This window comes from Lissotriton helveticus, chromosome 5_1 (genome assembly GCF_964261635.1).
Source record: "Lissotriton helveticus chromosome 5_1, aLisHel1.1, whole genome shotgun sequence".
Classification (NCBI taxonomy): Eukaryota; Metazoa; Chordata; class Amphibia; order Caudata; family Salamandridae; genus Lissotriton; species Lissotriton helveticus.
In genome coordinates this window covers 60,131,517-60,708,232 of record NC_136065.1, presented here as the reverse complement: position 1 = coordinate 60,708,232, position 576,716 = coordinate 60,131,517, and the positions used below count along the sequence as shown (strand labels likewise).

Genomic DNA, 576,716 nt, shown 5'->3' with positions numbered 1-576,716 from the left:
TGGGGCCATCACCAATGGTCAATCAAGCATTGTGTCTTGCAGGGTTTCTCATTGTTTGATGGCATGGGGCCACCGCCAATGGTCAGTCAAGCATTGGGTCTTGCAGGGTTTCTCATTGTTTGATGGCATGGGGCCACTGCCAATGGTCAGTCAAGCATTGGTTCTTGCAGGGTTTCTCATTGTTTGATGGCATGGGGCCACCGCCAATGGTCAGTCTAGCATTGTGTCTTGCAGGGTTTCTCATTGTTTGATGGCATGGGGCCACCGCCAATGGTCAATCAAGCATTGTGTCTTACAGGGTTTCTCATTGGTGATGGCATGGGGCCACCACCAATGGTCAGTCAATCATTGTGTCTTGCAGGGTTTCTCATTGGTGATGGCATGGGGCCTCCGCCAATGGTCAATCAATCATTGTGTCTTGCTGGGTTTCTCATTGTTTGATGGCATGGGGCCACCACCAATGGTCAATCAAGCATTGTGTCTTACAGGGTTTCTCATCGTTTGATGGCATGGGGCCACCACCAATGGTCAATCAAGCATTGTGTCTTGCAGGGTTTCTCATTGGTGATGGCATGGGGCCACCGCCAATGGTCAATCAAGCGTTGGGTCTTGCAGGGTTTCTCATTGTTTGATGGCATGGGGCCACCGCCAATGGTCAATCAAGCATTGTGTCTTACAGGGTTTCTCATTGTTTGATGGCATGGAGCCACCATCAATGGTCAATCAAGCATTGTGTTTTACAGGGTTTCTCATTGGTGATGGCATGGGGTCACTGCCAATGGTCAGTCAAGCATTGTGTCTTGCAGGGTTTCTCATTGTTTGATGGCATGGGGCCACCGCCAATGGTCAATCAAGCATTGTGTCTTACAGGGATTCTCATTGTTTGATGGCATGGGGCCACCACCAATGGTCAATCAAGCATTGGTTCTTGCCGGGTTTCTCATTGTTTGATGGTATGGGGCCACCACCAATGGTCAGTCAAGCATTGCGTCTTGCAGGGTTTCTCATTGTTTGATGGCATGGGGCCACCGCCACTGGTCAGTCAAGCATTGTGTCTTACAGGGGTTCTCATTGTTTGATGGCATGGGGCCACCGCCAATGGTCGGTCAAGCATTGTGTCTTGCAGGGTTTCTCATTGTTTGATGGCATGGGTCCACCGCCAATGGTCAATCAAGCATTGTGTCTTGCAGGGTTTCTCATTGTTTGATGGAATGGAGCCACCGCCAATGGTCAGTCAAGCATTGTGTCTTACAGGGTTTCTCATTGTTTGATGGCATGGGGTCACTGCCAATGGTCAATCAAGCATTGTGTCTTACAGGGTTTCTCATTGTTTGATGGCATGGGGTCACTGCCAATGGTCAATCAAGCATTGTGTCTTGCAGGGTTTCTCATTGTTTGATGGCATGGGGCCACCACCAATGGTCAGTCAAGCATTGTGTCTTGCAGGGTTTCTCATTGTTTGATGGCATGGGGCCACCATCAATGGTCAATCAAGCATTGTGTCTTACAGGGTTTCTCATTGGTGATGGCATGGGGCCACCGCCAATGGTCAATCAAGCATTGTGTCTTACAGGGTTTCTCATTGTTTGATGGCATGGGGTCACTGCCAATGGTCAATCAAGCATTGTGTCTTGCAGGGTTTCTCATTGTTTGATGGCATGGGGCCACCACCAATGGTCAGTCAAGCATTGTGTCTTGCAGGGTTTCTCATTGTTTGATGGCATGGGGCCACCATCAATGGTCAATCAAGCATTGTGTCTTACAGGGTTTCTCATTGGTGATGGCATGGGGCCACCGCCAATGGTCAATCAAGCATTGTGTCTTACAGGGTTTCTCATTGTTTGATGGCATGGGGTCACTGCCAATGGTCAATCAAGAATTAGGTCTTGCAGGGTTTCTCATTGTTTGATGGCATGGGGCCACCACCAATGGTCAATCAAGCATTGTGTCTTACAGGGTTTCTCATTTTTTGATGGCATGGGGCCACCGCCAATGGTCAATCAAGCGTTGTGTCTTGCTGGGTTTCTCATTGTTTGATGACATGGAGCCACCATAAATGGTCAGTCAAGCATTGGGTCTTGCAGGGTTTCTCATTGTTTGATGGCATGGAGCCACCATCAATGGTCAATCAAGCATTGTGTCTTACAGGGTTTCTCATTGGTGATGGCATGGGGCTACCGCCAATGGTCAATTAAGCATTGTGTCTTACAGGGTTTCTCATTGTTTGATGGCATGGGGCTACCGCCAATGGTCAATTAAGCATTGTGTCTTGCAGGGTTTCTCATTGTTTGATGGCATGGGGCCACCACCAATGGTCAGTCAAGCATTCGGTCTTGCAGGGTTTCTCATTGTTTGATGGCATGGAGCCACCATCAATGGTCAATCAAGCATTGTGTCCTACAGGGTTTCTCACTGGTGATGGCATGGGGCCACCACCAATGGTCAATCAAGCATTGTGTCTTGCAGGGTTTCTCATTGTTTGATGGCATGGAGCCACCATCAATGGTCAATCAAGCATTGTGTCTTACAGGGTTTCTCATTGGTGATGGCATGGGGCCACCACCAATGGTCAATCAAGCATTGGTTCTTGCAGGGTTTCTCATTGTTTGATGGCATGAGGCCACCGCCAATGGTCAATCAAGCATTGTGTCTTGCAGGGTTTCTCATTGTTTGATGGCATGAGGCCATCGCCAATGGTCAATCAAGCATTGTGTCTTGCAGGGTTTCTCATTGTTTGATGGCATGAGGCCATTGCCAATGGTCAATCACGCATTGTGTCTTGCAGGGTTTCTCATTGTTTGATGGCATGAGGCCATCGCCAATGGTCAATCAAGCATTGTGTCTTGCAGGGTTTCTCATTGTTTGATGGCATGAGGCCATCGCCAATGGTCAATCACGCATTGTGTCTTACAGGGTTTCTCATTGTTTGATGGCATGGGGCCACCGCCAATGGTCAGTCAAGCATTGTGTCTTACAGGGTTTCTCATCGTTTGATGGCTTGGGGCCACCGCCAATGCTCAATCAATCATTGTGTCTTGCAGGGTTTCTCATTGTTTGATGGCATGGGGCCACCGCCAATGGTCAATCAAGCATTGTGTCTTACAGGGTTTCTCATTGTTTGATGGCATGGGGCCACCGCAAATGGTCAATCAAGCATTGTGTCTTAAATGGTTTCTCATTCTTTGATGGCATGGGGTCACTGCCAATGGTCAATCAATCATTGTGTCTTGCAGGATTTCTAATTGGTGATGGCATGGGGCCTCCGCCAATGGTCAATCAATCATTGTGTCTTGCAGGGTTTCTCATTGGTGATGGCATGGGGCCACCACCAATTTTCAATCAAGCATTGTGTCTTGCAGGGTTTCTCATTGGTGATGGCATGGGGCCACCGCCAATGGTCAATCAAGCATTGTGTCTTACAGGGTTTCTCATTGGTGACGGCATGGGGCCACCGCCAATGGTCCATCAAGCATTGTGTCTTGCAGGGTTTCTCATTGTTTGATGGCATGGGGCCACCGCCAATGGTCAATCAATCATTGTGTCTTGCAGGGTTTCTCATCGTTTGATGGCTTGGGGCCACCGCCAATGCTCAATCAATCATTGTGTCTTGCAGGGTTTCTCATTGTTTGATGGCATGGGGCCACCGCCAATGGTCAATCAAGCATTGTGTCTTACAGGGTTTCTCATCGTTTGATGGCTTGGGGCCACCGCCAATGCTCAATCAATCATTGTGTCTTGCAGGGTTTCTCATTGTTTGATGGCATGGGGCCACCGCCAATGGTCAATCAAGCATTGTGTCTTACAGGGTTTCTCATTGTTTGATGGCATGGGGCCACCGCAAATGGTCAATCAAGCATTGTGTCTTAAATGGTTTCTCATTCTTTGATGGCATGGGGTCACTGCCAATGGTCAATCAATCATTGTGTCTTGCAGGATTTCTAATTGGTGATGGCATGGGGCCTCCGCCAATGGTCAATCAATCATTGTGTCTTGCAGGGTTTCTCATTGGTGATGGCATGGGGCCACCACCAATTTTCAATCAAGCATTGTGTCTTGCAGGGTTTCTCATTGGTGATGGCATGGGGCCACCGCCAATGGTCAATCAAGCATTGTGTCTTACAGGGTTTCTCATTGGTGATGGCATGGGGCCACCGCCAATGGTCCATCAAGCATTGTGTCTTGCAGGGTTTCTCATTGTTTGATGGCATGGGGCCACCGCCAATGGTCAATCAATCATTGTGTCTTGCAGGGTTTCTCATTGGTGATGGCATGGGGCCACCACCAGTGGTCAATCAATCATTGTGTCTTGCAGGGTTTCTCATTGGTGATGGCATGGGGCCTCCGCCAATGGCCAATCAAGCATTGTGTCTTGCAGGGTTTCTCATTGTTTGATGGCATGGTCCACCGCCAATGGTCAGTCAAGCATTGTGTCTTGCAGGGTTTCTCATTGTTTGATGGCATGGGGCCACCGCCAATGGTCAATCAAGCATTGTGTCTTGCAGGGTTTCTCATTGTTTGATGGCATGGGGCCACCGCCAATGGTCAATCAAGCATTGTGTCTTACAGGGTTTCTCATTGTTTGATGGCATGGGGCCACCGCCAATGGTCAATCAAGCATTGTGTCTTACAGGGTTTCTCATTGTTTGATGGCATGGGGCCACAGCCAATGGTCACTCAAGCATTGTGTCTTACAGGGTTTCTCATTGTTTGATGGCATGGGGCCTCCGCCAATGGTCAATCAAGCATTGTGTCTTACAGGGTTTCTCATTGTTTGATGGCATGGGGCCACCGCCAATGGTCAGTCAAGCATTGTGTCTTACAGGGTTTCTCATTGTTTGATGGCACGGGGCCACCGCCAATGCTCAATCAAGCATTGTGTCTTACAGGGTTTCTCATTGTTTGATGGCATGGGGTCACTGCCAATGGTCAATCAATCATTGTGTCTTACAGGGTTTTTCATTGGTGATGGCATGGGGCCTCCGCCAATGGTCAATCAAGCATTGGGTCTTGCAGGGTTTCTCATTGTTTGATGGCATGGGCCACCGCCAATGGTCAATCAATCATTGTGTCTTGCAGGGTTTCTCATTGTTTGATGGCATGGGGCCACTGCCAATGGTCAATCAAGCATTGTGTCTTACAGGGTTTCTCATTGTTTGATGGCATGGGGCCACCGCCAATGGTCAGTCAAGAATTGGGTCTTGCAGGGTTTCTCATTGTTTGATGGCATGGGGCCACTGCCAATGGTCAATCAAGCATTGTGTCTTACAGGGTTTCTCATTGTTTGATGGCATGGGGCCACCGCCAATGGTCGGTCAAGCATTGTGTCTTGCAGGGTTTCTCATTGTTTGATGGCATGGGCCACCGCCAGTGGTCAATCAAGCATTGTGTCTTGCAGGGTTTCTCATTGTTTGATGGCATGGGGCCACCGCCAATGGTCAGTCTAGCATTGTGTCTTGCAGGGTTTCTCATTGTTTGATGGCATGGGGCCACCGCCAATGGTCAGTCTAGCATTGTGTCTTGCAGGGTTTCTCATTGTTTGATGGCATGGGGCCATCACCAATGGTCAATCAAGCATTGTGTCTTGCAGGGTTTCTCATTGTTTGATGGCATGGGGCCACCGCCAATGGTCAGTCAAGCATTGGGTCTTGCAGGGTTTCTCATTGTTTGATGGCATGGGGCCACTGCCAATGGTCAGTCAAGCATTGGTTCTTGCAGGGTTTCTCATTGTTTGATGGCATGGGGCCACCGCCAATGGTCAGTCTAGCATTGTGTCTTGCAGGGTTTCTCATTGTTTGATGGCATGGGGCCACCGCCAATGGTCAATCAAGCATTGTGTCTTACAGGGTTTCTCATTGGTGATGGCATGGGGCCACCACCAATGGTCAGTCAATCATTGTGTCTTGCAGGGTTTCTCATTGGTGATGGCATGGGGCCTCCGCCAATGGTCAATCAATCATTGTGTCTTGCTGGGTTTCTCATTGTTTGATGGCATGGGGCCACCACCAATGGTCAATCAAGCATTGTGTCTTACAGGGTTTCTCATCGTTTGATGGCATGGGGCCACCACCAATGGTCAATCAAGCATTGTGTCTTGCAGGGTTTCTCATTGGTGATGGCATGGGGCCACCGCCAATGGTCAATCAAGCGTTGGGTCTTGCAGGGTTTCTCATTGTTTGATGGCATGGGGCCACCGCCAATGGTCAATCAAGCATTGTGTCTTACAGGGTTTCTCATTGTTTGATGGCATGGAGCCACCATCAATGGTCAATCAAGCATTGTGTTTTACAGGGTTTCTCATTGGTGATGGCATGGGGTCACTGCCAATGGTCAGTCAAGCATTGTGTCTTGCAGGGTTTCTCATTGTTTGATGGCATGGGGCCACCGCCAATGGTCAATCAAGCATTGTGTCTTACAGGGATTCTCATTGTTTGATGGCATGGGGCCACCACCAATGGTCAATCAAGCATTGGTTCTTGCCGGGTTTCTCATTGTTTGATGGTATGGGGCCACCACCAATGGTCAGTCAAGCATTGCGTCTTGCAGGGTTTCTCATTGTTTGATGGCATGGGGTCACCGCCAATGGTCAATCAAGCATTGTGTCTTACAGGGTTTCTCATTGTTTGATGGCATGGGGCCACCGCCAATGGTCAATCAAGCATTGTGTCTTGCAGGGTTTCTCATTGTTTGATGGCATGGGGCCACCGCCAATGGTCAATCAAGCATTGTGTCTTGCAGGGTTTCTCATTGTTTGATGGCATGGGGTCACCGCCAATGGTCAATCAAGCATTGTGTCTTACAGGGTTTCTCATTGTTTGATGGCATGGGGCCACCGCCAATGGTCAATCAAGCATTGGGTCCTGCAGGGTTTCTCATTGTTTGATGGCATGGGGTCACCGCAAATGGTCAATCAAGCATTGTGTCTTACAGGGTTTCTCATTGTTTGATGGCATGAGGCCACCGCCAATGGTCAATCAAGCATTGTGTCTTAAATGGTTTCTCATTGTTTGATGGCATGGGGCCACCGCCAATGGTCAATCAAGCATTGTGTCTTGCAGGGTTTCTCATCGTTTGATGGCATGAGGCCACCGCCAATGGTCCATCAAGCATTGGGTCTTGCAGGGTTTCTCATTGTTTGATGGCATGGGGTCACTGCCAATGGTCAATCAAGCATTGTGTCTTACAGGGTTTCTCATTGTTTGATGGCATGGGGCCACCGCCAATGGTCAATCTAGCATTGTGTCTTGCAGGGTTTCTCATTGTTTGATGGCATGGGGTCACTGCCAATGGTCAATCAAGCATTGTGTCTTACAGGGTTTCTCATTGTTTGATGGCATGGGGCCACCGCCAATGGTCAATCAAGCATTGTGTCTTAAATGGTTTCTCATTGTTTGATGGCATGGGGCAACCTCCAATGGTCCATCAAGCATTGTGTCTTACAGGGTTTCTCATTGTTTGATGGCATGGGGCCACCACCGATGGTCAATCAAGCATTGTGTCTTACAGGGTTTCTCATTGTTTGATGGCATGGGGCCACCGCCAATGGTCAATCAAGCATTGTGTCTTACAGGGTTTCTCATTGTTTGATGGTATGGGGCCACCGCCAATTGTCAGTCTAGCATTGTGTCTTAAAGGGTTTCTCATTGTTTGATGGCATGGGGCCACCGCCAATGGTCAATCAAGTGTTGGGTCTTGCAAGGTTTCTCATTGTTTGATGGCATGGGGTCACTGACAATGGTCAGTCTAGCATTGTGTCTTGCAGGGTTTCTCATTGTTTGATGGCATGGGGTCACTGACAATGGTCAATCAAGCATTGTGTCTTACAGGGTTTCTCATTGGTGATGGCATGGGGCCACCGCCAATGGTCAATCAATCATTGTGTCTTGCAGGGTTTCTCATTGGTGATGGCATGGGGCCTCCGCCAATGGTCAATCAAGCATTGTGTCTTAAATGGTTTCTCATTGTTTGATGGCATGGGGTCACTGCCAATGGTCAATCAAGCATTGTGTCTTGCAGGGTTTCTCATTGTTTGATGGCATGGGGCCACCGCCAATGGTCAATCAAGCATTGTGTCTTACAGGGTTTCTCATCGTTTGATGGCATGGGGCCACCGCCAATGGTCAATCAAGCATTGTGTCTTAAATGGTTTCTCATTGTTTGATGGCATGTGGTCACTGCCAATGGTCAATCAAGCATTGTGTCTTGCAGGGTTTCTCATTGTTTGATGGCATGGGGCCACCGCCAATGGTCAATCAAGCATTGTGTCTTACAGGGTTTCTCATCGTTTGATGGCATGGGGCCACCTCCAATGGTCAATCAAGCATTGTGTCTTACAGGTTTTCTCATTGTTTGATGGCATGGGGCCACCGCCAATGGTCAATCAAGCATTGTGTCTTGCAGGGTTTCTCATTGTTTGATGGCATGGGGCCACCGCCAATGGTCAATCAAGCATTGTGTCAGTGGAGAAGCGTGGCTCAGTGGTTAGAGGCGGCATACCCGGAAACTGAGATCGACCGTGGACCAGGGTTCGATTCCCCGCCTCGGCGGGTCTCGGGCTCAAAAAAAAATTCCACGGACTCGACAATTCTCGCTCTGGTGCCTACTCAACTCACGGGGTCACACTCTGTGACTCTGGGCAATAGCTTGCTTAATCTCCACTACGGCCCCTCGCGGCGGGATGCCTGGCTTTCACCTTGTGGACACCCGGCCGGGGTTTCTCACAGGGGAATACCAGGACGGGTTCCCTAAGCAAGCGCCGGGACGCTTACGGGCAGCCGTGCGCTTTACAAATCCAGCACATTTACATTTACATTTACAAATGGTTTCTCATTGTTTGATGGCATGGGGCCACCGCCAATGGTCAATCAAGCATTGTGTCTTGCAGGGTTTCTCATTGTTTGATGGCATGGGGCCACCGCCAATGGTCAATCACGCATTGTGTCTTGCAGGGTTTCTCATTGTTTGATGGCATGGGGCCACCGCCAATGGTCAGTCAAGCATTGTGTCTTGCAGGGCTTCTCATTGTTTGATGGCATGGGGCCACCGCCACTGGTCAATCAAGCATTGTGTCTTACAGGGTTTCTCATTGTTTGATGGCATGGGGCCACCGCCAATGGTCAATCAAGCATTGTGTCTTGCAGGGTTTCTCATTGTTTGATGGCATGGGGCCACCGCCAATGGTCAATCAAGCATTGTGTCTTGCAGGGTTTCTCATTGTTTGATGGCATGGGGTCACCGCCAATGGTCAATCAAGCATTGTGTCTTACAGGGTTTCTCATTGTTTGATGGCATGGGGCCACCGCCAATGGTCAATCAAGCATTGTGTCTTGCAGGGTTTCTCATTGTTTGATGGCATGGGGTCACCGCAAATGGTCAATCAAGCATTGTGTCTTACAGGGTTTCTCATTGTTTGATGGCATGGGGCACCGCCAATGGTCAATCAAGCATTGTGTCTTAAATGGTTTCTCATTGTTTGATGGCATGGGGCCACCGCCAATGGTCAATCAAGCATGGTGTCTTGCAGGGTTTCTCATCGTTTGATGGCATGAGGCCACCGCCAATGGTCAATCTAGCATTGTGTCTTGCAGGGTTTCTCATTGTTTGATGGCATGGGGTCACTGCCAATGGTCAATCAACCATTGTGTCTTACAGGGTTTCTCATTGTTTGATGGCATGGGGCCACCGCCAATGGTCAATCAAGCATTGTGTCTTACAGGGTTTCTCATTGTTTGATGGCATGGGGCCACCGCCAATGGTCAGTCTAGCATTGTGTCTTACAGGGTTTCTCATTGTTTGATGGCATGGGGCCACCGCCAATGGTCAATCAAGAGTTGGGTCTTGCAGGGTTTCTCATTGTTTGATGGCATGGGGTCACTGACAATGGACAGTCTAGCATTGTGTCTTGCAGGGTTTCTCATTGTTTGATGGCATGGGGTCACTGACAATGGTCAGTCTAGCATTGTGTCTTGCAGGGTTTCTCATTGGTGATGGCATGGGGCCACCGCCAATGGTCAATCAATCATTGTGTCTTGCAGGGTTTCTCATTGTTTGATGGCATGGGGCCACCGCCAATGGTCAATCTAGCATTGTGTCTTGCAGGGTTTCTCATTGTTTGATGGCATGGGGTCACTGCCAATGGTCAATCAAGCATTGTGTCTTACAGGGTTTCTCATTGTTTGATGGCATGGGGCCACCGCCAATGGTCAATCAAGCATTGTGTCTTCCAGGGTTTCTCATCGTTTGATGGCATGGGGCCACCGCCAATGGTCAATCAAGCATTGTGTCTTAAATGGTTTCTCATTGTTTGATGGCATGGGGTCACTGCAAATGGTCAATCAAGCATTGTGTCTTGCAGGGTTTCTCATTGTTTGATGGCATGGGGCCACCGCCAATGGTCAATCAAGCATTGTGTCTTCCAGGGTTTCTCATCGTTTGATGGCATGGGGCCACCGCCAATGGTCAATCAAGCATTGTGTCTTAAATGGTTTCTCATTGTTTGATGGCATGGGGTCACTGCCAATGGTCAATCAAGCATTGTTTCTTGCAGGGTTTCTCATTGTTTGATGGCATGGGGCCACCGCCAATGGTCAATCAAGCATTGTGTCTTACAGGTTTTCTCATTGTTTGATGGCATGGGGCCACCGCCAATGGTCAATCAAGCATTGTGTCTTACAGGGTTTCTCATTGTTTGATGGCATGGGGCCACAGCCAATGGTCACTCAAGCATTGTGTCTTACAGGGTTTCTCATTGTTTGATGGCATGGGGCCTCCGCCAATGGTCAATCAAGCATTGTGTCTTACAGGGTTTCTCATCGTTTGATGGCATGAGGCCACCGCCAATGGTCCATCAAGCATTGGGTCTTGCAGGGTTTCTCATTGTTTGATGGCATGGGGTCACTGCCAATGGTCAATCAAGCATTGTGTCTTACAGGGTTTCTCATTGTTTGATGGCATGGGGCCACCGCCAATGGTCAATCTAGCATTGTGTCTTGCAGGGTTTCTCATTGTTTGATGGCATGGGGTCACTGCCAATGGTCAATCAAGCATTGTGTCTTACAGGGTTTCTCATTGTTTGATGGCATGGGGCCACCGCCAATGGTCAATCAAGCATTGTGTCTTAAATGGTTTCTCATTGTTTGATGGCATGGGGCAACCTCCAATGGTCCATCAAGCATTGTGTCTTACAGGGTTTCTCATTGTTTGATGGCATGGGGCCACCACCGATGGTCAATCAAGCATTGTGTCTTACAGGGTTTCTCATTGTTTGATGGCATGGGGCCACCGCCAATGGTCAATCAAGCATTGTGTCTTACAGGGTTTCTCATTGTTTGATGGTATGGGGCCACCGCCAATTGTCAGTCTAGCATTGTGTCTTAAAGGGTTTCTCATTGTTTGATGGCATGGGGCCACCGCCAATGGTCAATCAAGTGTTGGGTCTTGCAAGGTTTCTCATTGTTTGATGGCATGGGGTCACTGACAATGGTCAGTCTAGCATTGTGTCTTGCAGGGTTTCTCATTGTTTGATGGCATGGGGTCACTGACAATGGTCAATCAAGCATTGTGTCTTACAGGGTTTCTCATTGGTGATGGCATGGGGCCACCGCCAATGGTCAATCAATCATTGTGTCTTGCAGGGTTTCTCATTGGTGATGGCATGGGGCCTCCGCCAATGGTCAATCAAGCATTGTGTCTTAAATGGTTTCTCATTGTTTGATGGCATGGGGTCACTGCCAATGGTCAATCAAGCATTGTGTCTTGCAGGGTTTCTCATTGTTTGATGGCATGGGGCCACCGCCAATGGTAAATCAAGCATTGTGTCTTACAGGGTTTCTCATCGTTTGATGGCATGGGGCCACCGCCAATCGTCAATCAAGCATTGTGTCTTAAATGGTTTCTCATTGTTTGATGGCATGTGGTCACTGCCAATGGTCAATCAAGCATTGTGTCTTGCAGGGTTTCTCATTGTTTGATGGCATGGGGCCACCGCCAATGGTCAATCAAGCATTGTGTCTTACAGGGTTTCTCATCGTTTGATGGCATGGGGCCACCTCCAATGGTCAATCAAGCATTGTGTCTTACAGGTTTTCTCATTGTTTGATGGCATGGGGCCACCGCCAATGGTCAATCAAGCATTGTGTCTTGCAGGGTTTCTCATTGTTTGATGGCATGGGGCCACCGCCAATGGTCAATCAAGCATTGTGTCAGTGGAGAAGCGTGGCTCAGTGGTTAGAGGCGGCATACCCGGAAACTGAGATCGACCGTGGACCAGGGTTCGATTCCCCGCCTCGGCGGGTCTCGGGCTAAAAAAAAAATTCCACGGACTCGACAATTCTCGCTCTGGTGCCTACTCAACTCACGGGGTCACACTCTGTGACTCTGGGCAATAGCTTGCTTAATCTCCACTACGGCCCCTCGCGGCGGGATGCCTGGCTTTCACCTTGTGGACACCCGGCCGGGGTTTCTCACAGGGGAATACCAGGACGGGTTCCCTAAGCAAGCGCCGGGACGCTTACGGGCAGCCGTGCGCTTTACAAATCCAGCACATTTACATTTACATTTACAAATGGTTTCTCATTGTTTGATGGCATGGGGCCACCGCCAATGGTCAATCAAGCATTGTGTCTTGCAGGGTTTCTCATTGTTTGATGGCATGGGGCCACCGCCAATGGTCAATCACGCATTGTGTCTTGCAGGGTTTCTCATTGTTTGATGGCATGGGGCCACCGCCAATGGTCAGTCAAGCATTGTGTCTTGCAGGGCTTCTCATTGTTTGATGGCATGGGGCCACCGCCACTGGTCAATCAAGCATTGTGTCTTACAGGGTTTCTCATTGTTTGATGGCATGGGGCCACCGCCAATGGTCAATCAAGCATTGTGTCTTGCAGGGTTTCTCATTGTTTGATGGCATGGGGCCACCGCCAATGGTCAATCAAGCATTGTGTCTTGCAGGGTTTCTCATTGTTTGATGGCATGGGGTCACCGCCAATGGTCAATCAAGCATTGTGTCTTACAGGGTTTCTCATTGTTTGATGGCATGGGGCCACCGCCAATGGTCAATCAAGCATTGTGTCTTGCAGGGTTTCTCATTGTTTGATGGCATGGGGTCACCGCAAATGGTCAATCAAGCATTGTGTCTTACAGGGTTTCTCATTGTTTGATGGCATGGGGCCACCGCCAATGGTCAATCAAGCATTGTGTCTTAAATGGTTTCTCATTGTTTGATGGCATGGGGCCACCGCCAATGGTCAATCAAGCATGGTGTCTTGCAGGGTTTCTCATCGTTTGATGGCATGAGGCCACCGCCAATGGTCAATCTAGCATTGTGTCTTGCAGGGTTTCTCATTGTTTGATGGCATGGGGTCACTGCCAATGGTCAATCAACCATTGTGTCTTACAGGGTTTCTCATTGTTTGATGGCATGGGGCCACCGCCAATGGTCAATCAAGCATTGTGTCTTACAGGGTTTCTCATTGTTTGATGGCATGGGGCCACCGCCAATGGTCAGTCTAGCATTGTGTCTTACAGGGTTTCTCATTGTTTGATGGCATGGGGCCACCGCCAATGGTCAATCAAGAGTTGGGTCTTGCAGGGTTTCTCATTGTTTGATGGCATGGGGTCACTGACAATGGACAGTCTAGCATTGTGTCTTGCAGGGTTTCTCATTGTTTGATGGCATGGGGTCACTGACAATGGTCAGTCTAGCATTGTGTCTTGCAGGGTTTCTCATTGGTGATGGCATGGGGCCACCGCCAATGGTCAATCAATCATTGTGTCTTGCAGGGTTTCTCATTGGTGATGGCATGGGGCCTCCGCCAATGGTCAATCAAGCATTGTGTCTTAAATGGTTTCTCATTGTTTGATGGCATGGGGTCACTGCAAATGGTCAATCAAGCATTGTGTCTTGCAGGGTTTCTCATTGTTTGATGGCATGGGGCCACCGCCAATGGTCAATCAAGCATTGTGTCTTCCAGGGTTTCTCATCGTTTGATGGCATGGGGTCACCGCCAATGGTCAATCAAGCATTGTGTCTTAAATGGTTTCTCATTGTTTGATGGCATGGGGTCACTGCCAATGGTCAATCAAGCATTGTTTCTTGCAGGGTTTCTCATTGTTTGATGGCATGGGGCCACCGCCAATGGTCAATCAAGCATTGTGTCTTACAGGTTTTCTCATTGTTTGATGGCATGGGGCCACCGCCAATGGTCAATCAAGCATTGTGTCTTACAGGGTTTCTCATTGTTTGATGGCATGGGGCCACAGCCAATGGTCACTCAAGCATTGTGTCTTACAGGGTTTCTCATTGTTTGATGGCATGGGGCCTCCGCCAATGGTCAATCAAGCATTGTGTCTTACAGGGTTTCTCATTGTTTGATGGCATGGGGCCACCGCCAATGGTCAGTCAAGCATTGTGTCTTACAGGGTTTCTCATTGTTTGATGGCACGGGGCCACCGCCAATGCTCAATCAAGCATTGTGTCTTACAGGGTTTCTCATTGTTTGATGGCATGGGGTCACTGCCAATGGTCAATCAATCATTGTGTCTTACAGGGTTTCTCATTGGTGATGGCATGGGGCCTCCGCCAATGGTCAATCAAGCATTGTGTCTTACAGGGTTTCTCATTGGTGATGGCATGGGGCCACCGCCAATGGTCCATCAAGCATTGTGTCTTGCAGGGTTTCTCATTGTTTGATGGCATGGGGCCACCGCCAATGGTCAATCAATCATTGTGTCTTGCAGGGTTTCTCATTGGTGATGGCATGGGGCCACCACCAGTGGTCAATCAATCATTGTGTCTTGCAGGGTTTCTCATTGGTGATGGCATGGGGCCTCCGCCAATGGCCAATCAAGCATTGTGTCTTGCAGGGTTTCTCATTGTTTGATGGCATGGTCCACCGCCAATGGTCAGTCAAGCATTGTGTCTTGCAGGGTTTCTCATTGTTTGATGGCATGGGGCCACCGCCAATGGTCAATCAAGCATTGTGTCTTGCAGGGTTTCTCATTGTTTGATGGCATGGGGCCTCCGCCAATGGTCAATCACGCATTGTGTCTTACAGGGTTTCTCATTGTTTGATGGCATGGGGCCACCACCAATGGTCGGTCAAGCATTGTGTCTTGCAGGGTTTCTCATTGTTTGATGGCATGGGGCCACCGCCACTGGTCAATGAAGCATTGTGTCTTACAGGGTTTCTCATCGTTTGATGGCATGGAGCCACCGCCAATGGTCAGTCAAGCATTGTGTCTTACAGGGTTTCTCATTGTTTGATGGCATGGGGTCACCGCCAATGGTCAATCAAGCATTGTGTCTTACAGGGTTTCTCATTGTTTGATGGCATGGGGTCACTGCCAATGGTCAATCAAGCATTGTGTCTTACAGGGTTTCTCATTGTTTGAAGGCATGGAGCCACCATCAATGGTCAGTCAAGCATTGGGTCTTGCTGGGTTTCTCATCGTTTGATGGCATGGGGCCACCATCAATGGTCAATCAAGCATTGGGTCCTGCAGGGTTTCTCATTGTTTGATGGCATGGGGCCACCGCCAATGGTCAATCAAGCATTGTGTCTTGCAGGGTTTCTCATTGTTTGATGGCATGGAGCCACCATCAATGGTCAATCAAGCATTGTGTCTTACAGGGCTTCTCATTGTTTGATGGCATGGAGCCACCATCAATGGTCAGTCAAGCATTGTGTCTTGTAGGGTTTCTCATTGTTTGATGGCATGGGGCCCCCGCCAATGGTCAACAAGCATTGTGTCTTACAGGGTTTCTCATTGTTTGACGGCATGGGGCCACCACCAATGGTCAATCAAGCATTGTGTCTTACAGGGTTTCTCATTGTTTGATGGCATGGGGTCACTGCCAATGGTCAATCAAGCATTGTGTCTTACAGGGTTTCTCATTGTTTGTTGGCATGGGGTCACTGCCAATGGTCAATCAAGCATTGGGTCTTGCAAGGTTTCTCATTGTTTGATGGCATGGGGCCACCACCAATGGTCAATCAAGCATTGTGTCTTACAGGGTTTCTCATTGTTTGATGGCATGGGGCCACCGCCAATGGTCAATCAAGCATTGTGTCTTGCAGGGTTTCTCATTGTTTGATGGTATGGGGCCACCGCCAATGGTCAATCAATCATTGTGTCTTACAGGGTTTCTCATTGTTTGATGGCATAGGGCCACCGCCAATGGTCAATCAAGCATTGTGTCTTGCAGGGTTTCTCATTGTTTGATGGCATGGGGCCACCGCCACTGGTCAATCAAGCATTGTGTCTTACAGGGTTTCTCATTGTTTGATGGCATGGGGCCTCCGCCAATGGTCAATCAAGCATTGTGTCTTACAGGGTTTCTCATTGGTGATGGCATAGGGCCACTGCCAATGGTCAGTCAAGCATTGTGTCTTACAGGGTTTCTCATTGTTTGATGGCATGGGGCCACCATCAATGGTCAATCAAGCATTGTGTCTTACAGGGTTTCTCATTGTTTGATGGCATGGGGCACCGCCAATGGTCAATCAAGCATTGTGTCTTGCAGGGTTTCTCATTGGTGATGGCATGGGGCCACCGCCAATGGTCAGTCAAGCATTGTGTCTTAAGGGTTTTCATTGTTTGATGGCATGGGGCCACCGCCAATGGTCAATCAAGCATTGTGTCTTACAGGGTTTCTCATTGGTGAAGGCATGGGGCCACCGCCAATGGTCAATCAAGCATTGTGTCTTGCAGGGTTTCTCATTGTTTGATGGCATGGGGCCACCGCCAATGGTCAATCAAGCATTGCGTCTTGCAGGGTTTCTCATTGTTTGATGGCATGGGGCCACCGCCAATGGTCAATCAAGCATTGTGTCTTACAGGGTTTCTCATTGTTTGATGGCATGGGGCCACCGCCAATGGTCAATCAAGCATTGTGTCTTACAGGGTTTCTCATCGTTTGATGGCATGGGGCCACCGCCAATGGTCAATCAAGCATTGTGTCTTGCAGGGTTTCTCATTGTTTGATGGCATGGGGCCACCGCCAATGGTCAATCAAGCATTGTGTCTTACAGGGTTTCTCATTGTTTGATGGCATGGGGCCACCGCCAATGGTCAATCAAGCATTGTGTCTTACAGGGTTTTTCATTGTTTGATGGCATGGGGCCACCGCCAATGGTCAATCAAGCATTGTGTCTTACAGGGTTTCTCATTGTTTGATGGCATGGAGCCACCATCAATGGTCAGTCAAGCGTTGGGTCTTGCAGGGTTTCTCGTTGTTTGATGGCATGGGGCCACCGCCAATGGTCAATCAAGCATTGTGTCTTGCAGGGTTTCTCATTGGTGATGGCATGGGGCCACCGCCAATGGTCAATCAAGCATTGTGTCTTACAGGGTTTTTCATTGTTTGATGGCATGGGGCCACCGCCAATGGTCAATCAAGCATTGTGTCTTACAGGGTTTCTCATTGTTTGATGGCATGGGGCCACCGCCAATGGTCAATCAAGCATTGTGTCTTACAGGGTTTCTCATTGTTTGATGGCATGGGGCCACCGCCAATGGTCAATCAAGCATTGTGTCTTACAGGGTTTCTCATTGTTTGATGGCATGGGGCCACCGCCAATGGTCAATCAAGCATTGTGTCTTACAGGGTTTCTCATCGTTTGATGGCATGGGGCCACCACCAATGGTCAGTCAAGCATTGGGTCTTGCAGGGTTTCTCATTGTTTGATGGCATGGGGCCACCGCCAATGGTCAGTCAAGCATTGTGTCTTACAGGGTTTCTCATTGTTTGATGGCATGGGGCCACCGCCAATGGTCAATCAAGCATTGGGTCCTGCAGGGTTTCTCATTGTTTGATGGCATGGGGCCACCGCCAATGGTCAGTCAAGCATTGTGTCTTGCAGGGTTTCTCTATGTTTGATGGCATGGGGCCACCGCCAATGGTCAATCAATCATTGTGTCTTACAGGGTTTCTCATTGTTTGATGGCATAGGGCCACCGCCAATGGTCAATCAAGCATTGTGTCTTGCAGGGTTTCTCATTGTTTGATGGCATGGGGCCACCGCCACTGGTCAATCAAGCATTGTGTCTTACAGGGTTTCTCATTGTTTGATGGCATGGGGCCTCCGCCAATGGTCAATCAAGCATTGTGTCTTACAGGGTTTCTCATTGGTGATGGCATAGGGCCACTGCCAATGGTCAGTCAAGCATTGCGTCTTACAGGGTTTCTCATTGTTTGATGGCATGGGGCCACCATCAATGGTCAATCAAGCATTGTGTCTTACAGGGTTTCTCATTGTTTGATGGCATGGGGCCACCGCCAATGGTCAGTCAAGCATTGTGTCTTACAGGGTTTCTCATTGTTTGATGGCATGGGGCCACCGCCAATGGTCAGTCAAGCATTGTGTCTTACAGGGTTTCTCATTGTTTGATTGCATGGGGCCACCGCCAATGGTCAATCAAGCATTGTGTCTTACAGGGTTTCTCATTGTGTTGATGGCATGGGGCCACCGCCAATGGTCAATCAAGCATTGTGTCTTGCAGGGTTTCTCATTGGTGATGGCATGGGGCCACCGCCAATGGTCACTCAAGCATTGTGTCTTACAGGGTTTCTCATTGGGGATGGCATGGGGACACCGCCAATGGTCAATCAAGCATTGTGTCTTGCAGGGTTTCTCATTGTTTGATGGCATGGGGCCACCGCCAATGGTCAAACAAGCATTGCGTCTTGCAGGGTTTCTCATTGTTTGATGGCATGGGGCCACCGCCAATGGTCAATCAAGCATTGTGTCTTACAGGGTTTCTCATTGTTTGATGGCATGGGGCCACCGCCAATGGTCAATCAAGCATTGTGTCTTACAGGGTTTCTCATTGTTTGATGGCATGGGGCCACCGCCAATGGTCAATCAAGCATTGTGTCTTACAGGGTTTCTCATCGTTTGATGGCATGGGGCCACCGCCAATGGTCAATCAAGCATTGTGTCTTGCAGGGTTTCTCACTGTTTGATGGCATGGGGCCACCGCCAATGGTCAATCAAGCATTGTGTCTTACAGGGTTTCTCATTGTTTGATGGCATGGGGCCACTGCTAATGGTCAATCAAGCATTGTGTCTTGAATGGTTTCTCATTGTTTGATGGCATGGGGCCACCATCAATGGTCCATCAAGCATTGTGTCTTACAGGGTTTCTCATTGTTTGATGGCATGGGGCCACCGCCAATGGTCAATCAAGCATTGTGTCTTACAGGGTTTCTCATTGTTTGATGGCATGGGGCCACTGCCAATGGTCAATCAAGCATTGTGTCTTAAATGGTTTCTCATTGTTTGATGGCATGGGGCCACCGTCAATGGTCAATCAAGCATTGTGTCTTAAATGGTTTCTCATTGTTTGATGGCATGGGGCCACCGCCAATGGTCAATCAAGCATTGGGTCCTGCAGGGTTTCTCATTGTTTGATGGCATGGGGCCACCATCAATGGTCCATCAAGCATTGTGTCTTACAGGGTTTCTCATTGTTTGATGGCATGGGGCCACCATCAATGGTCCATCAAGCATTGTGTCTTACAGGGTTTCTCATTGTTTGATGGCATGGGGCCACCGCCAATGGTCAATCAAGCATTGTGTCTTACAGGGTTTCTCATTGTTTGATGGCATGGGGCCACCGCCAATGGTCAATCAAGCATTGTGTCTTACATGGTTTCTCATTGTTTGATGGCATGGGGCCACCGCCAATGGTCAATCAAGCATTGTGTCTTACAGGGTTTCTCATCGTTTAATGGCATGGGGCCACCACCAATGGTCAGTCAAGCATTGGGTCTTGCAGGGTTTCTCATTGTTTGATGGCATGGGGCCACCGCCAATGGTCAGTCAAGCATTGTGTCTTGCAGGGTTTCTCATTGTTTGATGGCATGGGGCCACCTCCAATGGTCAATCAAGCATTGTGTCTTACAGGGTTTCTCATTGTTTGATGGCATGGGGCCACCGCCAATGGTCAATCAAGCATTGTGTCTTGCTGGGTTTCTCATTGTTTGATGACATGGAGCCACCATCAATGGTCAGTCAAGCATTGGGTCTTGCAGGGTTTCTCCTTGTTTGATGGTATGGAGCCACCATCAATGGTCAATCAAGCATTGTGTCTTGCTGGGTTTCTCATTGTTTGATGACATGGAGCCACCATCAATGGTCAATCAAGCATTGTGTCTTACAGGGTTTCTCATTGTTTGATGGCATGGGGCCACCGCCAATGGTCAATCAAGCATTGTGTCTTACAGGGTTTCTCATCGTTTAATGGCATGGGGCCACCACCAATGGTCAGTCAAGCATTGGGTCTTGCAGGGTTTCTCATTGTTTGATGGCATGGGGCCACCGCCAATGGTCAATCAAGCATTGTGTCTTACAGGGTTTCTCATCGTTTAATGGCATGGGGCCACCACCAATGGTCAGTCAAGCATTGGGTCTTGCAGGGTTTCTCATTGTTTGATGGCATGGGGCCACCGCCAATGGTCAGTCAAGCATTGTGTCTTACAGGGTTTCTCATTGTTTGATGGCATGGGGCCACCACCAATGGTCAATCAAGCATTGTGTCTCACATGGTTTCTCATTGTTTGATGGCATGGGGCCACCGCCAATGGTCAATCAAGCATTGGGTCCTGCAGGGTTTCTCATTGTTTGATGGCATGGGGCCACCGCCAATGGTCAGTCAAGCATTGTGTCTTGCAGGGTTTCTCATTGTTTGATGGCATGGGGCCACCTCCAATGGTCAATCAAGCATTGTGTCTTACAGGGTTTCTCATTGTTTGATGGCATGGGGCCACCGCCAATGGTCAATCAAGCATTGTGTCTTGCTGGGTTTCTCATTGTTTGATGATATGGAGCCACCATCAATGGTCAGTCAAGCATTGGGTCTTGCAGGGTTTCTCCTTGTTTGATGGTATGGAGCCACCATCAATGGTCAATCAAGCATTGTGTCTTGCTGGGTTTCTCATTGTTTGATGACATGGAGCCACCATCAATGGTCAATCAAGCATTGTGTCTTACAGGGTTTCTCATTGTTTGATGGCATGGGGCCACCGCCAATGGTCAGTCAAGCATTGCATCTTGCAGGGTTTCTCATTGTTTGATGGCATGGGGCCACCGCCAATGGTCAATCACGCATTGTGTCTTGCAGGGTTTCTCATTGTTTGATGGCATGGGGCCACCGCCAATGGTCAATCAAGCATTGTGTCTTGCTGGGTTTCTCATTGTTTGATGACATGGAGCCACCATCAATGGTCAATCAAGCATTGTGTCTTACAGGGTTTCTCATTGGTGATGGCATCGGGCCACCTCCAATGGTCAATCAAGCATTGTGTCTTACAGGGTTTCTCATTGTTTGATGGCATGGGGCCACCGCCAATGGTCAATCAAGCATTGTGTCTTGCTGGGTTTCTCATTGTTTGATGACATGGGGCCACCATCAATGGTCAATCAAGCATTGTGTCTTACAGGGTTTCTCATTGGTGATGGCATGGGGCCACCGCCAATGGTCAATTAAGCATTGTGTCTTACAGGGTTTCTCATTGTTTGATGGCATGGGGCCACCGCCAATGGTCAATCAATCATTGTGTCTTACAGGGTTTCTCATTGTTTGATGGCATGGAGCCACCGCCAATGGTCAATCAAGCATTGTGTCTTGCTGGGGTTCTCATTGTTTGATGGCATGGGGCCACCGCCACTGGTCAGTCAAGCATTGTGTCTTACAGGGTTTCTCATTATTTGATGGCATGGGGCCACCATCAATGGTCAGTCAAGCGTTGGGTCTTGCAGGGTTTCTCATTGTTTGATGGCATGGGGCCACCATCAATGGTCAGTCAAGCATTGGGTCTTGCAGGATTTCTCATTGTTTGATGGCATGGGGCCACCGCCAATGCTCAATCAATCATTGTGTTTTACAGGGTTTCTCATTGGTGATGGCATGGGGCCTCCGCCAATGGTCAATCAAGCATTGGGTCTTGCAGGGTTTCTCATTGTTTGATGGCATGGGGCCACTGCCAATGGTCAATCAAGCATTGGGTCTTGCAGGGTTTCTCATTGTTTGATGGCATGGGGCCACTGCCAATGGTCAATCAATCATTGTGTCTTACAGGGTTTCTCATTATTTGATGGCATGGAGCCACCATCAATGGTCAGTCAAGCGTTGGGTCTTGCAGGGTTTCTCATTGTTTGATGGCATGGGGCCACCGCCAATGGTCAATCAAGCATTGTGTCTTGCAGGGTTTCTCATTGGTGATGGCATGGGGCCACCGCCAATGGTCAATCAAGCATTGTGTCTTACAGGGTTTTTCATTGTTTGATGGCATGGGGCCACCGCCAATGGTCAATCAAGCATTGTGTCTTACAGGGTTTCTCATTGTTTGATGGCATGGGGCCTCCGCCAATGGTCAATCAAGCATTGTGTCTTACAGGGTTTCTCATTGTTTGATGGCATGGGGCCTCCGCCAATGGTCAATCAAGCATTGTGTCTTACAGGGTTTCTCATTGTTTGATGGCATGGGGCCTCCGCCAATGGTCAATCAAGCATTGTGTCTTGTAGGGTTTCTCATTGGTGATGGCATGGGGCCACCGCCAATGGTCAGTCAAGCATTGTGTATGGCAGGGTTTCTCATTGTTTGATGGCATGGGGCCACCGCCAATGGTCAATCAAGCATTGTGTCTTACAGGGTTTCTCATTGTTTGATGGCATGGGGCCACCGCCAATGGTCAATCAAGCCATGTGTCTTAAATGGTTTCTCATTGTTTTATGGCATGGGGCCACCGCCAATGGTCAGTCAAGCATTGTGTCTTGCAGGGTTTCTCATTGTTTGATGGCATGGGGCCACCGCCAATGGTCAATCAAGCATTGTGTCTTAAATGGTTTCTCATGGTTTGATGGCATGGGGTCACTGCCAATGGTCAATCAAGCATTGTGTCTTACAGGGTTTCTCATTGTTTGATGGCATCGGGCCTCCACCAATGGTCAATCAAGCATTGTGTCTTACAGGGTTTCTCATTGGTGATGGCATAGGGCCACTGCCAATGGTCAGTCAAGCATTGTGTCTTACAGGGTTTCTCATTGTTTGATGGCATGGGGCCACCATCAATGGTCAATCAAGCATTGTGTCTTACAGGGTTTCTCATTGTTTGATGGCATGGGGCCACCGCCAATGGTCAATCAAGCATTGTGTCTTGCAGGGTTTCTCATTGGTGATGGCATGGGGCCACCGCCAATGGTCAGTCAAGCATTGTGTCTTACAGGGTTTCTCATTGTTTGATGGCATGGGGCCACCGCCAACGGTCAATCAAGCATTGTGTCTTACAGGGTTTCTCATTGTTTGATTGCATGGGGCCACCGCCAATGGTCAATCAAGCATTGTGTCTTACAGGGTTTCTCATTGTGTTGATGGCCTGGGGCCACCGCCAATGGTCAATCAAGCATTGTGTCTTGCAGGGTTTCTCATTGGTGATGGCATGGGGCCACCGCCAATGGTCACTCAAGCATTGTGTCTTACAGGGTTTCTCATTGGTGATGGCATGGGGCCACCGCCAATGGTCAATCAAGCATTGTGTCTTGCAGGGTTTCTCATTGTTTGATGGCATGGGGCCACCGCCAATGGTCTATCAAGCATTGCGTCTTGCAGGATTTCCCATTGTTTGATGGCATGGGGCCACCGCCAATGGTCAATCAAGCATTGTGTCTTACAGGGTTTCTCATTGTTTGATGGCATGGGGCCACCGCCAATGGTCAATCAAGCATTGTGTCTTACAGGGTTTCTCATTGTTTGATGGCATGGGGCCACCGCCAATGGTCAATCAAGCATTGTGTCTTACAGGGTTTCTCATCGTTTGATGGCATGGGGCCACCGCCAATGGTCAATCAAGCATTGTGTCTTGCAGGGTTTCTCACTGTTTGATGGCATGGGGCCACCGCCAATGGTCAATCAAGCATTGTGTCTTACAGGGTTTCTCATTGTTTGATGGCATGGGGCCACTGCCAATGGTCAATCAAGCATTGTGTCTTGAATGGTTTCTCATTGTTTGATGGCATGGGGCCACCATCAATGGTCCATCAAGCATTGTGTCTTACAGGGTTTCTCATTGTTTGATGGCATGGGGCCACCGCCAATGGTCAATCAAGCATTGTGTCTTACAGGGTTTCTCATTGTTTGATGGCATGGGGACACTGCCAATGGTCAATCAAGCATTGTGTTTTAAATGGTTTCTCATTGTTTGATGGCATGGGGCCACCGTCAATTGTCAATCAAACATTGTGTCTTAAATGGTTTCTCATTGTTTGATGGCATGGGGCCACCGCCAATGGTCAATCAAGCATTGGGTCCTGCAGGGTTTCTCATTGTTTGATGGCATGGGGCCACCATCAATGGTCCATCAAGCATTGTGTCTTACAGGGTTTCTCATTGTTTGATGGCATGGGGCCACCGCCAATGGTCAATCAAGCATTGTGTCTTACAGGGTTTCTCATTGTTTGATGGCATGGGGCCACCGCCAATGGTCAATCAAGCATTGTGTCTTACAGGGTTTCTCATTGTTTGATGGCATGGGGCCACCGCCAATGGTCAATCAAGCATTGTGTCTTACAGGGTTTCTCATTGTTTGATGGCATGGGGCCACCGCCAATGGTCAATCAAGCATTGTGTCTTACAGGGTTTCTCATCGTTTGATGGCATGGGGCCACCACAATGGTCAGTCAAGCATTGGGTCTTGCAGGGTTTCTCATTGTTTGATGGCATGGGGCCACCGCCAATGGTCAGTCAAGCATTGTGTCTTACAGGGTTTCTCATTGTTTGATGGCATGGGGCCACCACCAATGGTCAATCAAGCATTGTGTCTCACAGGGTTTCTCATTGTTTGATGGCATGGGGCCACCGCCAATGGTCAATCAAGCATTGGGTCCTGCAGGGTTTCTCATTGTTTGATGGCATGGGGCCACCGCCAATGGTCAGTCAAGCATTGTGTCTTGCAGGGTTTCTCATTGTTTGATGGCATGGGGCCACCTCCAATGGTCAATAAAGCATTGTGTCTTACAGGGTTTCTCATTGTTTGATGGCATGGGGCCACCGCCAATGGTCAATCAAGCATTGTGTCTTGCTGGGTTTCTCATTGTTTGATGACATGGAGCCACCATCAATGGTCAGTCAAGCATTGGGTCTTGCAGGGTTTCTCCTTGTTTGATGGCATGGAGCCACCATCAATGCTCAATCAAGCATTGTGTCTTGCTGGGTTTCTCATTGTTTGATGACATGGAGCCCCCATCAATGGTCAATCAAGCATTGTGTCTTACAGGGTTTCTCATTGTTTGATGGCATGGGGCCACCGCCAATGGTCAGTCAAGCATTGCATCTTGCAGGGTTTCTCATTGTTTGATGGCATGGGGCCACCGCCAATGGTCAATCACGCATTGTGTCTTGCAGGGTTTCTTATTGTTTGATGGCATGGGGCCACCGCCAATGGTCAATCAAGTATTGTGTCTTGCTGGGTTTCTCATTGTTTGATGACATGGAGCCACCATCAATGGTCAATCAAGCATTGTGTCTTACAGGGTTTCTCATTGGTGATGGCATGGGGCCACCTCCAATGGTCAATCAAGCATTGTGTCTTACAGGGTTTCTCATTGTTTGATGGCATGGGGCCACCGCCAATGGTCAATCAAGCATTGTGTCTTACAGGGTTTCTCATCGTTTGATGGCATGGGGCCACCACCAATGGTCAATCAAGCATTGTGTCTAGCAGGGTTTCTCACTGTTTGATGGCATGGGGCCACCGCCAATGGTCAATCAAGCATTGTGTCTTACAGGGTTTCTCATTGTTTGATGGCATGGGGCCACTGCCAACGGTCAATCAAGCATTGTGTCTTGAATGGTTTCTCATTGTTTGATGGCATGGGGCCACCATAAATGGTCCATCAAGCATTGTGTCTTACAGGGTTTCTCATTGTTTGATGGCATGGGGCCACCACCAATGGTCAATCAAGCATTGTGTCTTACAGGGTTTCTCATTGTTTGATGGCATGGGGACACTGCCAATGGTCAATCAAGCATTGTGTTTTAAATGGTTTCTCATTGTTTGATGGCATGGGGCCACCGTCAATTGTCAATCAAGCATTGTGTCTTAAATGGTTTCTCATTGTTTGATGGCATGGGGCCACCGCCAATGGTCAATCAAGCATTGGGTCCTGCAGGGTTTCTCATTGTTTGATGGCATGGGGCCTCCATCAATGGTCCATCAAGCATTGTGTCTTACAGGGTTTCTCATTGTTTGATGGCATGGGGCCACCGCCAATGGTCAATCAAGCATTGTGTCTTACAGGGTTTCTCATTGTTTGATGGCATGGGGCCACCGCCAATGGTCAATCAAGCATTGTGTCTTACAGGGTTTCTCATTGTTTGATGGCATGGGGCCACCGCCAATGGTCAATCAAGCATTGTGTCTTACAGGGTTTCTCATTGTTTGATGGCATGGGGCCACCGCCAATGGTCAATCAATCATTGTGTCGTGCAGGGTTTCTCATTGGTGATGGCATGGGGCCACCGCCAATGGTCAATCAAGCGTTGGGTCTTGCAGGGTTTCTCATTGTTTGATGGCATGGGGCCACCGCCAATGGTCAATCAAGCATTGTGTCTTACAGGGTTTCTCATTGTTTGATGGCATGGAGCCACCATCAATGGTCAATCAAGCATTGTGTCATGCAGGGTTTCTCATTGGTGATGGCATGGGGCCACTGCCAATGGTCAGTCAAGCATTGTGTCTTGCAGGGTTTCTCATTGTTTGATGGCATGGGGTCAGTGACAATGGTCAATCAAGCATTGTGTCTTACAGGGTTTCTCATTGTTTGATGGCATGGGGCCACCGCCAATGGTCAATCAAGCATTGTGTCTTACAGGGTTTCTCATCGTTTGATGGCATGGGGCCACCACCAATGGTCAGTCAAGCATTGGGTCTTGCAGGGTTTCTCATTGTTTGATGGCATGGGGCCACCGCCAATGGTCAGTCAAGCATTGTGTCTTACAGGGTTTCTCATTGTTTGATGGCATGGGGCCACCGCCAATGGTCAATCAAGCATTGGGTCCTGCAGGGTTTCTCATTGTTTGATAGCATGGGGCCACCGCCAATGGTCAGTCAAGCATTGTGTCTTTCAGGGTTTCTCATTGTTTGATGGCATGGGGCCACCGCCAATGGTCAATCAATCATTGTGTCTTACAGGGTTTCTCATTGTTTGATGGCATAGGGCCACCGCCAATGGTCAATCAAGCATTGTGTCTTGCAGGGTTTCTCATTGTTTGATGGCATGGGGCCACCGCCACTGGTCAATCAAGCATTGTGTCTTACAGGGTTTCTCATTGTTTGATGGCATGGGGCCTCCGCCAATGGTCAATCAAGCATTGTGTCTTACCGGGTTTCTCATTGGTGATGGCATAGGGCCACTGCCAATGGTCAGTCAAGCATTGTGTCTTGCAGGGTTTCTCATTGTTTGATGGCATGGGGCCACCATCAATGGTCAATCAAGCATTGTGTTTTACAGGGTTTCTCATTGTTTGATGGCATGGGGCCACCGCCAATGGTCAATCAAGCATTGTGTCTTGCAGGGTTTCTCATTGGTGATGGCATGGGGCCACCGCCAATGGTCAGTCAAGCATTGTGTCTTACAGGGTTTCTCATTGTTTGATGGCATGGGGCCACCGCCAATGGTCAATCAAGCATTGTGTCTTACAGGGTTTCTCATTGTTTGATTGCATGGGGCCACCGCCAATGGTCAATCAAGCATTGTGTCTTACAGGGTTTCTCATTGTGTTGATGGCATGGGGCCACCGCCAATGGTCAATCAAGCATTGTGTCTTGCAGGGTTTCTCATTGGTGATGGCATGGGGCCACCGCCAATGGTCACTCAAGCATTGTGTCTTACAGGGTTTCTCATTGGTGATGGCATGGGGACACCGCCAATGGTCAATCAAGCATTGTGTCTTGCAGGGTTTCTCATTGTTTGATGGCATGGGGCCACCGCCAATGGTCAATCAAGCATTGCGTCTTGCAGGGTTTCTCATTGTTTGATGGCATGGGGCCACCGCCAATGGTCAATCAAGCATTGTGTCTTACAGAGTTTCTCATAGTTTGATGGCATGGGGCCACCGCCAATGGTCAATCAAGCATTGTGTCTTACAGGGTTTCTCATTGTTTGATGGCATGGGGCCACCGCCAATGGTCAATCAAGCATTGTGTCTTACAGGGTTTCTCATCGTTTGATGGCATGGGGCCACCGCCAATGGTCAATCAAGCATTGTGTCTTGCAGGGTTTCTCACTGTTTGATGGCATGGGGCCACCGCCAATGGTCAATCAAGCATTGTGTCTTACAGGGTTTCTCATTGTTTGATGGCATGGGGCCACTGCCAATGGTCAATCAAGCATTGTGTCTTGAATGGTTTCTCATTGTTTGATGGCATGGGGCCACCATCAATGGTCCATCAAGCATTGTGTCTTACAGGGTTTCTCATTGTTTGATGGCATGGGGCCACCGCCAATGGTCAATCAAGCATTGGGTCCTGCAGGGTTTCTCATTGTTTGATGGCATGGGGCCACCATCAATGGTCCATCAAGCATTGTGTCTTACAGGGTTTCTCATTGTTTGATGGCATGGGGCCACCGCCAATGGTCAATCAAGCATTGTGTCTTACAGGGTTTCTCATTGTTTGATGGCATGGGGCCACCGCCAATGGTCAATCAAGCATTGTGTCTTACAGGGTTTCTCATTGTTTGATGGCATGGGGCCACCGCCAATGGTCAATCAAGCATTGTGTCTTACAGGGTTTCTCATTGTTTGATGGCATGGGGCCACCGCCAATGGTCAATCAAGCATTGTGTCTTACAGGGTTTCTCATCGTTTAATGGCATGGGGCCACCACCAATGGTCAGTCAAGCATTGGGTCTTGCAGGGTTTCTCATTGTTTGATGGCATGGGGCCACCGCCAATGGTCAGTCAAGCATTGTGTCTTACAGGGTTTCTCATTGTTTGATGGCATGGGGCCACCACCAATGGTCAATCAAGCATTGTGTCTCACATGGTTTCTCATTGTTTGATGGCATGGGGCCACCACCAATGGTCAATCAAGCATTGTGTCTTACAGGGTTTCTCATTGTTTGATGGCATGGGGCCACCGCCAATGGTCAATCAAGCATTGTGTCTTACAGGGTTTCTCATTGTTTGATGGTATGGGGCCACCGCCAATTGTCAGTCTAGCATTGTGTCTTAAAGGGTTTCTCATTGTTTGATGGCATGGGGCCACCGCCAATGGTCAATCAAGTGTTGGGTCTTGCAAGGTTTCTCATTGTTTGATGGCATGGGGTCACTGACAATGGTCAGTCTAGCATTGTGTCTTGCAGGGTTTCTCATTGTTTGATGGCATGGGGTCACTGACAATGGTCAATCAAGCATTGTGTCTTACAGGGTTTCTCATTGGTGATGGCATGGGGCCACCGCCAATGGTCAATCAATCATTGTGTCTTGCAGGGTTTCTCATTGGTGATGGCATGGGGCCTCCGCCAATGGTCAATCAAGCATTGTGTCTTAAATGGTTTCTCATTGTTTGATGGCATGGGGTCACTGCCAATGGTCAATCAAGCATTGTGTCTTGCAGGGTTTCTCATTGTTTGATGGCATGGGGCCACCGCCAATGGTCAATCAAGCATTGTGTCTTTCAGGGTTTCTCATCGTTTGATGGCATGGGGCCACCGCCAATGGTCAATCAAGCATTGTGTCTTAAATGGTTTCTCATTGTTTGATGGCATGTGGTCACTGCCAATGGTCAATCAAGCATTGTGTCTTGCAGGGTTTCTCATTGTTTGATGGCATGGGGCCACCGCCAATGGTCAATCAAGCATTGTGTCTTACAGGGTTTCTCATCGTTTGATGGCATGGGGCCACCTCCAATGGTCAATCAAGCATTGTGTCTTACAGGTTTTCTCATTGTTTGATGGCATGGGGCCACCGCCAATGGTCAATCAAGCATTGTGTCTTGCAGGGTTTCTCATTATTTGATGGCATGGGGCCACCGCCAATGGTCAATCAAGCATTGTGTCAGTGGAGAAGCGTGGCTCAGTGGTTAGAGGCGGCATACCCGGAAACTGAGATCGACCGTGGACCAGGGTTCGATTCCCCGCCTCGGCGGGTCTCGGGCTCAAAAAAAAATTCCACGGACTCGACAATTCTCGCTCTGGTGCCTACTCAACTCACGGGGTCACACTCTGCGACTCTGGGCAATAGCTTGCTTAATCTCCACTACGGCCCCTCGCGGCGGGATGCCTGGCTTTCACCTTATGGACACCCGGCCGGGGTTTCTCACAGGGGAATACCAGGATGGGTTCCCTAAGCAAGCGCCGGGACGCTTACGGGCAGCCGTGCGCTTTACAAATCCAGCACATTTACATTTACATTTACAAATGGTTTCTCATTGTTTGATGGCATGGGGCCACCGCCAATGGTCAATCAAGCATTGTGTCTTGCAGGGTTTCTCATTGTTTGATGGCATGGGGCCACCGCCAATGGTCAATCACGCATTGTGTCTTGCAGGGTTTCTCATTGTTTGATGGCATGGGGCCACCGCCAATGGTCAGTCAAGCATTGTGTCTTGCAGGGCTTCTCATTGTTTGATGGCATGGGGCCACCGCCACTGGTCAATCAAGCATTGTGTCTTACAGGGTTTCTCATTGTTTGATGGCATGGGGCCACCGCCAATGGTCAATCAAGCATTGTGTCTTGCAGGGTTTCTCATTGTTTGATGGCATGGGGCCACCGCCAATGGTCAATCAAGCATTGTGTCTTGCAGGGTTTCTCATTGTTTGATGGCATGGGGTCACCGCCAATGGTCAATCAAGCATTGTGTCTTACAGGGTTTCTCATTGTTTGATGGCATGGGGCCACCGCCAATGGTCAATCAAGCATTGTGTCTTGCAGGGTTTCTCATTGTTTGATGGCATGGGGTCACCGCAAATGGTCAATCAAGCATTGTGTCTTACAGGGTTTCTCATTGTTTGATGGCATGGGGCCACCGCCAATGGTCAATCAAGCATTGTGTCTTAAATGGTTTCTCATTGTTTGATGGCATGGGGCCACCGCCAATGGTCAATCAAGCATGGTGTCTTGCAGGGTTTCTCATCGTTTGATGGCATGAGGCCACCGCCAATGGTCAATCTAGCATTGTGTCTTGCAGGGTTTCTCATTGTTTGATGGCATGGGGTCACTGCCAATGGTCAATCAACCATTGTGTCTTACAGGGTTTCTCATTGTTTGATGGCATGGGGCCACCGCCAATGGTCAATCAAGCATTGTGTCTTACAGGGTTTCTCATTGTTTGATGGCATGGGGCCACCGCCAATGGTCAGTCTAGCATTGTGTCTTACAGGGTTTCTCATTGTTTGATGGCATGGGGCCACCGCCAATGGTCAATCAAGAGTTGGGTCTTGCAGGGTTTCTCATTGTTTGATGGCATGGGGTCACTGACAATGGACAGTCTAGCATTGTGTCTTGCAGGGTTTCTCATTGTTTGATGGCATGGGGTCACTGACAATGGTCAGTCTAGCATTGTGTCTTGCAGGGTTTCTCATTGGTGATGGCATGGGGCCACCGCCAATGGTCAATCAATCATTGTGTCTTGCAGGGTTTCTCATTGGTGATGGCATGGGGCCTCCGCCAATGGTCAATCAAGCATTGTGTCTTAAATGGTTTCTCATTGTTTGATGGCATGGGGTCACTGCAAATGGTCAATCAAGCATTGTGTCTTGCAGGGTTTCTCATTGTTTGATGGCATGGGGCCACCGCCAATGGTCAATCAAGCATTGTGTCTTCCAGGGTTTCTCATCGTTTGATGGCATGGGGCCACCGCCAATGGTCAATCAAGCATTGTGTCTTAAATGGTTTCTCATTGTTTGATGGCATGGGGTCACTGCCAATGGTCAATCAAGCATTGTTTCTTGCAGGGTTTCTCATTGTTTGATGGCATGGGGCCACCGCCAATGGTCAATCAAGCATTGTGTCTTACAGGTTTTCTCATTGTTTGATGGCATGGGGCCACCGCCAATGGTCAATCAAGCATTGTGTCTTACAGGGTTTCTCATTGTTTGATGGCATGGGGCCACAGCCAATGGTCACTCAAGCATTGTGTCTTACAGGGTTTCTCATTGTTTGATGGCATGGGGCCTCCGCCAATGGTCAATCAAGCATTGTGTCTTACAGGGTTTCTCATTGTTTGATGGCATGGGGCCACCGCCAATGGTCAGTCAAGCATTGTGTCTTACAGGGTTTCTCATTGTTTGATGGCACGGGGCCAATGCTCAATCAAGCATTGTGTCTTACAGGGTTTCTCATTGTTTGATGGCATGGGGTCACTGCCAATGGTCAATCAATCATTGTGTCTTACAGGGTTTCTCATTGGTGATGGCATGGGGCCTCCGCCAATGGTCAATCAAGCATTGTGTCTTACAGGGTTTCTCATTGGTGATGGCATGGGGCCACCGCCAATGGTCCATCAAGCATTGTGTCTTGCAGGGTTTCTCATTGTTTGATGGCATGGGGCCACCGCCAATGGTCAATCAATCATTGTGTCTTGCAGGGTTTCTCATTGGTGATGGCATGGGGCCACCACCAGTGGTCAATCAATCATTGTGTCTTGCAGGGTTTCTCATTGGTGATGGCATGGGGCCTCCGCCAATGGCCAATCAAGCATTGTGTCTTGCAGGGTTTCTCATTGTTTGATGGCATGGTCCACCGCCAATGGTCAGTCAAGCATTGTGTCTTGCAGGGTTTCTCATTGTTTGATGGCATGGGGCCACCGCCAATGGTCAATCAAGCATTGTGTCTTGCAGGGTTTCTCATTGTTTGATGGCATGGGGCCTCCGCCAATGGTCAATCACGCATTGTGTCTTACAGGGTTTCTCATTGTTTGATGGCATGGGGCCACCACCAATGGTCGGTCAAGCATTGTGTCTTGCAGGGTTTCTCATTGTTTGATGGCATGGGGCCACCGCCACTGGTCAATGAAGCATTGTGTCTTACAGGGTTTCTCATCGTTTGATGGCATGGAGCCACTGCCAATGGTCAGTCAAGCATTGTGTCTTACAGGGTTTCTCATTGTTTGATGGCATGGGGTCACCGCCAATGGTCAATCAAGCATTGTGTCTTACAGGGTTTCTCATTGTTTGATGTCATGGGGTCACTGCCAATGGTCAATCAAGCATTGTGTCTTACAGGGTTTCTCATTGTTTGATGGCATGGAGCCACCATCAATGGTCAGTCAAGCATTGGGTCTTGCTGGGTTTCTCATCGTTTGATGGCATGGGGCCACCATCAATGGTCAATCAAGCATTGGGTCCTGCAGGGTTTCTCATTGTTTGATGGCATGGGGCCACCGCCAATGGTCAATCAAGCATTGTGTCTTGCAGGGTTTCTCATTGTTTGATGGCATGGAGCCACCATCAATGGTCAATCAAGCATTGTGTCTTACAGGGTTTCTCATTGTTTGATGGCATGGAGCCACCATCAATGGTCAGTCAAGCATTGTGTCTTGTAGGGTTTCTCATTGTTTGATGGCATGGGGCCACCGCCAATGGTCAATCAAGCATTGTGTCTTACAGGGTTTCTCATTGTTTGACGGCATGGGGCCACCACCAATGGTCAATCAAGCATTGTGTCTTACAGGGTTTCTCATTGTTTGATGGCATGGGGTCACTGCCAATGGTCAATCAAGCATTGTGTCTTACAGGGTTTCTCATTGTTTGTTGGCATGGGGTCACTGCCAATGGTCAACCAAGCATTGGGTCTTGCAAGGTTTCTCATTGTTTGATGGCATGGGGCCACCACCAATGGTCAATCAAGCATTGTGTCTTACAGGGTTTCTCATTGTTTGATGGCATGGGGCCACCGCCAATGGTCAATCAAGCATTGTGTCTTGCAGGGTTTCTCATTGTTTGATGGTATGGGGCCACCGCCAATGGTCAATCAATCATTGTGTCTTACAGGGTTTCTCATTGTTTGATGGCATAAGGCCACCGCCAATGGTCAATCAAGCATTGTGTCTTGCAGGGTTTCTCATTGTTTGATGGCATGGGGCCACCGCCACTGGTCAATCAAGCATTGTGTCTTACAGGGTTTCTCATTGTTTGATGGCATGGGGCCTCCGCCAATGGTCAATCAAGCATTGTGTCTTACAGGGTTTCTCATTGGTGATGGCATAGGGCCACTGCCAATGGTCAGTCAAGCATTGTGTCTTACAGGGTTTCTCATTGTTTGATGGCATGGGGCCACCATCAATGGTCAATCAAGCATTGTGTCTTACAGGGTTTCTCATTGTTTGATGGCATGGGGCCACCGCCAATGGTCAATCAAGCATTGTGTCTTGCAGGGTTTCTCATTGGTGATGGCATGGGGCCACCGCCAATGGTCAGTCAAGCATTGTGTCTTAAGGGTTTCTCATTGTTTGATGGCATGGGGCCACCGCCAATGGTCAATCAAGCATTGTGTCTTACAGGGTTTCTCATTGGTGAAGGCATGGGGCCACCGCCAATGGTCAATCAAGCATTGTGTCTTGCAGGGTTTCTCATTGTTTGATGGCATGGGGCCACCGCCAATGGTCAATCAAGCATTGCGTCTTGCAGGGTTTCTCATTGTTTGATGGCATGGGGCCACCGCCAATGGTCAATCAAGCATTGTGTCTTACAGGGTTTCTCATTGTTTGATGGCATGGGGCCACCGCCAATGGTCAATCAAGCATTGTGTCTTACAGGGTTTCTCATCGTTTGATGGCATGGGGCCACCGCCAATGGTCAATCAAGCATTGTGTCTTGCAGGGTTTCTCATTGTTTGATGGCATGGGGCCACCGCCAATGGTCAATCAAGCATTGTGTCTTACAGGGTTTCTCATTGTTTGATGGCATGGGGCCACCGCCAATGGTCAATCAAGCATTGTGTCTTACAGGGTTTTTCATTGTTTGATGGCATGGGGCCACCGCCAATGGTCAATCAAGCATTGTGTCTTACAGGGTTTCTCATTGTTTGATGGCATGGAGCCACCATCAATGGTCAGTCAAGCGTTGGGTCTTGCAGGGTTTCTCGTTGTTTGATGGCATGGGGCCACCGCCAATGGTCAATCAAGCATTGTGTCTTGCAGGGTTTCTCATTGGTGATGGCATGGGGCCACCGCCAATGGTCAATCAAGCATTGTGTCTTACAGGGTTTTTCATTGTTTGATGGCATGGGGCCACCGCCAATGGTCAATCAAGCATTGTGTCTTACAGGGTTTCTCATTGTTTGATGGCATGGGGCCACCGCCAATGGTCAATCAAGCATTGTGTCTTACAGGGTTTCTCATTGTTTGATGGCATGGGGCCACCGCCAATGGTCAATCAAGCATTGTGTCTTACAGGGTTTCTCATTGTTTGATGGCATGGGGCCACCGCCAATGGTCAATCAAGCATTGTGTCTTACAGGGTTTCTCATCGTTTGATGGCATGGGGCCACCACCAATGGTCAGTCAAGCATTGGGTCTTGCAGGGTTTCTCATTGTTTGATGGCATGGGGCCACCGCCAATGGTCAGTCAAGCATTGTGTCTTACAGGGTTTCTCATTGTTTGATGGCATGGGGCCACCGCCAATGGTCAATCAAGCATTGGGTCCTGCAGGGTTTCTCATTGTTTGATGGCATGGGGCCACCGCCAATGGTCAGTCAAGCATTGTGTCTTGCAGGGTTTCTCATTGTTTGATGGCATGGGGCCACCGCCAATGGTCAATCAATCATTGTGTCTTACAGGGTTTCTCATTGTTTGATGGCATAGGGCCACCGCCAATGGTCAATCAAGCATTGTGTCTTGCAGGGTTTCTCATTGTTTGATGGCATGGGGCCACCGCCACTGGTCAATCAAGCATTGTGTCTTACAGGGTTTCTCATTGTTTGATGGCATGGGGCCTCCGCCAATGGTCAATCAAGCATTGTGTCTTACAGGGTTTCTCATTGGTGATGGCATAGGGCCACTGCCAATGGTCAGTCAAGCATTGCGTCTTACAGGGTTTCTCATTGTTTGATGGCATGGGGCCACCATCAATGGTCAATCAAGCATTGTGTCTTACAGGGTTTCTCATTGTTTGATGGCATGGGGCCACCGCCAATGGTCAGTCAAGCATTGTGTCTTACAGGGTTTCTCATTGTTTGATGGCATGGGGCCACCGCCAATGGTCAGTCAAGCATTGTGTCTTACAGGGTTTCTCATTGTTTGATTGCATGGGGCCACCGCCAATGGTCAATCAAGCATTGTGTCTTACAGGGTTTCTCATTGTGTTGATGGCATGGGGCCACCGCCAATGGTCAATCAAGCATTGTGTCTTGCAGGGTTTCTCATTGGTGATGGCATGGGGCCACCGCCAATGGTCACTCAAGCATTGTGTCTTACAGGGTTTCTCATTGGGGATGGCATGGGGACACCGCCAATGGTCAATCAAGCATTGTGTCTTGCAGGGTTTCTCATTGTTTGATGGCATGGGGCCACCGCCAATGGTCAAACAAGCATTGCGTCTTGCAGGGTTTCTCATTGTTTGATGGCATGGGGCCACCGCCAATGGTCAATCAAGCATTGTGTCTTACAGGGTTTCTCATTGTTTGATGGCATGGGGCCACCGCCAATGGTCAATCAAGCATTGTGTCTTACAGGGTTTCTCATTGTTTGATGGCATGGGGCCACCGCCAATGGTCAATCAAGCATTGTGTCTTACAGGGTTTCTCATCGTTTGATGGCATGGGGCCACCGCCAATGGTCAATCAAGCATTGTGTCTTGCAGGGTTTCTCACTGTTTGATGGCATGGGGCCACCGCCAATGGTCAATCAAGCATTGTGTCTTACAGGGTTTCTCATTGTTTGATGGCATGGGGCCACTGCCAATGGTCAATCAAGCATTGTGTCTTGAATGGTTTCTCATTGTTTGATGGCATGGGGCCACCATCAATGGTCCATCAAGCATTGTGTCTTACAGGGTTTCTCATTGTTTGATGGCATGGGGCCACCGCCAATGGTCAATCAAGCATTGTGTCTTACAGGGTTTCTCATTGTTTGATGGCATGGGGCCACTGCCAATGGTCAATCAAGCATTGTGTCTTAAATGGTTTCTCATTGTTTGATGGCATGGGGCCACCGTCAATGGTCAATCAAGCATTGTGTCTTAAATGGTTTCTCATTGTTTGATGGCATGGGGCCACCGCCAATGGTCAATCAAGCATTGGGTCCTGCAGGGTTTCTCATTGTTTGATGGCATGGGGCCACCATCAATGGTCCATCAAGCATTGTGTCTTACAGGGTTTCTCATTGTTTGATGGCATGGGGCCACCATCAATGGTCCATCAAGCATTGTGTCTTACAGGGTTTCTCATTGTTTGATGGCATGGGGCCACCGCCAATGGTCAATCAAGCATTGTGTCTTACAGGGTTTCTCATTGTTTGATGGCATGGGGCCACCGCCAATGGTCAATCAAGCATTGTGTCTTACATGGTTTCTCATTGTTTGATGGCATGGGGCCACCGCCAATGGTCAATCAAGCATTGTGTCTTACAGGGTTTCTCATCGTTTAATGGCATGGGGCCACCACCAATGGTCAGTCAAGCATTGGGTCTTGCAGGGTTTCTCATTGTTTGATGGCATGGGGCCACCGCCAATGGTCAGTCAAGCATTGTGTCTTACAGGGTTTCTCATTGTTTGATGGCATGGGGCCACCACCAATGGTCAATCAAGCATTATGTCTCACATGGTTTCTCATTGATTGATGGCATGGGGCCACCGCCAATGGTCAATCAAGCATTGGGTCCTGCAGGGTTTCTCATTGTTTGATGGCATGGGGCCACCGCCAATGGTCAGTCAAGCATTGTGTCTTGCAGGGTTTCTCATTGTTTGATGGCATGGGGCCACCTCCAATGGTCAATCAAGCATTGTGTCTTACAGGGTTTCTCATTGTTTGATGGCATGGGGCCACCGCCAATGGTCAATCAAGCATTGTGTCTTGCTGGGTTTCTCATTGTTTGATGACATGGAGCCACCATCAATGGTCAGTCAAGCATTGGGTCTTGCAGGGTTTCTCCTTGTTTGATGGTATGGAGCCACCATCAATGGTCAATCAAGCATTGTGTCTTGCTGGGTTTCTCATTGTTTGATGACATGGAGCCACCATCAATGGTCAATCAAGCATTGTGTCTTACAGGGTTTCTCATTGTTTGATGGCATGGGGCCACCGCCAATGGTCAATCAAGCATTGTGTCTTACAGGGTTTCTCATCGTTTAATGGCATGGGGCCACCACCAATGGTCAGTCAAGCATTGGGTCTTGCAGGGTTTCTCATTGTTTGATGGCATGGGGCCACCGCCAATGGTCAATCAAGCATTGTGTCTTACAGGGTTTCTCATCGTTTAATGGCATGCGGCCACCACCAATGGTCAGTCAAGCATTGGGTCTTGCAGGGTTTCTCATTGTTTGATGGCATGGGGCCACCGCCAATGGTCAGTCAAGCATTGTGTCTTACAGGGTTTCTCATTGTTTGATGGCATGGGGCCACCACCAATGGTCAATCAAGCATTGTGTCTCACATGGTTTCTCATTGTTTGATGGCATGGGGCCACCGCCAATGGTCAATCAAGCATTGGGTCCTGCAGGGTTTCTCATTGTTTGATGGCATGGGGCCACCGCCAATGGTCAGTCAAGCATTGTGTCTTGCAGGGTTTCTCATTGTTTGATGGCATGGGGCCACCTCCAATGGTCAATCAAGCATTGTGTCTTACAGGGTTTCTCATTGTTTGATGGCATGGGGCCACCGCCAATGGTCAATCAAGCATTGTGTCTTGCTGGGTTTCTCATTGTTTGATGATATGGAGCCACCATCAATGGTCAGTCAAGCATTGGGTCTTGCAGGGTTTCTCCTTGTTTGATGGTATGGAGCCACCATCAATGGTCAATCAAGCATTGTGTCTTGCTGGGTTTCTCATTGTTTGATGACATGGAGCCACCATCAATGGTCAATCAAGCATTGTGTCTTACAGGGTTTCTCATTGTTTGATGGCATGGGGCCACCGCCAATGGTCAGTCAAGCATTGCATCTTGCAGGGTTTCTCATTGTTTGATGGCATGGGGCCACCGCCAATGGTCAATCACGCATTGTGTCTTGCAGGGTTTCTCATTGTTTGATGGCATGGGGCCACCGCCAATGGTCAATCAAGCATTGTGTCTTGCTGGGTTTCTCATTGTTTGATGACATGGAGCCACCATCAATGGTCAATCAAGCATTGTGTCTTACAGGGTTTCTCATTGGTGATGGCATCGGGCCACCTCCAATGGTCAATCAAGCATTGTGTCTTACAGGGTTTCTCATTGTTTGATGGCATGGGGCCACCGCCAATGGTCAATCAAGCATTGTGTCTTGCTGGGTTTCTCATTGTTTGATGACATGGGGCCACCATCAATGGTCAATCAAGCATTGTGTCTTACAGGGTTTCTCATTGGTGATGGCATGGGGCCACCGCCAATGGTCAATTAAGCATTGTGTCTTACAGGGTTTCTCATTGTTTGATGGCATGGGGCCACCGCCAATGGTCAATCAATCATTGTGTCTTACAGGGTTTCTCATTGTTTGATGGCATGGAGCCACCGCCAATGGTCAATCAAGCATTGTGTCTTGCTGGGGTTCTCATTGTTTGATGGCATGGGGCCACCACCACTGGTCAGTCAAGCATTGTGTCTTACAGGGTTTCTCATTATTTGATGGCATGGGGCCACCATCAATGGTCAGTCAAGCGTTGGGTCTTGCAGGGTTTCTCATTGTTTGATGGCATGGGGCCACCATCAATGGTCAGTCAAGCATTGGGTCTTGCAGGATTTCTCATTGTTTGATGGCATGGGGCCACCGCCAATGCTCAATCAATCATTGTGTTTTACAGGGTTTCTCATTGGTGATGGCATGGGGCCTCCGCCAATGGTCAATCAAGCATTGGGTCTTGCAGGGTTTCTCATTGTTTGATGGCATGGGGCCACTGCCAATGGTCAATCAAGCATTGGGTCTTGCAGGGTTTCTCATTGTTTGATGGCATGGGGCCACTGCCAATGGTCAATCAATCATTGTGTCTTACAGGGTTTCTCATTATTTGATGGCATGGAGCCACCATCAATGGTCAGTCAAGCGTTGGGTCTTGCAGGGTTTCTCATTGTTTGATGGCATGGGGCCACCGCCAATGGTCAATCAAGCATTGTGTCTTGCAGGGTTTCTCATTGGTGATGGCATGGGGCCACCGCCAATGGTCAATCAAGCATTGTGTCTTACAGGGTTTTTCATTGTTTGATGGCATGGGGCCACCGCCAATGGTCAATCAAGCATTGTGTCTTACAGGGTTTCTCATTGTTTGATGGCATGGGGCCTCCGCCAATGGTCAATCAAGCATTGTGTCTTACAGGGTTTCTCATTGTTTGATGGCATGGGGCCTCCGCCAATGGTCAATCAAGCATTGTGTCTTACAGGGTTTCTCATTGTTTGATGGCATGGGGCCTCCGCCAATGGTCAATCAAGCATTGTGTCTTGTAGGGTTTCTCATTGGTGATGGCATGGGGCCACCGCCAATGGTCAGTCAAGCATTGTGTATGGCAGGGTTTCTCATTGTTTGATGGCATGGGGCCACCGCCAATGGTCAATCAAGCATTGTGTCTTACAGGGTTTCTCATCGTTTAATGGCATGGGGCCACCACCAATGGTCAGTCAAGCATTGGGTCTTGCAGGGTTTCTCATTGTTTGATGGCATGGGGCCACCGCCAATGGTCAATCAAGCATTGTGTCTTACAGGGTTTCTCATCGTTTAATGGCATGCGGCCACCACCAATGGTCAGTCAAGCATTGGGTCTTGCAGGGTTTCTCATTGTTTGATGGCATGGGGCCACCGCCAATGGTCAGTCAAGCATTGTGTCTTACAGGGTTTCTCATTGTTTGATGGCATGGGGCCACCACCAATGGTCAATCAAGCATTGTGTCTCACATGGTTTCTCATTGTTTGATGGCATGGGGCCACCGCCAATGGTCAATCAAGCATTGGGTCCTGCAGGGTTTCTCATTGTTTGATGGCATGGGGCCACCGCCAATGGTCAGTCAAGCATTGTGTCTTGCAGGGTCTCTCATTGTTTGATGGCATGGGGCCACCTCCAATGGTCAATCAAGCATTGTGTCTTACAGGGTTTCTCATTGTTTGATGGCATGGGGCCACCGCCAATGGTCAATCAAGCATTGTGTCTTGCTGGGTTTCTCATTGTTTGATGATATGGAGCCACCATCAATGGTCAGTCAAGCATTGGGTCTTGCAGGGTTTCTCCTTGTTTGATGGTATGGAGCCACCATCAATGGTCAATCAAGCATTGTGTCTTGCTGGGTTTCTCATTGTTTGATGACATGGAGCCACCATCAATGGTCAATCAAGCATTGTGTCTTACAGGGTTTCTCATTGTTTGATGGCATGGGGCCACCGCCAATGGTCAGTCAAGCATTGCATCTTGCAGGGTTTCTCATTGTTTGATGGCATGGGGCCACCGCCAATGGTCAATCACGCATTGTGTCTTGCAGGGTTTCTCATTGTTTGATGGCATGGGGCCACCGCCAATGGTCAATCAAGCATTGTGTCTTGCTGGGTTTCTCATTGTTTGATGACATGGAGCCACCATCAATGGTCAATCAAGCATTGTGTCTTACAGGGTTTCTCATTGGTGATGGCATCGGGCCACCTCCAATGGTCAATCAAGCATTGTGTCTTACAGGGTTTCTCATTGTTTGATGGCATGGGGCCACCGCCAATGGTCAATCAAGCATTGTGTCTTGCTGGGTTTCTCATTGTTTGATGACATGGGGCCACCATCAATGGTCAATCAAGCATTGTGTCTTACAGGGTTTCTCATTGGTGATGGCATGGGGCCACCGCCAATGGTCAATTAAGCATTGTGTCTTACAGGGTTTCTCATTGTTTGATGGCATGGGGCCACCGCCAATGGTCAATCAATCATTGTGTCTTACAGGGTTTCTCATTGTTTGATGGCATGGAGCCACCGCCAATGGTCAATCAAGCATTGTGTCTTGCTGGGGTTCTCATTGTTTGATGGCATGGGGCCACCGCCACTGGTCAGTCAAGCATTGTGTCTTACAGGGTTTCTCATTATTTGATGGCATGGGGCCACCATCAATGGTCAGTCAAGCGTTGGGTCTTGCAGGGTTTCTCATTGTTTGATGGCATGGGGCCACCATCAATGGTCAGTCAAGCATGGGGTCTTGCAGGATTTCTCATTGTTTGATGGCATGGGGCCACCGCCAATGCTCAATCAATCATTGTGTTTTACAGGGTTTCTCATTGGTGATGGCATGGGGCCTCCGCCAATGGTCAATCAAGCATTGGGTCTTGCAGGGTTTCTCATTGTTTGATGGCATGGGGCCACTGCCAATGGTCAATCAAGCATTGGGTCTTGCAGGGTTTCTCATTGTTTGATGGCATGGGGCCACTGCCAATGGTCAATCAATCATTGTGTCTTACAGGGTTTCTCATTATTTGATGGCATGGAGCCACCATCAATGGTCAGTCAAGCGTTGGGTCTTGCAGGGTTTCTCATTGTTTGATGGCATGGGGCCACCGCCAATGGTCAATCAAGCATTGTGTCTTGCAGGGTTTCTCATTGGTGATGGCATGGGGCCACCGCCAATGGTCAATCAAGCATTGTGTCTTACAGGGTTTTTCATTGTTTGATGGCATGGGGCCACCGCCAATGGTCAATCAAGCATTGTGTCTTACAGGGTTTCTCATTGTTTGATGGCATGGGGCCTCCGCCAATGGTCAATCAAGCATTGTGTCTTACAGGGTTTCTCATTGTTTGATGGCATGGGGCCTCCGCCAAAGGTCAATCAAGCATTGTGTCTTACAGGGTTTCTCATTGTTTGATGGCATGGGGCCTCCGCCAATGGTCAATCAAGCATTGTGTCTTGTAGGGTTTCTCATTGGTGATGGCATGGGGCCACCGCCAATGGTCAGTCAAGCATTGTGTATGGCAGGGTTTCTCATTGTTTGATGGCATGGGGCCACCGCCAATGGTCAATCAAGCATTGTGTCTTACAGGGTTTCTCATTGTTTGATGGCATGGGGCCACCGCCAATGGTCAATCAAGCCATGTGTCTTAAATGGTTTCTCATTGTTTTATGGCATGGGGCCACCGCCAATGGTCAGTCAAGCATTGTGTCTTGCAGGGTTTCTCATTGTTTGATGGCATGGGGCCACCGCCAATGGTCAATCAAGCATTGTGTCTTAAATGGTTTCTCATGGTTTGATGGCATGGGGTCACTGCCAATGGTCAATCAAGCATTGTGTCTTACAGGGTTTCTCATTGTTTGATGGCATGGGGCCTCCGCCAATGGTCAATCAAGCATTGTGTCTTACAGGGTTTCTCATTGGTGATGGCATAGGACCACTGCCAATGGTCAGTCAAGCATTGTGTCTTACAGGGTTTCTCATTGTTTGATGGCATGGGGCCACCATCAATGGTCAATCAAGCATTGTGTCTTACAGGGTTTCTCATTGTTTGATGGCATGGGGCCACCGCCAATGGTCAATCAAGCATTGTGTCTTGCAGGGTTTCTCATTGGTGATGGCATGGGGCCACCGCCAATGGTCAGTCAAGCATTGTGTCTTACAGGGTTTCTCATTGTTTGATGGCATGGGGCCACCGCCAACGGTCAATCAAGCATTGTGTCTTACAGGGTTTCTCATTGTTTGATTGCATGGGGCCACCGCCAATGGTCAATCAAGCATTGTGTCTTACAGGGTTTCTCATTGTGTTGATGGCCTGGGGCCACCGCCAATGGTCAATCAAGCATTGTGTCTTGCAGGGTTTCTCATTGGTGATGGCATGGGGCCACCGCCAATGGTCACTCAAGCATTGTGTCTTACAGGGTTTCTCATTGGTGATGGCATGGGGCCACCGCCAATGGTCAATCAAGCATTGTGTCTTGCAGGGTTTCTCATTGTTTGATGGCATGGGGCCACCGCCAATGGTCTATCAAGCATTGCGTCTTGCAGGATTTCCCATTGTTTGATGGCATGGGGCCACCGCCAATGGTCAATCAAGCATTGTGTCTTACAGGGTTTCTCATTGTTTGATGGCATGGGGCCACCGCCAATGGTCAATCAAGCATTGTGTCTTACAGGGTTTCTCATTGTTTGATGGCATGGGGCCACCGCCAATGGTCAATCAAGCATTGTGTCTTACAGGGTTTCTCATCGTTTGATGGCATGGGGCCACCGCCAATGGTCAATCAAGCATTGTGTCTTGCAGGGTTTCTCACTGTTTGATGGCATGGGGCCACCGCCAATGGTCAATCAAGCATTGTGTCTTACAGGGTTTCTCATTGTTTGATGGCATGGGGCCACTGCCAATGGTCAATCAAGCATTGTGTCTTGAATGGTTTCTCATTGTTTGATGGCATGGGGCCACCATCAATGGTCCATCAAGCATTGTGTCTTACAGGGTTTCTCATTGTTTGATGGCATGGGGCCACCGCCAATGGTCAATCAAGCATTGTGTCTTACAGGGTTTCTCATTGTTTGATGGCATGGGGACACTGCCAATGGTCAATCAAGCATTGTGTTTTAAATGGTTTCTCATTGTTTGATGGCATGGGGCCACCGTCAATTGTCAATCAAACATTGTGTCTTAAATGGTTTCTCATTGTTTGATGGCATGGGGCCACCGCCAATGGTCAATCAAGCATTGGGTCCTGCAGGGTTTCTCATTGTTTGATGGCATGGGGCCACCATCAATGGTCCATCAAGCATTGTGTCTTACAGGGTTTCTCATTGTTTGATGGCATGGGGCCACCGCCAATGGTCAATCAAGCATTGTGTCTTACAGGGTTTCTCATTGTTTGATGGCATGGGGCCACCGCCAATGGTCAATCAAGCATTGTGTCTTACAGGGTTTCTCATTGTTTGATGGCATGGGGCCACCGCCAATGGTCAATCAAGCATTGTGTCTTACAGGGTTTCTCATTGTTTGATGGCATGGGGCCACCGCCAATGGTCAATCAAGCATTGTGTCTTACAGGGTTTCTCATCGTTTGATGGCATGGGGCCACCACAATGGTCAGTCAAGCATTGGGTCTTGCAGGGTTTCTCATTGTTTGATGGCATGGGGCCACCGCCAATGGTCAGTCAAGCATTGTGTCTTACAGGGTTTCTCATTGTTTGATGGCATGGGGCCACCACCAATGGTCAATCAAGCATTGTGTCTCACAGGGTTTCTCATTGTTTGATGGCATGGGGCCACCGCCAATGGTCAATCAAGCATTGGGTCCTGCAGGGTTTCTCATTGTTTGATGGCATGGGGCCACCGCCAATGGTCAGTCAAGCATTGTGTCTTGCAGGGTTTCTCATTGTTTGATGGCATGGGGCCACCTCCAATGGTCAATAAAGCATTGTGTCTTACAGGGTTTCTCATTGTTTGATGGCATGGGGCCACCGCCAATGGTCAATCAAGCATTGTGTCTTGCTGGGTTTCTCATTGTTTGATGACATGGAGCCACCATCAATGGTCAGTCAAGCATTGGGTCTTGCAGGGTTTCTCCTTGTTTGATGGCATGGAGCCACCATCAATGCTCAATCAAGCATTGTGTCTTGCTGGGTTTCTCATTGTTTGATGACATGGAGCCCCCATCAATGGTCAATCAAGCATTGTGTCTTACAGGGTTTCTCATTGTTTGATGGCATGGGGCCACCGCCAATGGTCAGTCAAGCATTGCATCTTGCAGGGTTTCTCATTGTTTGATGGCATGGGGCCACCGCCAATGGTCAATCACGCATTGTGTCTTGCAGGGTTTCTTATTGTTTGATGGCATGGGGCCACCGCCAATGGTCAATCAAGTATTGTGTCTTGCTGGGTTTCTCATTGTTTGATGACATGGAGCCACCATCAATGGTCAATCAAGCATTGTGTCTTACAGGGTTTCTCATTGGTGATGGCATGGGGCCACCTCCAATGGTCAATCAAGCATTGTGTCTTACAGGGTTTCTCATTGTTTGATGGCATGGGGCCACCGCCAATGGTCAATCAAGCATTGTGTCTTACAGGGTTTCTCATTGTTTGATGGCATGGGGCCACCGCCAATGGTCAATCAAGCATTGTGTCTTACAGGGTTTCTCATTGTTTGATGGCATGGGGCCTCCGCCAATGGTCAATCAAGCATTGTGTCTTACAGGGTTTCTCATTGTTTGATGGCATGGGGCCTCCGCCAATGGTCAATCAAGCATTGTGTCTTACAGGGTTTCTCATTGTTTGATGGCATGGGGCCTCCGCCAATGGTCAATCAAGCATTGTGTCTTGTAGGGTTTCTCATTGGTGATGGCATGGGGCCACCGCCAATGGTCAGTCAAGCATTGTGTATGGCAGGGTTTCTCATTGTTTGATGGCATGGGGCCACCGCCAATGGTCAATCAAGCATTGTGTCTTACAGGGTTTCTCATTGTTTGATGGCATGGGGCCACCGCCAATGGTCAATCAAGCCATGTGTCTTAAATGGTTTCTCATTGTTTTATGGCATGGGGCCACCGCCAATGGTCAGTCAAGCATTGTGTCTTGCAGGGTTTCTCATTGTTTGATGGCATGGGGCCACCGCCAATGGTCAATCAAGCATTGTGTCTTAAATGGTTTCTCATGGTTTGATGGCATGGGGTCACTGCCAATGGTCAATCAAGCATTGTGTCTTACAGGGTTTCTCATTGTTTGATGGCATGGGGCCTCCGCCAATGGTCAATCAAGCATTGTGTCTTACAGGGTTTCTCATTGGTGATGGCATAGGACCACTGCCAATGGTCAGTCAAGCATTGTGTCTTACAGGGTTTCTCATTGTTTGATGGCATGGGGCCACCATCAATGGTCAATCAAGCATTGTGTCTTACAGGGTTTCTCATTGTTTGATGGCATGGGGCCACCGCCAATGGTCAATCAAGCATTGTGTCTTGCAGGGTTTCTCATTGGTGATGGCATGGGGCCACCGCCAATGGTCAGTCAAGCATTGTGTCTTACAGGGTTTCTCATTGTTTGATGGCATGGGGCCACCGCCAACGGTCAATCAAGCATTGTGTCTTACAGGGTTTCTCATTGTTTGATTGCATGGGGCCACCGCCAATGGTCAATCAAGCATTGTGTCTTACAGGGTTTCTCATTGTGTTGATGGCCTGGGGCCACCGCCAATGGTCAATCAAGCATTGTGTCTTGCAGGGTTTCTAATTGGTGATGGCATGGGGCCACCGCCAATGGTCACTCAAGCATTGTGTCTTACAGGGTTTCTCATTGGTGATGGCATGGGGCCACCGCCAATGGTCAATCAAGCATTGTGTCTTGCAGGGTTTCTCATTGTTTGATGGCATGGGGCCACCGCCAATGGTCTATCAAGCATTGCGTCTTGCAGGATTTCCCATTGTTTGATGGCATGGGGCCACCGCCAATGGTCAATCAAGCATTGTGTCTTACAGGGTTTCTCATTGTTTGATGGCATGGGGCCACCGCCAATGGTCAATCAAGCATTGTGTCTTACAGGGTTTCTCATTGTTTGATGGCATGGGGCCACCGCCAATGGTCAATCAAGCATTGTGTCTTACAGGGTTTCTCATCGTTTGATGGCATGGGGCCACCGCCAATGGTCAATCAAGCATTGTGTCTTGCAGGGTTTCTCACTGTTTGATGGCATGGGGCCACCGCCAATGGTCAATCAAGCATTGTGTCTTACAGGGTTTCTCATTGTTTGATGGCATGGGGCCACTGCCAATGGTCAATCAAGCATTGTGTCTTGAATGGTTTCTCATTGTTTGATGGCATGGGGCCACCATCAATGGTCCATCAAGCATTGTGTCTTACAGGGTTTCTCATTGTTTGATGGCATGGGGCCACCGCCAATGGTCAATCAAGCATTGTGTCTTACAGGGTTTCTCATTGTTTGATGGCATGGGGACACTGCCAATGGTCAATCAAGCATTGTGTTTTAAATGGTTTCTCATTGTTTGATGGCATGGGGCCACCGTCAATTGTCAATCAAACATTGTGTCTTAAATGGTTTCTCATTGTTTGATGGCATGGGGCCACCGCCAATGGTCAATCAAGCATTGGGTCCTGCAGGGTTTCTCATTGTTTGATGGCATGGGGCCACCATCAATGGTCCATCAAGCATTGTGTCTTACAGGGTTTCTCATTGTTTGATGGCATGGGGCCACCGCCAATGGTCAATCAAGCATTGTGTCTTACAGGGTTTCTCATTGTTTGATGGCATGGGGCCACCGCCAATGGTCAATCAAGCATTGTGTCTTACAGGGTTTCTCATTGTTTGATGGCATGGGGCCACCGCCAATGGTCAATCAAGCATTGTGTCTTACAGGGTTTCTCATTGTTTGATGGCATGGGGCCACCGCCAATGGTCAATCAAGCATTGTGTCTTACAGGGTTTCTCATCGTTTGATGGCATGGGGCCACCACAATGGTCAGTCAAGCATTGGGTCTTGCAGGGTTTCTCATTGTTTGATGGCATGGGGCCACCGCCAATGGTCAGTCAAGCATTGTGTCTTACAGGGTTTCTCATTGTTTGATGGCATGGGGCCACCACCAATGGTCAATCAAGCATTGTGTCTCACAGGGTTTCTCATTGTTTGATGGCATGGGGCCACCGCCAATGGTCAATCAAGCATTGGGTCCTGCAGGGTTTCTCATTGTTTGATGGCATGGGGCCACCGCCAATGGTCAGTCAAGCATTGTGTCTTGCAGGGTTTCTCATTGTTTGATGGCATGGGGCCACCTCCAATGGTCAATAAAGCATTGTGTCTTACAGGGTTTCTCATTGTTTGATGGCATGGGGCCACCGCCAATGGTCAATCAAGCATTGTGTCTTGCTGGGTTTCTCATTGTTTGATGACATGGAGCCACCATCAATGGTCAGTCAAGCATTGGGTCTTGCAGGGTTTCTCCTTGTTTGATGGCATGGAGCCACCATCAATGCTCAATCAAGCATTGTGTCTTGCTGGGTTTCTCATTGTTTGATGACATGGAGCCCCCATCAATGGTCAATCAAGCATTGTGTCTTACAGGGTTTCTCATTGTTTGATGGCATGGGGCCACCGCCAATGGTCAGTCAAGCATTGCATCTTGCAGGGTTTCTCATTGTTTGATGGCATGGGGCCACCGCCAATGGTCAATCACGCATTGTGTCTTGCAGGGTTTCTTATTGTTTGATGGCATGGGGCCACCGCCAATGGTCAATCAAGTATTGTGTCTTGCTGGGTTTCTCATTGTTTGATGACATGGAGCCACCATCAATGGTCAATCAAGCATTGTGTCTTACAGGGTTTCTCATTGGTGATGGCATGGGGCCACCTCCAATGGTCAATCAAGCATTGTGTCTTACAGGGTTTCTCATTGTTTGATGGCATGGGGCCACCGCCAATGGTCAATCAAGCATTGTGTCTTACAGGGTTTCTCATTGTTTGATGGCATGGGGCCACCGCCAATGGTCAATCAAGCATTGTGTCTTACAGGGTTTCTCATCGTTTGATGGCATGGGGCCACCGCCAATGGTCAATCAAGCATTGTGTCTAGCAGGGTTTCTCACTGTTTGATGGCATGGGGCCACCGCCAATGGTCAATCAAGCATTGTGTCTTACAGGGTTTCTCATTGTTTGATGGCATGGGGCCACTGCCAATGGTCAATCAAGCATTGTGTCTTGAATGGTTTCTCATTGTTTGATGGCATGGGGCCACCATCAATGGTCCATCAAGCATTGTGTCTTACAGGGTTTCTCATTGTTTGATGGCATGGGGCCACCACCAATGGTCAATCAAGCATTGTGTCTTACAGGGTTTCTCATTGTTTGATGGCATGGGGACACTGCCAATGGTCAATCAAGCATTGTGTTTTAAATGGTTTCTCATTGTTTGATGGCATGGGGCCACCGTCAATTGTCAATCAAGCATTGTGTCTTAAATGGTTTCTCATTGTTTGATGGCATGGGGCCACCGCCAATGGTCAATCAAGCATTGGGTCCTGCAGGGTTTCTCATTGTTTGATGGCATGGGGCCACCATCAATGGTCCATCAAGCATTGTGTCTTACAGGGTTTCTCATTGTTTGATGGCATGGGGCCACCGCCAATGGTCAATCAAGCATTGTGTCTTACAGGGTTTCTCATTGTTTGATGGCATGGGGCCACCGCCAATGGTCAATCAAGCATTGTGTCTTACAGGGTTTCTCATTGTTTGATGGCATGGGGCCACCGCCAATGGTCAATCAAGCATTGTGTCTTACAGGGTTTCTCATTGTTTGATGGCATGGGGCCACCGCCAATGGTCAATCAATCATTGTGTCGTGCAGGGTTTCTCATTGGTGATGGCATGGGGCCACCGCCAATGGTCAATCAAGCGTTGGGTCTTGCAGGGTTTCTCATTGTTTGATGGCATGGGGCCACCGCCAATGGTCAATCAAGCATTGTGTCTTACAGGGTTTCTCATTGTTTGATGGCATGGAGCCACCATCAATGGTCAATCAAGCATTGTGTCATGCAGGGTTTCTCATTGGTGATGGCATGGGGCCACTGCCAATGGTCAGTCAAGCATTGTGTCTTGCAGGGTTTCTCATTGTTTGATGGCATGGGGTCAGTGACAATGGTCAATCAAGCATTGTGTCTTACAGGGTTTCTCATTGTTTGATGGCATGGGGCCACCGCCAATGGTCAATCAAGCATTGTGTCTTACAGGGTTTCTCATCAATTGATGGCATGGGGCCACCACCAATGGTCAGTCAAGCATTGGGTCTTGCAGGGTTTCTCATTGTTTGATGGCATGGGGCCACCGCCAATGGTCAGTCAAGCATTGTGTCTTACAGGGTTTCTCATTGTTTGATGGCATGGGGCCACCGCCAATGGTCAATCAAGCATTGGGTCCTGCAGGGTTTCTCATTGTTTGATAGCATGGGGCCACCGCCAATGGTCAGTCAAGCATTGTGTCTTGCAGGGTTTCTCATTGTTTGATGGCATGGGGCCACCGCCAATGGTCAATCAATCATTGTGTCTTACAGGGTTTCTCATTGTTTGATGGCATAGGGCCACCGCCAATGGTCAATCAAGCATTGTGTCTTGCAGGGTTTCTCATTGTTTGATGGCATGGGGCCACCGCCACTGGTCAATCAAGCATTGTGTCTTACAGGGTTTCTCATTGTTTGATGGCATGGGGCCTCCGCCAATGGTCAATCAAGCATTGTGTCTTACCGGGTTTCTCATTGGTGATGGCATAGGGCCACTGCCAATGGTCAGTCAAGCATTGTGTCTTGCAGGGTTTCTCATTGTTTGATGGCATGGGGCCACCATCAATGGTCAATCAAGCATTGTGTTTTACAGGGTTTCTCATTGTTTGATGGCATGGGGCCACCGCCAATGGTCAATCAAGCATTGTGTCTTGCAGGGTTTCTCATTGGTGATGGCATGGGGCCACCGCCAATGGTCAGTCAAGCATTGTGTCTTACAGGGTTTCTCATTGTTTGATGGCATGGGGCCACCGCCAATGGTCAATCAAGCATTGTGTCTTACAGGGTTTCTCATTGTTTGATTGCATGGGGCCACCGCCAATGGTCAATCAAGCATTGTGTCTTACAGGGTTTCTCATTGTGTTGATGGCATGGGGCCACCGCCAATGGTCAATCAAGCATTGTGTCTTGCAGGGTTTCTCATTGGTGATGGCATGGGGCCACCGCCAATGGTCACTCAAGCATTGTGTCTTACAGGGTTTCTCATTGGTGATGGCATGGGGACACCGCCAATGGTCAATCAAGCATTGTGTCTTGAAGGGTTTCTCATTGTTTGATGGCATGGGGCCACCGCCAATGGTCAATCAAGCATTGCGTCTTGCAGGGTTTCTCATTGTTTGATGGCATGGGGCCACCGCCAATGGTCAATCAAGCATTGTGTCTTACAGAGTTTCTCATTGTTTGATGGCATGGGGCCACCGCCAATGGTCAATCAAGCATTGTGTCTTACAGGGTTTCTCATTGTTTGATGGCATGGGGCCACCGCCAATGGTCAATCAAGCATTGTGTCTTACAGTGTTTCTCATTGTTTGATGGCATGGGGCCACCGCCAATGGTCAATCAAGCATTGTGTCTTGCAGGGTTTCTCACTGTTTGATGGCATGGGGCCACCGCCAATGGTCAATCAAGCATTGTGTCCTACAGGGTTTCTCATTGTTTGATGGCATGGGGCCACTGCCAATGGTCAATCAAGCATTGTGTCTTGAATGGTTTCTCATTGTTTGATGGCATGGGGCCACCATCAATGGTCCATCAAGCATTGTGTCTTACAGGGTTTCTCATTGTTTGATGGCATGGGGCCACCGCCAATGGTCAATCAAGCATTGGGTCCTGCAGGGTTTCTCATTGTTTGATGGCATGGGGCCACCATCAATGGTCCATCAAGCATTGTGTCTTACAGGGTTTCTCATTGTTTGATGGCATGGGGCCACCGCCAATGGTCAATCAAGCATTGTGTCTTACAGGGTTTCTCATTGTTTGATGGCATGGGGCCACCGCCAATGGTCAATCAAGCATTGTGTCTTACAGGGTTTCTCATTGTTTGATGGCATGGGGCCACCGCCAATGGTCAATCAAGCATTGTGTCTTACAGGGTTTCTCATTGTTTGATGGCATGGGGCCACCGCCAATGGTCAATCAAGCATTGTGTCTTACAGGGTTTCTCATCGTTTAATGGCATGGGGCCACCACCAATGGTCAGTCAAGCATTGGGTCTTGCAGGGTTTCTCATTGTTTGATGGCATGGGGCCACCGCCAATGGTCAGTCAAGCATTGTGTCTTACAGGGTTTCTCATTGTTTGATGGCATGGGGCCACCACCAATGGTCAATCAAGCATTGTGTCTCACATGGTTTCTCATTGTTTGATGGCATGGGGCCACCGCCAATGGGCAATCAAGCATTGGGTCCTGCAGGGTTTCTCATTGTTTGATGGCATGGGGCCACCGCCAATGGTCAGTCAAGCATTGTGTCTTGCAGGGTTTCTCATTGTTTGATGGCATGGGGCCACCTCCAATGGTCAATCAAGCATTGTGTCTTACAGGGTTTCTCATTGTTTGATGGCATGGGGCCACCGCCAATGGTCAATCAAGCATTGTGTCTTGCTGGGTTTCTCATTGTTTGATGACATGGAGCCACCATCAATGGTCAGTCAAGCATTGGGTCTTGCAGGGTTTCTCCTTGTTTGATGGCATGGAGCCACCATCAATGGTCAATCAAGCATTGTGTCTTGCTGGGTTTCTCATTGTTTGATGACATGGAGCCACCATCAATGGTCAATCAAGCATTGTGTCTTACAGGGTTTCTCATTGTTTGATGGCATGGGGCCACCGCCAATGGTCAATCAATCATTGTGTCGTGCAGGGTTTCTCATTGGTGATGGCATGGGGCCACCGCCAATGGTCAATCAAGCGTTGGGTCTTGCAGGGTTTCTCATTGTTTGATGGCATGGGGCCACCGCCAATGGTCAATCAAGCATTGTGTCTTACAGGGTTTCTCATTGTTTGATGGCATGGAGCCACCATCAATGGTCAATCAAGCATTGTGTCATGCAGGGTTTCTCATTGGTGATGGCATGGGGCCACTGCCAATGGTCAGTCAAGCATTGTGTCTTGCAGGGTTTCTCATTGTTTGATGGCATGGGGTCAGTGACAATGGTCAATCAAGCATTGTGTCTTACAGGGTTTCTCATTGTTTGATGGCATGGGGCCACCGCCAATGGTCAATCAAGCATTGTGTCTTACAGGGTTTCTCATCGTTTGATGGCATGGGGCCACCACCAATGGTCAGTCAAGCATTGGGTCTTGCAGGGTTTCTCATTGTTTGATGGCATGGGGCCACCGCCAATGGTCAGTCAAGCATTGTGTCTTACAGGGTTTCTCATTGTTTGATGGCATGGGGCCACCGCCAATGGTCAATCAAGCATTGGGTCCTGCAGGGTTTCTCATTGTTTGATAGCATGGGGCCACCGCCAATGGTCAGTCAAGCATTGTGTCTTGCAGGGTTTCTCATTGTTTGATGGCATGGGGCCACCGCCAATGGTCAATCAATCATTGTGTCTTACAGGGTTTCTCATTGTTTGATGGCATAGGGCCACCGCCAATGGTCAATCAAGCATTGTGTCTTGCAGGGTTTCTCATTGTTTGATGGCATGGGGCCACCGCCACTGGTCAATCAAGCATTGTGTCTTACAGGGTTTCTCATTGTTTGATGGCATGGGGCCTCCGCCAATGGTCAATCAAGCATTGTGTCTTACCGGGTTTCTCATTGGTGATGGCATAGGGCCACTGCCAATGGTCAGTCAAGCATTGTGTCTTGCAGGGTTTCTCATTGTTTGATGGCATGGGGCCACCATCAATGGTCAATCAAGCATTGTGTTTTACAGGGTTTCTCATTGTTTGATGGCATGGGGCCACCGCCAATGGTCAATCAAGCATTGTGTCTTGCAGGGTTTCTCATTGGTGATGGCATGGGGCCACCGCCAATGGTCAGTCAAGCATTGTGTCTTACAGGGTTTCTCATTGTTTGATGGCATGGGGCCACCGCCAATGGTCAATCAAGCATTGTGTCTTACAGGGTTTCTCATTGTTTGATTGCATGGGGCCACCGCCAATGGTCAATCAAGCATTGTGTCTTACAGGGTTTCTCATTGTGTTGATGGCATGGGGCCACCGCCAATGGTCAATCAAGCATTGTGTCTTGCAGGGTTTCTCATTGGTGATGGCATGGGGCCACCGCCAATGGTCACTCAAGCATTGTGTCTTACAGGGTTTCTCATTGGTGATGGCATGGGGACACCGCCAATGGTCAATCAAGCATTGTGTCTTGAAGGGTTTCTCATTGTTTGATGGCATGGGGCCACCGCCAATGGTCAATCAAGCATTGCGTCTTGCAGGGTTTCTCATTGTTTGATGGCATGGGGCCACCGCCAATGGTCAATCAAGCATTGTGTCTTACAGAGTTTCTCATTGTTTGATGGCATGGGGCCACCGCCAATGGTCAATCAAGCATTGTGTCTTACAGGGTTTCTCATTGTTTGATGGCATGGGGCCACCGCCAATGGTCAATCAAGCATTGTGTCTTACAGGGTTTCTCATCGTTTGATGGCATGGGGCCACCGCCAATGGTCAATCAAGCATTGTGTCTTGCAGGGTTTCTCACTGTTTGATGGCATGGGGCCACCGCCAATGGTCAATCAAGCATTGTGTCTTACAGGGTTTCTCATTGTTTGATGGCATGGGGCCACTGCCAATGGTCAATCAAGCATTGTGTCTTGAATGGTTTCTCATTGTTTGATGGCATGGGGCCACCATCAATGGTCCATCAAGCATTGTGTCTTACAGGGTTTCTCATTGTTTGATGGCATGGGGCCACCGCCAATGGTCAATCAAGCATTGGGTCCTGCAGGGTTTCTCATTGTTTGATGGCATGGGGCCACCATCAATGGTCCATCAAGCATTGTGTCTTACAGGGTTTCTCATTGTTTGATGGCATGGGGCCACCGCCAATGGTCAATCAAGCATTGTGTCTTACAGGGTTTCTCATTGTTTGATGGCATGGGGCCACCGCCAATGGTCAATCAAGCATTGTGTCTTACAGGGTTTCTCATTGTTTGATGGCATGGGGCCACCGCCAATGGTCAATCAAGCATTGTGTCTTACAGGGTTTCTCATTGTTTGATGGCATGGGGCCACCGCCAATGGTCAATCAAGCATTGTGTCTTACAGGGTTTCTCATCGTTTAATGGCATGGGGCCACCACCAATGGTCAGTCAAGCATTGGGTCTTGCAGGGTTTCTCATTGTTTGATGGCATGGGGCCACCGCCAATGGTCAGTCAAGCATTGTGTCTTACAGGGTTTCTCATTGTTTGATGGCATGGGGCCACCACCAATGGTCAATAAAGCATTGTGTCTCACATGGTTTCTCATTGTTTGATGGCATGGGGCCACCGCCAATGGGCAATCAAGCATTGGGTCCTGCAGGGTTTCTCATTGTTTGATGGCATGGGGCCACCGCCAATGGTCAGTCAAGCATTGTGTCTTGCAGGGTTTCTCATTGTTTGATGGCATGGGGCCACCTCCAATGGTCAATCAAGCATTGTGTCTTACAGGGTTTCTCATTGTTTGATGGCATGGGGCCACCGCCAATGGTCAATCAAGCATTGTGTCTTGCTGGGTTTCTCATTGTTTGATGACATGGAGCCACCATCAATGGTCAGTCAAGCATTGGGTCTTGCAGGGTTTCTCCTTGTTTGATGGCATGGAGCCACCATCAATGGTCAATCAAGCATTGTGTCTTGCTGGGTTTCTCATTGTTTGATGACATAGAGCCACCATCAATGGTCAATCAAGCATTGTGTCTTACAGGGTTTCTCATTGTTTGATGGCATGGGGCCACCGCCAATGGTCAGTCAAGCATTGCATCTTGCAGGGTTTCTCATTGTTTGATGGCATGGGGCCACCGCCAATGGTCAATCACGCATTGTGTCTTGCAGGGTTTCTCATTGTTTGATGGCATGGGGCCACCGCCAATGGTCAATCAAGCATTGTGTCTTGCTGGGTTTCTCATTGTTTGATGACATGGAGCCACCATCAATGGTCAATCAAGCATTGTGTCTTACAGGGTTTCTCATTGGTGATGGCATGGGGCCACCTCCAATGGTCAATCAAGCATTGTGTCTTACAGGGTTTCTCATTGTTTGATGGCATGGGGCCACCGCCAATGGTCAATGAAGCATTGTGTCTTGCTGGGTTTCTCATTGTTTGATGACATGGGGCCACCATCAATGGTCAATCAAGCATTGTGTCTTACAGGGCTTCTCATTGGTGATGGCATGGGGCCACCGCCAATGGTCAATTAAGCATTGTGTCTTACAGGGTTTCTCATTGTTTGATGGCATGGGGCCACCGCCAATGGTCAATCAATCATTGTGTCTTACAGGGTTTCTCTTTGTTTGATGGCATGGGGCCACCATCAATGGTCAGTCAAGCGTTGGGTCTTGCAGGGTTTCTCATTGTTTGATGGCATGGGGCCACCATCAATGGTCAGTCAAGCATTGGGTCTTGCAGGATTTCTCATTGTTTGATGGCATGGGGCCACCGCCAATGCTCAATCAATCATTGTGTCTTACAGGGTTTCTCATTGGTGATGGCATGGGGCCTCCGCCAATGGTCAATCAAGCATTGGGTCTTGCAGGGTTTCTCATTGTTTGATGGCATGGGGCCACTGCCAATGGTCAATCAAGCATTGGGTCTTGCAGGGTTTCTCATTGTTTGATGGCATGGGGCCACTGCCAATGGTCAATCAATCATTGTGTCTTACAGGGTTTCTCATTATTTGATGGCATGGAGCCACCATCAATGGTCAGTCAAGCGTTGGGTCTTGCAGGGTTTCTCATTGTTTGATGGCATGGGGCCACCGCCAATGGTCAATCAAGCATTGTGTCTTGCAGGGTTTCTCATTGGTGATGGCATGGGGCCACCGCCAATGGTCAATCAAGCATTGTGTCTTACAGGGTTTTTCATTGTTTGATGGCATGGGGCCACCGCCAATGGTCAATCAAGCATTGTGTCTTACAGGGTTTCTCATTGTTTGATGGCATGGGGCCTCCGCCAATGGTCAATCAAGCATTGTGTCTTACAGGGTTTCTCATTGTTTGATGGCATGGGGCCTCCGCCAATGGTCAATCAAGCATTGTGTCTTACAGGGTTTCTCATTGTTTGATGGCATGGGGCCTCCGCCAATGGTCAATCAAGCATTGTGTCTTGTAGGGTTTCTCATTGGTGATGGCATGGGGCCACCGCCAATGGTCAGCCAAGCATTGTGTCTTGCAGGGTTTCTCATTGTTTGATGGCATGGGGCCACCGCCAATGGTCAATCAAGCATTGTGTCTTACAGGGTTTCTCATTGTTTGATGGCATGGGGCCACCGCCAATGGTCAATCAAGCCATGTGTCTTAAATGGTTTCTCATTGTTTGATGGCATGGGGCCACCGCCAATGGTCAGTCAAGCATTGTGTCTTGCAGGGTTTCTCATTGTTTGATGGCATGGGGCCACCGCCAATGGTCAATCAAGCATTGTGTCTTAAATGGTTTCTCATTGTTTGATGGCATGGGGTCACTGCCAATGGTCAATCAAGCATTGTGTCTTACAGGGTTTCTCATTGTTTGATGGCATGGGGCCTCCGCCAATGGTCAATCAAGCATTGTGTCTTACAGGGTTTTTCATTGTTTGATGGCATGGGGCCACCGCCAATGGTCAATCAAGCATTGTGTCTTACAGGGTTTCTCATTGTTTGATGGCATGGGGCCACCGCCAATGGTCAATCAAGCATTGTGTCTTACAGGGTTTCTCATTGTTTGATGGCATGGGGCCACCGCCAATGGTCAATCAAGCATTGTGTCTTACAGGGTTTCTCATTGTTTGATGGCATGGGGCCACCGCCAATGGTCAATCAAGCATTGTGTCTTACAGGGTTTCTCATCGTTTGATGGCATGGGGCCACCACCAATGGTCAGTCAAGCATTGGGTCTTGCAGGGTTTCTCATTGTTTGATGGCATGGGGCCACCGCCAATGGTCAGTCAAGCATTGTGTCTTACAGGGTTTCTCATTGTTTGATGGCATGGGGCCACCGCCAATGGTCAATCAAGCATTGGGTCCTGCAGGGTTTCTCATTGTTTGATGGCATGGGGCCACCGCCAATGGTCAGTCAAGCATTGTGTCTTGCAGGGTTTCTCATTGTTTGATGGCATGGGGCCACCGCCAATGGTCAATCAATCATTTTGTCTTACAGGGTTTCTCATTGTTTGATGGCATAGGGCCACCGCCAATGGTCAATCAAGCATTGTGTCTTGCAGGGTTTCTCATTGTTTGATGGCATGGGGCCACCGCCACTGGTCAATCAAGCATTGTGTCTTACAGGGTTTCTCATTGTTTGATGGCATGGGGCCTCCGCCAATGGTCAATCAAGCATTGTGTCTTACAGGGTTTCTCATTGGTGATGGCATAGGGCCACTGCCAATGGTCAGTCAAGCATTGCGTCTTACAGGGTTTCTCATTGTTTGATGGCATGGGGCCACCATCAATGGTCAATCAAGCATTGTGTCTTACAGGGTTTCTCATTGTTTGATGGCATGGGGCCACCGCCAATGGTCAGTCAAGCATTGTGTCTTACAGGGTTTCTCATTGTTTGATGGCATGGGGCCACCGCCAATGGTCAGTCAAGCATTGTGTCTTACAGGGTTTCTCATTGTTTGATTGCATGGGGCCACCGCCAATGGTCAATCAAGCATTGTGTCTTACAGGGTTTCTCATTGTGTTGATGGCATGGGGCCACCGCCAATGGTCAATCAAGCATTGTGTCTTGCAGGGTTTCTCATTGGTGATGGCATGGGGCCACCGCCAATGGTCACTCAAGCATTGTGTCTTACAGGGTTTCTCATTGGGGATGGCATGGGGACACCGCCAATGGTCAATCAAGCATTGTGTCTTGCAGGGTTTCTCATTGTTTGATGGCATGGGGCCACCGCCAATGGTCAAACAAGCATTGCGTCTTGCAGGGTTTCCCATTGTTTGATGGCATGGGGCCACCGCCAATGGTCAATCAAGCATTGTGTCTTACAGGGTTTCTCATTGTTTGATGGCATGGGGCCACCGCCAATGGTCAATCAAGCATTGTGTCTTACAGGGTTTCTCATTGTTTGATGGCATGGGGCCACCGCCAATGGTCAATCAAGCATTGTGTCTTACAGGGTTTCTCATCGTTTGATGGCATGGGGCCACCGCCAATGGTCAATCAAGCATTGTGTCTTGCAGGGTTTCTCACTGTTTGATGGCATGGGGCCACCGCCAATGGTCAATCAAGCATTGTGTCTTACAGGGTTTCTCATTGTTTGATGGCATGGGGCCACTGCCAATGGTCAATCAAGCATTGTGTCTTGAATGGTTTCTCATTGTTTGATGGCATGGGGCCACCATCAATGGTCCATCAAGCATTGTGTCTTACAGGGTTTCTCATTGTTTGATGGCATGGGGCCACCGCCAATGGTCAATCAAGCATTGTGTCTTACAGGGTTTCTCATTGTTTGATGGCATGGGGCCACTGCCAATGGTCAATCAAGCATTGTGTCTTAAATGGTTTCTCATTGTTTGATGGCATGGGGCCACCGTCAATGGTCAATCAAGCATTGTGTCTTAAATGGTTTCTCATTGTTTGATGGCATGGGGCCACCGCCAATGGTCAATCAAGCATTGGGTCCTGCAGGGTTTCTCATTGTTTGATGGCATGGGGCCACCATCAATGGTCCATCAAGCATTGTGTCTTACAGGGTTTCTCATTGTTTGATGGCATGGGGCCACCATCAATGGTCCATCAAGCATTGTGTCTTACAGGGTTTCTCATTGTTTGATGGCATGGGGCCACCGCCAATGGTCAATCAAGCATTGTGTCTTACAGGGTTTCTCATTGTTTGATGGCATGGGGCCACCGCCAATGGTCAATCAAGCATTGTGTCTTACATGGTTTCTCATTGTTTGATGGCATGGGGCCACCGCCAATGGTCAATCAAGCATTGTGTCTTACAGGGTTTCTCATCGTTTAATGGCATGGGGCCACCACCAATGGTCAGTCAAGCATTGGGTCTTGCAGGGTTTCTCATTGTTTGATGGCATGGGGCCACCGCCAATGGTCAGTCAAGCATTGTGTCTTACAGGGTTTCTCATTGTTTGATGGCATGGGGCCACCACCAATGGTCAATCAAGCATTGTGTCTCACATGGTTTCTCATTGATTGATGGCATGGGGCCACCGCCAATGGTCAATCAAGCATTGGGTCCTGCAGGGTTTCTCATTGTTTGATGGCATGGGGCCACCGCCAATGGTCAGTCAAGCATTGTGTCTTGCAGGGTTTCTCATTGTTTGATGGCATGGGGCCACCTCCAATGGTCAATCAAGCATTGTGTCTTACAGGGTTTCTCATTGTTTGATGGCATGGGGCCACCGCCAATGGTCAATCAAGCATTGTGTCTTGCTGGGTTTCTCATTGTTTGATGACATGGAGCCACCATCAATGGTCAGTCAAGCATTGGGTCTTGCAGGGTTTCTCCTTGTTTGATGGTATGGAGCCACCATCAATGGTCAATCAAGCATTGTGTCTTGCTGGGTTTCTCATTGTTTGATGACATGGAGCCACCATCAATGGTCAATCAAGCATTGTGTCTTACAGGGTTTCTCATTGTTTGATGGCATGGGGCCACCGCCAATGGTCAATCAAGCATTGTGTCTTACAGGGTTTCTCATCGTTTAATGGCATGGGGCCACCACCAATGGTCAGTCAAGCATTGGGTCTTGCAGGGTTTCTCATTGTTTGATGGCATGGGGCCACCGCCAATGGTCAATCAAGCATTGTGTCTTACAGGGTTTCTCATCGTTTAATGGCATGGGGCCACCACCAATGGTCAGTCAAGCATTGGGTCTTGCAGGGTTTCTCATTGTTTGATGGCATGGGGCCACCGCCAATGGTCAGTCAAGCATTGTGTCTTACAGGGTTTCTCATTGTTTGATGGCATGGGGCCACCACCAATGGTCAATCAAGCATTGTGTCTCACATGGTTTCTCATTGTTTGATGGCATGGGGCCACCGCCAATGGTCAATCAAGCATTGGGTCCTGCAGGGTTTCTCATTGTTTGATGGCATGGGGCCACCGCCAATGGTCAGTCAAGCATTGTGTCTTGCAGGGTTTCTCATTGTTTGATGGCATGGGGCCACCTCCAATGGTCAATCAAGCATTGTGTCTTACAGGGTTTCTCATTGTTTGATGGCATGGGGCCACCGCCAATGGTCAATCAAGCATTGTGTCTTGCTGGGTTTCTCATTGTTTGATGATATGGAGCCACCATCAATGGTCAGTCAAGCATTGGGTCTTGCAGGGTTTCTCCTTGTTTGATGGTATGGAGCCACCATCAATGGTCAATCAAGCATTGTGTCTTGCTGGGTTTCTCATTGTTTGATGACATGGAGCCACCATCAATGGTCAATCAAGCATTGTGTCTTACAGGGTTTCTCATTGTTTGATGGCATGGGGCCACCGCCAATGGTCAGTCAAGCATTGCATCTTGCAGGGTTTCTCATTGTTTGATGGCATGGGGCCACCGCCAATGGTCAATCACGCATTGTGTCTTGCAGGGTTTCTCATTGTTTGATGGCATGGGGCCACCGCCAATGGTCAATCAAGCATTGTGTCTTGCTGGGTTTCTCATTGTTTGATGACATGGAGCCACCATCAATGGTCAATCAAGCATTGTGTCTTACAGGGTTTCTCATTGGTGATGGCATCGGGCCACCTCCAATGGTCAATCAAGCATTGTGTCTTACAGGGTTTCTCATTGTTTGATGGCATGGGGCCACCGCCAATGGTCAATCAAGCATTGTGTCTTGCTGGGTTTCTCATTGTTTGATGACATGGGGCCACCATCAATGGTCAATCAAGCATTGTGTCTTACAGGGTTTCTCATTGGTGATGGCATGGGGCCACCGCCAATGGTCAATTAAGCATTGTGTCTTACAGGGTTTCTCATTGTTTGATGGCATGGGGCCACCGCCAATGGTCAATCAATCATTGTGTCTTACAGGGTTTCTCATTATTTGATGGCATGGGGCCACCATCAATGGTCAGTCAAGCGTTGGGTCTTGCAGGGTTTCTCATTGTTTGATGGCATGGGGCCACCATCAATGGTCAGTCAAGCATTGGGTCTTGCAGGATTTCTCATTGTTTGATGGCATGGGGCCACCGCCAATGCTCAATCAATCATTGTGTTTTACAGGGTTTCTCATTGGTGATGGCATGGGGCCTCCGCCAATGGTCAATCAAGCATTGGGTCTTGCAGGGTTTCTCATTGTTTGATGGCATGGGGCCACTGCCAATGGTCAATCAAGCATTGGGTCTTGCAGGGTTTCTCATTGTTTGATGGCATGGGGCCACTGCCAATGGTCAATCAATCATTGTGTCTTACAGGGTTTCTCATTATTTGATGGCATGGAGCCACCATCAATGGTCAGTCAAGCATTGTGTCTTACAGGGTTTCTCATTGTTTGATGGCATGGGGCCACCGCCAATGGTCAATCAAGCATTGTGTCTTGCTGGGTTTCTCATTGTTTGATGACATGGAGCCACCATCAATGGTCAGTCAAGCATTGGGTCTTGCAGGGTTTCTCCTTGTTTGATGGTATGGAGCCACCATCAATGGTCAATCAAGCATTGTGTCTTGCTGGGTTTCTCATTGTTTGATGACATGGAGCCACCATCAATGGTCAATCAAGCATTGTGTCTTACAGGGTTTCTCATTGTTTGATGGCATGGGGCCACCACCAATGGTCAATCAAGCATTGTGTCTCACATGGTTTCTCATTGATTGATGGCATGGGGCCACCGCCAATGGTCAATCAAGCATTGGGTCCTGCAGGGTTTCTCATTGTTTGATGGCATGGGGCCACCGCCAATGGTCAGTCAAGCATTGTGTCTTGCAGGGTTTCTCATTGTTTGATGGCATGGGGCCACCTCCAATGGTCAATCAAGCATTGTGTCTTACAGGGTTTCTCATTGTTTGATGGCATGGGGCCACCGCCAATGGTCAATCAAGCATTGTGTCTTGCTGGGTTTCTCATTGTTTGATGACATGGAGCCACCATCAATGGTCAGTCAAGCATTGGGTCTTGCAGGGTTTCTCCTTGTTTGATGGTATGGAGCCACCATCAATGGTCAATCAAGCATTGTGTCTTGCTGGGTTTCTCATTGTTTGATGACATGGAGCCACCATCAATGGTCAATCAAGCATTGTGTCTTACAGGGTTTCTCATTGTTTGATGGCATGGGGCCACCGCCAATGGTCAATCAAGCATTGTGTCTTACAGGGTTTCTCATCGTTTAATGGCATGGGGCCACCACCAATGGTCAGTCAAGCATTGGGTCTTGCAGGGTTTCTCATTGTTTGATGGCATGGGGCCACCGCCAATGGTCAATCAAGCATTGTGTCTTACAGGGTTTCTCATCGTTTAATGGCATGGGGCCACCACCAATGGTCAGTCAAGCATTGGGTCTTGCAGGGTTTCTCATTGTTTGATGGCATGGGGCCACCGCCAATGGTCAGTCAAGCATTGTGTCTTACAGGGTTTCTCATTGTTTGATGGCATGGGGCCACCACCAATGGTCAATCAAGCATTGTGTCTCACATGGTTTCTCATTGTTTGATGGCATGGGGCCACCGCCAATGGTCAATCAAGCATTGGGTCCTGCAGGGTTTCTCATTGTTTGATGGCATGGGGCCACCGCCAATGGTCAGTCAAGCATTGTGTCTTGCAGGGTTTCTCATTGTTTGATGGCATGGGGCCACCTCCAATGGTCAATCAAGCATTGTGTCTTACAGGGTTTCTCATTGTTTGATGGCATGGGGCCACCGCCAATGGTCAATCAAGCATTGTGTCTTGCTGGGTTTCTCATTGTTTGATGATATGGAGCCACCATCAATGGTCAGTCAAGCATTGGGTCTTGCAGGGTTTCTCCTTGTTTGATGGTATGGAGCCACCATCAATGGTCAATCAAGCATTGTGTCTTGCTGGGTTTCTCATTGTTTGATGACATGGAGCCACCATCAATGGTCAATCAAGCATTGTGTCTTACAGGGTTTCTCATTGTTTGATGGCATGGGGCCACCGCCAATGGTCAGTCAAGCATTGCATCTTGCAGGGTTTCTCATTGTTTGATGGCATGGGGCCACCGCCAATGGTCAATCACGCATTGTGTCTTGCAGGGTTTCTCATTGTTTGATGGCATGGGGCCACCGCCAATGGTCAATCAAGCATTGTGTCTTGCTGGGTTTCTCATTGTTTGATGACATGGAGCCACCATCAATGGTCAATCAAGCATTGTGTCTTACAGGGTTTCTCATTGGTGATGGCATCGGGCCACCTCCAATGGTCAATCAAGCATTGTGTCTTACAGGGTTTCTCATTGTTTGATGGCATGGGGCCACCGCCAATGGTCAATCAAGCATTGTGTCTTGCTGGGTTTCTCATTGTTTGATGACATGGGGCCACCATCAATGGTCAATCAAGCATTGTGTCTTACAGGGTTTCTCATTGGTGATGGCATGGGGCCACCGCCAATGGTCAATTAAGCATTGTGTCTTACAGGGTTTCTCATTGTTTGATGGCATGGGGCCACCGCCAATGGTCAATCAATCATTGTGTCTTACAGGGTTTCTCATTATTTGATGGCATGGGGCCACCATCAATGGTCAGTCAAGCGTTGGGTCTTGCAGGGTTTCTCATTGTTTGATGGCATGGGGCCACCATCAATGGTCAGTCAAGCATTGGGTCTTGCAGGATTTCTCATTGTTTGATGGCATGGGGCCACCGCCAATGCTCAATCAATCATTGTGTTTTACAGGGTTTCTCATTGGTGATGGCATGGGGCCTCCGCCAATGGTCAATCAAGCATTGGGTCTTGCAGGGTTTCTCATTGTTTGATGGCATGGGGCCACTGCCAATGGTCAATCAAGCATTGGGTCTTGCAGGGTTTCTCATTGTTTGATGGCATGGGGCCACTGCCAATGGTCAATCAATCATTGTGTCTTACAGGGTTTCTCATTATTTGATGGCATGGAGCCACCATCAATGGTCAGTCAAGCGTTGGGTCTTGCAGGGTTTCTCATTGTTTGATGGCATGGGGCCACCGCCAATGGTCAATCAAGCATTGTGTCTTGCAGGGTTTCTCATTGGTGATGGCATGGGGCCACCGCCAATGGTCAATCAAGCATTGTGTCTTACAGGGTTTTTCATTGTTTGATGGCATGGGGCCACCGCCAATGGTCAATCAAGCATTGTGTCTTACAGGGTTTCTCATTGTTTGATGGCATGGGGCCTCCGCCAATGGTCAATCAAGCATTGTGTCTTACAGGGTTTCTCATTGTTTGATGGCATGGGGCCTCCGCCAATGGTCAATCAAGCATTGTGTCTTACAGGGTTTCTCATTGTTTGATGGCATGGGGCCTCCGCCAATGGTCAATCAAGCATTGTGTCTTGTAGGGTTTCTCATTGGTGATGGCATGGGGCCACCGCCAATGGTCAGTCAAGCATTGTGTATGGCAGGGTTTCTCATTGTTTGATGGCATGGGGCCACCGCCAATGGTCAATCAAGCATTGTGTCTTACAGGGTTTCTCATTGTTTGATGGCATGGGGCCACCGCCAATGGTCAATCAAGCCATGTGTCTTAAATGTTTTCTCATTGTTTTATGGCATGGGGCCACCGCCAATGGTCAGTCAAGCATTGTGTCTTGCAGGGTTTCTCATTGTTTGATGGCATGGGGCCACCGCCAATGGTCAATCAAGCATTGTGTCTTAAATGGTTTCTCATGGTTTGATGGCATGGGGTCACTGCCAATGGTCAATCAAGCATTGTGTCTTACAGGGTTTCTCATTGTTTGATGGCATGGGGCCTCCGCCAATGGTCAATCAAGCATTGTGTCTTACAGGGTTTCTCATTGGTGATGGCATAGGACCACTGCCAATGGTCAGTCAAGCATTGTGTCTTACAGGGTTTCTCATTGTTTGATGGCATGGGGCCACCATCAATGGTCAATCAAGCATTGTGTCTTACAGGGTTTCTCATTGTTTGATGGCATGGGGCCACCGCCAATGGTCAATCAAGCATTGTGTCTTGCAGGGTTTCTCATTGGTGATGGCATGGGGCCACCGCCAATGGTCAGTCAAGCATTGTGTCTTACAGGGTTTCTCATTGTTTGATGGCATGGGGCCACCGCCAACGGTCAATCAAGCATTGTGTCTTACAGGGTTTCTCATTGTTTGATTGCATGGGGCCACCGCCAATGGTCAATCAAGCATTGTGTCTAACAGGGTTTCTCATTGTGTTGATGGCCTGGGGCCACCGCCAATGGTCAATCAAGCATTGTGTCTTGCAGGGTTTCTCATTGGTGATGGCATGGGGCCACCGCCAATGGTCACTCAAGCATTGTGTCTTACAGGGTTTCTCATTGGTGATGGCATGGGGCCACCGCCAATGGTCAATCAAGCATTGTGTCTTGCAGGGTTTCTCATTGTTTGATGGCATGGGGCCACCGCCAATGGTCTATCAAGCATTGCGTCTTGCAGGATTTCCCATTGTTTGATGGCATGGGGCCACCGCCAATGGTCAATCAAGCATTGTGTCTTACAGGGTTTCTCATTGTTTGATGGCATGGGGCCACCGCCAATGGTCAATCAAGCATTGTGTCTTACAGGGTTTCTCATTGTTTGATGGCATGGGGCCACCGCCAATGGTCAATCAAGCATTGTGTCTTACAGGGTTTCTCATCGTTTGATGGCATGGGGCCACCGCCAATGGTCAATCAAGCATTGTGTCTTGCAGGGTTTCTCACTGTTTGATGGCATGGGGCCACCGCCAATGGTCAATCAAGCATTGTGTCTTACAGGGTTTCTCATTGTTTGATGGCATGGGGCCACTGCCAATGGTCAATCAAGCATTGTGTCTTGAATGGTTTCTCATTGTTTGATGGCATGGGGCCACCATCAATGGTCCATCAAGCATTGTGTCTTACAGGGTTTCTCATTGTTTGATGGCATGGGGCCACCGCCAATGGTCAATCAAGCATTGTGTCTTACAGGGTTTCTCATTGTTTGATGGCATGGGGACACTGCCAATGGTCAATCAAGCATTGTGTTTTAAATGGTTTCTCATTGTTTGATGGCATGGGGCCACCGTCAATTGTCAATCAAACATTGTGTCTTAAATGGTTTCTCATTGTTTGATGGCATGGGGCCACCGCCAATGGTCAATCAAGCATTGGGTCCTGCAGGGTTTCTCATTGTTTGATGGCATGGGGCCACCATCAATGGTCCATCAAGCATTGTGTCTTACAGGGTTTCTCATTGTTTGATGGCATGGGGCCACCGCCAATGGTCAATCAAGCATTGTGTCTTACAGGGTTTCTCATTGTTTGATGGCATGGGGCCACCGCCAATGGTCAATCAAGCATTGTGTCTTACAGGGTTTCTCATTGTTTGATGGCATGGGGCCACCGCCAATGGTCAATCAAGCATTGTGTCTTACAGGGTTTCTCATTGTTTGATGGCATGGGGCCACCGCCAATGGTCAATCAAGCATTGTGTCTTACAGGGTTTCTCATCGTTTGATGGCATGGGGCCACCACAATGGTCAGTCAAGCATTGGGTCTTGCAGGGTTTCTCATTGTTTGATGGCATGGGGCCACCGCCAATGGTCAGTCAAGCATTGTGTCTTACAGGGTTTCTCATTGTTTGATGGCATGGGGCCACCACCAATGGTCAATCAAGCATTGTGTCTCACAGGGTTTCTCATTGTTTGATGGCATGGGGCCACCGCCAATGGTCAATCAAGCATTGGGTCCTGCAGGGTTTCTCATTGTTTGATGGCATGGGGCCACCGCCAATGGTCAGTCAAGCATTGTGTCTTGCAGGGTTTCTCATTGTTTGATGGCATGGGGCCACCTCCAATGGTCAATAAAGCATTGTGTCTTACAGGGTTTCTCATTGTTTGATGGCATGGGGCCACCGCCAATGGTCAATCAAGCATTGTGTCTTGCTGGGTTTCTCATTGTTTGATGACATGGAGCCACCATCAATGGTCAGTCAAGCATTGGGTCTTGCAGGGTTTCTCCTTGTTTGATGGCATGGAGCCACCATCAATGCACAATCAAGCATTGTGTCTTGCTGGGTTTCTCATTGTTTGATGACATGGAGCCCCCATCAATGGTCAATCAAGCATTGTGTCTTACAGGGTTTCTCATTGTTTGATGGCATGGGGCCACCGCCAATGGTCAGTCAAGCATTGCATCTTGCAGGGTTTCTCATTGTTTGATGGCATGGGGCCACCGCCAATGGTCAATCACGCATTGTGTCTTGCAGGGTTTCTTATTGTTTGATGGCATGGGGCCACCGCCAATGGTCAATCAAGTATTGTGTCTTGCTGGGTTTCTCATTGTTTGATGACATGGAGCCACCATCAATGGTCAATCAAGCATTGTGTCTTACAGGGTTTCTCATTGGTGATGGCATGGGGCCACCTCCAATGGTCAATCAAGCATTGTGTCTTACAGGGTTTCTCATTGTTTGATGGCATGGGGCCACCGCCAATGGTCAATCAAGCATTGTGTCTTACAGGGTTTCTCATTGTTTGATGGCATGGGGCCACCGCCAATGGTCAATCAAGCATTGTGTCTTACAGGGTTTCTCATCGTTTGATGGCATGGGGCCACCGCCAATGGTCAATCAAGCATTGTGTCTAGCAGGGTTTCTCACTGTTTGATGGCATGGGGCCACCGCCAATGGTCAATCAAGCATTGTGTCTTACAGGGTTTCTCATTGTTTGATGGCATGGGGCCACTGCCAATGGTCAATCAAGCATTGTGTCTTGAATGGTTTCTCATTGTTTGATGGCATGGGGCCACCATCAATGGTCCATCAAGCATTGTGTCTTACAGGGTTTCTCATTGTTTGATGGCATGGGGCCACCACCAATGGTCAATCAAGCATTGTGTCTTACAGGGTTTCTCATTGTTTGATGGCATGGGGACACTGCCAATGGTCAATCAAGCATTGTGTTTTAAATGGTTTCTCATTGTTTGATGGCATGGGGCCACCGTCAATTGTCAATCAAGCATTGTGTCTTAAATGGTTTCTCATTGTTTGATGGCATGGGGCCACCGCCAATGGTCAATCAAGCATTGGGTCCTGCAGGGTTTCTCATTGTTTGATGGCATGGGGCCACCATCAATGGTCCATCAAGCATTGTGTCTTACAGGGTTTCTCATTGTTTGATGGCATGGGGCCACCGCCAATGGTCAATCAAGCATTGTGTCTTACAGGGTTTCTCATTGTTTGATGGCATGGGGCCACCGCCAATGGTCAATCAAGCATTGTGTCTTACAGGGTTTCTCATTGTTTGATGGCATGGGGCCACCGCCAATGGTCAATCAAGCATTGTGTCTTACAGGGTTTCTCATTGTTTGATGGCATGGGGCCACCGCCAATGGTCAATCAATCATTGTGTCGTGCAGGGTTTCTCATTGGTGATGGCATGGGGCCACCGCCAATGGTCAATCAAGCGTTGGGTCTTGCAGGGTTTCTCATTGTTTGATGGCATGGGGCCACCGCCAATGGTCAATCAAGCATTGTGTCTTACAGGGTTTCTCATTGTTTGATGGCATGGAGCCACCATCAATGGTCAATCAAGCATTGTGTCATGCAGGGTTTCTCATTGGTGATGGCATGGGGCCACTGCCAATGGTCAGTCAAGCATTGTGTCTTGCAGGGTTTCTCATTGTTTGATGGCATGGGGTCAGTGACAATGGTCAATCAAGCATTGTGTCTTACAGGGTTTCTCATTGTTTGATGGCATGGGGCCACCGCCAATGGTCAATCAAGCATTGTGTCTTACAGGGTTTCTCATCGTTTGATGGCATGGGGCCACCACCAATGGTCAGTCAAGCATTGGGTCTTGCAGGGTTTCTCATTGTTTGATGGCATGGGGCCACCGCCAATGGTCAGTCAAGCATTGTGTCTTACAGGGTTTCTCATTGTTTGATGGCATGGGGCCACCGCCAATGGTCAATCAAGCATTGGGTCCTGCAGGGTTTCTCATTGTTTGATAGCATGGGGCCACCGCCAATGGTCAGTCAAGCATTGTGTCTTGCAGGGTTTCTCATTGTTTGATGGCATGGGGCCACCGCCAATGGTCAATCAATCATTGTGTCTTACAGGGTTTCTCATTGTTTGATGGCATAGGGCCACCGCCAATGGTCAATCAAGCATTGTGTCTTGCAGGGTTTCTCATTGTTTGATGGCATGGGGCCACCGCCACTGGTCAATCAAGCATTGTGTCTTACAGGGTTTCTCATTGTTTGATGGCATGGGGCCTCCGCCAATGGTCAATCAAGCATTGTGTCTTACCGGGTTTCTCATTGGTGATGGCATAGGGCCACTGCCAATGGTCAGTCAAGCATTGTGTCTTGCAGGGTTTCTCATTGTTTGATGGCATGGGGCCACCATCAATGGTCAATCAAGCATTGTGTTTTACAGGGTTTCTCATTGTTTGATGGCATGGGGCCACCGCCAATGGTCAATCAAGCATTGTGTCTTGCAGGGTTTCTCATTGGTGATGGCATGGGGCCACCGCCAATGGTCAGTCAAGCATTGTGTCTTACAGGGTTTCTCATTGTTTGATGGCATGGGGCCACCGCCAATGGTCAATCAAGCATTGTGTCTTACAGGGTTTCTCATTGTTTGATTGCATGGGGCCACCGCCAATGGTCAATCAAGCATTGTGTCTTACAGGGTTTCTCATTGTGTTGATGGCATGGGGCCACCGCCAATGGTCAATCAAGCATTGTGTCTCGCTGGGGTTCTCATTGTTTGATGGCATGGGGCCACCGCCACTGGTCAGTCAAGCATTGTGTCTTACAGGGTTTCTCATTATTTGATGGCATGGGGCCACCATCAATGGTCAGTCAAGCGTTGGGTCTTGCAGGGTTTCTCATTGTTTGATGGCATGGGGCCACCATCAATGGTCAGTCAAGCATTGGGTCTTGCAGGATTTCTCATTGTTTGATGGCATGGGGCCACCGCCAATGCTCAATCAATCATTGTGTCTTACAGGGTTTCTCATTGGTGATGGCATGGGGCCTCCGCCAATGGTCAATCAAGCATTGGGTCTTGCAGGGTTTCTCATTGTTTGATGGCATGGGGCCACTGCCAATGGTCAATCAAGCATTGGGTCTTGCAGGGTTTCTCATTGTTTGATGGCATGGGGCCACTGCCAATGGTCAATCAAGCATTGTGTCTTGCAGGGATTCTCATTGGTGATGGCATGGGGCCACCGCCAACGGTCACTCAAGCATTGTGTCTTACAGGGTTTCTCATTGGTGATGGCATGGGGACACCGCCAATGGTCAATCAAGCATTGTGTCTTGCAGGGTTTCTCATTGTTTGATGGCATGGGGCCACCGCCAATGGTCAATCAAGCATTGCGTCTTGCAGGGTTTCTCATTGTTTGATGGCATGGGGCCACCGCCAATGGTCAATCAAGCATTGTGTCTTACAGAGTTTCTCATTGTTTGATGGCATGGGGCCACCGCCAATGGTCAATCAAGCATTGTGTCTTACAGGGTTTCTCATTGTTTGATGGCATGGGGCCACCGCCAATGGTCAATCAAGCATTGTGTCTTACAGGGTTTCTCATCGTTTGATGGCATGGGGCCACCGCCAATGGTCAATCAAGCATTGTGTCTTGCAGGGTTTCTCACTGTTTGATGGCATGGGGCCACCGCCAATGGTCAATCAAGCATTGTGTCTTACAGGGTTTCTCATTGTTTGATGGCATGGGGCCACTGCCAATGGTCAATCAAGCATTGTGTCTTGAATGGTTTCTCATTGTTTGATGGCATGGGGCCACCATCAATGGTCCATCAAGCATTGTGTCTTACAGGGTTTCTCATTGTTTGATGGCATGGGGCCACCGCCAATGGTCAATCAAGCATTGGGTCCTGCAGGGTTTCTCATTGTTTGATGGCATGGGGCCACCATCAATGGTCCATCAAGCATTGTGTCTTACAGGGTTTCTCATTGTTTGATGGCATGGGGCCACCGCCAATGGTCAATCAAGCATTGTGTCTTACAGGGTTTCTCATTGTTTGATGGCATGGGGCCACCGCCAATGGTCAATCAAGCATTGTGTCTTACAGGGTTTCTCATTGTTTGATGGCATGGGGCCACCGCCAATGGTCAATCAAGCATTGTGTCTTACAGGGTTTCTCATTGTTTGATGGCATGGGGCCACCGCCAATGGTCAATCAAGCATTGTGTCTTACAGGGTTTCTCATCGTTTAATGGCATGGGGCCACCACCAATGGTCAGTCAAGCATTGGGTCTTGCAGGGTTTCTCATTGTTTGATGGCATGGGGCCACCGCCAATGGTCAGTCAAGCATTGTGTCTTACAGGGTTTCTCATTGTTTGATGGCATGGGGCCACCACCAATGGTCAATCAAGCATTGTGTCTCACATGGTTTCTCATTGTTTGATGGCATGGGGCCACCGCCAATGGGCAATCAAGCATTGGGTCCTGCAGGGTTTCTCATTGTTTGATGGCATGGGGCCACCGCCAATGGTCAGTCAAGCATTGTGTCTTGCAGGGTTTCTCATTGTTTGATGGCATGGGGCCACCTCCAATGGTCAATCAAGCATTGTGTCTTACAGGGTTTCTCATTGTTTGATGGCATGGGGCCACCGCCAATGGTCAATCAAGCATTGTGTCTTGCTGGGTTTCTCATTGTTTGATGACATGGAGCCACCATCAATGGTCAGTCAAGCATTGGGTCTGGCAGGGTTTCTCCTTGTTTGATGGCATGGAGCCACCATCAATGGTCAATCAAGCATTGTGTCTTGCTGGGTTTCTCATTGTTTGATGACATGGAGCCACCATCAATGGTCAATCAAGCATTGTGTCTTACAGGGTTTCTCATTGTTTGATGGCATGGGGCCACCGCCAATGGTCAGTCAAGCATTGCATCTTGCAGGGTTTCTCATTGTTTGATGGCATGGGGCCACCGCCAATGGTCAATCACGCATTGTGTCTTGCAGGGTTTCTCATTGTTTGATGGCATGGGGCCACCGCCAATGGTCAATCAAGCATTGTGTCTTGCTGGGTTTCTCATTGTTTGATGACATGGAGCCACCATCAATGGTCAATCAAGCATTGTGTCTTACAGGGTTTCTCATTGGTGATGGCATGGGGCCACCTCCAATGGTCAATCAAGCATTGTGTCTTACAGGGTTTCTCATTGTTTGATGGCATGGGGCCACCGCCAATGGTCAATGAAGCATTGTGTCTTGCTGGGTTTCTCATTGTTTGATGACATGGGGCCACCATCAATGGTCAATCAAGCATTGTGTCTTACAGGGCTTCTCATTGGTGATGGCATGGGGCCACCGCCAATGGTCAATTAAGCATTGTGTCTTACAGGGTTTCTCATTGTTTGATGGCATGGGGCCACCGCCAATGGTCAATCAATCATTGTGTCTTACAGGGTTTCTCATTGTTTGATGGCATGGGGCCACCGCCAATGGTCAATCAAGCATTGTGTCTCGCTGGGGTTCTCATTGTTTGATGGCATGGGGCCACCGCCACTGGTCAGTCAAGCATTGTGTCTTACAGGGTTTCTCATTATTTGATGGCATGGGGCCACCATCAATGGTCAGTCAAGCGTTGGGTCTTGCAGGGTTTCTCATTGTTTGATGGCATGGGGCCACCATCAATGGTCAGTCAAGCATTGGGTCTTGCAGGATTTCTCATTGTTTGATGGCATGGGGCCACCGCCAATGCTCAATCAATCATTGTGTCTTACAGGGTTTCTCATTGGTGATGGCATGGGGCCTCCGCCAATGGTCAATCAAGCATTGGGTCTTGCAGGGTTTCTCATTGTTTGATGGCATGGGGCCACTGCCAATGGTCAATCAAGCATTGGGTCTTGCAGGGTTTCTCATTGTTTGATGGCATGGGGCCACTGCCAATGGTCAATCAATCATTGTGTCTTACAGGGTTTCTCATTATTTGATGGCATGGAGCCACCATCAATGGTCAGTCAAGCGTTGGGTCTTGCAGGGTTTCTCATTGTTTGATGGCATGGGGCCACCGCCAATGGTCAATCAAGCATTGTGTCTTGCAGGGTTTCTCATTGGTGATGGCATGGGGCCACCGCCAATGGTCAATCAAGCATTGTGTCTTACAGGGTTTTTCATTGTTTGATGGCATGGGGCCACCGCCAATGGTCAATCAAGCATTGTGTCTTACAGGGTTTCTCATTGTTTGATGGCATGGGGCCTCCGCCAATGGTCAATCAAGCATTGTGTCTTACAGGGTTTCTCATTGTTTGATGGCATGGGGCCTCCGCCAATGGTCAATCAAGCATTGTGTCTTACAGGGTTTCTCATTTTTTGATGGCATGGGGCCTCCGCCAATGGTCAATCAAGCATTGTGTCTTGTAGGGTTTCTCATTGGTGATGGCATGGGGCCACCGCCAATGGTCAGCCAAGCATTGTGTCTTGCAGGGTTTCTCATTGTTTGATGGCATGGGGCCACCGCCAATGGTCAATCAAGCATTGTGTCTTACAGGGTTTCTCATTGTTTGATGGCATGGGGCCACCGCCAATGGTCAATCAAGCCATGTGTCTTAAATGGTTTCTCATTGTTTGATGGCATGGGGCCACCGCCAATGGTCAGTCAAGCATTGTGTCTTGCAGGGTTTCTCATTGTTTGATGGCATGGGGCCACCGCCAATGGTCAATCAAGCATTGTGTCTTAAATGGTTTCTCATTGTTTGATGGCATGGGGTCACTGCCAATGGTCAATCAAGCATTGTGTCTTACAGGGTTTCTCATTGTTTGATGGCATGGGGCCTCCGCCAATGGTCAATCAAGCATTGTGTCTTACAGGGTTTCTCATTGGTGATGGCATAGGGCCACTGCCAATGGTCAGTCAAGCATTGTGTCTTACAGGGTTTCTCATTGTTTGATGGCATGGGGCCACCATCAATGGTCAATCAAGCATTGTGTCTTACAGGGTTTCTCATTGTTTGATGGCATGGGGCCACCGCCAATGGTCAATCAAGCATTGTGTCTTGCAGGGTTTCTCATTGGTGATGGCATGGGGCCACCGCCAATGGTCAGTCAAGCATTGTGTCTTACAGGGTTTCTCATTGTTTGATGGCATGGGGCCACCGCCAATGGTCAATCAAGCATTGTGTCTTACAGGGTTTCTCATTGTTTGATTGCATGGGGCCACCGCCAATGGTCAATCAAGCATTGTGTCTTACAGGGTTTCTCATTGTGTTGATGGCATGGGGCCACCGCCAATGGTCAATCAAGCATTGTGTCTTGCAGGGTTTCTCATTGGTGATGGCATGGGGCCACCGCCAATGGTCACTCAAGCATTGTGTCTTACAGGGTTTCTCATTGGTGATGGCATGGGGCCACCGCCAATGGTCAATCAAGCATTGTGTCTTGCAGGGTTTCTCATTGTTTGATGGCATGGGGCCACCGCCAATGGTCAATCAAGCATTGCGTCTTGCAGGGTTTCTCATTGTTTGATGGCATGGGGCCACCGCCAATGGTCAATCAAGCATTGTGTCTTACAGGGTTTCTCATTGTTTGATGGCATGGGGCCACCGCCAATGGTCAATCAAGCATTGTGTCTTACAGGGTTTCTCATTGTTTGATGGCATGGGGCCAACGCCAATGGTCAATCAAGCATTGTGTCTTACAGGGTTTCTCATCGTTTGATGGCATGGGGCCACCGCCAATGGTCAATCAAGCATTGTGTCTTGCAGGGTTTCTCACTGTTTGATGGCATGGGGCCACCGCCAATGGTCAATCAAGCATTGTGTCTTACAGGGTTTCTCATTGTTTGATGGCATGGGGCCACTGCCAATGGTCAATCAAGCATTGTGTCTTGAATGGTTTCTCATTGTTTGATGGCATGGGGCCACCATCAATGGTCCATCAAGCATTGTGTCTTACAGGGTTTCTCATTGTTTGATGGCATGGGGCCACCACCAATGGTCAATCAAGCATTGTGTCTTACAGGGTTTCTCATTGTTTGATGGCATGGGGCCACTGCCAATGGTCAATCAAGCATTGTGTTTTAAATGGTTTCTCATTGTTTGATGGCATGGGGCCACCGTCAATGGTCAATCAAGCATTGTGTCTTAAATGGTTTCTCATTGTTTGATTGCATGGGGCCACCGCCAATGATCAATCAAGCATTGTGTCTTACAGGGTTTCTCATTGTGTTGATGGCATGGGGCCACCGCCAAAGGTCAATCAAGCATTGTGTCTTGCAGGGTTTCTCATTGGTGATGGCATGGGGCCACCGCCAATGGTCAATCAAGCATTGTGTCTTACAGGGTTTTTCATTGTTTGATGGCATGGGGCCACCGCCAATGGTCAATCAAGCATTGTGTCTTACAGGGTTTCTCATTGTTTGATGGCATGGGGCCTCCGCCAATGGTCAATCAAGCATTGTGTCTTACAGGGTTTCTCATTGTTTGATGGCATGGGGCCTCCGCCAATGGTCAATCAAGCATTGTGTCTTACAGGGTGTCTCATTGTTTGATGGCATGGGGCCTCCGCCAATGGTCAATCAAGCATTGTGTCTTGTAGGGTTTCTCATTGGTGATGGCATGGGGCCACCGCCAATGGTCAGCCAAGCATTGTGTCTTGCAGGGTTTCTCATTGTTTGATGGCATGGGGCCACCGCCAATGGTCAATCAAGCATTGTGTCTTACAGGGTTTCTCATTGTTTGATGGCATGGGGCCACCGCCAATGGTCAATCAAGCCATGTGTCTTAAATGGTTTCTCATTGTTTGATGGCATGGGGCCACCGCCAATGGTCAGTCAAGCATTGTGTCTTGCAGGGTTTCTCATTGTTTGATGGCATGGGGCCACCGCCAATGGTCAATCAAGCATTGTGTCTTAAATGGTTTCTCATTGTTTGATGGCATGGGGTCACTGCCAATGGTCAATCAAGCATTGTGTCTTACAGGGTTTCTCATTGTTTGATGGCATGGGGCCTCCGCCAATGGTCAATCAAGCATTGTGTCTTACAGGGTTTCTCATTGGTGATGGCATAGGGCCACTGCCAATGGTCAGTCAAGCATTGTGTCTTACAGGGTTTCTCATTGTTTGATGGCATGGGGCCACCATCAATGGTCAATTAAGCATTGTGTCTTACAGGGTTTCTCATTGTTTGATGGCATGGGGCCACTGCCAATGGTCAATCAAGCATTGTGTCTTGAATGGTTTCTCATTGTTTGATGGCATGGGGCCACCATCAATGGTCCATCAAGCATTGTGTCTTACAGGGTTTCTCATTGTTTGATGGCATGGGGCCACCGCCAATGGTCAATCAAGCATTGTGTCTTACAGGGTTTCTCATTGTTTGATGGCATGGGGCCACTGCCAATGGTCAATCAAGCATTGTGTTTTAAATGGTTTCTCATTGTTTGATGGCATGGGGCCACCGTCAATGGTCAATCAAGCATTGTGTCTTAAATGGTTTCTCATTGTTTGATTGCATGGGGCCACCGCCAATGATCAATCAAGCATTGTGTCTTACAGGGTTTCTCATTGTGTTGATGGCATGGGGCCACCGCCAATGGTCAATCAAGCATTGTGTCTTGCAGGGTTTCTCATTGGTGATGGCATGGGGCCACCGCCAATGGTCACTCAAGCATTGTGTCTTACAGGGTTTCTCATTGGTGATGGCATGGGGACACCGCCAATGGTCAATCAAGCATCGTGTCTTGCAGGGTTTCTCATTGTTTGATGGCATGGGGCCACCGCCAATGGTCAATCAAGCATTGCGTCTTGCAGGGTTTCTCATTGTTTGATGGCATGGGGCCACCGCCAATGGTCAATCAAGCATTGTGTCTTACAGGGTTTCTCATTGTTTGATGGCATGGGGCCACCGCCAATGGTCAATCAAGCATTGTGTCTTACAGGGTTTCTCATTGGTGATGGCATGGGGCCACCTCCAATGGTCAATCAAGCATTGTGTCTTACAGGGTTTCTCATTGTTTGATGGCATGGGGCCACCGCCAATGGTCAATCAAGCATTGTGTCTTGCTGGGTTTCTCATTGTTTGATGACATGGGGCCACCATCAATGGTCATTCAAGCATTGTGTCTTACAGGGTTTCTCATTGGTGATGGCATGGGGCCACCGCCAATGGTCAATTAAGCATTGTGTCTTACAGGGTTTCTCATTGTTTGATGGCATGGGGCCACCGCCAATGGTCAATCAATCATTGTGTCTTACAGGGTTTCTCATTGTTTGATGGCATGGGGCCACCGCCAATGGTCAATCAAGCATTGTGTCTTGCTGGGGTTCTCATTGTTTGATGGCATGGGGCCACCGCCACTGGTCAGTCAAGCATTGTGTCTTACAGGGTTTCTCATTATTTGATGGCATGGGGCCACCATCAATGGTCAGTCAAGCGGTGGGTCTTGCAGGGTTTCTCATTGTTTGATGGCATGGGGCCACCATCAATGGTCAGTCAAGCATTGGGTCTTGCAGGATTTCTCATTGATTGATGGCATGGGGCCACCGCCAATGCTCAATTAATCATTGTGTCTTACAGGGTTTCTCATTGGTGATGGCATGGGGCCTCCGCCAATGGTCAATCAAGCATTGGGTCTTGCAGGGTTTCTCATTGTTTGATGGCATGGGGCCACTGCCAATGGTCAATCAAGCATTGGGTCTTGCAGGGTTTCTCATTGTTTGATGGCATGGGGCCACTGCCAATGGTCAATCAATCATTGTGTCTTACAGGGTTTCTCATTATTTGATGGCATGGAGCCACCATCAATGGTCAGTCAAGCGTTGGGTCTTGCAGGGTTTCTCATTGTTTGATGGCATGGGGCCACCGCCAATGGTCAATCAAGCATTGTGTCTTGCAGTGTTTCTCATTGGTGATGGCATGGGGCCACCGCCAATGGTCAATCAAGCATTGTGTCTTACAGGGTTTCTCATTGTTTGATGGCATGGGGCCACCGCCAATGGTCAATCAAGCATTGTGTCTTACAGGGTTTCTCATTGTTTGATGGCATGGGGCCTCCGCCAATGGTCAATCAAGCATTGTGTCTTACGGGGTTTCTCATTGTTTGATGGCATGGGACCTCCGCCAATGGTCAATCAAGCATTGTGTCTTGTAGGGTTTCTCATTGGTGATGGCATGGGGCCACCGCCAATGGTCAGTCAAGCATTGTGTCTTGCAAGGTTTCTCATTGTTTGATGGCATGGGGCCACCGCCAATGGTCAATCAAGCATTGTGTCTTACAGGGTTTCTCATTGGTGATGGCATAGGGCCACTGCCAATGGTCAGTCAAGCATTGTGTCTTACAGGGTTTCTCATTGTTTGATGGCATGGGGCCACCATCAATGGTCAATCAAGCATTGTCTCTTACAGGGTTTCTCATTGTTTGATGGCATGGGGCCACCGCCAATGGTCAATCAAGCATTGTGTCTTGCAGGGTTTCTCATTGGTGATGGCATGGGGCCACCGCCAATGGTCAGTCAAGCATTGTGTCTTACAGGGTTTCTCATTGTTTGATGGCATGGGGCCACCGCCAATGGTCAATCAAGCATTGTGTCTTACAGGGTTTCTCATTGTTTGATTGCATGGGGCCACCGCCAATGGTCAATCAAGCATTGTGTCTTACAGGGTTTCTCATTGTGTTGATGGCATGGGGCCACCGCCAATGGTCAATCAAGCATTGTGTCTTGCAGGGTTTCTCATTGGTGATGGCATGGGGCCACCGCCAATGGTCACTCAAGCATTGTGTCTTACAGGGTTTCTCATTGGTGATGGCATGGGGACACCGCCAATGGTCAATCAAGCATTGTGTCTTGCAGGGTTTCTCATTGTTTGATGGCATGGGGCCACCGCCAATGGTCAATCAAGCATTGTGTCTTACAGAGTTTCTCATTGTTTGATGGCATGGGGCCACCGCCAATGGTCAATCAAGCATTGTGTCTTGCAGGGTTTCTCATTGGTGATGGCATGGGGCCACCGCCAATGGTCACTCAAGCATTGTGTCTTACAGGGTTTCTCATTGGTGATGGCATGGGGACACCGCCAATGGTCAATCAAGCATTGTGTCTTGCAGGGTTTCTCATTGTTTGATGGCATGGGGCCACCGCCAATGGTCAATCAAGCATTGTGTCTTACAGAGTTTCTCATTGTTTGATGGCATGGGGCCACCGCCAATGGTCAATCAAGCATTGTGTCTTACAGGGTTTCTCATCGTTTGATGGCATGGGGCCACCGCCAATGGTCAATCAAGCATTGTGTCTTACAGGGTTTCTCATCGTTTGATGGCATGGGGCCACCGCCAATGGTCAATCAAGCATTGTGTCTTGCAGGGTTTCTCACTGTTTGATGGCATGGGGCCACCGCCAATGGTCAATCAAGCATTGTGTTTTACAGGGTTTCTCATTGTTTGATGGCATGGGGCCACTGCCAATGGTCAATCAAGAATTGTGTCTTGAATGGTTTCTCATTGTTTGATGGCATGGGGCCACCATCAATGGTCCATCAAGCATTGTGTCTTACAGGGTTTCTCATTGTTTGATGGCATGGGGCCACCACCAATGGTCAATCAAGCATTGTGTCTTACAGGGTTTCTCATTGTTTGATGGCATGGGGCCACTGCCAATGGTCAATAAAGCATTGTGTCTTAAATGGTTTCTCATTGTTTGATGGCATGGGGCCACCGTCAATGGTCAATCAAGCATTGTTCTTAAATGGTTTTCTCATTGTTTGATGGCATGGGGCCACCGCCAATGGTCAATCAAGCATTGGGTCCTGCAGGGTTTCTCATTGTTTGATGGCATGGGGCCACCATCAATGGTCCATCAAGCATTGTGTCTTACAGGGTTTCTCATTGTTTGATGGCATGGGGCCACCGCCAATGGTCAATCAAGCATTGTGTCTTACAGGGTTTCTCATTGTTTGATGGCATGGGGCCACCGCCAATGGTCAATCAAGCATTGTGTCTTACAGGGTTTCTCATTGTTTGATGGCATGGGGCCACCGCCAATGGTCAATCAAGCATTGTGTCTTACAGGGTTTCTCATTGTTTGATGGCATGGGGCCACCGCCAATGGTCAATCAAGCATTGTGTCTTACAGGGTTTCTCATCGTTTAATGGCATGGGGCCACCACCAATGGTCAGTCAAGCATTGGGTCTTGCAGGGTTTCTCATTGTTTGATGGCATGGGGCCACCGCCAATGGTCAGTCAAGCATTGTGTCTTACAGGGTTTCTCATTGTTTGATGGCATGGGGCCACCACCAATGGTCAATCAAGCATTGTGTCTCACATGGTTTCTCATTGTTTGATGGCATGGGGCCACCACCAATGGTCAATCAAGCATTGGGTCCTGCAGGGTTTCTCATTGTTTGATGGTATGGGGCCACCGCCAATGGTCAGTCAAGCATTGTGTCTTGCAGGGTTTCTCATTGTTTGATGGCATGGGGCCACCTCCAATGGTCAATCAAGCATTGTGTCTTACAGGGTTTCTCATTGTTTGATGGCATGGGGCCACCGCCAATGGTCAATCAAGCATTTTGTCTTGCTGGGTTTCTCATTGTTTGATGACATGGAGCCACCATCAATGGTCAGTCAAGCATTGGGTCTTGCAGGGTTTCTCCTTGTTTGATGGCATGGAGCCACCATCAATGGTCAATCAAGCATTGTGTCTTGCTGGGTTTCTCATTGTTTGATGACATGGAGCCACCATCAATGGTCAATCAAGCATTGTGTCTTACAGGGTTTCTCATTGTTTGATGGTATGGGGCCACCGCCAATGGTCAGTCAAGCATTGCATCTTGCAGGGTTTCTCATTGTTTGATGGCATGGGGCCACCGCCAATGGTCAATCACGCATTGTGTCTTGCAGGGTTTCTCATTGTTTGATGGCATGGGGCCACCGCCAATGGTCAATCAAGCATTGTGTCTTGCTGGGTTTCTCATTGTTTGATGACATGGAGCCACCATCAATGGTCAATCAAGCATTGTGTCTTACAGGGTTTCTCATTGGTGATGGCATGGGGCCACCTCCAATGGTCAATCAAGCATTGTGTCTTACAGGGTTTCTCATTGTTTGATGGCATGGGGCCACCGCCAATGGTCAATCAAGCATTGTGTCTTGCTGGGTTTCTCATTGTTTGATGACATGGGGCCACCATCAATGGTCAATCAAGCATTGTGTCTTACAGGGTTTCTCATTGGTGATGGCATGGGGCCACCGCCAATGGTCAATTAAGCATTGTGTCTTACAGGGTTTCTCATTGTTTGATGGCATGGGGCCACCGCCAATGGTCAATCAATCATTGTGTCTTACAGGGTTTCTCATTGTTTGATGGCATGGGGCCACCGCCAATGGTCAATCAAGCATTGTGTCTTGCTGGGGTTCTCATTGTTTGATGGCATGGGGCCACCGCCACTGGTCAGTCAAGCATTGTGTCTTACAGGGTTTCTCATTATTTGATGGCATGGGGCCACCATCAATGGTCAGTCAAGCGTTCGGTCTTGCAGGGTTTCTCATTGTTTGATGGCATGGGGCCACCATCAATGGTCAGTCAAGCATTGGGTCTTGCAGGATTTCTCATTGTTTGATGGCATGGGGCCACCGCCAATGCTCAATCAATCATTGTGTCTTACAGGGTTTCTCATTGGTGATGGCATGGGGCCTCCGCCAATGGTCAATCAAGCATTGGGTCTTGCAGGGTTTCTCATTGTTTGATGGCATGGGGCCACTGCCAATGGTCAATCAAGCATTGGGTCTTGCAGGGTTTCTCATTGTTTGATGGCATGGGGCCACTGCCAATGGTCAATCAATAATTGTGTCTTACAGGGTTTCTAATTATTTGATGGCATGGCGCCACCATCAATGGTCAGTCAAGCGTTGGGTCTTGCAGGGTTTCTCATTGTTTGATGGCATGGGGCCACCGCCAATGGTCAATCAAGCATTGTGTCTTGCAGGGTTTCTCATTGGTGATGGCATGGGGCCACCGCCAATGGTCAATCAAGCATTGTGTCTTACAGGGTTTTTCATTGTTTGATGGCATGGGGCCACCGCCAATGGTCAATCAAGCATTGTGTCTTACAGGGTTTCTCATTGTTTGATGGCATGGGGCCTCCGCCAATGGTCAATCAAGCATTGTGTCTTACAGGGTTTCTCATTGTTTGATTGCATGGGGCCACCGCCAATGGTCAATCAAGCATTGTGTCTTACAGGGTTTCTCATTGTGTTGATGGCATGGGTCCTCCGCCAATGGTCAATCAAGCATTGTGTCTTGTAGGGTTTCTCATTGGTGATGGCATGGGGCCACCGCCAATGGTCAGTCAAGCATTGTGTCTTGCAGGGTTTCTCATTGTTTGATGGCATGGGGCCACCGCCAATGGTCAATCAAGCATTGTGTCTTACAGGGTTTCTCATTGTTTGATGGCATGGGGCCACCGCCAATGGTCAATCAAGCATTGCGTCTTGCAGGGTTTCTCATTGTTTGATGGCATGGGTCCACCGCCAATGGTCAATCAAGCATTGTGTCTTACAGGGTTTCTCATTGTTTGATGGCATGGGGCCACCGCCAATGGTCAATCAAGCATTGTGTCTTACAGGGTTTCTCATTGTTTGATGGCATGGGGCCACCATCAATGGTCCATGAAGCATTGTGTCTTACAGGGTTTCTCATTGTTTGATGGCATGGGGCCACCGCCAATGGTCAATCAAGCATTGTGTCTTACAGGGTTTCTCATTGTTTGATGGCTTGGGGCCACTGCCAATGGTCAATCAAGCATTGTGTTTTAAATGGTTTCTCATTGTTTGATGGCATGGGGCCACCGTCAATGGTCAATCAAGCATTGTGTCTTAAATGGTTTCTCATTGTTTGATTGCATGGGGCCACCGCCAATGGTCAATCAAGCATTGTGTCTTACAGGGTTTCTCATTGTGTTGATGGCATGGGGCCACCGCCAATGGTCAATCAAGCATTGTGTCTTGCAGGGTTTCTCATTGGTGATGGCATGGGGCCACCGCCAATGGTCACTCAAGCATTGTGTCTTACAGGGTTTCTCATTGGTGATGGCATGGGGACACCGCCAATGGTCAATCAAGCATTGTGTCTTGCAGGGTTTCTCATTGTTTGATGGCATGGGGCCACCGCCAATGGTCAATCAAGCATTGCGTCTTGCAGGGTTTCTCATTGTTTGATGGCATGGGGCCACCGCCAATGGTCAATCAAGCATTGTGTCTTACAGGGTTTCTCATTGTTTGATGGCATGGGGCCACCGCCAATGGTCAATCAAGCATTGTGTCTTACAGGGTTTCTCATTGGTGATGGCATGGGACCACCTCCAATGGTCAATCAAGCATTGTGTCTTACAGGGTTTCTCATTGTTTGATGGCATGGGGCCACCGCCAATGGTCAATCAAGCATTGTGTCTTGCTGGGTTTCTCATTGTTTGATGACATGGGGCCACCATCAATGGTCATTCAAGCATTGTGTCTTACAGGGTTTCTCATTGGTGATGGCATGGGGCCACCGCCAATGTTCAATTAAGCATTGTGTCTTACAGGGTTTCTCATTGTTTGATGGCATGGGGCCACTGCCAATGGTCAATCAATCATTGTGTCTTACAGGGTTTCTCATTGTTTGATGGCGTGGGGCCACCGCCAATGGTCAATCAAGCATTGTGTCTTGCTGGGGTTCTCATTGTTTGATGGCATGGGGCCACCGCCACTGGTCAGTCAAGCATTGTGTCTTACAGGGTTTCTCATTATTTGATGGCATGGGGCCACCATCAATGGTCAGTCAAGCGTTGGGTCTTGCAGGGTTTCTCATTGTTTGATGGCATGGGGCCACCATCAATGATCAGTCAAGCATTGGGTCTTGCAGGATTTCTCATTGATTGATGGCATGGGGCCACCGCCAATGCTCAATCAATCATTGTGTCTTACAGGGTTTCTCATTGGTGATGGCATGGGGCCTCCGCCAATGGTCAATCAAGCATTGGGTCTTGCAGGGTTTCTCATTGTTTGATGGCATGGGGCCACTGCCAATGGTCAATCAAGCATTGGGTCTTGCAGGGTTTCTCATTGTTTGATGGCATGGGGCCACTGCCAATGGTCAATCAATCATTGTGTCTTACAGGGTTTCTCATTATTTGATGGCATGGAGCCACCATCAATGGTCAGTCAAGCGTTGGGTCTTGCAGGGTTTCTCATTGTTTGATGGCATGGGGCCACCGCCAATGGTCAATCAAGCATTGTGTCTTGCAGGGTTTCTCATTGTTTGATGGCATGGGGCCACCGCCAATGGTCAATCAAGCTTTGTGTCTTACAGGGTTTCTCATTGTTTGATGGCATGGGGCCTCCGCCAATGGTCAATCAAGCATTGTGTCTTACGGGGTTTCTCATTGTTTGATGGCATGGGGCCTCCGCCAATGGTCAATCAAGCATTGTGTCTTGTAGGGTTTCTCATTGGTGATGGCATGGGGCCACCGCCAATGGTCAGTCAAGCATTGTGTCTTGCAAGGTTTCTCATTGTTTGATGGCATGGGGCCACCGCCAATGGTCAATCAAGCATTGTGTCTTACAGGGTTTCTCATTGTTTGATGGCATGGGGCCACCGCCAATGGTCAATCAAGCCATGTGTCTTAAATGGTTTCTCATTGTTTGATGGCATGGGGCCACCGCCAATGGTCAGTCAAGCATTGTGTCTTGCAGGGTTTCTCATTGTTTGATGGCATGGGGCCACCGCCAATGGTCAATCAAGCATTGTGTCTTAAATGGTTTCTCATTGTTTGATGGCATGGGGTCACTGCCAATGGTCAATCAAGCATTGTGTCTTACAGGGTTTCTCATTGTTTGATGGCATGGGGCCTCCGCCAATGGTCAATCAAGCATTGTGTCTTGCAGGGTTTCTCATTGGTGACGGCATGGGGCCTCCGCCAATGGTCAATCAAGCATTGGGTCTTGCAGGGTTTCTCATTGTTTGATGGCATTGGGCCACCGCCAATGGTCAGTCAAGCATTGTGTCTTACAGGGTTTCTCATTGGTGATGGCATGGGGCCTCCGCCAATGGTCAATCAAGCATTGTGTCTTACAGGGTTTCTCATTGGTGATGGCATGGGGCCACCACCAATGGTCAGTCAATCATTGTGTCTTGCAGGGTTTCTCATTGGTGATGGCATGGGGCCTCCGCCAATGGTCAATCAATCATTGTGTCGTGCAGGGTTTCTCATTGGTGATGGCATGGGGCCACCGCCAATGGTCAATCAAGCGTTGGGTCTTGCAGGGTTTCTCATTGTTTGATGGCATGGGGCCACCGCCAATGGTCAATCAAGCATTGTGTCTTACAGGGTTTCTCATTGTTTGATGGCATGGAGCCACCACCAATGGTCAATCAAGCATTGTGTCATGCAGGGTTTCTCATTGGTGATGGCATGGGGCCACTGCCAATGGTCAGTCAAGCATTGTGTCTTGCAGGGTTTCTCATTGTTTGATGGCATGGGGTCAGTGACAATGGTCAATCAAGCATTGTGTCTTACAGGGTTTCTCATTGTTTGATGGCATGGGGCCACCGCCAATGGTCAATCAAGCATTGTGTCATACAGGGTTTCTCATCGTTTGATGGCATGGGGCCACCGCCAATGGTCAATCAAGCATTGTGTCTTGCAGGGTTTCTCATTGTTTGATGGCATGGGGCCACCGCCAATGGTCAGTCAAGCATTGTGTCTTACAGGGTTTCTCATTGTTTGATGGCATGGGTCCACCGCCAATGGTCAATCAAGCATTGGGTCCTGCAAGGTTTCTCATTGTTTGATGGCATGGGGCCACCGCCAATGGTCAGTCAAGCATTGTGTCTTGCAGGGTTTCTCATTGTTTGATGGCATGGGGCCACCGCCAATGGTCAATCAATCATTGTGTCTTACAGGGTTTCTCATTGTTTGATGGCATAGGGCCACCGCCAATGGTCAATCAAGCATTGTGTCTTACAGGGTTTCTCATTGGTGATGGCATAGGGCCACTGCCAATGGTCAGTCAAGCATTGTGTCTTACAGGGTTTCTCATTGTTTGATGGCATGGGGCCACCATCAATGGTCAATCAAGCATTGTGTCTTACAGGGTTTCTCATTGTTTGATGGCATGGGGCCACCGCCAATGGTCAATCAAGCATTGTGTCTTGCAGGGTTTCTCATTGGTGATGGCATGGGGCCACCGCCAATGGTCAGTCAAGCATTGTGTCTTACAGGGTTTCTCATTGTTTGATGGCATGGGGCCACCGCCAATGGTCAATCGAGCATTGTGTCTTACAGGGTTTCTCATTGTTTGATTGCATGGGGCCACCGCCAATGGTCAATCAAGCATTGTGTCTTACAGGGTTTCTCATTGTGTTGATGGCATGGGGCCACCGCCAATGGTCAATCAAGCATTGTGTCTTGCAGGGTTTCTCATTGGTGATGGCATGGGGCCACCGCCAATGGTCACTCAAGCATTGTGTCTTACAGGGTTTCTCATTGTTTGATGGCATGGGGCCACCGCCACTGGTCAATCAAGCATTGTGTCTTACAGGGTTTCTCATTGTTTGATGGCATGGGGCCTCCGCCAATGGTCAATCAAGCATTGTGTCTTACAGGGTTTCTCATTGGTGATGGCATAGGGCCACTGCCAATGGTCAGTCAAGCATTGTGTCTTACAGGGTTTCTCATTGTTTGATGGCATGGGGCCACCATCAATGGTCAATCAAGCATTGTGTCTTACAGGGTTTCTCATTGTTTGATGGCATGGGGCCACCGCCAATGGTCAATCAAGCATTGTGTCTTGCAGGGTTTCTCATTGGTGATGGCATGGGGCCACCGCCAATGGTCAGTCAAGCATTGTGTCTTACAGGGTTTCTCATTGTTTGATGGCATGGGGCCACCGCCAATGGTCAATCGAGCATTGTGTCTTACAGGGTTTCTCATTGTTTGATTGCATGGGGCCACCGCCAATGGTCAATCAAGCATTGTGTCTTACAGGGTTTCTCATTGTGTTGATGGCATGGGGCCACCGCCAATGGTCAATCAAGCATTGTGTCTTGCAGGGTTTCTCATTGGTGATGGCATGGGGCCACCGCCAATGGTCACTCAAGCATTGTGTCTTACAGGGTTTCTCATTGTTTGATGGCATGGGGCCACCGCCAATGGTCAATCAAGCATTGCGTCTTGCAGGGTTTCTCATTGTTTGATGGCATGGGGCCACCGCCAATGGTCAATCAAGCATTGTGTCTTACAGGGTTTCTCATTGTTTGATGGCATGGGGCCACCGCCAATGGTCAATCAAGCATTGTGTCTTACAGGGTTTCTCATTGATTGATGGCATGGGGCCACCGCCAATGGTCAATCAAGCATTGTGTCTTACAGGGTTTCTCATCGTTTGATGGCATGGGGCCACCGCCAATGGTCAATCAAGCATTGTGTCTTGCAGGGTTTCTCACTGTTTGATGGCATGGGGCCACCGCCAATGGTCAATCAAGCATTGTGTCTTACAGGGTTTCTCATTGTTTGATGGCATGGGGCCACTGCCAATGGTCAATCAAGCATTGTGTCTTGAATGGTTTCTCATTGTTTGATGGCATGGGGCCACCATCAATGGTCCATCAAGCATTGTGTCTTACAGGGTTTCTCATTGTTTGATGGCATGGGGCCACCGCCAATGGTCAATCAAGCATTGTGTCTTACAGGGTTTCTCATTGTTTGATGGCATGGGGCCACTGCCAATGGTCAATCAAGCATTGTGTCTTAAATGGTTTCTCATTGTTTGATGGCATGGGGCCACCGTCAATGGTCAATCAAGCATTGTGTCTTAAATGGTTTCTCATTGTTTGATGGCATGGGGCCACCGCCAATGGTCAATCAAGCATTGGGTCCTGCAGGGTTTCTCATTGTTTGATGGCATGGGGCCACCATCAATGGTCCATCAAGCATTGTGTCTTACAGGGTTTCTCATTGATTGATGGCATGGGGCCACCGCCAATGGTCAATCAAGCATTGTGTCTTACAGGGTTTCTCATTGTTTGATGGCATGGGGCCACCGCCAATGGTCAATCAAGCATTGTGTCTTACAGGGTTTCTCATTGTTTGATGGCATGGGGCCACCGCCAATGGTCAATCAAGCATTGTGTCTTACAGGGTTTCTCATTGTTTGATGGCATGGGGCCACCGCCAATGGTCAATCAAGCATTGTGTCTTACAGGGTTTCTCATCGTTTAATGGCATGGGGCCACCACCAATGGTCAGTCAAGCATTGGGTCTTGCAGGGTTTCTCATTGTTTGATGGCATGGGGCCACCGCCAATGGTCAGTCAAGCATTGTGTCTTACAGGGTTTCTCATTGTTTGATGGCATGGGGCCACCACCAATGGTCAATCAAGCATTGTGTCTCACATGGTTTCTCATTGTTTGATGGCATGGGGCCACCGACAATGGTCAATCAAGCATTGGGTCCTGCAGGGTTTCTCATTGTTTGATGGCATGGGGCCAACGCCAATGGTCAGTCAAGCATTGTGTCTTGCAGGGTTTCTCATTGTTTGATGGCATGGGGCCACCTCCAATGGTCAATCAAGCATTGTGTCTTACAGGGTTTCTCATTGTTTGATGGCATGGGGCCACCGCCAATGGTCAATCAAGCATTGTGTCTTGCTGGGTTTCTCATTGTTTGATGACATGGAGCCACCGTCAATGGTCAGTCAAGCATTGGGTCTTGCAGGGTTTCTCCTTGTTTGATGGCATGGAGCCACCATCAATGGTCAATCAAGCATTGTGTCTTGCTGGGTTTCTCATTGTTTGATGACATGGAGCCACCATCAATGGTCAATCAAGCATTGTGTCTTACAGGGTTTCTCATTGTTTGATGGCATGGGGCCACCGCCAATGGTCAGTCAAGCATTGCATCTTGCAGGGTTTCTCATTGTTTGATGGCATGGGGCCACCGCCAATGGTCAATCACGCATTGTGTCTTGCAGGGTTTCTCATTGTTTGATGGCATGGGGCCACCGCCAATGGTCAATCAAGCATTGTGTCTTGCTGGGTTTCTCATTGTTTGATGACATGGAGCCACCATCAATGGTCAATCAAGCATTGTGTCTTACAGGGTTTCTCATTGGTGATGGCATGGGGCCACCTCCAATGGTCAATCAAGCATTGTGTCTTACAGGGTTTCTCATTGTTTGATGGCATGGGGCCACCGCCAATGGTCAATCAAGCATTGTGTCTTGCTGGGTTTCTCATTGTTTGATGACATGGGGCCACCATCAATGGTCAATCAAGCATTGTGTCTTACAGGGTTTCTCATTGGTGATGGCATGGGGCCACCGCCAATGGTCAATTAAGCATTGTGTCTAACAGGGTTTCTCATTGTTTGATGGCATGGGGCCACCGCCAATGGTCAATCAATCATTGTGTCTTACAGGGTTTCTCATTGTTTGATGGCATGGGGCCACCGCCAATGGTCAATCAAGCATTGTGTCTTGCCGGGGTTCTCATTGTTTGATGGCATGGGGCCACCGCCACTGGTCAGTCAAGCATTGTGTCTTACAGGGTTTCTCATTATTTGATGGCATGGGGCCACCATCAATGGTCAGTCAAGCGTTGGGTCTTGCAGGGTTTCTCATTGTTTGATGGCATGGGGCCACCATCAATGGTCAGTCAAGCATTGGGTCTTGCAGGATTTCTCATTGTTTGATGGCATGGGGCCACCGCCAATGCTCAATCAATCATTGTGTCTTACAGGGTTTCTCATTGGTGATGGCATGGGGCCTCCGCCAATGGTCAATCAAGCATTGGGTCTTGCAGGGTTTCTCATTGTTTGATGGCATGGGGCCACTGCCAATGGTCAATCAAGCATTGGGTCTTGCAGGGTTTCTCATTGTTTGATGGCATGGGGCCACTGCCAATGGTCAATCAATCATTGTGTCTTACAGGGTTTCTCATTATTTGATGGCATGGAGCCACCATCAATGGTCAGTCAAGCGTTGGGTCTTGCAGGGTTTCTCATTGTTTGATGGCATGGGGCCACCGCCAATGGTCAATCAAGCATTGTGTCTTGCAGGGTTGCTCATTGGTGATGGCATGGGGCCACCGCCAATGGTCAATCAAGCATTGTGTCTTACAGGGTTTTTCATTGTTTGATGGCATGGGGCCACCGCCAATGGTCAATCAAGCATTGTGTCTTACAGGGTTTAACATTGTTTGATGGCATGGGGCCTCCGCCAATGGTCAATCAAGCATTGTGTCTTACAGGGTTTCTCATTGTTTGATGGCATGGGGCCTCCGCCAATGGTCAATCAAGCATTGTGTCTTGTAGGGTTTCTCATTGGTGATGGCATGGGGCCACCGCCAATGGTCAGTCAAGCATTGTGTCTTGCAGGGTTTCTCATTGTTTGATGGCATGGGGCCACCGCCAATGGTCAATCATGCATTGTGTCTTACAGGGTTTCTCATTGTTTGATGGCATGGTGCCACCGCCAATGGTCAATCAAGCCATGTGTCTTAAATGGTTTCTCATTGTTTGATGGCATGGGGCCACCGCCAATGGTCAGTCAAGCATTGTGTCTTGCAGGGTTTCTCATTGTTTGATGGCATGGGGCCACCGCCAATGGTCAATCAAGCATTGTGTCTTAAATGGTTTCTCATTGTTTGATGGCATGGGGTCACTGCCAATGGTCAATCAAGCATTGTGTCTTACAGGGTTTCTCATTGTTTGATGGCATGGGGCCACCGCCAATGGTCAATCAAGCATTGTGTCTTGCAGGGTTTCTCATTGTTTGATGGCATGGGGCCACCGCCAATGGTCAATCAAGCATTGTGTCTTACAGGGTTTCTCATTGTTTGATGGCATGGGGCCACCGCCAATGGTCAATCAAGCATTGTGTCTTACAGGGTTTCTCATTGTTTGATGGCACGGGGCCACCGCCAATGGTCAATCAAGCATTGTGTCTTACAGGGTTTCTCATCGTTTAATGGCATGGGGCCACCACCAATGGTCAGTCAAGCATTGGGTCTTGCAGGGTTTCTCATTGTTTGATGGCATGGGGCCACCGCCAATGGTCAGTCAAGCATTGTGTCTTACAGGGTTTCTCATTGTTTGATGGCATGGGGCCACCACCAATGGTCAATCAAGCATTGTGTCTCACATGGTTTCTCATTGTTTGATGGCATGGGGCCACCGCCAATGGTCAATCAAGCATTGGGTCCTGCAGGGTTTCTCATTGTTTGATGGTATGGGGCCACCGCCAATGGTCAGTCAAGCATTGTGTCTTGCAGGGTTTCTCATTGTTTGATGGCATGGGGCCGCCTCCAATGGTCAATCAAGCATTGTGTCTTACAGGGTTTCTCGTTGTTTGATGGCATGGGGCCACCGCCAATGGTCAATCAAGCATTGTGTCTTGCTGGGTTTCTCATTGTTTGATGACATGGAGCCACCATCAATGGTCAGTCAAGCATTGGGTCTTGCAGGGTTTCTCCTTGTTTGATGGCATGGAGCCACCATCAATGGTCAATCAAGCATTGTGTCTTGCTGGGTTTCTCATTGTTTGATGACATGGAGCCACCATCAATGGTCAATCAAGCATTGTGTCTTACAGGGTTTCTCATTGTTTGATGGCATGGGGCCACCGCCAATGGTCAGTCAAGCATTGCATCTTGCAGGGTTTCTCATTGTTTGATGGCATGGGGCCACCGCCAATGGTCAATCACGCATTGTGTCTTGCAGGGTTTCTCATTGTTTGATGGCATGGGGCCACCGCCAATGGTCAATCAAGCATTGTGTCTTGCTGGGTTTCTCATTGTTTGATGACATGGAGCCACCATCAATGGTCAATCAAGCATTGTGTCTTACAGGGTTTCTCATTGGTGATGGCATGGGGCCACCTCCAATGGTCAATCAAGCATTGTGTCTTACAGGGTTTCTCATTGTTTGATGGCATGGGGCCACCGCCAATGGTCAATCAAGCATTGTGTCTTGCTGGGTTTCTCATTGTTTGATGACATGGGGCCACCATCAATGGTCAATCAAGCATTGTGTCTTACAGGGTTTCTCATTGGTGATGGCATGGGGCCACCGCCAATGGTCAATTAAGCATTGTGTCTTACAGGGTTTCTCATTGTTTGATGGCATGGGGCCACCGCCAATGGTCAATCAATCATTGTGTCTTACAGGGTTTCTCATTGTTTGATGGCATGGGGCCACCGCCAATGGTCAATCAAGCATTGTGTCTTGCTGGGGTTCTCATTGTTTGATGGCATGGGGCCACCGCCACTGGTCAGTCAAGCATTGTGTCTTACAGGGTTTCTCATTATTTGATGGCATGGGGCCACCATCAATGGTCAGTCAAGCGTTGGGTCTTGCAGGGTTTCTCATTGTTTGATGGCATGGGGCCACCATCAATGGTCAGTCAAGCATTGGGTCTTGCAGGATTTCTCATTGTTTGATGGCATGGGGCCACCGCCAATGCTCAATCAATCATTGTGTCTTACAGGGTTTCTCATTGGTGATGGCATGGGGCCTCCGCCAATGGTCAATCAAGCATTGGGTCTTGCAGGGTTTCTCATTGTTTGATGGCATGGGGCCACTGCCAATGGTCAATCGAGCATTGGGTCTTGCAGGGTTTCTCATTGTTTGATGGCATGGGGCCACTGCCAATGGTCAATCAATCATTGTGTCTTACAGGGTTTCTCATTATTTGATGGCATGGAGCCACCATCAATGGTCAGTCAAGCGTTGGGTCTTGCAGGGTTTCTCATTGTTTGATGGCATGGGGCCACCGCCAATGGTCAATCAAGTATTGTGTCTTGCAGGGTTTCTCATTGGTGATGGCATGGGGCCACCGCCAATGGTCAATCAAGCATTGTGTCTTACAGGGTTTTTCATTGTTTGATGGCATGGGGCCACCGCCAATGGTCAATCAAGCATTGTGTCTTACAGGGTTTCTCATTGTTTGATGGCATGGGGCCTCCGCCAATGGTCAATCAAGCATTGTGTCTTACAGGGTTTCTCATTGTTTGATGGCATGGGGCCTCCGCCAATGGTCAATCAAGCATTGTGTCTTACAGGGTTTCTCATTGTTTGATGGCATGGGGCCTCCGCCAATGGTCAATCAAGCATTGTGTCTTGTAGGGTTTCTCATTGGTGATGGCATGGGGCCACCGCCAATGGTCAGTCAAGCATTGTGTCTTGCAGGGTTTCTCATTGTTTGATGGCATGGGGCCACCGCCAATGGTCAATCAAGCATTGTGTCTTACAGGGTTTCTCATTGTTTGATGGCATGGGGCCACCGCCAATGGTCAATCAAGCCATGTGTCTTAAATGGTTTCTCATTGTTTGATGGCATGGGGCCACCGCCAATGGTCAGTCAAGCATTGTGTCTTGCAGGGTTTCTCATTGTTTGATGGCATGGGGCCACCGCCAATGGTCAATCAAGCATTGTGTCTTAAATGGTTTCTCATTGTTTGATGGCATGGGGTCACTGCCAATGGTCAATCAAGCATTGTGTCTTACAGGGTTTCTCATTGTTTGATGGCATGGGGCCTCCGCCAATGGTCAATCAAGCATTGTGTCTTACAGGGTTTCTCATTGGTGATGGCATAGGGCCACTGCCAATGGTCAGTCAAGCATTGTGTCTTACAGGGTTTCTCATTGTTTGATTTCATGGGGCCACCATCAATGGTCAATCAAGCATTGTGTCTTACAGGGTTTCTCATTGTTTGATGGCATGGGGCCACCGCCAATGGTCAATCAAGCATTGTGTCTTGCAGGGTTTCTCATTGGTGATGGCATGGGGCCACCGCCAATGGTCAGTCAAGCATTGTGTCTTACAGGGTTTCTCATTGTTTGATGGCATGGGGCCACCGCCAATGGTCAATCAAGCATTGTGTCTTACAGGGTTTCTCATTGTTTGATTGCATGGGGCCACCGCCAATGGTCAATCAAGCATTGTGTCTTACAGGGTTTCTCATTGTGTTGATGGCATGGGGCCACCGCCAATGGTCAATCAAGCATTGTGTCTTGCAGGGTTTCTCATTGGTGATGGCATGGGGCCACCGCCAATGGTCACTCAAGCATTGTGTCTTACAGGGTTTCTCATTGGTGATGGCATGGGGCCACCGCCAATGGTCAATCAAGCATTGTGTCTTGCAGGGTTTCTCATTGTTTGATGGCATGGGGCCACCGCCAATGGTCAATCAAGCATTGCGTCTTGCAGGGTTTCTCATTGTTTGATGGCATGGGGCCACCGCCAATGGTCAATCAAGCATTGTGTCTTACAGGGTTTCTCATTGTTTGATGGCATGGGGCCACCGCCAATGGTCAATCAAGCATTGTGTCTTACAGGGTTTCTCATTGTTTGATGGCATGGGGCCAACGCCAATGGTCAATCAAGCATTGTGTCTTACAGGGTTTCTCATCGTTTGATGGCATGGGGCCACCGCCAATGGTCAATCAAGCATTGTGTCTTGCAGGGTTTCTCACTGTTTGATGGCATGGGGCCACCGCCAATGGTCAATCAAGCATTGTGTCTTACAGGGTTTCTCATTGTTTGATGGCATGGGGCAACTGCCAATGGTCAATCAAGCATTGTGTCTTGAATGGTTTCTCATTGTTTGATGGCATGGGGCCACCATCAATGGTCCATCAAGCATTGTGTCTTACAGGGTTTCTCATTGTTTGATGGCATGGGGCCACCGCCAATGGTCAATCAAGCATTGTGTCTTACAGGGTTTCTCATTGTTTGATGGCATGGGGCCACTGCCAATGGTCAATCAAGCATTGTGTTTTAAATGGTTTCTCATTGTTTGATGGCATGGGGCCACCGTCAATGGTCAATCAAGCATTGTGTCTTAAATGGTTTCTCATTGTTTGATTGCATGGGGCCACCGCCAATGGTCAATCAAGCATTGTGTCTTACAGGGTTTCTCATTGTGTTGATGGCATGGGGCCACCGCCAATGGTCAATCAAGCATTGTGTCTTGCAGGGTTTCTCATTGGTGATGGCATGGGGCCACCGCCAATGGTCACTCAAGCATTGTGTCTTACAGGGTTTCTCATTGGTGATGGCATGGGACCACCTCCAATGGTCAATCAAGCATTGTGTCTTACAGGGTTTCTCATTGTTTGATGGCATGGGGCCACCGCCAATGGTCAATCAAGCATTGTGTCTTGCTGGGTTTCACATTGTTTGATGACATGGGGCCACCATCAATGGTCATTCAAGCATTGTGTCTTACAGGGTTTCTCATTGGTGATGGCATGGGGCCACCGCCAATGGTCAATTAAGCATTGTGTCTTACAGGGTTTCTCATTGTTTGATGGCATGGGGCCACCGCCAATGGTCAATCAATCATTGTGTCTTACAGGGTTTCTCATTGTTTGATGGCGTGGGGCCACCGCCAATGGTCAATCAAGCATTGTGTCTTGCTGGGGTTCTCATTGTTTGATGGCATGGGGCCACCGCCACTGGTCAGTCAAGCATTGTGTCTTACAGGGTTTCTCATTATTTGATGGCATGGGGCCACCATCAATGGTCAGTCAAGCGTTGGGTCTTGCAGGGTTTCTCATTGTTTGATGGCATGGGGCCACCATCAATGGTCAGTCAAGCATTGGGTCTTGCAGGATTTCTCATTGATTGATGGCATGGGGCCACCGCCAATGCTCAATCAATCATTGTGTCTTACAGGGTTTCTCATTGGTGATGGCATGGGGCCTCCGCCAATGGTCAATCAAGCATTGGGTCTTGCAGGGTTTCTCATTGTTTGATGGCATGGGGCCACTGCCAATGGTCAATCAAGCATTGGGTCTTGCAGGGTTTCTCATTGTTTGATGGCATGGGGCCACTGCCAATGGTCAATCAATCATTGTGTCTTACAGGGTTTCTCATTATTTGATGGCATGGAGCCACCATCAATGGTCAGTCAAGCGTTGGGTCTTGCAGGGTTTCTCATTGTTTGATGGCATGGGGCCACCGCCAATGGTCAATCAAGCATTGTGTCTTGCAGGGTTTCTCATTGGTGATGGCATGGGGCCACCGCCAATGGTCAATCAAGCATTGTGTCTTACAGGGTTTCTCATTGTTTGATGGCATGGGGCCACCGCCAATGGTCAATCAAGCATTGTGTCTTACAGGGTTTCTCATTGTTTGATGGCATGGGGCCTCCGCCAATGGTCAATCAAGCATTGTGTCTTACTGGGTTTCTCATTGTTTGATGGCATGGGGCCTCCGCCAATGGTCAATCAAGCATTGTGTCTTGTAGGGTTTCTCATTGGTGATGGCATGGGGCCACCGCCAATGGTCAGTCAAGCATTGTGTCTTGCAAGGTTTCTCATTGTTTGATGGCATGGGGCCACCGCCAATGGTCAATCAAGCATTGTGTCTTACAGGGTTTCTCATTGTTTGATGGCATGGGGCCACCGCCAATGGTCAATCAAGCCACGTGTCTTAAATGGTTTCTCATTGTTTGATGGCATGGGGCCACCGCCAATGGTCAGTCAAGCATTGTGTCTTGCAGGGTTTCTCATTGTTTGATGGCATGGGGCCACCGCCAATGGTCAATCAAGCATTGTGTCTTAAATGGTTTCTCATTGTTTGATGGCATGGGGTCACTGCCAATGGTCAATCAAGCATTGTGTCTTACAGGGTTTCTCATTGTTTGATGGCATGGGGCCTCCGCCAATGGTCAATCAAGCATTGTGTCTTGCAGGGTTTCTCATTGGTGATGGCATGGGGCCTCCGCCAATGGTCAATCAAGCATTGGGTCTTGCAGGGTTTCTCATTGGTGATGGCATGGGGCCTCCGCCAATGGTCAATCAAGCATTGTGTCTTACAGGGTTTCTCTTTGGTGATGGCATGGGGCCACCACCAATGGTCAGTCAATCATTGTGTCTTGCAGGGTTTCTCATTGGTGATGGCATGGGGCCTCCGCCAATGGTCAATCAATCATTGTGTCGTGCAGGGTTTCTCATTGGTGATGGCATGGGGCCACCGCCAATGGTCAATCAAGCGTTGGGTCTTGCAGGGTTTCTCATTGTTTGATGGCATGGGGCCACCGCCAATGGTCAATCAAGCATTGTGTCTTACAGGGTTTCTCATTGTTTGATGGCATGGAGCCACCACCAATGGTCAATCAAGCATTGTGTCATGCAGGGTTTCTCATTGGTGATGGCATGGGGCCACTGCCAATGGTCAGTCAAGCATTGTGTCTTGCAGGGTTTCTCATTGTTTGATGGCATGGGGTCAGTGACAATGGTCAATCAAGCATTGTGTCTTACAGGGTTTCTCATTGTTTGATGGCATGGGGCCACCGCCAATGGTCAATCAAGCATTGTATCTTACAGGGTTTCTCATTGTTTGATTGCATGGGGCCACCGCCAATGGTCAATCAAGCATTGTGTCTTACAGGGTTTCTCATTGTGTTGATGGCATGGGGCCACCGCCAATGGTCAATCAAGCATTGTGTCTTGCAGGGTTTCTCATTGGTGATGGCATGGGGCCACCGCCAATGGTCACTCAAGCATTGTGTCTTACAGGGTTTCTCATTGGTGATGGCATGGGGCCACCGCCAATGGTCAATCAAGCATTGCGTCTTGCAGGGTTTCTCATTGTTTGATGGCATGGGGCCACCGCCAATGGTCAATCAAGCATTGCGTCTTGCAGGGTTTCTCATTGTTTGATGGCATGGGGCCACCGCCAATGGTCAATCAAGCATTGTGTCTTACAGGGTTTCTCATTGTTTGATGGCATGGGGCCACCGCCAATGGTCAATCAAGCATTGTGCCTTACAGGGTTTCTCATTGTTTGATGGCATGGGGCCACCGCCAATGGTCAATCAAGCATTGTGTCTTACAGGGTTTCTCATCGTTTGATGGCATGGGGCCACCGCCAATGGTCAATCAAGCATTGTGTCTTGCAGGGTTTCTCACTGTTTGATGGCATGGGGCCACCGCCAATGGTCAATCAAGCATTGTGTCTTACAGGGTTTCTCATTGTTTGATGGCATGGGGCCACTGCCAATGGTCAATCAAGCATTGTGTCTTGAATGGTTTCTCATTGTTTGATGGCATGGGGCCACCATCAATGGTCCATCAAGCATTGTGTCTTACAGGGTTTCTCATTGTTTGATGGCATGGGGCCACCGCCAATGGTCAATCAAGCATTGTGTCTTACAGGGTTTCTCATTGTTTGATGGCATGGGGCCACTGCCAATGGTCAATCAAGCATTGTGTTTTAAATGGTTTCTCATTGTTTGATGGCATGGGGCCACCGTCAATGGTCAATCAAGCATTGTGTCTTAAATGGTTTCTCATTGTTTGATGGCATGGGGCCACCGCCAATGGTCAATCAAGCATTGGGTCCTGCAGGGTTTCTCATTGTTTGATGGCATGGGGCCACCATCAATGGTCCATCAAGCATTGTGTCTTACAGGGTTTCTCATTGTTTGATGGCATGGGGCCACCGCCAATGGTCATTCAAGCATTGTGTCTTACAGGGTTTCTCATTGTTTGATGGCATGGGGCCACCGCCAATGGTCAATCAAGCATTGTGTCTTACAGGGTTTCTCATTGTTTGATGGCATGGGGCCACTGCCAATGGTCAATCAAGCATTGTGTCTTACAGGGTTTCTCATTGTTTGATGGCATGGGGGCACCGCCAATGGTCAATCAAGCATTGTGTCTTACAGGGTTTCTCATCGTTTGATGGCATGGGGCCACCACCAATGGTCAGTCAAGCATTGGGTCTTGCAGGGTTTCTCATTGTTTGATGGCATGGGGCCACCGCCAATGGTCAGTCAAGCATTGTGTCTTACAGGGTTTCTCATTGTTTGATGGCATGGGGCCACCACCAATGGTCAATCAAGCATTGTGTCTCACAGGGTTTCTCATTGTTTGATGGCATGGGGCCACCGCCAATGGTCAATCAAGCATTGGGTCCTGCAGGGTTTCTCATTGTTTGATGGCATGGGGCCACCGCCAATGGTCAGTCAAGCATTGTGTCTTGCAGGGTTTCTCATTGTTTGATGGCATGGGGCCACCTCCAATGGTCAATCAAGCATTGTGTCTTACAGGGTTTCTCATTGTTTGATGGCATGGGGCCACCGCCAATGGCCAATCAAGCATTGTGTCTTACAGGGTTTCTCATTGTTTGATGGCATGGGGCCACCGCCAATGGTCAGTCAAGCATTGCATCTTGCAGGGTTTCTCATTGTTTGATGGCATGGGGCCACCGCCAATGGTCAATCACGCATTGTGTCTTGCAGGGTTTCTTATTGTTTGATGGCATGGGGCCACCGCCAATGGTCAATCAAGCATTGTGTCTTGCTGGGTTTCTCATTGTTTGATGACATGGAGCCACCATCAATGGTCAATCAAGCATTGTGTCTTACAGGGTTTCTCATTGGTGATGGCATGGGGCCACCTCCAATGGTCAATCAAGCATTGTGTCTTACAGGGTTTCTCATTGTTTGATGGCATGGGGCCACCGCCAATGGTCAATCAAGCATTGTGTCTTGCTGGGTTTCTCATTGTTTGATGACATGGGGCCACCATCAATGGTCATTCAAGCATTGTGTCTTACAGGGTTTCTCATTGGTGATGGCATGGGGCCACCGCCAATGGTCAATTAAGCATTGTGTCTTACAGGGTTTCTCATTGTTTGATGGCATGGGGCCACCGCCAATGGTCAATCAATCATTGTGTCTTACAGGGTTTCTCATTGTTTGATGGCATGGGGCCACCGCCAATGGTCATTCAATCATTGTGTCTTACAGGGTTTCTCATTGGTGATGGCATGGGGCCTCCGCCAATGGTCAATCAAGCATTGGGTCTTGCAGGGTTTCTCATTGTTTGATGGCATGGGGCCACTGCCAATGGTCAATCGAGCATTGGGTCTTGCAGGGTTTCTCATTGTTTGATGGCATGGGGCCACTGCCAATGGTCAATCAATCATTGTGTCTTACAGGGTTTCTCATTATTTGATGGCATGGAGCCACCATCAATGGTCAGTCAAGCGTTGGGTCTTGCAGGGTTTCTCATTGTTTGATGGCATGGGGCCACCGCCAATGGTCAATCAAGCATTGTGTCTTGCAGGGTTTCTCATTGGTGATGGCATGGGGCCACCGCCAATGGTCAATCAAGCATTGTGTCTTACAGGGTTTTTCATTGTTTGATGGCATGGGGCCACCGCCAATGGTCAATCAAGCATTGTGTCTTACAGGGTTTCTCATTGTTTGATGGCATGGGGCCTCCGCCAATGGTCAATCAAGCATTGTGTCTTACAGGGTTTCTCATTGTTTGATGGCATGGGGCCTCCGCCAATGGTCAATCAAGCATTGTGTCTTACAGGGTTTCTCATTGTTTGATGGCATGGGGCCTCCGCCAATGGTCAATCAAGCATTGTGTCTTGTAGGGTTTCTCATTGGTGATGGCATGGGGCCACCGCCAATGGTCAGTCAAGCATTGTGTCTTGCAGGGTTTCTCATTGTTTGATGGCATGGGGCCACCGCCAATGGTCAATCAAGCATTGTGTCTTACAGGGTTTCTCATTGTTTGATGGCATGGGGCCACCGCCAATGGTCAATCAAGCCATGTGTCTTAAATGGTTTCTCATTGTTTGATGGCATGGGGCCACCGCCAATGGTCAGTCAAGCATTGTGTCTTGCAGGGTTTCTCATTGTTTGATGGCATGGGGCCACCGCCAATGGTCAATCAAGCATTGTGTCTTAAATGGTTTCTCATTGTTTGATGGCATGGGGTCACTGCCAATGGTCAATCAAGCATTGTGTCTTACAGGGTTTCTCATTGTTTGATGGCATGGGGCCTCCGCCAATGGTCAATCAAGCATTGTGTCTTACAGGGTTTCTCATTGGTGATGGCATAGGGCCACTGCCAATGGTCAGTCAAGCATTGTGTCTTACAGGGTTTCTCATTGTTTGATTTCATGGGGCCACCATCAATGGTCAATCAAGCATTGTGTCTTACAGGGTTTCTCATTGTTTGATGGCATGGGGCCACCGCCAATGGTCAATCAAGCATTGTGTCTTGCAGGGTTTCTCATTGGTGATGGCATGGGGCCACCGCCAATGGTCAGTCAAGCATTGTGTCTTACAGGGTTTCTCATTGTTTGATGGCATGGGGCCACCGCCAATGGTCAATCAAGCATTGTGTCTTACAGGGTTTCTCATTGTTTGATTGCATGGGGCCACCGCCAATGGTCAATCAAGCATTGTGTCTTACAGGGTTTCTCATTGTGTTGATGGCATGGGGCCACCGCCAATGGTCAATCAAGCATTGTGTCTTGCAGGGTTTCTCATTGGTGATGGCATGGGGCCACCGCCAATGGTCACTCAAGCATTGTGTCTTACAGGGTTTCTCATTGGTGATGGCATGGGGCCACCGCCAATGGTCAATCAAGCATTGTGTCTTGCAGGGTTTCTCATTGTTTGATGGCATGGGGCCACCGCCAATGGTCAATCAAGCATTGCGTCTTGCAGGGTTTCTCATTGTTTGATGGCATGGGGCCACCGCCAATGGTCAATCAAGCATTGTGTCTTACAGGGTTTCTCATTGTTTGATGGCATGGGGCCACCGCCAATGGTCAATCAAGCATTGTGTCTTACAGGGTTTCTCATTGTTTGATGGCATGGGGCCAACGCCAATGGTCAATCAAGCATTGTGTCTTACAGGGTTTCTCATCGTTTGATGGCATGGGGCCACCGCCAATGGTCAATCAAGCATTGTGTCTTGCAGGGTTTCTCACTGTTTGATGGCATGGGGCCACCGCCAATGGTCAATCAAGCATTGTGTCTTACAGGGTTTCTCATTGTTTGATGGCATGGGGCAACTGCCAATGGTCAATCAAGCATTGTGTCTTGAATGGTTTCTCATTGTTTGATGGCATGGGGCCACCATCAATGGTCCATCAAGCATTGTGTCTTACAGGGTTTCTCATTGTTTGATGGCATGGGGCCACCGCCAATGGTCAATCAAGCATTGTGTCTTACAGGGTTTCTCATTGTTTGATGGCATGGGGCCACTGCCAATGGTCAATCAAGCATTGTGTTTTAAATGGTTTCTCATTGTTTGATGGCATGGGGCCACCGTCAATGGTCAATCAAGCATTGTGTCTTAAATGGTTTCTCATTGTTTGATTGCATGGGGCCACCGCCAATGGTCAATCAAGCATTGTGTCTTACAGGGTTTCTCATTGTGTTGATGGCATGGGGCCACCGCCAATGGTCAATCAAGCATTGTGTCTTGCAGGGTTTCTCATTGGTGATGGCATGGGGCCACCGCCAATGGTCACTCAAGCATTGTGTCTTACAGGGTTTCTCATTGGTGATGGCATGGGACCACCTCCAATGGTCAATCAAGCATTGTGTCTTACAGGGTTTCTCATTGTTTGATGGCATGGGGCCACCGCCAATGGTCAATCAAGCATTGTGTCTTGCTGGGTTTCACATTGTTTGATGACATGGGGCCACCATCAATGGTCATTCAAGCATTGTGTCTTACAGGGTTTCTCATTGGTGATGGCATGGGGCCACCGCCAATGGTCAATTAAGCATTGTGTCTTACAGGGTTTCTCATTGTTTGATGGCATGGGGCCACCGCCAATGGTCAATCAATCATTGTGTCTTACAGGGTTTCTCATTGTTTGATGGCGTGGGGCCACCGCCAATGGTCAATCAAGCATTGTGTCTTGCTGGGGTTCTCATTGTTTGATGGCATGGGGCCACCGCCACTGGTCAGTCAAGCATTGTGTCTTACAGGGTTTCTCATTATTTGATGGCATGGGGCCACCATCAATGGTCAGTCAAGCGTTGGGTCTTGCAGGGTTTCTCATTGTTTGATGGCATGGGGCCACCATCAATGGTCAGTCAAGCATTGGGTCTTGCAGGATTTCTCATTGATTGATGGCATGGGGCCACCGCCAATGCTCAATCAATCATTGTGTCTTACAGGGTTTCTCATTGGTGATGGCATGGGGCCTCCGCCAATGGTCAATCAAGCATTGGGTCTTGCAGGGTTTCTCATTGTTTGATGGCATGGGGCCACTGCCAATGGTCAATCAAGCATTGGGTCTTGCAGGGTTTCTCATTGTTTGATGGCATGGGGCCACTGCCAATGGTCAATCAATCATTGTGTCTTACAGGGTTTCTCATTATTTGATGGCATGGAGCCACCATCAATGGTCAGTCAAGCGTTGGGTCTTGCAGGGTTTCTCATTGTTTGATGGCATGGGGCCACCGCCAATGGTCAATCAAGCATTGTGTCTTGCAGGGTTTCTCATTGGTGATGGCATGGGGCCACCGCCAATGGTCAATCAAGCATTGTGTCTTACAGGGTTTCTCATTGTTTGATGGCATGGGGCCACCGCCAATGGTCAATCAAGCATTGTGTCTTACAGGGTTTCTCATTGTTTGATGGCATGGGGCCTCCGCCAATGGTCAATCAAGCATTGTGTCTTACTGGGTTTCTCATTGTTTGATGGCATGGGGCCTCCGCCAATGGTCAATCAAGCATTGTGTCTTGTAGGGTTTCTCATTGGTGATGGCATGGGGCCACCGCCAATGGTCAGTCAAGCATTGTGTCTTGCAAGGTTTCTCATTGTTTGATGGCATGGGGCCACCGCCAATGGTCAATCAAGCATTGTGTCTTACAGGGTTTCTCATTGTTTGATGGCATGGGGCCACCGCCAATGGTCAATCAAGCCACGTGTCTTAAATGGTTTCTCATTGTTTGATGGCATGGGGCCACCGCCAATGGTCAGTCAAGCATTGTGTCTTGCAGGGTTTCTCATTGTTTGATGGCATGGGGCCACCGCCAATGGTCAATCAAGCATTGTGTCTTAAATGGTTTCTCATTGTTTGATGGCATGGGGTCACTGCCAATGGTCAATCAAGCATTGTGTCTTACAGGGTTTCTCATTGTTTGATGGCATGGGGCCTCCGCCAATGGTCAATCAAGCATTGTGTCTTGCAGGGTTTCTCATTGGTGATGGCATGGGGCCTCCGCCAATGGTCAATCAAGCATTGGGTCTTGCAGGGTTTCTCATTGGTGATGGCATGGGGCCTCCGCCAATGGTCAATCAAGCATTGTGTCTTACAGGGTTTCTCTTTGGTGATGGCATGGGGCCACCACCAATGGTCAGTCAATCATTGTGTCTTGCAGGGTTTCTCATTGGTGATGGCATGGGGCCTCCGCCAATGGTCAATCAATCATTGTGTCGTGCAGGGTTTCTCATTGGTGATGGCATGGGGCCACCGCCAATGGTCAATCAAGCGTTGGGTCTTGCAGGGTTTCTCATTGTTTGATGGCATGGGGCCACCGCCAATGGTCAATCAAGCATTGTGTCTTACAGGGTTTCTCATTGTTTGATGGCATGGAGCCACCACCAATGGTCAATCAAGCATTGTGTCATGCAGGGTTTCTCATTGGTGATGGCATGGGGCCACTGCCAATGGTCAGTCAAGCATTGTGTCTTGCAGGGTTTCTCATTGTTTGATGGCATGGGGTCAGTGACAATGGTCAATCAAGCATTGTGTCTTACAGGGTTTCTCATTGTTTGATGGCATGGGGCCACCGCCAATGGTCAATCAAGCATTGTATCTTACAGGGTTTCTCATTGTTTGATTGCATGGGGCCACCGCCAATGGTCAATCAAGCATTGTGTCTTACAGGGTTTCTCATTGTGTTGATGGCATGGGGCCACCGCCAATGGTCAATCAAGCATTGTGTCTTGCAGGGTTTCTCATTGGTGATGGCATGGGGCCACCGCCAATGGTCACTCAAGCATTGTGTCTTACAGGGTTTCTCATTGGTGATGGCATGGGGCCACCGCCAATGGTCAATCAAGCATTGCGTCTTGCAGGGTTTCTCATTGTTTGATGGCATGGGGCCACCGCCAATGGTCAATCAAGCATTGCGTCTTGCAGGGTTTCTCATTGTTTGATGGCATGGGGCCACCGCCAATGGTCAATCAAGCATTGTGTCTTACAGGGTTTCTCATTGTTTGATGGCATGGGGCCACCGCCAATGGTCAATCAAGCATTGTGCCTTACAGGGTTTCTCATTGTTTGATGGCATGGGGCCACCGCCAATGGTCAATCAAGCATTGTGTCTTACAGGGTTTCTCATCGTTTGATGGCATGGGGCCACCGCCAATGGTCAATCAAGCATTGTGTCTTGCAGGGTTTCTCACTGTTTGATGGCATGGGGCCACCGCCAATGGTCAATCAAGCATTGTGTCTTACAGGGTTTCTCATTGTTTGATGGCATGGGGCCACTGCCAATGGTCAATCAAGCATTGTGTCTTGAATGGTTTCTCATTGTTTGATGGCATGGGGCCACCATCAATGGTCCATCAAGCATTGTGTCTTACAGGGTTTCTCATTGTTTGATGGCATGGGGCCACCGCCAATGGTCAATCAAGCATTGTGTCTTACAGGGTTTCTCATTGTTTGATGGCATGGGGCCACTGCCAATGGTCAATCAAGCATTGTGTTTTAAATGGTTTCTCATTGTTTGATGGCATGGGGCCACCGTCAATGGTCAATCAAGCATTGTGTCTTAAATGGTTTCTCATTGTTTGATGGCATGGGGCCACCGCCAATGGTCAATCAAGCATTGGGTCCTGCAGGGTTTCTCATTGTTTGATGGCATGGGGCCACCATCAATGGTCCATCAAGCATTGTGTCTTACAGGGTTTCTCATTGTTTGATGGCATGGGGCCACCGCCAATGGTCATTCAAGCATTGTGTCTTACAGGGTTTCTCATTGTTTGATGGCATGGGGCCACCGCCAATGGTCAATCAAGCATTGTGTCTTACAGGGTTTCTCATTGTTTGATGGCATGGGGCCACTGCCAATGGTCAATCAAGCATTGTGTCTTACAGGGTTTCTCATTGTTTGATGGCATGGGGGCACCGCCAATGGTCAATCAAGCATTGTGTCTTACAGGGTTTCTCATCGTTTGATGGCATGGGGCCACCACCAATGGTCAGTCAAGCATTGGGTCTTGCAGGGTTTCTCATTGTTTGATGGCATGGGGCCACCGCCAATGGTCAGTCAAGCATTGTGTCTTACAGGGTTTCTCATTGTTTGATGGCATGGGGCCACCACCAATGGTCAATCAAGCATTGTGTCTCACAGGGTTTCTCATTGTTTGATGGCATGGGGCCACCGCCAATGGTCAATCAAGCATTGGGTCCTGCAGGGTTTCTCATTGTTTGATGGCATGGGGCCACCGCCAATGGTCAGTCAAGCATTGTGTCTTGCAGGGTTTCTCATTGTTTGATGGCATGGGGCCACCTCCAATGGTCAATCAAGCATTGTGTCTTACAGGGTTTCTCATTGTTTGATGGCATGGGGCCACCGCCAATGGCCAATCAAGCATTGTGTCTTACAGGGTTTCTCATTGTTTGATGGCATGGGGCCACCGCCAATGGTCAGTCAAGCATTGCATCTTGCAGGGTTTCTCATTGTTTGATGGCATGGGGCCACCGCCAATGGTCAATCACGCATTGTGTCTTGCAGGGTTTCTTATTGTTTGATGGCATGGGGCCACCGCCAATGGTCAATCAAGCATTGTGTCTTGCTGGGTTTCTCATTGTTTGATGACATGGAGCCACCATCAATGGTCAATCAAGCATTGTGTCTTACAGGGTTTCTCATTGGTGATGGCATGGGGCCACCTCCAATGGTCAATCAAGCATTGTGTCTTACAGGGTTTCTCATTGTTTGATGGCATGGGGCCACCGCCAATGGTCAATCAAGCATTGTGTCTTGCTGGGTTTCTCATTGTTTGATGACATGGGGCCACCATCAATGGTCATTCAAGCATTGTGTCTTACAGGGTTTCTCATTGGTGATGGCATGGGGCCACCGCCAATGGTCAATTAAGCATTGTGTCTTACAGGGTTTCTCATTGTTTGATGGCATGGGGCCACCGCCAATGGTCAATCAATCATTGTGTCTTACAGGGTTTCTCATTGTTTGATGGCATGGGGCCACCGCCAATGGTCAATCAAGCATTGTGTCTTGCTGGGGTTCTCATTGTTTGATGGCATGGGGCCACCGCCACTGGTCAGTCAAGCATTGTGTCTTACAGGGTTTCTCATTATTTGATGGCATGGGGCCACCATCAATGGTCAGTCAAGCGTTGGGTTTTGCAGGGTTTCTCATTGTTTGATGGCATGGGGCCACCATCAATGGTCAGTCAAGCATTGGGTCTTGCAGGATTTCTCATTGTTTGATGGCATTGGGCCACCGCCAATGCTCAATCAATCATTGTGTCTTACAGGGTTTCTCATTGGTGATGGCATGGGGCCTCCGCCAATGGTCAATCAAGCATTGGGTCTTGCAGGGTTTCTCATTGTTTGATGGCATGGGGCCACTGCCAATGGTCAATCAAGCATTGGGTCTTGCAGGGTTTCTCATTGTTTGATGGCATGGGGCCACTGCCAATGGTCAATCAATCATTGTGTCTTACAGGGTTTCTCATTATTTGATGGCATGGAGCCACCATCAATGGTCAGTCAAGCGTTGGGTCTTGCAGGGTTTCTCATTGTTTGATGGCATGGGGCCACCGCCAATGGTCAATCAAGCATTGTGTCTTGCAGGGTTTCACATTGGTGATGGCATGGGGCCACCGCCAATGGTCAATCAAGCATTGTGTCTTACAGGGTTTCTCATTGTTTGATGGCATGGGGCCACCGCCAATGGTCAATCAAGCATTGTGTCTTACAGGGTTTCTCTTTGTTTGATGGCATGGGGCCTCCGCCAATGGTCAATCAAGCATTGTGTCTTACGGGGTTTCTCATTGTTTGATGGCATGGGGCCTCCGCCAATGGTCAATCAAGCATTGTGTCTTACAGGGTTTCTCATTGTTTGATGGCATGGGGCCTCCGCCAATGGTCAATCAAGCATTGTGTCTTGTAGGGTTTCTCATTGGTGATGGCATGGGGCCACCGCCAATGGTCAGTCAAGCATTGTGTCTTGCAGGGTTTCTCATTGTTTGATGGCATGGGGCCACCGCCAATGGTCAATCAAGCATTGTGTCTTACAGGGTTTCTCATTGTTTGATGGCATGGGGCCACCGCCAATGGTCAATCAAGCCATGTGTCTTAAATGGTTTCTCATTGTTTGATGGCATGGGGCCACCGCCAATGGTCAGTCAAGCATTGTGTCTTGCAGGGTTTCTCATTGTTTGATGGCATGGGGCCACCGCCAATGGTCAATCAAGCATTGTGTCTTAAATGGTTTCTCATTGTTTGATTGCATGGGGTCACTGCCAATGGTCAATCAAGCATTGTGTCTTACAGGGTTTCTCATTGTTTGATGGCATGGGGCCTCCGCCAATGGTCATTAAAGCATTGTGTCTTGCAGGGTTTCTCATTGGTGATGGCATGGGGCCTCCGCCAATGGTCAATCAAGCATTGGGTCTTGCAGGGTTTCTCATTGTTTGATGGCATAGGGCAACCTCCAATGGTCAATCAAGCATTGTGTCTTGCAGGGTTTCTCATTGTTTGATGGCATGGGGCCACCGCCAATGGTCAGTCAAGCATTGTGTCTTACAGGGTTTCTCATTGGTGATGGCATGGGGCCTCCGCCAATGGTCAATCAAGCATTGTGTCTTACAGGGTTTCTCATTGGTGATGGCATGGGGCCACCACCAATGGTCAGTCAATCATTGTGTCTTGCAGGGTTTCTCCTTGGTGATGGCATGGGGCCTCCGCTAATGGTCAATCAATCATTGTGTCGTGCAGGGTTTCTCATTGGTGATGGCATGGGGCCACCGCCAATGGTCAATCAAGCGTTGGGTCTTGCAGGGTTTCTAATTGTTTGATGGCATGGGGCCACCGCCAATGGTCAATCAAGCATTGTGTCTTACAGGGTTTCTCATTGTTTGATGGCATGGAGCCACCATCAATGGTCAATCAAGCATTGTGTCATGCAGGGTTTCTCATTGGTGATGGCATGGGGCCACTGCCAATGGTCAGTCAAGCATTGTGTCTTGCAGGGTTTCTCATTGTTTGATGGCATGGGGTCAGTGACAATGGTCAATCAAGCATTGTGTCTTACAGGGTTTCTCATTGTTTGATGGCATGGGGCCACCGTCAATGGTCGGTCAAGCATTGTGTCTTGCAGGGTTTCTCATCGTTTGATGGCATGAGGCCACCGCCAATGGTCAATCAAGCATTGTGTCTTACAGGGTTTCTCATTGTTTGATGGCATGGGGCCACCACCAATGGTCAGTCAAGCATTGTGTCTTGCAGGGTTTCTCATTGTTTGATGGCATGGGGTCACCGCCAATGGTCAATCAAGCATTGTGTCTTGCAGGGTTTCTCATTGTTTGATGGCATGGGGTCACCGCCAATGGTCAATCAAGCATTGTGTCTTACAGGGTTTCTCATTGTTTGATGGCATGGGGCCACCGCCAATGGTCAATCAAGCATTGTGTCTTGCAGGGTTTCTCATTGTTTGATGGCATGGGGCCACCGCCAATGGTCAATCAAGCATTGTGTCTTACAGGGTTTCTCATTGTTTGATGGAATGGGGCCACCGCCAATGGTCAATCAAGCATTGTGTCTTGCAGGGTTTCTCATTGTTTGATGGCATGGGGCCACCACCATCAATGGTCAATCAAGCATTGTGTCTTAAATGGTTTCTCATTGTTTGATGGCATGGGGCAACCTCCAATGGTCCATCAAGCATTGTGTCTTACAGGGTTTCTCATTATTTGATGGCATGGGGCCACCATCAATGGTCAATCAAGCATTGGGTCTTGCTGGGTTTCTCATTGTTTGATGGCATGGGGCCACCATCAATGGTCAATCAAGCATTGGGTCTTGCAGGGTTTCTCATTGTTTGATGGCATGGGGCCACCGCCAATGGTCAATCAAGCATTGTGTCTTGCAGGGTTTCTCATTGTTTGATGGCATGGGGCCACCGCCAATGGTCCATCAAGCATTGTGTCTTACAGGGTTTCTCATTGTTTGATGGCATGGGGCCACCGCCAATGGTCAGTCAAGCATTGCGTCTTGCAGGGTTTCTCATTGTTTGATGGCATGGGGCCTCCGCCTATGGTCAATCAAGCATTGTGTCTTACAGAGTTTCTCATTGTTTGATGGCATGGGGCCACCGCCAATGGTCAATCAAGCATTGTGTCTTACAGGGTTTCTCATTGTTTGATGGCATGGGGCCACCACCAATGGTCCATCAAGCATTGTGTCTTACAGGGTTTCTCATTGTTTGATGGCATGGGGCCACCACCAATGGTCAATCAAGCATTGCGTCTTACAGGGTTTCTCATTGTTTGATGGCATGGGGCCACCGCCAATGGTCAATCAAGCATTGGGTCTTGCAGGGTTTCTCATTGTTTGATGGCATGGGGCTACCGCCAATGGTCAATCAAGCATTGTGTCTTACAGGGTTTCTCATTGTTTGATGGCATGGGGCCACCATCAATGGTCAATCAAGCATTGGGTCTTGCAGGGTTTCTCATTGTTTGATGGCATGGGGCCACCATCAATGGTCAATCAAGCATTGGGTCTTGCAGGGTTTCTCATTGTTTGATGGCATGGGGCCACCATCAATGGTCAATCAAGCATTGGGTCTTGCAGGGTTTCTCATTGTTTGATGGCATGGGGCCACCATCAATGGTCAATCAAGCGTTGGGTATTGCAGGGTTTCTCATTGTTTGATGGCTTGGGGCCACCGCCAATTGTCAATCAAGCATTGTGTCTTACAGGGTTTCTCATTGTTTGATGGCATGGGGCCACCATCAATGGTCAATCAAGCGTTGGGTCTTGCAGGGTTTCTCATTGTTTGATGGCATGGGGCCATCGCCAATTGTCAATCAAGCATTGTGTCTTACAGGGTTTCTCATTGTTTGATGGCATGGGGCCACCGCCAATGGTCAATCAAGCATTGTGTCTTACAGGGTTTCTCATTGTTTGATGGCATGGGGCCACCACCAATGGTCAATCAAGCATTGGGTCTTGCAGGGTTTCTCATTGTTTGATGGCATGGGGCCACCATCAATGGTCAATCAAGCATTGGGTCTTGCAGGGTTTCTCATTGTTTGATGGCATGGGGCCACCATCAATGGTCAATCAAGCGTTGGGTCTTGCAGGGTTTCTCATTGTTTGATGGCATGGGGCCACCATCAATGGTCAATCAAGAATTGGGTCTTGCAGGGTTTCTCATTGTTTGATGGCATGGGGCCACCATCAATGGTCAATCAAGCATTGGGTCTTGCAGGGTTTCTCATTGTTTGATGGCATGGGGCCACCATCAATGGTCAATCAAGCGTTGGGTCTTGCAGTGTTTCTCATTGTTTGATGACATGGGGCCACCGCCAATTGTCAATCAAGCATTGTGTCTTACAGGGTTTCTCATTGTTTGATGGCATGGGGCCACCGCCAATGGTCAATCAAGCATTGTGTCTTACAGGGTTTCTCATTGTTTGATGGCATGGGGCCACCGCCAATGGTCAATCAAGCATTGTGTCTTACAGGGTTTCTCATTGTTTGATGGCATGGGGCCACCGCCAATGGTCAATCAAGCATTGTGTCTTACAGGGTTTCTCATTGTGTTGATGGCATGGGGCCACCGCCAATGGTCAATCAAGCATTGTGTCTTGCAGGGTTTCTCATTGGTGATGGCATGGGGCCACCGCCAACGGTCACTCAAGCATTGTGTCTTACAGGGTTTCTCATTGGTGATGGCATGGGGACACCGCCAATGGTCAATCAAGCATTGTGTCTTGCAGGGTTTCTCATTGTTTGATGGCATGGGGCCACCGCCAATGGTCAATCAAGCATTGCGTCTTGCAGGGTTTCTCATTGTTTGATGGCATGGGGCCACCGCCAATGGTCAATCAAGCATTGTGTCTTACAGAGTTTCTCATTGTTTGATGGCATGGGGCCACCGCCAATGGTCAATCAAGCATTGTGTCTTACAGGGTTTCTCATTGTTTGATGGCATGGGGCCACCGCCAATGGTCAATCAAGCATTGTGTCTTACAGGGTTTCTCATCGTTTGATGGCATGGGGCCACCGCCAATGGTCAATCAAGCATTGTGTCTTGCAGGGTTTCTCACTGTTTGATGGCATGGGGCCACCGCCAATGGTCAATCAAGCATTGTGTCTTACAGGGTTTCTCATTGTTTGATGGCATGGGGCCACTGCCAATGGTCAATCAAGCATTGTGTCTTGAATGGTTTCTCATTGTTTGATGGCATGGGGCCACCATCAATGGTCCATCAAGCATTGTGTCTTACAGGGTTTCTCATTGTTTGATGGCATGGGGCCACCGCCAATGGTCAATCAAGCATTGGGTCCTGCAGGGTTTCTCATTGTTTGATGGCATGGGGCCACCATCAATGGTCCATCAAGCATTGTGTCTTACAGGGTTTCTCATTGTTTGATGGCATGGGGCCACCGCCAATGGTCAATCAAGCATTGTGTCTTACAGGGTTTCTCATTGTTTGATGGCATGGGGCCACCGCCAATGGTCAATCAAGCATTGTGTCTTACAGGGTTTCTCATTGTTTGATGGCATGGGGCCACCGCCAATGGTCAATCAAGCATTGTGTCTTACAGGGTTTCTCATCGTTTAATGGCATGGGGCCACCACCAATGGTCAGTCAAGCATTGGGTCTTGCAGGGTTTCTCATTGTTTGATGGCATGGGGCCACCGCCAATGGTCAGTCAAGCATTGTGTCTTACAGGGTTTCTCATTGTTTGATGGCATGGGGCCACCACCAATGGTCAATCAAGCATTGTGTCTCACATGGTTTCTCATTGTTTGATGGCATGGGGCCACCGCCAATGGGCAATCAAGCATTGGGTCCTGCAGGGTTTCTCATTGTTTGATGGCATGGGGCCACCGCCAATGGTCAGTCAAGCATTGTGTCTTGCAGGGTTTCTCATTGTTTGATGGCATGGGGCCACCTCCAATGGTCAATCAAGCATTGTGTCTTACAGGGTTTCTCATTGTTTGATGGCATGGGGCCACCGCCAATGGTCAATCAAGCATTGTGTCTTGCTGGGTTTCTCATTGTTTGATGACATGGAGCCACCATCAATGGTCAGTCAAGCATTGGGTCTTGCAGGGTTTCTCCTTGTTTGATGGCATGGAGCCACCGCCAATGGTCAATCAAGCATTGTGTCTTGCTGGGTTTCTCATTGTTTGATGACATGGAGCCACCATCAATGGTCAATCAAGCATTGTGTCTTACAGGGTTTCTCATTGTTTGATGGCATGGGGCCACCGCCAATGGTCAGTCAAGCATTGCATCTTGCAGGGTTTCTCATTGTTTGATGGCATGGGGCCACCGCCAATGGTCAATCACGCATTGTGTCTTGCAGGGTTTCTCATTGTTTGATGGCATGGGGCCACCGCCAATGGTCAATCAAGCATTGTGTCTTGCTGGGTTTCTCATTGTTTGATGACATGGAGCCACCATCAATGGTCAATCAAGCATTGTGTCTTACAGGGTTTCTCATTGGTGATGGCATGGGGCCACCTCCAATGGTCAATCAAGCATTGTGTCTTACAGGGTTTCTCATTGTTTGATGGCATGGGGCCACCGCCAATGGTCAATGAAGCATTGTGTCTTGCTGGGTTTCTCATTGTTTGATGACATGGGGCCACCATCAATGGTCAATCAAGCATTGTGTCTTACAGGGCTTCTCATTGGTGATGGCATGGGGCCACCGCCAATGGTCAATTAAGCATTGTGTCTTACAGGGTTTCTCATTGTTTGATGGCATGGGGCCACCGCCAATGGTCAATCAATCATTGTGTCTTACAGGGTTTCTCATTGTTTGATGGCATGGGGCCACCGCCAATGGTCAATCAAGCATTGTGTCTCGCTGGGGTTCTCATTGTTTGATGGCATGGGGCCACCGCCACTGGTCAGTCAAGCATTGTGTCTTACAGGGTTTCTCATTATTTGATGGCATGGGGCCACCATCAATGGTCAGTCAAGCGTTGGGTCTTGCAGGGTTTCTCATTGTTTGATGGCATGGGGCCACCATCAATGGTCAGTCAAGCATTGGGTCTTGCAGGATTTCTCATTGTTTGATGGCATGGGGCTACCGCCAATGCTCAATCAATCATTGTGTCTTACAGGGTTTCTCATTGGTGATGGCATGGGGCCTCCGCCAATGGTCAATCAAGCATTGGGTCTTGCAGGGTTTCTCATTGTTTGATGGCATGGGGCCACTGCCAATGGTCAATCAAGCATTGGGTCTTGCAGGGTTTCTCATTGTTTGATGGCATGGGGCCACCGCCACTGGTCAGTCAAGCATTGTGTCTTACAGGGTTTCTCATTATTTGATGGCATGGGGCCACCATCAATGGTCAGTCAAGCGGTGGGTCTTGCAGGGTTTCTCATTGTTTGATGGCATGGGGCCACCATCAATGGTCAGTCAAGCATTGGGTCTTGCAGGATTTCTCATTGATTGATGGCATGGGGCCACCGCCAATGCTCAATTAATCATTGTGTCTTACAGGGTTTCTCATTGGTGATGGCATGGGGCCTCCGCCAATGGTCAATCAAGCATTGGGTCTTGCAGGGTTTCTCATTGTTTGATGGCATGGGGCCACTGCCAATGGTCAATCAAGCATTGGGTCTTGCAGGGTTTCTCATTGTTTGATGGCATGGGGCCACTGCCAATGGTCAATCAATCATTGTGTCTTACAGGGTTTCTCATTATTTGATGGCATGGAGCCACCATCAATGGTCAGTCAAGCGTTGGGTCTTGCAGGGTTTCTCATTGTTTGATGGCATGGGGCCACCGCCAATGGTCAATCAAGCATTGTGTCTTGCAGTGTTTCTCATTGGTGATGGCATGGGGCCACCGCCAATGGTCAATCAAGCATTGTGTCTTACAGGGTTTCTCATTGTTTGATGGCATGGGGCCACCGCCAATGGTCAATCAAGCATTGTGTCTTACAGGGTTTCTCATTGTTTGATGGCATGGGGCCTCCGCCAATGGTCAATCAAGCATTGTGTCTTACGGGGTTTCTCATTGTTTGATGGCATGGGACCTCCGCCAATGGTCAATCAAGCATTGTGTCTTGTAGGGTTTCTCATTGGTGATGGCATGGGGCCACCGCCAATGGTCAGTCAAGCATTGTGTCTTGCAAGGTTTCTCATTGTTTGATGGCATGGGGCCACCGCCAATGGTCAATCAAGCATTGTGTCTTACAGGGTTTCTCATTGGTGATGGCATAGGGCCACTGCCAATGGTCAGTCAAGCATTGTGTCTTACAGGGTTTCTCATTGTTTGATGGCATGGGGCCACCATCAATGGTCAATCAAGCATTGTCTCTTACAGGGTTTCTCATTGTTTGATGGCATGGGGCCACCGCCAATGGTCAATCAAGCATTGTGTCTTGCAGGGTTTCTCATTGGTGATGGCATGGGGCCACCGCCAATGGTCAGTCAAGCATTGTGTCTTACAGGGTTTCTCATTGTTTGATGGCATGGGGCCACCGCCAATGGTCAATCAAGCATTGTGTCTTACAGGGTTTCTCATTGTTTGATTGCATGGGGCCACCGCCAATGGTCAATCAAGCATTGTGTCTTACAGGGTTTCTCATTGTGTTGATGGCATGGGGCCACCGCCAATGGTCAATCAAGCATTGTGTCTTGCAGGGTTTCTCATTGGTGATGGCATGGGGCCACCGCCAATGGTCACTCAAGCATTGTGTCTTACAGGGTTTCTCATTGGTGATGGCATGGGGACACCGCCAATGGTCAATCAAGCATTGTGTCTTGCAGGGTTTCTCATTGTTTGATGGCATGGGGCCACCGCCAATGGTCAATCAAGCATTGTGTCTTACAGAGTTTCTCATTGTTTGATGGCATGGGGCCACCGCCAATGGTCAATCAAGCATTGTGTCTTGCAGGGTTTCTCATTGGTGATGGCATGGGGCCACCGCCAATGGTCACTCAAGCATTGTGTCTTACAGGGTTTCTCATTGGTGATGGCATGGGGACACCGCCAATGGTCAATCAAGCATTGTGTCTTGCAGGGTTTCTCATTGTTTGATGGCATGGGGCCACCGCCAATGGTCAATCAAGCATTGTGTCTTACAGAGTTTCTCATTGTTTGATGGCATGGGGCCACCGCCAATGGTCAATCAAGCATTGTGTCTTACAGGGTTTCTCATTGTTTGATGGCATGGGGCCACCGCCAATGGTCAATCAAGCATTGTGTCTTACAGGGTTTCTCATCGTTTGATGGCATGGGGCCACCGCCAATGGTCAATCAAGCATTGTGTCTTGCAGGGTTTCTCACTGTTTGATGGCATGGGGCCACCGCCAATGGTCAATCAAGCATTGTGTTTTACAGGGTTTCTCATTGTTTGATGGCATGGGGCCACTGCCAATGGTCAATCAAGAATTGTGTCTTGAATGGTTTCTCATTGTTTGATGGCATGGGGCCACCATCAATGGTCCATCAAGCATTGTGTCTTACAGGGTTTCTCATTGTTTGATGGCATGGGGCCACCACCAATGGTCAATCAAGCATTGTGTCTTACAGGGTTTCTCATTGTTTGATGGCATGGGGCCACTGCCAATGGTCAATAAAGCATTGTGTCTTAAATGGTTTCTCATTGTTTGATGGCATGGGGCCACCGTCAATGGTCAATCAAGCATTGTTCTTAAATGGTTTTCTCATTGTTTGATGGCATGGGGCCACCGCCAATGGTCAATCAAGCATTGGGTCCTGCAGGGTTTCTCATTGTTTGATGGCATGGGGCCACCATCAATGGTCCATCAAGCATTGTGTCTTACAGGGTTTCTCATTGTTTGATGGCATGGGGCCACCGCCAATGGTCAATCAAGCATTGTGTCTTACAGGGTTTCTCATTGTTTGATGGCATGGGGCCACCGCCAATGGTCAATCAAGCATTGTGTCTTACAGGGTTTCTCATTGTTTGATGGCATGGGGCCACCGCCAATGGTCAATCAAGCATTGTGTCTTACAGGGTTTCTCATTGTTTGATGGCATGGGGCCACCGCCAATGGTCAATCAAGCATTGTGTCTTACAGGGTTTCTCATCGTTTAATGGCATGGGGCCACCACCAATGGTCAGTCAAGCATTGGGTCTTGCAGGGTTTCTCATTGTTTGATGGCATGGGGCCACCGCCAATGGTCAGTCAAGCATTGTGTCTTACAGGGTTTCTCATTGTTTGATGGCATGGGGCCACCACCAATGGTCAATCAAGCATTGTGTCTCACATGGTTTCTCATTGTTTGATGGCATGGGGCCACCACCAATGGTCAATCAAGCATTGGGTCCTGCAGGGTTTCTCATTGTTTGATGGTATGGGGCCACCGCCAATGGTCAGTCAAGCATTGTGTCTTGCAGGGTTTCTCATTGTTTGATGGCATGGGGCCACCTCCAATGGTCAATCAAGCATTGTGTCTTACAGGGTTTCTCATTGTTTGATGGCATGGGGCCACCGCCAATGGTCAATCAAGCATTTTGTCTTGCTGGGTTTCTCATTGTTTGATGACATGGAGCCACCATCAATGGTCAGTCAAGCATTGGGTCTTGCAGGGTTTCTCCTTGTTTGATGGCATGGAGCCACCATCAATGGTCAATCAAGCATTGTGTCTTGCTGGGTTTCTCATTGTTTGATGACATGGAGCCACCATCAATGGTCAATCAAGCATTGTGTCTTACAGGGTTTCTCATTGTTTGATGGTATGGGGCCACCGCCAATGGTCAGTCAAGCATTGCATCTTGCAGGGTTTCTCATTGTTTGATGGCATGGGGCCACCGCCAATGGTCAATCACGCATTGTGTCTTGCAGGGTTTCTCATTGTTTGATGGCATGGGGCCACCGCCAATGGTCAATCAAGCATTGTGTCTTGCTGGGTTTCTCATTGTTTGATGACATGGAGCCACCATCAATGGTCAATCAAGCATTGTGTCTTACAGGGTTTCTCATTGGTGATGGCATGGGGCCACCTCCAATGGTCAATCAAGCATTGTGTCTTACAGGGTTTCTCATTGTTTGATGGCATGGGGCCACCGCCAATGGTCAATCAAGCATTGTGTCTTGCTGGGTTTCTCATTGTTTGATGACATGGGGCCACCATCAATGGTCAATTAAGCATTGTGTCTTACAGGGTTTCTCATTGGTGATGGCATGGGGCCACCGCCAATGGTCAATTAAGCATTGTGTCTTACAGGGTTTCTCATTGTTTGATGGCATGGGGCCACCGCCAATGGTCAATCAATCATTGTGTCTTACAGGGTTTCTCATTGTTTGATGGCATGGGGCCACCGCCAATGGTCAATCAAGCATTGTGTCTTGCTGGGGTTCTCATTGTTTGATGGCATGGGGCCACCGCCACTGGTCAGTCAAGCATTGTGTCTTACAGGGTTTCTCATTATTTGATGGCATGGGGCCACCATCAATGGTCAGTCAAGCGTTGGGTCTTGCAGGGTTTCTCATTGTTTGATGGCATGGGGCCACCATCAATGGTCAGTCAAGCATTGGGTCTTGCAGGATTTCTCATTGTTTGATGGCATGGGGCCACCGCCAATGCTCAATCAATCATTGTGTCTTACAGGGTTTCTCATTGGTGATGGCATGGGGCCTCCGCCAATGGTCAATCAAGCATTGGGTCTTGCAGGGTTTCTCATTGTTTGATGGCATGGGGCCACTGCCAATGGTCAATCAAGCATTGGGTCTTGCAGGGTTTCTCATTGTTTGATGGCATGGGGCCACTGCCAATGGTCAATCAATAATTGTGTCTTACAGGGTTTCTAATTATTTGATGGCATGGCGCCACCATCAATGGTCAGTCAAGCGTTGGGTCTTGCAGGGTTTCTCATTGTTTGATGGCATGGGGCCACCGCCAATGGTCAATCAAGCATTGTGTCTTGCAGGGTTTCTCATTGGTGATGGCATGGGGCCACCGCCAATGGTCAATCAAGCATTGTGTCTTACAGGGTTTTTCATTGTTTGATGGCATGGGGCCACCGCCAATGGTCAATCAAGCATTGTGTCTTACAGGGTTTCTCATTGTTTGATGGCATGGGGCCTCCGCCAATGGTCAATCAAGCATTGTGTCTTACAGGGTTTCTCATTGTTTGATTGCATGGGGCCACCGCCAATGGTCAATCAAGCATTGTGTCTTACAGGGTTTCTCATTGTGTTGATGGCATGGGTCCTCCGCCAATGGTCAATCAAGCATTGTGTCTTGTAGGGTTTCTCATTGGTGATGGCATGGGGCCACCGCCAATGGTCAGTCAAGCATTGTGTCTTGCAGGGTTTCTCATTGTTTGATGGCATGGGGCCACCGCCAATGGTCAATCAAGCATTGTGTCTTACAGGGTTTCTCATTGTTTGATGGCATGGGGCCACCGCCAATGGTCAATCAAGCATTGCGTCTTGCAGGGTTTCTCATTGTTTGATGGCATGGGTCCACCGCCAATGGTCAATCAAGCATTGTGTCTTACAGGGTTTCTCATTGTTTGATGGCATGGGGCCACCGCCAATGGTCAATCAAGCATTGTGTCTTACAGGGTTTCTCATTGTTTGATGGCATGGGGCCAACGCCAATGGTCAATCAAGCATTGTGTCTTACAGGGTTTCTCATCGTTTGATGGCATGGGGCCACCGCCAATGGTCAATCAAGCATTGTGTCTTGCAGGGTTTCTCACTGTTTGATGGCATGGGGCCACCGCCAATGGTCAATCAAGCATTGTGTCTTACAGGGTTTCTCATTGTTTGATGGCATGGGGCCACTGCCAATGGTCAATCAAGCATTGTGTCTTGAATGGTTTCTCATTGTTTGATGGCATGGGGCCACCATCAATGGTCCATGAAGCATTGTGTCTTACAGGGTTTCTCATTGTTTGATGGCATGGGGCCACCGCCAATGGTCAATCAAGCATTGTGTCTTACAGGGTTTCTCATTGTTTGATGGCATGGGGCCACTGCCAATGGTCAATCAAGCATTGTGTTTTAAATGGTTTCTCATTGTTTGATGGCATGGGGCCACCGTCAATGGTCAATCAAGCATTGTGTCTTAAATGGTTTCTCATTGTTTGATTGCATGGGGCCACCGCCAATGGTCAATCAAGCATTGTGTCTTACAGGGTTTCTCATTGTGTTGATGGCATGGGGCCACCGCCAATGGTCAATCAAGCATTGTGTCTTGCAGGGTTTCTCATTGGTGATGGCATGGGGCCACCGCCAATGGTCACTCAAGCATTGTGTCTTACAGGGTTTCTCATTGGTGATGGCATGGGGACACCGCCAATGGTCAATCAAGCATTGTGTCTTGCAGGGTTTCTCATTGTTTGATGGCATGGGGCCACCGCCAATGGTCAATCAAGCATTGCGTCTTGCAGGGTTTCTCATTGTTTGATGGCATGGGGCCACCGCCAATGGTCAATCAAGCATTGTGTCTTACAGGGTTTCTCATTGTTTGATGGCATGGGGCCACCGCCAATGGTCAATCAAGCATTGTGTCTTACAGGGTTTCTCATTGGTGATGGCATGGGACCACATCCAATGGTCAATCAAGCATTGTGTCTTACAGGGTTTCTCATTGTTTGATGGCATGGGGCCACCGCCAATGGTCAATCAAGCATTGTGTCTTGCTGGGTTTCTCATTGTTTGATGACATGGGGCCACCATCAATGGTCATTCAAGCATTGTGTCTTACAGGGTTTCTCATTGGTGATGGCATGGGGCCACCGCCAATGTTCAATTAAGCATTGTGTCTTACAGGGTTTCTCATTGTTTGATGGCATGGGGCCACTGCCAATGGTCAATCAATCATTGTGTCTTACAGGGTTTCTCATTGTTTGATGGCGTGGGGCCACCGCCAATGGTCAATCAAGCATTGTGTCTTGCTGGGGTTCTCATTGTTTGATGGCATGGGGCCACCGCCACTGGTCAGTCAAGCATTGTGTCTTACAGGGTTTCTCATTATTTGATGGCATGGGGCCACCATCAATGGTCAGTCAAGCGTTGGGTCTTGCAGGGTTTCTCATTGTTTGATGGCATGGGGCCACCATCAATGATCAGTCAAGCATTGGGTCTTGCAGGATTTCTCATTGATTGATGGCATGGGGCCACCGCCAATGCTCAATCAATCATTGTGTCTTACAGGGTTTCTCATTGGTGATGGCATGGGGCCTCCGCCAATGGTCAATCAAGCATTGGGTCTTGCAGGGTTTCTCATTGTTTGATGGCATGGGGCCACTGCCAATGGTCAATCAAGCATTGGGTCTTGCAGGGTTTCTCATTGTTTGATGGCATGGGGCCACTGCCAATGGTCAATCAATCATTGTGTCTTACAGGGTTTCTCATTATTTGATGGCATGGAGCCACCATCAATGGTCAGTCAAGCGTTGGGTCTTGCAGGGTTTCTCATTGTTTGATGGCATGGGGCCACCGCCAATGGTCAATCAAGCATTGTGTCTTGCAGGGTTTCTCATTGTTTGATGGCATGGGGCCACCGCCAATGGTCAATCAAGCTTTGTGTCTTACAGGGTTTCTCATTGTTTGATGGCATGGGGCCTCCGCCAATGGTCAATCAAGCATTGTGTCTTACGGGGTTTCTCATTGTTTGATGGCATGGGGCCTCCGCCAATGGTCAATCAAGCATTGTGTCTTGTAGGGTTTCTCATTGGTGATGGCATGGGGCCACCGCCAATGGTCAGTCAAGCATTGTGTCTTGCAAGGTTTCTCATTGTTTGATGGCATGGGGCCACCGCCAATGGTCAATCAAGCATTGTGTCTTACAGGGTTTCTCATTGTTTGATGGCATGGGGCCACCGCCAATGGTCAATCAAGCCATGTGTCTTAAATGGTTTCTCATTGTTTGATGGCATGGGGCCACCGCCAATGGTCAGTCAAGCATTGTGTCTTGCAGGGTTTCTCATTGTTTGATGGCATGGGGCCACCGCCAATGGTCAATCAAGCATTGTGTCTTAAATGGTTTCTCATTGTTTGATGGCATGGGGTCACTGCCAATGGTCAATCAAGCATTGTGTCTTACAGGGTTTCTCATTGTTTGATGGCATGGGGCCTCCGCCAATGGTCAATCAAGCATTGTGTCTTGCAGGGTTTCTCATTGGTGACGGCATGGGGCCTCCGCCAATGGTCAATCAAGCATTGGGTCTTGCAGGGTTTCTCATTGTTTGATGGCATTGGGCCACCGCCAATGGTCAGTCAAGCATTGTGTCTTACAGGGTTTCTCATTGGTGATGGCATGGGGCCTCCGCCAATGGTCAATCAAGCATTGTGTCTTACAGGGTTTCTCATTGGTGATGGCATGGGGCCACCACCAATGGTCAGTCAATCATTGTGTCTTGCAGGGTTTCTCATTGGTGATGGCATGGGGCCTCCGCCAATGGTCAATCAATCATTGTGTCGTGCAGGGTTTCTCATTGGTGATGGCATGGGGCCACCGCCAATGGTCAATCAAGCGTTGGGTCTTGCAGGGTTTCTCATTGTTTGATGGCATGGGGCCACCGCCAATGGTCAATCAAGCATTGTGTCTTACAGGGTTTCTCATTGTTTGATGGCATGGAGCCACCACCAATGGTCAATCAAGCATTGTGTCATGCAGGGTTTCTCATTGGTGATGGCATGGGGCCACTGCCAATGGTCAGTCAAGCATTGTGTCTTGCAGGGTTTCTCATTGTTTGATGGCATGGGGTCAGTGACAATGGTCAATCAAGCATTGTGTCTTACAGGGTTTCTCATTGTTTGATGGCATGGGGCCACCGCCAATGGTCAATCAAGCATTGTGTCTTACAGGGTTTCTCATCGTTTGATGGCATGGGGCCACCGCCAATGGTCAATCAAGCATTGTGTCTTGCAGGGTTTCTCATTGTTTGATGGCATGGGGCCACCTCCAATGGTCAGTCAAGCATTGTGTCTTACAGGGTTTCTCATTGTTTGATGGCATGGGTCCACCGCCAATGGTCAATCAAGCATTGGGTCCTGCAAGGTTTCTCATTGTTTGATGGCATGGGGCCACCGCCAATGGTCAGTCAAGCATTGTGTCTTGCAGGGTTTCTCATTGTTTGATGGCATGGGGCCACCGCCAATGGTCAATCAATCATTGTGTCTTACAGGGTTTCTCATTGTTTGATGGCATAGGGCCACCGCCAATGGTCAATCAAGCATTGTGTCTTGCAGGGTTTCTCATTGTTTGATGGCATGGGGCCACCGCCACTGGTCAATCAAGCATTGTGTCTTACAGGGTTTCTCATTGTTTGATGGCATGGGGCCTCCGCCAATGGTCAATCAAGCATTGTGTCTTACAGGGTTTCTCATTGGTGATGGCATAGGGCCACTGCCAATGGTCAGTCAAGCATTGTGTCTTACAGGGTTTCTCATTGTTTGATGGCATGGGGCCACCATCAATGGTCAATCAAGCATTGTGTCTTACAGGGTTTCTCATTGTTTGATGGCATGGGGCCACCGCCAATGGTCAATCAAGCATTGTGTCTTGCAGGGTTTCTCATTGGTGATGGCATGGGGCCACCGCCAATGGTCAGTCAAGCATTGTGTCTTACAGGGTTTCTCATTGTTTGATGGCATGGGGCCACCGCCAATGGTCAATCGAGCATTGTGTCTTACAGGGTTTCTCATTGTTTGATTGCATGGGGCCACCGCCAATGGTCAATCAAGCATTGTGTCTTACAGGGTTTCTCATTGTGTTGATGGCATGGGGCCACCGCCAATGGTCAATCAAGCATTGTGTCTTGCAGGGTTTCTCATTGGTGATGGCATGGGGCCACCGCCAATGGTCACTCAAGCATTGTGTCTTACAGGGTTTCTCATTGTTTGATGGCATGGGGCCACCGCCACTGGTCAATCAAGCATTGTGTCTTACAGGGTTTCTCATTGTTTGATGGCATGGGGCCTCCGCCAATGGTCAATCAAGCATTGTGTCTTACAGGGTTTCTCATTGGTGATGGCATAGGGCCACTGCCAATGGTCAGTCAAGCATTGTGTCTTACAGGGTTTCTCATTGTTTGATGGCATGGGGCCACCATCAATGGTCAATCAAGCATTGTGTCTTACAGGGTTTCTCATTGTTTGATGGCATGGGGCCACCGCCAATGGTCAATCAAGCATTGTGTCTTGCAGGGTTTCTCATTGGTGATGGCATGGGGCCACCGCCAATGGTCAGTCAAGCATTGTGTCTTACAGGGTTTCTCATTGTTTGATGGCATGGGGCCACCGCCAATGGTCAATCGAGCATTGTGTCTTACAGGGTTTCTCATTGTTTGATTGCATGGGGCCACCGCCAATGGTCAATCAAGCATTGTGTCTTACAGGGTTTCTCATTGTGTTGATGGCATGGGGCCACCGCCAATGGTCAATCAAGCATTGTGTCTTGCAGGGTTTCTCATTGGTGATGGCATGGGGCCACCGCCAATGGTCACTCAAGCATTGTGTCTTACAGGGTTTCTCATTGTTTGATGGCATGGGGCCACCGCCAATGGTCAATCAAGCATTGCGTCTTGCAGGGTTTCTCATTGTTTGATGGCATGGGGCCACCGCCAATGGTCAATCAAGCATTGTGTCTTACAGGGTTTCTCATTGTTTGATGGCATGGGGCCACCGCCAATGGTCAATCAAGCATTGTGTCTTACAGGGTTTCTCATTGATTGATGGCATGGGGCCACCGCCAATGGTCAATCAAGCATTGTGTCTTACAGGGTTTCTCATCGTTTGATGGCATGGGGCCACCGCCAATGGTCAATCAAGCATTGTGTCTTGCAGGGTTTCTCACTGTTTGATGGCATGGGGCCACCGCCAATGGTCAATCAAGCATTGTGTCTTACAGGGTTTCTCATTGTTTGATGGCATGGGGCCACTGCCAATGGTCAATCAAGCATTGTGTCTTGAATGGTTTCTCATTGTTTGATGGCATGGGGCCACCATCAATGGTCCATCAAGCATTGTGTCTTACAGGGTTCCTCATTGTTTGATGGCATGGGGCCACCGCCAATGGTCAATCAAGCATTGTGTCTTACAGGGTTTCTCATTGTTTGATGGCATGGGGCCACTGCCAATGGTCAATCAAGCATTGTGTCTTAAATGGTTTCTCATTGTTTGATGGCATGGGGCCACCGTCAATGGTCAATCAAGCATTGTGTCTTAAATGGTTTCTCATTGTTTGATGGCATGGGGCCACCGCCAATGGTCAATCAAGCATTGGGTCCTGCAGGGTTTCTCATTGTTTGATGGCATGGGGCCACCATCAATGGTCCATCAAGCATTGTGTCTTACAGGGTTTCTCATTGATTGATGGCATGGGGCCACCGCCAATGGTCAATCAAGCATTGTGTCTTACAGGGTTTCTCATTGTTTGATGGCATGGGGCCACCGCCAATGGTCAATCAAGCATTGTGTCTTACAGGGTTTCTCATTGTTTGATGGCATGGGGCCACCGCCAATGGTCAATCAAGCATTGTGTCTTACAGGGTTTCTCATTGTTTGATGGCATGGGGCCACCGCCAATGGTCAATCAAGCATTGTGTCTTACAGGGTTTCTCATCGTTTAATGGCATGGGGCCACCACCAATGGTCAGTCAAGCATTGGGTCTTGCAGGGTTTCTCATTGTTTGATGGCATGGGGCCACCGCCAATGGTCAGTCAAGCATTGTGTCTTACAGGGTTTCTCATTGTTTGATGGCATGGGGCCACCACCAATGGTCAATCAAGCATTGTGTCTCACATGGTTTCTCATTGTTTGATGGCATGGGGCCACCGACAATGGTCAATCAAGCATTGGGTCCTGCAGGGTTTCTCATTGTTTGATGGCATGGGGCCAACGCCAATGGTCAGTCAAGCATTGTGTCTTGCAGGGTTTCTCATTGTTTGATGGCATGGGGCCACCTCCAATGGTCAATCAAGCATTGTGTCTTACAGGGTTTCTCATTGTTTGATGGCATGGGGCCACCGCCAATGGTCAATCAAGCATTGTGTCTTGCTGGGTTTCTCATTGTTTGATGACATGGAGCCACCATCAATGGTCAGTCAAGCATTGGGTCTTGCAGGGTTTCTCCTTGTTTGATGGCATGGAGCCACCATCAATGGTCAATCAAGCATTGTGTCTTGCTGGGTTTCTCATTGTTTGATGACATGGAGCCAGCATCAATGGTCAATCAAGCATTGTGTCTTACAGGGTTTCTCATTGTTTGATGGCATGGGGCCACCGCCAATGGTCAGTCAAGCATTGCATCTTGCAGGGTTTCTCATTGTTTGATGGCATGGGGCCACCGCCAATGGTCAATCACGCATTGTGTCTTGCAGGGTTTCTCATTGTTTGATGGCATGGGGCCACCGCCAATGGTCAATCAAGCATTGTGTCTTGCTGGGTTTCTCATTGTTTGATGACATGGAGCCACCATCAATGGTCAATCAAGCATTGTGTCTTACAGGGTTTCTCATTGGTGATGGCATGGGGCCACCTCCAATGGTCAATCAAGCATTGTGTCTTACAGGGTTTCTCATTGTTTGATGGCATGGGGCCACCGCCAATGGTCAATCAAGCATTGTGTCTTGCTGGGTTTCTCATTGTTTGATGACATGGGGCCACCATCAATGGTCAATCAAGCATTGTGTCTTACAGGGTTTCTCATTGGTGATGGCATGGGGCCACCGCCAATGGTCAATTAAGCATTGTGTCTAACAGGGTTTCTCATTGTTTGATGGCATGGGGCCACCGCCAATGGTCAATCAATCATTGTGTCTTACAGGGTTTCTCATTGTTTGATGGCATGGGGCCACCGCCAATGGTCAATCAAGCATTGTGTCTTGCCGGGGTTCTCATTGTTTGATGGCATGGGGCCACCGCCACTGGTCAGTCAAGCATTGTGTCTTACAGGGTTTCTCATTATTTGATGGCATGGGGCCACCATCAATGGTCAGTCAAGCGTTGGGTCTTGCAGGGTTTCTCATTGTTTGATGGCATGGGGCCACCATCAATGGTCAGTCAAGCATTGGGTCTTGCAGGATTTCTCATTGTTTGATGGCATGGGGCCACCGCCAATGCTCAATCAATCATTGTGTCTTACAGGGTTTCTCATTGGTGATGGCATGGGGCCTCCGCCAATGGTCAATCAAGCATTGGGTCTTGCAGGGTTTCTCATTGTTTGATGGCATGGGGCCACTGCCAATGGTCAATCAAGCATTGGGTCTTGCAGGGTTTCTCATTGTTTGATGGCATGGGGCCACTGCCAATGGTCAATCAATCATTGTGTCTTACAGGGTTTCTCATTATTTGATGGCATGGAGCCACCATCAATGGTCAGTCAAGCGTTGGGTCTTGCAGGGTTTCTCATTGTTTGATGGCATGGGGCCACCGCCAATGGTCAATCAAGCATTGTGTCTTGCAGGGTTGCTCATTGGTGATGGCATGGGGCCACCGCCAATGGTCAATCAAGCATTGTGTCTTACAAGGTTTTTCATTGTTTGATGGCATGGGGCCACCGCCAATGGTCAATCAAGCATTGTGTCTTACAGGGTTTAACATTGTTTGATGGCATGGGGCCTCCGCCAATGGTCAATCAAGCATTGTGTCTTACAGGGTTTCTCATTGTTTGATGGCATGGGGCCTCCGCCAATGGTCAATCAAGCATTGTGTCTTGTAGGGTTTCTCATTGGTGATGGCATGGGGCCACCGCCAATGGTCAGTCAAGCATTGTGTCTTGCAGGGTTTCTCATTGTTTGATGGCATGGGGCCACCGCCAATGGTCAATCATGCATTGTGTCTTACAGGTTTCTCATTGTTTGATGGCATGGTGCCACCGCCAATGGTCAATCAAGCCATGTGTCTTAAATGGTTTCTCATTGTTTGATGGCATGGGGCCACCGCCAATGGTCAGTCAAGCATTGTGTCTTGCAGGGTTTCTCATTGTTTGATGGCATGGGGCCACCGCCAATGGTCAATCAAGCATTGTGTCTTAAATGGTTTCTCATTGTTTGATGGCATGGGGTCACTGCCAATGGTCAATCAAGCATTGTGTCTTACAGGGTTTCTCATTGTTTGATGGCATGGGGCCTCCGCCAATGGTCAATCAAGCATTGTGTCTTACAGGGTTTCTCATTGGTGATGGCATAGGGCCACTGCCAATGGTCAGTCAAGCATTGTGTCTTACAGGGTTTCTCATTGTTTGATGGCATGGGGCCACCATCAATGGTCAATCAAGCATTGTGTCTTACAGGGTTTCTCATTGTTTGATGGCATGGGGCCACCGCCAATGGTCAATCAAGCATTGTGTCTTGCAGGGTTTCTCATTGTTTGATGGCATGGGGCCACCGCCAATGGTCAATCAAGCATTGTGTCTTACATGGTTTCTCATTGTTTGATGGCATGGGGCCACCGCCAATGGTCAATCAAGCATTGTGTCTTACAGGGTTTCTCATTGTTTGATGGCACGGGGCCACCGCCAATGGTCAATCAAGCATTGTGTCTTACAGGGTTTCTCATCGTTTAATGGCATGGGGCCACCACCAATGGTCAGTCAAGCATTGGGTCTTGCAGGGTTTCTCATTGTTTGATGGCATGGGGCCACCGCCAATGGTCAGTCAAGCATTGTGTCTTACAGGGTTTCTCATTGTTTGATGGCATGGGGCCACCACCAATGGTCAATCAAGCATTGTGTCTCACATGGTTTCTCATTGTTTGATGGCATGGGGCCACCGCCAATGGTCAATCAAGCATTGGGTCCTGCAGGGTTTCTCATTGTTTGATGGTATGGGGCCACCGCCAATGGTCAGTCAAGCATTGTGTCTTGCAGGGTTTCTCATTGTTTGATGGCATGGGGCCGCCTCCAATGGTCAATCAAGCATTGTGTCTTACAGGGTTTCTCGTTGTTTGATGGCATGGGGCCACCGCCAATGGTCAATCAAGCATTGTGTCTTGCTGGGTTTCTCATTGTTTGATGACATGGAGCCACCATCAATGGTCAGTCAAGCATTGGGTCTTGCAGGGTTTCTCCTTGTTTGATGGCATGGAGCCACCATCAATGGTCAATCAAGCATTGTGTCTTGCTGGGTTTCTCATTGTTTGATGACATGGAGCCACCATCAATGGTCAATCAAGCATTGTGTCTTACAGGGTTTCTCATTGTTTGATGGCATGGGGCCACCGCCAATGGTCAGTCAAGCATTGCATCTTGCAGGGTTTCTCATTGTTTGATGGCATGGGGCCACCGCCAATGGTCAATCACGCATTGTGTCTTGCAGGGTTTCTCATTGTTTGATGGCATGGGGCCACCGCCAATGGTCAATCAAGCATTGTGTCTTGCTGGGTTTCTCATTGTTTGATGACATGGAGCCACCATCAATGGTCAATCAAGCATTGTGTCTTACAGGGTTTCTCATTGGTGATGGCATGGGGCCACCTCCAATGGTCAATCAAGCATTGTGTCTTACAGGGTTTCTCATTGTTTGATGGCATGGGGCCACCGCCAATGGTCAATCAAGCATTGTGTCTTGCTGGGTTTCTCATTGTTTGATGACATGGGGCCACCATCAATGGTCAATCAAGCATTGTGTCTTACAGGGTTTCTCATTGGTGATGGCATGGGGCCACCGCCAATGGTCAATTAAGCATTGTGTCTTACAGGGTTTCTCATTGTTTGATGGCATGGGGCCACCGCCAATGGTCAATCAATCATTGTGTCTTACAGGGTTTCTCATTGTTTGATGGCATGGGGCCACCGCCAATGGTCAATCAAGCATTGTGTCTTGCTGGGGTTCTCATTGTTTGATGGCATGGGGCCACCGCCACTGGTCAGTCAAGCATTGTGTCTTACAGGGTTTCTCATTATTTGATGGCATGGGGCCACCATCAATGGTCAGTCAAGCGTTGGGTCTTGCAGGGTTTCTCATTGTTTGATGGCATGGGGCCACCATCAATGGTCAGTCAAGCATTGGGTCTTGCAGGATTTCTCATTGTTTGATGGCATGGGGCCACCGCCAATGCTCAATCAATCATTGTGTCTTACAGGGTTTCTCATTGGTGATGGCATGGGGCCTCCGCCAATGGTCAATCAAGCATTGGGTCTTGCAGGGTTTCTCATTGTTTGATGGCATGGGGCCACTGCCAATGGTCAATCGAGCATTGGGTCTTGCAGGGTTTCTCATTGTTTGATGGCATGGGGCCACTGCCAATGGTCAATCAATCATTGTGTCTTACAGGGTTTCTCATTATTTGATGGCATGGAGCCACCATCAATGGTCAGTCAAGCGTTGGGTCTTGCAGGGTTTCTCATTGTTTGATGGCATGGGGCCACCGCCAATGGTCAACCAAGCATTGTGTCTTGCAGGGTTTCTCATTGGTGATGGCATGGGGCCACCGCCAATGGTCAATCAAGCATTGTGTCTTACAGGGTTTTTCATTGTTTGATGGCATGGGGCCACCGCCAATGGTCAATCAAGCATTGTGTCTTACAGGGTTTCTCATTGTTTGATGGCATGGGGCCTCCGCCAATGGTCAATCAAGCATTGTGTCTTACAGGGTTTCTCATTGTTTGATGGCATGGGGCCTCCGCCAATGGTCAATCAAGCATTGTGTCTTACAGGGTTTCTCATTGTTTGATGGCATGGGGCCTCCGCCAATGGTCAATCAAGCATTGTGTCTTGTAGGGTTTCTCATTGGTGATGGCATGGGGCCACCGCCAATGGTCAGTCAAGCATTGTGTCTTGCAGGGTTTCTCATTGTTTGATGGCATGGGGCCACCGCCAATGGTCAATCAAGCATTGTGTCTTACAGGGTTTCTCATTGTTTGATGGCATGGGGCCACCGCCAATGGTCAATCAAGCCATGTGTCTTAAATGGTTTCTCATTGTTTGATGGCATGGGGCCACCGCCAATGGTCAGTCAAGCATTGTGTCTTGCAGGGTTTCTCATTGTTTGATGGCATGGGGCCACCGCCAATGGTCAATCAAGCATTGTGTCTTAAATGGTTTCTCATTGTTTGATGGCATGGGGTCACTGCCAATGGTCAATCAAGCATTGTGTCTTACAGGGTTTCTCATTGTTTGATGGCATGGGGCCTCCGCCAATGGTCAATCAAGCATTGTGTCTTACAGGGTTTCTCATTGGTGATGGCATAGGGCCACTGCCAATGGTCAGTCAAGCATTGTGTCTTACAGGGTTTCTCATTGTTTGATTTCATGGGGCCACCATCAATGGTCAATCAAGCATTGTGTCTTACAGGGTTTCTCATTGTTTGATGGCATGGGGCCACCGCCAATGGTCAATCAAGCATTGTGTCTTGCAGGGTTTCTCATTGGTGATGGCATGGGGCCACCGCCAATGGTCAGTCAAGCATTGTGTCTTACAGGGTTTCTCATTGTTTGATGGCATGGGGCCACCGCCAATGGTCAATCAAGCATTGTGTCTTACAGGGTTTCTCATTGTTTGATTGCATGGGGCCACCGCCAATGGTCAATCAAGCATTGTGTCTTACAGGGTTTCTCATTGTGTTGATGGCATGGGGCCACCGCCAAAGGTCAATCAAGCATTGTGTCTTGCAGGGTTTCTCATTGGTGATGGCATGGGGCCACCGCCAATGGTCACTCAAGCATTGTGTCTTACAGGGTTTCTCATTGGTGATGGCATGGGGCCACCGCCAATGGTCAATCAAGCATTGTGTCTTGCAGGGTTTCTCATTGTTTGATGGCATGGGGCCACCGCCAATGGTCAATCAAGCATTGCGTCTTGCAGGGTTTCTCATTGTTTGATGGCATGGGGCCACCGCCAATGGTCAATCAAGCATTGTGTCTTACAGGGTTTCTCATTGTTTGATGGCATGGGGCCACCGCCAATGGTCAATCAAGCATTGTGTCTTACAGGGTTTCTCATTGTTTGATGGCATGGGGCCAACGCCAATGGTCAATCAAGCATTGTGTCTTACAGGGTTTCTCATCGTTTGATGGCATGGGGCCACCGCCAATGGTCAATCAAGCATTGTGTCTTGCAGGGTTTCTCACTGTTTGATGGCATGGGGCCACCGCCAATGGTCAATCAAGCATTGTGTCTTACAGGGTTTCTCATTGTTTGATGGCATGGGGCAACTGCCAATGGTCAATCAAGCATTGTGTCTTGAATGGTTTCTCATTGTTTGATGGCATGGGGCCACCATCAATGGTCCATCAAGCATTGTGTCTTACAGGGTTTCTCATTGTTTGATGGCATGGGGCCACCGCCAATGGTCAATCAAGCATTGTGTCTTACAGGGTTTCTCATTGTTTGATGGCATGGGGCCACTGCCAATGGTCAATCAAGCATTGTGTTTTAAATGGTTTCTCATTGTTTGATGGCATGGGGCCACCGTCAATGGTCAATCAAGCATTGTGTCTTAAATGGTTTCTCATTGTTTGATGGCATGGGGCCACCGCCAATGGTCAATCAAGCATTGTGTCTTGCTGGGTTTCACATTGTTTGATGACATGGGGCCACCATCAATGGTCATTCAAGCATTGTGTCTTACAGGGTTTCTCATTGGTGATGGCATGGGGCCACCGCCAATGGTCAATTAAGCATTGTGTCTTACAGGGTTTCTCATTGTTTGATGGCATGGGGCCACCGCCAATGGTCAATCAATCATTGTGTCTTACAGGGTTTCTCATTGTTTGATGGCGTGGGGCCACCGCCAATGGTCAATCAAGCATTGTGTCTTGCTGGGGTTCTCATTGTTTGATGGCATGGGGCCACCGCCACTGGTCAGTCAAGCATTGTGTCTTACAGGGTTTCTCATTATTTGATGGCATGGGGCCACCATCAATGGTCAGTCAAGCGTTGGGTCTTGCAGGGTTTCTCATTGTTTGATGGCATGGGGCCACCATCAATGGTCAGTCAAGCATTGGGTCTTGCAGGATTTCTCATTGATTGATGGCATGGGGCCACCGCCAATGCTCAATCAATCATTGTGTCTTACAGGGTTTCTCATTGGTGATGGCATGGGGCCTCCGCCAATGGTCAATCAAGCATTGGGTCTTGCAGGGTTTCTCATTGTTTGATGGCATGGGGCCACTGCCAATGGTCAATCAAGCATTGGGTCTTGCAGGGTTTCTCATTGTTTGATGGCATGGGGCCACTGCCAATGGTCAATCAATCATTGTGTCTTACAGGGTTTCTCATTATTTGATGGCATGGAGCCACCATCAATGGTCAGTCAAGCGTTGGGTCTTGCAGGGTTTCTCATTGTTTGATGGCATGGGGCCACCGCCAATGGTCAATCAAGCATTGTGTCTTGCAGGGTTTCTCATTGGTGATGGCATGGGGCCACCGCCAATGGTCAATCAAGCATTGTGTCTTACAGGGTTTCTCATTGTTTGATGGCATGGGGCCACCGCCAATGGTCAATCAAGCATTGTGTCTTACAGGGTTTCTCATTGTTTGATGGCATGGGGCCTCCGCCAATGGTCAATCAAGCATTGTGTCTTACGGGGTTTCTCATTGTTTGATGGCATGGGGCCTCCGCCAATGGTCAATCAAGCATTGTGTCTTGTAGGGTTTCTCATTGGTGATGGCATGGGGCCACCGCCAATGGTCAGTCAAGCATTGTGTCTTGCAAGGTTTCTCATTGTTTGATGGCATGGGGCCACCGCCAATGGTCAATCAAGCATTGTGTCTTACAGGGTTTCTCATTGTTTGATGGCATGGGGCCACCGCCAATGGTCAATCAAGCCACGTGTCTTAAATGGTTTCTCATTGTTTGATGGCATGGGGCCACCGCCAATGGTCAGTCAAGCATTGTGTCTTGCAGGGTTTCTCATTGTTTGATGGCATGGGGCCACCGCCAATGGTCAATCAAGCATTGTGTCTTAAATGGTTTCTCATTGTTTGATGGCATGGGGTCACTGCCAATGGTCAATCAAGCATTGTGTCTTACAGGGTTTCTCATTGTTTGATGGCATGGGGCCTCCGCCAATGGTCAATCAAGCATTGTGTCTTGCAGGGTTTCTCATTGGTGATGGCATGGGGCCTCCGCCAATGGTCAATCAAGCATTGGGTCTTGCAGGGTTTCTCATTGGTGATGGCATGGGGCCTCCGCCAATGGTCAATCAAGCATTGTGTCTTACAGGGTTTCTCTTTGGTGATGGCATGGGGCCACCACCAATGGTCAGTCAATCATTGTGTCTTGCAGGGTTTCTCATTGGTGATGGCATGGGGCCTCCGCCAATGGTCAATCAATCATTGTGTCGTGCAGGGTTTCTCATTGGTGATGGCATGGGGCCACCGCCAATGGTCAATCAAGCGTTGGGTCTTGCAGGGTTTCTCATTGTTTGATGGCATGGGGCCACCGCCAATGGTCAATCAAGCATTGTGTCTTACAGGGTTTCTCATTGTTTGATGGCATGGAGCCACCACCAATGGTCAATCAAGCATTGTGTCATGCAGGGTTTCTCATTGGTGATGGCATGGGGCCACTGCCAATGGTCAGTCAAGCATTGTGTCTTGCAGGGTTTCTCATTGTTTGATGGCATGGGGTCAGTGACAATGGTCAATCAAGCATTGTGTCTTACAGGGTTTCTCATTGTTTGATGGCATGGGGCCACCGCCAATGGTCAATCAAGCATTGTATCTTACAGGGTTTCTCATTGTTTGATTGCATGGGGCCACCGCCAATGGTCAATCAAGCATTGTGTCTTACAGGGTTTCTCATTGTGTTGATGGCATGGGGCCACCGCCAATGGTCAATCAAGCATTGTGTCTTGCAGGGTTTCTCATTGGTGATGGCATGGGGCCACCGCCAATGGTCACTCAAGCATTGTGTCTTACAGGGTTTCTCATTGGTGATGGCATGGGGCCACCGCCAATGGTCAATCAAGCATTGCGTCTTGCAGGGTTTCTCATTGTTTGATGGCATGGGGCCACCGCCAATGGTCAATCAAGCATTGCGTCTTGCAGGGTTTCTCATTGTTTGATGGCATGGGGCCACCGCCAATGGTCAATCAAGCATTGTGTCTTACAGGGTTTCTCATTGTTTGATGGCATGGGGCCACCGCCAATGGTCAATCAAGCATTGTGCCTTACAGGGTTTCTCATTGTTTGATGGCATGGGGCCACCGCCAATGGTCAATCAAGCATTGTGTCTTACAGGGTTTCTCATCGTTTGATGGCATGGGGCCACCGCCAATGGTCAATCAAGCATTGTGTCTTGCAGGGTTTCTCACTGTTTGATGGCATGGGGCCACCGCCAATGGTCAATCAAGCATTGTGTCTTACAGGGTTTCTCATTGTTTGATGGCATGGGGCCACTGCCAATGGTCAATCAAGCATTGTGTCTTGAATGGTTTCTCATTGTTTGATGGCATGGGGCCACCATCAATGGTCCATCAAGCATTGTGTCTTACAGGGTTTCTCATTGTTTGATGGCATGGGGCCACCGCCAATGGTCAATCAAGCATTGTGTCTTACAGGGTTTCTCATTGTTTGATGGCATGGGGCCACTGCCAATGGTCAATCAAGCATTGTGTTTTAAATGGTTTCTCATTGTTTGATGGCATGGGGCCACCGTCAATGGTCAATCAAGCATTGTGTCTTAAATGGTTTCTCATTGTTTGATGGCATGGGGCCACCGCCAATGGTCAATCAAGCATTGTGTCTTACAGGGTTTCTCATTGTTTGATGGCATGGGGCCACTGCCAATGGTCAATCAAGCATTGTGTCTTACAGGGTTTCTCATTGTTTGATGGCATGGGGGCACCGCCAATGGTCAATCAAGCATTGTGTCTTACAGGGTTTCTCATCGTTTGATGGCATGGGGCCACCACCAATGGTCAGTCAAGCATTGGGTCTTGCAGGGTTTCTCATTGTTTGATGGCATGGGGCCACCGCCAATGGTCAGTCAAGCATTGTGTCTTACAGGGTTTCTCATTGTTTGATGGCATGGGGCCACCACCAATGGTCAATCAAGCATTGTGTCTCACAGGGTTTCTCATTGTTTGATGGCATGGGGCCACCGCCAATGGTCAATCAAGCATTGGGTCCTGCAGGGTTTCTCATTGTTTGATGGCATGGGGCCACCGCCAATGGTCAGTCAAGCATTGTGTCTTGCAGGGTTTCTCATTGTTTGATGGCATGGGGCCACCTCCAATGGTCAATCAAGCATTGTGTCTTACAGGGTTTCTCATTGTTTGATGGCATGGGGCCACCGCCAATGGCCAATCAAGCATTGTGTCTTACAGGGTTTCTCATTGTTTGATGGCATGGGGCCACCGCCAATGGTCAGTCAAGCATTGCATCTTGCAGGGTTTCTCATTGTTTGATGGCATGGGGCCACCGCCAATGGTCAATCACGCATTGTGTCTTGCAGGGTTTCTTATTGTTTGATGGCATGGGGCCACCGCCAATGGTCAATCAAGCATTGTGTCTTGCTGGGTTTCTCATTGTTTGATGACATGGAGCCACCATCAATGGTCAATCAAGCATTGTGTCTTACAGGGTTTCTCATTGGTGATGGCATGGGGCCACCTCCAATGGTCAATCAAGCATTGTGTCTTACAGGGTTTCTCATTGTTTGATGGCATGGGGCCACCGCCAATGGTCAATCAAGCATTGTGTCTTGCTGGGTTTCTCATTGTTTGATGACATGGGGCCACCATCAATGGTCATTCAAGCATTGTGTCTTACAGGGTTTCTCATTGGTGATGGCATGGGGCCACCGCCAATGGTCAATTAAGCATTGTGTCTTACAGGGTTTCTCATTGTTTGATGGCATGGGGCCACCGCCAATGGTCAATCAATCATTGTGTCTTACAGGGTTTCTCATTGTTTGATGGCATGGGGCCACCGCCAATGGTCAATCAAGCATTGTGTCTTGCTGGGGTTCTCATTGTTTGATGGCATGGGGCCACCGCCACTGGTCAGTCAAGCATTGTGTCTTACAGGGTTTCTCATTATTTGATGGCATGGGGCCACCATCAATGGTCAGTCAAGCGTTGGGTTTTGCAGGGTTTCTCATTGTTTGATGGCATGGGGCCACCATCAATGGTCAGTCAAGCATTGGGTCTTGCAGGATTTCTCATTGTTTGATGGCATTGGGCCACCGCCAATGCTCAATCAATCATTGTGTCTTACAGGGTTTCTCATTGGTGATGGCATGGGGCCTCCGCCAATGGTCAATCAAGCATTGGGTCTTGCAGGGTTTCTCATTGTTTGATGGCATGGGGCCACTGCCAATGGTCAATCAAGCATTGGGTCTTGCAGGGTTTCTCATTGTTTGATGGCATGGGGCCACTGCCAATGGTCAATCAATCATTGTGTCTTACAGGGTTTCTCATTATTTGATGGCATGGAGCCACCATCAATGGTCAGTCAAGCGTTGGGTCTTGCAGGGTTTCTCATTGTTTGATGGCATGGGGCCACCGCCAATGGTCAATCAAGCATTGTGTCTTGCAGGGTTTCACATTGGTGATGGCATGGGGCCACCGCCAATGGTCAATCAAGCATTGTGTCTTACAGGGTTTCTCATTGTTTGATGGCATGGGGCCACCGCCAATGGTCAATCAAGCATTGTGTCTTACAGGGTTTCTCTTTGTTTGATGGCATGGGGCCTCCGCCAATGGTCAATCAAGCATTGTGTCTTACGGGGTTTCTCATTGTTTGATGGCATGGGGCCTCCGCCAATGGTCAATCAAGCATTGTGTCTTACAGGGTTTCTCATTGTTTGATGGCATGGGGCCTCCGTCAATGGTCAATCAAGCATTGTGTCTTGTAGGGTTTCTCATTGGTGATGGCATGGGGCCACCGCCAATGGTCAGTCAAGCATTGTGTCTTGCAGGGTTTCTCATTGTTTGATGGCATGGGGCCACCGCCAATGGTCAATCAAGCATTGTGTCTTACAGGGTTTCTCATTGTTTGATGGCATGGGGCCACCGCCAATGGTCAATCAAGCCATGTGTCTTAAATGGTTTCTCATTGTTTGATGGCATGGGGCCACCGCCAATGGTCAGTCAAGCATTGTGTCTTGCAGGGTTTCTCATTGTTTGATGGCATGGGGCCACCGCCAATGGTCAATCAAGCATTGTGTCTTAAATGGTTTCTCATTGTTTGATTGCATGGGGTCACTGCCAATGGTCAATCAAGCATTGTGTCTTACAGGGTTTCTCATTGTTTGATGGCATGGGGCCTCCGCCAATGGTCATTAAAGCATTGTGTCTTGCAGGGTTTCTCATTGGTGATGGCATGGGGCCTCCGCCAATGGTCAATCAAGCATTGGGTCTTGCAGGGTTTCTCATTGTTTGATGGCATAGGGCAACCTCCAATGGTCAATCAAGCATTGTGTCTTGCAGGGTTTCTCATTGTTTGATGGCATGGGGCCACCGCCAATGGTCAGTCAAGCATTGTGTCTTACAGGGTTTCTCATTGGTGATGGCATGGGGCCTCCGCCAATGGTCAATCAAGCATTGTGTCTTACAGGGTTTCTCATTGGTGATGGCATGGGGCCACCACCAATGGTCAGTCAATCATTGTGTCTTGCAGGGTTTCTCCTTGGTGATGGCATGGGGCCTCCGCTAATGGTCAATCAATCATTGTGTCGTGCAGGGTTTCTCATTGGTGATGGCATGGGGCCACCGCCAATGGTCAATCAAGCGTTGGGTCTTGCAGGGTTTCTAATTGTTTGATGGCATGGGGCCACCGCCAATGGTCAATCAAGCATTGTGTCTTACAGGGTTTCTCATTGTTTGATGGCATGGAGCCACCATCAATGGTCAATCAAGCATTGTGTCATGCAGGGTTTCTCATTGGTGATGGCATGGGGCCACTGCCAATGGTCAGTCAAGCATTGTGTCTTGCAGGGTTTCTCATTGTTTGATGGCATGGGGTCAGTGACAATGGTCAATCAAGCATTGTGTCTTACAGGGTTTCTCATTGTTTGATGGCATGGGGCCACCGTCAATGGTCGGTCAAGCATTGTGTCTTGCAGGGTTTCTCATCGTTTGATGGCATGAGGCCACCGCCAATGGTCAATCAAGCATTGTGTCTTACAGGGTTTCTCATTGTTTGATGGCATGGGGCCACCACCAATGGTCAGTCAAGCATTGTGTCTTGCAGGGTTTCTCATTGTTTGATGGCATGGGGTCACCGCCAATGGTCAATCAAGCATTGTGTCTTGCAGGGTTTCTCATTGTTTGATGGCATGGGGTCACCGCCAATGGTCAATCAAGCATTGTGTCTTACAGGGTTTCTCATTGTTTGATGGCATGGGGCCACCGCCAATGGTCAATCAAGCATTGTGTCTTGCAGGGTTTCTCATTGTTTGATGGCATGGGGCCACCGCCAATGGTCAATCAAGCATTGTGTCTTACAGGGTTTCTCATTGTTTGATGGAATGGGGCCACCGCCAATGGTCAATCAAGCATTGTGTCTTGCAGGGTTTCTCATTGTTTGATGGCATGGGGCCACCACCATCAATGGTCAATCAAGCATTGTGTCTTAAATGGTTTCTCATTGTTTGATGGCATGGGGCAACCTCCAATGGTCCATCAAGCATTGTGTCTTACAGGGTTTCTCATTATTTGATGGCATGGGGCCACCATCAATGGTCAATCAAGCATTGGGTCTTGCTGGGTTTCTCATTGTTTGATGGCATGGGGCCACCATCAATGGTCAATCAAGCATTGGGTCTTGCAGGGTTTCTCATTGTTTGATGGCATGGGGCCACCGCCAATGGTCAATCAAGCATTGTGTCTTGCAGGGTTTCTCATTGTTTGATGGCATGGGGCCACCGCCAATGGTCCATCAAGCATTGTGTCTTACAGGGTTTCTCATTGTTTGATGGCATGGGGCCACCGCCAATGGTCAGTCAAGCATTGCGTCTTGCAGGGTTTCTCATTGTTTGATGGCATGGGGCCTCCGCCTATGGTCAATCAAGCATTGTGTCTTACAGAGTTTCTCATTGTTTGATGGCATGGGGCCACCGCCAATGGTCAATCAAGCATTGTGTCTTACAGGGTTTCTCATTGTTTGATGGCATGGGGCCACCACCAATGGTCCATCAAGCATTGTGTCTTACAGGGTTTCTCATTGTTTGATGGCATGGGGCCACCACCAATGGTCAATCAAGCATTGCGTCTTACAGGGTTTCTCATTGTTTGATGGCATGGGGCCACCGCCAATGGTCAATCAAGCATTGGGTCTTGCAGGGTTTCTCATTGTTTGATGGCATGGGGCTACCGCCAATGGTCAATCAAGCATTGTGTCTTACAGGGTTTCTCATTGTTTGATGGCATGGGGCCACCATCAATGGTCAATCAAGCATTGGGTCTTGCAGGGTTTCTCATTGTTTGATGGCATGGGGCCACCATCAATGGTCAATCAAGCATTGGGTCTTGCAGGGTTTCTCATTGTTTGATGGCATGGGGCCACCATCAATGGTCAATCAAGCATTGGGTCTTGCAGGGTTTCTCATTGTTTGATGGCATGGGGCCACCATCAATGGTCAATCAAGCGTTGGGTATTGCAGGGTTTCTCATTGTTTGATGGCTTGGGGCCACCGCCAATTGTCAATCAAGCATTGTGTCTTACAGGGTTTCTCATTGTTTGATGGCATGGGGCCACCATCAATGGTCAATCAAGCGTTGGGTCTTGCAGGGTTTCTCATTGTTTGATGGCATGGGGCCATCGCCAATTGTCAATCAAGCATTGTGTCTTACAGGGTTTCTCATTGTTTGATGGCATGGGGCCACCGCCAATGGTCAATCAAGCATTGTGTCTTACAGGGTTTCTCATTGTTTGATGGCATGGGGCCACCACCAATGGTCAATCAAGCATTGGGTCTTGCAGGGTTTCTCATTGTTTGATGGCATGGGGCCACCATCAATGGTCAATCAAGCATTGGGTCTTGCAGGGTTTCTCATTGTTTGATGGCATGGGGCCACCATCAATGGTCAATCAAGCGTTGGGTCTTGCAGGGTTTCTCATTGTTTGATGGCATGGGGCCACCATCAATGGTCAATCAAGAATTGGGTCTTGCAGGGTTTCTCATTGTTTGATGGCATGGGGCCACCATCAATGGTCAATCAAGCATTGGGTCTTGCAGGGTTTCTCATTGTTTGATGGCATGGGGCCACCATCAATGGTCAATCAAGCGTTGGGTCTTGCAGTGTTTCTCATTGTTTGATGACATGGGGCCACCGCCAATTGTCAATCAAGCATTGTGTCTTACAGGGTTTCTCATTGTTTGATGGCATGGGGCCACCGCCAATGGTCAATCAAGCATTGTGTCTTACAGGGTTTCTCATTGTTTGATGGCATGGGGCCACCGCCAATGGTCAATCAAGCATTGTGTCTTACAGGGTTTCTCATTGTTTGATGGCATGGGGCCACCACCAATGGTCAATCAAGCATTGTGTCTTACAGGGTTTCTCATTGTTTGATGGCATGGGGCCACCGCCAATGGTCAATCAAGCATTGGGTCTTGCAGGGTTTCTCATTGTTTGATGGCATGGGGCCACCATCAATGGTCAATCAAGCATTGGGTCTTGCAGGGTTTCTCATTGTTTGATGGCATGGGGCCACCATCAATGGTCAATCAAGCATTGGGTCTTGCAGGGTTTCTCATTGTTTGATGGCATGGGGCCACCATCAATGGTCAATCAAGCGTTGGGTCTTGCAGGGTTTCTCATTGTTTGATGGCATGGGGCCACCGCCAATGGTCAATCAAGCATTGTGTCTTACAGGGTTTCTCATTGTTTGATGGCATGGGGCCACCGCCAATGGTCAATCAAGCATTGCGTCTTGCAGGGTTTCTCATTGTTTGATGGCATGGGGCCACCGCCAATGGTCAATCAAGCATTGTGTCTTACAGGGTTTCTCATTGTTTGATGGCATGGGGCCACCACCAATGGTCAATCAAGCATTGTGTCTCACAGGGTTTCTCATTGTTTGGTGGCATGGGGCCACCGCCAATGGTCAATCAAGCATTGTGTCTTACAGGGTTTCTCATTGTTTGATGGCATGGGGCCACCACCAATGGTCAATCAAGCATTGTGTCTCACAGGGTTTCTCATTGTTTGATGGCATGGGGCCACCGCCAATGGTCAATCAAGCATTGTGTCTTACAGGGTTTCTCATTGTTTGATGGCATGGGGCCACCGCCAATGGTCAATCAAGCATTGTGTCTTACAGGGTTTCTCATTGTTTGATGGCATGGGGCCACCACCAATGGTCAATCAAGCATTGTGTCTCACAGGGTTTCTCATTGTTTGATGGCATGGGGCCACCGCCAATGGTCAATCAAGCATTGTGTCTTACAGGGTTTCTCATTGTTTGATGGCATGGGGCCACCGCCAATGGTCAATCAAGCATTGTGTCTTACAGGGTTTCTCATTGTTTGATGGCATGGGGCCACCACCAATGGTCAATCAAGCATTGTGTCTCACAGGGTTTCTCATTGGTGATGGCATGGGGCCACCGCCAATGGTCAATCAAGCATTGGGTCCTGCAGGGTTTCTCATTGTTTGATGGCATGGAGCCACAGCCAATGGTCAGTCAAGCATAGTGTCTTACAGGGTTTCTCATTGTTTGATGGCATGGGGCCACTGCCAATGGTCAATCAATCATTGTGTCTTGTAGGGTTTCTCATTGTTTGATGGCATGGGGCCACCGCCAATGGTCGGTCAAGCATTGCATCTTGCAGGGTTTCTCATTGGTGATGGCATGGGGCCACCGCCAATGGTCAATCAAGCATTGGGTCTTGCAGGGTTTCTCATTGTTTGATGGCATGGGGCCACCGCCAATGGTCAATCAAGCATTGTGTCTTACAGGGTTTCTCATTGTTTGATGGCATGGGGCCACCGCCAATGGTCAATCAAGCATTGTGTCTTACAGGGTTTCTCATTGTTTGATGGCATGGGGCCACCGCCAATGGTCAATCTAGCATTGGGTCCTGCAGGGTTTCTCATTGTTTGATGGCATGGGGCCACCGCCAATGGTCAATCAAGCATTGGGTCCTGCAGGGTTTCTCATTGTTTGATGGCATGGGGCCACCGCCAATGGTCAATCTAGCATTGGGTCTTGCAGGGTTTCCCATTGTTTGATGGCATGGGGCCACCGCCAATGGTCAATCAAGCATTGTGTCTTACAGGGTTTCTCATTGTTTGATGGCATGGGGCCACCGCCAATGGTCAGTCAAGCATTGTGTCTTACAGGGTTTCTCATTGTTTGATGGCATGGGGCCACCGCCAATGGTCGGTCAAGCATTGTGTCTTACAGGGTTTCTCATTGTTTGATGGCATGGGCCACGGCCAATGGTCAGTCAAGCATTGTGTCTTACAGGGTTTCTCATTGTTTGATGGCATGGGGCCACCGCCAATGGTCAATCAAGCATTGTGTCTTGCAGGGTTTCTCATGGTTTGATGGCATGGGGCCACCGCCAATGGTCAGTCTAGCATTGTGTCTTACAGGGTTTCTCATTGTTTGATGGCATGGGGCCACCGCCAATGGTCAGTCAAGCATTGTGTCTTGCAGGTTTTCTCATTGTTTGATGACATGGGGCCACCGCCAATGGTCAATCACGCATTGTGTCTTACAGGGTTTCTGATTGTTTGATGGCATGGGGCCACCGCCAATGGTCAATCAAGCATTGTGTCTTACAGGGTTTCTCATTGTTTGATGGCATGGGGCCACCGCCAATGGTCAATCAAGCATTGTGTCTTACAGGGTTTCTCATCGTTTGATGGCATGGGGCCACCGCCAATGGTCAATCAAGCATTGTGTCTCACAGGGTTTCTCATTGTTTGATGGCATGGGGCCACCGCCAATGGTCAGTCAAGCATTGTGTCTTGCAGGGTTTCTCATTGTTTGATGGCATGGGGCCACCGCCAATGGTCAATCAAGCATTGTGTCTTACAGGGTTTCTCATTGTTTAATGGCATGGGGCGACCGCCAATGGTCAATCAAGCATTGTGTCTTACAGGGTTTCTCATTGTTTGATGGCATGGGGCCACCGCCAATGGTCAGTCAAGCATGGTGTCTTGCAGGGTTTCTCATTGTTTGATGGCATGGGGCCACCGCCAATGGTCAGTCATGCATTGTGTCTTGCAGGGTTTCTCATTGTTTGATGGCATGAGGCCACCGCCAATGGTCAGTCAAGCATTGTGTCTTACAGGGTTTCTCATCGTTTGATGGCATGGGGCCACCGCCAATGGTCAATCAAGCATTGTGTCTTGCAGGGTTTCTCATTGGTGATGGCATGGGGCCACCACCAATGGTCAATCAAGCATTGTGTCTTACAGGGTTTCTCATTGTTTGATGGCATGGGGCCACCGCCAATGGTCAATCAAGCATTGTGTCTTACAGGGTTTCTCATCGTTTGATGGCATGGGGCCACCACCAATGGTCAATCAAGCATTGTGTCTTACAGGGTTTCTCATTGTTTGATGGCATGGGGCAACCTCCAATGGTCAATCAAGCATTGTGTCTTACAGGGTTTCTGATTGTGTGATGGCATGGGGCCACCACCAATGGTCAGTCAAGCATTGTGTCTTGCAGGGTTTCTCATTGTTTCATGGCATGGGGCCACCGCCAATGGTCAGTCAAGCATTGTGTCTTACAGGGTTTCGCATTGTTTGATGGCATGGGGCCACCACCAATGGTCAGTCAAGCATTGTGTCTTGCAGGGTTTCTCATTGTTTGATGGCATGGGGCCACCGCCAATGGTCAGTCAAGCATTGTGTCTTACAGGGTTTCTCATTGTTTGATGGCATGGGGCCACCGCCAATGGTCAATCAAGCATTGTGTCTTGCAGGGTTTCTCATTGTTTGATGGCATGGAGCCACCGCCAATGGTCAATCAAGCATTGTGTCTTACAGGGTTTCTCATCGTTTGATGGCATGGGGCCACCACCAATGGTCAGTCAACCATTGTGTCTTGCAGGGTTTCTCATTGTTTGATGGCATGGGGCCACCGCCAATGGTCAATCAAGCATTGTGTCTTGCAGGGTTTCGCATTGTTTGATGGCATGGGGCCACCGCCAATGGTCAGTCAAGCATTGTGTCTTGCAGGGTTTCGCATTGTTTGATGGCATGGGGCCACAGCCAATGGTCAATCAAGCATTGTGTCTTACAGGGTTTCTGATTGTTTGATGGCATGGGGCCACCGCCAATGGTCAGTCAATCATTGTGTCTTGCCGGCAATTTATAGACCAGAAGAGGGTCTCACTTGAGGAGCGTTCATTTTGCGAAAGGATAGAGAACGGTACTCAATCAATCCCGATGGCCTTCCAAAGGTTGATAGAATGCCAGGGTTTCATGGTTTTCTTTTCTGTTCCATTGGATAACCCAACTCCATGCTCTTGGTTGGATTACTTTATAATAGCATGGCCAATAATGAGAAGGATTGCAGGGAATTCACCAAATAAACAGGAGAACAGAGAATAGAAAAAATAAGGAATCAGAATGAAAATAGTCCTAAAACTGGTCAATATTGCAGATGCAAACGTTTTGTAGAAGTTCCACTATGCTAGTGGCATGTGATGAGTTGAAGATAGTGAGCACAAAGTCATCAAAATGGGTATAAAACTGAGTCTCGAAGAGTTTTTGAATCTCTGATGCAGAACATACTGTTTGTCAAACGCTTCTGCCGCTGAGGTCAGAGGAACCAATTTTTGGTTCTGAACTGCAAAGAGCCTCTTCAGGTTTTCAGAATGCATAGTCTCAGTATCTATTCGTGGAGATGTTTTCAAGTACCGGTCGAGGAGAGGGACGCAAGGTTATTCAAGAACATCGTACTATCTCTGATCCTGTGAATAAATATTGCTGGCCTTAACTTTCATTAGTTAATATTAAATAGTCACCATTGTTCATGAGTATGTGACGGTTGGAATGGATAAAATAGGTGAAACCGACCTGAAGATGTGCAGCTCAGACCTAGCTTCCAAAAGCTGCAGAGTCCTTGTAAAGTGATGGAGTGAGTGACTCAGAGGGTTTGTTCATCCAGATGTGCCGATGAATGCAGCCTGTCTTTTGTGAGGCACAAGAAGGCAAAAGGTAATGTCGGCAGATGCTGGAGGAAAGAATGAGCATTTTTCCATACAAATCCAAGGACTTGTATTTCTTGCACTCTTGAAAGTGAAAAGCTTTAGTAGGAAGGGAGATTACTCCACGCAGGAGCCATGGAGTATGTAGACATTTGGCAGCAGAATAACAGGGCTTCTTCCATTTCTTCTATGCTTAACAGGGTATCAGCACCTTCTTTATTTCACCTTTGTTATGTAAATTAAGGTTAGATGTGGGGTTGAAACACCGCACTTTTGTTGATAGGCTGCCAATGTACGTCTCCAGACTGTAGCTTCTGCAGTGCCCCATTTCATCTGTGTGATTGCTCGCGACTGAGCCTGACCATGTCGTACAAGACTTAACCCCTTCGATGCTGGCCCGTTTCCGCCGTTGTGCGGTAAACAAATGAACAGGGCGGGGCCGTGACGAACCACAGCCGTCATCCACACACGAGCGCCGCGGAGCGTGACGGCTGGGGTACGTCACCAGCATGGAAGGGGTTAAATCCTCTTCTAGAAGATCAACAGTGGAGTCAATATGTAACTCAGGGAATGCACTCTTTTGGAGAGTGCTTGTATAACATTATCACATAATTTTTGTTTGTATGCCTTATTTAAATGTAATTTGTAAAACTTTCCTATAAGCTTGTCTGATTCTTTCTGCAACCTCTTTCTCTGAATATGTTTACCATTCATTGTAAATTGCATAACCTGCTTCAAATATGAAACATTTAACTTTTGCTGGATGTGGAGCTGGAATTAAATCATTAAAATCCATATTTTTACAAAGTTTGTACAAGTGCTCCTTCACAACTGTTACGGTTAGAGTGTGCTAGCCATCAGCAAAGCTTACCCACACTATGGGGCATATTATCAAGCACCGGTGTTATAATTATCGCCGTTTTATCGGCAGGAAACTGTCGATAAAACAGCGATAATGGGCTTGATAATACGCCCTTGTGAATTCCCATAGAAGCCCAGTTTCTGGTGTTAACCTGGGCTTCTATGGGAAGTAACAAGGGTGTATTATCAAGCCCATTATCGCCGTTTTATCGGCAGTTTCCTGCCGATAAAACGGTGATGATTTTAATACTGGTCCTTGATAATATGCCCCCTGATGTACTAACAGTCACATGTATATATGTCATAGCTGGGGTCTGGGCAATTAGCTGAAGGACTAGGAGTTTTGGGAAGAAATTGTTGCATGCATATATCAGTATCAACAGGCCAAATGGCTATACTTTAAGGATGTAACTTGGCAAATTGTATGTACTATTTTGCATTGTATCATTCAATGTAGCATCCGTGGTATTTTTTCTCTACCAATTTGGAAATTGTTTTGAATTAGATTGTGGAGTTTCATTGCGCAAGTGTGGACTTTGGCTCATCTGACAGAACAAATACTTCACCTCTGATTGAAGCAACTGAATAGGAGCCCTGTTTAAAAGGAAATTGTTTCTACCATCACATCATATCTAACAGAAGGAACTTAACAATTTGAAAGGGGGCTCTGTGTGAAAGAAAAGTGTTTCTAGATTGCCGAACACGACGATCAACACGTCTTTCTGTATTAATTTAATTTAGTATTTTTATTTGATCAACCCTGAGAGTGATATTTACATCAAAGCTTTAGGTTATTTATGAAAAAAATATATATAACACTATAATCCTTAAAAGGTGTTACATATTAGAAATTCTAGACGCATCGTGAGTGGTGTTTGCTGGCAGGAGCCAGCGGGGGCAAAAGCGAACAGCGGACTTACCGCCCAGGGGCCTCATTTATGAAGGCCTTGCGCCACTGGTGCGTCACTTTTTCCCATGTTAAAAGTGACGCACCGGCGGCGCAAGCCCTTCATAAATAAGCCCCCAGGAGCCTGCAGGGCGAAGAGCGGCCATCTAGCCCCGCCCCCTTGACACTCGGCGGTACTTAACCAATAATCCTCTCCCCTCCCTCGGGACGCGCGCAGGCGTGCGCCGGGCTAGGCCCGGGCAAAGGGGGGGCCATCTTAGGCCGTCAGTGGCTGGAGGAGGCAGGGCTGGGCCCCCCCTCTAAAAACCGACTTGAGGACTTTGAGGACATTACCACTTTCTCCTACTTCGAACTTTGTATGTAACTTTTTATATTTACTTTATTTTATTTTTATTTCTTCTGGTTCAATAGAAGCTTTGTATTGTGGAGTGTATAGTAATAGATGTCAACAATGGCAAGGAGACGTGCAAAGCCACTGTTAGAAACCTGATGGCAACTAAAAGTTACGAAAATCCAAGCTTTAACTATAATAGTAATCCCAACAAAATGCTATCACTTCCAAAACCATGGTTCTGTTTTCAGGCTCTGGATTCATTAGAAGATAATGATTGACTTATGTGGGGTTACGATAAGGATCAGAATTATGACCCTACAGAGTCTCATCAGGAGGAAGTATATGATACAGTTACTGAGGTTTTATCACCATCCACCCTGACGTTATATGGCAGCGAAAGACTGTATTCAGCAACAAGAGTTAATGAGTTAGGAGGCAGAAATAGCTTGTCCCCGGGGGCAGTAATAACAATTCCACCAATGACACCTGTGATGATGTCTGTTATACCTGAAAGAGCGAGTTTAGCTATCCCTGCGTGCAGGTCTGTAACTGCCATTCCAGAGGAAGGATACAACATTGTAACATGGAATATTGCAGGCCTTAGCGGGACGTTAGACACACCGTTTTGGAAGCAAATCATTACCTTAGGCTATGATTTTATTTGTTTACAAGAAACCTGGTGTACAGAGTCTATTTTCGTTGAAGGATATACATCCCATTGGTTAAATGCTGTTAAATCTGCAGCTGGTAGAGCAAAGGGCGGTCTCTTGATTCTAGTATCCAAGAGACTAACCATGTGTAAAATTAAGAGTTGCATAACAGTTGATACCCATAGTCGGGTAATGTGGCTTGAGTTCCACAAGGGAAATGATTTGGTTTTAATCCACTATTACAACAACATCTTCAATAACAGTAGGGGGCTTATTGTGCCGGCATTGTGGAAGGAAATCGAGAGAATGCTGGCACTGTCAAGCAAACAAGTCACTATACTCTGGGTTGGTGATTTTAACATCCAAGCTTGTTCTCTGACCCAAAGTAAGGCATGTGGATTTATGAGAGAGTCCGATGAGGATGACTATATTGAACATATGCATTTTCCCCATTGTGATTATGGCACAGCCTTAAATACTTTAATAGAGGAATTAGACCTAGACCTCTTGAATTGCACCAAGAAGAGGGGCAATGACAAGTGTCCGACCTTTAATTAGTTAATTAATTAGCAGGAATGCTAATACTAATATTGACCGCATCCTGATCTCCCATAATACTGATTTCACCAATTTATGGATTACAGAACAGGCCGTAAGCAACCATAACAGTATTTCAATATTGTTGTTATGTTGGAGTTATAAACACCCCTCTATAAGTACTTGTATTACTGATCTTGCCGCCATAAGACCTAATGGTATGAGGATCAAATGGGCTGGCATTGATCCCCAGAGGATGCAAAGGGATGTGGTGGGGAAATGTAACAATACATAGATTATTGTTTAATTATTGAGGTTCATCCACACAAATTGCTTTACTGTTTCTTTAAGATAAATGAAACTGTAGAAGGTCTATTAACTAAAAGTAATAGGGTAACTAAACAGGCTAATTGTGGATGGTTTGATAAAAGTTGCTCTCAAGCCTTGCATAACCTGAAGCAGGCACTTAGTATAAAACCATGAAACACCATACATATCCAAGCACAACGTCATAACTATAGAGTAACGTTGGCAGTACGGAAAAGAGAACTCCAAACAGAGGCTTGGAATAAACTTAGCCTAGCAGCAGACACAAATAATAGTAAATTGTTTTGGTAGACTGTAAATATCCCCTTTTAAAAAAATTATTGTGTACCTGAATTAACTTCACATGTAAATTGCAATGCTTGAATCGAACATTTTACAGCTATTTTTAATCCAGATAGGTTGGTTTTAGACATTTCACTGTGTAATGACTCCACTTGGCCAATACTACCCTTACTAATTAATTTGGAGGAGGTGTATGAAGGGTTAGTAAGTAGTAAAGGAGGTAAAGCCCCGGGTCCTGATGGAGTGCTGGTGGACCTATACAAAAGTGAAATGAATTTGTGGGCTCCGATTTTATGAAGGTTTTTTAATGTTGTCGCAGAAGGTAATCTCCCGCTGTCCTGGGCCCAATCAATTCCCCTTTTTAAAAAAGGTTCAAAATCTGAAACATGTAACTACCTCCCAATTTCATTGTTGGGCTCCTCTATTAAAATTATGAGCCGGATTTTATTGATAAGGCTGGAAACATGGGCTTCAGAAAATGATATTTTATCACAAGCCCAATATGGGTTCAGAAAGGGTTTAGGAACACTGGAGCAGTGTGTTGATCTCGACCTTCTCATTAATAAATATACATCTGTGAAAAAGGGGAACCTGTTTTTATGTTTTGCAGATTTGAGTAGTGCTTTTGATCTCGTAGACCACTCTATCTTGTGGTCCACGCTACTTGCTTCTGGTGCCCATAAGGAAATTATATATTTTCTGGCTAGATTATATGAGAAGTTATCCTGTAAAGTGCGATACGGGCCTGCTGTTGAATGCGCTCCCTTTTTTAACGTGAAAAGAGCAATCTGTCAGGGTTGCGTTTTGGCTCCACTTTTATTTTCCTTATTTATTAATCAAGTCGATGCAACATGAAAAGAAATTCCTGCGGATGCCCCATTAATAGACGGGAAAGGTGTTCCAATTTAGTTATATGCAGACGATGTTGTTTAAATATCCCGTACTCAAATTAGCCACCAGCGACTTATTGATAATTTTGCTATATTTATAACCGGAAGAGAACTTTTAATTAATAAGACGAAGACTTTTAATTATGACATGCGGGAAGAAAGTTAAGTCAACTAGGACCTTTTACATAGATAATACCAAAGTGCAATTGGTTAAAATGTTCTGTTATCTTGGTATAACATTTGCAGGGAATGGGAAATGGTCCCATGAACATGAAAACGTGCATTTTAAAATGAGTAGGAATGTTAATAGTATATTCAGATTTTCTACCAAGTTACGGGATCGAAGAATAAAAGATATGATGACCATTTATAACGCTAGGTGCATATCCTTTGCATTATATGGGGCAGGAGTGTGGGGTTATTGTAGTGGGAAGTCGCTTCAGCAAGATGAAAATACATTCCTTAAACGCTTGCTATGTGTGCCAAAATCAGCCTCTACAGAACTAACACATCAGGAAGTGGGAATTAACTACATCATAGATCTAGCCGGCCTACGCCCATTGCTATTATGGCGTTCAATATGGTCAAAAAATGAAACCCTATTTACACAATCTATTATAAGAGACTGTATGAAGCTGGATTACTGCTCCCGTATCCCCTGGTTTAGCTATATTCATCACTGGTATAATCTCTTGTTCAACTGTAATATCTTTGTGGAGCCAGAATTTGCAGCCTCAATATCAAAAAAGTGCTTAAAGTAATTTTTTTAGCCCATGTCATCGAGGCTAGGGAGAGCGTGACTGTGAAGCAACCTACTTTTGTATTTTACCAAGAATTAAATCTTAGAACTGGCTTCCAGTCATATTTGACTGAAGTAACAAGAAACTCCCACCGCTTTGTTCTGACGCGCCTTAGGTTAGGGATTGTCCATCACCTAGTGGCCTTTCCACATATGAAAAGGAGTACTAATTCCGCATGTCCATGTGATGGTATAGCAATACAAAGTTGTTTCCACTTTTTAATGTTTTGCAAATTTTATTGCTTTTTAAGAAGTTTTATTTGAAACCTATCTTTTTAAAATATAATGTTCGAACCACTAAAAATGCTATGAAGTTGTCATCCACTTTGGAAGGCACAGATGTTTGTTTTTATGTTGCATCATATATTTTAAAAGGTATAGCTGCTAGGAAATCTATTATTCCCTGAGTATGTATATGGTATTTTCACAATATAGTAAACGTTAGTTTTATTGATATTTTTATGGTATTTAGTATCAGCTGCACATGGCACTTTTTGAAAATTTTGCACAAAATATATACTGCTGATACGTGATATTTTATTGCAGAGTTTTGCACATGATGTATTAACTGTTTGCACATGCCATTTGGAAAATGTATTCTTCCTTTGTATAAGGTACTGTATTGCATTATTTGCACATTATGTATATGGGAAGTTCATGACAATTTCACCCCGTTGTATATTTGTTATGCAGGGTGATTTGGTGATGATTGAGTCATATTATGAAAATTGCACAAAGTGCGTATCTGTGGAACATTGCACCTTATTGTTAGATGTGCACATGATGCGATATTTGCACATTTTGTAATACAGAGAAGATTAGGTACCTATTTATAATTCCTGTATGCACTTTAGTTAGGCAATTATGATATTCTGTGAACTTAATAATGATAAATGTAAATAGAATCGTTGTAATGTCTGCTTGTATGGTTGTGTTACGCAAACCGAATAAAGCATTGAAACCAAACGAAACTAAACGAGATTGTGGAATGGAAGATGTTTTGAATTCGCTCCTGGGCCTAAATCCTAGACAAATGCTCTGCTGGATTGTTTTAGTCAGAACATTTATTTCTCTAGTTATTACGCATTCTCTAAAAGGGGTGCCTTTATGATGAATCCGCCAAAATGTTGTTCCCCAATGACATTTTTCCATCAATCCCTTCTTTCCAATGCTAATAATCTAGTATAGCATTATTTTAAATAAATAATCTAGCGTAGATTCGTTTGTTATTGGTAATACGGTTCTTTAGTAATCCTACTGAGTTTTTGAAAAATAAAAATCTGAAGGATCCATTTTGGCAGCACTGTTAAAACATATGATTTTCTTTAAGCAATTCTTGTGACTATATAACGGTGAAGCCCTGCAGTGTTCCCACTGTGTGGAGCTATACATCTCTATTAACTGGTGCCATGTAAATAAGGATGGACAAAACGGTGGAATATTTATCAGCATTTAGAGATGAATCCTCATTGTAGAGGGGTGTTTGTGCCTATAAATCTAACGTCATACTTTTATAATGTCTCAGCCATCTGTTAAGGAACAAGGTATTTACATATCGTCCATTGAAAGCTTTAAAACATAAGGGATCCGCAACAGTTCAGTGGGTCCATTATTTGATAAGGAACTATTTCCCAAACTATGCCGTCCACAAAAGTATAAGCAGTGATATTCATAGCAGGATGATCGTCTTGTGCTCTGTGAGAAGAAGAATGTGGCTGCTGTGCTGGAACCCCAGGTAAGGCACACATTCAGCAGAAATGCAATGTTTGTTTAACAAAAGCAAGAGCGCAGTCAGCTGCTGAGTCACATTAGAAGGTCAAAGTATGACCATTGTGGCAGTAGATACCTGTCACTAAACTAATAATAATAATCAGTAGGTGACGTTGAGTGACTGTGGAGTATATGTCACATCATTTATTTCAAAATTAGAGCCATTTTCAGAAAGTGATATTTCTTCCGTAGACATCACTTCAGTTGATGTTGGCTCAGTCTGAGGTTCATAGTAAACCACAGCAGTAGTGGAATCTGTTGGAATTGTCAAGATCCCTCCAACAGGCTCCTCTGTGAAATCTGGCACTTTGTGTGTAGCTGGAGACAGACACAGCAGGCTGAAGGGTCCCCAGATTGGGAGTTAATTTATCAGCATAGCTGATCTCTTCTAGGGTAGCTCCTTCGGAGTAGGGAGAGGTTGTGAGGCTCTACTCTGAAGGAGTCTTGGTGTCAGAGGTGGGCTGCTGAACAGAATCAGCCTCATTAAGCTTTTTAACATGTACAATGGAGACTTCTCTTATAGTTTGTGTGTCTTATACCCAGAAACTGGGATGGGTAGTATGTAGGATGGACAAGATACTTGTTTATCTGAGATGTGTTCTTGAATTCGATCACATACTTTGGGAATCCACCCATCAGCACCTTTCTTTTCACCAATGCAGTCAGAAGACCTCAAATTAGACAATCAAATGTTGGTCCAGGTCGAAATGTTATTCTTCCGCCACTGTTCCAGGATTACGTAGGTTAGGTATATATACTGATACTCTGAACAGCATCTTGTATGGAATGCGACCACTTAATACGACTGTAGGCAAAATATTTAATGCTCTTTGGACCTCACTCAGATTACTTAGCCAACTTACTCTTACACCGACACCCTACTGGTCAAGGCTTGTTTAATGGTAATGTTGGAACGCTTTAGTAACCCGTTGCTCTTTGAGTGTAAGGAATTCGAGTAATACAGACATACTCCCAGAGACAACCGCATCCCTGAATGCCTTTGTTGCAAACTCAGGATCATTATCTGAATGAAAAGTATGATCTGCGCATGTTCTTCCGCCATGAAAGGGATGGTGGAAAGTGGGAAACATCCTTTACAACGCATGTCAATACAACACAACCATTACATTGCATGTCACTACAACGCATGAAACTGCAATGCATGTCACTACAACGCAGGCATTACATCACATGTCATTACAACACACACCATTATAACGCCTAATGCCCCTGCACTATCCAACACCTACCCTACTGTTGCTCCCACTGGAGTTAGAATAGTCATTTTTACCCCTACACTATCTAACACTTACCTTAAATGCAATGTAATGGTATGCGCTGTAACGTTATGTATTGTAAATGTACAATGCGATGTAATGCAATGCATTGTAAATGTAGTTTTAAAAGATTCATTGTAATGGCATGCGATGTAAATGTATGCATTGTAAAGGATGTTGCTTTGTAAAAACTGTGTTGTAAAGGCATGCGCTGTAAATGTATGTGTTGTAATGTCATACCTTTGTGGAAAGTTGTTTTGGGGTACCTAGCCGGGCCCCTGTCCCCCGTGGCCCTCCGCTATGGGTCCTGGAGTACACCTGTGGCGGCCCCTTAAACATCCATGCATCATGTTGCAGCCACCGTATAGTGCCTGCCACACAGTGCATGGATGTTTCAAAAGTGTATTTTTCCTATTGCAGCTTGTGCTGTGGACCGCCTACCCAGATCATAGTAGCTGGTCTGCGACTCCTTGTCGGGGGGGTCTCATTTCTGCTATGATGCCGATCAGGCACTAATCTGACTGGCATCGTACTGAGGCCCCTAGTATTTAGCTTTTGTAGGTAGATAGTGCCACCAGTATCTCGGTTGGTGCATTGCTATGGTGGCACTCATGCCAACAGGGGCAGCCGGTAACCCATTGTGAGCTGTTTTATTTAGACCTAGTCTAACATGCTCCTTTGGCATTATTATTTCTCCAAGTCCAGGTAGTGATACCTTAGGAGTGTTATGTGAACAGAGAGTGGAGTTGTACCTACAAGGACAGTAATCTGGAGGCTTTTCATCTTTAGCAGTTGCTTGTAAATGTCTGTGTTGAGCTTTATTTGAGATCTGGTTACCTCTGCTATTTTAAAAGTACGAGCCACTGCCCTTGTGGCTAAATCTCTTTAGCAAGACTTCCCTCACATTTAATAGCCAATAGTATGTTGATCAGTGGCGGCTGTTGGAATTTGAAAGTGGTGGAGTGTATGCAGAGCGAATCAACGTATGTGAGCGAGCGCTGCGAGCGATCCCGACGGCAATGAAGTGGGTTCGGGGGGGTTCTCCCTTGTAAAGAAATTATTAAAAAATTGGCATCTTTTTGGTGCAATGTTCAGCACTATTTCTGTGATAAATGGACTAAAAATTCTGTTCTTCTAGGCATTCATAAAAGAAAACATATACATTATTTCAAAGAATTTCTGTGTTGCCAAGCAAGTCTGACTTCTGAAGGGGGCTAGGGTACTAAGCAAGACTGCTCTACTCTTTCCAATAGAAAACACTATAAGCGATTTGAACAAGGCATTCATTCAAGTTTATCAGGACTAACTCTAACAGTCACACCAACAACATATTCCTAGGTGACTTCAATTTACACTGGGACGACAACAATGACAAACAGGTTAACGCACTTAAAGATGCTTTAACAGGGCTAAACCTTACTCAAGCTTGCACACAGCCAACAGGTTCAAAAGGGGCAACCTTAGATTGGGTAATTTCGAGAAGTGAAGATACTACTATCCTCTCAATTGTTCCATGCGACTGGTCAGATCACCATGCCATAACCTTCCTGATTCCCACCATAAAGAATAGTAAGACCACGCAGTCAGTCACACCTAAAAAGTGGAGTACTGTTTAAAAGTAGTTCTACCACTCAGGGCAGTTTTCAAACTGATCTTAGGCTTCAGTAAATGCACACATGTAAGTATAGAATGCACAGCTGACCTCTATACTGCTAGAAAAGCACACCGCACACTACTTACAAATGTAAATAAGTATAAAAACCAGCAGAAGTTATTATCCTACCTTTAAATTACTAGCAAACAGGAACGGATTAGGACTGCTTTTCAGCTGGAGGTCTCCAAAATTGGCTTTTCCAATTCAAAGCCATATGGAAAGCCTTGCACAAAAATAGGACAGCTGGTAAGGATTAAAGGTCAAGTTCTGCATTTAGCAGCCTAGCAGGGCTAAAGACAAGGTTTGCTTTGACCTCTGAAAGTTTTTTGAAAGACGAGATGACAGCGCAGAGAGAGTAAGAGAAGTTTTGCTTACTATTTTTAGCAAAAGCAAGTTTTTGCACACTCATATGAACAGAAGGAAATATAGTGGTATATGTGGACCCTGATTAGAGCATAGCTCTGCCATGTATATAAAATAATGGTTTTAGCTTCAAGATTACTGTTCAAGGGCGATGATAAGGAGGCAATGGGATTTAGTTTGCATTTATGCGCCCTCATGTTACAACTGGTTGGTTATTAATGTTTTCTAAGCTAGCTCAATGTGCTATTTACCTCCTACAAGTTTATTTGTGCCCAGTTGCCACAAATAGGGGTTGATAGTGTCAACAGAAGTGAAACCTGTTTCAGGTTTCCGACTGTCGAAATGGGGGAACGAAGTTAGCTCCTCTGCAAATTAAGGGTTGGCACATTTTGTTTTCCCTCTCTTTTTCTCGCTCTCTTTTGAGTCTGTCTAAGCTGTCTGAGAAACAGCCATGAGACATTTAATTGGCTATTCAGTAATACTGTTTTAAAATTGTTAGCATTAATAAAATGAACCAATAAATATGCTATGTTACTGCCCATCCTGTCTGTTGAAATTTTGAAAGGACGAGTAGTCTAGATTGCTGCTCCCTTATTTCACCTTTAAGGGGAACTAGATGTGGGTAGTTGTTTGTTCCAAAATTCTCAGGTGAAAACATCCTTATTGTTTATGTTATTCTCATGCTACACACAGTTTTGCAAGGGCATTGCTTGTCGTTTATTAGCCAGTCTGTGTAAATAAGCTGACAGTCCTCATTAGAGCTGATGTTGCATAGTTTGGATCGTGAAAAGTAGAATGCAGGGAAGACGCCCATGGGATCCTCAGCAAACATTTTTGAAGAAAATATTGTTTTATAGGAGTTTGTTTGTCTCTAGATGTTCTGCTGGAGAAATTTATGTACCCACTATGTTGAAGTTTTTTTAGTTCATTATGTAATAAGAATACCTTTTAAATTAGCGTTTTTTGATTTTTTTCTGCTGCGTCTATAACATGAGAGCATGGTCCTAAGCGTACAATGTAGGTGCTTTTATTAAGAAAAATGATTTTAGAAGTGTCTGCAGTCCTGTACATGTAATGTAAAGTCTATGAGTAAAAGTGTAGAACATTTCCTTTTTTCTTGAGGGTTCTTCAGATGAATAATATAGGAATACACAAATTTAAGGATTTAGATTATGTCTGTATTGTTTTTCTCTTTTCCTTAGAATTTAGTAAATGAACACAGGCTTCCTTAGCTGCTTCAAATAGTGTAGTCGGTCCAGGGTTTTTTACTCTCAGATAGATGAAGTGGGTCTTGGGTGCCTTGCTAATATATGGGGCGTCCCAAGACTAGAAAGTATTCTGAGACTATCCTCTCCGTTGATAGACTATTTGTATGCCTTGTCTAAAGACCTTTTGTTCTGTCCACCAATAGATATTTGCTGCCTTACAACCTTTGCCAGAGGGGCCCGGATATCAGATCCAGCCTGGGGAGTTGGCACCAGTCCAGCTTGAAGCCAATGTGAAGGTAACCAGCACTGGCGTTGTTGGCAACTAGGACCCGCAGTGAAGCGGAAGCACTAGGATGTGAAGTGTGTACCTCTGCCACTGTCTTGGGTGAAAGACGGGGTCACAAATCAGAAAGGAGAAGTTGTGGGTCAAGTTGTTGATGCCCAGCTGAGAGAGTCCCAGGCCGACCAGAACGGGCAAGGAGGCTTTTGCTTGAGGTGACCCCTTTTGAAACGAGGATTGCTTCAGAGATCCTAGCATCAGGCCTCTGAATCCTGGTCCCAAAGTGAATGCAAGTTTGCACCTTTATTTTTTGATCAAGAGTGCCTGGGCATACTGGATACAATCTTTGGCCCCAACAAAAGAGCAGTGCGCCTGCAGAGCAATACAGGAGTTAGGGAAGGACTTGAGTTTAGGGTACAGGTGCTGTGTTCTTCGTGGCTGCTAGATCAAAGTGAAGAAAACTAGTGCACTGCCTGAAACACTGGACAGGATAGTTGAGGGCATTTGCTCTGGGGAGGTGATTGCCCTATCCTGAAAGAAAGACTTTTTCTTCTCAAACTGGGCTGTGATTTCTGAGTTGCGAGTTGTGCAGCTCCACCGTGGGAACAACAAGAGCCTGCCTGTAAGGCTCAAATGGACACAGGGAGAAGACTCCCCTCTGGCTGGTTGTACAGCGGCTTCAATTTCCCAAGGAATTCTTTTTGTTATTAATGTACTGTAGCAGGGATTCTGTTCCTACACAAAGTCAAAGTCAAAATTTTTATTTGTGATGGTACTCGACAGAGGACCACAAAAGAAATCAACATATTACAAAAAATGCAACAATATTAATACAAAGATAAAAATTGTTTTAAAAATTTGTACAGATTATAACAAATAAATTCATTCAAGGGTAGACTACACATATCTAAAAGTTCACTCCCCTTAGTTATTCTACAGCAGCGAAATATAGGATTAAGGTATCTTGTACGAGCTAAAATTACTTTTTGATTGGGACACACAAGTAATAAATGTTCGATAGTTTGGTCACCCCCTGTGCACAAAGTACATATAGGAGATCCTCCTGGAAGCCATCTGGAGGTAAATGCTAATAGTGGTAAAATACCCAACCGGTACATAGTGATCGCTCTTCTTACGCCATGTGTCAGGGTAAACCCAATGTACGGTCGAGTTTGCTTGAATTCAAGTTTTTCTACAAATGGCTTATAGATAGTTAATTTATTGCAGTGCAGATAGTCCAATTCATAGCTCAATTTAGGGGTAAAAGTTTTTAAGAACAATTTTAAATGTGCCGGAGACCAGGTACTCAACATTTCCATTTTAATGTTTGCCAACCGAAATGCAACAGCCAAGTTTTCCAAAAAGACTTGCTTATTAGGCACTGCCCCAAAAGACTCTTTTTTCAGCACTGACCTTAAAGTATTCTTCTTCGCATGGATCAGGTTGTAGGCCCACCTTATTACATTAGCGATAGCTATAGCATATGAGCTTACGATTGACAGTTCTAATCTCAATGCCTGTACAGGTACAGCATCTGAAACTTTCATGATCCTTCTTAATATTTTCCCTTCTTTTTGGTCCATGAAAACCCATTGTTTTATGGGGATGTATTCCATCGCATATGATAATACAGGTGGAATTTTTACTCTGTATGTGCCTAACAGTGCAGAGAAATGTCTATTCCCGGTTGCGCTGTAAAGTTTCAGGAGAGCAGAGACATGTATATCGGCTTTCCTTTGTAGGTTTGATACCTGTGCTGAGTTTGTTAGATTTTTGGAGAGAATCCTTCCGAGATAAGGATAGTTGTCTACCTCTTCTATTTTTTCTTCGCCGATCTTCCAGGAGTACTTGGCGCTTTGTTTTCTTCCTGAAAAAGCTATCACTTTAGTTTTCTTTATATTTGGTATTAGATAGTTTTCCTTCGAATATTGATACAAAATATCCAGTGATGCTTGCAGTCCGAAAAGGGTTAGATCTAATAATACAATATCATCAGCGTAGAGTAAGGAGATTATATTTTGCTGAGCAATCTTCGGCGGTAGATTAGAACCAGATTGCAATTGGTAAGGCAGGTCACTTAGATAGAGGGAAAAGAGGAGCGGGGCTAAAAGGCACCCTTGTTTCAGCCCATTCTCTGTTTCGATTCTTTTTGTAAGACCTTTTTCTCCCCCCATCTGGACTTGGCACCAGGTGTTGGTGTGGAGGCTTATGATTGCTTGCAGCAATTGTTCTTGGATTCCAAGGCTCCTAAGTTTTTTCCATAGGGTAGATCGATCAACCCGATCAAACGCCGTTGAATAATCGATGAATGCGGCATAAACTACCTGGGCTTTTAAAGTAATGTACTTATCAAAGATAACCTGGATTACTGCTATGTTATCTGTGACCGAGTGCCTAGGCCTAAAGCCTGCTTGACACATGGGAATCAGACCTAACGAAAAGGCCCATTCTTTCAGGCGATCTAATACCTCTGCCGCAAACACTTTACCTGCTGCATCCATGAGTGCAATCTGACGATAATTTCCAGCTTGGGTTTTACTTCCCTTTTTATGGATAGGGATAATTATGCTTCCCTGCCAAGATTTTGGAACATGACCACTCTCAAAGATGTAATTGAAGAGAGGGCATAATAGCTTGCTCCATTCTTTTGGTGCTACTTGTAATGCCTTAATCGGGATTTCATCTGGTCCAGAGGCACCTGTGGTTCTTGCTTTGCGTATACTATGTTCCACCGAGATGGCTGTAGTTTGTATTAGAGAACTCTCATCTTTATCATAATTCAAATCTGTACTACTTACTTTGGTTTTTATAGGATTTGCTAGATTTACTTTGTAAAGATCTGAGAGGTATAGTTTCCAGTCATTCGGGGGAACCGGGATGGTTTGTAGATTTTTCTTTGTGCCAGTTAATTTCGCTATTAAGGACCAATATTTACGTTGATTGCAATTACTTGCAGCAATCTGAATGTCCACCCAATTTCGATCTTCTTTGGCTCTTTTTTCCTTTTGGTTCTCCCGCCTCAGTTGGTTCTTCAATCTATTTATTTCCTTCTTTACACTTGATGAAAAGTTCATGTATTGAGCACGTAAAAGTTTATTTAATTGTTTCTTAACTTCTGAATGCTTGTGGGAACATACATTTTTACCTTCCTTCTTTTTAATCTTACCTCTTGCACCCGATGATGTCTTACTTAGGATGAGTTTTTTGAAATCCTTAATTATATATTCAAAGTTTTCTGTAGGATTTTTGGAGAATCTCTGCTCCAGGAACTTTGAATGATCAATCTTCGTCATGATTTTCTCAAGGGTCAAGGAATTCCAGTAGATACGTCTCCGTTCACTTTCTATTAGAACAGTACTATCAATGTAAATAATATGTCTAGGTTGGGATGTTTTGGGTAACAGATCTGCTGTTAGTTGCATAATCGCATGATCGCTCTCCAGACAAAATTGATTAGATAATAGCAGAGCAGTATCAAACAAATCCATACTACTTATGATATAATCTATGATGGATGGAGACCCATTGCCTCGCCTGGTATACTTTGCTGGAATGTCACCTTCAACGGCTCCATTCAACGTTAGTCCATTAAGATTTGTTATTGCTGATAATAGCAATCCGCCTCTTTTATTGGTTAAAATACCCTCGGGGAATTGTGGAATTATAATTTCCTGACCTTCTTCTGCATATAAATTTGCCCACCTGTTAATTTCAGAATTGGAGATTTTGCTATTGAAATCCCCCGCAATTAAGAAAGACGAATGTGTATGGGTCTCCGTAATATGCGTAATCATTTCAATTATGTCCAAAAATGTATTGTCATTTTCTTTCCCAGGAGGAGCATAGACATTGAAAAGTAAGACTGCCTGTGGAGAAGCAGTGCTATGTTTTTTTACAAATATTCCTACACAGTACTGTTCATAGAGACCTAGAACCTCAGTGAATTAGGGTGTACCAAAACTCACCTTATTAACCAAAATCCCCTACCAGACTGGCATCAGTGACTCATTGGCTCTTCGTCCTATAGCAAAACCCCAATGATTACTCAACCCAAAACATGAAATTTAGGATACCTCCTGATGTGGAAAACAAGAACACTCTTTCGTTACACTCTCATATCAGTCCAAAATAAGGGAGTAAATGAGACACGAGCAAGTTTGAAATGTTTATTTCTAACGCCGTGATCTCAAGCACAGCATCTTAGCAAATACAAGCAGACATATTATTAGAATCAATACTGTCAGCATAGTTACTATTCCATAAAATACAAAGGGAGAAAGCATGTTATAATGCTAAATGGAAACAGGTTGAATATACACCTATATTTCACCCTCCCTTGCTAGTAAATTAGTTTATAACTAATAGAAGGTCTCATAGGCTTAGATAGGCGGCCCCATACCTCTGGTACTTAGCAGAACTGGATCAAATTGTTTTCTGCACAAGCTCTCAGCATAAGAATGTTCTCCAAGTGTGTGTGATCATGCCTACGCAGTGCATTATTAAACACGCCAATATCCGAGGTGGCCACAGCTGCATATATGTTATGGCTAGAACGTGCGCTGATCATTCAGAACAACAGACACAGTGTCCAAGATAACCTTGACTGTCTAGACGCGCACTGTACAGACAAAACTAACTAGGCAGTTTAGAAATGCAGAAAAACAGCTTTCTTTCTCATGTGAAGCAAAATACTTGGCCTTCTCTACACAATAGCGCAAATGCGTTCCATGTGCAAAGCAGAGCAGGAAAGTAAAATGGCGTTTAAACTTCTTAATAAACCCATGCTAACTTAACACTGTGTGAATGTATGGGTCATCTCCATAACAGTATCCTTTCGGTCGTCCCATTTTTGAGGAGGAGCAGCCCTTTGCGGCTCCCCATCCTAATTCCTATGGCCCTGTGTGGTCCTCCTGGTCCCCTGGAGCCAGGATTGTTTTTGTAATAATAAGTCTGACTGCTTTAATATTTGTATTAGGAATAATGGTTTTCTGCAAGAAAGACATTCTTCTGAGCAGTTGACAAATGTGACTTTGCCCTTTCCTTAACTATAATGAATGATACTCTAGCCCTCATAAAAGGAACACTGGAAAAGTCTATTGAAAATATTTTTTTTACATAGAATTAGACTATATGGTTCTAGGATTCGCTTTTTGTTAAGGGTTGGAAAAATGTTGATAGTTTTGTTTGTAATAATAGTCATTACTCTCTCCTGCTACCTGTATGTTAATTATGACCCAAAGCTCTGTTCCCTTTGTACTCCTGCTTATACCTTATATATAGCTGCTTAATGAAACGTTTAGAATGAAAAATGCCCACCTAGGAATGGATTAGGATATTGATGAATTTATGAGAATAAATGTGCAAAATATTTTCTATGTTCCTACTAGATCATAGGAATGTCTTTAGCTCATGCTAAAAGGACTGTCTGTTAAAGATTGCAGGAGTCGCTGTTAGCATGAGCAGAAAGCCATTGTATTCTTGGCAGCCATTTTAGTTAGCCATGTGCTCGCCATGTGCTTTCTCCCTCTTCCAGAGCCTTGCACATGCTCAGAAAGGCCTAGCTGGAAGAATGCACCTGCTTCTAGTATGTAACTGGAAGCACGCCGAACTCAGCGCTCTACTCAAGAAACCATCAGCCGACCCCACCGACCTCAAGAACTACCGCCCCATCTCGCTGCTCCCGTTTCCGGCAAAAGTCATCGAGAAGACCGTCAACAAGCAACTGGCCGCCTTCCTCGAGACGAACGGTTCCCTCGACCTCTCGCAGTCTGGCTTCCGGGCCAACCACAGCACCGAGACCGCCCTGATCGCAGCTACCGATGACATCCGAACCCTGCTCGACAACGGAGAAACAGCGGCCCTCATCCTCCTGGACCTCTCCGCGGCCTTCGACACGGTCTGCCACCGTACCCTAGTACAGCGCCTCAGCAACGTCGGAATCCAGGAGAAGGCACTGGAGTGGATCATCTCCTTCCTCGCCGGAAGGACACAGAGAGTCCGCCTCCCCCGTTCAGATCGGAGGCCACCAAAGTCATCTGCGGCGTTCCTCAGGGCTCCTCGCTCAGCCCAACACTCTTCAACGTCTACATGAGCCCCCTCGCAGCCATCGCACGCCAGCACAACCTCAACATCATCACCTACGCCGACGACACCCAGCTGATCCTCTCCCTCACCAACGACCCCGCCACCGCCAGAGCCAACCTGCACGAAGGGATGACAGACGTAGCCAAATGGATGTCGAACAGCGGCCTGAAACTGAACTCGGACAAGACGGAAGTCCTCATCCTGGGATCATCACCCTCCGCCTGGGACGACTCCTGGTGGCCCCCCGCCCTAGGCAGCGCACCCAAACCCACAGACCACGCACGCAACCTGGGCTTCATCCTGGACTCCTCCCTCTCCATGACCAGACAAGTCAACGCTGTCTCCTCATCGTGCTTCAACATCCTGCGCATGCTACGTAAGATCTTCCGATGGATCCCCACCGAGACCAGGAAGACGGTCACTCAGGCCCTCGTCACCAGCCGTCTGGACTACGGCAACTCCCTCTACGCCGGAACCACCGCCAAGCTCCAGAAGAAACTACAGCGGATCCAGAACACCTCAGCACGACTCATCCTGGACATCCCTCGCCGCAGCCACATCTCCGGACACCTGAGAGACCTGCACTGGCTCTCGGTCAACAAAAGAATCACCTTCCGGCTCCTCACCCACGCACACAAAGCCCAACACAACCAAGGCCCAGGATACCTCAACAGCCGCCTCAACTTCTACGCTCCCAAACGCCAGCTTCGATCGACCGGCCACGCCCTCGCCACCGTCCCCCGCATCCGAAGAGCCACCACAGGAGGAAGGTCCTTCTCCTACCTGGCCGCCAAGACTTGGAACTCCCTTCCGACCCACCTCCGCCTGACCCAGGACCACCTCGCCTTCAGGAAGCAGCTCAAGACCTGGCTGTTCGAGCAGTAGCGGACCCCCCACCCCCCAGCGCCTTGAGACCCTCCGGGTGAGTAGTGCGCTATATAAATGCTTTGATTGATTGATTGATTGAGATAACTGTCAGGCTATTCCTGCTGATGTAAGTAGAAATGTCTCTCCTCCACTGTGATGAACAAGCACATTTTGTATACCCATATTAGTCCATTAGCATGCTTGTATGTGCCAGGACCTCCCCTTGGTTGTATGCTGACTATGTAATCTATGCCTATATCAATCAATCAATCAATCAATCAACAAATTTGTACAGCGCGCTACTCACCCGCTAGGGTCTCAAGGCGCTGGGAGGAGGGGGGAGTCACTACTGCTCGAACAGCCAGATCTTGAGTTGTTTCCTGAAGGAGAGATGGTCCTGGGTCAGCCGTAGGTGGGTGGGGAGGGAGTTCCATGTCTTGGCCGCCAGGTAGGAGAAGGATCTTCCTCCGGCGGTGGGACGGTGGCAAGGGCGAGGCTGGCGGATCGGAGCTGGCGGGTGGGTGTGTAGAATATGAGGCGGCTGTTGAGGTATTTGGGGCCCATGTCGTGGAGAGCCTTGTGTGCGTGGGTGAGGAGTCTGAACGCGATCCTCTTGCTGACGGGGAGCCAGTGCAGGTCTTTCAGATGGGCAGAGCTGTGGCTGTGACGGTGGATGTCCAGGATGAGTCGTGCAGAAGCGTTCTGTATGCGTTGGAGTCTTTTCTGGAGTTTGGCTGTGATTCCAGCGTAGAGGGTGTTCCCGTGGTCCAGTCGGCTGGTTACAAGGGCCTGGGTTCGATGGGGATCCACCAGAAGATCTTTCGGAGCATGCGCAGGGTGTTGAAACAGGATGACATACCGGCGTTGACTTGCTTGGTCATCGTGAGGGAGGAGTCCAGGATGAAGCCCAGGTTGCCTGCATGGTCCGTTGGCTTGGGGGCGGTGCCCAGGGCAGGGGGTCACCAGGAGTCGTTCCAGGCAGAGGGGGATGGTCCCAGGATGAGGACTTCCGTCTTGTCTGAGTTCAGTATCAGACGGCCGAACATCATCCATCCAGCGACGTCTTTCATTCCTTCCTTTAGGCTGGCTCTGGCGTTGCCGGGGTCGTTGGAGAGAGAGAGGAACAGCTGGTTGTCGTCAGCGTAGGAGATGATGTTTAGGTTGTGTTGGCATGCAATGGCTGCAAGGGGGCTCATGGAGATGTTGAAGAGGGTGGGGATGAGCGAGGAGCCTTGCCGAACGCCGCAGATGACTTGGGTGGCCGTGGATCAGAACGGGGGGAGGCGGACTATCTGGGTTCGTCCGGCGAGGAACGAGATGATCCACTGCAAGGCCGTTCCTTGGATTCCGGTGTTGCTGAGGCGGTGTATCAGGGCGCGGTGGCATATGGTGTTGAAGGCTGCTGAGAGGTCCAGGAGGATGAGGGCTGCTGTTTCCCCGTTGTCGAGCAGGGACCTGATGTTGTCGGTAGCTGCGATGAGGGCAGACTCGGTGCTGTGGTTTGCTCGGAAACCAGACTGCGAGGGGTTGAGGGATCTGTTTGTCTCGAGGAAGGCGGAGAGTTGTTTGTTGACGGTCTACTCTATGACTTTGGCAGGAAAAGAGAGGAGCGAGATGGGGCGTAAGTTCTTGAGGTCCGTGGGGTCCGCAGTGGGTTTCTTCAGGAGGGCGCTGAGCTCGGCATGTTTCCAGCTCTCCGGGAAGGTGGCGGATGTGAAGGAGCTGTTAATGATGTCCCAGAGTTGGGGTGCGATGCTAGATTCGGCTTTGTTGAAGATGTGGTGTGAACAGGGGTTGGTTTGAGAGCCGGAGTGGATGGTGTTCATCGTGCAGGAGGTGTCTTCGGTGCTGACCAGGGTCCAGGTGCAGAGGGTGGTGGTGGGGGGCGCTGGTTCGGTGGTTGGGTGCGTGGTCTGTGTGCCCAAGCTGTGGTGTATGTCGGCGATCTTGCGGTGAAAGAAGGAGGCGAGTGAGTCGCAGAGGTCTTGCAAGGGTGTGATGTCGTTGTTGCAGGCGCTGGGGTTGGAGAGCTCTTTAATGATGCTGAAGAGTTCCTTGCTGTTGTTGGTGTTGTCCAGTCATTCTTTGAATGTTGTCCTTTTGGTGGTGCGTATCAGCTGGTGGTGTTTGCGGGAGGCGTTCTTGAGGGCTGTCAAGTTTTCTGTTGCCTGGTCGTGGTGCCAGGCTTTCTCGAGGGTGCGGCAGGTTTTCTTGGAGTTTTTGAGGTCATTGGTGAACCACGAGGCTTTCTTGCTGCCGGACCTGCTGGGAGGGTTCTTCAGTGGTGCGAGGTCATCGGAGCAGTTGGCGAGCCACTGTGTGAGGTTGCGGGCTGCTTCGTTGGGGTCCGTCGTGTTGGTGGGAGGGTTCTGGCTGAGGGAGGTGGTGAGTTGGTCGGCGGTGATCTTGCTCCAGCTTCTGCGGGGAACCTGTTGCGGGTGGTGGTGGGTCGTGGTTCTCCTGATTCTCCTGAAGTTGAAGTGGATGCAGCTGTGATCTGTCCAGTGTAGTCCGGTAGAGTGGCTGAAGGAGATGTGCTTGCTGGAGGAGAAGATGGGGTCTAGCGTGTGGCTGGTGTAATGGGTGGGGGTGTTCACCAGTTGCTTGAGTCCGAGGTTGCCGAGGTTGTCCAGCAGGGCGGCGGTGTTGCTGTCATTGTTGTTCTCCAGGTGGAAGTTGAGGTCCCCTAGGAGGATGTAGTCTGAGGAGGTTAGGGCGTGCCGGCTGACGAAGTCTGCGATGGATTCGCTGAATTGTGTGCGTGGTCCCGGGGGTCTGTAGATGAGGGTGCCTCTGAGGGTGGTCTTGGGGTCGGTGTGTATCTGGAAGTGAAGGTGCTCAGCGGCGGTGAGGGTGTCGTCGGAGTTGGTCGTGATTCGGATGGTGTTTCTGTGGACGATGGCGATGCCTCCTCCGGTTTTGGTTGACGTGGTCCCTCCGGGTGATCTTGTAGCCATTCGGATGACTATGGCGATGTCGGGGGCAGAGGAGGCGTTCATCCAGGTTTCTGTGAGGAAGGCGACGTCTGGTGATGTTGTGTCGAGGAGGTTCCAGAGTTCGACGGCGTGTCTGTGGACGGAGCGGGTGTTGAGCAGGATGCACTTGAGGTGATTGTTGCTGGTGCCTGGCTTGGTGGGTGCGGTGCAGGTTCGGAGGCAGGTGAATTTGCAGGCTTGGCAGGTGAAGGGTCCGTGGGTGCGTTTCAGGATGGCTCGGTAGCAGGGGGGGTTTCGGCCGGCGTTGAGTTCGTGGAGGGTGGCGACGTCGTAAGTCCGTCGTGTGGGCTGGCATCGCCGGGAGCCAGGGGTCCTGACGCTGGGCGCGGTCCAAGCATGGACAGGCGCAGATGGGCTTGCCTTAGGCGCCGCCTCCATTTAAGGGTTAGTGGGAGGGAGGAGCAGCTGGGAGGTGGGAGCGGGGTGGGGAATGGGGCAGCAGGGTGCGGAGCCGCAGGGACGTAGCGGCAGGAAGGAGGACCGAGGGGCAGCGGGAAAAGGGGGTCACAGGAGGACGGGCACAATCACGGGGGCAAACGGGGCACAGAGCAAAAAACCAGACACAATCACGGGGGCATACGGGGCACAGAAGCAAAAACGGCCACAATCACGGGGTCACACGGGACACAGAGGCAAACGGCAACAATCACGGGGGCACACTGGGCACAGAAGCAAAAAGGGCCACAATCACGGGGGCACATGGGGCACAGAGGAGAAGAGGGCAACAACAGGGCATGGGACAGAGGCACAGAAGCGGCAGGCACAGGAGAGCTTACCGGGTGGGAGCAGCAGCGAGGGCACAGGCGGACAGCTGCGCAGGAGGACTGTGCGGCAGCTGGGGGGGCGACCTACCTGCTGGCAGGGTCAAAGGGTCAAAGGGTATATAAGGCCCCGTTCTCTGTATCCTTAGACTGGCTCCTACAGTGGCCTGAGGGTACCGTATGATGCAGTCTCCCTCTTCTGAGGTTAAAAAATGCCTTATTTTTAAATTACAGCTTCCGTGCCAATTTCTTCTTTGTTGGTTTAAGGACCAGGTGTATCAGTGAACCCCTTAGAAGGTGCCTATTTCTTCACTGCAGACACCTCTAAAATTATTTTCCTTGCATAAAAACAACCATGTTTTGCTGGTATGACCACGCTCTCATATTTTAGGTGTAGTGGAAAACTCTGAAACTGTGAATGTAACATGTATAACTAATAAATTAAACATAACCTAATAGGTACATGAATGTTGCAGTAGAACTTGTTTGTGGCAGACAAGAAAACAAGCAAAGAACATTTTGTTCTTAAAAATGTGTGCTCAGGGCATATGGGCATCTTTCGTAGCATTGTGAACCATATGCATCATACTTTTCACGATTCGGGCCATGTAACATCATATTCAGGGGAGAAACCAATTCACCAGCTCTAGCAAGGGCTGTCACTAGATTACATAGACTAACTAATAAGGGACTTGTGATGCCCCTGTGACTTATGTAGTGCTGTAATAACATAAACAATAATGGTGTGAAATGAATGACTGAAGCTAGCCCAACCGATTGTCTCATGGCCGTTCCTAGACAGCTTAGACAGGTGAGAGAGAGAGATAGAGAGAGAAAAAGCACAGTGTGTTACTTAATTTTGCTTACCCTTAATTTGCCAAGGAGATAGTCTCCTACCCCCCATTTGACTTTAGGTAACCTAAGCAGGTGACCTCCTGCCAACAACATGTACCCATTTTGGCAACTGGGCACGGACAGACTTGTCAGAGGTAAATAACTAGGGGAACCATATCAAGGAGGCCATGTCCAATACTATTGGACTGTACCACTTTGTAAATGTTGCTTTACAAGCACATTGAGCTAACTAGAAAGCATCAATCCAATGACCAACTACCAATTCCTTTAGCTATTGTGCTGTTTAACATGATGACGCATTAGTGCAAACTTTATTTGATTGCTTCCTCATATAGCCCTGGCACAGCAACCTTAATTTGAAAACCATTATTCTGTATTCATGGTAGAGCTACTCTCTGTGTCAGTAGCTGCACATGGCCCACAGACGCTGCTGCCCCTGCTTCGGAATGTCTACTAAGGTCGAAGTGCCAGAGCAAGCCTTGCTTTCAGCCGTGCTAGTTTGCTAAATACAGAACTTGACCTCTGACCCTTAAACCTGTTGTCCCTTGTCTGATCAAAGTTATCCCCATGTGGCCATCACAATTTAAAGTAACTCTTCGAGAAGCATGACTGAGGGGCATCCAAGCTCCGTGCCTGTGTGCTGCTATTTTAAAGGTAGGATGTGACGTTTTCTCTTTTTTTTTTTCTTCCTGTGCACTGTGCTGTCTAGCACCTAAAAAACTGTCTCAAAATTTTTGTTTTCAGAATGCCATAATGCACTCAGAACTATTGTGCATTAAGAAGTGCAATGTAATTCACATGTCTCTAGAGCTACTCTTTTTCTATAACGTTTAATTGTATTTGAGACTGCAGCCATTAGGCCATATTAGAAATCAGATTTTAAGTTTGTCATTAAGACACAGTAATATTGTCATTGTTAGAGAAACTAATATTCACCTTTTTAATGTTGATGCACAATATATTTATCCATTTAGACACTGAAATCGTAATGCACACTTTGCACAGAATAATTTTCTACATTGCTAAATATTATTGAATTTTCACAGTAGTGTTATTAGACATTATAAAGATTATAATAATACAAAAATGATTTTGTACAATGACTTTTAATATTTGTTTTCATGTTGTCATTTTTGAATAATGATCACTAACCCTACTGGTTGTTTCTACATATGAAAAGCAAGCCTCATTCCTTTCCTTTTGTCTTTAAATGCATTTATTTATAACACTTAAAAAACGTATTTTGAAACTAAGCACAAAAGCTTTACTGAAACATGGAATGTTTGTTTCACTCTGTAGAAAGTAGTAATTATTTACCATCAGATTCACAGATGTGCTTCTTAGGAAAGCAACAGGAAAGAAAGTCCTTACTTTTATCATTTCTCTATTATCCAAAATAATGAAGCTGTATTTCTAACTTTCAAAATTAGTAGTCTTTAATGCACATGCTTTTATGCCATTTTGCACTAACTTGAAACCTAGTTGCCACAGTGTTTATTTGTAGCTTGTGCCTAAGTAAGGCCTGTCTTATTTATTTAGCTATGTTTTATGACCGGCAGGTATTATCTTCTTAATTTTTTTCAGGAGAGAAGGTATCCTCTTCTAAGACTGATAAATCCTGTCTGACAATTAGTAGCCCAGGGCCCCTTATCATGCTATCCATTTGCAATATGACAGCAATGTGCTGTATTCTAATGTCCTCACAGAAACCCAAAAAGGTTAATAAACCACTCATTACCTCCCTCTGCTCTGACAGACAGCTTCCTTCAGACAGACAGCTTGAGCTGCTGTTAAAAGCTCTCTTTCTGGTGCCGGGAATGAGGCTCAGTTCATTCTATTAAAAACCAGGCATTCCAAGCCAGTCACAATCTATTGTTGGCAGCAGCCGCGGCCGGTAGTGGGAGTACCTGCCGGGCGGTGATGTGGGGAGGGTCAAGGTGGGGGGTAGTAATGTATGTATTACGGACCTTAACAGGTAAGTAAAGATATAAATAAATAAAATGAATTTCATTGCGTGCACTGCATCACTAAATTAGTTTTATTTATTTATATGTTTACTTACCTGTTAAGGTCCATAATCCATACATTACTACCCCCCACCTTGCCCCTCCCCCTCCACACGTCACCACCCGGCAGGTACACACACTACCCGCCGCGGCTGGTTGGCAGTGTGGTAAAATGAGAGCGCTTTTATTTTAGCAGCAACCAATTACTCATATATTGTAAATGCCTTTCAATATTTAATATGATGTATCTAAGGATAGTGCTGCAAAGCACAGCAGTACTAACAAAATGTTGGGCATCTATTTATAATTTTGTTAAGTCTTAGTCATGTAACACGCAATAATTTGTTTTACTCTGTGAGGCCTATTTTTTCCTATTGAGTTTTTAATTCAATTTTTTTTTCCATAGTCGCAATATAATCATTGAATGTTCACATATCTAACGTTGTTACTGCTTTACTTTTTATAGCAGAGTGCAGCTACTTAACATATTTCATATAATTAATTCTTTGATATTTAAAGTGTAATTCTTCCAATGGCAATGGCACAATGACGACAACAAACCAAATTGAGCTCATTCCAGATATTTTCAGGTTTGGGGGCGACACACTCATAACACACAACACAGCTTGCTGAGGCAAGCCATTCTTACACAAAGAGCACAGTTGCTACTCACTCAAACAAGTACTTCCCAAGCATCACCACCGGTGCCAGTCAACAATCGTCATAGACACTCGAACACACAATCAAACCACAAATCAACACCAGGACAAAAACAAGAGGCAACCCACAGACTGTTCTCAAACCAAACAATTATAAATCATATTTACAAACAAAAGAGCTCTCAAAAGGTGTCCCGAGCCTGCACCAAGACAAGCAAACAGCCCAAAGACTGTTTCATATTCAAGAAGACAGGCTCTAGCCCCAGACCTTTTCCAAAATACGCCAATTTACCAGTTGGTCTGGCAGAATGTTCGCAAACACTCTGTGACTTTACCAAATCATACTTATTCCAGAAGGCATGCCTATTACAGGGGTCCGCAGACCCACCCAAAACAAGACAGGGTAAAACCCCCAGACCTTTGCAAGAAGAGACTGAATTACCAATTGGCCTGGCAGAACACTCAACAGCGCCCTGTATCACCACTTATGAATTTCACTAAGTGCGTTTGATCAGGATACTTTTTCGTACATTAGTTTCACACTGTACTATACATTATGGAAAAAATACCATATTTAATATACATAAACCTATTAGGTGTCCCTTCTAGGGGAGCCGGCTGACTACTTTCTAGATCCATATTGGTACCTCCAAGGCAGCAACACATTCTATGAAGTGTGCTAGGAGCAGGCATGCCAAAAATATTATAATCAAGTATCATATTATAATTAAATAGTATTTATCCTAAGTATATAAAAAGTAGAGACAAAACATCTCCTCATTACCTGTCTTTGTTTATTGCAATAGACAAATCAAACAAAACCAGAATCTTGGCCAAGCAAATCCAAAACAAGAGTGTTGCTTCAGCGACCTTACCAAACTAAAGTCTCCAACCTCCATCTGCCAAGCTCTGGGTTGACCTAATGGTCTCTAGAAACTTACACCAAAGGAGATCTCAGTCGGAACCGGCCAACACCTGGAGGGTCAGATTGGGAAAACAGGAAAAACACTTCGGTCTGCAAAGACAAAGGGTCTCCTCGTGCATGGTACCTCCTCAGTAGATTCCTGTCCTCCATCAAGACTACTCATTCGGATGGCCGCATCTGATGAGCCCGAGTTGGGCGCCATTTTTGTGGAAATTATCCTTTTTAGGGGCCCACCGGTGCAGGTGTTAGCCCTTATCTGTCCACTGGTTCTTAAAAATAACAAGTTTATTAATCACTCATGAGTGGGACTACATCAATACAATACCTTCAGGCACTGTATGAGATAGTCCCCAGAATACAGAGGCCTTGGGCCTTTTATACAGATGTGTTGCAGAGTAAGCATGGAGACTCAAATGGGAGGTACAGGCATACCCAGAAATAGCTATTGACTAACATTGGCAGGGAAATATTACTTAGTCAACAAAGTAGGAGAAGAGACTGAACTGCTTACATCAGTCGAAATAGCCTGACAGTTAGACTCTAAGACAGGTGCATTCTAGCAGCTACAGGCCTTTCTGAGCATATGCATAGCTCTGGCTCAGTACTGAAGGAGTTAACTACAGTTGATGACTCAAGCAGAATATAAAGGCAAGCAACAGTGAAGACGGAAAGAATCACATGGCTAGCAAAAATGGATGCCACAACTAAGATGGATTCAGCTCATGCTGTCGATTTCCAAAGTACAGGGCTCATGCCTCTGTGCCCTCACCTTAGGGTTAGTGCACTCTGCTAGAGGGGGACTTACCTAGGCCTCTGGCAGTTGATTGCAGGCATGGCACAATGGGATGTGTGCCATGCCGACTCTTCACTTTTCTCTGCACCAAAATATGCAGCCTGCAGTGGCAGAATGTGTTGGTTAAGGTTCCAAGCCTCTAAGGGTGGCACAATAGGTGCTGTAGCCCGCAGAGGCCTTCCTTGGTCACAGCGCCCTAGGTACCCATAGTACCTTTAAAAAAGGGCTTCCCTGTGGCAAAGGCCATGGCAATTGTGGGTTCAAAGGTACAGTTTTGGAAAAGAACACCGGCCCTGGAAACCTGATTGTCAGGAACCCAGGGAACATCAAGTCAAGTCAAGTTGCATCAGATGATGGGCAAAAAGTGGGGATAACCATACAAAAAGGGACACTTTCCTACCCAACCCCTCCAAACGATGTCAGGCAAAAAGTGGTGGGTAACTAACCATGCAAAAGGTGGCACTTTCCTACATGGTGAAAAACTGATGTTTGCATTGAAGAGAAGTTGTAATCTTCAAGACCTTCTTGTTAAAGCATACATTGAACCATCCTCCAAGTCTATTCAGCAGACCTTTAATCCACCACTAATCATTGGCCACTATAGGTGCAATATTTGGATTGCTAGTAGTACCACTGATACAATTAAAAACTTTAACGTCAATGGGCTGAATTTCACAGTCAAACATTTCTCTAATTGTAATACAACCAACCAAAAGTCCCTGCGGTCTACCCTGTATAGGGAAAACCACACAATGCCTCAGAAAGCGCATTGTCCATCATCAGTCTAGACTCTGATACTCTTTCTTGTCCACAATCTTTTCTCTGACCAGTTCCTCTATCTTTGGGATCCAGCCAGTTCTTGCCAGAAAAACCTTCACTTTTACAGTAGCGGTGCGGTTTAATCATTGAATTCCTGTAAAACAATGTGTCTGCCACCACTGTGCTGGCATTATCGAGGTCTGGGACCCAACTCTTATTGCCACACAGGATCTCATAAGGAGTCCAACCACCCAGGGATTTTCTTGGCATGTTATTCAATGCCCTTCGGACCCCATGTAGGTGATGGACTCAACTGTGACCAGAGCCTAGTATCCTTGTTGTTAAAGACTGCTTTAAGTCCCATTTCTTTCTCTCCACAACTGCGTTTTGCTCTGGATGGTATGTGAACCACCGGGTCACCAGAGAGTAAGGGTTCCCTTGGGACAGAGTTAAGAACAGATTGTTATACCAAACCTTATAATATCACAAATACATACAACAGAAACATACTAGAAGTTAAAAATTCATTTATTTTGACTTAAGTAAAATTAAAAGACACACAATTGTAGGGTTGACTAATCTAAATCCCTGATCTAAAACATAGATAAAATAATACAATAAAATAATACAACCAATTGCGACCTGCACAATTGAGTACGGACAGAAGCGGGACAACATAGAATTGTTGAATGCATGTTGTATATTCAGGCTCTGTTGTGGTTACACCGGTATTGTATTACTACGACATCAGCATATCAACTTCGGTGTTGGAGATTTGAATTATACCAGTCAGTGCATCGACGCGTTTCGGTGGGTTCTCCTTATAATTTCCACCTTTATCAAGACAAATAATTATCTGTCACAACCAGGCGGGTATATAGGATCGCCCTGCAAATGAATTGTATACAAACGATCAACTTCAATCTAGTTGGGTGCACTTTTCTACTTATCAATATATCATAGCATATGTAAAGTTCATAGGTGCCTTAGGACATTTTATGATATCACGTTACATCTAGAATCCTGTAGTGTAAGAAACATGACTAGCTATTCTTAAAAATTGTCCTTACTATCATGCTGTCAGAGACTTGGATGGAAAAAATGTCAGACTGGGGATTATTGCTAACATATTATTCATCTTAACTTGTTATTATAATTACCACCTACGGATATACATCTATTACATATGTATCTTTCCAATTACACATGGTATAGTGAAATGAATACAACCATTTTGAACCACCTTATAATTAAAAAGAAGGCGGAGGGGGGTTGGCGAGTCCTAAATGTACTGTCAATGTAGATGTCGGCAGACAGACTGTTGTTATGAAAGAATAAAGGACTAACAAGCCTGACTCGATTGCTGATTACCGTGGAGCACCCAAACTTCACAGTGGTTGGCTTATGTGAGGGGGTATGTATGATAACTGCTTACCCTGAATTCCTGAAGGTGATCACTTCTTATGCATGAAATTCTATTTCTGATCCGATAGTAGACTTCGACTGGGAGCGTGAGAATTTGCTGTTATCAGTAGTCTATCCTGCAGTGCCAGGATTATTAGGTTAATACACACATAAATCTTGCATTGTAGTCTCTAATTAATAAAGTTAAGAGACAACGCCTACCTTTTTTTAAAAACTTTAAACAACTTATTTATTGTCCCACTTGATATCGGTTTTCCAAGTTTAATTGGTAAATATAAAACCTCCTTAAGTATATTTATTTCTAACTCTCGATTATCTAAAGAGAAAAGAGGATCATAGAAAAATAAATAAATTATGCATATTCCAATTTGTTATATTAATGCCCTATAGGCGAGAGTGTATAAGTTTGAGAAAGTGGTATACCTTCAGCGGTATCTAGGTAATCCCTACTTCTTGCATTGGTCAAGGGAGAGGATTGTTTGAAATACGTGCCGTTTACTTGACTTTATAGGGCCTACCTAAAAGTAAATGGGACAAATTGTTGGGAAAAATTATATATATATATATATATCACTATATTGGCGAATAAGGTCTTATACTTTCATTTAACTGCTCTACAGTATTAAATGCAGGACCTATTTGGTTGCTCACCTGATGAGTAGCAATAGGTTCCTCTGTTCGAAATTGCCTCTTTCTTGATTTAGTTAGGGAATTACCTGAGGGCAGATAAAGATAACCAAATATTTTTTTAATAAAAGGAGTCTTGAAGGAATTATTGGATTCTCTAAAGCAAAAGAACAGGGCCATATCGTACACTCACCAGATAAAAAGTGTGTGGTTCCGCTGTCTATGGGGGTCGTTTGCGAGACACTCCATAAACCTCACGGTTAAAAGTAGTTAAGTCACTCGTGATTGGTCAATGTAAGGATACTTGGCACCAATCACGTAGGGGCTATTACAAGTCCTAATATGTTAATGGGGTCTTCGAATATCATTGGGCCAAGTTAGCCAATCAGGTTGCCTCCGTATCTAAGCGCGCCCTCGTTCACTCTCTGGTCCGCCACAGAAGTACCATCAGCAAAGGGCAACACCCTTAGTCCGAAACGGTATATGGGACCGAAGGACCACGGTAGCTGCACATATAACTGTGATTTAAACAGTCCAAAGTGTATATAAATGATTGTATTATTAAAACGACACAATATGGACGCGCCCGGCTAGTTACGTCCCGTGGGCCCAGATTATACCGCGGAAGTGCATACCCACTTGTCTATGGGAGGCTGCTGATTAGCTGCGAATTTTAATGCCGGCAAATCTCTACAATTGGGGAGGGCTCGTCACACGAATCGAACCCTGTGCAGTCGTGGTGGCTGTCCGGTAATTTAAACTTATAATATCTTTATCGCACACGAATCTAAAGCTGGTACACTGATCTATATCTAGAAAAATTTGAATAATGCAAGTTATAACGGGGGTCTGAGAAAGATACTATAGTAAGGGCTTACAAGAGGATAAATCTAGATACTTGTTGGGACATATGCGGTTGATGGCAGCATCACTGTGAGCATGTGATACATCGTAAGGGGGGAGAAGGGAGGAATAATTGATGTAAGTCTAGGGTGAAACTATAAGCTTTAGAGCATTTGATACATTATAAGGGAGGGGAGAGAATTAATTGGTATAAGTCTAGGGTGATACTATAAACATTTAGTCCAGTCTTCCCTCGTGTTTAGTCCATGGTGGATGGTATTTAGGTGGCAGAAATACCACTGCTCCCTTATTTTTCTGGTTCTGTCAATATCCCCTCCTCTTCTGCTGATTCTAATTTTTTCTAAAATAAACCATCTTAGGTCCTCGCATGTATGGTTGAATGCCTGAAAGTGTTCAGTTAATGGGGCATTTGGTTTATTAGTCCGTATTGCTGATTTATGTTCCAGCACACGGATGCGTAACTCCCTACTCATTTCTCAAACGTATCCCAAGTTGCATGGGCATAGGAGTAGATAAACCACATTTTGGCTTCTGCAGTTGTTAAAGGTGGTGGGAGTTAATTTTTTACCGTTGTGCTCTAGGTTTTTTCCGGTAATGCAATGGAGACATATGGAACAAGTCCCACATTTGTAATTGCCGTATGCTACAGCCCCGGTTAGGGTTAGTTGGATGTCTTTGACGGGCTTGTAAGTGTGAACAAAGTTATTCCTAATTGTCTTGTTTCTACGGAAGGAAAAAAGGGGTTTGTTTAACTGCTTGTCCGCGTTGAAGTTAAGAATTTTCCAGTTTCTATTGACGATGTTTTTGATTTGATTACTAACTTGCGAGTATTGTGTCACAAAGACTATTCTGTTTAAAGTCACATCCTGTCTCTTGTTAGTTTTGTTCTGTTCTAGCAGGCTGTCTCTATCATAAAACCGTGCACATTTAAGTGCATGTTTAATGAGTTTATTAGGGTATCCTCTTGCCTTTAACCTAATTTTAGTGTTTTCTGCATGTTTGTAGAAGTCCTCTAGGTTGGAGCAATTACGCCTCAACCTGAGGAACTCGCCGAAAGGTACGTTATCTTTCTGGGCTCTCGGATGATTGCTGGAATAATGGAGTATAGAGTTTTTGTCCATGGGTTTGGTGTATAGTTCTACCTTAAGCGTACCATCCTCTTCTTTTATATTGATATCCAAGAATGCAACTCTGTCATTGCTGTAATGTCCAGTAAATTTCAAATCTGGGTCTCCCAAATTGAGCCATGTTAGGAAGAAGTCTAGATCACTGCTAGCACCGCTCCTGATGAAGATGATTGATGTCATCTATGTAGCGGTGCCAGCAGGATCACACAGGGTCACCCCCAAAGTTTCCATGGTCGCTTTGTAAGCCCAAGAGCTGATCGCCGGACCCTGGTTGGAAAGCGATGTGCCATTTGCATATGCCCTGATAAAGAATCGCAGATCCTTTATAACAGTTCAGGTGTCAGTCGACCGCTCTCGCCTTACCCACAGGAATTGAGAGCAGAAATCTAATGCCACCAAGATGTACTTGTAAGCCCCATCAGAGGATAAGGGGCCACAGTGGTCCAGATAAACACAATCAAGGACTTGTTTGAAATCAAGAGAGGGGTCTGTGGTGGACACGCTACGGTGGAACCTTTCATCAGCTTGCAGGTTTCGCATCTCAGCACAAAGTCCTTGGTCTGTTTGTAAAGACTCGGCCACCAATAGTGTTGCTGCAATAGTGAAATTGTAGCAGCTGCCCCTGAGTGGCAGAAGCCAGACCCTCATGTGCAGCAAGAATCAATCCTAGTGTGTGATCACTGTTCAGTATTACTCTGTCCGACACTCTTGGAATATGAGTATAAAGTGTGTTTTGTGCATCTAGTTTGTAGGAGCACTTGAGTGGGAATCCTTACTGCAGGTGTGTGTCATTGCACACACCATTGATGGCCACCATGATGTCTTTGTCAATCCTCGTACTTGAACAAGTTATTGCAGCAACAGCAGCAGTGTGAACCATCACCTTTGTGGCTTCATCAGCCAGTGAATTCCCTGCAACATGCACTCCTGTATGAATGACATGAGCCTATGGCAAGCACTGTTTCAGCTTTGCCACCTGTTCCTGAAGCAACTTGTGCTTCACTGTGCAGCCTTTCAAATCCATTAATCCGTTCGTTCGTTAATCTTTATTTCGGCAATTTTGCCATAAAAGATACAGCATAACATCAGTACAAATAAAAAGAAAACAGACATCACTGCTCCATCAATGACGGGGTAGCGGATAAGTACAGGCTAGTAGTTCTCAAGACAGGGCCCCAGTACACCAGAATCATACTGTTAAAACAATCAAATGATTCAGAACTAGTTAAATATTTAGAAACAATCTATAATATTACGGAATGTGAAAAATAAAAACAATTTAACACTAACAACTAAGAATCTAACCTAAAATGATATAGTACATAAAAATGTATTACACTAACTAGTGCATAGTCTGAATCAAGATTGGAGTGCCCTAGAAATTGAAGACAATCTCTTGTGCCACACTGCTTCGAGAAATTTAGCCACTGCAAAGACAGTTACACTTGAGAGATCAGTCTTAAGTATTCTAAAGGCCTCGGAGCAATTAGCAAACCCTAAATTTTTACAAAGTGGAATTATCCAAAACCTTCTAGCAGCAATGTAGGCAGGGCAAAAGAAAACTAGATGCAATTCATCTTCTAGCCTACAATTGCAGCTGGGAAAGTTTTCCAAGGAATGCTGTTTCCATTTGCTGGTGAAGGCGCTTAGCAGCAGGGTGCCATAGCGCCATTGCAGGTATAATTTCCTGGCAAGATTCGGGGAAATGTCATCTAGAACAGTCTCAAACTTGTAGTATTCTTTGACTCCAAGGAAAATGTTAGTTATGGAATCTGGACATATACCCTGTATGTGGGATGCAAGATTGCATGCATGGAAAGTTGCCACCAGATATTTACGGGATAGTCCCTGGCACGCCGCTTCAGGATCGCTCCAGAGGGTCGGAAGACCCAGCCGGGCAAACTCAGATTTTAGATATTTAAACCACGGGATGTTCTCTATAGTAGGAAGAGCAAGAATTTCCTGCAGTTCCTGCCTATAGTTAGCTAACTCAGGAGTGGACTATAATCTTCGCCAAAAGGTTAAAGGTTTTACACCCAGTACTTCGTCCAGAGGTTTCAAGCCCAGATCCAATCTGAGGGGCAAAAGGGGAGTGCTAGCTGGTAACTTCAGGAGTTGTCTGAGAAACTTATTTTCAGCAATAACTAGATATTTTTTGCAGACATGGCCCCAGAGTTCACTACCGTAGAGAATCGCACCTCTGGCCTGGAGTCTATAGATCTCCAGCGGGGGACCTATCGGTCTAGCAGATGATTTATTAGAATTAACTAGCCTGATTATTCCCCCTGCAATTTGGGCTAGTTTGAGCTGGGACTTAGCTTGATGATCACCCCATTCCAATTTATCATTCATGGTAACACCCAGATACTCAAACGTATACATTCTTTGCAACTTGTTCAGGCCTATAGAGGGATTAAGGCGTGGTTTTTTTGGGGGGGGTTAAAAATCATGTACTTGGTTTTGAGAGCATTAATTTCGAGACCATGCTCTCCACAAAATGCCTCAAAACCCTCCAAGATACGCTGGATCCCCATTGGGGATTTCAACAGCAGCAGGGTGTCATCCGCAAACATAATTGCGGGCACCCTGCTGCCGCCGAGACTTGGTGCGTCTTGTAGTGTAGTTCCTATATTGCCAATAGGCTCTGCGCATTGGAATAATATCTTCAGTAGTGTAGACGTAGGACAGAGGTTAACTAGGTCTTCTACTGACTATATTAGACTTAAGTTTTGTGTGCCAGCTAGCTCAGAGTTCACTAGAAACTTTCTCGAATAGGCAAGGAGGAGTTTAACCTCCCTGGATAGACAAGAAGGGATTTAGTTTCTGACAACCATAGAACATGACAACTTTGCTCTCCCTGATTAAGAGTGTATCTCTAGAGTCGTGTGAAAACAAAAGACAGCTATTTCACTCAGTCAATACGTGCGTACTTAGTTTCACCAGATTGTAGAGAAAAGAAGAGACGGGCGTTTTCAATAAAAGGTGTTATTTATTGAGCAGTCTCTTTTCTCATTCAAGAGAAATGAATCGCTACAATTGCAATACTTAGGGTTAAGTAGAATGCATATAGTAAAAGCAGGATTATGAAATAATACTGTAAAAGCATGGATATGGTTTCTTAGCCATATGACATTTTAAAATGGATAAAATAGATACATACATATATACATTGACTAATCGTACTCAACTGGTGCTTCTAACTACGCCTACCCCGGTGTACCTGACCTAAGCCTAATACGTGGGAGGGAGTAAGTAAGTAGCAGTTTAAGTTAAGTTTGTTGTGCCAAGAATCTGACTCAAGAATTATCTGTAAGGGTTTAGTCAGTTCAGTACCTGGGATTTAGAAGGCAGGAGGGCTGGTATCTCTTTCTCAGGACTCAGTATCCCAGTCACCCGCAAAGGTGGGCTGGAAACGCCGGAGGCTGGATTTCTCGGCAAGAGAAAAGACAGCGTCTCTCTCAGCGCTTCAAAAAGGGAGGGGCAGCGTCCGTGGGCTCCCGCATCAGCTGGGCTCTCCAGCAAGTAGTCGCTGCTCCAGGTTCATCACCACCGTGTGTTTGCTTAGGGCAACGTTGGTATATTTATACCTGAAAGGTGCTGGGTTTGACATAAGGATGGACATAAGACGTCAATAAAGATGTCACTAAGAACTGGTCGTTCTTACAGTGCTTCACAGGAGTTCTCTTGAGGAAAATTATATTTTGCCCAGTCATGTGTCCCTACGTGTTCCCCATTGTATGTTATATGTGCATGATTAATATGCATATGCTCCCCTATGACCGAATAAAGACGCAATTATAGTTGTGTCCAACGTTAGTATGCCAGTTATCCAGTCCTCCTGAAAGCAACAAGTATTAGGCCTATGTTGCCAACGTTTTACATTATGCACGTCTAGTTATCAAGTTGCACCCGTTTTCTAGGCCTCATAAGGGCCCGGACACCAGATTCGAGCCTCAAAGTCTCCTGAAGCACTGCTCCGAGAGAAGCAGCCCCCACCTGCATCCCTGACCCTTCGCTTACTTTCTGTCAAGCAGCGCGGTGCCCGGCCTGGTCTGCCTGCCTGTCTGCCAAGAATATGTTATGCCTCTAGTTATCAGTTCAGCTCCCCGGCTTCACATTCCTAGCTAACGAACTGCATAAACATCTTCAGCTAAAGTCTAGTCTTCCTGTTTCCATGCAAGTGAATTACTGTATTAATATCCATAGAAGATTCATAGCACACGCAATACATGAAGAATATATGCATGCACCAGCCTTAGTGTCAAGTAGCCTTTGCCCTGATGACTTTTAGATTCAAGCAACATGTTCTCCAAACACAAGATATCAGATATGCTCTAGGCACATGTCGTCCTGACATCCCAGACTTTAGTCTCCTCTTCTAGTGCAGAAGTCAGAGCCCCCAGCTCTCCCCAGTTACACGTCATGGCCCGTTTGCGCGCACCAGTAGGTTAAAGGTTCCAGCTGCCCAGGTAGCCCCCTCCATGTATCCACCCATTCATGACACTTCTGTGACGTTTACATCACATGTCCCTGTGCACGCCTTCATTTCACGCCCATATGTTCTTATCTTTCGTTTGTCACTTGTTACGCCTACTGTATTCAATGCAATTGTATTATTTTACTATATATACTGTATAATGTTGATGAGACGGAGCAGCTGCCATTCCAGGCCAGTCCCTTTTATTGTGTGTCTGTCCCTTCCTGAACCTTCGCAGGTGATGGAACCCGATGGTCCATTGGCTCGAGCCATCTAAATTAAAGCCTGTTCGACTCAGATTCCCCGGATCCTGCCTCTTATTTATTGAGCTATCTGTTTTATTTAATGCATAGAAAAATAGTACCGGTAATTAATTATTTATTTACCACATAAATGGTGCCCGAACAGGGACGAGCCCCTTCCCCACGCGCCGGCGATGTAACGCAGGCCCCCTGACCCTTCTACAGCCGTGACGGAACTCTACTGCGCATCTGCAGATATTTCTGCTTCAAGTCTCCCTCAGGCCCACGGAGGAGACGGAGACTGCGGTCCGGCATCCAGACGAGGCGGTGAGGAAGGCGGGTCGTCCCGACCAGAGCCCAAGCCGAGAGAGCAAGGTCCGAGGTATCCGGAGGCCCACCTGTTTTCCGAAGTCCGAAGCCCGAGGCGCATGCGTAGTGTGTAGCAGTAACCAGACGTCGTAGCAGTCCAGTCCACTCCGAGGCCTTCAGTTTGCTTCCCGGTGAGTACCGTTGCTGGGGGTATCTAGACGGGTTCATTAATTTGTGCCCGGTCCGACGGGTTTGAGGTACACAGATCCGGTCCGACGTGTTCACCTAGGTGGATACGATATGACGTGTCTCTTTAGGAGACCAGTATGTTCTGTACTGTTTTAGCAGTGCATCCAGAAATTCTAGTAAGTCCGTTCTCGAGAAATTCAAGTATTGTGTTTTCAATGTATCAGGTAGTATTCTGTTCGAACTGTTATTAACTGTCATTAATGTGTTCTTGATGTCGTGGTATGAATGATTGTTTTGCTATTCATTACTGTGTTCATTGTGTATTGTGTCCAAGTTCAAGTACGGTTTAAATATGCCGCTGTTTTCGAAGTTACGTCAGATAAAAACGAGAAAAGGGTTACTCGAAGAATCAGTCCCTGTCCCTCCCAGGGACAGTCCTGGACATTTCATGTATTATAAGCATGGCTTAGATGCCATACTGTATCTAGATTTATGGGTGGATTACACCAAACATCTTGAAGAGAAATATAGATGGCCTGTATCAGGAACATGGGATGCCGAGTGCATCATGAGAGTAGAAGAAGCATTATGGAAAAAGAAAGCCAGACAGTCTCAGAAAGATGCCATAGAATTTTGGCGTAAAGAATCGCATAGGAGATCAGAGAAAGAATTCAGAAAAGCAGAATTAAGTAGGGAATCTTCTGAAAAAGCCCAAGAAAGGGAAATTCTAGAAGAAGGTGAACGAGTTAGAGCAGAACAGTCAGACAGACAGAGAAATGCCCTTATTAAAGGTATGTATCCCCTTCTCGCCGAGGGTTTGCCGAAAGCGGCCCCGGAAATATCCCGTAATTTACCGCCACCCTTGGTCCCGACTAAGCTACGTCATAAACCGACTGCAGCTGAAATTTTCCTTTCTTCCTATTTAGACGATACTGTCCCGGAATATGCTAATACAGATCCTACTCCGCCAGTTCAAGCCCAGCCCCCGGTTAATAATGTAATTACCGCGCCTTCAGTTGTGGGTCCCGGGAATCCTGTTCATGTACCCGTTCCCCAGGACCAACCCACATTACGTATGCCTACTTTACCAGTCACGTTACCAGCACCCGCACATCCAGTATTAACCGACGATTCTAGTGCAGGAGGAGCAGGGGGAGGTGCTCCTATCACCCCGCCTCAAACCAGGCGACGGACGCTGAGAGATGTAGCGTTACAGCGTACGCCAAAACTGGCTACGTATGACTCCCTCAGAAAGTATCTTACAGAGTGCGGACCTGATTGTAGATATGATCCAGTACCAGGCGAAGATAGCATGTTAATATATTCCATACGTTTACGACGAGTTGCAAGCTTCCTGGTTACCATATCCAATATGGAACAACATTTAGACAGAATATATCACTTTATCCAAACAGGGGAGAATCCAGAAAGTATTCACGAAGCTATGGCACACAGAAAAGTCGAGATTCAAGGCATGATTTTGCAATTTCTGATAAATTGTTTAATAAGAGAACAAGATTATCCTGATAAAAACAAGGACGATATGAAAGTCCTGACAAGATGGAGTGATAATATAACAGAAGGAAAACACAGAACACAAAATTGTATAGAATCAATGTACAAAAAGATCCGTAAAGAAATTATAAGTATACACCAAAAGGAGGAAGAAAAGAGAGTAGCCGAAAAAGAGAATGACTCTTCAGACGAAGATATAAACAACGAGAATCCAACCAGAATAGCGTATGTAGGTAGAGCGAGACTTTCCGATAGACATTCACGCCCAGACTACAAGAAAGCTCTTCCTCCTCCCGTACCAGAACAGTGTTCTCTTGAACAAGTATTCCAGGCTACCGATAAAGTTCTGAAATTACGAATAGGTTATAGTAAGCTTAATACCATGCATGAACAAGAACTAGCCCGATCAGCGGTCCGATGGGTTAGTGATTCTGCCACGTTTCCAGACGAAGTAGTGGCCCAAATGTTTCTGAAACTGCCCCCAGCCGAGCAGCGACTGGTGGGTACGTACATGATCCAGCACCTCATGACCCTGTACGAGAATCAGCATTCTGATCCAGGTCCCTTATATAATGTATTGAATGAGTTACTCCTAAACAGATGGAAAGGTCTAGGTACCGATCTAATTAGTGTCATTTTAGAACAGCGCCACAAATACAGTACATTCCTGACTCCACATTTTGTTCCTGTTCCACCACCAGTAAGAAAGACATTCTACATAGACAGACAGAATCCGCTGCGAGAAGTGCACCCAGTTAGAGGAACGGGAGGTACACTCGAACGAGTATTTGTTTACACCCCTATCACGAAAATAGAATTACTAGAAATGAAAAAGTTAATACCCTGTCACGATAAAGATCCAGCAGGGTTCCACCGTGAATTAAAAGACATGCTCCGTATGGGAGAATACACGTATCCTGATATCATTAAAATGTTAAAGGTCCTGTTGCCCGCGGGCATATATGAAAAACTCAAAGAAAAAGAATGGGAGGTGGGAGAGAAAAAGATTGATTGGACCGCGTTAGAGAACGAAGATAACACACGAGTTCCAGGTACTGGTCTTGGGGAAAAAGCTAAAGAATTGCCCGAACTGTTAATACAAGTCTTGCCAAGATTACTAGCCACGAAAAAGGAAGACTGGGATGCCATCTCAGCCTGTAAACAGAAACAAGACGAAGACACTAGTGATTTTTATTCCAGATTTGAGAAATGTTTCATTATTAATAGCGGTTTGAAAACAAGTAGTGAATCGTACCCACATCTGTTTGTTACCAAACTAGTTGAGAATTCTTTACCACAAGTTAAAAGTAGAGTATTGAAAGTCGAGAGTACCTGGCAAGCTAATACCCCGTCTCAAATGCTCCAGATGTTGCAATACCATCAGAACAAAATCAGGGAAGAGCAAGAACACGAAAGGAGACGTATGAAAGACACGAAAATGAAAGTACTAGTTGCACAGTCTGTTCCACAAGACAGTCAGAAGAGGGGTACGAATCAAACCAGTCATTCTGCAGCTCCCGTTAAAGGGACATGCAATTACTGTAAACAGCCAGGTCACTATATAAACGAATGTGCAGTTCTGAAACACAACATAGCTACTGGTAAGACGAAAGAGAGACCACGTCCGCCTAGACAAGAACATGTTCCGCAGAATGCCCAGCCACCGCAGAATGCACAACAGACAGTTACAGTACCGCAGCCTATAGCTGCCACACAACACGTTACACAACAGATGTATCAGTATGCACAGTCTGATTATCCAGAATATCAGCAGTATTCATGAAACAGCCTAGAGAGGGAGGTTGGCTTGCCTCTCATCGAGGTTCCTGTAGATCAAGAGGGTCCCTATGTGCACAGTCAAGTATTAGGGAAAGACAGAAAGTTTCTTATTGATACAGGGGCAAGTAGGACTACCATCAGTTATGACGAGGTTCCAGGGGCTCCACTCTCAGGCTCAAGAAACGTTTCCCTGGGTTTTTCAGGAAAGCCTATTGTTAATGAAATATCGAAACCAGTTTCCCTAGAAGTTGGTCCATTGTCCCGAACTACAGACTTGTTACTTACGAAATCATGTCCAGAAAATGTACTTGGTATTAAAACATTGAAAGAGTTAGGTGCTATAATTTGCTGTTCTCCGGAAGGAGTGAGATTGTTTTTACGTGATTTTAAAGGTCATTATGTGTTACGTGATTTTGATCCTAGATTATTGAATGTACCACAGCATTTATGGGCGCAAGGTCCAACTGATGTAGGTTGTATGCACATTACACCCTATCGTGTCACCCTGAAGCAAGGTGTTGTATTACCCAGAATTCGACAATACAAGTTGCCACCTGAGGCTGTAGCCGCCTTATCCAAAATTATTGACGAGCTCATTGCTCAAGGAGTAGTTGTAGAAACTGACTCCAATATATGTAATTCTCCTGTCATTCCGATTCTTAAACGTACTGACCCAAATGCACCTCCAGTATATCGATTAGTGATTGACCTTCGAGAACTTAATAAATGTATCATACCGCAGTACCCTGTGGTGCCAGATATCTCTTCCCCATTGACTGCCATTGATTCTGAAGCTACGTTCTTCACTGTTATTGATCTCAAGAATGCATTCTTTAGTGTTCCCATTCATCCAGACAGCCAGTTCCTTTTCGGATTCTGTTTAAATGGAAAAAGCTATAAATTCACACGAGCTCCTCAAGGTTTCACAGAAAGTCCTAGTATTTACAGTCAAGCACTTAAGAGACAACTAGACAGTATTCACATGCCAACTGATACTGCCCTGCTCCAGTATGTCGATGATCTGTTAATCACAGCCCGTACAGAACGTGACTGCGAACGTGCGTCACTGACAGTCTTGTATTTTCTGGCCGAGATGGGGCATAAGGTGTCCCCTTCGAAACTACAGTTCTGTGTCCAGCAAGTGGTATACCTTGGACACTTACTGTCCAAGAGGGGTAGGCAGTTGACACCAGACCGTATCCAGTTAATAGCGCATCTTCCGCAGCCCAAGACGCAGAAGGAGGTACGAGCTTTTATCGGCCTCACTGCTTACTGTAGACAATGGATTCCTCAGTACGCATATCTAGCCAAACCACTGATACAGTTAACGACACAGGAGGCAGCGACATCGACTGTCCTCCCTTGGACCCAGGAACATACACTTGTTTTTAATGAGTTAAAGAAAGCTTTATGTAATGCACCTGTATTAGCGACACCAAACTACAGTAAGCCTTTTACACTTTTTGATACTGAACGTGATGGTACAGCATTATCAGTCCTCACACAAGATCAAGCAGGACAACACAAGCCTTGTGCTTATTTTTCTAGCACATTAGATCCGGTGGCCCAGGCTTTGCCTGCGTGCCTCAAGTCAGTTGCAGCCACAGCTCTAGCTATCAGACAAAGTGATTCCATAGTGTTAGGGCACTCCCTGACAGTACAAGTTCCACACTCCGTGGAAGTTCTTTTAAACCGAACACAGACTCAGCACTTGACAATTGCACGTTTAACAGGATATGAACTGACATTGTTTCAGCCACACATAGAAATCAGACGCTGCAACATTTTAAATCCTGCTACACTGTTACCTTCGATTACATCAAATCCTGCCACACATGACTGTGTGGAAGTTATTAACATCATGACAAAGCCAAGACAAGACTTGACTGACATTGCACTACCTGATCCAGACCTGACACTTTACGTGGATGGTTCATGTATGAGAACAAGTACAGGAGAGTTAGTAGCTGCGTATGCAGTGACTACTGAAACCGAAGTCATAGAAACACATCGTATTGACACCCTGTCTGCTCAAGCAGCAGAGCTCATCGCTCTGACCCAAGCCTGCATACGAGCCAAGAACCTGAAAGTAAACATATACACAGATTCACGTTATGCATTCGGAGTCGTACACGACTTTGGAGTCCTCTGGCAAGAAAGAGGTTTTATGACCTCTCATGGAGCCAAGATTCAGCATGGCACCCTCATTCAAGCTCTGTTAGATGCAATACATTTACCGACAGCCATTGCCATTATGAAGTGCAAAGCACATACGAAAGCCACTGACACTATTTCCCCAAGGTAACGATCTAGCAGATCGAACAGCCAAGCTTACAGCTCAGACTCCAGACATTCCAGTTAACACGACAAAGACAGATGTTCCAGTCCAGACTACTTGTATGACAGTTAAAGACCCTACACAAGATGTACTAGACATACAGACACATGCTACTCCCGACGAAATCAAGAAATGGTCTGAACAAGGAGGGGTCCAGACTGATCAGGGATGGTTGACGAAGGGAAAAGCCACATGGTTTCTCCCCGACTCTATGGTTCAAGTCATTATTAATACAGTACACAGTCCAGCACATTTAGGTGAAAAAGCCATGTTAGATAGCATCCAGAATATTTGGTTTAACAAGCATTTACGAGCAGCAGCCAAGCAGAAAGTGCGTACCTGCATGATCTGTTGTCAATTCAATCCAGGTAAAGGTGTCCCGGTGGAACAAGGTGGATTCCATCCTCCTGACCACCCTTTTGAAGTCCTCCAGATGGATTATATTCAGATGGATCGATGTCGAGGTTTCAAGTATGTCCTCGTAGTTGTATGCGCTTTGTCCAGATGGACAGAAGCATATCCAGTCCCAGATTACACTGCCGCGACCACTGCCAGGCAGTTGGTTCGTGAGTATTTCCCTCGCTATGGTTTGCCCAGGGTCGTGTATTCAGACAACGGCCAGCCATTCTCATCCGAACTCATGAAACAAGTATCTCTTTTGTTAGGGTACCAGTGGAAGTTCCATTGCGTACGACACCCCGAGGCAGCTGGCCTCGTCGAGAGACACAATCAGACTCTGAAAATCCGCATTGCTAAGGTCTGTGCCGAGAAAGGCGTAGATTGGTTGGTAGCTCTGCCAGTCGCCCTTTTTTACATGAGAATGGTTGCTCACTCCCGTTCAGGTCTGTCATCTTTCGAGGTTGTTTTCGGTCGTCCCCCGAACATGTGGGGTACACCTATGCCACGTAGAATTACAGATGTTGACAGTAATATGCTGACAGATTACCTAGCTTCCTTGATGTCTGCACTACTCTCTTGTCGTTCACAGGTTGCGGCTGCCTTTCCAGACAACACTCAGGTGAAACCGCACGAGGTCGTTCCAGGCGACCTCGTTCTTATAAGGAACTTTGATCGTTCAAGTCCGCTGGAGCCCCGCTGGAAGGAGCCTAAACTCGTTCTGATGACCACAAGGACCGCCGTCAAAGTGGAGGGCCGCAAGGGAAGGCTCCACTCCAGTCACGTTAAACGATTCCATGGACTCCGTCCAAAGACTTTTTTCAAGGACTGCCCCGTTCTCATGGACTGCCCAGATACTGACTCTAAACTTCCCCTGTTAGAGAAAACTCCGCAGCAGGAGTATAAACTGAAGCTCAGGTCTAGCAAGTCAGACAGTTTAATTGTTTAAGTCCCTCTCGGGTGAAGCGGTTAGACAGGTTCCTGACATGTATGAGATAGACCCCCATAGTGAGAGAGTTAGACGAAACTCCAAGAAAATACGTTACTGCAAAAATTGGCGCAGCCGATGTGTTGTTACATTATTGATTATGTTATTTCTGAGTCTTACGATTACATGCATAAGTTATGTTTTATATGTATTTTTTCCTCCTCTTGATACGCATGTACATCTTTCTTCTAATAATACAGTAGAACACACATTTAGTGAACTACCTCCTCACGAGTTATCCTACCGTCTTGCCATGCGCAACAATACTTTTATCCGAATGTTACACTATTCACACCAGACTAGCAATGCCACAAATTGTTGGGTGTGTGGTCGACTCCCCCCTTTCCAGACCGTGAAGGGAGTTCTACCACTCTTTCCCTATCCGTTTTCACACAATGGTTCGTGTGGAGCATGGTTCACGTTAACATCATCCTCAGACGATAAGTCCCTTCTGAATAGAACATGTTTCCCAGACAAGGAAGGTCTTTCCCATAGGACAGGGTTAGATCTAGAAAATGAAGTATATGGTCTAGGTAATTTCTCCTCGAATTTCATGATTTTGAATGTTCAGTCTGAAACTACTCCAGACTTGCCTGCTATTACAGTTTTACCAGTGAAAGGCGAATTATGTGTCAGAAAGAATGGTTCTGTACATCTAGGACACAGTGATTGTACTACTGTGGTCGAGTATAGTGACAGTGGGAAATCTATTTTCAAAGCCTCACGTCATTCGTATTTTGTGTGTGGTCAGACCGCATATGTACGTTTGCCCCTAGATTGGGATGGAACATGTTACATTGCCTTCCTACTGCCACCAGTTTTTCTAGCCCCATCCGATTATCACAGAAATACACATCTAGTACACGTCAGACATAGAAGGGAGATCGAGTCCCCAATTGTCGATCAAACTGAAACTGCATTAGAACAGTATACAGATTTCAATAAAGGTTTCTTCTTCTTTATAGGTCCCGTCCAGAATAGTAAATTAATACGTAGGCTAACTAGAACCCTTGAAGCAGTAGTGAATGAGACTACTTCCGCTTTAGGTAATTTAACTGAGGAACAATCTGCTATGAGATTTGTTGTCCTTCAGAACCGCCTTGTTCTTGACGTCATACTGGCCGATAGGGGCGGAGCTTGTAGCGTCATCGGATCTAGTTGTTGCATTTTCATTCCTAATAACGCACCGTCTGTGTATTCAGCAATAACTAGACTTCATAAAATAGCCCTTCAGCTACACCAAAATCCAGGCACCTGGACATGGTCCGGTTGGCTCTGGAGTATGATATCTGCCTGGGGATGGAAAGTACTGTCATTCCTAGGTATAGCAGTAATGATCATATTCAGTTGCTGTCTCTGTTTACAATGTGGCCCTGCGATTTGCGGCTTGTGCGCTACATCTTGTATTCCAAGTCCTAAGCCCCGTTCCAAGAAGATTCGAGACGAGCAAATGATGCTATATGAACAGATAGATGGTATCATGAATATTGATGTTTCCTGAAGGAAACATAGGGCACAAGGAGGGAATGAGGAAAATTATATTTTGCCCAGTCATGTGTCCCTACGTGTTCCCCATTGTATGTTGTATGTGCATGATTAATATGCATATGCTCCCCTATGACCGAATAAAGACGCAATTATAGTTGTGTCCAACGTTAGTATGCCAGTTATCCAGTCCTCCTGAAAGCAACAAGTATTAGGCCTATGTTGCCAACGTTTTACATTATGCACGTCTAGTTATCAAGTTGCACCCGTTTGCTAGGCCTCATAAGGGCCCGGACACCAGATTCGAGCCTCAAAGTCTCCTGAAGCACTGCTCCGAGAGAAGCAGCCCCCACCTGCATCCCTGACCCTTCGCTTACTTTCTGTCAAGCAGCGCGGTGCCCGGCCTGGTCTGCCTGCCTGTCTGCCAAGAATATGTTATGCCTCTAGTTATCAGTTCAGCTCCCCGGCTTCACATTCCTAGCTAACAAACTGCATAAACATCTTCAGCTAAAGTCTAGTCTTCCTGTCTCCATGCAAGTGAATTACTGTATTAATATCCATAGAAGATTCATAGCACACGCAATACATGAAGAATATATGCATGCACCAGCCTTAGTGTCAAGTAGCCTTTGCCCTGATGACTTTTAGATTCAAGCAACATGTTCTCCAAACACAAGATATCAGATATGCTATAGGCACATGTCGTCCTGACATCCCAGACTTTAGTCTCCTCTTCTAGTCCAGAAGTCAGAGCCCCCAGCTCTCCCCAGTTACACGTCATGGCCCGTTTGCGCGCACCAGTAGGTTAAAGGTTCCAGCTGCCCAGGTAGCCCCCTCCATGTATCCACCCATTCATGACACTTCTGTGACGTTTACATCACATGTCCCTGTGCACGCCTTCATTTCACGCCCATATGTTCTTATCTTTCGTTTGTCACTTGTTACGCCTACTGTATTCAATGCAATTGTATTATTTTACTATATATACTGTATAATGTTGATGAGAAGGAGCAGCTGCCATTCCAGGCCAGTCCCTTTTATTGTGTGTCTGTCCCTTCCTGAACCTTCGCAGGTGATGGAACCCGATGGTCCATTGGCTCGAGCCATCTAAATTAAAGCCTGTTCGACTCAGATTCCCCGGATCCTGCCTCTTATTTATTGAGCTATCTGTTTTATTTAATGCATAGAAAAATAGTACCGGTAATTAATTATTTATTTACCACACTCTGACGAAATCAAAACATAGCAGGCAGGGATTTCCCAGGTTGCTGGAGGCTTGGATTTGTTTAAGAACTCGGTGTGCTTTCTAGGGGGCTGGAGGAATAGTGCTTGCTTAATGTGACAGCATGTGCTATGACTAATTTATGAAACGGTTTCTGTGCCGTTGTAGGGATATTATTGATTTATAACCGGACAAGGGCCAGGAATAGGAATATCGATACAGGTACCTAGATAAACATACTACACCCACTCCACGCATTCATGTCCATAATTACTAACCTAAGCAATAGTAAACATATCCAATAGTGCATGTGTATACCGAACCACCCAAAAATACATTTTTGTTGCATTTGAAAATGGCATATGCGAAATACACGAAAAAATGAGTATAGTTACAGTATTTCAAGCAGAGTAATCATTCATAAAATAGGATGCATATATCAGTGGAATGATTTTGCGAAATTACACATTAAATGGCTCTTATTACAGAAAAAAAAGTTCGAGACCACTTCATCACATATAAATACAGTTATCTGTAAATATGCTAGAGGCTGAGGTAATATTTTTGTCTCTAGAGTTCCTAAAAATAGAAGCTCTGTTCTCTAAGAATAGTTCTACTTTAAGCAGAAGAATCGTGCCAAAAACAAAGTAAATATTTTGGAATCGGGAAAAATTTTCGTTTTCAAGGGAAGAAGAAAAAAGTTCCAAATAGTCCCAGTAGCTTTTGTTTTTCAAAGCTGAAGGCCAAATACAGTGTTCAAGGAACGCTGTGTGCTCGTTTTGCTTAAAGTTATTCATTCTGTTCGGGGGGGAAAACATCATTTCAGACAGACTTTCAAAAAAACAGTTTACTGCCTCAGGTGAAAGTTCGACCAAGTTGGAGAATGTCGCTACCATGCAGTCGCGCGCATGATCGCTTTCAATGATGTTTCGATCAGCATTGCTTACAGAAGGTCGCACCTGGTTGATGCTGCTCTCATCTTGTACTTCCCTACCCTTCAATCGCAGTGGTGAAGTCTCCACGAATGCCGTCATCAGGATGGTAACTTCTGGGGACAACACGATGCATTAGCCTTTACTGGACCCAACAAAGTATCTGTATCCAATGGTACTTCTGTTTGTAGTGTAAGACAGGTGTCCAACACGCATTCTTCGCCGCACAGCATACATCTTAACACAGGTAAGATACAATTCTGCCATATGGGTCTGAATGAAAGAAACCAGGTCATATTCAGATCTCTTAGCCGGGCTAATCCAAGGACTTTAGTTATGCGGTCCTGATAGCGCATAGCTAGGATCGTTTCTTCCATTGTTGCTGGAGTCTTGTCTGTGACATGGCTTGCCATAACGAAGCAGGAGTATCAAAAATAAAATGCCTGCTACGAGTCCCAACAGGAGTGAAAGGCCACCAAAGACCGAATGGACAAAGTTAGGAAAAATGCCCAGGACTTCTTTAAAGGGGGTCAATACACTCGCGATACTATTCGTATCAGAAATGTTTAAGATTTCGTTCAGCATTTCTGCGAAGTGTAGGGGGCAATTTGTTGATAATAATACAGTATCTCTGTCGTTGTCCTTGCAACTTGGAGATCATACGTTTCTTTCGATGACGTCAAGGGCACAGGCGTCTGTAGAAGCACAGACTTCATTCTGCTCAAAGTATCAATTTCAATAGAAGAGATTTTCAAACTGGGCCAAATTTTTTCCTCCCTTTTTGGAGTGTCGTTTGGATATAATACTTGCATACAACAAGTGACTATGGAACTCACGCTTACCAGATAAGCTTTTCCTGGCACTAAGCCACAACATCTGTGATCCACAATTAGAATGTAGCTCCCGTTAGAAAGCCGTCTAAAGAATGGCTCTATTCTAGCTGCAGGTGTGCCAAGCTGGTGACATGAAAGGTTATTGGAAGTCCCCTCACAGGCCCCATGTAAATTTATACCCTGACACAGAAGTATACCACTTAGTGATTTTTCACAATTATTACCACTAAGAAATACACTCTGTCCTTTTTCACTAAAACACGTGTGTGTTTAAGGTAATTTCCATGTTGACTTAATGTATCCTTTACTAAGCATGGGCGGATCTAGCGGATCTAGCGTACGCAAATTAGCGAATTTACGGATTCGCAATACGCAAAATCCGCGAACTCTCGCGGATTTGTGGATTTTTACGTTTTTTGTGTTGGCGAGCGTTCGCGAGGATTTGTGGACCATTTCGCAATTGCGAACGTACTTTTCGGCTCGCAACGGCCGCGACTATGTTGTTTCTACGTCTGGTTTATCACCACAGGTTCACAGCACCCTCTGTTTCACCACTGTAAAAACAGTTTCAATCGGGTCGGGGACAATCGATATTTGCCCGGCGGTATTGCCTCTGTGACCCTCTAGTCATTTAAATCAATGAAGAGGCAGGCGCTGGAGACTGGAAAGCAGGAAACAAGGTTTTTTATTCTCTCCGGAGGAGAACACAACGAAACGGACAGAAGGTATCGTTCTGAGGTGCTCTAACTTACGTTTGAGGCCTGGCCCCTTATATACAGTGTTTATGGTTTTTATTGCAGTTTACATACATGTGACAAAGCTTTGATATACGGAAAGACATACCCGGAATCCCCCTTTTGGGGCCCGCTCCCACACACATTTACAGTTGAAGTCCCCACCCTAATCACAACAGGTGATGAGCATCGCGCAGCTGGATAATCCGCCGATTCACGGAATGTGGGGAGTTTGATTGGATCTCATGGGGTGGGGGCTTTGATCAACCCGGGGATTTCTTTGATGGGGGAAGCTTTCTATTGTACGGGGAGGGGCGAGGGTGGTATCGGCAGAGCTGGGTGTCGGCTTGGGAACGGGGAGGACAAAACGGGCACACGGGGAAAAAGGGGGTTTGCATCTAAGGGCCGGAGATCATGAAAGGAAAGCAGGGAGGTGTCGCGCTGGGAACAGGATGAGGGCCGGGGGCAGAGCAGCGCCGAAGAGGGGTTTATGACTCAAGGCAGGTGCAAGCAGGGGGTGGTCAGCGGGCAGGCTTAGCGAAGGCAAAGGGCTATGTCAGGGGCCAGCGGCATGCAAAAGGGTTGGTTCTGATCGGGGCATCTTAAAATGGCGGGCGCGCACGACAAAAGTGTGGCATCAGGGGAAGAGGCAAGATGGCGCAGATAATGTTCACCAAAACGCACTAATTTTCCACAGTCCCTCCTTTAACATATTCAAGACATCTTGTTGGTTCATTTTCTACTCGGGTCTATTGTGGTGAGCATGAGAGAGAAAACGGTAGGAAACCCAAGATAAAGAGTTGTAAACAATACATTTTGAGGTTTCTAGTTTTTAGGAGGTGCACCTATTTGATGAACTTTGATAAATTTGTTCAGCAGGAAAGTCATAGGAATGAAATACAAAAACGGCGAGCAGCAAGTACATATCATAACGTAAACTGGCAGGTTAATACATATTTCGGATTCGGATTGGAGCAGGATCAATACAATGGTGGCTGGGAGAGAAATGAGGCGTAGAAAAAAAACGGTGGTTGAGGATGTCAAATGTTCGAAGTTTACGAGTTCTCATTGTTCTTCGTGGTCTTTCGTTGGCGCTGTTGAGCACCGGCGGTGGAGCTACAAGTCCGGCTCTGGTCTAAGTTCTGCGTTGCAGGGCACGACCCTTTCCTCGCGTTTCTGGTCGGAAAGGTCCTTTTCGCCCTGTGTCCTTTGAGGTGATTGTCAGAAAGTTCCGATGGAAGAAGAGCGTTCAAAACAGTCTATAGGGTAGGTCAGAGGAAAAAGGGGGATGGAGCAAGGCCAAATTAGGAACAAACTAGGGGAACGAGAGACTTCAAATAGGCGGGCGTGTGACGGAATTCAGAGAGCGGGGACTTGTCGACAGGCATTGGACGTCGTGCAGGGGCATCAGGTCGACCCTTTCTTTTCATGCTGTCGAAAACAGTGCCTCGTCCTGCAGCTCTTTTCAGTCGTGGTCTCGCCTTGGCCAATGTCGCAGGTGTCCCTTAGTCTGCAGTCGGGCCTCGTGCTCCCACATCCGGTCCTTCTCTCCTCCAACAGCAGTACCCTTAAACAAGTTTGAAAAGACAGTCTTTTAGAAAATTTTCGGATGAAGATAATCAAAAAGTCTATTTCTCTCCCAGCTCCAGGCAAAGAATGAAAATGTCCGTCATTTTTAACGTTCACAACTGGCATATGAATGACCGGTGGCGGACCTGCTGGATTTACTATGACTTTCCTTCATAATCATTTATTACAGGCTTGACAGTTCATCTGATGGTAACCCACCTTCGGGAGATAAATCTGGCAAAGATATGCCGTTCTCTAGAGTTTCACATTTACAAAAGGGTACAGTGAGTCGTCAACATGGTACTACACAGGTATTTTGCTGAGAGACGAACATGGCTAAACATTTCCTTTCTATCGGTGCATCCTGTTTTTCAACTACTGCGGGGTTCATTTTGATGATTTCTTTACCTTGGTCTAGTCTGTTAACCTTGTAAAACATCATTCTGGGTCCTACGTAACCTTTTACAGCCCGGTTACTTAACTAGGAAGGACAGGGGTTTTATGGGAGACAACCAGGGACATAGACAGGGGAGGTAGCGGGGGTGATCGTTTTTCTGGTTTGAGTATTGCGACGATTCGTGGAGGGTAGGGTCGCGTATTCTGAGGTCCTTGTTTTATACTATAGGAGCCGTTGACATGTAGTTCCCTTATTTCGGGCCAGATTAGGGAACCTCTGTCGTCTTACCTGTCCTTTCCCTTACGGCCCAACCTGGGTTCATTGACTTCTAGCGGAAAAGGAGAGGTAATGACGCGGCCTCAGGGTGATTGTATTAAAGACAAATGTTTGTGCAAATACTGACGGTATTTGAAGCCAATTAGGTGGTGTGCTAGGGGTGGCAATCTGCCAATTTCGGGGCTAACCACTCGGAAGAGTGGTAGTGCAAAAATAGAGAGAGAGAGTGAGAGAGAGAGGGAGAGAGAGAGAGAGAGAGAGTGCAACGGCAGGCTAAATAGTACACGTGCAACAGAGAGGGCGGCAGTGCATTCAAGAAAGGCTATTTAGTGCATTACACAGTAAAGGGTATTCACGAGTCCGCGTTAGAATCTTGTAATCATGCAGTTTGAGCATTAGACAGGGTAGAGGGGACGTGCTTTGAGAAAAGGAAAGAAGAAAAAGGAGGTACCATTTTGTCGCACTTTCTCGCATTCTCGGTCCTTTGACCAGCTGGGTCAACGCCTCAGTCACACACACACACATTCCCTCACAATTTCGCATCATACGTAACGTGGGTTCATTCGTCCGATCTGGTTTAAGGGTGATCACTTTTTATCAGGTTGTGCTAATTTTTCGGGTTTGTTCGATACGTGAGTAGTTTGCAGGCGTGTTTAGACACCACCCTGCGGCGCTAGTCCGTTTCGTGCACTTAGACATGGCAAGGTCTCAGATCTTCGCCACACCTTGGCTGTAATCTCTGATGTAACCTGCAGAGGGAGGAAAAAAGGGGGGGTGGGGGAGACAGCATTCGCGCGCATTCAAATACATGGATTCATAAGTCCTTTACTTACCTTTTACTCGTCTTTCCTCCTTGGGGCAGGGTCCCCGGGGATATGGTTTTCGGAGTCGAGGGGGGGGTAGTGTGTTCATGTAGGGCGTGTGCGGGGAAACATAAAAAGGAAACCAGAGGTGCCTAGTGCGAGGTATCTAGTCAAAGGATATATCTCACTATCGGGATCCTTAAACCTCTTTCGACGCCGTGGCGTTCTAAAGTTCTTCGGTTCTTGGGTCCCTGCTACTTCGGAACGTTGTACTTTACAATATTTACATTATTTCATTTCACCCTCCTTTTACATTCCCTCATTTACACCATTCGTTTTACCCATCCTTGGAAGTCACGGTCTTCCTCTACGCGAGAGTTCATGAGTCAGTCGCGTACTTTTAAGGCGGAGTGTCGTGTTGTCGATCCGATCCGTCCTCCAGGGCTGGGCAACCATCTTCCTTTAACCTTAAAGAGAGAGCAGAGTAGGGTGCACAGAAAAAGAACTTTCCTACCCATCCCATATTGTTTTAAAATAAAGCATGCAATACCCGTCCATAGTTTCAAAGACTTTATTTTGCAAATTCATTTCAGCATATGGATTAGGAGGGGGTGGTCGTATTTGGTCGGTCGTGGCAATGGCTAAAGTGCGTACAGTGGGGGGGGTGTCGTTTGCAACAGTAAAAAAACATCGGAAAGTTTTACTCATTCATTTGTAAGAGACTAAAACGTCTATTAATTGGCCGGGGGTTCGGGGGCATATATTTTCATAATTTAGAAACATAATCATAACAGTTGTAATCAGATTTCCTATATGCATACCGTACGTATGCATCGTAAATGAGGTTTACATCAGTTATAAAAATATAATACATTGTATATTCGTAATCAACATTTGTAACGGGGATCTTTTCATACTGTTCGTCGAGTGAGCTCTCCTTGTCTTTTCTAGCCAAGTGTACAAAGGATCACAAAAATCTCAGAACATCAAGTTTATATTAGTGCGAAGGAACACCACGAGGTGTTCGTAAGTTCCGATTGATACCAGCGCCATTTTGGGCGGGGCCGGCACAGTCCGGAAGCAGCATCAGGGGGAAATGTTTCCATTACTGGCAGTTTGGACCAGAGTCCTTTTCGGCAGTTCTAGAATTCACGCTAACAGAAGGTGTGGCAATGTCATGTTTGTTTCGTTGGCGATCGAAGCAGCCGTCCCTTACCGGAAACCTGCAAAGGCCGAAGGCTCCGCCGGGGACCTTTGTATGATCTTCAAGGCTGCGGAGATGCTGCCGGAGATGGGGGCTCGTGCTCCATGGGACAAATGTTCGAGTTGTATGGCTGGCCAAAGTTACTCTAGTGGCCGGGGCCCGCCTTCCAGCGGATCCAGACGCCATTTTGAGGCCCTACAGGGGCCACTCTCGTCGAGTTTGCAAGAATGGAGGAGACCCTTCGGAGTGAAAGGAAGAGGTCCCTGTTTTGTGAGAGCGGGACGTTCAGCTGGGGTGCAGCTGTGATGCCCCCACCTGGGGGGCGAGGGAGACTCGTTCACATCGTCTCCTTCTCCCGGTGCACTCCATGCCGCTCCTTTTCATCGCCCTGCATGAAGGCCTCTCCACATCCGGTGTTCCCCAAGTGGCACCATTGTACGTTCGGTGCTGCGCAAGTACTGGGGTGCCACCATTGTACGTTCGATGCTGCGCAAGTACTGGGGTGCCACCATGGTGTGTCCGGTGCTGTGGAAGTATGGGCACCATCGCCTGACTGGGGGTGTTCGGCGCCGGGCTGGGGGCTGGGAAACCTCCTACCGGTGGAGGTGGGAGAGGCTCGTCCGCGTCGCCTCTCCCTCCCAGCCCAACTTGGACAAATTGTTGTGGAGGTACGTGCAGGGCATCCCGCCGTCCAGGACTGCTGCGGCTGTGACGGAAGAGAAAAGGAAGAGGTGCCTCGTTCTCCTCTTGACATGTGGCGGGACTACCTTAGTCTTTCCAGGCCCGTTGCGGCCGGCCAAGGAGACATGTGGCGGGACTACCTGCAAATGCCCAGACTGCGGGCTCCTGTCTCTCCTCCGGCTCCCCCATACGTTAAGATTTCCTGACCAAGAGTTGGCGGCGGGGCTCGCCTTATATGGGTTGCCGTTGGTTGGGCGTAGCCGTAACCCTGCCCTACTTTGGAAGGTTCCAGAATGGGGGGGGGGCGAATGTTCTGTTTGACTTTCATTTTCTACAGTTTATCGTTATTATTCCTTGTTTGTTGTGTTAAATTAAAAGTTCAAGTTTATTAGTGGTCTACGGATTTTGTTTTATCATTTCTTTCTTTCCAGGTTGCTTTTATGCTAAGTTTCTGCTAACAGGGGTCGAGTAACACGGAAACACGTATAGAGGGATGACGCAGATTTGTACATTACATACACACAAACTCAGACGGGGGACAGTACAAGTACGACATACAAAGACCCAAGACAAATATAAGAAACAGTTATTGGTCATAATTATCTCTTTCCGTCTGTGAATTTTAAACGAGGCTGGGTTCCCGTCTTGACATTGCCCGACCTAGGAGAACTTGATCATGCCGCTGAGATTTTCCTGGCGAAATCTGTGCCATCGGGCATAATCAAACGTGGTGGTTCTGTCTGGCCCGTCTATGTAAGTCGGGTTCTTCTCTGTCTCGCGCCTTTTCTCGTACTGTCGGTCTGTCGTTCCTGTCGGCCCTTTGCTTCTACTCACGCTCAGTAGAGTCGGGCATTGGGCTTTCCAGTGTCCGACATACCTACAAAAAGCGCATTGGTTTGACCCTAAGTCTGGTCGTCCTTTGTATAGTGTCGGGGGATAAGTTGTGGGTAGCGGTGTCCTGGGGTTGTCCTGTCGGTATATTTCCCTACTTGGTTTATCCTCGTCTTTTCTCTGTCGTTTCGTAGCCTCTCTGCGCCACATACCGAGACTGTCGAGCATAATTGGCGTCGTCTTATTATTTCGAAGGGCTATTTCTAACGTTTCTATTTTATCAAGGTCGAAGGATCCTGCCAGTGGCCACTGTTTGTCTTGGCTATCTTCGGTATACCTGTGCCATAATTTATTATAAGCTATGGTGACTAACCCATAGTTTATGAACATGTCCTTATTAGGGGTGCCTTCTAGTGGAGCCATATGGTCCACCTCTAACACCCGGTCCGGGCTAAACAGGCTATTTATCAATGGGGAGAAGACAGACATGACGGCTCGTAACGAGGGACTAAAAAGTCAGCACTGCCTATCTTATCACTAGGTGCAAAGACTAGACAGAATATTTCTATTCTACGTTGTTTGCAGGCAGTGAATACCTCATGGATCCAAAAAAAACCAATAGACCAACAAAATAACAATGGGGAGAATGAGTAGGACCGCAAAGATCTGCGTTACCTACCCTTTTCACTATCTGCAAAAAGGATGGTCTCTTCCCTGCTTGCAGACAGAGAATCTCCAGGAAACAATAGTTTGTGAACAACAGTTCAGTTTCAAGCAATTATTGAGTGGGGGAGAAAAAGAACAAGCACGGCTGCTACCCTACTTATCCTCCACTGCTTGCAAAGGGAGAGAGAGCCTGTTGCTTCTCCGTTTGCAGACAGTGAATCTCTAAATAAAAATAAACAAGGCAATACTAGTATTTTGAACAATCAAGCAATCAAAACAAATTTCGCAACTAGTCGTGGCAACACGACCTTACCCGGACCATGTGGACAGTTTCTTGTCTTCCGAATCCAGCGCCCGATCGTCCTCTTTTTCTCGTATTTCTCACGGCACTCCTGATGGTTCCCAGTCAGGACCGTAGATCACTCGAGAGAGGTCTGTTCGGAACTAGTGAAGTTCGGATGATCGGCTGCCAGACGAGGGTCTATTGGGCAAGAGCTCTCCCGATCGTTGCAGTCGTTCACTCTGTCGTCGGGACCTCTCCCACTGGATCCACGAGTCGCTGATGGGCCCCACGCTTGGGACGCCAATTGTAAAAACAGTTTCAATCGGGTCGGGGACAATCGATATTTGCCCGGCGGTATTGCCTCTGTGACCCTCTAGTCATTTAAATCAATGAAGAGGCAGGTGCTGGAGACTGGAAAGCAGGAAACAAGGTTTTTTATTCTCTCCGGAGGAGAACACAACGAAACGGACAGAAGGTATCGTTCTGAGGTGCTCTAACTTACGTTTGAGGCCTGGCCCCTTATATACAGTGTTTATGGTTTTTATTGCAGTTTACATACATGTGACAAAGCTTTGATATACGGAAAGACATACCCGGAATCCCCCTTTTGGGGCCCGCTCCCACACACATTTACAGTTGAAGTCCCCACCCTAATCACAACAGGTGATGAGCATCGCGCAGCTGGATAATCCGCCGATTCACGGAATGTGGGGAGTTTGATTGGATCTCATGGGGTGGGGGCTTTGATCAACCCGGGGATTTCTTTGATGGGGGAAGCTTTCTATTGTACGGGGAGGGGCGAGGGTGGTATCGGCAGAGCTGGGTGTCGGCTTGGGAACGGGGAGGACAAAACGGGCACACGGGGAAAAAGGGGGTTTGCATCTAAGGGCCGGAGATCATGAAAGGAAAGCAGGGAGGTGTCGCGCTGGGAACAGGATGAGGGCCGGGGGCAGAGCAGCGCCGAAGAGGGGTTTATGACTCAAGGCAGGTGCAAGCAGGGGGTGGTCAGCGGGCAGGCTTAGCGAAGGCAAAGGGCTATGTCAGGGGCCAGCGGCATGCAAAAGGGTTGGTTCTGATCGGGGCATCTTAAAATGGCGGGCGCGCACGACAAAAGTGTGGCATCAGGGGAAGAGGCAAGATGGCGCAGATAATGTTCACCAAAACGCACTAATTTTCCACACCACTGCCACCCTCTGGTACACCCATGCCACCCTCTGGTACATCCTCACTGCCACCCATTAGGTTTGTTTATCACTGTAGATTATGGGGGTGAAAAAAAGCAAGCACACCTGCCCTGCTTCAACTGCCATTAATTAATTTGGGGTTGATTAATTGTGTCAGTGATTTTGAAACTTCCAGTCTGGCTGGCACCTGCTTCCTTCCTTATCTGTAATTTGCTTTCTGTTGCAGTGAAAGCAAGCACACCTGCCCTTTTTCAACTGCCATGAATTAATTTGGGGGTGATTAATGTGTCAGTAATTTTGAAACTTCCAGTCTGGCTGGCACCTGCTTCCTTCCTTATCTGTAATTTGCTTTCTGTTGCAGTGCAATTTTTTTTCACAGGACCTTTATGGTCTACTTGTAGCTATTCTATGAGCCTGCTGTTTGGGTCATAGCAGGGTCATGGAATAGTTGCAAATAGGCAACTGAACTCTGGAGGGGACCCTCAGGAAGCACTAGAGTGAATGGTTACTAATGTTAAGTTTGAACTTTTGCACCTGCTGATTGCTTTCAGTTTAGCAAAAATCGTTTTTCTGCAATTTCGCGCGATTTGCGGGGCGCGAATCCGTGAAAGATCGATTTCGGAAGCCACGAATGCGTGCAAATACACAATTTGTTTTTTTTGCGGCGTGTATGTTCGCGTAATTTTTTGCGTGTTCGCAAGGCGCTTGTAGCTATACGTTTGCGAAGTTACCCTAGCGGTCGTACACGGGCGCGGCCATCTTGTTTGCGTGACATAATTCCGTTTCCGGCCGCTATGTGTAATCTCGCAAAGTGTGCTGCTCGCTAGTACAATTTCGCGCGTGATCGCGAGGAAAATCTCGCCCGAACTTACCCACGCGGTCGTGAATGGGCGTGGCCATCTTGTTTCTCATTCATTGCTATGGTTCTGGGCATGCTTTCTGTATCGTCTCTGAATCTCTGCCATCCTTTGCTTGTTTGAAGTTTATTTGATCTATTTTACTTATTATCTATCCCTCTATTTTTCTAGCTCTATATTTTTGTGTTTTCTGCTACTTTTTGTTAATTTTAAACTACTTTTTTTAAACTCTTTTCTTTTCTTCTTCCCTATTCTATTTCTTCTTTATTATTTAACTAAGTTCTGCCGGAAGCACCCTGCCGGGAAGCACCCTGAGAAGGGGAAGGGTCCCGCACCCCGTGCCCGGCTCCCGTGCGGGCGTTTGAGGGGGGAGCTAGTGATGCCACGGGAGATCTTTAGCGCGGAGGAGGTGGCCGCACTCATCTTCCACGTCCAGCGCCGCCTCCCTAAGACCATCCTGGGAGGCGGCAAGATCGCAACCGGCTATGGCATCCGGGAGCGCCGGAAGCGGTGGGAGAAGGTGTGCCGGGCCATGTTTAAGCTCTCTGGGGTCCGGCGCACCTATAACCAGGCCACCCACCGCTGGACGGATGTCATGGACCGGGAACGGGACTTGCTGGACGCGCTCGGCGTAGAGGTCCCCGGGCTTGGTGAGTAGTAGTAGCTATTTCTAGCTATTTCATCACTGCTCTGTTTTATCCCGATCTGTGTGTTATTATATTACAAATTGTTGTTTTTTACCAAGAGCAATAATGCTGCCGATTACATTGTAGGTAAATTATATTTCAAAATCTTCTATGCATTTCAGGTGCACTGCTCTCCTTCTCAGTAGCCTTGCTTGCTACTATGCTTATTTGTTTTGTATTTTGTGTTCATTTCATTGGCCTGAGAAATTATGTATGAGTGTAGTGTAAAGAACTGCGTAATGCTAGACACTAAGGGTCATATTTTCAATTACCGGCGCATCCCTGCAAAGTAGCAGGGATGCGGCAGTAATTGTGCGCCATGCCACCACCACCCATTGGCCCAAAACGTCACAGAAGCCTTACGCATCTGTGCCGTAAAGGCGGAGCATTGCTGGAGTTGCGTGCCAACGATGGTGCAGCTCCAGCAATGCTCTGGGGTGCCCTATCTCCCCAATGCTGCATCAAGCCGTACGTCGGCTTCAAGCAGGCACAGGGTTTGAGTCACGCATCATTGTCCTAAAAGTGACTGATTGACATCTTGTAGATTTCCCTCAGCCACTTTTAGGATTCGTTCCTGCGCAGGAACGCCCTCCCTTGCGCCGGAACGCCCCCTCCTGGCGCAGGGCTTTACAACGTGATGCATCTCCCATATGCGTTTTTTTTTTATATATAGGCCGCACCATGGCGACTCTTTTGTTCTGCCGCTGCGTCACAAAAGTCACGCAACAATGGAGGAAAATGAGCCGCAAGGGACTTCTAAATCAGCCCCAACAGACTGAAGTCCAGTCCTTCCTTTAGACACATGGCTATAAGAAAAAAAAATTGGTGGTGGTCGGTGGATTGATAGTTTGAGTATTCACTGATCTGCAAGCAGGATGGACTTTGTCTGTCACTTCGCGTGCTGCGGACTGCTGCCTGCCAGGCCTAGGCAAACCTTTTTAGTAGTCTGTTTAGTGAGTTACATAGGAACTTTCAAAGTCAACGGTCCGCAAATCAGGCAATACGAATAACGTAGTATACCACATGAGATAGGTCAATATATCCCGTGGAATAGTTGTCTATCTATTTGCTATTTCTCCAAAATGTTTTGTTATTGTTCTTTTGAAATGTTTGATTTGGTTGACCAATCGTATCCATGTTTTCTGGTCTTTCTTTCTTTCATGTTGTACATCAGCTCCCCCAAGGGCAAGAGGACACAGGAGGAGGAGGAGGAGGGTGCTGTTCAGGAGGATGCAGGCCAGGATCGGGCAGGCGAGGGCTCCTTTGCTGGCCCCAGTAAGTTTTAATTTTAATATAGAGTACCTATTTTTTCCTAGCGTTCCTCATTCGATTGTTTCTAAATCGTCTTTGATCTTCTTGTAGACTGGATCTAAATTCTTATCCTGCCTCGACTATGACTCCCTGTGGTATTACTAGATTATTCTTATTAGTCTGTCTGTGTAGCTAACTAAGATTGCACATTTGGCAATTCCATTGGACTCCCATTCTAGTCAGCAATAGCTCTATGCACTGAGTGCAGTCCTCTGGGATTGTCCATAATGTCTTTTCAAGTCTTCTAAATGTTTATGCTTTGACAATTGCCAACAATAAAAAGGTGAATGACCACCAAGAAAGAATAAGATACTACTTTACTTTTGGTTTGGATAGGAGGACAATCCATTCTACTACTGTTGCAGGGACAAATCTGCACAAACCGAACTATGAACACTAAATAGTGCATGGTTTATCAATTATAATAGGCGCAGGTAGACTTTCTTTCCACATACCTCAGTGATATCAGACTTTGAAGAACCCCCAATCTCCTTACTGACTAGATAGTGTGGCAGAGTCATTTAGCTCCCAAAGTCACCGATGATTGATCCCCAATGATCATTAGATTATCCAACGCAGGACAAGAGTACGGAGTCAGAGTCAAGAAGTGCCAGAGGCACTCATGCTTGCAAAAATTCCAAAACCTTTAGCTCATCCACTCTAGTCTGGAGGACCAAAAACCACAGAGTCTATTTAAGTTTAAAAGCTTCATTAAAAGTAAACACATTTATTAAAATCAAATTTGTCATAAAAGTAAACATTTAACTGAAAATGGAAAAGTGCTTAGTGCTAACGATTAATTGGACACATTTCTTGTGGAAAAAGGGACATTTTTACTTTAGAGTAGACAGTTACAAATTATTACATTGTATTTCGTTTTTTTAACATTTGTTTATTCCTCCTAGACCAAATATTATATAGTAGTGAGTGGTGTATTCTAACATTCTTAAATGTACTTTGTAGGTGGAACATCTGGTGGCGGGGCCAGGGCGGAGGTGGTGGTGTTGGACGAGGACTCTGGGGAGGAGGCGGTGCAAGTGCCTGACGTTCCTGTGAGGGTTCGCACGGTGGTGGCGGGAAGAGGTAAGCTATATATTCCTTACTTATTGAGATTGAAGACTGCATAGTGTGCTTTCTGCACGGGTGTATTATAAATCAACCAGGTAGTAGCCTCCTCTAAATGTACTTCGACTTAGCTGTGAAGTTTTTGGTGAGAAGAATCCCAATAAGATCTTAGATGAACTTGATGGATGGGATGAACGAAAAGCGAAAGAAGGGTGTAAGTAAGTGTGGAAGGACGAGAAATTTTATGATGGCTAGCAAAGAAGAATGATATGTGTTTGCTTGGCCCCCGAGGTGGCTGGGAAGGAAAGAATATGGTATGGTGCATGGCTGGGTCAATGATGAAGCAAGGATGGGTGGAAGGACAACAGCCTGGGTGGGTGAAACAGAAACTGTATGTGTGCATATACTTTGAATGGATGGATGCCTGGAGCATGGTATTATCTGACTCTTAGATAGCACATGTGTATCTAGAGAGAGTAGATGGTCACTGGATGAACTAAGTGTTACCTTGAAGAGCATGTAACACCGCACCCGCACGTCCGTTCCAGTGTAGGGAAGGCAAGGAAAAGAAATTGTAAATTTGTCCAATACTACCATGAATAGTAGCAGTAGTTTGTATTGCAACTGCAAGCACAGCATATATCCGGTTATTACGGTGGACACTCCGTACCTTTCTTAATAACTTTAGTTTAGTAGTAGTACGTCATTCATGTGTGGGTGTATCACTGTTCACTCAATAATAAGCAAAGCACCTAAAGTCATCCCATATGTCATCAAATACATCCCATGTGAAGTGATAGATAATCAAATTATTTAGCTTCTTCATTTTCCTTTTCTAGTACTCATTTGCACTGTAGGGTGAAAGGTAAATTAATTAAGCAGTAGCCCTTGTAACAGAGTATTCTCAGTGCCACCCGTAATAGAAAAGTAATAGCTTCACCACCTGCATGTACTGGACCGGTACAGTAACGCAAGTCTGTCTCACTCATCATGGTGTGCGTCTGTTTTTCTCGGGTGCAAGTTCACTGCGCTGGCATTCTGCCGGCTTGCATAAGATAACGTACCAATTTCCCTAAACAAGAGAGAAGAAGAAGAATAAGACTGGTGTACTGTCATAGTCGACTGTAATTGAAGTCCATAGTGGTCGTAGAATTTGTTCATTAAACTCCCACTAATGTTAGAGCAAGGATGCAGAAGTGGGAGGTTAGATAGATACTGTCCTCATTAGTTATGTACTGTGCTTTCAATTTGCTACTTGTACTGTGACACAACTTTCTGCTCAATCACTTTGTGTTATTAATCTTAAGGAGCATTGGTTACAGACTATGTCTTTCTTTCTTCATATAGTTGCTCCTTCCAAATCGACATCACGGAGGGAGCAGGCTCGAATGGCCCGGCAACGGAGGCTGGATGCCACTGTCGCCGAATATCGGCGGCTGGTGGCCCTGGAGGAGGAGGACACGCAGTCAACCGGTGGAACCACAACATCCTCCACTGGGACAGCTGCATCCTCCTCCGTACCCCCACGGGCTGCCAGCCAGCGCAGTGCTCCAGCGGTACGGAGCCGGGCTACCAAAGCCAACCGCCACCGCCAAGCAGCAAAGACATCAGCTGCCCCCCACAGGAGTTGCAAGGCACGCCAGCGCCACTTATCCCTAAGAGTGTCGTACCTGGAGCAGGAGGTCCATAACTATAAGAACTTGGTGGAGGGCCTCCGCTTCGACCATGCCACCCTCCGCAAGGAGTATGATGCCCTGGCCGTTACAGTGAACAGCATCCTCCAGTAGTGTAGTGTCCCTTGCCCTTTTTTTAGAGACTTTTGGGGGGTGGGATTTGGGAGTTGGGTTCTTTTTGGGACTTTTGAAAGACAATCGTTGGGGTTAGGGAGGGTCTTGAGGGAGATTATTTTGTTAGGGCTACATAAATATACTTTTTTAAACTTTATCTGACCACACCTGTTTTTTACTGCTTTTGAGTCTGGTGGGTGGGTGTTTAACAGTACGTTTGTTTTCCTGAAGAGTCCTAGGACTTTAGTAGTACTACTAACGTCAATCTCTCGTCTAGTCCTAATACTCCATTATACTACCTCCCACCAAACACTTATCTTACCTGTAATTTGTGTTTGAAAGTAGGGCTAGGCCCAGGGCTGGCTCCACGGGAAATGGGGATTAAGGTTGGCAATCCTGGGCGGATGAAATGCCCTCATTGCGGTGGTACTAGTGGTGTGACACAGTGGCAGTTGCATGCCTATGGAAAAAAAGAAAACGAAACCTGGTTTGTCCTTACTGTAGCATTACAACGGTTACAGTACGATAGAGAATATAGCAGGTGACAGTACACTAGAACAGTGCCACAATGTAGCCTAACAAATGGTAAAGTATTGCAAGTATAACTAGTACTTGCGTTGAATTTATTTGACATTGGCTCCTACTACTACAAGAAATAGTACTGAAGCTGAGTAAGTCTAGAATATATCCTCGGATTCCTTCACCAGCCTGTTGCTATGACCTTATCCTCCCCAGCAAGTGTGTGTAATTATTGATGTCATTTAGTCACACATCAAAAAAAAACACACAGCCCGGGGGAAGAGGGTTAGGGTTTGGAAAATGGATGGGAATGGGGGTTTCTTTTTGGGTAGGTTTTGTTGAGAGAAGAAAAAAAAAGCACAGCATGGACAAACAATAATTAAAGATAAAGAAATCTGGGATCAATTTAGAAGCAGAGAGAGATCCAAGAAATGCAGTCACACTCATAGAAGAAAACAATGGATACTGTATCTGTATGTTGTGTTGTTGGAGTTGTCCTGTTGAATTTGGTAAGTAAGTTGCATGCAGCAAACAATTCCTCTTATTAGCGGCACTCCTCCATTCCAGCTGACGCTTCGTCCATCAATGTTGGTGACCACTGACAGAAGACACCCTGTCCACTGCCTGCCTGGCGGATGTTGAATTGCGGCTCGTTAATGTGAAGCCTGACTCCATCTTTTTTCCCCATTGCACAGACTGGAACCCGGCCTGTAATTATTAAACGGAAAACAGTAAGTGCTATTACAATACCACTGATAAATAAATATAAGGTATGTACGCTGTGTGGTGCAAAAAGTCACACTTTGATTTTCCTAATAGACAGTACAATATTTTTGAAATTGCGTACTCTGTCTGAGTCACCTTTTGAAGGGTAAATAAGTATGGCCAAATTAATTTAGCGGATCTTTCCCCTCAAGCTAGGTGTACTGTAAACTGTGTTTTAGAACAAAATTAGACCTTCCCAGCAGTGCTCCCACCCAGACGCTTACTAAAGCCAGTCGCAAAAATGTAGAAGACCCCCAATCAGATCTCAATTTTTCAATTTCAAAGGCTTTTATTCGATTTGTACATCAAATCATACAAGCAGAAAGATACATAGTTAAAAAGATTTAAAATCACCATACTAACACTTAATAAAAAGGGAGTAGAGAGATGTGCAAAGGCTGGGGCGCAACAATTGAAAAATACTCTTGCCATTTTAAATCAGCATACTGTTAGAAATGCAAGACAATCATATATGAACAGACAAGAAAACAGTAGGATTTACTCAATAGGCCTTTCCTGGCAACTGTACATAACAATTTAAATAATCATTTTATACTGTGGACATCAACCAATAAAATAATACCTTAATGACGACAATTGATAGAAAACTTAAATGCATATATATATACAGACAGGAATGTAGGGGATAATGGCAACATAATACAATTCCTGGCAGCTGTATAACATAGGTACAGACAGGTAAGTATATAAAAATATTATAGTACGATACTTTTCCTGGCAGCTGTACACTGCAGAATAAAAGTAGCCAGAAAAAAGCAAATTTCCTCATTCTCTAATGAAGATAAAAGTGTCAGTGCAGTTTCTGTAGTACGAATATTATACTTAATAAAAATTGGTTTAAGGTATTTTAGTCTAAAAAAATGAAAACATTTACAGAAGAGTAAAAAATGGCAACTACTCTGGCGGGAAATACTGTCGCACGGACAGAGTATCTCTGGACTGGCTCTTGTGTTTGGGAATGCAACCAGATGGTGAGCAATACCCAATCTGACACGCGTTAAGACATACTGATGGGAGGGACGGGTCACATACATAAGATAGGGTTGGAACCCCGAAATCAAGTTCAGATTTTTATAAAATTTCACAGTAATTAGATTGCTATAAACTTTATCTCGCTCTGCCTTTCGGAAGTTTAGAAACGTTGTCTTAATTTCCTTTTTTGAGATGGAGACAACTTCTTCCGGCTCACGGAACACATCGATGTTAAAAAGGAGGAGATACCAATGGTGGATGTATCTCAACCACTGAATGCGTAAAGAGTGGTCCAAGCCTATACAATCAAGAATAATATCCTGAGTAAATCGAGTCTCTGGCTTAGCCCAAATAGAACGCCACAATAAGAGTGGCCGGACTGCTGCTAAGTCAGATATAAACTCGACCCCAACCTCTTCATGAATCAGTTGTATGGAAGCAGAAGGGGGAACACACAACAACCTCCTTAGGAACTTATTCTGCTCCTTCTGCAGGGAAATACCCTCGCTGTGGCCCCATACACCTGCCCCATACAATGCAGAAGAGACACAGCAAACATTGTATATGTTCATCATATCTAAAATGCTTCGCGAGCCAAGTTTGGAGGCAAAGCGAAAAATACTGCTAGTGGACCGCAGCATTTTTAATCTAATAGAATCAAATTCCGAGGTCCAAGGCCCGCTATTGTTGTAAGTGATTCCTAAATAACAAAAGGACTTAACATGAGTCAACTTTTCCTTATCGAGGAAGAAGGTATGTTTGGACTGCTTAGCTGCCCGTCCGCATGACATAACATATGTCTTGGTTTTATTCACACGGAGCTGCCTAGCTTGAATAAACTGCATAAAATTATCAATTAGGCGCTGTAGGCCAATCTGTGTTCGGGATAAAAGAACAGCGTCATCCGCGTAAAGTAACAGCGGGACTGGTTTACCACCAATCAGGGGGGCGTCTGCTGGGATGTCAACCAAGAAGCGGTCGACATCGTTGATAAAAAGGGAAAATAAAAGCGGGGCCAAAACACATCCCTGGCGTATGCCCCGGGACACTTTAAAAAACGGGGTGCATTCGCCAAGGGTGCCATAGCGGACTTTACAGGAGAGTTTTTCATAAAGTCTGGCTAGGAAATGAACAATTTCCCTCGGAGCCCCTGCATCGAGCAGAACCTCCCAAAGAATAGCGTGGTTAACCAAATCAAAAGCGCTGCTCAAGTCAGCGAAACATAAAAAGAGGTTGCCATTTTTAGCCACAGTAAATTTATTGATTAAAAGATCCAGATTGACACATTGATCCAATGTGCCCATGCCTTTCCGGAAGCCATACTGGACTCTAGTTAAAATATTAAAATCAGTTGCCCAGTCTTCCAGCCTCTTGAGCAAAATCCTACTCATTACCTTTACAGAGGAATCCAATAATGAAATTGGCCGATAGTTAGAAGCCTCTGATTTGTTGCCTTTCTTATGTAAAGGGATAATAACCGATTGACCCCAAGTAAGCGGGAAATTAGTTTCTGCCGCACAATTAAATATCCTTACCAGAATGGGGGCCCACAAAGCTGGTTCGACTTTATATAGATCCAGCGGGACCCCATCAGGGCCAGGGGCCTTGCCTCCTTTGCTATTAGAAATTGCTTCATGGCTTTCTTCTAATGTTATTCCCAGCGGGAGGGGAAGCCAGGAGGTAGACTCGGGTGGCAATGACTCAAGGGTTAACCCTTCTGGATTAAAAATTTTTGAAAAATGACTAACCCAATCATTGCACGCCACATGAGATGTGAGTTCTGGAACAACTTCTTTATTGAGAAAAGGGCTGTTAATTGTTTCCCAATAAAGTTTGCAGTTTTTAGTCTCGGCTGCTTCCTTCAGCTTGTCCCACGCCTCAGTCTGTAAAACCTTTTTCCTATTATTAATTGCGATTTTATATCTAGCCCTAAAATGTTGTACCTCCGTCTTATCACGTGGTTTGGTACCTAAAGCTTTTTTTAGTTCTCGGAGGGCGACTATACAGGTCTTATCAAACCACCCCTGCTTCGGAACACTATTAGATGACGGGGCCTTCGTAAAAATACCATCAATAATACTGTTCATGGAAACAAAATGAGCTACCAAACAGCCAGGGTCGCAGTCAGTATCTAGACAAAAACCAATTTGATACTCGCAACTAGTCAGAACCTCCTTCTGTTTAACCTTAGAATTAAATCCAGTCCATTTAATCCTAAGACCCTTCGGTCTTGTAGGTACTAGGTCTGTTGTGCATTTTTCGCCTGAAACTGTCGAAGTACCATGCCCTAAGAGGGTAACACGAATGCTGTTATGGTCACTGAGACTTTCTTCATTTATATACAAATCAGTAAAGTCTCCGCTGCTAGACAAAAGAATATGATCTATAAATGAACCTGCATCTCTGCCTGTAAAAGTAGGACACATTATTGCCTGGTTGTTTATGTTACAGTTTAACAGGGTCATATCTAGTGTAGCTAGCATGTTATTTAGTATAGAACCATAACTGCAATGTTGGAAATGAGGAGAATCCTCCCTCACTCCCAAACCCCCCCATTGGCTACTCATAGCTGCTCCTGTCGTGTTTTGGCAGCTCCTGAGTTAGCGTTTAGCACAACTACACGGTCTTTTCTGTTAACTTGACCAAAACGAACGGGGGCCATTTTGAATCTCTCTGACTTCCGTTTCCTATGAAACACGCTGCCTCGTGGTCAGTGTGCCCTTTCGTCCTTTCTCGATACCCATGGTCACTAGTCTGCTCGGCAACAGGCTATTTTTAGTACTGGTCAAGCGCACATGCGCATTACGCACCAATTGGTCACTCTTTAGGAATGTTCACACTAACTGACCAGTGCTGTTGAAACTCCTCCCACATGTTGGCTGTGTTCCAAAAATGACCTTATATGTACCTAAAATGTGTAACTTGTACCCGCCTATCTTTTTATTGCTATTAAACTGTATAAAAGGGGTCGCGCATCGATGTTCGGTGTGCTACTTCTTACATTACCGAAGGGTGCTGTGGGAATGTATCACCACCCCATGGGGTCTTAATAAACTTGTCTTTTACCTTTTCCAGTGTCCGTGCCAACTTCTATACTAAAGCGTTCGAGAGTTTAACAAAGTATGTAGGCCTGATTTGAACCCAACACCACAAATTGGCGACCACGAAGGGACTCATCGGCGACTCGGATGCCCGAAGGAGAGGTCGTGACGAAGGTCAGGAAACTCGCCATGGACGCGTACGCTGCCACTGAGTGACCCGAGTCTCGGCACCCACGGTGTGTTTTCCCGTCCTTCCGATCTGACCTTCCAGGTGGCGCCGGTCTTCGACTGAGATTCTGATCTTGGATTGTCGTGATGTGCCGTTTTGGCTGATTTGACCACAGAACTTGGCAGTTGGACTTTGGACGTTTGAAAAGAAAATTGGTAAGCTTTTGATTGGTGAGGTAGTCTACTGACACTTACTGTGGCTTTTTGAAACTTTGAATTTGAATTTGAATTTGTTAGCTAACGTTTTGAATCTTTGAATTTGAATATGTGAAGTGCACCTCACATAGGCAGGCATGTAGGGATATTTCTCTGATTTATTTGATTTGAACGGTATACCGCGTTAGGTGTCATTTTTGTAGTATCGTGCTTTCATGGTACTTTTTGAAACATGCCTGTTTTTAGCACACTCCGTAGGATGTGCTGTTCTGAAAATGGTACCAATTATCGATTAAGTGAAAAACAGCCGGCTCCCCCAGAGGGGACTCCAAATCGTGAAATGTATGTCAAATTCGGTATTCCACCTATAATGTATAGTACATTATGGCATAAGTATACTAAAACTGATCATGAATTACAGTGGCCACTATATGGGTCGTTTGACCTTCGAAAGGTACAATATGTAGAGCAGTGTTTGTTTCAGCGAAGGTCTAGACAAGATATGTTTGATTGTGTGCGCATGTGGGAGAAAGAGGTGCGTGAACGAGCGAAGCGTGAGGAAGCCTTGGCGGAGAAAGTGCAGCGGAAGGCTGCACATGACAAAGCTTTACAGCTACAGGAGAAGGAATTACAGGAAAAGAAAGAGAGGGAGAGACGAGAACGCAATTTACAGGTTAATGGTCAATTCCCTATCAGACGTCCTCTCTATCCAGTCCTTACTAATGAAACGGATGATTTTTCATTACTAGATCGTTGTCCGCCCCCGTACGTCGCACCAACGGCTCCGAGCGAGGAATCAGACGAGGATAGTGATCGAACACAGCGTACCAGGTTACATGCGGAACGAGCTGCGGAATTACGTTCATTTGCACGAAAACTAAATATTAATACTGTTACTGTTTCTGACGTTACTGAACAAATGGAACAGTGGCCTGATAAGGAACGACTGTATTTTTTAGATCATTTTGGAGATGAAGTTGTTGAGCGGTATAGAAAATATTCTCTCGAGTTAGAACCAAAGGAGATATCCAAGGGTCGTGAGTATTTTCGTAAAGGTCTTTTTGTTCTTTCAGATGCGGACGACTTCTTCAAGCGTTTGATTGAACTGCGTAATGAGGCGACACGACTACGGGAGTTGGAAAAGTCGAAGAATTCGTCTACGTCCGGAGCGACGGGGATATCCAAAGAATGCCCTATTTTTGAAACAGATAAGATCGCTGCGATTAATGTTAGACCTATGCGAGAAGCTGCGCCTTTATATGTCCCTCATAAAGGGGATGGCACAGATGATGATAAAAGATCCAAAGACGCGAAAGGGTATTTTGTATATAATTGGGTTTATACGCCTTGGAATAGAGCAGATGTCATGGCGCTTAAGAACGCTTTACCTGATCCCCGTAAAAACCCTGCGGCTTTTTATGAAAATGTTGAAAGTGCAATTTCTTCATGTATCATGACGTTAGTTGATATTGATCTATTTTTCGGGTTGATATTGCCCCCTGATATGTGGAGAGTAATTCGTAGGTTTGATGACCTCACGACTCTCGGGGCCACTTGGAAAGATCTTGTTCAGGCTGATTTAGATAGAGAACCAGCATGTAAGCCGTGTCAATTAATATTAGACCTTCCAGGGGCCATACTAACAAAACTAAAGACTCTTGCTCCCGCTAAAAAGATTGATTGGACTATATTAGCCTCTTGTAAGCAGAAAGCGGATGAATCAGTTTCCGATTTTTTCTCTCGCTTCGAGGAAGCGTTCCATGATTACAGTGGTCAATTATTGACAGAAGATACTGGCAGGCATCTATTCGTTGATAAGTATGTAGCTAATCTCCTACCGGAGATTGCGAAACGATTAAAAGCGAGTGAAAGTTCATGGACCACAGCAACCCCTGCTTCTTTATTGACTATGGCTCAATATTATGAAAGACAGGAATTAGAGGCGAAAGAAAGTAGTGACAAGAAGGCGAAGGATTTGAAGACGAAGGTAATGTTAGCTCAGGTTCAGGCTACGAGAGGAAACAGTAGAGGAGGGCGAGGATCATACAGTAATGCTCCTCCCCCTCGTTCTGACATTTCTGTGAATCAATGTGCATACTGCAAACAGTTTGGGCATTGGATTGCAGACTGTCCGGTGTTTCGAGAGCAGCGTAATTTGAGGGGACGAGGAAGTGGGAGATCTAGGAATTATTATGGAGGGTCAAGAGGAGGTTATGGCACGAATGATCGTGGAGGATATGGAGCAAGGGGTCGTGGTCAGTCAGATTATAATACGTTTGATAATCGCAATCAATATCAGATAAATGAGGGTGGTCCTGCTGAACCACGGGATGAGCATTACGCATAGGATTGCGTAGGATGGGGTGTGGAATCGGTTGAGGTACCAGTTGATCAGAGGGGTCCATACATAGAAGCACATGTTCTGGGTTCTACTGATCAATTTCTGGTCGATACAGGAGCTACTCGTAGCGCTTTGTCCAAATACTTGGTTCCAAGGGCTCCCCTGTCTGGCGAGGTAATTACAGCAATAGGGTTCGATGGAACACCTACTTCTAGCCCATTGTCTCAACCAGTTGCATTTCATGTTGATAAATTTGCTGCCCCTTGTCCCTTTTTGTTGTCTCCAAATACACCAGATAATATTATTGGACTCGATATGTTAAAACACTTTCGAGCTACTATTCGCTGTGCCCCAGAAGGAGTGCGAGTTGTGTTGAATGAGAATTACCCAGACTTTGAGCGAGTGTGTTTTCTCCATGAATCTGAAGTATTGGCCTCCTTACCAAAAACGTTGTGGGCCACTTCTGACACGGATGTGGGGCAGATGTTAATCCCTCCAGTACGTATTACTGTAAAGGAGGGAGTGTCTCTACCACGTGTCCCACAGTATAAGATTTCCAGAGAAGGAGAACTTGCTTTGATGCACATTGTGAATGATTTGATTTTGGCAGGAGTAGTTGAGGAAGTCCCCTACAATGTTTGCAATAGCCCAATTTTACCGATCCTTAAAAGAGATACAGATGCTAAGGTTTACCGTTTCATTATTGATTTGAGGGAAATAAACAAGATAGTAGTGCCTCAGTACCCGGTGGTGTCTGACATCACCACGTTGCTTACGTTGGTTCCATCGACGGCAACTACTTTTACAGTCATCGATTTGAAGAACGCCTTCTTTTCGATCCCTGTACATCCTGACAGTCGATATCTATTCGGCTTTACATTAAATAATAAATCGTACAGATTCTGTCGAGTTCCTCAAGGCTATACTGAAAGTCCTAGCATTTATAGTCAGGCATTAAAAAGACAGCTTGATTCCTTTGACTTACAAGAGGGAGTGGTTCTCATTCAATATGTAGACGATATCTTACTTGCTGCAGACACGCCAGAACAATGTGAGAAGAGTACCTTTTCCTTGCTTTCCTTCCTGGCTAAACATAATCATAAAGTTTCGAAGAAAAAGCTACAATATTGTAGACCAAAGGTGACCTACCTCGGTCATCTTTTGTCTAAGGAGGGCCGTGCATTGACACCAGATCGAATTCAAGCAATCCTAGATACTCCAGTCCCTCGCACTCAGAAGGATATTCGCGCCTTTATAGGTTTGACGTCTTTTTGTAGGCAATGGATATTGGGTTTTTCGCATATTGTTAAACCATTGTTAGCATTGTTGTCTAAAGATATACCGATTCCCATTGAATGTACGGATGAATGTCAGAACGCTTTTGAACAATTGAGACAAGCTCTTTGTTCTGCACCAGTGTTAGGTACACCTGATTACACGAAGATTTTTACATTATATGTACACGAGAAGGATGGGTGTGCATTGTCAGTGTTAGTGCAGACACACGGAGACAAACAGAGGCCTTGTGCATACTTCTCGGCGGTACTCGACCCTGTGGCTCGAGGGTTGCCTGGATGTTTTCGAGCAGTTGCAGCAACAGCAGTTGCGATACGACAAAGTGAGGGAATAGTTTTGTCACACAAATTGTTGGTGCTAGTTCCCCATGCGGTAGATGCGTTACTGAATCAAACAAAAACGCAGCATCTAACCAGTGCCCGTTTGACAGGATATGAGCTAACGTTGTTGGCGCCGCACATCACACTAAAGCGATGTGCGACACTGAATCCTGCTACTTTACTGCCGGATCCTGTTGCTGAGACCCAGAAGGAAGAACAACATGATTGTGTTTTTCTGACTGAGGAACAGACAAAGGGTCGTATCGATTTACAGGATACGCCATTTCCAGATGTAGATGGGGAACTGTGGGTTGATGGATCGTGCGTGAGGTTACCAGATGGTACGACTTCCGCAGCTTATGCGATCACGACACTTAAGACCGTGGTAGAAGCAGCACGGATACCCCAAAAATCGGCTCAAGCGGCTGAGTTGATAGCCTTAACGAAGGCATGTGAGTTAAGTGCTGGACTATGTGTGAACATTTACACGGATAGTCGTTACGCTTTTGGAGTAGTGCATGATTTTGGCCTACTTTGGAAGGAACGAGGATTCCTGACTTCACACGGAGTACACATCATGCATGGAGAATTGGTACGCGATCTCCTTAATGCACTGTTATGCCCAGAGAAAGTTGCAATAGTCAAGTGCAGTGCACACAAAAAGGTGACGGACAAAATAGGGCAAGGCAATGCTTTCGCAGACCGCATTGCGAGAGAGACCGCTATGCTGCAAAATAATTTCCCCATGTATGTGGTGAAGTCACAAGCTGAGCGGTGGCATGATGCTAGAGAAGAAATACTAGATATACAGAAGTCAGCATCAGAGGCAGAACTTGTGAAATGGGCCACTGAAGGAGTATTAGATGATGAGGGTTGCTGGCGTAGTAAAGATATGGAGAGATGGAAACTACCCATGGCCTATTTACAAACAATGGTGCAAATGACACACGGGCTGGCACACATTGGAGCTCTCGCAATTACTAAATTGCTTACACGAGTTTGGGAAAATGCTGACATTGCTAGCACGGCTAAGAGAGTAGTGCAGACCTGTCTGATATGCTTGCAGCACAATCCTGGACAAGGGACTCATACTCCTAAAGGTGGGTTTGTTCCACCTACTGCACCATTCGAAGTACTACAAATGGATTACATCCAGCTGGAGCGATGTAATAATCTCAAGTATGTCCTAGTAGTGGTGTGTGCCTTCAGCAAATGGATTGAGGCTTACCCTACGAAAGACAATACAGCATTGACAACAGCTAAGGTGTTACTGAAGGAATACTTCCCGCGCTACGGAGTTTGTAAACTTATGTGGAGTGATAATGGCCCTCATTTCATTGGGAAAGTAGTGGAATATGTCCTGAAAGGATTGGGAATCAAACAACGATTCCATGCTGTCTTTCATCCGCAATCAGCAGGTTTAGTAGAACGATACAATGCAACTCTGAAGCTGAAGTTAGCAAAGATAGTGGCATCTACATCTCTGAAATGGCCGGACGCTTTGCCTCTGGCATTGCTGTCCATTCGATCAGTGCCACATTCTCGATCTGGCCTCACACCCTACGAAGTGGTGTTTGGAAGGCCTATGAATATTTGGGGAGTTCCAAAACCTCGTTTGATACATGATATGCCTTGTATAATGATGAACGATTATCTGGCACGATTGACAAATGATTTGCTTTCTATTCATCAACAGGTTCGAGAGGCGCTCCCTGATAACTCCACTGGTGAGGCTCACGATCTCCGCCCTGGAGACCACGTGATGGTCAAAGTATTTGAGCGATCCAGCAGTTTGGAACCGAGATGGCATGGCCCTGAGCAAGTGCTGCTGGCTACGCGAACTGCTGTCAGAGTCACCAACAAGAAGCGGTGGATACATTCAACGCATTGCCGACGTGTCTCTCCGGATCTGGTGAGCCCTGTGGTGCTATCCGACTACAGAAAGATTTTGGATACAGAAAAGAGCCCAGCTGTCACGCCTGATGAATTGGAGGGAGCCTTCCCGGACCACGTTGTTTCTGATAAAGTGAAGTACAATCTACGCCCCAGGAAATAAGATTCCTTTTGTGTTTTTGAAACTGGTTGGTAACCGCTCTGAGGTTTGTGAAACGGAAGCCGGGAATATCAAGGGGGGGGGATCAGTTCTGCCCAGTGTAGCGACACCCGTCTTGAATCCCGGAGAACAAATCAACGGCAGCCTCGGTTCAGAACCATCGTTTTATTTTTTCTCGCTTAGTGTTGCTTGTGAAGAGTATTGTCTTGTGAACTATGGCATCTCCTTCGACACAAAAAGGGAGAATTCTTGGTGCTGTTTTGTTTGTCTTGACCGTAGTGGTGATCGCAGTATTAGCCTGGACTATAGAACTGTTGTTTCCTGTACGAGAACATTTACTGCCCACCACTCCAAGTCCGTCTGAACATTTTCATTTCACTCTGCCTTTTCACGAAGAAAGACATAGGCAGACTTATTTGAATAACAGCTTTATTAAGATTCTGCATCATACTCATAACATGACCAACACGTCCAATTGTTGGGTATGTGGGATGTTGCCCGGACATCAGAAGAAGGGAGGAACACCACTCATTCCTCTCCCGTTTTCTCATAATGGTTCTTGTCATGCTTGGTACACTCTTCTTTTTACTCTGCGATGGCCAACGAAAGGTGGACTACTTTTTCGGTTGAATAAAATATGTTATAACGACAAAGACGGCTATCCACATGCTGAAGGAACTAAATTTGAATGGGAAGAGTACCGTCCGGACAATGTTTCTACACCTCGTGTATATACGAATCAAAGACTTATAAATGTGACGAGCTCGCATATGATAACAGTCATTGATACAAAAGCAGATTTGTGTATTAGAAATAAAGGTACAATCCCTGTAGGCCGCAGTGAATGTAATATTACACTTACCTTTGATACACCAACTGGAATTGCATTTGTAGCTTCACGTAACACATATTTCATTTGTGGAAATAAGGGATACCATCGTCTACCATTGGGTTGGTTAGGAACGTGTTATATAGCTTTTGTATTACCACCTGTATTTATTGCTCCTCCCATGTACCACAATGATTACGTTCTGTACCATGATTTCATACTGAACAGGGTCAAGCGAACAATAGATTTTGATGAAATAGACCAGACTGATACCACATTACAACAATATGTAGATTTCAATTTGGGGTTATTTTCATTCGTAGGAGCTGCACTGAATAGCAGGAAGATAAGGCGGCTTACACGTGTGGTGGAAGCCGTCGCTAATGAAACTGCCTCCGCTTTAGGGAATATTACTGAGGAATTGCAAATTACCAGAATTGTGGCGCTCCAGAATCGAATGGTTCTAGATGTGATATTAGCTGATAGAGGTGGAGCATGCCGCGTCATCGGAAGTAGTTGTTGCGTTTACGTACCAGATAACTCACCTTCTGTATATGATTCGATTACAAAATTACATAAAATAGCTGCTGAGATCCACCCAGAAAATGGAACATGGACCTTTTCTGGTTGGTTCTGGACCCTGCTTAGTACTTGGGGTTGGAAATTATTAACGATTCTCTGTGTTTTTATTGGAGTACTATTTTTTCTTTGTCTATGTATTCAATGTGGCCCTACATTATGTTCTGTATGTATCACAGCCTGTATTCCGTCCAAACGAGCTTTTGTTAAGCAAGAGCAACTGATCAATGATGAAGTATTGAAAATAATGGCTATTAACATTGAGGATGAACATTCTGACTACGTCCACTATGAGGTAGCTTTTGCTAAACGCTAAAAGGGCCGTCTGTCGTGTTTTGGCAGCTCCTGAGTTAGCGTTTAGCACAACTACACGGGCTTTTCTGTTAACTTGACCAAAACGAACGGGGGCCATTTTGAATCTCTCTGACTTCCGTTTCCTATGAAACACGCTGCCTCGTGGTCAGTGTGCCCTTTCGTCCTTTCTCGATACCCATGGTCACTAGTCTGCTCGGCAACAGGCTATTTTTAGTACTGGTCAAGCGCACATGCGCATTACGCACCAATTGGTCACTCTTTAGGAATGTTCACACTAACTGACCAGTGCTGTTGAAACTCCTCCCACATGTTGGCTGTGTTCCAAAAATGACCTTATATGTACCTAAAATGTGTAACTTGTACCCGCCTATCTTTTTATTGCTATTAAACTGTATAAAAGGGGTCGCGCATCGATGTTCGGTGTGCTACTTCTTACATTACCGAAGGGTGCTGTGGGAATGTATCACCACCCCATGGGGTCTTAATAAACTTGTCTTTTACCTTTTCCAGTGTCCGTGCCAACTTCTATACTAAAGCGTTTGAGAGTTTAACAAAGTATGTAGGCCTGATTTGAACCCAACACCACACTCCAAAACCGCAAATATTCCCATTAGACAAATGGCAAGGCTGCAAGTTAAAATCCCCTGCCCAAACAACCTCAGCCTTTCTTTTGGATTTACCCAAGGCCTTGATAATTTCCCTTTCCAGGGGCGGTAAAATATCTCCTCTACTAGCATCAAAAATATTGTTGTAGAAATTTACTACAACTAGATCAATGCCATTCCTGCACTCCACCCTTAAGACTTGACTATGGGTACCAACTGCCGTGCTGCTTTTAACTATACAATCACACAACTTAGTGGATAAAAGCATCAAGAGGCCCCCCTTAGCCCTACCCGAGCTAGATTTGGTGGCTTTAAGGCAGTAAGATGCGTACCCTTCGATATAAATGGGGTCCGGACACCATGTTTCCTGCAACAGGATCAGGTCCAGTCCCTCCCCCATAAATCTAGTCCAGAAGGGTGTACCTAATTTGCTGGCAAGGCCAGCAATATTCCAAGAAACGAGGGAAAGTCCTACTAGTTTACCTGAATCGCTAACAGTAGTCGACTCTGGCTGAATTACACATATTGGGGTAGGACCACCTTCCCGGGGATTGATATCCGGGCTTAATCTGGGAGTAACAGTAGGAGTGCATGCATCAAGGCTGTCCCTGTTTCCTGTATAAAAAAGGGGTATTAACGATGACACCATTGGCACTTCAGGAGACACGGGTAAAGGGGTGACTGGAGGAACACTCTCCATATCTAAATTGGGCATAGTAGTGTTTAAGTCCAAAACATCAGTAAAACTGAGTCAATCTACCGCGTCTAGCGCGGCATACCTGTTCGGATGGGCAAATTGTGAATACTGGGGCTCTTGAGAAAGGGGCAGATCCTGCCATATTTGTTGCCGCTGGGATTTAACTGGTTGTAAGGGCTGGAAAGGTTGCTGCCACTGATGGGCAGGCTGAAATAAAGGTGGTAAAAAATGGGGAGGTTGTTGCCATTGGGGATTAACTTGGTGCGGGAGAAAAGATAAAGCATGCGGTGGCTGCTGCTGAAAATTAGCGTAATGTGGGAAAAAAGAAGAGGGCTGTAATGGCTGCTGCCAGGGTTTGGTAGTAGGTTGCGGGGGGTACACAGATCCTCCATTGCTTTGAAAAATGGAACAAGGAGGATTCGGTCTTGTTGACATCGGAAAAAAATAAGACAAAGGGAGTGGATTGATTTGGGTCACAGGACCACTAGTAGGTGCATTACAAATATAACTAGCTGCCCCTATATCCCTAAAATTAACTGTGATTACATCCCCTACAATTGTTTTCTTGCTTCTACCCACCCAGTCCCCTCTACGCACAGTAAGAATTTCCCCGTTCATATTGCTGGGTAGAGGTTTATGTAGATGGAGCCATTGAGCACATTTATTTCTTAGCTCAACAAAACTTTCTTTTACTCCCTCCTTCAGCGGGGGAACTGCTGTCAACACGACCACAAAAGGTGAAACTTCTGGTGGCAGATTGATAGACTTAAAACGTGCCTGCTTTGACTTGGGACCATCGGTCTTATTTGTGGGAGGACATATTGAAGGGGTAGTCAATTTTTCTACAACATCTATTACTTGAGGAGTAGTGGTTTTATTACAAACAACAGAATGTTGGTGGGTCAGAGTAGGGCCCCCCGCCTTTGGAGTGGATAAAACTGTAGATTGGACAGAATTAGTCCCTGTTTGCGACAAATGAGATAAAACAGGGTTTCCGGGGGCGATAGTTACTTGAGCATTATTCAATACCTCTTTAGGGGGCTGGACACAGGATGAGCATTTAGGGACTGCTTTTGTGATCCCTTGTGGCTGATCGGGCCCTTGCCCATTCGTTTTATGTGGCCATTTCAAATGAATTAGGGACGTAAGCCTATCAAGTTTAGAAATTAAAGGCTTAATTTGTGCTGCTATTGTGGCTTCAAGGTCCAATTTTAAATCTGTTACCATGTTTTGCACCCAGCATGGAATGCCTGATGCCAATTGCGGGGTGGGTGAAATCAGATTATGGTTCCTAACTCCAACTTTTGGTTTATGTTTGCTCTTGGAAGTGACTTTTGGGAGATAGGTGACCCTTCCTCCTGAATCTATAGGTACAGGAGCTATTACCACATCATTAAGCCCGCTCGGATTCAGTACCGCTTTGCCAGGTGACTGACAGGCTTCTAGATCTGGTGTGGCCTCCAGATCGACAAAAGACGGGTCTGAGTCCGATAGGGCAACCGATAAATCAACAGCATTCGGTACAGTCGTAGCACTAATAGTAGGCATAGATAAAGGTAAAGAACAATTGTTCGGTAACTGCAAAGCGGGTGACTTAGCATTTGCAAGAAAACCCAGGGATGAGCGCTTAGCATTCGCAAGGTCCATGGAGACTCTTTTTTCCAATAATACAATGCTTTGGTCAATAGTCTCATTCACCCGTGAAATAAAAAGATCTATAGGCCCAGTCACCTGTGCTACCACCGTAGCTTTTTTGGTACGACTCCTGGTTCTGTTGCGCATGGCCGACATCTATAGCGCAGAGAAAATGGAGATATAACTGGGAGGCGGCCACAAGTATTACAATAAGCAAAATACAGGACTCAGTTCCGCCTACCTTAGGCAGTTATAGGATTTAAGAGCAAAGAGACAAAAAGGAAGGGGTTCAGGGCCAGGGCCGACCTCTGCCGTCCTTGAACGGCCTTAAACGGCCCGCTCTTTGCCCGGTCTTCGCCCCGGCCTTTGCCCCGCGCGCGTCCCGCGTGCGCGTTGCTGCTGCAGAATATATGGGAGGGACAGGTGGAGGAGCGGGAAGAGGACCAGCTGCGGCCGATCAGCGCCGCGCTGCACGCTGGTCCTCGCAGTCCCGCCTCACGCCTTCAGGTGCAAATGCCGGCTCAACAAAGCCGCGTTGGTGCTCCTATGCACTCGGGGGGGTCCAGCAACAGAAGACTGCCAAAGTACCTGGCCTGCGAGCGGCGCCCGCGGAGCGGGGGCCGCGAGGCGTGGGTTCGGCAAAACAGGAAGATGAGAGGCAAAGGGAGCTGCACTAGCTGCACGTCTGCTCAAAGGTGAATCCCAGGCGGCTCACTCGCCGCGATGATTTTGACCGGTGGAGGGGCGGGAAGAGGACCAGCTGCGGCCGATCAGCGCCGCGCTGCACGCTGGTCCTCCCAGTCCCGCCTCACGCCTTCAGGTGCAAATGCCGGCTCAACAAAGCCGCGTTGGTGCTCCTATGCACTCGGGGGGGTCCAGCAACAGAAGACTGCCAAAGTACCTGGCCTGCGAGCGGCGCCCGCGGAGCGGGGGCCGCGAGGCGTGGGTTCGGCAAAACAGGAAGATGAGAGGCAAAGGGAGCTGCACTAGCTGCACGTCTGCTCAAAGGTGAATCCCAGGCGGCTCACTCGCCGCGATGATTTTGACCGGTGGAGGGGCGGGAAGAGGACCAGCTGCGGCCGATCAGCGCCGCGCTGCACGCTGGTCCTCGCAGTCCCGCCTCACGCCTTCAGGTGCAAATGCCGGCTCAACCAAGCCGCGTTGGTGCTCCTATGCACTCGGGGGGATCCAGCAACAGAAGACTGCCAAAGTACCTGGCCTGAGATCTCAAAAAACGAGGCCTAGCAGAAAAATAGTGACAAAACGTACTTTGAAAGTAAAAGTAGGCCCAAATACCCCCTTACCCACCGTGGATTGTATTCAAACTACTTGCAAGCAAGCAAAAGTATCCATAGCCAGCATCGCTCCAAGAGTGCTCTAAGACCCCCGAACTCAGTTGCAAAAATCTAGAACACCCCGAAACACATGCAATCCTGCTGCTAGGGCTAACCCTAATGAACCCTAAGTTACAAAAAGTGCCAAAAGGCTTTTCCTTATGGATTTTGTTCAAACCACTTCTATCCGGTATTAGACATTCACAGGAATGCCCCAAGAGACCCGCCAACCCACCCGCAAAAAGGCACGCGACAACACCCCCAAACAGCCAAAAAGCAAAATCTCATACTTACAATATCTCTCGGCCTTCGGTCCAAACGCGCTGTGCAGCTAGGTCATCATCATAACTCCTGTTTTCCACCACGGATTTCCTGAAAAGCAAATGCAATCAAGATTAGACTGTCGCAGCAGTGCTTCGACAGAGACCCTGCAACCCACCCACAAACACCAGGAAGCCCCCCAAACAGGCCCCCGAAAACGCTACATTGAGCAAGATGTCAGAAGAAATAGCAAAAAAAAGGCTTTTCCTTATGGATTTTGTCCAAAACACTTCTATCCGGTATTAGACCTTCCCAGGAATGCCCCAAGACCCGCCAACCCACCCGCAAAAAAGCACGCGACAACACCCCCAAACAGCCAAAAAGCAAAATCTCATACTTACAATATCTCTCGGCCTTCGGTCCAAACGCGCTGTGCAGCTAGGTCATCATCATAACTCCTGTTTTCCACCACGGATTTCCTGAAAAGCAAATGCAATCAAGATTAGACTGTCGCAGCAGTGCTTCGACAGAGACCCCGCAACCCACCCACAAACACCAGGAAGCCCCCCAAACATGCCCCCGAAAACGCTACATTGAGCAAGATGTCAGAAGAAATAGCAAAAAAAAGGCTTTTCCTTATGGATTTTGTCCAAAACACTTCTATCCGGTATTAGACCTTCCCAGGAATGCCCCAAGACCCGCCAACCCACCCGCAAAAAAGCACGCGACAACACGCCCAAACAGCCAAAAAGCAAAATCTGATACTTACAATATCACTCGGCCTTCGGTCCAAACGCGCTGTGCAGCTAGGTCATCATCATAACTCCTGTTTTCCACCACGGATTTCCTGAAAAGCAAATGCAATCAAGATTAGACTGTCACAGCAGTGCTCCCAGACCCCAAAACTCACCCACAAACACCCGGAACCCCGCCAAAGAGCACCTCAAAGGCAAGCAAGTCAGCAAAAACGGCAAGAAATTTCCGCCTCATATTTGGTCCAAAACACTTTTATCCGTTATTAGAGCTTCACAGCAATATGCCCAGAGCCGTCAACTCACCCGCAAAGAAGTAGAACACCCCCACAAGTGCTGAGTCTTTCTTCATTCGGCGTAATCCAGCCCTCTGCTTTGAGGGAAATAGGAGGAGGAGGATAGAGGAGCATGTTCTTCTGAACTTGTGAACCTGAGGAATGTAGACTGCGGCACCTTCAAATCAATAAGCAAACAAGTGAAGACAGTTCTGCTGATGGGCTTGTTTTTGGAATTAGGTGATTAAAGTTTGAATTAAATTAACTGTGCAAAACAAAGAAAGACAGACACACAGGAATAAAAGTGAATAAGGACGAAAAAGAAAGTTATTGATTCATTGTCTCATTTTCAGGGCTCGGTGTCAGGGAATAAGAAGAAGATTTCGTCATCATACTCTGCGAATTCAGGCAGGATGAGGTCAGCGTCACCGAACAGAGAACAAATCCCCTCATCTACGTTGCCGTCCTCCTCGTCTTCATGCGGCGTGCTTTCTCGTACTTTGTAATCTGGTGGTATGAGGTGCTGATTCATCTTGATCATTGGTAGCCTCTCCACATTTTTGGGCGAGAGGCGGCTCCGTTTGGGAGTTACAATGCCACCAGCAGCACTGAAAACACGTTCAGAAGACACACTTGCGAGTGGGCAAGACAAATAGTTTATAGCCAGGTTGGAGAGCTGTGGCCACAATTGTTTTTTCCCATGCCAATACTGCAATGGCTCATCATTAAGAAAGACCTCTGTTGAGTCATTCAGATAGTCCTGCACCATCGACTCAAGGTCCTCAACGGTTCCTCCACTTTGCTTACTTTTTGCTGTGCCTGTGACCTTTTTTCGAGAACCATACCCAAGCAAAGTTAGCCAATCCTCTTCAGCAGCCAATGTTACTCTTGTGTGTGGTGCAAATGATCCGGTTGCCGGTGTCTTTAACGGCTGAGAGGTCACTTGTGCCACAGCCACAGGTGCAGAAGTGGAATATTTTGACTGGGGATGGCCTGCTGATGCTGATGCTGATGTACTGCCTTCTCCTTCAATATCCTGCCGTTCTTTTTCAAACCTCTTGGCTGACCAGGCTAGCCAACGTTTGTACTTTTTAACATCTTCATCAGCAAAAGGAAAGAATGCTTGGCCTGCCAGCGCCTTTTTGTAGCGTGGATCCAGAATAGTAGCACAAATGTAATGCTGTTCTGAGTTGATCTTTTTAAGACGTTCATCACCACGTAGGCGCTCTAATAATTTCTCCGACAAAAGAAAAGGGTCTTTGTTTTTTTCATCTTTTTCTAACTCAGAAGACACCGCCTTCAGTTGGTGCTCCAGCATGCACAACAATGGGATAGCTTTTCCCAAATTACAGTCCTCCTGGCTGACTGCACGCGTGAAGAACTCAAAAGGACGAAGCATGTCTGTCAGGCTTTTAACTATGTCCCATTGCGCCGCACCCATCCGCAGGTCCTTCTGAGCTGTACCCTCTTTTAAGAAATAGTGATCGAGTACCGTATACTGCTCATACAGACGCTCAAGCATGTAGAAGGTTGAGTTCCAACGTGTTGCCACCTCCTGGATGAGTGCTTTCACTGGCATTCGACGTTCAAGTAGCAGGCTCCTCAGATGCTTCCGGTCCTTAAAAGAATGGCTGAAATGGTTGCACATTTTGCGGCAGGTGGCCATTACCTCGCACGCTGGACTGTCTTTATCACTCAAGAATTTTCGAACTACCAGGTTGATACAGTGCGCCAAACACGGCACTCTGAAATAGTCACCCAGCGCCATGGCCTTAACTACATTGGCGCCATTATCCGTGGAAACATAACCAATCTGGCGTTTTTTTGGGGACAGCCAGTGAAAGACCTTTTTGTTAAACTCGTCCAAAATGTTTTGTGATGTGTGACTTTCCTCCAAGCCAAACATGGCTAGTGTTGCATGTTTCCGAGCAGCTTTAAAAACTTGGTCCGGGTCAACACCTGCGTTTAGCTTTGCTTTAACACTTGAAAAAGAGACCCAGTGTGCAGTGATGCACATGTAATCAGCGCCTGCGCCACTGGTCCACATGTCTGTTGTCAGATGTATAGTGTGAACAGCACTCTTCTGCAAAGCTGCCCCAATCGCCTCCAGCACATCTTCATGTAGTGCTGGAACCGCAACTCTGGCAAAATAGAACCGGCTAGGAACCTTCCATTTAGGGCAGAGCGTTGCCACTAATTCTAGAAAACCTACCGCTTCTACAAAAGAAAAAGGGAGAAGGTCCACAGCTAGCATTTTAGCCAGCTTAGTGTTATACAGACGCGTCAGTGGGTGGTTGCGTTCATATGGCGCGTCTGAAGAAAACATGGTTCTAATGTTGCCTGGACCAAGCATTTACGGGATGATAATGACTTCGTTGACCCAATTATGCTCGCTGGTGAACTTTTGCGCGTTGGTGTCTCACTCGCTCCAACACTCTTAGTGTGCCTCACATGGGGTGTGCTGCTGACAGGGGTACTGGGTGTAAGTGACGTGTTTGACACGTCTTCTTCCTCCTCGTCATCATCAGATGCAACATCAACGTTTTCTTGACTTCCAATTCGGGCTTCCTTGATCTCCTTTAGGTGCGCAAACCATTGGACAGCGTGCTGTCTCTCAAGATGACCTCTCTGGCCTCCAGTCCCATAGTTGGTACCAAGCTTACCACGACTAACTGCAAGCTTACAAATGGTACAAATGGCGAAGTTTTCCCTTTTTGGGCAAACAGTAAAGAAGTCCCAAACTGGGGACTTGAAGTGTCTGTGGGGGCCGGAGGAGGCGGCGATACTGGTGGTGGTCATGCTGCGAATGCCGGATGAAGTGGAGGATCTGGTTTGCCCAACTTTTGTACGTTGTGCACTTTCACCGCCACTAATTAAGGTCGAGGTGGATGGAGGTCCCTTCTTGCCAGAAAGAAATATGGAAGCGGTACGAGTTGGTGTACTACTTAACTCCAATTATTGTGGTGGTGTTTCCACTGCCTCCTCGTCGACAACATCATCATCATCACGCTCAGCAGCTTTTCGGGATAGGGTCAAAATGTCTGTTTGCTGCATGCCCGCTGGGGCTGCAGTGACCTTTATGATGACTGGGTCATCGTTGTCAGAGTCTTCATCAGCAGCAGTATCCGCCACTTCTTGCTGAGCCTCATCATCACACTCCATAACTCTGAGACTTTGGACGAGCTTCCTTTTACGCTTAACTACCTTTGTCAGATCATGGTGTGCCTCACTCTCAGACGGCAGTGGTGCTGGTTCCCAATTTTGATCCGTATCATCAGAAGGAGGTGTGCTTGAAGAAGATGTAGACACCACCCTTGATCTCTTCCTTGCTAGGGGTGTGGAAGACAATGAATGATCATCAGGAGGAGTGTCTTCCTCAAATGAAACCTCGCCTTGATTGTCGATTTCCTGATGTGCCCCTACTTCGGGAGGAACAACTATTGTGGGCACTTGTGACCCTCCATGCACCTCTGCTTGCGCATCTCCTTGCGCTGCCTCTCCTTCCACATGTACTTGGGCTTGTACTTGCACATGTGGTTTTTGTTGCGGCTGTGGTTGTTCAATACTCGTCAGATGAGTTACAACAACCTGTGTTGATTGAGGGACATTGCTGCTACTTTCTTGCAATGAGCCAACATCACTGGTCGATGGTGATTGAACAACTAGACTAAGTGCCTCTGCAGCAGTGAAGGGCTTGGACTTAAGTTGGCGTGGTGGTGGTGGTGGCACTGAGCCCAATGGAGCGGGGGTGCTGCTCCCAGCTTGGTCCCCAGCAGATCCCGCTGCTGCTGCAGGCATACTTTTTTTTTTTACTCCCAAAAAAAGGGGCGGCCGGCACACCAGTCTCCTTGGTAACTTGCTTCTTCTGCTCCTTACTGGCAACTTTCTTGCTAGAGGAGCTACGGGTAACTTTTTTTGGGGCCATCTTCTTCAGAACAGCAGGCAGCACTTGCACGAGTTGCAGAGTTGTCTGTGTCCAGACGTGACGTCGCGTGACGTTATGCTGCACACACACACCGCTGCAGGACTTCTTCCTGGCACTCGTGGTTCTCTAGAGTCTTGTGCACCTAAAAGCAATGGAAGACAGAGGATTATCAGTTCAGTTATACACCCCAAAAAATGGAAAAACACAGAAAAATCAGCACAATCCCATGCCATCCATGATGTTTACATTAAAGAGAGTGAGACCACACCACAGGCACACTCAGTTCAAGCCCCACTACCCCTGGGCAAAAGGCCACACCAGCAGCCCCAAAAAAACGACAAAAACACAAAAATCAGCACAATCCCAGCCCATCCATGGCCTCAATGATGTTTAAATTCAAGAAGACACCCCACAGAAAGACTAGGCCCATGCAACACTCACCACCCCTGGGCAAAGGGCCCCACCAGCAGCCCCAAAAAACGTCAAAAACCTCAAAATTCTGCACAATCCCAGCCCATCCATGGCCTCAATGGTGTTTAAATTCAAGAGGACACCCCACAGAAAGACTAGGCCCATGCAACACTCACTACCCCTGGGGATAATGGATGAAAAGTAGGCAAAATAAGTGCAGGCCTCAGACACTGCCTCTCTTCAAAATGGCCCTTTGCACCCCAAGCACATGTTGCCTGTACCAGCCAGCACTCAAGATGGCCACCACCACCACCCACATGGCCAGTCCACATCAACAGTACACCCCAAAAAACCGGAAAACACCCAAAAATCACCACAATCCAATGCCATCCAGGATGTTTACGTTAAAGAGAGTGAGACCCCACAGGCACACTCAGTCCATGCACCACTACCCCTGGGCAAAAGGCCACACCAGCAGCCCCAAAAAAACGACAAAAACACAAAAATCAGCACAATCCCAGCCCATCCATGGCCTCAATGGTGTTTAAATTCAAGAAGACACCCACAGAAAGAGTAGGCCCATGCAACACTCACCACCCCTGGGCAAAGGGCCCCACCAGCAGCCCCAAAAAAAACGACAAAAACAACAAAAATCAGCACAATCCCAGCCCATCCGTGGCCTCAATGGTGTTTAAATTCAACAAAACAGTTGTATCATGCACCCATAACCAACACTGGTCCTACTGGATACTGTGGCTACCCACAATATATTTTATTTAATGTTCTGAAAAAGTTCCAAAATTGTAGTTGCAGCAACTGTAATGCCCCAAACAAACTTACTTGTGAAAGTTGATTTCTAATCCAAAAGTGATCCAAAGAAAGTCAAAAAGGCCTCAGATCCAAATATCCAGCAGCACCCACAAAAAGTAATCCTTCCAGGTCAAGGTCCAAATGAAAGTGACCAGCACATGAAGAAAGCACTGCGAGGAGCCTGCTGGACAGGAACAGGAAGTTGGAGACTGTGGGGCACTTTCTTCCTCCCCCCCCCAAAAATGGACTCCTTGCAAAACAAAAGGCCATGCAAATGTCAACCTGAGGAGTGATTCTGATAAAAATCATCATTTTCTGAAGGTTTATCCTGTTTGCTGATGGATTTCTTGTGCAGAATTGCTAAATCTCTATTTCGCGAGTGCAAGATTGTTCCTTTCCGCCGCAACTACGTGTTCGCAATTGCGAACTCTCGCAAGGCGTGCTGTGCAAGGTGGCAAGCCGCGATTACGCTTTCGCGGGCGCCAAACTCCCGCGGGATCCCGCAGCAAGATCCAAAATGGCGCAGCACTCGCAAAATATGATCGAGAAAAACAACTCGGCAAACGCTGAATGACGGAAAGTGAACGCCCCGCGCGCCGCAATATTGTATCACCAAGCAAAAAATCCGCTGCGAGCGAATTCACGGATTTTCGACAAATTCGCGAGAGTTCACGGATTGCGAATTTGCCGAAAATCCGAAAAATCCGCGATCGGAGCGGATTTTACGCCCATGCTTATCCTTTACCCAACCTTTCATACTGGCCTGCCTGTATATACTTTTGCCAGTATCGAAATTGGAAAGTTGTTATCGGAATAGTTATGATTCCGTGTATTATCCATTCAATGACAGGTCGTTCTGACATTGTCAATGGTAATCTCTCAAGTTTTTCAATGCTCAGAATTGTATATTCTGCTCCCTTTTGTGCCAAGCTGATTTGTGTATCAGTAAGGTTAAAGATAGTGAATAATGACGTTGTGTTGATTAAACGCCAAGGCACGTAGCCTGAATGCAGATTTTGTAACGTCCAGCCAAGCTGTACAATAGAACGCAATTGAGACTGCCCATGTTGTAGCATTAGTAAGTCTTGTTCTATTATATCGATTGCAGATGATACAATACTGTCCAGTGAATATATTCTGGAAGACAGAGTCATTAACCCGTTGTCCACAACAGAAAGTGATTTTTCCAAATTAACACGGTCAATTTCCCGTATTTTCTCTGCTGTCTCAATTTGAGTTTCTTTCCAAGCTTCGTTGTAAGCTGCATATATAGAGGCCGCTATGAAACGTTTTTGACGCTGTTTGCGTGGTCCCATAATGAAATCACGCAAGTCAGCACCTTCTTTAAGTAAAGTCAAGTGTTGCTTAATTTCAGCCAGTGTGGATGTCTGTAACCATTCGAGGCAGAGTTTTCCAACACTGTATGTTGTTATAATCCCTAGATGTTGTCTCTGGGAGTATCTAGGGTCTGCCCTGGTCAATACGAACCACTGTATTTTGTTCAGGAATCTATCTTGACAGTTATTTGTGTCTGTGGGCCAGATCAACCATTTTTTTCCAATCAGGATGTGTTCTGTTTTGGTTTAAAATATGGGATACGTCTATCTCAACATCTGTAGTGCTATTACTTTCATGTGTTGGCTTTGGAATAGACGGTTTGTTTAAGTCTTTAATTTTGGCTAGGCCAAGACAGGTTGTCTGTTGAATTGTGTCATTCAAGAATATAATTTGTTCTGGGATCATGCAGGCTCTAAATAATGATTCTATACCTTGGACCTGCCAATCTTTTGTACCCCAGATGGTTTTCGTTTCAATATTATTGTTCCAGAAATCAAAACCGAATGTATTCATTTTTTCAAAAAATGTTTCTGAATAGATTAATTTTGTGTTCGTCAGCATAGTTTTCATTCCTGTCTTATTTAACAGTTTTAAATAAAACGTTTCTGCATCACTTGTGTTAAACCCTGATAAGTATGAAAATTTATCATAAAATGTTTTCGAACTGCCTTTTGGTGGAGTTGCACAATGTTCCCATTGATTATAATTAAAAACATTTCTAGGTTGAGCAGATTTATGCAAATAATGGTTAGCATAGTGGTTGTAACAGTACATCTGGTCATAATTAGATGAACACTGTAAATAATCATGTTCTGTAAATTTAGCTGACATAACTAGGTCTGACATCATATCATTAATACTTTCAAAGTCCCAATCATCAGAGAATGTGCTTGGTTTTACAAAGTCACTTAATGAAACCTTAAATTGATGAGGATACTTCAAGAGCTCGACCGGGCCATATATATCGTAATCAGTTTTGTCCCATGCTACCCCACCGGGTATAGGATTGGCTGTGAAGTTTACTGAAGAAAGTTCTCTTTTCTCGATGTGTGAAGACTTGTGTGGCTTTAGGACCAAGTTGATTTTCTGACTTTGCTGTGTCCATTGTAACATATTTTCCTTCAATGAAATGTCCCAAGCATAGTACCATGATGAGCCAAAGTATGAGGACAAATACACCTTGGGCCACCCAAAATTCAATCCATGGAGAAATCAGATAGGTGGCTTTGAGTTGATGAAAGATTTTCTTTGCTTTGTTTGTAAAAGTCTCTGATGTTGTCGGCTGTTCCTCAGGTTCACTCGGATCCTCAGAAAAGTCATCGAAATTGATGAAGTAGCCTGATGCAGTTCTGTCAATTGTTTCGATTGCTTCTGGATTTATTTTTGCTTTTGGAATTTTCTTTGTTTCATTAGCATAGTCTGTGGCTACATCATTGTAGACTGGTGTTTCTTTATGCATTATTGCGATTTGGGTTTCAAGAGGCTTAAGTTCCATGGCTTTGTTGCATAGTCCTTGTTGATTCACTGTAGGTTTATCAAATGTGATTAGTCTCTCAGTTTGAACTTCTTGATTTGTAGCAAACTTTGGTGTTCTGCTATTTCTTGGGAGTCCACTTGGCCTACTACTTATTATTGGCCACATGATTGTGGTTTAACCAGGTCGATGGATACAACTGGGTTCTCCTTTTTACCAGCAAGGGGCGGTAGTACAACTGATCTTGTCCCGTTGATAGCCAAGACAGGTACTGTTTTTCTGTAAGAAGGCCCAAATTCCTTCTTCACCGCGATTTTCTCTCTGACCAGATCCCTGATCTTTGGAATCCAGACAGGCCTTGCTGGGACAGGTGGTTTCTCTTCAGTGGCTGTTGGCTGTTGTTTCAACTTTATGTTGCTCAGGTCTTTTCTTTTTTCGTTTAAGTCCTGTAAAATAGCCAAACGATCTTTGATATCAAAGCATTTTCCTTTTACCACTGAAGTTTGACTATCGAGGTCTTGGATTAGCATTCTAGTCCCGAACAATAGTTCGTAGGGACTGAGACCTTTTAGAGAATTTCTTGGCAGATTATTAAGACTACGTTGGACACTTATTAAATGTTTGACCCACCCAGCCCCCGAACCTAATACCTTTGCCGTTATAGATTGCTCTATGCCTCGGTTTTTTCTTTACACCATCCCGTTTCCCTCAGGAAGGAAGTGATAAGAGTCCCGCAATGCAATGCCCATGCTGGCCATGGCCCCCACATAAGCTCGAGAGCTTAAAGCAGGACCCTGGTCAGAGTGTAGCATGCCAATTGCGTATATGCCGCTATAGACTCACAAATCTTTTTATAACAGTTCAGACGTCAGCTGAGAGCTGGGGTCTACATTTTAAGTGAAACTAGTCTCTATATGTTAATATGACGCATTATTCCTACTGGGTATTGCATGTCAATAGCCTAATCCTATCTTAAGCGGAATGCCATGGCAATACACCGTCTCGTTCGCCACTGCGATCTCTGTTGCAGTCTGGGCAGTTTATTGCGAATTTTGTATGTTGCAGGCTCATTCCTGGCCACCAGTATATTGATTGTAATTCTTCCAGAGATTCCTTAATCTTAAAGTGTCTAAGACCCTCACCCATATGTGCGTCTGCTATTAACAAGACTCTCCTGTTCATGTTTGGAATTACTCTATCCCCCACTCCAGGGATTTGAGCAAAAGGAACGGAGTTTGCATCGATTATGTATGTATAATGGAGTGGATAGTTGATGGGTAGCGCTGCGCAGTCGCCTTTTGATGACGTTTTCACCGCCAGCATTGTTTCCCCGTCAATGTATTTTTCCGAACGCTTTTTTGTAGCTACGGAAGCCGGCTTTGTGGCTTCCGCTGTGGCTGTCTCAGCCAATGAATTCCATGCAACGTGAACGCCATCACGCTGATGACCCAGTAAATGTATCACGTGAGTCTTTGGTAGTTCTTTCAGTAAAAGAACTACTTGTTCCCAAAGCGATTTTTGCTTGATTGTGGCACCTGTGTCATCTTTGAAACCGTTTTGAACCCAGTTCTGCAAGTATTCATTGTAAGACTGAACGCAATAATATGAATCGCACACTATGAAAGTGGGGAATTCACGATCGATATTTTCAAGCGCCATCTTAAATGCTAGTAGTTCTGCTCGCTGAGCTGTACAATCTCCTAGAGATTGTGTTTTAGTGACCAGTGGTCTAAATTTTCCTTCGTGCCAGCGACCTTTAACAATCGCGCACGCAGCACTGTATGCTTGTTTACCCCCAACCGCGGGCTGTGCTGATCCGTCTGTATATATTATACAGCCGTAGTGTTCTAGAGGCAGGATTTCGGTCGGCAGAGGACATTCAAATTCATATTGGAGAAATTCTTGTGTTTTTAAATTAGGATCAAATTCGTAGACCACGTTTGTTGCAGCAAGAGAATTAACCCATTGTATCCATCTCGGATGTTATGCTTTAGCATTCGGAATGCTTGCCTTAGTCAACCCTTCTAATGCTGGTACCGGTGTAACGATAAATATTCGTTTACCTTGTGCTAGGGCTCTTTCTTTTGCTACCGCAGTCTGAACCGCGGTTAGAATCTTTTCAGTTGAGCTAAATTTCATTTCAGCTGTTGTATACAAATTTGATTTGTATGCTATTGGTACCGTTTCTCCCTCATTAGAGGTTAGGTATGTGAATCTGCATCTTCCTGGGATGACTCGGATTACAAGGTTGCGTGTGTTATCGCGTGTTTGCAATTTTGTTTTAGCTAACATGTCTGTTTGCAATGATCTCAAAATTTCTGTGTGTTTTTGAGTCCAATTGATTGTTTTAAAATCTGGTTTTATTAGTTCATAGAGAGGTTTAACCCTCTCTGCATAATTTAGAATGTAAGTTCTTCCGAAATTCAGGAAACCTAGAATTGATTGTAAGTTTTTCAGCGTTCTTGGTGCTTGGATTACAGCACATTTCTCTAAGAAATTCTCAGCCAGGCTTTTGCCTTCACTCGATAATTCATATCCTAAAAACAGGACAGTTAGATGGGCTATTCTTGACTTTTTAAAGTTGAATTTGTAACCCTCTGCTGCGAACCCAATTATTATGGTGTTCACTCTTTTCAAGTGAGTATCCAAGTCATCATCTGTTAGATAGATGTCATCGACATAAGATAATTCCTCATCATCATACGTTTGTAGTAACTCTGTTACTCTTGCTGAGAATAATCCTGGGCTGTTCTTGAACCCCTGTGGCAAACGACAAAAATTTTCTGCGAGCCATTTATTGAGAACGCGGTCAAATATCTGCTTTCAGGTGCTATATTTTGACAAAAGAATCCATTAGAGATGTCTAATGTTGTTTTGTATTTTTTGCGCACGATGGTATTCATTAGTGCTGCACTGTGTGAGTTTTGTACTGCAAAGGTTTTGCAACATGAGTTTAGATGTCTGTAGTCCAAAACTAGACGATATGAATCGTATGGCTTGGAGACAGGAAACAAAGGATTGTTCATTTGTGAGGTGCATGTTTCAATCACCCCCTGGTATTCAAGTTGATCTAAGATCTCCCTGACCTGTTTTTTAGCTTCTTGCTTAATTGGGTACTGCCTCTGTGCAGTTGGTTGTGATTTTAACTGGATTTTGTGAGGAGGAGAGTCCTCATCCCATCCCACATTGTTTTTATATAATGCAGGGGCTTGGGCTACTGCCCACTTTCTTGCAAGTGTATATTTTTTATGAATTGGAATATGATTTGAGAAGGCAGGCATAATCATCTCTTCGCCATGAGGGCACTCCCTGACAAACTCCGATGGCCAGTCTTTTTCAGCTAAAAGGATGTCATAGCCTTTGGAAAGGTTATCCCAAAATAGACCCCTTATTTTCCTAGTCCTATCTCCCTCTATACGCAATGTTATTTCGTATATTTTATGAGGTTTGCTAACTCTGGTATCTGCAGTTTCCACCTGAATGTATTCATTCGTGTCCACTGTCTCCAGATGATTCATCAGGATCTTGCGAGCTATGCTCACTTCTGCTGCGCTGTCTAGCATTGTCTGAGCCCACTCTCCGTTTTTCAGCTGTGTCCTCAGGATCTTCGGCATGTTTGATTACTTTAATACTGGCTACCTTCTTTTTTGGGAAATTGTAACTTTTTACTTTGATGAGCGGGTTCCTTGTCTTTGGACTTGATGTGCTCTTCCCTGTGTTCTGACCGTCCTCTTCTTTCCGATTTCTGCGAGGAAGTCTGAAAAGATCGAGAGGGACGTGTATCAATATCTTGATATCTATCAGGTTTCTTCAAATTATCCCTATTTCTAAGGTTGTATCTTTTCTCAGAGGGCTCCCTCTGAGGAGACTTGTGTCCTTGGTCCGGAGATCTTTCTCTCCGTTGAGGAGACCTTCCTCTGGACTGGAATCTTTTTTCTTTGGGAGTGGATTGTTTATTTCCATCCCAGCTCTTTTTTGGAGTGTTTAGATTATTTTTAATAAATATTTTTTCAGGATTTTCAGTTAGTTGGGGTTTTACCGGTTTCCCACCCAAACTATCTCTTCCTAGTTCTTCATAGGATTTTTCTATAATTCTGGCAAGTTCAAATGGTTGTTCTGCTATATCTGTTTCTTTCAGTTTCTGAAGGAAAGTTATATCCTCTGTTGCCAATTGAACTAACTCTCTATATGCCTGCGTTAATTTATTTATTTTAACTAAAAGTTCTTCACTTGACATTTTATAAATGTCAGGATGTGATGTGTAGCTGGCTAGAACCGGCCACGTTGCTCCTGGTCTACCTAGTGGACCGAGCCTGGTGATGTGATTATTATGTTTTAGGGCGCCTTTAAACCAGAGCAGGTGCTCTTGGTATTTTAATGGGATTTCCACCTCCTCGAAAGGAGTGTACTCATCCAGAGGTTCCTCTATTTTGTAATAGTGGAAGTCGTGTGTGACAGCGTTTGCTGCTGGAAAGTTTATCCACGAATAGAATACCTCTGTCTGCCGATATTCATGTGCCTCAGTTACGAATATGACTGTACCACCTCTCGATGTTAGTCCATTTTCTATACGTTTTAAAGTTATAGTTTTTCTTATGTTTTACGGGATAATAATTGCACCCGGTTCATTTTCATTAAATCCTGTAACATCGAAACCCCGTTGATTTGCATCTACTGCAGTTTCACCGGTTTCGTTGCTGTCGCCGTTAGTTGACATTGTTTTAACGAAAGTTTGCAGAGCAGGTTTCCAAGGAAACAAAGCTTAGGTGCACAATATTTTGGAACACTGTATCCTTCAACGTTGAATAAACCAAAAACCATACATAGAAATCCCTTTCTACTAAGTTCAGGCGGATTTTAACCTTTTACCCACTCCAGACGTCTTTGGAGTATTTACGGGAAAAAAGGGTCTGTGTGAAAAAGCACGACTGAGTTACTCTAATGCCTTGCGTTGGATTTATCGCCTTACCAAACCGTTGGGCGCCATGTAGTGTAGTTCCTATATTCCCAATAGGCTCTGCGCATTGGAATAATATCTTCAGTAGTGTAGACGTAGGACAGAGGTTAACTAGGTCTTCTACTGACTATATTAGACTTAAGTTTTGTGTGCCAGCTAGCTCAGAGTTCACTAGAAACTTTCTCGAATAGGCAAGGAGGAGTTTAACCTCCCTGGATAGACAAGAAGGGATTCAGTTTCTGACAACCATAGAACATGACAACTTTGCTCTCCCTGATTAAGAGTGTATCTCTAGAGTCGTGTGAAAACAAAACACAGCTATTTCACTCAGTCAATACGTGCGTACTTAGTTTCACCAGATTGTAGAGAAAAGAAGAGACGGGCGTTTTCAATAAAAGGTGTTATTTATTGAGCAGTCTCTTTTCTCATACAAGAGAAATGAATCGCTACAATTGCAATACTTAGGGTTAAGTAGAATGCATATAGTAAAAGCAGGATTATGAAATAATACTGTAAAAGCATGGATATGGTTTCTTAGCCATATGACATTTTAAAATGGATAAAATAGATACATACATATATACATTGACTAATCGTACTCAACTGGTGCTTCTAAGTACGCCTACCCCGGTGTACCTGACCTAAGCCTAATACGTGGGAGGGAGTAAGTAAGTAGCAGTTTAAGTTAAGTTTGTTTTGCCAAGAATCTGACTCAAGAATTCTCTGTAAGGGTTTAGTCAGTTCAGTACCTGGGATTTAGAAGGCAGGAGGGCTGGTATCTCTTTCTCAGGACTCGGTATCCCAGTCACCCGCAAAGGTGGGCTGGAAACGCCGGAGGCTGGATTTCCCGGCAAGAGAAAAGACAGTGTCTCTCTCAGCGCGTCAAAAAGGGAGGGGCAGCGTCCGTGGGCTCTCGCATCAGCTGGGCTCTCCGGCAAGTAGTCGCTGCTCCAGGTTCATCACCACCGTGTGTTTGCTTAGGGCAACGTTGGTATATTTATACCTGAAAGGTGCTGGGTTTGATGTAAGGATGGACATAAGACGTCAATAAAGATGTCACTAAGAACTGGTCGTTCTTACAGTGCTTCACAGGAGTTCTCGGACGAAATCAAAACATAGCAGGCGGGGATTACCAAGGTTGCTGGAGGCTTGGATTTGTTTAAGAACTCGGTGTGCTTTCTAGGGGGCTGGAGGAATAGTGCTTGCTTAATGTGACAACATGCGCTATGACTAATTTATGAAACGGTTTCTGTGCCGTGATTTATAACCGGACAAGGGCCAGGAATAGGAATATCGATACAGGTACCTAGATAAACATACTACAGTCTGTGTTGGGGACCTTATTAAGGTGATCGATTACCCCGTTGACAAAGAGGCAAAACAGGGTGGGTGCTAAGACACATCCCTGCCTTACCCCTCTGCCAACGGGAAATCTTTTTGAGAGGCTGCCCATCCTCCCACACCTAACCTGTGCATAGTTGTGTGTGTGCAAACGAACAATGATATCTAAAAGATCGGGGGGGATACCCAAGTTAGAGAGTACCGTCCATAGTTTACTCCGCGGAACCAGATCAAAGGCTGCGCGGAGGTCAACAAAGACGGTGTAGAGCATACCGCCCTCCACCCGCACCGTCTTCCAGAAGAGGAGGGCCAAACAAAAAATTTGGTCCGTGGTTGAAACCTTACTAATAAACCCCGCCTGGAACGTGCTTAGGATTGAGTGGTCTATCATCCACTCCTGCAGGCGGTCAAGTATCAGTCTCGCGAAGACTTTTTGTGAGACGTCAATGAGGCTGATCGGCCTGTAATTGGCTGGGAGCAGAAGAGAACCCTTCTTAAATATAGGGACAATCTCTGCCCCCAGCCAAGTACTAGAGACCGCCATTCCCCCGAGGATTGCATTAAAAACTTCCAGTAGGTAGGGGGCCCAAACCGTAGGTTGATGCTTAAATAGATCTCCCGGGATTTTATTTAACCCAGGAGCTTTACCCGATGGCAACTTAGATATTACTTTAAGAACCTCCCCCAATGAAAATTGCATTGGCTCGGCACCCACCAAAGTGTTAGAGTGGACGGTTGGGCCACCTGAAAGTGGGAGATAATCAATCGAGAGCCCATTATTGAGCTTGGCCAAACCGGGGATGACCTCTTCATAGAGGCTGCGAAAGTGGTCCTCCCACACCCCAGCCGCTATATTGACCTCCAAAGCTGGAGTCGGCTCGGCAGACCCTGTTCTCACTATCTGCCAGAATTTACGAGCATCTCTGGTCTTGAGAGAGGCCAGCATGTTTTCCCAATTGGAATGGTCCCATTCCACCTTTGGATGGTGGATTACTTGCTTCAGTTCCGCCCTCCTAATCTTAATTAACCCTGTGTCCCTAGGGTGCTTCAATACAGTGAGGAGGTCAGCCTTTGCCCTCCTACAAGCTGAGTTGAACCAGGTAGCTCTTTGCCCCCTGTGGGGCCCTTTCCGAGGAATTGGATTTAGAAGTTCCACCAAGGTGTCCACCAACTCCATGTGGAGGGTGCCCAACTTGGGCAACAGTTCTGCTGGAGAGAGTTTAGAAATAAGGGCCCCGACACGTTCGAATATGGGGACGATCCGTGCTTAAAGCTCGGAAATGTGGGCGGAATTGTCCAGGAACTTGTCCCACCTCACTCTGCGCCTGTCATTAGTTAAAAATAGTTTAGAATCCAGAGGTGCCTCTGCCGGCTGTTCTCCCATGGGACCACCGGGCGAGGCCAACGAAAGAATCAGCGCATTATGGTCGCTGTCATTTCTTTGCACTACCGCAAAGTCAAGAACCTTGTTCCAATCAGATGTCTGAACAAGGATATAATCCAAGTGAGACTCCTGCCCTGGTTTATTGAAGGTGGGTTTCGAAGGAATGTCACCCTTAATTCGGCCATTACAGGCCCTCAGGGAATTACTGAGGGTAAGTGCCAAGATTGGGTTGCCAAGGGTGACCATGGCTTTACTGGGGGACCTTCTAATTGCGGAATTCCCCACTGGTCATCCTCCTCCAGAAGTGCTCCCTCCACAGTTAGGATTAGCGGCTCATACTGACAGTTGAAGTCACCCCCCAGGAGGATCCTGGCACCCTGAGGTATTGTAGGCAGAAATAGAGAAAGCTCGTCGAAGTGGGTGAGGGCTTCGTTAATCCCATCGGTCTGGAATACACATTTATCAGCGCGTGTTGAGTATTGTTTCACCATTCCAACAACAAGCACTGTACATCCAGAGAGTTAGTTTTAAGAACCCTGGCCTTACATCCCAAATAGGATGCCACCCATATGTAGAGACCCCCCGAAGGCCGTCCCTTTCCCTCTCACTTAGCTGGAATTGAAAAGGCTGCATAACCGGATCGCCATTCATCCTCCCTTGCCCATGTCTCCTGAAACAGGCATACATCCTGTGTGTCAATGAAAGACCCCCACTCAGGGAGTCTAGTTTCCCTGAAGTCCTGCCAGATTCCAGGAGAGAATGGACAGGCAAGATATATGCTCATTAGGAGTGATACCCGGGAGATCAAGCGTGGTAGCAGCAGTGGTATCCAGCAGCTCAGTTTGTGGTTCAACAGGTTGGGGTTCCACACGGGTAACACCTTTAGCGGGGGGAGAAGGGAGACAATATGAGATTCCCCGTGTAGATCTAGTTGCCATATTTGGCCCCCAGAGCAAAGGTGACATAGTTTGTATTGTAACTGCTTTGGGACTCTCATAATCTATGCCTTCAAGGCCTGTAGCATATGATTGGCCACCCGTGCCCTGTTTGGACTGTAATCTTCAATCACAATCATCCATACCTGAGAACACATCAAACCTATTTACAGTCTCCAGGGGTGTAAAGGGTCTCAGGTGATCCATTCTCCTGTTGGTATTTCTGTTAAACCTAGGGGGTACAATGTTCCACCCAAAGGGATCAACAACAGGTGAAGGGTGTAGTACATGTGACAAGTGGCTGGTGTTGTACAGTATTGAAGGGTTAGACTGATTGGGTGCCTGACCACCGGTATAGGTGAGGGGGAACACTAGAGATCTAGGGTAAAAATGGGTCAGAGGACGAGGGATGATACAGTTGCTACCACTACTTAGGGGCCAGTTTAGTATATGGTTGACTGCTCGTGGGTCTCTACAATTTACAACAACTAGGTCTCCCTCGGTGTCTTTAACCCTACTACCCAGCCAAGGGAGTCGCCGAACGTGCACGATCTCACCATAGATATTGGGTGTGAGTGGTCTAAATTGGCTGAGCCAGTGCATGATTTTTCAGCTGAAGGTACCCCTCCCTCTTATTAACTGGCAATGTAGGGACCACTGTCAGAACAACCACGAAGGGGACAGCTTCAGGGGGACGTTCCACTTGGGGCTCTTTGTGCATTGGTGCTCTGGCGTGTCTGGTGCTTCCCCACTCCTCCCGTGTGTTTCCTGCAGATACTTTTCCAAGTCCCCTCGACACTTCACTTACTGCATTTACAACTGGTTTGTTAACCTGCTTAGGGGGTGGAGGCCTCTGCTGCTTGGGGTGTGTGAATTTAATAGATTGGTATGTAACTTTTGGGACATTGGTAGGGGAAGTGCTGTGTTTAACATATTAACTGGTGCGGCCATTGGGCCCGGGGCAGTTCTGGTACTATACTTTGAAGATTTGCCAAAGTCAGAATGACTGATCTTAGGCTTTTGCAGATCCCCCGCCTTCCGTCTTCTTTTACATGGTGGTGGACCATGGACTTTGACAGGCACCGCTTCCTTCAACTTGTTTTCAGCAGGTTTACCCCAGGCGGGGGTCTGAGTAGTCAGGTCGATATCTATACTAATGGGAATAGAAAGAGGAGTGTCACTTATAGGCTGGTCAGTAACGACCAAGGGTGTGGGAGTGCAATCTCGTAACAGCAGTGGGACACTCTCTAAAGATAAGGGATCTTCATTACTACCAGTACATCCTACACTGAGGAAAAGAGCGTGGAGCGAAGAGTCTGTGGGAGCACTGTATTTCATACATTCGACAGAGCGCCGGCGCTCTGCCCGGCGTTCTGCCAGGGAATTTTCCCTGTCTAGGTCAGAAGGGACCCTTGTAAAATAATTATCAAGTGTACCATTATTCGACCCCCCCATCTTTTCTGGGAAAACTTTGTCGGGACTGTGGGCCATAACAGACACATACACCTACTGTAAGGTCCGTAAATATAAGGAGAAAGGGCGTAGGCCCAGCCGGCCTCTGAGGGCCTAAGAGGGCCCGCCCTTTGCCCGGGCTAGGTCCCGCGCACGCGTCCCGTGATCGCGCAGTGGTTCCACCCTAAATACAGGAGAGGCCGGAAGAGGAGGAGACACGGGAAGAGGCGGCAGGTGCGCGAGATGTAGAAAGCGCACTGCCTGGTGGGCCTCGCAGTCCCGGTCTCCTACAATCCAGCAAGGTTCAGGGTCAGCAGTTCCAGGGTCCCAATGAGAACAGGTCTCCTCCAACGCGGTGATAATCCACAGGACAGCAAAATCCGACTACGAGCGGCAATCCATTTTGATCCAATAATGAAGCTATTCATTATATGACTTACACAATAATACGAATCACATACATTGAACTTGGGGAATCCAGCATCCGTATTCTGTAGTGCCAGTACTAGAGCCTTGAGTTCTGCCAGCTGTGTCGTCTAATCACCTAGTAACTGCATGTAGGTCTTTTCAGGATGGAATGTTCCATCATTCATATAGCCCTTTAGTGCTGCACATGTAGCTGAATATTGCTGCTTTGTAACTTTCACCTTGCACACTCCTGCCCTGACTGGCTGGATATTAGTGTAAAAATACAAAGAACGTATAAACAGCTAAAAATATTCATCAAATAAAAGAGGAGACAGCAGGCACCCCTGCCGGGTCCCCTGCTGTCCCGGAAGGGGGCAGATACCAGCCCACCGTATGCCAGATGAGCCCAAGGATTAGTATATAGGGCCTGTACCCATTTAAGTAGAGAGCATTCAATCCATAAGCCGAGAGTGTGGACCAAACACAATCCCTAATAACTCTGTCAAATGCCTTTTTGGCGTCCAACAATATCATCCCCATATAAATGCCTAGTTTTTTTGCCACTTCAAAAGTCACAATTTCCGTGTTAACATGGGCCGCAGTATTCCTACCTAGTATAAAAAAAAACATGTTGCTGGCTTGATACTAGTCCTGGCATAAGAGGAGCCAATCAGGTGGCTAGAATCTTAGCAAAAATATTGGTATCAATGAGAGAAATAGGTCTGTATTGACCACATTCCTCTGAAGGCTTCCCCTAAAAAAAGTAGATGCTCTTCATATTCCGTGAACGAGGGAAATCCCCACTGTCCCCTATAGATCGTACGACATCTCTAAGCAGAGGCACAGTGTAGTCCTTAAACACTTTATAGAATTCCACAGGTATTGAACATCGCCGCTGCCTTAAGAGAGGGCAATGCACCCAAGGCCTCCAATATTTCCTCATTAGTAATGTCCTCTTGAAGGATCTTGGCTTGTTCAGCACTAAGCCTTGGGAAGGCACATCCCAGTAAATATTGACTGAACCCCATTTCATCAAACACATTGATTTGGCCGTATAATTTCTGCTAGAACCCAGCAAATTGTTCCACTATTGATTGCGTCTGTGTATATAGAGCTCCATCCTCACCCTTAATAGCCTTAATGGGACTTCTAGCTTTTTTGTCTGCTATTTGATGTGCTAAAACTCTCCCTACCTGCTCGCCATACTCATACTGAAGGGAACTGTGAGAAGTTGACCTGGCATTTGCTGTCTACTTTTCTAGTGGGCACCTTGCACCAGTCCAAATGACCCCTTATTTATGTATCAATCTATTAAATTTATATGGCACACAGCTACCCTGAGGTTTCCCGGGCACCCAAGGACACGCAAGACAAGAGGTAAGGGCCAGAAGCTATTGATTAAAGGGTCTACTGATTAAAAAGCCAAGTTTTCAAATCTGTGCGAAATTTGAGGTAGTGCTTTTCAAGGCGTAAATGCATTGGAAGAGAGTTCCAAAAGGAAGGAGCCACATAGGCAAAAGAACATCTTCCCATTCTGGCTCATTTGATCCTGCGCACCTGGAATTTTAATTTATTAGAGGATCGTAGTGGGCGTGATGGACAATGGTGGTGCACCAAAGCACTTAGATAGTGTAGATAGTGAGGAGATGAGCCCATGTTTATTCTGTGCATATAGTAAAGGGACTTAAATTTGGCTCAATTGTCAATTCTCAGCCAATGTAGTTCGCGAAGTGAACCTTAGGTGGAGGCCATTCTGGGTAGTTGGCAGAGCAGTCTTGCCGCGGTGTTTTGGACTACCTGCAGCTTACGGAGGACTTCCTTGCTGGCACCCAGATAAAGCACGTTACCGTAATCTAATCTGGACACTACTAAGGCCTGGATGACAGTTTTTTGCGTAGAGGACGGAAGCTTCCAGAGAATTTTTCTAAGCCACTTGAGAATAGCAAAACGATTGGAGGCGACTTTAATCACCTACTGCTTCATAGACAATTGGTTATCAATAATAACGCCAAAGTTGCAGGCCGATTGTGATGGGAGGGGAAGATCGCCCATTTGCGATGGCCAATGAGTTTTGTTACCACCGAAGATGAGGAGTTCAGTTTTCCCACCATTTAGTTTTAATTTATTTGCGTGCATCCAGTCAGCTATCTTTTTTAGCCCCGGCTGGAGAGAGGATGTCTTCGAAGTCTCCTTGGAGGAAAGCGAGAAGATGAGCTGGGTGTGATCCGCGTAGGATTATATTGTTAAACCTGCTTGCTCTGCTATCATAGCCAGAGGGCTGACATAGATGTTGAAAAGCAATGGACTGAGTATGGAGCCCTGAGGGACTCTATACGGGGAAACCTGAGTCTTGGAATGAGTAATTGAGGAGAAGACCTGCAAGGTCCTTTGAAATAGAAAGCTGGACAGCCACTTGAGTGCCGTACCGCCAATGCCCTTTGATTGAAGGATTTTTAGAAGAGAAGTGTGAGAAACAGTGTCGAACGCGGCACTTAAATTCGATAAAATAAGTGCCACCGTATCTCCATTGTTGACCTGTTGATGAATATTCTCAGTAACTCCCAGAATGGTTGATTCTGTGGAGAAACCTGTTCTAAAGTCTGATTGAGACGGATGTAGTATGTTTTGTGCCTCAACAAACTTCATCAACTGGAGGTTATTGTGTTTTTCCAGAATCTTGGACAGGAAGCAGGGAGATGGGAAGAAAGTTAGAGAGGACCTCGTAGTCAGAGTTGGCTTTTTTAAGCAAAGGAGGACCATAGCACGTTTCCAGGCTGCAGGTACCCCAGCTTCGTATAGTGATGCATTGAGGAGCTCCGTGATGATAGTAAGTATAGGGAGGTCTTGTTTTTGAAGCACAGAGGTGGGAACCGGATCCTTGGGGAGCCAGATTTGATGCTTGTAAGAATTCTACTAAAGAAGAGATGTCGCTGCTGACTTGAACGACTTCCTGTGAGAGGCATTGTTCTGCAGAATAAATAGGTAGCACATTTATTATTGTAGTTGTATGTGTATTCCATTCAGAGTAGATTTTATCAATGTTATCCACAAAAAATTCCGCCAGATCATCACACTGTTTAGAGTCAAGACCCGGAGGCTCGGGTTGTCAAGTGGCGCCAGATAGTTCCTTCACTACTTTAAACAACACTTTGGGGCAATTTTGTGAATGTAAAATAGTGTGATTGGCGTACTCAGCCCGATCAGTGTTGCACATAGAGTAATAATTGTTTAAAGCTAATTTATACGTGGATTCTTTTGCCGGCTCAATGGTAGGTTAAAGACAACCTTATAGAAAGCTCTCCTAGTGGTAGCTGTGGAGAGCAGGCTTCAGGCTGAGTCTTGAAGGAATGTAAAGCAGCTTGTTTTACCAGTCTATAATCTTGTGAATGCCAAATAAAAGGAGAACCACAATAGGTATATACATAAAATATATGTATTTATTCTAAACACATCCCTCTAGTCTCTTTATAAGGCTAGAGGCAAAAGTACATTCAGTAAACTTAATAGCTCACAGTAAATTAGCATAATATATGTTGAGTCCTAGGGGCGTACCAAACCATATAGCAAAAAAGTGGTATAAGAACCACGACTTGCATAGATACAAGGCCTATAGCTTATAGAACTGATGGGGCCACCAGGAACAACCCAATGTAGTAATACAGGAGATCCACGGGGGACGTGTGCAGTGTCCAAACACAGCCGTGAATCACCATTAACTTCTATAGGGATAGTCGTGGTTGGAAAATTAAAGATAAAGGACACTTCGAGGAGGACTTGGAGCAAAACCTTTTAGAACTAGGAGGTTCTAGAGTCAACACCCATGGGAGCACAGAAGTACTCGAATTACCTCACCCGGGGAAGCCGGGTGCACAGGTGTCTTTTCGTGTAAGGTTTCGTCGTCGTTTTCAATAGCGATCGGTTGCAAAGTGCTGCTGCTTGCGAAGAGGAAAGTGTCCGGATGGATCCAAGCCAGGATCGGAGATGTGAAGAACCTGAAAGCAGAGGGGACAGAGTCTGGGTCACTTGCCAGTGACCAGGGGCACGATAGTTGAATGCAGGGGAAGAAGGTATAGCTTGACTCTGCACCCACGAGGTCCTGGAGATGTTGACAATGACCAGGAGCTGGATTCAAGCTGTCATGCAAAGGATGTCCAGTGCTGCAGTGTCGTTGCCCGGGTTGGACCCAACAAGCCTTGGCAACAGCAACCCATGCAGTAAGCAGAGATAGGCTTCAATGCAGACTAGCAAGGTCTGGGAGACTCACCACTTGGTAGGGAGTCAGGGCACGTCTTAAGCAATCAGAGAAGCCCAAGGAAAAGTAGAGTTACCTTGAGGGGACCCACGAGTCAATGGACTCGGGATTAGAAAGGAGCCTCAAGCAGAAATGCAAGAAGCAGGCCCACAGAACACTTGTGGGGTGCAGGCCCACAATCTTCAGTGCAAATAATGCTTGGGGCTTGGGCTACAAGAAACCAAAGCACAACTTTAGGAAAGCTCGCGAAGTCAGTGCACTTAGCAAATGTGCACGGTGTCAGGAGTTCCGGTTCCACCTCACTCGGTAGGGCTGCGGGTCTCAGCTTGGCTGGGGACTAGTGTCGGCCTTAGAGAAGTCTGGAAATCCTCTTTGTGGGCTGCAGGTCCTTCGGAGTCTGGTGGGAGCTTTAAAGATGCAGACCGGCAAATGCTTCATTGGTGCCTGTTTGAACAGGGCAGTCACTCCTTGACCCCAAGGGACATTCTTCTAGTCGTGTAGAATGTCAAAGTTCCAGGATATATGTTGCAGAGTTTTGTCCAGGTATAATCTAAAGTCCTGTTGCCAGGGGTCCCTTACTTGTACCAAGAAAAGGGTGTAGGGTAGTTCCTATATTCCCAATAGGCTCTGCGCATTGGAACAATATATCCTATAGATAAGACGTAGGACTGAGGTCGACTAGGTCTCTATCGAATATACTAAACTTAATAGTGAGTGCCAGCTAGCTCAGAGGTCACTAGAAACTCTCTCGAATTCACAAGAAGGGATTAGTTTCTGACAACCGCATAAACATGGCAACTTTGTTTCCCAAGAATAAGAAATATATCTCTAGAGTCATGGAAACAATAGATAAGTATTTCACTCAATCAATTGTGCATGCTTCGTTTCTACAGAGGTGCAGAGAAATAGAGAGACGGGCGTTTTCAAAAAAAGGTTTTATTGAACAGTCTTCTTTTTCATGCAGAAGAAATGAACTGCTACAATCGTAATGCAGGCTGCAAAGTATAATGCGTACAGTGAGAACAATATTATAAAATAATACTATAAGAGCATTGTATGGTTTCTAAGCCATATAAAAATACATACATAAATAACAATGACTAAAATACTCAACTGGTGCTTCTAAAATATACCTACCCCAATGTACCTAACCTAAGTCTAGTACACTTGAAGAATCTATCCAAGATTTCTCTTAGGCTCTAATCAGCTCCATACCTTAGTTTAGAAAGAAGGAGGTCTGGTATCTCTGTCTGGGGACTCGATTTCCCAACACGCCACAAGGGGAGCTTGGAAGCACTGGAGCTGGATTCTCAGTGAGAAAAAGGCAGCCTCTCGTTCAGTGCGTCAGCTGGAGGGTCGACTTCCTTTGGCACTTGCTATAGCAATCTGCGTCGGGCAAGTAGATAGTCGAACTGCTCCAAACCACTGTGTCTTGCTAGAGCAAGTGAAGTTATATTTGTATCTTGAAGGTGTCTAGTTTGACGTAAAGTCAGGCATGATAACGTCAGGAAAGAACTCCTAGGGAATAGTAGTTCTTTGCAAAGTACATGAGTTCTTGAGCAAATCAATATTCGAGCAAGGGGAAGTTCCCTGACTTCTTAAGCCGATTTTCCAAGAAATCGTTGTGACGTTTGGTACGGATGGAAGTAGCCGTGCCTGTATTTGGTCTGCATGTGCTATATCTAAATAAGGGAATGGTTTCTATGCCTATATTAGGGCAATGTGAATTGTACCTATATAAGTGCATGAATCAGGAAAATTTAGTCGGAGCCTAAAACGCCACGCAACAAGGGTTCGGGCGTACTCTGGGGACACACCTATGGGAGGGTTTGGAAAGAGGGTGGTTACATCCATTTCCTTTGTCCAGATTCACACCAGAGCAGGGCTGAGTGCCCCTGCAACCGGGTAGAACTGGACTATGCACAGGAACACCAAATGTGCCCCCAGCACTTTCTGAAAAGCATTCTCAGAGTACCCCCACCCAGCCCCAATACACTAAAGCCTGTCTGGGAGGTGGTAACACCTCCCTGTGACAGGAAACCTATTGTCCAGGTCTCCCCTGCCGCAGTTTCGGTCAGCAGCAGGATGCCAGACCCGTGACTGTGGCTGTGGCTGCAGCATCCATTTTGTGATGATGGGGCTCGTTTAAACTATTACCGGTAATACCAGTGTGTACATGTCTCTCCCTCTAGAAGGTTGGAATTCTACCCCCGCCGCCAGGACTGGCTGGGTGAGGGGTAGGATTCCAAAGAGTTTGACACCAAACACAACATGTTTCGATGCAGCCATTCCAAAGTAAGCATTTACTGCGAGGTCATTATGCACTTAAGAGTATATGGTCTGGCTGCATCACAGAACAGCCTCAGAGAATAGATTCCGAAAGCTGCAGAGGGGTCCTGCTCATGCATGAGCACCCTCTCACACAAAGCCAAGCACTCTGAATTCAGGATTGATAAGGCCTGCTATAGGAGTGACTGAGGTTTGTATGTGTCATTGATTAAAGGTAGATATAGGTATCCTCTATCTTAGTAAGGGGTGAATGCGCCACATTACCCAGGCTGCAGTAGCAGACCTGTAGTGTCATTTTGGAAGGTTTCCCAGGGATCGCACAATACATGCTTCAGCCCCTGGTAGGCCTCTGGGGTACCTATGCCCTTGGTACCTAAGGTACCATATATTAGGGACTCACAGGGGTACCCCAGTAACCAAACTGGAGTGTACCTAAAGTACATGCAATCATTTTTAGAGAGGAAGCAGCTAGGCTGGGGTCCTGATTAGTAGGGCCCCAGCCAGACTATCGTTGAAAAACAGTGACACACCAGCAAAAAGTGGGGGTAACCATAGTAAGCAGATTATACTCTCCCACAGGAATGAAATGTGTTGTAACTAGCCGCTACCCTCTCCCTTAATAAAGTTCCCAGGCATGAGCGTTTCTCGATCAGAGAAAAATATAATTTCTGTTGGTCTTGTCAGCCCTGCCTAATTGCATCAGCGTGCAATACTTCTAACTGTGTAACTGCATGCCAGGTTGCCCTCATGCATAGTTCTTTGTTAATTAAATATACTGCTGAGTAACACCTCTTATAAAGGTTTTCATAGTATCCCACACAGTCTGTGGGGATGTGGACCCAACATTGTTCTCTAAGAACTCTGCAAGTTCTTTTTGAACCATCAATATGTACTCCTTTTCCATGAGTAAGTGGTGAGGGAAAGAAAAGTGTTCCTGTGTCTACTTACATCCTGCATATAAAAAGACAGCAAAATAGGATTATGGTCCGATGTCACTCTAGGACTGACTTCCATAGCCGCAGACTGTAATGTCGCGTTGTTATTCAAAGCCAAACCATTCCTAGAAAATTGTTTATGAGGAGCAGAATAATATGTGTATCCTGGCACCGTTGGATGTAGTGACCTCCGTGCGTCCCTGAGGCAATTTAAGCATGCTAGTTCAAGAATGGAGGCCCTAACCGTCCTCATTCTTGAAGAAGCACACTGGTTAGTCGAATCAATGGCATAATCCATAGTGCAGTTAAAATTGCCCATGACTACAAGCTCCCCTTGCCATTCCAAAGATTCTAAAGTTAACATATCAAACATCGTGGGCTCTTCCACATTGGGCTCATATATTGCCCACAGCACATATTTAGTGCCTTTCATTACTAACTGCACGATCGCCCATCTCACCGTGTCTAAAGGTCCTATGGGAATTAACATGGAGAAAATATGTCCTTTTTTCTCGGATCCCGCCTGGTGAACCACCTCGAATTGTTCCTGCCACACGAGCAGGGATGTTTGTAAACATCCATTTATCAATTGTAGCTTGTGCTGCGGCCCTATTCCACCCACCGCACAATCTGCAAATGAAATATGCACGTTTCCAAATAAAGTAGAGAGGAGTTGGCCTAATGCCTAGGGCGGTTGGCCTCGAATCTGGGGAACTGGGTTCGAGTCTCGGCATTGACGCTGAACATCCTGTGATTCTGGGCAAATCACTTACTCTCGCCGTGCCTAACAAAAATTAATGTGTCCTCATGTAATGCAACTGATGCTATGTAAAGCGCTCTGATACCCGATTTGGGTCAAGTTTGTGCTATATGAAACCTATTGTTGGGCTGTTCCATTCTGCAACGCTCTCGGTCGGACACTTGGTCGACTTACATTGTAATTAGGCCCATTGTGTTGCAATGGTCATAGAAAGAGGGCTGTACCATACATTGTATTTAGAGGGCCACATGGAAGCGAAATAAAAGGAAAAAGGAGAAGGGGTTCAACACAAATTAGAGCCAGAAATATTCTGGTGCGCAAATTCACATTGGGGGGAGTGAGAATAATAAATAATAAATAAATATATATGAAAAAAATATATATAAAAAAATATATACCCCAATAACACATTATCATGCAGGTATTATCCACAAAATAATGAAGTCTATATGAAGGCCCAGATGGGCATTATAACTAAAATCCTAAATATATGTCACATACAGACCATATCATCCATGTCCATATCAATATATATCAAACTATCAATTCAACATTATTCGATTCAGACAAAGAATCATAAAAGCTTACAATTCAATACAAATTTAAAAGTTAGTTCATCAATAACAAATGCAATCAAAACATTTACAGAATTAAGGTGCAGCAGTTGTAAACTTCCTTCTAGTGATGACAGACCTCAAAAATCATGCCGCTACCACACATGTAAACAAGTCCGGAAGCAATTGTAAAAATAAGTAGGCTGGTCTGCATTATTTAAAATGTAATGATTTCATAAAGGCTTAATAAAAACAATCCTTAAGTCTGTATACAATTCGCGGAAAAACAGTACATGGATAGTTGATTGTTTAGAGATCTGATCGCAAGGACAACATCTTAGTTGACGAGACCAGTTATCAATATTGGGGAAACTTGTCAAACGATGAGAAATGTCTAATCTAAAAGGTGTCAAGATGAATCTATGTTGAGCATTTAAAACACCAATTAAATACGGTTGCATTGTGTAAGAGGTCAGTACCATTTGATTATGTTGTACGGTGGGCTTCACAAGTTCCTGTGTTAATCTCTTTTCCTCTAGGTTATTCAAACAAGCTCTCTTTAATGATATTCTTGATATTTGCAACAAGGATTCAGGGTTTTCGTAATATTCAGAATGACAAATATGCATAATTTTTGGGGGGGATTTCAGCCATGGTATTTTCAGTGCATGATCAGCACCGCAGAAGTTCTGTACAATGGCTCTGTTAAAGCCTGTGTGATCTGATGTTCATAGCTCGTGCCAAAAGAGGACTGGCTGCACCCGTATCAAGTCTTCCAAATAGGTTACGCCCAATTCCGCATGACACACAAAGCTAGAACAGCTGTTTAGAAGCCCTAAAAGATTTTTAAGAAACCAATTTTCCACAACTCAGAACCGTACATCACTATTGACCGGCATTTGGCGTTATAAATGCTCAGCATATCCCTGGGAAGTTTGCGTCCCAGTTTCCTTTAAAAGTTACTCAGAACAGCAATTGATCTAAGGAACTGCGGGGCATATTATCAACGGCCAGCGATAATTATCGCTGGCCACTCTTAGTGTGAGAAGTTTTATCGCCGGCTATCGCTTATTCCAGCGATAGTGATGTTTTCCCTGGAACATCGCTGGTTTTCCAGCGATGTTCCATGGAAAACGGCGATAACCTTGCTGATACGACCCTGAGATCGTATCAGCATAATCCACCTCCAATGGAAAGAATAGGTTTTCCCCAAAAACTAACATCTGCAAAAATGCCTGGGCAGCCTTGTAAATATTGCGATGTGCGCATCAGCGATATTTACAAGGTTGTACTGCCCAGTGACGCCCACTTTGCATCTCATTATAGATGCAAAGCGAGGCGTCGGGAAAACGGCTGCTAACATGCGATAATGGATGTTAGCACCACCTTGTAAATAGGGCTATAAAAATATCGCCGCTTTAGCAGCAAAAAGTGCCACTAAAGCGGCGATACTGTCCTTGATAATATGCCCCTAAATTCTTCTCGATTTTACTGCACTTTTCTAGTTACCATCGTTATCGAATAAAATCCCTAAATACGAGAAAGTCGATGTTTGAGGTAAAATCTCATTTCCTATTGAAATATTGCGTCCCTTGGCTAACTTTCTACCAGATTTTGTAACATACGTTTTACCAATGTTAATTAAAAGACCCAAGATCTCCATAAAATGTGCAAATGTATCTAAAAGATGCTGAAGGGCGTTAGGGGTGTGGGCCATAAGCACCGCGTCATCCGCATAGAATAAGACTGATACTGGCCTATTACCGATTTGAGGCAGATCAATACAGGAGTCCACAAGGGTGCTGTCCAAGCCATTAATGTACAAATTAAACAAAAACGGGGCGAGTACGAACCTCAGGTGGACCCCCTTCTTAATGTCAATTGAGCTTATGCATTTGCCATTGATACCATATCGAATCTTGGGAGAGCTCATTAAATACAAATTTCTGAGGAAGTTGACAATGGCACAGTCAACACCCATTGCGGTCATAATGGACCAGAGTTTATCATGGGCGACGCAGTCGAATGCGGAGGACAAGTCCACAAACTCCAGGAACAGGTTGCCCTCTTTTATTTGTGTGTACTTGTTCATTCAAGTTGATGGCCTGCTGTATGGTCTCTACACCCTGGCGGAAGCCATATTGAAAGTCGGACAGAATATTGTTACAGCCCACTCCTGTAATCTGCCCAGCACAATACGACCCACCACCTTGACCAGCGAATCCAGCAAGGAGATGGGTCTATAATTTGCGGGGCAGTTGTGGTCTCCCTTTTTAAATATTGGCACAATATGTGCTTCCGACCAGGACACTGAAAAACCAGCTTCCCGGAAAGACTTTAGGACCAGGGTCAGGAGAGGACCCCAGAGATCAGTATTGTCCTTAAAGATGTCAATCGGGATCCCATCAGGGCCAGGTGCTAGCACTAAGGGCCCGAATCACCTCCTCCAGTGTGAAATTAAAGTCAAAATATTTCCACAAAGGAGTAGGCCCACCGGAGACATCTCTCAACCCAGCCGCAGAGTTATCTTGTTCTTTTATAGCCGAGTCCATATATATTTGCGCAAAATGTGCCACCCATTCTTGCTCTGTAATTGCTGCCTCTATTCTGGGTTTATCAACATCACAACTAAATGGAGAATTTACAACATGCCAAAATAACTTGCAATCTTTATTCTGGCTCGCATCCTGCAGATGGTCCCAAGCCTCCTCTTTAAGAAAAGGTTTGTGAAGATTTAGTGCTAGCTTGTAAGCCCGCCTACAGTTTTGTACCTCTATATTATTCCTAGGTAACTCCTCCAAGGCACTCTTTAACTTGTTGTGTGCAAAAGTGCACATGTGGTCAAACCATCCTTGCTTTTTCATTGTCCCTCAAATCTGGTTAATAGTAGGCCTGGGCGGTAAATTCCGTCCTGCTTGCAGAATTTGCGGAATTTGGGTAATTTTGCGTTCCGCGACTTCGTGAAATTTTTTGCTTGTTCGCGTTCTCAAATATTTCCCCCCGAGCACGCAAACAGCGATTGCGAACAGTAAAAAAGCATCGCGTACAAGCAATTCTGCGTGAAATGCGGAATTTCTGCGGGTTCGCATCGATTTTTTACCGTTTCGCGGAGATTTGCGTAACCCGATAACGCAAATTCCGCCCACATCTAGTTAATAGTCAACCCAGCACTAATCTCCTCACTGATGTGTCCAAAATCCTCCCAGACCATACTAGCTGGGGCAGTCTCATCCAGACAGACCTCTAAAGTCCTACTCTGTTTTGTAAAAAATTTCTATAAAAATCGGGACGGGTCAACTATGGACTAGCGCAGGGTAAATACGTTTGAATGGGATAGTATTATGTTCTCCGTGGCAAGGGTATGGGGCCTTTAACCGGGCTTGCTCTGAAAACTAATATCCAACACAAAACTCTGTGGGAAGTGATCGCTCATTGTGATGTTATGTAGTATAAAGTGAAGAACTAGTGCAGAGTAATGTTTGGGAAATAAGAGGGAATCAATGATACTCCTACCCCTGCTACCGGATCACTGACAGAATATCAACGATCAAAATATCGAGCTGCCAGAATATCGCTGACAAAATATAGAACACCAGAATATCGAATTCCTATCTACAAACAGGTAAATACAAAAATATTAAATCCAAAGTATCGCTGTAAATAATATAGTTTGTTAAAATATCGAATTTTTTAAATGTCTTAAAAGTAATATAAAAATATGAAATAATGAATATAATTAAGTAAAACATACAAAAAAATACTTAAATAACCTTAAAATGAATAATTAATGCAAATAAAAAACAAGAAACATGCATTTTTATTTTTTAATACATATATGTCAACTTAATAATATTAAAAAATATTCAATATTTTTATTGTTGGATAGCGGGAGGGTAAAATTTACTATTCCCACTCCAGTGACTGCAACAGTAGGGAAAGCGTTGGATAGCGGGAGGGTAAACATTACAATTCCCACTGCAGAGAGTGCAACAGGAGGGAAAGTGTTGGATAGGGTAGGGGTAAAAATTACTATTCCCACTCCAGAGAGTGCAACAGTAGGGAAAGTGTTGGATAGCGTAGGGGTAGAAATTACTATTCCCACTCCAAGGAGTGCAACAGTAGGGAAAGTGTTGGATAGCGTAGGGGTAAAAAAACAGTAGGGAAAGTAATGATTTAATAATTAAATAAAAATAAGTCAATTATCAATAATAATGAACATTTGTTAAAATTATTTGACAATTACAAAGTGTTTTATAATTATTAATTATAAATACCAATAAATATTATGTATTAAAAAATAATTACCTATTAATAATGAATTAACAATAACGTAATTTTCAATACCAAAAATTAATAAGTAATGAAGAAAATACCAACTAAAAAATAATTAACAGTAAATAAATTATCAATACACAAAAATCATTTCAATAATTACTTAATTACAATTAAATTACTTCCCACCCAATTGCCCTTCAAACCCACAACCCGCTCCGAATAATACATTAATACAAATAATATAAATATCAATTAATAAAAATTAATGACCAATTAATAAAAACGAATTGCCAATTAATAATTAATTAACAATAAATTAATTATCAATACCAATAAATAAAAATAAATAAATACTTCATTACAATTAAATTACTTCCCACCATTTTCTCCTATAAACCCACAACCTGCTACAGAACTAAAACGCAAAACTAAGTTAAAAATAATTAATAATTCCTAAAAATGAATATTTAATTTACTATAATTAAATTACTTCCCACCCTCTTCCCCTATAAACCCACAACCCGCTACGGAATTACATTACGCAAAAAATAAATAACATAAAATTTATTATTTAAAAAAATTCAAACATACATTAAAAAAATAATGCATACTTTTAACACATATACTAACACTTAAAACACTATGAAAAAATCGATATTTTTAACAACTATATTATAACTGTCGATAATACTAACTTCGATATTATGAAAATCGATATTTCTTACCTGAATTTCGATATTCTGCACCACTATATTTTTGCAATTTGATATTCTGTCCATTCTATATTAAAAATTGGATATTCTGTCCTGTCGATATTTTTTTTTCGATATGGTGACGAGTTACCCCTGCTACGATCAAATGTACAGGGTAATACAACCGGGCTGCCTCCGAGTTCGTTATGAAAACCTAGATCGGATTTAAAGAGCAGCTCGTTACGTTTTTTCCCCATACCCTGAATGAAAAAAATGGGAGACGTCATCACCCAGTGGAGAGATCATGGCACAGACTTTATCAGCCAACAATGGACAAGGTTGGATGTTAAAGTCGCCCCCACCAAAGCAAGATTTTGTCATTTAAACCCTTATCCAGAATAGTTCCCAATTCCTCATCAAGTTGGCACAGTGTGTCCATTATGTCCAGGTTACAAGCATTTTTATAAAAATGAACTAACATCAACGAAATAGAGGCCGTGCAATGAACCTGGACAATTTGGTAAAACGGGTTAGATGGATTTGCTGTAACTCTTTTGGAGGCCAATTTATTAGATACATAAACACAGAGGTCGCTCTTTGATCTACCATGGCTGGATGGAGTGGCTCGGGAGTGGAAGGTCTTGAAACCATTAAGATGTATAAGGTCATTGGCCCAGGTTTCTTGCACCATCATAATCGCGAAGCCTGTCGTGAACTCCAGCCCTTCTGGAATGCTATGTTTACTGCGAAGCCCCTCAACGTTCCAACTTTAAACTGTGATATTACTCCCTGATGATGTCATAGGGATCTTGTTGTTGTCATCAATATCATCAATATCATTTCCAGAAAGATTACAATAACTAGTAGGGTTATGAGCCCCATTCCCTAAGGTAATATTCTCTAGGTAGACCAATGAGCGCCCTGGTTACCACAAATGCTGCAAGGCGGATCACAGTTATTACATGGAAGAACGTCATTAAAAGCATTAGAAAGGAGACCGTTGTTGTTTATTAAAGGTGCAAGTGGGGTCAACTGCAACTAAGATGTACTTATATGCAGTATCAGAGGAGAAAGGACCTCAATGACCTAAATAAACACAACCAAGCGGTTTATTAGAAATGTACAACTGCGTCTGGAGCGGGTGTGCAGCAGAAGAAGGTTTAATCTGCTGGCATATGTCACAATGAAGGACATATTGAAACATCTGTTTTACAATCCGCGCCACCAGTACCGCTGCTGTAGAAGAGACACAGTAGCTGACACGCCGGCATGTGCAGATGCCATACCCTCGTGTGCCGCTGTAATTAGAGACTGCCTGCGGTCCGCGTTGGGAATCAACCTGTCACCAATGTCGTTAATTCTCACATAAGGAACTTTATCAGGACTTAAATGATAAGAGTATTTAGAAGGGAAACCTTTCGGGTAATTACCTCCCTTCCCTGTTGCGGCAATAGCTGCCAAGATGTCATCATCAATCTTACTTTTGGAGCGTGTAACTTCTGCTACTAAGTATGTTGCAACTGCTGTCTTCGCCGCCTCATCGGCGAGACTATTGCCAACAGCGTGTACTCCCACACGCTGGTGACCAAGAGTATGAATTACAAACACGAATGACAGTCGTTCTTTAAGCTCAGCCACTCAAACCCAGATCATTTTATGTTTTAGTGAGCGACCCTTGGAATCACGATAGTCATTTTGTGTCCAAAAGTGTAAATTGTCATTGTATGATTGAACACAGTAGTAAGAGTCACTTACGACAAGAGTAGTCTCTCTAGGATCTGCATACTCCAATGCAAGCATCAGAGCGCGAAGCTCTGCCAACTGGGCAGGCCGCGGGAAAAAGCGTGCTTTGACCAGGTCGCGGGCTGCGACGACCCGTCAGTGTAAATGATACAATGTAGATCCTCCAGCGGGTGCATAGTCAGATGAGCTGGATGAACAAATTCAAACTGTAAAAACTCCTGGGTCTGCAAAGAGGCGTCAAAAATAAACATGACATTCGGAGATGTCAGGACGTAGCCCATTGTATCCCCCATGGGTGCAAAGCTTTCAAATTTTATACACTGGCTTTCGTCACTGCCTCCAAGGCAGGATACGGAGTAACAACCAAAATGTGTTTTCCCTGCGACAGTGCACGTTCCTTGAGAATCGCCGTTTGCCCTGCAGTCAAAACTTTTTCCACAGTGGAAAACCGCAGCTCAGCCGAAGTCTACAAATGTGACTTGTAAGCAATAGGGACTATGTCACCCTCATTAAAAGTCAGGTACAGAAAACCCACTGCCCCAGGCACAATCCTTATCACCAGGTTGGTGTGGTTATCATGAGTCAAGAAGAATTTAGATTCTAGTAGATCAGCCTGCAAAAATTGCAAGATGGCTGAATGAGCAGGCAGCCAGCATGATTTTATGCAAAAATTGCAAGATGACTGATTGAGCAGGCAGCCAGCATGATTTGGAAAAAGTGGGTTGTACCAAAGCGTAAAGAGGATTGATACGCTGGGCATATTCGTGAATGTAAGAATGCCCGAAATTCAAAAAGCCTAGTAAAGATTGTAGTTTCTTCAACGTTGTAGGAGAGCGCAACTGTGCGCATTTCTCCAGGAAGTGAGATGCCAATCCTCTACCTTCATTGTTGAGCTCATAGCCCAGGAACAACACTGTAAACTCAGCAATGTGAGATTTTGCAAAGTTGAATTTGTAACCAAAATCCACAAACTGACAAATTATGAGGTCAACTCGACACAGATGTGGCCAAAATTCGACGTCTGTGAGATACATGTCATCCATATACGAACAAGCATCTGGGTCGAGTCTCTCCAGAAGAGAGACTATGCGGGCGGCAAAGACGCCTGGACTGTTTTTATAGCCCATCACCAAACGACGAAATTGGCGTTTATTGCCACCACTGGTAAAAGCTGTCCATTGACTACTAATAGAGGACAGATTGTGGGCGAAAAAGCCATTGGACATGTCAAGTGTGGTTTTAAACCTTTTGTGCATGAGACTATCCACAAGGGCAGAACTGTGAGTGTTTTGTACCGCGCACATACGACAATGTGAGTTTAAGTGCCGGTAATCCAATAACAAAAGGTACGATCCATCAGGCTTAGTCACAGTAAAAAGAGGGTTATTCATCAGAGACACACATGTTTCAATCACACCTTGATACTCCAATTGTTCAAGGATTTCCGCGAAAGGAGCTTTCGCTTCACGCCGTATGGGGTATTTGGGTTCAGACTGTGGCTGGACCGTAAGGGTATCTCATGTCGGGGGGAAAGTTTGTCCCATCCACAGTGAGTACGGTACAATGCAAGCGCCTTAACCCAATCTTCTGCAAAATGCAGGGCCTGCTCCTTCGGCACTGTGTGTGCGAAACTAGGGAGGATTACCTCCTCCCCTTGCGGAGCAGCTAAGACAAAAGGTGGGGGTAAGTCGACCGCCGCTAACAAAATGTCATATGTAATAGTCAGATTTTCCCAATGAACCCCTTTAATAGTACGTTGTATGTCACCTACAATTAAAAGATCAATTTCAAAAAGCCTGTCAGGGGGAGCTACTCTAGTGTCAGCTGCCTCAACGACTATGAAAGTGTCAGTAGCTGTCACCTTCAGTAGTGGACGCAGCACCTCACGAACAATGGTAATCTCCACCGCGCTGTCCAGCAGAATCTGCGCCCATGTCAGATTCCGAAGCTGCGTTCTCACTATCTGTGGCATATCTCGCTGTTAAAGCTGCAACTTTCGGCTTCTGAAACGGGTCTTTGACGTGGCGAGTCATCTTGCTTTACCGTCGGCCTTACGGGGCTGCTCACGGGTCTGTCGGGCACCCTGCCCTCTGCCGCCACCTCCTCCACCGGTTGGTGAGACCGATGTTTCCTGCAAAGAACAAGGAGAACGTTAATCAGGCACCTGAAATCTCTCAGGTGACTTCATTCATAGTGCGGTCGCGCAACTCATATGTACGCTCAGTAGGCGCAGGTAATTGGCGAAGCCGGACGGGACTCCTGTTTCTGCTCGTGCTTCCCCTGTTTCTTATTCTTATTCCAATTTTGTTTTGGAACTTTTTGGCGATCATCTTTGTCAGAAATCGCTGACTGAGTTTGCTGCTGTGCTTGTTTTTTAGAAAAGGGCTTAACGCCTAAACTATTACGGCTAATGGTCTTATAAGCTGCCATAATAGTTTTAGGTCACATTCCCAATTCAACAGCTGTCTCCGGCCCGTGTTCATCCTGAACGCGTTTTATGACGGTGGGTAGGACAGCCATAGAGGGGGTGCCGAAGCACCTAGTATAGACCGCCGCAAAAATCACACCCCATGTCGTACAGTCAATTAAGTCTGGCACTAAGTCTTTCTGCAAACTTATGGTAAGGATCCTGTGTTTTTCCACAGGAGTGGTATTAGGAAAGATTGCCAAATTTGGAAAAGGGGGACCCCTATATATTAATACACTTGCTATACATAGGGAAAATTAGATAATTTGAAAACGGTCTATAGCCAAATAGAAGTGCAGGAATTGCTAGACAATATGTAGACCACTACAATTGTATTTTTGTAGTGATGACATCCAATACTATATAAACTCACCACCCAGAAATAATTGATTTATTTAATTTATTATTGAAAAGATTGATATAGTTATTTTATCTTTTTATAGCACTTTTTGTCTTTTTTTCATTTTATATATTCATTTCTGATATGACTGATTTACAATTCATGAGCGTTTTTGCAGACCTGTTTGCATCCAGCCCTCCACCATCCTGCAATCCCTCGTGGAGTTTTCATACACCGAGAGTCATATCAGGAGCACTTTCTCCCCCCCCAGGAATATCAACCATGAACCCTTTGAATTCTGACTCTTGGCTTCCAGTTAACTAACTCGTTTAGTTTCAGACCCCAAGATCTCCATGACTAATTTCATATATCAGCAGTGGAAACCATTGCCTTTGTAGACATATCCCCTTATACAGAATCTGTCCAAACCTCATGGGACACGCATTGAGCCCGTACCTAAGTTATTAAAAAACCTTTATTCCTGTTGTCGATATCATTGCTGGTGGCTGCAATTGCGCCACAGATTACGTCATCACATCAGACGTCTTGTCTGCAAAAACGCGGGTTGACACCTGGCAGCCCTTCAATTGTTGTTCCTTTTCCTTTCTCCTTTCCCTTGAACGGTGTGGATACCTGAATCTTTTGCAATAGACGGTCACCTGAGGAAGGCCATTTGGCCGAAACGCGCGTTGTGAACTACCCTGCCGCATTGCCTCCATCATCTGTCATGCGTAGTGCTCACTGTCTGTCTGTTAATGTGTTTTTAAATTTATATGCTCATGAATTGTAAATCAGTCATATCAGAAATGAATATATAAAATGAAAAAAGACAAAAAGTGCTATAAAAAGATAAAATAACTATATCAATATTTTCAATAATAAATTAAATAAATCAGTTATTTCTGGGTGGTGAGTTTATTTAGTATTGGATGTCATCACTACAAAAATACAATTGTAGTGGTCTACATATTGTCTAGCAATTCCTGCACTTCTACTTGGCTATAGACCGTTTTCTTATTATTAGGAAAGATTGCATCCAGTTGGTCAAATTTCTTGGCAGGCCAGAAAGGCATTTCATCCTTATCCTGGCGACGCTTGCCCATAACCGCATTAACCATAACGGAACGAAGCTTCATCCCATGCGGCCCAACTGGATGCGCCACACCTCCGGGTGCCCCACCCGGGAGGTTGTGGGAAATGTAATGAACAAAAGCCCATGCAACCGCCACAGCAGAAGCATATTGGGGCAGTAATTCAAGAGCAGTACAGCGGCCCACATTAGGGTGCGGTGTAAAACCATCCAAAAAAGGCCAAGAAGCGCCTGCAATGGACAATGGTCTTAATCTAACTGCTGTTAGAGTGTGGGGGAGGGCATCATTAAACCAAACGGTATGCTGCCAAGCAGAAATCAGAACTTCCTGTGCCCTATAAGGAGTGTACTCCCTGAGCACGGCAGTGGGAGTGTAAGAATGAAATACATCAGTATTAGCATCAACCGCAGGAAACGTAACCCATGAGTAACATAGCTCAAACGGGTAAGACTCATCTGCACATACAACAACAACGACTGCCATGCCTTCCAAGGAGACATTAAAACCCTGCAAATGGTTGTGTACCGCCAACCTGCTATGTACCTGCTATGTACCTGCTATGTACCGGGATGTCCACAGCAGCCATAATGACACAGAAAGTGATAAGTACAATGCAAAGAGTATAGCACAACTGGGTAGTAATTCAATAGAAACCGTTTTAAATTATCAAGCTTGAAAATACCTATTTAACTATAGGTAGGTTTATCCGTCACCATTGTTATCCGCAAACAATAATGAGGGGGTCATGGACTGATATAAGCACTACTCCAGAGTCTCGCACTTAAGACCACTAAGTTGGGTGCGCCCTGTTGCAAGGATTCTGCTCCTACACAGAACTGTGCACAGAGACCCAGGACCTCAGTGAATTGTGGTGTACCAAAATCTCACCTCGATACCTAGAACCCCAACCATCTAGCATCAGTGTCACATTAGCTCGTTGTCCTATAGAAAAGTAACCAATGATTAGACAACCCAGAACATGCGACTTAGGTTACTCTCAGGAATGGTGGGAAGCAAGAACACTCTTTTGTTATACTCTCATACCAGTCCACAACAGGAGAAAAAAAGAGACACAGGAAAGGTTAAAATATGTATTTTAAGGACGTGCTCTTAGATGCAGTATCTTTGCCAACATAAGCAGACATATGATTAGAAATAATATGGTTAGCATTGTTACAACTCCATAAAACATAAAAGGAGAAATCATATTACAATGATGGTGAATAGAGGTATTATAGCGCCTAGTAAATCACCCTCCCTAGCTAGGAACTATGTTTATAAACTATAGAAGGTCTCTTAGGCTTGTATTGGGGACCCCATACCTCTATGATCAGCAGTAGTGAATCACATCAGGATCTGCAAAAGCTCTCTGTCTGTCTGGAAAACAGGAATCTTCCAAGTGTGTGAAATCATGGCTGTAGTGCCATAATAAAGGCACCAGTTTTTCAGGTGGCTCGCAGCTGCCCTGTGTTGTGTCTAAAAACGTGAACAGATCAGTTCGAACAACAGCTACCTTGTCATCATAACCTTGGAGCCATCAGTACTCACTGTGCAGACTAGGGTCACGATGTAAGTCTAGGGATCTCTTACACAAGCCTTTCTCATGTGAAGACATTCACGCAGCCTAACTTACAAAAACAACTATATGCAGTGTCGTGTGTAAAAGCGGCAAAAGGTAAAATGACGTTTAAACTTCTAAAAAGCCATGCTAACATAACAATGTGTGCAAACCAGGCCCAAGCCACACTACAATTCCTCGGACAACCCGTGTAGTGTTTGCTTTACTAAACCAATCAGACCTGCAACTGTAAGCAGCAGAATTTGTTCCAGATGCTATAAAGGCATTCAGATTTCTTAAGTGGGAATTTCTTTTAAACCATACTTGAAAGAATGGGCCTATTGGAATGCCTTTTGGAATGGGTCACATTAGTATACTCCGCCCTACTTCACAGATGGAGGTGAACTGTCTTCTGTCATATCCTATAGTAATTACTAGAGGCACCAGGCAAGGTAACCCATTATCTCCTGTATTATTTGCCATTGCAATTGAATCCCTAACCTGTGTGTTCTGGCAACATTATTGTGAAAGAAGGCGCTGTTTAGAATGAGTCAAACCCTCATATCCCTTTATATAGAAGACATGTTACTCTTTGTGTACGGAAATATATTAGAATTCATTACATTTGGATGCATCTCTGAGCTAAACACTAATTGTAATAAGTCTCTAAACACATCTGCATACTCACTTAAAATCCCTTTGAAATGATGCACTGAATCATTCTCATACTTTAGTATCTGCCATGACATACACACTATTATAAGAGAGAACTAGGGGTTACTATCTCAAAGTGCACCATGATGACTCTATTCCTCCTCAGTATGTCAGACCACACTGCTCTGAGGAGAATGATCTGTCTGCCCAAACTGCTGTATCTGCTCCAAAATATTCCAAAAGCCCAGACTCAAAGGGGAGGTACTGAGCCCACCATTGCACTTAGACCAAATAATAATGGTTCTGTCGGACCAAATTACACAGTGATGTAGTATTTCCCACCGTGTTATTTAAACCATCCGTCCCTATCAGGGTACAAAGATAGTGGTACCTATACCAATGTAAACAAAAACACACTGACCACAGTGAAAATTAATATTAAAGTAAAGTTTTAGTCATATACTTTCATGATCTCTGAATTATATTAAAACATTAGTTTTGCTGTCCAAACAAACATAAAACATATAAATCACATAAAGTTAGTGCAGGACTGATATACACTTAAAACAACATACAAAGATGTCAAATCACATAGAATATTTAGCAAAATCAACTATATATGCAATAATCCAATAGGTACATCAATTAATTCTTAGGTCCTAGTATATTTTGTCTAGTTGATTTATGAAAGAGAAATGCGTCGACATTTCGACCCTGGGGGGCGATGCGCTGGTTATGCGCATCAGGTGCGGGTCTTCATCAGGACTGTACAGTTGTGGGACAGCCTTTTACGAACCTCGGCTCCTCTTGGATACCTGGTCCTCTATTAGTAGTATTGCTAGTCAGCCGACTCATCCAATATCGAGATAATCCCTTTGATCTCTGTAATAATTAATTATACAGCTTGGTAGGATGAGGAAGGCGTTGTTTCCTAAATTTGTAAAGGATGTCAGCGTCTATCTCCTTCACTTCTAAACGCGGGAATGTCGACCTGCTCTGTCCACGGCATCTACTTAAGTAAGTAGATGCCATGGACAGAGCAGGTCGACATTCCTGCGTTGTAATCAGCCTAGGTCCTCCTAGCTGCTCAGCCAGAGTGAGAGATGGTAACGGCATGTAGTTGTGAATGTGATGCGTGGAATGCCTGGGTGCCTGTGTGGATGAGTGTTAAATGTAAATGTATGTGTCTTGTAAAGCGCACTGCTGCCCTGAGGCGCCGTTGCGCTGTAGACCGCTGGGGAACCCATCCTGGCTATCCCAGTGAGATGGTCCCTACTGGGAATCTCCAAGGTGAAACCAGGCATCCCCGGCAAATGTGGGGGGCCGTTGTAGAGATGAGGCAAGCTAATGTCCAGAGTTGCCGAGTGTGATCCCTGGTTAGAGTAGGCACCGAGGCGAGAATTGTCGAGTCCGCTGACCCTGGTCCACGACCCTGCCGTGTCGGGAATTGAACCCTGGTCCCGGGCCGTTCTCTGCTTCCGGATCTGCCGCCTCTAACCAGTGAGCCACACCACTCCACTGGTGACAGTTGGAGATGGGCCGAGCAGCAGGCAGGCAGCTCCTGGTGGGGCTGGTGTAGGAGATGTAGGAGCTGGAAAATGGCTGAACTGAGATTGATACTACCTTGAACTGGAACCAATAAAGAAGACTTTGAATAATACTACAAGGCTACCAGTGTCTCAATGCGCAGGGTACAACAAAGTGGCAATAGTAACACCATCTTCTAAAGATAAATCAACTCTAAATTTAGTGGGTCAAATCACTGAGGAGGAAGGAAAGCTTTGCTGCACTCAAGCAGTGGCAGTGGCAGAGCAGATACAGGGTGACACATTGGGAATATTTACAGAGAATGTGTCATAAACCTTCCTATCCGTTGAAGTGTGGGATCAGAGAGGTTTCTATATGCTGAAGATGTACAGCGGATGCAGGTTTTCTGCATCTCGCCTGAGCACGCCTCCCTCCCCCAGGAAACCCCAGAGGTGAGATTACAGAGGACATTTCAATGATTGAGACAGCAGTACAGCTAGACCCCAAAGTGGCAGAGGAGTTGTGGAGGAGCTGTGGAGCAGAGCAGAGCAGAGCAGAGCAGAGCAGGCAGCCACGGAGCTCGCCGCCCGGTTTGGCGTTTTGACATTTTGAGCGTGGAGCCTGGGGGCTTGTGGATTAAAGACTTGTGAGGTCAATCTGGTGCCCTCGTCGAGAGTCTAATCTGAATTGCGCTGTGACTTCTTTATTGGCCATTAAGAACACTGTGGATATCGTGTTTCCAGTAAGCTATGGAGTGTGACTGCTGCCTCTCGCTTTCTTCTGATTAAGCACAGCTAACGACCAAAGCCAAATTCCTCTTTTCACCGTGTGGAAGTGCTCGAGTTTGTATCTGTTTCTAGGTGCACAGGTCAGCTATTTTCTTTTCATTTTTCTAAGGCTTCCTGCCTCTCAAAGCTGAGAGATTCTGATCTTGATAATTGCCTCTTAAAGACACACTTCCATCTGAGGCTGTCTGTTTTTGTTTTATGTAAAAAGAACTTGATTTTAGGACCAGCAACTAAGTAGCCGGATATTTAATTTCACAGATTCTGTTCTGGTGAAGTGTGATTTATTTTCATGCTGCCATAACCTCAAGGTCAGAAAAAAACTGGAAGGAATTAATATAGAGCAGACACTGCATTTTATTTTTTCTACACTTACTGACAAGAATTTTTGTGTTGGGCACAGTGATTGCGACTGCTGAAAAAAATTGGAAGGAACTAAAGGAACATCTTCAGCACTTCAACTAATATAGAGCAGACTCAGTTTTTTTTTATTTTTACTACATTTACTTACGGAGATAGGAAGAGACTGAGAGGTCTGCCACCGCCACCATGACCTGAAGAGGGAGCTCCTGAGCAGTGAATCGACAGGACTGGGTGCCAGAACGCCATTGCCTCGAGGCGGACGTGGGCGTCTCTACCGCGTCTCTAGCGCTACCGCTGCTGCTGCAGCTACTGTCACTGCCGCAGAGGGAAACAGAGGGACACATGAAAACGGTAAAATGGCAAACGGTAAACGGATTACCTGCCACAATCAAAAAGAATTCAAAGCAAATACATTATCCCAATAGGTATGAATGAAAAAGACAATTTATATTGCATGCACCAGGCATTACAAAGGTAGAAAAAGGAGACACTTATTCACAAGTTTTTAAATCCAAAAATGATCTTTAGTTTCTTGAGAATCAGAAATTATTCAAGCCACAAGAAAAATATACAGCACGTAGTTAGAAAAATTCAAATGACAACCAATAGAACTTGGTGCTCAAAATTTACAAGTGAAGGAGTGGCGACGCAAGTGAAAGTGAGTGAACAGCGATAAACGGCGCAAGTGAGCAAGGTGATATATACAGTGATTAGCTCAACAGGTGACAAGTATTCAAAACGACTTTATATAATACACATAGTAATTTTGATGTCACAACTAGATGCGCCTATAATTTGCGCTGTGAAGTGGACGGCGTTTCGGTCCTTATAGAATCTGGACCATCATCAGGACTGGGTTGTCTCATTTGTGGTGCTGTATGCAGGAGTATTTTGGGGTCCTCATCCGAGGAACAGGCTCTGAAAAATCCTTACTTCTATATACTTAATCTTGGTCGTCTTAATCATACAAGGTGGGTAGATTTCCCTGCCGTTCTGTTTGGTAGACCTGGAACCGGAGTACTCAAGGGTGCCGGTCACACAGTGAATACGTCTAGGCAGCCAGCCGAAGAGGTCAGGAAGCCCGCGGTTAGCGTCTCAGTCGATGCTGAAAGCAAACACTCGCCGGAGGGGGAGTGGTTTCCCCTCCGGCGAGTGTTTGCTTTCAGCATCGACTGAGACGCTAACCGCGGGCTTCCTGACCTCTTCGGCTGGCTGCCTAGACGTATTCACTGTGTGACCGGCACCCTTGAGTACTCCGGTTCCAGGTCTACCAAACAGAACGGCAGGGAAATCTACCCACCTTGTATGATTAAGACGACCAAGATTAAGTATATAGAAGTAAGGATTTTTCAGAGCCTGTTCCTCGGATGAGGACCCCAAAATACTCCTGCATACAGCACCACAAATGAGACAACCCAGTCCTGATGATGGTCCAGATTCTATAAGGACCGAAACGCCGTCGACTTCACAGCGCAAATTATAGGCGCATCTAGTTGTGACATCAAAATTACTATGTGTATTATATAAAGTCGTTTTGAATACTTGTCACCTGTTGAGCTAATCACTGTATATATCACCTTGCTCACTTGCGCCGTTTATCGCTGTTCACTCACTTTCACTTGCGTCGCCACTCCTTCACTTGTAAATTTTGAGCACCAAGTTCTATTGGTTGTCATTTGAATTTTTCTAACTACGTGCTGTATATTTTTCTTGTGGCTTGAATAATTTCTGATTCTCAAGAAACTAAAGATCATTTTTGGATTTAAAAACTTGTGAATAAGTGTCTCCTTTTTCTAACCTTTGTAATGCCTGGTGCATGCAATATAAATTGTCTTTTTCATTCATACCTATTGGGATAATGTATTTGCTTTGAATCCTTTGAACCCCAATCCCGATTGGTTTATGGGTCACACTCCTGTTTTCACATACAACAATCAAAAAGAAAGCGGGCCATCGGCCGGCTGGTCGCTGGCTCCCATCCGTTCCCATCTGCTGTTGGCTTGGCTTTGCTCTCTCTGACGACGGGGGAGTTGGGTCCGCTTTTTCCAGCGGAGGTGCCGTGGACTGGCCACGTGTACGAGCAACACCTACAGACGGGTGTGAGCGCTGAGTCAAGCGCTGTAACAACAACACCGCTGTAGCCTTGCCCCGCCGCACCTGGTCCCCCTACCAAAATATACCAGCCCGTTTAAGGAGCCGATTCCGCACCCGCTCTGGTTGCAGCACAGCAGTATAGCCGACTGGCCATGAGCGAGAGGAACAGCAGCTGCTGGCGGGTGTGAGCGCTAAGCTAAGCGCTGTGATAACAACACCGCAGCAGCTTTGCCTCATCGCGCCTGGCCCCCTTACCAGCCTCAACGCTGATGAACTGAGAAAGACCAGGGGAAACCAGGAGCCAGGAGTGAGGGATAAGAGCATCTGCGAGTCGGTGAGCCAGCACCAAGGCGGCAAGGCAGGGGGGGGGGTGTAATCTGCTGACCATGTTGTTGGCTGAGGCTGGTACTGCCTCAGTTGCTCGGAGGTTCGCCGCAGAGCCTGTTGCCAGCTGCTAAGACTGCCCCTGGGCTGTCACTGTCTTTACACCCTCGCAGCCCCAGTTCATTACTTCTGGGCATCCAACACTCTTAAGAGGGGTTAGGAGGTGTCTAAGATTCAGCCCCGCCTAGCCTGCAAACAACACCTTGTGGACTCACCATGGAAAACATCAAGCCGCTTAGAAGACTACCACTGAGAAAGGGTACCACTCTCCGCTCCGCCTCTCCCGGGGAAGTTCAACAGGAGTCGCCACCCCCTCAAGACACAACGTTACACCCAGGCGACCGATCATCGCAATCTCGGATTGTAGTGTAGTTCCTAAATTCCCAAAAGGCTCTGCGCATTGGAATAATATATTCAGCAGTGTAGATGTAGGACTGAGGTTATCTAGGTCTCTACTGACTATATTAGACTTAAGGTTTGCCAGCTAGCTCAGAGGTCACTAGAAACGTTCTCGAATAAACGAGGAGGAGTTTAACCTCCCTGGATAGACAAGAAGGGACTAGCTTCTGACAACCATAAAACATGACAACTTTGCTCTCCCTGAATAAGAGTGTATCTCTAGAGTCGTGTGAAAACAAAAGACAGCTATTTCACTCAGTCAAATGTGCGTACTTAGTTTCACCAGAATGCAGAGAAAAGAGAGACGGGCGTTTTCAATAAAAGGTGTAATTTATTGAGCAGTCTTCTTCCTCATACAAGAGAAATGAATTGCCACGATTGCAATACTCATGGTAAAGTAAAGTGCGTACAGTAAAAGGAGGATTATAAAATAATACTGTAAAAGCATTGATATGGTTTCTTAGCCATATGATACTTTAAAATAGATAAAATATATACATACATATATACATTGACTAATCGTACTCAACTGGTGCTTCTTAATACGCCTACCCCGGTGTACCTGACCTAAGCGTAATACGTGGGAAGGAGTAAGTAAGTAGCAGTTTAAGTTAAGTTTGTTTTGCCAAGAATCTGACTCAAGAATTCTCTGTAAGGGTTTAGTCATTTCCGTACCTGGGTAATAGAAAGCAGGAGGTCTGGTATCTCTCTCTCAGGACTCGATATCCCAGTAACCCGCGAAGGTATCTGGAAACACCGGAGCTGGATTTCTCGGCAGGAGAAAAGACAGCGTCTCTCTCAGTGCGTCAAAAGAGGAGGGGCAGCGTCCATGGGCTCTCGCATCAGCTGGGCTCTCGGGCAAGTAGATAGCTGCTCTGCTCCAAAACCACAACCGTGTATTTGCTTAAGGCAACGTTGGTATATTTATACCTGAAAGGTGCCTGGGTTTGACGTAAGGTTGGACATAAGACGTCAATAAAGATGTCACTAAGAACTGGCCGTTCTTACAGTGCTTTACAGGAGTTCTAGGACGAAATCAAAACAAAAGCAAGGGGGATTTCCCAGGTTGCTGGAGGCTTGGTTTTGTTTAGAGAACTCGGTGTGCTTTCTAGGGGGCCGGAGGAGTAGCCTTGCTTAATGTGACAGCATGTGCTATGACTGAATTATGGATACGATTATTATGCCGTTGAATGAGTGTATAACTACGGCCTTGAATAACACCGCCCCACTCTGTCATAAGTCACCCCATAGCAGATTGCACAAATCAGCCCCCTGGTTTAATGATCAACTCCGCTCAGTTAAAGCCGAATGTAAGAAATTGGAACGGCTATGGAGGGTCACCTACTCTGAGCAAGCAAAACTGAATTACAAAACCAGAAGAAGGGAATATCATAATCTCATTAGATGTGCCAAAACTAAGCACTTCTCAGATAGGATTGGAGAAGCCCAAAACTCCACCGAGGAACTATTCAAAATTTACAAAGAAATTTCCATGCATACTGCTTCTGTTGACCCCTCATCTAGCTCAGTTGAATCTTGCAACCGTATTGCTACCTACTTCTCCGACAAAATGGCTAATATCTATTCTGGCTTTGCAGGAGGAAAGGGCAATGCAACTGAGTTTAAGGAATCTCCTCTCTCTGAGGCAGGCACAAACAGTTTGTGTGAGTTTATGATTCCCCCATCTAACGAGCTGCAACGGATTTGTCATTCGGTTAAATCCGGGTCCCCCTTTGACCCGGCATCACCGAAACTTCTTGGCCAAAGCATTGGTATTCTTGAACCTTTTATCAGAGATGTCCTGGACATCTCGTTTAAAACCTGCACTGTTCCAAAAAAATGGAAGCTAGCTATAGTACTACCGCTTCAGAAAAAACCTAACCTCAGTTGGGACAAGCTGGACAACCTAAGACCCATATCCCTTCTTCCCTACATGGCAAAGGTGGCGGAAAAGGTGGTCAATTCTCAAATCATGACCTTTGTAGACGAAGCTAATCTTCTCCACCCCTCGCAGTTCGGATTTCGACCCCGCCACTCTACAGAGTCTGCACTGCTTTTGGCCACCGAGACTGTTAGGCAAGGAGTTGATGAGGGTCAAACCATGGCACTCATCCTGCTTGACCAAAGTGCCGCCTTTGACACTGTAGCACATTCCATCTTGCTACAGTGTCTCAATAAGGGAGGAATCAAGGGGAAGGCACTTAGATACCATTTCAACTCAGGAAACTGCCTAACAAGGGGCCTTTACAGAAACTTCCCGCCATTACACGAAGGGACTGGAGGAAATTCAGTCACGATGCCTTCAGTCAAGCCCTAGAACAGGACCCCCCAAAGCTTAGCGACAATTTGGTGGAGGCGCACAAGATGTATGAAGAATGGGTTCAAGGTGCGCTGGACAATGTAGCCCCGTGGACGCACAAACCCACGGCACGAAGCTTGAAATCTGCTCCGTGGTTCACTGCTGAGCTACGTGCCACAAAAACCAAATGTAAAACCTGGGAGCGTAGATGGAGAGTGGATTACGCCCCCTCATTACGCGAAGCCTACAAGAGCGAACTTAGAGTCTACCATAGTCAGATCAGGAAATCTAAAAGAGAGTACTATAACAACAGGATAGACCATGCTGAGAATACAACGAAAGAGCTCTTTATGATCCTGAAGGAACTCTCCGCCCCTCCCGCGAGTTCTGGGGAAGTCCCACCCTCGATTCAGTCATGCAATGAGATCGCAGACTTCTTTATAGGGAAAGTAGAAAAGATCTATGCTTCGTTTCAGGCTAATTCAGATGCGACGATTTTGCCCGACCCTAACTCCGGTAATAAGGACAGGAATGAACTTAGGAAATTTGTGGTTCCCCAAACTGAGGAGCTTATCAATACCCTAATGGACATTCACTCGGGCTCTCCCCTAGATGTGGTACCTGCGAGAATTCTTCGGAATCATCTCCCCCGGGTGGCGAGGCATATAGGCAATATGGCCTCGCTTTCCTTTGAAGAATGTCTAGTTCCGGATAGCTGGAAACTGGCCCAAGTCGTCCCAATAAAGAAGAAAGCCCACATAAGCATAGCGCAACTAGACAACCTAAGACCAATCTCCCTTCTCCCCTACTGTGCGAAGGTAGTAGAAAAACTGGCTAACCGACAGTTGGTAAGCTTCATGGAGGAAAACTTGCTCTTGCACACGTCTCAATCGGGTTTCAGAGCTAAACACTCGACTGAGACCGCCCTCCTCCTATCAACAGAATTGCTGCGGAGCAAGGCGGACAAAGGTCACACGGCCGCACTGGTCCTATTGGACTTAAGTGCGGCGTTTGACACCGTATCGCATCCCGTACTACTGGACCGATTGAGTGAAAAGGGAATAACTGGTCCTGCTTATGAGTGGCTGGTATCCTTTCTTAAGAACAGGAGATTTCAAGTGCATTGCCCACCATACAAATCCAGTGTAAGGTGTCTCAGGCAAGGGGTTCCACAGGGCTCTATTCTGAGCCCTACATTATTCAATCTTTACATGGAACCCCTTGCCAAACTGGTGGAGTCATATGGTGTGGCAATAGTCTCCTATGCAGATGATACACAACTGGTGATCAATCTGTCCCGTGATCCAGTTGTGGATGCTGAGAATTTCTCGGCTTGCCTTGTGGCACTTGATGGATGGATGAAACAGAACTGTCTCCGCCTTAATGGTAACAAGACGGAAGTTCTTGTTGTTGGTCCATGTCCTTCCATCTGGACCTCTGCCTGGTGGCCCACTGAACTGGGTTCTTTCCCGGTTCCAGTAGACACAGTTAAGAATCTTGGCTTTCTTCTGGACTCCAACCTAGCCTATACCAATCATGTGGGTAAGGTTGCGGGAAAATGCTACGGACTCCTGAAGGTCCTAAGGAAAATCCTGGACCTATTGCCCCCGAGCTCCAGAAAAACTATGGTACACGCCTTGGTCACCTCCCAGTTGGATTATGGGAACTCCCTCCTATGTGGACTTAGTAAAAAGGGCCTAACACAGCTCCAACGCGTCCAGAACGCAGCTGCGAGGCTGGTCCTTAACCTCCCTAGGAGAGCCTCGGGTAAACATGCATTGCACTCCCTTCATTGGCTACCAATGAAGGAAAGAATCAAATTTAAAACTATGTGCATCACCCATCGTATAGCTTACAAGAAAGCACCTCCATATCTTCAGGACTTGCTCCCAGTCTATCGTCCTGCACGTCTGTTGAGGTCAATGGGTAGCATGCAATTAGTGGTGCCTCGGATACATAGAGCAAGAATGGGAGGACGCTCATTCAGACACCATGCCAGCAACGACTGGAATAATCTACCCATCGAACTGAGGATGGAGCCGTCTGAAACCAGGTTCAGACAGAGGCTGAAAACCCATCTTTTCCCTAAGTTAAATCCAGTATAGTTCACTCGTGCTCCTGTGTTCACCCTCTGCGAGCCAAGCTGAAGAGATGTAGGTAGGCTCGTCAGCGCGGGGACGCACTGTTCTCTGTGCAACCAAGCGCTTAACAAATGCCATAAACTAAACTAACTAAACAATCTTTTATGATGGAAAGAGGCTTCCAGGTTAGACAGGGTGAATGTTACTCCAAACAATTCCATCTCGATCAAGGAGTTCCCCAGGGCTCTGCTCTTAGCCCCACCTTGTTTAACCTGTATGCCTCTCCTATAGCAGCGATTGTAGAGAAATACGATATCCAACTCGTATCCTATGCTGACGACACACAGCTGGCTATCTCCCTATCACGGGCGCCCGACACCGCAGCCGCCAACTTCAGTGCCTGCATGCAGGAGCTTGCCTCCTGGATGTCTAACAACTGCCTGAAGTTGAACGGCTCCAAGACTGAGGTGCTTGTGGTAGGGAGTGGCCCGTCTGTGTGGTCTTCAGCATGGTGGCCTAACTGCTTGGGCCCTACACCTAGGCCTGCACAACAGGCCAAAAATCTAGGGGTTGTATTTGACTCTGAGCTATCATTCACGCCCCAAATTAACCGGGTTGTGGGTATGTGTTTTGGAGTACTTAAAACCCTACGTAAGGTCCTTGATATGCTCCCTGTTGGAGACAGACAGACCCTCGTACACACCTTGGTCACCTCGAGACTAGATTATGCAAATCTGCTGTGTCTGGGTAGTACAGTTAGTAACATCAATCGTCTCCAGGTGCTGCAGAATGCAGCGGCCAGGCTGGTGTTAAGGCTTCCGAGACGCACTTCCTCCAAAGCAGCCTTAAAATCTCTCCACTGGCTACCAATCTCTCAAAGGATCAAATTTAAAGCCCTATGTGTGTGCCACCGGATTTTAGGAGGCAGGGCACCTATCCCTCTCAACGGTCTTATTACCCCCTATAGACCTGAACGAACTCTTAGATCTTCGGATACTGGCCTTGTCAAGGTTCCTAAAATATGCAGAGCCCGGATGGGTGGAAGATCGTTCCGTTTTCTTGCAGCCAAGCACTGGAACTCACTGCCGATTGAACTTCGTCTCGAACCCTCCGAGACTATGTTCCGCAGAGCCCTCAAAACATACCTGTTCCGCCTAGCACTACCCTAGCTCCACCCCCTCACTCTTCTCATTTTTAGCAATTCAGCGCAGGGACACGCCGGTGAGCGTAACTAGCGCTTTATAAAAATTCCAAATAAATAAATATGGATATTATTGATTATAACCGGACAAGGGCATAAAATAGGAATATCGATTCAGGTTCCTAGATAAAAACACTACACCCACTCCATGAATTAATGTCCATCATTACTAAAACTTAAGCAATAGTAAACATTTAAAAGGTGCATGTGTATTCCAACCCACCCCGAAATACATTTTTTTGCATTTGAAATGGTGTATGCGAAATACATGAAAATGATTATAGGTACTGTACGCTTTTCAAGCAGTGTAATTATTCATTAAAAAAATTGCATATAATTATCAGCTGAACGATAATGCGAAAATTACACATGAAATGGCTCTTAATACAGAAAAGAAGTGCGAGACCTTTCCATCACATATAAATACAGTTATTTGTAAATATGCTAGAGGCTGAGGTAATATATTGTCTCTAGAGTTCCTAAAAATAGAAGCTCTGTTCTCTAAGAATAGTTCTACTTTGAGCAGAGTACAGTGCCAAAAAAAAGGTAAATATTTTGGAAGGGGAGATGAAGAAAAAAAAAATTCGCTTTCAGGGCAAACTTAGTTCCAAATATTTTCAGTAGCTTTTTGTTTATTAAAGCCGAAGGCCGAATTCAGAGTTCATGGAACGCTGTGTGCTCGTTTGCTTAAAAGTTATTCTTTTTGTTCTGGGGAGAACATCATTTCAGACAGACTCGCAAAAAAGTTGTCTACGGCTTCAGGTGAAAGTTCAACCAAGTTTGAAAATGCTGCAACTGTGCAGTCTTGAGCATGATTGATATCATCGATGAAAGGATCAGCAATGCTCACAGAAGGTGGTACCTGGGTGATGCTGCTCTCATCTCGCACTTCACTACCCTTTAATTGCAGTGGTGAAGTCTCAACGAATGCCGTCATCAGGATTGGTAACCGCTGGGGACAACACGATGCATGGGCCGTTACCGGACTTAGCAAAGTATCTGTATCCAATGGTACTGCTGATTGTAGTGTAAGACAGACGTCCAACACACATTCTTCTCCGTATAGCATACATCGAAGCACAGGTAAGATACAATTCTGCCAGATGGGTCTGAATGAAAGAAACCAGGTCATATTTAGATCTCTTAGCCGGGCTAATCCAAGGACTTTAGTTATGCGGTCCCGATAGCGTATAGCTCAGATCGTTTCTTCCATCGTTGCTGGAGTCTTGTCTGCGATTTGGCTTGCCATATCGAAGCAGAAGTATCAAAAATAAAATGCCTGCTACGAGTCCCAACAAAGGTGGTAGGCCGCCAAAGACAGAATGAACAAAATTGGGAAAAATGCCCAGAACTGTTTTGAAGGGTGTTAACAGTCCCGAAAAAATTGTCTTAAATACATGTGGCATACCACTGGTATCAGACATATTTAGGATTTGGCTTAGCATTTGTGCGAAATGCAGGGGGCAATTTGTTGATAAAAGAGTATGTATCTCTGCCGTTGTCCTTGCAACTTGCAGATCATACGTTTCTTTTGATGACGTCAAGGGCACAGTTGTCTGTAAAAGAACAGACTTCATTCTGCTAAAAGTATCAATTCGAATAGAAGAGATATTCAAAAAGGGCCAAATGTTTGCCTCCCTGTCTGGAGTGCTGTTTGGATACAATACTTGCATACAGCAAGTGACCATGGAACTAACGCTCACTAGATAAGCTTTTCCTGGTACCATGCCACAACATCTGTGTCCACTATTAGAATATAGCTCCCGTTAGAAAGCCATCTAAAGAATGGCTCTATTGGAGTTGCAGGTGTGCCATGCTGGTGACATGAAAGGTTATTTGAAGTCCCCTCACAGGCCCCATGCAGGTTAATACCTTGACACAGAAGTATACCACTCAGTGATCTTTTACAATTATTACCACTAAGAAATATATTCTGTTCCTTTTCACTATAACATGTGTGTGTGTAAGGTAATTTCCATGATGACTTAATGTACCCTTTACCCAACTTTTCATACTGGCCTGCTGGTATATACTCTTGACAGTATTTAAATTGGAAAGTTGTTATCGGAATAGTTATTATTCCGTGTATTATCCATTCAATAACAGGTTGTTCTGACATTGTTAATGGTAATCTCTCAAGTTTTTCAATGCTCAGAATTGTACATTCCGCTCCTTTTTGTGCCAAGCTGATTAGTGTATCAGTAAGGTTAAAGATAGAGAACAATGACGTTGTGTTGATTAAACGCCAAGGCACGTAGCCTGAACACAGATTTTGCAACGTCCAGCCAAGCTGTACAATAGAACGTAATTGGGACTGACCGTGTTGTAACATTAGTAAGTCCTGCTCTATTATATCTATAGCAGATGATACAATACTGTCCAGTGAATATATTCTGGAAGACAGAGTCATTAACCCATTGTCCACAACAGAAAGTGATTTTTGCAAATTAATACGGTCAATTTCCCGTATTTTTTCTGATGTTTCAATTTGCGTTTCTTTCCAAGCTTCGTTGTAAGCTGCGTATATACCGGCCGCTATGAAATGTTTTTGTCCTGTTTGCGTGGTCCCATTATGAAATCACGCAAGTCAGCACCGTCTTTAAGTAAAGTCAAGTGTTGCTTAATTTCTGCCAGTGTGGATTTCTGTAGCCATTCGAGGCAGAGTTTCCCTACACTGTATGTTGTAACTATCCCTGGATGTTGTCTCTGGGAGTATCGAGGGCCTGGCCTGGTCAATTTGAACCCCTGTATTTTGTTCAGGAATCTATCTTGACAGTTATTTGTGTCTGTGGGCCAGATCAACCATTTTTTCCAATCAGGATGTGTTCTGTTTTGGTTAAAAATATGGGATACGTCTATCTCAACATCTGTAGTGCTATTACTGTCAGGTGTTGGCTTTGGAATAGACGGTTTGTTTAAGTCTTTAATTTTGGCTAGGCCAAGACAGGTTGTCTGTTGAATGGTGTCATTCAAGAATATAATTTGTTCTGGGATCATGCAGGCTCTAAATAATGATTTTATACCTTGGACCTGCCAATCTTTGGTACCCCAGATGGTTTTTGTTTCAATATTGTTCTTCCAAAAATCAAAACCAAATGTAGTCATTTTTTTTTAAATGCTTCTGAATAGATTAATTTATTGTTTGTCAGCATTGTTTTCATTCCTGTCTTATTTAACATTTTGAAATAAAAAGCTTCTGCTTCACTTGTGTTAAACCCTGAGAAGTATAAGAATTTCTCATAAAATGTTTTTGAAATGCTTTTTTGTGGAGTTGCACAATGTTCCCATTGATTATAATTAAAAACGTTTCTAGGCTGAGCAGATTTATGCAAATAAGGATGTGCAAAGTGGTTGTAGCAGTACATTTCTTCATAATTAGATGAACCCTGCAAGTAATCATGTTCTGTAAATTGTGCTGACATTACTAAATCTGACATCATATCATTAATACTTTCAAAGTCCCAATCATCAGAGAATATACTCGGTTTTACAAAGTCACTTAATGAAACCTTTTCAGTGTGGATACTTCAAAAGCTCGACCGGACCATAAATTTCATAATCTGTTGTGTTCCAAGCAACCCCACCGGGTATTGGATTGGCTGTGACATTCACTGATGATAGTTCTCTTTTCTCGATGTGAGATGACTTGTGTGGCTTTAGGACCAAGTTGATGTTCTGACTTGCTGTGTCCATTGTACTGTATTTTCCCTCAATAAATTTTCCCCAAAAAAGTACCATGATGAGCCAAAGCAGGATGAAAAGTACACCTAACACAATCCAAAATTTAATCCATGGAGAAATCAGATAGGTTTCTTTGAGTTGATGAAAGAGTTCATTTACTTTGTCTTTAAAAGTTTTTGTTGTTGGCTGTTCTTCAGGTTTGCTTGGATCCTCCGAAAAGTCATCGAAATTGATGAAGTAGCCAGATGCAGTTCTGTCACTTGTTGAAATCGCTTCTGGATTTTTATTTGATTTTGGAATTTTCTTTGTTTCATTAGCATAGTCTGTGGCTACATCGTTGTAGACAGGTGTTTCTTGACGAACTGTTGCAATTTGGGTTTCAAGAGGCATAAGTTCCATGGCATTGTTGCATAGTCCTTTTTGATTCACTGTAGGTTTATCAAATGTGATTAGTCTCTCAGTTTGAACCTCTCGTATTGTAGCAAACTTTGGTGTTCTGCTATTTCTTGGGAGTCCACTTGGCCTACTACTTATTATTGGCCACATGATTGTGGTTTTACCAGTTCGATGGATACAACTCGGTTCTCCTTTTTACCAGCAAGGGGCGTTAGTACAACTGATCTTGTTCCGTTGACAGCTAAGATAGGTACTGCTTTTCTGTAAGAAGGCCCAAATTCCTTCTTCACCGCGATCTTCTCTCTGACCAGATCCCCAATTTTTGGAATTCAGACAGGCCTTGCTGGGACAGGTGGTTTATCTTCAGTGGCTGTTGGCTGCTGTTTTAGCTTTATGTTGCTCAGGTCCTTTCTTGTTTCATTTAAGTCATGTAAAATAGCCAAACAATCTTTGATATCAAAGCATTTTTCTTCTACCACTGAAGTCTGACTATCTAAGTCCTGAATATGCATTCTAGTACCGAACAATAGTTTGTACGGACTGAAACCTTTTAGAGAATTTCTTGGCAGATTGTTAAGACTACGTTGGACACTTGTTAAATGTTGGACCCACCCATCACACGAACCTAATACCCTCGCCGTTATAGATTGCTTTATGTCTTAGTTTTTTCTTTCCACAATCCCGTTTCCCTCAGGATGGAAGGGACAAGAGTACCGCAATGCAATGCCCATGCTGGTCATGGCCTCCTTATAATCTCGAGAGCTAAAAGCAGGACCCTGGTCAGAATATAGCATGCCAATTGCGTATGTCCGGATATAGACTCTCAAATCTTTTATAACAGTTCTGGCGTCAGCCGAGCGCTGGGGTCTACATTTTAAGTGAATCTAGTCTTAAATAGTATACATTGGGATGCATTTTTCCTGTTTAATCATGCGTATAGATCGCCTTATGCTTTCTATTAAAGTGTTCTGGCACTACTTCGGCCAGTTCGCCACTGCGATCTCTGTTGCAGTTTTCACAGTTTGTGATTATGCAAGCTCATTCCCGGCCACCAGTATTCTGTTTGTAATTCTTTCAGAGATTCCTTGATCATCTGATGCCTTAGACCTAATCCCATATGTGATTCTTGTATTAAGAAGATTCTCCTGTTCGTGTTTGGAATTACTCTATCCCCCACTCCAGGGATTCGAGCAAAAGGAACGGAGTTTGCATCAATGTATGTATAATTGAGTGGATAGTTCACGGGTAATGCTGCGCAGTCGCCTTTTGAAGACGTTTTTACTGCCAGCATGGTTTCCCTGTCTATGTATTTTTCTGAACGCTTTTTTGTGGCTACAGAAGCCTGGTTAGTTGCTTCCGCTGTGACTGTCTTAGCCAATGTATTCCCTGCAACGTGAACGCCATCACGCTGATGACTCAGTGTATATATCACGTGAGTCTTTTGCAGTTCTTTCTTTAAAAGAACTACTCGTTCCCAAAGCGATTTTTGCTTTATTGTGGCACCTGTGTCATATTTGTAACCATTTTGAACCCATTTCTGCAAGTCATTATTGTATGATTTGACGCAGGAATGCGAATCGCACACTATTAGTGTCGGGAATTTGCGATCTGCAATATCGAGCGCCATTTTTAAAGCTAATAATTCTGTTTGTTGACCTGAATTGTCTTTTACAGATTGTGACATTGTTACCAGTGGTCTCAATTTACATCCGCGCCACCGGCATTTAACAACCTCGCACGTAGCATTATAAGCTTGTGTTCCCCAAACTGAGGGTTGTGCATATCCGTCTGTATATATTACACAGGCGTACTGTTGTAGGGGCAGAATTTTGATTGGCAGAGGATATTCTTTTTCATATGTTAGATCTTTCAGTTTTTTCATGTTCGGGTCAAAATAGTATTTCACTTTGTCTGTAGCAAGAGAATTTTCCCATTGTATCCATTTTGGATCTAATGCCACGGTAGTTAAGTTGCGTGGGCTTGTTAATGCCTCAAAGGCCGATTCTGCTGTAAAAACAGTTATCCTTTTGCCTTGGGCTTGGTCTCTTTCTTTCGCTACAGCTGTTTGAACAGCATGTACAATGTTTTCCGCAAGACTGAATGTTTTTTCAGCTTGTGTGTACAAGTGTGATTTGTAAGCTATTGGTATCTTTTCTCCCTCATTAGAGGTCAGGTACGTGAATCTGCATCTTCCTGGGATGACTCGGATTAGAAGGTTGCGTGTATTATCGCGAGTTTCCAATTTTGTTTTAGCTAATATGTCTGTTTGCAATGATCTCAAAATTTCTGTATGTTTTTGAGTCCAATTGATTTGTTTAAAATCAGGTTTTATTAGTTCATAGAGAGGTTTAACCCTCTCTGCGTAATTTAGAATGTAAGTTCTTCCAAAATTCAGGAAACCTAGTATTGTTTGTAAGTTCTTCAGCGTTTTTGGTGCTTGGAGTACAGCGCATTTCTCGAAAAAATTGTCTGATAGGCTTTTGCCTTCACTTGATAATTCATATCCTAAGAACAGGACAGTTAGATGGACAATTCGTGACTTTTTAAAGTTGAATTTGTAACCCTCTGCTGTGAACCCAAGTATTATGGTGTTCACGCTTTTCAAGTGAGTATCCAAGTCATCATCTGTTAGATAGATGTCATCGACATAAGATAATGCCTCATCATCATACATTTGTTGTAACTCTGTTACCCTTGCTGAGAATAAACCTGGGCTATTCTTGAACCCCTGTGGGAGTCGACAGAAATTTTTCTGCGAACCCATTATTGAGAAAGCTGTCAAATACCTGCTTTCAGGTGCAATGTTTTGACAAAAGAATCCATTAGAGATGTCTAATGTCGTTTTGTATTTTTTGCGCCCGATGTTATTCATTAGTGCTGCACTGTGTGAGTTTTGTACTGCAAATGTCTTGCAACATGAGTTAAGGTGTCTGTAGTCCAAAACTAGACAATATGAATCGTCTGGTTTGGGGACAGGAAACAAAGGATTGTTCATTTGTGAGGTGCATGTTTCAATCACCCCCTGGTATTCAAGTTGATCTAAGATCTCCCTGACCTGTTTTTTTGCTTCTTGCTTAATTGGGTACTGCCTCTGTGCAGTTGGTTGACATTTTAACTGGATTTTTTGTGAGGAGGAGAGTCCTCATCCCATCCTACATGATTTTTATATAATGCAGGGGCTTGAGCTACTGCCCATTTTCTTGCAAGTGTATATTTTTTATGAATTGGAATATGATTTGAGAAGGCAGGCATAATCATTTCTTCGCCATGAGGGCACTCCCTGACAAACTCTGGTGGCCAGTCTTTTTCAGCTAAAAGGATGTCATAGCCTTTGGAAAGGTTATCCCAAGATAGACCCCTTACTTTCCTAGTCTTATCTCCCTCTTTACGTAATGTTATTTCGTATATTTAATGAGGTTTGCTAACTCTGCTATCTGCAGTTTCCACCTGAATGTATTCATTCGTGTCCCCTGTCTCCAGATGATTCATCAGGATCTTGCGAATTATGGTCATGTCTGCTGCGCTGTCTAGCACTGTCTGGGCCCACTCTCCGTTTTTCAGTTGTGTCCTCAGTATCCTCGGCATGTTTGATTACTTTAATACTGGCTACCTTCTTTTTTGGAACTTGTAATTTTTTACTTTGATGAGCAGGTTCCTTGTCTTTGGACTTGACGTGCTCTTCCCTGTGTTCTGACCGTCCTCTTCTTTCCGATTTCTGCGAGGAAGTCTGAAAGGATCGAGAGGGACGTGTATCAATATCTTGATATCTATCAGGTTTCTTCAAATTATCCCTATTTCTAAGGTTGTATCTTTTCTGAGAGGGCTCCCTCTGGGGAGACTTGTGTACTTGGTCCGGAGATCTTTCTCTCCGCTGAGGAGACCTTCCTCTGGACTGGAATCTTTTTTCTTTGGGAGTGGATTGTTTATTTCCATCCCAGCTCTTTTTTGGAGTGTTTAGATTATTTTTAATAAATATCTTTTCAGGATTTTCAGTTAGTTGGGATTTTACTGGTTTCCCACCCAAACTATCTCTTCCTAGTTCTTCATAGGATTTTTCTATGATTCTGGCAAGTTCAATTGGTTGTTCTGCTATATCTGTTTCTTTGAATTTCTGGAGGAAAGTTATATCCTCTGTGGCCAATTGAACTAACTCTCTATATGCCTTTGTTAATTCTTTTATTTTAACTAAGAGTTCTTCGCTTGTCATTTTATTAATGTCAGGATGTGGTGTGTAGCTGGCTAGAACCGGCCACGTTGCTCCTGGTCTACGTAGTGGACCGAGCCTGGTGATGTGATTATTATGTTTTAGGGGGCCTTTAAACCAGAGCAGGTGCTCTTGGTATTTTAATGGAATTTCCACCTCCTCGAAAGGGGTGTACTCATCCGGAGGTTCCTCTATTTTGTAATAGTGGAAGTCGTGTGTGACAGCGTTTGCTGCTGGAAAGTTTATCCATGAATAGAATACCTCTGTCTGCCGATATTCATGTGCCTCAATTACGAATATGACTTACCACCTCTCGATGTTAGTCCATTTTCTATAAGTTTAAGAGTTATAGTTTTCCTTATGTTGACCGGAATGAGTATAGCATTCGGGTCATTCTGTAGGAGACTTGTGTCATCCGCTAGGAGTTGAGCTGCTATTCTAGCTGCCTCCCTTTCATCGTCACTTTCAGAAATTTTTACTGACAGAAAGGTTTTTGTTGCAGATCAAATTTCAAGGAAACAAAGATTAGGTGCACAATATTTTGGAACACTGTATCCTTCAACGTTGAATAAACCAAAAACTATACATAGAAATCTCTTCCTTTAAGTTTCTCCGGATTTTTAACCTTTTACCCACTCCAGACTTCTTTTGGAGTATTTACGGGAAAAAGGGTCTGTGTGAAAAAGGGGAAACAACCTTTACAACGCAACTTTTACAACGAACTACCATTACAACGAGATTTTTACAACGCAAAAACTATTACAACGCATGTTTTTACAACGCATGTTTTTACAACGCAGGTACCTTTACAACGCATACCATTACAACGTAAGTATTGGTAAGTATATAGTTTGTATAGTAATATAGTATTTGGGTAATGGGGTATTTTTAGGGTTCAGGGTCAGTTTTCAGTTTTTGGGTAAAAGGGTATTTTTAGGGTTCAGGGTCAGTTTTCAGTTTTTGGGTAAAGGGGTATTTTTAGGGTTCAGGGTCAGTTTTCAGTTTTTGGGTAAAGGGGTATTTTTAGGGTTCAGGGTCAGTTTTCAGTTTTTGGGTAAAGGGGCATTTTTAGGGTTCAGGGTCAGTTTTCAGTTTTTGGGTAAAGGGGTATTTTTAGGGTTCAGGGTCAGTTTGGGGTTTTTTGGGTTAAAGGGTATTTTTAGGGTTCAGGGTCAGTTTGGGGTTTTTTGGGTAAAGGGGTACAGGATAAATTAAATTAAATTAAATTAAATAAATTAAAATAAATTAATTAAATTAATTAAATTACATTAATTTAATTTAATTAATTAAATTAAATAAATTAAATTAAATTAAATAAATTAATTATATTAAATTACATTAAATTAAATTGATTTAATTAAATTAAATTATTTACATTAAATAAATTACATTAAATTAAATTAAATAAATTAAAATAAATTAAATTAAATTAAATTAATTAAATTAATTATATTAAATTACATTAAATTAATTATATTAAAATAAAATTAATTAATTGTATTAAATTACATTAAATTAAATTGAATTAATTAAATTACATTATTTACATTAAATAAATTACATTAAATTAAATAAATTAATATAAATTAAATTAATTAAATAAAATTAAATTACATTAAAAAAAATATTATATACTTACTAATATTTACGTTGTAATGGTATGCGTTGTAAAAGCACCTGCGTTGTAAATACCAGCGTTGTGATGGTACTTCGTTGTAATGGTTCCTGCGTTGTAAAAATTGCGTGGTAATGGTAGTCGTTGTAAAAGTATGCGTTGTAACGTCATACATCCGTGAAAAAGCATGACTGAGTTACTCTAACGTCTTGCATTAGATTTAACGCCTTACCAAACGTTGGGCGCCATGTAGTGTAGTTCCTATATTCCCAATAGGCTCTGCGCATTGGAATATAGGAACTACACTACATTGCAGCCCTGGGAAACTCATCCTCACCTGTTTTCAGCTCTGACCCCTTAAATACTACTGTATTAAACACTGCAACCAAGCTGCAAATCCAAGCCCAGGTCTATGGCAGCGCCCAGCAGACATCACCAGATCATCCTGATAACTGTAACGCGGCTAATCCAACTTTGAAGCCCCAACTTCAACACAGCCCAAACTTATGTTCAGGGGCTCACTTAGTTGGACATAATGACCATTCATCTTCAATCAAGAGTTACAACTATGATGATTCTTCCTTACCTAACAACCTATCCAACTGATTCCTGGCCTCCTTAGAAGCCCGAATCGAAGATTCACTTGCTCACTCACCGGGCCTTAGCCTGCTCTCAAACTCTCTTAGAACGTTAACGGAGGACAGGGATTCTCCAGTGTTTACCTCCTCGGACACCACAAACTCTATCTTGGTCTCACTGACATTCCTGCATGCAAAGCAAGACACAATAGCTAAAGCCACGTTATGGCAGTCACAGAAAATGGAGCTGCAGATCGATCTAATGCAAACTCTTGCCTCAGCACTATCGGACCTGGGCTCCAAGACATCCTCTCTTGAAGGCTTGGCAGCGCTAACGGGCACTACGAATTCTCGCCCTTGCTCTCCAAAAATCAACAAACTTTCGTCTCTCCCCGAAATCTTGAGTGCAATCTTGAAAAGTGTGAAGTGCCATAACAATGGAGAAGGACCATTAAAGCCCACACGAGAGCCTCCTCTTTCACTCACCGTTGAGAAAAAATACTTCCCCCTGTATCGGCCCAGTCACTACAAGTCCAGCCCGCTTTACACCGGGGACTAGTCCCCGCCCCCCCAAAGCAGGCTCTGAACACACTGAAGTTACTAGTCAAACATCAACGCAATTATTAACTACACGATCTGTCTGCTCCGACACTGTCCATATGGACATGGCCCACAGCTTTCCAAATGCCTCATTGAAACCCTCACTGTCAAGGAGGGAGAAAAAGAAACTAAAAAAACAATCCAAAAGACAACGCTTAGCGAAAAGGAGAGCGGGGCTTGAAGGCTCAGCAGCACTCAGTTTTCCAGCCACTAAATCAAGGGGCCTCCCTTAATTTCCTATTTTCAACTTGCCTTCAAAATCCAAAACAAAAACTACTGAAACAAGCTCGACTGCCGTGGGTTTAAAGGCCACCAGTGAACAGCCCGGTCTATCAACCCAGGGAGGTCCTGGGGCCACAACAGCCATCGATTTAAACTTCCCACCAACAGCGAATGATCCATTGTCTAACAATATTACAGTATCAATTATTCACGATCAAAGACCTAGGAATCAGACCATCAACGTACAGTCTGCTGCAGCAACATCAGAAACATGGAAGAGTCCACTTGATTGTCAGGTAATGGCGAAACCATTGAAAGCGGACCCGCAAAGTGCAATAGAGGGCGACGCAACAAGCCGCTGTGCTTATCATCCATCTGAGGATCCATCTAGAGCCGGTTGGCTCTCCACTGTGCACATGCAGAGGCCCTGTCCGCCCCAATTGCCACACGTATCAGAAACGGTAAGCCACTCGGGGGGGAACAATCACCCACCTGAAGTTCGCTTCCAATCTCTGACGGTGCCAGCACCTTCAAATGACCCAGCTAGGACCCAGAATCACCAGAACCTGGAAAAGGGAGCAGAACTAGTCTTTTTTCCTCACTACGAGCATAAGGGCTCATATGACGTCCTCAATAGAGGCAATCTCATCCGTCTATTCAAATGTGTTCCAGCGTTGTGGGGTCACTTCCTCAGACCTTATATCGGTCAAGTTTTTTACAATACCAGGAAAAGGGGGCTCAGAGGCCACCACTGCATCGTGGTCCCATGAATCCATTAGGAATGCAATCCTTAGGGAAGCCAATTTATTTGAAAAATGGGGCATCAAAATGTGGGTTCCTACCCATCAAAAATATCCCCACGTTCTCCTCCCCCAGGCCCCAGTGAACCAGCATACTAGTGTACTGAAGGGGTCCCGGGGCACAACCCATGCTTGGCTTCCGGAAGCGTAGAAAGTAGACAATTTCTTAAACATCGCATGTCATAACAACCAACGTCTGATAAGTTGCAAACCTAACTGCTTGGCCTTCTACGCAAACGATATCCGCCACAGCTATTCTGCCCTTGAGCCTCTTACTAACTCAGTCCAGCAGCGCCCTTCCTAACAAAGGCGCCAGCCGGTTCAACTCTAAATTAACCATCACATCCTGGAATGTGGCTGGGCTAAAGTCAATTCTTGCCTCAAAATCAGCCGTGGATTTCCTGAACAAAAGCGATATCATATGTCTCCAGGAGACTTGGTCTCTATCTCCATCGCCTCTGCTTGGCTATCACAAACTTTTTCAACGACCCGTCCAGGCCAACCCCTACGGAAGACCCTCTGGGGGCCTCTCAATTTAAATTAAGCACAGCTGCAAGATAACGGTAACACCTATTCCTTGGAACCTGACAACAGGGCAGACAGTACTTATCACCAGCCTCTCACTGTCAGGTAGGGTCCTCCCAATTCTCCTAATCAATTGTTACCATAATATAGCGAAAACCACAAAATCAACTGCAACTGATCTACTGGTAAAACATCTGGAAGATCTTCGATTGGAATGCGCACTTACGGAGGTACTGTTATTAGGAGACTTTAACATCAAAGACCATGCAACTAATGGTCTCCTAGCAAGGAAAACCAAAGAGCAGGAAGCGATGACCATTTTTCTAACAACTTACAACCTCCGGTCAGCTCTGCAAATTATACTGGAACAGCACCCGGGTGTTCATTTTCTGCCCACGTTTAGAACCATCTCAACTATTGACTATATTTTCTTATCACCGCTTTTGGGCAATAATCTGCCCAGGATGGAAATTCTAGATCGTATGGAGAGCGACCACAACCCCCTAACGGTAACATTGCATTTGCAAATGCCGGTTGCCGCGGAAACAACAGAAGTGGGGCAATCATCGCGGGCTGAACTCCACACCTTGGCTAGAAGAATTAAATGGGATTCACTAGGCTCCGTCTAGGTGGGAATTTGGCTTAAGGCCGAAATACCTAGCTTCAGACTAGAGACCCCCACAGAATTACATCACCTGTGGGATAATGCCATCGTTAAATTACAGGATCTATTGGTAGGCCGCGTGGTTCAGCCTAGATCAGCTGGGCCACGTCCGAAGCAAATTCATGATCCAGCACTAGCCTCCCAAAGAAAGACCCTCAGGAGGGCTGTGCGTAGCCACAAACTGATCAGAACTGTACATACTGCCAATAATGTGGCATTGCTGCGAAAGACCTTCAAGAAATCCTTCTGGGAAACCAAGAGACTAAAAGAACACTCTGAGTGGCTAAAAATATTCAACCTGCTTAAGGGCAATAGCAAGTCCAAGTTTTGGACCTACATGAACAAACTCCGTTCCACGAACAAGATGAGAGGAAACGCGGTTTGTGAAGATTGGGCCCTGCACGTGTCCCAACTATATCGCAGTGATACCTCGGACCCAGTTGTGATCGGACTAGGAGATCATGTTGAATCCACTCAAACAGAAACTCATGAGTTGACCACTGCAGCCGAGGTCTCCAAGCATCTGCGAAATATGAAAAAAGACAGTGCTCCAGGGCCCAACTGTCTTCCGGCTGGGGTATTTAAATGTGCCCTGGAAGAGTGGGCGGCCCTCTTGACTCCTCTATACAACAACATGTTCAGGACTTGCCAGCTACCAGACTCGTGGTTAGGCTCGATTTTATGCCCCATATTCAAGAAAGGAGACCCCACGCTTCCGGCTAATTACCGACTCATCGCACTGTTAGATCTTGAGGCAAAGGCATACGCATGATGTCTTCTTAGGGTGCTTGAAAAATGGGTTGCTGACAATAACATAATACCATACTACCAAACGGGGTTTCGGGCATCGACCTCCACAATAGACAATATCACCACTCTAGCCATCCTGAGTCAACAACAAGCAGCCCAAAAAAAACATCTTCCACTTTACTGCTGCTTTGTTGACTACAGCGCGGCTTTTGACAAAGTGTCTCGGAACACCTTGTGGAGGAAATTGAATAAGTGGGGGATCCCGCAGAGCCTCCTAAGAGCACTCATCTCACTGCACAAGAACACATGGCTGCAAATCAAAACCGGCCCAAAGACAGTCTCTTCAAGAAGTAGTGTCGCTGACGGGCTAAAGCAAGGCTGCGTTCTCGCTCCTCTCTTATTCAATCTTTATACAGCCGATCTTGGAACATTTTTAGAGAACAGCAATCTCCTCCCGCCAAAACTCAGTCCTGGTAAAAAGTCTCTGCATATATTACAATAGGCGGATGATATTGTAATAATGGACCAAGCCAAATCGGGTCTCCAGCGAGCGTTAAGTACGCTCCATATATACAACATGGCTAATGCCTTGAAAATCAATCAGGCAAAAACCAAGGTACTGATATTCGGCAGATGTAAGAATAAGAAAAGCTTAAGGTGGAACATCGGGCCTGCCAGGATCAACACAACCGTAAAATATAATTATTTGGGAGTCTGGTTCAACGAGACGTCTAGACCTGCAGCTCATCTAGCTGCCTTGCAAAAGAGAGCAGCAGCAATCACATACTCCCTGACTCGGTTGAACCTGTCCCTGTGCAGTCCCTCTGCAGAAGCCATTCTGAAGGTGATCAAAGCTACTCTTCTTCCTGCCTTAACCTATGGGCATCAGGCCTTTCCCGGGGCATGCTCTGCTAGTCTTGATCTTGCCCAAATCTCCACCTATAAAAAAAATTCCACCTCCCAAGTTTCATTCAGCGAACAAGACTACGTTTGGAGCTGGGCCTACAAAGACAATCAATTTACTGCGAGGCCGATAGCCTGAAATATTTCATACGGTTATTAAAAGCCGGTGTCAACACTTTAAAATCCCACCTAAAAGAAACCTTTTCCAGTCCTGGCAACCCTTGGAACACTCAGATCGCAAAGCCCATAAGAGTGCTAGAGATGGACAACGCATCCCACTTTTTAGATTCCTTTCCATACTCTGCCTGGAAAAATACCATCGACAGACAGGTCAAATTCATTTCCCATCGTATGGATTTGCACTCCGTAAAAACCTCTTCCATTCTGCTCCCACTGAACTCTTCGTATCTTCCCGGGAAACATCAAGCCTATTTCCAGGAAAACTTAAATGCAGTGGCACAGAAGAATATTATGTTCATGCGACTTCTTGGCTTGCGTTCAACAGCTTTTAACAGATGGGCTCCAACAAGGGAGGGGGGGCTTGCAGACTGTGCAATTACCACTCTGAGTCATGGCTGCATCGCCTGTGTTGTTGCCCGGCCCTAGCTGCCCCAAGAAAGTTTCTCTTAAAACCCTTGTATATAAGATGGGGCATCAGGACATGCTGGGAGGCTTCGGCTCTTTGTTTCGCATCCATTGACATCCAAGTGCTTGCAAGGTCAGGAAATTTTGTGAGATTCTTGGACAATCGTCTGTCACCTTCTTCGGCCCCCGCTCTCCCGCGTCTTCCCCCTCAAAAACTCATCACAGACTTTTTTTCCCCCGTGGTTTAGCACTTTTCGTTTTTATTATCTTTAATTTTGGTTTTGCGTAGCAAAATGTTTATATCGGTAACTACAAGACTGTTTTTCTTAGAAGCACAAAGGTCACTAAGCTCAGTGAACGGTTTCTCAGTTTAGTGTTTCTGTTTTCTTCCTTTTATCTTAAACATGACAAATGTGTTACTGCTGATTTTTTAAATATGTGCTAATGCTGTTTTTATAGCAATGGTTTTAAGTAACTGTGCTAAACTAATAAAAAAGTTCAAACTTCAAGACCCCAAAGTTTGCTAACTGGGGTATGTTGAAGAGATGCTGGCAAATGTTAAAACATGTACAGCACTTGCCCTTTTGATGAACAAAAGAGAATTGGCTTATACTGGCATGTGGTACCTGGTTGAAAGTGTTATTGTGCTGCAGTGAGCAGCTATAAATATTTGACAAAATAACCCCCAGGCATCAAGCCACAAGGAAAGCTAATGGCCTCTTTGCGCTTATCGACTAAGCACTGGCACAATCATCAAATTCATCAGTACAAGGGCCCCCTAGCGTTCACTGCTGTTATTAATTGTGGGGATGTTTGTAAATATGAGACAGAGCTGGCCACCACATTGCACCCCTCTTCTCAGCTACTTGACATATGTAACATTGATGTTATGATATGACCGAGCTTGAGCAAGGACTTTACTGTATGTGCTCAATGTGGTTTCCTCTTTATGTTAAACCCAATAAGTCAATACAATTCCAATTATCATGTTATCCTAATATACGAAGCATCACCATCCTGTTAAATAGAAATAATGTAAAGCCCATAAATCCATGACAAATACCAAACAATCACTGTTATATGTACTTTTTTTTATCGCTTCAAAGTTTTTAAGCTGACAGACCGGATTTGGATCTTGCGGATACATAGGAAACAAGAAACACCTACCACCCTAGCATGTTACTCTTGTCTCTAGGAGCAAGCTACTTAGTAAGTAGCCTGTGACCAACGGGCAGTTCAGGCGGCCGGAGACCAAGTCATGGCCGATACAGTCGGCTCAAAGGAAATCACAAGCAACGTTCTTGTTGTGGGGCTGGCCATTCCCCTAATCTACGGAAGCCCAGGTGTATGATGCTGCTGTAGCAGGTGTGTGCGTGGAATGGAGGGTGGAAACCACATTGAGGGAGATGCCACGCGACTGCCAGGAAAGCCACAAGACGAAATTGCTGCTGTGGAGGAGGAGCAGATCAAGCCGTGAGAACTGTGAGGACAAAGGGACAAAACACGATGACCAGACGAAGCAGCCCAAAGGGTGGTCGGATCCCGAGAGGCTGGAGAACCGACCCGGCTCGACTTAAAGAAAAGGCGCTGAGGACCAGACTGCCGCTGCTCTAAATCAAAGCCATGGCCCCAAGCTAGTAACGGGAGAGAGTTCATACACTTTCCTTATGTGGGCACTCAAGCCGGGTTACCTCATGAACCTTTGAAGGTCGCACAGGTGGTATCAGGGCCTCTGGACAAAGACGCGTGAAGGTTGCATGGGCCCCTAAGAACCGACACACCAGCAGAGCTCCCAGATTTGTATTGTTTTCTTTATTATCATTGTGTTCAAGCAGAGGCGTAACTAGACCCGAACACTCCTAGCCAGGGCTGGCCTAAGCACTGGTCGCACACGGTGCAACTATCTTTTTTGGCACCCTCTCCACCATTTCCTCCTTCTCCATGAATTCCCTCACTACCACTCACCAACAATGGACCTCATCTCTCTATAGCACTGTAGGAAAGTAGGATCTGCTTTCGTGGTCACCCCCACTTTTTCCTAATGTCTTTATGTTTTTCGGACTATTCTGACTGGGATCCTGCTAATCAGGACCCCAGTCTCTGTGCTTCCTCCCTAAATTGTAGTGATATGAAACAGGAGTAGGACCAATAGACCAAACTGGGACTGGGTATGAAGTATATAGAGAACACAATGTCCCAACAGGTGACAAATTGAAAGGCAATATAGTTGTGTATGCAAAAAGCATTACATTAGAAGGAAACAAGGAGGCTCAATTAGTTAAAGCATGGCTTGTAATTCACCAATTTTTGAGATATTTACACATGGGAATACAGTTGAAAGCGGCACTGTACAAGAAAGATTCATGTGACAACCCAAGGGCACTTGGTGACAAAGTGATATATACAAGTGAGAAGTGACGATGCAAGTGATGGGGGTGAGCAGCGTGAACGGTGCAAAGTGACAAAGTTATATACAGTAATGGCTCAATGATTGATACATTTTAGTCCTTTGTAGCGCATTAGATCATAGTTATGAGCCAAACGCTATAGTGCGCCAAACAATTGTGCTGTAGTGTCGACGGCGTTTCGATCCACAATGGTTTGGGATCCTCTTCAGGACAGGGTTGGTGAGTTGGTATAGTGCTTCAGGGGGACAAAAGGTAGGTATAAGGGACGGAAGAAGGGGAGGGAAAGGGAAACCTACACGAAGAAGTGAGCCGTGTGGAAACTACTGAACACGCGGTTGGCGCCAGGATGGAAGGCTAAGGGAACCAGTATGATAGGGAATGATGCCATAGGAGGGTAAGTCGAGTGGTACGAGTGGTAGGGTCATGCATTGCACAGCGCGTGAAATTAAGGGGGGGCAAGGTGTGGGTGGGGCGAGTGAAGTGGGTAAAAGGACAGGGAATCAAGGGACTAAATGTACCTGGTATTCGGAAAGACGCTGGTTCAGTATTGTACCAAGACGTCAAGGTGTGATGGAATCCATGGAGAACTGGTGAGCAAGCAACAGAGCAGAATTAGGGGGGGCGCGAGTAAGGAAGGAGGGGGAAAAAAAAGCGAGCAAACGTAATGCACGACTTACAATTGAATTGTATCCTACCAGGGTATCCCAGAAGATACGGTAACGTCTCAGAGTCGGCGTATCTGGCGAAAAAGGGGGGGGGAGACCAAGGACATTAAGGGTCTCACCCTCTGTGTGAAGAAGGGAGGGGAAGGGCCACTGTCTGGTAAAGCAAGTATTACCTGGATAGGGGAAGGCGTCCGTGTTTAGATGGACGAGGAGCAGCGTCTGAAAACAGAAACTAAGTGTCAGTCGTCGGACAAGATCGAGGCAGAGTCGGGCAAAACTACTGTAAGGAAAAATATTCGGGGCTAACTACCTGAATAAATCCTTACTGCTGCGGGGACCTGAATCACAAGCTGAAGTTCTGACCTGCTATGAGGGAAACTGCAAACCGGAACAACAGAAACTTGCTGAATTAACCGATGAGGGGCGGAGTGGGCGGGTGACGTGGAGCGAGGGGCGGGACGGACTCGGGAGGGGCATAGAAAGAGAGGAAGGGACAGGTGACTGCGCGCAAACATGAAATTGTATACACTCGCAAAGGAAACAAGGAGCAATATGAATAAGTAGATTTACATACGTGAAAACCTAATGCATTAAGAATTCTACAAAACAGTACAAAGGCCCAGCAGCAAAATTAATGCATGAGTAAATTAGAATACATGGTTGATCAGAGTTATATAAAAATTGTCATTATTGCATCATAAGACATCTACATATCTGGAATGCACTCTGTGAGACTAGCGTGGCCATGGTGGCATGAACAGCACTGGGCAAGACTGGCTTGCCGTGTCATGTAATCAGTAATTAGTTCAGTGGGGTCAGAGATAATTGAGTACAGTGGGCAGGGAAGGGGAATCAAGAGGTAACTGTACTGTTCCACTCATCAAGAGTGTTCAGACCATGATTGACAGAGTCAGCAAGGGAAATCCATTTACACTCTGCTCGATTTAGTAGACTGGATATATTACCACCTCTGATAGGGAGTTTGAGATGCTCAATAACCTGCCACCACAGATCTGTGTCCCGATGTTTATGTTCAATGAAATGTGACACCAACGGTGCCGAAAGGACCTGACAGTTTATCCTGCTCTTATGTTAAATTATCCGCTGTTTGACCATTTGGGTGGTTTGGCCGATGTACAGAAGGTCGCAGGGACAGCGGATGGCGTAGATCAATTTGGAGGTTTTGCAATTGGTGTGGCAATTCATTTTATGGCTTAGTCCGTTGTAGAGGAATTCTTTGGTGTTCGAGGTTAGGTCACAGACGCTACAGCTCTGCCATTTATAATGTCCCAACACTGGTTCGAGACCCCATGCAGATGTAATAGTGTGTTTATCTTTGGGAGGATTTGGCCACGTAATGGCATGGACCAGGTGACTGGCTATGTTGTTTCCTCGTTGTTTCCTCGTTGATAAGAGAACAAGGGGGGATCATGGAACTGTTTGTGAGAGCGTAGCACGCACCAGTTTTTTTTGATGATTGTACTTATTTTGTTGCTGTCGGGACTGAAGGTCGAGACAAAAGGGATCCTGGTCATTGTCTTTTTAATGTTAGGGGTGAGCAGGTGTTCGCGGTGTTTATACCAAGCGCGTTTCTTAGCTCTGGTGGATAGCCTCTGTGTATCAATTTGTTTACAAGGATGCCACCTTCACAAAAATAATCCTTGCGCCATTTACAGTTACGCCGGATGCGTAAAAATTGTCCATATGGCAATCCATCTCTTAGGCCTCTGGGGTGATGGCTAGAGTATTGAAGCAGTGTATTTCGTTCTGTTGGCTTGCGGTACAGTACTGTGCCCAGAGAACCATCTTCTGCATGAATTGTCACATCAAGGAAAGGTAAATCATTCGTTTTGCATTCACTTGTAAATTTGAGATGTTCTTGGGTGTTGTTCAGCCACTCAATGAAAGGGCCCAGATTATTAGTAGTGCCATGCCAAATGAGGAGAATGTCGTCGATATAGCGTCGCCAAAGATCAATGTGGTGTAGGTAAGGATTGACTGGGTTGAGGAGAAGTGATTTCTCGAGGTCATGAACAAAAAGAATCGCAAAATTTGGGGCAAAGCAAGCTCCCATGGAGACACCTTTGATCTGTAGGTAGTATGTCTCGCGGTACAAGAAGTAATTATTCTGTAACGCAATGCGTAGTAGGTCCATGATGAACTCCGTTGGAATTCTTGCAGGTTGAGGCCTAGATAGTAGTACAATACTGAACCAACGTCTTTCCGAATACCAGGTACATTTAGTCCCTTGTTTCCCTGTCCTTTTACCCACTTCCCTCGCCCCACCCCTCGCCCCCCCTTAATTTCACGCGCTGTGCAATGCATAACCTTACACTCGTACCACTCGACTTACCGTCCTATGGCATCATTCCCTATCATACTGGTTCCCTTAGCCTTCCATCCTGGCGCCAACCGCGTGGTCAGTAGTTTCCACACGGCTCACTTCTTCGTGTAGGTTTCCCTTTCCCTCCCCTTCTTCTGTCCCTTATACCTACCTTTTGTCCCCCTGCAGCACTATACCAACTCGCCAACCCTGTACTTAAGAGGATCCCAAACCATTGTGGATCGAAACGCCGTCGACACTACAGCGCAATTGTTTGGCGCACTATAGCGTTTGGCTCATAACTATGATCTAATGCGCTACAAAGGACTAAAATGTATCAATCATTGAGCCATTACTGTATATAACTTTGTCACTTTGCGCCGTTCACGCTGTTCACCCCCATCACTTGCGTCGTCACTTCTCACTTGTATATATCACTTTGTCACCAAGTGCCCTTGGGTTGTCACATGAATCTTTCTTGTACAGTGCCGCTTTCAACTTTATTCCCATGTGTAAATATCTCAAAAATTGGTGAATTACAAGCCATGCTTTAACTAATTGAGCCTCCTTGTTTCCTTCTAATGTAATGCTTTTTGCATACACAACTAAATTGCCTTTCAATTTGTTACCTGTTGGGACATTGTGATCTCTATCTCCTCCATAAATTGGACATGGTGAGTGAGTACTTAGGTACCCCCAGATTGGCTACGGATGTACCCTTGTAAGTCCCTAGTATATGGTACTAAGGTTCCCAGGGCATACATACACCAGGGGTCCCTGTTGGGCTGAAGCATGTATTATGCCATCCATGAGGGACCACTCAAATTGTGACTACGGGCCTCCAATTGCAGCCTGTGTAAGCTGGTGCTAGCACCACGTACGACAGATATAGGTTTACCTATATCTGAGATCACTGCACTTCAAACCTATCAGTCACCCCTAAGGCAGGCCTTTCAATCCTGAAGACAGGATGCTTGGTTCTAAGTGTGAGGGTTCCCCTGCATGAGCAGGGCAGCCCTATAACCTTCAGAGTCCATTCTCCTGGGTTGTGAGTCCATTAGCCATTACGATACATAGAGTGGCCATGCGTCATTACACGATTGCCATATCTAAAGTGGCTGTAATGAACCTCGTTGTGTTTGATATCAAACATTTGGAATCATACCCCAACACTGTATACGGTGTTGGAGGTATGATTCCATGTACAGTAAAGCTCCCCGCGGAGGCCCTCGGTGCCCGGTACCAATCTTCTAGACCCGGACAGCAAGCTATGACTGTTGATGACCGGAAACATGATTCTGCCACCCAGGCTTGGGCAGGGGAAGGCTGGACAATAGGTTTCCTGTCACAAGGAGGTGTAACCCCCTCCCAGACAGGATTTAGTGTATTGGGACAGGGTGGGGCACTTACCAGCGCCACTGAGACTGCTTGAAAGGCATATTTGGTGCCCTGCTTGCATACTCCAGTGTAAAACAGGTCGGGGAGCCGTTGGGGGAGGGGAGGGTTTACTTTGGCTCCAGTTTGCTCCCCTGCTTGCTCTGTGCCTGCTTTGACTTACCTGACCGTGGTGAGTCACATGGACCTTCCTGGTCCTGACATTGCACCTTTTTCAAAAACTGTGTCTGTTGCTGTTGCCAGGGCTTGTTGGTGCCCCTTGCAGACACTGACCTCCTGGCTCTCGACACCTGAAGTGTGACAGCTCCTAACCGGCTCCTGGTCATCGTGAGCATTGCCTGGTCTGCACAGCTGCAACTTTGAGGGCACGGTCAACTTCCTGCCTCTATCGACATCGGTGGGCATTCCTCTTCCATGCCTCCTGGTCACTCCTGAGTGGCATAGACTCTGTACCCTCTGCTTGCAAGTTCTTCTCATCTTGAATCTACCTTTGGGTTCCACTGAACTTTTTCACCTTCTTTGCCAGCAGCATCTGTACTGAAGTCCTCCATTGTGGTCTACGGCACTTTCCGACATCACCTCACACCTTTGAACCCAGCTTTCGTGGTGTAGGTATCCAGGTCCTGGGGTAGCCACAGGTGGGGTGACAGTCCAACCTTCCATCTTCCACTGGGTTTCTTCAGGGTTCGCTGTGAAGGGTCCTTACTCATCGACTTGTATTGAGCACGCGGTCGTGTTCCCACTCTGCACATGACCTCCGTGGGGTTCCTAGATACTTACCATGGGTGGTTCCTTGCGTCCCCGACTCTTCTACATCTTCTGGGTCCAGTCTCGACTTAGATTGTGGTTCGCATTCCACTATTTTAGTATATGGTTTGGTCTTCTCATGGATACCAATGTGTATTTGTGCTACTTACCAGTTCCATTACTGACGTGTTGTGGTTTTATCTCTGGGTAGGAGATATTGCAATGTGTTAGTGAGTGATTATAATAAATACCTATTTTTCTAAGTACACTGTGTGTTTCTTTTTCACTTAACTCACACCATAAGATTACGTACTGGTAAAACAAGCTGCTTTACACTCCTTCTGGAATACGCCTGACGGCTGTTCTCCACAGCTACCACTTAGAGAGCTTTCTATGGTTGTCTAAGACCAATAGCATTACCAAAGGAGTTGTCTGGATTAGTGCAGGGTGCTACACTTACATAAGTGATCACCATATACTAAGCTAGCCCCCTACAAGCATCTTTCTGACAAACATTTAATTTTTTTATAGTGCTACTCATTGTTTACTCACACTCAGTTCTGTGATCTGCATGGCACACGTTCTTTGTAGCAGGCACATTAACCCTCTGCGCTGTGTGGGTGGACAGGGTGCTTATGTGAGTGCACGGTGAGCAATGCAACAGTGTGAGAGGAGGGTAAGAGGAGCGAGTGAGGAGACCATATAAATTTGCGTGCGGATGTGAATGCAGAGTGGTATGAATGAATGCATGGTTCGTGATGGGCTTGTTTGAGTGAGATTGCAGATTGAGCTGTGAGGGGGACAAGTGAGTGAAGTGTCAACTCAGTGCAGGGTGAGTAGGGTTCTTGCTTGACTGCAGTGTGAGGTACAGGGTGAACAGCACAAGTGCAGAGTGATCACTGTGAGTGCAGGGTGAGCGGGTAAATGGTGTGAGTGCATGGTATTCAGTGTGAGTGCAGTGTGATCACTGTGAGTGCAGGGTGTGCAGGTGAATGGTGTGAGTGCATGGTATTCAGTGTGAGTGCAGTGTGATCACTGTGAGTGCAGTGTGATCGCTGTGAGTGCAGGGTGAGCGGGTGAATGGTGTGAGTGCATGGTGTTCAGTGTGAGTGCAGTGTGATCACTGTGAGTGCAGTGTGATCGCTGTGAGTGCAGGGTGAGAGGGTGAATGGTGTGAGTGCATGGTGTTCAGTGTGAGTGCAGGGCGATCACTGTGAGTGCAGGGTGAGCGGGTAAATGGTGTGTGTGCATGGTGTTCAGTGTGAGTGCAGTGGGATCACTGTGAGTGCAGTGTGATCGCTGTGAGTGCAGGGTGAGAGGGTGAATGGTGTGAGTGCATGGTGTTCAGTGTGAGTGCAGTGCGATCACTGTGAGTGCAGGGTGAGCGGGTAAATGGTGTATGTGCATGGTGTTCAGTGTGAGTGCAGTGTGATCGCTGTGAGTGCAGGGTGAGAGGGTGAATGATGTGAGTGCATGGTGTTCAGTGTGAGTGCAGTGTGATCGCTGTGAGTGCTGGGTGAGAGGGTGAATGATGTGAGTGCATGGTGTTCAGTGTGAGTGCAGTGTGATCGCTGTGAGTGCAGGGTGAGAGGGTGAATGGTGTGAGTGCATGGTGTTCAGTGTGAGTGCAGTGCGATCCCTGTGAGTGCAGGGTGAGCGGGTAAATGGTGTGAGTGCATGGTGTTCAGTGTGAGTGCAGTGTGATCGCTGTGAGTGCAGGGTGAGCGGGTAAATGGTGTGTGTGCATGGTGTTCAGTGTGAGTGCAGTGTGATCACTGAGTGCAGGGTGAGCAGGTGAATGGTGTGTGTGCATGGTGTTCAGTGTGAGTGCAGTGTGATCGCTGTGAGTGCAGGGTGAGCGGGTAAATGGTGTGTGTGCATGGTGTTCAGTGTGAGTGCAGTGTGATCACTGTGAGTGCAGGGTGAGCAGGTGAATGGTGTGTGTGCATGGTGTTCAGTGTGAGTGCCGTGTGATCACTGTGAGTGCAGGGTGAGCAGGTGAATGGTGTGTGTGCATGGTGTTCAGTGTGAGTGCAGTGTGATCACTGTGAGTGCAGGGTGAGCAGGTGAATGGTGTGTGTGCATGGTGTTCAGTGTGAGTGCAGTGTGATCGCTGTGAGTGCAGGGTGAGAGGGTGAATGATGTGAGTGCATGGTGTTCAGTGTGAGTGCAGTGTGATCGCTGTGAGTGCAGGGTGAGAGGGTGAATGGTGTGTGTGCATGGTGTTCAGTGTGAGTGCAGTGCAATCACTGTGAGTGCAGGGTGAGCGGGTAAATGGTGTGTGTGCATGGTGTTCAGTGTGAGTGCAGTGTGATCGCTGTGAGTGCAGGGTGAGAGGGTGAATGATGTGAGTGCATGGTGTTCAGTGCGAGTGCAGTGTGATCGCTGTGAGTGCAGGGTGAGAGGGTGAATGATGTGAGTGCATGGTGTTCAGTGTGAGTGCAGTGTGATCGCTGTGAGTGCAGGGTGAGTGGGTGAATGGTGTGTGTGCATGGTGTTCAGTGTGAGTGCAGTGTGATCGCTGTGAGAGCAGGGTGAGAGGGTGAATGGTGTGAGTGCATGGTGTTCAGTGTGAGTGCAGTTTGATCGCTCTGAGTGCAGGGTGAGTGGGTGAATGATGTGAGTGCATGGTGTTCAGGGTGAGTGCCGTGTGATCACTGTGAGTGCAGGGTGAGCAGGTGAATGGTGTGTGTGCATGGTGTTCAGTGTGAGTGCAGTGTGATCACTGTGAGTGCAGGGTGAGCAGGTGAATGGTGTGTGTGCATGGTGTTCAGTGTGAGTGCAGTGTGATCGCTGTGAGTGCAGGGTGAGAGGGTGAATGATGTGAGTGCATGGTGTTCAGTGTGAGTGCAGTGTGATCGCTGTGAGTGCAGGGTGAGAGGGTGAATAGTGTGTGTGCATGGTCTTCGGTGTGAGTGCAGTGCGATCACTGAGTGCAGGGTGAGCGGGTAAATGGTGTGTGTGCATTGTGTTCAGTGTGAGTGCAGTGTGATCGCTGTGAGTGCAGGGTGAGAGGGTGAATGATGTGAGTGCATGGTGTTCAGTGTGAGTGCAGTGTGATCGCTGTGAGTGCAGGGTGAGAGGGTGAATGGTGTGAGTGCATGGTGTTCAGTGTGAGTGCAGTGCGATCACTGTGAGTGCAGGGTGAGCGGGTAAATGGTGTGAGTGCATGGTGTTCAGTGTGAGTGCAGTGTGATCGCTGTGAGTGCAGGGTGAGCGGGTAAATGGTGTGTGTGCATGGTGTTCAGTGTGAGTGCAGTGTGATCACTGTGAGTGCAGGGTGAGCAGGTGAATGGTGTGTGTGCATGGTGTTCAGTGTGAGTGCCGTGTGATCACTGTGAGTGCAGGGTGAGCAGGTGAATGGTGTGTGTGCATGGTGTTCAGAGTGAGTGCAGTGTGATCACTGTGAGTGCAGGGTGAGCGGGTGAATGGTGTGTGTGCATGGTGTTCAGTGTGAGTGCAGTGTGATCACTGTGAGTGCAGTGTGATCGCTGTGAGTGCAGGGTGAGCGGGTGAATGGTTTGAGTGCATGGTGTTCAGTGTGAGTGCAGTGTGATCACTGTGAGTGCAGTGTGATTGCTGTGAGTGCAGGGTGAGAGGGTGAATGGTGTGAGTGCATGGTGTTCAGTGTGAGTGCAGGGCGATCACTGTGAGTGCAGGGTGAGCGGGTAAATGGTGTGTGTGCAAGGTGTTCAGTGTGAGTGCAGTGTGATCACTGTGAGTGCAGTGTGATCGCTGTGAGTGCAGGGTGAGAGGGTGAATGGTGGGAGTGCGTGGTGTTCAGTGTGAGTGCAGTGCGATCACTGTGAGTGCAGGGTGAGCGGGTAAATGGTGTGTGTGCATGGTGTTCAGTGTGAGTGCAGTGTGATCACTGTGAGTGCAGGGTGAGCAGGTGAATGGTGTGTGTGCATGGTGTTCAGTGTGAGTGCAGTGTGATCGCTGTGAGTGCAGGGTGAGCGGGTAAATGGTGTGTGTGCATGGTGTTCAGTGTGAGTGCAGTGTGATCGCAGTGAGTGCAGGGTGAGAGGGTGAATGGTGTGAGTGCATGGTGTTCAGTGTGAGTGCAGTGCGATCACTGTGAGTGCAGGGTGAGCAGGTGAATGGTGTGTGTGCGCATGGTGTTCAGTGTGAGTGCAGTGTGATCACTGTGAGTGCAGGGTGAGCAGGTGAATGGTGTGTGTGCATGGTGTTCAGTGTGAGTGCCGTGTGATCACTGTGAGTGCAGGGTGAGCAGGTGAATGGTGTGTGTGCATGGTGTTCAGTGTGAGTGCAGTTTGATCGCTGTGAGTGCAGGGTGAGCGGGTGAATGGTGTGAGTGCATGGTGTTCAGTGTGAGTGCAGTGTGATCGCTGTGAGTGCAGTGTGATCGCTGTGAGTGCAGGGTGAGCGGGTGAATGGTGTGAGTGCATGGTGTTCAGTGTGAGTGCAGTGTGATCGCTGTGAGTGCAGGGTGAGCGGGTGAATGGTGTGAGTGCATGGTGTTCAGTGTGAGTGCAGTGTGATCGCTGTGAGTGCAGGGTGAGCAGGTGAATGGTGTGTGTGCATGGTGTTCAGTGTGAGTGCAGTGTGATCACTGTGAGTGCAGGGTGAGCAGGTGAATGGTGTGTGTGCATGGTGTTCAGTGTGAGTGCCGTGTGATCACTGTGAGTGCAGGGTGAGCAGGTGAATGGTGTGTGTGCATGGTGTTCAGTGTGAGTGCAGTTTGATCGCTGTGAGTGCAGGGTGAGCGGGTGAATGGTGTGAGTGCATGGTGTTCAGTGTGAGTGCAGAGTGATCGCTGTGAGTGCAGTGTGATCGCTGTGAGTGCAGGGTGAGCGGGTGAATGGTGTGAGTGCATGGTGTTCAGTGTGAGTGCAGTGTGATCGCTGTGAGTGCAGGGTGAGCGGGTGAATGGTGTGAGTGCATGGTGTTCAGTGTGAGTGCAGTGTGATCGCTGTGAGTGCAGGGTGAGCAGGTGAATGGTGTGAGTGCATGGTGTTCAGTGTGAGTGCAGTGTAATCTCTGTGAGTACAGGGTGAGAGGGTGAATGATGTGAGTGCATGGTGTTCAGTGTGAGTGCAGTGTGATCGCTGTGAGTGCAGGGTGAGCAGGTGAATGGTGTGAGTGCATGGTGTTCAGTGTGAGTGCAGTGTAATCTCTGTGAGTGCAGGGTGAGAGGGTGAATGATGTGAGTGCATGGTGTTCAGTGTGAGTGCAGTGTGATCGCTGTGAGTGCAGGGTGAGCGGGTGAATGGTGTGAGTGCATGGTGTTCAGTGTGAGTGCAGTGTAATCTCTGTGAGTGCAGGGTGAGAGGGTGAATGATGTGAGTGCATGGTGTTCAGTGTGAGTGCAGTGTGATCGCTGTGAGTGCAGGGTGAGCATGAAAGTGAAGGGCGAGAATGAGGAGTGAGTTATCAGAAAGCAGGGTGCATACCCAAACACTTGAAGTAACTCAGAATGTTATTGACAGTGGTGTAGGATTTCAGATATAAGTTAAACTATTGCTATTATGGCATTAATCAGGGATCAAGGGAGTAGGAAATAAATAATGTGCTGATCCTGCAACACACTCCCAGTCTTGTGATTAGCGTTGCCAGTTCATTATTTTGATGTCCCAAATGGTACAAAAATAAGCAGTCACTAAAAAGCCGTATTTTCGGCACATATCTGTGCATACTTCGAACAGCAACATTTTATATAGAAAGCACTTTTAATTGTGTTCTAAGGATGCCTGAATGATCCAAGGCGGATAATTAAAGGGAACAAAGACAGAAAAGTCACATTACAAATGAATTCATACTTTTTTTTATTTATAACTCTATTTAGTGTGAGGACGAGGTCTTTGCAGGCTCTTTAAGCAACACATGGCTGGCATTTGTTTTCTGGGAGCCCTACTTTATATTCCGTTCAATGAAATGCATTCTCACACTACACAAGTAAATGTAAAAAACAAACATTAGGAATAGGCAGAGCTGGGGCCCAGAGTGTACTGGAACCAGAATAAAAAAACAGCCTCTGTAACCTGTTTACAAAGGCATGTAAATATGCAAATGGTTTTTAAAGACCTGTGAAAAACTCGGGCGTGCCGGAGATAGGACCCCAGACACTGCCCAGCCGAGCCCACAGCAGCTCGAGCTGCAGCAGCCTGGCTGAGACACACAGCGGCGGGGCTGAAGCCCTTTCAGCCCAATGGGCGTTGCGTGCCTGTGTTCAGGTGTTCTTTACCTCACAGGTGTCGGTGACTGGATAATCAGTATAAAAAGATTGCCTTATTCCTCAAGGCCCTGTATCCTTAGTTTCCCTGAGGGTCATTCTGGGTCAAGAGAGCGTGTCAAGAAGTCATACTGAAGCACCCATAGGCGAGCCCCACGACCTTCTGTATTAAAAGGATTCTTTGTTGTCCAAACCTCTTGAAGTTAAGACAATAAAGCACCCTACCACTCACACTGACTTATAGTCATGTCTGACAACCTGCTGCATAGTCCCTTGTCTTTTATGATAAATCAAACAAACTCAGTTTGGAGTGTACATGTTTCATTCTCCTCATTTGCATATTGGAAAGTTATTAGGCATTTTCCATATAGCCTACATGCAGAACCCAACCAGGGATTTTTCAAGGTTGCATCACTCATCATTTGTGGTATGTCAGTCCACAATTGGACTTTTCTTATTTGAGGACAGCCAGGAAGATGTGGCGATGAAGAACTATCTCTATAGACGGCATGAGGGTTTTAAGTAGAAGCAGCAACACACACCCACATGACTGCCAATCGAATGAGCCGCTGACATCATCAACGAGTTCTGAGTGGTATCTACTGTAAACTGCTACAAGAATATTGTTTTGAGGGACATTACAGAGAGGGGTAAAATATAGCTCTCTTATCTGCACCGCCATAGGAATAACACCTTTATTCAGTGAATGAGAAATAGCTCTATTATTTGCTCCACCATAAATTCAAGTTGGCAGATATGCCACCCCCCAGAATAGGTTAACTGGTCTGCCAATGGTCCTTGCAAGGGGCTGCCATGAAATTAGGGGGGCCTTCCTTTAAATGCAGGGTAAACCTCTTGAACCCCATATGTTAGACAGACCAGATATGTTGTGCTGAAAATGTATTTAGAGTGTGCATTTCTGCATGCCTGATTTGAGGGTGGACTTAGGTGAAGGAAGATAGAGCAGCTTTGATGGAAACACTTAATTTCTCAGAACAAACGCTATGGATTTTTCCCAGGCTGTTGAAGTGAAGTTTCATGACTAGATGGAGAGCTAGCCATTCAAACTCTTAACTCATGCCTATAGTATAGAATAATTTGACCTATGTTCTTAGTGAGGGTTGTCGTCTATGTTTGACTTAAAGGGGTTCTATAAAAAATAACTTACCCTACCTTACCTCATGATACTAACAAAGGCCCATCAGTCTGTACTTCATATAGGACACCAGCAGGGAGAATCTGCAACATACTTGAGTATTATGCTCCAATTTACACTTTGTATATTTCCTGCTGCATGTTTCTTCTCTTTTCATTCCATATATTTCTTTTTTTCTTTTTATTTTTCTCAGTGAGATTTTCGGTCATTGGACTGGACCAGCCCCTGGTCATCCCTCCTGGTGAAGATGCAGTGTTACCATGCCACCTGTCACCGCAGATCAATGCAGAGAACATGACTATAAGGTGGTTTAAAGACAAATACCAGAACCTTGTCCACTTGTATCGGAACAGAGAGGACCAGTATCAATATCAGATGGAAGAGTACAGAGGCAGGACAACTCTTATTAAAGATGGCATCAAAGCCGGCCGCGTGTCCTTGATGGTACACAATGTTCAACAGTATGACAGCGGCTGGTACACATGTTTCTATGATACAGGATCCTTCTATGAAGAAGCAGCAGTGGAGCTAATGGTGGCAGGTCAGTCACATGTACATTTCATCCTTAAAATATTGTTATGATCACCCTGTTCAAGCATATTCGGCATCTCAGAAACTTCTCAGGGAGGTGTAGATAAAAGGAAGAGAAATGGCCTGTCTTAGAATATGCAGCAATATTCCAACCCCTCCTTCAATCCCCTCTTCCAACAGCCACACCCCCCCAGTTACATCCACCTTCATCCCCCTACTGACAATACTTCCTCGCCTCCAGGAACCTCACGCCCCACGAACTTCATCCCAACTCACAGTCACTCAAAGCCTCCCCCTGTCCCTTCCACTCCCCGTCCTCCGTCCTCCGTCTTCAGTAACCCTCCTCCCCTCGAGTCTCATCCCTGCTCAGTCACTCAAAGCCCTCCCCTGTCCCTTCCCCTCCCCTTCCCCTGCCTTCTCCCCTGATCCCTCAACCTGATCCCACAACCTGATCCCACGAGCCTCATCCCAGCTCACAGTCACTCAAAGTCCTCCCCTGCACCTTCCCCTCCCCTTCCCCCATCCTCTCCCCGGACCCCTCAACCCCCCAACCCGAACCACAACACACCTGGCGCTACCCCAGATACCCCCATCCCCTCCCTCAACTCTGTGTCACAACGCTTTGCGGCTCTTGAAAACCAGATTGTCACAATCACCCAGGGCCTACTTGAGATCCTTTCTAACCTAGGTATAGCCCGTAGACCTCCAAATGCCCCCCGCTGACGGCTCACTTCGGCAACGCTAACAGCTCTCCTAGTCCCACAGAAACCTCTAGTACCCAGCTTCACTATCCTCCCCTCAAGATCTCGGAATCCTGCCTACAGCAGACTGCAAAAAACAGAGACCCCTTCCCTAGGTCCAAGACTCATACTCCTTCCCACACTCCTCCAAACTCCCTATCAGACACAAAACACTTGACTTCAAGGCCTTTAAGATCAGCAGCACCTATGTCAGACAGCGAAGCAGCCCTACTAGCCGCCACATACAATACCCCCACCTTAGATTCTCCCAAATCCAAAATCCAAGTAATCACAGGTCACCGGAAAGTCCCTCCCAGCACTAAACCTCAGAGATACCCGGTCCTCACCGCCATACCAAGGGATATCAAAGATAAATCGGCCAGCAATCAGGAACAAGTCTACAATTGCTTGCTAATCAACTGTAGATCGGCCTCACTGCATGCAACAGAACTAGCTGAAGCCATCCTCACTCACGATATTAACATTGCGTTCCTCACAGAGACCTGGCTAAATAAGATATCCCCTCCCTGCCTTGACTTGCTGGTACCACCCGGCTTCTCCCTCATTACCAAAGACAGGATAGAGCATAGGGGAGGAGGGGTGGCTATCATCCACAAGGACAGCCTGGACATCTCGGAAACCACCTCTTTTGACTACGATTCATTCGAATGCCTATTCACCATCATCAAGACCAATGACAAAGACTCTTTACGGTGTCACCTGCTCTACCACCCCCCAGGTAAAAACAACCCTTTTGGAGAACAACTTTCCGACCTGATTGCACAAGGCGCAGTCAGCGACTCCAAGAACCTAATTCTTGGGGCTCTGAATCTTTGCTGGAATGAGACACACAATCCCCTAATCCAATCGCTATCTAGCCTCCTTCATGATAACAACCTGCAACAACATTGCACCGAGGAGACCCACTACAAAGGAGCCACACTGGATGCTATCATCTCACAAAAGAAATCAATCACGATCAACCACATTCTTCCCGTTGACTGGTCAGACCACCACATGATCCTCTTTCATATCAATCACCCCATTACCTCACATAAACCCCCCCCAAGACTCCCCCAAATGGACAAGAAATCTCTCTCAAATACGCCTGGATATCCTGGATGATCAGTTAAGCTCTCTTCTTCCGGCCAACGAAGCGCACCTTTCCACCAACGAGCTCATCAACTGCTACAACTCCGAGCTAGTGTCCTTACTCGACAAACTTGCGCCACTAAAGCTCAAAAGAAGCAGAGTTATCCCTTCCAGAACGTGGTTCAACGCTGACCTCAACGCAGAAAGGAGAACTCTAAGAGCCAAGGAAAGAAAGTGGAGAAACAACCCAACGGCCATCCTTCGTGATCAACTGAAAGCAGCCCGAAGGAAATACAACAACCACATCAAAAACAAAAAATCCAGCTTCTTCTGCGAGGCACTGACAAAGCCAAAGATAGACCGAAGGAACTTTACAACATCATCAGGCAACAAACGTCCAAACCACTGTCTTCGTCTGTGCTAGCGTCCAAAGATCTTTGCGACAATTTTGCCCACTTCTACAACGAAAAGATCACAAAAATTGAACTTTCACTTGACCCCAACAATTCACACCCCAAGAAGACCAGTTCGACTGCTCCTCAGGCTCTCTCCCCCGGCTCATTGAGCACCCCATGGCTTTGCTTCTGCCCAGTCCCAGACGCAGAGATAATTTTGCTGCTCTCGTCCTCCAAACCATCAGCTCATATCTGACCCCATCCCTCCCTCACTAATCATGAAAATGAAACACTCTCTTGCACCTATATGGGGCAACATCATAAACAGCTCCCTAAAAAACGGAGTGGTCCCTGACTGCCTACAAATTGGGCAAGTTACCCCCCTGCTGAAAAAACCAGGTCTTGACTCAACAGACCTGAACAACTTCAGACCTATATCTAACCTCCCTCTACCAGCCAAAACATTGGAACGCTGTGTACTCCTGCAACTGACTCATCATCTGGACAACATCAATCTCCTAGACCCCCTCCAGTCCGGCTTCAGACAAGGATGCAGCACAGAAACAGCGATGCTGAATATCATAGACGATATCCACGGATCTCTGGATTCAGGCAAATGCAGCCTCCTCATTCTCCTTGACCTTTCTGCAGCATTCGATACGGTGGATCACAAACTCCTCACCAAGGCTCTTCAAGAAAGAGCTGGCCTCGGCGAAGTACTTCTCAAATGGTTCTCCTCATTCATACACAACCTAACACAAATAATAAAAATCAAGAAGTTCACCTCCGAAATCCAACAGGTCAATAAGGGCGGCCCCCAAGGTTCAGTGCTCTCGCCTCAGCTTTTTAACATCTATATGGAACCACTCTCCAAGCTACTCAGAAAAGCCAACATCCGCTTTCATCTCTACTCGGATGATACACAAATCTATCTGGAAACTTCCTCTCTCACTGACATACATGGACTAAATGATGTCCTGAAAGATGTTCAACAGTGGCTGACAAACAATCACTTGAAACTGAATCCAGACAAAACTGAGACACTCCTCATCTCGAACAAGGAAGACAACCCTCAAATCACCGAATGACTAAAAGCAATCGATGCGCTTAAAGGAAATCTTACTCTAGCCGACTCTGTTAAATCTCTTGGCATCATCATAGACCCCAAACTAAACATGGTAAAACACATCAAGAATGCAGCCAAAGCTGTTTTCTTTAACCTCAGACTGTTGAACAACATCAAACCCTACATTCCTAACAAGGATCTCAAACTGGCCACTCAATCTCTGGTACTGTCAAGACTAGACTATGGGAACGCAATCCTAACAGGCATCACAAAATCGAACTTGGCACCAATCAAAACAACACTACATGCTGCTGCTAGAATGATTACCAACACAACAGTGATGGACAGAATGTGGATCAATGTCACACATTCACCCCAGTCAAAAGATCTGGGCCCAAATCCATCGTTTTTCCACTCCACACCACCCTGGGTTAGACAATGGCGATATGCAAATCAGCGCTGACCCTGTGCCCCATGGGAACAGTCCAGTCCGAACTACAAAAGCCATGTCCTTCCCAGAACGGAAACAAGCATCCGAGGACCGGCCCGGTTTCGAGGTAACACCTCTCATCAGCCCGGCTAGCTTGACTCCAGTGGTGTGGAGTGCCTGGGACTCACGTCTGAGCATCCCCAGTACACTTAGAGCGGTAATTGCAAACACAACAGTGATGGGCAGAATGTGGATCAATGTCACACATTCACCCCAGTCAAAAGATCTGGGCCCAAATCCATCGTTTTTCCACTCCACACCACCCTGGGTTAGACAATGGCGATATGCAAATCAGCGCTGACCCTCTGCCCCATGGAAACAGTCCAGTCCGAACTACAAAAGCCATGTCCTTCCCAGAATGGAAACAAGCATCCGAGGACCGGCCCGGTTTCGAGGTAACACCTCTCATCAGCCCGGCTAGCTTGACTCCAGTGGTGTGGAGTGCCTGGGACTCACGTCTGAGCATCCCCAGTACACTTAGAGTGGTAATTGCAAACACAACAGTGATGGACAGAATGTGGATCAATGTCACACATTCACCCCAGTCAAAAGATCTGGGCCCAAATCCATCGTTTTTCCACTCCACACCACCCTGGGTTAGACAATGGCGATATGCAAATCAGCGCTGACCCTGTGCCCCATGGGAACAGTCCAGTCCGAACTACAAAAGCCATGTCCTTCCCAGAACGGAAACAAGCATCCGAGGACCGGCCCGGTTTCGAGGTAACACCTCTCATCAGCCCGGCTAGCTTGACTCCAGTGGTGTGGAGTGCCTGGGACTCACGTCTGAGCATCCCCAGTACACTTAGAGCGGTAATTGCAAACACAACAGTGATGGACAGAATGTGGATCAATGTCACACATTCACCCCAGTCAAAAGATCTGGGCCCAAATCCATCGTTTTTCCACTCCACACCTCCCTGGGTTAGACAATGGCGATATGCAAATCAGCGCTGACCCTGTGCCCCATGGGAACAGTCCAGTCCGAACTACAAAAGCCATGTCCTTCCCAGAACGGAAACAAGCATCCGAGGACCGGCCCGGTTTCGAGGTAACACCTCTCATCAGCCCGGCTAGCTTGACTCCAGTGGTGTGGAGTGCCTGGGACTCACGTCTGAGCATCCCCAGTACACTTAGAGCGGTAATTGCAAACACAACAGTGATGGACAGAATGTGGATCAATGTCACACATTCACCCCAGTCAAAAGATCTGGGCCCTAATCCATCGTTTTTCCACTCCACACCACCCTGGGTTAGACAATGGCGATATGCAAATCAGCGCTGACCCTGTGCCCCATGGGAACAGTCCAGTCCGAACTACAAAAGCCATGTCCTTCCCAGAACGGAAACAAGCATCCGAGGACCGGCCCGGTTTCGAGGTAACACCTCTCATCAGCCCGGCTAGCTTGACTCCAGTGGTGTGGAGTGCCTGGGACTCACGTCTGAGCATCCCCAGTACACTTAGAGCGGTAATTGCAAACACAACAGTGATGGACAGAATGTGGATCAATGTCACACATTCACCCCAGTCAAAAGATCTGGGCCCAAATCCATCGTTTTTCCACTCCACACCACCCTGGGTTAGACAATGGCGATATGCAAATCAGCGCTGACCCTGTGCCCCATGTGGTGGCCAGACTAATTTGCATGTAGCCAGGTTCTGAACTGGGATGGTGCAGTGAGCTAAAAAACGGTGATGGATCAAGCCCTGATCTTTTGACTGGGTGGAGTGTTCTGCTTAATTCAGAGACTCTGTCCATCACCACCCCCTTTTTGAATCGTTTTAGCCACCACAAGTGTGGAAGGGTATGCTCAGATGTGAGTCCCTTGCTCACTGCACCATCAGGATTCAAGCAAGCCGGGCCAAAGACGGCTGCAATGCCAGAAACCGGTCCCCGGAAGCTTGTTTCCTTTCCAGTAAAGAATTGGCTTGGTAGTTTGGTCTACCCTGTTCCCATGATGCACTGGGCTAGGGCCAGACTAATTTGCATGTAGCCAGGTTCTGAACTGGGATGGTGCAGTGAGCTAAAAAACGGTGATGGATCAAACCCTGATCTTTTGACTGGGTAGGAGTGTTCTGCCTAATTCAGATACTCTGTCCATCACCACCCCCCTTTTTGAATCGTTTTAGCCACCACAAGTGTGGAAGGGTATGCTCAGATGTGAGTCCCTTGCTTACTGCACCATCAGGATTCAAGCAAGCCGGGCCGAAGACGGCTGCAATGCCAGAAACCGGTCCCCGGAAGCTTGTTTCCTTTCCAGTAAAGAATTGGCTTGGTAGTTTGGTCTGCCCTGTTCCCATGATGCACTGGGCCAGGGCCAGACTAATTTGCATGTAGCCAGGTTCTGAACAGGGATGGTGCAGTGAGCTAAAAAACGGTGATGGATCAAGCCCTGATCTTTTGACTGGGTAGGAGTGTTCTGCTTAATTCAGAAACTCTGTCCATCACCACCCCCCTTTTTGAATCGTTTTAGCCACCACAAGTGTGGAAGGGTATGCTCAGATGTGAGTCCCTTGCTCACTGCACCATCAGGATTCAAGCAAGCCGGGCCGAAGACGGCTGCAATGCCAGAAACCGGTCCCCGGAATCTTGTTTCCTTTCCAGTAAAGAATTGGCTTGGTAGTTTGGTCTGCCCTGTTCCCATGATGCACTGGGCCAGGGCCAGACTAATTTGCATGTAGCCAGGTTCTGAACTGGGATGGTGCAGTGAGCTAAAAAACGGCGATAGATCAAGCCCTGATCTTTTGACTGGGTAGGAGTGGTCTGCTTAATTCAGATACTCTGTCCATCACCACCTCCCTTTTTGAAATGTTTATGATCGCAGCAAGGGAGAGTAAAAACCGGCCATTCGACATCCAACTCCAAATCAAGAAAGTAGTCCAATGGCCAATTCTCTGGCGGCCATTACTCCATTGGCTAGGAGTATAACAGTTCTCTAAACAAAGAGAGAGGGACCCAACAGCCAAAGGGGTAGGGTACCGACAAAGACCAAAGTCTAAAAGGAAATCCCCTTTGGGTAAATGTTACACACCAAGCATCAACTTGCCACAATACTCTTTACACACCACTCAGATGAACAAGGAGGAAATGTAATCAATACAAGATAAAACCAAAAAAGTAAACAGTACAAATTTATTCAAGAAATCTTTAAAAATATAAAAAACACAATATATAATATTGTCATCAAATTCTTGTGGTCTTTTCCTAACACAAGCAAAAAACCTTTTTAGTTTAAGAAGACAATAACAATATTAATCAAGCAAAACAATTCATTACATATGACATTCACAAAAAACGTAGAATCTATTAATTGATTATGATTACATCCGGAGGCGTATGCCCCGTGACCGTTATCATCATAGAAGCAGATTGCTGTCCAATCGGCAGTCATTGTAAGGCGGGACTTTTTCAGACCGCGTAACCTTACGGTCATTATTTCAAACGTGGAAGTGATTTGGACCGCGTGCTTCTCTGTACATACTATGTTTTAAGTTCTACATGTTATCTCGTGAAAAGGGCCTCGGCATGCCAGATTGGTTGTGACCTCTCCGAAGAAAAAAATGGTGCGACAATAGCATGCTGAATATAGATATTGGCCATCCTATATCTCAGGTTACCTTTATCTTTGGAGGTGTTTTTCCGCCCCAAGATTGACAGATTTTAATGTGGTAATTGGGAATAAATATTGTTTTCCTGAAGAAGCTGTTGGCTATAGATTAATTGCCCACCGAAACACGTCGATTCTCCTGAGAGTGGAAACTACGCTAAGTCTTAAGAGACAATTATATTGAATGATGATGTGAAAACTCTAAAACCTATAATTGATCTATGTTTGACTATTGTAGCCTCTCTCTATAAATAGGAATTTATTGTTTCCTTATTATATTGCCAATTGTGTTGAGTTTTTATTTAGTTTTTTCGTGAATGTCATATGTAATGAATTGTTTGGCTTTATTAATATTGTTATTGTCTTCTTAAATTAAAAAGATGTGTTGCTTGTGTTAGGAAAAGAGTCTAGACCACAAGAATTTGATGACAATATTATATATTGTGATGTTTATGTTTTTAAAGATTTCTTGAATAAATATGTACTTTTTACTTTTTTGGTTTTATCTTGTATTGATTACATATCCTCCTTGTTCATCTGACTGGTGTGTAAAGAGTATTGTGGCCAATTGATGCTTGGTGTGTAACATTTACCCAAAGGGGATTTCCTTTTAGACTTAGGAGTATAACCGTGACTGAGACAGAGTAGTCTCTATCACAGACACACTTGTGGTCTGCCCATCTGTAAATCAGGTGGACCAACCTTCCTTTTGGTGGAGAGTGTCATCCGTCACCATTGCGATGGAGTACCCTCTCTGCCAAACCTTGATTCTGGCGCAGTGTTAATGACGGATACAGAGAAGTCTTCGATGCTGACATACTTGAGGTCCGCCCGTCTGTACATCAGGAGTGCGGTCTATCAGTTTGGCTGAGAGGGACTCCATTGCTCTTGCAATGAAGTACCCTACCTGCCAAACTCTAAATCAGCCTCTAGATATTACAAGACCAACTTATGAGGGTGTTAGCTAGAATATCTGAATATCTGATTTCTCTTTTCCTTTCTTGGTTTGGCCTCTGTCTGTCCAGCAGCTCTAAAACTGAAGCAATGACCCTTCTTTTGTAACCCCACCAGGTCAGTCATGGATTCCACATAGGTTCTTTCTTCACATCTTGGTTGTCATTGACCTCAACCCGCATCTCAATATAACCAGCAACTGCGACCGCCCCTGTTGCTTCCATTCTGTGTTGCTCTGGCTCTGCATCACCAGTAACCAGTCCCAAGCCCCTGAAAGCTGTTTGCCCTGCATCAAAGCATTGTTTTTTTACATTTTTATAGCTTAGATCTTGCTTTAGGAAGCAGGAGAACCCATTAGAGTGGACTCATCTAAGGAGCTGGGTTAGTAATTATGGCAAATTATGCAAAACTACAATTAATTCGGTAATGCTCTGGTATAAGACTTTTCATCTCTACTTGCCACCTTCAGGTAGAGAGTATGAAGCTGGTTGGCCCGGCTCACATGGGCAGTGTTAATCTGGTAATGCCAGTTTGGTTGCTTATTGTGTTTCCCTCACTGGAAAAGGATTCTGTCTTGGTTACTACACACTTGCAGTTCTTGGGCTTGGGACTAAAACGTGTGTCAAGTTTTAGAAAAGGACTAGTTAAAAGAGGGGGTTAGTTAAACTTGGGAATCATGAGAATACACTCTTGAGGGGGGGCTGTACAAAGGCTGCTGATGCACAGCAGGGGATGTCAGTGCTACTACATACAGTGTTATTACCCAGAATGCATATTTGCCAATGAACATCAATGCCGTGAGTACCCCTTTAGGCACTCATACCGAATCTTTTGCCGCTCACTACAATACTGCAAAGTTCACAGCTAACCTTCACTCGCCTGTTGATTCATTTCCAGCTCTGGGGTCCAAGCCGCACATCTACCTGGAAGACTTACAAGATGGAGGAATCGCGGTTGTGTGTGAATCTTCAGGGTGGTTTCCTGAGCCAGAAGCAAAGTGGAAAGATGACCATGGGAACAACATGTCCTCATCCACTGAAGTGAAGGCTGTGGATGGCAAACTCCAGTTTCACGTTAAGGCCACTTATGTATTTAATGGTCATCCCAGCGCCCTGTCCTGCTGCATTGGAAACCCCGTACTGAGCCAGTGGAAGGAGTCAACGCTTCGAATCGGAGGTGAGAATCTGACCCGACTACGTATCGTGAAAGCACAGGACATGTATATGTGTTTATTTTATCAATGCAACCATAACATTTCAACCAGAAACATTTATTTGAGTAGCAATGTGTAGTATTCTCTCCACAATCCACTCCAGGAAAACGTTGTATATAAAAAAGATGTTTATTTTATTCCAGCACAGTCCATGCAATCACTCTGCACAATCTCCCCAGAGGTCTACCCTTGGATTGTGGAATTTCCACACCATGGTGGCAGGAAACAACAAGCACTTTGAATAGAACTAATTCTAAGCTAAATAAATTAGAGAAACAGTAAACCTAGAAAATAAGTCATAGAATATAACACATTTTGGCACACAATGCATTAAAATATATCTTTCATTCTTACTGGTGGTTTTGCACTTCTCCCACTTGCTTTAAACCTGGAAGCAACGGACTCCAAACCTACAGGTCTGTCAGCCGAATTCAGAATATTTCCATGAGATTGCTTAACATCAGTGTTATTTTGAAAATTTGTTTTAAAAATGCTCCGATCCTTTTCTTCAACAAAGTGTTTAGAGTTTCCTTCATTGAGTGCAGTGCGAGACTTACCAACCCGTCTTACATTCCACACCCTACCATCCTGGGTCACAACACTACCCATACTAACCTCCACAACTCTAATGGCAGGACCACACTTAGAAGTTCCATTTGTGCTGACACCAGGTTTGTGTATTCTCACCCAATCCCCCACCACAAAAGTGGGTACTCTCACTTTCCATTTGGCATCATAAATGTCTTTCATTTTCTCCTGTTTCTTTTGGACTTTAAGAGAAATATTTTGCATATCAACATTCATAATATCCCCAAAAAAATCTTTATCCACCACGGACAGAGTTTGGACGCGGGCTCTCTCTCCCTTCAACAGCCGAAAAGGGCTGAGTCCAGTGACAGAATGAGGGGTGATGTGATACATCCAGAGCCTCTCCCTCAGAGCAACTTTCCACTCTTTACCTGATTTTCTGGCCAATTCTGCACCATCCTTAAGGACTCGGATGAACCTTTCAACCTGGCCATTGCCTTGTGGTTCATAAAGAGCAGTGGTGCAATGTTTAATGCCACACAGTTGCAATAATTCTTCCATTTCACATGACTTTGATTGCACACTGTTTTCTGTCATTAGTACTTCAGGACTCCCTTCTCGAGCAAAGATCTCCCTGAAAACTCAGTAATAGTTTGTGAAGTGGCCCGAGCAACAAACTTAACCTCTGGCCACTTAGAGTGGTAATCGATAATCACCATAGCAAAACGAGCTTCTTACGGTAAACTATAAAATGGCCCACAGATATCAAACGCTACTTTCTGCCACGGACATTTCGGCCATGGCACAGGTTTCAAAGGAGCGGGAAAAGGCTTCAACATCTTATCGCTGTTGACACACTCAGTACATTCTCTCACAGTCCTGTCGACCATCTTGTTTATACTGGGCCACCAGAAACTAGATCTCATCAATCTTTTTTATAGAAGACATACTTGGATGTCCCTCATGTGCAAGTCTAAGGATTTCATCTTGCATGGACTCAGGAGGTACACATTTCCTATCCTTGAAAATTAATTCACCCTCCACTTCCCACTCACTGAATACTTGCAGAAAAGGCTTCCTTCATCAGGAACCTCTTTACTTTTGGGCCATCCTTTAAGGATAACATCTTTAAGTAAATTCCATTTGCTATCTGCAGCCACACTCTTTCTCCACTCTTCTTCAGAAATGACTGCAAATTATTTTGAAACATAATCACTAGACGTGATCATCTCAACATCCTACCTCATTTCCATCTTCTCTTCACATGGACACGGTAGGCGGGAGAGATAGTCAGCTGTAACATTATACTTTCCCGAAACATACTCCACACTGAAATTATATTCCTGTAATCTAGGTATGAGTCTACTTATTCTGGCTGTAGCGTTCCATCCACCACAAGGCACCAGAATTGACACAAGAGGTTTGTGGTCTGTCCTAAGATCAAACCTGCTTCCCCATAGGACATGGCGAAAATGCTCAATACCCCACACGCAACCCAAATGTTCTCTCTCAATGACAGAGTATCTTCTTTCAGTATCACTGAGAGAGCCCGAGACAAAGGCAACACACCACTCTTTACCACACTTCTGAGATAGCACGCCACCTAACCCACATAGACTAGCATCAACCGTTACTAGGCATACCTTGTTCATACAAAACAGTTTCAATGTGGGGGCTTTTACAATCGCATATATGATTTGTTGGGACACATCTTGTTGTTTCTGCGTCCAACGAAACTCAGATTTGTGTGTGGTAAGTTCTCTGAGAGGTTCCATTTTTGTGGCAAAATCCTTGATGAAATTGCTATAATATTTGGATAGCCCAGCAAAGGATTACAGTTTTTCCTTGTTATCTGGAGCTGGGGCTTTCACAATGGCTTCTACTAAGCATATTTTAGGAACTAAACGATCTCCAGAGAGAGTATGACCTAGATATTCAACAGATTTGCAAAACATCTTGCACTTGTTCTCTTTAAGAGTTAGACTATTTAACTCTAAGTATTTGTAAACTTTCATCACATGACCCAAATGCTCTTCATGGTTTGGAGAAAACACCAGAAAATCATCCTGAAAGCATTTAACAATATATGATACATTGCCCTCTGAAAAACGGATGCCGCAGAGGCCAAACCGAAAGGCATTCTCTTATATTGAAACAACCCCTGTGGTGTAATAAAAGCAGTGAAATCTTTGGAGTTATCAGTCAAAGTAATTTGGTGATAAGCGGATCACAAATCTAATGTGCATGCAAACAAATTCATTTATGTTTGGTAAGGGGTGGCAGTCCACCACCAAATTGGCATTTAATGCCCTCAAGTTCAGACAGAGCCTTACACTTTATCAGCCTTCCACGCCAAAACGGTGACTCCACTTCTTCTATTATGTCATCATCAATAAGATTTTGTAATAATGTTTTAAGGCATTCCCTCACACACACACAGGCCCACCTCTAACCTTCTGCTTGACAGGTAAAGCTCCCTTTTTCACTTTTATCATGTGTCTGAAATTATTGAGTCTCCCTAGTTTCCCAGAAAATACTTTCGGAAACAAATATACGATGGCACTGGCAGCACTTCTTTTGTCTTCATTAATATCGCAGCCTTTATCTTCTCCTTCTGACTCCAGTAACACAGGATCACAATTCCTAGGGTTGAGAACAATCCCCAAACTTCATTGATCCCTCCAACCCAGCACATTTACACCCTTAACTGCAACATATATTTTTTTAAACACACTTTATTGGTTTTCCAGTTACATCCAATACAAAGGGTTACAATTGAACAGTGTTTACATTATTTCTCATCATGTTTGATGATGTACAATTTTCTGTCTATAGTGTACAGGAAACATTCATTTAATCTGAACAAATGGCGGTTGGAATACATTTACATAGAGTTACCCTAGTGGTACGGCTATTTAAAATATAGGCAAACTTCTAACTAATGTAAACTAACTAACCCCCGCCCCCCCATCCACTAACATTCTAACAATATTTTCCCTATTGAATAGTTGTTTCCATCCTGTGACATTTGCATGAAACTACAGGCTATTCTAATTGTGTCCCCAGCCCAGTCATCTTATGCACTGTGGTCTTGTTTGCCATTTCACTAAGATGATCTACTGTGTTTTCAGGGTGCTAGATGTGCCTTTGAAGGCTTCCAGCATTACATCCCACTCCATGGATATCTGATTCTTCCCTGGGCCTCCTCCCGGCGTATGGCTCCACTTTCAGCCCAACCCCAGCGCAACATTTTGCTGTGCCAGGTGTAGGTTGCTGGAGGTTTTGCCGACTTCCATCTCTTAGTTATGGACCTTTTTGCCAGGATGACTGCAAGGTCGAGGAAACTGAGCTGGACTTTAAAGGAGGCTGGACGTTTCCAGAGACCGAACAGGCACTCCATAATTAGAGCTCAATACACAGGTGTGTGGCTGTTTCTACGTGGTGGATGACCTCTCCTCAGAACCGTATCAGGCGCGGACATGCCCATAACATGTGAGCTAAATCTGCTTCTGCCAGGCATCTAGGGCAGTGATGTTGCATATTTGGTTCCATCCTCTGAAGGCGCAGTGGTGTAAGGTAGGCCCTATATAGTATCATGCATTGTATAAATTTAAACTTTGCGTTCCTGGTCACTTTTTCAGGGTGTTCCGATATGTCTGCCCATTCTCTGACTGTTATCTCCCGCCCTGCATGCTCCACCTATTTAACTTGTAGGTCATCGAGAGGCACCGCAGCATGTGTCCGTACTCCCACTTATAACCATTTGATGAGGCGACGTCCCTGCCCCATGTAATACAGTGATTTGAGTCATTTGTGCATCGGGGCTCCTCTCTCTGGGGTGCCCAGTATTTCTTCACGTATTGCAAGATCGCCACATGTATCATGTATAACCCTTGACTGCAACATGTAATTTAATATGAGCAATGCGTCCCTTGAATTCTATATCAACTTCCTCATACCCCTCCATGTCAATCCTTGAACCACCAAAAGCCTTTGCAACAATGGCCGATTCCTTAAAATCCTTGAGACCCAGAATGCCTTTGAAGGGATCAAGGAAAGAATCCTTGGTAATTATAATCAAGGGAGGACCAACATCTGCCATAAGCTCTATTTCCAAACCTAAAATACGTACCCAGCACTTTGGTGGTTTGAGACAATGGGGCTGTCGCCCTCATCTCCAACATCCGTAATAGACTACAACATCCCGCCTACATTCATTCACTCTGTCATCCACATCATCCTGTTTGATATAGGAAACTTTACCTCTGCCAAAACTCACAACACCAGAATTTCTGAGGTCCCTGCATAAAACACATAATCACTAGAAGAAGGTTTGAATCTGATTTCTATGCAAGCCATAGCATCCTCAAATATATTCCTGTCTCCACTATCATCAGTTTGTGGAAGGGCTCTAAAAACAACTTGACCTTCCAAACCTAAACAATGTAAGAAAGATTTTTTTCCTTTCAGCAGACAGTCTTTCACTGTCAATGCCTTTGAGGTAAGTAAGAAAATCTTCCTTCCACCTAGTCCATGGTATGGGAGTTTCTCCTTTCGTTTGAAGAAATTTAGGAGGAGGGTCAAATTGCAAGGTGACAAAAAAATATATCACAATGCTGAGGATAAAATATTCACAATGCTAAAGAGAAAATATTGTTTGTTACAGTTTTCTAAAATATATATTGTATTTCCTACGGAAAACTGTGAAAATGTAGTGCCAAAACAAATCAGTGCCACAATATAGTATCCAACTATATTCTCCTGGCTTCGGGCTTCAGGAGAAATGTGAAAGTAAATGGTGCCAAAACTAATCTCTGCCACAGTGAATATTACAATTCCTTTTGTACAAATATGTTAATTTGCTATTCCCCAAAAATGAGTGCAATTCCAACAAAATTAGTGCTTACTTGGTATTTTTTCTAGTAAAAATATTCACTTTCCGTAATGATTTCCACAATTACGTGGGTGACTGCCGTAAATCATGAAAAGGCAGCAGCGTCAACAGCAGGAAGAGAAAGAAATGCACCGGCATAGAGCAAGTCCTTTGTGTGAGTCGGTCACATTGCGATGCACATGCACAGAACGTATAACGTTATTATAATGTCTCAACAAGAGGAGAACACAACCAGTGGCTCGTGAAAGCTTTGTCTCAACAAGAGGAGAGCACGCACAGTGGCTCGTAAAAGCTTCGTCTCAACAATAGGAGAGCACGCACAGTGGCTCGTAAAAGCTTTGTCTTAACAAGAGGAGAGCACGCACAGTGGCTCGTAAAAGCTTTGTCTCAACAAAAGGAGAGCACGCACAGTGGCTCGTAAAAGCTTCTTCTCAACAAGAGGAGAGCACGCACAGTGGCTCGTAAAAGCTTCGCCTCAACAAGAGGAGAGCACGCACAGTGGCTCGTAAAAGCTTTGTCTCAACAAGAGGAGAGCACGCACAGTGGCTCGTAAAAGCTTCGTCTCAACAAGAGGAGAGCACGCACAGTGGCTCGTAAAAGCTTCGTCTCAACAAGAGGAGAGCATGCACAGTGGCTCGTAAAAGCTTCACGCAGTAAGAATTTTTTTTTAAATTACCAACCGCTCTCCATGAACATGACAGTGCAGGGCAAGTAAGAAAATTATAATGACAAATTTTGGTAAATACAAGTGTTAGACGTGGTGTACAGAGACAGTACAGTGGCATTCCATAGGCACAAACCAGGCAGGTTAAAATAGTTAAAACAAGTTCCAAAATGTTCTTTAGCCTTGAAGACAAATTGTTCCTGTGCTGGAGCTCGTAGCAAGCTTTGTATATAAAAAAGATGTTTATTTTATTCCAGCACAGTACATGCAACCGGTCTGGACAAATTCCCCAGAGGTCTAACCTTGGATTGTGGAATTTCCACACCATGGCAACAGGAAACAAAAAGCACTTTGAATAGAAATAATTCTAAGTTAGATAAATTGAAGAAAAAGCAAACCTAGAAAATAATTCATAGAAAATAACCCAATGATAGAACATATACTACTTACGTAGTTGGGAAAATATTCCCTTGAGGCTCAGATTACTGAGGCAGAAATCTGAGAGCACTTGAAGCATTCTACAAATAGGAAGGCGTCGGGCACGGATGCTACCCTCAGAGCTTTATCAGCTATTGAAGGAAGTGGTCATACCTATCTGCAAGAAATTGTTTAACTCTATTTATTTGAAGAATGCCTGGATCGAAGACTCATGGAGGGAAACCACTTTAGTGTTCATTTTAAAACCTGCCAAGGATCCCAAAAACACAGACTCAGATTGGCTAATTATGTTACTAAATGCAAATTATACATTTTTTCCAGCATTTTGGGCAGTAGATTTGCCAAACTAGCCCTTGAGTTATTTCGCCCTGATCAGAAGGGCTCTGTCCTTGAAGGCCAGATTCATGGGCTCACTCGCCAGCTCATTGGCTCCATTGATCCGGCTGCTACATATTCGGTCCCTTTGGCAGTGGCTGCAATAAATGCTGTGAAGGCCTTTGACAGAGTGTGCTGGGCACGTCTCTGGGAGAGTTGGACGCACTAGGGTTTAGCCTGTGCTTTATTTTGACCCTCCAGAGTGTCATAAAGAAGGCTGACATCAGGTAAGGTTAAAGCTTGGTTTATTTGGAAATCAACGTCAGCTGAACACCCAAGCAGAGACACAAGTGTATCTTAAGCCAGGTCAAGATCAACTGTCTTTACTAGAACATACAAACACAAAGGCTCTCTCACCTGGAACATTAGGAACATAGGATTCCAGATGTATTACACAATAAGCAGAGGTAAATGCAACAAGTAACTACTACACAGAGACTATATGGAAACTCATCTGTTTGAATACTCGCCAATGGATCCTTTCCCTTTTCACACTTCTAGCAGGAATTTGTACCCAGTGCAGCCCCGTAACAGCTCCACACTGACCTCTAACAGCTCCCCACAGACCCGATTGATGCCAGGCACCCCGGAGGAAACCTGCAATCAATCAATCAGGTCATTTGTAGAGCGCACTACTCACCCGTAGGGTCTCAAGGCGCTGGGAGGGGGGGGGGGTGCCGCTACTGCTCGAACAGCCAGGTCTTGAGCTTCTTCCTGAAGGAGAGGTGGTCTTGGGTCAGGCGCAGATTGGTCGGAAGTGAGTTCCAGGTCTTGGCTGCCAGGTAGGAGAAGGATCTTCCTCCTGTTGTCGCTCTTCGGATGCGGGGGACGGCGGCGAGGGCGAGGTTGGTTGATCTGAGGAGGCGCTTGGGAGTGTAGAAGCTGATCCGGTTGTTGAGGTAGCTCGGGCCTTGGTCGTGTAGGGCTTTGTGCGCGTGGGTGAGGAGCCGGAAGGTGATTCTCTTGTTGACCGGGAGCCAGTGCAGATCTCTCAGGTGTCCGGTGATGTGGCTGCGTCGGGGGATGTCGAGGATGAGTCTCGCCGAGGCGTTCTGGATCCGCTGGAGTCTCTTCTGGAGTTTGGCCGTGGTTCCGGCGTAGAGGGCGTTGCCGTAGTCCAGTCGGCTGGTGACGAGGGCTTGGGTGACCGTCTTCCTCGTCTCGGTGGGGATCCACCGGAAGATCTTACGTAGCATGCGCAGGATGTTGAAGCATGACGAGGAGACGGCGTTGACTTGTCTGGTCATGGAGAGGGAGGAGTCCAGGATGAAGCCCAGGTTCCGTGCGTGGTCTGTCGGTTTGGGTGCGGTGCCCAGGGCGGGGGGCCACCAGGAGTCGTCCCAGGCGGAGGGCGTGGAGCCCAGGATGAGGACCTCCGTCTTGTCTGAGTTCAGTTTCAGGCGGCTGGTCGTCATCCATTCGGCTACGTCTCTCATCCCTTCGTGCAGGTTGGCTCTGGCGGTGGCGGGGTCGTTGGTCAGGGAGAGGATCAGCTGGGTGTCGTCGGCGTAGGAGATGATGTTCAGGTTGTGTTGGCGTGCGATGGCCGCGAGGGGGCTCATGTAGACGTTGAAGAGGGTTGGGCTCAGCGAGGATCCTTGGGGTACGCCGCAGATGACTTTGGTGGCCTCTGACTTGTACGGTGGTAGGCGGACTCTTTGTGTTCTTCCGTCGAGGAAGGAGGTGATCCATTCCAGTGCCTTCTCCTGGATTCCGATGTTGCTGAGGCGCTGTACTAGGGTGCGGTGGCAGACAGTGTCGAAAGCCGCGGAGAGGTCCAGGAGGATGAGGGCCGCTGTTTCTCCGTTGTCCATCAGAGTTCGAAGGTCGTCGGTGGCGGCGATGAGGGCGGTCTCCGTGCTGTGGTTCGCTCGGAAGCCGGACTGTGAGGGGTCGAGGGATCCATTCGTCTCGAGGAAGGCGGCCAGCTGTTTGTTGACGGTCTTCTCGATGACTTTGGCCGGGAACGGGAGGAGCGAGATGGGACGGTAGTTCTTGAGGTCGGTGGGGTCTGCTGTGGGTTTCTTGAGGAGAGCGCTGATTTCGGCGTGCTTCCAGCTCTCAGGGAAGGTGGCGGAGTCGAAGGAGGTGTTGATGATGTCCCGCAGGTGGGGTGCGAGGACAGCGTCGGCCTTGTTGAAGACGTGGTGAGGGCAGGGGTCAGTCGGAGATCCGGAATGGATGGAGTTCATGGTGCGGATGGTGTCTTCGGTGCTGATCGGGGTCCAGGTGCGGAGGGTGGTGGATGGTGGAGTCGTTGCGGTTGTGGCTTGCGTTGGTTGGTTGTTGAAGCTGTTGTGTATGTCCGTGATTTTGTTGTGGAAGTAGGACGCGAGGGAGTTGCAGAGGTCTTGCGACGGGGTGATGTCGTTGTTTCCGGCGTTGGGGTTGGAGAGCTCTTTCACGATGTTGAAGAGTTCCTTGCAGTTGTGTGCGTTGTTGTCCAGCCGGTCCTTGTATGCATTTTTCTTGGTGGCGCGGATCAGTTGGTGGTGTTTCCGGGTGGCGAGTTTGAGGGTGGCCATGTTGTCCGTCGTTGGTTCCCTTCTCCAGGCTTTCTCGAGGGCTCGACAGTTCTTCTTGGAGCACTTGAGTTCGTCGGTGAACCATGGTGTTTTTCTGCTGCAGGATCTGCTGGGCGGGGTCCTCAGAGGGGCGAGTTCGTCCGCGCAGTTGCTGATCCACTTCGTGAGGTTGTCGGCGGCCTGGCTGGGGTTCGCTGAGTTGTCGGGAGGGTGCTGGCTCAGGGAGGCGGTGAGCTGGTCGGCTGTGATCTTGTTCCAGCTTCTTCGAGCAACCTGTTGCTGGAGGTGGTGGATCGTCGTTCTTCTGAAGGTGAAGTGGACGCAGCTGTGGTCCGTCCAGTGGAGTCCTGTTGCGTGGCTGAAGGTGACGTCTTTGCTGGAAGAGAAGACGGCGTCGAGTGTGTGTCCGGCGAGGTGGGTGGGGGTGGTCACCAGTTGCTTGAGTCCGAGGTTGTCGAGGTTGTCGAGCAGGGTGGTGGTGTTGCGGTCGTTGTTGTTCTCAAGGTGGAAGTTGAGGTCCCCCAGGAGGATGTAGTCGGCGGAGGGGAGAGCGTGCGGGCTGACGAAGTCGGCGATGTCCTCGCTGAATCGTGTGCGTGGTCCCGGGGGTCGGTAGATCAGGGTGCCTCTGAGGGTGGTCTTCGGGTTGGTGTGGATCTGGAAGTGCAGGTGTTCAGCGGTGGTGAGGGTGTCGTCGGTGTTGGTCGTGATGCGGATGGTGTCTCTGTGGATGATGGCGATGCCTCCTCCGGTCTGGTTGTCGCGGTCCCTCCGGGTGATCTTGTAGCCCTCTGGGATGGCGATGGCGATGTCTGGGGCTGAGGAGGCGTTCATCCAGGTCTCGGTGATGAAGGCAACGTCGGGGGCGGTGGTGTCGAGCAGGTTCCAGAGTTCTACGGCGTGTCTGTGGACGGAGCGGGTGTTGAGCAGGATGCACTTGAGGTGGGTGCTGCTGGAGTTCGGCTTGGCGGGTGCAGGGAAGGTCCGGATGCAGGTGAACTTGCAGGCGAGGCAGCTGAAGGGTCCGTGGGTGTGCTTCGGGGCGGCTCGGTGACATCCTGGGATGTGGCCGGTGTTGAGTGCGACGAGGTCGGAGGCGCTGTAGGTTCGTCGGGTCGGCTTCCGTCGGTGGGGGCCAGGGGTCCTGGCGCTGGGCGCGGTCCAGGCGCGGACGGGCGCAGACGGGCTTACCTTTGGCGCGCCTTCGGCGCACAATCGGCGCGCCCGCTGCGCGTCAACGCTGCGCGTTCGCACGGTCGCCATTAAAGGCGAAGTGCGCGGGTGGGCGGAGCAGCTGGGAGGCGGGAGCGGGGAGGGAAACAGAAGAAAAAAGGGGCGGGGCTAAGGCGGTGGCGGGAAGCGGGAGCGGGGGGCGGCGAGATGGGCAGATGCAAAGACAGGCACAAATGCAGGCAAAAAGCGGGCAAAAAGTCAGAGAAACACGAAGAAAACAAGCACAATTTCAGGCAAAATACGGGCAAAGAGTCAGAGAAACACGAAGAAAACAAGCACAATTTCAGGCAAAATACGGGCAAAAAGTCAGAGAAACACGAAGAAAACAAGCACAATTTCAGGCAAAATACGGGCAAAAAGTCAGAGAAACACGAAGAAAACAAGCACAATTTTCAGGCAAAATACGGGGAAAACCAAGGAGAGCGCTCAGGGCGGCAGCGAGGCCGGCGCTGAGACAGAGGCAGGCACTGGGGGCACACGCGGCAGCTGGTGGCCGTGCGGCACGGGGGTGTCCCACAAGTGGGTCACACTCACCTGCGTCGCACGGTCGCCATTTAAGGCCAAGTGCGCGGGTGGGCGGAGCAGCTGGGAGGCGGGAGCGGGGAGGGAAACAGAAGAAAAAAGGGGCGGGGCTAAGGCGGTGGCGGGAAGCGGGAGCGGGGGGCGGCGAGATGGGCAGATGCAAAGACAGGCACAAATGCAGGCAAAAAGCGGGCAAAAAGTCAGAGAAACACGAAGAAAACAAGCACAATTTCAGGCAAAATACGGGCAAAGAGTCAGAGAAACACGAAGAAAACAAGCACAATTTCAGGCAAAATACGGGCAAAAAGTCAGAGAAACACGAAGAAAACAAGCACAATTTCAGGCAAAATACGGGCAAAAAGTCAGAGAAACACGAAGAAAACAAGCACAATTTTCAGGCAAAATATGCAAACGCAGCTGCTGAGCAGATGGTGGCAAGAGGCACTTTCTAACTAGTGAGGACCCCAATCCAGTGTATCTGGGTTTATTGTTTCACTCTGCTGGTTCCTTCCTTCACATGGGCCCGTGCACCAAACAAGATGAGGCGCCCACTGAAGTGACGGGCTCAGTCTGAGCTTTATAGCGCTTTTGAAAATGAAACCATATATAATACTCCTGTTACAGCAAATTAATCAGAAGAGAGGGAAGCAGCTCCCTGCATCCCTCCTACAGCCCGCACCCTCTTGTGATGATTAACAGATTGTTGCCACCTACTACCCCTTTTGTCCCTTTCTGCCCGCCACACCCCCAGGCCTTGAAATTGATGGAATTTTGTTAACTCCTCCCATGGCCACTGTAAATGCGCCCAAATAGCACCCTATTAATCCCATTGTAATTACCCAAACCCTCTAATATGATGTCACTGCTGGAGCGCGTGCGTGCAGGTCGAAGAACAACTCGCCCGGCCGGCGCTTGCGCAGCAGGACATTTCCAAAAATCCATCTCCCGTCCACCTTAAGAAAAACACCCAGATTCCGCCCGCTTACCACCGAGCAGGGAGTAGTAATTTTGTAATGAAGTCAGTGGAGGCTGGTTGATGATATAAACTTCCTATTTATTTCAAGGTCAGGATAGGTATTGAAAGCGTCCTAGCCACAGGAGACCAAGCAGCAACTGACACAGAGAACTTGGTAGCTAGGCACCAAGTACATTCTACATTCTAGAGCTGCCTTTATAAGCTATACACATTAACTAGATAAGGAACAACAAGTGCATGTAAAGCAGTAACATAGGTAAATACCACACGCCTTCCCCCAAACACAAACATAAGAACAAAAATTGATATTTTCAGTTGCAAACAGAATCATGTAGTCTCACAGGAGTTGCACATATGCGAGCACTCCTTTTCGCAAAGGAGAAACGCACTTGGAAGAGCTGGCTTGAGAATAAGAATCAGAAGAAACAGAAGAGCGTACAAGAGAAATTCTACCAAGGTTCCAAATGCGCCCATCATCAAGTTTCACAGCATTAAGGAATAATTTAATACCTTTGCGAGGAGTAGAGAACTTTGCCCCAATCGTGAATGCTTAGTTTCTTCAGAGCTACACAGAAATAGATAGAAGGGCATTTCAATAAAAGGGGTTTTTATTGAACAGTCTTATTTCTCGTGCAAGAGATATGAGCTGTCACAATCATAAGATAGTATGCGAAATATAATACGTACAGCGTGAGCAGTTATAAGAAATAATACTGCAATAGCATGTTTTGAAGCTATGACATATATTCATAAAAATACATACATAAATAACACAGGCTAAAAATGTGAATACTCGTCTGGTGCTTCTAAATAGTCCTACCCCAGTATACCTAACCTAAATGTAGCATGAGGTAAGAAGTAGGTGCTGTTTTCTATAGTATAGTTTAGCTATAGTTTGTATTGCCAAGAGTCCCTCCAGGTTCTAGTCTGCTCCATACCTTAGAATGAGAGAGGTTGGAATCTCTTTCTGGGTCTCAATCTCTAACACCCCACGAATGGAGTCAGAAACACTGGAGCTGGATTCTCTGCGAGGAGGATCACAGCATCTGGTGAGTGTGTCAGGCGGGGACTCTAATTCCTTCCAAACTTGCCGTGGCGAGCCATATCGAGCTGTGTAGCAGAGCCGTGGTTTGGTAAGGGAAGGTATATTTATACCTGGTAAGTGGCTAGGAATGTTAGCATTGATGTAAAGTCGGGCAGAGGAAGACGTCATGAATGAACCCCTAAGGAATAGTAGTTCATGCATAGTAGATGAGTTCTTGTAGAAATCAATAATCCTAGCTAGGGAAAGTCCCGATGGCTTAAGGGTCTGGTTTCTAAGTACTCGTTGTGACGTGGGACGGACAGATGTAGGTGACCATGCTTATATTTGGATAGCATGGCTGATGCCTAAGTAAGGACTGGGATTCTATGCCTAAATAAGGGCAATGTGAGCTGTGCCTATATAAGAGCATGATTCGGGAAACCTATTGTAATGCACGCACCTTTGTCTCGGAGGTGTCCTGGATCTTCGCCGCTAAAACCCTGATTCCCCCTGTCACCCCTCGGAACACAGGATTGAACACTGAATCCCAAGTTGTAACTAGGGGGAACACAGGGGAACAAAACAAGGGTAGTAAGGGGAAAAGAAACACGCCTCCTCTCTCGTATGTGGTCTGTGTAAGACAGTTTGTGTCTGCAGCACCTGGGGAAACGTGAAAACCAACCCCCCCTTATGTTTCTCTTTTGTGTAGTACGATTATGATCTAGAATGACTAACTACGTGTACCTTTAGTACAGTGTAACACCACTCGAACCAATATTCAAAATCTACCCAGGCGAACTTCCAGTGAAAGTCTTGAGTGTTTTCAGCACACACAGCTTCTGTATACAAAATAAACAAATAAGGCACTGCTTCCAAAATGCCTACATCAAGAACACGACTATTATACAAGTCACTCACCACGTGTATATCTGAACTGCAACTCTAAATTGAAGCACGAGTCACTGATAAAACACGGGACTCCAAAATAATCAGACTCAAATTTCTCAAAAGAAAATAAACTCCACAGTATGTACTTCTACTGTGGCAGACCTTCGCACATAAAACCAGGAGGCGATTTCAAACTCAAAATAGAATCTACGAGCCAAAGAAAGGCCGTCTTGAATCCATACGAAATAATTACAAGCACTAAACACCCGAAGCCGGGAATCACCGAAACAAAACGCCGGCACCCTACCTCCTCGGACGCCAACCTCAATTACAGACCCGGAACGAAAACAGGAACAGCCTAGCTAAAAGCGAAGCACTTCCTACTTCCATAGGGCGGGTTCTATTCCGTTTCACTACATTGTGCGCATGCGTGCATACTGCGCATGTGCACCATTCTATGGAGCTCCATTTGCCAACCACTGCCAACCACTGTTCTCGTTTGATCATAACCCATTTTTCTCCACTTGCGCTTAGCCTATTTCCCACGCATCCGGCAGGCATGACACCTATGTACGGGTATCTAAATCGAAACACAACACAAGAAGCTTTCCGGATTTGTAGGACAGTTTTACAAAGGCATCAGCAAGCGGCTGGGTGTTGATGGGACATTTTATTCAGAGTCAAGAGGGACACACAACAGCTTTAGATCCAACTCTGAATCTTGTGGAAGAGGTGTGGCGCCGCGGCCAGGGCGACTGACGCTGGAATCTGGGGACCACGGTTCGATCCCCGGCTCCGGCGGCAGGTTAGCCCAGCACCATGTGACTCTGGGCAATAGCTCGCTTAATCTTCCCGACGGCCCCCCAGCGCCTAGAGACCCTTACGGGTGATTGTGCGCTTTACAAATGTGGACTTTACTTACTTTACTAATCCATGATGGGAGACACCCAACAGATGAGAATGACATTACCTTGAAGGATACGGACCTTATACATCCATGATTGCTGTATGAGTTCTCTGAAATAATGTAGCACCGTTCTTGACTAGAACTCAGTAAACTTCTTGAAGGAGAGGTGCAAAATTCAATGAACCCAAATATGGAGGTAAAGGTAGCAGTAACTATGCAGGAGGACCTAAAGCAGATCATTTTCCAGGCCAAATATTTCAAGGCCTGGTATGATTGCAGGACAGGCTTGTAGATATAGTAGGTTTCTTATGCAACAACATAGCCATGCAGAGGACGTTACTAATAACTATAGTGATAGGTTTCCCTCCTCTGCTGCAGTGAATCGTACTGCTTTAGCAAGGTCAGCTGATGAACTTGGCATGTACTGGATGGCTCCTGAATGGGAACCTCCCTGCAGATTACAGTGGTTGGACAGACTTGGGAGTACTCCAGTCTGCTTGCACCCCTTAATATGTCATTTACCTCTCCAACCCCGCAGCATCCTTCCACAGGATAAAAGGTGTACATATGCTAGAATACGTGATTTTTATACCCACTCCACAATCCCATCAGAAGACCTTGGGTTTCAGAGTAGAAATAATCCATTGGCTTCTGCCTATTCCGGATGGTAAAAGGACGCTTGAACTGGCCCAAGAGAGTGAAAGGAGTACATTACTGGGCCCTGCAGCGGTTAAAAATATTGCACTAATGTCCGACTTTGGAAAACTAAGATCCAAAGAGTCTTGGGCGGGGCTTAGAATGTGATTAGATCTCGTGGACACTTCAAATTGGTGCGGGGACCAGGGAAAACCAACGGTTATGCTGCTGAAAATCACTTTATGTGGATAAAGCAGAGCAGGCCAGTTATTATGCAGTTCTAATCCTCTCTAAGGGCATCATTAGCATGGCGGGCGGATTTAGTCCGCCCACCATAGCCCAGGGAAATGGGACCGCCCGCAATGCATGTGGTGGTCCCACACATACAATTAGGATGTGCCCACCACACTAGCGGCGCATCCCACATTCTTAACATTGCAGTGGGTAGAGCTAAAAGCACCGCCCGCCGCAATGCCAAAAATGCAAGTTGAGCATTTGAACGAGCAACGTGACAGGCACCGCGCAGTGCCTGCCACATTGTACATGCAAATGCAGGGGTGTACCATAGGTACCCCCATGTGCACCTCCCACCCCCAAAATTCTTCCAATGTGAAAGACTGCATGCCTTTCCGTGGCGGCAAGGAAGGCCAATCCCCGCAAGCATCCTGATATGGATTGCGGTGTCTACCAGACACCACCACCATATTAAAACCTTTTCCGCTCAGTCGACTCATCGACCGGGCGGAAAACCGGCAGACAGTCTTTCCGTCAGCCTGGGTCCCCCTGCCATAGTACTATGGCGGGGGGAATTGGCAGGCGGGCGGGAGAAAATGTCGGGCGGATCGCCACAACCATACTAATGGGCCCCTAAGACTTCTAGAGCAGGTAGTAGGGGCAGAATGCAGCCTCCTATCAATTTAGAGCTGTGCAGAGTAACAAGATGCTGTTACCAAAGTGTTTGAATCTTCTTCAGATGAGACAGTAGGAGAAGAAACCTCCAGATGAGAATCTGCCATTACTGTAGGCAGGAGTTTCTAAATCAAATATCAGCACTGAAAATGTACCTGCCATGTGGGCCTGTTATCAATGCCAAGCCCACATATCCGGTCTGCTTAACACGCGGGGTGGTTGGGGGAACTCTCTCTATTGCAGTGTTTCCCGTTCTGACCCTGTCAGACTTTCAGGCCAGTCACCCACTCTAGACTGAACCAGAACCAGTTCCGGCAGCATGACCTTCACACATGGCCAGCTCTGACGGCTGAGACACAGGGGCTTCCTCTAGTCTAATATCCGCCATTTGCCATCATTAAAACCCTTAGATAGTCCACCAGAAGGATGTAAAGGTTAGTCCACTATGTTTCTAATGGATTGATCTTCCTCGTTGCCAAGTTCTTTCTCAAACTATGATGGAAGAGGTCCTATTCCTCCACTTTCATGTCAGGCTAAGATGTTTCCAGGATGTTGCATATTTGAAGCAGTGCATAGCCAGTTTGTATTTCCGAGTGGAAGCCACGGGTAAAGTGATAGTTAATATTCCTATTTTCCCCTCTGATGTTGGAGAAAGATTTAACGTCAGTACTTTCTATCTTCTGAGCATCTTCTGATGAAGTTAACGGGGTGTCTCTCTTGTTTTTTTCAGATGCTTTCTTCCAAAGGATTTCTTCGTGCATGTTAAGCCGTCTTCTCATCGCATCCTCCTTTACTGTACTTGGGATTCTTTTGTTTTCATGGACTGTTTATCTCGTCAATGAGCAAAGTAAGTGTCAAATAGTGGGAAATGTCTAGGTAAGACAAATGGGCTGTGTATAATTGGCTGATTCATGGCAGTTCTGCATGAATTTCCTTCAAAGGTGTCTGAATGTTTTACATTGGAACTCCAAATTAACATGTTGCTTCAATGAATTGTGTTATAAGTCTAGGACTTGCTTCCGCACACATGCACTGCATGCAGTGATGGCCGAGAGAGCAGCTGTAGTTCCATGTTGGCCGCCCACGGCCTCTGCTTGTCTGATGCCTGGCAGCCCGAGCTTGCTTCGGCTGGCTTAGTTTCAGCTGAGAGCTGCAGTCAGGGGTCCTGGGCTGGCTTGCTCAGGTGGTGCCAAGACCACTGTGGCCCGTGGGGTGTCTTTGGGGTCATACTCACGCTTATTTGCAAAACCACAGGACTAATTTTACGGCGAGCGGGCTCAGTTCAGAATTCATCTCCCGCCCAGTGTCTACCCATTGGCAGCAGGGTATGCAGACATATTATCGATTTTTTTTATATTATCGACCTACACTAATATTGAGTTTGAAATATCGTAGGGACAGAATATCGATGTCAAGAATATCGGTGACCAGAATATCGACCTTAAGGTAAGTAATATTGTTTTTTTTATATCGAAGTATGTAATATCGAAGTCAGTATTATCGAAGTAAGTAATATTGTTTGCAAACATATCGTTGTTAATAATATCAATATTTATATTCATTGAAAAAAACATAGGTTTTAGGGGTGTTATAGTTAGCTGGACATTTCAATCGTACAAAACCATGGAAATTCCTCCGTTATAGTTAGTTGTGCTAACTATAACTCGCGAGCCTGCAATCCACTGCTGATGATGTCACATATTACATCATTCATGACATGGTCAGTGACATCACTGATGACATCACTGATGACATCTCAAATGACATCACTTGTGGAAAAGTAAATTTTGCCATGTTCTGTGTCCCTACGTGTCATCCATCATATGTTATGTGTGCATGATTAAATATGCATATGCATTCCCCATGTCTGATTAATGACGCAATTACAATTGTGTCCACCTCTAGTATGCCAGTTTCCAGTCCTCGTGAATACTACGAATATCAGGCCTATGTAAAGCTACGTTGCCACGTTTCTCAGTGTGCACGTTATTCCATTATAAAGTCCCCGTTTCTAGGCCTCAAAAGGGCCCGGACACCAGATTCAGCTCCTGTCTCCTGAAGCCTCGCTGAGGAGGGATACAGCCCCCACCTGTATCCTCGACCCTTCACTTACTTCCTGCCTCGCAGTGCCCGGTCCAGCCTGGCTCTGCCTCTGAGTCTGCCAAGAGTATGTTATGAGTCCAGTTATCAGTTCAGTCCTCCTTCTCTGCATTCCTAAGCTACTGAACTGCATCAATAGTTTCCGTCATTGTCTAGCCTTCACGTCTCCACGTTAGAGAAATACTGCATTTAATGGTCATTTCATATTCTTCATATTCTTCATCACGCACTACATGTAGAATAATGCATGGTCCAGTCTTAGAATCAAGTTAGCCTTTCCCCTCCTAACTTCTAGTTTATATCAACATGTTCTCTAAACATCAGATACTAGATACTGTTTAGGTACATGTCGCCCTGACTCTCCAGACTTCAGTCTCTGCTCCTAGCACAGAGTTCATAGCCCCCAGCTTCTCCTAGTAATACGTCATTGCCAGTTTGCGCGCACCATCAGGTTAGAGGTCCCGGCTCCTTAGGTAGCCCCCTCCATGGTTTCCGCCCCATTCATGACATATCCTGTTACGTTTGCATCACATGTCTATGTATACGCCCTGTTACACCTCTTTTCCCCCTTATCTTTCGCGACTGCTACGCGTCACGCCTTCTGCTCCACCCACTGCTACGCCTACTGCAATGTAATGCTATGTGTTCACGTTATGTATATATGCTCATGTATTGTTATTAAAAGCCAGCGCGCTCATCCCAGATCCAGCCCCAGCAGCTGCTGGGCCCTGTCATCCTATTCCTATGCAGGTTGTCCTGTTCCTGTCCTTATGCTGTATTAAACCTGCAAAACTCCTACTACCTCGAATTTTGACTCTTATTTATTGAGCTATCTGTTATGATATATGTCTAGTCAAAAATAGGGTATTATTTATTTATTTACCACATAATGGCGCCCGAACAGGGACTTGCCCTTTCCCCACGCGTCGGTGAAGCCACGCCGACCCCCTGACCCTCTGCAGTCGTGACGGAACTCTTCTGCGCAGTGGCAGATATTTCTGCTCAAGTATCCCTCAGGCCCACGGAGGAGACGGAGGAGGCGGTCCAGCATCCAGACGAGACGGTGGAGGAACGCGGCGAGTCCCGACCAGAGCCCAAGCCAAGAGTCCAAGGTCCGAGGTATCCGGAGGTCCACCCGTAACTGAGGTCCGAAGTCCGAAGTTCGTCGTCCGTCGTCGTAGCAGTCCAGTCCAGTCTGAGGCCTTCCGTTCTTGCTGCCCGGTGAGTACCGTTACTGGGGTGGTATCTAGACAGGGTCAATTTAATTGACTCTGGTCTGTGGGTTGGTGGTACACAGTCCCACAAACGAAGTGTCCACTTCGGTGGATGCGGGTCCTGACGTGTCTCTTTATGAGACCGGTAAGTTTCGTACTGTTTCAGCAGTGCATCTAGTTTCTGTTCTAGTCAGTTTCTGTTCTCGAGAAAATTTATGTGTTCTGTTCTCAATATTTCCAGGTAGTATTCTGTTTGAACTGTTATTTTAAATGTTTTTCATGTATTTTAATGTCGTGGTATGAATGGGGAATAAGTATCGTGTTCATTGTGTATTGTATTGTGTCTAGATTACAGTTCAGTCATGCCCATATTTTCCAAGTTACGTCAGTTAAAAACTAGAAAGGGTCTGCTGGAAGCAGCAGTTCCCGTCCCGCCCAGGGACAGTCCAGGTCACTTTATGTATCAGAAACATGGCATAAGTGCCATATTGTATCTAGATTTATGGGTAGAGTATACCAAACAGTTAGAAGAAAAGTATAGATGGCCCGTATCGGGTACATGGGATGCCGAATGCATCATGCGAGTAGAAGAAGCATTATGGAAAAAGAAAGCCAGACAGTCACAGAAAGATGCCATCGAGTTATGGCGCAAAGAAGCTCATAAAAGAACCGAAAAAGAAATCAGAAAGTCAGAATTAAGTAGAGAATCCTTAGAACGAGCCCAAGAAAAAGAATTAATCGAGATAGGTGAACAAGTCAAAGCCGAACAATCAGACAGACAGAGGCATGCCCTTATTAAGGGTATGTATCCTCTTCTTGCCGAGGGCTTGCCAAAAGCGACCCCGGAGGCATCCAGTAATTTCCCGCCACCATTAGTTCCGACCAAGCTACGTCACAAACCGACCGCAGCTGATATTTTCATTTCGTCCTATCTGGACGACACAGTCCCTGAATATGCAAATCCTGTTCGCGCTCCGCCAGTCCCAGTAAATCAGGCACATCCTGCTTCTCCAGACACCGGGGCACCCCATGCAGTACCTGCTACGTTACCCCCGGTCCAGCCAGCATTTCAATTTCCCGCTCTGCCACGAAGAATATCAGTCGACGATTCTAGTCTAGGGGCCGCAGGAGGAGGTCCTCCTCAAACCCCGCCGCCACGCAAGCGTTTATCAGCACTCGAATTACATGCTCAAGCATCACAGCGTACTCCCAAGAGTAATAAGTCTGTTGCAGAAATCAGGCAAGCCCTTGGCGAATGTGCCTATGACCCAGTCCCAGGCGAGAATAATATGGTTTTATATTCAGTACGCGTAAGGAGGGTGACCGAGTATCTAGTCACCCTACCCAATATGAAAGAAGATCTAGACAGAATCTATCGTTTCATCCGTACAGGGGATGATCCAGAAAGTATTAGTGATGCCATGTCTCAAAGGAAAGCTGAGATCCAGCGTATGATATTAAAGTTTTTAATTAACTGTCTAATAAGAGAACAAGATTACCCGTCTAAAGATCAGGCCGAAATGAAAATCCTGACAAAGTGGAGTGATAATATAGCCGAGGGTAAGCACAATACCATTAGTGCCATGGAGAGTATGTACAAGAAAATCCGTAGAGAAATAATAAAGATACACGAACAACGTAAAGCAGCACAAGTAAGCGAGAAAGAAAGTAACTCTGATCCTGAAGAGGTAGAGGACGAGAATCCCGCCAGAATAGCGTATGTAGGAAAATCTAGATTTCCAGATCGCCATTTACGCCTAGAACACAAGTCAATTTTCCATCATTCAGCACCAGAACAAGGTTCCCTAGAACAAGTATTCCAAGCTACCGATTACATTCTGAAATCACGAATCGGTTACAGTGAATTAAGTACCATGCATGAGCAGGAACTAGCCCGATCAGCAGTCCGATGGATTACTGATTCTACCACTTTTCCAGACGAAATAGTGGCACAAATGTTTCTGAAATTGCCCCCAGCCGAGCAGCGACTGGTGGGTATGTATATGATCCAGCACCTCATTACTCTGTATGAGGGTCAGCACTCTGATCCAGGTCCGTTACATGATATCCTGAACGAGTTACTCCAGTATAGATGGAGAGGTCTAGGTACCGATTTAATTAGTGTCATTCTAGAACAGCGTCACAAATATAGAACGTTTCTGAACCCGCATTTTGTTCATGTCTCACCCCCAGAAAGTAAACCATTTTACATGGAAAGACAGAACCCGTTACGAGAAGTGCATCCAGTTAAGTCAGAGGACGGTGAAATGCAACGAGTGTTTGTTTACACCCCGATTACAAAGATGGAACTCCTCGAAATGAAGAAATTAATTCCCTGTCATGACAAAGATCCAGCAGGGTTCCATAGAGAATTAAAAGACATGCTCCGTATGGGAGAATACACTTACCCAGATATCATTAAAATGTTAAAGGTCCTGTTGCCCGCAGGGGTGTATGAAAAGCTAAAGGAAAAAGAATGGGAGGTGGGAGAGAAAAAGATCGATTGGGCAGTTCTAGAAGCTGAAGATAAGTCACGTGTACCAGGTACTGGTCTAGGAGAGAAATGTAAAGAATTACCAGAATTATTGATTCAAGTTTTACCCAGATTATTAACAACGAAAAAGGAAGACTGGGATGCAATCTCAGCCTGTAAACAGAAACAAGATGAGGATATTAGTGATTTTTATTCTAGATTTGAAAAATGCTTTAGCATCAATAGTGGCCTCAAGACAAGTAGTGAGTCATACCCTCACCTTTTTGTTACTAAATTAGTCGAGAATTCAAGTCCACCAATTAAAAATCGAGTTTTGAAAGTCGAAAGTACCTGGCAAGCTAATACTCCGTCCCAGATGTTGCAGATGCTTCAGTACCACCAGAATAGAATCAGAGAAGAGCAAGAACACGAGAGAAAACGTATGAAAGACACGAAAATGAAAGTACTAGTTGCACAATCTGTTCCTCAAGACAGTCAGAAGAGGGGTCCGAATCAAGCCAGTCATCCTGCAGCTCCCGTTAAAGGGAATTGCAATTATTGTAAACAGCCAGGTCATTTTATAAACGAGTGTGCAGTTCTGAAACACAACATAGCTACTGGTAAGACTAAAGAAAGACCACGTCCGCCTAGACAAGAACAAGTTTCCCAGATTCCTCAGTCACAGAATGCACCACAGACAGTTACAGCTCCGCAGCCTATCGCTGCAACACAGCACGTTACATCGCAGATGTACCAGTATGCACAGTCTGAGTATCCAGAGTACCAGCAGTATTCATGAAACAGCCTAGAGAGGGAGGTAGGCTTGCCTCTCATCGAGATACCTGTAGATCAAGAAGGTCCCTATGTTCACAGTCAAGTATTAGGGAAAGACAGAAAGTTTTTGATTGATACAGGGGCAAGTAGGACCACAATTAGTCACGCCGAAGTTCCAGGGGCTCCGCTCTCAGGCTCAAGAAATGTTTCCCTTGGATTTTCAGGAAAACCTATCGTAAATGAGATTTCAAAGCCAGTTACTCTAGAAGTAGGTCCATTGTCCCGCACTACTGATCTGTTACTTACTAAATCATGTCCAGAAAATCTATTAGGCATTAAGACACTGAAAGAGTTAGGTGCAGTTATATGCTGTTCCCCAGAGGGAATACGATTGTTCCTACGTGACTTCAAGGGTCACTATGTATTACGAGATTTTGATTCGAGACTGTCTAATGTTCCACAGCATTTATGGGCGCAAGGTCCAACTGATGTAGGTTATATGCAAATCACACCCCATCGTGTGACTCTCAAACCAGGTGTAGTGTTACCACGAATCAGACAGTACAGATTGCCACCCGAGGCTGTAGCAGCCTTATCCAAAATTATTGACGAGCTCATGGCTCAAGGAGTAGTTGTAGAAACTGACTCCAATGTATGTAATTCTCCGATCATTCCAGTCATGAAACGTACTGATCCAAATGCACCCCCAGTATATCGATTAGTGATCGACCTACGAGAGCTTAATAAATGTATTATTCCTCAGTACCCAGTTGTCCCAGACATCTCTTCCCTATTGACAGCCATTGATTCCGAAGCCACGTTCTTTACAGTAATAGACCTCAAGAATGCATTTTTCAGTGTTCCAATTCATCCAGACAGCCAGTTTCTTTTCGGATTCTGTTTAAATGGAAGGAGCTATATGTTCACACGCGCTCCTCAAGGTTTCACAGAAAGTCCTAGTATTTACAGTCAAGCACTTAAGAGACAACTAGACAACATTCACATGCCAACTGACACTGCCCTGCTCCAGTATGTCGATGATCTACTGATCACAGCCCGTTCCGAACGTGACTGCGAGCGAGCGTCACTGACGGTTCTGTATTTCCTAGCCGAGATGGGGCACAAGGTGTCCCCTTCGAAGCTTCAATTCTGTGTCCAGCAAGTGGTCTACTTAGGACACTTACTGTCCAAGAGGGGTAGGCAGTTGACACCAGACCGTATCCAGTTAATAGCGAGTCTTCCTCAGCCCAAGACCCAGAAAGAGGTACGTGCCTTTATCGGCCTTACTTCTTATTGTAGACAATGGATTCCTCAGTATGCATTTCTAGCCAAGCCACTGATACAGTTAACAACACAGGAGGCAGCCGCATCGACTGTCCTCCCTTGGACATCTGAACATACACTTAGTTTCAATGAGTTAAAGAAAGCTTTATGCCAAGCTCCAGTTCTAGCCACACCGAACTACAGTAAGCCTTTTACACTTTTCGTCACAGAACGCGAAGGTACAGCATTATCTGTTCTCACACAAGATCAAGCAGGACAATACAAGCCATGTGCTTATTTTTCTAGCACATTAGATCCAGTCGCCCAGGCTTTGCCTGCGTGCCTCAAGTCAGTTGCAGCCACAGCACTAGCTATCAGACAAAGTGATTCCATAGTCTTAGGACATACCTTGACGGTACAAGTCCCACACTCCGTGGAAGTTCTTTTAAACCGAACACAAACTCAGCACTTGACAATTGCACGTTTAACAGGTTATGAATTGACACTGTTCCAGCCACACATAGAAATCAGACGCTGCAACATTTTAAATCCTGCTACACTGTTACCATCAGTTAATTCAAATCCTGACCCACATGACTGTGTGGAAGTAGTTAACATTACGACAAAACCAAGGCAAGATCTGACAGATACTCCGTTACCAGATCCCGACCTGGCACTTTATGTGGATGGTTCATGTATGAGAACTAGTACAGGAGAACTAGTCGCCGCGTATGCAGTGACTACTGACACCGAAGTTATTGAGACACACCGTATTGATACCCTGTCCGCTCAAGCAGCAGAGCTAGTTGCTCTGACACAAGCCTGCATACACGCCAAGAACCTGAAAGTTAATGTTTACACAGATTCACGCTACGCATTTGGAGTTGTACACGACTTCGGAGTGCTCTGGCAGGAGAGAGGTTTCATGACTTCTCATGGAACCAAGATTCAGCATGGTCTCCTTATTCAAGCTCTGTTAGATGCCATACACTTACCGACATCTATTGCTATCATGAAGTGCAAAGCACATACGAAAGTTACTGACATTATTTCTCAAGGTAATGATCTAGCAGACCGCACAGCCAAGCTTACAGCACAGACTCCAGACATTCCAGTTAACATGACACATACTCCAGATCCGATTACATGTATGACAGTTAAGGACCCTACACAAGATGTCATAGATATCCAGTTACATGCTACTCCCGATGAAATTAAGAAATGGTCCGAACAAGGAGGGGTCCAGACAGATCAAGGATGGTTAACGAAGGGTAGAGCCACATGGTTTCTCCCCGACTCTATGGTTCAAGTCATTATTAATACCGCACATAGTCCAGCACATCTAGGGGAAAAAGCTATGTTAGATAGTATCCAGAACATCTGGTTCAACAAGCATTTACGAGCTGCAGCTAAGCAGAAAGTCCGTACCTGTATGATATGTTGTCAGTTCAATCCAGGTAAAAGTGTCCCGGTGGAACAAGGTGGTTTCCAGCCCCCGACCACCCTTTTGAAGTCCTCCAGATGGATTATATTCAGATGGAGCGATGTCGAGGTTTCAAGTATGTCCTTGTAGTTGTATGCGCTTTGTCCAGGTGGACAGAAGCATATCCAGTCCCAGATTACACAGCCGCGACCACTGCCAAGCAGTTGGTTCGTGAGTTCTTCCCTCGTTATGGACTCCCTAGAGTCGTATATTCTGATAACGGCCAGCCATTCTCATCCGAACTCATGAAGCATGTTTCCCTTTTGCTAGGGTACCAGTGGAAGTTCCATTGTGTACGCCATCCTGAAGCAGCCGGTCTCGTTGAGAGACATAACCAGACTCTGAAAATCCGAATTGCCAAAGTGTGTAAAGAAAAAGGTGTGGACTGGCTAGTAGCTCTGCCAGTCGCTTTGTTTTATATGCGCATGGTCGCACATTCCAGATCAGGTCTGTCCCCGTATGAGGTCGTTTTCGGCCGCCCCCCTAACATGTGGGGTACTCCTAGACCCCGAAGTATTACCGATGTTTCAAGTAATATGCTGACAGATTACCTAGCTTCCTTGATGTCTGCCCTCAACTCATGTCGTTCACAGGTTGCCGCCGCATTTCCAGACAATACCGAGGTGGCACCGCATGAAATCGTCCCAGGATCCATGGTGATGGTCCGCAACTTTGACAGATCAAGTCCGCTGGAGCCTCGATGGAAAGAGCCCCGACAGGTCCTCCTCACCACCCGTACAGCCGTGAAGTTGGAAGGACGCAAAGGCTGGGTGCACCTTTCTCATGTTAAACTTTTTAATGGACTGAAACCCGCCTTAAAGAACATTTCCCAGGATTCAAAGGATTGCCAGAATATTGTTCTCAAGGACTGTCCCGCAAAAGACATTGCTACAACCCCTCCCCTGTTAGAGAAAACTCCGCAGCAGGAGTATAAACAAAAACTACGGTCTAGTAAATTAAGTCAGCCAGTTTGATTGTCTAAGTCCTCCCCTAGGTGAAACGGTTAGACTGTTTCTGACATGTATAAAATAGACCCCCATAGTGAGAGAGTTAGTCAAAACTCAATCCGATGTATCGTTTTTCTATGTTTCATATTATTTCTCAGCATTATGATTTCCTGCACCAGTTATGCATTTTACCTATGTTTCCCAGTTTCACATGTAAATAAGTCTGCTAATGCTACAGCAGAGCACACGTTTAGTGATCTGCCCCCTCATGAACTGTCCTACCGCCTCGCTATGCGTAATAACTCATTTATCCGCATGTTACATTACTCACACCAGACCAGCAATGCCACTAATTGTTGGGTGTGTGGTCGACTCCCCCCTTTCCAGACACCGAAGGGAGTTCTGCCACTTTTTCCTTATCCATTCTCACATAATGGTTCGTGTGGAGCATGGTCCACGTTAACGTCATCCTCAACAGATATGTCTTTTCTTAACAGTACATGTTTCCCAGACAAGCAAGGTCTCCCCCACAGAACAGGTTTAGATCTAGAAAATGAAGTGTATAATTTAGGTAACTATTCTTCGAATTTCATGGTCCTGAATGTTCAGTCTGATACTACTCCAGACTTACCTGCTATTTCAGTACTACCAGTCAAAGGCGAATTATGTGTCCGAAATAATGGTTCCGTACACGTAGGACATAGTGATTGTACTACTATTGTCAAGTATAGTGACAGTGGGAAATCTATCTTTAAAGCTTCACGTCATTCTTATTTTATTTGTGGTCAAACCGCATATGTTCGTCTGCCCCTCGATTGGGAGGGAACCTGTTACATTGCCTTCCTACTGCCACCTGTTTTTCTAGCCCCATCTGATTATCATAGAAACACACATCTAGTACACATTAGACATAGAAGGGAGTCCCCAATTGTCGATTATACTGAAACTACTCTAGAACAATATACCGATTTCAATAAAGGTTTCTTCTTCTTTATAGGCCCTGTCCAGAATAGTAAGTTAATCCGTAGATTAACAAGAACCCTTGAAGCTGTAGTAAATGAGACTGCCTCTGCTCTAGGTAACCTAACCGAAGAGCAATCTGCTATGAGATTTGTCGTTTTGCAAAATCGTCTCGTCCTTGACGTCATACTGGCCGATAGGGGCGGGGCCTGTAGAGTCATCGGATCTAGTTGCTGCATTTTCATTCCAAATAACGCGCCGTCTGTTTATTCAGCTATAACCAGACTCCATAAAATTGCCCATCTGTTACACCAAGATCCAGGCACCTGGACATGGTCCGGTTGGTTCTGGAATATAATTTCCGCATGGGGATGGAAAGTCTTGTCCTTTCTAGGTATAGCAGTAGCGATCATATTCAGCTGCTGCCTCTGTATACAATGTGGCCCTGCGATTTGCGGCATGTGTGCTACATCCTGTATTCCTAGTATAACTCCTAGTCCTAAGTCCCGTTCTAAATCCCGTTCTAAGAGAATTCGAGATGAGCAAATGATACTGTATGAAATGATAGATGGTATCATGAATATTGATGTTTCCTGATGGAAACGTAGTAACAAGGAGGGAATGTGGAAAAGTAAATTTTGCCATGTTCTGTGTCCCTACGTGTCATCCATCATATGTTATGTGTGCATGATTAAATATGCATATGCATTCCCCATGTCTGATTAATGACGCAATTACAATTGTGTCCACCTCTAGTATGCCAGTTTCCAGTCCTCGTGAATACTACGAATATCAGGCCTATGTAAAGCTACGTTGCCACGTTTCTCAGTGTGCACGTTATTCCATTATAAAGTCCCCGTTTCTAGGCCTCAAAAGGGCCCGGACACCAGATTCAGCTCCTGTCTCCTGAAGCCTCGCTGAGGAGGGATACAGCCCCCACCTGTATCCTCGACCCTTCACTTACTTCCTGCCTCGCAGTGCCCGGTCCAGCCTGGCTCTGCCTCTGAGTCTGCCAAGAGTATGTTATGAGTCCAGTTATCAGTTCAGTCCTCCTTCTCTGCATTCCTAAGCTACTGAACTGCATCAATAGTTTCCGTCATTGTCTAGCCTTCACGTCTCCACGTTAGAGAAATACTGCATTTAATGGTCATTTCATATTCTTCATATTCTTCATCACGCACTACATGTAGAATAATGCATGGTCCAGTCTTAGAATCAAGTTAGCCTTTCCCCTCCTAACTTCTAGTTTATATCAACATGTTCTCTAAACATCAGATACTAGATACTGTTTAGGTACATGTCGCCCTGACTCTCCAGACTTCAGTCTCTGCTCCTAGCACAGAGTTCATAGCCCCCAGCTTCTCCTAGTAATACGTCATTGCCAGTTTGCGCGCACCATCAGGTTAGAGGTCCCGGCTCCTTAGGTAGCCCCCTCCATGGTTTCCGCCCCATTCATGACATATCCTGTTACGTTTGCATCACATGTCTATGTATACGCCCTGTTACACCTCTTTTCCCCCTTATCTTTCGCGACTGCTACGCGTCACGCCTTCTGCTCCACCCACTGCTACGCCTACTGCAATGTAATGCTATGTGTTCACGTTATGTATATATGCTCATGTATTGTTATTAAAAGCCAGCGCGCTCATCCCAGATCCAGCCCCAGCAGCTGCTGGGCCCTGTCGCCCTGTCATCCTATTCCTATGCAGGTTGTCCTGTTCCTGTCCTTATGCTGTATTAAACCTGCAAAACTCCTACTACCTCGAATTTTGACTCTTATTTATTGAGCTATCTGTTATGATATATGTCTAGTCAAAAATAGGGTATTATTTATTTATTTACCACACACTGACGACATCACTGATGACATCATCCAGTGAATGTGGTTTGGTTTGATATTTAAATAAGTATTATATATATATAGAAATTTGCATTAAAGAGTGAGTGTAAGTGTTAGTGCCTGTATGAAGAATTTACTAGTAGTGTGATTAACTGTCTAAATAACTAATTTAAAGTGTCTCACTAAATATATGGGATAGTGATTTAAGCGTGTGAATCTCTGTATCAATCTGTGTCTTATGGTTATAAACTATGGCATAAATTGGTTACTACCTATGTGAAACTCTATATTATTTTTTAATTAGTTAAGTGTCTATTTGTATAGGAGAGTGAATGTATCTGTGGTTGGGTAGGAGGTGTGTGACTGTCCAAAAATATGTAAATAGTTGATTTAGGAGATATATGACGTTAAGACAGCATGTGGAAACAGTTGTTTGGGTGAGTGAATATCTTTATGGGTGAGATGATGATTAAATATATTTCTGAATGATACATGTCTAATAAAGTAGAAATATAAAAGACAGTGTATGTCACAGTTCTTGTATTAAAATGAGTATATATAAGACTCAGTGATTGTGTACGTGACTGCATAGAAAACAGTATACTTATCTTATAATAGTGATTTTATAACACACTAAGTATGACTTTCTATGCATATGAATAAATAAAGTACTGTTTGTATAAGTGTGTAGCTGAGTAAATGTAACTATAATCAATTGTTTGCATAAGTGAGAAGGATGGCTGCATAACTGAATAGGATGTGTGCTGGTGTGTAATGTCACTATAGGCGTGTAAGTATTTTTAATAATGTTCTATTGATCTTTCTTAGCATGTATATGTGAATCTATAGGTAAGTGTTTAGATGTGTGCAGATCTATAAATCAGTGAGTGGGTTTTTAGAAAGTTGTATTGGTATGTGATTGTTTTAAATATGTTACTCTATATTTTATAGTGAGTAATGAAAGGTTATACTAGTGTATGATGATGTCATCAGTGATGTCATTTGAGATGTCATCAGTGATGTCACTGACCAAGTCATGAATGATGTAATATGTGACATCATCAGCAGTGGATTGCGGGCACACGACTTATAGTTAGTACAACTAACTATAACGGAGGAATTTCAATGGTTTTGTACGATTGTAATGTCCAGCTAACTATAACACCCCTAAAACCTATGTTTTTTTTCAATGAATTTCTAAGGTTTTTTAAATGCTAATTCCTAATTATAACAGGTTTGAAACCTATCGTTTTTTCAGTGAATTTCAAAGGTTTTTTCAATGACAATTTTTAAATGTATTTATTGTTATATATTTTTTTTAATATTGATTTACTACATTTTTAAAACTATTTATTTCTAGATATTTAAAAAAAAACAACATTACATAATGTTTACATAAATTGAAAAAAACAGTTTAAAAAAATATTGAAATTCTGTATATTTTTTTATTTTTTATTTTTTAAAATATATTTACAATATTTTCTTAATTGTTTTTTTTTCAAAATTCTTTGAGGAGTCGCGCACCCTAAGCGCACCTTCTTGGATTACTGCACGGAATATACCCGCCATTTTAGGATTGCTGTGTAGGATCCGCGTATGGTGTGCGATGGGTGCGTCTTTTCGTGCGCGATCGCTACGCGACTTCAAGCGGATACGCGACATATACATATTATGTTACGGGACGCTTGCGCATTTCAGCGTGACGTCATCTATGTGTTCGCGGTGGGTGCGCAACTAACGCACTTTTTTTTTAATGTTTAAAAATCTATATATACGTATTTAATATAAATATTAAGGCAAGACATTATCTGAGCTAATCAGAAAAATAATATTCTTTCAGTTTTCATAAACTTATATTACTTTTAAATGCAATTTTTGCGAAGTCGCGCTGGGTGAGTGCTGCCTATGCGCACCCTATGAGTACCCCATGTACTTTGTAATGACCATGGTCTTGTCATCAATACATCTCAGACAAAGTTCATGGTCCTGCACAAAAATAAACACGCCAGAGGGAAGGTGGTTATGGATGGGGTTCAACTGGAGGAGACTCAAGTATTTAACTATCTGGGCATAACCATATCATCCAAATTAGACTGGAAACAGCATACCAACCAGCTGATCACGAAGCATGCACAATTGACAGGTGCACTCACTAAGGAATTTTACTTATCGCATACCAGGCCAATTACCCCGGTTCTATAGATCTACGATGCCAAAGTTGGAGCAGCAGTTCTCTATGGGGCGGAACTATGGGGGCTCAGTAACTTAAAAAGGTTGACGGTGCGCAGAACACATTTTTGCACAACATCACAGGCTTACCGGTTTCCACTACATTGATCCCTCTCCACTATGATCTAGAGTCTCATGGCCTCGAGGATATGGCCAGATATAGATCGGTTGCCTACTGGAGGAGACTATGGGTAACCCCAGAACTCTCCCAGTATGCACGGGCCTTCCTCGAGGTGAGAGACTCCAATAAGGCCCATAAAATACTATGGATGAAGGAGGTAAAAGCAATATATAAGGCTATGGGATTATCTCCATTGTGGGATGACCCAGTAGGGAATTCTTTTCCACCTAGAAAAATATTTCGAGACTTGTACTGGAACATGTTGGAGGCAAAGAGATTTGGCCGCTGTATTGAACCATCTTTTACGGCAGATTTCCTAGAACTAAAGCATTCTCCGGCCTTTGAGGCTTATTGGGACTGGATTACCATCCCAGGGGACAAGAAGAAATATCATCAGATTAGGGTGGGGACATTACCACTAAATGCTCTCACTGCAAAATGGCGTGGGGGACAAGGTTCGGCCTGTCCCCTTTGTCCAGATCAGCGGGAAGTCATTGGTCACGTTCTCTTTGCCTGTCCAGAATATAAGGTACCCAGGAGATCTTGGTTAAAACCTATCTGTGTCCAGTTGGGTCTCAAAACGGGTTGTGAGGCTGTCAGGATTTTACGAACTGACAACTCCCAAGCCGTAGTTATAGCCATAGCTAAATTCCTCCATTGGATGTGGATAATTCGGGCCCGCAAAATGAGCCTACAGTAATTACGGCCTATGACACTTGAGATTGTAAAATATTACTAGTGATTAATGTACCTAATGATTAATTTTAAAATATTTTTTAAAAGAATGAAATGAATTTTATATCCATGTTCCTCCTTTTTCTTTATCTTCTTTTAAAATAATGTATTTAATGACTGTAATTTATGGATTTTATGTAGGGCGGTAGGCCAATAATTGTTAATTGAGAGTTGAAGTGACGAATTGTGGATTTTATTAGCTGTCAATGAAGGGTAATTTTAAAATATTAAATTGTAACTGTCTTTTATGATTGAAAAAATCGAAATAAAGACTTTTGAATTGAATTGAGTACCCCATGTGACCAGAAAAAATAGATTTGATTGGTTCATAACACTTCCTATTCTAACTGTTGAAGGACCCCACCCATTTCAATAACTCTTCTTAGACCTTCCTTGTGAGAAGACCTCTGCTGGGAAGAAACCCATTTTTCTTTATTGGAGACCTGAATTTCCTTTCTGCAGACAAAAATGACTACACCACTGCAAGAGTCATCGGATTCTGACCATTCAAATGCAGAGGGATTTCAGGCAAAACCTCCTCGTCCTGAAAAATACACATCCATCGTATGGAAATGTTTCACTTTTCCGGAGGGACAAAAAAAAGTTAATGCCACCAAGGTGACATGTAAGATTCGCAGTGCTGTGCTATCCAGAGGAGATACTCCTGTGGACTGCAAGTATGTGGAAGCACCTACAAGACCTGCATCCAGTGAATTATGCTCATGAAGAATGCAGAAGACTCCGCCAAAATGCACCTCCACCACTGGCAATTCCTAATAACTCTGGGACATCACCTTCAACTTCTCATTCGGACATACGTCCCCAATTTGGAAAAGTTAAAATGAACTGTGTGAAGTGTAATCGGTTGATCTGCCATGGGGAGCAATCGGTAGACTTAGTTTGCAGAGCTATCAATAACCATTGATGTTAGTTTTTTTGGGTTGTTTCACCCAAAGTTCATGGTTTTGTTTGTCCCGTTGACTTTTTGTTCCTTTCAAAAAAGTAAATCGTTCAAAAATTCAATTTTTTTTAAATAAAACTTCAAAAAGAAAAAATGTGTTATTTTCAGAACTAACTACTCTGGTTAAAAAAAGAGCTACATTTGTATGTTAGTGTGTAAAAGTTTAGATGAATGTATTTGTACTGCATAATTGACCAAAATAATGGATTTGTGGAGTATGGTGAATGTATAAGTGCAGAACTATAAGGAAGTGCTGTAGCATGACACTGTAAGCTCTTTAGCTGCACTGTGCTGTGGTACTTCCGAAGCACAGGGATGCAACATATGTACATAAATATGTTGCAAGTCTGTGCTTCCCTCTGCACTGCTGCTTAAACTGCAGCAATGTGGTGACACAAGCACCCTTGCACCATGGTGCAAGAATATCTGTGTCATGTGGAGTTTAGTTTTGTACAAAAAGACACACCTTCCTGCACAAAAACAATCAGTGAACGCATTATTCTCTTTCAATGTATGCTGTGCATTGTAGCATTTATTTAAAGAGAAAAAATTAGGAGAAATGAAACAAATTATCCTTGTTGTGCCTTGCTACATCAATTGGAGGATGGTGCAGCATTCACACACATGTCCAGATTTTTTCATTTCTTATAAATCTGGTGATGTGTCTTGTTCTATGAGTGTTCTGTGCAAATACGCACAGCAACACCTATAGAACGCCCTTTCAATTTAAAGTTGTGTGTATGATGAAGTCGTATTTACTTGGAGAAGAAAAGGTACACAGAGTGCCTTTTCCTCTCCTTGTAAATATGAAAAAGTTTTTTGCACTATCACTATGTTAAAAAAAAAGTGGCATATTGTTGGCACAGGATGCTTTCTACACATATCTGGTGGGTTAGTTGGCCCCCAGTGACACTCAGTTGTCGTGTATTTCTATAGGTTCTGAATCGATCCCCCTATTCCTGACCCTATTCTGGTTAAACTAACTATCAAGTTAACTAAAAGTCAGCCCATGAGGCAAGAACAGCCCCCATGATGCAGATACCGTTATCTGATGCAGTCACACTACGGCACAGGAACGTGTTATCTGATTAGGTCATAACGCTTGAGATCTAATTAGACAAGCGACATTCCTCCAGCCCCTGATAAGGCATACGACGTTCTCATAACAAATCAAACCTATGACAACCTGGATAATCCGTGCGGCCATTGTTTTGATTTCACAGAGAACTTTAGTAAAGAATGTGCTAACGAGCAAGTCGTATGACATCTTTATTGACGTATCTATGTCCATCCTTACGTCAATCTCGGCACCTTTAAGGTATAAATATTGCCGACCTTGCCCTATACAAACACACGCGTGGTGACAAGACGGAGCAGCCATACTTGCCGAAGCCGAGAGCAGAAGCAGACCCCGCTGGCAGCAGCCCCGCCTTCCTGACGCGCTGAGAGACGCGCTGCTATCTCAAGCCGAGAGACCCAGCACCGGCGCTTCCGGGTAGCCCTCGCAGGCAGCCTGGAATATCGAGAGCAGAGAAAGAGATACCATTCCTCATTCATCCTAACTTCCAGGTACAGAACTGAATAACCCCTCACAGAGAATTATTTAGTTATTCACTTGGCAAAAACAAACTTAACTTAAACTGTAACTTTCTATTCCCGCCCACGCATTAGACTTAGGTCAGGTACACGGGGTAGGCGTATTTAGAAACACCAGTTGAGTACATTTAGTCAAATGTATATGTGTATGTAAATATATTTTAATCATTTTAAACATCATATGGCTCAGAAACCATATCAATGTTTTTACAGTATTATTTTATACTATTGCTTTTAATGTATGCACTTTACTTAACTATAAGTATTGCAATAATATCGATCCATTTCTCATGTATGAGAAAAGAGACTGATCAATAAATAACACCTTTTTATTGAACACGCCCGTCTCTTCCTTTTCTCTACATTCTGATGAGACTAAGAATGCACGTACTGACTGAGTAAAATAATTGCCTTGTGCTCACACGACTCTTGAGATTGACTCTTGATTAGGGGAGAGCAAAGTTGTCATGTTCTATGGTTGTCAGAAACTAAATCCCTTCTTGTCTAATCAGGGGAGGTAATTCTTTCCTGAACATTCGAGAAAGTTTCTAGCGAACTCTGAGCTTAGCTGGCAAACCCAAAAATTAAGTCTAGTATCGACAGTAGTAGACCTAGTTAACGTCTGGTCTAGGCCTTTACTGCTGTAGGTACTATTCCAATGCGCAGAGCCTATTGGGAAGATAGGAACTACACTACATGGCGCCCAACGCGTTTGGAAAGGGCGATAAAACTAACGTAAGACATTTAGAGTAACTCAGTCGTGCTTTCTCAATCAGACCCCTTTTCCCAAATACTCCAAAGACGTCTGGAGTGGGTGAAAGGTTATATCCTCCAAAACCTCGCAGGAGGGAACTCCTATGTATGGTTTTTGGTCAAGTCAACGTTGAAGGATAAAAACAGTTCCAAAATATTGTGCATCTAATCTTTGTTCCATAAAGAAACCTGATCTGCAAAAAGACATAATATCATCCTGTCTGTAAAATGGGAGACAGTGATGAAGAAAGAGAGGCAGTTAGATTAGCAACTGAACTCGCAGATGCTGATGCTACCATGCAAGCAGCAGACCCGAATATAACACTCATTCCGGTCATTAAAAGGAGATCTATAACCTTAAAACTTATAGAAAATGGACTGACACCTAGAGGTGGCACAGTCATATTCGTAATCGAGGCACACGAATATCGGCAGACAGAGGTATACTATACATGGATACATTTTCCAGCAGCAAATGCTGTAACAAAGTACTTCCACTATTACAAAGTAGAGGAACCTCCTGAAACATACACTCCTTTCGAGGAGGTGGAAGTACCACTCAAATTCCAAGAGCATTTGCTCTTATTTGATGGCGCCCTAAAACATAATAATCACATTACAAGGCTCGGTCCTTTAGGAAGACCAGGAGCAACGTGGCCGGTCTTAGCCGGATACACACCACATCCAGACATCGAAAGAATGCCTGCAGCAGAGCTGTTAATACAGCTAAAACAACTACTAAAAATTCATAGACAATTAGTTCAGTATGTAATGCGGACTTCTACAATTCAGCCAGCGATCAAACTTCCACAGCTGACCCCTCACCAGGGGAACACAAATAAAATTACACCACAGAACATCCAATCCTGCCTAGGTAAAGTTCCAGCTAAACGGGAACAGATACCATTCTGGTTGGCACAGAAAATCACCCAAATAGAGGCGGTGTTTCCTGACACCACCCCATTAGAAAAACACAGGATTCTGACTATATGTCTCCCAATGGGAATCGCACCACACATTGAGGACTGTGACACTTGGGGTACAGTCTTTGCTTCCATCTACACAAAAACGCACGGTGTTCCATCCATTTCGGTAATACCAGATGTGCTAAAACAAATTCAAGATGAATACGGTCCAGAACCTGCTTTAACTCTTGGTATGAAATTACTGAAAGACTTCAAGCAGGTCTCGGCTATATTACTAGCCAACATAAAAGGTGAAGCAGCAAACGTGGCGATCCGCCAGAGGTTAAAAGAGACAGATATAGCAGACCAACCAGCTGAAATTGCCAGAATCATAGAAAAATCCTATGAAGAACTAGGCAGAGATAGTCTAGGTGGAATAACAGTAAAACCGCAACTGACTACAAGTCCAGAAAAAATATTTTTTAATAATAATAATTCACCAAAAAAGAACTGGGATGGAAACAAACAATCCAATCCTAAAGAAAAGAAATTCCAGTCCCGAGGAAGGTCTCCCAGGCGAAGAGAGAAATCTCCAAACCAAAGACAGAGGTCACCACAGAGTGACCCCTCTGGGAATAGATATAACCTTAGAAATAGGGATAATATTAAAAAACCTGATAGATATCAAGACATTGATACACGTCCCTCTCAATCTTTTCAGAATTCCTCGCAGAAATCGGAAAGAAGAGGACGATCAGAAGAGCACGCCAAGTCCAAAGACAAGGAACCTGCTCAACTAAAAAAGAAATTACAATTTCCAAAAAAGAAGGTAGCCAGTATCAAGGTAGTTAACAATGCCGAGAATACTGAGGACACAACTGAAAAACGGAGAGTGGGCTCAGACAATGCTAGACAGCGCAGCAGAGGTGAGCATAGCTCGCAAAGTCCTTATGAATCATCTGGAGACAGTGGACACGAATGAATACCTTCAAGTGGAAACTGCAGACACCAGAGTTAGCAAGCCCCACAAGATATACGAGATAACATTACGTATAGAGGGAGATAAGACTAGGAAAATAAGGGGACTATTTTGGGATAATCTCTCCAAGGGCTATGACATCCTTCTAGCTGAAAAAGACTGGCCACCAGAGTTTGTCAGGGAGTGCCCTCATGGCGAAGAAGTAATTATGCCTGCCTTCTCGAATCAAATACCGATTCATAAAAAATATACACTTGCTAGAAAGTGGGCAGTGGCCTTAGCACCTGCTTTATATAAAAATCATGTAGGATGGGATGAGGATTCTCCTCCTCACAAAATCCAGTTAAAATCACAACCAACTGCACAAAGGCAGTACCCAATTAAACAAGAAGCTAAAAAACAAGAAAATGAAATACTAGATCAGCTAGAATACCAAGGGGTGATTGAAACTTGCACCTCACAAATGAACAATCCTTTGTTTCCGGTCGCCAAACCAGACAACTCATATCGTCTAGTTTTGGATTACCGACACCTTAACACATGTTGCAAAACTTTTGCAGTGCAAAACTCACACAGTGCTGCACTAATGAATAACATAGTGCGCAAAAAATACAAAACAACCTTGGACATCTCCAATGGATTCTTTTGTCAAAACATAGCACCAGAAAGCAGATATTTAACTGCATTCTCAGTAAATGGCACTCAAAAACAATTCTGTCGGTTAGCCCAGGGGTACAAGAACAGCCCGGGGGTATTCTCAGCGAGAGTAACAGAATTACTACAACTATATGATGATGAAGCATTATCTTATGTTGATGACATTTACTTAACAGATGATGACTTGGATACTCACTTGAAAAGAGTGAACACCATAATACTTGGGTTCGCGTCAGAGGGTTACAAATTCAACTTTAAAAAATCCAGAATTGCCCATCTGAAAGTCCTGTACGAAGGATATGAGTTATCAAGTATAGCCTGGTTGACAATCTTCTAAAGAGCTAGAAGAATTGAAAAATCTAAAATATGAAAAGACGTATCCTCTGCCAATCGACATTCTGCCTCTACGACATTACGCCTGTGTAATCTATACAGACGGACATGCTCAACCCTCCGTTTGGGGAGAACAGGCATACAACCCCACGTGAGATTACAAAAGAAGTGTGGCGCGGAGGTATATTAAAACCTCTATTAACAAAATCACACTCAGTAGAAACTAATTCAGAAAAACAAACTGAAATAATCGCATTGAAAATGGCGCTAGATAATGCGGATCGCGAATTCCCGACACTTATAGTGTCAGATTCATATTACTGCATCAAATCATATAACAGCGATTTGCAGACATGGATTCAGAACGGTTACAAAGATGACACAGATGCACCAATAAAGCAGAAACTGCTCTGGGAACAAATAGCTCTTTTACAAAAAGAACTACCAAAGACTCACGTGACTCACTCGCTGAGTCATCAGCGTGATGGCGTTCACGTTGTAGGGAATTCATTGGCTGAAACAGCCGCAGCGGCAGCCACTAAATCGGCTCCCGTAGATCGAAAAAAGCGTACATTAAAATACATTGACGGTGAAACATTGCTAGCGGTGAAAACGTCATCAAAAGGCGACTGCTCAGCGTTACCGATCAACTATCCACTCAATTATACATACATAATCGATGCAAACTCCGTCCCTTTTGCTCGAATCCCTGGAGTGGGGGATAGAGTGATTCCAAACATGGACAGGAGAAGCTTGTTAATCGCAGACGCACATATGGGTGAGGGTCTTGGACACCTCAAACTAAAAGATTCTCTGGAAGATTTACAATCACGGTACTGGTGGCCAGGCATGAGCCTACATCATACCATGTTTGTAAAAAACTGCCCAAACTGCAACAGAAATCGCAGTGGGGAGAGAAAAAATAAAATACGGTGGAATCTGACTGCAGATAGCATCACCAGTAAAAAGAATGGCTTGCGATTAACATATACAGGCTAGTTTCCACTTATAATGTAGATCCTCAGCACTCGGCTGACGTCCGGACTGTTATACAAAGATTTGCGAGTCTAAATGGCATATACGCTAAGAGCATGTTACGTTTGACCATTGTTTTCACTCAGGCACACCAGCCTGGGGGGAAACATGGCCAAATGAGCACAGCCCAGCGGGAATCTTCTCACTTCCTTCCTGAGGGTACGGGATGGTGTAAAGAAAAAACCAAGGCAGAAAGCAATCTATAATAGAAAGGATATTAGGTTCGGGAGCTGGGTGGGTCAAACATCTAATAAGTGTCCAACGTAGTCTAAATAACTTGCCAAGAAATTCTCTGAAGGGATTCAGTCCGTACGAATTATTATTCGGAACTAGGATGTTGATCTCTGACCTTGATAGTCAGACTTCAGTGGTAATAGAAAAAACCTTTGATGTCAAAGACCGTTTGGCTATTTTGCAGGACTTAAACAAAACAAGAAAAGACCTGAGCAACATACAGTTGAAACAACAGCCAACAACCACTGAAGAATCACCACCTGTCCCAGCAAGACCTGTCTGGATTCCAAAAGTCGGGGATCTAGTCAGGGAGAAGATCGCGGTAAAGAAGGAATTTGGGCATTCTTACAGAAAAGCAGTTCCTGTCTTGTCTGTCAACGGGACAAGATCAGTTGTACTACCGCCACTTGCTGGAAAAAAGGAGAACCGAGTTGTATCCATCGACCTGGTAAAACCACAACATGTGGCCGATAACAAACGGTAGGCCAAGTGGACTCCCAATAAGTAGCAGAACACCAAGGTTTGCTACCAGTACAGAGGTCCTATCAAAGAGGCTCATCACATTCGAAACGCCTACAGAAGAACAACAAGGACTATGCAACAATGCAATAGAACTCAGACCTCTGAAAACCCAAATAAAAACATTTAGCAGAGACACACCAATCTACAATGAAGTACCAAGTGAAAATGCAAAAAACAAAAATCCTGAACCAATTGGAACAATTGACAGAACTGCATCCGGTTACTTCATCAACTTCGATGATTCCTCTGAAGGCTTCAGTGAATCAAAGACACAGCCATCATCAAAATCCTTTAAAGACAAAGCTAAGGAACTTTTGAAACAACTGAAAGAAACATATCTGATTTCTCCATGGATTGAATTTTGGGTGGGTTTTGGTGCATTTATCCTCATACTTTGGCTCATCATGGTTTTTACTTTGGGACGCTTCATTAAGGGAAAATATGCTAAAATGGACACAGCAAGTCAGAACATCAACTTGGTCCTCAAACCACAGACATCTTCACACTTCGAGAAAAGAGAACTTTCTTCAGCCAACTTCACAGCCAATCCTATACCTGGTGGGGTAGCCTGGGACAACACTGACTATGAAATTTATGGTCCGGTCGAGATCCTGAAATATCCACACCAAATCAAGATCTCCTTGAGTGACTTTGCAAAACCGAACTCATTTGCTGATGATTGGGACTTCGAAAGTATTAACAACATGATGTCTGACTTAGTAATGTCTGCTAAATTTACAAAACATGATTATTTGCAAGGTTCTACAAATTATGATAGTATGTATTGCTATAACCATTATGGTAACCATTTTTTACATAAATCTGCACAACCTAGAAATGTTTTAAATTATAATCAATGGGAACATTGTGCTACACCTCCAAAAGGGAGCTCTAGAACCGTTTATGACAAATATTCATATTTCTCAGGTTTTAACATAAATAATGCTGAAACATTTTATTTTAAATTATCAAACAAGACAGGGATGAAAACCATGATAACCAACACAAAATTGATATATTCAGATTCATTCTTTGAAAAAATGAATACTTTTGGATTTGATTATTGGGACAAAAATGTTGATTTGAAAAGTGTTTGGGGTACAAAAGAATGGCAAGTACAGGGTTTAGAAGCTTTGTTTAGAGCCTGCATGATCCCAGAACAAATGATATTTTTAAATGACACTGTTCAACAAACCACCTGTCTTGGCTTAGCCATAATCAAAGATTTAAATAACCCGTCTATTCCAAAGCCAACAATGTTTAGCAATAACTCTGATACAGATGAAGAAATAGACGTAAACCATATACTTAACCAAAACAGAACACATCCTGATTGGAAACAATGGTTGATCTGGCCCACAGATACAAATCACTGTCAAGATAGATTCCTGAATAAAACACAGGGTTTCAAAATGACCAGGCCAGACCCTAAATATCCCCAAAGACATCACCCAGGGATAATAACAACCTACAGTGTGGGCAAATTATGCCTTCAATGGCTACAGACTTCCACACTGCCTGAAATTAAGCAACACCTAACTTTACTTACTGATGGTGCTGACTTGCGTGATTTCATTCCGGGACCACGCAAACAGCGTCAAAAACGTTTCATAGCAGCCTCTGTATATGCAGCATACAATGAGGCCTGGAAGGTTACTCAAATTGAAACAGCAGAAAGAATACGTGAAATTGACCGTATTAATTTGGAAAAATCACTTTCTGTAGTGGACAATGGGTTAATGACTCTGTCCTCCAGAATTTTTTCATTGGACAGCATTGTGTCTTCAGCAATCGATATATTATCGCAAGACTTACTGTTATTACAACATGGTCAGTCACAATTGCGTTCTATTGTACAGCTTGGCTGGACGTTACAAAATCTGCGTTCAGGCTATGTGCCTTGGCGTTTAATCAACACAACGTCACTATTCCAAATCTTTAACCTTACTGATAGACAAATCGGTATGGCGCAAAAGGGTGCTGATTATACAATCTTGAGCATTGAAAAACTAGAAAGATTACCAATGACAAAGTCAGAACGACCTGTCAGTGAATGGATAATCCATGGAATAATAAATATTCCAATCTCAACCTTCAGGTTTCAATACTGCCAAAAATATATACAGGCTGGCATGTACGAGAAATTGGGAAAGGGGTACCTTAAAACAACTTGGAACCTGCCCTATTCACATGCATGTGTCAGTAATAAAGGACAGAAAGTGTTTCTTAGTGGCAACAATTGTGCTATGTCACTGTGTAACGGTATTAGTTTGCACGGAGCCTGTGAAGGGAATTCATACAACCTTTCATGTCACCAGCAAGGCGCACCTGCAACTGAAATAGAACCATTCTTTCAAAGACTCTATAATGGGAGTTACATTCTTATTGTAGACCGCAGATGTTGCAGTCTTATGCCCGGGACTCCTTATCTAGTAACTACAACGGCGAAGGTCAAGTGCTGTGGACGTTCTTTGTTCCCCAGCTCCTTTCCAGACAGGGAGGCAAGGGCATGGCCCAGTTTGAAAATTACTTCTATTCGAATAGACACTTTAAGCAGAATGAAAACAGTGCTTCTTCAGACGCCTACAAGGCTCACGTCATCAAAAGAAACGTATGATCTACAAGTCGCAAGGACGACTGCAGAGATACATACATTATTATCAACTAATTCCCCCGTACATTTCGCGGAAATCCTGAGCGAAATCTTAAATATTTCTGATACCACTGGGGTCTCAAAGGTATTTAAGACAGTATTTTCGATGGCATTAACACCATTCAAAGCCATACTGGGTATTTTTCCAGATTTCGTCCATTCGATTTTTGGCGGACTTCCCCTGATCCTGGGACTAATTGCAGGAATCCTATTCCTAGTCCTTATTTTTCGTTATGGCAACCCATGTCACAGATCAAACTCTCGCGACAATGGAAGATACGATCCTAGCCATTGGATACCGGGACCGGATATCAAAAATCCTGGGACTCTCCCGGCTTAGAGACCTGAACATGACTTGGTTTCTATCATTTCGACCAATGTGGCAAAGGTGTGTTTTACCTGTACTAAGGTGTCTGCTATGCGGAGAAGAATGCGTGTTAGACACCTGTCTGACGCTACAATCGGATGCGCCAGTGGATGCAGATACACTGTTGGTTCCTACCAAGGTTCACGCTTTGTGCTGCCCTCAAAGGCTGCCAATCCTGATGACGGCATTCCTGGAATCTTCACCACTACGATTGAAGGGTAGTGAAGTTCAAGATGAAAGCAGCATCGAACAGGTACGACCCTCTGTCAGCAGTGCGAATCAGAATGTCAATGGAGACAATCATGCGTATGAATGCATGGTTACACCTATTTCCGACCTAGTGGAACTTTCCCATGAAGCTGTTGACAGTTTTTTCGAAAGCCTGAATGATATGATGTTCTCGCCAGAACAGAAATAGAGACTTTTGAGTAAACTCGCACACGGCGTTCCCTGAATTCGGCCTTCAACTTTAAAAATAAAGTCACATAAACAATTACACTCCAGTTCAGGGACAGCAATTTTTTCAGCATGCCCCTTAAAATATTTTTCTACATATTTTTTTCCGGGACACTGATCTTCTGCTTAAAGTAAGAAACTATTCCTAGAGAACTAAAATTTCTATTTTTAGATACTTTATAGACTTTAGCTGCCCGCTGGTATGTTCATAAATATTTTATTATGTGATGAAATGGTCTCGAACTTCCTTTCTGTATAGCCATATTAAGAGCCATTTCATGTGTATTTCTCATATACCAATAAGCAATAATGCATAAAAATGCGTGTTTAGTTTTGCATTTAATTCATAGCTTAAGTGCATACAATATATATGACTGCAATTTTTCAGTATATTTGAAAATTTCGAAATGCATTTATGTATTTTGGGGTGGTAAGGTATACACTATACTCTATAGTATGTTGTACTATGTTATACTATGCATAGATTAGTAGATATGACCATAGTTAGCGTGGAGTGGGTGTCGTGTATTTCTATAGGTTCTGAATCGATCCCCCTATTCCTGACCCTATTCTGGTTAAACTAACTATCAAGTTAACTAACAGTCAGCCCATGAGGCAAGAACAGCCCCCATGATGCAGATACCGTTATCTGACGCAGTCACACTACGGCACAGGAACGTGTTATCTGATTAGGTCATAACGCTTGAGATCTAATTAGACAAGCGACATTCCTCCAGCCCCTGATAAGGCATACGACGTTCTCATAACAAATCAAACCTATGACAACCTGGATAATCCGTGCGGCCATTGTTTTGATTTCACAGAGAACTTTAGTAAAGAATGTGCTAACGAGCAAGTCGTATGACATCTTTATTGACGTATCTATGTCCATCCTTACGTCAATCTCGGCACCTTTAAGGTATAAATATTGCCGACCTTGCCCTATGCAAACACACGCGTGGTGACAAGACGGAGCAGCCATACTTGCCGAAGCCGAGAGCAGAAGCAGACCCCGCTGGCAGCAGCCCCGCCTTCCTGACGCGCTGAGAGACGCGCTGCTATCTCAAGCCGAGAGACCCAGCACCGGCGCTTCCGGGTAGCCCTCGCAGGCAGCCTGGAATATCGAGAGCAGAGAAAGAGATACCATTCCTCATTCATCCTAACTTCCAGGTACAGAACTGAATAACCCCTCACAGAGAATTCTTTAGTTATTCACTTGGCAAAAACAAACTTAACTTAAACTGTAACTTTCTATTCCCGCCCACGCATTAGACTTAGGTCAGGTACACGGGGTAGGCGTATTTAGAAACACCAGTTGAGTACATTTAGTCAAATGTATATGTGTATGTAAATATATTTTAATCATTTTAAACATCATATGGCTCAGAAACCATATCAATGTTTTTACAGTATTATTTTATACTATTGCTTTTAATGTATGCACTTTACTTAACTATAAGTATTGCAATAATATCGATCCATTTCTCATGTATGAGAAAAGAGACTGATCAATAAATAACACCTTTTTATTGAACACGCCCGTCTCTTCCTTTTCTCTACATTCTGATGAGACTAAGAATGCACGTACTGACTGAGTAAAATAATTGCCTTGTGCTCACACGACTCTTGAGATTGACTCTTGATTAGGGGAGAGCAAAGTTGTCATGTTCTATGGTTGTCAGAAACTAAATCCCTTCTTGTCTAATCAGGGGAGGTAATTCTTTCCTGAACATTCGAGAAAGTTTCTAGCGAACTCTGAGCTTAGCTGGCAAACCCAAAAATTAAGTCTAGTATCGACAGTAGTAGACCTAGTTAACGTCTGGTCTAGGCCTTTACTGCTGTAGGTACTATTCCAATGCGCAGAGCCTATTGGGAAGATAGGAACTACACTACACAGTATTCATGTTAACTTTATCCTGTAACTTAAAACGCCCACTGAGCATCTTTAAACACATATCTACTCCGTCCATCTCCACTTTCTTCACCAGTGTGCAAACACAGGCTATTGTGCATTGTAATACTTAGTTAAACTTACCTTCACAGTAGTAGAAATAGAAAATGTTACACATTTTTTCAGTTGTTTTTTATAATCTAACTTTGTAATTTTATATTTTATATTTTATATAAATTATATTTTTTACAATACAGCTTAATTTTAACATTTTACAAATTATTTTGTTTGCTTTTTTTGCTGTTCTCAGAATATATCGAATTTCACTAGAAACAGTGATTTCAATCGTACTCGTCACATAACAGCGGGCAAAAAAAAAAACAATCAAGAAGATTGTTTAAAAAAAAACAAGACTACATCGTCAATAACATACCATATAATGCAAATCACACATATACAAAACGCTTACTCCTAAGAAAAGTTTCTATCTTAAATTTATATACACTGTAAATGTTGTTGTTTAAAAATATACGCTGAGTGAATGTGCAAGAAAAAGTCCGTAATTCAAACATACACCTCTCCTTGAGGCCAAACGGTAATATTGAAATCCTTTTTAATTACAATTGTCCAATAGTAATCATATTAAATCATATTAATAAATTCCTCAGAGGCCGAAACCTTCGCTTTAAAAATATTTGGTAGGAATTTGGTAATTCGCTTGGCAAACGTCTTAAAAACCGACTGAGGGTCATTAAAATATGTCAGCCTTTATCAAATTTTAAGTAGGCATTGTAATGTCCAGATGTTGTGGAAGGACCATCATTGGAAAATTATTGCTACTGCTACAAAAGCCTGTTATGCCAAACTTTGAAAAGCACCGCCAACAAGTTTTCGATCTCCACCATGTGTGGTTAGTAAAGTCTAGAAGCAGTAAATATTTCAAATTAAAGGACGCTGTATCCGTAAATGCAAAAAAATTCAAGATTCCTTTAATGATCCATTTGAAATGCCAGCCAACGCGTTTCGTTCCGTCAAGCGGAACTTCTTCAGGGCTGTAAATCAGAGAATAAAACATACAAAAAACCCCAGTGAATTTCTTCAAATTAACATGAATACACTCGTGAAACGTTATACAGAAAACATAAAACATAAACATAACATATACCAAAACCAATACCCAAGTTAAAAACATTCTGTTCACATAAAAGTTGCAGCATGTACCAACACATTATTTTCTCCCTTACTTTGATTACCAAGACGCCAATTGGGGGTCCTACAACTTGACCCTGACAGGTAAGAGCAATGTACAAATTATCTACATTGGGGACATGCACTAATTTTACTATCTCGCTGTAGCGGGTTGCGGTTTTTATAGCGGGCTTACACGATATGTTACGAGATGGTAAGAGCTAAATATGCCAGCTTTTCAAAGTTTGGCATAACATTGATTTTTCCCAAGGATTTGGGATATACTCTCAGGGCAGGGAGTACTTGAAAATTGCACGCTATTTGAAAGATTGAATGTATATGAATATTGGTGATTTTTGAGTTGGTGCTTTGTAGTTGTGAAAGTGGTCCACTGCCCATATCTCTTTTTGTAGAAAAACTGCTACAAAAGCCTTCCTGATATTGATAGTTAACTTACTCCGATTTTTTTTATTAAAGTGTACAATTTTCTTCCATCAGCTGTACAACGTTGCATCATTAAAATTATATATCGTCCATATCTTTGTATAAATAATGTTGATAACATTTCTGATTTGCATTGGCTACAGTCCATGTTTTGATTTGCTGCTTTAACTAGTTTATTGAAAGACACTGGTTTACAGTTTGGTAATGTCAAATATATAAATCTTCCAGTGTCTATGTTAGTGCTACATGTGAACATGCAATTTTCACAACGTGGCATTGCCGCCACGTAAAGGCATTCCCAAAAGCCCATCCAAATATGGCTGGCGGTGTCTGATAGACACCGCCACCATATTAAACCTTTTCCGCCCCAGTTGCAAAGTGACCAGGGCGAAAAAGAGGCGCACAGTCTTTCCATCCACCGCGGTCCCCCCCGCCATACTAATATGACGGGGGGGAAATCGGTGGCAGCTGGGAAAGGATGTCGGATGGATAGCCACCGCCTGCCTGGCAGTGGCGATCCACCCGACATCCTAATGGGCCCCTAAGTTTGAGACCATGCTTACCTCATCAATAATCAGAAGTTTCATTTTCCTCACCACTCTTGAACCTTCACAACAAGCTTCTCCAGATAGCTTGTGAAATTCCAATTTGTTTTCATGCTCCACAGGTAGCATCACTAAAGATGTAATGTAATTCCTTTAATGTTGGAGCAGTCACAACACAAGACAAATGTGACTCAGTTCTTTTCTGTAGATAACTAGTGATTACTTTAATTAAAAAAAGTTTTCCTGTTCCAGCTTGTCCACTCACATACAATCGGATAGGTTGAAATGTTGTGCATGTGCATTCTTTATTCTCATGAAGAAATCCATGATCAAACTGTTGTTTCACTTGCTGATATATTTCTTTCTGTTCAACATTTAGTTGTTCTTCCAAAATTGCTAAGTCCATTACATGTTCTTGAGCTTGATGCATTGCTGTTTCCACCTCATTCATGGCGATTGCTGCTTCATTTTCAACAATTGGTTGTCCTAGTGGATCTTAACTCAGTGCAGCAGACGTTTGACTGTCTTGAGAACTGTCTCTAGCAATCTCACCTGCAATAGTAGCTTCCTGATCAATTTCATTGTTGAACATTTTCACATAATTTGCAAAAACATTTGGTATTTTTACAAGCGACCCCGGCCGGGGGTTCAGGTGGTACCTCCCAGGCGGCTCCGTCGGAGTCGCAGGCTTGCGTCCGCCCCATACCTTCCGGTCCCTGGGCCGCGCACGACGCCGGAGGAGATCGAGCCGTTCCTCATGGCCATGAGGTCCCTCACTCCTCCGACGGGCTCCGCGGCACCTTCGGGCCCAGCGCACCCGTCTGGGGGTCCTAGCGGGTCGGGGGCTTTGGCCCGACGCCGTCGGGTGCTTCGGCCTCGGCGCCGCCGGCGCCTTCGGGCCCGGCGCCGCAGGCCCCCACTGGATCCGGTTCCGGATCCGGGTCGCCGCCGGTGGACTTAACCACCTCCCTGGCGCGGTCCCTCAGGTGTCACTCCCGTCTTCGGGCGGCACCGTCCCCGATGCACCCCTCGACCCGGTTCTGGCATCGGAACGGAGTGCTCACTTTCCATGAACCGGCCCCATCATTTGTTAACCCTGAGCACCAGGAGATGGGTGATGAGGAGTATTGGGAGGGGTCTGAGGGCCCTCTGACACGTGAATGTCAGTCCCAGGAGGACTGGACAGGTGGACTTGGGGATGCCAGTGGTCTGGACACATCGCCGGACACTGGCTTTGTCTCACCTCCTACCGTGGCTACGGAGGAGGGGGCAACCTACAGTGTGATGTTGACGAGGGCGGCCAAGGCCATGGGCCTTGAGCTCCCCGTCGCGGCCGTGAGGACTAACCTCCTCACTGAGGTCCTTAAGCCGCAGTCATGCTCGGCCGAGCCTCTGCTGCCGTTTAACGAGGCTTAACCGACGTTCTTTTGGGCACTTGGTCCAGGCCTGCTACAGGTTCGCCTGTAGATAGGAACGTGGCCCGACGCCACCGCCCGGCCCCGTGCGACCCTTGTTTCCTGGCCACCCACCCCACCCCTGAGAGCCTGGTGATCCAGGCCTCCAATTCCCAGACCTCATTTCCGTCGGCTCCGCCTGACAGGGAATCCAAGAGGGATGAGCAATATGGCAAAAAGGTATTCTCCTCCCTGAGTCTGGGACTGCGGTCTTCCAACACCGCATGCCTCTTGGGCCGCTACACCCACTCTCTGTGGGATATGGTCGCGGACGTGCTGCCAGAATGCCTGTTGGAGGTACGGGCTAAAGTCGGCCAAGCCCTTGTGGAAGGCCGACATGCGGCACGTTATTCGATCCGGTGTGGACTGGATACCACCGACTCTCTGGGCAGAGCAATGGCAACGACGGTGGCGATTCATCGCCACGCCTGGTTGAGGTCCGCCAACTTCTCGGCCGATGTCCAGAAAACACTCATGGACATGCCGTTTGATGGCCGTCGCCTTTTTGGCGACAAGGCAGACCATGCGCTTGATCGCTTTAAGGGCTACGGCCAAGTCCGTGGGCCTCTCTGCCACATGCCAGCAATCGGCTGCCTTTCACTCCTTTCGTGGCCACGGAAGGGGTGCACCCACACGTGCTGCCAGCCACGCTCCACAAGGCAATACCCAACGCGGTGGTGGCCGTGGAAACCGCCGTGGCGGCGGTCGGGGACAACGGCGAGGTCAGTCCACACCTTCCCCCGCATCATCCGCCTCAAAACCCTCCTAGTCCGTGCTTTCAGGCCCATGTGACACCAGTGGGGGGCAGGGTTCACCATCACCTCCTCCACTGGCACACTGTCACATCGGACAGGTGGGTGCTGCAGATCGTCCGAAGGGGCTACTCCCTCCCCTTCGAGGTGACTCCTCCAGCCATGCCACCGCAGAACCACCATGTATTGGGGGATCATTTGCGGCTTCTGCAGGAGGAAGTTATGGCCCTCTTGGCCAAGGGGGCCATCGAGCGCGTTCCTGGGCCAGAAGTAGGGTGTGGTTGCTACTCCCACTACTTTCTGGTACCCAGAAAGGCAAAGGGGGCCTACGCCCTATCTTGGACCTAAGGAACGTCAACGGCTTCCTCCGGAAGGAGAAGTTCAAAATGGTGACACTGGCTCAGGTCTTAGCTTCCCTGGACCCAGGAGACTGGATGGTAGCGTTGGACTTGCAGGACGCTTATTTCCACATCCCCGTCCTGCCGGCCCACCGGCGCTACCTGCGGTTCAGGGTTGGCCACGAGCACTTTCAGTTTACTGTGCTCCCCTTCAGCCTTACCAGCACCCCACGGGTGTTCACAAAGGTGATGGCGGTGGTCGCAGCTCATCTGCGCAGGTTAGGGACTTCAGTCTTCCCCTACCTCGACGACTGGTTGTTGAAGGCGGGCTCCCCCCAGACAGTCGTCAGCCGCCTCCAGACGAAGGCAGACCTCCTGCACCAGCTGGGGTTTTCCATCAATGTGCCGAAGTCACACCTGTGTCCCTCTCAGAAGCTCCTCTTCATCGGAGCGGTTCTCGACTCGGCGCACTTTCGGGTTTATCCTCCCGAACAGCGGGTCCGGGATATTCAGGCTCTGATTCTACTCTTTCAGCCTTTATCCCGGGTCTCGGTCAGGTTGACGCTGCAGCTTCTGGGGCCGATTGCTTCCTACATCCTTCTGGTGCATCACGCCCGGTGGCGGATGCGGGCTCTGCAGTGGGACCTGAAGTTTCAGTGGGCCCAGCATCAGGGCAACCTATCCGACCACGTCCTGATCTCGGAGGGCAATGCGAGACAGCTGCAGTGGTGGCTCACGGACCGTGATTGGTCAACGGCAGATCCCTCTCCCTTCCCCAACTGGAGCACGTAGTTGTGACGGATGCGTTCCTCCAGGGCTGGGGAGGCCACATGGGAGAGGCGGAGATCAGAGGCCTCTGGTCTCCGGCGGAGGCCCGGCTCCATATTAACCTTTTGGAGTTGCAGGCAATTCGTCTAGCACTTAAGGCATTCCTCCCCTCTGTCCGGGGGAGTGTAGTGCAGGTGTTCACGGACAACACCACCGCCATGTGGTACTGCAACAAACAGGGCGGGATGGGGTCGTGGACCCTTTGCCAGGAGGCTCTGTGCCTCTGGCAGTGGCTGGAACGCCAGGGCGTGACCCTGGTGGCTCAACACCTGGCAGGTTCTCTGAAAGCCAGGGCGGACGAGCTCAGCTGTCGGTGCATGATGGATCACGAATGGCGTCTGAACTCGGACGTGGCGCAAGGCCTCTTTCAGCAGTGGGGAGAGCCTTGGTTAGATCTATTTGCCACTGAAGAGAACGCACAAAGTCATCTGTTCCGCACGTTGGAATTTCCAAGGCGGCACTCGCTCGGAGACGCTTTTCGTCGCGAGTGGAGTTGCGGTCTATTGTACGCCTTTCCGCCTATACCACTTCTGCCCAGAGTGCTGAAGAAGATCAAGCGTGACCGGGCCCAAGTCATCCTTGTGGCTCCGGACTGGGCACGAAGGTACTGGTAGCCAGAGCTACTCAGTATGTCAGTCGATCCCCCGGTTTGTCTGCCTCTTCGGGAGGACCTTCTGTCGCAGCAGCAGGGGACGGTCCTCCACCCGAACCTGTCCAGTCTGTACCTCCATGCGTGGAGATTGAGCGGCGACAGTTGAGGCCATTTGACTTGCCTCCTGAAGTCTGTAATGTCATTCTGGCAGCCAGGCGTCCCTCCACAAAGTCGTTATACGCCTGCAGGTGGAACAGATTTGTGGCATGGTGCACAGCAAAGGCTGTGGATCCTCCTGCTGCCCCTCTCTCTGAGGTTCTTCTCTTCCTTCTTTCTCTTGCCCAGCAGGGCTCTGCTCTGGGCACTATCAAGGGCTACCTTTCTGCCCTTTCAGCCTTTGTAAGGCTGCCTGATCAACCTTCTTTGTTCAAGTCCCCTATTGTAAATCGATTTCTGAAGGGCATCACACACACGTTCCCTCCTGTCCGTTTGTGATGCCTCAGTGGGGCTTGAACCTTGTTCTTACATTTCTGATGTGCGCTCCATTTGAGCCTCTTCACAACTGTCCTCTCCGTCTTCTCACTTTGCTTTCCTGGTTGCCATCACCTCTGCCAGGAGAGTGAGTGAGCTCCAGGCCCTTTCATGTACTCATCCTTTCCTTTCTGTCCATCCAGACAAGGTTGTAGTGCATACTAAGCCATCTTTCCTGCCCAAGGTTGTCACGGCCTTCCACATTGGGCAGTCTATCACCTTGCCAACCTTCTTTCCACCACCGCACCCCTCTAAAGAGGAAGACCGGCTCCACCGTCTGGACCCAAAACGTGCGCTTTCTTTCTATTTGGATCGCACACGCCAGTTACGGGTAGATGACCAACTCTTTGTTGGTTACGTGGGCGCTAAGAAGGGGAAAGCGGTGCACAAGAGGACCATCTCCCGGTGGATCATCTTGTGTATCCAGGCGTGTTACTCCTTGGCTAGGAAGGAGCCCCCTGTTGGATTGTGGGCTCATTCCACCCGCGCCACGGCGACTACAACTGCCCTGGGCCGGGGAGTGCCCTTACAGGACATCTGTCAGGCAGGTACGTGGGCATCACTGTACACATTTGCAAGACACTACTGCCTGGACAGCCAAGTCCGGAGGGATGGCTTCTTTGGCCGTTCTGTCCTCCAGGACTTTCTGGTGTGAATATTGGTTTGCAGACCCACCACTGGGGTTGGTATTTCTGGGGTATCTATTCTAAGGTAAGGAATCTATCACTAATGTGTCTCTTTCAGATGCACAAGTTACTACTTGTGTAACGATATAGCTGTAAGAGACATTAGTTAGTGATAGATTCCTTACTGACCCACCGATCCTCCCCGTTCTGCGAACTTATATCTATGGTTAGGGTTATCCCCTTTCAGGGCCCTAGTTTCAATGGCGCCAGTGATGGCTTTTAACATGACTCAGCGCTTCTGGCGCGGAAAAGTTGTTTCTAAGAACTGACGTCAGCACGCGGAGGCGGCGTCTAAGTTCTCCAACGACATCATCACGGCGCCCACGACGCTGACGACGGACGCAGAGCCGCAAACGACGCCTACCGACGCGCAAGGGTACTGCTACGCAAAAAAATTCCGGATACAGTCTGACGCCTGGGGATATTCTAAGGTAAGGAATCTATTACTAACTAATGTCTCTTACAGATATATCGTTACACAAGTAGTAACTTGTGCAACAGTCCTAGTCTGATTTTCATAGTGAGTTCGCCGACAACAAATACAAGGGAAAATTTGCCCTTTCACCTGAAATCACCTTAAACTTTGTAATTTGATCATCAAAACTCTTTGCAGTAGTATGTTCCACTTTCTCTTTAACATTTTCTTCTATTAATGTATCAGTTTCTGCAGTCACTTGTTGAGGACCAGAGTAAAAAAACTCAATTTCATCACAGACCTTCTTCACATCTGATACTGATCCACGCAAAAGAGCATTGTTCAACTCATTTAACATTAGTACTGGACTTTTTGCATAATACAATCTTCTAACTAACTTCCACATTTGAGTATGATGTACTGCTAACATCCTGAAATGGTGAAAAACCCTTTGACATACTTTTCTAGAAAGACACGCCAGAGAATGACCTTGCAAACTAGTATTTTTCCTCACTCTTCAAGGGTCTAGTCCTTGCAATATCTTAACCTTGTGTTTAACACTTTTTTTTACTATATTCTCATTAGAAATTACGTAAAAAATTCTTCTCGTACACTAAAAATACTACAATCCCAAGTGTACACTGGGGTCTTAGGAACGACGTCTGCCTAGAACTTCATCAGCTATCACTTCTTGTGCATTTCTTGGAACCATTTTTCTTTGTCAATTGGACAACCATTTCTAACCTCATAAATTCGACCACTGGTGTCAACTGCGTGCAGCAGATCATTGGTCTGAAAAAAACTCTCTTCATTAAAGAAAGGCTCTGAACTTGAACTGTGTTTCCATTCCCCCAAAAAACAGCTCAAAAATGAGTTCTGTTAATTAATATTTTTCTCTTACTTTTGGCATTCATTAAATGCATTGTTTTGTCTAGTGATCAAATTCTGTTTAAAACTAAAATGAATAGTTTCCTTTTTAGGGAGGAAGGCCATTTTGGTTATGCTGGATTTGTCGGCGGCTTTCGACACCGTCCCCCATGAAGGTCTCCTTTTAAGACTCCAGGAGATCGGTTTTCATGGGACGGTGCTGAATTGGTTCAAGTCATTTCTGACTGGCCGCCGGCAAGTGGTCTGGGCACCTCCGTTTTCCGCTGAAATGCCGCCGCTGGAGCTGGGGGTGCTGCAGGGTTCCATTCTAAGCCCTTTGCTTTTCAACATCTCTATGGCCCCTCTGGCGGCGGTTGTGGAATCTTTCGGTGCCCAGATCATAACCTATGCTGATGACACCCAGTTGCTCTTTACATTTGATAAGGGCAAGAATTTTGACGGTCCTCGGATTAGAGAATGTTTGGGAGCTGTCTTTGCTTGGTTCCAGCGACACAGCCTAAAATGCAATTACGATAAATCGGAACTGCTTTTTTTTGGATGCCCTCCTGATCCTGGCTGGAAGGCCTGGTGGCCTTCAGTTATGTTTCCACCGGATGCCGCCTCTTCCAAAGCTAAAAATCTGGGCTTTGTGATAGATGATGGCCTCGCCTTTGGCCCCCAGATCATTGGGCTGACTGGCAAATGCTTCGGCCTCCTGAAGATTCTGCGGAAATTTCTTCCGCTGCTGTCGCTGAAGCATAGAAAGATCATCGTGCAGGCCTTGATAGGTTCGCGTTTGGACTATGCAAATGTTCTCTATCTTGGCCTGCCGAAATATCTTTTGGCTCGACTGCAGATTGTGCAAATTTCTGCGGCCGGAGCCATCTTTGGTCACCAGCGCAGAGCTGGAGCCACAGAGTTGCTAAAAAAATTGCACTGGCTCCCAGTCGCCAAAAGGATCGCTTTTAAGGCGCTTACTTTTGCCTTCAAGGCCCTTCATCAGATAGGCCCCAAATATCTTCAGAAGCGCTTCATTTTTTATGTGCCTCGCAGAACGCTACGTTCCGCGACTTTATCTAAAGCCTTGATTCCCCCCATTCGCCTTGCTAGAATCGGAGGACGCTCCTTTCGTTTTCTAGCGCCTCAAGGTTGGAATGATTTGCCTGTCCTGCTTAGGAAAGCTGATGATCTGCTCTCCTTTAGAAAATGACTTAAAACCTGGCTTTTTGCTCAGTAACTGCTCTCCTGCTTTCTTCCTTTCCGTCGTGTTACGTTTCTCTTATTCCTAGGGCTCTTTGCCAAAGCGCCGGGACACTCCTAGGAGTAGCCGTGCACTATAAAAGAGCATTTTTAACATAACATAACATTTTACTTTAAAAGCCTTTTCAAAACAGGATTCAATATGCTTCTTCTTTTTATAAAATAGTGCTCTCTTTTTATATTTCTTCATTTCTTTCAGCAAATTATGTACTACTCTAATATAAATTAATTTTTTGCATATCTCTTTATACTGATTTTGTCTTCTTTTACCATATGTCGAATCTTTTGACTGTACATTTGATTTTTTTCCTTTCCTATTATTTTGATTATTTTTTCTGGTTGAAGCAGTTTGTGGTTTCAACATTCTGAACATTCTTTCTGGGCCTTGAAAGATTTTTAATAAATTCCTTAGTAGTCTTAGCAGAAGATTTTGTCTTTTTAGCCACATTATGTTGGTCATCCAATACTTTTTTGTTGAGTTTTCTTCAAGTAACTGTCCTTTAGCTCTCTTTTTCTCTTTCTTGATTTTTCATGCATGATACCTTTTTTGTATGATGATAAACAATATCAGTAAAAAATAAACATGAATAAATGTATATTAATAACTTTATAAATTATACTTTTCTAATACTATACAAACACATTCTATATAGCTACTGACAGAGGCATTGTAGACGGTAAGACCTTGGCTGCTGAAGCTATTCCTCTGCTGTGCTGGGCCATAATAAAAACGGGTGTGGTCATGACAAGCTCAGCTCGTCATGAGCACCGAAGGGGTTAAATACAAGTGTGAAGGTTGTTAGACCACTACATGCACAGTGCATAGGCGTTTGAAGCAGTCCATGTCCTAAGACCTGGCTCGCTGTATGAGTACATGCACACGGACTGTATCATTTGAATAGTACAAGGAAAGACACTGGGTGAATTTATAACTGGTTGAGTTTACTTTAGTTAATGGATTAGTACATAGTACTGAAAGAGTCACTATGGCATTGCAAGAGCAGTGACAGGGTGTTGGCTGCAGAGTAGGTATACTGACTGGGGAATTGTAGGCCTGAAACACAACCGTAAATGTGATCAGACCACTACATGCATAGTGCATAGTAGTTTTAAAAAGTCCATGTCCTAAGGCCTGTCTCACTGCATGATTACATGGATACTACCTGAATGATCAGAGTACTACAAGTAGAGACACTGGGTGAACTTATAATTGGTTGAGTTTTACTTTAGTGAATGGATTAGTACATGGTAATGAAAGAGTCAAAAAAGAATGCCGCTGGTTTGGGGCTCAAAGGTACTACCCCAGTAAAATACTTGGGTAGGGGGGCTTAAAGGCCCACTCCAGCACCGGGGACAGCTACTATTTGGGGCTTTCAAAACAATGGGTGGGAGGACTCAAAGGGCCCTCTAAGCCCCGGGGATCACTACCCTCCAGGCCTTTTTATATTGTGGGAGGTGGGCTGCGTGGCCCCCATTCTGGAGCAGTCAAAGGCCCTGGGGAACACCACTCACCAGGGCCGGCTCCTGCTGTGTCTCGGGGTGCCTATCCCCGGGACACTGCTGTTTGCTATGGCAGGGTGGGAGTCGAGGTTCCAGGTCTGTCATAACAAACTTGAGGGCATATTAACAAGGGCCATTTCGTCGCATTTTCTTTTTTAAAAATCCCAAAATTTGGTAAAAATTATATTGCCCTGTTTACTAGGTGACGCTAAAATGCATTAACGCATGTTAGCAGCCGGTATGGTAACGTCTCACCTCGCATCTCCAATGAGTTGCAATGTAGGCGTTCCCAGAGGCAAGGTAGGTTTTCATATGGCATAGAACATGGAAGAGGGAAGTACGACAATAGCAATGTATTTACAAGGTAACCCTGCACTTGAGGAGCGATAGCAAAACTCTCGCTAATTACGGTTTATGCAGGATCCTAACATGTGCTCTGAAGTAGACTTACAAAATGTCAACAATGGTTCTGTTGGGCCAAAAAATTCCTTTCCGTCCTCATATATTTTTTCATAGATTTCTTAAGCTGCAGTGTCAACTTACTTTCAATTTATCAAAAATTGAATATGAGAACGCGAATCCAAAAACAACCAATAGGGTATGAAATGATTATTTTATAAATTCAAATGTCATTCATAGTAACCCTGAATTCAATATATACATTTATAAATTTCTACAAAAACGGCGCATCAGAATAGGGTGATAGTGACATATTAGTGCAGTGAATAGTCGTGCAGTGAGATTGTAAACAGTGAAATATGTACAAGTGAAAGAACAATTGAGGTTAAAAAGTGGCCAAAACAGTATTCAATTTGGAAATATTCCTATGTGCCACTACAGTTGGCAATTGTTCGTGGAATATTCCGTGTTGGTCCACAGAATTCTTTATTCGTCGACGTTTCGACCCTAGTGGCACCCAATTTGTGGGTCACAACGGGTCTTCTTCAGGACTGGGGGATTGTGGTTAGATAGGACTGATGTCGCCTGTTAAGTCAATTAAGATGGAGTCAGGATTTGCTTTTAGTTTTTGAGTCAAGGAGCATGACTAATCTTACTACTCGACTCACCTCTGGGGTGCCCGTCCATGATATGGGGCACAGACCCAGACCTCCACCGGTTCAATGGCAGTATACTCTGATTCCAGTGGGTATCTATGGAGACATGTAGATCTAATCACTATACGTCCCCCGACAATTCACTAGGTAGTGCTATGCATCGGACTGGAGTGTTGCTTACCCTAGTTCGTGCTTCAGTGACTCAGAATCACCATGCTTCTATTTTCTGCACCTCAAAAAAATATATATAGGGGACCATTAGTTACATCCACCCGAGATTTTGATTGATCAATGCATGCTATGCAATTACTTCATTAGGCAAGTCGCACTATTCAAATATCGTGCGTATTTAACATGCATCCATTGAGAACCGAAACAGTGGGGGACCATGAGATACGTTCACCCCAAGATGTTGATTGTTCAATGCATGCTATGCAATTACTTCATTAGAAAAGTCGCACTATTCAAATCTCATGCGTATTTAACATGCGTCCATTGAGAGCCGAAAATAGTTTAAGGTCATTGCTCTCAGTTATAGATTAAAATTAGTAGCTACTGCCAAACATACGTCAGCAGTGTGGCCTCAGCATGACTCATACAATTGTTCAAAGTTAATATTTGTTGGGCCTGGGGGGCTCTGAACTACCTTTTTCTATGTATTTAGTACAACTAGCGTTGCAGTGTCCCGTTTCCTTCTTGCTCACAGCGCGATGCACCCGTCATTCAGCTCTCGGCTTGTGAAACCAATCACTTCCGGTAACCACAGCCTCGAGGACGTTGCACGTAATTGACGGGACCGGTCGCCTAGCAACCGTAAACAACACGAATCAGTCAGGAAACTGACTACATCATGCCGTCTCTTCCAGGAGCATTACACTAGCTCATAACCAGGAACTAATATTGAAGTATAGGGATATTTAAATATTTTGCAGGTTAGGAGCGGATCTTTTTTAAACGGATCTTTTTAAACCGCTTAGAGACTCGGTGCTTTAAGGTTATTGCATAAACGATTGCGTAATCACTTTAAGTCATATAGATAATGCACTATCTCGTACGTACTTGCCTGTAGTGTCACCAAAATGAGTAAATTACTATCTCGGGGGAAACATTTATAACCATACATAAACACTTGGTTTCAACGAACACATTGCTCTATGGTTTGGACACATTGATTCAATAACCACATATATGTATGGCGGGTCTTGTAAACAATTCACATTAACACATTGCCCAAAAGATTTCACAACATTGCTTGGAGAATCATGTTGAGTCATACACATAATGCATTATCCCACATGTATTTTTACACTCCAGTGACCCGAAAACAACTAGTAATTACTACCTCAGTGGACACATTTATGCAATTGCCCATAAAAACTTGATTTCAAGGAACAAAAATTGCTCTATGGCTTACACACAATAATTGGTTATCTACACACATCCATTCTTGTGCCGCATGGCAATGGTGATGCGTAATAACCGAGACATCAAATCACACAGATCACAAATTATTACTGCACCATTCTAATATACGACAGCATTACCCCGACCTGCGGTGATATCCTCATTGTTCTAACATATAGTTAACATCAAAGGATAACTTCAAAGGCTTCATAGTTATGTGTCAAGATAACGAAATTGTGTTCATAATTACAAACCCTTCAGGTATAGTACATTTACACCTTTAGAGTTCACCCATTTGCCTGGCTGTCTCCTCTCTCTCATTAAGGCCCTCCTGCACGGAGTTAAGGCAATGTATTCATTTACACTCCTTGAACTTAAGAGTCCTAGTTAATGAACCACCCCTACTGCTTAGGATTATTCTCTATATAACCCTCCATCTGATGTCCTCAGGTTTGTGGTTGTGTACAATAAAATGTTCAACTAGGGACGCACCTACAGTCTTGCACCTTATACGACTCATATGTTGTAGGATCCTCGTCCTGAAGTAGACTTAAGCATGTTTAATATGGGAGGTGGATTGATACTTGAAAACTTGACAACAATAAAGGTTTTTAAACATGTATATGTTTGCAAACACATGAAGCACCCAAATGCTACTCTCACAATTTCCCCAAGTGCACACTGACTCACAGTGTGATTTTAGAGAAATAACAGTATCCCTTGCACTTTACCCAAGGACATTTACTAGTCTGGAACAGGTGAGATGACTGCACACATTCCACATATTTTAGAAGTGCACTTTGCTGTGGAAGCCTTACTCATTTAAAAAAATACTTAAACATTGACTGCCTTCTAATGGTACTAAAACTTTACATCATTACACATTTTAAAGCAGTTAGCTGTCAACAAATATATGAAGTTACCAAATGCTTCTCTCACAATGGTTCCCAAATGAACACAGTCTCACAATGTGATTCTAGACAATCAAGACTCCTCACTAGACTTTACCATGAGGAACACATTATCGTATTAAAAACAAAAACACCACATACAACCCCTCACAAATTAATAACTTACCTTTCAAATTGATTTGTAGATTAAGAATTATGTCAGTCACACACCAGATTTTCTTATACGGAATCTCTGTATTGTACTGCTCTTAGCAAAGCCAAAAAATTGCAAACTTTCCCTCTCATTCTGCACACATATACATATAAATATCAAATAGCATTGCTTCCCACATTAATTCAAAAGCTAACACACATTTCTATTTTTTATACATTTCAACCCTTTCCAATTGACATAAGTTTGAACCCTACCCCCAATCTGCTTACTGCTTGTTACCAAATAGAAACATGCACCCTTCAGTCTAGAATGTTTTTAAACAGCCAATCATTTCTATTATTTTTTCAAAACTGCATCTTATCCACCATTTCAGAAAAATCTTACTTTCCAAACTGCCATTTCATTTACAGAGACCATCTGAGTGCATCCAGACCTCCTTTCAAGATGCTTAGGAGCCCATTAGGATGGTAGGCGGATTGCCCCCGCCAGGCTGGCGATAGCCACCGGCGGCCTAGCGGGGGCAATCTGCCCGCCATCCTCACCTAAATGACCCCCGCCATATAGTATGGCGGGGGAGACCGCGGCGTACGGAAAGACCGTCCGCCGCTTTTCCACCCCGGTCACCTTGCAACCGGGGCAGAAAAGATCTAATATGGTGACAGTATATATTAGACTCCACCAGCCATATTATGATGGGCCAAAACAGATGTCTTTCCGTGGTGGCGATGCCGTCACAGAAAGGAATGCGGTCTTCACTTCGGTGGCCCCCCTGCGGGCCCCCGGAGTGAAGGAGAGGTATGGGGTGCACACGGGGGGTACCTGTGGTACCCCCTGCATTTGCATTAACAAAGCGGCAGGCACCGCGCGGTGCCTCCCGCTTTGGTAATGCAAATGCATACGTGCATTTTTAGCATTGTGGCGGGTGGTGCTGAGAGCACTGCCCGCCACAATGCTAAATATGCAGGATGCGCCAGCCATAGTGGCGGGCGCATCCTGATACCCCCCATGGGACCCCTGCCCTTATGGCGGGCAGTCCCAATGACTGATAGGATGGCGGGCAGACTAAGTCTGCCCGCCATCCTAATGACCGTCTTAGAGTGTGAATTGTGGGACACAGCTATATTTTCTGGAGCCAAAGGTACGCAGAAGATAGAGCCATTGACAAAGACCTAGGTTTGCCAAATGTAGACATTAAATGGATTGGACAGAGAGGGTTAAAGTGGCACCAATTGATGCCATTTGTTAAATCCTTTTTACATCTCCAACACCCTGACCTCATAATTGTGCACTGTGGTGGCAATGACCTAGACAGTTTGACTGGGGTAGTCTGGAAATGCTTATGAAGGACACCTTTGGAGAATTTATGTCACTTTTTCCCCCAAACTGCCTTTGTCTATTCTAACATATGCCAAAGGCAGAAATGGAACTGGTCCAGTCAATTTTTTCCACAGATGGAGAAAGCTAAGAAACATGTCAATAAATCTGTTTCTGCTTTTCTCAGAGATTATAGGATGAGGTCCATTTACCACAACAACCTGCGTTTTAATATGGATGGCATCCATAGGAGAGATGGTGTACATTTTACAAATGAGGGTAACAGATTCTTCCTCCATCAACATTTCACTCTGCTTGGGTACTTACTTATAGGTACCAAAATATCTCAATAAACACAACAGCTCTTTTTAGAGCCACCCAAGATCTAAACAGATAAGCTTCATGTATATCTGAAAAATATTACTCTTTTTGCTTGGAGTTGCGTACCCGACTCGCTGGAGTCGCGCATCCTACAGGTTAGGAGTCATGCACCAACGCATGCACACCAGGGAGCCATGCTGAGTGCCGCGCTGGTTGTGCGACTCCTAATTTTACTGTAAAAAAAATTGCACCTATGGATAATTTCTATTCTCCCCGGGGACCCCATCCCCCGGGGCTCATATATAACATTGGGGACCATGGGGGGAGCCCCAATACCCCCACGGCCCCAGCCGGCTCCCCCGTCCTTCGGGAGCTGGCATTGCTTTTCCACATGGGGAGCTGTAAACATGCACCTCCCCATGCATTTTGAAAGAGAGAGCAGGTTTCCCTGCTGTCTCTTTCAAAATCCAAACAAAGTTTGCTATGACAGGGCGAGAGCCTTGGGTCCCGCCCTGCCATAGCAGCAATGTCTTGGGGGTGGGCACCCCGGGACTCTGCAGGAGTAGGCCCTGGGGGGTGGTGGTCCCCAGGGCCCTCGAGGGCTCTACTAGGGGGGCAACGCTGCCCCCTCCTACAATATAAAAAGCCCAGTGGGGTGGTGGACCCCGGGACAGGGGGGTCCTTCGAGCCCCCTCCACCATTTTTTAAAAAAGCACCAAGGGGCTAGCGGGCCTTTGAGCCCCCCCACCCATCTATTTTGCTGGGAGTGTGGTGGTTGAGCCACCTCCCCCACCCATTAATGGGACCCCATAAAATGTAAAACTTTTGTCCCCGGGATTTGGCCCCCCTATGGGGGCTAATTATTAAAGGCCGCTTTTAGTTTAGTTTTTAGTTTTTTTATGGCATGATCCGCGTACCCTGAGCGCACTTTGCTGTTTTAGAAGAATTTTTTTTGGGGGGGGGGCCTTGGGAGTCCTTGTGGGATCTCTAAGCAGGGGGACCTGCCCCCTTTATACATTTTGCACACTTGTTCCACTAACTTCTTCAGCCTCGCTTCAACCAAGGCGCAAAATGACTGCCAACACTTCTTGGTTTCGAATGTTGACAACCACTTGACAGCCAATTAGCATTCAGCGCTTACGTTGTGCTCAGGATGCGCGGATCCACAGCAGCCATAGATATATATATGTACTTTTAATTGTGATTTTCTCAGAAACTACTGAACGGATTTACATCATTCAAGCCAAAAGCACGAGTCTGAACCAAGGACTACCTCTTTGCCAAATTTGGTGTAATTCCGTTCTGCAGTTCTGGCTGTAGCCGCGATGAACGGTTCCCATGGAAAATTGCATGGGGAAAACACGTTTTGGGACCCTCCTTTTTTCTCGGCCCCCGCTTCACCAATCACCCCAAGACTTTCCGGATAGGAGCGGACCGGAGCGCCCCACTAGTTTTGAAAATTTCACAATGATTCGTCAATTGGCGCCTACGTTATTCCAAATAGAATGTTGCGTATTTCCTATGGAAAATAGATCCTAACTATAACTACCTACTGGCGACCGCCACTAGGTAATTAGTGTTATGTATTTTGGTATGTATTTTATATGTATGTGTTTAACATTTTTTGTAATGTTTTTTAATTATTTTGAAATATATGTATTTAATGTTTAGAAATTAGTAATTCTTTTAAAGAAAATTTTGTGTTTTAGTATCATAGCGGGTTGTGTGTTTATAGGGGAATAGGGTGGGAAGTGATTTAATTATAAATAATTAATATTTCTATTTATTGTTGATTCTTAATTTATTGTTAATTAATTATTCATTGGTAATTTTTATTGATTAATTTATACTTATATGAATTATAATGTAGGTATTATTATTTTTCCATTTATGGTGATTGTTAATTACTTTATTACTCGCCATTAAAGATATAGACCCCCTTAAATTGGCCGACACTAGGTTTCCTGCTCTGATGTTTGCGGATGATACCCTGTTGCTGTCTAAGTCAGCTCGGGGTATGCAGCGCTTTTTAAACCAGTTTGCACAGTTCTGCCAAAAAAGGAATCTTGTGATCAATATTAAAAAAACGAAATATATGGTCTTCAATGCTAGAGCCACTAATTCAATACAAAGATGGGAACATCATGTGGACAATATTTAACGGGGTCCAGTGTACATGTCCAGTCAACCATATATCACAAAAGTACAAAGTTCCCCGGGGGAAGATAAGGATGTGTGTGTTTTAGGGAGGACAGCATAGGCAGGGGACAGAATGTTCCCTTGTTGGAACTAGAAGACCTCACACACCCAGTCAGCTAGGTGTCATGCTTCATCATTGGTCTTCTGCTCCTCGTCAGACTGGCGCTGCAATGTCCGACGGGCGCCGAAGAGGCGCTCTTTGTTGGAGTTCTTTTGTTCCAGCCAATGGTTGAGTGCGTGTGAGGGGTCTGGTGAAGGTGTAGTCGTGAGGGGGTGGTGGTTTAAAAGAAGGTGGGTCAGTCCACAAACACTTTTATTCACGTGGCTGGCTCCCTTGGTTAAAAGGGTGGGAGGGGAGATAGGGACTGTAAGGGGCACAGCGGACTACCTCAACCCACTCAAGCCACTAATTGCCCGCAACCGCTGTTGGAGCACGGAGCACTTGAAAGGGTTCCCATTTTTGACTACCTTGGTCTTACACTGACCGAAAAAATGGGGTGGGGTCCACAGCTGGTCAAGGCTAACCTAAAAATTACCCAGGCAGTTGGTGGAATTTTAAAAGTCCATAAGAGTTGCGTTTTAAAAAACATAAGTCCACCACTGGAAATATACAGGGTCCAAGCTAGGTCAGTGTCTCTCTATGGGGCCGAACTGTGGAGCATAAGCCCTATAATGCCCTCACAGTCACAGAAAACAACTTCCTTAGACAAATTCTGACCCTGCCAAAAAATACCTCGCTCGTCCCGCTAAGGATGGACTTAAATGTTGTTCCTGTTGCGGACATTATTTCCATCCGACCACTCTTATATTGGCAGGGAAAATCTGTGGACAGATCCTACAGCATTCTGTTCAGCCATTTCTAAGAAATCGTTGGCAAATGCATTGAAAGAGTACAAACTTACACAAATATTCCAGTCAGTGAACCCTTCAAGCCTAACCTATAGATTTCTTGATTTTAAGAGCCACTATGAATTTGAGAAGGCTTTGGGAACCATCCATTTGGAACCCTGCCGCTATTTGCAAGTACCAATAAGTGGGCGGGAGACTCCTCCCACCTCTGCCCGGGGTGTCGGACCGAGGAAGAATCTTTAATTCATGTTACGCTTTTTTGTGGAGCATACAAACATCCCAGGCGTAAATGGATCATTCAACACTGTAGGAACTTGGGTGTAATGAACTACCTAGACTTCTTTAGGATTCTAAAGACGGACACCGACCCGGTCTATGTGGTCGCTGTATCAAAGTTTTTGTTCCCCATGTGGCTAATTCGCAGAAACCTGCTAAAATCGGAATAGCTTATAGCCAATGACGAGTGTCTCAAGCTTCTACAAACTGAATACTTGGATACATAGTCGAAGTCCGTACATGGGTGGGCTGAGGAGGGAGACTTGGTGGGAAGAATCTGGGATTTGAGTGAGATAGACAGCTTTTTATAGACTTTTAGAGCTTTTAGAGTTTTTTAATTTTTACTAATTTAAATTGTAATTTAGATTTTTATAATATATTTTACTACCATGAAATCCCATAATGATGATTGTATTCAGTGGTATTTTTCATTCTGCCCAAACGCCTATGTACATTATGAATTGCTTATTTTGACCTTGGATCTGTATCAATATTCATTTAAATGTGAATGTGCTTTTATGGCTTTATGCAGCAGCAATAAAGTTTTTAAACTGAACTGAATTACTTTATTGTTAATTAATTATTAATTGGCAATTCATTTGTATTAATTGATCATTAAATTAAATGTGTTATTTTGTATGTGTAGCAGGTTGTGGGTTTATAGGGGAATAGGGTGGGAAGTAATTTATTATATTTACATACATTTGAGGTTTTTTATATTTGGCATTGTTGTTAATTTATTGTTAATTATTCATTTGTAAATAATTTGTATTAATTGATAATTGAATTAAATGTGTTATATTGTTTATGTGCAGTTGGTTGTGGGTTTATATGTGAATAGGGTGGGGAGTAATTTATTATAAATAATTAATTATTAATTTCTCCTAATTGGTATTGATTATTAATGTATTGTTAGTTAATTTTTCATTGGTAATTAATTTTTATTAATTGAATAATTGATAATTAAATAAATTGTGTTATTTGCTATATGTAGTGGGTTGTACATTTATAGGGCAATAGGGTGGGAAGTAATTTAATATTATTTAGGTAAATATTAATTTAATTTTATCGGTATTTAATATTAATGTTTTTGTTAATTCATTTTTAATATTTTATTTATTTTACAAAAATTATTTAATTAATACGTATCTCAATTTAATCCCTACACTATCCTACATTTTTCACACTGTTACACTCACTGGAGTTGGAATAGTAATTTTTACCCCTACGCTACCTAACACTTTCCCTACTGTTGCACTCACTCAGAAAACATCCGTCCGCAATTAATTCTCCCACGCCACATTACCATGGCGGGGGGAGCCCGGCGGACGGAAAGACCCACCACCGGTTTTCCGCCCAGTCGAAGAGTCGACCGGGTGGAAAAGCTGCTAACATGGTGGCGATATCTGGGAGACACCACCATCCATATTAGCATAATGGCGGGGTCATGCCTTTCAGTGGTGGCAACTGCGCCACAAAAAGGCAGGTGGAAATCACTTGCGAGGCCCGTTGTGGGCCCCCAGGGCTTCTGGGGGGGCAGCATGGTGGGGTACCTATGGCACCCCCCTGCATTTCAATATACAACGTGGCAGCCACCGCGCGGTACCTGTCACGTTGTGCATTGAACTGCTTGATGTGCATTTTTAGCATTGATAAACATGCGGGATGCGTCCGCCAGTGTGGCAGGTGCAACCTAATGTCTCCCAAGGGATCCCCGCCCTTATGGTGAGCGGACCCGTTTTGCATCATGATGGCGGGCGGAAATAGTCGGTCCGCCATCCTAATGTGCCCCTGGATGAGTAGACCCTATTGTCACAACACATCAAGTGTCTCTGTGTATCGACACTATCTGTCAGCAGTCACTGGGCCCAGTAGCCCCACCTGACTGACCAATCCTCACTTTAGCAATCAAGCTTCCTGCAGGTCCTGCTTCCCCACACAGAAAAATAGCAAGCTTGCTTCCCTGGTTGCCCTTCTGAGGAGATGTCATCCCGGGACACTGTGCTCCTTCTCACCCAAGATGGTGAGGCTGTAGTTTTCATCAACTGGAGTCAGAAGAGACCAAAACAACTCTGCAGAATTTCATTGAAGTCTGGTACAGGCAGCCATTGCCACATAATTCTAGGGAACCTCTTCAAGATCATCTGCAGGTCATTAAAGAGGTCCAGCAGACGCTACACTGTCTCTCCTGTCAGCATCATGGTACCTTCTAAAGGCACAACTGTGAGGTAAGGGTTTTACTTGGTGGATGTTCTTAAGATCATAATTTAGGGGCCTTTCCTCCTACTGTATTGCAATGCAGCTCTGCAGTCTTACTGTTCTTACTGGCCGGTCTCACAGGGTCTTATTTGTTGGAAACACAATCTCTCTATGTGCCCCAAGATTCTGTCTTTCTGGTACTGCCTCAGGCTTTAGATGCTTCAAACAGACTGAGGTTTACTCCCTCCCACTGGACAATGCACTCCTGAGTTTCCTAAAGCTACAGCACAATACCTCAGCCAATGTATTGTGCCACAGATAGTGGTGGACCAGGGGCGAAACACAGGCCCCTGCAGCCCCCGCAGTGCGGGGGGCCCCAGGCTCCTGAGGGCCTCTCAGCACACCAGGAGAGCTCCTGATATAGTCCGTGGTGGACTGCGTAAATAGGATAGATGCACTCCATCCACTGTTTCTAAGAACATTTTAGGTCCTTTCATTTAGTCGATTAAAAGGTCTTTTCACATTTTAGGCCCTAGCTATAAATTGGCTGCTAAATTCTAGTATGTGTGGTAACTCATGTTATGTTATGTTATGTTAAAAACACTTTTATAGCGCACAGCTGCCCCAGCCAAGGGTGTCCCGGCGCTTCATAGAAAGTACCCAAACACAACACTGCAATACAAGAACGAAAGCGCACAGAACAGAGTACTAAAATGTATGGGGGAACAGATGCGTTTTAATAGCTCTCCTAAACTTCAGGAGCTCATCATTTCACGGATATGGGGCGGAAGAGAATTCCACAATTTGGCAGCCAGAACCCGAAAGGACCGGCCTCCAACTCTGCACAGTCTGAACCGTGGGACAACCACCAAATTTTGCCCCAAAGATCTCAAGAAGCGCGAGGGCACGTAAGGCACCAAAAGATTATCAAGAATCTGGGGGGAGGCTAACTTGAGGATCTTGAAGGAGAGGCACAGGGTTTTAAAATGGATCCTCTGTGCCATTGGCAGCCAGTGCAAAGAACGGATGGTACTTTCCGCAGAGCAGAACCTCGGTAAACCTACCAGGGCTCTAGCTGCGGCGTTCTGGACACGTTGCATCCGGGCGATTTCAGCCTGGTTGGCTCCCAACAGGAGCGAACTGGCGTAATCGAGCCGAGATAGAATGGATGCCTGTATGACCAACTGCCTGGTGGAAGTATCAAAGAACTTCAAAATAGGTCTCAGCCCTCGTAAGATGCCAAAACAGGTGGACGCCACTTTTTTAGTGTGGCCACTAAAACTCAGGGCAGGATCTAGCCAAACCCCCAAGTTTTTTACCTCTGAGACTGGAATAGGAGTTACACCCAGCTCAGGGGGCCACCATATGTCACCCCAAAGATCCGCCCGCTTGCCCACAATCATGACCTCAGTTTTTTTAGCATTAAGCTGGAGGCAGTTGGCGTTCATCCAGCTAGCTGCCGCCAAAAGTCCCTCCCGGAATCTGGGGGCATCAAGGTCAGAGTCTCCACTCAGGACGACCGCTAGCTGAGTGTCGTCAGCATAAGAGACCATAGTCATGCCCCAGTGCTTGACGACAGCCGCCAGCGGTCTCACCTAAAGATTGAATAGTGTGGGACTCAACGACAAACCCTGGGGCACACCCAGCTCCAGCGGATAGGACTTAGACTCAAAAGGCGGGGTAGCTACTTTAAAGGTCCGATCAGCAAGGAAGAAACTAAACCAGTCGAGTGCAATTTATTTATTTATTTATTTTGAAAGTTTTATATAGCACAAACAAGATCTTTGCAGATAACAGAGCGCTTTACAAAGGCAAGTGGAAGGGTAGGGAAACGAGGGAGCATAGTAGGAAGGTAGGTCAACAAGTCAATGTAAATCGTACAAATATTACAAATAGTACACATATGAGGTAGCATGTCATAGTAGGAAGGTAGGGTATAATATGAGGGGGTAGTACCCAGAAATAGTCCCGGGGACCTGGGTTGGTTACGTATAATAATGAGGGGGTCCCAAGGAATGAAAAACAAACAATATAACTCAATATACAAACACAGTCACATAGACATTAAATCCACTCTTCATGTTTTAATCACAGAGGAGGTGTATGACAATTGATGACAAAAATCACGTAATTGTGAAAAATGGCGGAGCGAGGCCCCAAGGAGGGGGAAGGGGGGGGGCGGTGTTTTTCGTGATAGTGTGAGGATATAGTGATAAGGACAGGGTAAGGTGAGCGAACAATCAATATTTCAAATAGCAATAACGAATGGTTACATATAATGTACAAAAAAGAAACACAAGTACTTTAAATATCAAATTAAATAGTATCATACTCCACATAGTACAGTATATGAACAGTGAGGCCATGGAGTTGACAGATTAGAAAGAATGTTTGTCGACGTTTCGACCCTCTTATTTATGCAGGTCCTATTCAATCCTTGCAGCGGGGTCTTCTTCAGGACTGGGGACCGCCCCCCCCCCCCCTTCCCCCTCCTTGGGGCCTCGCTCCGCCATTTTTCACAATTACGTGATTTTTGTCATCAATTGTCATACACCTCCTCTGTGATTAAAACATGAAGAGTGGATTTAATGTCTATGTGACTGTGTTTGTATATTGAGTTATATTGTTTGTTTTTCATTCCTTGGGACCCCCTCATTATTATAGTAGGAAGGTAGGTCATCAAATCAATGTACAAATATTACAAATAGTACAAATATGAGGTAGCATGGCATAGTAGGAAGGTAGGTCGTCAAATCAATGTAAATAGTACAAATATAACAAAAACTATAGATATGAGGGAGCACGGACAATCAGGTAGTTCAATAATACAAATAAAACACATGTGTATAGGAATCAGACCGGTAATACTGATTGACGCAAAGTAAATCAACCGTAGTAGTTCAGGTGTATTTAGCCATGAGGATAGTTTTAACTTCTTTCTTAAAAAGAGTGGAGGAGATGAGTCTGGTTTCAGGAGGGAGTGAGTTCCAGATCCTGGGCGCCATTCCTGAGAAGGAGCGTTTGTAAGTTTTTTCCTTCCGGAATCTTCGAGGCTTCAGCAGAAGATTGTTTGTACTTCTGGTGGTTCTGGACCCGCCGGAAATTGTCAACTTCTGCGTGAGGTAGCCGGGTGATTTCAGGTGTATCGCCTTGTGTGTCATGCAGGCAATTTTCAGCTGTATTCTGGCTTCAAAAGGCAGCCAGTTCAGGGATTTAAAGTCAGGGGAGATATGTGAATGTTTTTTAGATCCAGTGATGAGTCTTGCTGCCGCGTTTAGTGAAGCTCTTAGGGGTGCAGTTGTAGTTAGGGGGAGGCCGAAGAGGGCCACGCTGCCGTAGTCTATGCGAGGGATGACTAGTGCTTGTACTGCAGTTTGGAAGTCTTTGGCTGGGAGGAAGGGTTTAAGTTTCCTCAAGGTATTTATTTGGAAGTTCGCCCCCTTAGTTGCCTTGCTGATATGCTGCTGCATGTTGAGGTTGGTGTCAAGTGTTATGCCTAAAGATTTTGCTGAATCCACGATGGTCGGTTGGACTTTGAGTGCAGTTAGGTGCTTAAGCCATGTTTGTGTGGTAGAAATTTTCGTGGGAGGTGAGATCAGGAGGAACTCAGTTTTCATGGCATTGAGTTTGAGGTGGTTATCGGCCAGCCAAGATTGGGTGCTTCTGATCGTTGAGTTCAGACGCATAATGTCTTTGGGGGATTGTAGCTTGAGATATAGTTGAGTGTCATCGGCGTACATGTGAAAGTGTACATTGGATGCTTGTAGCAGGGTGGTCAGAGGTTCCATAACTAGGTTGAATAAAGTAGGGGGATAGGCATGAACCTTGGGGGACACCTAACGAAACAGGGACTGGAGAGGACATCAAGTTTTTGCTCTTGAATTTTTGAGACCGGTTGTGTCCCAAAGGCAATGCCCATGAAGCCCGCCTCTCCAAGACGTTGGAGTAGGATCCTGTGCGAGACCGTATCAAATGTGGCACTAAGATCCAGTAGTACCAGTGCCGTAGTCTGACCGGAGTCAAGCACAGAACGAAGATATTCCGTCATTGAGAGCAAGGCTGTTTCAGTGCTGTGGCCAGCACGAAAGCCATTCTGGGAGGGATCCAGAATGGCTGCTCTCACAAGATGTTCAGACAACACCCCATTCACAAAGGCCTCAGTAATTTTAGCGGCCCAGGGAAGGAGAGAAATCGGGCGATAGCTCTCGAGTTTGAGGGGGTCCATGGTAGCCTTTTTCAGTATGGGTGTCACAACAGCCTGTTTCCATTTAGTTGGAACAACACCGGAGGCGAGAGAAAGATTTATAAGGTGGCAGAGTGGAGGAAGGCAAATAGCCGCAGAGTCTCTGAACTGGGCTGGTCTCAGAGGATCCGCTGGCGAACCAGAATTTATCTTATAAGCCAGCTTGAGAAATGTCTCCATCGGCACACTAGGAAATGAGGCTAAGGCCTCACATTTGGTCGGTGTAGGGCTAGTGGGCTCAGCAACTGGCTCAGTGATGGAAAAGGCGCGACAAATAGCTTGAACCTTTTCAATAAAGAAAGTGGCCAGGTCTTCGCAATGAGCCTCTGAACAGATTTCAGCCGCAGGAGCTCTTTTAGCCATCAGGTCCTTAAGGACCTTAAAAATTAGCTTAGACGGATTGAGACTATTACTAAATTTCTGGGAATAGTATGCTGCACGAGCTCTACACACTGCTCTATGATTTATTTTAATTTTAGCAAAATACAGAGTTTTGTTCCCAGCCTCATAGGATTTCCGTCATCCCCTTTCTTTTAACAGCACCAGGGAACTGTTGTATCATGGGCTGGGTTCTCTGGAACGGCATTTGGTCCATGCAGCGGGGATCAAAGCATCCAAGGCCCTAGAGACCCAATCACAGAAAAAGTCATACCCCAAATCTATATTCGGAGAAGGGCATAGTGGGTTGACCTCCAGGAGATGATGGAAGTCCTCCAATTTGAGTTTCTTCCAGTGGCGTTTAAACACTACTCTATCCAGGGACTTAATGGGTGCTCTTTAATCAGAAGAAAAAAATTCACTAAAAAGTGATCGGTCCAAGCAACTGGGCTGGGCCTAGCCACCTTGACTCCACTCAAATTCGTAAATAATGGATCAAGAATGTGGCCCACCACATGAGTGGGGAATGTAACCAGCTGGTTAAGCTGAAGAGCCTCCGGATCCGCCAAAGTACTACTGATAGCCGAAATGTGACCGCAATCAAAATGGAGATTAAGGTCTCCTAGTATGCTGAAATTCGCGCAGCCCAGTGCCAAAGAGCTGACACATTCCGGAAGAACCTTTCTAAACGCAGTGTCACACCCAGGAGGACGGTAAATTAAGAGACCAGAGGAAGTAAAATGATGGCTGATAGAAATTAAAAAAAAAACACTTTCACAACCTACCAGATCCACTACCCTCCAGTCACAGGGATAACAGGACTTTACTTCCACAGTGATGCCACCTCCCCTAGATGCCAGATTGTGAGTGAAGATGGAATACTCAGGAGGGAGTGCAAGATTCACAACTGCCGTGTCCGCTTCCTGAAGCCATGTTTCCGTCATAAAAAGCACATCAGGTGTCTCATCCCTTATAAGATCATGGAGTTCTGAGTGGTGCTTCCGAAGGGATCTAACATTAAGATTCCAAATACTAATATCTCGAGAGACCGATGGCCTACTGAGAGAGGCTATGACCGGAGGGGACACTGCGCCTCCTGGCCTGGTCACCCCCACGCTCCTGTGCCTGCCTGCTCAGCCCCAGCCACCGAGGGCCGCCGAGCACTCCAGCCTCCCGCCACCCCAGCCACCCGAGGCCCGCCGAGGCCGTGACAGATTTTCCCACCGCCCTAGCCCGCGGCCCCGCCCCCCCGCCAGCCGATAGGCTCCCGCTCCCGCCCTCCCGCAGACCCTCCCGACCGGCTCCCTTTTTAAGGGGAGCCCGACCAGAGCCAGGGAGTGACCACTGCGCCTCCTGGCCTGGTCACCCCCACGCTCCTGTGCCTGCCTGCTCAGCCCCAGCCACCGAGGGCCGCCGAGCACTCCAGCCTCCCGCCACCCCAGCCACCTGAGGCCCGCCGAGGCCGCGCCAGATTTTCCCGCCACCCCAGCCACCCGAGGCCCGCCGAGGCCGCGCCAGATTTTCCCACCGCCCTAGCCCACGGCCCCGCCCCCCGCCAGCCGATAGGCTCCCGCTCCCACCCTCCCGCAGACCCTCCCGACCGGCTCCCTTTTTAAGGGGAGCCCGACCAGAGCCAGGGAGTGACCACTGCGCCTCCTGGCCTGGTCACCCCCACGCTCCTGTGCCTGCCTGCTCAGCCCCAGCCACCGAGGGCCGCCGAGCACTCCAGCCTCCCGCCACCCCAGCCACCCGAGGCCCGCCGAGGCCGCGCCAGATTTTCCCGCCGCCCTAGCCCCGCCCCCCCGCCAGCCGATAGGCTCCCGCTCCCGCCCTCCCGCAGACCCTCCCGACCGGCTCCCTTTTTATGATGCCCCCAGAGCGACCGCGCGCAGTGGGAGCACCGACTGAGCGCCGAAGGTGCGCCAAAGGTAAGCCCGTCTGCGCCCGTCCGCGCCTGGACCGCGCCCAGGGCCAAGACCCCTGGCCCCCGCCGGACGTACGACGCCGCCACCCTCAACGCACTCAACACCGGCCGAATCCCGGGATGCTACCGAGCCACCCCGAGACGAACCCACGGACCCTTCAGCTGCCACGCCTGCAAGTTCACCTGCATCCGGACCTGCCCCGCACCAGCGCCCGCCAAGCCGAACACCAGCAGCAACCACCTCAAGTGCATCCTACTCAACACCCGCTCCGTCCACAGACACGCCATCGAACTCTGGAACCTCCTCAACACCACAGCTCCTGACGTCGCCTTCCTCACGGAAACCTGGATGAACGACTCCTCAGCGCCCGACATCGCCATCGCCATCCCAAAGGGCTACAAGATCACCCGAAGAGACCGCGGCAACCAGACTGGAGGAGGCATCGCCATCATCTACAGAGACACCATCCGCATCGCGACCAACACCGACGACACCCTGACTACCGCCGAACACCTGCACTTCCAGATCCACACGGACCCCAAAACCACCCTCAGAGGCACCCTCATCTACCGACCCCCGGGACCACGCACACAATTCAGCGAAGACATCGCCGACTTCATCAGCCCGCACGCCCTCCCCTCCGCTGACTTCATCCTCCTGGGGGACATCAACTTCCACCTGGAGAACAACAACGACCGCAACACCACCACCCTGCTTGACAACCTCGCCATCCTCGGACTCAAGCAGCTGGTGACCACCCCCACCCACCTCGCCGGACACACACTGGACGCTGTCTTCTCTTCCAGCAAGGGCATCGTCTTCAGCCACGCCACCGGACTCCACTGGACGGACCACAGCTGCGTCCACTTCACCTTCAGAAGATCCACGATCCACCACCACCAGCAACAGGTTGCTCGAAGAAACTGGAACAAGATCACAGCAGACCAGCTCACCACTTCCCTGAGCCAACACCCTTCCGCTAGCTCAGCGAACCCCAGCCAGGCCGCCGACAACCTCACAAAGTGGATCAGCAACTGCGCAGACGACCTCGCCCCACTGAGGACCCCGCCTAGCAGACCCGGCAGCAAGAAGGCCCCATGGTTCCCCGACGAACTCAAGACCTCCAAGAAGAACTGCCGAGCCCTCGAGAAAGCCTGGAGAAGGGAGCCAACACCGGACAACATGACCACCCTCAAGCTCGCCACCCGGAAGCACCATCAACTGATCCACGCCACCAAGAAATCAGCATTCAAGGACCGGCTGGACAACAACGCACACAACTGCAAGGAACTCTTCAACATCGTGAAAGAGCTCTCCAACCCCAACGCCGGAATCAACGACATCACCCCGTCGCAAGACCTCTGCAACTCCCTCGCCTCCTACTTCCACAACAAGATCGCGGACATACACAACAGCTTCAGCCCACAAACAACGCTCCCCACGACCGCACCAACGCCCCCCACCACCACCCTCAGCGCCTGGACCCAGATCAACACAGAAGACACCATCTGCACGATGAACTCTATCCACTCCGGATCTCCGACAGACCCCTGCCCTCACCACGTCTTCAACAAGTCCGACGCTGTCATCGCACCCCACCTGCGGGACATCATCAACACCTCCTTCGACACCGCCACCTTCCCTGAGAGCTGGAAGCACGCCGAAATCAGCGCTCTACTAAAGAAACCAACATCGGACCCCACCGAACTCAAGAATTACCGCCCCATCTCGCTCCTCCCGTTTCCAGCCAAAGTCATCGAGAAGACCGTCAACAAGCAGCTGGCCGCCTTCCTCGAGACGAATGGATCCCTCGACCCCTCACAGTCTGGCTTCCGAGCCAACCACAGCACCGAGACCGCCCTCATCGCTGCCACCGATGACATCCGAGCCCTGCTGGAGAACGGTGAAACAGCACCCCTCATCCTCCTAGACCTCTCTGCGGCGTTCGACACTGTTTGCCACCGCACCCTAGTGCAGCGCCTCAGCAACATCGGAATCCAGGAAAAGGCTCTGGAGTGGATCATCTCCTTCCTCCCTGGAAGGACACAGAGAGTACGCCTGCCACCGTTCAGATCTGCAGCCACGGAAGTCATCTGCGGCGTTCCTCAGGGCTCCTCGCTCAGCCCCACCCTCTTCAACGTCTACATGAGCCCCCTCGCGGCCATCGCACGCCAACACAACCTCAACATCATCTCCTACGCCGACGACACCCAGCTGATCCTCTCCCTGACCAACGACCCCGCCGCCGCCAGAACCAACCTCCACGAAGGGATGAAAGACGTAGCCGAGTGGATGACGACCAGCCACCTGAAACTGAACTCAGACAAGACGGAAGTCCTCATCCTAGGCTCCTCGCCCTCCACCTGGGACGACTCCTGGTGGCCCCCCGCCCTGGGCACCGCACCCAAACCGACAGACCACGCACGCAACCTGGGCTTCATCCTGGACTCCTCCCTCTCCATGACCAGACAAGTCAACGCCGTCTCCGCGTCCTGTTTCAACATCATGCGCATGCTACGGAAGATCTTCCGGTGGATCCCCACCGAGACCAGGAAGACGGTCACCCAGGCCCTCGTCACCAGCCGACTGGACTACGGCAACGCCCTCCACGCCGGAACCACCGCCAAGCTCCAGAAGAGACTCCAGCGGATCCAGAACGCCTCAGCCAGACTCATCCTCGACATCCCCCGACGCAGCCACATCTCCGGACATCTGAGAGACCTGCACTGGCTCCCCGTCAACAAGAGAATCACCTTCCGTCTCCTCACCCACGCACACAAAGCCCTACACGACCAAGGCCCGAGCTACCTCAACAACCGCCTCAACTTCTACGCTCCCAAACGCCACCTCCGATCGACCAACCACGCCCTCGCCGCCGTCCCCCGCATCCGAAGAGCGACAACAGGAGGAAGGTCCTTCTCCTACCTGGCCGCCAAGACCTGGAACACCCTCCCGACTGACCTTCGCCTGACCCAAGACCACCTCTCCTTCAGGAAGAAGCTCAAGACCTGGCTGTTCGAGCAGTAGCTGCACCCCACCCCCCCCCCCCAAGCGCCTTGAGACCCTCCGGGTGAGTAGTGCGCTCTATAAATGCCTTGATTGATTGATTGATTGTTTGATTGACACCGTCAGAGCAGAGATGAAAGAAGGGGCATTAAGAGACCAGGTACCACAGGTACACACATACGGGCCACAGAGTGGACTAACAGGCCCATGCAAACAGCCTGGGACCGACTGCTTAATACCCAACAGCTCACCCCTAGAATATCCACTCAACCCGGACATCACCTAAGTAAAATCCAAACCCCCACGAACCGAGTACCGCCACGCCTCACGCCTCCTTAGCGCTGACGGGCGCAGATGGGCAGGACTCTGGCACAACTCAGGCGCGATAAGGGCGCGCCCGCTGGGCGATACCGCTGCGCGCTTGAGGACTGGTTTAAATAGGGCTGCCGCGTGTCTGCACCACCACTAGACCGCTCAAAATGGCGCCTAAAAAACGGCACCACCACTCCCAAGAAGGCGACCGAATGTCCAAAGTAACACAACCCCCAGAACGGACCCGCTAAAGCAGCGGTGCATAAGCAATTAAAATGCAGGTAAGAGGGAAAATGCCCAGACTTAAAAACAGGGGAAAGGAACCAAAAAATAAACAAGATACAAAATAGGTAGATATAAAAACGAGGCGCACCTTCAGCACAGCGCTGAGGCAGGTGAGTCCTTAAACGCTCTGATGAGCTAGAGTACTTTAACAAGACAGACCCCCTTGAGGGACCGCCTTAAATAGGGCTGCCGCGTGTCTGCACCACCACTAGACCGCTCCAAATGGCGCCTAAAAAACAGCACCACCACTCCCAAGTTGGCGGCCGAATGTTCAAAGTAACACAACCCCCAGAACCGGACCCGCTAAAGCAGCGGTGCATAAGCAATTAAAATGCAGGTAAGAGGGAAAATGCCCAGACTTAAAAACAGGGGAAAGGAACCAAAAAATAAACAAGATACAAAATAGGTAGATATAAAAATGAAGCGCACCTTCAGTACAGCGTTGACGCAGGTGAGTCCTTAAACGCTCTGATGAGCTAGAGTACTTTAACAAGACAGACCCCCTTGAGGGACCGGCTCAAATAGGGCTGCCACGTGTCTGCACCACCACTAGACCGCTCAAAATGGCGCCCAAAAAACGGCACCACCACTCCCAAATGGCGGCCGAATGTCTAAAGTAACACAACCTCCAGAACCGGACCCGCTAAAGCAGTAGTGCATAAGCAATTAAAATGCAGGTAAGAGGGAAAATGCCCACACTTAAAAACAGGGGAAAGGAACCAAAAAATAAACAATATACAAAATAGGTAGATATAAAAACGAAGCGCACCTTCAGCACAGCGCTGAGGCAGGTGAGTCCTTAAACGCTCTGATGAGCTAGAGTACTTTAACAAAACGCTCTGATGAGCTAGAGTACTTTAACAAGACAGACCCCCTTGAGGGACCGCCTTAAATAGGGCTGCCGCGTGTCTGCACCACCACTAGACCGCTCAAAATGGTGCCCAAAAAAACGGCACCACCACTCCCAAGATGGCGGCCGAATGTCCAAAGTAACACAACCCCCAGAACCGGACCCGCTAAAGCAGCGGTGCATAAGCAATTAAAATGCAGGTAAGAGGGAAAATGCCCAGACTTAAAAACAGGGGAAAGGAACCAAAAAATAAACAAGATACAAAATAGGTAGATATAAAAATGAAGCGCACCTTCAGTACAGCGTTGAGGCAGGTGAGTCCTTAAACGCTCTGATGAGCTAGAGTACTTTAACAAGACAGAGCCCCTTGAGGGACCGCCTTAAATAGGGCTGCTGCGTGTCTGCACCACCACTAGACCGCTCAAAATGGCGCCCAAAAAACGGCAAAACCACTCCCAAGATGGCGGCCGAATGTCCAAAGTAACACAACCCCCAGAACCGGACCCGCTAAAGCAGCGGTGCATAAGCAATTAAAATGCAGGTAAGAGGGAAAATGCCCAGACTTAAAAACAGGGGAAAGGAACCAAAAAATAAACAAGATACAAAATAGGTAGATATAAAAATGAAGCGCACCTTCAGTACAGCGTTGAGGCAGGTGAGTCCTTAAACGCTCTGATGAGCTAGAGTACTTTAACAAGACAGACCCCCTTGAGGGACCGCCTCAAATAGGGCTGCCACGTGTCTGCACCACCACTAGACCGCTCAAAATGGCGCCCAAAAAACGGCACCACCACTCCCAAATGGCGGCCGAATGTCTAAAGTAACACAACCCCCAGAACCGGACCCGCTAAAGCAGCGGTGCATAAGCAATTAAAATGCAGGTAAGAGGGAAAATGCCCACACTTAAAAACAGGGGAAAGGAACCACAAAATAAACAATATACAAAATAGGTAGATATAAAAACGAAGCGCACCTTCAGCACAGCGCTGAGGCAGGTGAGTCCTTAAACGCTCTGATGAGCTAGAGTACTTTAACAAAACGCTCTGATGAGCTAGAGTACTTTAACAAGACAGACCCCCTTGAGGGACCGCCTTAAATAGGGCTGCCGCGTGTCTGCACCACCACTAGACCGCTCAAAATGGCGCCCAAAAAAACGGCACCACCACTCCCAAGATGGCGGCCGAATGTCCAAAGTAACACAACCCCCAGAACCGGACCCGCTAAAGCAGCGGTGCATAAGCAATTAAAATGCAGGTAAGAGGGAAAATGCCCAGACTTAAAAACAGGGGAAAGGAACCAAAAAATAAACAAGATACAAAATAGGTAGATATAAAAACGAAGCGCACCTTCAGCACAGCGCTAGGGCAGGTGAGTCCTTAAACGCTCTGATGAGCTAGAGTACTTTAACAAGACAGACCCCGTTGAGGGACCGCCTTAAATAGGGCTGCCTGCTCATATCAGAATTATGCATTTTGCGATAAAAACTGCAACCCTGGGCAATTTTCACTTCATTATAGTCCTTATAGATTGCTTTCTTATCCGTGTCCCTAATCTTAAAGGTGCAGAGACAAAATATTGAGTCAAAAATATCGAATTGCACAAATATTGTGTCCAAAATATCTTGGTTAAGAATATCGATTTTAAGTAAGTAATATTGATAAAAAAATATTGAAGAGTTTAATATCATTAGCAAAAATATAGATGTTAAAAAATGGTATCTTTATTATATGTATTAAAATGTTAGTAGTTAAAAAATAAATGGTTTGAAGTTTGCGTTATTTCCATAGCGAGTTGTGGGTTTATAGGGGAATTGGGTGGGAAGTAGTTTAATTATAGTACATTTATAAAATACATTTTATTTATTAATATGTATTGAATTGAGATGTTATAGTGTTAAATGTGTAAATTAATTTATTAATTATTTAATAATTAGTTGTTAATTAATTTTAATTAATTAATTGGCAATTATTTATGTTTCTTGTGTAATAATTTTCAGGTGTGTGTGGCGGTGTTAGGTGAAAATAGTGGGAAATATTTTATTTTTTATTGATGAATTAATAATTAGTTGTTAATTAGTTTTTATTAATTAATTGGCAATTAATTATGTTAATTGTGTAATTCATTTTAGGTGTGTGTTGAGGTGTTTATAGGTGAAAATGGTGGGAAGTATTTTTTTTAATTGATAAATTAATAATTAGATGTTAATTCATTTAATTAATTATGGTAATTGTGTAATTCATTTTAGGTGTGTGTTGTTAATAGTATGGGTCCGATTCCGATCTGGGTCGGAAAGCACTCCGACCGCACCGGATAAGGGGTGTTGCCAACCGATCCGGGCTCCTGCAGTCCGACCGAGGGAGTACGATGCGGCCGTATGCTGTCGGACTCTGTTCGGTTGGACTCCCATAGAAGTCAATGTGAGCCGGTCGTACAACGCATACATGGGCTCCCATTGACTGAATGGGTATGTTGCAGACAAGTGTGCCCCCTACAGTGGGTATGCATCGGTACCATCCACGCCGTACATGCCTGTGTTGGGGAGACCCAGGGGTCTCACCCTGTGTCCGAGTCGTAAGGCTGTGGGTACCAGGGGGTCCGATGTGGACCCCCAGATTCCAACTCCGGGAGCTATTGCGAGCCGGAAGCTCCGACTCAATCCTGCTGTCCGAATCGAGCATCGTACTGGCTCGGTCGGAATTCACCTTCATTGTGCACCACAGTTAGCTTACGGCCGAGACGTATGGAGCGGTTCAGACCCTTAAACGATTTGGATGGAGATTTTGCGCTTGTTCGCATCGTATTTTGCCGTCTTGACCCGTGTACACACCGGACGGAAATTCAGCCTCCGAATCTGATCCGCTAATGCCGAACCCGATTCGGTGTCCTTCCAACCGAGATCCCAATCGACCCCTAAATGTTAAAGAATATGTATTCAATCAATGTTTTTTTTTTTTAAATGTATAATATTTGTAAAATTCATTATTAATTATGGAAATACATTTAAATAAAAATTATGACTTTTTTATGGTGTGATGTTATACGTAGGACATAAAATAAATACAGTTATGTTTTAAATATTTTTGGGGGTTTGTTAGTATTTGCTTATTTTAAATAAATATTGTTTATAAATTGTTGTAAAATGAAGATGTTCAGAAGCAAGGTAAGTTCAGCGTTTTTATTCTGTCACCCACTCTCCGCAGATGATAACAAAACCAACATTCCAATGTGAGCTCCCATGGAACATTCCAAACGGCAGGGTAAGGCGGGGAGGTACCAAGAGGAGAGGGAAGAAGGAAATAGTAAGGGGAAAAGAGAAAGGAGATTACAACACATCTCCATACCGAGGGAAAGGAAAAGAAAGGCAAGGCTAAGAACAAAGAAAGGTGAGAGAGCTGGGTAGAGAAAAACAGGGCAACCCGAGGAAAGCAAGTAGGAGAGGAGAAAGGAGTGAGAGGCAGAAGGATACTAAGAGGGAAAAATATTAACTGGTCAGAAAGGGAAACCCCCTTTGAGCAGAGGCGGAGCAGGTGCATCAACTGTAATGGTAGAAAATACATGACATGACCCATTATGAAGAATACACTTAGCATGACGGCTGAATGCATGGCAAATCAGCGGGTAAAAATTCGGCAAAAAGGATCTCTTCCCCTGATGGAAGCAAAAGGGGAAACTCCCGTTACCAAGTCGGAAGAGGTGTGAAATGCCCAAATATTTTCTCTTAACATTTTATCTACATCCATGTTGTTGGTACAAGCTAGATGAGTGATATTTTTGGTCCAGAGCATTGCCATCCGAATGGGTTCATTGTCACCTTGACAAGACACAGTAGATTCCACATGCTTGATGCCCCGCTCAAGCAGGAATTACTTAATTTCCCTAGACGAGAATTTTATATCATTGTTAGTGACCATACAAGCTGGTATTCCTTCACATGCGAATGCGTCTCTTAAGAAGTCAAGGAGGGCTTTTGTAGATAAACACGAAACACGCTTGTATTTGATCCAATGAGATGTGTAGTCCATGAGAAAAATCAAAAATGCATTCAGGACTTCTGAGTGATTTGTGAGACATATTATCTCCAACGCCACCGTAGACCATGGAGTATTAGGTACTACTGTGGGATTATCAGACAGGTTACCCAAATTCACTGCACGACTCTTAACAAAATCTGTTCCTGATGTAGCATAAACCATTCCAGGTACCCCCTTTTCTACTGGGGTTCTGGTGTTTTGTATGGGAATGATGTTGACACTGGAAGGGGTTACATCACTAGTAGTGCTACTTACACTTTGGCCTTCTACAGTGCACAACACCGCACAATTCTTTAACACCTTGCTGGTTTCTTCCGTCTCCTCAGCTCCGAGAACTTGATTTTTGTTGTTGGGATCAAGAACGATCCCCAGTTCTTTTTGATGCTGCCAACCTAACAGATTAGACCCTTTGCTTACCATGTACACTTTGACCCATCTAGATTTACTTTTGAATGTAATACATACTCTCATCATTCCTACTAAAGGAATGTTCTCATTGGCATACCCTATAGCAGAGATGTCAGGTTCCAACATTTTGAAACTGGAGGCATCACACATGTCATTTATGGTATTGATATTAAGTAAGGTAATCGGGGCACACGAATCGCCAAAAACATCTACTGGCTTACAATTCACCAAGATGGTACATTTAGGATATTCAATAGGCCTAAGGTTATTGGATTGCACATGACCCTCTGCTTTTATTTGGAAAACATACTTTAGGGCCAAGTCCTCTTCACTGTGCACTACTTTAACTTGGTAATTTTCGCTGTTGTTGCACACTCTACCCATGTGCCCCTTCTTGTTACATTTCGCACATGTGACATTGCGGGCAGTACACTGTACGTCATTTGCAAGGTGTTTGGTATTGCCACATCTGTAGCATTTCAACCTTCCCTTTACACTAGTAGATTGGTTATCTTTGTCTTCTCTGGATTTAACCTTGAATACATCCTTGTCAACTGAATTAATCTGTGCCTCACTGCTATTACGAACATTGGCTACTAGTTCATTGGGGGTCTTCATTTCCTTGATACACTTAGCTGTGTGTTCAACGGAACTGCTATATTGACTGCTTCTTTTAAGGTGGGATTTTTTGCCAGGACCTTTTCTTGAACACGAATATTGTTTGTACACCTGACAAGTTGGTCCCTGATAAGTGAATCAGTAAGATCACCAAAATCACACAGTTGAGTCAGGCCGCTAAGTGCTGCTATGCAATTGATTACAGATTCCTGTTTGCCTTGGATGCGGGTAAAGAACTTATGTCGTTCCAAAACTACGTTCACCCTGTCACCAAAATGTGCCTCTAATTTTAGAAGGGTAATTTTAAACTCGTCTGTATCATCCTCATCCTCTTCTAACTCAGGTTTAGGTAAGGTGTCATAAATCTTCCTACCTTGTATACCTAGGTTATGCAACAATATATGTTGTTTGCGAACTGCCGATTACCTTTCACCTCCTATGGCAATGAGGAAAGATGTGAATATATTTATCCATTCCTTCCAGTGAATTTCTGGTTCACTGATCTCATTGAGGAATGGAGGAGGTTGATTTATAGCTTGTCCAGCCATAGTGGGGAGGGAAAGCTGTGCTAGAATCTGCAAGAGGGGTTAGCGATGCAGAGGGAAAAGCAGAGACGCTACATGGGGATAAGGATGGGGCTTGCTACACGGATCAGGAGAAGAATACTGAAATATTTACTACTATACGTAACAACTACAATAAAGTTGAATACAATCTCAGAACCTCCAAATATGAAAGAAGCAGTCACCAAGACTCTAATTAACTCCATTTGATTGAAGCATGCAAAAACATATCATGGAAAATGGTACTCAGTAAGCAAAATACTCAAAATACCCTCTAAATACTGAGGCATGCAGGCAGAATCCTATACAGCAGAGCAGTAAAATAATACAACTTCAGATATGTAAGGAGAAGTGATATGGTAGGGCAAAAAGGTGACTACAGGCGGCAGGGAGAGGTAGAGGAAGCTAACCCAAAAAAGTCCAAGATTCCACGATGAGGTGTCACTGTGAAAAAACACTAATAAAATGGTATAGGAAGGTGTGTGTATCACCGTGGTACTTGTAGTGACACACTAAAAAAGGGGAGAGAGTTATGCCATAATATATGTTGTATGCAGAGTCTTGAAGAGTAAACCACCCAGGCACAAAAGGAATAGTCTTACTTGAATTGTGATGGGAGTAAACTCAACAAATCCGGGTGTGCTCAAAGTACAGCAGGCTGAGGAAGGAGCACACAGGAACTATGGAGAAAGGCACGTTGAAAAACTACAGCTAATTGGAAAAGCGGCTCTGGAGTTGGCGGGTTAACTAACTGGCAAAACAACGCTGAGGATCAGCTGAGATGTCACAAGTTAATTTGGAGAAGCTTTAGCCTTAAATGATAAAATGAGTCCAAGTTGAAAGTGGGTGTACGTATCACCCAAGGTACCTCAACAGCAGGTGTACTTACACTCAAAATGTTGCCCCCTTAATAAAAGCGCAGAGTTCAGCACCCTATTATAATTTGAAAGGTCTTACCTAGTATTGCTGGATACTGATGAGCTTGAAAGAGCTTGGTGAGTAAAAATACAGGAGGCTGGCGGTGACAAAGAAAACTTCACTTAAACCCGGCCATGAGGTGGCCGGTACACCGGGAGTGTTTTCCTGTCAGGAAACTAACAGGCCAGGCTGCGAAGTGGCTGGTGCGCCGGGAGCGTCTTCCTGAGAGGAACTGACGATCTGTGGTGAGTCAGCTGAGGGGGGTGAAACACTGTGGCACGTGTCTCGGAGCGTTGGTGGGACGCAGGCCGCCTCAGAAGAACAGCTGAAGCACCGTGACAGACACCAGCTGGGGGTCTGAAAGGAACAGCAGGTTCTGTCAGACGCGGCCGCTACTCGATAAAAACTGTGGCGTAGACGGACACCGGCAGAGGCACCAGAATACTTGCTGGAGCCGGATGCAGGCAGAATTTTTCACCTTAGCAAAGACTCACAACAGGGAACTCCAGCGGCCTTCCTGAGAGCAGAGACAAGTATCGACGGTCTCTGACAAGGCAGTCAAATTCACTAGCAGGGCTAGTGTGCTACCGGAGCATGAATCACAGCAGATCCCCGACGAGAGTCAAGAATGGAGGATACTCCCAGCTCCGAAGAAACTCTTCAAACAGGACGGAAATCTCATAGCACAGGTAGAACGCCTTTCTGGACTCAGAACTGAGGATCACCAAGCAGAGATCAGATTTCCCCGCAGAAGTTCAGGAAGGAGAGAGTATTGAAAGGGGAGATGACAGTGATGGCCCCCTTCGCCAAATCGTCGCCAGTGTTGTAAAATGAAGATGTTCAGAAGCAAGGTAAGTTCAGCGTCTTTATTCTGCCACCCACTCTCCGCAGATGATAATAAAACCAACATTCCAATGTGAACTCCCATGGAACATTCCAAACGGCAGGGTAAGCCGGGGAGGGGGGGAGGTACCAAGAGGAGAGGAAAGAAGGAAAAAGTAAGGGGAAAAGAGAAAGGAGATTACAACACAAATGTATGTATTAATTTATTTTAGATCATATTTGTACATTTTTGTTATATCTAATTAATATATTTAATGTTATTGTTTAATATATTTAATCAGATATTTTTAAAATATTATTATTCATTTTTTAAAGATTATTAAAAAGAAATAATTGTTTAAATGTTATTAGTATTTTTTGTTTTTCGGCTATCAAACACTTTCCGTACTGTTGCAATCACTGGAGTTGGAATAGTATTTTTTACCCCTCTGCTAACCAACACTTTCCCTACTGTTGCACTCACTGAAGTGGGAATAGTATTTTTTACCCATCCGCTATCCAACATTTTCCCTACTGTTGCACTCACTGGAGTGGGACTAGTAATTTTGACCCCTTTGCTCTCCAGCACATTCCCTACTGTTGCACTCACTGGAGCGGGAATAGTATTTTTTACCCCTCCGCTATCCAACACTTTCCCTACTGTTGCACTCACTCGAGTGGGAATAGTATTTTTTACACCACCGAACTCCACTGGACCGACCACTGCTGCATCCACTTCCCCTTTGAGAAACCCACCACACACCACCACCCACAACGGACCCCACTGCCCAGCTGGAACAAGGTCACCGAAGACTAGCTAATCACCACTATCGCCCGAAACCCACCAACCTACACCTCCGACAACTCCTACGGAACTGCCACCTTCCTTACTCAAGGACCTCAAGAACATCCGGCCCATCTCTCTACTCCCGTTCCCGGCGAAAGTCATCAAGAAGATTGTCAACAGGCAACTGACCCGTTTCCTCGAGGAGAACAACACCCTGGACCTGTCCTAATCAGGATTCCGCAGCAACCACAGCACCGAAACTGCCCTCATTGCCGCCACCGATGATATCAGGGCCCTGCTGGACAATGGAGAAACTGCAGCCCTCATCGTCCCGGACCTCTTGGCCTCCTTCGACACCATCTGCTACCATACCCTACGCACACGCCTTCACAATGCAGGGATCCGCGATACAGCCCTGGGCTGGACCACCTCATTCCTCACTGGCAGAACCGAGAGTGTCCGCCCCCTCCATTCTGTTCTGAAGCCACCAAGATCAACTGCGGTGCACCCCAAGGATCATCCCTCAGCCCAACACTTTTCACGACCTCAACATCATCTCATATGCTGATGACACCCAGCTGATCCTCTCCCTCACCAAGGCCCCCACCACTGCCAAAACCAACCTCCATGAAGGAATGAAGGCCGTCACCGAATGGATGAAGAACAGCCGCCTGAAACTGAACTCGGACAAGTCAGAGGTCCTCATCCTCAGCTTCATCCCCGGCTTCATCCCCTCTGCCTGGGACGACTCCTGGTAGGCAGCCACACTGGGAGCTGCACCGCGACCCACCACCCACGCATGCACGCAACTTGCGGTTCATTCTAGACTCATCACTATCAATGACCCAGCAAGTCAACGCCGTCTCCTCCTCCTGCTTCAACACCCTCCACATGCTCCGCAAGATCTACAGTTGGATCCCCACTGGAACCGAAGGACAGTCACCCAGGCCCTCGTCAATAGCCCACCTGAGAGACCTGCACTGGCTCCCCGTCAACAAGAGGATCACCTTCAAGCACCTCACCCGTGCTCATAAGGCACTCTACAACACCGGACCAGCGTACCTCAACAAAAGGCTCACCTTCTACACCATGAACCGCCAGCTTCACTCCGCTGACCTTGCCCTCGCCACCCATCCATGCATCCGCAGAATGACTGCCAGCAGCAGATCATAATCCTACCTCGCCGCCAAGACATGGAACACCCTCCCCATCCACCTGCAGCAGACCCAGGACCTGCTGACCTTCAGGAGACTTCTAAATAGCTGGCTGTTTGAGAAGTAGCAGCACCACAGCCCAGCACCTTGAGACCCTCATGGGTGAGTAGTGCGCTTTACAAATGTTTGATTGATTTATTGATTTTTTTCCCCTCCGTGATCCAACACTTTACCTACTGTAGCACTCACTGGAGTAGGAATAGTAGTTTTTTACCCCTCCGCTATCCAACATTTTCCCTATGGTTGTATTTATTGTATTGAGAAATGTATGTTTTAATCTGTTTTAATACTTAAATGTTTGAATTAATTATAGAATGGTTATTTTTTTGATTTTAAATTAATTTATTTTTATATCATTTAAAAGTATACCAATTAAATAAAGATAATAGTGAATACATTATTTTAAAGTAAATATAAGAATACATATACATTATTATGTTTGTGTGATTATATTTGTATTACTTTTTTTATATTGTTAAAATATATATTAAATTAAATTAAATTTTTAAAAGATAATATTTTATATATTTAACATATATTATTTTATATATATTTTAAAATCGATTTTTTTACATCTATATTTTCAACTTCGATATTTTCGATTCAATATTTTTGCACTTACCTCTTTAAGTATAGGGAGTCAATATTTTTGTAGTCAATATATTTTGGGGGATATTTAGAACATTGATGTTTTTAGCATCTATATTCTGTTAGTGACCCAATGTTGAAAGGTTGCCAATTTCAGCCACTATATTTAAATTCTGGTATAACATTGAGTGGTTGTATGACAGAGACATGCATGGGTAAACCACGCTTGCCTCTACAATGTTGCCCCAACAACGAATGGTCTGAACAAAGCATTCCTTTACCACGCACGCCTCCATCATGCAATTTTGTGGCATGAATGGTAAAGGGTTGTGTGGTAAAGATCACACCCCAGCCCCCCACAATGAGTCCTAAACAATACCCAGCCCACCCAAGCCATAAACACTACCTAACCCCCCCTGAGCCCTAAACACTATCCCAACCCCCTGAACCCTAAAATTGACTCCTACCCCCCTGAGCCCTAAAAACTACCCCATGCGCCATAAAAAATTCCCTGACCCCCCCAAGCCCTAAAAAGTACCCGACCCCCAGCCCTAAAAACTACCCCGACCCCTCATGAGCCATAAAAACCACCCAGCCCCCTGAGTCCTAAAAACGTCCTCGACCTCACAACAGAGCCCTAAAAACGACCTCCCAACCTTGAAAAACTACCCTCCATCTCCCCAAAACACGTACCCTTTCCAGACCATGTCCTCTCCTGATACTTCTTTCAAAATTGCTTTAAAATCCTCAGAAAAGTAGGAAAAAGAGGAAGGAGTATACCGCTAATAGCCAGAAATAGTTTCAAAGCATGGTTTAAACCAATTTCTAGACCATACTGAGTCTGAAGAAGCAAGATTTAAAATTAGACTGGATAGTCAGAACACTTTTAATGGCGCACTATTGTACCGACCCCCAAAGCCACAACCAAGGGGCATATTAGGAAGAACCTAGTTAAAATGATCACCGTTTTAGCGGCAGGGAACTGCCACTAAAACTGCGATAATGGGCTTGCTAACATGCGTTCTAGAATTCCAATAGAAGCCCAGGTTAGATGTCCGGCACATCTAACCTGGGCTTCTATTGGAATTCTAGAACGCATATAAGCAGCCCATTATTGCTGTTTTAGCGGCAGTTTCCTGGTGCTAAAACGAAGATCATTTTAACGAGGTTCTTGCTAATATGCCCCCAACTTTCTAAATTCAATAGGTCAACTTCTTGAGAATAAAGCAGACAAGTCCGATTATTCCATTTTGGGCAACTTCAACTTTCATTTAGAAAATAATGAAGCCCTCATTGTTCATATGGCCAGTGCAGGATTGAGTCAACTGGTCAAAGGGGCAACACACTCGGCTGGGCACTGTTTAAATGGGATTTTTTCAGATCATCCCAACCTAGGGGTCCATTAGGATGGTGGGTGGACTACAGTCCGACCCCACCCTAGCGGTGCTAGGACCGCCCGCCAGTGGTGCGGCGGTCCCACACTAGCAATTAGGATGCGACCGGCACCCTAGCGGTCACATCCCACATCTTCAACATTGTGGCGGGCGGTGCTGTAAGCAGTACCCGCCACAATGTTGAATATGCATGTTGTGCATTGGCATGCACAATGTAACAGGCACCGCGCGGGTACCCCCCAAGTGCAGTCCCCCATCCCCCTAAACCCCAACCCCCGGGGCCCACAACACAACCCCACAGTAAAAACTGCATGCCTTTCCATGGCATAGTCTCAGCCATGGAAAGGCATTTTACTGCACTCATCATAATATGGATGGCGGTTCCTGCAAGGCACCGCCACCATATTATGGGCCTTTTCCGCCCGGTAGGCAATTGTGACGATTGCCTGCCGGCGGAAAAGTGGCAGTCGGTCTTTCGGTCCGCTGCGGTACCCCCGCCATGCAAATGTGGCGGGGTTAAAGGCCGTCCGGTGGGGTGTTTTGGCGGGCGATTGACCCACCATGCTAATATGCCCCTAATATGGACCAGAGCATTGCAACTAATCTGGTCGGATCATAAGGTGATGATGTTTGAAATTGCTTTGCTACCTAAAAGGCCCTCTAAACCCTCAAATGAAGTTAGGCATTTCCGACTGTAGAACAAAGTAAAGGAAGATGAGTTAAACAAAGTACGCACCCACTTCCTTCAGTCTGCCCCTACTGACCTGGGCGGGGCAGTGTTAAGCTATTACTCCTGGGTAGACTCTGCATGCCAACAGTTGGCTCTACTTGTGATATGACCCTGTTCTTGTAGCGCATTGGGTTGGTTTGTTTTAGGTACCCAAATTAGTGATGTGCAGAATTTATTTTTCAGGCCATTTCTCCCAGAATAACAACTCGCCTACTATTGTAAAATAGTGATTTGCAAATTTTGATGTCTCATTCTTGTTTATGAATTTCAGTCTTTTGGTTAATATTGTGTTTGAGGCATACGAGCTGTAGATCGTATACTTGGGCATAGGTAGCTATCTGATGTTCGGCTTGGATGTTTGCACTTTGTTTTTGTCTTGGAAGTAGTCTTTGTAATCACGAGGTAGGGGACTCCTCCTTAGGATGACAGTGCGTATGGGCATCGACTCAATCTCCAGATTTTTTTTTTCCGCCATCGAGTATGAGTGTGATATGCTGCGCTCCTGGTCGGTGTCGGTTTCAAATCCCACTTCGACGCGCAATCCCTCTCCATTCAACGGTATTGTTTTGATCGCGTTTCTCTTTCGACGCACACCTTTAAACTCCTCGATCTTTGACGCTGACTGTTGGGCCTATTCGCACCAACAATGCCAGCAGTCAATGGAAAGGACTCCTTTAAAAAAAGGCCCTGGTGTGCTGCTAAGTTCCCACAAACGGACTTGCACAAGGTTTGTAATCTCTGTGTCTCCCCGGAGCACGAGGACAGGAACTGCGAGGCCTGTGCATCGGTCAGGTCGAAGAAAAACATCCGTGACTGCCAGTCTCGACTCCACAAAATTTCTCGTGGAAGCAGTTTGAATCCATGGTGATGGATTAAACCCAGATCAGTTGACTGGGGGTGAGTGTTTGATTTGTTCAAACGCTCCGTCCATCATCCCCTTTTTTTATCGCTTTGTTCGCCCTAAGTGTGGCAGGGTATGCTCAGACGTGAGTCCCTTGTTCACTTGGCCACTGGATTCAAGATAGCCTGGCTGATGAGGATTATGAATCCGAAACCGGTCCCAGGATGCTTGTTTCCGGTCCAGGGAAGAAATGGCTTGGCAGTTCAGGCTGGACTGTTCCCACGAGGCACAGGGTCAGACTGATTTGCATATAGCCATGTCTGAACTGGGGTGGCTGAGTGAACAAAGAATGGTGATGGATTAAACCCAGATCAGTTGACTGGGGGTGAGTGTTTGATTTGTTCAAACGCTCTGTCCATCATCCCCTTTTGTATCGCTTTGTTCGCCCTAAGTGTGGCAGGGTATGCTCAGACGTGAGTCCCTTGTTCACTAGGCCACTGGATTCAAGATAGCCTGGCTGATGAGGATTATGAATCCGAAACCGGTCCCAGGATGCTTGTTTCCGGTCCAGGGAAGACATGGCTTGGCAGTTCGGGCTGGACTGTTCCCACGAGGCACAGGGTCAGACTGATTTGCATATAGCCATGTCTGAACTGGGGTGGCTGAGTGAACAAAGAATGGTGATGGATTAAACCCAGATCAGTTGACTGGGGGTGAGTGTTTGATTTGTTCAAACGCTCCGTCCATCATCCCCTTTTGTATCGCTTTGTTCGCCCTAAGTGTGGCAGGGTATGCTCAGACGTGAGTCCCTTGTTCACTTGGCCACTGGATTCAAGATAGCCTGGCTGATGAGGATTATGAATCCGAAACCGGTCCCAGGATGCTTGTTTCCGGTCCAGGGAAGACATGGCTTGGCAGTTCAGGCTGGACTGTTCCCACGAGGCACAGGGTCAGACTGATTTGCATATAGCCATGTCTGAACTGGGGTGGCTGAGTGAACAAAGAATGGTGATGGATTAAACCCAGATCAGTTGACTGGGGGTGAGTGTTTGATTTGTTCAAACGCTCCGTCCATCATCCCCTTTTGTATCGCTTTGTTCGCCCTAAGTGTGGCAGGGTATGCTCAGACGTGAGTCCCTTGTTCACTAGGCCACTGGATTCAAGATAGCCTGGCTGATGAGGATTATGAATCCGAAACCGGTCCCAGGATGCTTGTTTCCGGTCCAGGGAAGACATGGCTTGGCAGTTCGGGCTGGACTGTTCCCACGAGGCACAGGGTCAGACTGATTTGCATATAGCCATGTCTGAACTGGGGTGGCTGAGTGAACTAAAGAATGGTGATGGATTAAACCCAGATCAGTTGACTGGGGGTGAGTGTTTGATTTGTTCAAACGCTCCATCCATCATCCCCTTTTGTATCGAGCAGTTTGAATCCAGACACCTTTGGAGCAGATCCCAATGTCCAACCGCAGCAACAAGGTGATGAAGAAGACATCTCTGTCTCCGAAGCCGACGACTCCGACGTCGAAGAGGAGACAGTCACCCCGGCGCAGTGGCCCGTAAGTACCGAAACCTCTCTCCCAAAAACCAAACCTAAGGATCCGGTAACACCTTCTTGGAAGAAAGACTTCTTCCAAGACAAAAACAAAGTGAAAACATCCGAGCCCAACACCAGATGGGGATCTATGCACAAGTATACGAATCTACAGCTCTTCATGCCAAGAACAGATGCATACTGGTACGTAGCATTCTCCTTTTCCGTCATATATAATGGTTTTGATAGGTATAGAAACTGATTTTCTTTTTGAAGCCTTAATGGTGTAACGTTGTTCGCCTATATCCAGTGAGCACACAGTCTAACAAGGAATACCAATTTATATTTATTGAAATCTTGGAAATTGATACCACCTATGGTCTTATTAAGTTTGAGTTTAGGTAATGAGATTCTTGCTCTTTTGGATTTCCAGGGGCTTATTTAGAAAATGTTTTAAAAAAGAGCTCTGAAATTTGAAGCAAGAACCTACTGGTAATGCAATTAACCTGTGGAGCAACTCTCATCCTAATTCACTCAGTCCTGCCCCACCAAGCTGTATGCCATGCAGACCAGTGTTCTAGCATTTCTTTAACTTTAGTAAAGGGGGTTCTTTCAATGGAACTCCACAATTCATGTACATGCTTGCAGATATATATCCCCAGATTGCTTGTCTTGCCATTTTTACAGGTTTACCTTTGTCTTAGGCACTCTAGCTTTACATAGTGTGTGAAGGTGACACCTTGTTTTTTCATGAAGCCACAAACTCCCACATTTGAGTGTACTGTGGAAAGGATTTCAGGTATCACCCTTTCTGCATCTTCCTTGAAGATCAGCAGATCACCTTTATCTGCACCACATTCTGTAGACCAGAGAAAAAAGGAATTCCCTCAATATTGGGGTCATTCCTCTAGCCACTAATAGTGGTTAAATTGCTAACAAAATAGGAGAGTGTATAGGGGACATCCCTGTATGTTGCATTGTGATTGAATACAATGATCTGAGAGGGATTTGTTTTCTGTAATCGGTGCAGTGGGTTAGGATTAGAGTGCTGAAACTATATATTCCAAGACCTCTCCCAGGTTGAATTTAATTTTCTTTTGCAGCACTGAATGTAGAAAGGCCTTCAAGACCTTAGTGAAAGCCGTCTCTGCATCCAATACTACCATTATAGCCAAAAATCAATTTGTTTTGCTTTTTCCATGACAGGTCAAAAAAGTTAAAGTCTCATATTGTTGCGGATTAATATTCATTTAACAAAGCTAATTTGGGTTTTGTGGATTCATGTGAAGAGAAGTCTAGCTGCGAAAGGTTTTGCCTATATTTTTTCCCTCCACTTTAATTAATGAAAGGGTCTGTAGTTTTTTGTTTCGGCAAGTCCTTCCCCTCTTAGTGATTTACTACTACTGTTGCACCCACAGAACCCTAAACGATGCCTGTATTTGCAAAGGTGATGGCATGATATCTTTAATTGTTCTACTGTTTTTGATTGTCAAGTTCTTCATGAGAACTTGCAACAAACTCATCAGGGCCCGTGGCCTTCTGCAGCTCAAGCAAATAATTTGCTTTAAATATCTCTGTTTTTTATCAGTAGGTTTATTTAGGTCTGACTTGAGATTATAAAGTAGGATAGGCATAAAATGTAATGGGTGGGATGCTTGTATTCATCTCAACCACTGGTGATTACTTTGGCCACATTCCAGTCATCAATCTTTTGCCCACAAAGCCACTTCAGATTAGACCCACAAGCACATCAGTCTTGATCCTGCTCCAGGAGGAACAGTCCATCGTGAACTTCCAGTCCTGGTCCTCTATGAACTGTAAAACAAGCAACCTAAGACCAGTTACGCCCAAAATAAATGTAAATCTAAATCCGTATTTGTAAAACACAAACTACTACTGGAGAGGAGTTGGCCTAACGGCTAGGGCGGTTCACCTCGAATCTGGGGAACTGGGTTTGAGTCTCGGCAATGACGCTGAACATCCTGGGCCTCATTTATGAGAAATGACGCATTGCTGTGTGAAAGCGTCAATTCTCAGTGCGCACTCCTTGCGACATACCTGATGAGTCATATTTAATGTATGACGCATCACGTCACAATAAATTACAGATACGTCAGTATTTCTGATGTATCTGTAAGCGCAAAAAGTGACGCATTGCTGGAGTGTGTCACAAAAGTGACGCAACTCCAGCAATGCGTCCTTTCACATGGGGCAAGCCCCATGTGAAAGGGCCTGCGTCAGTCTTACGCCTGCTTCAAGGATGGCGTCCAGTTTGGTAGCCATGAGGTCGAACCTCACCTGCACCTGCTCAGTTGTCTCCCTCTGGCCCTCCAGCACACGGTGTTGGAAGGCCATGTGTTGGTGCTGGGGGTCTTGGGAGAGTACCGGGGCTGTGGGTGCCTCCTGCTGGGTCGTTTGGGTGGTCGGTGGTATCTCCTCGATGCAGCTGGGCTGCCCTGATCCTGGAGGTGAGTGGCGGATGAGGTCAATGATATCTTGGATAGCTTGGGTGTTGATGCTGGGGTTGTCCTCCTCGTCATCAGTGAAGGGTGGCTGGGACTGCTCTGCAGGAGGTGTTAATAATGCCCCTGCGATGTGGAGGGGAGATGGGGTATTACAATGTGTCCACATGTATGTAGCCGCATAGTACATGTTGACATTCAGACAGCATGGCATTGCATATTGTGACAGTCTGTAGATCTGGGCAAGCACCCAGAGTCATTGTGGGTGTGCACTCTGCTCTGCTTGACTGTGCATGTGTGCCATTGTGCCCATCTCTACCCGTCCCCCCCAGTATCTAGTGGTCACTCACCCTGTTGCGGTTGTGTTGTGTCCTGTCGAGCAGTGGCTGGTCCCCTGACTCCGGCCATAGTCTCCACACTGATGACTGTCGACACCAGCTCCTTCATGTCATCCAGCTCCAGTTGTGGTGCTGGGCCCCTCTTCCAATCTGTTTTGCTGCCTTCTGGTTGGTGGTGAGTTTCTCCTTGGTCTTCCGCTTGATGTCATTCCATCTCCTCTTGACCTCGTCCATTGTCCTCTTATTCTCTACGACGGCATTCACCTTGTCCACAATGTCCCACCATATTCCAGTTTTGGTGCCCAATGACACGATGGAGGTGACGAAGAGTTGTTGATGGTGTTCCATCACCTCCCTGACTATGATCCTGTTCGCCTGCGGACTGAACTTTGTCTTCATCTTTTTCTTGTCTTTGCCCTTCCCTGTCCCCGAGGTCCCAGGCTAGTCGTCCATGGTGCTTGTGAGGTTGTGCTCGTCCTCTGTGCCTGCTCCAGCTGTCTCTATGGTACTTGGGTGTTGTTCAGTCTGTGTGTGTGTGTTTTTTTCCTACTTTTATGGTGATTTTTCCTGGCTGCCACGTGTGTGTTGCAGGCCTGGAGCTGCTAATCGCTGATTTCCTCATCGCTCTTTGGCCTATCACGTGTTTTTTGGTGTTGTGCTTTGTGTTTTTATCTCCATCGAGGTGTTTGTATCGCGGACATTGTCCGCGGTTTCGGCAGACTATCGCATGCTACTGCCTTGTTTTGAATTCCACGTTGTCACAGGGTTATTTTCCCACGATGGGCTGCGATGCTGAAAGATGCGTTACGCTACTCTTGCGGTAGTTATCACACGTTCTTTTGAATATACCCCTTGGTTGTTAATGGCATGTTGTTGAGAGGTGGAGAGTTGGTGTTGCCCGAAGCATTAAGCGAGAGCCTTCTGAGGTTAACATAAGAGGGTCATCTCAGGGTGAGTGCAACCAAGCGTAGAATAAGAGCAGAATATTGGTTGCTAGGTGTAGACGTAGAGAGAAGCATAATGAAATGTTCACTGTGTGCATGGAGTGACAAATCACAGGGAAGTGTGGATTACCCGCCTGTTGCAACTAATAAGATTAATGTACTTTGAAGAAAAAAACTGGGTTTGTATTTCGGGGCCTTACGTTGTTCTGAGAACAAGTCCCAAATATGCCATAGTGGCACTGGATTATCACTCAAGGTGGCCAGGTGTAAAGTTTACCAACCTAGTAACTCATGAAGTAATGAGTTTTCTTGACAAAATATGGGATAGGGAAGAAATACCTGAACTTATTGTCACATACAATGTGGTACAATTTGTTTTACCATATATGAATGACTTTTTGAGGACGTTGGGGTAGAACATACTTGAACATCTCTTTATTACCCTCAAGGAAACGGTCCAGTTGAAAGATGGAACAGAGCGCTCAAAGAAAGATTGCAGCTGGCATTGTGCCAATGAGAGCCATGGAAAAGAGCTCTAAACAAGTTAATATGGGTATATTGCACAACTCCAACTAGTAAACAGAAAAGACACCTTTTGAATTGATGGGGGTAGTAAAACCAAAGATGCTCTAATCACAAAGTGTAGAAAAACGCAAATGATGTGATGAAAGGAGCCTTGAGTGATAGGTTTGTCAGTAGGTTATTGGGTGTGAGTGGACGCAAGGGTGAGAAGGGGTTGTCAACATTTTCCGGTCTATTGCAGATGATAAAGATAAACCCTTATACTGTGCTGTTGAGTGATGGCAATATGTGAAATTATAAAAAAGTAACGCGCGGAATCATAAAAAGGTGACAATATTATCAACTTATCTCATAGAAAATGTCAAATTAGGTGAAGGAAAAATGAAGGATGGTTCACGACCTATTCCACAAAGGTTACAAGAATAATCATGACATCCTACTAATTGGTTCAGTGATTATGAGATACATAAAATGTATGGAGTGGAGCAGCATTTAATAGTTCCCACATGAACAATCTATGAATTTAAGATTAAAATTTAGTACATAGAAGATTCTCAAATGGTGTCACTCTTTCGTATGTAGAAGATGTTCAAACATTGATACTATTATTTAATGTTGTTTAGGTAGAATGATGTGTTGCATCCATACATGTCATATAATGTCTAGCGATGTTTCCCGACTGTGTGGAGTACAACGGTTGCTGGTTAAGCCGGCGGGTGGCGCCCTCTTGGTGCAGAGTGTTTCAATAAACCTACTAAACTTACCTAGTGAGAGGCCTCACAGACCTCCCCCCCCCATTCTAGCTTTATTGAACTTGGGATCACAAATGAGATGAGCTTTTGAGGAGCTTAAAGCTCTTGAAGGTGCACAGAGTTTGAATTTCCTTTGCAGGAGACGAGGGCCAGTCTTGGAACAGTCTGAAAGTAATCCACAGAAACTTTAACAGGACTCTCTCTGTTACGAGAGACTGGTTTAAATCAGACAGGGCCAGTGATGAGCATGAGAATCCGGGCAAGCTGAAGACCAAGTTGGCAGCCGCCATCTGAATACACACGTCCAAATGAGCGAGGGGCGCTGCCCACCCACCATTCGCCAAAAAAAGAAGAGCTTCTGTGAGGCTGAGCAGAGGTCAGCCTGGCAGACATTCTTTATTTCCAGGTCAGGCAGCCAGGAGCTAGGCATGCGCTAAATGAGCAGGCTCCTGGTGCCGGAGCTGAACTTTGCCGGGCTGAAGATGTCACAGCTCCTGTGGGCGTGACCTTTCCAGCCTGGCCAATCACCTTGTGGTCCTCCCTCTTGTAATGAGGGGGGGCGTCACTGAGTGCCTCAGACCTGGACGCTTCCGTTTATACCCTAAAGTGCCCAGGACCGGGTGTCAGTCAGTGACACTGCGTCACATTGTGGGCTGGGGTCAGCAACACTCACTGACCCTATCCGACTCTGTGACGAGGTAGGGACTGCTGCCTCCCGCTCATTGGCTGACCTAAGATCAGCCAATGAGAAAAAGCAGCAGTCCCAACCCTCCTGGGACCTCCTAGGCAGAGCTGTGCAGGTCAGTGTGATTTCCTTAATGCTTGGTGTGTGTATGTGTGGATGTATTAATAATTGGGAGTGAGTATTGTGTGTGTGTGTGTGTGTGTGTGTGCGTGCACACATTTGTTAATGCATGGGTGTGAGTAAGTGTGCCTTTGTGTATGCGTGTGCCCGTCTACCCTATCACTAAAATTGCCAGCCGCCACTGAATACATAACAGGGGATTAAGTAAACAGGGAGGAGAGCCCCACAATAGTGCAATACAGTAATGAAGACTTCTCAGAATGGAACTCTAAACTACCATGGCCTTGCTGAACTTGGGAGTTCAGGCAATATTTTACAAAGCATTCACATCAAAGCAAAGCATGTAGAAGAAGTCTTGGTGACATGTGCAAGAAGTGACCCAACTATGTAATTACCTCAATCAGAGTCATATTTGTGGATACAAGGGTAAGATCAACACTTATTATGAAGATAACCTGTTCAATTGAAAAGCAAACTCCAGTAATACTAGCAGCATTTGAACATGTTCATGTTGAGGCATATGTTGAGGACTGAGGCAGATTAGCTTATCTGACTGAGACACATTGCAAGAACAAAGCAGATAAAAAACTAGACACTAGGCATGGAAGAGCCAGTTGCTCTTAGATATCTGTCCAGGTTTGTGGTTGATTCAAGACCAAAGTTCATAAGATGTTTGCAGACTCATTAAAACACATGACATTCCCTTTGTTAGTGTTTTTTGCAGCATCAAGAAGCCTTTTCTTCAAGTGACGGTGTTTTTTGAGTAGCCTCGTGAACCATCTCTGTCATTAATTTAAGTTTGAACACATTACTCCCCATGTAATTATTCCAATATATCATCAATTTATTGAATGTAATAAAGAACATGAAATGCTCACATGAAGTTCTGCAGAGATTGCATCATATCATTAATTACTTTCTTGAGTTTAATTGCTAACATGTGCCTTTTTTCTTCTAGGAAGACTTTCAGGAAAACTTGGTGAGTTTTGAATAAAATCATGTATTACTAGGAAATGTGTCACTATGGTGTAAGCATGTATTTCCATAGCACAAATCTACCCAAAAGGCAGCATGGCACTCTACACTGACTAACAAAAGTATAAGGTCAATGAGTGAGAGGAGAAGAAGCGGAGTTGTGAATGGTTCATCCATCAGGATGTAATATTCTTTAAAGTGGAGTTCCTTCCACATTCTTCCAGATCTGAAGTAGTCGGGCGGTTTTGATGGACACCGGGATATTGTCACAGATCCCGGGTGTGTAGATGGAAGAGGCCTGCTGTCTTATCACACTTCTGTCTGCTGGTGTGCCAAGATCCATTTGAGATTGTGGGGTTGTCTGCAAGAAAAGAGTGGGTGCTTTTGTGATACTTTTTTATAAATGATACAGCTGGTTTTGAAAATGGTGTGAGCCGGCGAGGGGAGGCGATGGAGTTCCATCAGGATGGGGGTGATGTGATCATATCTCTTCAGGCCCTGGATGAGACATGCTGCAGTATGAAGGACCCCCCTAGGAGGCGCCCTTCTGGGGTCTGGGAGGCCATGGAGTTGGACATCATCAGATCCAAGAGTACAAAGGATTGAACAGCACTTCAGTCACTGTCTGAAAGTAATGTTTATTTGTCAAGAGAGAGTACAAACTACAAGAAAGAGATCCCAAAAAAGGAATAGAGGCAGGGGGCTTCGGGAAACTGAAACTAGAAATGAAACTCTACACGAGAAGGGAATGGGTGTCACCTGCCTACACAATAAACAAAGGGGCATATTACCAAGCAATAGCGATAATTATCGCTATTGCTCGGTTAGAGACAAAATATTACCGCTAAGCTGCAGCGATTTTTATCGCAGATAAACCTTGCTATTACCATGGTTTATCGCAAATGCGATAAAAAACGGCCGCAATGCATGAATATCGCTGAAAAGTCAGCGATATTCATGCATTATCGAGCTAATGCTCTTAGCCATGTTATCCGCCTCCCATTGGATAACATGGCTAAGAACTGCTCAGGGCAGGTGTTAGCTTTTGGAGATATTCGCGCTTAGCGCGAATATCTCCAAAAGTTGGTAATAGGAGATAGCGATGTTAGCGACTGTTTCCAGTCGCTAACATCTTGGCACGCCCACTTTGCATGTCATTAGTAATAAATATCACTGACATGCAAAGCGGGGCCCAAGATGGTCGCTATCTCCTACTAGCTGTCGCTAACTGGTGTTAGCGACAGCTAGGTAATAGGGAGATAATTTTATCTCTGCTTTCTTGGCTTTTAAAGCCAAAAAAGCGGAGATAAACCCCCTTGATAATATGCCCCTAAGAGTCTCTATATCGCTGCACAAATGTTTCAAGCGGGGAACAGGGCCAGAAATAGAGCAGAGGCCTGAATATAACAAGGAAATAGCAAAACATATATAACTAGTACAAAAATATATTTTATTCAATTTAGAGTAATTAATAAATATTTTAAAGATTTTTTATAATATTTTAACTATATAATAGAACACATCAAATGGCATGATCATATATATTTTCTTTTCAAAAATGCACCCACAAGAACACTGATACAATTCATAAGATGTCCCCAATCCAAGTAAATCACAGCAAAGGAAAAACTACAAAATCATCATATCAATTGCGCAAACAACATTCTCTCATTAAGTCAGTCATACCATACAAGCATCCATACATCTGTCATAATCACAAAGACTGAGAATAAAAAATGCATGTATAGAGTCGCTGAAGCGCGTCGACAAGATGGCCGCCGCCACTGGAGCTCCGTAACCTCATCAGCCTAATGAGCTGAATAACGACGATTTTACCACAAGGTTTGCTCACTTTTGGCAGCGCTTGCATCCTATGCCGGCCCCCTACCTTATCTGTGAATTTTGGGCGTTTTCATCGCGCGGGGATCCCGCTGTCTGCTTCCTGGCTTCTCTCCCCAGCCTCTGCTCCGGTTCTGCCGATTACCTCAGCACAGGGGGCGGTGCATTTCTGAAGAAAGGGCCTGGCTTGGGCCTAGCCACTCCCACGGCTCACCTTAACTGTTACACTGCCTTTTACTCAAGTGCTTTTGGAGCTTTTAATACCCTTTTCCCTCATATTTATTAAATTTTGAGGTGGATTTGTTTTTTTTGTTTTTTTTTCCCTCTACATTTTTCTGACGCAATAAGTTGTTTTATTCTCCACAAGATGGATAACAAAAATTCTGCTAACAACAAAAGGAAGCAGCAGGTGTCTCCTCCCCCAAATAAATCGAAGGTTGTTGAAACTTCTGAACCTTCACTTACTCTGATACTGGAAGAAATAAAAGCGCTGCGCATGAATACTGATACTATTGCAAACGAAGTGAAAAATGTTCGCAAAGATATGGCGTCCATGTCCATGAAAGTTTCTGATAATACTATTAAAATTCAGGACAATAAAACCAAGCTCGATGCTTTTACACCTTTGATGGCTCAGATAGTACCAATGCATACCCAATTATTGGAATTGGAGAACCGTAATAGACAATATAATCTCCGCATTTTCAATTTGCCTGAGGAAGTTGAGGGCTCCGACTGCCGCTTGTACTTGGAATCTTTGCTGCCTGGTCTTCTAAATATCAAATTTCCAGAAAAATTTGAGGTGGACAAAGCGCATAGAATTCCCTCACACAGGAATCCACGCCATACAAAACCCAGGCAGGTGATTTTCAAGGTCTTGCGTCACCATCACTTGGTTCTCATAAGGAAAGCTGCCAGAGACATTCCTTCGCTTCTGGGAAATGGCTCCAAAATATTTATCCATCAAGACTTTGCTAAGGAAACGGTTGCTATTCGCAAGGAATTTTCCTCTCTGCGTCCACATCTGAAAAGCCTTGGTTTTAAGTATGGTCTATTTGATCCGTCTACAATGCGAGTTTGGAAAGACACCTTCTCAAAATCTTTTCATCGTCCTGCAGACTTAAGACTTTTTCTGGACCAACAAGCTTCGTCATCAATGGAGACTCAAGCTCCTATTACCTGAATGCATTTAATTTGAGCATTCCTTGCGATTCTTCTTTCTTCATGGGCTCCAACGGTCTCTGGCCATGCTTGTGGGACGGGTGTGCGTCTCTGTGTCCTTATTTATGTGCCCTGTTTGTAGCTTTTTCTCCCTTTTCTGTTTCTTCCTTTTGTGTCTTTCCCTGCCTTTTCTAGCTTTCTACGTAGAGTTACTTTTCTTCCATGGCTGTTCTCCCTCTTCTCTTCCCTTAACTCCTCTCTTCATCCTCATTTTATTTCTTCATGGCTGCTACACATGATGTTAAAATTGTTTCTCTTAATGTTAAAGGTCTGCGACATCCAGTTAAACGAACGAAAATTTTAGACTACTTGGGTGCTTCTAAAGCTGATATATGTTTTCTTCAAGAAACACATGTTGATGACAACATTTTACAATATATGAACAAAAAGTGAGTGGACACTATTGTTTCGTCACCTGCCCTTGGTAAGAAAAATGGGGTTGCGATTTTCTTTGCAAAGAGATTACACTGTCAGATTATTAATAAATTCACAGATACAGAAGATAGATTTATTGTTGTTAAAGTTAAAATTCATGACTCCACCTTCTTTTTGCTTAATATCTACGGCCCCACAGCCGATGATCCTTTGTTTTGGTCTAACTTATCTACAGAAGTTCTAAAGTTGGGACAAGTTCCTTTGATTGTTGGAGGGGATTTTAATGTGATCATTGATCCATTACTTGATAGACTTTCTACTAGCAAGTTTAGACCCCCTAAAGTTTTTCATGCTTTTAAATCTTTCCTTAGTACAACCAAACTGGCTGATGTATGGAGACTACACTTTCCCACTGAAAAATGTTTTTCTTTTTTCTCTAATCCCCATAATTCTCATTCAAGGATTGATTATTTTTTGATTTCACCTTCCCTACTTCAGTCAGCTACTAATCCTGTTATAGGCACTAAAGACATTTCAGACCATGCTTTAATTTCATTTGTCTTAAATATCTCTTCTACTTTTACTAAACAAAATAGGTGGCGTATGAACTCCAGCATTGTCCTTACTGATAAGCATAAACCTAAACTATTGCAGCCTATACAAGACTATTTTTTGTTCAACCCTGAAGACTCCACATCAATTGTCACCAGATGGGATGCATTTAAGGCCTACATTAGAGGTACCACTATTTCTATTATGGCTCATGAGAACAAACAATTTAACGCTAACATTAAGCATTTGGAAAAGCAAATTGCTAAATTTGAGCGTTTGCTTATCTCTTCTAATGACCCTCAGTACAAACTTACACTTCAAAAACTCCGCTATGAATTTAATGCCATTCTTAGTCAGAGAGCAGGAGTTCAACTTTCAAAGTCCAATGCTAAATTTCGTTTTAATACCAATAGATCGGGAAAACTCCTTGCTAATTACTTACGAATTAAAAGAGATAAGACTCAGATTACCTCAATACGAGGATCTCAAGGCAAAGTGGCAATTTCTCATAACGATATTGTGCAAGAATTTTTACGTTTTTATTCTACCCTTTATAGTAAACCTGACACCTGCCCTGAATCTTTAATCGATTCCTTTTTAAATAAGTGCAATTTACCCCATATTTCCTTATCAGATAGAACAGGTCTGGATTCACCAATTACGTCTGAAGAAATTTTGCTTGCCATCAAGTCACTTCCCAAGAATAAATCCCCAGGTCCGGATGGTATCCCAGCAGAATTTTACAAAGAATTCCAATCTCATCTCCTCTCTTATTTGAATACCCTTTTCTCTCATTTTGGCTCCTCTGGTACTATCTCGGGCTCTTTTACGGACGCCTTAATTATTGTTCTGCCCAAGCCTGATAAAGATCCTACCTTGGTTTCTAATTATCGACCCATTTCCCTAATAAACCAGGATTGTAAGCTCTATGCGAAAATCCTAGCTACTAGACTAGCTCCTGTACTCCATTCCATTATTCACCCAGATCAATCTGGTTTCATGAAAAATAGATATTCTGCTAATAATACTAGAACTCTACTACATATTATTGAACAAAGTTCTCAACTTACTTCTCCTGCGGGAGTGATGGCATTAGATGCAGAAAAAGCATTTGATAAGATTCACTGGCAATTTTTATTTAAAACTTTATTGTCCTTTGATTTTGGTGCCCCTTTTATTCGTATGATTTCTGCTTTATATTTTGCCCCTACTGCTCGTTTGTTCATTAATGGTCAAATTTCTAGTCAATTTCCGCTCTTTAGAGGAACTAGGCAAGGTTGTCCCCTTTCTCCACTGTTATTCCTCTTAGGTATTGAACCTTTTCTTAATTATATTCGCCTTTGTGATGACATTCAGGGTATTATGATCAATGATGTAACTGTTAAAACTTTAGCCTATGCAGATGATGTTTTATTATTTATTAATAACCCTCTTTCTTCTGTTCCTTCCCTATTAGACATTATTGCTCAATACTCTATGGTTTCAGGTTACAAATTGAATGTAAGCAAGACTGAATTTTTTCCTTTGAATGTGTTTTGTACCTCAGAGATGCTCCCAAACACAGATATTCTTTGGCAAACAACCAAAATTAAGTATTTGGGTATTCTATTTGCTTCATCGCTGCCAGCTACATTAAAACTCAACTCTGATTTCATAATTGACTACATTAAAAACAAAACGTCCAAGTGGTCTGCCCTTCATCTCACTTGGTGGGGAAGAATGGAATCTATAAAAATGAATATAGCGCCTAAAGTTTTTTACTCTTTAGCTATGATCCCCACCGAATTTCCTCTCCGTTTTTATAAAACTGTTGACACACTTTTATCTAAATTCCTTTGGTCTAACAAAGTCCCTCGTATTGCTTACAAAAAGTTAAAAACTCCTAAGTCCCAGGCTGGTTTTTCCCTGCCTGACTTTCACCTTTACCATAAAGCTTTTATCTTAAAGCAGAGTGCCCTTTGGTTTCATACTTCACATATGGTAAAACCTCCAATTTGGTTGAATATCGAAGCATCCATTGTACGGCCCTTTTCTTTACCCTCTTTGTTGTCAATGTCATCTACAGCGAAGGTTGTTCATCTTTCCTCTATCATTAAGTCCTCCAGATTGATAATTAATGATTTTGATTCTAATTTTGAATTACCCCTACTCTCCACAGTCCACTTGTCTTTATGGCACAGTGCACTACTTAAATTGAACAGAAACATTACCTTCTGGTCCTCTTGGATTTCAAGAGGAATTTTATATCTTAAAGATGTATTTAATGGTAATGCTTTTATTCCTTTTGAACAGCTACAGTTAAAGTTTGGTCTCCCAGCTACTGACCTTTTAAAATATCAATTTTTGTGTAACTATTTTGGATTCCTTCCCCAATGGTATTCCCTCTTCCACCACAAATGACCTATTAATTTACCTCACAGCTGCAACATCGTCCCCTAAAGCTGTCTCTGTTTTTTATAAAAAACTTTCCACCTCACAGGGCTCCAATGTTCAGATTATTTCGTCGTTCTGGAACATTGAACTTTCCATCTCCCTGTCAGATGACTCATGGTCCTCTATATGGCTTGACAGTATCTCTGGCTGGCTCCCAGTGTCCCTTTATCAAACCAATGCCTATATTTAATTTAACACTTTGTGGACTCCATCACGTCTATTTCGTGCAAAACTGTTACTTTCTGATGTTTGTTGGCACTGCAATGCTAGCCCTGGTTCACTTTGCCACATGGTTTTTGACTGTCCAGTTATTATGACATTTTGGTTGGAAGTATGGAGTGTAATTTTGAAAATTTTACCTTTACAAGATGATATTTCCTTTAATTTATTAATTTGCAAATCGATTGCCCTAACTTATCCCCTTTCTGAGTCAGAGGCAAAATTGTTTAATTTTCTAATCACAGCTGCCTTAAAATCCATTACTTTCTGTTGGAAAGATGCTTCTTCTCTTTCAGTCCATGCTTGGTGGTCATGGATCACCTTTACGAGAAGAGGTGCGCAGCTTTCTCTTAAAGGCGTTACTCATAATTCACAATCATTTCAGTCGTTTTGGTCTCCTATTGATTCATATGTTTTGCAATGATATTGTTATATATTTTCTTATGTTCTATTTTTACATTACAATTTAACTGTAACTCTGGAGTTTATGAATTTATGATCCTATGACATGTTCTTTCCTTCCCCTCTCTCTCCCTTTCCTCCTTTCCCTTCCTCTTTAATTGCGATTCTCTTTTATTATTCTATGTTAATATTGCGTATTTTGGTTTAATGCATTTCATATTGATTATTTGATCGCTTACGCTTGTAAATTCCTTCCTCTTTTTTTTTTGTATTGTACTTGTTCTTTTTCATTTTGTCTTAAAACTTAATAAAATCTTTCTGAACAGAAAAAGAAAGTAACAAAAAAAAAAAAAAAAAATATGCATGTATAGACGGGAGCCTCACAAGAAACATGATAAGCATATCATGCACAACCCAGTGTCTGGGTAAGACCTGTGGCGCTGTATAGAGTTGCGCAGCCAAGAATTTACTGAAGTGCTGTAGGGATTTAAATGAATGAGCTAGTACCCAGAGATACAAAGTACATTTTCATTGGATTAGTAACATTGACTCAATAAACATTACTATCATATGTCCATAGAGAAAGGAAGTGATGGATCACATACATATAAACAATACAGTAGGCTCTCTTTCTTTGCATATACCCCTGCGGAATTCCTGCCAGGGCGCAGTGCCAATGCGCGTTTTGGTGAATGGCTTCAATTTATTATTTAGTGTATTTATTGAGCGCAGTCCTGTCACCCAGAGGGCATCCTGGCTTCAATGTAGACCCCAGCTTCTTCAGGGCACAAACAAATAGATATTGAGGGTTGTGCCATATGGAAAAATTGGAGGAGACAGGTGGATGCCTGACAAGTGATAAAAGTCAGGACTCCTTTCTAAAAAAATAATGCATGGGTGGGTTCAGGTAATGGCAAACTTCATATCCCCGTCAATCCAACCAAAGTAAATCAGATCAAGATTAAAACAAGCATTGGAAATGCAATAGGTCTCGGATTTATTGGACTTTGATCTAATGGCATTGTAAATGGCAATGCCTTTTCGCCATGTGTTATGGAGTGTATGCATGTGGTGTGTAGTGGAATTATGTGGGTTTGATTGTAATTGTAGCAATGGTGGCATGCTGCACTTTAGATGAATATGTTTAAAAGTAAAATGCGCCATACTGCGTTTGCTACAATAGTTCATTGTGGATGGGTTAACAATTGATGTGTGCACTGATGGCTGGTGGTGTGTGTGCCTGGTGAAAGCGTGCACAGACGGCTGGTGGTGTGTGTGCCTGGTGAAAACGTGCAACGACAGCTGGTGTTGTATGTGCTTGGTGAAAGCGTGCACTGACGGCTGGTGATGTGTTTGTGTTTCCTGGTGAAAGCAGGCAGTCATGGCTGGTGGTGTGTGTGCCTGGTGAAAACGTGCAACGACAGCTGGTGTTGTATGTGCTTGGTGAAAGCGTGCACTGACGGCTGGTGATGTGTTTGTGTTTCATGGTGAAAGCATGCAGTCACGGCTGGTGGTGTGTGGGCCTGGTGAAAACGTGCAACGACAGCTGGTGTTGTATGTGCTTGGTGAAAGCGTGCACTGACGGCTGGTGATGTGTTTGTGTTTCCTGGTGAAAGCATGCAGTCACGGCTGGTGATGTGTGTGTGTGTGTGTGTGAGTGTGGTGTTGTGTGTGTGGTGTTGTGTGTGTGGTGTTGTGTGTGTATGTGTGTGTGTGAGTGTGTGTGTGTGTGGGGGGGGGGGTGTGGTGTTGTGTGTGTGTGTGTGTGGTGTTGTGTCTGTGTGGTGTGTGTCTGTGTGGTGTTGTGTGATCCTCTGTGAGACACCGGGGTCTGTCGTCTGCAATGGAAGCTTTGATCAGATGGGGGAGCATGGAAATGTTGCGCTCCTGTGAAAGAGCTGGCAGGTGATTGGGGTCCCCCCTTCGGAGCCAAAGACTCTGAAAGCAGTGCCCCTGTCTTTAACACCACCACACCAGTGTGCCTCAAGTAACATGTGCCAGGTCTTCTACAACGCAGGGGCAGAGAGGAGAGGAGAGCAGGACAAAGCAGGGGCAGAGAGGAGAGACAGGTGACAACGCAGGGGCAGAGAGGAGAGGCAGGACACAACGCAGGGGCAGAGAGGAGAGGCAGGACACAACGCAAGGGCAGAGAAGAGCGGCAGGTGACAACGCGGGGGCGGAGAGGAGAGGAGAGCCAGGACAAAGCAGGGGCAGAGAGGAGAGACAGGTGACAATGCAGGGGTAGAGAGGAGAGGCAGGTGACAACGCAGGGGCAGAGAGGAGAGGCAGGTGACAACGCAGGGGCAGAGAGGAGAGGCAGGACACAACGCAGGGGCAGAGAAGAGCGGCAGTTGACAACGCAGGGGCAGAGAGGAGAGGCAGAAAAAAACAAAGCAGGGGCAGAGAGGAGAGGCAGGACACAACGCAGGGACAGAGAGGAGAGGCAGGACACAATGCAGGGGCAGAGAGGAGAGGCAGGACACAATGCAGGGGAAGAGAGAAGAGGCAGGACACAACGCAGGGGCAGAGAGGAGAGGCAGGACACAACGCAGGGGCAGAGAGGAGAGGCAGGTGACAACGCAGGGGCAGAGAGGAGAGGAGTGGCAGGACACAACCCAGGGGTAGAGAGGAGAGGAGAGGTAGGACACAACACATGGGTAGAGAGAAGAGGCAGGACACAATGCAGGGACAGAGAGGAGAGGCAGGACACAACGCAGGGGCAGAGAGGAGGGGCAGGACACAACGCAGGGGCAAAGAGGAGAGGCAAGACACAGCACAGGGGCAGAGAGGAGAGGCTGGTGACAACGCAGGGGCAGAGAGGAGAGGCAGGACACAACGCAGGGGCAGATAGGCAGGACACAACGCAGGGGTGGAAAGGCAGGATACAAAGCAGGGGCAGAGAGGAGAGGCAGGTGACAACGCAGGGGCAGAGAGGAGAGGCTGGACACAACGCAGGGATGGAGTGGCAGGATACAAAAATAAATTTGTGGGGGGGTCTACGTGGGTTTGTTTATTGACCATTATGCCTCACAACCCTAGACAAAGCAGTAAATACAAAAGGAGGCACCTAGTCAGAAGTGGTGTGTGCTGTCTTGAAAATAGAGTGGTGTGGAGTAACACTCGGCTGAAAAAATTCCCATCAGACCACCAACGTGGCGGATTCACTCGTCATCTGGGATACGAATGGTATAATCCAAGTCTCACCCAACACATCAATTGATGGTGTAGAGACAGGAAAATCGAGATTAGCTTCTAGCCACAGTGTGTTTCCAAGTGGTGTATGATGAGAGTGCAGTGCTCAGTGAGAAAGTATATATGCGTGAGAAGGAGTGTTTAAAAATAACTACCAGAGCAGAAAATATGTTTATTAGGCACTGTTCTGGTGTCATAAAATAAAACAAGCGCTGTACAGTTCACAATTATAACTATAATATAGCGCCGTGCAGTGTGGTCGACATGTTTCAGCTGTCAAGGATATTACCCAGCTTTCGTCAGGACCTTGGTGTAAAAAGATGCAACTGCAAAGTATAAAGTAACAACGATTCAAATAATAAACAGTACTCCTACCAGGAACTTGGAGCCCCAATGTTAGCTGGAGGAAACTATAAAAGAATCGTCCTCACCCGGCACCCACTCGGGAAGTTGAGGCCCCGCTCTGTCCGTCGGTACCTCTGGCGGCGTCCAAGGGGAGAGGAGAGCAGGACAAAGCAGGGGAAGAGAGGAGAGACAGGTGACAACGCAGGGGCAGAGAGAAGAGGCAGGACACAACGCAGAGGCAGGACACAACGCAAGGGCAATGAAGAGCGGCAGGTGACAACGCGGGGCGGAGAGGAGAGCCAGGACAAAGCAGGGGCAGAGAGGAGAGACAGGTGACAACGCAGGGGTAGAGAGGAGAGGCAGGTGACAACGCAGGGGCAGAGAGGAGAGGCAGGTGACAACGCAGGGGCAGAGAGGAGAGGCAGGACACAACGCAGGGGCAGAGAAAAGCGGCAGTTGACAACGCAGGGGTGGAGAGGAGAGGCAGGACACAACGCAGGGGCAGAGAGGAGAGGCAGAAAAAAACAAAGCAGGGGCAGAGAGGAGAGGCAGGACACAACGCAGGGACAGAGAGGAGAGGCAGGACACAACGCAGTGGCAGAGAGGAGAGGAGTGGCAGGACACAACCCAGGGGTAGAGAGGAGAGGAGAGGCAGGACACAACACATGGGTAGAGAGAAGAGGCAGGACACAATGCAGGGACAGAGAGGAGAGGCAGGACACAACGCAGGGGCAGAGAGGAGGGGCATGACACAACGCAGGGGCAAAGAGGAGAGGCAAGACACAGCACAGGGGCAGAGAGGAGAGGCTGGTGACAACGCAGGGGCAGAGAGAAGAGGCAGGACACAACGCAGGGGCAGATAGGCAGGACACAACGCAGGGGTGGAAAGGCAGGATACAAAGCAGGGGCAGAGAGGAGAGGCAGGTGACAACGCAGCGGCAGAGATGAGAGGTTGGACACAATGCAGGGATGGAGTGGCAGGATACAACGCAGGGGAGGAGAGGCAGGATACAACGCAGGGGCGGAGAGACAGGATACAACGCAGGGGCAGAGAGGCAGGATACAACGCAGGGGCTGAGAGGCAGGATACAACGCAGGGGCGGAGAGGCAGGATACAACGCAGGGGTGGAGAGGCAGGACACAAAACAGGGGCAGAGAGGAGAGGCAGGACAACGCAGGGGCAGAGAGGAGAGGCAGGACAACGTAGGGCAGAGAGGAGAGGCAGAACAATGCAGGGGCAGAGAGGAAAGGCAGGACAACACAGGGGCAGAGAGGAGAGGCAGGACAACACGGGGGCAGAGAGGAGAGGCAAGACACAACGCATAGGCAGAGAGGAGAGGCAGGACAACGCAGGGGCAGAGAGGAGAGGCAAGACACAACGCAGGGGCGGAGAGGCAGGACACAACGCAAGGGACTGAGAGGAGAGGCAGGGGACAACGCAGGAGCAGAGAGGAGAGGCAGGACACAAAGCAGGGGTAGAGAGGAGAGGCAGGACACAACGCAGGGGCAGAGAGGAGAGGCAGGACACAACGCAGGGGCAGAGAGGCGAGGCATCTGGAGGGGAGAGTTAACTAGGGGAAAGGGCAGGGACATGAGCGGCTTTGAAATGGGGCTGGGGCTAATGGGGACATTAAGCAACATAAAAGGGAATTAAGAAGGTAGAATAAAAAAAAATGAAGTGAAATTAGAGAAAAGTTGGAGAGAGGAAACATACGAGAAAGGTAGAGGTGTGCTATCGGAATGAGAGGGGGTGCTTGAGGCGTGGAAAGGGAAGGAAGAACACGGAAACTGGAAAGCAATAATAAGAGCATTGACAGGTGGAGAGGCAGTGACTCAGAAAGGTGGGTGCCTTTTACAGAGCGGGAGAGGGCAAGGAAAACTAGAAGGGAGAGCGGCACGCGGGGAAAGAACCCAATAGAGCTGACATTGTACATTCAGGAGAGCAAAGAAGGCCAAATAGGGAAGTGAGGGGAGGGAACAGGGAGGAACAGGATGGTAATGGGCAGAGCAGGCCTATAATAGGGAGAAAAACATGCGCAGAAATATAAACGGGCGGGGGAGGGGCAGACAGGCAGACTACGAAAGAAAAGGGGGTGCGAGGCGGAAAATGTGCAATAGGGTAGATGGTCTCTTGTATCCTGGAGAAGATAGGGGTAGAAAAAGATGAATAATATACGGCTCGTGGTGAAGAGCAGGGCAGGCTGGAGACAGGGACGTGGAACTGGTGAGAGGAAAGGGGCAGTGTATACCGCACAGAAGGCAGGGGGAGGGAGGATTAGCGAAATCAGTGGTGAGGGAACGGGTTGCAGAGAAGGTGCTGAAGAGAGATAGAGGGAGAAGGGTGGTGGTGACCAGTGCGGGGGCTGGGGTGGGACAGGCAGTTAGGGAGGGGTAGGATCGAGGCAAGAGAAGCAGAGGGGAAGAAGGGGTAGAAGGGGGCGAGAGGGAAGAAGGGGTGAAGCCCAGGAAGATACAGCGCGGATGAGATAAGAGCGAGAGACTGGGGGAGCGATACGGGAGGGAAGGGTGGATTGAGGCCCAGCGAGTGGCGAGTCATGGGGGTACAGGGAGCCCGAACGGACACGAGGGGGCGGGGTGGGGATGGGTGGAGACAGGTGAGGTATCAGGTTTGAGGCAAGTGGTTTAGAGAGGTGGAGGGCAGTGAGAGGGTTGGTTTTAGGGCTCCAGTGGGGAACTCTACAATGGTTTGTGCAAAGGATGCCCCCACCGACCTCTTTGAGCTATGTAAAGCTCATCCTTCACGTACCCTGGAAGTAATCCCTCCAGTGACTTAGAACCTAACACTTTGTAGATATCTATATGGGCTAGAAGCGTCCAAGCCCAAAGATATGCGGAAACAAATCACTGAAAAACATAAACTCAACGAAGCACTGCGTCCCTGTGAAGCCCGATCATCTGCTAACCTTGAGGCGGATTATTCCTATCCAATGGGCCTGTGGAGTTAGTGCTTAGAAATTAGAAGCAAGCGGCACTTCAACCAATCGCAAAAGCGATCGAATTGTAAAAATTTAAAAAAAGCCCGCTAGTGCTGCGCGCGCGCGCCACTTCGAGCATATGTCTTTAATTACCGCGGCTTGACAGCCGCGATAATTGAAGATATATGGCCTATGGTGCGCGTAACAGACACCAATAGGGCATAGGCGGAGCTACGCGACTGCCTATGGCTTATTGCGTGGTTAAAAAACAGCACGCACGCAAAGGCCAATGAAAATGGACCTTGGAAATAACACGCACGAACTGCGTGGAATTTCCAGGTCCGTTTTCAAAATGCAGGGAATAAGACTATCCCTGCGCGACACTGCTGCGCAGTGTACGCTAGGCCCTAGCCCTAAAAATGATAACACTGATACAGGTCTCCAGTGCCTAAACTACACCTCAAACTGTGTGATCGGAAATGTGGGCAGTATAAACAACCAAGGTGAAGTTGCTACAGATAGTTGAACAATTAAAAGAAAACTTGGAGAAATCAAAGGGAAGTAAGCAACCTTCACCAAGTAAAGAACAAGCATTGGCATAGCCAATAGGTCTTGTCTTTGGGACCTTATGAGTGTTCAGCCATGCAACAATTGATGTTGTTGCACCAAGGATACTGTGCTGTATAACTAAATACTTATAAGGTCCGAAAAGTGAGACCAATTGGCTATGCCAATGCTTGTTTATATTTTGCCTGTGCCTTCTTTGCGCTTGTTTTCATTTGTCATTATATTCCAAATCACGCTATTTAATCGGTCAAAGTCAAGAGAATCCACTAATTATTTCAGATCCTGACTTCTCAACCCAACCATCCTGGAGGTGGAATCCTATTAACTTATTATAAGGGCTCTCACCCACTAGAACCAGCTAGTGGCATGCATCATCATCGAGTCGTTACGCAGACACTTATGCGGGGGTGGCTCAACCTTCAGATGAAGGGAGCTCTTATTTGGGTTAGAGGATGCATTAGGTTCAGAAGGTCAGGCATGACACGTTAACAATTGTATGATTACAGGTCTGTAAATCACCAATTGGGCCAATGATGTCCCTGTTGAAAAAAGAGAAGAGCCAATGTTTCCTACGAGTGTGTATGTTTGGTATGTATGACCGTATGTGTTTGTCCTGCACTCCATAATAATTATAATATAGTTTAGACTAATGAACATTGAAATAAAGGAAAAATCCCCAGACCACATTCAGGGATCTGGTGTTGAAGGTCTTGAAGAAAGCCTGAAGACCCATCTGGGCTGTGAAGGAGGCTGAAACATGTAGACTCGATCTTTTGAGAACTCTCACTAACAGCATCCTTTGTGTTTTTAATCTTGTGCGGGTACTCTGTACTATATTACATTTTATGAGAGGGGAATCGAAAAAACGTAAATTTTGAGTACAGATCCCATTAAGAAGAGGACCCAAATACGGATTCATTAGAAAGACGCTCAGAGAAGGGGGTCAGGGTAGCGCACTTGTAAAAATTGTTCTTCAATCGTTTTTGTCGACAGCATGATACTTAGTGGCATCTCTAGATGTGATTTTTGAGGGGGAATATTAAAACATAGCTTAAGTCTGTGAAAGGGGCAAGGTCTTCAGGGCTAATTAATCACTCCCGTTCTCATCTTCACAACACTGTCTTCTGCAGTGTCTTTGTAGAGCATCCCTACTCTTTTTCTCCTCCCATCTTTCTCAAACACTCGGTCTCATCCCTTTTCTCTTCTGCACCATCTTTTCACTCAGTCCTGCATGCACTTCCTCACATCTCCTTCACAACACCAATCCCCCCCACACACAATGAACCCACTCAACTCTGCACAAAGCTTTTTCTTTAACTTTCGTCCTCTCAACATTTTGCCAGCTGTGTACCCCCTTCACACACTTGCGCATATAATCAGAAATTACAGTTGCACACCTGACCAGTGCTCTGTGCTCTCTGCTGAGATGCCAGGGATTGTATGGGAATGTATTCCATTTGTGACCCACTGGCAGGCACTGTGACAAATTCGCAGAGAGTTCAGCCTGAACTTTACAGCTCTCCATCGTGGCCCACTCACAACCTTAATTCATACAGCTACATAGAATCCGCGCTTCACACTGCATGCCATACATGTGTAATTTGTTGTGTGAAAGAACTGCAGCAACATACCCTCCTGGAAAAAAACAAATACTCTTAGGGAATGCAAGAGTAAATAAAATGTGAATTGTGAAACAGGAACAACACTGCTGTTCCTTGGCTGGCAGGGCAGGTCTGTTTTTATTTTTGCTGACTGCAGCTATCGCCGGAGGTGGGACACAAAGTGGTTTACGGTATTTACAGGTGGGGCGCATACCCCACAATCGCCACCTCCCTCCCCCTACAACTAGCAACACTACTATTTCACCTGCGAAATACTACAGGAGTGTTACCCATAAGCCGAATTGAGAACAGGGTTGGAAGGTAGAGAAAAGCAAACAATATCCCATTGGTAATATTTGAAAGATAGTTAAGTATGCATGCTAGAAGCATTACTAGTACCGAAAAAAGGAGACTGAGAACAATTTAAAGCTTGGATTTGTTATTCATCATATGTTAAACGTGAGGAGGGAAAAAAAAACAATAAACAATTATACAGTTTATGGCAGCACTGTATGAACAAATCAAAAACAACCCGATTGTAATTGGTGCTCTGGTATGTGCAGGTGACATAGGTGGCGACGCAAGTAATTAAAAGTGGACAGCGTGAGTGGCGCAAGGTAAGTGATAGTGTTGATAAATACAGTGAAAAGAATGGCTCAAGGGCGATTTGACAGTGGTGAAAGATTTAGACAGTAGTTAATTAGAATTGAGACTTGGAAAACTGCGCCCTGTCTTGTGCTGTGTTGTCAATGACGTTTCGATCCTCTTGAATTGGGATCGTCTTCAGGACGGGGTTGTGTTCATTAGAGGGTGCTGCGGGAGGGAAGAAGAGGAGGGGAAAAAAACAATAAACAATTATACAGTTTATGGCAGCACTGTATGAACAAATCAAAAACAACCCGATTGTAATTGGTGCTCTGGTATGTGCAGGTGACATAGGTGGCGACGCAAGTAATTAAAAGTGGACAGCGTGAGTGGCGCAAGGTAAGTGATAGTGTTGATAAATACAGTGAAAAGAATGGCTCAAGGGCGATTTGACAGTGGTGAAAGATTTAGACAGTAGTTGATTAGAATTGAGACTTGGAAAACTGCTCCCTGTCTTGTGCTGTGTTATCAATGACGTTTCGATCCTCTTGAATTGGGATCGTCTTCAGGACGGGGTTGTGTTCATTAGAGGGTGCTGCGGGAGGAAAACGAGAGGTCAGGGAAGAAGGGGAGAGGAAAGAGAGTTGCGTGCAGGGCTATAGAGCAGCACGTGGGTCGGCCGTCACGGAAACTGCTGCGCATGGGGCCAGAGGGCAGGGCAACTGGGAGCCTTGTCGGTGAAGCGGGGGTCTGGACGTGTGGTTGTGTGTCCATATCTGGGACATCAGGGTGTGAGGGGGCTAGGAATGGCTCGAGGGATGGGAGAGACACAGGAGCAGCTGGCGGTGGTGGTCCTAGGAGCAGGGGGGGGGACTGAGTGAAAGTAGAAATCTAAAGGCCTATAGTAATGTAAGTGTAATTGGGGGGAATGGAGCCGGCAGGAGGGTCAATCAATCAATCAATCAGAGCATTTGTATAGCGCACTACTCACCCGGAGGGTCTCAAGGCGCTGGGGGGAGGGGGTCCGCTACTGCTCGAACAGCCAGGTCTTGAGCTGCTTCCTGAAGGCGAGGTGGTCCTGGGTCAGGCGGATGTGGGTCGGAAGGGAGTTCCAAGTCTTGGCGGCCAGGTAGGAGAAGGACCTTCCTCCTGTGGTGGCTCTTCGGATGCGGGGGACGGCGGCGAGGGCGTGGCTGGTCGATCGAAGCTGGCGTTTGGGAGCGTAGAAGTTGAGGCGGCTGTTGAGGTATCCTGGTCCTTGGTTGTGTAGGGCCTTGTGTGCGTGGGTGAGGAGCCGGAAGGTGATTCTCTTGTTGACCGGGAGCCAGTGCAGGTCTCCCAGGTGTCCGGAGATGTGGCTGCGGCGGGGGATGTCCAGGATGAGTCGTGCTGAGGTGTTCTGGATCCGCTGGAGTCTTTTCTGGAGTTTGGCGGTGGTTCCGGCATAGAGGGAGTTGCCGTAGTCCAGACGGCTGGTGACGAGGGCCTGGGTGACCGTCTTCCTGGTCTCGGTGGGGATCCATCGGAAGATCTTGCGTAGCATGCGCAGGATGTTGAAGCACGACGAGGAGACGGCGTTGACTTGTCTGGTCATGGAGAGGGAGGAGTCCAGGATGAAGCCCAGGTTGCGTGCGTGGTCAGTTGGTTTGAGTGCGCTGCCCAGGGCGGGGGACCACCAGGAGTCGTCCCAGGCGGAGGGTGAGGATCCCAGGATGAGGACTTCCGTCTTGTCCGAGTTCAGTTTCAGTCGGCTGTTCGACATCCATTTGGCTACGTCCGTCATCCCTTCGTGCAGGTTGGCTCTGGCGGTGGTGGGGTCGTTGGTGAGGGAGAGGATCAGCTGGGTGTCGTCGGCGTAGGAGATGATGTTCAGGTTGTGCTGGCGTGCGATGGCTGCAAGGGGGCTCATGTAGACGTTGAAGAGTGTTGGGCTGAGCGAGGAGCCTTGAGGAACGCCGCAGATGACTTCGGTGTCCTCCGATCTAAACGGGGGGAGGCGGACTCTCTGAGTCCTTCCGGCGAGGAAGGAGGTGATCCACTCCAGTGCCTTCTCCTGGATTCCGACGTTGCTGAGGCGATGTACCAGGGTACGGTGGCAGACAGTGTCGAAGGCCGCGGAGAGGTCCAGGAGGATGAGGGCCGCTGTTTCTCCGTTGTCGAGCAGGGCTCGGATGTCATCGGTAGCTGCGATCAGGGCGGTCTCGGTGCTGTGGTTGGCCCGGAAGCCAGACTGCGAGAGGTCGAGGGAGCCGTTCGTCTCGAGGAAGGCGGCCAGCTGCTTGTTGACGGTCTTCTCGATGACTTTTGCAGGAAACGGGAGCAGCGAGATGGGGCGGTAGTTCTTGAGGTCGGTGGGGTCGGCTGATGGCTTCTTTAGTAGAGCGCTGAGTTCGGCGTGCTTCCAGCTCTCCGGGAAGGTAGCGGTGTTGAAGGAGGTGTTGATGATGTCCCGCAGGTGGGGTGCGATGACAGCGTCGGCCTTGTTGAAGACGTGGTGAGGGCAGGGGTCGGTCGGAGATCCGGAGTGGATGGAGTTCATCGTGCGGATGGTGTCTTCGGTGCTGATCGGGGTCCAGGCGCGGAGGGTGGTGGTGGGGGGCGGTGGTTCAGTCGTGGCGTGCGTCGGTTGAATGCTGAAGCTGTTGTGTATGTCTGCGATCTTGTTGTGGAAGTAGGCGGCGAGGGAGTTGCAGAGGTCTTGCGAAGGGGTGATGTCGTTGTTTCCAGCGTTGGGGTTCGAGAGCTCTTTCACGATGTTGAAGAGTTCCTTGCTGTTGTGTGCGTTGTTGCCCAGTCGTTCCTTGAATGCAGTTTTCTTGGTGGCGTGGATCAGCTGGTGATGTTTTCGGGTGGCGAGCTTGAGGGCAGTCATGTTTTCCGGTGTTGGGTCTCTGCGCCAGGTTTTCTCGAGTGCTCTGCAGTTCTTCTTGGAGCTCTTGAGTTCATCGTTAAACCATGGGGCTTTCTTGCTGCCGGGTCTGCTCGGGGGGTCTTCAGCGGGGCGAGGTCGTCTGCGCAGTCGCTGATCCATTTTGTGAGGTTGGTGGCTGCTTGGCTGGGGTTTGTTGTGCTGGTGGGAGGGTGCTTGCTCAGGGAAGTAGCGAGCTGGTCTGCAGTGATCGTGTTCCAGCTTCTGCGGGGAGCCTGTTGCTGGTGGTGGTGGATCGTGGTCCTTCTGAAGCTGAAGTGGACGCAGCTGTGGTCCGTCCAGTGGAGTCCGGTGGCGTGGCTGAAGGCGATGTCCTTGCTGGATGAGAAGACCGGGTCGAGTGTGTGTCCAGCGTAGTGGGTGGGGGTGGTCACCAGTTGCTTGAGTCCGAGGTTGGCGAGGTTGTCCAGCAGGGTGGTGGTGTTGCGCTCGTTGTTGTTCTCCAGGTGGAAGTTGAGGTCCCCGAGGAGGATGTAGTCGGCGGAGGGGAGGGCGTGCGGGCTGACGAAGTCGGCGATGTCCTCGCTGAATTGTGTGCGTAGTCCCGGGGGTCTGTAGATGAGGGTGCCTCTGAGGGTGGTCTTGGGGTTGACGTGGATCTGGAAGTGCAGGTGTTCGGCGGGTGCGATGGTGTCGTCGGTGTTGGTCGTGATGCGGATGGAGTTCCTGTGGATGATGGCGATGCCTCCTCCTGTCTGGTTGACGCGGTCCCTCCAGATGATCTTGTAGCCGTCCGGGATGGAGATGGCGATGTCGGGCGCAGAGGAGGCGTTCATCCAGGTTTCCGTGAGGAAGGCGACGTCTGGGTCTGTGGTGTCGAGCAGGTTCCAGAGCTCGACGGCGTGTCTATGGACGGAGCGGGTGTTGAGCAGGATGCACTTCAGGTGGGTGGTGCTGGAGTTCGGCTTGGTGGGTGCTGGTGTGGCGTGGGTCCGGTTGCAGGTGAACTTGCAGGAGTGGCAGCTGAAGGGTCCGTGGGTGCGTCTCGGTGTGGCTCGGTAGCAGCCCGGGGCTCGGCCGGTGTTGAGTGCGTAGAGGTCAGTGGCGGCGTAGGTCCGTCTGATCGGCTTCCGTCGGTGGGGGCCAGGGGTCCTGGCACTGGGCGCGGTCCAGGCGCGGACGGGCGCAGACGGGCTTACCTTTGGCGCACCTTCAGCGCTCGGTCGGCGCTCCCGCTGCGCGCGTCCGCTGCGCGGTCGCTCTGGGGGCGTCATAAATCAGGAGTGAGGGCGGGTCAGCTGGGTCGCGGGAGCGGGGCTGCCAATGGGTGGACGGTGGGCGTGGCCTCAGGGGTCAGCGGCGGGAAACGGTCACAGGCAGGCGGCTCAGCGGCGGCTGGGTCGCTCGTGGCCGCGACAGCAGGAGGCAGGAGGTGTCTGGAGCAGGTGGGGAGCAGGTGGGGTAACCCGTCCAGTGAAGGCACAGTGGTCACTCCAGACCTCGCGCTGCCGCTCTCCTTAAGTCAGGAGCCGGGAGGGCGGGTCAGCTGGGTGGCGGGAGCGGGGCTGCCAATGGGTGGACGGTGGGCGAGGCCTCAGGGGTCAGCGGCGGGAAACGGTCACAGGCGGGCGGCTCAGCGGCGGCTGGGTCGCTCGTGGCCGCGACAGCAGGAGGCAGGAGGCGTCTGGAGCAGGTGGGGAGCAGGTGGGGTGACCCGGCCAGTGAAGGCAGAGTGGTCACTCCAGACCTCGCGCTGCCGCTCTCCTTAAGTCAGGAGCCGGGAGGGCGGGTCAGCTGGGTGGCGGGAGCGGGGCTGCCAATGGGTGGACGGTGGGCGTGGCCTCAGGGGTCAGCGGCGGGAAACGGTCACAGGCGGGCGGCTCAGCGGCGGCTGGGTCGCTCGTGGCCGCGACAGCAGGAGGCAGGAGGCGTCTGGAGCAGGTGGGGAGCAGGTGGGGTGACCCGGCCAGTGAAGGCACAGTGGACACTGAAATTAAAGGATCATGTGTTCAAGTAAAGTGCACTTAAGCCCAGGAGTGGAGGGAACAATTAGCCGTGTGTAAGGAGTACGTTGGGGTACTGGAGCAGGGATGTCGAATGTGTGGCGCTGATACCTGGGCTTAAGGAACAGGGAGCTCGAAGAGCTGGAGCTAGACGGTGCAGATCCCTGGGCACAAGGGGAAAGGAGGTGGGATATCACTTAGCCGTGGCCGTTCCATATTCGAGAGGTACGGTATCAGAGAGGTGGCCTGTAGGTAGCAGTGTGCGGGACAAAGCCTTGAAGTAGCACCGGATGCGGGGAAATAACGAGGCAATGCTGGGAAAGGCGGAGCGCTGGGTGCCGCAGACTTACCTGGAAAATCAAGGTAGTTTGGATGTCCCTTGTTGATTTTTTTGTTTGAATATTTTTATTGAGATTTCAGCTTACAGACACATTACAGATCGTTAAATTGAGGACGTTAAAGGAAAAAACACTTTTTCGAGTCACGACAATGATCATGCACAGCAACAATAATTATACAGTTGTCTCATATCTTAGCTGCTGATGCGGGGAAGGAAAAAGGAAATACACAGATCATATAACAGTTCCTCATAATACTTTGTACCGAAGAGTGTTTCCCATCTCCACAGAGCTATGGGCCATCAGCTAAAAGGAAGATGGCGCCTGGGAACTGAGTCAACGGTGCATGTCGCAGAGTCATGGCCTTTCATGTGCTGCTAGTGTGCACCCAGCAGGGTGTCAAAAAGAAAGTGGGGGGTAGGTCGTCGTCTGGATCAGTTGTAAATATGGTGTATCTCGCATATGTGTGCCAATTGGAACCCAACGTTTATCATATGTGTCGGTTCCTCACTCCACCCATTATGGCCAAAAGACCTGTTATGTGGAGTTGCCCCTCAAATATAGGTGTGAGTGTTGCCATCCATTTAAGGAACAAACGTATGACATTCCATACGGTGGTTTTCAATCAGTGTAACTATTGTGTCCATTAATGAACTCGTCGGGATAACGCTAACGCGGTCAACTAGGGGGGGGAGAAAAATTATATAGATTAATTAGCAAAAAGGGTCGATAACAATAAAAGGGAAGAAAAGAATACAAAAAAGCACTGTTCTGGGGTAATTCTAAAGGGGTGTATAGGTAGGTATTGTGCTCATATGTATCGATACATGTACGGTATTGCCCCCAGGTGTAAGGTTGGCAGTGTGGGGATGGGTGGGGGCATCCTCTGCACGGTTATGGTGGGATGTCGGTATCCAGTCTCACATGGGGGGGGGGGGTCTGAGCTACTTATTGGTGGCATGTGTTCGGTATCTTGAGTAGTGCGCGTGACCTGCTATTGCCTGCTAGAATCAAGTCACCTCTCCTGGGTGCACTACCTCCTTTTCTACCAGTCATTCTAATGGCGCTTAACCAGACAGACGCCTACATGACTCTCCGCTCAAGACACGCATGTCGAAAGGATTTAATATTGTCATCCCAGGGCTGTGCTATTGGGATGGCTCTCAGTCCTGCCGTCTCCTCCCTGTGAAGAGTCGCGCTTTCCGCTACCGCCCAGTTATTGAAGGAGGTAGTAACGTTCGCAGCCAGTCTTCCATGTGTGTCATGGGGTCTTTCCCTTCCCATCTTTCCGGCACTCCCACTATCCGCACTTTGTTCCATCTCTCCCGTCCTTCCGCGTCCTCTGCCCAATCTTCCAGAAATTCGACTCTGTTGAGGAGGTCTCTCATTAGTTTATCCAACTGGGTGACTCGGGGTTCGAGGTCCGACACAATACTTTCCAAGGTGGTGGTGCGCTCCGCAAGCTTCTTGTGGTTCGCTGGCAAATGCGTTACATCAATGACAACTCCATCTATCTTTGTTTCCAGCGACGTGCGTGTGGATTGCATCGATTCCTCCAGCCTCTCCATGGCCGCCAGCACAGTGTCAAGCTTGGTCGTTACTTGGTCGGCGTCCGCCTGCTTTGTAAATTTGTTCATCTTGCCTCGCAGTTTCGCTCCTCCGGAGCCTGTGCGTGTCCTGGTGCCCCCAGACATGGGCAGCGTTGAAGGTGTGTGCGCTATATCCGTGAGCACAGTGACTGGTAGGTTGCCAAAGTACAGTCTCAGTCCCAGAATACTTGGACAGGGAAGCGTTTGCTGGTAGGGGGTGGGCGGGGATATAAGTGGTGGCTAGATTCGGCGTTGCAACGCCTCGTGCCTGTTGAAAGGCAGCCCGATGCTACCTGGCACATATGGGCGAATCCGCCTCTATCGAACAAGTTCTGCCTGGTCTTCTCGGGCCAGTCCGCCGACTGGTATGCTAAATGTCCGATAGTCTCTCCAATCCCTTATCTCCAATGCCGCCAGCGGCGCAGCGCTTCTGCCTTTAATGAGCCTCCCCCCTGGTCTCTGCGCCATCCAGCAGTTGTGCCTCGTCAATGTCTATTGCGCCTCGTGAATGTCTATTGCGCCTCAATCTGGCGTTGTCCCTGTGCAAGGCCCGGCCGTTGCGCAGTATATGCTCTTGTGTGGGTAGTCCCGGTGTGTTACAAGGTGCGTGTCTGTGCCGTCCCCAGCTTCAGCCACAGTGTCCCTCCACCATATGAGGCACTGCACTGTTTGTGGTAGACCCCCAGTGGCTTACTCACGATTCCTGGGCTCTTCGGTGTCGCATCCTGGATGCCTCACACAGGGGCCCCGATGTCTTCTGCAGGCCGATGAGCACCCCTCCACCTGGGCGCCTCACGCTGAAAGCGCGTCACCAAATACGCCACCCGCGGTGCCTCAGCCGGGAAATAATCGGAGGTTACGTTCAGGGTTATGATCTCCCTTCGGCAGTCTGTGTGGCGGGGCTCGGGTATCGCGGTTCGTTTCTGCCGTGTCTGCCTCTCGCACTATGCCTCACTTTGCAGCCTTGCTCTCGGTCTTGAGCCTCGGGCTCGCATATGTGCTGCCGCCGACGCGGCACACAGGTTTGTAGCCACCTCCCGACAGGATACCCGGTGCGGCCTGGAAGCACACAGCTGCGCGATTTTCGGCAGGTTTGTAGCCTGTCGGTCCTGACTGCAGGCACCGGGGTGTGGGCCAGCTGTGCTCGGTCCAGAGAGATTGTACATATGTAAGGTGGGGGAATAAAGTAGTGGATTAAAGGACAGGGAAAGGGTTGTGCACTCTGGATAACGTGCAGGAGGGAGCGTGTAAATACTGGAGTGGAGCGAGAGGTGTAACAAGGGTGGTCAGTGCCACATCTGGGGTCACCCTTTGCTTGGCAATCTGACGTACCAGGAATTATGACAGGAACCCTGGCGGAGAAAGGAAGCGGAAAAAGGCTCAGGAAACCGAACCTTGGAAGATGGTGTGGTAGGGCGGGGGCGGTTGTGGGAGGGCCCGCCGGCCGGGGAGCGCTGCATACCTGAATTAATCTTCGGAAGGGCAGTCATGGAGTGAATCCAGGGGCCATATTCGATTCGGCAGAGTGAACTGAAACGCTGGTCGATAGATATTCATACCAGGAAGTAGAGTGTCACGAAGGGTGTGACGCTGGAGGAGCAGCCGAACGGGAAGGGGAGGGGTGGGTCCAGGGAGAGGCGAGAATTAAAGGGGGCCTGACTGTGTTTGAAAAAAATGTAGGAAACGTTATAGATACGAAGCAAATGAGCAAGGTTCTTGAAGTGAGCCGACTATAACCAGGACTGTAAGGTAAAACAGTCGCGGATGTAAAAGGACACAGTGTGGCTATTCGGAAGTGGCAGTATTGTGAAGCATTGTAATCAAACGAGATTCGAGAACTGGTAATGTTAAAGGTGCTCACAAGTTTGGCATCGATATACATATCCACTTTTGTAAGGGACCATTTACATGACGACCAGCAGGACCTCAGTATGTTGAGGGGGACAAGGTCCAATAACATAAATAACAATGAGTAATGTTACAGGTGCTCAAAAGTTTGGCATCGATATACATATCCACTTTTGCAAGGGACCATTTACATGACGACCAGCAGGACCTCAGTATGTTGAGGGGGGCAAGGTCCAATAACATAAATAACAATGAGTAATGTTACAGGTGCTCACAAGTTTGGCATCGATATACATATCCACTTTTGCAAGGAACCATTTACACAATGACCAGCCAGACGTCAGTATGTTGAGGGGGGGAAGGTCCAATAGCATAAATAACAATGAGTAACGTTACAGGTGCTCACAAGTTTGGCATCGATATACATATCCACTTTTGCAAGGGACCATTTACACAACGACCAGCAGGACCTCAGTATGTTGAGGGGGACAAGGTCCAATAACATAAATAACAATGAGTAATGTTACAGGTGCTCACAAGTTTGGCATCGATATACATATCCACTTTTGCAAGGGACCATTTACTGAGGCCCTGCTGACGACCAGCAGGACCTCAGTATGTTGAGGGGGGCAAGGTCCAATAACAAATAACAATGAGCAATATTACAGGTGCTCACAAGTTTGGCATCGATACACATATCCTCTTTTGCAAGGGACCATTTACTGAGGCCCTGCTGACGACCAGCAGGACCTCAATATGTTGAGGGGGGCAAGGTCCAATAACAAATAACAATGAGCAATATTACAGGTGCTCACAAGTTTGGCATCGATATACATATCCTCTTTTGCAAGGGAACATTTACATGACGACCAGCAGGACCTCAGTATGTTGAGGGGGGCAAGGTCCAATAACATAAATAACAATGAGTAATGTTACAGGCGCTCACAAGTTTGACATCGATATACATATCCACTTTTGCAAGGGACCATTTACATGACGACCAGCAGGACCTCAGTATGTTGAGGGGGGCAAGGTCTAATAACATAAATAACAATGAGTAATGTTACAGGTGCTCACAAGTTTGGCATCGATATACATATCCACGTTGGCAAGGGATCACATAACTCCTCAGCACTGTGGATACTAGCACTGGGATGCCTCCGGGTAACCATGCGCTTTATAAATGTCTTTTTCATAGTCAGAGAGGATCACGACTTCAATGTCGACACACTGACGTGAGACGCTGAGGCTCCTGCATGCAGATACTCCAACTCGCAATGGTCTAACATCCCTTGCAGGGTATCGAGCTTGAGATCAAGACAGGGTCCCACAGTCTCTCACTTCAGGTAACGGGGTTGACTTTATCCTAGAGGGATTCTTGGGGTAACACCTACACACATACTAGGTACTCTTAGGTACATCTAGTTGGGGTAGAATCGTAGGAGTACGCATTTTATTATCATGTATTTTATATACTTTCCGTCATTCATTTTTATAGCAAAATAGTAGAAATCTCCATCCTTTTACTTTTAGTGCTTCAAATCATTTATTTCTGTTTTCGTCTAGTGGTTGTTTCAGCACACCTAATGTACACTAGAAAGACAATTGTTCAATAAATAATTCTTATTGATCAACATCCATATTTATTCTGTGCATCTCTCTGAGACAAAGTAAGCACAAGTGACTGAGCGTAAAGTGTTGCACTGTTTCCACGGTCCTGAGGGATCAGGGTTGTCATGTTTGATAGTTGCCAAGAACTATTCTCTCCTTGGTATTTGGAGTTTCAAGTGGCACTGTGAGCTAGCTGGTACACAAGCCAACATACCCGGTGTAGGTGTCTGGAATCAGTCCGGATATCAAGCCCGCAATGTATGTTGTCTAAACGTGCAGATCCTATATATGTTTTATTAGGACTACACAAGAGCCCGGCTAATTTAAACTCTGTTTATCAAGTTGAAATAACAATTCTAAATGCCCAAATTCAGTTAATGATTGGGATTGATTGATTGATTGATTGGCTTTATTTCGATATATAAAAATATCATAAAAGCTTTACATATTTTTTAAAAAGACACAATATTTACAACAGTCACAATACAAATATATGATCCTAAAAAAGGGTAATATTTACAGCAATCACAATGTATTACAAATGTTAAAATAGGCTAGATAAAACAAGATTTAAATTGCCAATGAAAGCCTTCTTAGTCAAATCAACCAAAACCACTTTAAAAATTTAGACACACCACAAACAATCAAGGTTGACGTGTCAGACATTAGAATACGAAGTGCAACAGTATGCTGACGTGTTCCTAGCCGTCTGCATAGAGGTCTAAGCCAGCGCCTCCTCGGTGCCTGATAATCGGGACATTCGAAGAGAATGTGGGCTACAGACTCAATTCGATTGGGGCAGAGTGCACAAAAGGGTGAGAGCTGGTGAGAGGATTTCCATCTGGAAGTCAGTTCGCCTACTGGTAAAGTCCCCACTCTGAACGTAAAGTACAGAGCCCGATCGAAAGGGATAGAAATCATATCCAGATATGGCTCGTAGGCTACCATGTCTTTAACCCTCACAAAAGCCACAGTGGAGTTACAATGATTGGTTTTGGTTATAAGTTTAGTATGAAACCAACTCCACTATAGTTTCTTTAGAGTGGCTTTAGGGGGGGGGCAGATCTCGCTGCCCACGCATCACCAAGCCCGAGCTCCGCCAACAACCTTTTGACCTCCCTCAACCATTTGATCTTAGACCAGCCCTCTAATTCCATAACCTCTCGGAGCGCCTCTGCATAAGAAGCTAACTTTGGAACACGCCATAGACGTGCCCACAGTAGCAGTGGGCGCAACTGGGCTTGATCCGCAATCGACCTACAACCTAGATCTAGGAGCACAGGGACTGTAGGTGTACTCAATGGGAGAGCCATCAGGTCTTTCAAAAATGTGCTCTCCGCTTTTGCTAGTATGTCCAGGTTACAGGACCCCCACAGTTCTGCCCCATACAACGCTGTGCTTACCCCTCTAGCTTTGTATATTTCTACTACTGGGGCAATAGGTTTGGTTGTGGAGGAGCGTTGTTCCCTAAGAAGAACACCCTCCACCCTTTTATGGGTTAGGAGCATCTTCTGGATGTAGGGGTTCCGACTCAGAGTGTCATTGAGCCGGATACCCAAATAGTCGAACTCAGCCACCCTCTCCAATTGAACATAATTCAGGGCCGGGGGGCTCCCAGGTTTCTTTGGGGGATTCATAATCAGGTACTTGGTTTTGTCAGTATTGATGACCAAACCCCTTAGAGTACAAAACTCCTGGAAGCTGTTCAGGAGGCTTTGCAGACCCATGGGGGTTTTTGAAACGAGAAGGGTATTGTCTGCAAATAGCAGGGTGGGGATCCGTTTGCCTGCCAGAGACGGAGCATCTGCAGGAGTTTTTAGCAGATGCTCAACCACTCCATTCACATAAAGTGAGAACAGAGTGGGAGCTAGCACACAACCCTAGATCTACAAGCTAAATAAAGGCTGCCCTTGCCTAGCACCACACCCTTCCAGTACAGAAGGGCCAATCTAAAGGCCTGTTCGATGGTCCCAGTGCCAGAACGGAAACCCGCTTGCAGGTCCGATAGAATGTTATTATCGTCCACCCACTGAAGCACCCTTCCCAGGATCACCTTCCCCGCCACCTTCTGGGTAGAATCTATAAGGCTAATGGGCCTGTAATTAGCGGGGCTGTCCCGACACCCTTTTTTGAATATCGGGACAACCTCAGCCCCCTTCCAAGACTCAGGAACGGACGCGCCGCTCTGCATGGCGTTTAACAATGCTGAAACCAATTTTCCCCACTCTTTCGGATTAGCACGTATCAAATCACCCGGAATCCCGTCCGGCCCAGCTGCCTTTAATGGCACTAGAGACTTGATAACACCCTCCACTTCTTTAGGAGTGAAGGGGTCTCCCTCCAGATCACCTAAGCAGTCAGCTAGTAGGTTAGTGGCATAGGATGATAACGGTGGGCAGTATAGAGGGCCAGGAAATGATTGTACCAGCTCTGGGCAGTGATGTTACATGTCATCAGGGTGCTGTCCGGCCCCTCCTTGGCGCGTATGCGATTCCAGAACCCTCTAGCATCTCTGCCTGCACTCGCTTCCATAAGGTCCGACCAGTAACTATCCTCCCATTCTTTCTTTGCTGCGATAGTTGTCTGGTTATACTCTTTCCTAGCAAACCTTACTGCAGACGGGGATTTGCTTTTAACAGCGCTAATTAGGGCACTCTTCTTTTCCCTACATTTCTTAGTGAACCAGTTAATGATTGTTTAAAGCTATTACAACTTCAACATCCACTAAAGGAAACCCCTGCTTAGCGGTGAGTGTGCTGAATTAGGTTTGCGTGGTTCAAGTGAGTACACTCTGTTTATTCCCATGCGTTGCTGGTGTTCTGTCTCAATAATGAAAGTTGATAATGAAAATAGACAAGGGACTATCTTACGATCAGAACTACAGGTGAATGGTTGCCATATTGTAATGGCACGAGTTGAACTTTGGGTAAAGCCCTATTTTTTTAGTAAGTAGTCCGTATTACCTGCGGGTCGTTGCCTGTGCTTTTAACGCTTTAAAAAAATTCAGAATTTTTTTAACATGCCAGATATTTTAAGTGAAACATCTATAATTGCCCCTCACTTGTGTACTGACTGTGTAACAAGTAATATGTCTTACTATCTGGCCATATATTTTCACTATTCCCAATGTCATCTATGTTTCATCAATTAGACCTTAGTTGAGTGTAAGCAATTGTACAGAAATTGTATGTATTCACCACTAACATAGCGTGAGCCATGGTCGTTCCATACCAAAGTTCATATACATCTGTTAACAATCAATGTTAAGACGCCTACTATCACAGGTGTGCATCAACTAGTGCAGTTCAATCTAGACATATTCAACCAACCGTCATAAATGAAACACCTATGTTATGTTATGTTATGTTAACAAGTATTTCTTAAGCGCACGTACACCCTTGGGTTTCATGGCGCTGAGAAGTGAAGGCTGTTGTGGCCAGAACACTTAGCCAACCGCTGGCACGAATAGCCATATTTTCAAAGATTTTCTGAAGCTAATAAGGTCTTTGCAGCTTCGGAGTGCCAGGGGCAGAGAGTTCCAGAGTTTTGGGGCCAGATGGGAAAAGCTACAGCCACGCAGACGTTTCCGTCTGAAAGATGAGGTGGTAAACAGAAGGTGGTGGGCTGAGTGGAGGCAGCGCCTCGGGATGTATTTGGTGAGCCGGCTGCTGATAAATTTGGGGTAGTTGCTGTGCACAGCTTTGAAGGCCAGACAGCCAGTCTTGAAGGACACTCTATGGGCTAATGGGAGCCAATGGAGTTGTGCAAGGCAAGGACTGGCCGAAGACCGCTTAGGAAGTTTGAATATCAGTCTGGCTGCTTGATTTTGAACCATTTGAAGCCTTTTTAGCAGACCATCAGGAAGGCCGAGGTAGATGGAGTTGGAGCAGTCGAGCAGTGAAAGTATTAATGCTATTACCACCTATTGCATTATATGCCAAAATACTTGTTGGTACATCTGTAATTATCTTCATTCATGAGTCTCCTGCCAATAGCTTGTGTGTACTTACATTTTCCTTTGACACATATCATCATAAGTGAAACACTTAGTTCCTATATGTTTCACTATCAACAGCATATATGTCCACTCACTTGCACAGAACGTATTGGAGCTTGTGATCTGTGTTGAGACCCATCTGAAGCGTAAATCCACATAGCTTCCTTCCTTCTTAACACAAGTTACCACCACGTGGATCCCTAGGCATATGTTCTAAACCATAAAAGTTAAAAGATTTGTGCATCCCTTGTTTTTCGCATGTTGCAGTATGTGTTGCTATGGGAGATCTCATGTCATTGTGTATAACAGCTCTCATATGTTCGCTAATTCTTTCACGAAGGGTCCTAATAGTACTGCCCACATATCTCAAATTGCATTTGCACTCCATAGCGTATATTACAAATGTTGTGCTCCAATTGATTTTTGAGCCAATTTCAAGCATCTGCTTTTGTACACCTAAAAAGTATTTCTTTTTGTCTAGTGCCCATTTACATTCAACACTATACACATTTGAAGAAACCTTGTGTGTGTTCATGCAACCAGTGCCTCTGCTGGGTCGTAGTGCGGTAGCTGGGGCTCAGTACATCCATCAATCAATCAATAAAGCGTTTGTTAAGTGCTGCTACTCATCCGTAAGGGTCTCAAGGCGCTGGGGGATGGGGGGTTTGCAGGTTCCAGTCCATCATGGAGAGGGTCTGTGAAAGAGCCAGGTTTTGAGGTTTCTTGTGAAGATGGGGAGTGATCTTATCTGTCTGAGGTGGAGCGGAAGGTCGTTCCAGGCTCTGGCCGCGAGGAAGGAGAAGGAGCGGCCTCCTGATCTGGTCTTTCTGGTGTGGGGGACCACGGGGTAGGAGAGCTGGGCTGATCGTAGGGTCCTTTGGGGTGCGTGGAACTTGATTAGGCTGTTTAGGTATACTGGTCCGGTGTCGTGGAGGGCCTTGTGAGCGTGGGTGAGCATCTTGAAGGTGACTCTAGCTTCGATGGAGAGCCAGTGGAGTGTGTGCAGGTGCTGGGAGATGTGGCAGTGTTTTGGCAGGTTCACTTCTAAGGGGCGTACCTTTGGGGAAAGTAATATCTGGTTCTTGTGAGGTGAATTCCTCAATGATTTTATCCGCCTGTAAGATATGCCAATGTTTCCTCATGCTTTGTGTTGTTAATATAGAGTTATTGGAAAAATCAGTGACTATGTGTACCATCTTTGGATTGCCCTCTTTCTTTGGTATTTGTTTTAGTGTTTCTTCTATTGGTATTTTGTGAATTCTCCTGTTTGCTTTCATTTTTATTCTTTTATCATAGCCTCTCTTGATGAACCAGATATTTATTTACATCACACAGTTTGAGAAACCAAAATCATCACTACAGTTGTGTCTTGCACGCACCACCGTTCCGTATGGTATGGCCTGAATTTGATGTCTAGGATGTGCGCTCTTGGCATGTAAGACTGCATTACAGGCTGCCGGTTTACGACATAATTTGCTGTGGATCCTGTCATTATGTATGTACAATTCAACATCCAAGAATACCACTTTCTGTGTGCTGTCCTGATAGATACATTTGATGTTGCTCTGGTTACTCTTTAAATGGTTAAAAAAGTCATGTCGTTTCTCTGTGGTGCCTGTCGAAATCATAAGACAGTCATCAATAAACCAACCCAATATAATATAAATGAGTTCCATTTTGTTTCTTTATTGCCCCATATCCATCCCTCCCCTAATCTGCCCATGAACAAGTTAGCGTCCGAAGGCGAGACTCTGGAGTCCATAGCTACTGGTTGTTTTTGCTTATACCAGTCATCCTTAAATAAAAATACATTATTATCCAATATTAGTCTAGTCATTTCTATCAGCATTTTTGTATCGTCCCATAGGCTAGCAAATCTTGTATTTAGTATGTGTTCTAATGCTTGGATCCCACAGTCATGCTAAATACTCGTGTACAGGGCAACTACGTCCAATGTTACTAATGTCATGCTGGACTCCCATATTACATCTGTCAGTAAATTCAAGATGTGTTTGGTATCCTTTATGTGTGACGGTAAGTTAGACGCAAGAGGTTGTAGAAATATGTCCACATATTCTGAAAGTCTCTCAGTCGGTACCCCTATATTAGAAATGTTCGGTCTACCTGGTGAAAAAGGCAGATCTTTATGTATTTTCAGAATGGTGTATACACATGGGTATTTAGGGTGGTTGATTTTCAAGTACATATATTCATTTTCGTCTAAAATACATGCTTCGTACCAATGCTTTAATGATTGATTAATCTTGTGTGTCAGGGCCCATATTGGGTTGTTGTTCAGCTTTTTGATAACAGATCCGGTCATTCAGTTGTGACGGTATATCATTTTCATAGTCACTATGTTCCCCCCTTTTATCTTCTCGGATGGTGATACTATCATTCTCCCTTAAGAGTTTCATTGCATTGCGTCCCCTTTTGTGAGATCATCAGGCTTTCCACCTTGTGTCATATTCATGGGATTAGCTTTGTCTAGATCACTTAAAACCAACTTATAAAATATGTCTATGTTATTCCCCATGGGTAAGTTAGGTGTCCATTTTGATTTTTCTTTGAGTCCGCTAGTTACACTCGGGTCCATCTGGATATTCAAATCCTCCAAAACTCTACTTGTTGTGGTGGGATCCCACTCATACTCAGTTCTTGAGAGTAATGTCTTATTGTCGTAGATATCCTGTATTGATAAACCACTCCATACACAGTCCTGTTGAGATTTGTTTATTGATTCCATTGCCTGTGGGCTGAGTGCAAACAAATTTTTGATCTTCAACCGTCTGATATATTTGAAAACATCAATTTTTATTTTGCAAATGTCCCCTCAATACTCGGGCAGAAGCTCATTCCCTTTGGTAGGAGTGAAATCATGTCTGTGCTCTGTCTGTCAGGTTGATCACTGTGATATCAACTAGTTGCCTTTGTTCCACTGTCGTGTTTTCATTGTAAATGTATTGTACAAACATTTCAAAATGTATTTTAGTACTAGTGAAATCACTTTTTTTGTAATTGCGTGTGATGAAATAGGATGAAAACAAATCAGAACACTTTACTTGGTTACGTGCAAATGATAAACATTTTTGCTGAAACCCAATTTACACAGATTATTATTGTTTATACAATATATAGTTTTATCAGTAAAACCGCATGTCAGTGGGAATGTTTGTGGTCATTTCAAAGGAAAATGTGCTGTTTGTAAATGACAATGTGTTGCGAATTCATGCTTTTGTAATACATTTATTGAGAGTGAGTTTTGAAAAATGAACTAAGGAACATTCCTGCACATCAAGTACAGCACACTTAGGTCGAGTAAGTCACTAGACCTGCATGTCTGGTAACATTTTATGATGTTTCGAGGCCTGATGATGTACCAAGGTATTAGACTGGACTTGTTTAAAAAATTGTGTTCCAGGCCTGGATATCTTCATGCAGTGGGTCATAATCAGGCTTCTTCAGTTATAACCGAAAACTAAAATATATAAGCATTAAACATGTAGTGTAGAGGGGTTTGTCTGCTATTACAAGATTTGTGGTTGTGTATGATAACCAGACCTTACTAACCAGTTTGCCAGGTATAAAAGTCAAGAGTGAGGGGAGCCTTTTGAGGATCAGAAGAGGGGGTGAATGGAAAAATCTCAGCAGTGACTTTAATTTGATGCTCCTCAGTGAAGTTTTAGAAGTTTGTTTCTGACATTCTTATATATTTTCTCTTCAACTAGGAGAACTTTCAGAAGAATTTGGTAAGTTTTGTTTTGAATGAATCCCATATTATTATCTTCAGTGAATCAAACTGGAGGCTTCAGATGGTAATACGCATAAGCCAAGAAGCCTATTAAGGTGAACATGTCCTGTCAACAAGAATCTCTTAAAGCACATTATTTATAGCTCAGACATGTTTGGGTAATTCCCCTGTATCATTTAAATTTAAGTATATGCATGCTCGCAAAGGCCCTCGTCTAGACCTTTGCGGTAGTACACATTGCTCGTAGCTTGTAAACCCTGCTCAGCCCTTGGTGATGACTAACCACACTCCTTAGGCTTTTGATAGCGGGAGAAAGGCCTGTTTTGACTTTTGATCATCTTATTATGTAGCACATTGCCAGTTGTCATTTATTTTGAGAGAGCCGACCACCAGGAAGCTCTGCCAGTGAAATGTGGATCATTGAGGCTAGGTCTCGGCCTAATCCAGCGCTGCACTGGTCTGGCCGAGACATTTAGTAGCTGTTTGGAAAAGTGTTACTTTCTCGGCGACCAGCTTACTATTACGCTCACAAGCGCGCGCGTGACATGCACAGCTGCCATTTGGCTTCTTTTCGCGTTTGATGGCCCTACCTCTCATGTTGCCTTTGTCCTTTGCACCACCTCTTTCCCCTCTACCACGTTCTTATATCCTCACCATGCCCTCCTGCAGCCGCTCTATCGCCTGTCGGACCCAGCTTGTTTAATAAGCAGAGTAAGCACCAGTTTACTACTGGTTCACCCCCTTAACCCATCAATCGAGGAGAACATCTTAAAAACAAGTTGTTACCCCTTTTTTGTATATATTACAGACTACATATAAGCAGAGAGAAGTATACCTTTATTTCATGATACTCTTCCAAAAAAATCTTTAAAAAATCTATGATTCCCAAATATGCTTTTTGGATTAAATGAGTCTAAATACGCTAATATCAACCCGAGCAATGCTAAACATTTCAGTTAATCTTGCAGGAACAGTGTTTCATGCCATGTAACTCCTACTTCTTGGTACAGAAGTAAACCCTGAAGCCAATATCCACTCATCGTTGCCCAGACCATGCACGCTGTGCCAACTTGATGACACGACAGATGATACAGAAAAGGGGCATCAATGCCTAAGAGTCTATACCTCCCAGGCCCTAAAAGAACATGATATTGACTACATCAAATCACCTTAAACGGTGAAGCTGTTTACCGTGTACATCTGAAGACTCAAATATAGATAATTTCATGACTAAAAGTAGTTTGCTGCCAGAAATAACAAATATCTGCTTGTTATGTGGCCCCGAACATGCAGACTGTTGTAGAATCATCTTCTTTCAGGCCAGTTCTTTCTTTCCTCACAACGTTATCAATCTTTTTCCTTTGCGTTGCGCAGAAACGTCAGGTCAATCTTGGGGCTAAAATGCGTTGTTTTTTTTAATCCAAATGCAGCACGAGATTTTTCTAAATCTTGGTGCTGCAGATCGAGTTAGTTCCTTCAAAAATAGATTTTTTATTTTTTAAAGTTTCCCTGTTCTTTACTTGTAGGCCCAGAGAGTGCTTAAGAATTACCAAACGGAAGTTTTTGCTGCTCTATGCATTTTTCATTCGAGGGCTGATTTAAACAACAAACTGAGACCTTCCTGGAGGGACCACCAAAAATTAAAACACAAGTCCGTCAATTACCTGAGAAGCCAGCAATCTGATCTCGCTCCTGTCCCGATAAAGGTTTCTCCCTACACCATAAATCAAACGTGGTAAGCGTTGAAGAAAAAGCTGCAATACTCTCCAAAAAGAAGTTGAGGAAGCAACGTGTCCACTCTTGTAAATAGCCTACTTAATCTTGCTGACCCACGCAGAGTTGCCCAAACGATTGCACGGCGCTCCCAAATGACGTCACTTCTGGCGCCACCGGACGTGTATGCCAACAATACTTCAACCAACATGTTACGTTTTGTTTATAAATGCGGCCCCCACAGTTCTTTAAACAGCTGTTGCAAGAAAATGAGATTGCAAGCTGGCATGCAAGAATCTCCTGAGATACTTACATTTTCTATCCGTGAGCCCTAACCTCGCCCAGTCCAGACGTTTTGCTGTGCATTCTGGGATTTGTAGTTCTGTTTCTCTCAATTTAGAATCAGGACTATAAGTCTCAGAATGCACACCCAAAAAAAGTGGACTGAGTGATTTGTGCAGAAATCAAGATGCAGTGAAGGGGCTGTACCAGTAATTTCATACAATAGTCGATTGTACTCGGAGGTTTGTAGTTTCACTTTATGTCATTTGTTGATACTGGACTCCAAATCCCAGAGTGCAACATGGTGTTGCTTAAAAACATGCAGATGTGCAAACATAAATAAAAACACATACAAATACTTGTTTACTCAAAATGTAATGTTGCCTCACCCATCCTGCCAGAGCGCAATTTCCCCCTCACTGTTCCTTTGTTATGTATGTTTTGTTGAACCTGCTGAATGAGGAATAACCACGGGCGGCGGATTCTCTCAGTTCAACTGGCACACGTAACTCCCTATTACGTACAGACTATCTCCCCCTTCATCACCTATGACAGGTGGTAAATGGGAAGAGCTGGTGGTGCAGGGCTGGTGGCTGGGAGAGGGAGAATCACCAGGTGGTGAGCAGAGAGGGTGCATCAGTGAGCGCTGAGTCAGGCAGGGGAAGCACCATCGTGCTGTAGGAGAGCATTGAATGTTAACGCAACTTTTTATATGATATAAACAAGGCTTTTAGTGCGATGAAAAATTGGGGGCCCCTCAAAGGGACGTGCCAAGGGTGTGGCTTAAACATTTATGCTAAAAAAAAATATGTGCTCAGTATATTGTGCCGCCCGACTGGTATTTCAATGCTTCTGTTATTGGCTCCACATATATAATACAACGAGCCAGGACTATTGGCTTTGTCAAAGGTTGTTAGTTGCATAAGATAAATATACTACATGCATACATACAACTAGGGCTTCGCTGTATATGATATTAAAAATGCTTTAGTTCTTGGGTGAAAGGTTGTGGCGTAATGGCTAGAGCTACCAACTTTGGAGCTGAGGAAGCACGTTTGGATCCTCAGTGTGGGCTCAACATCTGATCCTGGTGCTTATTTACAAGCCCCTTGCGCTGCCAGTACGTCACTTTTTGCCGTATTAAAAGTGACGCAAAAGTGGTGCAAGGGGCTTGTAAATCTGGCCTTAGAGTTTTGCAATATAGAACTGCAAAAAGATAAAAGTTACACCAAAAACAATGAATTACTGAGTTAAGATTTTGGTTCCATTCAGAGAGTGAGGGCGATAGGGACCCGTCTCGGAGCCTGCTTTCACCGGCAGGACCCGGCCCACTTAAAGCCCTGGATTTAAAGACATTCTTTTACCGCGGATGCTAGAAGTGCAATACTAATAACAATACGTATCCTGTTCTTCAATGCAAAAAAAAATAGATACTTTAGGGAACAACACTTCGAACAGTCAGTATGTAGTGAAAGGATATATTTTTCTAAAGCACTGGAGTACACTTTATATTTATAACTCACTGTGTTATAAATGAGACAGAAGGTTTACCCTTTGCGACGAACCCTTAACCGTTTCACTTCCACAAAGGGGTGTGAAAATACCTGGCTTGTCCCAAGTTCGCAGAGGGAGAGTGGACTCTGACCTGCAGGACGCCCAACCCTTGAGAGTGCACAGTATTGTGGGGGACTGTATATAGAGTGGCAAAGGGACTCACCCAGTGCACTAAATGGAACGAGTGCCAGCATTTCTTATTTGTATCCCTATGAGTCCGGGCTCGTCTTCACTGCCCAGAAGAGTGCTGGTACTTCGGAAAGGGTAGGCGCATTGGGTGCTAGTGCTGGTGAACAGACAGGGTCCTTCTGTAGCCCTGAGCTGAGCCCCCGCTGAACTGTTCAGCGGGGGCTCATTTGCAGAATGCCACAGTGTTACCCATCACTCGAGGAATCGAGGCAGCCAGGTGGCAGCGCAATTAAGAAAGTCATGGGAGGTAAGCAGGTTAAAGTGTCTTTAATTCCACCTGAGTCTTTTGTGTGAGTGCCTGTGAATGTTTGTGTGTGGTAGAAAAGCGAGAGAAAGGGAGAGATGACTTAGATTCTCGGGAGGTATATGTAAAAGTCATTATGTTTCGGCATGTCTTGCCCCTAGTCCTGCACCTAGCACCACCCACCCGCCACATTTAATTGAGTCCATGCACTATTTTCCCCCATTTAAAGCACTGGACTCATCCTCTAATAACGAGGGTGGGTGGCTCTGAGAAAACAACTTTGCTGATAAGGATGGGGGTCTTATGAAGTTCCTGTGACGTAATCAGATAGTTATTTTCAAGTCATCCTGAAATCATCAAGCTGAGTTTATAAACTCTCCTGATGACTACAAGAGCTTGATGATGTCTGAGGATGAGAAAATTACTTCTAGTGTAGTTGGATGATCATTCAATGACTCTGGGATGGCTTCTAAAGTAATCCTACTTGACCTGGGACCGCTTTAGGTACGCTTTCAGCAAAATCCTTAAAACAAACAAAAACGACCTACATAGAAGCTAAACAATTTAATACAAAACATACCGTTTAAAATTTACTTTTGTTTTGGTAGTCCTTTTATTATTTCAGTAGCAGTTATTCATTGTTGCTGCATTCGGTGAGTAGTTTCCATTTGTGAAACAATTTCAGTCTTCGAGACCAATTCGAGACCAATTCGTCAGTAAATTTATTTTACGGGTAAATAAGGCACTGTATAGTAAGAAAGCATGGCCTAATCTGGCAAGTAATACGTGCTCCATTTGCAGGATCCTTTTGATGTCTTCGGTACTGTAATAGTCCTCCATTTGCTCTTCAGTCTGAAAGAATTCCCCAGCAAACTCATGGATCATGTCACTCTTGAAGCGACAACTTCATCTAACTTTCTCCTATTAGGAGATTTTAATCTTTACTTTCTCGACCCTAGCGATATTCAGGCAGCCGACCTCCTACTGGATATCTCCTCCACCGGTCTGCACCTAAAGAATCCCCAGGCCACTCATGACAAAGGGCAGTTGCTTGACCCCATATTCACAAACATTCAAAACCTTAGCTCCCGTGCACATCCCCCTCTTCCCTGGACCGACCACTTTCTGGTCCCTTTCGATTGGCACTTCAAGACTCCCCCTACGCATATGCCAAAAATCAGATCCCTCATCAGACGCTGGCACAAATTGATCCCCGATGAATGGGCTGCTAAACTGAGGGAAGATATCCCCCCCTCTCACAAAACCCCATCACCGCAGACATTGAATTCAACACCTGGCTTTCCCAATCTTTGGATTGCCTCTTACCCAGATCCAGCACCCTTAAATGTGCCAAGAGAGTCAATCCCTCCCCCTGGTACACCCCTGAATTGAATCTCTTACGGAAAGAATGCAAGAGAAACGAACGCACATGGAGGAAAGACAAGACAGCAGACAAGAAAGACATATTTCGCACTTCCATAAAAATTTACAAACAGGAGCTCCATAAAACCAAGTGCACTTTCTATGAAGAAAGAATTGAAAATGCGTCCTGCTCTGCCCAAGAAACTTTTGTCATCCTTAAAGAGCTTCTTCATGCCCCTGACCCTCCTGTGAAACCCTTGGACCCCATAGCCGCGGAAAGCAAATGTATTAAACTCGCCACTTTTTTCGACGAGAAAATTCAAACTATTCTTGCTTCCCTACCCCCCCGACGCTGGCCACAAAGATGGGGGCCTCTCCACCCCCCCTCACTGCCCCACCCAGCCCACCGATGTCCCCACACCCTGGCTCAACACTTTCGGCCCAGTATCCACGGAAGAAGTAGCAGCGACGCTGGCCACAATTAAAAGTGGTTCTCCAAGCGACCCTGCTCCGCTTCGTTTCCTGAAAACAGTGTCCAGCACCATCATTCACCCTCTCACTTCCCTCATCAACGCCTCCCTTACACAGGGAGTAGTCCCCCCCAGCTGGAAAGCGGCGGTGGTCAAGGGCCTTCTGAAGAAACCTTCACTGGACCCCCAGGACCTAGCCAACTATAGGCCAATCTCCCTCCTTCCGGGAAACAGTAAGATCACGGAGAAGCTAGTGAATAAAAAACTATCACTATTCCTAGAAAGTAACAACTTGCTCAGGAACTCCCAGACAGGTTTCCGCCCAGGTCAGGGCACCGATACCGCCCTCCTGGCTGCAGTGGAGAAGGCCAGAAGCATTCTGGACACAGGAGGATCAGTGGCAGTGATCCTCCTGGACCTCAGTGCGGCCTTCGACACTGTAAATCACCAGACTCTGATCCAACGTCTGAGTGACATGGGAGTAAAGGGCACGGCCCTGGAGTGACTTACGTCCTTCCTAGACGGCCGCTCCTTCCAAGTCTGGGAGAATAACAGCCACTCACCCGCGATCCCCCTTCGCTGTGGTGTACCGCAGGGCTCATCTCTTAGCCCGACGTTATTTAACGTCTACATGTGACGATCATCAATTACGCCGATGATACCCAGCTGGTGGTGACCCTCTCACACCCTCACCAAGACTCTTCCAATCTTCACGGTTGCCTCACCGAAATCTACAACTGGATGAACTCCTCAGCGCTCAAACTGAATGGGTCCAAGACAGAGATCCTGCTGCTCGGACACAAAGGACCCTCCTTGCCGCCTAACATCTGGCCTGACTGCTTGGGTGTCCCCCCAGCCCCCAAGGAGGAGGTCAAGAGTCTGGGCGTATGGCTCGAAAAGGACCTGAGCTTCAGAACTCAGGCAAAAAAGACGGCAGGAATCTGCTTTGGACTCCTCAGGGCTTGTAGGAAGGTCTTCCCCCTGCTCCCTGCCACCTCTCGGAAACTTCTGATCCAGGGCCTCATCTTGGCGAGGTTAGACTACAGCAATGCAATCTACCTGGGCGCCCCGGAAGCCACATTCAACACCCTGCAGAGAATCCAAAACGCCGCGGCCCGCCTACTCACTCTTACCCCAGCTAGATCCTCAGCTAAGCCAGCTCTGAAGTCCCTTCACTGGCTTCCAGTCAGAGAGAGGGTGGCTTTCAAGGCCCTCTGTCTGGCTCACAAACTTCTCCATAACAAAGGACCACCAATCCTCAAGAATCTCATTGTTCCCTATAAAGCTACAAGAGCTCTTCGGTCAAGCGAAGAGAACTTTATCACCGTTCCCAGAGTAAAAAAAGCGCGGTCTGGAGGACGCCGCTTTTCGGTACACACTGCCAAACAGTGGAACAGTCTCCCCCGGAGACTGAGAACCGAACCTAATCTCCTTCAATTCAGGAAGGCACTGAAAACTCTTCTCTTCCCCTAAAAACCCTCCCCCTTCCGCTGCTGTTCCTTCCCGAACTCAGGTTCCAGCGCTGGGATGCTCTAGGGTTACTACGCGCTCTACAAAACTTTTAAATAAATAAATAAAGACGGCTCGAAATATGTATACGGTGTTGTTGTGTAGAAGAACATGACAGGCAAGCACGTATCATTAAATAGGTGCTTCAAAGCACGTACAAATGAAGAGAAAGGAAACCAACAATTTTTAGAAGTCATGTTGTAGAGTAGTCTCTGGCACAGGAAAATAGCTATATCTATGGGCACAGCATTTTGAGTTACACTGCTAACACTGTAACATCATTTTTGTCCACATCGATGTTGCCGAATTACTGATCACTGTATCAGCCTCTGACCTGCACCACCGACGTGCAGGGTGCTGCAACAAAGCCACACTAAGGATTAGTGTTGAGGATTGTCGAGCCCCCGAGAGTTGCTTTGCATGGACTATACAAAGGGCGAGGCTAGACGAGCCCGTCTTTAGGGCCCGGCCCCCCGGCCCACACCACGTCATTGGCCCAATTATCTGGCTGGCTGCCCTATGGGCAGCCAGCCTGGGAAGTGCTTCTGGTTCAGGAAGGAGTGACGCACGTCCGGTGGGGGCGTGGGGTCAGAGGCCATGACCTAATTAGGTCTAGAGCACGGGCAACTCGGCCTCTTTCCCCGCCAGCACCGGACCTGCTCGCCCACTCCCCTCGCCTTTTTAACCTCGCTTTAATCTCCCGCCCACCCGTCCCCTTAAGGCAGTGATTTGGAGGTGTGTGTTGCGGAAAAGAGACATTTGACCACTGATAGACTTACAAAATGGAGGGGAGTCCGCCTTGCGCACTCCCTATGCCAGCACTGAGGGGAGAGAGGGTAAGCTCTCCGCAGGGGGATGGAGACCACCGGCTGGGGAGGCGAGGGCGTCAGGTACGAGCCTCCTAGGCAGCCTGGTGGACGAGAGGTGGGGCCCTGGAAATGGCGGACAAGGACCCGAGGGCTGGGGCCCATCGCTCAGGGGCGCAGGTGGGTTGCACCTGGCGTGGGCATCTCTACCTGGGGGGATGCGAACCTGAGGGCCCCTTGGTGCTGGGGGGATCAAGAAGTTATGAGCAAATGCAAGATAAAATGTATAATAAAAGTTGAGAAGATGAGTTAATAATAAAGGAGAAATGTTGCTCATAATTTGATAAATGTTTAATAATCTATATGTCATGTTTATGAATTTGTGATTAAACATGGCCTTTTTACACCCACCATTTTCTCCAAGTTGATTGATTGGTGGGGAGGCGGGTGTGGAGCATGCTGGGGGATCCGGGTCCTAAGAAACCCAACATCCAGTGAACTCGGAGCCGGGGCTTGCAGTGTTACTGTAAGTAGTATGGAATTACATACAAGGCAGCGCGCGCTCTTCATCAAGTTACAGCAGCCTGGGAGGAGGTAAGAAGCAAGCGCAGAGAAAAGAGATGAGACATTAGTCTTGAATTGAAAACACATCACGCAACTTTAAATTTATTTTCTTCATAATGAGACTGCGTGCCAAGATCGTAATAAATTATACAAAGGCATTTTCAAAACTATTCTGCGAGTATGCTGTAAGAAGGGGTATTTAAACATTTTAAAAGAAAGACTGCTGCTTCAAAGTGCAATAACTTATTCTCCACGAGTGTTGGCTGAGGAAACAAAAGAACTGAGCCTCAATCAAGCTGAACAAGCATTGGCATAGCCAATAGGTCTCGCCTTTGGACCTTATATGTATTTAGTTTTGCAGCACAACATCCTCATTGTCACAACATTAACTGTTGCATGGCTAAACACTTATAAGGTCCCAAAGGCGAGACCTATTGGCTATGCCAATGCTTCTTTTCTAAGCAATTCTCTTAGAAGTTCATTGTGACCTTTTGGTTTATGTTCAAAACCAGAAAATGCACCAGGTGACCATACATTCCTGCATGTGACATACATGGTGCTCAGTGATACTACGCAAGAACACAGTCTCAGGAGGTGCTTCCGGTGCTCAGGACATGGCCTGGACAACACATTTAATTACGTGAACAAAATCTTGGTAGATTTCCATTACAAACATTTTACAAATTATTTTGTCACTTCATTGGTGCAAAATCTCATGTCATTCTCTCGCGGAGGACACTGGTTTGAGCTAAAATTGCCCTATCAGATACTACAACCTCTGGCGAGACACATTTTCTCCTTGAGCCAGCTCCTGCCTGTATCTCACATAACTTATCACCAAAGAATTATCTCTAAATACACCTAACTTGGCTTAATTTTCATAAAAATAGCGTACATTTTATGTTTTATTCTCGTTGGTGTCAGGTCCACTCTACCTGTCCGCTCTGTCTGGCTCTTTATAAAATACTGGAACCCGAACTGGTATTGCATTTTACTTTACCACCCTGGTGGGAGCTCCAGGAAATGAAGTGGAAGGCTGATGAGATCCGGGGCTCAAGCTCCCTCCCACCCATGCATCCATAATCATCGCCAAACTCGGGCCCAGGGCCCAATACAACAATAAGCCAGCTTACTCCCCAGTTCCTTGCCGCATTCAGTGCCAGGACTTTCTCTGGAGGAGAACTCTTGAAGCCATTTGCTTTGCTCTACAATACCATTAGCAAAGCACATGGCTTTAACTTAATAAAAGGCAAGACCTATTGCATTTTCAATGCTTGTTTTTGTTATGCACGGAGAGAATAAGTGATTTGCCCGGAATCTCAGGATGTTGAGAGTCGTTGCCGAGACTCAAACCCTCTTCCCCAGATTTGAGGTCGACCACCCTAGCCGTTAGGCCATGTCCTCTGCCCAGTAATTCTACATATACACTGAAAATTTCAGTTTGTAATGCATGTCTGGCACTTTTGTCTTGTTACATCTCTAGAGCCCGTCCATTTTCTAATGTATCTCCACAGCAAACTATTGTTAAAATGACAAAGGTATTCAGATAATACTCAAGTCCGTCAACAGTGAAAGGGTAGCTGCTGGATTTGGTGCACAGCCACACCTAAATCTGCACCCCCCATGTTAAATGTGACGATTTTAGAAAGTACACACTTTTTGGCAAGTAGCACCGCACCCAAACCGACGGACCACGCACGCAACCTGGGCTTCATACTGGACTCCTCCCTCTCCATGACCAGACAAGTCAACGCCGTCTCCTCGTCATGCTTCAACATCCTGCGCATGCTACGTAAGATCTTCCGGTGGATCCCCACCGAGACGAGGAAGACGGTCACCCAGGCCCTCGTCACCAGCCGACTGGACTACGGCAACGCCATCTACGCCGGAACCACCGCCAAACTCCAGAAGAGACTCCAGCGGATCCAGAACGCCTCGGCGAGACTCATCCTCGACATCCCCCGTCGCAGCCACATCTCCGGACACCTGAGAGATCTGCACTGGCTCCCGGTCAACAAGAGAATCACCTTCCGGCTCCTCACCCACGCGCACAAAGCCCTACACGACCAAGGCCCGAGCTACCTCAACAACCGGATCAACTTCTACACTCCCAAGCGCCTCCTCAGATCAACCAACCACGCCCTCGCCGCCGTCCCCCGCATCCGAAGAGCGACAACAGGAGGAAGATCCTTCTCCTACCTGGCCGCCAAGACCTGGAACTCACTTCCGACCAATCTGCGCCTGACCCAAGACCACCTCTCCTTCAGGAAGAAGCTCAAGACTTGGCTGTTCGAGCAGTAGCGGCACCCCCCCCCCCTCCCAGCGCCTTGAGACCCTACGGGTGAGTAGTGCGCTCTACAAATGACCTGATTGATTGATTGATTGATTGATTGATTGCATCCTGGGACATGCTGATAGCTTCTGGACAATGGGTTGTGCACCGCTCCTTCGTGTTTGTATGCGTTTTTAGACCGCGCTCTGGGGTATCACTTCCCTCCTGAGGTGTATCTGATAGCTCCACTGGTTGCGCGCTTGTTACCTCACAAGCGTGTCACCCTAGGCACTGGCTTCATGTGCTGGATGCCAGCTCTAATAAATGATAAAGTTCATCCAATGGGTTAGTTGATCAAAATTCTTTAATTCTCAAATCCATATGTTGATACACGTTTTCATTCTTATTTGATCAAATTAGGCGTACATATCAATCTTTCCAATGCATTTCGGTGCAATCAGCACCTTCATCAGGGAACGCCTGAAAATTAAACAAATGATACACTTTGTAACTCTTAAAGTTAATTTTATCTCACTAAGTAACTGCTGTTTGTTTGTCCACATTAAATACACTCTGTTAACATCTCTAAACATACTGTTTTAGAAAATCACAATATGCGTTCAGTGCGTTACCCGCTACATTTTGTCCCTACTAGTTTTAAATGCCGGTAAATGTGTGATGTTGCTAGCTACTTCTCTGAGCATTTATCTAACCATTACGCGCTTACTACAGCCCTTGCGAGCGTTCTATCGTTGCAAAATGCGGTCGTTTAACCGTTAGTAAGTTAACTATACTTAGTGATGTCCTCTCACCTTTCTACCTGCTGTTACAGTTTCAGCTACGCGGAGCTCCTACGCTCTGTTAGATTTCAACGACGTCAGTTCAAACGCGAATATTCGCGCATGCGCCGATTAACAGTGTCCCGCCTTTTTGAATAAAAAACAGTCAAAAGGCTGACTTTATCGATACTAAGAGCTCAGTGTCGGGTAACAAGCTCAATATGTTCAATATTTGTGTTAACTTGTGCGTCAATCTCGCGGGTCCTGCACTATGCTGACTCTTACATGTGAAGGATGATTACAACGTCATGATATGGGCAATACTGGTTATAAAAGTCTAAACCATAGCTAAGAAATGCGCGATAAACAGTTATTTCTAAACATTACAGATAGCACATAAATTCCATTCTTTCATTAAGACCATTCAGTTTGAGGCTACACAAATGGTAGATCCAATGATTTTCCCTTTGTAATAAAGTTTTTTTGTTCAAAGGTCCTTCCTTTTTAGGCACTGTTTCCAACACACAGGCCCTCAATTGGCTTATGTTATGTTTTTTGTCCATGAAATGTACTGCCACTGTTGATTTTGTTAGCCCAGTTCTTATGTTGCTTTTATGTTCGTTCAAACGAGTCTTAAGCTTATGTTCTGTGTGGCCCACATAGGCATATCCACATGGGCATTTTAGTAAATATATGATGTTGGTAGTATCACATGTTGCATTAACGTGTAAGGGAATTTTGTGACCTTTCATAGGGTGAGTTATGCTGGCACCCCTCATTATGTTATGGCAATTACCACAATTTAAACAAGGTACTGTTCCTTTAAATGTCTGTTTGTTGGTCTTGCGTTTCGGAGTTTTCAATAATTCACCCAAGTTTTTCCCTCTGGTGTATGCGAACACTGGTTCCTTTTGGAATATTCCTTTAAAGTCTGGTTCCAACTTCACAATTTGCCAGTTTTTACGAATGATTCTTTTGAAGTTTGCACTTACGTTGGAATATTTACTCACACATGTGATTCTTTGTTCCTTTGTTTTAGGTGTTGTTTTTAGCAATCCTGACCTTGTTTTACTGTGGGTTCTTTCTCTTGATTCTTTAATGATCTTTTCTGGGTATCCTCGGGACTCAAATCTTTTGGCCATTATTTCTAGCTGTTGATGGCACATTTCCTCATCAGAAACCAGCCTTTTTACCCTAAGGAATTGAGAGTAGGGTAAGTGTGTTTTCAACGATTGAGGATGGTGACTTGTGAATTGTAGAAGATTATTCCTATCTGTTGACTTTCGATGTATGTTAGTGTGAAATTCTTTCCCTGTTTTTGTGATTTCTACATCCAGAAATTGTATGACATCTTTACTTATGTTCCATGTAAACCCAATTCTGTAATTTTTGGTGTTCAAGATCTCCAATGTGTTTTTAATGACTCTTCAGTACTTTTCCATATCAGAAAAATGTCATCGATGTACCTCACGTACATGAGGAGGTTGGTGGCCCATTCATCATCGTGGTAAACATATTGCTCTTCAAACGCTGTCATAAACAAATTAGCATACGCCGGGGCGGCGCAATTTTCCATCGATGTGCCATTTAATTGAATGTACCATTTCTCTTTGTAACAGAAATAACTGTTAAATAGTGTAAACTGAATAAGTTCCATTAAAAGGACTTGTAGGTCTTGAGGATATGAACTCTGCAATAAGGCACTCTCTATGGCTTCCAGCCCTTCCTTGTGTGGTATCGACGTATACAACGATTTAACATCAACTGTCGCCATTACACTGTTATCTGTCGTTCTCACATGTTGCAGTTTGGTCAAAAAGTCTGTTGTGTCTTTTATGTATGATAAACTCTTATCCACTAGAGGCTGTAAATATTAATCAATAAACTTTCCAACTGGTTCGTGGATGCTCATTTTAGTGGAGATGATCGGGCGACAAGGAGGTTTGAACAAGTCTTTGGGTACTTTTGGGACCATATACATGGTTGGGCTTTTTGGACTGTCTTGTGTTAAAAACTTTCTGGTTTTTTCACTAATAGTCCCTTTGTCCACTGCTTTCTTAAGGATATCTTGTAGGATCCTTCTCATATCTTCCGTTGGGTTCACTGGAATCTCCATATACAGGTTAGAATCCCCTAAGTGTTCTTTGACTGTGTTTTCATAGAATGTGGTATTAAGAATCACCATCGCTCCTCCCTTATCTGATTTTTGGGTGACTATGTTCTCATTGTTCGCTATGCTTTCTATAACCCCAAACTCTTTGTTGGACATGTTATGTTGTTTGTATTTCAGATTCGTATTGATTTTGCTTATTTCCTGTTTACACAAATTTTCAAACAGATCAATGGTTTTATGCGACGTGGGTGGCATGTAGGTACTTTTGGTTCTCAATCCTTTCAATTGGTCTTCCTGTTTCGGTGTTGGATCAGTTACCACATTTTCAAAAAAGTGTTGAAGTTTCATTTTCCGGGTTAATTTGAAAAGGCTCACTTCTAATTCTAATTGATTGGTTCTGGCTGTGGGTACGAATGACAAACCTCGCTGTAGCGTTTCTATCTGTATTGCACTCAAATGTTGGTCTGATATGTTTATGACCAAATTCTCTTTGTCATTCAGTAATTTTTCTTTTTGTCCTTCTTTGAAGTCACATTCCTCGTTTGAGGCTGTGATTTTTCTTTTGCTTTTGTTGCGTCCCCGCCGGGGTCTTCTGTTTCTTCTGGGCCTTCGGCTAAAAAAGGCTCCGAGGTCGGTTGTGTTTCTTTATTCTGTGGCCTAGGTGTTTTGGTAGTCTTTCTTGAATCATTGGTCGTTTGTTCACTATCTGTGGAAGACGTGTCCGTTTGTGACGTATATTGTTTGGTTTGTCGACGTTTAGCATAAACTTCGGCCCGAGTGTAAACCTCTTGCAATTTGTAATCTAGTGTGTCCCTTTTATACTTTCTTAATTTCCTTTCGTTCACCTCTTCAGTATGGCGCCGAAGTTGGTTATTGATGTCTTCTAGTATTTTCTTTAGTTCATCTTCTGACACTCCCTTTTTGAGTTCTTCTGTTGTGGTTTCATTTTCTTGTTTAAGATCTTCAAGAATCTTGGATAATTCTTCTATTATTAGTAATATCAGATCTAGACTGCATTTATTAAGAATTGCGTACCAGCGTTCTGTAAAAGGTTTGGAGTTTTTGCATAAGGATGGTCTTAGGGCAATCCGGAGGCATCCGGGAATTCGTTGAGCTTTATGATATTTTATCATAGTGCTGGCATGAAGCCGCGGATTGATCTCCTTTCTAGTGAGATAGAGAAGATGTTTGATGTGTTGTTCCTTATTGCGACTATATGTGTGTTCAGTCGTTTCCGTTTGAATTAGTGAGTAGATTCTTTCGCTGGCCTCTGCCGTGAATGCAAAGGTATCTGCTCTTATGTCAGTCGAGTGGGTTATGTCCTCATACTGCATTTTATCTGGTGGGCGTGCTACTTCCCTGTGGGGGGATATGCTGATAGCTTCTGGACAATGGGTTGTGCACCGCTCCTTCGTGTTTGTATGCGTTTTTAGACCGTGCTCTGGGGTATCACCTCCCTCCTGAGGTGTATCTGATAGCTCCACTAGTTGCGCGCTTGTTACCTCACAAGCGTGTCCCCCTAGGCACTGGCTTCATGTGCTGGATGCCAGCTCTAATAAATGATAAAGTTCATCCAATGGGTTAGTTGATCAAAATTCTTTAATTCTCAAATCCATATGTTAATACAAGTTTTCATTCTTATTTGATCAAATTAGGCGTACATATCAATCTTTCCAATGCATTTCGGTGCAATCAGCACCTTCATCAGGGAACGCCTGAAAATGAAACAAATGATACACTTTGTAACTCTTAAAGTTCATTCTATCTCACTAAGTAACTGCTGTTTGTTTGTCCACATTAAATACACTCTGTTAACATCTCTAAACATACTGTTTTAGAAAATCACAATATGCGTTCAGTGCGTTACCCGCTACATGTTGTCCCTACTAGTTTTAAATGCCGGTAAATTTGTGATGTTGCTAGCTACTTCTCTGAGCATTTATCTAACCATTACGCGCTTACTACAGCCCTTGCGAGCGTTCTATCGTTGCAAAATGCGGTAGTTTAACCGTTAGTAAGTTAACTATACTCAGTGATGTCCTCTCACCTTTCTACCCGCTGTTACAGTTTCAGCTACGCGGAGCTCCTACGCTCTGTTAGATTTCAACGACGTCAGTTCAAACGCGAATATTCGTGCATGCGCCGATTAACAGTGTCCCGCCTTTTTGAATAAAAAACAGTCAAAAGGCTGACTTTATCAATACTAAAAGCTCAGTGTCGGGTAACAAGCTCAATATGTTCAATGTTTGTGTTAACTTGTGCGTCAATCTCGCGGGTCCTGCACTACGCTGACTCTTACATGTGAAGGATGATTACAACGTCATGATATGGGCAATACTGGTTATAAAAGTCTAAACCATAGCTAAGAAATGCGCGATAAACAGTTATTTCTAAACATTACAGATAGCACATAAATTCCATTCTTTCATTAAGACCATTCGGTTTGAGGCTACACAAATGGTAGATCCAATGATATTCCCTTTGTAATAAACTTTTTTTGTTCAAAGGTCCTTCCTTTTTAGGAACTGTTTCCAACACACAGGCCCTCAATTGGCTTATGTTGTGTTTTTTGTCCATGAAATGTACTGCCACTGTTGATTTTGTTAGCCCAGTTCTTATGTTGCTTTTATGTTCGTTCAAACGAGTCTTAAGCTTATGTTCTGTGTGGCCCACATAGGCATATCCACATGGGCATTTTAGTAAATATATGATGTTGGTAGTATCACATGTTGCATTAACGTGTAAGGGAATTTTGTGACCTTTCATAGGGTGAGTTATGCTGGCACCCCTCATTATGTTATGGCAATTACCACAATTTAAACAAGGTACTGTTCCTTTAAATGTCTGTTTGTTGGTCTTGCGTTTCGGCGTTTTCAATAATTCACCCAAGTTTTTCCCTCTGGTGTATGCGAACACTGGTTCCTTTTGGAATATTCCTTTAAAGTCTGGTTCCAACTTCACAATTTGCCAGTTTTTATGAATGATTCTTTTGAAGTTTGCACTTACGTTGGAATATTTACTCACACATGTGATTCTTTGTTCCTTTGTTTTAGGTGTTGTTGTTAGCAATTCTAACCTTGTTTTACTGTGGGTTCTTTCTCTTGATTCTTTAATGATCTTTTCTGGGTATCCTCGGGACTCAAATCTTTTGGCCATTATTTCTAGCTGTTGATGGCACATTTCTTCGTCAGAAACCAGCCTAGTGCGGAGAGCTAAGAGTCTGGACCGGGCCGAGAAAGGAACGGTGCTCCCTTACACACAGCTCCTGCGGTAAGCTCCAGTCTGCGCGTCACTCACTGGCGTGCCCTGCAACCTAGCTTGAGCTCAGCACTTGCTGGTCGGGCCCTGTCTCGCGGCAATGGTGCTCTCAGTGAGGATCCTGGAGACCGGCTGGCCACCTGACTGCGGCCCTTGACACCCTGGTGTAGGGCGCGCCTGCCTATGGTGTGAGGTGGAGGCGGCCATGGCAGTCGGAGGCCCCAGACCTTGACACCTTGGGACCTGATCTTGGGGAACAGAGCCATGCTGGAGCGACGGTAGCTCAGCTGGCTGGGTCTCAGGCGCTCTGCAGAGCACGCTCCTCCTGACCAAGGGAGAAGAATGCACTCTGAAAGGAGCGAGGCACCCAGGTAGGAGTGGGTTGCGGCCTGGCCCCCCGCTCCAGCTTCTGAAGTGATCCTGGGCCCCTTGGAGTGGAGTGCTATCCTAGCTGGGACTTGCTGACTGCCCATCACCGGTTACCCATTTGGCTGTGGAACACCTGCGGTTTGGCTGTGGGACGCAGCCAGTCCATGCAGCGTGACCCTGGGGAAGCTTAGAGCGAGTGAACGGCATGGGCCACTCTTGGGAGTTTCATCTTCCTGTCCGGGTGGCCCTGCGGAGCTGGGGCCCTCTCCCAGGAAACGGGTTTGGAGACAGGCAAGACTCATCAACCCAATGCGATGACACTAGCCTTCCCACCTACTGAAGGAGATTTAGGGCCTGCTATCTAGTCGACCATAGTAGAAAGGCCCCTGGCACATTGGGACTGAGTAAATATCTTCACAACCACTCTGTGGTATAAAAGCTTGGCAATACCTCCTACTGGACCGCCATTTGGCCTGCTGGGAGGAGCGGTCACGGTGGAGATGAAGCTGTTGGCTGGGGACTCCCAGGGGTGTGAACGGGCCTGGCTCTTGTGCGTGGGAGAGGCACCACTGCTTCTGCAGCCGCTCCAGCGCTGGTGCTCCTTGGAGGGCACTGACCACATGTGGGGGCTCTTGCGTCAACACTCTCTCTGGGTTGGTGGCTGGTGCCTGTTGGACCTGGCCCTTTTGGCAGGTTCACCCCGAAACTTTTTGCTTTTTCCTAGCCTATTTCTGGAACCTGGGTTGGTGATTTTAGGCCTCTGCGCACTTTTTCACTGTGGTACAGAGTAAAGTGTGTGTGCTCTCTGTGTATGTGTGGTGAGTGACCTGCCCTCCCATAGGAATGAATGGGGAATATGTATGCCCATGGTAGATCCTGATGTGTGGGGAGTGCAGGGTCGAGTTTGATATGTGCGAACTCGGGAGAATGAATGCTGCATAATGGTGTATGCGGCATGGTTGTGTCTAGTCTAGAAGTGCCACTTTTAGAAGTGGGCATATTTGTGTAGTGAGTCTGCTGGCACGTGATTGGCTGGTGAGCCTGGCCCAGGAGTGCCTGGGCCTGCTTGTGGATTGACTGTCTGGTTTGAGTGTTACAGGGGCTGCAGAGCCCCAGGAGGTTGTCTGAGTCAGCCCGTGGATGAAAGGCAGCATCTGCTGCCAGGGAAGTGGGAGGAGATTAGCACCTGATAGTGAAGGGCTGTGCCTGCCTACCACAATGCTGGCTCCACCCCCACGCTGGGAGACTATCACCTCTGTCCCTGATACTGAAGGGGCATCCCTCTAAACCAGTCTAGCTGGTTCTCACACTGCCTACACAAAGACTTCAAAGACTTTTCTGTGTATAAGAAGGGGCAGTGTCCCCTTCCAAAATGTTCTTGTTTTTGGACTTGAATCTGCCAGGAGCGTGCTGCTGCTTGGGTTCAGGGGAATCCCTGAGCCCTGCCCAGCCCCTGGACACCTGATGGCCTTTCCTGGACTCCTGGGGGACCCCTCTGCCTTGTTTGGGCTGATGGGAGGGACTTTGCTTTGCCCCCTGGGAATCTCTGGGACCTTTGGCAGCATGGGGAAGCTGCATTTCCCTTCAGAGAACTTTCCATTGCTTTTTGCCTGGGCTTATTATAGCCTAAAGCGCCTGGAAGCGCTTTGTTGCTGATCTAGCACTAGGAGCGCTGTGGATGGTCTTTTAGCGCTTGGGAGCGCTTTATGGGCGAGTGCCGGTGCCCAACCGGCACCTTTATTTAATTATTTTTATAGATGGGTGCCACCCCATTCATTTCATTGCCTAACGGGTGCTCACCCCGTTTCTACTTTTATTTTGGATTTCGAGGGTGCCCACCCCTCGTTTTGCCACTTGAAATCACCGCCACGGCCTGAGCCGCGTCAATATGGCCGCAGAGGAAGTCAGGCGGCGTTGCGCCTGACCATAGGCGGGACTTCCGGGTTACAGAGGAAGTCCCGCCTCATTGCCGCGCTGTGATTGGCCGCCGCGGAGAAGGCACCCGGGAGATGGTGGCCAGTCGCGGGGCTCCCCTGTGCTGAGGGAGCCCCGGAGGAACGGAGGAGTAGGGGAGGGGGCACGGGGCACATTGCCGGTGCCCGCCCCCACCGCACGTCGAAGAGGCGGAGAGTGGTAATGGTGCGCCCAAGGCTCCCGTGTGCTGAGGGAGCCCCGGAGAGAGAGGAGTCCGTCCGCAGCATTGGAGAGTCCCGAGGAGCGGGAGCTCTCCGTCCCTCAGCCGCCGCCGCACAAGAGAACCTGTGAGTGCAGCTCAGAGGGGAGAGGGGGGCCGTCGGGGCACATTGCCGGTACCCGCGCCCCTCCTCTGGTGTGTAGAGCCTGATGAGGCTTGGGGGGTGTATCTCTGTGTTCGAGCCCCCGAGCGGGGCTCCAATAACCGGCTGCATTTTTCTTGTGAGCCCTGAGAGGCTCAAAGGGGGCACAAATGTTTTACGAGCCCTGAGAGGCTCGAGGGGCATTCGCAGTATCTCGAGTCCCCCAGAGGGGGGGACTCCAATCAAGGGCGGCCCCGGTTGGCAGTGGGTCACCCCAACGTTTGGAGAGTCCAGTGGGGCTCTAGGGGGCACCATTGTTTTCAGAGCCTGAGGGCTCCACGGGGCCTATTGTTCTTAGAGCCTGTGTGGCTCCAACGTTTGACCAGTGTTTTTAGAGACTGTGTGGCTCCAACGTTTGACCAGGGTTTTTAGAGCCTGTGTGGCTCCAACGTTTGACCAGTGTTTTTAGAGCCTGTGTGGCTCCAACGTTTGGGGCACGTGACGTGCCCAGAGCCTGTGTGGCTCCAGCAGTGGCGCAGTTTGCGCCTAAGGGTCAGTGAGGACCCTGTCGCAGTTTTTGCTAACTCCCAGCTGCCCAGCAATTAGTGGGCGGCTGCACCGTTTAGGTCTTGGGATTTCACAGGTGCCCAGCAAGTAGTGGGCACCTGCAACGTTTAGGTCCCTGACATTGAGACACAGGGCGTCTTAGCCCCAACAAGGCCAGTTGGCCTAGGGACTGCCACAGGTGGTGGCGTATGTAAGGTTTTGCGCAATTGTAGGGTTTTTATTCCTGCACCTCTGAATGTTTTTAGACATCATGTGACTTTTGCGCTATTGTAGTGTTCTGGTACCTCTGAATGTATTTTATTGCATCATGTGCTTTGTTCTTAACACCGCTGAATGTGTAGGTTTATGCATCATGTGTTTCCCTTTATTACTCCTCTGAATGTATATTTATGCATCATGGGTAATGTGTTCTTTCCTAGACCCCTAAATGCTGTGTGATACTTAGGTGGTTGTTCTTTTTAGCACAGGTGGTCCTAGTGAGGTCCTGGTCCCCTGCGTGACATTCTCCTAAGGTGTTTAGGGTTGCGTAGGTGGTACTTACCTGTCCCCAGTAGTTACTGGATGTGATTTATAACTTTTATTTTGTTTTATATCTTATTTTCTATGATCTACAAAGTACTATTTCTAAAAGTGTTAATTCTGACAGTGGCCCATGTGGCCCTGTCCTGTACATAATCCCTTATGAATGTTGCCCGTGCCAGTTGGCACAATGTACATGTGTGATTTCTATCTGATGTGTGTTTACAATACAAAAGTTATTTTAATATAACCTTGTGTGGAGTCCCTTTTGTGGTGTGCCTAGGATGTTGTTGCTGTTGTGTGCTGGCGCAAATGCTTTACACGTTGCCTCCGAGTTTAGCCTTGCTGCTCGTGCCAAGCTACCAAGGGGGTGAGCAGGGGTTATCTTGGCGTGTGACTCCCTTGCCCTGACTAGAATGGTGGTTTCTGCCTGGCTTTGGCGTCAGCCTTAGCCTACCAGAAATAGCCAGTTCTAACAGTGCCCATTGACACTACTTAGGAACATGGGTCGCCCGCGCCGGGCATGGAGTCCTCCCTGGGGTGGGTGGTCTGCGCAGATATGGACTCTGCTAAGTCCAAGAAGGACCGTACCCTACGAGACAGGCTCCTCAAGTCTGCTGGGGAGACCCCTGGCGAGAAGTCTGGACATGCCAATCTCAGACCTGGGGGCAGTGGAGAGGCCCCTGAGTGCACTGTAACCCGTGAGTATCTGGAATCCCTATGTGCTTCTCTATGAGACGATTTACAGGTGGTGAAGAAGGACCTCTCCTCTGATTTGAGAGAGGTGCGTAGAGATGTAGATGAGGTAGGGGAACAGGTGACTGCCTTGGAGAATTGCGCCACAGTTAGAGATGTAGAAATTGAGAACCTTCAGCAGGAGGAGCTCCATCTCCAAGAACAGAAGATCAACCTGCAGGCACACGCTGAAGACCTTAAAAACAGGTCCAGGAGAAATTACGTTTGTATAAGGGGGGTCCCGACTGCTGCAGAAGGTTCGAACTTGGAGGAGCATGTCCATGCCTTGTTCCACTTGTTCTTGGGCTCCACACTGGAGAGGGAAATCAAACTCGACAGATGCCATCGAGTGGGTCCACTGCGAGCGGCAAAGCAACCTCCAGCTGACATTCTGGTCTGTGTCCACTATTTGAAAACCAAAGAATCAATCCTCCGTAAAGCCTGTGATGCCACATTTCTGAAATTCCGGGTACATATACCTCAGCTATACCAATTCCTTGCATCAATCACACTACAAAAAAGAAGGGACCACCGCCCACTCACAGTTCACCTGAGACCTGCTGCCATTGCATACTCATGGGGCTGACCCTTTCGCCTCATATTTTGACTAAAGGGCAAGACATATCAAAGTCTTAAACATTGACCACCCGTTGCAGGGATCCCAATCCGCCTCTGGAAGGAACGGGCACAGTATATGGCACATATCCACCCCAGATGACCACCGCTCTGTCTCGAACACCACTGCACCAGAGCAAGCAGCTGTTCCTCGCTCCTTGTCAGGAGAGGGGATGGACAACTCCAGATCTATCCTCTAAGAGGATGATGTGCTGTCCTAATGCCGTGGGTGGTTTATAATGGGTGGGCACTGGGGCCAAGAGGATATTGTTGATGGACCTAATGTGGTCAACCCCATTATTATGGTTCTACTTTTGGATGACTATTACCCTATATGCTCTGTTTGTTTTTTTATTGTTGGGGTTCTGGAATTTCTTTAGCGTGCTTCCTTCCAATACACATTCTCACACACATGAGGGATACCTGGGGTGGAGGGTGTTATTTCACCTGGCAAAGTGGCTCACAAGTCCCTCTGCTCTGACCTGGCAAATGGGACGGCCCGAAACTAGCGATTGTCCTCCATCTTCTTACAATGGAGGTTAAATTGCTGAACCTCAATGTTTGAGGCCACAACAATCCAACAAAGAGATCGGCCATTCTCTCACTGCTTGAAAATGCTCCCCAAAGATATTCACAGGATGCAAACCAAGCAATTCCCAAGGTATTACTGGTCTACCGGTGTCACTAAAAAGAGCGGGGTAGCCATTCTCTTCTCTAAATGCTCCCTTGGGACTTTGTTGGGCATGGTTGTTGAAATCAAAGGATGCCTCTTGGATCTCAGGCTACGGATAGACTCTTAACATTTCACTTTAGCGACAGTCTATGCACCTAATGAGCGCCAATAATGCTTCCTTTTTGACTCTCTGTCTAAGGTCCTCCAGTCCCCGGATGTGGCAGTGGTTGTAGGGGGTGACCTTAATTTGTTGATGGACTCTGAGATGGACCACTCTGGCCAGAGATCCGGCCAGACTGGGGCCTTTTCGCCTGAAGGTGTCCGTTGGCTATCTGACTGTGGCTTGTGCAACTTGTGGCACTTGCGTCACCCTGGGGAAAGGGACTATTCCTTCTATTCTGTGATTCATAAGACGTATGCCCGAATCAACCATTTCTTGGCCTCACCCTCTGTGCTGGACGCCGTCATGGACATTACTATTGAGCCCTGCATGCTTTCCGACCATTCGCCTATTACTCGGACCCTACGCACGCCACCCTCTGTTTCGCAGCCTCCTGGCTGGCAGCTTCGTGACATTATGCTTCAGTCACCTACAAGAGTGAGTTCACTTTGAAAGGTTCTTCATGACTATTTGGCCCTTAGCGATAATAGGGCACCTGCTTTAACGTCAGCGTGGAGGCCCTGAAGCTGGTTGCTCGCATTCCACAAAGGATCGGGCGCCCCTAAGGTGTGGAGAGAATAGGAGAGGGTACATTTACAACCAAAGAGGTTGGATCTGGACCAGGCTGAATATGCTATGCTGCGTCTTAAACACAAATTCTATCAGGGTGGCCACCAGGGAGGGTGAGGTATTATGTCGGCACACTGATAACGCAGCAAACTATACGTGGGCCGGTAAGGACAATTACGACGGACTCCGGGACTGAGGTAAGGGAGGTTGTCGCTGCTGCTTTTCAGGCATTTTATACCACACTGTACACCTCAATGGATCGCCCATCTATCAACTGCCAGGGGTATCTCCATGGTGTGACCCTTACTCCTTTTCCTCCTGGCAAAGCCGAAGCCTTAGATAGGCCCATTCGCATGGAGGAGGTGATTGAATCCCCTGAAATCCCCCAGCCCAGATGGATTTAGTGCAGCATGTTACAAATCTTTCTGCACCGACCTGGCACCTTTGCTCAAGGGACTGACTTGAGTACTCTCTCGGAGTCTAAGTTTGAGGCGTCCTTTTCTGTGATTTCGAAACCCGGCAAGGACCCAACCCAATGTGGATTTCATAGACCCTTCTTGCTGCTGAACATAGATGTGAAACTCTTCGCAAGCATCGTGGTCCATCCTCTCACTTCCCTTATGCTAGGGCCTAGTGACCCAGACCAATCGGTCTTTGTCCCCTCGCGCTAATGTGGAGATAACACCAAACGTATTTGTCATCTCATAGACAAAGCACACTGGTCACACAAAGAGGCACTCCTGCGTTCTATTGATGCGTCTATATCACTCCCCGTGCAGCGGTAAGGGCCAACAGAATCCAATCCAGCTGCTTTCTCATCCGTCGGGGCACCTGTCATTGTGCCCGCTCGCCCCACTCTCCCCACTCCTTTTTGCGCTCTATATGGAGTCACTGGCACAAATGTTGAGGGATAACCTGGCAGCGTCTGGGGTCCCATTTGGCTCCGATAACCATGTGGTTAGGTTATACGTATCTGATGTTATCTTTTTGACTCCAGACATTTAGTTCTGTCTCGGGTTTTCGAGTATACATGCAAAAGTCCCAGATGTTTTATCTAACAGTAAAGCAGAAGACGGTTTGCTTTTCAATGGGTCACCAAGGACTTTCCCAATCTCGGGCTAGCCTAGCGCAAACTCTCTCTTGAAGACTGCGCCTGCAAACTATATGTCTCTGATTACTCTAACCCGTAAGGGCATGGCAATCTGGCAACAGTTACCCCTTTCATGGCTTGGTTGAATAGCAGTGGTAAAGATGACAAACCTTCCCCGTGTTCTCTATATATTTCAAACCCTTCTGCTGGCCCCACAACCTTGTGCAAATTGTTCACTACAGTAAGACATTAATAATTTTACGAGAGAGGTAAGAAACCTACACTTTAGAAACAACATTTGCATTGTACAAGGCAGGAGGGAGGACTGGCGGTACCCTTGCTGCCATGGTACTTCCAAGCTACCCAGCTCCGCTATCTCATAGAGTTAAAACGGCCCCTCTCTAAGAAGCATTGGGTATTTATGGATCTGGACCTCATGGCCAGAGACCTGCTCTATCCCTCTGCATCTCCTGCTGTGCTGTGCCGTTGCCCTGTGCAGTGATTAGTGCAGGTAAGGGTTCGAGTCACTGTCCAGATTGTATTGCACCCGTTTTTTTGTCTCTCTTAGTTGATATCTGTTGCCTTATTGTGCCCTTTTTTTTGTTACTGAATTGTTGCCTTGCCTATTGTGCAATCTCTTGTGAGGTAGCAAGGACCCCCTGAAAGGGATAAGTTTCCTGGGTCAGGGTAAAGTAAACATTAATAAGGGTAAAAGCCCAGGCAAAGAAAATACAAAGTCTGACAAAAGCATATAAAGTTGCACACCATATGGAGAAAAGGACTCAGAAGAATTTTATATGATAAATTGAAAAATGTAATTATATTGATAAAAACTTTTTGATGTAACCATATTCATTCAAAACACATGATTAAAATAAATCAATTAAAGAAACATTTCCTTTGTTTTTAAAAAAATTTCATACACTGTTACTAAAATGAATGTACATAGATCATAAGATTATTGTCAAAAAATGATAATGCCCAAAATTTTTTGCGGAGGATGCTGATTCCTGTCGACGCGTTTCGACACACCCTTTCGTGTCTTCCTCAGGACAATATCAGCAAGAGTTCTAAAGTTTAAACAAAAAAATCTCATCTTCCCACTGCTGCTGCCCCCGCGGCCCCTCCCTGCTGCCGATTCCCCCTCCTGCCTCCCAGCTGTGCCTCCCTCCACCTTCCCTATTTAATGACGGCCGCACGCAGTGGGCGCGCCGAAGGTGCACCAAAGGTAAGCCCATCTGCGCGCGTCTGCAACCTGACCAAGACCAATGCCAGGGACCCTGGATCTCCAACCATCCACAACTACGAACCAGCTGCCCTCCTCGCACTCAACCCCGGAAGGAAATCCAACTGCCAGCTGTCAACACCGAACACCAACCACGGCCAGTTCTCCTGCCGATACTGCCATCACTCCTTCACCATCAACTGCACCCCAACGACCTCCGCACCTGCGTCGAACGCCCGCACCACCGAAGTCCTGAAGTGCATCCACCTCAACAGCGCTCCCTGCCTGCACAGTTATACCATAGACATCTGGGATCTCTTCGACACCCTCTTGCCAGACGTCGCCTTCTCACGGAAAGCTGGACGAACGCCTCCACCACCCCCGACATCGCATCCGCCATTCCAGACGGCTTCAAGATCCAGAGGAAGGACCACCTCCACCGCCCAAGCGGAGGACTCACCATCGCACACAAGAGCTCCCTCCATCTATCCACCTCCAGCCTGAGCTAATACCCTCTCCAACACTGAACACCTCCACTTCCAGTTCCAGACCAGCCCCAAAACCACACTTCATGGCACCCTCGCCTACAAATTCCCAGGACCTCATGCTCCTTTCACCACCACCATTGCCGACCCCATCGCATCCCACGCCAGCGACTCCATGGACTACATACTCATCGGAGACCCGAACTTCCACTTTGACAACCACAGAGACCCTAAATCCACCGCCCTCCTGGACAACCTCGCCAACCTCAGACTGAAGCAGCTCTTCACCTCCACCCACAAGGCCGGACACTTCCTCGATCCCATCTTCGGAAGATGGACCAACACCCACTTCAGCCACGCCTTGCAGCCCCTCTAGACAGACCATCACTACGTAAACTTCTCCTTCAGCACCACCACCGCACACAAGCCTGCCCCACTCCCGCCATGAAGGAATTGGCACAAGGTCACAGAGGAGCATCTCAACTCCACCCTCATCCATGACCCCCCCTCCTCCACGACCGACACCAACTCTACAGCCACTGAACTACACCACTGGATCACCAGCTGCGCAGACAAGTTCTCACCTCTCCATCACCCCGGCAGACAACGCCCCCTGAAGGCCCCATGGTTCACCACCAACCGCCAAGAAGCCAGCCGCTCATGCAGACATCATGAGAAACAATGAAGATTCAGCAAAACCACCCAAGATCAGACCTCCTACAAGCACGCCATGACCGAATACCACCATCACATAAGGGCCACCAAGAGGACCGTCATCCTGAACAAAATCATCACCAACATCAGCAACTAAAAGTAGCTCTTCAACATCATCCAGCAGTTCACCAAACCCCCCTGTGAAGCCCAGACATCACAACGTTTCAAGACCTCTGCGACAAGCTCGGCTCCTACTTCCACCTGAATATCAAGGCCCTCTACGACAACTTCAGCGAACATACCCTAGAAATCACCCTCTCCTCTAGCAACAACAGCCTGCCCACCATCACCACCTGGACACCGGTCACTACCGAAGACACCACCACGACCATGAAGAGCACTCACTCAGGAGACCCCACAGGCCCTTGCCTGCCTCACATCTTCCACAGAGCCGCGGTCAACATTGCACCCAAACTACACCACACCATCAATGCCACCTTCGAATCTGGCATCTTTCCCGATGACTGGAAGCGGCCTGAGGTCAAGCCCCTCCTCAAGAAACCCTTGGCTGACCCGACGGACCTGAAAAACTACCAGCCCATCTTTCTCCTTCCCTTCACAGCCAAAGATTCAAAGAAATTCATCAACGCCCAGCTGACCATTCATCGAAGCGAACACCATCCTCGACTCCTCCCAGTCCGGATTCCGCAGCAACCACAGCATGAACCGACCTCCCCGCTGCCATCAACATCCACGTGCTACTCGACCTGGGCCCTCATCCTGCTAGACCTCTCCGCAGCCTTGGACACCATCTCCCACTGCATTCTCATCGCTCAGCCTCACGCTCTTCAGCATCTACATGGCCCCCCTCACCACCATTGTCAGAAATCATGCGCTCAGCATAGTATCCTATGCTGAAGACAGCCAGCTCATGCTCTCCCTTACGAAGAAACCTAAACACAGCAGGCTCACCTTCCAGGAAGGGATGAAAGACGTCACAGCCTGGATGAGCAACAGCTGCCTAAAGCTCAACTTGGGGAAGACAGAAGTCCTCTTCCTTGGACCCTCCCCCATTGCTTGGGACAACACCTGGTTGCCCTCCACCCTCAGACACCCACCCACCCCTACAGACCACACACAGAACCTCGGAATCATCCTCGACTCCTCCCTCACCATGACTCGCCACATCAACGCCGTTGCCTCCACCTGTAACAACTCCCTCCACATCTTCCGCAAGACCTTCAAGTGGATCACCCCCCGAAGCCAGAAAGACTGTCACCCACGCACTCATAACTAGCAGTGTGGAAAATTAGTACGATTTTGGTAAACATTATCTGCGCCATCTTGCCTTTTCCCGGATGCCACACTTTTGTCGTGCGCACCCGCCATTTTTGGTGCCTCGATCAGAACCACCCTCTGCACGCCACTGACCCCCCCCAGCATAACCCTTCACCCCCGCAAAGGCCCGCGCGCTGACAACCCCCCCCGCTCTCACATGCCTTGGGTCATAAACCCCTCTCTAGCGCAGCTCTGCCTCAAAGCCCCATCCTGTTCCCAGCGCGACACCTCCCTTCATTCTTTTCATAGTCCCCGGCCCTTTGATGCAAAACCCCTTTTCCTGTGCCCGTTTGTCTTCCTCGTTCCCAGGCCGACACTTAGCTCTGCCGACACTATCTATTGCCCCTCCCCGTACAGTAGAAAGCCTCCCACATCAAAGGACCCCCGAGTTGATCAAAGCCCCCACCCCACGAGATCCGATCGAAACCCCCGCATTCCGTGAATCGGCGGAATGTCCAGCTGCACGATAATCATCACCTGTTGTGACCAGGGTGGGGACTTCAACTGTAAATGTGTGTGGGAACGGGCTTGGAGCGGGGATTCCGAGAATGTCTTTCCGTACATCAAAGTATCGCCAAGAATGTGTTATATGTAATAAAGCAGTAAACCAGTATATAAGAGGCCAGGCCTCAGAAATGCAGTTAGAGCACCTCATGACGATACCTGCTGTCTAACTGATGTGTTCTCCTCCGGAGAGAATAAACCTTGTTTCCTGCCTTCCCGTCTCCAGCGCCTGCCTCTTCATTGATTAATAATTCGTGGGTTAAAAGGCGATACCGCCGGGCAAATATCGATTGTCCCCGACCTAGTTTCAACAGCAGACTGGACTAAGGAAAGTCCCTCTACATTGGAATCAACAAATCCCTGCTACACAAACTCCAGACCATCCACAACACCACAGCCAGACTTGTTCTCTGCATCCCACGACATGAGCACATGACCCAACACCTGCAAGACCTCCACTGGCTCCCTGTCGAGAAGAGAGAAACCTTCAAGTTCCTCACCCATGCCTCCAAATCCCTCCACAACATCAGACCCAAATACCTCAACGAAAGGATCTCTTTCCACGTACCCAAAAGAAACCTCCACTCCGCCGACCTCGCCCTAGCAGAGACCCCACGCATCTGCAGAACAAGAGCAATCAGTAGGGCCTTCTCCTACATTGCAGCCAAGGCCCCGAACGAGCTCCCAGTCAACATCAGACGCTGCCCTGCTCTGCACACCTTCAGGATGAGCCCCAAGACCTGGTTTTTCAACTGACCCAGAGCTGCACCCACCCCCGCCACCTGAGACACTCACGGGTGAGTAGCGCACTTTGAAAGCACCTGATTGAGTGATTGAGGTGGTAGCTGGCTCCCACATATGGAAGGAGGTGTGGCTGCTTCATCAGCATAGGTCTTGGGGTCTCCTCATGTTTTGTGTGAGACTCTGAATGTCTGGGCTAAAGTGGCGGTCATAGCTGCCCGTACCACGTTCCCCTCACCCATGACCCCACGTTTTGCTAACCCAGACTTTCGTCCTGGGTTGTCGCTAGGTAGCTTCCGGTGATGTGTGGATCGGGGCAGTAAACGAATGCACTGTCTATTTGATCTTGACGGGTTGATCTCGTTTGACCAACTTAAGCTTGATGACTCCTTGTTGGAAAAAGATCATGCGGTTACGCCATTGGGTGATGAGCCCCGACGTGAACGTAGGCACGAGTCGACCAATGACCCCGTATGAAAAATTGCTGTTTCTCAAAATGGATGATAAGATGTTGGTCTTGGAGATTTACCAGGCGGGATCCATCAACGGACACCTGGTCAGAGGCGATGGGAGGCTGAAGCAGGCAAGACCCTTCATGGAAAAAGAGTGGGAGGATATTTTTTACAGAGTTCCTCACATAGCACACACGGTGATAACACCGAAACAGCATATAAGATAATCTCCTGAGCTGCGTTCGGAGATGGAATGAGGACCAATCAGGAGACTGTTGGTGGGGCTGTGGAAATCCCGGAAGTCTGCTCCACCGCCTATAACACTGTCCCAAATTGACCAGGTACTGGGAACAAGTCTTGGACGATATCGACTACTGCCATCCCATGATTCCAAGCTTACACCATTTTGGGGCTCCCGAACGCATTGACATTCCTGCTGTGCTCCCTTCAGGAAAGACATATGACCCTCACACTGAACGCGGCTCATCGTGGTATACTGGCAACCTGGAGTACCGACAGAACAACAGACCATAGAACATGGCGGCACCATCTGTGGCCCTTTTTGGAGATGGAACGGTTATCCATGACGGTGACACCCACGGCTCCTCCTACTCAGAGCAAGGGGCCACTTTTATTCCAATTCTTTATCAATAATTCCAAGAGCTGTCCTGCCCATCCTATCTTTGCATCCTGCGTTTGATTCCAGGATCTTCTCCCGCTGAGTGCTGACGGGTGGTGGTAGAGGTGGCCCTGGTGGAGTCTTAAGTGAGGGGCACGTGGAATATCCGCTGATCTCCCTGTCTAGCAGCAGTTTGAAGGAAGGAGGGTGGGGGAAGGGTTGCTTGACCTTTTCTTTCTTTCTTTCTTTCTTTCTTTCTTTCTTTCTTTCTTTCTTTCTTTCTTTCTTTCTTTCTTTCTTTCTTTCTTTCTTTCTTTCTTTCTTCCTTTCTTTCTTCCTTTCTTCCTTTCCTTCTTTCTTTCTTTTCACATTTTATTCAAACCCAGTCTTTCTTATGCTCCTCATGTTATTGTTGTTGGCAGTCCATCATTTTGTATGAACACGGCCGCCCTGTTGGGTTGTAGGCAACTTGCCCTATCATCAGTGGCTTCGATTTAAGTTGTTGTGAGTGCGCGGCCAGCCTGAATTGGGTTGTAGGGGGCATGCTCTGTTCAATATGTTCATAAACAGAATTGATCCTAAAAATAAAACATAAAAATTATGTTGACTAAATAGTAAGCACTGGCTTAGGAAGTCACACGTGATGGAATTATGTGGCTACTGTTTGGATCTGTTTTAATATTTGTTACCATGATCAGTGACAACAATTACATTTCGTAGTTGAAAATGTAGGGCCTGTAAAGACGTATTGCCCATGTGGTCGAAAAATACAGTGAAACACAATATTTTGCATTAATATTACTTCATTCAGCATGAGGCTGGAGTTGTTTGACAAATATTTGTTGTTTATTCGGGTGGAAATTAAATTTTATCTGCAAGGATCATTAATTATTTAAGGCTGTTCTTTGGTTTATGCTTTCAATATTAATTAACCAGCAGAGGTTCCATTGTTCCCAGAGTGATCACTAAGGTCCATTTCATAAGTAGACAGATGTTCAACCTATGGCCATTGACGTCAGCTAAACTAGTTGCAAGCAGTCCTCGATCACACGTGTTTTAGCTAACAGAGCTTTTTATGTGGAACATTTTGAGTCCATAAAACACTGTTATAAGTAAACTCCAACTCCCAGAGTGCAATGCGCTGTTGATAAAGAGTCACTCCTGGGTACAGTTGTCACATATGACAGACGCTTTATCATAGCTATGTCAGAGCCTCGAAGAGCTTAAGACATGCGCTGGTTCAGAGCTCTAGGCCGGGCCTGTCCAGAAGCAGACTGGCTTGTGTTGGATTCACACTAAGCATTGCTCCCTACACAGCAGCCATGCCGGGTCTGCAGCTGGGGCAGGATGTCAGCTTCTAGCAGGGACTAGTGTCAGTGGGATGTCATAGAAGTGACACCTGTAAGCTACTCTTGGATCAATGCTTAAAAGACAATTGGGAGGTTGTTGATGTAGTGTCCATGAAGTTCAGATTGTTTAGTCCCTGTGCGGTGCAAAGCTTGCATCTCGTCCACCCTCTACCTTTTTAGTTGGGTGCACCGCACTGCCTGATAGGACTCCTCAGACACACACACTACGCGTCTGAGAAGGGCGCCTACAACTGACGCAAAGATCAACAGGACTCCGAGAGCGTCTTTCACCCCCAGGGGCGTATGTTGAACTAAAAATGAAACACCAGGGTGGAGAACCCCAGGAGCTGGGGATGAAGGGGTCCGCCTGGGATTTCAAAACAAGCATCCTCTAATTCCATCTAATTCCATCTAATTCCCTCTAATTTCCTCTAATGCCATCTAATTCCATCTAATTCCATCTAATTCCCTGTAATTTCCTGTAATTCCATCTAATTCCCTCTAATTTCCTCTAATTCCCTCTAATTCCATCTAATTCCCTCTAATTTCCTCTAATTCCATCTAATTCCCTCTAATTTCCTCTAATTCCATCTAATTCCCTCTAAGTGCCTCTAATTCTCTCTAATTCCCTCTAATTCCCTCTAATTCCATCGAATTCCCTCTAATTCCATCTTATTCCCTCTAATTCCATCGAATTCCCTCTAATTCCCTCTAATTCCATCTAATTCCCTCTAATTCCCTCTAATTCCCTCTAATTCCCTCTAATTTCCTCTAATTCCCTACTCACCGTAAAGTCTGCTGGAAAAATCATTGAAATACCTGGCTGGGGGTGTCCATCTTGACATTAATCATCGTGACATAAACGTTTACTCTTTGGGATTGACACCTGCAGTTCATGTTGGAAACAGAATAACTGGTGAACAAACCCAATGTTCTCCAATCGTCTTGAGGAACCGTAGAAATCACATGCTTCTCCTGTAGATATTAGACGCTTGCCATGAATGGCATCTATTTGGTCTTGGATTTTGGCCCGGAGGTGACAATAGTATCTGAATTTGGAGGCCAAGTTCCAAATGTGACATAGATTTGTCAAAATGATGCCTGCAGCTCTAGTCTGGCGAGCAGGTCAGCAAAGCCAGAAACAGCCAACATAGCAAAATAAAGTGGTTGACAATCTGTGACCGGACTCTGGGATAAATACAGTGACTGCAGAGTGGCTCTCAGAGCAAGGTTTAGACCAAAGTAAGCCTTCATCACAGCACCATTCACCATCCACCTTTCTTTCCAAGTCAGGTGTTTGTTAGCATGAAGCGTCTTCCTAGACCACTGAAGAATGAGCAACCAAATGAGTTAAAACAGAATCCAGCATCACTGATTGCAGAAACTCCTGATGATCAAATAGATACATCTTTGTAAGGAACTTTGGAAGAATTTCTACTCAGCAATGATAGTATCCTTCATTACCGGGAAAAAAGGAACTGTTTTTGGAATATATCTACGGAAAATAGACGATAAGGCTAACTGGTAGTTTTGACCGCCTCCTCTTGATTTGCACATTCCATTTGTGTCATCCAAACAACCTCTAGGGTCAGGCAAGGGTGAAATATCAAAATCTCCACATGCTCTAGTAAGGATGAGCAGGAAGGAATAAAACAGGGCAGCCCACCAGGTTCTCTTTCCATGATTTCTCCCTGGAAGTGAGATCACAAAAGGTTTCAGCCGATAAACCACAAACATGTACCTTCCGATGTACGACAGCCCCCTGGGTGTCACTTGGTAAAGAATTCTCAGGAGAGGATTGCCTTCACTCCCTCATTGTTATAGAATTTAAACATCAAATAGCAAGCTTTAAATAAAGAAGATCCACCTTCAAGAAGGATTTGCTGAAAGTGCAACCTGCTTCAAGGCCCGGCAAAAAAGGGACCAACAAGAAAAAGGGAAAATACAAGACGCTTTTGTTTCCTATTGTGTAACGCAGCCGGCCTTCACAATCCAACATGGCTGACGTGCTGCAGAGGCGCGCAATACTTACACCCAAGATGACACTATCCATCAATTCTTTCAGTTCCAGAAAAGATGGACTCCCAGGAAGTCCAAGCTCCTTCCTAACCCCGGTTGACCATAACTGGCCACAGACGAGAGGGATAACAAAACCAAAGACATGGATAGACAGCAGAGTGCCCGGCCACAGGCCGAACAGGTCCAGGGCAGAAGTGCAAAAGCATTTCAAGGATCTGAATGGGCAGACATTAAAAACAGGAGGTGGTTCAGGGAATTCTCCATTTTATGCAGCTGGGAATAATCCTAATTAAAAAGACGTTTGTGGTACTAATGGGTTGTGTTGGACTTGGCCCTTTCTGCAGGGTCATCCCTGAACTTTTTGCCTTCCTCCAATATTCTCTCTCACCTGTTTTTGTTGGTTTAATGACTCTGGGCACTTTACCACTGCTGACCAGTGCAAAAGTGCATATGCTCTCCCTATGAAAAGTGTACCTGTAATTGATTTCCATGATTGGCTTATTTGGTTTACTGTCAGACCCCAGTAAAGTGCACCAGGAGTTTCCAGGGTTTGTGATTACAAATACTGCTAGTGGGCCTGCAGCGCTGGTTGCGCCACCCACAGAAGCAGCCTTTTAAAATATGTCTAAGGTCTGTCATGGCAGAACCTGCGTGAAGTCTGGTACTGTCATGCTGGCTGGGCAAGTGCCCACACTTGCCAGCCTCTAAACATTCCCTTTACTTCATGTTAGTCACCCCTATGGTAGGCCCCAGGGCAGGGTGCATTGTAAGCATAAGGTAGGACAAGCCCTGATGTGTGTGGCATGTCCTAATAGTGAATTACAGCCATTTCCGTTTTTTACTATTGTAAGGCTACCTGTTCTCATAGGCCAGAATGGACTGCTGGAATTATTACACTTTATAATCCCAGCAGGCTCAGGGAACATGGTGGAAGGTCAGGTTTATTATGCCTGAACTCAGAATAATAAAATACTTCTTTTAGTAAAATTTATTTTAATACCCTGTGTTTGCAAATGTTCCTTTTAGAAGGTTAGCATTTGCTTGCCTAACCATTTCAGCCCGCCTCTGCCAGGATGTGTATCTGCTGTCTGGGTTGTGTGAGTGACAGGGCTCGGGATGACAGGTGGTGAATGGAGGGATTGCACCAAGGTGGGTGGTGGGAGTGCCCCTTGACTCTGAATAGGGCTGTGCTCTGCCACCACAATGCTGGCTCCGCCCCCTGGGGAGCGACTGATGACTCTGCCCGACACCTAGCCCAGGAAGAGGGAAGACTGTCAACAAAGGGCTCCTGGCTGTACTTGTCATCCCAATGCTGGCTCCACCTCCTGCGGAGCATCTGCTGTCCCTGCCCCATACACTGAAAGGAGAAGGCAGAGTCTGCACAACAAAGTGCTCCAGTGCTGAAAAGGAATATGCAAAGGCCCCCTTGGCCTGAAAAGACAAAATAAACTGATTATAAATGTAGGAGCCCTGCTCCTAGCAAATCAGATCCAGTTTACCACAACAAACCTCTGCCCAACTAGAAGGACCAAAGAAGTAGCGGAAGGACTGGCCTGCACTTTGCCTTGCTGAGGATTAGAGGAGAAGACCTAAGAGGACTTTGCTTTGCTGTGCTCTAAACTATCTCCAAGGGCTTGACTGAGCTTGCCCCCTGAATTAAACCCCAGGACCAGTGGGTTCCTTGTGCCTTGGCTCGTCTGCAAACTGAGCCATGTGTTTCCTCCAGCCGGAGTTGAGACTGCGCCCCCTTGCTCCCTCCTAGGGCCGTGACACTCGGGAGTTGGCCTGCCTCTCTGCCCGTTGAGAGTCTCGCTCTGCCAGAGCCGCTCTCTGCCCCTCGGGTCAGGCCGCCTGCTCCTCTGTCACCCCGCTCATTACTGGAGTGCCTGGAGTGCTTCCTCGCCCCTCCAGCGGGAATCCTGGTCAAACGAGCGCACTCGCAAGCCTGGACGGCCGCCAGTGCACTGCATCACACCAGGCCGCCCCGCTGTGCCCCCTGACCTGTGGAAGAGGCCGCGCCGCACCACAAAGGGACTTGCCCCCTGTACAACCCGTGCCGGAGGCCCCCGTGCTGCGCCCTGCCGTCTGGAGACCACCCGCCGTACACAGACCCCAAGGTACGCCTGTACCACGAAGCACCCTGACAGCCTACGACTCGTCCCCCTGCCAAGGAGACTGATCGAAGAGCGGACGTCGCGCACTTCTAAGGTATGAGACTTCCCGAACTCCTCACAACGGGCTCGGGGCCCGCAATGTTTTATTTCCCGTGATAACTGTGTGCTTTAACTTGCCCCGGTACGTTCCTGTCTGCCCGCCTGTCACGCTGACAGCGTGAGGCGCGTACCCCGCAGTTAAAGCCTCCCTTCGTCTTGGAGTGCGAGTCACACTAGAACAGTACGACTCATACCCCGCCGGTGAGATCGACCGCGCCATACGCGGCGCACCTCGAGACGCGTGGGAGTCGGCAGGACCTAGTTTCCCTGCCCGTACGACGCGCAGAGAAGCGCTACGAAGCGCACCGCCCGCACGGCCCGTGCCTCAGCACCTGAAAATAGTGCCCTGAGTGTGGAAGAACTGCTTGTCAAATAATAAGAACCAGATTGAAGCAACCTAAGCATTTTAAAGGAACATTTAAGAAACACTTGCCATTTTGAAATCTTGTAGCCCTACTTTTAAACCGTTAAAGAAGGTCTTTTGATAATTTGCCTGCATATATATATTTTTACATAAAGGATACGTATTTCCATAGAATTACCGCCTGGTGTCCATTTGTGGGGGGAATCAGTTTGTTTACTGTGTATGACTACAAATGCTTAACTGACTTATCGCTCCTGGGATTAGCCTTGACTGTTCGCGCCACGCAACCTAGAGGGTGAGCAGGGATTATTCTTAGGGGTAATTCCCTTGCCCTGACTAGAGGAGAGGGTCCCTGCTTGTCACAAGTACATACCTGTGCCAACCAGAGACCCTCAATTCTAACAGGTTGTATCTAGGTGGCGGCACCTCCTCACAAGTAAGTGATGGGACGAGGAAGGGGAATGAGTATCAATGGGCTTTGCTTTCAAGATATCTTTCAGTTCCTCTTTTTAAGTAAAAATTAACATTTTAAAAAGCTCAGCATGAATTGATTTGTAACACATGTGGGTAACTTTTCATGTTCATGTTCTTTTGTCTTGTCCCACAGGAAAACTTCCAGAAGAACTAGGTGAGTTTGTAGTAAAGAGATTGCTGTATTTCCTTCTATTTAATGAATTCATTAGAAAGCCTTACTCTTAACGGTAGATTTACAAACTTGTCACCTAGTGCAGTCACCTATCTGCACTCCAAGTGTGACAGGAAAAGGGCAGGATTGTGCCATATTTAAGTCGATATGGCGCGTTCTGGTCTTTCACCTGTGCTTGTGTATTTTGAACAGGCGAGCCCCAACACAGGCACCCTTGCACCATGGTGCATCAGTGAATCCGTTGAGTACAGGATTGTTTTTGTGCGGTAAAGGGCATCTTTTTCCACAAAAACAATCCTAAGAGGTATATTCCTCTTTCTACGTGTGCTACAGAATGCAGAACGCATAGAAGGAGGAAGTAACGAGGAGAAATAAAGAAATGCGTTGAAGTCCATGGGAGTTGTATGGAAACACCCACCCAGGGCAGAGTAATGTGCGAGGTGTTGCTTTATTCCAGATGTGTGGTGCCGTTCAGGGCCTTGCAGAGTGGCCTTGCATGGCTTCATAAATCTCACTTGAGGTTTGCGTCACGCATTTACCACATTGTGCGGTGAAAATGCAAAGCAAACCAGGTCATAAAAATGCCACTGAGTCCTTGGTAAGAAGAAGCAGGTGGAAATAGCATGTATATGAGTTATTTGCTTGTAGCTTCCAAGGGGATATAAACTCACATGTAATTGTTGCTGTAAGTGGTATCACAGGAAATGAATGATTCTGCTGAGTAGACTTACGCATAGGACCACAAGGCCAAGCGATGTAGCTGTACCTGTTTACGGCTGCCATGTCCTCGACATCGCTCCTCATTGCAACTTTATATGACCAAGAAAGAGGGAGGGGTGCGTTTTGAGAGCTTAAGGTATTTTAAGTTTCAATTGAGCCAGGGGCTTGGATGGCTTTGAAGTGATGCTGTCTAGAACAAGTCTTGCAACCAAACATGTCTGCCCTACTATAGCTTCACAAAAAGTGGTAATCGTGGTCCCCTATACAGGAAATTACCGCTCATCAAACAGTGTTACACATGTTTTTAGAAACAATACTGTGTGGATATATTTAAAACTGAACGAGGTGCTCTACAGGTCCAGCCCCTAACTACCAGTAGGTGTACAATGCACATTAGAAAATCAACATGCTACAGACATACACAAATATTAGAACCTTTGTTTGCAGCATTCTCTTTAGAGTAACACAAAGGACCTTTTAATCCTAAGTATGATCTCAACGTGAATACAATTGTCCACAGTCTGACCTGTTCAGAACACAAAACTACAGTTGATATTTTCCTTTTTTCACAGCAGAAATAATTCTTAGAAGTCTAGAATGTTCAGTGTTTCCATTGTCGATTTATTTTATGTATAGTCCAGCAAAAACATCAGCTGACACGTGTTTTGTCCTAATCATAAGACTTTTTCAAGGCTGGAGTAAGAACAATATACAATGCCTATGATATATTATAGAGTTGGAAACAGATGACTTATTTAACATATACATATTCTCCAAAGAAACAGCCATATATCACATACTGTGAGAGAAAAGTTCTGAAAAGAATTTAGACTTTTAGACCTAGTCAGAAACGGTCGCTCCACCGGCTCCTTGGCCTTCCTTGTGCCTCCTTGGCCTTTCCTTGTGCCAATCTCGCCTGCAATCGCCAGCCTGGTATCGTATTGCCTTACTGTATTCCTGATTGTGCCCCAATAGAGCCTGGTATCGTATTGCCTTACTTGTATTGGTATCATATTGCCTTACTGTATTGCCTTACTTGTGTCCCCGATCTCGCCTGCATTGTTTTTGTGCTCTTAACCCTCCCTGCCGCTGCTCCCCCGCGGCCCCACCCCCGTTCCCTCGAGCCTCCCCGGACCTCGCCACCCCACTCCCGCCTCCCAGCTGCTCCTCCCTCGCTCCGCCCCCCTCCACTCTCCACTTATGGCAGAGTCGCATACGCGCAGCGTTCACGCGCAGCGGGCGCGCCAAAGGTAAGCCTGCCTACGCCCGTCCGCGCCTGGACCGCACCCAGCGCCAGACCCCCTGGACCCCGCAAAGGCCATCCCGCCCGCCGAACTTACGACGCCGCAACCCTTACCGCACTCAACACCGGCCGCCTCCGCGACTGCCACCGAGCCGCCCCAGGAAGCACCCATGGACCCTTCACCTGCCAATCCTGCAAGTTCTGCTGCATCAGGACCCACATTACAACATTACAACCACAAACGCCAAACAGAGCTCCAACAACAACCACCTGAAGTGCATCCTGCTCAACACCCGCTCGGTCCACAGACACGCCATTGAACTATGGAACCTACTCGACACCACATCGCCGGACGTCGCCTTTCTCACGGAAACCTGGATGAACGCCTCATCAGCACCCGACATCGCCATAGCCATCCCCGACGGATACAAGATCATCCGAAGGCACCGCATCAACCAAACAGGAGGAGGTATCGCCATCGTCCACAAGAACACCATCCGCATCTCGACCAACTCCGACGACACCCCCATAGCCACCGAACACCTCCACTTCCAGATACACACCAACCCCAAGACAACACTCAGAGGCACCCTCATTTACAGACCCCCTGGACCCCGCACACAATTCAGCGAAGACATCGCTGACTTTGTCAGCCCACACGCCCTCCCCTCCGATGACTACATTCTCCTAGGGGACCTCAACTTCCACCTGGAAAACAACAACGACAACAACACCACCACCCTGCTGGATAACCTCGCCAATCTTGGACTCAAACAACTGGTGAACACCCCCACCCACTACGCCGGACACACGCTCGACCCAATCTTCTCTTCCAGCAAGCACATCTCCTTCAATCACACCACGGGACTCCACTGGACAGACCACAGCTGCGTCCATTTTAGCTTCAGAAAGACCACGACCCACCACCACCACCCGCGACAAATACCCCGCAGAAACTGGAACAAAATCACCACCGACCAGCTCACTACATCTCTGAACCAAAACCCTCCCGCCATATCAACGGACCCAAATCAAGCAGCCATCAATCTCGCACACTGGATCACCCACTGCGCTAACGAACTAGCACCCTTGAAAAACCATCCCAACAAGCCAGGAAGCAAAAAAGCCTCCTGGTTCATCGACTACCTCAAGAACTCCAAAAAGAACTGCCGCACCCTCGAGAAAGCCTGGCGAAGAAACCCAACCACAGACAACATGACCGCCCTCAAGAGCGCCACCCGCAAACACCACCAGCTGATCCGCACCACCAAGAAATCAGCATTCAAGGATCGACTAGACAACAAAGCCCACAACAGCAAGGAACTCTTCAGCATTGTCAACGAGCTCACCAATCCCAGCGCCGGCAACAACGACATCACTCCCTCTCAAGACCTCTGCGACTCTCTAGCCTCATTCATCCACAGCAAGATCGCAGACATTCATAACAGCTTCGACGACCAGTCCACTCCCCTCACCACTGAACCGAAACCCCTCACCACCACTCTTCACACCTGGACCCCGATCAGCACTGAAGACACCATCCGCTTGATGAGCTCCATCCACTCCGGATCGCCAACCGACCCATGCCCCCATCACATCTTCAACAAGGCCGACTCCGTCATTGCACCCCATCTCCGGGACATCATCAACTGCTCCTTCAACACCGCTACCTTCCCGGAAAGCTGGAAACATGCCGAACTCAGCGCCCTCCTGAAGAAACCTACAGCAGACCCCACCGAACTTAAGAACTACCGCCCCATCTCGCTCCTCCCGTTCCCCGCCAAAGTCATAGAGAAGACCGCCAACAATCAGCTCGCCGCTTTCCTTGAGTCTAACGATTCCCTCGACCCCTCACAGTCCGGCTTCCGAGCCAACCACAGCACCGAAACCGCCCTCATCGCAGCCACAGACGACATCCGGATTCTGCTCGACAACGGGGAAACAGCGGCCCTCATCCTCCTGGACCTCTCCGCAGCGTTCGACACGGTCTGCCACCACACCCTTGTACAACACCTCAGGGACGTCGGGATACAAGATAAGGCATTGGATTGGATCATCTCGTTCCTTGCCGGAAGAACCCAGAGAGTCCACCTCCCCCCTTTCAGATCAGAGGCCACCGAAGTCATATGCGGCGTTCCACAAGGATCATCGCTCAGCCCCACCCTCTTCAACGTCTACATAAGCCCCCTCGCATCCATCGCACGCCAACACAACCTCAACATCATCTCCTACGCAGACGACACCCAGCTGATCCTCTCCCTTACCAAAGACCCAACCACCGCCAAAACTAACCTACACGAAGGGATGAAAGACGTAGCCGAGTGGATGAAGAACAGCCGCCTTAAACTGAACTCAGACATGACGGAAGTCCTCATCCTAGGATCATCCCCCTCTGCCGGGGATGACTCATGGTGGCCCCCGGCCATAGGCAGCGCACCCAAACCAACGGACCATGCTCGCAACTTGGGATTCATCCTAGACTCCTCCCTCTCGATGACCAGACAAGTCAACGCCGTCTCATCCTCATGTTTTAACATCCTACGCATGCTCCGAAAGATCTTCTGATGGATCCCCACCGAAACAAGGAAGACGGTCACCCAAGCACTTGTCACCAGCCGACTGGACTACGGAAACACCCTCTATGCCGGAACCACAGCTAAATTGCAGAAAAGACTTCAACGCATTCAGAACGCCTCCGCTCGACTCATCCTAGACTTACCTCGCCGCAACCACATATCTGGTCACCTGAGAGACCTGCACTGGCTCCCTGTCAACAAGAGAATCACGTTCCGTCTCCTCACCCACGCACACAAGGCACTCCACGAACTAGGACCCAGATACCTCAACACTCGCCTGACCTTTTACACCCCCACTCGCCAATTACGATCGTCCAACTAAGTCCTCGCCGCGATTCCTCGCATTCGAAGAGCCACCATGGGAGGAAGATCCTACTCCTACTTGGCGGCCAAGACCTGGAACTCCCTCCCCACCCACCTCCGTCTTACACAGAACTGCCTCTCCTTCAGAAAGCAACTCAAAACCTGGCTGTTCGATCAGTAGCAAACTCCTCTCCCTTAAGCGCCATGAGACCCTCTGGGTGAGTACCGCGCTATACAAATTTTGACTTGACTTGACTTGAGACTTTAGGAAAAGTGCATTTAAGCACCGAGAAGGTTAGAACCCAAGCGTAATACACCCAAGACCGAAAATTTTGAAAAATGTACTTTATCAAAAAGTTTCACCTGCCTGAAAGAGTAAGTATGATCAGAAAGAGTGCATACAAGGTATGGAGAAAATAAAGAAAAAAAAGACCCCTATCTCTTCGAAGTGAATTGTGAGAAAAGACCAAACAGTATGAGAGTTTAATGTCCCTGCGTTTGGGGGGGGGGTTGTGTAGGAGAGTAGGATCTGCTTTTTATAGTTACCCCCACTTTTTGCTGATGTTTCACAGTTTTTTTACTTAGTCTGGCTGGGATCCTGCTATTCAGGGCCCCAGTCTATCTGCTTGCATCTGTACTCTTCCTGCTTGGGTTGCTGTTGCCTAGGCTTGTTGGGTTCAATCCAAACGCTGACACCCCAGCATTCAACATCCTGCGTGGGCAGCTCGAATCCAGCTCCTGGTTGTCGTCAACCCCTCCTGGTCCTCGTGGGAGCGCACACTCAAACTTCACCTCTTCACACCTGAAGCACCCAACATCAGTGGGCCTCCGCATATCGGGCCCCTGGTCACTGGCTAGTGCCCCAGACTCTGTCCCCTCTGCTTTCAGGTTCTTCTCATCCTCAATCCAGGCTTGGATCGCACCGGACACTTCTTCTCTTCACAGCAGCAGCACTTCTTTGCAAGACGCCATTGAAATCGACAAGCGTTTCCGACACCTCTTGACCCCTATGCACCCGTCTCCTCTAGGATAGGTAACCCATGTACTCCGGTACTATCAAGGGTGCTGGCCTTGGAACTGTCCTAGTTCCAAAGGGTTTGCTTAGGATCCTCTCCTAAGTGTTCTTATTCTTTACTTTTCCAACCACCAATTGTACGGAGTTCGCACCTGTGTTCTCACACTACACGGGTCCCCCGTGGGTCTCCTTCGTCCCTATCTTGGGTGGTTCCTTGGCATCCCAGCAATTCTACGTGCTCTAGGCACTGTGTCTAGTCAAGTTGTGGTTCTTATACCACTTACTTAGTATATGGTTCGGTCCCCTGGGCCTATCGTGTATTGTGCTATTTACTTTTGATATATTGCTCGTAACTTGTGTACTTTGACCTCTAGGCTCATAAAGAGACGAGTAGGGAGTGTTTAGAATAAATACATATATTTTATATAAATACCTGGTGTGGTTCTCCTTTCATTTGGTCATTCAAGAGATTATAGGCTGGTAAAACAAGCTGCTTTACATTCCTTCTAAACTTAGCCTGAAGGCTGCTCTCCATAGCTACCACTTGGATAGCTTTCAATAAAGGTTGTCTTTAACCTATCATCAATAAGGGTTGTTTGGACTGGTGCAAGGTGCCCACTAGAACTAGTGGACAGCATATACCAAGCCAATGTCTTACAAGAAACACGAATAAAACTGCAATTGAAGACAGAATCTCCACACACGCACATAGCAGCAAAGAACTCTTCAACATCATTAAGGAGTTCGCCCAACCCACCAGTGAGTCGACTGACATTCCTCCCTCACAAGACCTCTGCAACAAACTCAGCACCTTCATCCACCACAAAATCTAGAACATCTACGACAACTTTGACGAAGACAACCAACACACTGACGACTTTGACGAAGACAACCAACACACTAAACCTCCACCAGCCACCCACAACACTTGAATCCAAAGATTGATAGCTGGACAGCCCTCACCACCGAAAACACACTAAAGATGATGAAGTCAATCCACACCATGGGGCCCCCAGGGACCCCTGCACCACCACATCTTTAACAGAGCCGCCAACACCATCGCACCCATGCTTCGCCACGCCATCAACCGCTCCCTGGCGAACGCCTCCTTCCCCGATGACTGAAACACTCCGAGATCAACCCCCTCCTAAAGAAGCCCTTGGCGGACCCCACCGTGATCAAAAACTACAGACTCATCCTCCTGCTCCCGTTCCCAGCGAAAGTCATAGAGAAAGCCATCAACAACCAACTTGCCACCTTCATCGAAGAGCACAACATCCTTGACTCGTTCCTATCCGTCTCCAGAAAAAAACACAGCACCAAAACTTCCCTCCTCGACGCAACAGGCGACATCCGCTCCCTACTGGACAAAGGAGAAGCCGTAGCCCTCTTCCTCCTCGACCTCTCAGCGGCCTTCAACACGGTATCCCACCTCACCCTAATAGGCAGACTTCAAGATGTAGGGATCCGGGACAAGCCCCTCGTCTGGATCTACCCTTTCCTTTCTGGCAGAACGCAGCAGGTCAGACTCCCCCCTTTCCTGTCGGACCCTAAACCAACCACCTGCGGGTCCTCCCTCAGTCCAACGCTCTTCAATGTCTACATGACTCCGCTTGCCCCATCCTCAGAACCTACAGACTCAACATTGTTTCATAAGCAAACAACACCCAGCTCATCCTCTCCCTATCCAACGAAGCCAACGCAGCCAAACACAGCTTCTAAGAAGGCATGGAAGCTGTCGCCAAATGGATGAAAAGCAGCTGCCTACAACTCAACACTGACAAAACAGAAGTTAAAACAGAAGTACTCATCATGGGCCTAAACCCCATTGCCTGGAATGACACCTGGTAGCCCCCCACCCTTGAAATCCCACCCGCCCCCACGGACCATGCACGCAACCTTGGAATCATCCTAGACTCTGAGCTGTATAATGGACCGCCAGATCAACTCTGTCGCATCCTCCTGCTTCCACACCCTTCCACACCCTCCGCCTCCTACGTAAGACCTTCAAATGGATCCCCTTTGAGCACAGAAAAACCTTCACCGGTGCCCTCGTCAACAGCAGACTCGACTAAAGCAACGCACTCAATGCCGGAAGAAACAAAAACGTCACCCGCAAGCTACAAAACATCTAGAAAGCCGCCGCAAGACTGGTCCTCAACCTACCGAAACACTGCCACATCTGCGCACACTCCACTGGCTCCCCATCGAGGCTAGATTTACCTTCTAGATCCTCACCCACACACACAAAGCCCTCCACAACACTGGACCAGCATACCTCAACAGCCAACTCAACTCACACGCACCCCAAAGGACCCTACGATCAGACCAGCTCTCCTACGCCATGGTTCCCAGCCCCAGAAAGACCAGATCGGGAGGCTGCTTCTTCTCCTTCCTCGCGGCCAGAGCCTGGAACACCCTACCGCTCCACCTCAGACAGACAACATCACTCCTCATCTACATGTGAAACCTCAAAACTTGGCTCTTCGACAGACACCCCTCCTTGATGGACTGGAACCTGCACCACCCCTCCTCCCCAGCGCCTTGAGACCCTTATGGTGAGTAGTCACGCTCTACAAACACATGATTGATTGACTACACACGGTAGCAGTCAACTGAATATTGCTTATAAAAGCACAGATATTTTCCATTTTAAGTACAATAATCAATACCTATCTAGCTCTCTAATTTTTTTTAATTATCTAGCGGTTTTTAAATACATCTGTTTTCTTCCTATTTAATAGGAAAGTGAAACTTTACTTGAGAAATTCCAAATTTCAATAATGTATTCCTTGCATTTTTGTAAATCTATGGTAAATTGTTTCAGCATTAATCTGAGTTGAATGTGTTCTATGTTCATATTTAGATTGGCGACGAGCACGGCGCTTCGCAGGTAAGTGAAGCCTGTTTTACCCAGTGATCATATTTGGTTTCTTATTCTAACCATAGAAGCCAGAGATGTGAATGTTTAACTAACTCACTGCTTTTCACTCAAAATGCAAACAAACTTTGGTAAGTACTGCGGATAGCGGTTACTTATAAAACTTTTTATGAGTTGTTTTTGGGGACTCTGTACTTCTTTGAGTAACCAACTCCCACAGGAAGCAAGTGACAAGGGCCAATATGGCTTAGCAGGACGGATAACTTGCAGTCAAAGTAGTCTCCCGTCCAGTTCCAAGCTCTATTGGCGAATTACCATATGCATCAATGGAGTGGTCCTGATGCAAGGGATACAGGATGCTGAAGAGTCTGAGGATGCATCAATGGAGTGGTCCTGATGCAAGGGATACAGGATGCTGGAGAGTCTGAGGATGCATCAATGGAGTTGTCCTGGTGCAAGGGATACAGGATGCTGAAGAGTCTGAGGATGCATCTATGGAGTGGTCCTGATGCAAGGTATACAGGATGCTGAAGAGTCTGAGGATTCATCAATGGAGTGGTCCTGATGCAAGGGATGCTGACGAGTCTGAGGATGCATCAATGGAGTGGTCCTGGTGCAAGGGATACAGGATGCTGAAGAGTCTGAGGATGCATCAATGGAGTGGTCCTGATGCAAGGGATACAGGATGCTGCAGAGTCTGAGGATGCATCAATGGAGTGGTCCTGATGCAAGGGATACAGGATGCTGAAGAGTCTGAGGATGCATCAATGGAGTGGTCCTGATGCAAGGGATACAGGATGCTGAAGAGTCTGAGGATGCATCAATGGAGTGGTCCTGATGCAAGGGATACAGGATGCTGAGGAGTCTGAGGATGCATCAATGGAGTGGTCCTGATGCAATGGATACAGGATGCTGAAGAGTCAGAGGATGCATCAATGGAGTGGTCCTGATGCAAGGGATACAGGATGCTGAAGAGTCTGAGGATGCATCAATGGAGTGGTCCTGATGCAAGGTATACAGGATGCTGAGGAGTCTGAGGATGCATCAATGGAGTGGTCCTGATGCAATGGATACAGGATGCTTAAGAGTCTGAGGATGCATCAATGGAGTGGTCCTCATGCAAGGGATACAGGATGCTGAAGAGTCTGAGGAAGCATCAATGGAGTGGTCCTGATGCAAGGGATGCTGACGAGTCTGAGGATGCATCAATGGAGTGGTCCTGATGCAAGGGATACAGGATGCTGAAGAGTCTGAGGATGCAACAATGGAGTGGTCCTGATGCAAGGGAAACAGGATGCTGAAGAGTCAGAGGATGCATCAATGGAGTGGTCCTGATGCAAGGGATACAGGATGCTGAAGAGTCTGAGGATGCATCAATGGATTGGTCCTGGTGCAAGGGATACAGGATGCTGAAGAGTCTGAGGATGCATCAATGGAGTGGTCCTGATGCAAGGGATACAGGATGCTGAAGAGTCTGAGGATGCATCAATGGAGTGGTCCTGATGCAAGGGATACAGGATGCTGAAGAGTCTGAGGATGCATCAATGGAGTGGTCCTGATGCAAGGGATACAGGATGCTGAAGAGTCTGAGAATGCATCAATGGAGTGGTCCTGATGCAAGGGATACAGGATGCTGAGGAGTCTGAGGATGCATCAATGGAGTGGTCCTGATGCAATGGATACAGGATGCAGAAGAGTCAGAGGATGCATCAATGCAGTGGTCCTGATGCAAGGGATACAGGATGCTGAAGAGTCTGAGGATGCATCTATGGAGTGGTCCTGATGCAAGGGATACAGGATGCTGAAGAGTCTGAGGATGCATCGATGGAGTGGTCCTGATGCAAGGGATACAGGATGCTGAAGAGTCAGAGGATGCATCAATGGAGTGGTCCTGATGCAAGGGATACAGGATGCTGAAGAGTCAGAGGATGCATCAATGGAGTGGTCCTGATGCAAGGGATACAGGATGCTGAAGAGTCTGAGGATGCATCAATGGAGTGGTTCTGATGCAAGGGATACAGGATGCTGAAGAGTTTGAGGATGCCTCAATGGAGTGGTCCTCATGCAAGGGATACAGGATGCTGAAGAGTCTGAGGAAGCATCAATGGAGTGGTCCTGATGCAAGGGATGCTGACGAGTCTGAGGATGCATCAATGGAGTGGTCCTGATGCAAGGGATACAGGATGCTGAAGAGTCTGAGGATGCATCAATGGAGTGGTCCTGATGCAAGGCATACAGGATGCTGAAGAGTCTGAGGATGCATCAATGGAGTGGTCCTGATGCAAGGGATACAGGATGCTGAAGAGTCTGAGGATGCATCAATGGAGTGGTCCTGATGCAAGGGATACAGGATGCTGACGAGTCTGAGGATGCATCAATGGAGTGGTCCTGATGCAATGGATACAGGATGCTGAAGAGTCAGAGGATGCATCCATGGAGTGATCCTGATGCAAGGGATACAGGATGCTGAAGAGTCAGAGGATGCATCAATGGAGTGGTCCTGATGCAAGGGATCCAGGATGCTGAAGAGTCTGAGGATGCATCAATGGAGTGGTCCTCATGCAAGGGATACAGGATGCTGGAGAGTCTGAGGATGCATCAATGGAGTTGTCCGGGTGCAAGGGATACAGGATGCTGGAGAGTCTGAGGATGCATCAATGGAGTGGTCCTGATGCAAGGGATACAGGATGCTGAAGAGTCTGAGGATGCATCTATGGAGTGGTCCTGATGCAAGGTATACAGGATGCTGAAGAGTCTGAGGATTCATCAATGGAGTGGTCCTGATGCAAGGGATACAGGATGCTTAAGAGTCTGAGGATGCATCAATGGAGTGGTCCTCATGCAAGGGATACAGGATGCTGAAGAGTATGAGGAAGCATCAATGGAGTGGTCCTGATGCAAGGGATGCTGACGAGTCTGAGGATGCATCAATGGAGTGGTCCTGATGCAAGGGATACAGGATGCTGAAGAGTCTGAGGATGCAACAATGGAGTGGTCCTGATGCAAGGGAAACAGGATGCTGAAGAGTCATAGGATGCATCAATGGAGTGGTCCTGATGCAAGGGATACAGGATGCTGAAGAGTCTGAGGATGCATCAATGGAGTGATCCTGGTGCAAGGGATACAGGATGCTGAAGAGTCTGAGGATGCATCAATGGAGTGGTCCTGATGCAAGGGATACAGGATGCTGAAGAGTCTGAGGATGCATCAATGGAGTGGTCCTGATGCAAGGGATACAGGATGCTGAAGAGTCTGAGGATGCATCAATGGAGTGGTCCTGATGCAGGGGATACAGGATGCTTAAGAGTCTGAGAATGCATCAATGGAGTGGTCCTGATGCAAGGGATACAGGATGCTGAGGAGTCTGAGGATGCATCAATGGAGTGGTCCTGATGCAATGGATACAGGATGCAGAAGAGTCTGAGGATGCATCAATGCAGTGGTCCTGATGCAAGGGATACAGGATGCTGAAGAGTCTGAGGATGCATCTATGGAGTGGTCCTGATGCAAGGGATACAGGATGCTGAAGAGTCTGAGGATGCATCAATGGAGTGGTCCTGATGCAAGGGATACAGGATGCTGAAGAGTCAGAGGATGCATCAATGGAGTGGTCCTAATGCAAGGGATACAGGAGTGGTCCTGATGCAAGGGATACAGGATGCTGAAGAGTCTGAGGATGCATCAATGGAGTGGTTCTGATGCAAGGGATACAGGATGCTGAAGAGTTTGAGGATGCCTCAATGGAGTGGTCATCATGCAAGGGATACAGGATGCTGAAGAGTCTGAGGAAGCATCAATGGAGTGGTCCTGATGCAAGGGATGCTGACGAGTCTGAGGATGCATCAATGGAGTGGTCCTGATGCAAGGGATACAGGATGCTGAAGAGTCTGAGGATGCATCAATGGAGTGGTCCTGATGCAAGGCATACAGGATGCTGAAGAGTCTGAGGATGCATCAATGGAGTGGTCCTGATGCAAGGGATACAGGATGCTGAAGAGTCTGAGGATGCATCAATGGAGTGGTCCTGGTGCAATGGATACAGGATGCTGAAGAGTCTGAGGATGCTGATCCTGTTGATGGGGACTTCCTGGAGCATGGTGGGCTGACCTTGACTACAGATGTCGAAGTCCAGACAAAGTTCAGCCAAAAACCAGTTGCCCCTTTTTTAATATTCTCCGGTCACAGTGAAACCAGTGGTTCCCTTTAACTGCAGCTAGTGTCTGTCTTGGGCAACCAAACTGCAATTTGACAACTTTTCGAGGTCCAGCAGACTCAGGTGGAATTTTTGAGTGTCAGGGTTTGGTCTCGGGCTGCACTTCAGTGGTCAGCAGTGTGCAAACGATTGGGGCTATTAACTCTGCCAAGGCAGCATCTTCATCTTTTGTGGCCCTGGAGTTGTATCAGGGAGTCAGCCAACCGACTCTTCGAGTTCACCTCTTCTGTCTGGGGCTCAGGGACGACCATTCCTTGAGTAGAGTACCACAGGCACAGTCCTCTCTTTGCTATCCCAGGAGCAGCAGATGTAGTCCAGTCTTTGGTCAAACCTCTGTATGCCAGGTCCAGAAAACAGCAGGGAGGTCCTTCTTTGGGCCTCTTTCCAGTACAGACATGAGCTGAGGTCTTGGTACCAGGGGTTCAACTTTACTGCTCACAACTTGCCCTTGGGACGCGGTCTTTACTAACCAGTGGGCAACTAGGTCCCTCCCCACCTGGTGACGACTTACTATAATGTGTGGCATCTAGTGAACCCAGAGTGTGCAACATTCACCCACTGCCGAGATAGCAGAACTCCTCCAGAGGAGTAGCTACCTGAGGGTTACATGTCCATGGGAATGCAATTTTGGAACTGTTTTCCTCTCTCTGTCCCCTACTCCAACCTGTCTACAAGAACAACAAAGCAGCCTCTCTTGTGTGTGTCCACCATTTGCCCTTCGAAGGCGGCTTCCCTTTTGAAGCTCACCTTTTGGGCTCATACCTGGTGGCTTTCTACCTCAACAGCAGGCATCTATTATTGCACTTTCCTGGGAGTTGTTCGCACCTCTCTCCAAGAGGGCAGAAGGCAGTCTCATGGCAGCAACTTTAAATGGCCACTGGAAAATGTGGGCAACAGAGTGCCAACTTCTAAAATTGCCTTAAACTAAAAAAATTACATTAAATTCGACTTGGGCATCAAGTCATGCTTAATGTAACAATTCTTTTGATAACTTGAAGTACCAATTTTAGTAGTCCGAGTCAGAAGTTAGCATAGCTGAGTTTTCAGTGTATAACCCAGTACTTGCCAGTTGGGCTACTGTCTTTTCTACACTGAAAATGACTATTTGGTATTTTTACCATTAGAACATATAAAAATACATCTCCTAATTTTTAATATACAGCACCCTTCCTTAGCGCTCAACAGGCCTAACTTAGGGGTGACATATATAACTAAGGAAATTCTGGAATTTGTCATTAGCGTTAATGGCAAGGTTGAGTTAGCAGTTTAAAACTGCTCTACCAGTCCACAGTTGCAGGCTAGAGACATGGTTTACTGTGTCACACTCGGTGGCACAATAAGTGCTGCAGCCAATGAGGGATACTTTAACGTACACGCCCTGGGTACCCCGGTACCATATACTAGTTAACTTATAAGTCAACATATGCCAAATGGATGTCAGCCAATCAACACTTTACTTTGGAGGATCAGAGACCTGGCGCTGAGTCTGGTTTGCATGCTTCAGTTCACTCTTTGAGTCGAAGAATCAGCAGCATCAGTCAATGTTTTTGAGGTGATCATGCAAAAGAGGTCTTTATTTTACAGTGACGCATCGTTTAAGGCAGTAATTCGTATTGTGGTTGGTGCAGTTTGAATGCGTAGATATGTTAGTCTTTGGACACCCATTGAAAGAAAGTCAGTGTTCAATGTGTCTCTTTGGAACATCAGCGTTTGGTATAATATGCCGTTGACCTTAACTTGAGCCATTAGCAGAGACTTTAGTCTGCTTCTTTTGATTTCATTTGGTATTTTAGTTACATTTCATTGCAAGGTCGTGTACGAATTCAAAGTCAGTGCTTGCTTCCTTCAAGGTGTCACTTTACCTGGGATCACAGCAAAGCTTCAGTAAACTGTCTGTACCACTTCTTTGTTGAGGGTTCTGCCTCCCTTTTCAACCCCATTTTAATTACTTGTATCCCCAGCGCTGCAGCTGAGGGTTCCCGGGCCCCTATGGACCCCTTTTAAGGTTTCGCCTGCACAGCGTTGTTCTGTGCTGAGAAATCTATTGTTTTTAATATATCTTATAAGGGACTTACATCCCACCTTCACTTTTTATTGGTCTGTATGCTTGCCAGTTTACTTTCCACCATTTCTCTTTGTTGTCGCCTGTTCTCCCTTGTACGTCTCTCTTATCACCTTCTGGTGGTCTAGCTACTCGTTTGCATCTACGTTGGTTGTTTGAACTTTTTTCTTTTGGTTAACGCTGCATACCATTTACTGTTTACATGTTGTTATCTTTCCATCTAAACACCTAATATTTAGATCTTTTACTTCTAAACAGCTAGTCACAATTGTAGTTACTTGTAGTTAAAAGGGGCTTGATTTAAATGGTGCAGCTGGTGCAGTGGCACCAACGCCAAAAGCTCTATGGACCGCACTAACAAAAGATATTGCTAAATTTACAGTCACAAGTGCAATTATCTAGTAGGCACTATGGTCATGGTTACAATGGTGAAGTAGCTTCAGGGGACTATGGCCCAAAGGCTCGAGGCACTCCACTAAACACCAAATATTGCTATATTTTACTACTCAACCAGCAGTCACAAGTGCAGTTACCTTGCAGGCAATAGGTTAAAATGGTGCAGCAGTGGCATTGCGCCTAAACCTTATCAGAGCTTCTATAAAGACTTTACATTGCTAAATTACTACTAAGCAGGCATGCGCAATTTCAGTTACCTTGCAGTTAAAAGTGCCATGATTTGAATGGTGCAGCAGGTGCAGTGGCACAGGGGTCAAAAGTTCTAGGGACCCTGATAAACAGAGTATTGAAACATGTTATCACTACAGACAGGCAGTCAATGGTGCAGCAGGTGCACAGTGACAAGCTCAAGGCATCCCATTATACACAGTTTATTGCTGTATTGCCCAGTAACAGTTTTAAAGAGCCCTGGCATCACAAAATGGATGCTGCTGCCACAGACACGAGTCTGGCCTCCTGCTGCTGACATTCTGGCAGGGGAAGCCTGGACAATAGATTTCCTGTCACAGGGAGGTGTAAGTGGATTGGGGCTGGTTGGGTGCACTCTGAGAGTGCTTTGAAGCCTGCACTGGGGGCACATTTGGTGTGCCTGTGCATAGCCCAGTTCAAACCGGTTGCAGGGGCTACCAGCCCCTGCTCTGGCGTGAAACTGGACAAAGGAAATGGGTGTAGCCACCCCTCTTTCCAAACCCTCCCATAGGTGGGTCCCCAGAGTTAGTCCAACCCCTTTCTTAGGTATAAGTAAGGAACCCCTGGCAACAGGACTTTAGATATCCCTGGACGAAACCCTGCAACTAAATCCTGGAACTTCAACGCTCTACTCAATATTAGAGGACTGAATAATCTCCCTTGGAGTCAAGTAGTGACTTCCCTGCTTGGCAGGCACCAACAAAGCATTTGCCGGTCTGCATCTCCGAAGCTCCTGATGGACTCCAAAGTACCTGCAGCCCAGGAAGAGGATTTCCAGATTTCTCACAGGCTGACCCGAGTCCCCAGCAAAGCTGAGACCTGCAGCCCTCATGAGTGACGTGGAACCGGAACTCCTGGACATCGTGTACATTTGCAAGTGCATCAGCTTCTCAACATTCTTTGAGGCTCTGCATTGGGTTACTTGTAGCCCAAGCTCCGAGCACCATTTGCACTGAAGATTGCTGCCCTACACTCCACGAGTGATCTGTGAGACAGTTCTGCGTGCGCCTGCTCGAGGCCCCTTCGCGATCCCTGGTCCATTCACTGGTGGGTCCCTACGAAGGCATCTTTGATTTTCCTTGGGCTTCTCTGGTTGCTCCAGATGTGCCCTGACTCCACTGTGTGGGGAGTCCCTCAGACCTTCATCGTCCGCACCAAAGCATCTTTCTCCTTTCTGCATGGGTTGCTGTTGCCAAGGCTTGTTGGGTCCAATCCGGGCACCGACACTGTAGCACTCAACATCCTTTGTGGGACAGCCGAATCCAGCTCCTGGTCATTGTCGACGCCGCCTTGTCCTCGTGACTGAAGAGTAATCCAGGGCATAGTTCGCGTAGTAGCGCTACGCGTAGCTACGCAAAGTGCACTTCGCACTACGCAAGCTACAAGTAGCTACGCGAACTGCATAGTGCACTGTGCAAAAAGCTGTTGGCACTGATTGCACAGTACCGGATGCTTGTCCGCACTGTGCAATAATTGCCAACCGCATCTTGCACAGTGCAAGCGGTCGTTTTCTGCCGCTCAAGTAGATTTGTACTCAAGCGGCAGCTTTCACAACGCGGACTGGTAGTTTCTCATCGCGCGCAGTCGCGAGCATTCGTGACCACTCGCAACCTGACCTCCCCGCGTTGGGAATCTCGCCGGGAGGTTTATTTCCACGTTCGGCAACTTGATGTTGCTGATCGAGAATGAGGAAAAAATTTCGCCGGGATGGTATTTTGCTAGCTCGCGGTCGCCAACTTGACGTTGAGGTGCCACGGCAAGCAAAAAATGCCCCCTACACATTTTTGCACTGTGCTACGTGCAATTCGCGTAGCGCGTAGTTGCGCAAACTACGCGAGCGTAGCGTAGTCCTACGCCCAATGTTACTGGGTCAAGCTTCACCTGAAATCACCTGAAATCACACGAAATCAGTGGGTATTCACTTATGGTGCTCCTGGTCACTGGCTAGTGACCCAGACTCTGTCCCCTCTGCTTTCAGGTTCTTCTCATCTTCGATCCAGGCTTGGATCACCCCAGACACTTTCTCCTTCAACAGCAGCAGCACTTTGCAGCAGATCGCCATTGAAATCAACGTCGATTCCCGACACCAAAAGACACCTATGCACCTGGCTTCCCTGGTTGAGGTAACTCGAGTACTCTGGTGCTCCCGTGGGTGTTGGCCCTAGAACCCCTTCAGTCTAAAGGGGTTAGCTTAAAGTCCTTCTCCAAGTGTCCTTTATCTTTAAATTTCCAACCGTGACTTTCCCCATTGAAATTAACGGTGATTTGTGGCTCTGTTCTCACACTGCACGCGTCCCCCGTGGGTCCCTTGTGTCACAACCTTGGGTAGTTCCTTGTGGCCCCAGCACTTCTACAGGCTCTAGGCCTTGTGTCTAGTCAAGTCCTGGTTCTTATACCACTTTCTTAATATATGGTTTGGTACGCCCCTAGGGCTCATCGCATATAGTGATAATTTACTGTGTGCTAATAAGTGTAACTTATGTGTTTTGACCTCTAGCCTCATAAAGACACTAGTAGGGTGTGTTTAGAATAAATACATATATTTTATATATATACCTGGTGTGGTTCTTCTTTCATTTGGTCATTCACAAGATTATAGACTGGTAAAACAAGCTGCTTTACTTTCCTTCAAGACTTAGCCTGAAGGCTGCTCTCTATAGCTACCACTAGGATAGCTTTCCATAAAGGTTGTCTTTAACCTACCATCAATAAGGGTCGTTTGGACTGGTGCAAGGTACCCACTAGAATAGTGGACAGCATATGCCAGGCCAACTTCTCACAGTTTGCATAAATGTGTCGCTCTGTCCAGCTCCTTCTCTCCATCATTTAGCTTCCGCGCCGGGACACTCTTGAGTAGCCGCACGCGTTATAAATGATATTAACATAACAACATAACGTGAACTCACTGGCGATGATGCGCTGCACATTGAGTGACATGCACTGGAAACAGAACTCAATGCTCAGGTAATGATGCCGGCTTGGACCGGGCAGGCTGGGACTTGCCTGAAAAGGCGATAGTGACTCTAACCCAACTTGCAAGAGAGACAACGTTGTAGCTGCCACGTGATTAATTAACAGAGGAGCAGATGGCTGCGACCTACTGCTGTAGGCGTTTGTGAGTCTATTCCTTTCCTTTCTGCTTATCTTTTCTTTTTTCTTATAAACAGGCAACATCCACCCCTGCGTGTTACCCACTGTATGGCGCTATGCCAGGAGAGTTATCGACTGAACTTTATAAACATTGTTGAGATATCTGTGAATGTTGGGAGGGGGTTGGGAATTCTGTCCATGCACTGTTGGAGATTCCATGGCGTGGGTAGGGGGGTATGTACTGGGGGTTTATCCTGTTCTTCGCAATGACACACTGTAAAGGACACATACAGATCATGGAAATAATAGTATATGTAACTGGAATCTGGTTGAGAGGCGCACAGGTTAATGGCGCTACGAAGCTCATTGACGTAGTTAAAAATGATGCAAAGCAAAGATAATAGAGTTTTCCTGCTAATATGGAATGTCAGAGGTCTCAAGGACTTCTGGAAGCTGCGAAAGGTGTTAGCGTATCTTACACGACATGAGATTTACATCGCTGTGATCCAAGACGCACATCTGCCCATAGATGGCAAAATACTAAGTCAAAGACGACTGCCTGGTTTGTTTCAAGGGGCAGGATTCACCACCCACTCTAGGGGGGTCCTCACCTGGGTCAAACCGAAGGCAGGGATTAGGCTTGCGGCGCTATATACCGACTCAGGGGGCAGGTGTGCTTTATCTAGATGCCGGGGGAGAGGAGTGGACTTCACCACAGTTACCATCTATGGCCCAAATTTTGACTGCCCACAGTTTTATCATGACCTGTTTGAGCGCCTGCAGGGAGTCCCCGGCTATGCGAAAAGTATGCAGGGGAGACCTCAACTTTTTGCTGGACCCGACGCTAAACCACTGTGGGGGCCCGGTCCAACGCCCCACGGCCGAGGCCAAAGCAGTTACAGATGGGGTTATACGTGCGAGTATGGTTGATGTGTGGAGGATGAGATCGCAGACTAGTGGTGGGTACACCCAGTACTCTGCCCCACACGACCTCCACACCAGAATTGACTACTGGTTTGTGTCAAGGACTGTGCTCCCAGATTATGACTTGTGAGGTGCTCCCCCGCTCGCTATGGAACCAGTCCCCAATTATGGTTGATATCGAGAGCCCATTTAAAAGACTGCCCCATTTACTTGGAGGTTCCCGCCATATTCACTGCTGGACAGTGTCTTTAAATCAGAGATGGCTGAGGCGATAGAGACCTTTTTTGAGATAAACATTGGCTCTGTACAACATTTCTCTACAGTATGGAAAACTTTTAAAGTGTATATACGGGGTATAGCTATGTCTAGGCACTCGGGAGTCCTCCGATCTATAAGGGGGTGATTAATACGCTGGAAACCCGACTGTCTGAACTAGAAAGGGAGGCCTTGGTGGGTGGAGATGCCCAGAAATTAGACAAATTGAAAAGTACACTGGAGGAGTACCATGAGGTAACAGATAACGAGATTAACCACATGGGGAAATATGCAGTGGCTAGTACTTATGACGAAGGGGAGCGGCCAGGATCAACTTTAGCTGCGCTTCTGAAAGATAGGAGGGAATTGGGGGGAGTGACTGAGCTCTATTTGAGAGTGATGAATTGCTGCGTGACCCATATCCAATAGCTGACAGATTCCAACAATACTACTCGGACTTATATAGATCTAGAGTGACAGTAGCGGAAGCTGCGATTCAGGAGTATCTAGATTGCAGAAAAATGCCATGGCTGACGGACGAGCACTGAGAATACTTGTTAATACCACTGAGTGCGGAGGAGCTAAGGGAGGCACTGAGCTCAATGCACTCGGGAGTGCTCCGGGGCAGGAGAGCCTCACCGTCGCCTTTTATAAAGAATTCAAAGACTTGCTTATCCCGCACCTTATCACGTTATGTGAGGAAAGGGGACATCCCTGATCATTAAAATTTTTAAACCCAACAAAACCCCAAATGAGTGCTCGTCTTATAGGCCCCTGTCGCTTATTAACATAGATACTAAGCTGTTTGCCAAGGCCCTCACCAATAGACTAGCCCCGATAATACCACTCCTGGTGGGGACGGCGCGGTCAGGGTTTGTCCCTGGCTGGAATTTGTTGTATAATTTACGCACAGTGTTCGGAGCCATACAGCACATCCAGCCAGAGGTTAAAGCAGCTGCGGTCTTCCTGGATGTAGAGAAGGCCTTTGACTCTGTAAAGTGGCCCTTCGTGCTAGCAGCACTTAGAAGGATGAGAGCCGGAGAGATTTTTCTACAACTATTGGCGGTCTCATACAATTCCCCCTCCACCAGTATAAGAGTTGGGGATGCTGTGACGGCTCCCATCAAGATATCAAGAGGCACACGACAGGGGTGCCCCCTATCACCCTTGCTGTATGCCCTAATCGCCGAACTTTTGGCTTGCGCGTTATGGGAGTATCATGGGCACAGGGGAATGTGTTTCCCAAGGTACAACCTTATAGTGTCAGCCTATGCAGATGACACCCTCCTGAGACCAGAGATCCAGAGAACTAACCAAACTCCAGTGTTAGACGAAATAGTAAGATATGTCGACCTCTCAGGCCTTAAAATTAACTTGGCTAAATCAACGATTTTTCCACTCTCTGCAGCCATGGAACCCGTGGAACTGGAGTACCCGTTAGTATGGAGCACTGAACCAGTCCGCTATTTGGGTGTGATGATTCACACGGATTTGGAGAAGGTTCTAAGCGAAAATTATGTAAAGTCGATGGCGAGGTTAGGAGATGATGTGGAACGATGGACCCGGCTCCCCCTGTTACTACTGGGGCACATATCTATCATGAAGATGGTGGTGCACCCCAGATTTTTATTCCTGTTTGTGAATGCCCCAATGGCGCTCCCCGCGCACATGTTTAAAGTTGTCCGCTCCCTTCTGTTAAAGTTGCCCTACTCCAAGGGTCCACTGGGGGCTCCAGACTTAGAACTTTACTATGGCGCGGCACAGGCCTCACACACCTACGACTGGCTTCAGGGGCAGATGGGTCCCCCACATCTGCAAATTGAAAAGGTGGTGGCGGCCCCCTCCTCACTCTCGTAATTGCTGTTCCACCCCCGTGTAAACAGTTGAGTATTTTGGATTCTGTGAACTCAGTTGCACATGCATGGCATGGCAAAATCTATTGAAGCGACAGGAAGGCGCTATTCTATATTCATCCCTGACTCCGGTGGAAGGGTGCTCTTGGCTGCCAGAATGCGGGGAGAGGGAGGTGATCCGAGCCCTGGTCTCCATCAATATTACTAAAAGTGGAGACTTGTTCACAGACGGCAGAGCTCGAGACTGGACCGCAATCGAACCAGAGGCCCAGAGATGCCCGCTGCTGATCCGGTGTGAGGCAGGCCTTGCGGGAGATGCTTGGAGATGACATACTGGAACCCCCAGAGGTGCCTCCCTTCTCCATACTATTGCAAGGGGACTCGCCTAGTAAAATACTTTCCAACATATACAATATAATGCAGGACTACCGCAAGCGTCACTTCACAAAAGCCAGACTGGAATGGCAAAGCGATCTTGGGGTGGCACTTGAGGATGCCACCTGGCGATACTGTGGTGAAATCACGAAGGCAGTATCATTAAATGGAAGACACCGTCTGATGCATTTTAAATTTCTAAATAGAGTATATTATACACCTGACAGACTGTGCCGGTATGGGCTCAGAGACACCGCAGCATGTGAACGCTGTGGTGCCAGCCCGGCGGGGTTCCTTCATGCTGCCTGGTTATGCCCCCAGATTGCTAGATTTTGGGAAGCTACTTTCAATGCGTTGAGTGAGATGGTTGAAGCGACTCTGATGTGTGACCCACTGGTGGCTTTGTTGGGATGATGAAGAGATGAGGCGCATGATAGATATGGGTCTCCTGTTGGCTAAACGTAGAGTGGCGATGAGGTGGGCATGGAGCCAGGGACCCACGCTAGAGGAATGGACTAAGGACAAGATCTATTGTAACAAGCAGTCGGAGTTATATATTGAGCTATAGCCCCCAGGACCTGACCTAAGAGCTTTTGGGGGTTGTTCCAAAGTTATTTAGCAGCAAAAAGGGAGGAGGCTGAAGACCCAGGGTGATTGTATCGAGCTTGTTGTGGTCGAAAGAAATTCGACCACATATCCCCCGCACTCAGAGATCTAAAATGGTTACCAGAGGAAATGCGCGCGAGTTTCAGAACGGCTTGTCTTACGCACAAAGCCTTACACACAGGGAAACCAGAGTACTTAGCCTCTAAGCTCAAGAAAGCGGGTCAAACCAGAACTCTCAGAAGCTCAAAATCCCTCCTACTCATCCCACTCGGAAACATGAAACTGCAGCCCGCTCCTTTGCAGGCAACGCTCCAAAAATCTGGAACTTCCTCCCTGTGGACATCAGAACTACCCCTTCCTTCCCAGAATTCAAGACTCGACTAAAACCACTCTTCCTCAATCGTGCATTCCCAAACTCAAGCACATCCTGAAACCCTGAATACCTCCAAGTCGCCTCTCAGGCACCAGACAATCTTAATCGTTATTCTTCTATGACTTTTTGTGCTTTATTGTGTTACTCCTGTTGTACCCTCTTCCACTGTAAAGCGCTCCGATACCCTCGGGTCTGGCCAGCGCTATAGAAAACTTCTAAAATAAATAAATAAATAAATTGTAGAGACTTGCAAACTGCAGCATGTACTGAGAGCCAAAATAGGAATCGCTGCTTATGTTGTTACCTCGCAATGGCTGGACTTTGCTTAATATTGAGCTTTTGTTTAGAACTGTTATTATGAGCGCTACATTTACTGTCACTCTGTACTGTTATACTACCTTATAGGATTCTGGAACCATGATACATGTATGCCGTATGTCCATTATGTACACCAACTGACGATGACTTTTTGTATGCCTTGTGATATGTTCTTTTTTATTGTTTTTTTCTTTTTTTACAAAACATGAAAAGAAAAAAAAATGTAAAAATTAATTTTTCATTGTTATATAATATAAAGAACATCAACTGCGCATTGTTAAAACAGGCAAACGTTTTGTCTAATTTAGCTTGCTTTATGCCTGGTATTTTTATTTAATAATTGCTAAAAATGGTTCAAGTAATTTAAACAGCCCCCTGAATTTTCGTTGGTATTTAATATAAAGAACACAAACTGCACACTCCTAAAACAGGCAAACTGCAGTTATCTAGCAGGCACTAGGGCTACGATTTCAATGGTGCAGCAGGTACAGTGACACCGGGACCTATTATAACACATACCTTGAAAAAAAATACAGTATTTGTTAGAAACATACAAACTTCAAAATATATAGACGTGGGTCCCGGGCTCACTTTGTCACTGGATTCAAGCTAGCCAGGCTGATGAGGTGTGATGCCCTGAAACCGATGCCAGGTGCTTGTCTCTGGTCCAGGGAGGATCTGACTTGGCAGTTCGGGCTGGACTGTTCTCATGAGGCACAGGGTCAAGACTGATTTGCATATAGCTGGGTCCAAATTTGGGTAGCATGCTGAGCAAAAGACTGTTGGATTTAACCCAGATCTCCTGACTGGGGTTGAATGTTTGATTTGCTCTGCATTATTTCCATCATCTGTGTGTGTTTTGCTTTCTCCCCCTAAGTGCACCAGGTATGCCCAGACGTGGGTCCCGGGCTCACTGAGTCACTGGATTCAAGCTAGCCTGGCTGGATCCAAACGGGGGTGGCATGGTGAGCAAAAGAACGATGAACTTAACCCAGATCCCTTGAATGGGAGTGAATGATTGATTTGCTCTGCATTCCATCCATCATCTGTGCTTCTTTTGGAGATATCTCTAGGGACTGTTTTGGATCAAGGTGGCTACACCGCCTTAAACCTCTAAGAGTAATCAGCAGCCTTAGTCACTGTCTCCTGGTCTATCCTACTCAATTGTTTGTCTGATCTTGGCATATGCCAGTCTGCCCTCAAATGGTTTGCATCTTTCATGTCTGACAGATGTCAGTCTGTTTGTCGTACTCCATTCTGCTCGAAACCTGTCTCTTTATCTCAAGTTGCTCCACAGGGCTCATCTCTTAGTCTCACCATTTTAATATCTACATCTCTCCTTTGGCTGATATCAGTCCTATTGGGCTAGAAATTTCCTCTTATGCATATGACGCAAACTTAATTGTCAGTCTTCAGTAATGAATCTGACATACTAATCAAATTCCATGAATGTGTGAAAACAGTTATGAACTGGATGACTAACAGCTGTCCCAAATTAAATGGCTCACACAAGTGTTTCTCTTTTTTTGATGCTAAATGTCTTTGCTAGTCAACTAACTGGTAACCAGATGATCTCGGGCAGCTCCCTGTTCCCTCATCCTCTGCCAAGAAGTGTGGGCTTTGGTTCAATGGTACATTTTGTTTGTCCACTCAAATCTCCAAAGTCCCTGCCAAATGTTTTGCTCCGCTTACATTCTTTAGACATGTATTGCATCTCTTGGCCATTCCTTTCTGGAAAACATTTGTCTGTGCCCTCATTACATCTCGCCTGGACTACGGCAACCATTTATTCCTTGGTTTACCCAAATTCCTTCTTAGTTGCCTCCAGGTGATGCAGAATCCTGCAGTGAGGCTTCTTTCACGTCACCACACCATCAGGCTGTGCTTCACTGGTTGTTCTTTGTGAAGCGATCTAAATTCAAGGCTCTTTGTTTTTTGTTTAGTGTGTTTGACAACAGAGGACTTGTGTACCGCTCCAGTCTTATCCAGAGTGTATGTGTCTTCCCAGAATCTGTGCTCTGCCCATGGCATGCTGGCCGTAATTTCACATGTACAAAAGGTAAGACCAGGAGGCTGCAGTTCCAGCTTCCTGACACCGAGGCTATGGACGGAACTCCAATGGGGTGTTGTTAGACCGGTCAGCCCTAGGGCGGTCTTCCCCTACATTTTTTCCCTTTTTGCCTCTTATCTGACCGCTCTTTTTGTTGGACATAGGATTCTGGGCGCCTTGTCGCTGCTGAACAGTGCTGAGGTGCAGGTGCTCTCTCCTAAAGACATGCCCCTGTCCCTGCGGTGAGGCCACTGTCCTGTCTGCGCACTAGTAGTTGGAATAGGCTGGGACTGGATGCTACTGTAACCCTGACGGCCCAGCTCTTGTCAACATAGACAGACAGGACATAGGGGATAGGGAACACCCCTGAGCTCCTAGATTCTTCCAGAGACTTCCAAACCCCCTAGTTGCTGCCAGAAATGGCCGCCTCTTCGGTCACCTGACTTTAAGGTATAAAAGCAAGGGTGGGAGCCACATATCCCTGTTACACTACTTGTCGAGCATAACTATCTGTAGGCATGGACACTGCAGCCCTAGGAGGATTGCTACACTACTGAGGTTGATTGCTCCCAGGAACTGCTGCCCCAAGTTAGCTGAGTTGTCCTGCCTGCCTGCTGATCCTGCGTTGCCAGGGAGACTGAGGTAACATCTCCAGTGTGTCTCCACAATGACTTTTCTCCTGTGACTGGCCCCTGCTTACTGAACTGTGAAGATTCCTAAGGACTGCCATTATCTATTCACCTGCAACCTGACCTGTCGAGCGCTGGGTGCTGGGCAAGAGCGCTGCAGTGAAATGTGCAGTGAGCCTTCACTGCCGCTGGCCCGGGATTCACCCATCTCACAGTGACTGCCCACACCGCCAGCTCTGGGTTCTGTTGGCGCTGTGTGACCGCGATTTAAGCGCTGCTGCAGGAAGTGCTATTTCACCCAAGGATCACCACCATTGGCCCAGGGCCTGACTGCACTGTGTTGTGTAGCGCTTTGAAGACAAGCGCCGTCTCACCCCCGAAGCACTGCCACCGGCCGGACACGTGAGAGCGCTACGGGAAAAGTGCTGCCTGGACTAATTGCTCCCGAGGGCCTGAGGAAGAGCACCACCAAAACGCTGTTGAAACATCTAAAATCACCGCTGCCAGCCCCGAGTCCGCAAGGGATTAAATATCGCCAGCGGGGAAGCCGTGTGGAAGCCAGGCATCGCCTGGCAACTGGGACTCCGGCCAGCAGCGTCATCAGTGGCATTCCAGGGAGCCGCACACGGATAGGCTTCTGAGCGAATTGCTGCCCGGCAACCCAGGACTCGCCCAGGCGCAATCGCGAGGAGCCCCCAGGGAGCGTGAGAGTTCACTGAACCCTACAGACTGGTTCCCCTGCTGTGCGAAGCCCCATGGATTACGTCAACTTCATCCTCCTCCCCGGGTAACAGCCCCGCGGGAAGTGTGAGGTGGGCTGACTGGGGGGAGGGATTGCCTGGAGGCCGGTTCAAGGAGGGCCTGCACAGAGGTGCCCTGCGCCTTCCTTCCCCTACGCCTCATCGCTTCCTTAACCCCACAGTGACTGAATTGGTGAGTTGTGGGAACTGTGGTTTACTCCTACATGAAGACTCAATCATTTTGCAGCAGGGTTAGCCCCAGGGGCTCCTGGGGACTGGATATCTCGTGAGGATAGTCATGTACGAGTATAAGCTGTATTTAAGTGCCTTATGTTGTAGTGCCTTCCCTGAAACTGTACTGAATTACTGTATGAGAATTGCTTTCTTTAGTGAGTGGATGTTACTAGAACCACTTCTGTTTGCAAGAACCTTTACCTCGTGTACGCTTTGCCCACTCTCTGCCCATCTTTTTGTTTGGCTTCCATCCACAATGGTGTCTTCTGATTGGTTATTCCCTTGTTAGTCCTCCTAACGTCCATAGCGTAATTTGTATACATCTGAGGCTATTGACCACTTTACTGCAATTCTTTTTAAACCTGTGTGCCCCCTCCCTCCCCCTCACGCAGTCTGTGATTTTTCACCAACCGTTCACCCCACCCCCGTCTTAAACGCCAGCACTCTCATTTTTAATTCAAAATCTCTCGCGTAAAAGCGAGTGGTATTGCATTGCAAATACTTGTTTTAAAGTAGTGCACAGGCATTCCAGAAATGACGTCCCTGGGGTGCACCGGAAAAAAAAACCTTGGTTGCTCCGGAAGTCTTGTTCTGGCCAAACCGTTCTTCTGTGTACTTTTATAGTTTCACTTTCTATCTCTGTTCTCTTTTTAAGTCTGACACACGTGGATCCTCATTCAAGCGCGCATTGGTGGTTGAGTCCATGAGGGCGATTCTTCATCTGCAAGGCGCACACGCATAAATAAAAGGACTGGTGGACATACAGGGTTCCAATGAGCTTGAGGCGATGTGAGGGAGAGGCAATGGCATTATGCAATGCATAATAAGTTTGCAGGGTTAGGAGGCTGGCTGTGTAATTTCGCTGTGCTCGCATCACCGCACGGTAAGCAAACATTGCCCCGCGACTGCAGGACGGGCCTGGACCCACTCCCAAGGACCACGGCTGCTGTGGCGCTCAGAACACCACTGTGTAGCCATAGGACGTTTGTCGCGGAGTCGCTGTGACCACAAGGTGGCCCGTAACTCAAATGCCACTCTGCTCGCCTCAAAAAGTTAGTGTGCCGTGCCCTGAATTGTGTATATTTTACCACTGTACTCTCAGCTGAAGTTCACACACAGCCTCAGACTAGTAATCTGTGGTGTGCAGTTGCTTTTCAGGAGCTGCAGAACATAGTTGAAGTCGCACTTACTGCCGGTCGGCAGGAGTGGGGGGATGTTAACCGAACGCTCGGGGTATAATGATTTTAGCCGTCAGTAAGTCCAGTCAAGGAGTACCTTTTTAAATAATTGCTGCCGGTGTTGTATAATATCTGGTATCCCCACGGTATCCTGTATCCCCTTCTCTTCGGCACTTGTCGGAAACGAAACTCAGCCTGGGCAGGTTCAGACAGAAGCAGCCGATCACTGCTCGGGTTGAGTTTGGGGATACACGATTCAACAGGATGACAAACTCAGCCCTGGCCATAAATCACCTGAAACCTTTGCACAAAGAGAGACAGACAGAAAGCGTTATATATACAGAGAGTGAATCGTAATGGAAAAAGGCAATTAAGTTATCAAACATCGTGAAAGCAAAGAAACTATTGTTGAAGCATATCGAATCGTAACGAAATAACATGAGGGAAAGAGAATAGAAACAACGGCAGGGGTTCAAATAAGGGGGAAAATAATATCAAAACGAGCAAAAGATTAAAGGGGAAAAGTACAGAAAAAGGCAATGAAAAAAGCAAAGTATTAACATGGGGAAAGAAAGTGTTTTGATTTTCATATAATGAATATGTTACAAGGTGTTAATGACAAACATATAACATGCACAATAAGTTGAATAACAGTGCATGTTTAGTTTGACTCATACAACATACTTGGCATTTTACCAGCTGCCCTATCTTTTTGTGTCCATGCTAATTAAACAAGCATTGGCAACGCAATCAGTCTAATACTTTTGTGAAAGTTAGAGCTCTTGGCGTTCTAAATGGCAATGTATTTAATTCTTTTTTAGGTTGAGCCTGGCCAGCGCATGCGCTACTCTGTGGCATGATGTATTGGAGCATGGAATAGAAGCCCCGCCCACTCTCCTCCCATATTTGCCATTGTCCTTCGTATTGGCTTGTGTCATTGTCCTTTGTAAATGCTGGCTTCTGATTCATTAACCTCTTAACCGCAGTTTAGCAGAGTGGGCAGGGCCGCGGCGGCCAACAGACGTCCGGAGCACTACAGAGGTAGTGCTCGCGATGCCCGTTGGACGACAGAGGCATCAAAGGGGTTACTATACTTGTAAGTCCCTCCTTAGTACCGCCTTGTCTTCAAACCTCCCATGAGGACTGGCCCTTTTACTTCAGTTGTTACACAATACGTCTTTAAGCTCTATTTTCTTTAATGAGTTTCTCCTACTGCAGGCACAACATGCTTTCCTGCAGCATTCAGTGCGCCATGCGTGCTTTCACTTCCTGAGCAGCCAGGGATTATGGCGGCCGCTTCTTTGAATAGGTCTCGCACTTAGAAGAGTTTGAACTACCGGCATTGTAAATGACGATGCCTTTCATTTATGTCTTAATTAGCAAAACAGATAAATAAAAGTCATTGTCATTTACAAAGTCAATAGCTTAAACTCTGGCAAATGTGAAATCTATTGCATTGCAAATGCTTGTCATACATGGTTCCAGGTGCACACTGGTTGCACACATTCTGATGTTCGTTACTCACATTGCTGGTGAGGTACTGAAATTCTGAACCCATTCATAAAAGTCGTCGTATCATGACGATTTTGGTAGCATCAGACCAAAAATGGCGAGTGTAAGGTGTACAAGGATTTTCGTCATATTCGAGTGAAGAGATCACCATGAAATCAGGGTTTCCGTTCTGAACCCTCGGGTTCCATTTTGTGTACGGCAGCCATTTTGTGTTTGCCCTCACATAGGCCGATGACTAAGGCCGACCGAGTCCGTGGGACACATACACCTTTAGCTGACTTCTGTGTGACCTGGGCAAGCTGACTCTGTTGCCCGAAGCCAAAACCTGCTCGGCCAGTTTCTTTCCCAGTGGCCGATCGAGATTAGGGATCAAGGCATAGCATACCATAAACCCTTTATTGCACACAGCTATGTCTAATCTTACTCACACCTGTCTCTACTCCTTTCTTTATGACCTGTTTTACGATGAGGAGGTACCCGTTTTTATTAGGGGCCCGTCCGATTTACCTGATGAAGAATGGTGGGTTTGACTAATAATTGATTGTGGGCTGGACAAACTGAAAATGGGCTTATCATCATTCTGCTTTTTCTTTGTTGTGAAAATATGTGAATGGTCAGCTGTAAATAAGGAATGTTTTCCTGAAGCATAATATTTGGTATAAAAGGGATGACTAGTTATGTAAAGTTGAGCAGTCTCCTGAGAACATACACCGTGTTGTACTTCTAGGATATCTGTTACTGGTTGCAGCCAATAAATTTGATCTTTGACGTCACCAAGAAGTCTCTGCGTTTCTGTGGTCTGAGACAGGAGAATACTCAGTCTTTGGGTGTGTCCCCTGGTACCGCTGGGTTCTAAATAACCCGGTACTTCACTGGTTTTAGAACTGATGCTCGCTCGTGTCTCAGGCTACACAGCACACATTCTGGGACTAGTTCCCCTACTGCCTTTGTTCGTACACGGATCCTGGTGCACGCTGGTGGCTCACGGCATACATTCTGGTGCCAGCTTCCTACGTGGCAGGTTTTAGTACAGGAATTCTGGTTCACGCTCATGGCACTCACTGCACAGCCTAATGCTGGTTTTCCGCAGGGCAGGTTTTTCTACACAAATCCTGGTGCGCCCTTGTGTCGCATGCTGCACAGCACACTCTAATGCTACTTTTCCACATGTCAGGCTTTTATGCACAGATTCTGGTGCATGCTCACCTGAACTCACCGGAGGGTACTCAGGTCCCAGGGTGCACTATGGAAGAGTCGTTTGTCATCTGAATTCACCAGAGGGTACTCAGGTCCCAGTGTGCACTATGGAAGAGTTGTGTGTCACCTGAACTCACCAGAGGGGTTTCAGGTCCCAGTGTGTACTATCTGTCACCTGAACTTACCAGAGGGGACTCAGGTCCCAGTGTGCTCTTTACAAGTGTCTTGTGTTCCCTCAACTCACCTGGGGGGGCTCAGGTCCCGGTGTGCACTATGCAAGAGTTGTGTTTCACCTGAACTCACCAGAGGGGCTCAGGTCCCAGTGTACACTATCTGTCACCTGAACTCACCAGACGGGGCTCAGGTCCCAGTGTGCACTATCTGTCACCTCAACTCACCAGAGGGGACTCAGGTCCCAGTGTGCACTATCTGTCACCTGAACTCACCAGAATAAAATAATGATGTAATACTATTGAAAAAAGTGTTGCATTATGCCACATAGTTTGCCTTTTCTTGCCGCATAATTTTGCCAACCGTGCGCTATAATTTATTTGGGTTTTCCCTGCCACATATTTTCAGTGGCCCGTCAATTGGTTTTGCCAATGCTTGCCTTAACTTTCTCCCACTCTCTTCTAATCTACTCTTGTCCTTCTCTCACCACGGATTTGTCTGCATTTAGGTTTACAGACTAAGCCAGATGCAAATTCAAATTTTGCTTTTCCTAAACGCTCATTTTGCATTTAGAAAATGCTTTGTACATTTGCTTAGGAAATCTCAAATAAGAAATTCCTATTTGTGAATTCAGATTTAGAAATCGCAAAATGTGATTTCTACTGGTTAGGAATCACTTTTTAGGTCTCGTCCTACGCAACTCGCATGCGTTGCATAGGAGGGAACCTAATGCCATCGGCAGAGCTTTTGCAGCAAAGAAGTGCACGCGTTGCATTGCTTGCAATGGCAACATGTGCACACCTGGCGATTTCCTTATGGGAGCGCACGGCACCATATGGTGGCGTCATATGGTCGCACGCTCCTGAAAGGAAATCGCCCATGCCCCCTCCCCCTGCTGCCACTTTCACTGCCGCGCGGCCAATGTCTGCAGTGCGAGGTGCGCGCTTCCTCCTGCTGCCGGCAGACCTGCAGTCCTTGTTTAAAAGTAGGCGGAAGCATAGGAGTGCCTGTTAAGCTGGAATTCCATGTTGGTGAGTAGCGATCCCCATGTTATGGATCTCTTTTGAATGCATGGCCTTGCCTCCCCCGCCGCCGGAGAACTAAGCTGGGGGGCAGGGTAGGCGGTGTAGGCTGGGTGAGTGTAAGGTGGAGTGTCACTGGTATTTTGTAGTAGGGTGGCTGAGTTTACAGTCTTAGGTTGATACTCCGCAGGTGGTGAGCTGGTTCACTCTTGGGTTTCAGTGTATCAGGTGTTTTATATTTTGCCTACAAGTAAAATGCTTCTCGCCATAAGCGCATATCCTCAATGTTTGGGTTTAAGAAATATGTTAGCACCTCTATTATTATTTTCATTCGCTTCTCCCACGCACGCACAAGCTGCTGGAAAAAAACAAGGCACTATGCAAGAGGAGTCTGTACATATTAAAAACACAGTAGTACGTTCCTGAAAGACAATAGTCCGCTTCAGTTGTGGACACCGAGACAGCACTCATCGCAGCCAACGACGACATCAGGACCCTGATGGACAATGGGGAGACAACCGCCCTCATCCTCCTAGACCTCTCAGGCGCCTTTAATACCGTCTGCCACCGAACCCTAATAAACCGCCTCTACAACACTGGGATCCAAGGAAAAGCGCTGGACTGGATCACCTCGTTCCTCTCCAAAAGAACCCAGGGAGTCCGCCTCCCACCGTTCCGCTCCACGGCCACCAAGATCATCTGCGGCGCACCCCAAGGCTCCTCGCTCAGCCCAACCCTCTTCAATATCTACATGAGCCCTCTCGCCACCATCGCACGCAAACACAACCTCAACATCATCTCCTACGCCGATGACACCCAGCTGATGATCTCCCTCGCCAAAAACCCAACCACCGCCAAAACCAACCTCGAGGAAGGAATGAAAGACGTAGCGGAGTGGATGAAGCTCAGTCGGCTGAAACTGAACTCAGACAAAACAGAGGTCCTCATCCTCGGACAATCCCCATTTGCCTGGGACGACTGCTGGTGGCCCACAGCGCTGGGCACCTCACTGTCACCCACGGACCACGCACGCAACCTGGGATTCATCCTGGACTCCTCCCTCACGATGACCAAACAAGTCAACACCATCTTATCCTCCTGCTTCAACACCCATGCTCCGAAAGTTCTTCCGGTGGATCCCCACGGAAACCAGAAAGACAGTCACGCAGGCCCTCGTCACCAGCAGACTGGACTACGGGAACGCCCTCTACGCAGAACCACAGCCAAACTTCAGAAATGACTTCAGCGCCTACAGAACGCCTCCGCAGAACTCACCCTCGACATCTCTCGCCACATATCGGCCCACCTGAAAAAACCTGCACTGGCTCCCCGTCAGCAAGAGGATCACGTTCAGGCTCCTCACCCACGCACACAAAGCACTCCACAACATGGGCCCCGAACACCTCAACAACCACCTCTCGTTCTACTCTCCTACCCGCCAGCTCCGCTCCGCCAGCCTCGCAACCGTCCCACGGATCCGCAGAACCACCATTGGAGGACGATTGTTCTCTTACCTGGCCGCCAAGACATGAAACTCCCTCCCCGCTAACCTACGACTAACCCAGGACCATCTCACCTTCAGGAAACACCCCAAGACCTGGCTATTTGAGCAGTAGCGGCCCACCCCCCCTCTCCCTTCAGCTCCTTGAGACCCTCGTGGGTGAGTAGCGCGCTGTATAAATAGACTGATTGATTGATTGACACTAAATGGGGAGAAAAGGCCCTGTTACTTGTTCATCCCAATGTGCATCCCTTGAAATTGCAAACAAGAAACGTCATCTTCTCGAAGGGTGTAATGGAATCCCGGTCTGCTCAATTAAAGGAGTGTTTCAACTTACATAAAACCACGCTTAACTGCAAAGCAGCTCGTGCTCCACCAGAGGGGACAAAAGGCCCCAAACGTACCTTTGCTCGTGTTATTCAAGGAGCATCTCCTAGCAGTCAATCTGAACAAATGGCACAATGAACCTTTTATACTGCCCCCCTCGCCCCTCCATACTACCCCGAGATGCCCTCGCCCCCCTCATACTACCCTGCGATGCCCTCGGCCCCTCATACTACCCCGAGATGCCCTCGCCCCCTCATACTACCCCGAGATGCCCTCACCCCACTCAAACTACCCCGAGATACCCTCGCCCCCCCATACTACCCCGAGATACCCTCGCCCCCCCATACTACCCCGAGATACCCTCGCCCCCCCATACTACCCCGAGATGTGTCGCAATTTAGTCCCAGAAATGAGCAACTTTGGTGATTTAGTTTGTAGAAGAATCTGATTCCACAAGGCGTGTTTCTATTGAAAGCACCCTATTTGCGAATGAAGAGGTAACATGTCTTATCAGTGTTAGATTATATACAGCCGGCTGTTCTGTTCTTTGGTGAATGCTTGTCTTAGTAGCCGTTCAGCCGGCTCATTATCGGCATATTTTATTTTAAGGAACCAACTCGCCCTCTGCAATGAGGGCGGAGCTTTGCAGCAGGGGCGTTAAAAGTGGGCGTGAAAGGGTTAAAGGGCACTTTGATGAAAAGCCGAGCTCCTACAGAATGCATCATCGGTATGTGGCGGTGGCGGGGGGGATGGGTAAAAGTATGGCGGGGCTGGTGCAGAGTCATTTGTACTTAAAAAAGACCGGTTCCACTGACCCCTCACAGATAGGACAAGGGCCTGTTTATTCTCACATTGTTTAGCCAGGAGTGTGACGGACTCCACCCCAGCCCCACTGACCTGCATGGGACAGTGTAGGCGCTGGCAGTGGGGGTGGGAAGACTGCAGCCGGCCCCCAGGATTGCCATGCTGCAGTCCAGGACACGAATGAGCAGTCAAGAGGGCTTTACACTTTGATGTTATCTTGTGCGTTTGCAATGTATTCAAGGTCAGGGGTCAAACGGCTTCTGGCAAAGAGATATTGCTGTTAACTTTTCGTTCTGTGACTGCAAAGAGAGGATTTTGTAAAGTGACCTATGTGGGGTCAGGGAGTGTGAAAGAAAGGGTAGTAGGGTGGGATTTTTTTCTAGCACACAGCAACATTTGAACACCTGGAAATAAACTGTACACATAATTAAAAATATGTCAGTAGGAAGGAAAGCGCACACGAGGCTCGTTTTTAATTCTAAAGTGTGACGGAAACAACGTTTCTAATAGGTGCGAAAATGAGAAATATTCCCTGAAAGTTGATAAACTTATAGATATTTCAGTAAAACTGTATGTTGTGCAAAGTTATTGGGCATTTCAAAGCAAATGTGCAGTTTGTAAATTCAGTGCGCTTCCACGTCATGCCTAAGTGATATGTGTGCAAATGTATGCTCCAAAAATGCACCCTCGGCCACTTACCGCACACTTACCACTCTGCGGCTGTGAGGGTGCGGTTTATCACTCCTGCAGGTCAAAAGCATCTATTCTACTCAGCTCATAATACCCACCAGCCTCGTCCCTAGGACACCTGAGGGCCAACCCCCCCTAACCCCCGCACCCCTGTGGCTGTCAGCGAGGTGTGTATGGATAGACATACATACGTATGCGCACATTAAGTCTGTGCAAAATGTCTGTCATCCCCTTCCGGTAATTCTGCAAAATACCAAATTGGCATTTAAAACTATTTTTTTCCCGTGAAATCCGTCCTAGGTCCATTTTGGAAGCAAAACGTGGTTTGCTAAATCCCACGAAGTGACCTGCACCCACTCGTGTTCGGTTGGTTCGCGTGGTTCCAATGCCCCTTAAACCTCTTCTTATTAACAGCTTTCTCTATTTTGCACTTTCATTTCCTCCTATAAGACTTGTTTCATTCAACTGCGCTTTACTGTAAACGTGTTGCTGCTGCTCACGCACACATGTGTGCGAAACGCTCCATGCGCACATATTACATATCACCCGGTCTTACCTCCTGTCGCGGGGTCCGCTCATATTTTTCTTACAGCCAAGTATAATACACATGTCCGTGCGCTTGCTCATTTTTTAGGTTTCGCCTGTCAAAAGCTGCGCACCGCGCAGCTTTTCGGCGCAGGCGAAATCTAATGTTTACAGTATGTGTGTGTTGTCCCGCCCTCTCTTTCCATTGGCTAGCTCCATAAATGGAGGCTAGCCATTGGAAGAGAGATCTGCTCGTCATTCTGCGAGCAGATTCGTGGGCGTTCCGGCGATTTCTAGGCTTTTCGCTACGTCATGCGGCTGTGGGCGTGTTTATTTTTTTTTGGGGGGAGGTTTTTTTTTGTCATTCCGCCGAAAGAAGTCGTCCTTGGTGAGTGCTTGTTATTTTAAGAGCTTGTTTTCCTTTTCTTTATATCGACCTCATGATCCCACACGGTACTCTACCATGTCCAGTTTCACTCCTTTCCTGCTTTCACAGTCGCTAACTACCGCCGACTTTTAATCTTCTCCCTTGTTGGTTATGTTATTTTATTTCACGACGCTAGCAGCTCCTACCCCATAGCGTGGTATCGGTGAGCTGGGTATGCTTTCTTTAATGTACCGACGTGGGACTTTAAAATCTTTTGAGTGAACAGAAGTCGAGGAAAGTAAAGAACGATCACCACCCCCCCCTCCTCCCCAGAAGATTTACAAACTGTGTTCTCCTGTGTGCATCATCGCCTCCTTTGTTTACACTTTTCCAACATCCATACAGCGTCCTCATTCTGCATTCTGGTTATGGGTGATATGCTCTTGGTAATGGCGAGTCCCCCCACAAAAAAAACAACCCAGCCAAGTGCGTTAACGGACAGTGCCTCAAAACAATGCTGCCAAGGCATCAGCCTTATTCTTTAACACGGAAATCAGGAGATAACACGTTGGCTACTCTCATTTCCTCCCTCTGCCTTTTTGTCTGGGGCTGTGGAATTTTAGGGTGCAGTGTTTTCATTCTCCATAGAAGTGCGGACCCCAAAACCTCTCACCCCCTGCGGACCTGCTGTTTATATGGCCGCCGGCTGCGCAGGGAAGCCAGGCCATCGAAAATGGCCATTTTTGTTTTCCAAACAAGGCACCCTTCCTCTCGCAGGGATCAGGGGCTGCTAAGCTCATCTAGAGGAGGCGGAGGCATTCCAGAGAACAGAAAGGCTAAAAGTAAACATGCACCAAAAGCTTTCGGTAAACAGGGGGTCAGTGGAATGCCTGGGTGGCGACCGGAACCCTACGCACTCATTGATGGTGCTGTACTCTGAGTGCGAAAGAGGAACCATTTTGTCAGTCACTGGCCACCGACGAGCAAGTTAAGCTGTCTTTCCACGGGACAGGCGGCGCGACCTGCAACCCCTGTAAGAAATGGTTCTCAGCATGTCTAGACTCTCTACATTATTTAGTGTCCTTCATTTAATTGCTTCTCTCTAAATGTCTGTTTGCCCACTTGTGACCGGTGTCCCATAATAATGACCCCTGACACATTCCGGAAAACTTGTCGGTGGAGGGAAAGTTCCCCCGCCCCGCCTAGGCCTCAGCTGCTGCCTGCCCCGCTCTGGCTCCTGTTTCTCTTGGCGCTGGGAAGACACAAAACTTAATGGAATGTGGAAAAAAATGCTGCTCCTGGGAGCGCCTGCCACACTTTCTCTGAGCTTGAGCTGGACACTAAGGGGCGCCCGACAGCCCTGTGTGAGCTCCAGCTGTCTTTTACACCTCAGCCCACGAAGCCTTCAAAGAAGCCCAGAAATCTGCAACTTCTTGTATGCTCTCGCCCTCCCAGTGCTTTGCCATCTGGGAAAAGAGCTTGGTCTTTACTCCTGTACAAACGAGTGCTGCCACTCTTCCAAGTCGTCATCTTGTGTGCAAAATTTACCTCCCATACAAGTAAACAACTTCATTCGTAGCCTCTTGTAGTTCTACAGACTTTATCCGTCAGTCAGTTTCTGTCATGTAAAAGCCATCTGTTAGATTTATCGTTTACTCTCGTCTCCACTGCCATTGTTGATATTAATATTCAGTTGTAGTCTTGTGAAGTGAATTTTATATACTTTTTTTCTTCCAGCAAGGAACCAATTTCAACAACGCCCATAGATTTCTGCATGGGTAGTTTAGTTGCTTCTAGACTTGCTGTGCTCCTCGATGCACTATGTTGTGTACCCTTACTGGATGTATATGTATATTGGGGGTCGACTAAACAGAACGCGCCTTTATGCCCTCAGACCTCTCTAGATAAAAAGTAGGCCTTTTGCAGCCCCCATTACATTTAGAAAAGGGCTACCTTATGTTTACAGAGATGCAAGGCACCCGAATGCACTCGGTCAATTTAAATCTGAATTGTATTCTTTTGTTTTAATCCGAAGCAGTCTTGAGTTTATTACAATTTAATGTTTCATTACCTTAATAAACATTCCCTGTGCTGCAGCCATCATGCCAGTTCTTAAACCCCGATTATTATTATCATTAAAAAACCCATGCATTGTAACCAGGCCGACTTTGTGTCCCTCTTGGTTTGTGGGTATTACATTCCCTTAAATACTATATTTGTATCCCTCTGTAGCTCCTTTCGAGATGTACAATGTAATGAGCACGAAGTCAGATTGGCTTTAAGGAAGGAAGAGGGCTCGTCAGCCGCAGGGCACTCGCTGGTTGGTGGGAGGCGTGGTGAAAGGCAGTTGTCGACGGTAGCGGACTCTAAGCTTAGGATACAGAACTGGGCCTAAAATTAAAAACCGATTTACTTCAAAATGGGACACAAAGGGTAATCCTGCATCGTTTCCCAAAGCCTGGCACCTGCCATCGCTACCTTACTACCTCGCATACAAATGATTCAATTTTACTGTGTGTGTGTGGCTCTGGGTGTGTGTGTGTGTGTGTGTGTGTGGCTCTGGGTGTGTGTGGCTCTGGGTGTGTGGCTCTGGGTGTGTGGGTGTGTGTGGCTCTCTGTGTGTGGCTGTGGGTGTGTGGGTGTGTGTGTGGCTCTGGGTTTGTTGCTCTGGGTGTGTGCGGCTCTGTGTGTGTGGCTGTGGGTGTGTGGGAGTGTGTGTGGCTCTGGGTGTGTGGGTGTGTGTGTGGCTCTGGGTGTGTGGGTGTGTGTGTGGCTCTGGGTGTGTGGGTGTGTGTGGGTGTGTGTGTGGCTCTGGGTTTGTGGCTCTGGGTGTGTGGGTGTGTGTGGCTCTGTGTGTGTGGCTGTGGGTGTGTGGGTGTGTGTGTGGCTCTGGGTGTGTGGGTGTGTGTGTGGCTCTGGGTGTGTGGGAGTGTGTGTGGCTCTGGGTGTGTGGGTGTGTGGGTGTGTGCGTGGCTCTGGGTGTGTGGGTGTGTGTGTGGCTCTGGGTGTGTGGGTGTGTGTGTGGCTCTGGGTGTGTGTCTGGCTCTGGGTGTGTGGGTGTGTGTGTGGCTCTGGGTGTGTGGGTGTGTGTGTGGCTCTGGGTGTGTGGGTGTGTGTGGTTCTGGGTGTGTGGGTGGGTGTGGCTCTGGGTGTGTGGGTGTGTGTGTGGCTCTGGGTGTGTGTGTGTGTGTGGCTGTGGGTGTGTGTGTGTGTGTGTGGCTGGCTCTGGGTGTGTGTGTGTGGTAGTAATTGCTGTCTGATGAGCTCGTCCAGTAGGGTACAATAGGTCTTACATTTGCGAGCGATTAAGCTATTGGCAATGTAAATGACAATGCCATTTATTTATCTGTTTTCAAAACCAACACATAAATAAAAATGTTGTCATTTACTATGCCAATAGCTCTAACTTTTGCAAAGGCGAAACCGTTGCATTGTAAATGCTTGTTTAATGTTTATCCCCGGTCTAGGTCACCCTCGTCCTGCCTTTTCAACCGTCTCCTCCTATACAACAGTCTATTTCCCACTCCTGTTTCCCCTTATGCAACTTTTTCCATTTGTCACAAACATTGTGATTGTGCACAAACCCCGATTTATGGCTTTGTCGCAGCTTTTTATTAACTTTACAAGACGATAAACTTCTAAATGGTGCTGATTTACAGGGAAACTCGACTTTTGTGCATTTCTTTTATCAAAGACAGAGATCGGAACTGTTCTGCCAAATGCTGGCGTGTCTTATAATGTATAGGCGGATCTTGCGAACAGTGTCAGCCTGCCGCAGACCCCCTCCTTCCAGACGAACACCTGATGCACTGCACCACTGTGGGGCACTGCATGACTGTGGGGCACTGCATCACTGTGGGGGCACTGCATCACTGAGGGGCACTGCATCCCTGTGGGGCACTGCATCCCTGTGGGGCACTGCATCCCTGTGGGGCACTGCATCCCTGTGGGGCACTGCATCACTGAGGGGCACTGCATCCCTGTGGGGCACTGCATCCCTGTGGGGCACTGCATCCCTGTGGGCACTGCATCACTGTGGGGGCATCACTGTGGGGGCATCACTGTGGGGCACTGTATCACTGTGGGGCACTGCATCCCTGTGGGGCACTCCATCCCTGTGGGGCACTGCATCACTGTGGAGCACTGCACCCCTGTGGGGCACTGCATCCCTGTGGGGCACTGCATCACTGTGGGGCACTGCATCCCGGTGGGGCACTGTATCACTGTGGGGCACTGCATCCCTGTGGGGCACTCCATCCCTGTTGGGCACTGCATCCCTGTGGGGCACTGCATCCCTGTGGAGCACTACATGACTGTGGGGCACTGCATCCCTGTGGGCACTGCATCACTGTGGGGCACTGCATCACTGTGGGACACTGCATCACTGTGGGGCACTGCATCACTGTGGGACACTGCATCACTGTGGGGCACTGCATCCCTGTGGGGCACTGCATCACTGTGGGGCACTGCATCACTGTGGGGCACTGCATCCCTGTGGGGCACTGCATCACTGTGGGGCACTGCATCCCTGTGGGGCACTGCATCACTGTGGGTCACTGCATCGCTGTGGGGCACTGCATCGCTGTGGGGCACTGCATCACTGTGGGGCACTGCATCCCTGTGGGGCACTGCATCCCTGTGGGGGCATCACTGTGGGCACTGCATCCCTGTGGGGCACTGCATCCCTGTGGGGCACTGTATCCCTGTGGAGCACTACATGACTGTGGGGCACTGCATCCCTGTGGGCACTGCATCACTGTAGGGCACTGCATCCCTGTGGGGCACTGCATCCCTGTGGGGCACTGCATCCCTGTGGGGCACTGCATCACTGTGGGGTACTGCATCACTGTGGGGCACTGCATCACTGTGGGGGCATCACTGTGGGCACTGCATCCCTGTGGGGCACTGCATCCCTGTGGGGCACTGCATCACTGTGGGGCACTGCATCACTGTGGGGCACTGCATCACTGTGGGGGCATCACTGTGGGCACTGCATCCCTGTGGGGCACTGCATCCCTGTGGGGCACTGCATCACTGTGGGTCACTGCATCGCTGTGGGGCACTGCATCCCTGTGGGGCACTGCATCCCTGTGGGGCACTGCATCCCTGTGGGGGCACTGCATCACTGTGGGGCACTGCATCACTGTGGGACACTGCATCACTGTGGGGCACTGCATCACTGTGGGGCACTGCATCACTGTGGGACACTGCATAACTGTGGGGCACTGCATCACTGTGGGGCACTGCATCCCTGTGGGGCACTGCATCACTGTGGGACACTGCATAACTGTGGGGCACTGCATCCCTGTGGGGCACTGCATCCCTGTGGGGCACTGCATCCCTGTGGGGCACTGCATCACCGTGGGGCACTGCATCCCTGTGGGGCACTGCATCCCTGTGGGGCACTGCATCACTGTTGGGTACTGCATCACTGTGGGCACTGCATCCCTGTGGGGCACTGCATCCCTGTGGGGCACTGTATCCCTGTGGAGCACTACATGACTGTGGGGCACTGCATCCCTGTGGGCACTGCATCACTGTAGGGCACTGCATCCCTGTGGGGCACTGCATCCCTGTGGGGCACTGCATCCCTGTGGGGCACTGCATCACTGTGGGGTACTGCATCACTGTGGGGCACTGCATCACTGTGGGGCACTGCATCACTGTGGGGCACTGCATCCCTGTGGGGCATTGCATCACTGTGGGCACTGCATCCCTGTGGGGCACTGCATCCCTGTGGGGCACTGCATCACTGTGGGTCACTGCATCGCTGTGGGGCACTGCATCCCTGTGGGGCACTGCATCCCTGTGGGGCACTGCATCCCTGTGGGGGCATCACTGTGGGCACTGCATCCCTGTGGGGCACTGCATCACTGTGGGGCACTGCATCACTGTGGGGCACTGCATCACTGTGGGACACTGCATAACTGTGGGGCACTGCATCCCTGTGGGGCACTGCATCACTGTGGGACACTGCATAACTGTGGGGCACTGCATCCCTGTGGGGCACTGCATCCCTGTGGGGCACTGCATCCCTGTGGGGCACTGCATCCCTGTGGGGCACTGCATCACCGTGGGGCACTGCATCCCTGTGGGGCACTGCATCACCGTGGGGCACAGCATACAGCATTAGGGGCACAGAAGCCCTCTCTGCAACAGAACTGTACACAACACGACTGTAGGCAATATTCCTAGAGCGCAAGGATGTGGCGTAATAAGCATAGCTTGTGATCAGGAGGATGTGGCGTAATGAGCATAGCTTGTGATCAGCAAGCTGGGAAGTACGTTTGAGTCACGGCGTTGGCTCACCAGCCTGTGATTTTGGGCAAATCAGTTAATATCCCTGTTTCTTCATAAAGGAGAGCGTCTTCTTGTTTTTTCTGCCTTTGTGTAAAAATTAACTTTCTTAATAAGATCTGTTTTTTATATAGCGCTTTTTAATATGTTTTTGCCTACTAAAACGTTATGTTGGGTCTTAAGAAATTAAAGGTGTTTATATAAGGATTTCATTGTAACTGGCTGAGGGACTCTGTTTAGATGTTACCATGGAGGTTTAAACAGTGTGTCTAGAAAAAAAGCTGTGTTACGTAGAGCTGCTGTTTCCATTTGTAAGAATGCAAACTATTACAGCGACAAAGCAGAAAATACTTTGGAACATTATTTGAAGGCAGGGACTAACCTTAGACACAAAAGTACCACTGCATTAACCCCTCATTTGCATCTCAGACCAGTGATAACGCGCTTTACAATCTTTTACGATCGTGAACCCTTACTCTCACTAACTCTCTCACTCTCTCTCACTGAATAAATAATTAACTCTCTCACTAACTGTCTCACTCTCTCTCACTAACTAAATAATTAACTCTCTCACTTACTGGCTAACTCGATCAGACTCTCTCACTAACTCACTCTCTCTCTCACTAACTCACTCTCTCTCTCACTAACTGACTCTCATTCTCACTAACTAAGGGGCATATTACCAACAACTAGCGATAATTTTTGTCTCTAACTTGTTTAGAGACAAAAATTATCGCCGCACATCGGCGATTTTTATCGCAGATAAACCTTGCTATTAGCAAGGTTTATCGCAAATGCGATAAAAAACGGCCGCAATGCATGAATATCGCTGAAAAGTCAGCGATATTCATGCATTATCGAGCAAATGCTCTTAGCCATGTTATCCACCTCCCATTGGATAACATGGTGAAGAACTGCTCAGGGCAGGTGTTAGCTTTTGGAGATATTCGCGCTTAGCGCGAATATCTCCACAAGTTGGTAATAGGAGATAGCGATGTTAGCGACTGTTTCCAGTCGCTAACATCTTGGCACGCCCACTTTGCATGTCATTAGTGATAACTATCACTGACATGCAAAGCGGGGCCCAAGATGGTCGCTATCTCCTATTAGCTGTCACTAACTGGTGTTAGCGACAGCTTGGTAATAGGGAGATAATTTTATCTCCGCTTTCTTGGCTTTTAAAGCCAAAAAAGCGGAGATAAACCCCCTTGATAATATGCCCCTAAATCTCTGACTTTCTCTCACTAACTGACTCTCTTTCACTAACTCTCTCACTAACTCACTCTCTCTCTTACTAACTCACTCTCTCTGTCACTAACTCTCTCGCTCACTAACTGACTCTCTCTCTCACTAACTGACTCTCATTCTCACTAACTAAATCTCTGACTTTCTCTCACTAACTGACTCTCTTTCACTAACTCTCTCACTAACTCACTCTCTCTCTTACTAACTCACTCTCTCTGGGGTATATTATCAAGGGGCTTTATCTCCGCATTTTTGGCTTTAAAAGCCAAGAAAGCGGAGATAAAATTATCTCCCTATTACCAAGCTGTCGCTAACACCAGTTAGCGACAGCTAATAGGAGATAGTGACCATCTTGGGCCCCGCTTTGCATGTCAGTGATATTTATCACTAATGACATGCAAAGTGGGCGTGCCAAGATGTTAGCGACTGAAAACAGTCGCTAACATCGCTATCTCCTATTATCAACTTTTGGAGATATTCGCGCTAAGCGCGAATATCTCCAAAAGCTAACACCTGCCCTGAGCAGTTCTTAGCCATGTTAACCAATGGGAGGTGGATAACATGGCTAAGAGCATTTGCTCGATAATGCATGAATATCGCTGACTTTTCAGCGATATTCATGCATTGCGGCCGTTTTTTATCGCATTTGCGATAAACCTTGCTAATAGCAAGGTTTATCTGCGATAAAAATCGCCGATGTGCGGCGATAATTTTTGTCTCTAAACAAGTTAGAGACAAAAATTATCTCTATTGGTTGGTAATATACCCCTCTGTCACTAACTCTCTCGCTCACTAACTGACTCTCTCTCTCACTAACTGACTCTCATTCTCACTAACTAAATCTCTGACTTTCTCTCACTAACTGACTCTCTTTCACTAACTCTCTCACTAACTCACTCTCTCTCTCACTAACTCACTCTCTCTGTCACTAACTCTCTCGCTCACTAACTGACTAGCTTTCTCACTAAATAACCAACTAACCCTCTCACTCACTCTTTCCCTCACTAACTCACTCTCTCACTAACTATATAACTGACTCTCTCTCTCAATAACTGACTAACTAACTCGCTCACTAACTGTTCTACAGGTGTTATTTCACAGCCTTCACCCTCCTGGTATTTATGCCCCATAAGCAAAAGAACCACAACAAGCCACCATCGGACAGGCAGATACAAGTTGCACTCATTAAAAGCCCCCCCCCCCAAAAAAAGATTATTTATTGTGAATACTTGTTTAATGTGGACGTTCAGTTGTTCATAATGCTTTCTTGTTCATATATATGGAATAAAAATGCTTCTAACACTTCTCTAATATAACTTCTCAGCACGCTGCAGACTTCTATACAACACAGAATAAACACACTGGCAAAGTCAATATCTCTGGCTAAACACGTATAAGGTCCCAAAAACGAGACCTATTGGCTATGCCAATGCTTGTTGTGATTCCCAACGGCCCTTGTAAATCTGGAAAGGACACTTAGCGACTCTTAACGGCCGCAAAGAGCGACTCCTGTCCCTTAAGAAATGCGAAACGCTTCGTACATCCGGCCCCGTCGCTTCGTTTCCTCCCCTCGTCTCTTTCACTCTTTCTTCTCCTCGGTCTCAACTCTTCTTTCTCTTCCATCTCTCGTCCTCCTGCTCCTCTTCATTATCCTCACCCCCCTCTTCTCATCTCTCACTCTCCCCTCTCCCGCTCTTCTCTCCACATCCCTCCCGCCTTGTCTCTCTCTCCTGTCCTATGTTCACTCTCCCTCCCTCTCTCACTCCCTCCTGTAATATAGTTGACGGTCCAGTAGCTGGGGTGGGCGGAGCTAGGTGGGCTGAGAGGAAGAGGAGGGGTCAGTACAGGATGAGGGCAGTGAGAGCAGGGACGTGAAGCAGATTGGAAGCAGATAATAAAGCTCCTTGATTATAAGTAATGGTGTCTGTGGTCATTAGTAGCAGGATGCTACAACTGGCGACGAGGGTGGGATGAGCAAATCCCCACAAGCCACAGCACCTTGTGAAACACCCTGTCCCCGCAGCGTCAAGAAACGAGCTCCGCTGCTGAATGTGAAGGCGGCGCCAAAAAGAAGAAATCGCCACTGTGTAGAGCTGCCTCAGAGAGAAGCTGGCGACAAGTGACCCTATCCCTCCAGAAGCCCCAAGGGAGGAAAGAGGGAGCTGCAGCAACGAGCGGTGGAGCGCTCGAAAGGTCGGAACAGTTCGCGCCGAAACGCGATATCGCTGGATGCATGTGCCCCAGCACATACAGAAAGAGCAGAGGTCGGGAGCCCACCCCGACTCTGCCTAGCACCCTAGAAGCAGAGGACCAGTGCCTGAGTGAAGGACAGCGCCCCAAGAAGGTCTGACAGCGAGCGCAGTCGAGCGCGGTGGACCTGGAGCCTCGGTGGCTCCCGACGCCGGAAATCTCACGCCCGATGCGTGAGTCTTGGCTTGCTGTCGCCGCGTGGACTCGGCCCCCCCCCCCCCCGTGCAACGAAGCGGGAGCCCACCCCGACCTCACCTGTAGATAAGTGTGGGAACCTGGAGAAGTGCTGATGTCCCTGGGACCGACGGCCGGTGAGTCCTGATTGAGTCAGCCCGGGTCTGAATGAGCAATGTGAAAGTCTCGTGCAAGCTGGGATTTCAGGGGCGGCGGCCATATTGGAGTCAGGCAAGCCAGTGGGACATCCCTGTGGAAATTGGGAGCGGCCATCTTTGAGTCAGGCAAGCAGTGTATGGAAATAGACACTGATAAAGGACAAACAAACAAGCATTGGCAGTTGCATGCAAACAAGCATTGGCGAAAGTGAAATTAACAAGCATTGGCAGTTACCTGCAATAAACACTGATAAAGGACAAACAAACAAGCATTGGCAGTTGCATGCAAACAAGCACTGGCGAAAGTGAAATCAACAAGCATTGACAGTTACATGCAAACAAGCATTGGCGATAGACACAAAACAAGCACTGGCAAAGGAACAAACATCGGCAAAACAAACGAGCATTGCCACCGGAAAACCAAGCAAGCGTTGGCGAAGACCAAACAAGCATTGGCTAATAGAAGGAAACAAACACTGTCAAGAACAAACAAACAAGCAGTGACGAATAGAAACCAACAAGCACTAAAAAAGCAAATAAACATACAGTGGCGAGAATCAGCGAACTAGCACGAGCACCTACAAAGGTGATGGTGAACACACACCGCAGAGCATAAAGGGGAGGAGCTGCTGGACAGACCGCACGAGGTTCGGATGAAGGCAAGACTGCGAAGGACGGTCCCAGAAACAAGCACAACATATACGGAGGTGACTAAAGGACTTGCACTAGCCTCACTGCGGAAGAGTCCATAACCACCTGCCTCTAGCACGCGATTCGAAAAGAGAAGGAGCCCTGTGACTGGCACAGTGCGGCGGGATAGTGGCCATCTCGGAACGCAGGAAATCCAAGTTCTAGTCACTGGCGCATACGGTGGTGGTTGCAAGGATTAGTAACGCCCCAGCAGATGACCAGACCCAAGGCCTCGACCAAAGAGGATTAACTAAAAAACCACGAGAAGCCGAGTGAACAACCCGCCCGAACACAATCAATAAGAATACTCTTCTCATGGCGAAGGAAGAAGTAGCACAACAACGCAACCCTTGCTTCAGAGCACCACCCCCAGGAATGCAGTATGATACCTGGAGTCTGTGTCTTGAACAGAACCGATGGCTGGCGACATTGGGTGACTTCCTGGACGCCAATGGTGAACAAAGAGAGAGGAAATGTCTAACGTTGCTCCTCCATTTGGTGGGTCCTGAGGGCCGATGCCCAATCGAAACATTCTCCAAAGAAGACACGGAAATCTATAAAAGACTCCAAGAAAAGCTATGTGCCCGTCTCTCCGCACAAGCGGAAATGGATCAAGAGCGCATCACTTTCAACACAGCTCGGCAGGAACCAGGTGAACCATTGCCAACTTTCATCACTCGGCTGCAAAACCTGGTACAAGGCTGCAACTTCAACACCTTTACGAACGAGGACGCAGTTCGACTCCGGATAATCGAAGGCTGCGCAAACCCCGACACGAAGCTCAAGATCTTGCGAGGAAAGTGGTCGCTAGAAGAAATCATCAGGAAAGCTGAAATGGGAATGCATGTCAAGGCAAGGGACAGATCAAAGGACCCGAGTCTGAAGACAAATTGTCCAGATGCCTGGACAGATGACATGTGGAAAACAGACAAAACAAAAAAGAGGGAGAGGGAAGGCAGACCAATGAAAAGACAACGGGAGAGACACAATGACAAGGAGCACTCTGAGTCAACCAGTCAAAGGACAACCTCAAGGAGTTCGTCACCCTCAAGATGTCATTCAAAGTCTGACCAACGGGAGAGACACAGTGACAAGGAATACTCCGAGTCAACCAGTCAAAGGACAACCTCAAGGAGTTCGTCACCCTCAAGATGTAATTCAAAGTCTGACGAGGAGAGAGCGTCAAGTGGGACAGGTCGCACCCCTGGACAAGATGGCAACTTACATAACAAGAGAGTAAGGAAGACAAACTATAGAAGGAGAGCTCAAAATGGTCAAAGCTGGAAGTCGGCGCAGGAACACTCTTCGTCAAGTTGTGAAGATGAGTCTGAAGGAACATCATCCAGCAGAAGAACACATCACACCCACATCAGTCAAACAAGTGGGAAGAAGAAATAAGCCACATAAGACGAACTGACCCTCCCCAACAACGAACAGGAAGAGACCAATGCATCAATGACACCGGGGACAAAGAAGAAACCGAGAAGACGTCGTTGACATGTGAGAAAGGCAAAGATGGGAAACCTCAAGAGCAAACACAAAGAACAAGCACGTGGTTGTTGAGCAACTTCTCAGATGAAACAATGCCAAAGACAAGTCGACGAAGGCGCCGGAGAATCGTTTTAAAGACAACCCTGAGTCAACAAACAACGTGTCACGGCCCACTCATTTCAGACATCCAGTACCCGAGACACCCTCAAAGGAACGCTTCAAAAGGAGAATGGCCAGGAAATCCTCTGATTCAGAGAGCACGTCCGTTCGATCCTGGACATCGACAAAAGACTTCTCTGACCTAGAAAGCACGTTTATGGCCAGAAACTCCTCTGATTCAGAGAGCACGTCTGTCCGATCCTGGAAGTCCACTAGAGACTTCTCTGACCCTGAGGGCTCGTCTGTTCAATCCCGTGAGTTGACCGAGTCATGGTCCCGACAACAGTCATGGCGTCAACCACCCAAACGCATCATGGAACCAAAGGACATCCCTCACGTCAAGAGCAACACGTCACACACTAAGGACTCTGAACACCCAGTCATGCCACAAGACAACCTGTCAGGTCAGTCACAAGCATATCTGGACATCGATCAGACACCGTCACCCCTGAAGGGGTCCGCGAGGCTGACCCAAAGGACCTACAAAAAGAAAACAGAGACACTGGACCTTAATCACCAGATGGGAAGGGACAGCCATCCACTCTGCAAGGTAAACCGGACATGTCAGCAGAGAGAGATCACCCGATGAGAGAGAAACCTGCCTATGCACAGATAGCCCACGAGCTCGCCAGACAACCCGAGCCCGTGAACGAGTTATCAAGCCACACCGTACTGTCTGGTCTGCATGACCCTGGATTGGAGAGCAGTGTTGCCCTCGACTGGACAGGACGAAAGGAAGTAAAAGTAGATGCTGGTGCTCAGAAGAAGACCTGAGCATTATCCACTCATGAAAGAGATCGAGCATCTGGACAAACCGTTACACCGCAGGAAGAAAACATGATGACTGCGGAGTGTGGGAGTAAACAGTTCAAACGCAACGTGGTCAGGAATACCCTGATCCAGACAACAAAAAAACTGACCAAAGCCAAGCCCACCACTGATTCGACACTACTGAGGTTTGAAGAACAGACTGTCCGCCGACCAGTGTGGTGGATTGAAGAATTGCGAACACTGAGGACATTAAGCTCATTTTGTTAAGAAAGGGGGAGATGTAATATAGTTGACGGTCCAGTAGCTGGGGTGGGCGGAGCTAGGTGGGCTGAGGGGAAGAGGAGGGGTCAGTACAGGATGAGGGCAGTGAGAGCAGGGACGTGAAGCAGATTGGAAGCAGATAATAAAGCTCCTTGATTATAAGTAATGGTGTCTGTGGTCATTAGTAGCAGGATGCTACACCTCCCTCTTTCTCCCTCTCTCCCTCCTGCCTCATGGTCAGTCTTCCTTTCTCCTCTTACCTCTGCACTTCTCTTTCTTTTCTCCGGTTTACCTCCCCCCCCCCCAGTCTCTCTTGTTATCTTTCACTCTACCCCCCCGTCCCCCCCCCCCCCCCCTAAGCTCGTTCCTTCCGTGCCTGGCTCAGGGTTCACACCGCCCCTGGTATCTCACGTGGGGCACAGACGGGCAGAAAAGTGTTGTTAGCTTTGCCAGCGTTTGTTTATTATTTCCGATGTTTGTTGTTTGAGGTTGAAATGTCAAGTGCTGCTCTCTGCTGTGATTGGTGGTGACCTCTGACCTCTGCTTCTCTCCTGCAGCTGCGGTGACCCTGGATCCGGACACCGCTCATCGGGACCTCGTCCTGTCCGAGGACGGACGGAGCGTGAGGGACGGAGGCGGAGACCAGCGCCGGCCGGACACGGAGCAGAGATTCACTTATGTCGCCGCTGTGCTGGGTCGGGAGCGGCTGAGCTCCGGGGGGCATTACTGGGAGGTGCAGGTGGGGGGCAAGACGCACTGGACCCTGGGGGTCTGTGACGAGGCCCAGAGCAGGAAGGGGGACATCAGACTATCACCTGAGCATGGATTCTGGGCGGTGCGGCTCATTCATGGTGAATATGAAGCTGTCACCTCCCCTCGCACCTCCCTGGCCCCCCGTGTGCCCCCCAGGGCTGTGGGTCTCTTCCTGGACTATGAGGGGCGCAGGCTCTCGTGGTACAATGTGACTGACCGCTCTCTGCTCCACACCTACTCCGGGGGCCCCTTCCCCCCCACCCTGAGACCCTACTTCAGTCCAGGAGTCAATGAAGGAGGGAGCAATGCGGGGGCGCTGCGGGTCCTGCCCGTGACAGGGCGGGAGTGAGAGGGGGAGACCCCCACAGATGAGGGGAGAACACTGGGGGGGGGTGGGGCAGGGAGTACAGTCCTGTGTTGTTGGGTCACTGTGGTCTGGTGGGGGGGGGGGTGTTGCAGTCGTGGGTGTCGGAGACGGATTCTCTGCTGTGACCGGGGACAGCTGTCCCTTGTCTTCTCTGTACCCCGACTCCATGTTGCTTGTATGTTGGGGGTCTCTGTCGCTCTCCTGTCAGCCCGGCCCCTCCTAACCTGCCCACAGGTATATCTGCCACTGACATAGCGCCTCACTTTATAATTTAGCGCCGCGTGTGCCTTCTACGCACTAAGAAGAAGCGCTATACACGAGAGGCTGCTCTGGGTAATCCAAAGAAACGCCAGTGAAGCGCCTCTGCCCTGGGGGGGTCAGGGGTCACCGACAGGAATATTACAAATATGACACAAATGAGCTCCGCCCCGTGAGACATTGAACCTCAGCGAGCGACGGATCCCGCGCAGAGCCAAAGGCAGAATCATTCAGACCCCTCCCACGCCCCCCACTGACTCCCGCTAAGATCCGAGGGGAGCGAGGGGGGGGGGGGGAACCGAGCAACTCATCACAAATGACGTCATTATACACATCAGAACCCCCGCTGACGTCATTGAACATCACATTGAACGTTTCTTTTCTCTTCACTGGAGCCACAACCTTCCTTGGGCAAGAAAGACCAAAACAAACAAGCATTGGCAACGCCAAAAGCTGGATCACGCTTTAACGGATGCGTGCGGCCGCTATTTTTGCGCTGTGCGGCTTTTTGAAAAAAGCCGCGTTACATGACGAGCTGAGCTCGTCATGAGCATGCGAGCGGCGCAACTCATGACGAGCACGGAAGGGGTTAAAGAGCCACAGCCTTCTGTGGGGAAGACTCACCAAAACAAACAAGCATTGGCAAAGCCAAACGGTCGTTCTTGCAAATATCACATTTCTTTTCTCTTCACTGGAGCCACAGCCTTCCTTGGGGAGGGCTCACCAAAACAAACAAGCATTGGCAAAGTCAAAAGCTCTTTCTTGCAAATATCACATTTCTTTTCTCTTCACTGGAGCCACAGCCTTCCTTGGGTAGGGCTCACCAAAACAAACAAGCATCGGCAAAGCCAAAAGCTCTTTCTTGCAAATATTGTGTTTCTTTTCTCTTCACTGGAGCCACAGTCTTCCTTGGGGAGGGCTCACCAAAACAAACAAGCATTGGCAAAGCCAAAAACTCTTTCTTGCAAATATTGTGTTTCTTTTCTCTTCACTGGAGCCACAGTCTTCCTTGGGGAGGGCTCACCAAAACAAACAAGCATTGGCAAAGCCAAAAACTCTTTCTTGCAAATATTGTGTTTCTTTTCTCTTCACTGGAGCGCATTCTAAGCAGGCACAGCCTTCCTTGGGGAGGGCTCACCAAAACAAACAAGCATTAGCAAAACCAAAAGCTATTTCTTGCAAATATAACCTTTCTTTTCTCTTCACTGGAGCGCGCTTTAAAAATATTAACTTGTAAATTGGGGTCTAAAAATGAAGTTGTAGCCTCATTGAATCATGGAAACAGTGCAGACTCACCAAACAGAATATAGTATGGGTAGCCTATTGATTTTAGAAACACTCCAACTTTCCCATTAAAGCGAACATTTTGTTTTATTATATTTGTTTATGAATTAAATACAAGGCCATAATTGATGTGGTTCAGATCATCAAAACTGCTTAGGCCGGGTTCTCTTATTCCAATAATGACTCAGTGGGGGTCCCTGGATTCTAGTAATGATTATCTGAGGGTCCACAGAAGGCAAAAGGATTCGAGTCATCGAAGTCAAAGGATGGCAACGAGGCCGTGTGTTGTACCTGCCGCTCAGCCAGGATGAGTGTGGAGTGAATGCTGCTGTGGATTGAGTATGGGATGTCTGTGAGTGTCGGTTGGGTTTGTGCTGAGCAGCAGGGAGGCTGCGCCTGGTGGGGTTTCTCCTAACTACTTAATAAAGAACCTTAACTAATCTACGCTGGACGTCCGGACCATCATTTGATTACAACATTTGGCGATGATCCTGTAGAAAAATCACATGTGCCACCAATTGGAAACTGAAGATTACCTTAAAGAAAAATTGACAGAAACAGGGGAGGGACACACAAGACGGAGCAAAAATCCATCCTGTATGAAGGAAGAAATAAGAGTGACAGTAAAGTCAGCCAATGGTAAGCAGTGGGCGGGCTGTAAGTCCACTCTGAGCTCTTGTAAGCTCCCAATAGATCTTTTCCCACTGAGCAGCTTGTGCTGTGTACACACGCGCGCACACACACCTGAGAAAAAGTGACGCCTTTTGACATACTTTAGTAATGTCTTTAAGCATAGAATTATCAAGTGCTAGCTGTCTCAATTGACATCATTGATGACATCACTGATCACATCATCCCCAACACAGCTCCTCAAATAGAAGCAGTGTAGTACTGGAGACAAGTCTCATTCGGTATGGTAAAAGCTATATAGTGCACACTTTAGTGAACAGTGAAGTTTTACGTGCAGGCAGAACTTCTTCAAAGCAAGTCAGAGACATTGAGCAACAAGTGTGATATGTGAGAGAAATTAAGGCTTCTCCTTCACTGATTTCTCACGGGTACCCCTCCTGTGACGCTGCGTGCCGTACCCGCCTGCCCCGCCCTCTCGCTGCTGTCAGTTGTTTGTTGATGAGCTGTGTGCACTATGCCCGAGAGCTCTGTTTGAAATTGTAATCGAACGAACAGACGCTTTAATTGCTGTCAGTTTGTACAGGCACCGGTTGTTTTTAGGTCGAGCTTGCTCGACTTTTAGTAAAAGGGGATCTTAAAAGTGCAACCCAGCCTTTGCTTATTGGCTACAAGCTTGAGTGCACGAACGAGTGCACGCGCTGCCATCTGCCTTTCCTTTGTCATGGGTAATTTAGCGCCTCTCTCCGGGCACCCTTTCATGTCCGCCAAGCAGGCCAATGCCCCCATGCTGTTGCAATAACAGGCTCACATTTCACCCAGCCCTCGCACCACTACAGAGACACAACTTAACTTTTCCAGGGTCACCATCAGTGTAAGTGCAGGAAATCAGGTCACAGCTATCTTTTAAAATAAGACTTAATAAATATGCTGTTTGTGTTTGTGCATTTGTTTCCTGGTTTTTTGTCTGCTTGTGTAACAGGAATTTAGCAAATGATATTCACTCCTGGGCAAAGCACAAGCTGCTTCAGTTTATCTAATAATAAAATATATAATTAATATTTAATGAGGCAAAACTTTTTTTTTTGATGCACTATTGGAATTATTCTATTATGTATCCTGTAGTTGCCCTTTGTCTGATGACATTTTGCCAGCCTTTTATTTTTAATTTAATGTGAGAACAGTCAGTATCTACTTTTACAACGCACTACCATTACAACAAAACTTTTACAACGCAACATCCATTACAACGCATGCATTTACAACGCAGTCATTACAACGCAAGACACTACAACGCACACCACTACAATGCATGCCATTACAACGCAGTCATTACAACGCATACCATTACAACGCATAGCATTACAACACATAGTACCCTTACACTATCCAACACTTACCCTACTGTTGCACCCCCTGGAGTTAGAATAGTAATTTTTACCCCTACACTATCCAACACTTTCCCTACTGTTGCACCCCCTGGTGTTAGAATAGTAAATATTACCCCTACCCTATCCAACACTTACCTTACATGCAGTGTAATGTAATGCGTTGTAAATGTAGTATGCGTTGTAGTGGAATGCGTTGTAAAGGTAGTTTCAAAGAATTCGTTGTAATGACATGCGTTGTAATGGTGTGCGTTGTAATGGATGTTGCGGTGTAAAAAATGCGTTGAAAAGGTAGGCGTTGTAAAAGTATGCGTTGTAACGTCATATATCCGTATCTACAGCTTGTGTGCAGATCATGATACCTCGTTGCCTTTCCGCCTGCGCTATAAACGACTAACGCCACCCCACTCTCTGTGGGCTCGTGAACTTTTCATCCCACTGAAAGCACTAATGCTTAGGACTGCCAAAGGGACTCTTTTCCTCAGACCCTGCGCTTTGACAGCACCGGTGCTTGTGCTATAAAATCTATGCATAGGTTTCCAAGCTAGCATTTTGTGTTCTTCATGTCAGCTGATGCATTTGAAATCATTAGTTGGTGGCGTAGACTAGAGCTACTGCGTTTTCTCTTTCCCATAACACTTTATTTTAACAGTTCAGAACAGGCTCTTGGGACATGGGGCCCAGCATAGTTGTTTGTATAGGGGTCTGTAAAAAATGTTGACAGGGGGGCGTGGCCAAGATGGCGGCGGTGTACGACGTGTTTTCGGTCCTCTCCGGCCCCGGGCCCTGTAAAGCATTGTAAAGCACGGCCCCGGTGCTCTCTCTGGGCCCTAATCGCCTGGGCAGACCTGCGCTGGGCTAACTACTAACGGTGAAGGGTCCCGGAGGCATAGCGGTGGTTCCGACGGCTCCGGTGTCAGGAGCGGTGACCGAGACCGAGGGGCCTCGGGGAGCGGACGGCGCCTGAGGGCACCTCGGGACCCCCTGAGCAGCGGCGGGGGAAGGAGGCACCGAAGTGGTTCGCTGGATCCCGCGGCACCGAGCGGTGGCGCGGAGAGGCGGACTTTCACCGGGTCCCTCGGCCCCCCCGAGGGGAGGAGCCTAATTCCGGCGACTTCTTGGAGCCAAGGGCGGCCGCCCTTCTAATTGAGGCCGCGGTCTGAGGCCTGGTGGGGGACCCACTCGGCACAGCCATCTGGACTTTTGCGCTACCGCGCTCCGCGGCCGCTGTACACGGAGTGAGTGCCCTGACCACGGAAGTAGTCGAGCGCCCGACTGGAGGCGGAACGGACCGCGAAACCGAACGGCGACGTAGGCCGGAGCAAGTGGTGGTCTTGCCGAGTGGTGGCGCTCTGCCTAGCTGGACATTGGACGTTTCAAAGAGGGCTGGCGCAAGCAGGAGAGGCGGTGAGTGCCGCATTGGCGGTCTGTAGACTCGAGAGGGGCTCCGTGGGCAGAGCGATGGTGGCTCCGGCTGGCTCCCGCCAGGGTGGGCCTCGCTGTTGCGGATTCCCCGCCCATCCCCCTCGGTGAGAGGCCTGCTGCGCCACGGCGGTGGCTGGAACCAGATAACGAGCGGTATCGTGTGATCGCCTAGCCCCGCGGTTCCCTTGCCACTCTTGCAGCCTGAGAGGGCCCTGCCCACCCCCCTGCACCTACGCTGGGGCCTGGCCTTTACGACCTTCGGGGCTACAGTGACTCTACGCAGGAGCCGGACACTTCCACTGCCAGCTCCCTGGGCGCTGACCTGCACCGGTGCTGCACACCCTGAGCCGCCGCTTGGGATACCACCTACGACCCTGGTTGGATTCACCTAGTGGAGAAGGGGTGCGATCCGGGTGCTCCACGTGTCTTCTCGGAGGGGCCGCCATGACTACCGCGCTACGCAAGGGGAAGGCCGGGAAAGACGGATCTTCAAAGGGCACTCAACAGCCGGCTTCCCCTGGTTCTAGCTCCTCGCCTAAATGCTCCGATGATGAGGCACCGGCCACTAAAGCATTCATGACCGACCTTTTCAAATCCATCAAGGAGGATATCTCAGACCTCCGAGCACAGTTGGCCTCTGACCTTAGAGACGTACGGCGGGACGTGGACTCGGTGGGGGAACGAGTGGCCACGCTCGAGGACCACGACCTCAACATGGCGAATGACGTCCACCAGCTGCAGCAAGACGTGTTGAGGCTTACGGAGCAGAACCTGGACCTACAGGCACATGCGGAGGACTTGGAGAACCGCTCCAGGAGGAACAACATCCGCATACGTGCGGTCCCGATCGGAGGGGAGGCGGAGGATCTCCGAGGGTACGTTCGTGGCCTCTTCCGCCAGATCCTGGACGACGAGGAGGTGCAGGAGATCCAGATGGACAGGGTCCATAGAGTTGGCTTGCCGCGCAGGGGTGGAGGCCCCCCACCAGACATCCTGGTTTGTGTCCATGACTTTCAGCTCAAAGAAAGAATCCTGAAGAAGGCACGTGACACCCCTTCGCTGCAATATCGTGATCATCGCCCGCAACTCTATCAGGACCTCGCAGCGACCACCCTCCAGAAGCGACGGGAGTTCAGACCGGTCACGGCCTTCCTACGCGACCACAATATCGCCTACTCCTGGGGCCATCCATTTCGCATAATCTTCCGTTGGCAGAACAAACTGGCACAGATACGCTCGCTACAGATGGCTAAGGATCTTCTGGGTATCGGGGATGATTCCCCTTCTTCGAGGGTTGGTAGCCCTTCCTCGAGACGGCGTCATCGATCCTCATCTTGGCACAGAGTGGGGTCAGCATCGGATCGTGGGCGGCCGGATCAAGCAGCTAGCCTGTTGGAACGGGGAGGAGCGGTGGCCTCCGTCACCTCAGCAACGATGCCGCCTTCGCAACAGAACTCCGGAGCGGCCTGACTTATGGGCTGCCGGCCTGAGTGGCCGGAGAGGCCCGCGTTCTTGGGTTCGTGGGATTCCAGGTACTTTGTGAGAAGACGCCCCGGACCGAGGCCATGGGAGATCATATTACGGTCTCTCACCCCCCTCCCAGTGACTTCATGGTGCGCTGCACTGTTCTGGGATGCTTCGTTGACATCACGATGAGTATCGTTCTAACTGTTACTGTTTTACATATCCTTTTTCACTGTTATGGTTGCTTTTGTGGGGTGGGGGTTGGGCCGGGTGGAACAGTGGTGGCGTCTGTTTGCGTTGTGTGTGGTGTGTTATCTTCCCTAGACGAGATAGTCCTTGGCTTCTATTGCAGGTGCCTCCGTTCAAGCCCCTCCGATATACTGGGGCTGATTGCGGACTCTATGCTTACTGTGCATTGCTTGGATGTAGATTTGGGTGGGTGGTTGGGTGGTGATCCTCCCGGGAGGGTGACACTCTGGCCCTTGCGATTGATGCCTCTGCTCCATTGCTTTTGCTTTGTCATGTGTCCCAACGCTGCTTATGCGCTTGGCTCTGGGAGCCTTGATGATGTGGTGCTGTGGGGGGGCGGAGGGTGGAGGGATGAGTGGATGGAGTTGTTTGGGGTTTGGCTTGCACCGAGGATGGTCGGAGGTGCTAGGGGACGTGATGGGGAGAGTAGCCGGCTCGCATTGAGAGTCATACAGAGCGGGACTCTAATACGTCACTATGCCTGTTAGTGTGGGTACCTGGAATGTGAAAGGTCTCAATTCTCCACAAAAACGCCAGAAACTTTGGAAGTACCTGTCCGACCATCATCTCGACGTGGTAGCCCTCCAAGAAACCCATTTAGCTAGGAGGGATGAACTTAGACTCCGACACAAACAGTTCCCCCTCATATACAGAGCATCTGCATCCACCAAACATAGGGGGGTGGCCCTCATGTTCAAGGCGTCTCTTCATTTTCAGCCCCTGGGAGTGTGCACTGATAAGGAGGGGCGCTGGTTGATGGTGAAGGGCTCACTGTATGGTCGACTCTGCACGTTTGTGGTTATTTATGCACCTAACGCTGGACAGAATGGTTTTTTGCAGGGATTGTTGGGCAAGGTGGGTGACTTTGCAGAGGGACATCTGTTCCTACTAGGGGACTTCAACATGGTGTGGGATGGAAACATGGATTGCTCGGGGTCCCGTAGGGCGGACTCTGGGATCTTCTCTGCTGAAACACAAAGACAGATAGGTGATCTGGGGTTAGTTGACAGCTGGCGGTTCTTACACCCACATTCCAAGGACTACACATTCTTTTCAAATGTCCATCGCTCTTACTCTCACATAGACCATATCTTTGTCAGCCAGGCCCTTAGGGGGGATATCCGTCTGTCCAGTGTCTTCCCACTCTCTGTATCAGATCATAGCCTGGTGGTTTTAGGGCTGCTTTGGCAGGCGGGGGGAGACGGGTGGAGGAAATGGTACTTCCCGGCAGCGCTGGTGCGTGATGAGACGTCCTGTAGAGAACTGCGGAGAGCTATAGGGGAGTTTATGGCCCTTAACCCTCCTTCCGACACCTCGGTATATGTCACCTGGGATGCGTGTAAGGCCACGGTACGGGGCACCTGCCTCGCCCTTAATGCGAACCTCAATAAATTACGGAGGAAGGAGAGGGAGGATCTGGAGGCGGAATTGGCACACCTTGAACAAGCGCACAAGTCTAACCCCTCTAGAGTGACCCTGCGACCGCTGACGGCGGTGAGGGGAAAATTAAGAGCCCATTATAACAATCGCGCTGAGTTTACCCTCCTTCGGCTCCGGCGCATCTCTTACTCCCAGGGGAACAAGGTGGGACGCCACCTGGCCCGGCAACTACGGGATAAACGGGAGAAAGACTATATTGGGGGCATACGAGACCACGCCGGTACCGTACAGCACAAGGACGCAGACAAGGCAGCTCTTTTCGGCCGCTTTTACGCGGATCTCTATTCCAGCGACACTCTTGCCCCGGAAGCACAGTCTGCTTTCCTGGAGGGTCTCCCGATCCCTCAAGTGTCCAAGGAAGGGAATGACTTGCTGTCCTCCCCCATTACTAGGGAAGAGGTGTTAGACGCCATCGGGGCTTTGAAACTCCACAAGGCCCCGGGTCCTGACGGCTACACGGCCTTGTTTTACAAGACGTTTGCGTCGGACCTCTGTGATTACCTGGTCTCCCTCTTCAACGCCATGGCATCCGAGGGGAGCACCTCGGAGACTATGGCCGAGGCCCTGATTACTGTCATCCCCAAACCGGGGAAAGACCATTCTGAGTGCGCGTCCTATCGCCCGATAGCACTCCTCAATTTAGATGCCAAGCTGTACTCGTCTATTCTAGCTCGTAGACTGCAGGACTTAATGCCGGTCCTTATACATCCGGACCAATCAGGTTTCATAAAGGGCAGACAAACACATGACAACCTGAGGCGTGTCCTCCACTTGATTGAAAAGGCTAATAGATTTCATATACCGGCAGTTTTAGTGGGGCTTGACGCGGAGAAGGCCTTCGACCGTGTTGATTGGGGCTTTCTCCACCGCACGCTGGAGGCCTTCGGGTTTTCACCCCATTTCATTAGAATGGTTGAGGCTAATTACAGCAACCCCACCTCTAGGGTGATGGTTAATGGCCATAGATCCGGGTGCTTCCGCCACTCGCGTGGAACGCGGCAGGGCTGTCCTCTCTCCCCTCTCCTCTTCGCTCTCAGTATTGAACCGCTGGCGCTTGTGATCCGGAGGGACGAACACATCCTGCGCATCCCCTTCTCTGGCGAGGACCACAAGATCACGCTCTTCGCAGATGATGTGTTACTCTCGGTCAGAGACCCCGCGCTGTCTCTGCCACATGTCCACACACTGCTCCCAGCCTTCGAAGAGGCGGCGGGCTTCAAGGTTAACCTCTCCAAATCATATGTCTTGAACCTCACTCTTTCTCCCGAGGATGTACGACAGGTCCGAGCGATTACTCCGCTGTCGTGGTCGACCTCCTCCTTGCTGTATCTGGGGGTGAGATTGACCTGTACCTTGGGTGCATTATTCCAGGCCAATTTCCCGCCGATAATGACGGCGATCCGTGCGGAGCTGGAGAGATGGAAGCCGAAGTTCATCTCTTGGTTGGGCAGGATTCACGCGCTTAAGATGGTCCTCCTCCCAAAACTCCTATACCTCTTTCAGGCGCTGCCCATTCCGGTGGACTTAGCATATTTTCGCCGGCTCCAGACCATGATGTTGAAATTTGTGTGGCAGAACGGCCGAGCCCGGCTTTCCTATGCACTATTGCGCCGCCCGCGTATGAATGGGGGGGTGGGTCTCCCTGACATGCACCTGTATTATAAAGCTGCACAACTACGGGTATTAGTGGAATGGTCCCAGCAGCTCTCAGAGAAGAACTGGCTCCACATGGATCGAAGTGTAGCTGGAAGGTCCGTCTGGGATTTGGCTTGGAAACCCAAGGCTGACCGCCCCAAGAATGCGTATGTTAGTACTCCCACCAGCACGGTTCTAAAAGTCTGGGACACGGTTAGTAGCGACGACCAGTGGACCACCTTCCCGTCTCCGTTTACCCCAATTCATTTTAATCCGGCCTTTCCCCCGGCCTCGACCGATGGTCCCTTTGACATCTGGAGGAGGGGTGGTTGCAGGGCCCTTACCCATCTGTTTCATGGTGTGTCGCCTCTCACCTTCCAGAATTGTATGCGGGACTACGACGTCCCCCCCACTGAACGCTATCGACATCTCCAGCTCTTGCACTGGGCGACTTCGGCAGGAGTGGTCGACGCTGCTACTAGACCGCTGACAAAGTTTGAGGCTTTTATTCTCCGTACATCTACTATGAAGGGGACGATCTCCTTCCTTTATGGGTTGTTGCTGGACACCGCGATATCTCCCCGCCCCCGGTACATGGACCACTGGGAAACTGCATTAGGTAGGGACATCACTGATGAAGAATGGAGGGGCCTTTGGAGGGACATAGCAACACATAATCATTCGATTGACCTTAGAGAGGCACACTTAAAGATCATGTATGACTGGTACCTCTACCCATCTAAGCTGCATCGGATCTTCCCGGCCACCTCGGACAGGTGCTGGAGGGGCTGCGGTATGCTGGGCGACTTCCGACATATTTGGTGGGACTGCCCCTTCATCCAGCCCTACTGGGCTGAGATCCTGTCTCACATCAAAGATGTGCTGGGATACCCGATTCCAGACTCGATAGAGTTTGTCCTGCTGGGGCTCAGAGACCCGATGTTGGAATACCAATCCAGAGCTGATAAACGCATTATGTGGCTGTGCTTGGGGGCGGCTAAGTTGACCCTGGCGGCCGCTTGGAAAAGCCCGTCAGCGCCGGCTATCTCACTGTGGCATGCAAGGTTGTGGCGACTCCTAAGTATGGAGAGAATGTCTGATATTTTTCTGGGAAACTTTAAAAATGTCATGTTCCGGTGGGGACCACTGGTCAGGTTCCTGTCCAGTGGCCTGCCTTCCGCTGTTTGCCCTTCGGCACTCCGAGCACTACACCTCTTCCAAGTCTGACCGCCGTCGCGAATGTGGATGTGATGTTTGATTGTTGATCGCCACCACTGGGGGGAAGGGAGGGGGTTGGGGAGATTAGGGGTTGTTGGGAGGGGTTGTTTCGTTCCCCACTTTTGATTGCAGCGCACATTGCTTGTGGAACAGGGGGACACAGCTTCCATATGCATCTGTATGCTCCCTTGGGGACTCCGGATTTGTGCACCTTTGCAGGGACGCTGCGGACTGGGTGCTTCTTCGCCTGCTATTGACTGGTGGACAAGAGCATTGCCCAAGACATTTCTTACGGTGCTTCCCTTTTACCTTTATGTTCCCTTGGTTCCGCAACGATGCTTTTCAGCACCTCCTGTGTGGGGTAAATTGACGGATTGTTCCTCTCTCTATGTTTCTTCTCACCTATCTCTTACTTCCTTATTTTTCATACCTTTCTTTCTCAAACAAAATTTTTGCACCCTTCTCCACATCTGCCTTGCACCCTTCTCCCCTCTCACATTCTACCCTGCTCCACTTCCACCTTGCACCTTTCTCCGCCTTGCACCCTTCTCCCCCTCTGCCTTGCACCCATCTCCACCTTGCACCCTTCTCCCCCTCTGCCTTGCAACCATCTCCCCCTCTACTTTGCACCCATCTCCCCCTTTGCCTTGCACCCCTCTCTGCCTGGTGGGGGGTAGTAAACTATGGATTTCAGCCGATTACAGGTAAGTAAACATATAAATAAATAAAACAAATGTTGTTTCGCTCGCTGCATCGCATTTGGCCCACTTCTATGCTGCAGGCTGCGGATCGGTCTCCATCACCACAGTTGACTTTGCCATCAAAAGGGATTCTGGATCCCAAGTAGGATGGAAGTCTCCGGGGTGGTTTTGCAGAACTTCGATTATCTTCCTCGCCATTTTCTTCTCAGCCGCCCCGATGAGCCTCTTTCCTTGGCAGAGTGGAAGCGTCCACGCTTCTGGTGGTGAGGGAGGGGCCTTCCTGGGAGACTCCCTTCATAAAGTAACGGAGAGTATTAGCGGCTGCAGGTGAGAGGTAATACTGCAACGAATGAGAACTCTTCAAAGATTGTTGAGCAACAGAGTCTCCTCCTAGCTTCGAGCAGAGAGACTTCGGCTTCAGTCCATCGCTTATGTTAGACGTCCTCCTCTTGGTGCAAAGAACTCTTCACAGCATCCTTGAAGCAACGGTATTGGCAAAAGACAATTTGAAACAGCAGACTGGCTCATTAAAAGAAACACCCCAGGAACTGAAATCGATCAACTCACGAGTGCCTGCCTTAAATAGATCGATACAGAGCCCAGAGGGCGGGGCTGCTGATGGTGTGAATGAAAATGTGAAGGGGGGGGGTCCTTGTCCGTTTATGTTACAAGGTGTCCAGTGTAGGTAGAAGAAGATGTAAGCCATATGTTTTTAACGGACACCTGAGTTATCGTGAGCATGGAAAGCGTATGAAAAGATGAAAATGCGTCGAAAGTCCCAAAGGGAATGTTGTAAAGTTGATGAAACCCATCAGTAGTAATCCTGCAGATGGAGGTTTAGAAGCAGAGAGGAGTTACATGGTTAGTTACAGGTATCAGGGGCTAAAGGGCTGCGATTTACAAAGGAACCAGCCAGAGGGCATGAAGGGAAATCACAAAAGGAATGTAGAGATTATAGCAAGGTAGCTAATGTCTCCATCATGTGTAAAAGTCCCCTTGGGTACGGAGGAACGAGGAGGTGGTTCTTGGGAGAACCCTATAAATAGAATGTATCCTAAAGAAAATCCAAAGGGGGCCTAAACCCCAGTGTTTAGAACAGAAAGATATTTATATCTATCTAGATATCAGAAAAGAAGGAAACAACCCGACAAATAGAATCCCTTGAATAGGTCTATCCTGTTGTGGGGGTTTTAGAACTGCCCCTCCCCCAAGCAATATCTCATCAAGGGATATAATGCAAGTGGCCTTTCAGAAAAGGAAGTGTGCCAAGGATGTCACCAAAGTCTGTCTTTATTCCCTCTTGATTGTAACCTTGATTGAGATGCTGAGTCGGGAGCTTAGCAGAATAGGTTTAAGACTCCTCTGAGATCAGGTGGTTGAAGAACCTTTGGCAAAAACACTAAAAAACATCACGCTGGGCCGAGGGAGCTTTTAATATGCTCAGCCTTGAGTGTTGAGGCTGAATTACCTCGAAAGAAATCTGTGGGATGCAACCAACTTCGAACGAACAGAACCAGCAAAAAAAGAATAGAAACACAAGAGAGAACCCAATTTGCTGATAACCGTTCCACACGTTTAAGTTCCATCCAGGAGGATTAATGTATTTGTGGCTGGCCTGTGTGGATTAGGTGTCCGTACACCAGAAAACCTGAATGTTTGCTCTTGGAACATACATGGGGTAAACTAGTTTTTAAAAACAGTTGACGTCACAAAGGTGTGCGATGAAAGGGAAATTGTTACAAGACACCGGGTTGACTGGTAAAAACCTGACACTAAATGATTCTATACAATTCAAGAAAGATACAAGTAAAATAGGGCCAGACCCTCTAAAGTTAATTTCGACAAAGTTTGCAAAGAGGCCAGTATAATTACGACTCATTGTGATAGGGTGCCAGTGTGCCTCGTAGATTTGTACAAAGGCTCTTCTGCTATTAATACTTTGTTTATGTGCAGGTGACCCTCGGCTTGCATAGTTATAATGCTAAACAAATGCAGATGCTCAGCAAAGATTTGTCGACTTTGGGAGGTCAGTTCATATCTTTGCCTAGAGTTATCCAGGGTGATTTTAACCCGAGGCTTACCCCGGCCTCGGTTGATAAAAACCAAATGGAAAGTCTCAAACCTATAAGATCCCACAGGCAATATTCCAATGTGTCAATTACAAATAATGACACAGTCCTCTTAAAGTGTCTCGCGGGGGCTGATTTTGTACGTTTAAATGTCGGTTTTTAGGGGTGACACCCCTGCGTCCCAAACATTTATACATGAAAATCAAAAGTGTCCAGTAGAATACACATGTATTCAATATCGATTCTTTGAACTTTGCTAGGTGTTATGTGGTGAGCATTAGCGGGAGTGACCACTGGGTGTTAATAGCTTTGTCTTGACCTTCTGCAAAGGCAAACTGTGATGCCATTGAAAATCCATTCCCTGGACATAGGACAAGGCGGACATATGATAGGTATGTTGGAGTGTTGACGCACTATCAAACCACCCAGGGAGTCCGGAAAATGATGAGCACGTTCAGATTTGGAATAATCGGATTATATCAGAGATGGTAAACTCTTTGACACCGATAGTTAAGAAGTGTAATGTAATGATTCTAAGACGGGAGTCTTAATGGTAAAATGTCTGCCTTGGTTTGATTCACAGCCAAGGTCCGATTTAATAGGGAGGGGGGATTGTCCGACTCTTTTCCCTGTAGGAGCGGAGTCCGACAAGGTTGCATTCTTGCCCCTTTTTTGTTTTCCCTTTATATCAATAATTTGGAGCAGTTTCTGTTGGGTTTAAAGGCAGACTCACCAAGGGTGGGGTCGCGTCACATTCCTGTTCTGCTTTACGCAGATGGCGCGGTCCTGATTGCACGCACACCCCGGAGCCTAAAAATCTTGATAGACGGTTTTGTTAAGTTCATGGGTGCCTTAGATCTTTTTGTTAACCTGGGCAAATCGTATGTGCTCCTGGCTGGTAAAAAAACTTCCTCTAAATTTACTTATACAATAGGCAGCCATATTTTAGAAGAGGTTAAAACGTTTTCTTATCTTGGAGTAACTTTTGACGGCGCCTTGCAGTTTAATTCCCTGGTGGCGGAACGTTGTAGTAAAATGATTGCCTCCAATGGGGCAATAGCTAGCTATGGCAGAAGGCTAGGTAGATGGAGCCCGGAACAGGTGATGAACTTGTATAGCTCCGTATCATGCTCCAAAGTAATCTATGGGGCAGAAGTATGGGGCTTTGTGAACATCACTAGAATTCAACAGGAAGAAAATAAATATTTGAAATCTATCCTGAGGGCACCATCCAGTACCGCTGGAATCATAGCACACAGGGAGTTAGGGAGGCCATACTTGGATGACCTGGTAAAACTTAGGCCAATTGTGGCCTGGTTAAAAATTTGGGTTAACCCTGATGCGTCTCTCAGCAGAGAAATTCTTTTGGACTGTTTGGAGAGGGCTAAATGTATGCGCATTCCCTGGCTCAAATACGTAAAGAGCACCCTTGAGGAATTAGGTTTCGGAAACCTCTTCACGAACCCTGCAACAATTTTAGCCCAGCACAAGAAACAAGTAGGGGATATTTTCCTAGAGCGGAAAAGCCAATGCAGAGCTGAGGCTGAAGGAGCTAAAAAGACAGTGAGGGCCCATAACCTGGTGAAGAGTGTGGAGGGTATGGAGCCTTATCTGTACCTTATGCACAACGCACAGGATAGATTCCTAATGTGTCGTTTCAGACTGAACTTACTCCCATTTATGTTGGCTTCACCAGCAGGTTTCACCACATCAATTGAGCAGAAGGGACCCTGCGGCTGCGACAACAGGTCTCCGCAGGACTCCCTTCACCTTGTTTTGCTCTGTCCTTATTTCTCTATGCCCAGGCGCAGATTTCTTGTAAATATTTTTAAAAAAAGCCCAACATGAACATGCCAGGGAGGCATTAGTCTTTTTACAAAAAGCCTCGGACCCTCTAACTTTGTGCTGTATTATGAATTTTATTAAGGTAGCGACCCGCTTAAGGCTAACAAGGGGAGAGGAATGAAATGTCTTGGATTTTCTATTTTTCTTGGACTTGCCTGTCGGTTTTTCCATTTTTACTATTACTGTGTATAGGATCTTGAATAATGTTTAATGACTTTTTATCTATGTATATATATGTGTGCTTTTATGGTGTTTTTTAATCACCGAATAAAGATTCTTTGAATTGAATTGAATTGATTCACAGTGTCCGGCACTGAAAGAGCACACAGATATGAAGACATAAAAAGGAAGTCTTAGATTGTCATGAGGTGGGGAAATCTTGCACAAGATAAATTAATATTCAGATCTGATAAAGGAAAAGAAAAATGAATATCATTAGAACAAATTAGCATGAAATGTTAGAATGTTATCGGCGAAAGATATGAAAACATTCTGGAAATTAGTACAGATGGTGTAAAAAAAGATAGGATTAGGTGTATGGCCTCAGAAGAAAATGTGTTTGTTTATCTAACGACTAGCAGCTCCCCCCGACGTTGTCTGGGTATGAAATAGAATGTGTGTAATGTGACACGCTCATTCACGTGTGCCCCCGCTTGAGGGCCATCGGCGACCGTCTAACAATTAGAATTGTGTGAGTCTTGAATGATTATTTCCCACGGTAATCACCCATTATTCCGCAACTTTCTTTCCGCATACCATCACTTCAACTTGATACCACACGCTCGCGCAGCTGCTGCTGTTGCTCTCGTGCTGCCTCTTTTAAAACGCCTTATTTTTAAATCACTTAGCTTCACGTGCTCTATTGCGCTGCGCGATTAGAATGCAGTATCCTCTCGCGCTGGAAATTTCGCCTGGGGTTATATTCAGGGCTTACCTGCATTATAATTGTGCCATCACTCGCACTTTGCGAGATTTAGAACTCAGGATCCCCTGGAAAGCGCATTGCGGTGCTCGCGCCGCCATCTTGGGTGTGGATAGCCAGGAGGTGCCGAATTACGGGCGCCATCTTGGGTGTGGGGCCAGAGATCGGCCTGGCAGGAATCCCGCGCTTAACGGCCATATAAGATGTGCTACCCTCAAGCGCGGAGCGGTGACGCGCAGCGGGCGCGCCGGAGGTGCGCCAGAGGTAAGCCCGTTTGCGCCCGTTCGCTCTCCGGTCGTGCCCAGTGCCAGTCACGCTGTCTGCGCCCCCTCAGTACCTGTTACATACTCCAGGTCTGAGTTAATACAGCTACAACCCCTGGCCAGCCAAGTGTCAAGCACCAACTTGGGAACATCAGACGCATTGTCCTGTGGCCTGCTCAATGTCCGCTCAATGTCCGCTCACTTTGTAAACATCACGATGAAATAGCACTCCTCATTGACCGCCATGCTTTGGATGTGCTTTTTTTAACTGAGACATGGACACGAGCAGACAGCAATGTGGAACTGGGTCTGGCCTGCCCAGGGGGATATAAAATCATGCATCGCCCGAGGGTTGAGGGTAGAGGGGGAGGAATTGGGCTGATTTTTAGAGATTCATTGGCGCTTTCTCTATTCGAGGTTAAAGCGGTCCAGGGGTTTGAACTCCTGGGTTTCTCAATGAAAGGACATAAAGGAGTTGTACAGTCCGGACTGCTCTGTTACAGACCACCGGGCTCCGCACCGTCTAAACTACCAGACCTGGTAGATTTAATATATGACCTCTCTAATTCGCATGCGAGACTCATTGTTCTCGGGGACTTCAATCTATGGCCTGATGGGTCTCTGGGTACAGCATATAGAGATCTGTGCCAGGCATGTGGCAACATTCAGATGCAACAGCTGGTGCTGTCCCAGACCCACACGAAGGGCCACGTATTGGACTTAATCTTCGCTGAAGCCTCTCGGGTGGTAGTCGGGGAGATAATTTTTCAATGCTGGACAGACCATGCATTGGTTTGTTTTTCCCTCTACCTTCCTGTAGAGTCCCTCGGCAAAAATGGAGTGAAGTCTACTGCGAAGAGACAGTGGTCAAAGCTCTTACACTACTCGGAACTTCCATCCCTCCTCCCCGGGACTTTCCATCTGATGGAAAATGCTGAAGCAAGGTATTCTAGCTTGCGCCAGCAAATCATCAGCTCTCTGGACATATTGGTCCCGTTACGGAAACCTAAGTCCAAGCGCCAACCTGCAAAGCCCTGGTATTCTTCCGACCTATTTCATTTGAAACTCCAGTGTAAGCAGGCGGAAAGAGTGTGGAGGAGGTCATACTCCGAGAATGCTAAGTCACTATATAAAATTGCATTGCTTGAATATAAAACCCAAATCAAAAGTGCCAAGGCAAAATATTTTGAGGCCACGTTGACACAGGCAACGAATAAATCACAGTCCTTATTTAAAATAGTAAATGACCTCTCTAAGCCCGAGTGTGCGGCGTATAATATCCCAGCCTCACAATCGCTCTGTGACTCCTTAGCGGGAGCGTTTGAGGATAAAATTGCAGACATTTTAAATGCCCTTGCTCCCGCAGGCATTTACGTTCCACAGCCTGTGATGGCCCGCCCACCCTCCCCTGCCCCCGTTGAGGTGCATGAGCATACTTCCCGCTCACGGCTGGAGTCTTTCCCCCTTCCCTCACTGGACGAGTTCTGCAAGCTAGCAAACGGAGTGAACTCTGGTTCCCCGCTGGATCCACTGCCCCACAGTTATTGGAAATTATTTCAGGATGAACTTTTTTCCCCTCTACACTCCATCTGTCTTCAGTCCTTTAAATCAGCTACGGTCCCCGACAGCTGGAAGTTGGCGGTGGTCTCCCCTCTCCTAAAAAAGCCAACGCTAGACCCCATCTGTCTGTCGCATTATCGACCAATATCCTTGCTCCCTTTTCTAGTGAAGATCATGGAAAAACTGGTCACCCGATCCCTCTTCGACTTTTTGGAAAGTAACAACTATTTGGAGATGGCCCAGTTCGGCTTCCGGCCAGTTCATGGCACGGAGTCGCCACTGGTGGTCGTGTTGGACAAACTTCGATCACGGGTCGATGACAGTCGAGCAGCCTTTTTAGTGCTGCTCGACCTATCGGCCGAGTTCGACACGGTCAGCCACTCCATCCTTGTCAACAGGTTGGAGGAGGCTGGGATAGCTGGTTTGGCAAGGAATTGGTTGATTTCATATCTTCAGAACAGGCATCAGGTGGTGGCCCTGCCATCTTTCCGATCAGGTATTAGGAGAGTGGGACAAGGCGTCCCGCAAGGGTCCGCGATTAGCCCCATACTGTTGAACCTATATCTGTGTCCTCTAGTTAAATTGATCAAAGCCTTTGGCATCTCAGTGATCAATTACGTTGATGACACCCAGCTCATATTTTCCTTGGAAGGCAAATATGCGGTGTCCACAGATACTTTCCAACGCTGTATGATGGCCACGTCCGAATGGCTGAGGAACAACTCGCTTCAATTTAACAGCTCCAAGACGGAGGTTCTCCATTGCTCATCGAACCGCGTCCCACGCGCTTTACCGGTTGATCTTTGGCCGACCTCCTCATTGGGGAAGGTTGTGGCGGTGGATTCTGCCCGTAACCTTGGAGTGATGTTCGATTCCAATCTTCAGCTAAATGGCTTTGTAGACAAAACTGTCTGTATGATGCTACTTCGTATGCTATGGAAAATTCTCCCCCTGCTTGGGGTACAGGTTTATTTTTAGGGTTCAGGGGTAAGTTTGTTCAGGGTAGGTTTGGGTTTTGGGGTACAGGGGTATTTTAGGGTTCAGGGATAGGTTTGGGTTTTGGGGTACAGAGGTATTTTTAGGGTTCAGGGCTAGGTTTGGGTTTTGGGGTACAGGGGTATTTTAGGGGTCAGGGCTAGGTTTGGGTTTTGGGGTACAGGGGTATTTTTAGGGTTCAGGGCTAGGTTTGCCGAAGAGCGTCGGTGTGGGTCATAAAAAAATAGGAACAGCAGGAAACGAATATGTGATGATATTCCGCAAAACAACATCCCGCATACCATCACTCCACAATTTTTATGACGCGGGACTATTACTCCGCAAAGCCATCATTTCTAAAACTTTTACAACGAATATGTCTTTATCACGCATGCCATTATAACGCAAATGCATGTGTGGTAAAGTCATATACATTGTAAAAGTACATTATTAAAACATTAAATATATGTTTGTATATATATATATTCACTGAAAAAACCATAGGTTATAGACCATATATAGTTAGTAATTAGCATTTACAAAACCTTGAAAATACACTAAAAAAAACATAGGTTAGAGACCATATATAGTTAGCTGGGCATTTTATTGACATAAAACCAATGAAATTCCATATAAAGTTAGTTGCACTAACTATATATCGCGCACCCGCAATCCACTGCTGATGATGTCACATATTACATCATTCATGACATGGTCAGTGACATCACTGATGACATCACTGATGACATCTCAAATGACATCACTGATGACATCACTGATGACATCATCCAGTGACTGTGTGTTTCTGTAAAGTTTAAATATGTTTTACATATTGAAGAATGAGAGGATATATAAGTGTCTGGATGAATGATTCAGTAGGTGCATGACTGACTGTATGATTGATTGATTAAATGTGTCTTACTGATTGAATGGGTTAGTGACTAAACTGTCTGAATGTGGGCAACAGTTTGTCTGGTGTGTAAGCTACTGCATGTGTTGATCAATAGCTATACGACAGGCTATATGTGTTATTGATTGGTTGCCCGAGTATTTGTATGGGAGACTGAGTGTGTGTGTAGGTAGCTGGCATATATAAATGACTATACATAAGAGCCACTAATTGTGCAAGTGGCTGTATGGATCATTGATTGTGTACTTGTATCAGTAATTGTATACCAAAGTAAGTATATGTTAGTATATGTTTGAATAAGTAAGGTGTTTTGTGTATAACTGTATAGTTGAGGAAATGGAAGTGTGATTGAATCTTTGCATGACTGACTAGATGTGTGAGTAACTCAATGGATGAGTGGCAGAATGTGAGTGTCTGTATAGGTGTTTGAGTGCAGGTGATAGTGTTGTATTGATGAGTGACTATATGTATGAGTAATTCTATGGGTAAATGAGTGGATGTGTGTATAGACCTTGGAATCAGTGTGTGCATATGTAGTAACTGGTATTGGTGTGTCAATGACTTCAAGAATGGTTGTCTGTGTTTAACACTGGGTGTATCAAAGGTAATATTAGAGTGTGAAGACATGCATCGTATTATCACATGAATGATATCATCAGTGTTGTGATCAGTGATGTCAATTGAGATGTCATCAGTGATGTCATCAGTGATGTCATTTGAGATGTCATCAGTGATGTCATCAGTGATGTCACTGACCATGTCATGAATGATGTAATATGTGACATCATCAGCAGTGGATTGCGGGTGCGCGATATATAGTTAGTGCAACTAACTATATATGGAATTTCATTGGTTTTATGTCAATAAAATGTCCAGCTAACTATATATGGTCTCTAACCTATGGTTTTTTCAGTGAATTTTCAAGGTTTTGTAAATGCTAATTACTAACTATATATGGTCTATAACCTATGGTTTTTTCAGTGAATTTTCAAGGTTTTGTAAATGCTAATTCCTAACTATATATGGTCTATAACCTATGGTTTTTTCAGTGAATTTCAATGTTTTTTTAATAGCAAATATCAAAACCTTTTAAATGTATTCTTCTTTAAATCGAAAAATATATTTTATATGTTTTTAATAAATTTTTTTAATGTATTTGTTTTAATTATTTTTTTTGTTTCGCTCCCGGTACGCGAACCGGTGAGCTTCCCGTTAGCTCAATTTGGTGCCGCGACTCGGTCCGCGAACCGGTAAACGTTCCGTTTGCGCAACTACCGCATTAGAAAACAACATCGTGACGCGTCGCGTAAGCGCGACGTATCGCGTTGTCGCGTAATGCGTCATATGACGCACCGCGTTAGCGCACCCGGAAGCGCTCCGGTCCGCGAAGCAAGGCGCGAAACGCAGCTTCCCGGAAGCGATCCGGGGCGCGGCGCGAAGCGCGTAACGTAAGCATAAGAGGTCATGTGACTTGCTAATAACACTTTTCATTGGTTCATTTTACTTTTGGTTTCCTAATGATGTAAGACTAGGTCATGTGACCTAAAAATAACACTTTTCATTGGTTTAGAACTATTTTTTGTCCCAAATGATGAAAACCCCTCCTTGTGTCCTCACTCTGACTTTCAACTTTGTGAGAGGAAGACCTTTTATCATTACTTAGCAATGGCAAGTCTTGTAGCTGCAGCTGGTGCACCCCCACCACCACCACCACCTCCTAGGAAGAAAGGACCACCTCCTCAGGTTATAGTTCAGCAAGAGGAGGAAGAACAGGAAGAAGAGGAAGAGGAGGAAGCGAGAGGCAGTTTTTGCCTGAGGAGCCTAGGAGGTCCAGTGTCAAAGAAAATTTCATTTGGCAATTTTTCAAATATCCCCGGGGCCAAAAGAAAGTAAATGCCCGCTATGTTACTTGCCTTATCTGCAAAAAAGATCTGTCCAGAGGGACAGATACAAAATATAGCTATGGCAATTATACCATGCATCGCCATATGGACAGGTGGCACCCTATCAATTATAGCGCTGCACAGGTACGTGACCTGCAGGATAACCCCCGTCCTGTGGCCAGTACTTCAAATCAAGAGGCAGTGACGGGACCAGAGGCGAGGGAGATGGTTCCAAATATCCAGCTGAAGTTTGGGGAAGTGAAGCATGTATGCATTTATTGTGGCCAATTGATTTGCTACAGGGAGAGTAGCATCAATTTAATCAATACAGCTATTGACAATCACAAATGTCCAAAACGCCCCAGAAAATAAATTATCTTTTTTTTTTGTTGCTCTTGTTGAGCCCTTTATAATGAATCATTTTTGTTTCCCCCCCCCAAAAAAACCAAAAAATAAATAAAACCGTTTAAAAAATACAAAAAAAGTAAAAAAATGTTCAGAAAATTAATAAAAAAAATATAAAACAACAAAAACAATAAAAAAAAGTTCTTATCAGAACTACCTCCCCTTTATAAAAAATTGCTAGAATGTTTAGCACTCTGGCAACCTCTATTTCTTTTGGTTCGCTTCCCGGTTCGCGCGCCGGTACGCGAACCGGAAGCGAACCAGAATTTTTTTTTTAAAAGAAAAGAAAGTATAAAGGAAGGAAACAGAGAGTAATGTTAAAAGAAAGACAGCTAGAGGGAGTAACACAGAGATACTGTTTAATAGATCTATTTACCAAAGAAAAGATGTAAGAGGGTATAATTGTGAAAAACAAAATAGATAAGGAAGTGAAAGAAAAACAAGCATTGGCATAGCCAATAGGTCTCGCCTTTGGGACCTTCTAAGTATTTAGTTATGCAGCATAATATCCTTGGTGCAGCAACATCAACTGTTGCATGGCTAAACACGTATAAGGTCCCAAAGGCGAGACCTATTGTCTATGCCAATGCTTGTTTCTTAAGTAGTGTTGCAATACGTCTGACTCTTCCATGTGAAAAGATCTTATCTTGTGCTCTAAAGATTGCTAAAGTCTCGACAGAGAACAGGCTAGGCTGTAAGTAGGGTAAATTGCGCTTGGTGATCTGTTTGAGGGAGCGTCTGCTTTGCCTGGTGTCTTTGGAGAGCAATTTTGATTGGTATACTGGACAATGTTAGTTTTATTGGTCCAGTAGACAATTAAACTGCTGCATGACCACACTGTGTGATCCTGGGCACACTTTACAAATCCTACCTACCATCCAGCGGCTGAAGTGCAAATTGTAAAAGAATAATAAACAAGAGTTTCTTAGAGAATGTGAGTGAATGTTCAAATTAAGAAGAAAAACAGTAAAGGATGTGGAATGAGAGGTAGGGATAGAACCGGACTAAAAGAACAATCCTGAGGGAAAGTGTTAAGAAAAAAGTGAGCGAAAGTACAAAGGAATAAAACAAGATGTATGATAGTGACTAAGGTTAAAACATGTGGAATAACAGAGAGAAAAAACAGAAAGCAGAAAAGAAGAAGTGACAGAAAAGGAATGATTGAAACAGCAAAGAAATGTAAATAACATAGGGGCCTATTATCAACACAGGCGATAAAATTATCGCTGCTTTTATCGGCAGAAAACTGCCGCAAAAGCCGCTTTTGCGGCAGAAAACTGCTGCTAAAGCCGCTTTTGCGGCAGTTTTCTGCCGATAAAAGCAGCGATAATTTTATCGCCTGTGTTGATAATATGCCCCTTAGTGTGTTTGAACTACAGGGAGAAAGCATAATGAAAAAGTAGTGAAAGAGTGATGAGTCAGAGATAGTGAGAGTAATAGAGACAGAGTGAATGAACAGGAGTGAGGAACTATGAGAACAGAGGGACTGAGAAAAGGAGTGGAAGGAGTAGAGTAAGTAAGTAATAGAAAAAGGAATGAGGGAATTAGCAAAGGCAGGAAACTGACGGTTAAAGAAATGAAGCAGTGGAACTAATAGAAGTTAAATGTGATAGAAATGTAACGAAAAGAGTACAAAACACTTACCTTATAATTGTCGTTAACTTAGTCACTTGTTATTTTTATACTTTCAATCTGTGAAAGAAACAAAAAAAATTTGAAAAATATTAAAGCATGTATTTAAAAATTTAAAAAAGACAAGGGAAAAGATTGACAATCATCCAATTTTACAAAGAAATAAAGTTAGAGATAAACATGCAGAAAAAAAAGAGAAAGAAACGGTGATAGACAGTCAGAGACAAAAAGAAATTGAAATAGAGTAAATTACTAAGAGAAAAGAAGGATAGAAGAGTAAACTAAATTGAAGTTGTGTAAGCTACTAAAAGAAAGTGAGTAAGGTAAACTATATAAGGAAAGGGTGAATAAGGAAAAGAGAGTGAGAGAGAGAAGAGACAGAGGAAGTGAAGGAAAGAGTGTCAGATACAGACTGAGTGAGGCATCTACACAATGTGATTCATAATGTTAGGAAACACAGGTAATATAATTGAAAAACTTTCAATTTTTTTTGCTCATTCCACAATCACATCACTTGTGTTTCCTTTGCTTAGGTATCTCATTGTGCAGATGTAGTCTTAGCATATGAAAGACTACGCAGAAGGTGAGCACTGTATGCAACAACTTTGACACTTACAGAAGCCTCAGCTTCTCCATGCCCCCTACACAGTCCTAAATATATACATTTTAAACTGACGGTATCTTGTTGCAGATGAAGTGAGGCCTATCTTGCAACATGGTGCATCTTTTGCACTGCTGCTGCGTCACAAAAGTGACGCAACGGCGGCCCAAAAGAGGCGCACGGCCATCATAAATCTGCCCCTAACATTTTAAATGATTGTTTCTAGATGCCGATAAGGTGTGGCCTATCCAGAGATTTGTTTGAGGTGAGGCCTACTCAGAGTTACAGATTAAATTTAGGCTTGTTGAAGAGTACAGAGGAGATAATACATGTGCAGGCCTACCAACGAAGTGAATCATGTCCACTGCACTATTGAACAAACGTCAGACCTCCTCTGTCTCCCTGGACAAGCCTAAACCTCATCTACACAATGTGATTCGTAATGTTAGGAAACACAGGTGATATAATTGAAAAACTTGCAAATATTTTTGCTCATTTAACAATCACATCACCTGTATTTCCTCAGCTTAGGTATCTCATTGTGCAGATGTAGTCTAGCATATCCAAGAGTACGGAGAAGGTGAGGACTGTAAGCAACAGAGCAATGTACATTACTCACCTCCCTTGACACTTACAGAAGCCTCAGTTTCTCCATGCCTCCTACACAGTTCTCCATGTATATCATAAATACAAAAAGTACAGAATTAATTATACATGTTAAATGGTTTATTTTTGCTGTTCTCAGAATGTATCAAATTTCACTAAAAACAGTGAGTTGAAGGCATTCATCATATAACAGCGGGGAAAAAAAACACAAGCAAAATGATTGTGTTTAAAAAACCCATATAACATAACCAATCAGAAATCAGAACTCTTTAAAAGTAACTTACTTTCCATGACGTCAAAGGATGTCCTATGAACAGCTTATACTCTGTTGTGCTGCTATTATTTTCAGCCCGCCACTTTCTGAAAGAAAAGCTCCATCATTTTGACAAATATGTTACATACAATAAATGACTTCTCGCTCTCTACCGCACATTTTCCTCAAGGCCAAATCGTGTAAGAGCCATTTATAACTCTTGGAATTCTTCTCAGCAAATCCCGTCATTTTCTTTTTCCGCAACTTTCAGAAAGAAAACGTTCAAGATCACTTTCACAATCCTGTACTAGTAATATCTCACCCTTCTTGCTCACTCATGTTCCACATTTCCTATGACACAGATACCGTTTACTATGAGGCACACTTACACTACCTCTATGACTACTACAATTATTTAATTCTCTACATCACTTTTAATCACAAAGCAATTTAAAACAGGACATAAAATTATATCAACTCCTAGAATCATTATAGGCCAGTTACCTACCCAAAATTCTCTCTTCTGAAAACAGAAAGTAAGAATATTTTTAAGTCAAAAGGCAACATTGTTTCATAGTCAAATGTGAATCATTTCCGAAACATCAGCTTTTTTTAAATTTTAAATAAGCTGTGTAATAAGCGGATGTTGTCAAAAGACCATCATGTCATATAATAGCTGCAGTTACAAATGTTCTTCCTAAAATCAACGACTGTGTAGCCGTAACATTTGTAATTAAAGTTGAAGACTTACTTTCATCAGGTTTATATAGTTGGAATTTTAAAATGACATTATAACCAAAAGTTTGGACAAATAATGTGCACAGCATTGCAGACTTACATTACCTCTACTCTATGTTTTGATTAGCTGCTTGAATTAGCTTATTAAAAGAAACAGTTTTTCTGAACTCATTCAAAGTGCAGTTATTTTTCCATGACGTCAAGTGTTATGGTAAGAACACCGTTTGCTTTGGGAAATACTCTGTTGTCCTTTAACTAATCCGTGCCCACCACTTTCTGTAAGAAAACCTTCTTTTTTTCCAGGAACTACTTAAAACTCAAAAATAACTTTTGACTCTGTACTACACTTATCCTCAAGGCCAAATAGTGTAGGAGCCATTATAACCTCTTGAAATTCCTCAGAGCAAATCCCGAGATTCCTTCCCTAAAATTTTGGTTGTAAAAACACCAGGTAAGAATTTTTAAGGTCAAAAGGCAATCTTTTTTTGAAAGTTAAAACAGAATCATTGCAGAATGACCAGCCATTTCCAGACTTCAAATAAGCTGTGTAATGTCCTGATGTTGTTGAAGGACCATCATGATATATAATTGCTGCAGTTACAAAAGTCCTTCCTGATATTGACAACTGCGAAGCCACAACATTTTTAATTAAAGTTGTCAATTTTGTTCCATCAGGCCTACTTCGTTGGAACATTAAAATGACATACTGGCCATATGTTCGTATAAATAATGTGGACAGCATTGCAGACTTACATTGGCTACACTCCATGTTGTGATCGGCTGAGTTTACTAGTTTATTAAAGGACACTGATTTACTCTCTGGCAAAGTTAAATATATAAATCTTTCTGAGTCTACACTAGTAGTACTTGATACCCTACAGTTCTCGCAGTTATGCTGCTATTGATAAGAAAGGCCAAACAGATGATCTACATCTACACCTTCATCTTGCAATACATCAAGCATATACATTAAAAACTCCTGACAATCTTGCTGAATATTTTGAGAGAATTGCGTTTGACCTGAACACTTGTCTAACAGATTTCGAATTTCAGACACACTTTCTATTTTTGTTTTATCAGTGCTACATTTCTCTAACACAGAATTCAACAAGCAGCAAAAACTTTGATCCAAATTGATCACAATCTGTTCTTTTAACCCCTTCGATGCTCATGACGGAACGGTTCCGTCATGAGCTACGGTTGAGCTGTGCTCATGACGGAACCGTTCCGTCATGACCACGCCCGTTTCTATTAGGGCCCAGCACCGGAGGGGGAAACGCGGTCGCACGAAAAAAGGTTAAAGTTTCTAGAGAAAAGACAACATTAACCACTACATTAGCATAGCAGTTGACACCAGAACTATTTTCAAATTGGAAACCAACAACATCTTCAACAGAATCCTTTTTCCTTCTGCTTATAATTTCAGGTTCATCGACTTTTTGTCTTTTTGCTACAACTTCTCTACTATTGGTCACATTTCACGTTTCTCAAACAAAGGATATTGAGGGAAATGTGGCCCATACTCTCTTCTTAACCTATTGTATTCCTTAACACAATCTAGATCCGCACAAATGTTTGTGACATCGCACTCAATCAAGTACAATCCTGATAAAGTTCTGACTCGTGACAATGCCACATATGCCATACCCTCCTTGAACACAGAACTGCCAATATTCACCAATGCACTGTCTACACTTAAACCTTGCGATTTATGGATTGTCACCGCATATGCCAAGCAAACAGGAAACTGCTTACGGCGAACATATAAGTCTTTTACAAGCAAAAACCTAGCAGAGCAACGACCAATTAGCTGTACTTCCTCAATGCCATCAAATTTAATTTTTAAAAATTCATTTCCATCTCTATTTCTGTATTTCTCAAAATCAACAACATTACCCATTGATCCATTTACCAGACCTCTTTCAACATGTAAATTCCTTTTCAAAATGATACGGCAATTTAAGCACACATTCAGAGTCTTTTCAAAACCAGCAGTTTTAGATATAGTCTTCTCTAATGAATCCAATTTAGATTTCAAATTCTCAGACAAAATAATTGTTGCTCCCATATGCTCTATTTTGTCAATAGCTTCCAGTTTCACAATCTCTTGGTTTTCTAAATTCAACATTTTATTGTTGAAAATAGCACATTCTGCAAGAGTTGGCATCAAACATATTCCAGATTGCTTCTCAGTAATTTTCCGAAAAATATTCTCTGGCACAACGTCTTCTTCTGGATACAAATTTGACAGTAATCATGCATGTAAAGCTTCTTTCCCATGCTCAGTCACTTTTCCGATTCTAACATCTTGTAGAATATTCTTATAATCTTCATCCTTCGTCTGATGCATATTTTCACGCAGTTCAGCATAATTGAAGTTTAACCATATATTGACGTTGCCAATGCTCCCTAGGCACTTCCTGGTATCTTCATGCGTAAGTAGTTTAAAAACGGGTTGTCCTTTCACTGGTGTCAGTTGCAGAAGATCACCGAAAACAATGATGTGTTTGCCACCAAATAACACATCATACTCTGTTTTGAGAACTTCTTGCATTCTCAAATGCACAAAGGCAAGCATGACATTGGAAACCATGCTTACTTCGTCAATGATAAGAAGTTTCATTTTCCTTAAGACTCTTGAAACTTCACAACAAGCATCTCCAGATAACTTGTGGTATTGTAATTTGTTATCATGCTCCACTGGCAGCATTAGTAGACGATGCAAAGTAATACCTTTAATATTATGTGCTGCCAGTCCAGTTGGAGCGGTGACAACACAAGACAGCGATGACTCAGTCCTTTTCTGCAAATAACATGAAATTGCTTTAATGAGGAAACTTTTTCCAGTTCTCGCTTCTCCACTCACGTACAGTCGGACAGACTTCAACGACGTACATGAGCACTCGTTCTTCTCATGACTTAATCCATGATCAATTTGGTTGGTAACTTCGTCATATATTTTCCTCTGCTCAATGTTGAGTTGTCTTTCCAAGTCTTCTAAGTTAACCGCATCCTCCTGAGCATGTGCCATGGCTCTTTCCACTTCAATCATGGCAGTGGCAGCTTCATTTTCGATAACTGGTCCTCCTAGTGGATCCTGACTCAATGAAACAGAACTCTGACTGTCCTGAGAACTGTCTCTAGCAATCTCGGCTGCAATCGTTGCTTCCTGCTCGATTTCCGCATTCAACATTTCTAGATATTTGGGAAAAACAGGACATTCTATGGTCTCCTTGGCGGCATTGAAAGAGTCTTCATAACAGAGGAAATCTCCAAGCAGTTCCTCTTCTGCACGCCAAGGCTTGAAAAGTTGCAAAAGAGCTAAATAGAAAAACTATTTTCTTTCAGGAGATTCGCCACTCAATTTTCGATGGTTTACCAATTGGCATTTTCTTTGCTTGACCAGACATCCCTCACTTCCAATTACAGCATTCACTCCTTTATCAATATCTTCTTTAATGTTCCGCTTGAATATGTAATTTTGTAGAACCTCATACAGACAAACATTCTCGAGGTGACTGCTTCTATTTGGATAATATGTATCCAACATGTTGGTCTTCAAAATATCGGTACTGTTTGGCTCCTTTTCCGCCAAATACTCAAATTCCCGCACAGGTTTCAGAACTCGATTACGCGTTGCAGCAAGACCAAGACTCGCCCAAATGATACTCCTAGATTTGGCATAGAGACTTGCTGAAGATAACCGGTCAGAACATTCGTAAGCTCCGATTTCTCGATGCGACAACATCTTCAGACTGAAACTGTACAACTTCTTACTGAGGCTCTTTTCATGGGAAATGTCCTCCCACATATCCTTCAATTCTGTCTTTTCTTTTTTGGTGATGTAAGATGTCACATACCGAGCCACAGCCATACAGTTATCAGCCACAAACTGTATATCCATGTTAGCATTCCACATGGACAAAATCACTAGGTTATAGTCGTTGATGTACTTGGACTCTTCGTTCCTTTTCAAATTGTATGTATTTTTTAGGTGATTTCTTCGTCACATTATGTCGCAGCGAAGACATCAAACTGTTCACTCTTCCTTTAGAAATCACCGGTCATGGAAAGCCGAAACGACATTTTGTGTAGAACTTGTCCTTGTTTCTGAATTTACGACGACAATACTTTCCGCAACGATGGCTTTGGAAGCGTAAAACTTGTTCTCTTAGGCTTTTGTCTTCCTTTGTCTTTGGAACAGCACATGTAGAATACTGTTCTATGAAACTCATCACTAAGTCATCCGTATCTGTTCCAAATTTGGGTGCATCTTTGATCCATAGTAGCATATGTATATGAGGAGCACCTCTTGCTTGATACTCCTTTCTCCAGAAGAAATCCAACACCTCTCCAAGAGGTGGATTTTTCTTGTTCATGATGAAAGACATCATAGCTTCAAATCTATGATTGAAGTACCTGCATACATTCACTGGATCCAATGAGCACAGTTCTCCGGGTGTCTTGAATTCGATATTTTCAATGTTTCCATTTGCCTCTCGTAGAAATTCAAGTAAGTCTTCCCAGCCATACTTGGCACAGCTGAGAGTGAGGAACCATGTGGGAGTTCCTAAGTTCCTCAGCATACATTTTAAATCTCCATGTCGACCGTACCAGTACTCATTAGTACCACGCTGACATGCCATGAGATTAATCAGGTGAGAATCCAATATACTGTCTTGCACATTGACTTTATCCATAAAGTCCCTTGCTGAGATATTTTGCATCTGTATACCACTTTTCAAAATGTGGTTCACTGCATATGACAGTCCAGACAGATCGCTTTCAAACATTAGATGAAACAAATAGGGAATGCATTGACGAAACCTAGGATCTTCTGCATACAATCGTAAAGTCCGGTATTCAGAAGCAGGAATTTGATCAGGTCGCTCATCATATCTTCTTCCTTGACCTGTTGGAAATAGTTGTGGGAAACACTGAGCTTCCAAACTTTCCTCCCAAACACTAATGGGACTCCCTTTGGCTTGTTTCATTTGAAACAACTCAATAGCATTCCCCATGACTTCC

At 46.6% G+C, this 576,716-nt stretch overlaps 1 protein-coding gene across 1 annotated transcript; it reads left to right on the top strand.

Moving 5' to 3' along the window:
* The first annotated feature begins 312,461 nt into the window (after positions 1 to 312,461).
* Positions 312,462 to 545,319, top strand: LOC144752949 (butyrophilin subfamily 1 member A1-like). The gene is made up of 7 exons (XM_078640759.1): positions 312,462 to 312,875; positions 322,109 to 322,387; positions 339,674 to 339,790; positions 457,002 to 457,022; positions 494,284 to 494,304; positions 503,046 to 503,072; positions 544,775 to 545,319. The coding sequence occupies exons 1-7, from the start codon at positions 312,473 to 312,475 to the stop codon at positions 545,317 to 545,319; spliced, it is 1,413 nt and encodes a 470-aa protein (XP_078496885.1). The 5' UTR covers positions 312,462 to 312,472.
* The last annotated feature ends 31,397 nt before the right edge of the window (positions 545,320 to 576,716 follow it).

What these genes read in the sequence shown, in the direction of transcription:
- LOC144752949 (XM_078640759.1), top strand. Translation starts at nt 312,473, where the DNA reads ATGTTTCTTCTCTTTTCATTCCATATATTTCTTTTTTTCTTTTTATTT. An exon ending in AGAACTTTCAGAAGAATTTG is followed by an intron (nt 457,023 to 494,283) that starts GTAAGTTTTGTT and finishes CTTGTCCCACAG; the next exon opens with GAAAACTTCCAGAAGAACTA. An exon ending in AAAACTTCCAGAAGAACTAG is followed by an intron (nt 494,305 to 503,045) that starts GTGAGTTTGTAG and finishes GTTCATATTTAG; the next exon opens with ATTGGCGACGAGCACGGCGC.